The 576,716-nt window shown below is 38.6% G+C and overlaps 5 protein-coding genes across 15 annotated transcripts; 2 read left to right on the forward strand and 3 right to left on the reverse strand.

Moving 5' to 3' along the window:
- Window positions 1-2,175: 2,175 nt before the first annotated feature.
- Window positions 2,176-50,561, reverse strand: lpin2 (lipin 2). 4 transcript variants are annotated; one of them, XM_041245392.1, is made up of 20 exons: window positions 50,358-50,561; window positions 27,852-28,052; window positions 24,084-24,179; window positions 22,997-23,277; window positions 21,502-21,609; window positions 17,696-17,822; window positions 14,992-15,343; window positions 11,905-12,004; window positions 11,554-11,741; window positions 11,067-11,160; window positions 10,224-10,293; window positions 9,375-9,467; window positions 9,166-9,245; window positions 8,529-8,673; window positions 8,075-8,223; window positions 6,513-6,599; window positions 6,077-6,229; window positions 5,339-5,453; window positions 5,035-5,138; window positions 2,176-3,543 (listed from the first exon to the last, which is right to left on the reverse strand). In XM_041245392.1, the coding sequence occupies exons 2-20, from the start codon at window positions 28,041-28,043 to the stop codon at window positions 3,399-3,401; spliced, it is 2,679 nt and encodes an 892-aa protein (XP_041101326.1). In that variant the 5' UTR covers window positions 28,044-28,052; window positions 50,358-50,561; the 3' UTR covers window positions 2,176-3,398. The 4 variants fall into 4 exon arrangements, with proteins under 4 accessions (XP_041101326.1, XP_041101324.1, XP_041101322.1 ...); XM_041245390.1 differs by lacking the exon at window positions 50,358-50,561 and adding an exon at window positions 32,228-32,940 and having other exon boundaries at window positions 9,166-9,242; XM_041245388.1 differs by lacking the exon at window positions 50,358-50,561 and adding an exon at window positions 32,228-32,940.
- Window positions 50,562-57,237: 6,676 nt separating this feature from the next.
- On the reverse strand, window positions 57,238-110,556 carry LOC121313160 (M-protein, striated muscle-like). Of its 5 annotated transcripts, none has more exons than XM_041245394.1 (40): window positions 110,413-110,555; window positions 109,756-109,956; window positions 101,784-101,924; window positions 100,696-100,909; window positions 99,555-99,712; window positions 97,882-97,974; window positions 95,907-95,995; window positions 95,081-95,137; window positions 93,936-94,100; window positions 93,193-93,354; window positions 89,550-89,691; window positions 87,731-87,930; window positions 87,066-87,122; window positions 86,615-86,739; window positions 82,092-82,275; window positions 81,332-81,506; window positions 80,933-81,054; window positions 80,045-80,062; window positions 75,784-75,980; window positions 75,324-75,450; window positions 74,390-74,574; window positions 74,025-74,139; window positions 73,013-73,169; window positions 72,757-72,863; window positions 72,248-72,292; window positions 71,656-71,792; window positions 71,278-71,422; window positions 70,907-70,966; window positions 70,229-70,296; window positions 69,578-69,691; window positions 68,804-68,891; window positions 67,444-67,482; window positions 67,231-67,336; window positions 66,723-66,886; window positions 66,467-66,503; window positions 65,228-65,250; window positions 64,962-65,017; window positions 63,186-63,401; window positions 59,378-59,522; window positions 57,238-58,391 (listed from the first exon to the last, which is right to left on the reverse strand). In XM_041245394.1, the coding sequence occupies exons 2-40, from the start codon at window positions 109,881-109,883 to the stop codon at window positions 58,174-58,176; spliced, it is 4,779 nt and encodes a 1,592-aa protein (XP_041101328.1). In that variant the 5' UTR covers window positions 109,884-109,956; window positions 110,413-110,555; the 3' UTR covers window positions 57,238-58,173. The 5 variants fall into 5 exon arrangements, with proteins under 5 accessions (XP_041101328.1, XP_041101327.1, XP_041101329.1 ...); XM_041245393.1 differs by having other exon boundaries at window positions 109,756-109,961; XM_041245395.1 differs by lacking the exon at window positions 80,045-80,062 and having other exon boundaries at window positions 109,756-109,961.
- A 15,870-nt stretch (window positions 110,557-126,426) lies between these two features.
- Window positions 126,427-135,416, forward strand: LOC121313161 (myosin regulatory light polypeptide 9). 2 transcript variants are annotated; one of them, XM_041245400.1, is made up of 4 exons: window positions 126,427-126,505; window positions 128,352-128,552; window positions 129,165-129,326; window positions 135,147-135,416. In XM_041245400.1, the coding sequence occupies exons 2-4, from the start codon at window positions 128,369-128,371 to the stop codon at window positions 135,317-135,319; spliced, it is 519 nt and encodes a 172-aa protein (XP_041101334.1). In that variant the 5' UTR covers window positions 126,427-126,505; window positions 128,352-128,368; the 3' UTR covers window positions 135,320-135,416. The 2 variants fall into 2 exon arrangements, with proteins under 2 accessions (XP_041101334.1, XP_041101332.1); XM_041245398.1 differs by having other exon boundaries at window positions 126,444-126,546.
- Window positions 135,417-175,453: 40,037 nt separating this feature from the next.
- On the forward strand, window positions 175,454-181,376 carry LOC121313162 (homeobox protein AKR-like). Of its 2 annotated transcripts, none has more exons than XM_041245401.1 (3): window positions 175,454-175,701; window positions 177,792-178,015; window positions 180,749-181,376. In XM_041245401.1, exons 1-3 carry the CDS (start codon window positions 175,686-175,688, stop codon window positions 181,307-181,309), a joined length of 801 nt encoding a protein of 266 aa, XP_041101335.1. In that variant the 5' UTR covers window positions 175,454-175,685; the 3' UTR covers window positions 181,310-181,376. The 2 variants fall into 2 exon arrangements, with proteins under 2 accessions (XP_041101335.1, XP_041101336.1); XM_041245402.1 differs by having other exon boundaries at window positions 175,455-175,701; window positions 177,867-178,015.
- Window positions 181,377-188,618: 7,242 nt separating this feature from the next.
- On the reverse strand, window positions 188,619-468,766 carry LOC121313163 (disks large-associated protein 1-like). 2 transcript variants are annotated; one of them, XM_041245404.1, is made up of 13 exons: window positions 468,449-468,766; window positions 391,452-391,490; window positions 329,785-329,867; window positions 280,775-281,696; window positions 265,769-265,983; window positions 253,736-253,913; window positions 252,228-252,468; window positions 206,188-206,570; window positions 205,272-205,363; window positions 192,950-193,368; window positions 189,996-190,087; window positions 189,455-189,607; window positions 188,619-189,158 (listed from the first exon to the last, which is right to left on the reverse strand). In XM_041245404.1, the coding sequence occupies exons 4-13, from the start codon at window positions 281,624-281,626 to the stop codon at window positions 188,943-188,945; spliced, it is 2,841 nt and encodes a 946-aa protein (XP_041101338.1). In that variant the 5' UTR covers window positions 281,627-281,696; window positions 329,785-329,867; window positions 391,452-391,490; window positions 468,449-468,766; the 3' UTR covers window positions 188,619-188,942. The 2 variants fall into 2 exon arrangements, with proteins under 2 accessions (XP_041101338.1, XP_041101337.1); XM_041245403.1 differs by having other exon boundaries at window positions 280,670-281,696.
- Between the last annotated feature and the right edge of the window lie 107,950 nt (window positions 468,767-576,716).

The following is a 576,716-nucleotide window of genomic DNA, read 5'->3' on the forward strand; positions in this document are numbered from 1 at the left end:
ATATATATATACACATACACACACACACACACACACATATATATATATATATACACACACATACATAATATATATATATATATATATATATATAAACACAAAGTGCTTGTTTTATTTTTATTTTTTTACTTTTGTTTTAACTAAGTTATGCTTTGGGTTATGCATGTTTGTGTTAAGCAGTGTTCAAGCATATTAATGCAGTTATTGCTGCATAAAAACGTGTTTTTGGTAAATAACACTCACTGTGCAGTTTAAGCTTTGCAATAATATGCCACCTGTCATCTTCAATCCCTCCTTTTACCATGCAAAGAAAATGCTAGTCAGAGTTGCTTACAAAACAGTGCATGATTAATGATTTTTTTTTACAGTGGTGCCCAAAAGCATTGACCCCTTCCTATCCTTTCAAATTCACATTAATACTACCACTTGGGGTATGGGTATACTGTAAGTTTGAGGTTCCTATGAAAGTGCTTTGTAACACTTGTAATATTTCAATTATGCTAAAAACTTTTAATTTGCTTTTTTTGTTAGGTTTAGAATTGTAAGGCCTAAAAAAATAAATACAACCTTAAACAACAAAAAAAGACTATACAGTAATGGATTTTCCTTTCTTAAATGTCTTAATGTAACTGAAAACTACTGTTAGTGCTGAGTGTTAATACTGTGTGTGTGTGTCTATATATTACATACATATCCATATTTGCCAAGTAGTAATAATATCATATCAACACAATCTTGTATTAAACTGGTGTCAATACTTTTGTACTCCACTGTATATTTTCTAAATGTAGGTGCTCCATTCAACACTGAAAAAAAATGTAATCTCCAATTCTTGTATTTTTTGTAATTAAAATCAGAATAAACATACATGGATTGTGGGGATGGTACAATTGTTTTTAGTACATATATTAATTATGTATTTTTTGCACTTTACAGAAAAACACATGTAAAATAATGACTTGCTTTTTTTGTAAGCATACCCTCTTAAAAGCAAGAGGCTTACATCAGTGGTTTTCAACCTTTTTATAAAACTGTACCTCAAGTACCCCATAACAATTTTTCGCTCTACAGAACAGTACTACAGTTGCAATAAAAGGCAGAATAATCTGATTAACATTTTTTTTTTTTTCCTGTTTATTTAATATAGAACATTGATATCACAACAGTTTGGGACTGACAAACTGCTGGTTTAGGACATATCAAACAGTAGGCCCAATTCTTAAAACTTTTAATTACATGTCTTTGGCTGCACAGAATCAAAAGGCAGTGTTTAGGAATCTCTTCAGAAACACATTGTGCCAAAGCCTTCGACACAGGCTCATTTGCACCCTTTAAAAACACTTGCTCAACACCAAAACTTTGATTTTAGCAGCATTACACACATTTATTTACAATAAATGAAAATAAACAAACCAAAACAAAAGCTTAACTCCTTTACGGAGTGCTAACTAAACTTTGTTTAGAAGTCCCCAATTAACACGCTGGAAGGGTTTCCAACCTTTTTATGCAGGGGCCTCGCTAATTCAACTGGAGTCAGGTGTTCCTCTCTGGCTCCCCTCCCTACTCTGCCACAACACGTATTAACTTTTTATTCAGCCAGAATACAAAAAAGCACTATAAATGTTTATCACATTAACATTTACTTCCCCATCTCAGCATAATTATGTGTGCCATTTAAAATGTTTACAGTATCAAAAATATTAACCTCAAGATAAAACTATAATAACTATTATAAACTTCTCCTTCGTTTTTCTTTTGAAATCAATCCATTTTTTACTTGAGAAACGATACACAGGATAACATTCAACCAGCAGATATTGTTATTACAAAAACAAATTGAGCTGTGCCTAAAAAATTAGGAGAAAAACAAAAAGTATGAGTTTTGGGATTATTATTTGTGTTTACAGGAGCATTTATGCTTCACTGAGATTGTGCTTTATTAATTAGTACTCAATTATATGACGAGTTGAAAACTGCAAAGTTCACGAGTAGTGCAGAACGCTCTGAGCAGAGCTCTCCATAGCAGAATCACCAGAAGCCTGCTTCAGCAACCCGTAATATCAGTGGAAATCCACTCAATTGAAATCATGCAAGCGTACAGGTGGATGACTGAAACTGGTTTTGAGATAATATACAAGTTAAAAGATACATAAATAAATAATTCAAGATCATTACTTTTGTTAACTTTTTAATTTTGCACCCCCGGCTTACATCGTAAACACTGCAATACAAAGCTATCAAGCACTAAACGTTACATTGAAAAGAAAAACATAGAAACCTCTTTTCTTGTAAGAAAATAAAAGTAATTAAACAAAAGGCATTTAATAATAACTGAAGATAATACATCAAAGTATAACAATTGCACAACCAAAGTAATCTCAAAAGTGCTTTACTGTATATTATTTTACTATTATTAAACTTTAGAGACATAGTAAATAAGAGTGGTGTGTTGTCATCACACATGAATATTACTTTCATAGAAAGAACAAGTTCACTTTGCAGTGCCCCGACACAAAGTTCTTCATATTTAAATGACATGAAACACTGACAAGCAGATACACAAATACAGCGTATACTGTACAAGAAGTGATATAGATAGTTTATAGGAAAGTCTTATAACAATTACTAAATGATGTACACTCTGGACTTAGTGTGTCCAAGTTGTTGATTACAAATACAATGACTGTGCTTTATTGTGAGAAATAATTAGTAAGTGCAGACTCAAGTTGGCTCAATATGTAAGGCAGCCAAGCTTAATCGTGAAATTGAATTTTTTTTTTTTTTTTTTTTTTTATAGGGATGGAAAGTAAATATGAATTAACTTTTACAAAAGTACTTTTCTTCATTGTGGCCCATTTCCACTACAGCGGGGCAAAATAACAAAACTATCTCAAGCTAGTATTCCCTACCTGATACTACTACACAGTTTTACTGTATATTCTTAACCCTATTTAGCTTATTTAAATGTGCTGTGAATATCCATTTTACATAGTGTGGTAATGGAGAATCCTCAAATTTAGTTCTTTCTGATGACAATTTGCTGGCTGTGCATTACATTAAGAACATTTTTTAAGAAATTTTAGGTGATAGATACCGTTACACTGTTTACTAGTTTTTTGTCATTGTGTAGTTCAAAATGAAAACAGATATTACCAGCATGTAATAATTAGTGGATTGAAAAAAACATTTTAAATCAGTACTAAAGAAAAAAAAAAAAAAAGGTTTTATTTACTGACACCCGCTATTCTTTCTGTCTTTATTAATTTGTGAGAAGACCTTTATGACCATCACTGCTTATTAAATACAGGATCTAACTTTCCTACCGCAAATCGGCTGAAATAATCCTTGGTAAGAGAATATTCATTTCATCCACCAACTTCAGTAATAGCATGTCATACTTAGGCCAAGTCTTCCATGTTAACCTCCAGAATTGGTTCCCTCCAGTAGCAGAAAGAGCTGAATTCGGGGAAAGTAAAAGCCGAGCTCTGTTCTTTGTTTAGCAACGGGAAAACGTGTTCAACCAGCACACTCAGTCTACTGTACCTGTTTAAAAATTAAACACATTATACATGTTTACTAAAGCATTTACAAAATAAACCCTTGTACTGTCCACAAGTTAAATCATATTCAGTAGAATTGTATAAAATATGCTAGCCATATTTATCAATAATGGTAAATATAGTTTAGATAAGTAAAAACAGCAGCAACACAAGGTACCCCTGGCCTGTGGACGGATTACAATGAACAGTACACATGTAGTGCATTCTTCTTTCCATGTTAAAGCCTGGTGTGAAAATCGGTGAAAACTGGTTTGCATATAATAATACAACTGTCCCTACTACTACTACTACTCGTGTGCAGGTGCTGGAATCCCCCACAGTGCAGAGGTGGATGGTCTCGGCTAGAGCGACCAGAGTCTGTGATCCCCTGGTTTCGCGAACACTCAGAGTCTGGGATCCCGTAGATCGCGAACGCTCAGAGTGGCTGACTACCGAGTCGCTGGTTGCCAGGGCAGCTCAGGGTACCGTCAGAATGGCCTGTCGAGCTATCCAGCAGTGCAAAGCAGCTTTGCACCCAGACTCTGTTAAGTATCTCAAGGGGGTCCTTAGGACCGCAGAGCTGGCCTCCCTCCCTGGCCCCAGCTCTCCAGTCCTGCTGATCCACCCAGAAGCAAGGAACCCTCCTCAGCCACCACTCGAGAGCAACCTGAGCTGGATCTTGGATTTCTCTTCAACCACCCTGTAATCCGTGTCGAGGAGAACCCCTTACACGATGATGCTCCACACCCTCCACTTCCTCGCCCTCGTTTCCCTCCAAGACACAGCTTGGCGGGAGCCCTTCCAACCCCTGGAGGGCGAGAGTCCCCAGTGGGAAGTTCTGTATTCCCCCTTATTCCCTACTGGCGGTGAGGACCTGGGATGAAGGGTGCTGCACTGAGCACTCGCATCAGGAGAGATCCTGCGTCACTTTACTGACCTGGACGCTGAATGCCCTTTCTGCGGACAGTCCGAGTTGGTGGTTCACATTTATTTTCTGTCCACCAGGCTGCTGCTATTCTTCCTCTTAAAGAACCTCATGTTGCAGTTCTGGCTGCATTTTTCACCCACTATTTTCAGGCACCCTGTTCATGACTCCACCAAGAAGAGGGACCACCTGGTGAATCTGCTCCTGGCTCTTGGTAAACTTCCAATTTACAGAACCAGGAAGCGCACGATCACCATGGAGGGTCTCTGACTGTGGAGCCATGTTCAGGTCCCTAGCGGCTCCCGGGTTGTTTTATAGCACGTCACAGTGCACCAAAAGGTCAACAGTTTGAAAAAACGGTCTTTGTTAAAATTACTTAGTCACCATCTTTGTTAGCACCTCCTTTTTGTTTAGAGGGTCCTCATGTCAATTTGCTGTCATGTGACTTATATGATGGTACTTATATAGGTCTACAAAGGACTACTACTACTACTACTAATAATAATAATAATAATAATAATAATAATGCTGGTGGTCACAACATTGGTAAATATAGGTCGATATACTTACGAGGACTTGTTTCCTTTAGTTTGTTCTTGTATTAATTCACCTTTTGGATTCACTGTAAAAATTCTACAGACTGGGACTCCCACTTGCTTATAAGCAAAAACATCCTGTTTGGAAGAAAAACAAAGTTTGATATTAGCCTGCAACATAATTTATTCAATCTTATATATGAATACAAATGCTGAATGATCTAAATGATCTGGTATTAGTTTTAATTGTAAGAGCATCAATTACAAACAAACCCCACATCAGACCAATTATGGTACTTCTCAAACAAAATCAAAATTTAAAAAAACATCACCCTTACATTAGGTCTGTTCCCAAATGCGGCGTAGAATGGATGTTTATTAAGTTGAAATAAATTCTTGATATCAGTAAGGCATTCGATCTTAAACGTCTCAGGTTTCTTCTCGATAACCTCCCTGCAGAAATTAGACAATTGTGTATCAAATACATAGCCAATATCTCACAGTGTTTTTGTCTCCATCATCTGGAATCCAAAAATAGCACATGACTATGGCAGCCATATTAAATTAAACATCAAGATTGAGGACAGTGGCTATAACCATGTAAACTAGAAATGTGAGTTTTTGTGAACAAAAACAAATCATCCTCAGTAGCATAACTTAAGGGGAATGTCATATAAAGACGTAATGTTTTATGGTGGAAATCATTTACTCTCTATCACTGAAATGGCCAGGGAGGTGAAAGCAGTGAAAGAGTTAACTTATTAGACAGCACTGGTAATGGAACTTAAACAAAGCAAATAATACAGCTGCTTACCAAACAGTAAGGCAGTAACTCAAAGTGTACTATGTCTATGCAGCTGCAATTTCAAAAGTCAAAAATGGTTTTATATAACCCTGACAATATGAAGTCACTTCTTCAAATGTGTTCTGAGATATGAGGCTTTAACGGTACGGCAGGGGGCAGATTTGCAAAGGGTTCATTTTTCTTGTACAGCATTTAAAATGTATTTTTTAAAGTTGTGTACTAAGACATAAATTCACCCTTTTACAGATATGCAAAAAAAAAAAAAACACACCTATGAAATGCAGAGAACAGGCTGCTTGGGGACAGCATAAGTGGACCACGAGGAAGAATTGTCCCTCTGTCATTGACCCAGTGCAGATAACCTCTGGTCATATCAGCCATTCCAATGGCTCGAGCTGAACAATACAAGAACTTGTAGCCATTCCTACAGAGTAAACAAGCAAAGGGAGAGTAATATTTTAAAATATTTAAAATTTCATACATATACATACAACAAATGTATATACATTTTGGGGTATAAACTCCATTAAACCCCATGAAAACCTCAAGGCTCATGCATATAAGAAACTGACAGGTGACAATTTAAAATCTGAAATGTTTCAAGAATATAATTAGTGCAAAGTAGTAGAAAAAAGGGATCGTGCCATTCTCGGTTTGTATTTTACTATTGAGGATAAAAAGGTTCAGCTCCCATGCTGGATAGTTACTCGTGTACTGAATGGTACAGCTTAGCAATGCCTTGATGTGTCCAGTCCTTGCCAAGCTGGGGGAGAATCTGCCCAAGAGCATCAGATCTGAAAAACAGTAAAGGCACAATTTCATCATTTAACACATTTTTTATATAAATTACTTCTCAGTTTGTATGTAACAGAGTAGTTTAGAGTTTAAATGTCTGAACATCAATCAAGTGTGAAATGTTTAGAATTGTGCCTAAACATTTAAATATTGTAAATAAAAGTGCAGTAGTAAACATACAGAGTTAGCTGATTCATTTCATATTCAATATTTCTTCACAATCTTTTCCATAGACATCTAGTCTTATACACAAACGTAACTTATACATGGTGATTAATGTCTTTACACATATTCCCAATAGTTTAAAGTTTCAAAGTCTGAACAGGTTTAATCCATAAGTCCAAGGGGTCAAGTTTCTAGTTCAATTATGTTGTTATATGATTAAAGTATGTGTGAAACTTGCATATAAAAGGGAATCTGTCTTAACTTGCCTTAACATAGTACACAAGTTTTGTATCCATGCCTTACATCTTAAAGCACAAAGAATGTGTGCTTTAACAAATTTAACAATCACACATTTTAAAACATGCTTTCAGTGTGCGTGAAGAGGGATGTGTGCGTGCTTGTTTTTTCGCAGTTTTACCTTGGATTTCTGACCGAGCATTCTGAAGTTATAAATGAAAGGATACAAAGAATACAAATACTAATCATACACTGGAATGGAGAAAATAAGAAATGAGGCCACACAGATTATTAGAATACAAAAATACATATTTTTTCTTGTATGTAAAATATGTTTGATGTTATTATAAATATGTAATTAATTAAATGAAAACCAATGAAAATAGATTATAATAAAAAGAAAGTAGAGCACAGTTACACAGTACTTTATTATGGTGCGTCCTTGCCGTAAAGTGCTGCAGAGTGTATGCCGGTAATAAAAGAGAAATGGGTGTGCCCCTTTAATCTGGTGCGGCCGCTTGCATACATGCACAACATTATGGCAAGGGCTGCAATGTTTTAAAACTAGTTTTGACTGCAGGTCTGGTATGTGTTTTCATACACATAACTATTTTAAAATACACTCCTCAAAAACTGCCAGCTCATCTTCTGTAAAACAGAATTTGTATTTGTGTTTGCGTATTCATTATCTTTATTACGAAAGTTCGGCCGCCACACAGCTGTTTACAGGTGTATTCATTTCTTATAGGAATTAGCGACCTGGTTAATTGATTTTCTACCACTAAAACTAACATTATGGCTGGATGTTACTAACTTTTTTTTTTTTTTTATTTGAGCACTCACTTGGGTCTAAGAGACTGTGTCTAAAGTTTTGGTAATTAAAATAAAGAACCATGCATAAGGCTTGTTTTAAACAGAACTTTACACAAAATGTTTAGAAAATTTAAATGGAAACTAACACCCCTATAAAGGAGGGACCAGTCCTATGTTGCCCTGATGTTTAAAACTGATATTAACTTCTGTTTAAAAGACAGTTGAACAGTTATGTTCACTTGTTTTCAATTTTACTTACTTGGTAATTGTTCCATCAATGTCAGAAATAATGACCTTGTCATCCCAGTTCCAGAGGTAGATGGTTCCTTCACACCGACATGTGCCTTGATATTGGGTTGTGATGCTGAACATAACATCATTTGGACCTTCTTTCAACTTCAAACTTGCCTGTCAACAAAGAAAACAAGGCCGTAGGTGAGCATACCATACTCCATGTGTTTAGAACAGGGCTAGTGCCACAGTTGTAGTCTCCACATATTCACTCTGGAGGTGCCAACTGTAATTCTCCTAGTTCATCTGTCACTCTGCTAACAGGACACGATGATACTCTGGAAAGAACACAATATAACTTTTGAGTATCTATAGCCCAAGGCAGTACTGCCAGTATGGTTGTGATTGTGTATATGCAAATGTTACAATATTACTACTGCTACTCTGAAAATACATGCTTTATTAAAAAAATAAAATCTTACAATTTGATCTGAAGACAGCCGAAGTGACTTCTTATAAGAGGTAGTATTTCCTTGGCAGAGATTTTCAGTTTGAATGATATCCTTGTGAGCCGATTTGTTAATCTCGTTTGACTCCTCATTGCTAGAAGAGTCCCCTTCCTTTGACCTATATTGAAACAGTAATATGCATCAACAACTTTAGCTCTTAAAATTAAATGGACATGTAAAGGTTATTCCGCATTTGTAAGGTTTCTCTGTTAAAGTAGTTGACATGGTTCAGAGAGCCGAAGATATCCTAAAATTTGTGAATAAACAAAAAAAAAAAAGAAACAACTTAACAGTTTATTCTGTTTCAGAAAGAAATTTAGGTAAACAATAAATGTGTACAAATGTTGGTTTGCTTTGGAAATGCAATGTAGTTATGTTATTACTCCAAGAGTATGGAAGTGTATAGCTGTAACCTGTAATAAAGTTAGATCGACAGTACAGAATCTGCTTCTGCCACACAACTGAGGTAGCTTCATTCATTTGCCAAGAGGTGGTGCTATATAGCTGTTTCAGCTGTCAGTTTGCAGAAATCTGGTGAGGTAGTGTATGCTTTACCTAATGTTAAATAACACTTCATTTAAGCACCATCTGATGTTATAGAAACTCATACCTCATACTGGTATGATCCTGGCAGTGAGGAGGATCACTGCCACTCAGTGACTCTTGGGTCTCAAGTTTGGTCTCTGTCTGCTTAAAAAAAAAAAAAAAAAAAAAAGAGAAAAGGCACACAATGAGTATTGTCATATTTATCTACATAAATACATGCAAACAGTTGTTAAATATTTATACAGTCAAACACAATTCTTACAAAAGTTGTACCTGTTTGGCAGTGCTGTCAGCCCTCTTGCGCCAGAACCACCACCGTCCAGACTTCTTTGGCATCTTTTCTTGTACCCAGGCCTCCACTGTGGTCTAAAATGTCAGAAAACAGTTAATAAATGTGAATGCATGTAACATGTAAAATAGTCATTTCAAACTATAACGAGCATCAAAAGAAACTTATCGCTATTACACAATTCTTTACTAAAAAAAAAAAAAAAAAAAAAAAAAAAAAAGTTAGTATAAATGATGGGCATTGATAAAATGTTTTTGGTTCATTTTTAATCACTCAATCATTCATCCTTGACCATGACACGCTTGAGTGACCATGACTGAAGCATATGCACTTAATCACCTAATTAGTGAGACAGTTGATTGGACACTGGATATGGAGTGATTTCAGCTATTGAATTTCAAGCTTCAATAAAAGCAAAAAAAAAAAAAAAGAAAAAAGAAATCACGGAAAAAAATAGGCCACGTCTGTCAAGACAGCAGTGCCTTCGTGTAATCGGAGGCTGGACTAGAGCAGGGTACTGTGGCTCGCCGTCTTGGGTGCTCACAGCCAGCAATATCAAACCTGGCAAGAAGGTATAACCAGACACGCTCTGTCAATGACAGGCCACGAACTGGGAGACCAAGAGTCACAACATCTGCCCAAGACTGACAGATCATTTTTCAGCATATTCGTGATGTCAGTTGTTAATCAGCACAATAAAAAGTCACTGCACCTGCTCTAAAACAGAGTTTGTCATTTTTCGATCAAGTGATAGGTTTCTTTTGATGCTCAAATATAAGTGATAAGCTTATTTTGATGCTCCGTATATTTTACTTAATACTGTTGACATGTACCTTAGGTAGGCTCTTCTGAAAAGTCTGTAGGCTCAGTATCATGGGAGCTGCCAGCGTCCAATTGTAATATCTGGGGAAAAAAAAAAAACTGTCATATAGAATTCTCACTTTTATGTCTCATTCACCAAAATAAGTAATTTTGCATTACATTAATCCAAAAAAAAAAAAAAAATTTACATCATATGTTTTATAAGTAATATTTTTTATATAAAAACAATATTAAACATAGTATTTATAAAGTCCACATACAGTAATTACACTATGTAACACAATTTTTGTTCCTGGGTAGTAAGTGTTATTTCTTAATTGCTTATGCCTCAAAAGTATCGAAAATGGCTATTATTCCCCACAAACTTTGCTTTTGTGACCAGGACAGTGATATTTAAAAATATCACTATTTCAAATGGGAAAATGTGTGTCTTTTCGTTCACATAAAGTCAGAAAAAAACATATGAATCCAAATTAACATGTATTTATACTAAAGTAATACAAAAATGACTACAAAAGATTTAGTAGTTTTTTTTTTTTTTTTCTGACTTTATATGAACGAAGAGACACACATTTGCCCGTTTTCCCATTTGAAATAGTGATATTTTGAAATATCACTGTCCTGGTCACAAAAGCAAAGTTTGTGGGGAATAATAGCCATTTTCTATACTTTTGAGGCATAAGCAATTAGGAAATAACACTTACTACCCAGGAACAAAAAAAAAAAAAAAATTGTTACACTTATTACATCATATGTTATATAAGTAATATTTTTTTTACATAAAAACAATATTAAACATAGTATTTATAAAGTCCATATACAGAAATTATTACAACCAAAACATAATTGTTTACCTATTTGCTATCCTTACGACTAAATTCGGGTTGTCAATAAGGCCTGGATTTTCAGCAAATTCTTGATAAGTTATGATATGTTCCAGGAATTTTTCTGCAAGACATAAAAATATTTAAGATTGTGATTCAAACTATAGTTTTAAAATAGTATCCCCACCTCATTTAGGACTCTAACCCTAAAGCTGATTGATATGTTTTCTTTTAACTCTTTTGAGATAATTCACAATGTAAATCAAAGTTGATATTGTTATCTGTATTACTGAAAAGGTGTGCTCACTACCAGTATAACAGAAACCCAGGATAGGGATTTATTTCAAAGAATACAAACAAAAGCAAGAAAAACTAATTAAGTGGTTTTTTAATACATTCGAAATGTGCGTGACGGACGGACGGGGTACTAAAATATTACAATTAAAGATTATTTGAATGAAAAAAAATCAGCTTTATAACTGTATTATTTGTATTTGGAAAGAGTAATTAATTATACCTTTAGAAATCTCTGAGTTTTCACCAAGTCCTCCACAAAGAGACAGAGTGACATCTGGCATGTCAGTGGCAGAATCCGACAGACACTCAGTACCACTGTCTGCAGCGGCACTTTCTACTGACTGTGGAGACTGACAGCCAGAGTGTGTGTCTGACTCCATCCAGTGCTTGGGACCAGGGTCTGATTCACTGCAACACACAGACATTCACCAGGAGACAGTTCATTTAAAAATTGTGTAAGCCAAGGAACCCCACAAAAACCTTTACTCTTTCCTTTTTTGGGCAACAAACCAACAAACACCTAAACCATTTTCTATATACTTCTAACTAAGAGTGACAAGCTCTAAAATACCTTTTAGGGAAGTAACGTGCAGCAACGTCTGGCTCCAGTACATTCAGATCATCCAAATAGATGTCTTCAGGACCCTGGTGTTGGCTTCTCTTACGCAAACCTGTTTAATGAATTGGATAAATAAATAAATAAATAAATAAAATGTATGCATTGATTGAAAACCATTACATAGTAATTAAGCTGCACTATATGAAAACCATTACATAGCAATTAAGCTGCACCATAAAGTCAATAGCCAGAAAAAGAGGGAATTAGTTCCTTGCATCTATTGAAAATGAACGTTTTGGTAATACAGCTGATAAAAAGGTTCTCACAGGGAATTTATTACAGCGTGGTTGTGGAAGGGGCTGGGGGGTGGGGGCAGGCTTACACTTTGTGGAAGTAGTTGTCAGCATGGATAGTATTCTATATCTATGGTTGTCAGTAGGTAGATGCAGAGTCTGCGTCAAAGGATGAGTACTTCCTAGCAACGCATGGACGCCATTCAACTGAAGGGAAACTACATTTTTGCCATAGTGTTACCGTTTCTGTCAGACTGAGAAACCTGTTTTTACCTTTCAAAATATTAAAATGGCCTACGATTATGTGAATATAATTAGTGTTGTTTTTATTCTTTCAAAAATCTTTCTGCACCTGAGTTGTACTGGATTATTTGTAGTTAAAACAATACAGGCTACTTATACTAAAAAATTTGTAGTTAAAATAGTGGCTACTTATTTATTACTGTAATAACTTTTTTTTTTTTTTTTTTTTTTCAAAAACTGTTTACTTACTGAGTTTCTATAATGCTTAAAGATAGAGGCCGAGAATCACGTTCGAGACACTAAAGTCTCGCAGCACTTAAAATATCCAGCACTACTTTCATTTATTTATTTATTTATTTATTTTAACCCAGAACTACTCAGAATGCAGTAGCTTGGTGTCTTACAATATCCCTGCAGGATTTTCCAGCATTGAAAGTTGCAGATATGCGGGAGCAACTTGGAAAATGCACGATTCCTGCAATCCCGTGCTGAAATTCAAGCCCTCTTAACTTATTTATAGTATTGTTTAGTGGCTAAAGTTTTTCAACAAAAATGTTAAAGTTACTTTAGCCACAGTGGCTAACTAAATGAAAGTTTTAGAGGGAACGTAGTTATGGTATAATAAAGATATGCAATAGTGTTGGTTGCTACAGAGCTGTGTATCAGGGGCGCACCCAGGATCTAGTCTCATCCATCAACAGGGGGGAACGTGCTAAAATTCAGTGAAGCACACATTACATGCACCAAACTAAAGAACATGCTGTCACAACCAACCCATTGAAGAGCACTGAGAGCTGAAACAAGTATTTTAAGTAAACCATAACAGAATAACCAACAATGATTATTATAATTATTATAACAGGATTATTATTATTTTTTGGCCATTATGCAAATTGAAAACCCAGCGTAGCGGCCTGATTACAGCGTCATTTTTCCAGGTAACAACGTAACGGCCCGTTAAACTCAACAGCGCTGGCGAGAACCCTGGATGATGGTGAAGGCAATGGAGTTGGATTCACATTTGAGAAAAGCACTTGTAGCACATTACAACAAAGGCAATGGCAACATAACCACACCAAAGACCTATAGAACCTGTACCACAGAACAAATTCAACTGAAATGCAAAAGTGGATTTCCAAAGAAAATTTGGTTACATCAGGTAGGAGAATTGTCCAAGCAGCCAAGGACTTCAGAAGCATCAGGCATAGTAGTGCACGAAGAAACTGTACAAAGCCACCTGAACACAGAAGAGTTCTATGTATGTAGACCTCACTGTCAACCACTGTTAAAGAAAATTCATAAAATAAACCATCTAACATCTGCCAATAAATATGATCAGGAATCTGAAGCACTGTTCAACAAAATTATCTGGTCACTTGAGACTAAAATATAACTTTTCCCCAAAAATGGGCCACAATATGTTTGGAGAAAAAAAGTGAAAACCTTCAATCAAAAAACATCCTGTACCTATAATTATTTGTTTATTTAGCACAAGGGATCACAATCCTGGCCCTGGGGGACCCTTGTGTTTGCTGGTTTTCATTCCAACTGAGTTCTCAATTACTTAATTGAACTATTCATTAGCTTAATGAGACCTTTTATTGTTTTCAGCTTTTAAACAGTTGGCGATTTCAAGTATACAAGTAACTTGCAATTGGCAACTTTTTAGGAGCTGACAACAATTAAAAATGTCTAATTAAGCACTTTATTAGTTCAATTAAGGGTTTGAATAAGTAGCTGATAACAGCTGGAATAAAAACCAGCAGACACAGGGGTCCCCAAGGACCAGGACTGGGAAACCCTGATTTAGTAGACGTCTTTATCCAAGGCAACTTAGAGAAAAGGGTGTGTGAACTATGGATCAGCTGCAGTCACTTACAACAACATCTCATCCAAAAGACCTCAAGGAGGTTAAGTGACTTGCTCAAGGTCTCACAGTGAGTTAGTGAGTGAGCTGGAATTTGAACAGGGGACCTGCTGGTTATAAGCCCTTTTCTTTAACCATCCAACCACAAAGCCTCCTACAGTTATTTAATTTTACTTTAATTAAATAAGTTTGTTTTTTGATAAAGATTATTTCTTAAATTAAGAGAAATTGTGTATTTGTCTGTTACCTTGAATTATGGTACTTGTATAATAAGCATAAGGTGCTAATCATTTTCACTGTAGTAAAGCATAGATAAGAATTGTAAATCATAAGAGTGGTATGGTAAAGTACATTTAAACACATGGCAAACAATGATAAAGTCATAATATAAAATTGCAGGGAAAGTATGGGAAACTGCAAAATTACTGTAAGAAACTTTTATAAGGGTATGTAAGGGGTATGGTGTGGGGAAAGGGAGGCTAGCTGTTTGAGTCTTATTTCATTGACCTGTTTTCTTTTTAAAATATCTGATAGAACAAACAGAAATGACTTTTTAAACCTTTTCCTGCAAGTCTAGATTTTTCACACTGAGTACCTTTAACTTCATAAAATATTGAGGTCTCTGGAATGCAGACTAATTATACCAGTCACTGCACAGAAATTATATTTTTATGCAAGATGTGTGTTTACTGATACCTTTCTTTTTGGAAGGGGAGTCCGTTTTTGAACTTGGCTTAATCTCTGAAATGCCATCCACTAGATCCACAGGCTTGTGAAAAGTAGCAGCAGAATCTGTAGAATCATCAGGCACAGTCACTGTCATTGTAGCAGTAGTCACAGAAGGGTCATCAGAAGTCTTCTGCTGGACACTGCCTGTATGGGTTCTGGGCTCTGGCTTTACTATTGTACAAACAGTGTCCACAACTGTCATCTGGTCATCCATCTCATCTTGCATGGCATCAGAGCTAAGGATGACGCGGAAGTGTGTGTTTTCTGAAGGAGTGATAGTAACGGTTTTCAAAGGCTCAGCTTTTTCCTTTTTACTGACCTGAAAACATACAAGCAAATAAAACAATGAACAGTGAGCCGTGTGCAGATCTGTGGGCTTTGACCTTCGACACTTAATCTGGAATTCTCACTATTGAGAATGCCAGATTGCATAACGTGTATTTCCTGAACTTTTTTTTAAAGCAGTCTGCTTCTTCCAACTGCTGTGATTTAAATATTTGCAGGGAAAAATAAACAGCAACAGATAGACATATTCTATTTATTTTTCGTGTTATAAATAATTGAAGAACCTAGTGCAATCTATTTTCCAATTCTAAAATGTTCATATATAGACACACACACATACACACACACAGAGTACTGTGCAAAAGTTTTAGGCAGGTGTGAAAAAATGCTGTAAAGTAAGAATGCTTTCAAAAATAGACATGTTAATAGATTATATTTATCAATTAACAAAATGCAAAGTGAGTGAACAGAAGAAAAATCTAAATCAAATCCATATTTGGTGTGACCACCCTTTGCCTTCAAAACAGCATCAATTCTTCTAGGTACACTTGCACAGTTTTTGAAGGAACTCGGGAGGTAGGTTGGCCCAAACATCTTGGAGAACTAACCACAGTTCTTCTGTGGATTTAGGCAGCCTCAGTTGCTTCTCTCTCTTCATGTAATCCCAGACAGACTCGATGATGTTGACATCAGGGCTCTGTGGGGGCCATACCATTACTTCCAGGACTCCTTGTTCTTCTTTATGCTGAAGATAGTTCTTAAAGACTTTCATTGTATGTTTGGGGTCGTTGTCATGCTGCAGAATAAATTTGGGGCCAATCAGATGCCTCCCTGATGGTATTGCATGATGGATAAGTATCTGCCTGTACTTCTCAGCATTGAAGAGACCATTAATTCTGACCAAATCTCCAACTCCATTTGCAGAAAGGCAGCCCCAAACTTACAAGGAACCTCCACCATGCTTCACTGTTGTCTGCAGACACTCATTCATGTACCGCTTTCCAGCCCTTCGGCGAACAGACTGCCTTCTGCTACAGCCAAATATTTCAAATTTTGACTCATCAGTCCAGAGCACCTGCTGCCATTTTTCTGCACCCCAGTTCCTGTGTTTTCGTGCATAGTTGAGTCGCTTGGCCTTTTCCACGTCAGAGGTATGGCTTTTAGGCCGCAACTCTTCCATGAAGGCCACATCTGACCAGACTTCTCCGGACAGTAGATGGGTGTACCAGGGTCCCACTGTTTTCTGCCAATTCTGAGCTGATGGCATTGCTGGACATCTTCCAATTGCGAAGGGAAGTAAGCATGATGTGTCTTTCATCTGCTGAAGTAAGTTTCCTTGGCCGACCACTGCGTCTACGGTCCACCATGTTGCCCGTTTCTTTATGCTTCTTCAAAAGAGCTTGGACAGCACATCTGGAAACCCCTGTCTGCCTTGAAATTTCTGCCTGGGAGAGACCTTGCTGATGCAGTATAACTACCTTGTGTCTTGTTGCTGTGCTCAGTCTTGCCATGGTGTATGACTTTTGACAGTAAACTGTCTTCAGCAACCTCACCTTGTTAGCTGAGTTTGGCTGTTCCTCACCCAGTTTTATTCCTCCTACACAGCTGTTTCTGTTTCAGTTAATGATAGTGTTTCAACCTACATATTGAATTGATGATCATAAGCACCTGTTTGGTATAATTGTTTAATCATACATCTGACTATATGCCTACAAAATCCCTGACTTTGTGCAAGTGTACCTAGAAGAATTGATGCTGTTTTGAAGGCAAAGGGTGGAAGCACCAAATATGGATTTGCTTTAGATTTTTCTTCTGTTCACTCACTTTGCATTTAGTTAATTGATAAGTATAATCTATTGACATGTCTATTTTTGAAAGCATTCTTAATTTACAGCATTTTTTCACACCTGCCTAAAACTTTTGCACAGTACTGTGTACACACACACACACACACACAGTACTGTGCAAAAGTTTTAGGCAGGTGTGAAAAAATGCTATATTATATATATATATATATATATATATATATATATATATATATATATATATATATATATATATATATATAAACACAAAATCGGCAGGAGTATGTCCTCTAATTAAGACTAATTATTTACATTCAGGAGGTTCAGGGGGACAATTCCTAGCACCACCACCACAAAAAAAAAAACAAAAAAAAAAAAACTATTTTGCTACATTGTTAAACAAATCCTTGAATCAGATAGAATGGTGTGACAAACAAAAGACAAGCTTAAAAAAATACTCTATGATCTGGACATCATTGAGTGAAACTGTACTAAAGTTATTAATGGGGAAATCAATATACCCACTAAGAACCAATCATCAGCTCCAGTTGCAGCTTTTGTTGTAAGTGTGCATTCCTTACCCTTGTGGATTCAGGAAACTCTCCCCATGTCCACTGCATGTGGGACTCTGTTCTCAGCAGGCTCTCTGAAGGCTTCACCATCAACTCAGAGTCACTCTTAGGAGAAAACGGCTGGGACATAGCCATGCTGGAGAAAATACAAAAGTTCAGTTTTCTACTGCTTAGGAATTGTCCTATTTGTCAAAGCTAATGGACAATGAAAACGTTAGGTTAATTACCGCAACCCTGGTTCACTGAAAGAGAAGATGGCCACCAAAACATTATTTATGGGAAAACAAATACCAAAGCAGTCGCAAGGGAGGGAAGAATGGCAGCACACGAGGGACGCCTCAGCCCTGCCTGACTAAAGGTCAGCAGTACGAGCATGCAACCTCAAGGACCCTTGTGCCCAATGAAGGCAATGTGGATCTACCACATTAATGAGATAGAACCTGGAAAAAGTATGTGGCATAGCCCAGAAACCGGGTAGCCAGAAAATGTGCGCCTGGAGACACAGAGTCAACGGAGGCATGGCAAGCAGAAATAGCCCCTAGGTATACCTTCAATGTGGAAGGTGATCAGAAACTACAAGATGACAGGCATGGGACAAGAGATTGGGTCATGACTATTAGGCCGGCACCAATTCTGGAAATATTTGAGGAAATATTTCCACTTATAGGCATACAACAACCTAGTGGAACGCACCCCAGCATTCTCCAAGGTACCCACAACTGTGTCCGACAGTCCTAGGGCTGACCAGCGGTCCCTTTCAGGGGCCAGACCCACAGCTGGAGCCTGTCCGGCTCCTGATGCCAAAGCTCGTCTCTCATCTGACTGAGGAGATCCAGGAGAAGCGGGATCTCCCAGGGCAGGCCATTCAATAGCTGGCACAGGGTCGAGAACCAGATTCTCCTGGGCCACCTGGAGGCCACTAGGAGAACTGACGCCTTCTCTGACTAGATATTTTCGAGAAAGGCCAGGAGTAATGGCAGAGGGGGGAAAGTGTGTGCCAGCGGCTCGAACAAGCCCGCACCGGAGCTGGGGGGAGGGAGCAACGCGGCCACCTCCCAAGATGCCTCGCGTTCACAGTGAGACCGCTGCAGGATCTCCTCCACTGCTGGACCAAAGGTGTGGCCTGGCTATATAGATGCGTCCAAAAGCGCAGCCTTATCAGCATCAGGCACCCGCGCCTGCAACAGCTACAGCTACAGCTATAGCTGTCTGTGCGTGACCACTAGGCTAGCCAGGTTCTGGCCCAGGGTCTGCTCCTGCAGGCCGGAGATCTGGAGCAACATACTAGACAGCAGGCGCAACTCAGTGACCACTGGCTCTGGGAACTTGGTATCACGTAGAATGCCGACCACGTATGCCATCAGCATACTCAACGTGTTTATGAGGCAGGTACTCGGAGCCCCTGCTACGTAAGCCCTACGGACTTGTGTCTCCGTTATCCTACATTGCGGGTTCGGGCACACTGGGCAGACCTCCCACCGTCGAAGCCTTTACCAAGGCCGCAATGGTGGAGTCTACAAGGGGAAACCCCGACAGGCCCAGCTTCTCCGCACCTTCCAGCGAGGCCAGTTGAGAAGTGTGCCTCAACTGACTAGGCGCTGTGGCTGGGTGATCCCAAGAGGAGCACACCTCCTCCATAATGTCAGGGAAGGGCTGTTGCCGATAAGCCATGTCATGCGACTGAAAAACGGAGTGACGTGGCTCTGCCGCTGTTGCCCAGGGGACCTGCAGGTCTGTTGCCGCACGCCCAATGAGCGCGGACACCGACTCTGACAGCGGTGGCGCACTAGTGACTGAGGACACCTCGGAACTAGGGGCCGCTTCGGCCGGGAACACTGGTTCTACCTTGACATCCATTTCCGCCAGGAAGGTGGACTCCCCCACGAGGACGCAATGGAAAGTGCGTCCTTGTCGGAGCACTGCACCCGTTCTTTCTGCTCACCCTGTTCTCCCACGGGGAGGCCATGGGGCGGTACAGCGACCCTCAGTGGTACTAGGGGTGCAGGTGGAGACTCAAGCGGGGCCACGGCCGGAGCCGCTGGGGTCTGCTGCCTCTCCAGAAGCTCCATGATGCCTTCATGTCCATAATGTCCCGCGCCTGCTGAGACTTCTTCACCGCGTGCACAGTGTACTGTGTGTGCCATGTGCACCAAATACCGTGCAGCGCCGGGTACAGTGCGCACCACGTGCACAGAGTACCTTGCAGCACAGAGTGCCGTGCGTACTGAGTGCACTAAGCACGGAGCAACGGGTACCGTGCGCACCAGGTGCACTGAGCATACCACGTGCACAGAGTACCAAGCAGCGCCGGGTACAGTGCGTGCCGTGTGCACCAAGTACTGCGTGCACCATGTGCACCGAGTACCATGCAACACCGCGCACTACCTGTACCGGGTATCGTGTGTCAATGCGCACTATGGGAATGAAGTAGCACGGGCCGAGCACGGGCTACGGTTTCTAAAAAACACTTGGGGCACCTATGCAACAGTGCCTACCCTAACCGCATGGTCACACACCCGAGCAGCGCGTCGCGTACAACAGGGGGACACAAGTGCCGAAGCAGGCAATTGATAGCAAAACAGTTAATATACAGTACAATACAGTACAGATGGGGGAGAGCACATTGTCTGTTTGATTTTAAGGCCCAACATATGTGGTGGTGGGCCAACAACGTAGCCAGGAATTTTTGTTTTTTTCCTAACTCAGCAACGGGGCTGGCCCCGGTGAGGAAATACACGGCTGGTTCAGGCTGTAAGGAACCGCACTGCAGACAGTCCTCTGCGCAACCCAGAACGAGAACGCTCAGCAACAATCCAAACAACAAGGCCCCGACCGGTGGCACAGACAGCGGCTGGTGGGCCAACTTGACAACGGGGACAAGGCAAGCCTAGCCCCGGTGGAGTAACAGCACTCTCCCAAGTAAAAAGGGTGAATAAAACACACACTCACTCCTTTAAAATCAATACTGCACAGGCAATTGACTCACAGATGAAAGACAGTAAAGGCAAAGCAGCCTGCAACACAAGCGAGCATGTGCTGAAGGACAGTTTAATAGAAAAAGAAAAAAGCCTACGACTTAGGAGCTACTGTTTCCATGAAAGCAGCAAGCCAGCTTTCAGCACAAAATGCAAGGGAACTAGCAGCAGTCTCAGCGCAGTGCTTTTAAGTAATAAAAGAGGGCTCAATGTAACACAGATGGTCTTACCTTACCAACTTGAGAAGCGAAAAGAGGTCAATCCTTCCCTGCATGACGGTTTTATCCCCTCGGCAGGCGGGACCGAGGAGGTCACCGGGGGAAGGGGGCCTATCGGCAGCTTTGACAGTAAGAGCTCAGTGACATCTACCAATAGGCAGGCGTATAACCCATAAATAATGTTTTGGTGGCCATCTTCGAATTGAAAGGGAACTATTTTGTCTTAAAGGCAAGTGTGTGCTACATTTAATATTGGGAAAGGGATCTCTGTACTCCTGACACAGTTTCTAATAAATATGATGCTGTATGGGTGTGTCCAATGCACAGGAAATGATTCATGCAGCAACTGTTGAAAACCTGCTCAGAGTTTACAGACAGTAAGGCTAGCAATCTTTAATGAAGCAACCTTTAGCAACCTGTTTAAATAATTTATGGTCTGGCTTTCTGTTTTGTAGCATATTTTGTGGTATGCAATATTAAAAGCTAAACTTAGGTTTATACATAGCAATTAAATACAATTGATTGTAGTCATGAAAAGTAATTTTACATTATCAATTATCAGAAAAATACACTGTTTGACAAATAAATAACAGTCACTAATACAAAAAAAAGTTATGCTTACTTGTCAGAGGGGGACCAATCTCCATCAGAAAAAGGGTAATGATCCCGGGTGTGCAGGATCAGTGGCTGCTTATACTCATCATCTTTTACAGGAGTAAAGGAAGAACTCCTTTAGAAAGACAAGCCCAATAAAAAATGTGCTTCAATGTAACCACACAGCATTTTCAGATGACATTCCAGAAGCTTTCATTATTTGAAATATATTTGTTTTCTACCAAACTGTGCTTGTTTCTCCCGAATAGCTTTTTAAACATACATAACCTAAATAATTTCCAGCTACTTCTGCATTGTCTAAAATAAAATTACTGTAAGTAATTACTATAGGAACGGACTCTGCATATAAACAAAACATGCTTTAAAAACAACATAAAAACTTTAAGAATAATATTTATTTTTAAAAGACATACATTTCCTCTTGCTTGATAGATTGTATAAACACATGCATGTATATTTTACTTCATATGTGTAACTAAAAGTCCCACCATCACAAAGTTAAACATGTTTCTCATTAGAATCATGGTTAACAATAGTCTGCGACCTGCATCTGTGAATATTTCCACCTGCAGTGTTAGTTGTACAGATACTCTTTTTGTGGTTTTTCTCTTCAACTGCCCAAATACTTTTGCCTGCGACTGTAGGTCCTAGTTAAGAAATCTCATTAAAAATAAAAAAAAAAAACACAATAGCCCCCAATACACAGATAATGAACTCTATTGGGTATTATTCAGTAGTAAAATATCTATACTGGACCAGATTAGATAGCATGCAGTGGGATTAATCAATTATGAGGGGACGACTCATATAACACAAAAGACAAAACTGTTTTGTTAACCAGTGCACACACATACAGATATCCTTCATAAATGTGTAAATATTTGTACAAATTGTATAAAATTAAGCTTCTTGGATTATCCAAATGCAATTAGCAAGGTTTATATAAGATTCAATACAGTTACCCTGTTACACCAGCAGGATGACTGAGGGACACGATAATTGTCATGATCAAACAGTACTATATATATATATATATATATATATATATATATATATTATATATAATATATATATTATGTATATATATGCGTGTGTGTATACACACCACAACACGACAACCCCTGATTTCCATTTTCTCCTCCTGTGAGACTGAGAACAGTAATGTTCGAGCTACAATGTACATATCATAATCCAAATGCAAGCATTATAGTGTGACACTTGAATTATCTTAACTAAGGTAAATAATTATTATATATTTAGGTACAGATGCCCAACACTGTATTCACCTGGGTTTGGAGTAAAGGACAATTAATCAGGGTATTTAAAAGGCATCAGATTTATGGTTTACTTTTACTTAACCCTGGGCCATGGTAGCTACCATAGCTATCCACAAAGACACAACTAAAAGTAAATTACAAACTACCTTTTAAGAAAACTAAATTTAAAAAACTACATTAACCGCCACTTTGACAGGTTGTGCTTTTTTAAACATGTAACTGTACCTTGTAGCATGTACCGCTTGTTCCTCATCAGAGCTCATATCCATTTCACTCCCAGGACATGGCAGCTGCTCCTCTTTCCTGCTGTCTGCTTTATGCTTCTTTCTCCTTCGCTTTTTCTTCTTCACCGAGCCCATGCTGTGCGCCACACTCTCGGGATCTGCTGCCACAGGACACGGTGCTGCTCTGTCCTCCACTCCCTTGAGCTCGCTGGAGTCGAGATTCCAGAACATCTGGACCTCTGTAGGAATAGGTGAAGTAGCCAGGTGGGCAGGAACAATCTCCTACACAGCACAGGGAAACAAACACATTTAGAAAGGGTGATAGAGAGACATATCAATGTTGGTGGGACAATGTGGTAATCCTTAGTCTGGTTGAGCTGGTGTTACATGTGTGTTATTGATAGCAGGGATGTTTACTTAATACACATAATTAATACTAAATACTGGTAAAGCAGCTATTTAAGTCTTTAAAGTAAAATTACAGTTCAAACCTTTATGAAATTATGCAGTTAAAGTGCAAGTGAATACTCCCCCCCCCCTTCTTTTTCCTGTCACATCTTTCTGTAAATTATGGCGCAACTTTGAAAAGTGTTCTTAACTAATGCATTATCCTTGTTGTTTATATTCCCTTTGTATCATTTTCTGTTTCAGCCATCCTGGTGTACTAGAATATCAATTGCTGTGTGTCATACAATCTGTCCTTACATTACGTAAGACTACTGGTAAACCTCAGACATTTAAACAAGATAAAAGTAGCAATACGGAAAGTGTGAACATCTGATAACCTTGTCAACATTTACTTCCCATAGTGCAGTAAAAGTGAGTGCTTGCAGGATAAGTGCGTAGTTTTCAGATAGCACAGATGTTATGGTAAATGCTATTTATTGGGGTAATAAAGTAAATCATTTTCTAACCACTCATTAGTACAAACTTCTCAGTCCTTTAATGCGCTGTTGTTTTTTTAAAATGTTCTAATTATTATTGCATTCCTTAGTGAGCGGATGCATTTCATATAGCATCTAAAAGGGATACATTTTTAGTTTTCAATAAAATAAATAAAAGCAGGATGAATGCTTGCTCAAGTTTACATTTTTCTCTTCAGTTTCTTGTACAAAGAAAGCCTCTCCATTGTCCCCCAGTTTCATGTGAAGTTCCACTGGCTCCCCATTAATCTCTATGTCGATCTGCAAATTGGAAGAAAGTTAATAAATGTCAAAAAAATAGAGTTTGGGGGTTCTTTTGATATTGCAAATAATATTTTAAATCTAGAATTAAAATATGACTACCAGTGCAAAATCTACAAAACCATTCTATTTTTATTTCTCCTTTCTTAATAGGTAAATGTATTCTATAGTTAAAACAAAACAAAACAAAAAAGTGTGGTGTCTAAACTAGAATATGCAGTAACACCCCCTCCCCCCCCCCCCCCAAAAAAATAAAATAAAATAAAACCGTATACATATTTTTAAATTGTATTAAACTAGGCCTGTCCCCATTGGGGTCATGGAAAGGTTTCAGGAGGAACAGCAAAAGAGCAGATCTCAAGCACACCTCATTTGCATAATGGCAACAGCGAAGCAGTTATTTTATTGAAAGACGACATTCCACCTTTAAACTCTGTCAGATTAAGAATACCCCATTATCACTTTTTGCTTCATTATTCGGATATTTTACGTATAATTTAGGGTGTTCAAACAGAACAATTTGGTTAAAATTGCAAGTAAAAGAGGAACACTGGTTTCAGATTTGAGCTGGCAAAAAAACAGATGCTGACGACTAAAACTGGATTAAATCCGATGACAGGTTAGTTCACACTCTGCTGCTCTTCCCTTATACATTCAGATTAATAAAGCAGTTTGAATGTGCTGTCTACTAAAAATCTCACTGCTGCAGTGGGTCAGACTAAATGACATCTTTTCACACATTTTCTCTCAAGTTTCTTTTATGCCAGGTGATACAGCAGCTTCATGGCATTCATTACCATGTAGTACCTGAAAGCAAATAAATCTGAAACACAGCATTGCACTGCATAGCATCTCATTCCCTGTGTAGTCTATCCTGTACCCAGTCTTTCAGATGGGTGAATTTAAGCACACAAAGTTGAGATAAAATTCCCAGCAACCAGCTCAGCCCATGCCCAGTTGTGATCTTTAATCCCTACACTATACCCCTGACTATCTAGCTGGCTGCATCTTTCTTCCAGTGCTGGGTTGTTTCCCATGTTTCTGATTCCCGGAAATCATGCATTATTGTGACCTTTCAACTATATTGACTAAAACATTGTAAAGTATACAAAATAGTTTAACCTTATAATATAATTGAAATATCTGTTGTTGAAGTTGCATCTTCCTTCGCTTAATTCAAAACTCACTGTGTTCCTTTTAAAATGACACAGTTCAAACTGTTTTTGTAAGTAAATAGGATACTGTCACTGTTTTTAAAATGGCTAGCTACTGTCTGCTGTAACATCAGAGACTACCCCTTTTTGTGGAGCAGTAGTCTTACAAAAAACCCTGCACACATGCACTTCTACTAATTGTAAATAACAAGTTCTTAACTCACAAAAATAATACCTAACTGTGTCCCAGTTTTAAAAGGCTGAAACTTAAGCTCAAGACTTTATAAAAATTATGCATGGCATCAGCCTGTAACAATACGAGTCAATTGTCATTACTGGTTGGTAATTTACAAATATATGTGCATTTAAGCCTTCCTATACCTTACCATGATTAAAACTTGCTCGTTGTATGTGGCAGAAACTGGTCATGCTACCACCATTGAGGTCTATTTTGATTTTTAAACAGTGGCAGGTGTTAATGTTACATTAATCCCATTGGTGTTTGGAGGAGCAGGAGAAATGTATTAACCACCTTATAAACTACTATAAAACCATACAGTGGAAGCAGGATGCATTAGAGTGGGGTTAAAGCTTTTAGGACAGCGACATTAAGATCCACCTCTGTTTAGATCAGGTAGCTACTGATCTAAGAGAAGTTTTCGTGAATTCCAGAAGGGCAAGTTTCTGCATAATAAAATCAACAGGCTCTGTTTCTAGCTCTTTAAAGAATGGCAGATAAATGAGTCACTAACAAATTGTTTCTCTCCATGGCCAAAGATTTTACTCTTTATATTTTGCCTTTGTTCCAATTTATTTAAAATTTTCCTGTTTCAAAGGATAGCTAAATCAGTCACGGGCAAAGACTGCAATTAAAATGTTTGTACTGTATGACACAATCATTTTAAAAATAATTCAATGAAATGGTTGAGTGGATTAAATAATAATAATAATAATAATAATAATAATAATAATTATTATTAATAATAATAATATTATTATTATTATTATTATTATAATTATTATTATTATTATTATTATTATTATTATTTATTTTGAAATCCAAGCACTGGTACAAAGTTTCAAAGTCAGTTAGGTAAATTTACCGTCCTTATCTTTCAACATAACATTTTTAAATTGCCTTAAATTAGAAATTATTCTAGTCCAAAGGTTACAGTCCCCTGTCAGATTATAGTAACCATTTGCATGGGCTCTCCTCATGCATCAGTTATTGTGCAAGTTTCCTGTTGTAAAAAGCCATCAGCAAATAACATCACAGTTTGTAAAACAGGTGTGAATTACTTAAACGACCACCCACATACACACATAAAAAGTTCTAAAGATTTTCAGGGCTAAGAAAGTAATTTCAGGAACCGATATAAAACATATTTTATACCAAACAGGTAAACAAAATTGCAGGGATAAAATGTAGACTTATCTTATAAATTATAAAATGGTTAAAATTACTGTTAGAGAATAACCAATACGTTAATGTACCCCATTACAGAATCAAAAATAAATGAAATGAGTGTTCTCATTTAAAATCAACACAGATTAGACTGAATGTGGAATACAGATGAAAGTGAAGAATGCTTGTGGAATACACACTTATGTACTGTTTTATACTGTGTCTTGTGTAGTTGTTAGGCACTTAATTCATTACTGCAAGTGCCCTTGCATATAAACTGCACAATATCTTCAGAAAAAAAAAAAAAAAAAAAAAAAAAAAACACACGTAAGCACAATATCTCTTTGCCTAAACAAATTTATATTTTAAAGCAGTGTTTTAATCCTCATACTAGGACGGTTGCTAAGCAACATACAATAGAAGTAAATATACTGTGTACATGAATGGTAAGAACACCAGAGTTCAGCTTTTTAATCCTCTAAATAGAAAAACAAAAACAGCCGTTATCATTTTAAAACCAATAAGACACAGCCTAAGAATACATACTTGGGTTTGTTCATTTCTTTGTGCCAATGACAATTTACAGTTAAAAGATTTTAGGCATACAGAACTGATCCGGTCTAAAACTGGAGGCAACATTTTTCATCACTGAAGGCATGAAAATAAAAAGGTATCCAACCTGGTCAAGGTTATGAGAGCCCAACCAGATCTGGACGCGACCCAATTAAAATGCACTGCAGCAGAGCTGTTATGCAAATACCTTGTGCAACCAGACTGTACCCTGCATTTTATAACACTGGAGCTATAGTTCTTTAAAAGCTACTAAAATAGCTTCCCATAACAAAAACACTACAGTGCACCTAGCTGAAAGGGATGCCCCTACGCAAGACACAACAAACCAACACCTTTTGTATTTCCTATTTTTTTTTTTTTTTTTGTACACAGTGTAGGCTAATCTCAGTGAGGCGAAGAATTTCTTTCTTAAATATATGTGCTGTGTACTGCGTTAAAGCAACATAACCCCTTTCTAAAAGAAAGCATCTACAAAGCAACTGAGTTCCAATGCTCTACAGCAGCTCCTACTTTCCATACCCTTGCTTTCAAGATACCCACCACTTTTTCTTTGGAGCGCAGCACCCCCAGCTTTCCAAATCGTACGTGAAATGGTGAGCACTGATAGGTCCCATCTTCCTGTCGTACCACTATGACATCAATGCAGCCCGAGAGGGTGGCTTGGTTGATTCCTTTGTACAGTTCCTTCACTGTAACCAGGACCTGCCCGGCCAGCTGTCCTACATAGTTCATTGTTTGGACCTGCAAAATTTTTTAAAAAAGACAAAAGGTATGTGAATCAGTGACAACAAAAACACTGCATCAAAAGCAACACAGAAAAGGTTAAATGATTCATGAGATAAACATTTTGAACTTTTCTCAATGCATGGCAAAGTGCTTTGATGATAAGCTAAATTTACAGGTTTACACTAGTTGTAATGTGTTAATTAAAATAAATCAGTCACTTGTAAAAAGTGAGGAACATTTAGCAAGCCCTTTGTTTAACTCACTGAGTTGATGTGCTTTTTCTTCCCCCAAAGTTCCAGAAAAGTCTAACAGAATATGTTGTTTATTGGGGTCTTGTTATGACTTCCTTGGCAGCCTTTAACCTGTTAAATCTAGAATCCACTGTCTTTTGGTACAGTATGTGTTTAATAGTCATACCCAGACATTGTACAAGTTTTGCAGACCAGAGATCATGTCCTAAAACAGTTCCTTATATAAAAGACAACACTGAACAAATTAAATTACAGAGAATAGCAGAACTGTGGATAAAAAAAAAACAACCTTAGAGTACACTGTTCTAATAACACTGTGTAACAATTTTTTTTTTTTTTTTTTTGTTCCTGGGTAGTAAGTGTTATTTCCTAATTGCTTATGCCTCGAAAGTATAGAAAATGGCTATTATTCCCCACAAACTTTGTTTTTGTGACCAGGACAGTGAGATTTTGAAATATCACTATTTTCAATGAGAAAACGCGAGCTTTTGTGTCTTTTCGTTCACATAAAGTCAGAAAAAAACAACATATGAATCCAAATTAACATGTATTTATACTAAAGTAATACAAAATCCAATGCCATGACTACAAAAGATTTAGAAGTGAGTAGTTTTGAGATTTACGATTATACTGTAAATCTCGTCCGTGTGAGCACAATTATATATTATTGTATCAGTAATCCACCATGCAGGAGGCATTTTACTGCTTTGCATAGAAAATAAAGAAAAAAAGGTACAAAAGGTGGTTGTCACACTGGTCAATACCTCTGTGACCACTAACATGCTTTCACTATGCAATAAACTTGATAACATAAGCAAACACATAGGTAATCTAATAAAATAACATTAAATTCAGATTAACTTTTTTTGCTCCCAACACATCTGAGTACTTATCTTTGAATCACGCACATTAATAATAACTTTTACACTACAACTCATGTCCACTGACCTTTGGGTCTAAAATTAATACTGCTTAACTACTCTAAAACTAGTACTGGAAGAATCTAGTAGCACAGTCATAATAAAAAATAGAACCCCTACCTGAAAAGCATGAAACATTTGAACAGTAAACAGATCTGTTACTGTAGCTTACAGCACAAGGTATCAATCTTGGAAACCTGTCATTTTTGTTTAAATATGCTTCAATAGCTGCAGACTTGTATCATATTTCAAGGAGACAGGATGTGTACTGAATTGAAAGCAAAAGAAAAGCTGTAAGCTGTATCTCCTTCTGAGAAACTAAACATATGAGAAAGGAAACCATACCCACAACAAACACACACACAAATATGTACATAACATCACTTTGTTTAGTTTTATTCTGACAATAATGGTATGTTAAAATTCACGTATTGAAAAGCAACAGGCCTTGCTTTACTATTATATAGCACAAGGAGAGCAATTTCCAACAGCAAATTTAAAATGTAAGATTTTCTTGCGCAAATATTCAGTAATGTTATTGTAAAGATACAGTAAGACGATGTGCCTGAATAAAAAAATCTTTAACTCATGAGTTTTGTTTCAAGACACTGTTTAATTATTCACACAGATATTAAACTGTCTTTAAATTATGTGTGGGTTAAAGGGATATCATCTATATTTTCACAATATTTACAAGTTATTTTTTTCTTATCCTATTAGTATTATGTTTTGTTTCATATACGATCCTCTATTATTGTTTCAGCTTGGAACATTACTTGCCACACTCACTATTTCAGCAAAAAAAAAAAAGTTTTTAACCTAAAGACTCTCAAAGTAATTGTAGCTAACAAAATAGTTCCATACATTTTCTACATCATGAATATCTTTGGTCTCAAATGTGCCACTTTGGAAGAAAGACATGCTTCAGTAAACACGGTTTGTTACTTTGACACAGGAAGTCTGGTTGTACACAAATAAATAAATATCTTGCAAGCCATGCTTTTAGAAAGACAGCCTTGCACTTTCTGGGTCATCACATCTGAATGGTAAAACTGTCCCTACCCTTTCACTGTTTTTTTCTTTCTTTCAATAATTCATCAGCTGCTTCCCCTATTGACTGACATGCATTCATGACATACATACTTTGACCCAGAAGACACTGCTGAGGTGAAGGAGTTGCAAACTTCTTAGAAGGCAAAGCAAGCCAATTTGAAACTTTTGTTAACCTACTATAGTACTTACTGTACCATCTGTCTGTTTTAAAATGAAAATACATGTTAGCTACAGCTGCACATTTGAGACCTATGTAGCTAACTGAAGTGCACTATGGGTAAGATTTATAGAACTATTTAGCTATAATTATTTAAAGGCTGTTGGGGGGGGGGGGGGACAGCATATTAGTGTTTCACTACACAATACAACCCATAGGGAATCCACTGTAAAGCCAGTGTGTGAACATGACCCATTATATAAGATTATCATGGTCTTGTTAAACACTAATTTTAAAAAATGATTTATTAGTAATTAAGCTTGTTGAATATGTACTTAGTCTTCAGTACTGTAATATAAAAAATATTTGCAGTGTACAGTTTAAGTTTCAAGGTGCTGTATGAAATGTGCTTTTTTATAATCTAGCTGCAGATAAAAAGCTGCCCAAGACAATGCTAAGAATGTTGCATTGACTTTCATTTTAATCAGATTAATCCAATGCCATGTAAACAAGACAGCAATAAACACGAGTCAGGGATTCAGGGTAGTGGCACATCAACACTGTTTTGCTTTTTATTCTTTATGTCCAGTGTCAAATACTTGCTACTTTTTTCTTTGAGGACAATAATTTGGCAAACTGACTTCAATTCGCATCTCTTTCTGGTGGACTTTTTCTCCTTTTTTATTCTATGACAGTGGTCATAGTGGACACTGCATGATTTTATGATTTGCAGGTCTTTTTTATTGCCACAAAGGAAGGATTATTTTTATCATTAGAAATTCTAAAGTAATGAAATTATTATTCTTTATTTACAATGTAGGCTATTGTTTTTTTTTTTTTTCTTTTTTTTTTTTTTTTTTTTTTTTTTTTTAATACATCAGAACAAATCTAATATAGTATACACAGTAAATTATCAAATACAAATGTATCATTTCATATGAAGGACTGTTTTTCCTCCAGTGTAGTGTGCATAGAGCCTGTTTCCCAACACTCTGTTCCAGGTATTGTACAACTGAGACCTACTGTAGCAGGACTGTAACTTATTTGAGAGAGGGGAATCTGTATCCATGGCTTATGCTTTATCCCGCAAACTATGCTAGACTCCCTTGTAATATAAGCAGAAATCACTCAAACTAAATTGACTTTTGGCATGAAACTATAAAGTGGTTATAGTACTGTTGACCAGGGCATTGGTCCACAATTACACCAAGTAAACAAATATTTCCAAGACTGCATAAACATAACCCAGTATGGCTCTACCTTGATGATTGTCTACTAGACTAAAGTAAATACTACAAGAACCAATGTCTAATTATACATTATCAAAAACGATCAAACTATGCTAAAGAATCACAGAGGTCTTTATCGACATTAGGTCTTTATCGTCTGTAAATCAAAAGGTTACATGATCCCTGTATGGCGGCCATCTTACAGTTACAGGTCAAAGTGAAAGGTGCTGGCAGCGGGTTTACAAACTCATACAAGCTGGTGCATTTAATCACTTACCAAGTAAGAAAATTAGTTAATGTACTCAGCTTTTAAGAATTTTAATGTAAATGTACAAACTTATTTCTTAAAATATTTTGTGTTATATAGCAACTCAACCTTTGTTTATGAACCTCTCATGTAGTGGTTTTACACGAACAATGCCTTAATCTGCATATTGCACAGTCACTATAAATAACAGAAACAAAAATCATATTCTAAATAAAAGTCTTAAAATGTTCATGAAACAACAACACATATACATATATTTAGGGGTTTTCATTAAACACTGTAAACAGGATACAGATAAAACTGCTGACTCACCAGGGTCCAGGAGTTACTTGGAGTAACATTCTCCTCTTCAGTATAAAATTCCTCATTATTGACTGAAAAACTCATTTTTCAACCACAATGCCATATCCATACAATTTCCACAGGAATTAGTCCTAATTAGACTACAGAACAGATGTTCCGCAGCTTTACCTGGGAATATGTCCTTAATGAATAAGTGCACATGCTGAATTGTTGGCTTTGATGGTGTTGTCTTGAAGTGAAGTGAAAGAAACCCATTTATATACTGTAATAAATGCCAAAGTTCTTTTTAATTGTTATCAAATTTAAAAGGGCCTTTCAGACACAAGTGTCAAAACATGACATTGTGAGCCAATGAACCGTCCCTGGCATGGCAGATAGATAAGGGACTCCTGGAAATGGGCTTGCCATTACTGATAAGGAGAGGGTCAGACCTTGTACACAGTCATGTGCTGCACTAGAGAAGCAAAGCTATTTGTTAATGATTTTCTAATTTCCAGGTTATACAAGGGAGTCAAAGAGTGAGAAGAACTGAAATTATTATTCCACTTGGGATGGTCTACATAGAAGGATACAGACAGTGTTTATATGTGTTTGTACAGATACTGTATCTTGTGTACAGTAAATAGAACTTCTAAAAACAATGTATTATAACAGTAGGCTAAAAACGTGGATCTAAGAAAGAAGGATTATGGCATTTTAATAAGTTGTTATATATCCACCAAAAGAAAAAAAATGTAATATTAAAACTATTAAAGTACAATGAAAGTAATATTTTCTTTCTGAATGAACAGTAACCCTGTACTTTAGGTTATTCCATGTTTTTATATTACTAAAAAGAATAATATTTATGGATTGTTTAGCCCTACTAATTTAGTTTTTATTAAGAGAGACCTTACAGTGATCCATAACACATTTTAAATATGTTCCAAGCACTCATTTGCTCTCCTAAAGTTTGCCGTTATATTTTCTTTCTTGAACTATCGCTGCTGTATTTTATAACTGCTCTTATCCATAACGATATTTTGTAACAAACGTAAGTAGCCCTGGACAAGGGCATCTGTTAAGAATTAATTAATTAATTAAATACATAATATGCTAGCATATTAAATTTCTCTAGGGCTTGGACGATAGTGTTTTTTTTTTTGGTGGTATTGCCAAAAAAGCTCATTTTACCTTTCCATTTAGTTCTTTATATAAAAAAAAAAAAAAAAAAAAAAAAAAAAAACACTTCCAAACATCTGACGGCATTATTTAAAATTAAATTGACAATTTAACTAGCAAAATCTCCTGAAATGCAGCCAACCTCTAGTCCCTCTAAGTTTTCTTTTTGTAACGCTTAATCTGAAAACATACATGCTGTGTAGTGGGCGGGAGGTTTTTTTTTTTTTTAATAATTATTATTATTATTATTATTATTATTATTATTATTATTATTATTATTATTATTATTATTATTATTATTTAAAGGAACCAAAGGAAAGGCAAGGAATAAGAGTGCAGATTTACATTTTGCTGGTCCTAATAAAAAACGGCCCTATTAATGCGTTCTTTTTTCAACCATCGATGGTTATTCCAAAGATTCGATGCATCGATGCACTGTCCCAGCCCTAACTTTCTCCCAGCTAATAATCACCTCTTATTTTGGTTCCTCTTATCATAGTATTTAACTGCATAAACATTTAACTGTTAGGGAATCCAAAGCACATACTGAAGGATATTCTCAGACTATAACTGACAACATCTATTCTACGGTCTCCTACAACAAACCCAGTCTACTACTTTACCACTTTGACTCTCTTTCGGTCACCTCTCCTGCCTCTCCTCTTTCTCTCCATTGCTGGTGTCTCCGGCTTATTGTTGGAATAAATTACAGCCACGTACCCCCTGGCCGAATAACCTTGTCTGTCTCTCTGCTTCTGATCTTGCTCCTTCCATTATGCACACTTTCAACATGTCCCTGGACTCAGGCTCGGTTCCTGCTACCCTTAAGCTTGCCAGAGTTACGCCGGTACTCAAAAAACCCTCCCTCGACCCAGCTGACTTATCCAATTTACGTTCCATCTCCAATCTCCCTTTTATCTCCAAAACTCTTGAAAGGGCTGTAGCCAGTTAGCTGATGAAACATCTCACGGATAACAATCTGCTTGAATCCCTACAGTCTAGCTTCCAGCCGCATCACAGTACTGAAACTGCTCTGCTCCGGACTGTGAATGATCTCCTGCTTAATGCTGATGCTGGTGCTCCCTCTGTGCTTGTCGTCCTTGACCTAACAGCGGTTTTTGACACCATGGCACTCTTCTTGACCACCTTCAGAGGTATGCTGGAATCTCTAGAACCTGTCTCTCCTGGATGTCCTCTTACCTATCCGGACGCATGCAGTCTGTTTTCTATGCTGAATGCAGTGGTATCGCAAACCCAGTCACTTGTGGTGTCCGCCAAGGATCTGTTCTTGGAGACACCACTCTTTTCAATATCTACACGCTTCCCTTGGCCAACACAGCCTCATGTTTCACTCCTATACTGAAGACACCCAGCTCTATTTAAAACTCGACCCTGGAAGCCCCTCTGCCATGATACGGGTCTCGCATTGCATTCAAGACATCGAGGCCTGGGTGTCTGCCAATTTTCTTCAGCTTAACACCAGCAAATCTGAACTCCTTCTAGTAGAATAAAACTCAACTTAAGAATCTCAATATAGCGACCCTGAACCTTGGAAACTGACTTCTGCTACCTTCCCCCACAATACAAAACCTTGTTTACTTCTTGACAGCAACCTCTGATGTCCACATCTCCTCCATGGTCAAATCTTCCTTCAACCATCTTCGAAACATCTCCAATGTCCGTCCCTACCTTTCCCTCCCGGATGAGGAGACACTGCCATGCATTTGTTTCCTCTTGACTCGACTACTGTAACTCTTTATCTCCCGGTACACACCATAAACCGACTGCAGCTAGTTCAGAACGCCACTGCCAGGATCCTTACCAGATGTAAAAAATGTGATCACATCACCCCCTTTCAAAACTGTCCTGCTCACCTACAATGCCCTTCATCACATAGGTCCCGAGTACCTCCTCAACCTGCTGACCCACTATGTCCCAGTCCGCAAGCTGAGGTCCTCCGACTATGGCCTGTTAGTTATCCCCAAGCAAAAGTGCACCACACTTCGAGAATGCTCGTTTAGCTTCATGGCTCTCACTTTGGAACTCTCTCCCAGCTTTGGTGCATCACGCTCCCACCATCACTTGCTTTAAATCAACTGTCAAGACCCACTTGATCTCTCTTGCTTGCCATGCTCTTCTTGTTGCTGCTATTTCATGTATTATGCTACTATATCATGTATTATGCATTTCTCTGTATTTAAAGTGTTATAAATTTTCTTCTTGTTACTGCATCTTGTAAACTGCTCTGTGATGGTGGTCCGCTAGGAAAGGCGCTTTATAAAATAAAGATTGATTGATATATATATATATATATATATATATATATATATATATATATATATATATATATATATATATATATATATATATATATATATATATATATATATATATATATATAATATATATATATATATATATATATATATATAATATATATATATATATATATATATATATATACACATTTTTGGCACCGCAGCATTTATTTTAAATTGATCAAAATGACTGCGGCCCTTAAATGAGTGCGGCCTTTATTAACAATACTATGATTTACAAACGCTGCAATATTTCATTACATGATTTAAGACATTTTAGAAGCGGCGCCATGAGAGGCTCCGATTTGCAGCAATATACTTGTGTGTTTTTGGGTTTGAGTACAGAACATTTACTGACAGTTAACGAGAGCCTATTATTATATTTATATTTTTCTTAACGAAAAATATTACCTCTGAATATCGGTTTGATTTCTGTTAAAACTAAAATATATCCTACTCTTTTTTTTTTTTCTCACTGCAAATTACCTGCTTGTTTGTAATTTCTCTGTAAGAGAAACCGAAACTAAATCTTCTCATAGATAGCAAGCAAGTTTTTATTTATTTGTATATATATATATATATATATATATATATATATATATATATATATATATATATATATATATATATATATATAAACAACTAAACTCCCTATAAGCATATATCTTCAGCCAGCTTTCGGATAGTGCTTAGAGTGACCGGCAAAGCTCTAGTCCCTCTGAGTTTAAGTTTTCACCATCCAAGCTGAGGACGAGGTAAACAGACAGCCTTTGTTTTATCCCCTGCTGTTTTGGCACTGAACTCTGCTGGACAAAAAAAAAATAATAATTTGAAGGACTGCTGTGCTGTAAGTAGTTCATCTTGTGTTGTCTTTCGGGACTGTACCATAAAATATATATATATATATATTTTTTTTTTTACTAAGGTGTGTGTACATTAGTTTGTATTACATGCTGGATTGAGGCTGCAGTCTCTTCGGGGCGTCACATGCACAGAGCCACAGTTGCGCGTTTATTTATTTTTGGAGCAAGGGTACAAAAAAAAAAAAAAAAAAAAAAACCTTTACGTTTCTTATTGAGAGGGGGGTTTATTCGAGGATGGCTCTATTAAAAAGCGGATATTCGAGGGAGGCGTTAATTCGAAGTACTACGAGTTTATATTTTTTTACTGTGGTGTGAGTATACCATTTTTTGTGGAAAAGCTGAGGAAACACCTGCAATTGTTATCCTTGCAATACATTTACTGTACGTAGTAGGTGGTCAGTAGCTAGATTAGACAGATAGATAGGTAGACATATGAATCGCTTGACTTCAACACTTGTGTATAATTTATATAATTACATTGTGGAGTACAAAGCAAGGTCTGTGAAACCAGCCATCCATCACAATTGAAGAAGTGGTTTCCCAGAAATAAGGACACATTTTAAGTGTGACATACCAAATTCACTATATATTATTTATATTTTGCTTTCATGGGTGGGTGGATTGTGTGTATAATGGTTAAACTACAACTAGAAACAGTCTGTATATCATTACTCTTCCAGAAATTGTTGTAGTTTTTACTAAATACAGTAAAATACCAGAGCTAGTAGTTTTTTTTTTATTATTTTAAAAGCTAAAATGATATCAAATGTGACTGTGTCCATAATATAAATTATGCATCATCATTATTTTATAGGATAAGACTTAGTTTCCCTAAAAAACTGCGAATGCCTCTGGTGTGTCTCAAGGTTCTTTTGAAAACAGCCTGGCATCAAATGACACCAAGTTCCACCTAGGAACTTACAGTAAACATTGCAACCATGGTTACATTCATGCTATGTGGGTTTTCCTGGACTAGAGTTACCACATTTGACACACACACGTTTCCTGTGAGTCACTGTGGCACATCTATGCTTTACATTTTCTTCTGTACAATTAGAGCTCTACAAAGATTTTCCATATCATTTCCAATGCAACTGACTAACAAAAAAATAAGACATGTTTGCTTGACTGAAATTAAGTCTGATGCTATGTGAACTTTACAATGTAAAATGCTGTTTGCAAGTATAGTAATGTTGGCAAACATGTCTTGACGTATGTCAGCAAACTCTTATTCAGCTAATAGTAAAGAAGTTCTTAATTAGAGATGTGCAACTCAGTTTTTTCAACCAGATGCTTTGCTGAAAGCCACAAGCACGCTAACACCTCTATCAAGATGTCTACAGAGGATGTGGTGGTGGGGTGATGGATGACTCGCTAATTTGAAGACCAAAAAATTGTCAGAACCATTCCTATATTTTCACAACTCTATAGCTGAAGTGGCTTTGACATGGCAAAAAGCTGAATTAGGACTGTGTGCATAGAAAATGAAAGAGAATGAAAGGAACAACATCCAGGACCCCATTGACAGTGGTGACCAGACAGCAAAAAGAAGGGAGGTCATGATTGTTGGGGACTCCATATTGAGAAACACAGCAAGTTCAGTTCGCAGTTTGGACCCCCTTACTACAACAGTGTGCTGCCTTCCGGGAGCCTCGGTCAAGCACATCACTGAAAACGTGGACAGGCTCCTAGAACGAACAGGAGACGACCCGGTAGTAGTCGTCCACATCGGTACAAACAACATTGGAAGAGACAGACCAAAATCCCTGCAAAACAAATTCAGAGAGCTAGGAAGGAAATTAAAAGAGAAAACCAAAACTGTGGTATTTTCTGGTATACTACCCGCACCTTGCAAAGGACCATATGGACAGCTGGAAATAATAAATCAAAACCAATGGTTGAAGACGTGGTGCACACGGGAAGGCTTCACCTATCTTGATCATTGGACCACTTTCTACAACGAGGACTATCTGTATAGACGGGATGGACTGCATTTAAATAACAAGGGAACTAGTCTACTTGGAGAAAAGATCCTCGAGCAGGTTCGGAAGCATTTAAACTAGAAAGGAAGGGGGGAGAAATCAACAAAAAAACAGAAGGGAGACCGCATCAAAACAAGAACAACAACTCAGGTAAGACAACCATTAAATGTGTTTATCTAAATGCTAGAAGTATCAGAAACAAAATTCTAGAACTTGAAGCTACTGCACTAACAGGTAACTATGATGTGATAGGTGTTACAGAAACGTGGTTATCTGAGAGTGATGGGGACGAATATAATATTTGTGGGTATACACTGTATAGGAAAGACAGGCAGGACAGAAGAGGAGGAGGGGTAGCGCTATACATAAGAAACAGTCTTGAAGCCCAGGTGTTAAACCTGGACAAAGAAAATAAAACCGAATCAATATGGGTCAGAATAACAGACAAAAATTCAAAAGGCATAATAATAGGAGCATGCTATAGACCGCCAGATTCAGACGGTGAGCACAATAATCTGTTATACAATGACATTAGAAATGTGTGTAGCAAAGGAGAAGCCATACTAATGGGGGATTTCAACTTCCCCCAAATAAAATGGGAAAACCCGGTGGGTAGCGCGAAGGATGAAATAGAAATGGTGGAAATGACAAATGACTGCTTCCTAACACAATTTGTGAAGGCACCCACTAGAGGGGAGGCATGCCTTGATTTAGTCTTTTCAAATAACGAAGATAGAATAACTAAAACAGAGGTCAGAGAACCACTGGCAAACTCAGACCACAACATGGTCTCATTTGAAGTGTTTTTTAAATCCTCAAAAGTAAAGACTAAAGCTAAGGTTTACAATTTTAGAAAAGCAAACTATGAAGGCATGAAACAGAGACTAACAGAAGTAGATTGGAGTAAAATAGAGAAAACACCCACAGAAGAAGGATGGTTGTTCTTCAAAAACGTAGTACTAGAGGCGCAAAACAATTATATCCCTAAAGTAGACAAATCTAAATGTAAAACTAAATTGCCAAAATGGTTTAATAGATCAATTAAAAAAAATATTCAGCGAAAAAAGGCACTTTACAGAGCATTAAAAAAGGACCAAAAAGAAAGTACACAGAAAGAGTACACAGAACTGCAAATGCAAGTCAAAAAGGAAGTTAGAAAGGCCAAGAGAGAAATAGAAATGAACATTGCTAAGGGGGCTAAAACCAATTCCAAAATGTTTTTCCAATATTACAACAGCAAGAGAACATTCAAAGAGGAGATTAAATGTTTAAGAGATACAAATGGCAAAATCGTAGAGGAAGAAAAAAAAATAGCAAATATGTTAAATGATTACTTTTCACAAGTTTTTACAAAGGAAGATACTGACAACATGCCCCACATGTCATCCAGTTCCTATCCAGTTTTAAATAACTTTAGCATAACTGAGGCAGAAGTGTTAAAGGGACTAGGAGCTCTTAAAATAAACAAATCCCCTGGGCCGGATGAGATCCTCCCAGTAGTACTCAAAGAAATGAAAGAAGTAATTTACAAACCGCTAACCAAGATCATGCAGCAGTCTCTTGACACAGGGGTGGTACCGACAGACTGGAAAATTGCAAACGTAATACCGATCCACAAAAAGGGAAACAAAACTGAACCAGGTAACTACAGACCAGTAAGCCTGACTTCTATTATATGCAAACTTATGGAAACTATAATAAGATCCAAAATGGAAAATTACCTATATGGTAACAGGGTACTGGGAGACAGTCAACATGGTTTTAGGAAAGGGAGATCGTGCCTAACTAACTTGCTTGATTTTTTTGAGGATGCAACATCGATAATGGATAATTGCAAAGCATATGATATGGTTTATTTAGATTTCCAGAAAGCTTTTGACAAAGTCCCGCACAAAAGATTAATTCTCAAACTGAACGCAGTTGGGATTCAAGGAAACACATGTACATGGATTAGGGAGTGGTTAACATGTAGAAAACAGAAAGTACTGATTAGAGGAAAAACCTCAGAATGGAGTGTGGTAACCAGCGGTGTACCACAGGGATCAGTATTAGGTCCTCTGCTATTCCTAATCTACATTAATGATTTAGATTCTGGTATAGTAAGCAAACTTGTTAAATTTGCAGACGACACAAAAGTAGGAGGAGTGGCAAACACTGTTGCAGCAGCAAAGGTCATTCAAAATGATCTAGACAAGATTCAGAACTGGGCAGACACATGGCAAATGACATTTAATAGAGAAAAGTGTAAGGTACTGCACGCAGGAAATAAAAATGTACATTATAAATATCATATGGGAGATATTGAAATTGGAGAAGGAATCTATGAAAAAGACCTAGGAGTTTTTGTTGACTCAGAAATGTCTTCATCTAGGCAATGTGGGGAAGCTATAAAAAAGGCTAACAAGATGCTCGGATACATTGTGAAAAGTGTTGAATTTAAATCAAGGGAAGTAATGTTAAAACTGTACAATGCACTTGTAAGACCTCATCTTGAATATTGTGTGCAGTTCTGGTCACCTCGCTATAAAAAAGATATTGCTGCTCTAGAAAGAGTGCAAAGAAGAGCGACCAGAATTATTCCGGGCTTAAAAGGCATGTCATATGCAGACAGGCTAAAAGAATTGAATCTGTTCAGTCTTGAACAAAGAAGACTACGTGGCGACCTAATTCAAGCATTCAAAATTCTAAAAGGTATTGATAGTGTCGACGCAAGGGACTTTTTCAGCCTGAAAAAAGAAACAAGGACCAGGGGTCACAAATGGAGTTTAGAAAAAGGGGCATTCAGAACAGAAAATAGGAGACACTTTTTTACACAGAGAATTGTGAGGGTCTGGAATCAACTCCCCAGTAATGTTGTTGAAGCTGACACCCTGGGATCCTTCAAGAAGCTGCTTGATGAGATTTTGGGATCAATAAGCTACTAACAACCAAACGAGCAAGATGGGCCGAATGGCCTCCTCTCGTTTGTAAACTTTCTTATGTTCTTATGTTCTTATATGGGAAAACACCTGTAGTAACATTTTGTTGTTGTTTTTACTTGAAATACAAAATACAGTGTATTTGCACAATATATTAATAGAACTGAAAATGATGCTAAAATACGTAAGCATACCTGTATGCTGCTAGTCTTAGGCTATCAAATAATATTCCCCACAACACACATTACGGTATACCTTGCAGGGTGTGAATAAGCACATATTTATATTAATATACCAAATACTGTACTGTAGAGCTTTTTTAAAACACTGCATGTATTAGTACTACAACTTTAAATCCTGCTGCAGAACCCATATTAAATCTCATGGGAAAACAATACTTTTTTTATTTTTTAGATAATATAATGAGGTTTACCTACACCTTTAGTGTTATGTCAGACTTGTAAAATTGTGACCACCTTTTGGCCGAAGCATTATGTCACCCAGAAATCCAGACTGGGGCCTGTTTCATAAAAGTGATTTGCTAGGAATCGCTGTCGCAGACCCCTCACAGGTTGCAATTTGTGTTTCATAAAACTTTCACAGGGCTGCGACATTGCAGGTTTTCCCTTGAAACTTGCGAGTGCTAGAGGCCAACCGCAAGTAGTAATTTTCATTGCAAATCATTTTAGTAGATATCACAGCTCCATACTACTATCAGCTCGTTGTCGATTTGGCAGACGAATGAGAAGAGAGAGTATTTAAGGACCAGAACCCTTTTTTAAAATATTTTTTTTTTATTATCAGCTTTTAGTTTAGAACAGAAAAGAAAATAATGTTAAACATATTTAAGTATGGTAAGGATAACACCTAGGTAAGGATCATACATATATAATTACATTCAACAAATCATAAGATGATAATACAATACTCCTTGACTCATGAGGAAAAGAAAGAGTAAATTAAATCAGTAAATAACAATTAAAATAAATTAAAAAAGGGAAACATATAGACACAAGAGATATGTTGACCTATGTCCAAGTTTGGATATGTAAGTTCTCAAAGTATTCCATGAAGGGCAACCACACCTTGTGAAACTTGTCTTTGGAACCTCTCAGTGTAAACCTAATTTGCTCCAATTTCAGATGTTGCATAACCTCCCTGATCCACTGTGTGTGAGAGGGTGGGGCAGCTTGCTTCCAATTCAAAAGTATCAGGCGCCTTGCCAGTAGGGATGAAAAAGCTATGGCATCAGACTGGGTTTTTTGTAGAGCTGTGTCTGCTGGTAGAACTCCAAAGATTGCAATTAGTAGGTGGGGATCAATACTTAAATGGAAAATTAGGGATAAGGTTTCAAAAAGAGAAATCCAAAATGTAGCCAGTCCGGGACAGGACCAGAACATGTGGATTAAACAGACAGGAGTCTGTTTGCATCTCTTACAGGCTGGGTCAGTATCGGGATATATTTTAGCTAGCTTTTTCTTTAGTCAGATGAGTACGATGTAGAATTTTAAATTGGATAAGCCCATGTCTAACACAAAGGGAAGAAGAATGTACACAAGCTAGAACAGACTCCCATTGGTCATCTGAAAAAGTGATGCTCAGATCCTGCTCCCAGAGTGTCTTCATTGTTGCTAATAACTGAGGACTCAAGTCAGAAATAATATTGTAGATTTTAGATATCAGACCTCCACCATTGGGGTTCAGCTCCAGCAAACTGTCAATAGGGGTTCCAGGAGGCAAGGATGGAAATTGACTAAATAATCTTTAGGTAAAATGTCTAATTTGTAAATTGCGAAAAAAAAAGTGTGAACGAGTTAAATTAAATTTCAGGGAGAGCTGTTCAAATGAGGCAAACACATTATCAAAATATAAGTCTCTAACTGCTTTGGCCCTGTTTGAACGCCAAATTTGAAAAGCTGAATCCATTTGAGAGGGTATGAATAAGTGTTTAGAGTGGTTGGAGTAAGTATGGAGACTCTCTGTTGGCCAAAGTGTCGTCTAAATTGAGACCAGATTTTAAGAGTGTGCTGGAGCTAGATTGACTTGCACATACAGGGATGGAAGAGCAAGCCAAGGCACATAAGGAGGATGATCGACAGGAGGCTTCCAGATCCAGAGTTGTGTTCTGTCCAATACGTGAGTTTATGAATATTGGCTGACCAATAATAAAAAAGAAAATTTGATAAAGCCATGCCACCCAAATGTTTAAGTCTTTGAAGAAATACTTTTCGAATACGAGGAACTTTATTTTCCTATAAAAATGAAGAGATCATTTTGTCAAGCGAGTTGAAGAAACTTTTGGTAATGAAAATTGGGATATTCTGGAAGAGATACAGAAATCTGGGAAGCATGCTCGTTTTAAAAATCAGGTTGATATGACCAGCAAGTGACAGGGCAGAGCAGACCAGCGGGCAAGATTGTGACGACTGCGTTCAAGCAGTGGTGTGAAATTAGCCTCAAAGAGGGAGGAAAACGCAGGTGTGACTGATATGCCCAAGTATTTGAAACTAACAAACACCTTCTTAAAAGCGGCAGAGTGTAGAGGGTAGGTGCAAGGCAGATGTATTAATAGGGAATAGTTCACTTTTATGTAAGTTTAGTTTGTAACCAGAGAGTGTCCCCAATTAGTCCAAAAATGACAAAACATGTGGAAGGGAAGAGATTGAGTTTGTAATATATAGGTGGAGGTCATCCGCATATAAAGATACTTTGTGCTCTTGATCTCCCCATATGATTCCTTCAAATCCTTGAGAGTGATGCAGAGAGATGGACAGAGGTTCAATAGCAACAGCAAACAGGGCAGCCTTGTTTTGTCCCCCGATGGAGTGAGAAGTACTCTGACTGTGTATTACTAGTACAAACAGACGCGGACGGGATGCATACAGCAGTTTAATCCATGATATAAAATTAGGGCCAAAGCCAAATTTTTCAAGAGTGGCAAAAAGGTAATTCCATTCGATGCAGTCAAATGCTTTTTCAGCATCAAGAGACACGGATTTCTGGGGGCAATTTGGATGAGGAGGAGTAAATTATATTGAATAGTGTGCATACATTAAAGAAAGAGTTTCTTCCCTGTATAAAACCAGTTTGATCTAATGAGATTAAAGAGGGAAGAACCCATTTGAGACGATGGGCCAGGACCTTAGAGAGGATTTTAAAATCGGCGTGGAGGAGAGATCGGCCTATATGAACTGCAGTTTAGGGGATCCTTCTCTTTCTTTAGTAGAAGAAATATAGAACCTTGAGAAAGTCTAGAAGTCCTGAAGAGAATGAATCTCTGAAAACATAAGACAGCAGCGGGGAAAGAGAAGCAGAGAATTTCTTGTAAAATGCCACAGGAAATCCATCCGGACCAGGGGATTTGCTGTTTTGCATAGATCTGATGGCTTGTTCTATCTCTGGGAGAGACTGGTTCCTCCAGAGCGGTTTTGGACTGTTGGTCAACAGTAGGAATATTAAGGTTATGAAAGAAAGAATTAAATAAAGAAGGATCATCAGCAAATTCAGATGTATAAAGTTCAGTATAGAACTTTACAAATTCATTATTTGTCTCATGGATTAACCGTTGAGGGGCCTGCAGAGGTGTTAATCTTGGTAATTAAAGCTGCGGCAGCAGATTGGCGAGCCTGACGGGCTAAGAGTTTACTGGCTTTGTCTCCAAATTCATACGCAGTGTGACAGGACTTGAAGCAGCTGCTCAGCATATTTAGTGGACAGCAGGTCAAACTCAGTCTGTACTTGAAGACGCTTCTTAAATAGGTCAGGTGTAGGTGAAGAAGCGTAACGCTTATCAAGTTGTAAAATAAGGTCAGTAAATTCAGTAAGTCTGGCAGATTTTTGCTTTTTTACTCTAGAGTTGTAACAGATTATTTACCCATACAGATAAGCTTTGAGGGCTTCCCATAAGGTGTAATTGGAGATCTCTGGGCTGGAGTTAGTTTCAATGAAAAAAATTATTTCAGAAGAAATAAACCGGACAAATTCTCCATCGAAAAGCATGACGGGGTTTAGCCGCAAGGTCTTCTGAGAAAAAGAACAGTCAGGGATAGATAGCTCTACTGATACAGAGGAATGGTCAGAGATCACAATGCTGTGATAGGAGCAGGTTTTAACCAATTAAAGAAGTCTATTGTCCAGCAGGAAATTGTCTATGCGGGAGAAAGAGTGGTGGACAGGAGAAATGAAAGACTAGTCCCTAGCGGTAGGAAACATAAATCTCCATGGGTCCGATACACTATACTGGTCAAGGAAGGAATGTAAGGCTAAGGCAATTTAGAAAGAGAGGTGGGTTTTGTAGATGAGCAATCAAGACAAGGGTTAAGCACACAATCAAAATCACCTCCAAGGATTACATGGTGGGTGTGAATGTCTGGCAAGGATGAAAGTAATTTAGAAATAAACTGGCTATCATCCCAATTGGAAGCGTAAATGTTGGCCAGAATCACCGGGGTATTACAGAGATTGCCTGTCACGATCACATACCTTCCATTAGAGTCAGCGATTACTTGGTTAACGGTAAAAAGAGTATCTTTATGAATTAATATTGCTGCCCCTCTGGATTTGGAATGAAATTTAGAGTGAACAGCTACCACAACCATCTCCTATAAATACAAAATTGATCATTGGTGTGAAAATGAGTTTCCTGAGGGAAAGTTATGCCCACCTTTAGATGTAAAAGATGACTTGGTACTTTATTTATTTTAACTGGGTGGTTGAACTCTTTAACATTCCAAGTGATAAAGTTAATAGGGCGCTCGCCCGCGGAAACCCTTCTATCTACCATTCATTAATAAGGGTGAAAAATAAATAAATACTGGATAAGAGAACATATCCCCCCTTTCGGAGTACTGAAGAGTTGCATATTGCAAGGACATATAGGTGTTTGTGAAGAAAAAAAAAAATTATAAAAAAATTATAATTCCACGACAACCTCAATATTGGTTGTTCGTCCCACCCCAGTTCCTATGGAAGAGGAGCCACCCACCCTCTTAACACCTCCCCAAACGAGAGGTACGCACACCCAAAAAACTGCAATAACAGAAGTTTGCATCTTGCGCCATCTTGTGCCACTCAGATACTCATGCTCCTACATACACAATAAGCAGACCTAGGAAACACATATATAAAGCTTGAAATGGTTACATATACATACACATATACAAATACATACATACACACATATACATATATACACACTCACATGTACATATACACATACATACACATAAATATACACACATACATATACACACATACACAGAAAAAAATGCAGATTACAAAGTATGTGTATCAGTTAAATGTCAGAATTTCTATGAGTAGGTAATAATAGTACCATTATTACCAACACCAAGTCTAACAGCTGAGTGCTATAGTAGTTGGAGAGACAATAATTAGGTTCATTGTACTTTCCATACAGAGATCCAAAATCCAGAGAAATAAATAAACAAACAAACATGGTGGTTAAAGATCAATTGGCAGATGCCGTATAGCTAGAGATTTAACAACAAGAGAAAATAAAATTAAAGCAGGTTAATGAAATAAATCAGACCCAGAGTCCAGCACAAATAAAACTACAAGCTGATATTTTATCCATAACAGTTGTATTCTGTGCTGTAAATGTACACCAAGCAATGAGCATGTACTGTGTTCCTCAAAAAGAAAAATAAATAAAATAAAATAATAAATAAACTAAAATACTGGGTGATCAAATTGCAATTAATCAATTATACGAATTATAAATTGCACAACTGTGAGTGACCTCAGGTCCAATCAAAATAGTAAATAATACCTAAAGATAATATACAGCTGCTAACAGACATTCACACAGCCCAATGCAAGGAAAGTTCTATACACCGGAGTGTGCAAACCCCAGACAACCACGTTTGCACATAACAGCAGTACACAGCACAAAAATTATAAATTGTATAAAACTGAACAGTATTGACACAAAGGGAATGACAGAAAAAAATTATATATAAATAAGGAACTCGGTGAATCTCATATCAGACACTGTCAAACTATGTGCCATGTAAAGAAAACCCCACACAAATCGGAAATTAACGTACCATGTAGGTACACATGACCACAGTGACAAAAATAATAACTTCATTTTTTTTTTTGCTTTCCCCTTGATGCATAATAATAATAATAATAACAATAATAAATGGGAAACAATATTATCATTAAAAGTCCAGAAGTCAGGAAAGATTCAGCATCACAATTCAGTAAATGTCCACAAAGCTTGGGTAACAAAAATACCACTAACTGTTGTGAATCTAATAATAAACAGTAAAAGTCATGAAGCAAAAAAGGAGTTGGGTACTCATCTGGTAACCTGTGGAGTAGTGGCACCTGTGGACTCCAGGCTTGGAGCAATGTGGTCGTTGCACACTTACTGGAAACTAGGTTTTTTACGTCGTATACGTTTCTGTAAATACTTGAAAATGAAAACACATGTTGCAATATACAAAACATAAGGAGTATCAAAGCAATGTTCAAGAAAATTGAAAATAGTCTTTAAATCTTGGATTCCTCAAAATAGTCACCCTTTGCCTTAATAACAGCCTCACAAACACGAGGCATTCGGCTAACAAGTTTCAGCAGGAAATCACCAGACATGTCTTCCCAGCTCTTCTGCAGCAATCCACAGAGATGTAGGGCACTTGTAGGTAGTTGTGCTTTGACTCTTTTGTCCAGTTCATCCCATACAAGTTCTATGGGATTGAGGTCTGGAGACTGGGCAGGCCAGATCATTAGATTGAGTTGTCCTTCACTTTCCTTCTTCGCCAGATAGCTCTTGCACAACTTTGAGGTATGTTTCGGGTCATTATCTTGCTGAAGAATGAAGGACTGCCTAACTAGCCGTAATCATGATGGAATGGTATGCCTCTGAAGTATGCTATAATATCCATGCTGGTTGAGCTTGCCATGGACTTGGTAAAGATCACCAACTTTCTCACCAGCAAAGCAACCCCAGACCATGACACTGCCTCCTCCATGCTTGACAGTGGGAACCACACATGCAGAAATCATGCGCTCATCCTCTCTGCGTCTTACAAATACTCGGCGGTTGGACCCAAATATTTTAAATTTTGACTCTTCAGTCCATAAGACCGACTTCCACTCCTCAATCGTCCAGAATCTGTGTTTTTTGGCTCAGGCAAGTATCTTCCTCTTATTCTGCACTCTTAACAATGGTTTCTTTGCAGCAATTCTTCTAGTTAGGCCAGCTTCACACAATCTTCTCTGAACAGTTGATGTTGAAACATCTGTACTTCTAGTAGCATTTAGCTGAGCTTGTATTTCAGGGGCAGTTAATCGCCGGTTTCGCAGACTTGTGACTCAAATGAACTTGTTCTCCGATTCTGAGGTCACCCTTGGCCTGCCTGACCTTGTTCGGTCCTCAGGAGTGCCAGTTTCTTCAAATCATTTGATGGTCTTGGCCACAGCAGTTACAGAGACTTGCAAAGTTCTTGAGATTTATCTTAAAGATTGGCCTTCATTTCTTAAAGTAATTACAGACTGTCTTTTTTCTCAGCTTAACTGAGCATATTTTGCCATTTTCTTCTCCCTAACATTCAGGAATGACAAACTTGTGCCTATGCTACCTATATTTATAGTAATCATGGACCCTCACCTGTTAACAATAATTGGTGACAAAAGGTTAATTAGGTAACATGCTAGTTAACTCAGAGAACATCTAACAAAGACACTTGTATACATAGGTCAGTGTTCTAACACTGGGTTATACACATTTCAGACCTTTTAACTGACTTGGGCTTCAGACTGAAATCCCCTTGCTTTGGGTGACCATTTCATTGAAATTGACAAGATTTACATTTTCACTTAAAAATTTAATTTTTGAATGCAATTCACTTATGATTTTATATATATATATATATATATATATATATATATATATATATATATATATATATATATATATATATATATATATATATATAATTTTATTTTTATTTCTTTAAAAGAACATGTTGTGTTGACTCTGGTACAGAAGTTTATAAATCTTGAAAAACAGACTGCAAATTATGGCCTGAAAGAAAATTGGATGCAAAACTCTCACCTAAATAACATATTAATTACTGTTTATGTACCAGACTCCATAATCTATACTAGATGTTTAAACCGACATGCTAATCCAGATAAAACCACAAATGCCCTGCTTGTCCTAACCTAGTTTTAGGTTTAACAACACTTGCACTATGGTTATGCAACAAGAAAATAAGGCATAATTTACCTTAGAGAAGCTCAAATGTTTATGAACCAGTACTACTAACCAAAAATCAAGTAAGCTCTTTCCGGAAGGCTATTTTCAAACAGAGCTATCCTTCATTCTTTTTGCTTGAAATATTTTGCCAATACAATGCAACTACAGTTGTTATCCTTTAAAATGAATATTACTAGATTTAAAAACGCATTGAATCACCTTAGCATTGCAATATTATTACAATTCACAAAAAAAATGTTATTTTGACAAGTCACTATTGAGCAGTAGCCGTATTTGTGATGAGTTGGCAGTTCTTGAATCAATGTAACCTACATTGCACACAATATAATACCACCGCATAACGCCACGATTGTACTGTGCATTACTCAATTTTTATCGTTTTACACTAGAATTAGAAAGGTAAAGATGTGCTACCACGTACTAAAAAAAGAAAAAAAAAAACGTATATTAGTTGTGGAACGGTTATTTTGGCAAAACAAAAGTCAGTTTCACTTTTAAACGTAATTGCGTCAGTGAAAAAAAAAAAAAAAAAAAAAATGTAAAATTACAATAAAGCGTACCCAAGGCCAACCTGCTGCTGTATGAAGCCAATGTAAAGCATGAGAATGAATTAGACACACTTAAATTAGAAGCGTTGTCATCCCCTTACCTCAGTGTAACTGTATCTCAGAGACTGTATGAAGGTTAAGTTAGTGGATGATGTGCGCCCGTTCAATTCACGCTTCGCTGGACCTTGATATCTTGCGTTTTAATATGATTCACAAAACAATATTGCCGGGATCCTCTGCGTGCGAACAGTCGATAGGTTTCAGTTCTTAGCTTTCTCTCTGACTGACTGTGGCTGGGGAGGAGGGAAATCAATGACTGATCACGTTACACGCAAATACCACATCCACGTGATTCGCTGGGAAACTCCGGCTTCTGCTATTCTGTATAATTTAATGTCTCAGCTGTATCTACGCACGTCAATTTAGTTCGTCAGTTGTTGCTCAGATGAAACTAGGAAAATGCTAATCTAGCAACTAGACTTGTAACTTGTAAACAGCTGCATATAACCATGAATAAAACAGGCGCCTTCTTTTCCAGACAGTATTTTGTTTTTCCAAAAAGGCTTTTTTTAAATTGTCGTAATGTAATTGTTGCTTTGAAAATATGTAAATCTTTGTTTATGTGAACAAGGCATCTCCCGTGGCACAGCACAGTGTTTTAAACAATTGCACCACAACAAAGCACGTTCATCATTGTTTTATTTGTACCAAATCTAATTTAGAGTTATACGGCAGAATAGCATTTGCTTTTATTTTCTGTATATTTAATCAAATTCTGTGAAGTGGTTGCTAAGATGTAGCCTTCATTGCACATCAAATCATGTCAGTACCATGAAAAAGTAGATCTAAATGTTCAGAATATGTGGAGAACTACCTGTAACACGTGTCTGTAAAGCTTTGTCAAAATCAAGTGAGCAGTCTTCAAAGTATAACAATTAATTACTTAGCTACAGGTTTTAGTACTTATGAGGAAGCTAATAATTGAAAATCTTAATGGATGACAAAGCATATACTTGAGCAACATCAAGTATAAAAAGAGAAAGCCTGGCAAATGCTTGACAGTAGAAGAAAACCATATCCTGGCAAAAAATCACAACGTGAAACCATAAATGTGTGATATAGTGACAATGGTCTTAAATGTAGTACTGTTTTATTTTTTCACTACAGTCATTGCCAGGAATGCTATTGTCACAGATGGTTCTGGCACATCCCTTTTGTGCTATAAGTCATTAGATCCTTTTGCATGGAAGGCCTTGGTTGCAAGGGTGTGCGGTTCTTTGATGTACCCAGATTCAGTTAAAATGTGTTTGCCTACTGATGATGGGAATGAGAATGTAGAGCCCAGCTAACAAGATTTAAGTTTTTGCAAGTATCAGGCTTGTGAGCAAAAACTGACTCACTGAGAGCAGAAACTGACCCAAGATTATCACAGCTACTGGAAGCAGGCTGATCTTTGGAAACAAAGTGAACATTTGTGAAACTGCAACAAATATTATGATGACTGTAATGTGTTTTAGAAAATGTTTTTTAGCAGATCTACACAGGCCTGTCGTGGTGTTTGCAGAACCAGCCAGAGCTGGGCCTGGCGTAGAGTTCGAATCCTGTTGGGAACGTGCTGATTTATTAGGCATGAATTGGATGGTCTAAAGGAACATGTATTGATTGAAATAATATGATATACTCGTAGTCAATAATCATAGTAATACTGTATGTACTCTGTTTCAAATAGACTTGTATCCTTGGTAGAAAATATTAAGTAGCTGTTATGTACAGTCTGTAAAAAAATGCATGCAGAGAAAGGTTGGGTTGATTAGCTTTTGGCAGACCCTTATCAGAAGTAAGAAACTCTTTGATTTGGGTGCCAGACTGGTAGCTAACTTTCTGGAGAAAGCTGCTGAGCTGAATAAAAAAGAAAAAAACATACTTTGATATATATATCTGTTAGTGTAGAGGTTTAAAGTAGAAAAATCTTGTAATGGAAAAATTAAAAAGACTTAGAAAATGAGTGTTCGGGATAACCGTTTAAAACAGCAGACATAGTCAAGTCACTTATTTAAAGAAAGGAATGAGTCCGATTTAAAGACGGTCTCTGATTTAAAAGCAAGTATTCTGAAGTGATGAAAACAATAATTGAATCAACAATTTAAAGTCATAGAACTGCTGCTATATTTCTGGGAGCTAAACAGATGTATAGTTTAAATGATTGGGCAGTCATGTATCTTATTTGAAAAAAAGTATAAAGATTTGATCTAAAAGGAGCCCCTGAGTTAGAAGTAAATCTTTTATTTAGATTACAATAATACAGCTATTAGAATGTTGTATTTAAAAGAAGCAAGACAATAAAATAAAAAATAGTATAATCTATCTCTAACAGTAAACTTCCTAAAGGAATACAAACTAATGTTGTAACCTTGATTCTCATCTGCTTGTGGTACAGGCAGTGTTGAAAGTGACTCATTTGTTTTGGCCAATGAAGCAGGGATTTTTGATGGTCAGCGATTTAAAAGCCAAGATCCTCTCTATAATGAGCGATCTCGTTACTATTAACAAACGGAAATACCTTTTGGATAACAGAAGATAGGAGTTTATCTTACAATAATCATTTTCTATATATAACATAAATTAATTAGAACCTGGCAGGAAGAGATGGGAATGGAAAGCATAGGACATGTTAATACGTTAATTTAGATATTGGTTTGAAATAATGAGTATTGAAAAATTCTTAAAATAGTGTTTCATACTAATCAACCCTAAAATTGGCAAAAATCAGAGTTTGTCTAAAAAACCTGCTTTGACTAGATTTTGCATGAACAGTGAAGAAGGTCAGACTTCAGTCACTATAGCACTATACCAGTCTAATATGTTAACAGTAGCCTGTATTTAGATATAAATAACTGGACCTTCCATTCAAAACTTAAAAGATTTATCAATGGAGTTAAATAATATTACCATTTCTAGGAGCAACTGTTATACTGAAGTGATTTAATTAGAATACATCTTATAATGCCATTTAAAGTTAAACTGTTGAAAGAACATAGTTAAAGTTTATTATAACAGAAGCATGGTGTTGACAGTATTGTAAATATATTGTTAAGACACATTTGAAATAACGTTAATGTAATTAAATCAATTTAAAAATTAGCTCAATTTCTCCAACTAAACAAAAAGTGTCTTTTAGACATTAGAATATCAAATAAACCAAATAATATACATGTTTAGTTTATATAAAGATTTTACTGCAGTAATAAACAGGTACTTATTTGCAGAAAAAGCTGTAGAGCTTGAAAGTGAAATAAATAATTTTGGGGTCTGCAGTCTTTGTTTAGATGTTTGTCTCAGACACACAGTATAATTCTGGAAGGGCATTAGACCTTTAAAAGATAAGGTTTAGTCTTTGGCACCTCAATGCAGGATTCGGTGTTGGCTCTTAAAAGCAGGATTTGCCAACCTTGAATGATAACCAAGGGAAGGTGCTTTAAGAAAGACAGGAGTATGTATCTCATTATATTATAAGAAAATAATGAGAGCTAACATAATCAGACAGAAATTTGATGTTAAATATATAAAACAACATCTCTTTTTATACACATATAAACTTGTATCATATTGCATTGTGTCGTAGCAGGAGGGGTTAGTTAAAAGGGAGCGATGAAATCATGTTTCAATATTTTTGGAAAGAAGTTGTCTCCAATTGGTTTTAAAAGGAGTTGACCGGATCCTTCAAGAAAATATCATTAACTCAAAGATGGGAACTGTCAAGGCAGATTGATGATCAGATTTAATTGGGACCCCTGATCTATTCAACAGAGAGAAAATTCTATAATAACCAAGGTAAAACCCCAGCCAAGCATCGCTCGACTTACTAACTACAAGTTGTGTGGTGCATGCTCTGAGGATCTCTGAAAGACTAATTGCTGTTTGGTCGAAGTCAAGTCTCTGCCTTTTGAAGACAGTTCTTATTTTTCAATATATCCTATACTACACTTCCATATACTGGAAGGTAAGCATATCTTTGAAATGAATATCTCTTTTATATTGATGCATTGCTATAAGGTATAGAACTTATGTTTTAGTCTTAAGAGAGTGACATATGTATATTGAATGTTCTAGAATTTAGCGGTGGGCGTTTTTAGCTTTTTGCATTTTATAGCTTAAGAGCTAAATATATAATAACCATATTCATATTACTGTATTGAAGTACTAATGCTGTTAAACTTGTAGAGGCACCAGATTGCCTGGGCTGCTTATTACTTGGGATTGACGGTGGTCTGCGCAACCAACCAAGCCAATATTTAAAGCATTTAATAAACCGAAAAGAGCACTTTTACTGCTCTGATTCGTTAAAACTTCAAATTAAATGAGTCTATGTGTTTTTCTTGATTTTTAAAAAGTCATCTGGATACGTTGCAGGCCCAGTGCACGAACAATCCACTTATAGGAGTCCGAAACATCTTTATGTCCTCCTTGAACGTCTCCCCTGAGTTTAAGAGTGTGCTCAGAGCATATATATCAATAAAAAGAGTACGTGCAAATTCTGACACTATGTATTGCCAGGAATGCTATGTAAAAGTAAAATTCTCCCTTTATTGATGTAAAAACAATATGGTACTCCAAGGTGTGCGTCATTGTGGGATAGCACTACTTGACTCAATGCATGAGGAGTGGAGATATATCACACGGCACGTGCCCTGTTGTGCCACCGTATATTGACTCCATTCAATTGTTGGCAGGTGTCCTGGTATGACTATAAAATTCCATTTGCATATGGTTTTGGAACGGATTCCTTGTAAATAAAATCAGCCATCCTATTCAAATATTGTTTGGGAAGAGTTTTGACATGGAGAGTTTACATTTGGATACAATGAGGCTCATTATTCGTGCAAATCTTGAAAACCCACCTCACTTTCCAATCCATTACAGAAAGCGTTAGTTTAGTGAAGCTCCTAAACAAGTGAGAAATATTGTCTGTTTGGTCACCCAACAATTGTCAACTACTGATAGAGTTTTTGCTTTCAGCTGAATTTTACATTTATTTTATTAAGGATAGCCAGAGGTGCTGCGTTTCATTTCGCGAGAGGTTTCTGTCTAAAATCAGTTGGTGTTTTAAACTGAGGATATATCATGAAGAACCATGACATACAACGTGTGGCGTAAGGACAACAAACTCACCTAAAGGGTTGTTTGTAATCACTGTGTCCGCCCAGGACATAAATACCATATGTCATGGTGTAACATAAAAATAACTCAAGGAAATTAAGCCACATGAGTGGTGGAAATAAAGATTCACTTAGCCCAGTACTCATTCAGTTTGCTGTGGTGTACAGTTTTCTGTGGTGATAAAGGTATAATAAAGGGTAATAAAGCAAAGAGAAAGCATTGCCAAACATGACAGAATAGGAAAGAAAAATATGATTCAAAATCTGCATGACTAGGAGTGCTGTTCGATATGAGGCAAAGCCAACTTCTACATGACTAGAGTGTTGACCTATGCATGAAACATGTATTGTGTGTTATTTGTGTGGGTTATAGTGTTGTAAAGAATTTTTTTTCGGTAGAGAAGGGGGTAAAATCCTATCCCCACAAAAACCATGTGCAGAATGTGGTCAGACTCAAATTGGGTAATTGATTGCCAATTAAGTCAGACTAAATGTATAAAAGAGGAGCCAGTCCCTTTGTTCTGGAGCCCTTGTAGGGATTGCTGTTAATGCAGCAGGTTGCATGCTGGCTTGTGAGAAAGCACCGTGATAGCAAAGCATGGGTGTGTGATTTGTATTGCATATGTGTTTCATTGTTTATTTTGAGTCATAAATATTAAAAGTAAGCTTTAAACTGTCTCCAGGATGTGCTATTCCTGCCACAAGCTAGCCTTGACCGCCTGACGACCCTTCCACAGTGTAATTGCACTTAAAAAATGCCCCCCCCCCCCCCCCCCCCCTCCTCCCAAAGTTAATTGATTGTCAAATTAATCTAGCAGAATGGTTCTAAAAGTCCCAAGCTGGGCTGGTATGGTGACAGATCTTCACAGGTTGAACACATGTTAGCCAATGAGATTTCTCCTGCCATTTTATAATTCAGTTCCTACCCTATATCTTGTCAGCCAATGGACATTTCAGATTCCTTGAAGACAAAGTAGTGTGTATTCAAAGCAAATTAAGCATTTGCTGGTGCACAATTATTACTGACCTGGAATGAACTATGAGCTTAGAAATCCACCAAAGCTTTTAACTGCAGCATTAACAAAATATACAGTGAGAGATTTCAGTATATGGACTAATAGACATTCAAATCATCGATTACTTCACTTCGGAGTCAGACCTCTGCTAAATAATAAGTTTGTTCACAGGTCTTTGTTCATGATGTATGGTTTCATAACTGGTGATTTTCTACATGTACTGTAGTTAGTATTATTGCAGAGGTAGGTAATTCCAGCCCTGGTTCCAAAACACTTGGTCAGAGGTTTAGAACTTGGTTGCAACAAATACCTGAACTGGAAGGCCAAGCTTGAATACTTTGTTAAATGATACAGTACGTCAATTCTGTATCAATTCTTTTGGTGCAGGGTTATGAAGCCTTTATCCTTCGAGTCCAGGTCTCGTTAATAATTGAATTGAACACACAAAACCTCTTAATTATTCAACCTATGGTGAATTTTTAAAAAGTCAATAAAACAGCTGATGCTGTTAAAACTATTCTTTTTTTTTTCATCCCTCATATTCAGGAACTACCCAGGCATTGTTGAAACTATCTTTCTAACATTTTAAAGGGAAGTTTCAAATTAAGTCTTTCAGTTTCAAAGTCATGTGGCATTGTTGTGTAACAGAGTTTTGTACACAAAGCTGAAACACATAAAAAAAGAGAAGTAACATTTAAACGTGTATTATCAAGTTCAAGACATTTCGGACATTATGTGCTTCTGCAGCAGAGCAGTGCAGTAGGTGTTGTTTTTCAAATGAGAATTTTATTAATGATGGCCAGCAGCAGTTTCATAAAATTCTCTTTTTTATTTCTATGTCTGCCTTCAGTTCCAAATTGCAAGACTTTGTTACAGACCTTTTACAATGACATTGTAGTCTGTGTTAAAGTAATTTTCTTTTCAGTAATCAAACCATGCATTAAAACTATTTTAATTGAAACAGTTGTTTAAAAATTGACTGCAAATTATTCTAATCTACTATGTTTATATTGAATTGAATTGCAACAATACTTATTCAATGTTGGTGGTAAACAGTAAAATTTAACAAAGTTGTGTTTTGTAAATTATTTCAGTTTCTACATTTATTCCTGGATGTTTCTCCTTTCAAAAACATATAAGCATGCTAGAACCCCAGGGTAATTAAAAATAAAACCATGATGTCACAGTGATAAAATACAAAATATTGTATGTAGTTCACAATAAATATAGCATGGTGATCTGATATTACATTTAAAATCCCTTTCACTTTTCATTTCAATCACAGAAAGTTTTGTTTTGGTAAAATAGTAAAGGGAATACAGTTTTTGATTACACTATGTGGTTGATTAAATTAATCAGTTATTCTGTTAAGCAGTAAAATGCTCAATTATAATCAGTATAAAGACCACATCAGATGTATGACAAACTTCGCAATTTATTATTTTGAAATACGGTGAGGTGGAATTAAAATACAAGTTATCCTCCTTTGTTTTATTCTATGTAATCGTGCAATGTTATAGATAAATGAATGGACTCTAATATTCAGCAAATCTGAGTTTTAAATGGTATGCATGTTCATTAAATAAAATCTTGCTATGCTTTGTGTCTGTGTAAAAAAGACCAGCACAGCTGAATTAAAAGCAATTCAGTAGAACAATGTGTTACTACAGAATTAAATAACAATCATTGGCTATGAATAAACTTTCCCGTGATTCTGTCTTAAGCAGTTATCATTTTGGCCAAATTCATTTTGTTGTTGTATCTGCCTTGAGCTTGTTTTGTGATTCTTCTACTCCTGCTGCAGATGTATGATTAATGTGGCTGACATCTGGCACAGAAACCCTCTTCTGAGCTGTAATCTGCAGTGGCATGTCTCCTTTCTCCTCTGTGACAGACGACTCCTCATTTGGTGTCTCTTCTGTTACTACAATCTCTTCCACACAAGGCCTTATGTGCTCTGTGGCTAGAGGAGACACTTCATATGAATGGCTGAGCTGCACAAGACATTCCCTTATAGATTTCCATATTGCACATTACAAGTACAAAAAACAAGTATATAATCTAGAAGTACAGGGTTCATTGAGGACACTGGGGCTTTTAGTTCTATAGGTTAAGCTTGATTAAACACACTGTACTACAGATAAACTATCAAAGGTAAACATTGTTTAGTTAGAATTAGGACAGCCTGTGCTAGGAAAAAAAAAAAAAAAAAAAAAAAAAAAACTTATACTACAAAAACAGGTCTTTACAATGTTGAATATTATGAACTGTTGGATGACAAGAAGACATGCTTTATAATATGAGTTAGGCCATTCAAGTGTTTTATTTTATATTTTAAATTCATAATTCATTTCCAGTTAACTTTGGTCCTAACCTGACTTAGTACAGCAATAGATTAAACTGAAAAAAATAAGTCCATGTGGACTCATAATTGCTTCTTCCAGTTTTTAAGTTAAGTCCACCAAGACAGGTCGCGCTCTCAAAAAATAGGACAGGACCACTGTGATTTTGAATCTTATAGGCACCTCATGGAGGTTAAACATTGGAGTGCACAGATACTTTTTTCTTTGAAATATATATATAAGTTCAGAAACAAGTATATAAAGTATTTAACACTTATGTTTTGGCTGCATGTTTACATTCAGCAACCTGATATGAAAATATCAATAATACAGTGGGGAGTATTTAATTGATCTAAATAGAGATGGATCGTAATAAAGCCACCACTGAAAATAACACTTCCAACACTAGAAGCTTCCAGCAAGTTTACTGTGTATTTCTGTAACAACATATATAACTTCAGGGATTAGCTTTTTATTGATTTGAATGGTGGTAATATAAAGGTTTACCATAGTTTCTATGAAGTAAATAAATCCCAGTATGAATTATATGAAACTCAGGATTTGTGTGGTGGACACTCAAATCTAAAACAGTGAAGAGGCAACTTACCTTTATATTTGCTCCCTTTTTTACAGCTGGGTGGAGTGGCAGGTTTGCTGTTGCCATCGGCAGTAATAGTTTCCAGAACATTCCCTGCATCATCAGCTACATACATTGCCATGCACATTTCTCCAATGGCCTGGGTAACTATGAGCTAGCAAAGCAGAAACATCACTCAAGTTATGAACAGGCTAAATAAGAGAGAAACGCATCAAGCACTTTGACAGCTTTCATGTTCCTTAAATAACTTATATAATAAATGTGGATTGTTTCACGTTTTATTTTTGTCTTTTGTTTAACGTGTTTTATACTATGTCTTATGCTATGCTGTGTTTTGTGTGATTATATTGAAATGCTCGGAGTACAACATATTTCTCTTAAAGTGAAATCTGAAGAATAGAAAAAAAAAAAAAGTTACCAAAATGTTAAAATAATCATACATTATTTTGATGTCTATCAATCTTGTATAAACCTTGTAAATATCAGTTTAAAAATAATTAAATGCTATAGTTTAAATCAATGATTGTGTATTAATGTTCCTGGGGAAAATAATAACAAATAAAAAAAAAATAACAAAGAAATCATGGGAAAATATTAGACTTCAAAAGGAGGCTGAAATTAAACTACGACAGATTCAACTTATTTTGTTCCTGGTGGAAAAAGTTCTAATATGGACATGCAGGTTAATGCTATTTTATTTCATGGCTAATAGAAATTTGAAGCGTGTATTATTTTACATTTTCATCTATGTCTTCTACTTGAAAGCAGCCATGCTCCAAGCAAAATTCAACATCATAAAACAAGACTACCATATCCAGCCATACAACTTCCTGTAAGATGTTTATGATTGGTATGACTAGAGTACTTGCAAATTAGAACATTCCAGAACATTCCATTATGCAACTTTTGAAAAGTCCAGAATATATTGCAGTAGCTGCATTGGTGATACTGAAGGGTAAACAATGGGGTTAACACTTCACAACATGCACATTATAGATTATATAAATAGAAAAAATACTATAATTTTTTTTTTTTTCAAAACACCACCATGCACTGGCAAAACACCCCATTATCTGAATTCATTTGCACCCATGCAATTTATGCACATATAATCAGACAGTTAGGCAGACATAGGTACATATTTAGATAAACATTAATACATACATTACATACACTCGTACAGTGTTGTGAACTGAACTACTTTAGCAAGGCATCAATGAAGAAGTGGTGTTGAAGTGGCAATGCAGTGACTACTGTAGAACAGTGTGTCAAATTTAATAAGGATATAACACAGAGGTTAAAATACAGGTTCTGTCTCTTAAAAGGTCTGTAGGTGGAGGGTACATTTACATAAAACATGTAAACATGACTTTAATGCCTTGCTGATTAATCACCTGATCTTTATGATATGATAATGTTAATGTACAGTAATGTATGACTTTTACAGAAATGGCATGTTACTGGAAAACTCTTTAGGAAATAATTGTCTGTTGAAGGTAAAGCAGGAAGGTAAAGCATGAAGATGGTTGAAATAATAAAAAAGAAAAATATTTAGATAATAGACCCATTAAACCTACCTTTTGGGTTTATAACCTCAAAGTTATTAACGCTTTGTGAACTGAAAGATGAAGATTTGTACTAGATATAGGACAGTGGCTTGTTAGTTTATAGATGACAAAATACATTTTTAATCAGATATGTGAAGTTAGTGGGAAGGCCTGCAGAAGGTGTATTATTTAATATTGATTTGGGAGTGTAGTATGGTGTCCTATCTTTAGCTATTATACCATCTGCCTCTTTTTTTTAAGCAAGTGTAAAATGAATACATACTGTATCACAATGAAATATATTGCAGTTTATAAGTAGAGAGAAATGTAAAAAAGAGAATAGAAATCACCATGCTGTTTGATTTAGATTATAAAAATTCTACAACTGAGCTTAATTTAGTCACATTATTAACTAATTTGTGACTAATAGCCAATCTACCTAAATAATACACAATCAACACATTTTCATATTGTGATTATGAATCAGTGACAATAACACGTGTTGGTTATGCCTCAATTCCAACTGTTTCCAGCTGGTGCCGTTTTAAAAGGGTTGCAAGTGATTAGAAAATAAACACTCCACACACCATGATGTTAAATAGGTCAAAACACTTAATGCAAGGAGATTTGCACAGAATTAAACATCTGCATTACTCTCCTGAATTGTGAATGTTTGACTGCAGAAAGGCCTTGTATTTCTGTTTTAACATCAGGTTGTTAATGTGGATTAAGCTTTTAAAAGATTCTAATAAATGTGAAAACCTAAGTAATTATGATCAGACCTAAATCAGACATGTTAAATGCGGTCTTCACACATGCGGTCTTTCAGGTTGGATCCTCGTAAAGTACTATAAACTGCTCTGACACCATCCACAAAAGATGTCACAAGATATCAGAAAATAATCTGTTCTGCTGCTTTACATTCCCCAACGTACAACACCCAATGACCTTTCCTCTAACTGCATAATGTTTCTGGCTGACACTAGACTGTTGTGTTATAATTATACTTTTCCATTTGGGGCAACACAACTTTGAACATGAGACCATCCCTTTAAATGCTTTAAAGTTGTTCACGGTGAATGTGAACGCTGCTTTCATTCTTTATTTAGAGTAGACCCTAAATCAAAAGCCACATGGTGTGAGCATGGACAGTCCTTGAATCAAAATCTTTTGATGTATCCCAATACCTTTGAATGCCATTGATTTCAACACATTGATTGGCGTTTCTTTAAAGAGCTAGTGTGCTTGTTAATGTGTTCCCAGTGTGCACAGTTTTGCAGAAGCTAATATAATCCAAGGAGTCATTTTAAAACTAAAGATGCATCTATTGGAGGGAGAATAACTTGGAAGAGAGTGGGAGAGGGGGAGAAAAGGAACCAGATTGCAATGGTTTGACATTCAGTCAAATCTGGAAAAAACTGGGTGAATTTGTAGTTGTTAAAACCAAGTGGAATGTACTGTGAAGGTTAAAGGTGTCAAGCCATGATAAAAGTGAAAAAAGACACAGGGAAACAAAATGGTGGTAGCGATGAAGGAAATGTGCACCATTTATTAGTAAACTTAAAGGTGGCTCCTAATACAGTGGCAATGTTATTATTATTATGTTTTTCTGAGTTGACGTGATTGGAAATTAACTGGAGCACACACAACATAATGACTGGTTAACACCAACTCTATATGAACTCAAATTGCCTACATTTTAGAGTGCTAATTCACTCAATACATGTTTAACTTAACATAGCCTGATAAAATGTAAAACTACAGAACAAAACATAGCTTGTCTTCCACCTTGAAATCATTAAAACTTTCACTCACCTTGAACTGAATACCAGCAGGCACAATAATTCCTTGCCTTCACTTGTGGCAGTGTTTTAGTCAAACCAAGCTAAGCATGGCCGGACCTAACAACCCACAACATGTCTATGATCAAGCCTGTGAATCCACTGAGTATTAAAACAGATTTCAGGTGTTGAAATAACATTTAGCAATGAGATGACATGAATTGCCATTTTTAACCAAAAGCACAATTTTACCTATTTAAGCAACATACTTTTGTTTTATAAATACAGCCCCTGGTGAGTGAAAGCATTGGATAACACTGATTCTTAGCCTGCAGAGGCAAAAAAGAAAAAAAAAAGGTACACACAATTATGTTTTGTATTATATTTGACTACTCGCTACTTTTTCTCTAGACATTTATTTTTTTTTGCTTCCTTCTTAGCCCCAGGAGCAGCTTTCTCCTCTTCACCATCTGGTACGAACACACTTACAGTGAAGTCACCGGTCTCAGTTCCATACTTGTTTTTCACCAGAATGCTGTATTTTCCGGAGTCTGCTGAGCTGACAGAGGTAATAGTGAAGCTGGCAAATTTTTCTGATGGAAATTTCAGGATGCAGTGGTCATCTCCCACCATCTCACGCTCATTCTTCAGCCATGTGACCTCAGGAACAGGGTCACCCCAGACGTTGCATGTAAGGTTAAGGGACTAAAAAATAAGTAAGATGATGTTAACGATGCAGCACGTTCCAGACGTTCTATTTATCCATGCAACTACAATTTCATATACAGAAACATTACCTTTAAACCTTAAAACTGTGATATAACCAATCAAAAGCACAAGTGCTCCTCAATTATCATAACAAATGTCATGTATGTTATAAGAAAGTAGTGTTTTTGAACTACTGTAGTATTTTGTTATATGGGTTTCACATATGCTTACTACCGGTACTCCAAGATTAGTGCTAATCTCGGTCTGTGAAACCATATGTGCACGTATATTTAATGCAACCTCAGTGCAAACAACACATTATGGGAGTAGAGTGTTTGCCTCCTGAATTGTTTGAATAATTTAGTACCTAGTGTACTGTCCTATTCAAGAGATCAAATCAATTAATTTTCTATTGTTAATGCATCAGTACATTTTAATTGATACAACCCAAACTAGTTTCATCACCACAAACTCCTTGCTAGAGAACAAGAAGACATGTCCAAGCCACATAGGATTTATTTTGTCAGTTAAAATTATGTCACCACCCTTTGTACTGTGGCCTGTTTCAGGATGATTATGTGTCAGCACGATCCTTGTGTATTAAGATATTATTGTCAAGATGAAGTAGATTGCATGACACGACAATTATATTTGCAGGACCTTTTTAAGTTACATCATGGGTGAAGCTAATTGTTTTGAACAATAATGCACCTAATTTTATGCTGAAAGTTTCTCCTGGGAAGATGATAAGGCCCCTGTGTGTGTTTTTTCTTGTCTTGACAGTGTATACAAGTCCTAGAACTGTCAAGATTAGCTACTATAGTTAATAACTGATTAAGAATTATGCATGTTTTTTCTTTTTTGGTTTTAAATAAATATGATCACACACACACACACACACACACACATATATATATATATATATATATATATATATATATATATATATATATATATATATATAGTGAGCAGAGAGAGGGTTAAATTCCTCCCGGCCTGCACGTTTTGTTTCATTGTTTCATTTATTTGTATTATTAATTATCCCCTGCACCTGGAAGTAATTATAAAGTAGAACCAGATGCAGGATATTTAAGAGGTGAAGCCAGTCTGCACTGGGATACTGAGTAGAAGGAAGCAGAAGAGGTGTAGTCTGTTTCTGTGCAGTCACGATTGTGAGTACTGTGTGTATTTTATGCCAGGTAAACGACTTAGCCATCCTGCGAGCTAATCAGGGACCTGCATTAATGTGTATTTAGAGCTCCGAAGGAGCTAAGTGTTTATTTTTGTGTATTAAAAATAGCGCGTAAGCTCTTAAAAATCAATTTCTGTGTCCTGGGTCTCAATCATAGGGGCAAACGGATGACCATGATATGATATATATATATATATATATATATATATATATATATATATATATATATATATATATATATATTACTACCCCTACAGAATATAAAACTGGGTACACTAGAAGGTATTAGGCATGCCAACTTCTGCTGTTCCCAAATCTCCTGTAAGGAAGAGGAAATAAACTGATTTGTGCCACTTATAGTTTACCTTGCCCTCCTGGATTGTGACCACATCAGGCAGACCACCAATCACTCGAGCACGGTCTGAAAAGAAAGGCACAGTAAATAATCTACTCGGGACATACAATTTACTGGGTGAGACCAGGCCTCATCAGCTATGAATTGCTAACAAGTGGCTGTATAATGAAAGACTGCATGTTTTAAGTTAAATGTATGTAACTAATGCAGTTTGTTGGTACATTTCTCTAAATGCATTAACTATTCATACAGAAAATGTTTAACAGATGCACTTACTTCTTTCTGCAATTGCAGCTTGCCTGAGTAGGAAAGGAAAAGGTCACAGTTATAACCAGCTACAAAATGTCTTCTTGCGTACAACACGAACAATTACAAGCTTGCAAAAAATATCTTTCTTTGACCCCCCCCTCTCCCCCCCATTTTTATATATATTTTTTAAATGTATATATTTTTAACAGATTAGTTAGATTACTTTGAGGTTATAACTTTGGAATTCTGCTTTAAAAAAAATCTAAGAGTTTAAAATCTTCAGAACTTAAGGGAGCTTTCCAATGCTGTAAACACACCAGCATTGTTTTAGAGAAATGTGACCTTTCAACCAGTAAACGTTTTTCAGGAAACAAGTCATACATCAAAGTGTCAAGAAAATACTCTACTCTCCAGAGACATTTCCTGGAGAAGGCTCTTGGGATCTGCTGCAATCCGGTGTCTCAAGAAACAAAATTATGGCTAAACAGAATAAACAAAATGTTCCTTGCAGAAGTGAAACCTTCACGCAGGCGTGGCTATTTGTTATTTCGTCAGCTTAAGAATGGCTGTCATGCATTTTGTCTCGCTCAACCCAGGTCAAAGCGTGTTGACCCACATCCTGAGGTGGGTCGCTGGGACCCGGGTCAATCCGGGTATGACCCAGTTATGTGGTTTCACACTACGCGGGATTGTGAGCCGGGGTTGGAGTGCCAGTGTGAATTGTGGCTTAGATGTTATCATCCAGAAATCAATGGCAGCCATCTTAAAGGGTACATAAGGACCTTATTTATTTTATTGTGTTACATGTTCCCATGTGTTGCTACAATTGTTTACGTAAGGTGTGTGCATTGTTTTAATTATTTTTTTTTTTTACATTTTGACAACTTTTTTTTACCCTCATGGATATCTCAGAATTACATTTCCCATTATCCTCCTGCTCACTGGTAAATCCATCTCGGTGATAGATGTGAGCAGGAGGATGATGGGAAATGTAGTTCTAAGAGGTCCATGCATGTACACGGGAAGCCATCTTGAGCCATCACCTTACGTAAACAGTTATAGCAATACATGGGAACATGTAACACAATAAAATAAAAAAGGCCCTTATGTACCCTTTTTAAGTCACAGGTCAAAGTGAGTCAAGTGTTAGATTTTGCTTTACATTTTGGCAGTGGACTTGGAAAGCAAATGTATGTTTTTAGAATGTTAAATATTGTTTAAACATGAGAAATGGCCAAAATAGTTTAAAAATGACAGCACACTTACTTAAGCCTCTGGAATTCAGCATAAGCGTCATCAAATGCTGCAATAAAATTGATAAATATTTGTATTTATTATAAACATTGAAACAAGAAAAGAAAAAACATTGATACAAGAAAAGAAAAAAAAGTTTTATATTTTAAACCTTTACAAATACCATAACTATATAGATGCAAAGTGTATTCCGATTTTGAAAACGTTTTCTGACATAATTTAACATGAACGTTAAACAGCAGGAGGGGGTGGCCATATGAATTCTCACCTTGTCCAGACACATCCACTGTCTTCTGGAGTCCACCTTTACCGTCAAAGATTTCCAGTGCGTATTTGCCCTTATCTTTGTCAGTGGGCTCATTAATCTGTAACCATAGCTGCTCACCAGTGACACCACACTTAACTCTGTCTGTGTAAGACATCTTTGATTCTCTGCAGATAAAAAAACAACAATAAATATATTTCAAACACAATTCCTTCATTCTTCTTCTTTCTTTTTCCCACATGAAATGATGTTTACACTTTACTTTTTTTTTTAAGTTACTAACATTTAATTGACATCTTTATAAAGTTAGTCTACAAATTGTACATTCTAGATAGGAGTAATTACCCTTAATTATCTTAAATGTGAACTTCCTCCTGGGAACCATACAATCTGAAAGAGCTTTTAATCTATTCCCTCTTTCAACATCTAGGCCTCAACAATGTTGATGCATCTTTTTACTAGCTCTTACATCACCTTCTTTGCCATTTCAATTAATAAGTAAGCTACGTACTTATGATGCCAGCTGACTCGGAGGTCTTCAGTGTAATAAGTGACAAAGGAATACAGTCTGATTCCATCTTCTGTGCTCTGGATCTTCAGCTCTGTGGCAGACTCAGCTGTAACGAACAAGCATTGACTACTGAAGATTTTATTTTGTTTTGTTTATCAGAATCTGGAAAAATGAATTCCATCATGCATTTATAACACAGGCATTGCTACTTACCAATGGCTTTGAATACGCTGTTCATTACATCAGTAAAACCTGGAAAACAGTCAGTGTTTATTTTTTTTATACCATACAAGCTGTTATCATGACTTTGCCATTAGAAACAGAGGTAATCAAAACACCTTAAATGTAGTTTTTACAGGGTGTTTATACAGATACTTCAGTCTAATAGGCTTTCAATACAGAACTATCTGTAACATAGCTGTTTGTTCTTTCTCTGTTACAAGTGTACTCTCTTATGAACACCTATTTATGTGGCAAGTGCAGTACATCTCAATATTCCTGATACAGTAGTCTCCACGTATAGGAACACCTCCTAAGAGAACACTACGCCTAAGGGAGTACCCTTGTGATGTAACAGATCTTTCCCATTGTAAATGCTCTGGCTAAACTAAAGGAACAGGAACTTAGTTTAAAAGAACACCTTCGGCACTGATAGCGATTCGTTCACAATGGCTTCGGTATTGTTTTGTAAAAAAGCAACTTGTCATTGTGAGAGTGTCTTGAGGGACACTGATTGGTTTATTAAATCTTTCCAGAATTGCCGTCATGTCATTGAATTATTTTGTGTTCTGATTTCCACGAGTGCATCTCATCGCTACAAAATGGCATGTAAACAAATGTCAAAATGCGCTGCTGTTTCTCTTGCAACACAAAGTTGGAAATTGTTCGAGATCTTGAAAAAAACCTGAATCAGACACAAGTCACTAAGTAATTTGGTGTTTCTCGCTCTGGTGAGTTGCTTCACTGTTCTGTTAAATAATGTGTGTGTGTCTTGTACATTGCTTCTGCATTTTGCAATGTGTGTGGTAGGGTTGCTGTGTTAATTTAGTTTGAGAGTTTATTAACGTTAAGTTATCCTTAAGTAACGCCCACTACTTATTATTATAGGTTATTAACATACACTTGCCTATTGTTTTGCTTTTACGTATTCAGTTCATTTCATATGTTGATGCATGTGCGTCATGACAAGTAGTATTTATTTATTTATTGATTCATATTGTGTCTGGTGGCTAACTGTCTTGGAGAACACTTTGGTTGTAAGAACACTTTGCTTGCTTCCTGGGGGGTGTTCTCTTAGCCAGAGACTACTGTATAATAATTTCAATACATACAACTTGTATTACACTGTTGCTGCACTGTAAATATTATTCTCTAAATTATTCAAATAATAATTATTAGACCCTGAATATCATGTACTACCTTATATAAAATAAAATGCGGTAATTGAGGTCTAACAAACCAGTGGATAGAGATACAGTATAACATTGAATCCATTCAAGCAATGTTTTTAGTTTATATTAATCAGGCAGAAAAGGTAAATGTCAGAATCTCATTTCATCTCAAAAGTCCTTACCTTGGTCAACCAATTTCAATAAACTCTTATCCTTTCCCCTGTCATCCTTCAATATAACTTCATAAATACCAGCATCTTTCTTTGAAATCTTGAATAAAATATAAAATAAAAACAAGATTAATGGAGTTTTTAGAACTTGGTAGGATAGTACATATTCCTACCCAATTTATGCTTGAAAGTACTTTCCATTATCTTTTAAATGTATCCCATGATTGATTAAATGCATCCACTATTATAATTTCCGCAATGTACTTTTGTTCTAAATCTTCTGCCAATGTGAAGGGTCTTTGAGAGAAAGACCCTTGAAGAGGAAAACACTTTTTACTGCAGGGAAGACCTTTTGTGGCTCATGTTTGGTGTGAAAAAAAAAAAAAATTGAAAACAACTATGTCAGTAACATAGATGTCCTGCTACGGCAGTAAACTCAAAAAGAGCTGTGATTTGATGACCATGACATAAATCAACAGTATATACAGAATACCATAGCCTGCTAATAAGTACGCAAATCAGGTGTTAGTATCAGGGTATATTAATAAAATGATTGTTTTATGTGGGATAACTTCTTGTGTTTTCAAAATGCGTGCAAAAATGTAAGAGTGACATACAGATGGACAAATGTATGGCCAGACGGACACCCCTTTTTATCCCCAGAATGTTAATACTGAGTTTCATCACAATTGTAGAAGCATTTTATCAGACAGTGTGACATACCTACATATGTAGATACAATACGTAAGGCCATCTCCACTTTGTCCCCTATATCAGCTGGGTTACCTGTGAAATCAGCAGCGTGCACACTCCCTCCTTGAAGTCATGCTTGTCATCAAACATTATCTCTCTCTCATCCTTGTACCAGATAATTGTGGTCTCCTTCAGAATATTAGCCACCTGAGGGCAGAAGAGACATTTAATCACGGGGGTTCCACAGTGTCCACCCTGAGGTCAATTTGCCCTGTTGACATTCCTTAGTCTTGGGATTTTGAGCCACCTGATACCATTCCAGTCTACTGAGAGCCTGTTAATGTTAAGCAGGCTCTGGCACATGGGTCTACTAATCAAGATTTTAACTGCCATTTTGAAGGGAGGCAATTGTGCTAATCCATAGATATACTGTCTAGTATAGTGTATGAATAAAGGCAATGAATGGGCCAGTTGATTAAACAACAAAACATAATCTTACTGTAGGTTTATTTTTAAAACCATAATTTAATCCAGCCTCTATGGTTTGTATTATGCTGCCATTTAGAAGTACACCCACAGTGGACCTTTGTCCTACGAAAAGTTGTTTATAGGTGGCAGAATACAATATTTCTTAGTATATGAAAGCCAAATATATAACATTACGAACATTTTAAAAAACAAATGACCATTCTCTTAAAATTCTCTTCAGCAATTACAATGTTCAGTCACAAATATTCAACTTGCCTTGCATTTCAGCAAAACATCGCATTTTGGAGTAACCTCCCACCCAAGATACTCAACAAAGTGAGGACCTGTATGAAAATGGAATTAAACAAAATATTAATAATTGAATGAGGCACTTATTTTTCCTATTTTTCAATATTTTATAACAGTGTATAATGACAGGGGGTGGATTTTTAAAATATTTATTTTATTTTAGTAACTTCAATGTTTGTGAGCAGTGAGTGAAAATGTTACTGTGGAAAAACTGCCCATGTAATACATAATACTGTGGAAGGGGCCATTTGCCTCTGATTTGCCCATAGGGAAAAACATAGAAAGAGGCACCATGTTAAATGCCTTATAGCCCTGCCAACACACCTCAATCCTCGAGAAAAGACTACAGATATTGCTGAAATATTGGTATTTTTTATATAAGGAGTAATGCCAATGGTGGAACACAACCCATAACAAAGGCAAAATAAATGTACTTCTTAATAGTGTCACACAGATATGATTATCTGCAGTGCGTTAACACATATAAAATTACAAAAAACTGCAAGACAAATTTAATTAAAATACAAGAAACCGGTGACCACTGTACATTCACACTTAAACAATGATACACCTATACAATGCTGCTAACAACTCAGATTGCTAGAATTTCCCAAGCTGTCTGCATAACATAATGTTTGTTGTTACCTTGTTTTCTGAGCCATTCTTGCCTCTGGAATTCTGATTCCTTCTGTAGCTTCTTGAAAACTGCAAATAGAAAAAAAAATTCTCCTGACAACTGCACTGAATCAAATTACCGTATGTAAGCTGATAAGTGCATAATAACATCTCCACTAGAATTAATATTGACACATGAACATTTTTTTGCAAATATGCTTAGAATATGCAACAACAAAAGTTTTCTTCTTTTCAACAAAACTGCTTTGACATAAATACATTACAACTATATTTCTCCATGTGTGACTACCAACTGTACCTTTCTAAAAGCATCTAATAAAACAACTGTTGTAAGTAGGATTGTCTTTTAGGTGCCAGATCTTTTACTCCCAATGCCTTACCATCCCCAATCAGAACCAAGCTGGATTGATTGGTTGCTTTCCCATCCTTTAACTGGAAGGTGAAAGTGCCTTCATCTTCATCTGCCAATTTTTCCATTATCATTTCAATAATACCAGTGTTTTTGTCAACACTCATTTTATACTTCTGTAAAACAAAATCAACAAAACTTTTTTACTATTCACAACAACCACTCTTGCTATATATAGTATATAGAGGATACACCATGCATGTTCTGTTGATGAGGATGGCTGAATAACCCAGAAGGTGTTTACAGTTCTCCTGATGAGTGAAATAACACTTTTGAATTAATGATAAAACTCTGAAACAGTGTATAGAACTAAAAAATAAGTTGAGTAAATACTTTTAAAAATACTTACCTCTCCATGGATCAACTCTGTATCATTGAAGACAAAGTTATTTTTAGCATTGGCAGATAGCTTTTCTGCTTGCAGCCAGAAGCGAACACGTCCCTTCTCCAGAAGTTCAACAGCCAGGTCTGATTTCAGAGGGACAGCTAGAAAAAAAAAGGAAAAAAAATGGCTTAGTGTTGTTTCCTAGTTTTGGTTAGGTATATATTATTTGGTTGTTTGCACAAGTCAAACCACTGCTTCCATTATAGGGCCAAGGTATTGTGGGGAGACATATTCTAAATAGATTCCCTTTTTGTTTGCCAGATTGTCGTGTGTTGCTAACCCACTTGTGTACAGTAGTTTTGCAACAAAGAACATATTGGTGTAAAATATCTCACTCAGACATACTGTAATTACATTTCAAAATTACTTCATTTTTAACAATATGTATGGATTAACCTGTGCCAGATCTGGTTGGGTGAGTACCATGACAAAGTATCACTTTCATTTTAGCACATGTTTTTAAATTCCAAACGTATTCCCACATAACTACAATATTTACAATACTTTAGTTTTGGCCATAAAATAATAAAAAAAACCTCTTTGTTTTTTTACTTACTGGGAAATTTATGATCGTGGCTCATTTCTAGCAGACGTTTCAGCTCTGTGTGAAGACACAAGACACCAGTTAGTCAATCTGTTCAACTTTGATTTGTTTATTAACTTATATATCTGTAAAACTACATTAAATATATGAAGGATAAAAAAAAAAAAACATTGCTTTGAAAGTCATGACTATCAAAACATAGAATGAGCTCCATATTAGATGCTGGTGGTGCTCCTGTCTCCCTGGTAGTGATGGTCTCTCATAATGAGCCAAAGTATGCCACACACAAGCAAGTTGCCATCCCCTTTCATTGGCTTTTTAGCTTCTAGTCTGCCCTAGATTCATCCTCTGAATAAAAATAAATAGTATTTATGTTATACATATTCAACTAATAACATTTCAATGTTCTATAAAATACAGCTACAAGAGACAGATTGGCAAGTCCAAATAAAAATGAAAATCCTTTCAAAACTAAAATAACCCATAAAATATAACCAGTTTTGTTAAAGCAAAGCACTTACCATCTTCATCTAAGGTATAGCTAGCAGATACCCCATCTGTTTCTGTGACAACACATGAGTAAATGCCCAAATCTTCAATTGCTGGGTCTTTGAAGACAGCTCTTGACCTAAGGAAACAATGGTAAAGATATAAATAGTCTTTTACTTTAATTTTCTTAAATCCCATTAGCATTACTTACTTACTTACATCTACAGTTCATAGACAAGAGCAACAGTTCCTTGTTGACTACAAATGAACTGAAGAGGTATGATTTACCTGCCACCTTTGGTCTCCATAGCAAGACGGGACGAATCAGAGACTTCTTCATAATTCTTGGACCAGACAAATTTAGAATCTGTAGTCATCTCAGAGCACTCATAGATCAATGAAATCACACCATCATCATCAACATCCACAACCACCTCCTTGGTTCCTGAAAAAAAACGTTAGGGTTTTTAACATCCTGAGATTCATTTCACTATAATACTATAGATACAGAGCTCCACTTTAGATCCATGTATGAGGGCTTAGCATTGTTCTACATACTCAGTCACTCCCGACATTGAGGTGTCCAGCTATCGTTCTGTTCGACACTATCTACCCAAACTGCTCATATTTATACCTCCCGTAACTTGACAACTTCATCGCCTTCTCTCTGTAGCCTAAACACGCAATAACAATCATTAACAAGATTAATCAATCCAGGGCTGGCAACTTATGACTCTTGCTCTGAAATCTGAATTCAGTAAACTAGTGAGATTATGCAACCTCCAACTTAATAACTGCGGTACAGGTGAGGCTAATGTACCCTAACCTAGTTCAATTACTGGTTAAAGTGAGTATATTTCAAGTATACCACCTTAAAAAAACCTAACAAAGTTAGCATAGTTACAACATAGCAAAGTATATGCAAGCAAAGTAACAGAATGATAATCTACGAAAGTACCAAGCAAATGCACAACATTATTTCAGGTAGTATTAATCACATTGTAATTACACAGGTAGGCAGGCTTACAGTGCATTTACAATGTACTTACATTTCCATCTAAATTAAGGGAAAGCTAAAAAAAAAAAAAAAAACTAGAGAGGGTATACAGGGAGATAGTAGGTTTGTATGCAATAGCACAAATAACAAAAACACAAGAAGCTAAATGAGGAATGAGCTTCACAAGTATAGAAGGGCCAAAGAACATTCATTATATACAACATTTTCTCAGTTTACACAGAATACTGTATGCCTTCTATATAACAAGTTTCAGGAGCAGATAACCTGGACTAAGTTACACACCTGGGCGAGTCTCAGCAAGGACAGGCTCAGTCTCATCTGAGGGTTTTCCTACACCTGCTTTGTTCTGTGCTCGCACACGGAAGACATAGGCAGTGCCTTCCTTCAGGTGTTTAATCTGTTCACAAAAAAGGATTTAGAAGGTAACACTTTACTTTTAACGGTATTAACAGTCATGGAACTGTGACAAAAGAGAGAAAAAAGAAAAGGACAGCAGGATTACAGACATGTTGTGCTTGGGCATCCAAGAGTTGATTGAAATAAAAGTTTCAATAAAAAAATGCAACTTTTGTTTTATGTTGGCTTCCATTTGAAGCAATGCTGTTGAATATGAATCCCCCATACAATAAATGTTTTGTTCCCCTCACCTTCATGTATTTCTTTTCTGTTGCCTTCTCATTGACAGACCGCCATTGACCTTCATCCGCCTCTGCCTCTTTGATATCCAGGTAGAACCCATTAACCTCGCTGCGGCCAATATATACAGGGGGATTCCAGAGCAGCACCAGGGAGTTTTTCCTCACTTCAGTACACCTGAGGTCATAAGGAGGTCCTGTGCAAAGACAGGAATGGTTAAGCCTTTATTTAAAATAGCCACTGGAACAATAGGCCACACCTCTGTACAAGGTTAATTGAATTTATGAATGTTATTCATAAATTTGGAATTCATTATAGATTTGTGTCATTATTCATATCACAAGCTGGTTAGAAATGTTTTTTGAGACTCCGTTCAATTAACTCTTGGAAAAGTGTGAAAAAAGTTCACTTTAGTTCTTTCTTCCATAACTTCATTAAGACTATGATTATGTTTCATTGATAATCTAAAAAAAAAAAAAAAAAAGCCAGCTCCTTATTTTTAATTCAAACTGAATGCAAACAGTGAGTGAAGTTAAACTGATCTAATGAAATTGTAATTATTTGCAAAATAGGTTATATAATTTTTTTGCAACGAGTCATTAAGATTTTAAATCCAGAAAAAAGCAACTTAACCGAACTCGCTTTTTGTATTCGTTTCGGTAAGGAGCTGCCTTTTTTTTGGCATTATCAATGAAACAGAATCATAGTCTCATTCAAGTTATGGGAGAAAAAACTAAAGTGAACTTGTTTCACAATCAAAGCTTTTCCAAGAGTTTAATTAAGAAATGTAGTCGGCTCAATATAACTTTAAAGGGGCATCACGTGACCAAAAACAAACGAAAACGAAGACCCTACATATACAGAATGCTACTGTAAACAACTCATTGAATTCACTCCTTGTTTAACAGGATAAAACAGCTACAATGTTGTACACTTGACTCTCACCTGGCACTGCAATGGTCCATTCCTCACACTTGAAGGATGGGCTTGGAAGGGATGGTATTCCAACCCCAGCTATATTAGCAGCACGCACCTGGAACTGGTAGGTCATGTTCTCCTTTAGGTCGTTTACCTGCAGAAAAAAAAAAAAATACAACTTAACTTTCACACCCATTTCACCCCTAAGCTACAGATATTACAGAGTTCTAATTGTGAGTGTACTAATAATATGTTTGCTAGCTGCAGCAGTAATATATCAATTCATTCATTCATTTTGTTGTGCCTTTTCCCCAGCTGAGGACCATAAAAATGTCTTCTAAACACATCCTTTTAATAAAACGACAACACAGACAGAAAGAGCAAATATGTTAGGTTATTAGGAAATTATGGAATTAAGCCCCCACCCACAATGTTTCAAATGACTTAAACTTGTTTTTAAAATGCAGGAAGGAAATAGGCAACCTACCCTGTATGCCCTTTCGCTGATGGGCTTTATGTGGGCCTCGTGCCACTTCCCCACCACGCCGTCGATCACTTCACGGTAGTCCACAAAGTACCCAGTAATCTCAGCACCGCCAATGAATTTGGGCTGTTTCCATCCAAGCACCATGGAGTTGCGAACGGTTTCAAGAACACTGATTCCATAGGGTGGGGCAGGGGAAGCTGTTTCAATTGGCAGATAGTGTTACAAAGTGAATGATCTCAGAGCACTTTAGGGGGGGGGGGGGGGGTTGTTGAAATATACAAACATTATACAGCAAATAAATTACAAGAACTAAACATTATACATAAAAAAACAACAACATTTTTGTTAAGTGTTTAAAATCTCATATAGACTCTGTGGATGTGTTTAATAACCAGTGCCCAGCATAGGCTGTGCATGTGTCAGTGAGGTAATACTGCAGCACACTTTAATAACCTGCCCTGGAACCACAGCAAGGCCTTAGTATTTAATAGAGGTGCAATGCTTTTTTGTTTTAAAATCGGAAATTCACAGACTTTTTAATCAGGGACCCCTTTAAAGAAACTGCTGCAAATTTAAATTGTAAAATACAAATCTTTGTGTAATGAATCGATAAGCCAAAAACAAAATGGTGGCAGATACGCCACTGTGTATTATAAAAAATTTCAAACATGAAGAAAAAGCTATTTCTATAAGTTCATAGCAGCAGCTGCCTGCCATTGCACCCTCTATTTATCATGCTGTCCAATATCAACACTTACCTTCCACAAAGAAACTTTCCTGCTAATCTCTCCTGTGCCTCAACAACTTACACTTACTTTACTGCCTGGAAGCAATACTCATTTTACTGCTTTCCCACCTGGAATCCTGTTTTAATACTTACCACATGCAGACCAGCGACCAATGAGCGCCACACCTACAATCTGTAATGCAGCCTCTTCTACATGTTGAAACTCATGGTCTTTCCAATTCCATGCACCATATACAGAACTCACATTGCAGTTGCTTATTGTAATTCAATTAAAGAATTGTCATCTTTAGATGTTTAATATTAACAGTGAACAAACTTGCATGCACAGTTCTACTGTTAGAGATTACATTCATTACTAAAAGTATCACAGTGAGTATTTGTTATGGTCTCAAAACAGACAACACAATTACTGTAGTTTGGGGATTGTGGTAATGGTGTATTTTCTTTTGTCATTAAAGCCTCTGATAACACTGCTGGCTGATGAGAAATAACATTACAATAACCAGAACAAATTAATGTCGGAATTAAAGTGATATGCGGGTGGTGGGAACCTAAAATGACCATCTATTGACATTTCTAACCAGCTTAAAAACTGCACATGTCTGGTAGTCTCAGCTGTGGGTAGGCATTTTACGATGCTCAGGATAAGGAAATTCATGTGACCTTGTCATAATTTGGGTTTAGAGAGGCCATGGAGCCATGAGCGTGAGTGAGTGGAGGTGAATGAGGTGGAGGGTTGTTGGATGCGTTTATGGTTTAGGCGCACTGGAGAAGCTATATACTATTCCTGCCCATATGTTATATGTGGCTTTGGGATCAGTCTTCCTGCTGCAGCACCTAGCACTGTCCTACTTAAAGAGCAACTTGGGATGGGTATGAAAGAAGCCAGCTATCTTAACTAATGCATTCTTCTTGTTTAAATTCACTTTGTGTTTCATTTTCCTGGTGACTTTTTAAAATCCAGAAGTTAAAATTCCCCTTGTTGCCTCTATAGATATCTCACATCTTCTCTCATTTAGTACCGCTGAGAGTAACCGTTAACCTGTAACCCTGCAAGTGGACAAAGAAATACCAGATTTGTGTTCTGTCAACATTTCTCAAATGCGGTCACTGTGGTGACGTACTGCAGGATTTTGTGCAGCCACAGCACCCCCCAGCGACTCTCCTAATCAACCTTTACCTTAAAATCGGCGCCACTATTCAGCTTTCATTCAGGACAGTTCATGCTGCTTTCTACTTGTGTCTGTTAGCTGCTCTTGGCCAGAATTAATGTCAATATAATCACTTCATGTTGATTAGCTGAGCATTCATTCTGATCAGATTTCATTTTAGCATGCGTCACAAATCTTCACCCATTTCACTTTGTTCCGTGTTTATTGGATGATCAACGAGACTTTAGTGCAATGTGAAAACAGCTGTATGGAGTAATATTATTTTCTTTAGTGTGGAGAAACTATTTGAATATTGTAACAAACATTGCTGCACATGAATTCGAAATACATATCACAACATGTTTTGCCTCGCACCTATTTACCACCTTGCCAGAATCTGTGTGACCGTTTCTCAAAAACGCATGTAATGTGTGGTACAGTAGGGATTAACATATAAAACAGGATCAACTGAGTGCTGCTTCAGATTTGGCAGCGTGTCAGAATCAGGGGATACAGATTCAAGTAGTCACTTGGAAATGCTTCACGCTTTCCAAACACTGGCCCAACTTGAAAGGTAAATGTTATGTATAGTGATCTAAGTTTGTTTTGTTGTGATCCTATTTTCTGTTATGAGAATGGTAAACAAAAACCAAAACAGTGATTTTTTTTCTCAGTACAATGCCCCCTTTTCCACATTCATTTTTTGAGGAGTTTATTTCAATTTGAGTTTTCCCTTGTGTGTACAGCTAAAAAAAAGTCATAAGTAAGCCACAAGAACACTATTACTTTATGAAGATGTGTCTTTTGCCACTCTGTTTATTGTGAAGAAGCTACAATGGCAGAGATTTTTTTTTTAAATGTTGTACTGTTTCTGCCTGAAATACACACGAAATGTATAGCATTAACTACTGTGTGACATTCTCTGCTTTATCTAGTTAATTCAGTGTGGCAAAGTAAGGCCTTCACAACCTATTAGACTGTCTTTATTATAGACATAAGTGAATGTGAATAAGTGTATGTCTACATTTTCTTTATTTTTTGTATGATTTAGAAACAATTAGCAGTGCAGCCACACATTCAAGGCCACCAACAAAACGTGTTTGTAAACCACTGTTCTCTGTGGCATTTGTTATGAATATACTTCTTATGTCCATTAGGAGGAGGGTGTCGGGGGACCGGTTAATGGTATTTCATGAGAAGAGATGTTTGACAGCTCTATTGAGGACACAAGTGCTTTTAACTGAGTTTAAAAAATTACTCAGTTAAAACGTAATTTACGTTGATTACGTAAACAGAAGAGTAAACCTAAGCAAGAAGAAAACTAAATGAATTAAGATAACTGTGATATTTCATACCCATATTAAGTTGCTCTTTAATGACCATAATAACACAGGACAGGGCTAATACGATATTCCCATGGGCACAGTTTTACACAGAGATATAGAAAATCCCACCTCTTTCAATGGACCCTTTCTATACTGAACAATGTGAAATCAATATCATAGATTTGTTATAAACTGAAGTGAATGATGCTACTGACTTGCCTGTTTGACTGTGTGCATGAGAACCTGGATCTATATTGACTTTTCCTAGTTAATTAAAATAAAACTACATTGAATAATCACATAAGGTTAAGAGGCACACATTTTAATGACTGAACTATACAAATATATCTAACCAAAAAAAAAACAACTCATGATCTCAAAGGATAAAAACTAATTGTAAAGGATCGTGTTCAGCAACAGGAGCTGAATGAGCATCCCAAACACTTTCCTATACTGAGATGTAAACAGCAACTCAGTACTGCAAGGTCTAATAATATGGAACTACCACTGGAAATGACAGCACTAAATGTATTGCTGGACTTCCTCTACACACTTTGCTTTGCAGGCAGTTATGTAAGTGGGATATTGGTCTGTGAAAGTGTGCTCATAAAAATAGCATAAGACTCAAGAAATTATGGATTAGAATGATAATTTATAAATAAATAATAAATTCAACATATATGTTAAAAGTGTTTTTTTTTTGTTTGTTTTTTTAATCTCACCTGAATCTTTCCACTGCTTCATTTTCTCCTTCTTGGACGAACCTTCTAGCTCGGACTTACTTGTTTGCTCAACATCTACTTTCTTTGAGGCAATGGGTGCAGCTGGCGGACTGCTCTCACTGGCCTCTTTGTCCTTACTTACTTTGGGACTTGGAGCTAAAGACTCCGAGCTAGCAGACAGCATGCCCCTGTTAACATAAGCGCCGCGCTTTAGCAAAGTGTCGGGAGCAGGCTGAGAGACCTCATGCTTGCATTCCCAGCGTGATGAGTGCTCAGTTAGTTCACCACTTTTACCACTTGTTTCAGGACACACACCCTGAGGAACACCTCTCCCTAGAGTTAGCAGAGAACAGGAGAGTACTTTATTCAGGCACATACAGTACACCAGCAAAACAATCAAAAGAAGAAATATTAAATGCATTAGCAAATTAGACACAATGGTCTAATAAGAAACACACACACTCTCATACTGGGCTTTGAACCAAACCTTTTTTTGAAAATAAGCACATCATGGAAATGAAACCATTTGGAATTTAAGCCCAACAGACAATGTTTCTCTGTCTATACAATAGCTACGCAGAGCTTCAGCAGCATCTGTGGGACTGGGCTGCAAACATTGTTTTTCATGGGATGCATGTGAATTCAATTATAATGGCACATTTCCCAAGGGGTATTTTCAAAAGGAATCATGCTGTTTGGTACCAAACAACAACAAAAAATGAGCAGTTGGTTAGCTGGTGTTTCATTTACCGTGCACTGTTGAAAGCTTATCAATACAGACCAGTGTTAGTAACCCCAGGTATGGAAAGAAGTTATGCGAGATTAATGGAGACAGACACAGCACACGGTGGGGCTGAAGGAAGTGATATCTTACACACCAGGGACTGGCTGTCAATGTCCAGGGGGAACGTGATTGTGCAGTTGGTAGGCTGGCTTGGAAATGCCCATATTGGATAGTAATGGGCCAAACCAGAGGAAGACTACTATTGTTATATCAAATGGGGGGTGGACAGAATGACTCTATTCTGTTGCTACAGTGTGGTACAATGTGGACAGTTAGAGATTGCTGGTGGGAAAATAAATGCTTATGGTACAGTGCAAAAACAACCTAATGGGAACAATAAAACAACATGTTTCATACATTTCAAAACATTAAAAAATGACCGTTTGATTTATAAACAATTTATATGGCTGCTTGCTTACCAATTGCTGCCTTGACCTCAATAGCCTCAGATTCCTGTGAAAATTCACTAAGCCCCGCGGCGTTCACAGCACTGACTCTGAAGACGTACGTCTGACCAGTTGAAAGTCCATGGCAGAAAAACCTGTGCACAAAAGCAAAATAAAACATTACCTCATACCTATGTGTATTTCAGCCAGCAAGTGCTGTGTAGAGGAGCTGCTACTGTTATTATATGTCATCGCCACTAGAGGGTATTAAGTAGCTCACCAGCAATTCAACACATGTATGTGATATTATGGATGCTTCATGGAAGCAGTCAATTTAAAAAAACCTCTTAGTTCTATTTGTCTGTTATAACTATGTATATCTCATTTGCACAACATTTACAAAATCAAATACACAGATATAGTCTGCAGTACCTGGTGCCCTTTACTGGCTTGTTGTTGCAGGGCTCCCAGACTCCCGAGCCCACAATGGTAGCTTCAATGTAGTACCCAACCAGCTCCTTTGCATCTTTGGATTCCCCCCAGGTCAGGACCACACACGTATCAGTGTTCCTAGTTGGCAAAACATGGCCAGGTGGCTTGGGGATATCTGTACAGAAATGGTTAAAAAAAAAAAAAAAACAATATGAAAAAATACGCTTGCGTGTTTGCTTTTTGGGACATAAATATAGACCTTTTACTGCAACATGTAATTATCCATTTAATGAAAAGACAAACACACCCTTTATTGTTACAAAAGTAGAAAAAACAATCAAGAATACCTGGGTACCTTCAATTCCTGAGTTATTTATTAAATACAAAGTGTGCTAATGATACTTTGGAATAAAAGGCACATATTTTTGGAACATATTTTTTTTTCTTAACTAGCTGGCTGGTCAAGCCCAGTGGTACTTATGTGTTGCTCTTTCAATCCATGAATTACTTAATTAAGCAGCACACTGCCTAGCTCAAACCAGGTCTTTAATTGTTAAATGTATCCAAGGTGTTCAGTTAAGTAATTGCAAGGTCTTGACTTGGAATGGCACAGTCTCTTAAAGTGCTGTGTCTTAATGTTCAACACTGCATTGTTTGTTTAATTAAAGGTTAGGATGAGGCTGGGTTAGTTTTGCTCTTCTTGTTTATTTTAATAATGAACTGAGTCAGTGAAACATTATTTTGTGCTCAGCACTCTTACCTAGTTTGTCTCCCACGACGGTAGCCTCGGTTGGCTCAGACGGTTCTCCCACTCCGGCGGAGTTGCAGCACCGCACACGGAAGCAGTAGGACTTGCCCTCTGCCAGGTCAAAGAGAGCAAAGCGGGGAGACTTCACTGGGATCTCTGTGTTCACTCTCTGCCAGCTATCTGTGCCTGCGACACACTGCGAAAAGCAAAAAATAAAGTAATAAATAATTATAGTTATTGCAATATATATTTTAGTAACCACAGAGCAATTAATTTAGCTATTAGGTATTAAAGCAAGAATAGAAATAGCAATCCTACTGCATAGCATTTTCATCCACTTTGGATTTTACAAGGAGCCTAATTAGCCAGTGCACACTGTAGTTTTCACGGCATAACGTGCAATCATTTATATTGAGGAAAATAAAGAGAGTGTGCAGAATGCATCAAAGTGTGGTATCTTTGGCTTGTTTTTAAAATTTGGTGCGTGTCCTGTGAACGCACAACAAACATGGGAGGGCATGCAAATGTCACATGCATGGTTCTGTGCCCGCGTGTATGTTGCAGAGCACAGCCAAGATGAAAGTGGGCAAAGACTCATTAACACTTTAAGAATATTGAAACAGACTTCCTGTAAACTGAGAGCGCTGGTAGTGGAACACGTTATTTAATCAATGAATCCATATGAGAATTTTTTTCAACCAATGACATGAATAAACAAATATTTGTTATTTTTGCTGATAATATTATTTACAACTAATGCCCTGTGCATTATAGTAGTAACACTAGGAAGACGTGGTTTGCAGTATTTAACAATTAGATAAGATATGCTCAATTAAAATGCACCGACTGAAATATATTTCACAGTGTAGAATTTGTACACAGTGGTAAGTTAGCTGTAAATAAAATACATAATACAACAAAACAATGTAAGACTTGTATAAAATATTACACTTTACTATACTTGCATTGCAATGGATAAAAGTATTTAGCAGTGAAATATACTGCCCATTCCTAGAATTAACAAAAACAAAAAAGACTGAATTTAAGCACATTGCTGAGCGCATTGATCCAGTTTCCTAGGTGGTCAGAAATGTCAAAGAAATGTCTTTAGATCATAACCCTTTGTTATGCAGTGGTTTGTGGGATACTAGAAGACTAATGACATTTTTTAATTTTTTGGCATGCGTTTAGCTACAAATTGTTAGGACTTTCTCCCAAAATAAATCTGGATGTAAATGCTGAAGTTGGACCCTAGTCATCTCCAATGTCTCGTATTGTTACATTGACTTTTGTACTGCAGACGATAATAATGATGGCAAGGTACAGTGTGAACATGCATATATGTGTGTGGCAGGCTGGCGAGTGGATAGAGGCCCAGAGACAGACTGCAGTTCAAAAAAATAACTATTTTATTATAAATAAACAAAAATAAAGTGCACAAGGGCAAAATAACAGATACTCAAACACAAATAAAGCAAAAATAAAACTCACAAAAATAAAGTTTCCAGGCTGGGCAATGCCTTCACTGGATTTAGAAAATTCAAAAACCACAAAACAAACACCAACCTGCTTCCTCAGCTCCCTCTCCCCAAATGAGAAGCAGAGGCCTCCTTTTATATCAGGTGGCTGGGCGCTGATTGATCGTTAATCAACCTAATCAACTAATCAACCCCAGCCACCTGAACATAATAAAACCCAGGCAGGTAGGGGAAATTTAACCCCATCCCTGCCAATTTAAAAAGGCAGAGCTTTGCTCTGCCACACACCTCGTATTCCCCCCACCCTCCCCACCCCCCTCATTATGTCCCTTGGGTGGGCTGTTATGGTGGGTGGTGGTGGGCGGGGTTGACTTTTCTTTGGTTGAGGGGGCCCCGAATCTCCAAGGTAGCACGGCGACGGCGGCCCGGCTCCCTCTGGTGGCGGAGGTACGGCGGCCCGGCTCCCTCTGGTGGCGGAGGCGGCGACGGCGGCCCGGCTCCCTCTGGTGGCGGAGGCGGCGGCGGCGGCGGCCCGGCTCCCTCTGGTGGCGGAGGCGGCGGCCCGGCTCCCCCTGGTGGCGGAGGCGGCGACGGCGGCCCGGCTCCCTCTGGTGGCGGAGGCGGCGACGGCGGCCCGGCTCCCTCTGGTGGCGGAGGCGGCGACGGCGGCCCGGCCTCTGGTGGCGGAGGCGGCGACGGCGGCCCGGCTCCCTCTGGTGGCGGAGGCGGCGACGGCGGCCCGGCTCCCTCTGGTGGCGGAGGCGGCGGAGGCGGCCCGGCCTCCCTCTCTGGCTCTGGGAGCGACGGCGGCTCCTCCTCCCTCTCTGGGGGAGCGACGGGCTCCCCTCCTCCCTCTGGTGGCGGAGGCAGCGGCGGAACTCCCTCTCTGGCTCTGGGAGCGACGGCAGCCCTCCTCCCTCTCTGGCTCTGGGAGTGACGGCGGCCCTCCTCCCTCTCTGGCTCTGGGAGCAACGGCAGATCCTCCTCCCTCTCTGGCTCTGGGAGCGACGGCAGATCCTCCTCCCTCTCTGGCTCTGGGAGGCGACGGCAGCTCCTCACTCCCTCTCTGGCTCTGGGAGCGACAGCAGATCCTCCTCCCTCTCTGGCTCTGGGAGCGACGGCAGAGCGGCGGCGGCTCACTCCCTCTCTGGCTCTGGGAGCGACGGCAGCTCCTCCTCCCTCTCTGGCTCTGGGAGCGACGGCAGCTCCTCCTCCCTCTCTGGCTCTGGGAGCGACGGCGGCTCCTCACTCCTCTCTGGCTCTGGGAGCGACAGCAGGTCCTCCTCCCTCCTCTCTGGTGGCTCTGGGAGCGACGGCTCTGGCTCTGGGAGCGATGGCCCTCCCCTCTCTGGCTCTGGGCTGGGAGGCTCTGGGAGCGCGGCAGCTCCTCACTCCCTCTCTGGCTCTGGGAGCGACGGCAGCTCCTCCTCCCTCTCTGGCTCTGGGAGCGACGGCGGCTCCTCACCCCTCTCTGGCTCTGGAGCGACGGCCCTGACTGGCTCTCGGGAAGGCGGCTCACCTCTCTTTATTGGAGTGACCGGCAGATCTCCCATGTCTACCGCCAGGTAATCCACCATGAGGGCAACCTCTGGGAAGGAGGCCGGGTGGTGGTGTTCTTGTTCCCACCTCTCCCCTCTCGGGACGCCACTCGTGTTGATAACTATTGGGAGATCGTTCTCTGCCTCAGGGTGCATCAACCAGTCCCAGATCTCTCTGGGACGGGTGAAGGTGGTGGTGCTGGAGGTAGTGGGGTGGCCCCTGATGCCCGGGGTGAACACTGCACCTCTTCCTGGGCCTGGTTGTAGGGGCATCCTGTTGTGGCCGTCCTTTTGCCGGTGGCACGTCTGGGCAGGACCGCCAACGATGGTCAGGAACACCAGGGGAAGAGGCTGGCCGGGTCCTCCAGCGGTGGCTGCAGCAGCTTACATTTCTTCAGCTGCTGCTTGTCCTGCCTTTGCCACTGTCTGCTCTTTCCCATTTTTTTTTTTTTTTCTCAAAAAAAAAAAAAAAAAAAAAAAATACTGCTCTGAGCCTCTAGGTGGCACTATCCCACTTCTGACACCAAATGTGGCAGGCTGGCGAGTGGATAGAGGCCCAGAGACAGACTGCAGTTCAAAAAAAATAACTATTTTATTATAAATAAACAAAAATAAAGTGCACAAGGGCAAAATAACAGATACTCAAACACAAATAAAGCAAAAATAAAACTCACAAAAATAAAGTTTCCAGGCTGGGCAATGCCTTCACTGGATTTAGAAAATTCAAAAACCACAAAACAAACACCAACCTGCTTCCTCAGCTCCCTCTCCCCAAATGAGAAGCAGAGGCCTCCTTTTATATCAGGTGGCTGGGCGCTGATTGATCGTTAATTAACCTAATCAACTAATCAACCCCAGCCACCTGAACATAATAAACCCAGGCAGGTAGGGGAAGTTAACCCCATCCCTGCCAATTTAAAAAGGGCAGAGCTTTGCGGAGATCCGGCTTTAAAGTTTGCAAACGTTAGAAGTTACATAGTGTTATTCATAAATTATGTTATTCATAACTTTCAGAGCATTTACCCATACACTAACATGCACTTTATAAGTACTTGTGACAGAAATACAATGATTCTTGGTTGTAAATCTCCCTCCCAACCTGTGAGGGTGCTAAGCAGCGAGAACAGAGTTCCTTGGACGGGCTGACAGTTTTTCCTAGTGTTCAAGGGAAGTCGGCTAGCCTGGAAGGGGGAGAGACTCCGGTGCAATAACGCATTGACCCGCATTGACCACTATCAGTTTATTCTTCTCAGCCTTTAATAGATTATTACACTGTAGTCGAAACCAGAAGCAAACAAGCGCCAATACAAGTAATAGTCAGATGTAAATGATCAATGGAATAAAAGTACTGAGTAAATAATGTCTTTTATAAGCCAGTTAGTATTGTATAATTTGTGTTATACTTACAATGTATGTATGTAATTTATTAGAAAGGAGTGGGTAGCTTCTTTGCTTATAGTTCTTCCTAATTGTATCCGATGTGAGATACTCTATGTTGTTTCCAGTCACTGCAGCTCACCTTTTCCACGTAGTACATAATGCCCTCATGGCCTCTCTGGCCAGGGGGTTTCCAGCTCAGGACAACATAGCTCTTGGTGGCTTCAGTAACTGCCAATTGACAGGGTTTCCCAGGCACCACTCCCTCTGTACAGGCACAAATAACAACATGGCTCGTTTTGTTAAATAAAACAGAAATACAATGAGGTACAGAGGACATCAATCTCATTCAGTACACGCTGAAAGAATGGTGCAGGGAGATAGTGGAAAATCAGGCTGCGTATGGGCATCTGGAAAACTTATCTGGTTGCCTACTTTGAAGCAAAGACAAAAGAAAAGTGCAGTGGAAAAAAATCATTTAACATTATACAGCTAGTCAAGAACAACTTTCTTACTAGCTTTATACAGCTGGTTTTACAGACCAATGAAATAAAAATAACTACAAAAATAACAAAAAAATGAATGAATGTTACCTGCAGGCTCCTCCTCGGTTACAATAATTTGCCCTGTCCATGGGGCAGACGGATGACCTAAGAAATAAACAATTTAGGAGGCTCTTGTGATGGACAGATGGGTTTAAGGTAGCATATTGTTATAATCTGCATACAACTAAACAAACATCTTAATCCATTACACAAATGTTCAGGCTAAACCTGAAAAGGCAGAAAGTTGAAACCTGGTTTTATATGATTGAGAGTTTCAAGCCATAGATCATATTTTAAAATAGACAGCAGCAGTGCAATATAACTTGTAAGACAATCAATGTGTTTCAGGTACCATAGAGAAAGCTTCAATACAAGTAACAGTCAGATGGAAATGATCAACGGAATAAAAGTACTGAGAAATAATGTATTTTATAAGCCAGTTAGTATTGTATATTTTTTATTTGTATTATACAATAGTATATTCTTATAATTAATTTATTAGAAAGGAGTGGGTAGCTTCTTTGCTTTTAGTTATTCCTAATTGTATCCATTGAGCAAAAGTATACAAAAAGCAAAGTAAATTATACTCAAAACTAGTGTACTGGGAGCTGTGAGCCAGCCATACTGCCACCTGTGCCACATCTAGAATCACTTATTTCCCCCCTTGTCAGGTGCTGAGTCCCCATAACAGATGGCAAAGTAAATGTGTTCACCTTTCATTCTCTCCTTGTCAGCAGGGTCCATTGCAGCAATGGGATTGGATACTCTGGATGGTCTGCTTATGCCGTTTTTATTTACAGCCCGGACACGGAAGATATAGGAGCGGCCCTCCACCAGGCCGGTGACAGGGAAACGAGCAAACTTGACTGGGGTGTCATTGCACTGGCTCCAGTGAGTGGTGCCCACCTCACACCTGCCGAAATCAGAAGGAGTTTAATGCTGCTACTCTCTTCCCACACAGAAGCTAGATATATTGTAATACAATGAAAACATATTACAGTATATGGACTCTGTAGTGCAGTAAATTATGGATAACCAAATATAGTATATGAAAAAACACAGTATGTCAACATATTGTAAAATATACAGTATTTGAACATATTAGAAAATATACTGATGCATAATGAAAACGCAACAGTCTAAGTTTTACATCACTAGCTCATTGGGCACATAATGTTATTTACATTTTAAATAGTAAGCAGATAGGTTTGTTGATTGTTTGAGTAGTATTGTTCCTTGGGATAACAACATACTGTGCACAAGTCATGTAATTTCATAAAAACGCCAGGTGCTCAGTGTTTGGTATTTGAGTTGAGTTAAAATTACCAAAACAAGTTAATTAAGAGTCTCTATAAATAGCCATTTGAAAAGACATTTATTTAATTAATGCAATAACAGTGAAAGATACAGCCATGCCCTGCTTCAGTAATGAAGATCGCTATTGGTATGATTAAAGGCAACCTGTCTGTGAGAGAAGTTGCCTGGAGAATGAGATGTTCTGCTTCAACAATCAGCAGACTTGTCCAGAGAAGCCAGGAAACTGGCTCTGTGAGGGATAGGCCACATCCTAGAAGGCAGAGGGTCACCACACCAGCCCAGGACTGTTATGCTGACTTGCAATGTTCAAGTCAACCAGTGGGGTGGTGGAAGTGTGATGATGTGGGGGGAGGAATCTCCTTTAACAGAAGAATGCCTTTGGTGCAGATTGAGAGCCACCTTACTGCTCTGTGACACATTGACAAAATCCTTGAGGCAACAGTTTTTCCTTTCCTGCAAAACCAATCCAAAGTGTCGATTTTCCAGAAGGACCAGTGCAAAACCACACAATGCTAGGATTACAATTGCATGACTTCAAGAAAGGAATGTCGAGATCTTGCCGTGACCAGCTTTTTCTCCTGACCTGAGTCCAATACAACATCTGTGAGACCAAATCACCAGTGCCATCCACAGGAGATAACCACGACCAGCTGGCTGCAGCTGCACAGGAAGAGCGGGAGAACATCCCACTGCAGCCTATCCAGAATCTGATCAGATCTATGCGTCAATGCTGCCAGGACTGTATTAATGCTCAGGGAGGACATACCCGATACTAATGTTTTCATTTTGACAGTGTGTCATGTTTCATACTGAAAACTTGATTCTTTGATCTGTTTTTTTTTTTGTATATATTTTCTGTGATTTTGTTTGATATCTATGTTTAAAATATTTGATTAAATCCAAATTAGACCTGAATGTTGTGTTTCTTTTGTACATATGCCTTTTTTAAAAAAATAAAATATATGTGTTAACGTGGACTTAAAATCAATATTATTTTCTCTGGTGTTTTCCCCCAGGGGTGATTTATTCCCTAGATTGGAGACAAAGGTCTTTACTTTTAACTACCACAAAAACATTCCTCTGCTTTCCTGTCCCTCAGAAGAAAATTTCAGAGAATGTTTGCAATAGTAAAATATTTGCATACCTATAGGATTTTACTGTCATTAAAAAAGCCAAGCATTCTGAAAGCACTGAACAAATTAACTCCATATTGACCTGTCCACAAAGTATCCCAGGATGGGGCTGCCTCCATTTACAGCAGGCTGCTTCCAGGTGACAATGACATAATCTTTGTTGGCATCCAGGCAATCCACATCCAGGGGAGCAGCAGGAGCCCCAGCAACCTCGGCTTCAGCATCTGAAACACAAGCAAAGCCAGCGCTGCATTAATAGAGCAGCATGCTGGCCCTGGATGCTGGATCTATAAAATATTCCACACATCCAAAGGATTTTCAGAATTTTGGACTGGGATTATTTTTAGATGTGTATGCTTGTGCTTGTGTGTGCGTAAATTTTAAATTCAGCAGAACGCTATGAGGCCATAACATTCAGAAGAAATCCCTAAAGTTACTGCTCAGTATTTAGGGACAGTGGCACAGGTCAGTGAAAATACACTTCTTGATTAACAGGGCTCATAAATGAACTGAGCTCGGCCAGGTTAGACTGTGCTTGTTAACTCAGCAACATGGATTAGAAGGTTTACTCCAGTATAAAATCTCATACATTAAATCATGTTTGCATTCCCTAATTCTGATCCCATAAAGTGGTAGATCTTATATTGGGCGAACGCAAAGGGAAGACAATTTTTACACAATATGCTGTTGATCTGATGATATAGTGATTCTACTAAACAGTTTTCCTGTAGTAATATTTTTCAGTTTTTACTGTCAGCCTTACAGGCAATTAACTACATATATATATATAAAAAAATAAATAAATAAAAAACAGCTGGGTAACCTGTAATGTGAAAATAAGCACAAAAAAGAAAAAAGTACCATTAATGTGCAAAATTTAAATGCAAATTATTTTATGTCTTATAGTTCTTAAAAACTAAACCAACTTGAAAAATTTAAAATAAATTGTGCTTCAATTGGTTCATTGTACAAAGTAATCCCGTTCCAATTAAGTATGTTCCATGGTTCTGCTGAATTGTGCAAAGTGACACGGTTCTCAGCATGTTCAATAAGCCAAGAACCCCACTGGTCTTTAGGTTAGTATTACAAACTTAAGCTGCCTTCAGCAACTGTGACAGAAATAGATTCATGACTCATCCCAATGAAATCAGATAGTAAAGGTGACTCTTAAAGAAACAGTACCTGTGAAATAAGGATAAAACTGTCTTTAAAACAGCAGGCAGATACTGGTCTCTGATTGGTCAATCATATGTTCCACCCATTGAAAATTTCACACGCCTCCCACAAAATCACCTACTCGCTGCAGCCAATGGGTATAAATGACCTTAGTTCAATGATGTTGAAGCTAAGCAAAGTAGCAGGACTATTCATCGGAAGCTACTGGTAAGCAAACCATGAAGAAACAAATACTGTACATCGTTACATCTTGCTGGTAGTGGCAACGGACCATCCAAATTCAAACAGTCCTTCCTGGAGCAAAAAAAAAGCAAAGGGCTAATTCCTCCCTCTGAACAAATATCTTCAACGTCCTCTTTCAGTAACATTAAAGCAATCACATTTTTAGCAACTGTTCCTACTTATCATTACAATATTCTTCTGCAAAATAAATACAGATGGGATCAATAGTTATTATTACCTCTTACCTCGCACACAGGGCTGCTCACCTGAACTTTCTATTTTTAAAAGAGGACACACAAATGAAAGTCATTATCAAGAGTGTAAGTGCCTAATTTGCATTTTAGTAACAATGATAAATGCTGCTTTATAATTGTAAAATCATAATGACGCTATTGTGAAATTTTAGCACATCGAAGAACCCTGTCGTACCATAACAACGTAACTGTCCTTACTCTTTGTGTAGGAGACCTTTCCTAGCTATGTGTGCCTGTCAGAGAATATGCAATATCCTATCCTATGTGTTTTATTTAGTGTGTTTCATTTTCTACAGCGATGGGTCATATCTGAGAACAAAAAATCTCAACGGCTTAGGCCAGCATAATATTGTAAGCCAGTAAAATTACAAAGAGTAAAAACAATGTCCAAGATGAGATTTCTTTGTTCAATACTATTTATTTCCTTAGGAACAGGTTTTGCCTTTTGTTTACTGAATTAAAATACAGAGTTCAATAAAACTTGTACAAAGATGCAGTTGAACAGCAATGTCACAGTGCTTATCTCTTCCAAATTAAAGCTACAGTAGCATAATGCTGCGCAGTACAAACCAGTGTACCAAATAAACCTTTTTGCTATATTTAGAATAAAATAACACTTATCATATAGCAACCTAAATATTCTACATCTGTTTAATTCTAACACATAATAAAATAATCTGAACAGTGCAAATATTGTAACTGTAGCATATGTACCCTGTCCCATTAGCTAGGCACTGCTTTGAAGTGCAAGGCTCCCCAGTTAACATGTGTGGTTGGTGGCACATTGACACTAAATATGCCTTGTTAATGTGAACCACACAGTTGTGTAGTAAAGACCATAGTTACAGTTACTGACGTGTATGTGTCATACTTAAGTTATAGTTTGTGGAAAACAAGTTAAATACACGACAGTAACCTGGCCAATATAATAGAAAATACATTCTAACACGACAATAGTTTACCATTAGTACCAATTACAACTAGCCATTAAGTACTGACCTCATATTAATCTGTCAAGTTACTTTGTTTATTCAATAACCTGTTAATAACTCAAAACAAGGTACATACCTGGCTGTACTTTTAATAGTGCAAATGTTGCCATTACTCTGTCCATTCACAGAAAGTCAACAGTATATGTTTTACATTGAACTGCAGTCCAGCATTAAATAACTCCTTTCCAAGTATCTTGCTTTTTCTTATAAGTCATTGCGTTGTTCTGCTTAGCATTTAGTATGTCTTTATGTCCACCATAAAGTTAAATTAGCTTTCTAATTTCTGTTACCTATGTTTAGCTTTCTTCTTTTAGCACTTGCTATATACATTTCTTTCATTTCAGTTTACACACTTAAAGTTCACCGGTCCCATGCTACTGGTAGTGGTTCACGACTGCCTACCAACAGCACAGAAGCGGCAGTGTGCAGTCATTACAAGGGAACTTAAGCGTGGATCTGTTAACGTTAGCTAAAAACAAGGCAATAAAATTTGCAATAATTTCAAACAGAATACGTTGACTAGAATTTTTCTATAATAAGCATTGCATAATTAATTAGGGTCCTTACATTTACTATGCAAATAACAGCATCTGACTTTTAACACTTGCAGCTTATGTAAGGTGACCTGTAAGTTTATGTAAGCTCTGTGTTCAGCAGGACAGTTTGGGACAGTTCAGGCTTTCTAACTCACAACCCAATGCATTCTGCCAAGCATAGTCCTGCTTCTCTTAAATGTACGAATGGTACTTGAGACACGTCTGAACATGGAGCTCTATGGTCACCTTTAGCTTATCTATAAGGCTTTTTGGTGTACATTAATATGTAATATGCTATTCAATTTTTTTTTTCTTTGTATATTCGACTACACTAACCTATCCTTACAATTACTACATTAAGACTTATATTATTAAGTTAAGTTTAATTTAAGGACAGAAGTATCAGATTCTATCCTAGCAATGTCACCCTGCTTTGATAAATGGGGACCAGTCTCTGAAGTTACATTAACTTAGGGTCTTAGGAAATTAATCAGCCTTGGCTTCCAAAATGTCTTTTTCAAAATGGCAGTTCTGTGCCATCTTACCTCTAACAAATACATAAGCGCTGTAGGCTTCATAGCCTGATTTGGTGACCACACGCATGGTGTAGAGGCCCTCGTCCTCCTTGTTGAGGTGGGTAAGGGTCAGTGTGGCGCGTTCCCCACTCCAGTGCATCTGCATCCATTTGGAAGGCTGAAGAAGAACACCTGGGGACAAAATGAGATTTGTTTGCATGAGCAAGCTCCAGCTGGTATGTTGATATTATAACCCCCTGCCACAGCTGTAAATACAAAATTAGAGCTTTGTGAAAGTCGATAACCATGAACCACATCCACCACATGTAGAATTTGAAAATGTATGCGTGACATAAAGTGGGCAAGTTCCATCATATCCTCACAGATTTGCCATAATGTGTGGTATATAATGTTGTTAAACAAGATTTATCATAATAAGATGAGCAGTTCTCTAGAATTCCGAAGTGTGACGAGCATACATACAAAAGTCTCTACAAGTTCTATAAAGAATGTCTACAGTAGCAACAGCAGAACTCTGCTATATGCTGTTGGAAGACTACAACCACACCCTGAACTGCAGTGGAATGCAACTGCAGATACCAGGAAACTAGTGAACATGATATTAAAGTTCATAAAGTGTAGAAAAATAAAGCACATACCTTTTATAATGAGTTTAATAAATATGCTCATGTTAAAGAGGAATGGGACGATCTAACTGGTACATCAGTATGGATAAACACAGTGCATTTAGGTGTTAACATTTTTCCACCTACCATCTCTGTACCACTGGATCTCCGGCTGTATGCGTTTCATATTGGGGTAGACAATCACTGTGCAGCCCAAGCTCATAGTCTCCCCCTCTCTACCAAATGACACAGCAAATTTCTCAACAATGTGGATATCAAACTTTGTGCCATAATCAGTGGCTGAAAGGCCATCTGAAAAAAAGATTATTTTAGAAAAAGGTAAGATGAGATGACAAAGACGTAACATTTTAATTTTTTTAGTATTCCCGAACATGTACTTATGTAACACTAAGGTATATTCCAGAATATATTAAATATTAAAATCACTAGTACAGAGGTTCTTAAACTCCCATGGAAACTTTTACAGTGTAAGTAGCTTCAAAGTACACTTTTACTGTTGCCTCACATTGTCACATTCATCGTTTCATGTGAAAATGACAACGGAGTGTAACATTACATGAAGTCTTTTTATATATATATATATATATATATATATATATATATATATATATATATATATATATATATATATTATGGAAGTGTTGACAATGAGTTTAAGAATTGCATTAAAGCATGGAGGTGGTTTGATTGTGACACAGATTTTTTTTTAGCAGTTCAGTGACTGGAGACATTTATGTGATTTGAAGATCACATAAATGTATCAAAACATTCTACAAAGTGCATTGATACCATCTGTTGCAGGCCGACTGGCAAACAGTTTATCTTCCAACACGACAACGACCCAAAGCATACAGCTAAGTCAACTGGAATTCTGAAGACAAAGAAGATCATAATTCTGGAATGGCCTTTGCAATTGATAAAAATGCTTTCGACTGATCTGAAAATCGAAGCATTGTATATTCATTCTGTCTGTGCTGAAGAAAATATACAAGACAGAACGGGCTCACATTTCACCAACAAGATGTTTCATACTGGTTAAGAATGAATATAAACCTCTGAACAGTGTAATAAAAGCAAAAGAATGATACACGAAATACTAAAGCAGGGGTGCCAATATTTTTGTCATGAAGGAACACTTTAAATGAAAATTGTTTATTCGTTAAAATATTAGAAATTGTATATTTTGCTTTTTGTTATTGAGGCAGGGATGACTTGACAGACAACAATACTGTGAGGTATGACTCATGTAAGTAAACAAACACTTTACTTACATGATAAAGGCACTGAAACAGTGCTAACAGAAGAAGAATCAATCTCCCCTTTGTACCCTATAAAGAGGAAACACATTTATGTTAAAAATATATATATACTTTTAGATTTACTATGCAAAGTAATAGCAGCAAATTGCAAAAGTTACAGTGGATGAAGAGGTAGAAACATTATACAGTAGATGACTAGTCAGAATTAATTCATGTTTGTAAAGGTTAACATGGTCTCACATGTCTGACATGAATCACAAGCCCTATTTTCTCCCATTTTATTTGAAAGGAGATATTAATATTACAATACTAACAACCTGAGAGCAATAGGTTTAATTATATGATCAAGTTCTTTGATCCTAGATTTATAAAATGTTTAGGTGCTGTTCTCCTTTCAAATAAAAAAAATATTTACAGACTAGAATGACCGCTTTATAAATCTGCATCATAAATTTGCATTTAATGAGCTGAATAAATAAATAAACTTGCTATGATCACATACGCACCATGAAATAACACAACTGAACAGAAAATATGCACATACATTAGATGGCATCTCCTAATCCAGTGCATAGTCCTTAGGGTACAATGTTCCTACTAGGAAATTACCAATAAAGGGACACTGAGCTGCTGCCATACATCTTGAGCTGTTTGTGAAAATCACTATTTTTTGCTGTCTTCTAATCATCCATTTCTGTGGTTCAGTCATTCAGCAGTTTGCCAAATTATATAAAATGTTGCAACTCTATGTAGAGGGAAAACAAAGCCCACAAATACACAGATACTCAAGTTTTCCACAGGAATGTAAATACGTAAACTGAATATATTGCAAACCTACTTTTCACCACAACTGAGGAAAGGGCAGAGAGTTCCCCTTTGACGTTCATGGCAGAAGCACGATACTGCGCTGTGTCTTCAAAGTTACATCTGAAACAAGAAAACATTAGGAGAAAATCATCTTTTTGAAGTTTTCCCTTTATGGTTTAGGACATTAAACAGATGCTGGAAACACTTTAAACTAATACAGATTTTCAAAGCTTCAGTGCATAAATAGTCACAAGTTTGCAAAGTTTTAATACCATTAATGACTGGCAGACCAATGGACAGATGTACTACAGGTGTATATACACAGATGTACAATGATCTACCCTTGAGACAGGCTAGCTGACAAAGGAGGTACATGTATAAAACTAGGTCCATTCCCACAGGGACTCCCCATGCTTTTAACCCCTCTGATGCATGGAATGAAAGAGAAAAAAATAAGGTGCAAACAAGCATATATACAATATATACACCGCCATTGAATAATACATTGATTTTCTGGGGGGATATATGTAGGCTACTATCCATTTCCATACCACCTGCATCATACATTGCATCAGACTCCCCCATACTGTAGCTGCATCAGCTCTATACATTTATACTCATTATTCATGATTGTTTTTTTTTTTTTGTGACATGGATTTTAATAGATATGTTATTAAATAACCTATACCTGAATGGCACTATTGGCCTCAATTAAAAGGTTTCCATGCAGAGGAAAAAACACTGAAAACTGCGGAAAAGCAGCGAATAAGCAGTGAATAAGTCAGACAGACTTTGCTCATTCCAGTCAGAAGTGTACTGAGTCCAAATCTTAGTTGCAAGTGTCATTCACGGGTTGGTTGGTTAGTTTACTGTGCTGCTACAATTTTATGGAAGCCTTTGTCCCTGTTGTTTAAACTTGATAAACAGCTGGTGGGGTGTATATTCATGTAGAGACACAAATAATCCTTTACCAGCAACAGCAACTCATTAATTAATGGTTGTAACATTTGTATAGTTTATGTCTTGATTCCACTGATACATTTAGCTTTACTGAACACTGAATAAAAAAATAAAAAATATATATTTTAATAGAATATATAGACTGCCACACAAAGACAACAGTCCAAATGGGTTAGGTTTTTGTGATCTACAGTACCATACAGATACAGTACCACATCTTTAGCACAGGATCAAAATATTGGCATTCCATAATAATGTCAAAAATAGAGCACAAAATGCTGGCATTTTTCATTTATCTTAAGTGGATTCATTTTGCAGAGCTCTGTGATATATTTAGACAACCTGTAATCACCAGAAGAAAAACAGCTTGGATCACATAACACTTTGGTCAAGTGAACAATCAGGGACAGCTGTCCTGTTTACCGTCATCATGTCATTGTAAATACAGTAGAGCTGGGGCCCAAGCATTTGTCACCACGCTAAAATTAGAACTCCTTTAAAAAGCCTGTTTAGCTTGCTCGATGCTGTTTGTCTTTGTATTGCAAAGTATTTACCTTTAGTGCATGACCTCACTTCATTTCAAATGATTCAATAGCACATATTCTAACATATACTTTTGTATTTTGACATACTAATGGTACAAAAAATGATGATTACTATTAGTACTGTATTTGTGCCAGTGTGCTACTTTCTAAGAGCAACTCCGCAACATATCTTCCAAATCTATTGTGTTGCCATTACTAGTGGTCTTGCTTTGTATTTCTTTAGGTAATATACCGGTATTACAATAGTACCTCAACAACTTTTTCTATCAGGGTGCTGCAGCATTGCTGTTAACCTCTCCCTATACCTAATTTAGTCTCAATTCATGCACCAACTGGGAGCAAAACTCTAGGAGATCAATAAACCGGCACATGTGATGTTTTAAAGGACATTGCATTAAATCACAAAAGGTAGGATGCAGCAAACCATAGATAATAATTGCATTTTTTACAGCATGAATAATAAACCACTGTACTAATCAAAAGAAAACACTGCCTCTGTACCTGTTGATCTCCAGTGAATGCACGCCGTACCGGCTCTCTATTTTATACTTGCCAGGGTAAGCATGGATATCAATAGGGACATTGTTTTTGTACCTGAGAGCGTGACAAAAAGCAATGAGACAGAGAAAAGGAGAAATAAGACAGAACAGTTGTGCAGATCATTTCAAGAATGTTAGAGGGATGAATAAGGAATTGGAAAGTAGAAGCGTAGGCCAAGGTTTAAAGAGCCTGGGGAAAGCTCTGAGGGGCTTAAAGACCTAGATAAAATCAAAAGTGTACATGGTTAATATAAGAGTAAGCAGCTTCAAAATACATTTTAAAGTATAGCCCCCTAACCTTTTCATCAGTCATTCTGAGTGGTAATTATTGCACTTTTCAGAAGATGCTATTCTGTTCTCATTGACAGCCACTGATCACCTAATTACTCTGACTAAATTATCTACTGGTCTCGTATACTGAGAGAGGTATAAATTTGTCAGATTTAATCAGAGATCAAATCAGAGATTAAATCTTGTCCAGGACTACAATCCCAAAATGTACTGCAGGGATGATGCATTTCTATGGAAACGAGCAAAGTGAAAAATCAGGAAGTGAAATCACAAGGATTAATTCAAAATATGAATGGTTTTAGTTGTTTCGGTATGACAGGTTCTGTATTAAATCACACTGTCAGATTGTTAGTGATTGGTGGTCAATACATATGTAGAGAATGGCAAACAAGGGAAAGATTTGTTTTGTGTTGTGAAATTGTTTTTACATAATTTTAAATAACACCTAACAACTTGTGAGTATCTGCACATCCCTACTTGTCAGCAATGTAAATGGAAAGTTGGCTGTTCACTAGATATTACTGCTACTTACTCAGGTCAAGACACTTTAACACCTTACAAAGAGCAAAAAGACCACTCAGAATGCAAACATCTTAAAAATGGACAGTAAAAAAATATGAAAATATCATTTGGAGCTTCTCACTGATTCTGAATTAATGAGTCCTATTTCACAAAACTTGAACAGCTAGTTATAAATACGTTAAATATTTGTAATCAACTATTTATATAGAAGGTTTGGAGTTTATACATTCTCAAACACTTCTGAAAACTTCCCACCCACATGACAAGTTGAGGCCACAATTTAAATTTTACCCAGAGTACCTAGCTTCAAGACAGAGCCGCCGTTTACAGACAGGTGTGAAGAGATATTCCTCTTAGAAACATTTGTTATTTCTGCCAAGCCGCATTCCAGTCAGGCAGAGTCAGATGGTAAAGTCAGACAGCATGTTCCCTAATGACAAGGTCATCCCTGTCAGACTATCAGGATTTAAATAACTCCTCCATTAGAATGGAAACATACAGGGGTGCAAGCATACACAAAATCTTTGGAATACCTTTCTGGCTGGATTTACTCTTTTCATAGGTTGCAATGACAATAGCCCACAAGATTAACGTTCTACAGATGTAAAATGATACTGGGCCAAAATGAGATTTTAACCATAATGAGTAAACTGTTAATGTTAAAAAAAACACTAATAACTAAATAACTATGACACACTTTTGATCACTTTTAAATAAACCAGTCCAATTGGTCCTCTTTCAGTACAGGAAGCTTCACCAACTATGCAGTCCACTTTGGCGGTTAGTTCAAAACAGTCTAGTGTTCGGGGCCTGTGCGCTCACCAGGTTACGCGGGGCTCAGGCCAGCCAGAGACGGTGCAGTGCAGTTTGACGTTCTGTTTCTCCCAGACAGTGTGGGACCGGGGCTTAATGACAAACTCAGGAGCATGCAATAGACTGTCCTCATTCAGCTTTGTATGAAATTCCACAGTCTCGTGGATCTGAAAAGTAAGTCAACATATCAGGGTCTATATAAGCCATCTAAACAATGGCAGATTTTAATACTATTCAAATCAATAAAAAAAAAGAATAACTCCCTTTTTTATGATGATTTTAGTGGTCGCAGTATGAAGACCCCACAGTTTTAATCAATTGAGAGTCATGATTTGATTTGCATTTCAGGTAATACCTGATAATCATTAGGTTTCCTTAGGTGGGAGTTGCTGGGATAGAACCGTACTCATTAACTTTATTGGATTCTATAACGGAGGCCATAACAATATTATGGAACGCTAATCATTTTTTTTGTTTGTTTTATGATTTAAATATTAGATATTTATAATAATAACACATAGTAATGCATTGTTATAAAACATAACTAAATCATATTAAGAAGCTACTGGGTTGGCTGAGAATTTTTGTAAGCATCAGCCATTTTCAATCTAGACAATTACATTTTAATGGTGCTGGCAAAGCTGGCTCTTTACTATTCACTATTACAGTCTTGATGTTAAAGTAAGACTATGTGGTCTTGTATGGAACACAACTGTAGCTTTCTCTTTCCTAGACTTCAATTCTGTAGACTATTTAATGTAACAGGCAGTGTATCATGATATACTGCCAGTGTAAACTCTGACCCATGTACAGTAGATGAGTCGAAGATACAGGCTCTACAGCTGTTCATGTGGTTAAGACGTGCACGATTGCACCACACCACAAACCTCCCATGGCGTTACACTGCACCAGGGACGGATGGCTCTGGCCTATGCAGACCACGACTTTGTTCAAGTCATGTCACTAACTGTTTAATTGGACCAATTAAAACTCACACCAGATCCTAGCAGCTAATTATTTCATTCTACCTGTTAAACTTCGAGCAGAATGTCCCTCCATGACCACAGTTGCCCACCTTGCACTGCACAGATGTGCTCATTCAAAAGTCATTTATGGTAGTAAATGTGTCCTTACTGTTCAATCCCCTTACCTTCTTGTTTAAGTTAATGCGCTCGGCTGACTCTCGCATAGCAGTCGTTCTAGACTTCTTCTCAAACATCTCTTCCCGTACAGTGTCCTCCGTGGATCTGCTGATAGCCATGACACCTTCACTGGAAGCGAAAAGGTTCCTTCTAGCCAGGTATCCTGCCGTCTCCTTGAACCTCTCCTCTTCTGTATCTGTTATTCCACTAACATATTCTCGACTGAAGAGAAAAATGCATTCAGGTAATTAAACAGCTAGTTTCTGCATAAGAAAATAAGTGCTCACCAGACAGGCATAATGTAATAATGGACATATTATGAAGGGTGATGTTTTCCAAAAAACTTATTGGATTTTTTTTTTTTCCCAGCATGCATTTAAAAATATTTAAACATTTGGGGCTGTATTAATAAAACCTTGTATAATTACTGGTGGGGTTACTGACCCTCGGGTTCCTCTATTGAGAAGACAAATGAGCTATTAGATTAAAATCTGCATTACTGCAGCTGGCCAGCTGATCTCCGTTATTGACCCTAACGTGGAAATATGTGCATGGGATTGGGTTTATTTATGTTTAATATCAATCAACTTGCACTCTTTTTAGAAAAATACTGCCTTCAGAATCATGAAAAAGCAGATCAATATAAATGTGAGGGACATCCTCCATTTTTACCATTTTGATATTTCTTTAAAAATAAAAAAAAATAAAAATAAAACGACCTTGCCTGAAACAAATCAGAATAGGGCAGAGAAGGGCTACAACAAGTGTGTGTTTTACTAAGGGCATAAACACATAATAAGTGGCTAATTTAAGTTGTGCTTATATAGCTTCTATGGATTAATGAACAGTGTATAATGGCTGGATCAGGCACGTGATTTATAGATCACACATGCCCCCCTTAACCATGGAATACAGTGACATACATGTCTTCTTCTTAAAAAAAAAAACTCTCTTAAAAGTTAAAGCCTGTAAACCATTAGTAACACTTCCCAAGCCAATTATGATGTCATTGATATATAGTCCTCAAAGCCCACTTCAGCTATTACCACAGAGCAGCTCTAAAATGCTCAGATATCCCACGCCACAGATTACATACCGGCCTCTGAACACTGGCACCACATAGCCGATGATCTCATGATCCAGAGCAGCGTAGGTCTGTTTTGGTCTCTTGGGTCGTGGGCTCAGGTTGGAGGAGCTCTCCACCAGCATCTCATCTGAATAGAGGGCAGCTCTTGATCTGCAATGAAAGCAACATGGCCCAGGGATAACTGCTGGCAGTAGCTTGCTTGTTTGCTACACTTCACCTTACTGCAATCCAATGTTCTGGATTTTTCTAGAATTACTGTAGAGTAAACTACACTAAAGAGTTTACAAAAATGCCATGAGACAAAAACTCAGTCTCATCTCTTTCCAATATTAAACTCAGACTGTCATTGGTTCCATCAGCCGTCTACTGGATGATACACATTTGCAGTTGAATGTTACACTAATGTTAAAGATTGCTTACATGTATCATGTTTTTGTACAATGGTCATTACATAATATTACTGTAATTTACCAACATCCAATATTTCCACATGTAAGTCATTCTTTATGTAAATTCAGTCATTATTTGGAGGGAATTATTTTGATCACCAAGCAATGCTAACTGAATAATTTCAACGGCAACGGCAAATACTGGAATCATAGTTGTGTTTACTTTCTTTAAAAAAAAAAAAAAACAGTTCCCATTTACTAGGTTAGGTGACTATTTGCCATCTAAGCAACAAACTAAATACCCTGGATTTGAAAGAATTAATGTATGTCAATGACATATGTATTCCCAGTCAAGTATATAAAAAACTAGTTACAGGTGTCAGTACTACACAAAAGTTGATAACCCCAGAAACTGCATACGTTTCATAACATTTGAGAAATCACTTCAGAAGACAAATCCTTCATTAGTCCAACCAACGTGTTCAGAATCATGCAAATGTAAGTCATCAAGATTCTCACCTCTGACTAGAAAACAATAAACCTGACAAAGATTTGACTCATTACATTTTTAAAACTTTCAAAGCTGGAGGTAGACCTCAGTTATTGAAGTTGGCTTCCAACAAATATTGTACACAAACAATTTTAACTCAACTTGAACTATTTTTTCCCCAGTGAAAAGGTGACCAAGGATTGAGAGGATTAGTCAATGATCTACCCATTACCTTTTTTTTAATAATGGCTATAACAATTTGAAAGCTTAAAATGTAGCTCTATAATTCTCAGTACATCATTTTCTTCATATAAAATGGAACAACACTGTTGCTACCCAGGGCCAGTACTAGGATCCACTGGGTCCTAGCGCAAGTGGGTAAAGTAGACTGATCCCCCCCCAAAAGTAACCTAAAATGAATGTAATTTAAGTTTTGTTCCAAAAATGAGTACAAATCATGTGTGATTTTTTTGGAATTCAACGTCAGTGTATTTAGTTGCATAGGTTTATGTTTCATAATTTCAGCTCTTAGCTCTTTGGTACAAAAATCAGACTGTAGCTGGATCATAAAAATCACATAAAAGGTGTCTGAATAGGTACCTAGTTTACAATATATGATTGTACCGTGTATTTGCTGTTGTTGTACATTTCCAAAAATAACAAAATCCGATGTCTTTGATTCACGTCTTTCCTCTGGCTCAACTATTGTTTATTTTTCGTGCGAGGAGGTTGGTAGTTCCGCTGCCGTGCTATACTTCCATCTGCTGTTGTCGGTCAACTTTTAAATCATTTAATAAATTTTTTTAATTTAAATTTATTTATTTATTTTTTGAAGCATTTTTTGCTTCTTTTTGAGAAATTTCTAGCCGTCTTTTCTGCTGGTTTCACTTTGAACAACCCGACTTGTGTTTTGACGACATACTCGACATACCATGTTATGTACTTATTACCACAGCTGGGAAAAAGTTAGCTTACTTCCGAGCGGTTCTTTTTTTTTTTTTTTTTTTTTAAACCAGGCAAGTCTATTATGGGAAATTGGAGTGTGATATGATAGGCCTATGCAGGTTTTTTTTTTTTCAGTATGTGTTATTATATACCTTTTTAGTAAACTGTTTGTTATATTTTCTATAAACAGCAGCTGTGAAAGAAATGCAACCCCATCTGACCCCCCTCTCTCCTGTAAATGAAACAGTCTATTGTTTTTTAATCGACGCTGATCTATTATAAAGTTTAATGCTCAGTCCGGCTTACGTAGCTCTGATTTGATAATGTGTGTTTTGACTGACAGTACAACTTTGCCACGGTTTATTTTTGATCCACCAGGAAAAGAGTTTTTTTTTTATTTTTTGATAATGGACTTCGAAAAAAAATAATTAAAAAATTGGTATGGCAAAGATATTCTAGAATAGCTTTGGTATAGGCCCCAGCAGAGAATGGGCTTGGGTGCAGTCGCATCTCTCGTGCCCCCCTGACGCCAGCCCTGCTGCTATCAACCCACTGGATACCAGCCAGCTACTGGGAATGAAGGTATTTGACCTGCAACACTCTTGCCCTTTTGTTGAACTGCTTGAGAGTAAGATTTACTCATGTGATCTCTTGGCACTCATCAAAAATTTCGTGCGGTAGAACATCACAAGTCTGCCAAGGTGGAGTCTTACTTGTGGAGGGTGAGGGTTTCTTAAAGTAATTTTAGCTAACACATTTTCTCCACCAAGTACATCCATTATTTATATCAATCTCAAATGTGCTTTTTTGAAAGAAACTCTTTTTTTTTTTTGTAGTTGTTATTGCAACAATATATTTTTATTTTAAAACATGATCTCTGGTACGTCAGTAGAATATCCGTTTGCAAGCTGTGCACTTGCTGGGTCATTTCATCTTCTCTATTTCCCTGTCAATAACCAGTCGGCTGTTTCTGTATTCACTGACATGCTTTGACCAAGAAGACACTCCTGGGGTGAAATAGACAAAGGCAAGACAAACTATCTATGAACTTAGTGTAGCACCAGAAGCCTGTTTTAAAATAAAAATACACATTTGCTGTAACATGCCTTTCTTTTTATATTAACTGCACATTTCAGACCTATAAAGCTAATGGAAGTGCTAAATGGGTATTATATAAAATACTTTTGTTAGCTACAATTACTTTAAGTGCCCTAATTGGGAATCTCTTATTTTTTTTTGTTTTTTTTTACCGTCATTGGTACCCTATCAGGTGAATTTCAATGTGTTTACATGTGAATTGATTATGATGGCCTTTGTTTTAAGAAAACTGAGTAACTAAAACCGGATGAAAATCTGCTGGCTGCAGGCTTTGAGGTTTCTTTTACCAGTAAAAAAAAAAAAAATAAAATAAAAAAATCCTAATTTGTAATTTTCATTTACTGAAAACTGTATCATTTACTGATTCCAATTATAGAATATGAGTCCGTCAGCCTCGTAAGACTGCTGAAGGATTTAAATACATTTCTTTGTGTTATAATTATTACAAAAACAGGTTCACCAGGTGCAGGTTAACCACACTGTTTACCATTACTCTAATTTCCCACTCTGAACTGAGAATCCTAAAAGCAATTCTGCTTTATACACAACTGTTTATTTTTAAAGTTTTAGTTTATGTTAGTCGGTAGTCAATAAGTGCATCGTATCCGTATCAGCATGATTTTTCTTAGGAATCCACTGTAGGTGTACAAAGATTACAATTTATACCACCCTACAAGTGAAGCTAGCTTTGCTTAACAATCTCTTTAATGCATTTCCATCCTATTTTACTGAATTAAACAGCATTGGTATTTCGATTCACTGTTTGAATATTTGTACTTTACATTTATTACCAAATAGAAACAAAAATAAATATATTTAAATATGATGCACATTAATAATAATAATAATAATAATAATAATAATAATAATAATAATAATAATAATAATAGACAGAGTTTTAATAGTATTTGCGGTACTGGCAAATGTGTGCTGAGATAAGTTAAATAAAAATTACACCAAATTTTGGAATAACATTGGGCACTTACATTATATAAATAAAACCCAGAACAAATGTCCAATGTAGTATGCAGTATTACGTCAAGTCTAGAATAAGTGACTGGTTTAGAAATGGATAATAGGGCAATATCACTTCATCCAGTAATTGTCAGGATTTCTTTATAGTTCTGTAACGTCGTAAATAAATCTCCCCTTTTTTTTTTCCCATAATATATTTATATTAATATATAATATATTATATTTTATATATATATATACCTTCATAGTGGACCACCATCACAAAGCACTTTACAGAGGTAGGCTGTGAACTGTGCATTATATGCAGAATAACTTACAACAGGACATTGATTTGAAATCTCATCCGGAGGATGGAGCACAAGGAAGGATGTTAAGTGATTTGCTCAGGGTCACACAGTGAGTCAGCAGAGAGTGGGATTTGAACCAGTGGCCTTCTGGTTACAAACCCTAGACTTTCCACTGCATGACACTGCCTTGTAGACAGACACAGACAGACAGACACACACACACACACACACACACACACACACACACACACACACACACACACACACACACACACACACACACACACACACACACACACACACACACACACACACACACACACACACACACACACACACACACACACACACACACACACACACACACACACACACACACACACACACACACACACACACACACACACACACACACACACACACACACACACACACACACACACACACACAGATAAAGTTGCTTTTCTGGATAAAAACTGCACTGTTGAAGGATCATTGGTAAGGCTGTGAATCTGAAGGAAAATGAAGACCAAAGAGCATTCTACAAAAGTTAGAGATAAAGTAATACAAATGCATAGATTAGGGAAAGGGTACTAAATAATAATAAAGTGTTTGGATATCCCAGTGAGCACAGTTGGATCAATAATCAGGAAGTGGAAGCTGAATCACACAACCCACCCAATGCCAAGAAAAGTCTGTGCCTCAACACTCAGCGCTCAGACAAGAAGGAGACTTGTGAGAGAAGCCACAGAGAGGCCAACAATCACTTTGAAGGAGCTACAGAGTTCAGTGGCTCGGAGTGGAGTAATGGTGCACCAGTCAACCATATCAAGAGCTCTGCATAACACTGGTCTGTATGGGAGGGTGGCAAGAAAGAAGCCGTTACTCAAAAAGTACCATCTGAAAGCATGTCTGGAGTTTGCCAGAAAGCATGAGAGTGACCCAGCTGCGATGTGGGAAAAGGTTTTTTGGTCAGATGAGACCAAGATAGAGCTTTTTGGCCAAAACTCAAAGCGCTATGTGTGGCGCAAACCTAACACTGCCCATGCCTCAAGACACACCATCCTTACAATGAAGTATGGTGTTGGCAGCATCATGCTGTGGGGATGCTTCTCATCAGCAGGGACTGGGCGTCTTGTTACAATTGAAGGAAGAATGGATGGAGCAAAATACAGGAAAATACTGCAAGAGAATCTGCTTCAGTCCGCTAAAAAACTGAAGCTTGAGAGGAAATTCACCTTTCAGCAGGACAATGATCCCAAGCACAAGGCCAAAGCAACATTGGAATGGCTCAAGAACAAAAAGGTAAAAGTCAAAGTCTTGATCTCAATCCCATTGAGAACCTGTGGCACTATTTGAAAATTGCGGTCCACAAGCGTTGTCCAACCAACCTGAACAACCTGGAGCAAATCTGCCGAGAAGAATGGGCCAAAATCACTTCGACACTGTGTGCAAAAGTGGTACATACTTACCCCAAAAGACTTAAAGCTGTTATTGCAGTGAAAGGTGGCTCTACCAAATATTAATGTCTGGGGGTTGAATACTTATGCAAGCAAGATATTTCAGTTTTTTATTTTTCTTAAAAATATTTCCCAATATAAAACCAATGTCACCTTACAATAATTGATTTTGAGTGTTATAAAATAAAATATCAAACAGAACAAAATTTCAATGTACCATTTGTAATTCAGTAATATGAGTGAATTGGTCAGGGGTCTGAATACTTTTGCAAGCCACTGTGTGAGCTATATAGATATATAGATAATTAAAAAAAAAAAAAAAAGACACTGAGGGGCCTTTCCTTTTGGGAATAAAATGAAAATATTAAAATATTTTTTATGTATGAAGATAACAAGAAACTGCTCAGAACAAGCCCTAGTTGTTTTGCAGCAGCCACTGTAAGGCCAGTTGCTTTGGCATGGCTCTGTCTACACTTAACAAAACAGAATTACATTGAAAAACATTTATGCTAGTTCTTTTATGCTAGTTTTAAAACATTTACATGTATCTCCTTGTCAAGAAATGGAGGCAAACTTTGCACTTGCACTTTGCTGACAGAATGACAATTGGGCCTATCGGAGAGTTGAAAAATTGTTTTGTACATATATTCTGGTAAACTAGGAACATCTTTGATCCTTATTGCCAGATATGGTTAACAACAACTAAATCTGTCTTTGTCCCAACAGGATCATCAAAAAACTGCAGTGTTATAAATGTATATCTATATTTCAATAGGAATTAGAAACAGAACCTACTACAGTTAAAAATAAATAAATACATTAAAAAGGAATGGAAGAACTAACCATAGGCTTATTAGCTGACTAGTTATGTGATGGAAACCTAACATTTCCAAAACAACACCAACACATCCAAGGTTTTTTCAAAACGCTATGTAAATGAATAGCTATTCTTGCTGCTTTATACACATTTCTGGATTATGACAGTTTTTATTATTTATGTATTATTATTATTATTATTATTTTACATGGAAGCACATACATTGTATAAAGGGTATGAAAAAAGGGCCATGCTGACACTAAGAAGGGCCTGGACTACCATTCAGAAGTCTACACATATTGTAACAACGAGTGTGGATTGAACCGTGTGTCTGTGGCCGGATTGTTGTTCTGGGCTGTTTATTCGTGTCGGACCATGCGACTTGCAGAGATTTGCTTCAGACTGTTTGGTTGCATGCAAGGGCAATGTAGAGGACTTTGCGATGTAACCTTACACCATCGGTGACCTCTCACCAGCCTGGGAAAGGTGGACAAGAAACTGGGGGGTGCACCTGTCAGAGACAGGGGGAGGTAACCGGGCTGGGCTTCTGATTGGGGAGAGCATTTACAATGTTTCAACTGTGTATGTCTGTGGGGCTGTTTAAATAGAGCCTGTAAGCTAATCAGGGGTTGGTGATGTAAGAGTGTTGCAGAGTTCCGTGCCGACAATCATCTGGACCTGTTTGCTGTCTGTACTGCAAACAAAGGCCGTGCTGTTTGCTGCATACCTGTGTCCTGAATGTTTTGTCTAAACTATAGTGTATAGCCTATACACTAAACAGGACAGTCACATCTGATTGGGATAGAACTTCACCAGCATGAAGGTGTGCACCTGTCAAACCAAACACTATTACACCAAAATAGAGATATATAGTTTAAATACAAATAAACAGCAGTAAGGCTAATTTCTTATCATTTCTAAAGCTTCAAATGAGAAGCCAAAATTCCTATGACTTGCTAAAGCGAAAATCACAACTCTGGGGATTAGAAAAATGTCTGACTGCATCTACTGTGAAGGATGGGCAAACTAGTTAACAAAAAAAAAGCCCCATCAATGCAATAATGTATAACTTCAATGGAAGCAATATCCACTTCTATGCAAGAAGTCTCATCAGTGTCAAAATCGGCTCAACATTTAAGAACTGTGTAACAAAACATTTTCACCCAGTGAACCAGAATACACCCCTTATAAAAGTTTACCACTGTAGTTTAGCAGTGTTCTGTGCTTTGCGGTGGTTACACTATACATTTACCTTACTTTGCAATGCTTTACCATATCCCTCTGGGCTTTAAAACGGTTACCCATAATTTACAATGCTTATAATCTGCTATACTTTTACTGTTTAATGAACCGAGATATATTCTCACTTGCCGTGCATATAGCTAGACATAAAAATGTAAAAATAAAACTGTGTCAAATTTATATATATATATAAATTTGACATATATATATGCGTGCAGTCATCTTTAGACAATAGCCCTGACTTATACCTAAACTGATTCAAAAGATTTTTCCCTTACCCTTTGCTGTGGGATGCAGCACTGCTTTTTTCCTCCAGCTGGTATTGACTGAGCGCAGACTGCACCTCCGTGCTGTGGTACCCGCTGTCATAGTGCTTGTGGTGTTTCTGGTAGAAAGGTAAGGACATCCTGAGCGGCTACAGTCAGTGATCTTTGTTTAGTCCGATTCTTCTGTAGCAGTATTGACTTTAGTGCAAACCACTATTCTAACAGTAAGAGAGAGAGAAACTTTATCAATGTGCATGTTGTAAACACGTAGTATTGTATTTATTCTCAATTTAGTGAATAATACTGAATTACATAGACATTTTCTGTCATCAGAAGTCCCTTTCAGAAATATATAAATAATCATGTTGTTATGAAGCAGGATTTTATTTTCTGATAAATCCATATGCTGACATTGATCCATTCTTAATGACAATGCTAGTACAGTGTAAGGTGAATGTATTAATGCATGGTTTTAAACAAATATCTCTTATAAAAATAAAACTCAATTTGACAAATTAGAGGTTGATCCTATAAACCATGCATTAGCAAAATGATAGTCAACATTGGAATGGATTGTCGCTGATGATTGGTCGGTTAAAATGTTGTCACAACTTTTGTCACAGCCAAAGACTGCAGAAGATAGAAAAGAAAAATAATGGTAACACTTACCAGTGCTAAAATGTAAACGTATGGTGAAAATGTGAGAAATGAAAATCCCAGTGAGTAACGATGAATCAAAGCAAAGTGGTGGATAGGAACAGGCTGTGAACTGGACTCCAGGGTCCAGAACAAAACTAATGCTTGCAGTCAGTGGAATGTCTGAGCCACAGTCCAGACCTTTTATGGCCAGGAAGTATTGATAAATATAGATGCAAGGGAGCAGTAGGCTATCTTGGCTCGCCCACTTTAATGAACAACAGGCACAACCATTATACATGACATTGTATGAAATCTCAAGACAAAGGCATTGGTTTATTGTGTTTTGGCTTCACGAGGTGTAGTTCAGCACTGAAGTGCTATTATCTCTTTTAGAAAATCTATTTGATAAAAGATTAAGAAAAAAAAATATTCGTATTATAAAGCTGTTTGCTTTTCTGCTGGTAATAATATATAACAAGATTGATACCAGTATTAAAGCATAATATTTGAGAAGTGTCAACTCCCCATCTGCCAAAATGTTCTTGGTTTGTACACGACTGTTCCACTGTTGGTGACAGCTGCTCAAAAGGGGGTGTGATCCAATCACGAATCATAGAATATATGTCATGTATGTGACATAACGTATGTGACATAATTTACAGTTACTCTCTTTTACTAAATGATATTTCAAACAAATGTCAGCTTCAAAGCAATAAACCTTATGTGGCCTATATTTGCAATGTTCAGTATCTTTGTAACAGCTGAGCTTGAGGCAGTCTAAAAGTATTTATTTCACACAATGCAGTAAAAAGTAACTGGAAGTATCCTAAATGAATCTCTAATAACCTGTTGTTCGCTGCTTGCTTGTTTGAATATTTATTTTCTGTAAAGGTGGTGAGCAACACTTTATCACAGTGTGACATCCTATCACAGACAGGAAGGGAATGAGACAACATGGTGACTTAAAGGACTTCATCCCATTACAATCTGAACTAAATTAAAGAGGGACAGTTAAATGTCATTGGTTTCTATTTTAATCCAAACAATTGCTGCCATTCCTTCTGTTTGAAGTCTCGTCGCGTCTCTCTGCCTGGTGGTCTGCCCTTCTTCTGCGCCCTTTAACACCAATGCAAATTAGTTTTTGTTTTCTTTTTAAAAAAAGTGTTCAGTTTTGTAAAATAACAATATTTAAAAAAAAAAAAAAAACTATGTAAAGCTTCCTTTCAAAGTTTCATATGATTTGTTTACTAGTTTGCCAACTGCTTACAATACATTGCATATCATTCTGCATGTGAACATTAACTGTAGTTTTCTGAAAATTGCACTTTTCTGCCTTGGAACAGTCAATGCCATAAAAATATTGAGATACATTTTCTGAAATGGTGGCTGTTGTGTGGCTCTTGAATCTGAAACTATGTTTTTCAAAAACTACTGGAAGTATTTATGCATAACATTGTACTTGAAGTTAAACTAATTCAACCTTTACATTTGTAGTTGGAAACTCCCACTGATCCAGGCAGTTACTACAAGGGAATACATGGAGGAGTCAAACGTATGTGAAATATTTGAAATAAAAGACACCTGGCAATTGTATATCCCCCTGGCTAATTCAGTAAATAGTGTGCTGGGGCTTTCAAAGCAGCTGTTTACGAATCACTCAAAGGATCAATATTTTGAACAGGTGTTTTTTTTTTTTTTATTATTGCTTTAATCTGGGAAATATACAGTACCTTTTAGATGTGCATATCCAGGGATTGGTCACATTAAAAGTGAACTTTCCAAGCAGACATTCTCAGTGCTAACCTGGTTGGAAAGGAATGCAATACAGTGTGATTGGCCTTGCCTTTAAGTCTGACACACTCCTTAGATATAAGACCGAGTGAGTACCGGTATGTTGATAGTTTTCCATGTCACATTCAAGTTTTTTTTTCTCTATCTGTGAAACAATGAGAATCATTCGCTATTTGAATAAATTCAATTTGTGCATTCACAGCCCCAAATTTAAATACATTATCTCAGAGCATTTCTTAACATTCATGTGTATCTAGACAGCTGCTTGTCCAATTGTAATGATTCTTGCTAACGACCTTCTTTAACACAAGTTAATGAGTCTGTCTGTCCGCCTGCCAGTTTGTCACATGTTTTTTTTGTTTCTGTGTCCCACCTGCTGGATGTTTACTCAACTGTGATTAAACTTGGTTTGGATATCCTTTAGCCCAAATGAAAATTTGAAAATATGGATGTGTATGGATGCATTTGTCTATTTGTCAGACTTGCATTTAATGGCAATTCACTTCTTCATGTTGCTGATGGTTCTAATTTTATATTTACAGGCAAGGCAGGGATAAATGCAACTAACATGTCCAATTAATTATAACTAAATAAAAGGAAAAGACTCTTCCAGTAGATCTTGCTAATGATAAAGGGCCTCAGCTATGCTATACAAATATTTCTAAAATAACCGTTCAGAATTATGATAAGCCTTTCACTTTGCCGATTGGTATGGAAGGGTCATTTATAAGTTTACAATGCATAATTATTGGATGTCATTACAGAATAAAGCCTGGCTGGGATTCATATGAGCTTGTCCCAAGATTATTTATTTCCATCTGTTCCTCCCTCATCATACAAAACATGACAGCCATGTGTTGGAATTTAAGAATTAATTTATCACATCACCCTTTGGTCTTTAGGAAGTTTCCATAAAACCCATGGAGGGGATTTTAGCCTACACAAACACTTATACTTAATTTAAGAATGGAGATGTGTTAATTTAATTTAAGAATGGAGATGTGAGGCACTGTTACAGAAGCAGCTAAGCAGTGAAAGTAGGGTCCTTTGGACGGGTGGCCTGACAGTTCTTTCCCAGGGTTGAGAAGGCGGTCAGTCAAGAACGTATTGACGTATTGACCTGGAAGGGAAACAACGTAGCAGTTGCAGATTGTAGAGACAGCTGCACTTGTTTACCAAGGGGTCATGTGTGACGGCATTAAAGGGGCCGGAGAATCACAATCTACTCCTTCTCTTGGTTTTTGTATGGAGAACTGGAAGGACTGTGAGGGACCCAGTGAAAACGGCAAAAATATATTCCTTAGTTTTGTTAGTAATTTTTTTTGTTTGTGAACCACCAGACGGCTAACACATATCTGGAGCTGTCGCCTAGGGACAGCACAAAGCTGGAACAACACTTCACCACAGTCACTAAATAAATTGTTATCACCCACCACGAGCACTACTGCACGTGTCTGGTGTTATTGTGGGATGGATAACGTGTATTTATTATTTGGGCTGCAATCCCTGTCTTTTTAACCTCCTTGCATTACACAGTTTATTGTTTGGTCTCCAGACCAGGAGTTATAAATAAGACTGATTACAGTCTCCTGTCTGTGTTTGGTCTTGCATTGCATCTCCTCTGCACCTGTTCTCAATCAGCAGCCACTTTGCCACAGGCACCTTTCTCTGATTTATGTCACTTAATTAAGAAAGAATTTTGAATTGAATAAGAGACTGGTTTATCAAATCTAAGAACTGTACTTTCACCTGTGGGGGTTAGCACTTGTATGTAACATTTTAAATTACCATGCTGGGGAAGAAAAGTGAGATTCAGTTTGTCTGGAGCCTCCATCAATGTACCTGCAATTCATGGAGAAGTACAGTACTATTTCAGATATATTTGAGGTATTTATTTATTTGCATTTTTATAGTGCTTTTTATACAGTAATATCTCAGCAGTGTACAGTACATAGAAAAGTCAAACCACAATACATTGCACATTTTTCACATTGAATTTGTTCAGATCTTTTTGTGGGTTATAGTAGTATATCGAGGGAGTCTGAGAGGAAAAATGACACCAAAGTTTCGTACTTATTTCATTTGTTTGGTGTGCAAGGTAATGAAACATGCAATCTTACAGTGTGAAAAAGTTATTGCCCCCCTAGTTAACTCAACCCAATTAAAGGGATGATTATGGTCAGCTGTTTGAATACTTTGGTTAACAATAAGGCCTGATTTGGGCCAGCCCTGCCCAATATAAATCTGACTAACTTTAGCCCTTACCATCAGAATGAAGTTGTCAGCACACAAGTTCTAGAGGCACGATCATGCCATGATCAAAAGAAATTCCTGAAGACCTCCAGAAAAAAAGTTGTTGTTGGAAAGGGTTACAAAGCCATTTCTAAGGATCTGGAGCTCCTCCACAATCAAAGCCACATTGTTCAAATGTAGAAAGTTTGGGACAGTAGTGAATTTTCCCAGGAGTGGTTGTCCTGCCAAAATCTCTCCAACACCAGGGCGTAAAATCGTCCAGGAAGTAACAAAGAACCCTAGAACAACATCCAGGGATCTGCAAACCTTTCTTTTCTCGGCTAAGGCCAGTGTTCATGACTTCCTCCGAAAACCAAACATTGCATTCCACAGCAAGAACCTCATACCAACAGTCAAGCATGGTTGTGGTAGTGTCATTATTTGGGGATGCTATGCAGCATCAGGACCTGGACGACTTGCCACCATTGAAGGAACCATGAGTTCTGCTCTGTATCAGAGAATTCTACAGGAGAATGTCAGGACATCCGTCCATGAGCTGAAGCTGAAGCGCAGATGGGTCATGCAACAAGACAATGATCCAAAACACACAAGCAAGTGTGTACAAGTACATCAGAATGGTTGAAGAACAAGAAATTTAAAGTTTTGAAATGGCCTAGTTAAAGTCCAGACCTAAACCCCTTTGAGATGTTGTGGCAGGACCTGAAACGAGCAGTTTATGCTCGAAAACCCACAAATGTCATTGAGTTGAAGCAGTTCTGCATGAATGAGTGGGCCAAAATTCCTCCACTGTGCTGTGATAGACTGATCAATAACTACGGGAAGTGTTTAGTTGCAGTTATTGCTGCTAAAAGTGGTGTAACCAGTTATTGAGTCTAAGGGAGTGATTACTTTTTTCACATGGAGGCATTGGGTGTTACATAACTTTCTTTAATAAATAAATTTGTGTTATTTGTTCACTCAGGTTCCCCTTTATCTAATATTAGATTTTGGTTGAAAATCTGATAACATTCAATGTAAAAAATGCAGAAAATCGACGGGGTAAATACTTTTTTTCACTGCACTGTATGTGTACATGTATATATATATATATATATATATATTATATAATATATATATATATATATATATATATATATATATATATAATATATAATCTACGGATTATAAATATTATCCATGTATGTATGTAGGTATGTCTTCAATATCTTTTACGGTATATTTCCATGTAACTAAAGGGTGATTCTGTTCTTTATGTAAAAGTTTTCATGTCAAGTCAGACTTAAAAACTGTAATGGTCTCAAGTCTGCCTGTGTCCGTCTCGTAAAGTGTTAAATTTCGTGTCGGAATATTCCTTTAAGAAAAGCCCTCCCTCCTCCCATGGTGATATTGTTGACCCTAGGAATAACCAGCAGCCCCGCATCCTGTGATCTCAGAGTGTGATTTAGGTAATATGGGGGCAATAACGCCTGCAAATTACTGGGTGTTACTCAATTAAGGGATTTATAATTTAACAACAAAATCTTAAAATCAATTCGATACTGCACAGGGAGCCAGTGTAAAGAGGCCAAAACAGCGGTAATATGTTCACTTTTTTCCTGGTCTTAGTCAGTCAGAATTCTAGTGTCAGTATTCTGAACTGAGAAAGCTGTAAATGAGAAACCACATGTTTTGGCATACCAGTGAAAAGTGCATTGCAATAGATAATTCTAGATGAAAGGTATTAGCCACTCAGCATCATGTATGGAAATAATAGATCTAAGCTTAGCTATGTTTCTCAAATGATAAAATGACACACTAGTAATTTTCCTAGTGTGATTCTCAAATGATAGATCAGGATCATAGCCCCCAAATTTCTGATTTCTAGTTTTAGTTCCAGTGAGAGACTGCTAAGGTCTAAATGGATAATCTAAATGGATATTTCTTAGTTGATGCTGTGGTCATACAAGCACTACCTCTGTTTTGTCATAATTCAACATTAAGAAGCTATGTGACATCAAGCTCTTGATGTCAGCAAGACAAGCAGCTAATAGCACCCCAGTAGAAGGATTGTCTGGGTCCAAAGACAAATATAGCTGAGTATCATCTGCATAACAATGCAAATTGATTCTGTGCCTGTCATAATAATGATGTGGTAAAGTAGTAGAGGGGAGATACATTAGTGCAAGATTACAGGATGGCACTTTTCTCCTTTAACTGGAGGCAGAGGGAAATATAGTCCTGGGAACTTACTTAAAGACCAGGACTACATTTACCAGCATGCACTGTACCAAGAGCCAGGTGAAGCACTTGGGTCTGATGAGCCCCTGGGAAACCCTGATGGTATGGTCTGTGCTTAGGCTAAGGACTCATGGTGGAAAGAACTGAGACTCTGAATCAGAAGGTGTTGTTTATATTTTGATTAAATTTGGGTTGAAAATGCAAGTGGGGTGTTATATGTTTTGCCACAGGTAAGCTGACTAGCTGTCCAGTATTTATTTTAGGGAAACTGCAACTGTTTAGTTTAGGCTTGAATACAAGCTAGGTTTTGTTTTGTCTTTTGTTGATTTTATTTTGTGAAAACCCTACAAATAATAACATATCCAGGTACTGTCCTGGTTTAAACTATTCCTGGGTTGAAATCTACTGTTTTAATTACAAGAAGACATAAACGAGCCCTGACTGAAAACGTAAGAATCCCTTCTTACAGTGGAGACGTCAGACCAGAAATCCAAACACACACAAGTACTGACGGGTGAAACTGAGATGCAGGGCAGCAGGGCCAAAACAAAACAGAACACAAAACACTACACAAGAATATTTTAAATATAGCAATTGTTTTGTATTGATTGAGACTCGCGTCTCTTGTCTCTCCTTTGATACCCTTCACCGTGCAGCCCAAGCTGGTCACAATATCCCTCGGTCACATTTTGCACGGGTTAAACAAAGGATGCGTGACTGTCAGCTAATTAAATACTAGTAGCTGATCAGTCACGCATTCCCATGAGGTAACTCTAAATATAAACAATAACCTGGGAGACAGCGCCTTGCTCGTCTGGCCAAACAATACATAATATAAATAATATTGGCTTTTTGCCATTGTGTACAAATACAGAAATCATAATAATAATACAAATAATATTAGCAAAGGGGTGGGATGCTCAATAATGAAAACAAGTAAAGGACCTAAGATAGAGCCCTGCAAAACACCACAGACAACTTCTGACAAATCAGACTTCATTTCCACGATAGAGACAAACTAGAACCTATCAGAAAGATAAGACCTAAACCAAGACAGAACACCTGACAAACCCACTAAACGATTCAATAGAATGGAATGATCCACTTTATCAAAAGCAGCACAAAGATCTAGGAGAATTAAAATTGAAAGAAAGCCAGAGTCAGAGCTTACTACCTTAAAAAGGGCCATCTTGGTGCAGCACAAAATCCAGACGGACATTTCTCCAATACAGTATTACAAGTTAGAAACGTGTGTAATGGATTAGCAACAACTTTCTCTAGAACTGTTGATAAAAATGGCAGATTGGATTTTGGTTTATAGTTGCTAAGGGCTTTAGGGTCGAGGGTTCTCTTTTTTTATTTGAGAAAGGGCTTCACCACGGCAACCTTAAATGCAGAGGAAACTATACCAGCTAAAGAGAAGCCAATTGCTAGGGTAGAAGTATTAGAAGGTGGATTTGCTAATTTATCTATGAAGCCTTCCTATATTTAGCTTGATGGCTTTGCAATACAAACTAAAGAACATGCAAATTATACATTAGTTGTGTCATTAAATGGTGTGCTTCTTCTGTAAAACACCCTCCGAGTTTTAACTGGTGCTGTAGTATCTAAAATGTTAGTCATGGAAGTGTTGTAGGTGTTAACCATCTAATGATACAGACTGAGATACTGGCGATAAACGTAATGCCTCACAGAACTTTACAGCGGTTGATTAATTAACTACCCTGGTTTTGATTATATGATCCTGGCTCTTTGTAGCATAAGGTAATATAACCTCAAAACAAATTGCAAGATGATAAAAAAAATAGTCAGGTTAGTAGTTATAATATTTTGAACAACCAGGCCATGAGAAATTACAAAGTCTAAAGTTGGACCTGAACATGGTGGGGGAAAAAAGGAATCCAGAAAACCCAAAAGTTCTGAACATTTAGATTCACATTTAATATCGAAATGGATATTAAAATCACCCATTAGAAGAATCCTCTTGTTGTTGACAGGCAATAGTGATAAAAACTCACTAAATTCAGTAAAAAATATTATAAGTTTGGCTCAGGCAGTCAATGTATAATTACAATAAGGACAGCTTCATTCGTTATTTAGTGTTAAAGTTAACAGTTCATATGATGAGTATCCCTCAAAAAGTCTCTGTTTAATTATATATTCATTGCTTATGATACTAGGGGCAAGTCCACCTCCCCATCTCCCTGTGCTTTATGAATGAAAAAATATTTTGGAGAAGAAGACTCAATCAAGGAATCATTGTCCTCAGCTCCAAGCCAAGTTTCAGTTAAAGTATCCAGGTTAAAGTCCTTAATAAAATCATAAATTAAAGGCGCTTTATTAGAGAGCGATCTAACATTAAACAAAGCCAGGTGTAAAGTTGTGTTATCAGAAGCGTGCCATTAGGCAGAGAATATAAGGATTTAATAAAGATTACTAAAGCTACCAGTGCACAATTTAATAGATTGTACTACTACTACGATGACTACTACTGTTATTATTATGTATATAGATAGTAATGATGCAGTACATATACAAGGCTTTGTCAAGTGTTGAAACATCAGTTATTTAAATGACAGTGCGAGGTCTCTGATCTACGGGCAGCAGGTAAACGGTTCCATTTTTTTCCTTGCAGGTTGAGTAAAAATCCTTTTCCCTCTATTAAATAATTTATTAATACTCTGCAAAGAGGTGCGCTGATTTTGTACACTTGTATCAATGTAATTTAAGAAATATTCCACTTTTGCTTTTCATATTAAGGCTGTAGTTTTATATTTTATCAGAATGATCTCCAGTTTACCTAGATTGCTGATCTCTCGTATGAAACAGCTCTATTAGGTCTGGTGTTACCCAAGGTAAGTGATGTGATTTAACTCACATTTTCTTAAACGGTACATGTTTATCGCATACCATTATGAATTCTGAGAAAAAAAAGAGACCAGGCAGATTTTGAGTGTGGAATTATGTGAAGCCTATCCCAGTTTATATTTGCTACATCATTAACAAAGGCATACAGCTCAAATTTATGAAAAGACCTGTACAAAATAATTTTGGCTGAACCTTTATTTGCTTTAGCCTTCCAAATACCATAGACTGGATAATGGTCGTTAAACTCATCTGCTAGTACCCCACATTGGGTCACTGTCTGAGTTTGAGACCATAATCCAGTCTATAATAGAGTCTGTCCTAAAAATGTACTTTTCAAAAGTAAATGGATCAGAGGAGGGGTCTCTGTATAGACAGCCAACAGTCAATTCCTTATTTCCACCTAATTTAAGTTTAGCAAATACAGCTTCTAGAGGGTCAAGTTTTGCTTTGGATTGAAACTTATTTGATATAAACAAACCAATCCCCCCCCACCCCACCCCTCTTTGTTTGGTGCATGCAGTATATCATAAAATGATCTATTTCAATTTGAGCGTTGTCTGTTTTAGTGGATAACCATGTTTCAGAGATATCTAACACATCAGGTTTATGAGTTTCAGTCCAACTTCCAAGCCAATTTTTGGTAACATGCTACGAATGTTGAATCTAAGTATTTTTAAACCTTTGACTGGAGACCAATTTACATCTTGCTGAGTCTCACACTATAATTATATTGTTATTCAAAACCGGCCGTGCTTGAATATTAGACATAAGTGGTCCAGGGTTTAGTTCAATGTCCTCCAAAGTATTAAAAAAAAAATGCAAATAAACTTTACCAGAAAATAAACATGGTACACATTTCTCCTGTATATATATATTTAGATTTTAGTACATGATTCAATAGTTTTGTAGCATCAACAAGGACATTTCCATGCTGTCTCCACCAAATCTCATCATTTCGAATCATTTTTCAGCCATTAAAGCACTTGCATCTTTTTTTTTTTTTTTTAGTTTTTATTTCTCAAGTGCTTGGAGAAGACATGAATACATGAATACCACTTTGTAAGTGTGATGTTGTTGTCAGATAGAACTTAAGTAGGCTTGTAAGAGAAAAAATTGAAATGCAGCTCTTCTGGTGACTCAGCTCAATCCATTCTAGTCACCAGCTTAAGGAAATATTTAATGTACAGTAAGAACAACAAAGACAGTCAGTAACAAAAAAAAAAAAAAACATTCGCCACTCAACTGTTATCTCTCTGCCCAGTGCCCACTGTAATGTCTTAGCTCCCCCTACTGTCTGTTTTATTTTATGTTCTTCTCATCATTTTATTATCTACTGTATATTTCAGTATTATTATTTTTAGTTTAAAACCCCTCAGTGTTTATAACAAAAACTAAATGTATAGTGCAAATCATTTTTAGGTGATAATTTGGGGCAAATATTGTGTAGTGACAAAGGGAGAAGGCCAACATTTCAAAAACAGTCCTTATAAAAGAGTATCAGCAAAGTCTAATAAAGCTTAGTGAAAGCCTGGTAAAGCATAGGTAAACAATGTAAAGCCAAGAGAGATGATAAACCAGGGTAAACTATGGTAAATGCATAATAAAATTATGGGAAAAGACTGGGAAAACTGCAAAATTACAGTGCAAATTTACTGTGGTAAACTTCAATAACAAAATATAAACTGCTACAGTTTTAATTGTGCTGTAATAAAAAAAAAAAAAAAAAAAAAAATCTAATGTTGGATGTAAAACAAAATATATACTGTTGTATATAATGACAGGCTATTCATCTTTGGAAAGGTTATATGTGAAAGGTTCCCCCCCCTCCCCTTTTATAACACAGTGTGAATACTAATATAAAAACATTGGTTCAAGAAAGAGATGTAGAGAAAGGCATTGCTTTTTATAGCGTATGGGTATTTTCTTTCTCTCTTAGAGTTAATTGCACATCTCCAAAAGCTAGACTTTATTAGTATTGCACCACCGAGACTGAGCCAATTAGATTTGTATAGGTATTTAAGGAGCAGCAGTCTGCGTGCACTGCCTGGAAATAAACTGCTGACACAATTTTCCTTAAGATACATCAACAAAACCTGTTAATATAGCTCAAACTGCTGAACCGTACCTTGCATTGTATGAAACTTCCTATTCTAATCCTTGTTTTGTATCATTATGGCTATGTTGACTATGGCAGCTATTTGACCTTCTAGAAAGCATACTAGGTTTTAAAATACATTTGCAGAATATGGCCGTGTGACAGAGCAGAGGCTCTGTACACTGAGAAATGTGTTTTGTGGTTGGCAGCCATCATGGCTCAGGCATAGAGGAAGCTGGATGCCTTTACACAGCTACATGTTAGCTAATTAATGAATGAGAAAAGTGTGAAATGTGGCGAAGTAAGAATTTAATTATTGCTGTCAATTAACCCCTGGCCACAGCCTATAAAAGAGAACAAATAATGTTTGTTTTGAGGAGATGGTTCAGTGAAGGCACTTTGCCCAGACTGAACAGAGAAAGAGACGCAGAGACAAGAAACGCCAAGAAAAGAGACACAGTGATAGCCAAAGCTTGGGAGAGACTATTGTTTTATTCCTGTGTTTGTTTGTTTGTGTGATTAATAAAAGTGCCAGAGCGCTAAACAAGCTTCTGAGTCTGGGTTCACTATTTCAAGGGCACAGACCAGCCTTGATCTGGGGCACCCAGTTTTCTTTTCCGTCCTTATTTTTAATGCTCATTTGAAATGCAACAATTCAATGACAACTCTATGTAAAAAGCTGCTTCTGCAGTGCTGCTGTTTCCTGGGGCAAGTTTTACAATCCATGGGTTTATATTTACATACATATTATTTACTATGTATCTATCTGTTTCATATCTATCTCATATACATGGAATAACTGAAGTTGGTGGAAAATATTGGAAGAGAATTAGAGAGGAAAGAATGTCTCCTGTAAGTATCATGTTAATTCCTTTGTGTTGTGGTGGTGCTTGCAAGTCTTTGAAAAACTGTTCTGTCACTTTTTCACTTCATTCACAGATCAAATGTTTTCCAACCTACTTATACAGTCAGCTTGTTTTTATAGCTGTTAATCCTGACTAACAAAAGTTAGTGTTAAAATGTGCTGGAGTGAGTGTGATAGGTTGTATTGATATGATGTATTGTTATTTTTGTTGATTGTAAAATAATGCCTGGAGTTACGCTGACATATTAAATCTCAACTGAGCTGCTCTTGCCGAGGAAAACTCCACATACACAACCCCTTTAGCAATCCCACATGACATTTCAGTTCCCGGTTTCTGGCATTTTGACATTTCTGGAAATCTGAAGTATTCAGGATAGAATTTCAATTGAATTTGGATTGTTCTGAGATTTTTTTTATTATGGTGTTGTCAAACTCAAGAAGGAACAGGGCATTATAAAGTGAGCTACAAAGAGCTTGTAAAAGGTGAAAGGTTTGAACCATGATTGTCTTACTGTGGGAGCTGGAATTAAATAAAATCATTTCCTGAAACATAACAATAATAGCACTGTGTTGTTAAAAATTCAAACGAAGATGTATCGTGTAATGGGCCATCAGGTTTGCTCGCTGCCGCGATGCAGGCCGAGCAACCTTTTCCCCAGCAACCTTTTCCCTGCAACCTTGTCCCCTGAACCTTTTCCTCTGCTTGTTGCTTTGCCAGCCGCTGGAACTCTGGTTGCATGTGGGTCTGTACAATCTGACTATGCTGTTTGCAGAACTGGCTGAACAGTCTACAAAAGTGCTTTTGCGTGCAAGAGCACCAACCTTGTGGCAGACACTGGTTCGCTATGCTGGATACTGGGTGCAACTTTGCATCAGCACTGGCCCCAGTCCAGTCTGCTGCCAGGTGTCGACATGAAATTGATGGGATTCAGTGAACTGGGACTGACAGCGAGCACTGATTGGTGCAAAGATAATGTTGCCATGCTGTAAGGCTGGTGGGGTATAAAGGGGGGCAGCCTTCATGCTGGCAGTGTTAGTGTTAGTTGTTAGTGCTGATTTTCCTATGTTGTTGTTGTGTTTCTGTGCTGAAGCCGCTGTACAACTGTCCGATCCTAATTGTGCTGCGTAATAAGAGTTGCTGTTTTGAATTCCAAACCTGCTTCACACTCATCACTTTAATGCTTTGCTACATTGGTGTCAGAGTGTGACGGTTGGCCATGATTGCGTAGATGATGGCAACAGGGTTACTCGAGACCTACTGATAGGTCATGTTGGTTCAGCTCCTTGGACTTACGCAGTGGGTACTGGCAGGTACAACTGGCTCCTGAGACTCGCCCCAAGACAGCATTCTCCATCAGCCAATGAAAGAGCAACTGATAGAGCATGCTTGCCTCAGTTAACCCGTCAGCATGCAATATCTACCTGGATGATCTAATGATGCATGCCACTGCATTCCGAGCGGCACTGGCCACTGATCCGGCCAAGGTAGCTGTGGTGAAGGAACGGTCAATCCCTAAGACTGTGTCCGAGGTGCGTATTTTCTAAGGCTTAGCATCCTATTACAGGTGCTTTGTGAAGAGCTTTGCACCACTTTGGACCACTTTGCTAGCCAATGGAACTCTGGCTATGTGTGAGTCTGTGTTTGCAATAGGACTATGCTGTTTGCAGGACTGGTAACTAAAGGTAATTACACTGCTGCAATCTTGTAATGGTGGTGGGGTATAAGGGGGGCAGCATTGTGCTGGCAGTGTTAGTGTTAGTATTACACTTAGTTGTGTCTGCTGATTTTTCTGTGCTGTTGCTGTGTTGCTGTGCTGAAGCCACTGTACTGTCCTATCCTAACTCTGCTGCTTAATAACAAAGTTGCTGTTTTGAATTGCAAACCTGCTTCACACTCCTCGTTTTAGCGCTTTGATACATTATTTATAGTGCATCACTGAACACTGACTAACAGCACTGTTTGTTTTACTTTGTATTTTTACCCAAATGTAACAGGGTGATGTTACACACATGGGTCATCAAAATAATCATGACACTGACACAGAGCAGTGGGTGTTGACACACAGCACAGGCCAGATGTAATAAACAAAACAAAACAAAGCTAAAAATAAAAGTTTGCCACACAAGGCGAGCGCTAGCCTCACCAAAAGAGATATCCCACTCCAGGAACCTACTACACTACACACTTCACTATTTAATATTCCACAAGATAAAGGTGTTTTCATACAACATGGTTTGTTTTATTTTTTTTCCCCCTGATATTGTATTTAATTGCTCATCGACTTCCAGTCTATTTAATAATATTGTATGTATGCTGTTTGGATGTACAATAGTTACTACAATAGTAATACAAAATCTTGTTTAACAGGTAAATCCAGTAGTTATTTATGGTCACTGGGAAAGATCATGTGGTAGATACCTACCTCAAGACTACAGACTGAAAAGGGTTACTGTGCTTTTTTAGTTTACCCATAAAAGAGTTGGTCAGATTCTTAAAAAAAGTTTTTTTAACTGACATAACCAATTAATCCTATTTCTTAATTTGAATGAGCTGCTTAAAACACACCCCAGTTGTTAATGATACATATTGCCATGTACGTTCTTCAATTGAATGCAACCCCAATCCAAATCTATTTATTTTGGACACAACTCAGTCACTAAGCAAATGTACAGGTATCGTCATAGCCCATTTTAGTCTGAGTCATGTTTTCCACTCCTCCAGTTATTATCTTATGGCAGAGTATCCCACCATGTGAATTCTGCAGTGAAGTTATCAACTGCTGTCAGGATCTGAATTTAGGAGTCACCTTTTGAAAACCCCTCTTTTTTTATTAAACATCCTGGCCTCTATTGCAGGGATGGAAATAAGACTCTTATTGTACAGCAGTTTGATCCACTCCTGGTTTTACTATTAGTTTAATAAGATACAGCTGAGCTTGTTACCTATTTACTGTGGTTAATTAAGCTCACAGTAAAACCCGGAATGGGTGATCCGCTATGAAATAGTCTTACTTCCATCCCAGCTATTCCTTGAAGAAGAACTTCTGTATTAATCCAAGATAAAAAGAAAGCAGTACATTACCCAGGGGGAACTGGAAGAATTTAGAAACATAAGTGTGTCAATGTTCAAAAGCTTTACATAGAACTAAGCTGTCATTTAACTTGGATCTACACTTAACACAGCAAATCAATAGGAATTCTCAATATTTTGGGGGGGAATTTGTCTCTGTCTACAAAATTAAGGATTGCTATTCTAACCTGCAGCATAATTAAGCATTTTAAACACAGGGGTTTAGGTACATCAAAATATAGAGAGCTTGGGTCCAACTGATGTTAAGGAGCCTGTAATGTATTATTGGTCAGAATGTTCAATGTCATTGTGATAATATAATAACGCAGATTTAACCGGTTCTTGAGGTTCAACCCTTTTCTTGTCCTTTTTATGAGGTACCATTACACATCAAACCTTCAGGGTCTGCATGAAGGCATCCAATCGCCTAATTTACGATCTCAATCTATAAAACAGTATAGTTGACTTAATTGTGATACAGCGGGTAAAACTCTACATTTCACTTTCGTTGTCGACTGAATAACACTATTTCGCACTATTAACTGCACTAAAGTCAACAAAGAACTGGTGTGTCAACATTACCTAGTGCACAACTGACAGACTGGAAGGAGCTCGTACTGTCTTTTTCCTTATATGGGCATCTTTCTCAGTGAATACGTAGACAAAGCGGAATGCGTGGGGCTGTAACAAAAGCATTTTTGTAGGAAACCTCGCCTAATAAGCCAGTTAACAACACTTAAACAAAATATATTGTATCCAATTTTACTTTATTATCGTTATGTTAGTTTTTACGACCATTATATTATGCAAAAAATAAAGTAACATTTCTAAAGATGTAGATAGTAAAATTGTGTGACGATGCACACCCCCCCCCACACACATATCTCAGATGGTACCATCTGCGCTTCCTGCCCTGGAGCTCTGACCATTATCAGGAAGTTTCGGGCGGTGGTGCAGGTTTGAGGTTGGTCATCGATTTGTGTTTATCATTTAACCGATTTGCAGGTAATGTATTGCTTTTATAGAAACAGTTCTTCTCATAGATTTATACAGCCCTGTACAGACGCTATTTGTTGTATGGATTTTTCTTACTGCTTAACTTTGGAGAAAAGCATAATATATTTGCGAGGTCACTGTTACGAATTGTTCAGTGAGGCCCAGCAGAAGAGGCAATATACAACAGGAAGGCAGGGTGACGTTAAGAGAACCACAATCTGATGCATTGGTAGTGCTTCTAGCAGCAATTACAAATACAATGTTAGTTGCAACTGGCCGTCATGGGTTGTTGTCCTGTACAGTATTGGTTATCCAGCAGAAAGCTGTTAGCTGTAGTTAAAAAAAAAAAAAAAAAGGCGTTGACAGGTAGGCCCAGGTCAAAATGTAATGGGGATTGGTAAGTATTTGGGTGTGGTGATAATTACGTTGTTGAACTTATCCATAAGGGTAATGTCTTGGATTTGTACTACTGTTTTTCTCAAGCGCTCTATCGTTTTACTTTACTATAATAATGACAGGGAAACTACTGTTAGGACTTCACATTGGACAGTACATCCAATGGATGCAAGCTATATTATTTTAAAGTTTCACTGGACTTTCACAATGCCCAGTTTTTAAATGATGAACTGTCATACATGCACTGTATATGTAATAATTTTTGGAATAAGTCGAGAACATGAATAAACACAGGCCCAGGTGCTGATTGAAATACAAGCTGAGTAAAAGCCAAACACGTTACCTTTAGGGCTATGCGTTTGGATGGGTTTTAAGCCTTGTATCTTGGGCGTCTTTTCCTACAATATATGTGAAAATAGCTGAAAACCTTCTTACTGTTTTAAGAAATGTATAAATCCGTGTTCTGGTTTAGTATGCACCATGGATTGGCCTCACTATGCCAGGTGATGATATTTAACAACATTGCTGTCTTTGGTGAAGGGATTGTTATTTCCATCCTGTATGACACTTCATAGGCAAGAATACTACATACTGTAACTCATGAGCGAACATAAACTTAAGACTAACAGCTGTATGAGCCTTGAAAGGGAATTAAGAGAACTGCATAACTAGATTTCCAATGTGGAAGATTGACAACTGCATTTAATTGTATGACACGTTAGCATTTTATAGTGCTTATGTGGTATTACCGGACTGTACCAGCAGTTGTAAAAGGACTTGGGTAATTTTCCTATAGAAACCGAATGGTTGTTGGAATGGACTAGAACAAGTTGTTGAAGATTGGCATTGCCTTTTTATCATTTTAGAAACTGCTTGCAAAATTAACACATCGACAAAGCATTAGATTGGCACTTGCCATGTTTAATTAGGTCTGAAGTATACTCAGTTCTACATTCTTGGACTTAACACAATTAAGTAGGTGGTGCTGTTTGGTTTGATTCTAATGAGGGACAGAGTTGCCTGGACTGTAGTCTAAAATTGTTTCAAGTATTAGGTTGCTGGGCAGGGGGGGAAGTCAGTCAGCTGTTGAGATGGATCCTTCTGGATAGTCTGGGTTCTGAAAATGTATATGTACCTTCACACTCACATTGATGCAGGAGAGCTACAGCATATAGTAGATGTAAGAAAGTATGTACATGTTATGTCTTATCTTTTCATTCCCAGCCCTAGCCTTTTAAATTCAAAATGGACCAATCTGACAACTTTTGATTTTGAGTAAATTGTTATGCTGATGTGAAAACACAGTAAACAGAACTTTTAAATGAAATATAACAAACATATGGGTTGGGATGTATAGGATACTATACCGGGTATATAAGCCAACTTGCATATACTAATTATCATTTGTATCTCCTCAGGTCAATACAAAGCCAAAATGTCGAGCAAAAGGGCTAAGGGAAAGACCACCAAAAAGCGCCCACAGCGCGCAACTTCCAATGTGTTTGCCATGTTTGATCAGTCCCAGATTCAGGAGTTTAAAGAGGCTTTTAACATGATTGATCAGAATCGTGATGGTTTCATCGACAAAGAGGACTTGCACGACATGCTTGCATCACTTGGTAAGTGCTAAAGAGAAATTCTGAGTTATGTGATGAAACAAAGTCTTGGCAGGAGGAGGGCTGAAAAGCACAAGTATTACATTTACACTCTTACCCCCCCCCCCCCCCCCCTGGTGCGCTGTAACATGATAATACAAATATTTACCGATTGGCAGAACTGGCTTTAGAACATTGGGCCATGGCCAGTTTAAGTGCATATTGATTTGCTTTTGTGTGCAAACATCCTTGCCTGCTGACTGGTACAATTTTAAAATTGTGTATTATTGCAAAATATAACTCAAACCAATTAGCAGAATGTTTTCTGCCTGTGAAAAGAAGTTACACTTTTTTCTGTATACATCCTGAATTCTAAGGTCACATGAGAGGATTGTAAATTCTATGGATTTACTTTGAGGTAATGCTACTAATTGTTATGGCACATGACAGAATCTAGAACACGATGGCCTATTTAACTGTATGCATTTTGCTTTGACATTTGTTACATATTGTTAATGAAGGCCATGAGTGTAGGTCATAACTGCTATTCGATAAGCTGTGGATTGAGGTAGCGGGTAACTTTTAGTGGTACCAGTAGCCTATTTGGTGCTTTACACACCTTTTATCTGCAAACAGGAAAGAACCCAACAGAGGAATACCTGGAAGCTATGATGAACGAGGCCCCTGGCCCCATTAACTTCACTATGTTTCTGACCATGTTTGGTGAAAAGTTGAATGGAACAGATCCTGAAGATGTTATTAGAAACGCATTTGCCTGCTTTGATGAAGAAGGGACAGGTAAGATAAAATTACTTAGAACCTTTTGCTATCGTGTGGGTAGACTGTCCCCTTGCTGTGTCATAGGGCTCCTGATTTTCCATTGTTGGACTGGCAAATTCCATTTTTCAAAATGACCAATTCCGTTTTTACCAAATTATTAAGAATTAACAATGTAATTTGAACATAAATAACATTTTTATATAAATGTATTGAATTAATTTAAGTCCGAGATACTGTAGTTTTCAGGAAAAATATAAAGCAGTCCACTAGTAACAATGTACTGTAGATCAGTCAACAAATGTGTTTTGAAAAATAAAACAGCTTATTGCTGGCATTACAATATAGACTAGTCGAAAACGAGGGGCATTAATATAAAAATATACAATTTTCATAAAATCACAAACTAAATACAATGTTCAGGACACGTATATCTCCCATCTGTAGTTTCATCTGCAACAATGCAAACTGGTTTATGCTGTACTTGCTGTAAAACTGCTTGCATGTGTTTCTTGTATACCCTGGACAGATAGTTGCCTTAGTTAAAGCAGGGCTCTTCAACTAGTTTTTAATTTCTTTTTTATTTAAGGAGGCCAGATTAGAAAAAAGTTAGGAGTAAGTTTATCTATGTATCTGCATATTTTTAAGCAATAATAAATGTTAACTTAATATTCATATTCAGTGCCTATAGTAAGTATTCACCCCCCTTGAATGTTTTCACAGTTTATGTGGTAAAACTTGAAATTTTGATGCATGTAAATGGGATTTTTTTCCCCTTTTGATTTACACAACCTACTCAACACTTTAGAGGCAAGATAATTTTTATTGTGAAACAACAGTTAATGAAAAATAAAAAACAACTGAAATGTCTTGGTTAGATAAGTATTCACCCCCTGAGTAAATACTTGGTAGAACCACCTTTGGCAGCAATTACAGCTGTGAGTCTTTTGGGGTAAATCTGTACCAGGTTTGCACATCTAGATCTTGAAATATTCGCCCATTCTTCTTGGCAAAATTGTTCAAGCTCTGTCACGTTGAATGGGGATCTTTGGTGGACAGCAATCTTCGTCTTGACACAGATTCTCAGTTGGATTCAATTCCGGGGTTTGACTAGGCCACTCTAGGACTTTCATTTTCTTGCTTTTAAGCCACTCCAGTGTCGCTGTGGCTGTGTGCTTGGTGTCATTGTCCTGCTGAAAGGTGAATCTCCATCCTAGTCTTAGGTCTTTTGCAGACCTTAAGCAGGTTTTCCTCAAGGATTTGCCTGTATGTAGCTCCATCCATTTTGCCATCTATCTTGACAAGCTTCCCAGTCCCTGCCAATGAAAAGCATACCCATAGCATGATGCTGCCACCACCATGCTTCACAGTAGGGATGGTGTTACCTGGTTGATGTGCTCTGTTGGGTTTGCGCCAGACATAACGCTTTGCATTTAGGCCAGATAGTTAAATTTTTGTTTCATCGGACCACAGAATCTTTTGCCACATCTTTTCAGAGTCTCCCACATGCCTTTTTGGAAATTCCAAGCAGGATTTTTTTTCAGAAGTGGCTTCCTTCTTGCCACTCTTCCATACAGGCCAGATTTGTGGAGTACCTCAGCTGTTGTTGACACATGAACAGTTTCTCCCATCTCAGCCATGGAACACTGTAGGTCTTGCAGAGTTGTCATTGGCCTCTTGGTGGCTTCTCTGACCAATGCCCTTCTTACCTGTCTGCTCAGTTTGGGAGGACGGCCTGCTCTAAGCAGATTCTGGGTGGTGTCCTATACCTTCCACTTCTTAATGATTGACTTGACTGTGCTCCAAGAGATATTCAGTGCCTTTTGAAATCTTTTTATACCCCTCGTCTGATCTTTGCCTTTCCACAACTTTATCCCAGAGTTGTTTTGAAAGCTCCTGGGTCTTCATGGTAGTATCTTTGCTTTGAATGCACTAACAAAGTGTGGGACCTTACAGAGACAGGTGTATTTAATCTGAAATCATGTGACCCACCTTTATTGCACGCAGATGGACTTCATTTAACTTACTGTGTGAATTCTTATTTAGCAGTGTCATAGCAAAGGGGGTGAATGTTTATCTAATGAAGACTTGTCAGGTTGTGTAAATCAGGAAGAAAACAAATCCCATTTAAATGCATCAAGGTTTCAGATTGTAACACAACAAACTGGAAATGTCCAAGGGGGGTGAATACTTCCTATAGGCACTGTATTGAACAAGACTTACCATATGAATACTACTTTAATAATAGAACAGTGTGAGAATTTAATGGAGTACCATTACAAACATTTTAAAATGTCTGTGATGTATTAATAGTATAACTTAAGAAGAGATGAGCTTTTAACTACTGTGCCCTCTGGATACATATTTCTAAAAGCGCCTTGTTTGGTTTCAAAATGCCTTTTCATATTGTATTCCTTAACTACTGACACACATTCATTGCACAATAAACACATTGGCTTTGCGTTCGGTACAGTTGGTAAAATAAATAAGTATGTGATGTATTAATAGTATAAACTTAAGAAGAGAGGAGATCAGATGAGCTTTATTGGTCCACTAATTGTTGAATCTACAATTTTTACCATTTTCTGTTCTTACTACAGGAGCTAGAGTAGAGAGAGCCATGTTATAGCAACACGAGTAAGAAAAAAAAAAACTAAAAATCACTCTGAGAATGTAGTATTATTAAGGAGTTAATGATAAATTTGAAATGTTATCAAACTAAAGGTTTCACCTCAACCACCGTGCTGTTTCCTTGTGTTGAGCAGGTGACGAAGTAATGGAACAAAAAAAAAAAAAAAAAAAAAAAAAAAAAAAAAACAATTGAATTGAACTTATGTTTTCATTTATCGGGAATAGAACTCTCACAAAACAGCTAGTTGCTTTTTTTAAACGACTCGACAGCACACAGGCAGCGCCGCAATATAGACAGTCAGTCCCTCAGCATAACGCCAATCAAAACCACCTGTTTTCTCGTTATCCAATGATCCAAATAAACATACAAAAAACATTTTATACAAGCTGCATCACTGGGCTTCTGGGTAGTGTAGTTTTCAAAGTAATCCATTATTTTTTTTATAGGCGAATAACAGCAGTAAAAGACTATGCAGGTATTTTTATTTTTTTTAATTTTTTATTGAGAAACATATGTACAACATATCAAAACGTTGGGCAGCTGGCTCTTTGAGCTAATATATATATATATATATATATATATATATATATATATATATATATATATGTATATATATATATATATATATATGTATGTATGTATAAATATTTTCAAAGCAGAATTCCGTTCCCAAAATGCCAATTCCATTCCCAATGCCTAATTCCATGATTCCACGTTCGCGGAAAATTAGTAGCCCTACATAAAGTTGCATGTTCTATTGGTAAACATACTTGCTCTTATAGGTTACCATAGTCCTGTTTTTTGAGTCTGCTCTCTTTGGGGAAATCATTCTCATCTATTATCATACTTGTTACATGGTCTTACTGGACTTTACTCATAAGCAAATATTTACTATAAGTTATAACTGCTCTTTAGTCAAACTTGCTCTTACTTATACCTTATTGTTCTTTATTTTGCTCTTTAATTTACTTTCATAACTGCTGTTATCTGTATTATGATATTCTGTAATGTGATATTTTATAATGCAACTGTATTTTGTAACAATTGTAAGTCCCTGGATAAGGGGGTCTGCTAAATAATAATAATAATAGTCATCATCTTTAAAAAACAAAAAAACATTAGAACTAAATAACCAAAAAGTGTATCGTGCAAAAGAAAATGCTTCAGTATACATAATTTTGGATTACAGTTTGATTTAATTTAACACAATTAATAATAGGGTGAATTACAGTGCCTATAGAAAGTCTACACCCCCTTGAACTTTTTTCACATTTTGTTGTGTTAGTGCCTCAGAGTTTCATGCATTTAAATGAGGATTTTTTTCCCACTGATCTACACACCATACTCCACACAGTTAAGGGGGAAAAAATTTTTTTTTTTTTTTTTTTTTGAGAAATCGTATATTAAAAATACAAAACTGAAAGATCATAATTGGGTAAGTCTCACTCCCTGAGTTAATACTTGGTGGAAGCACCTTTGGCAGCAATTATAGCTGTGAGTCTGTTGGGATAGGTCTCTTCAAACTTGGCACACCTAGATTTGGAAATATTTGACCATTCTTCTTTACAAAACTGTTCAAGCTCTGTCAAGTTCCTTGGAGCGTTGATGGACCGCAATCTTCAAGTCATGCCACAAATTTTCAATTGAATTTAGGTCGGGGCTCTGACTGGGCCACTCAAGGACATTTACCTTTTTGTTCCTTAGCCACTCCAGTGTAGCTTTGGCTGTGTGCTTTGGGTCATTGTCATGTTGAAAGGTGAACTCGAGGACATCTCTGTACTTTGCTCCATTCATTTTTCCTTCTATACTGACAAGTGACCCAGTCCCTGCCGATGAGAAACATCCACATAACATGATGCTGCCACCACCATGCTTCACAGTAGGGATGGTGTTCTTTGGGTGATGCGCTGTGTTGGGTTTGCGCCAAACATAACACTTTACATTTAGGCAAAAAAGTTCAATTTTAGTTTTGTCAGACCACAAAACTTTTTGCCACATGGTTACAGAATCTCCTGAGTATTTTTTGCATACTTCAAAAGGGATTCAAGGTGGGCTTCCTTCTTGCCACCCTACCATACAGGCCAGATTTGTGGAGAGCTTGGGATATTGTTGTCACATGCACACTTTGACCAGTCTTGGCCATAAAAGCCATTGGCCTCTTGATAGCCTCTGATCAGTCTCCTTCTTACTCAGTCATCCAGTTTGGAGGGATGGCCTGATCTAGGCAGGGTCTTGGTGGTGCCATACACCTTCCACCTCTTAATAATTTTGACCGTGCTCCAAGGGGTATTCATGTCCTTTGGAATTTTTTTTTTTTTTTTTTACCCATCCCCTGATCCATGCCTTTCAGCAACTTTGTCCCAGAGTTCTTTTGAAAGCTCCTTGGTGCTCATGGTTGAGTCTTTGCTTTGAAATGCACTACCCAGCAGAGGGAGCCTACAGGAACTGCTGAATTTATCCTGAAATCATGTGAATCACTACAATTTAACACAGATAGCGGCCACTTAACTTCATGCGTGATTTTGAAGGTGATTGGTTACACCTGAGCTAATTTGGGATTGCTATTACAAGGGGGTGGACACTTATCCAATCAAGCTATTTCAGTTTTTATTTTTAATTAATTTTCTACAAATTTCTAGAATATTTTTTTCACTTGGAAGTTGTGTGGTAGGATGTGTAGATAAATGGGGGGGAAAAAAAAATAAAATGTTTTAATGCATTTTAATTCCAGGCTATAATGCAACAAAAGGTGAACATTTTGAAAGGGGGGTATAGACTTTCTAGAGGCATTGTAAATTAGGAAATAAGGCTGAAGGTGAAAACTTTGCACTTCAACAAAGGTGTGTGTGTGTTTGTCGTTGAAAGCGGGTCCCCCCCCCCCCCCCCCCCCCCCCCCCCCCCCCCCCCCCCCGTGTAGCCCCCCCCCCCCCCCCCCCCCCCCCTCCCCCCCCCCCCCCCCCCCCCCCCCCGATCTCCCGTAATGTTAATTACTCACACGTAACAGCTTCACCAGGCCCGGGGGGGGGCGGGGGGGAGGCGGGCAGTCCACTACTGTGATTGCATTATGTAGCATAGTTGTTAACCTTGATTTAGAATTTGTTCAGGTATTAAATACATCTGTTGTATATTTTAAATCCAGGACACATTGAAGTAAAGTATAGTAATCGATTAATTTGTGAGTCTGATCCATTTATCCTTTTTTTAATCAGGTGCTATCCAAGAAGACTACTTGAGAGAGCTTTTGACCACAATGGGAGACCGGTTTACCGATGAGGAGGTTGATGAGCTATTCAGAGAGGCACCGATTGACAAAAAGGGCAACTTTAGCTATGTTGAGTTTACACGCATCCTGAAACACGGTGCAAAGGACAAAGACGATTAAGCATGGATTGCAAAAATATGCAAATATCTTTTTGTTCATATTCTATATCATATTTGTTTGCATGCATGCCTTAACTTTAAAACAAAATATTAATAATAATTAAAAAAAAAAAAAAAAACCTTGCTTTTCACCATATTTATAAACCTACTCCAAGTCATTCTGGCAAATTTGCACATGTGCAATTAAATGGAAAGGCTGGAAGTACATTATGATGGGGTGAACATTCTGGTAACGAATCAAAAAATAAATAATGTGAAAGTGAAAATTACCCTGGGGGGGGGGGCTTTGTCAATCTTACTCCTGGTTTAGCTGGATTTTTACATTTTGTAATAAACTTTTGAAATAAAGATCGCTATCAACTCATGTGGTTTTAATTTTTCCATCTGGTAAAGGCAATGCAAAATACGTTATTTGCAAGAGTGGGAAGTATGGAATCTGATTTGGAGTTTTGTAAAATGTTTGAAGTGCCTGTCTTTAGATCTAAAATGTTCATGACATTGCCCTCTGCAACAGCAATATAACAATTACATAAGCATCAGATTAAAACATTTAAAAATGTTCCTTCAGGAATTGTAGTTCTTTCAGAGGCATGGAATTAATATTTTTACAGGAAGAATTTCAAGACTTCAAGAAACGCAGTTTAATCTGTCACAATCACAAGTCCTGTGCATGTTAAGGGGCTTTTAAGAGCTATGTATTTTGCAACTGAGGCTTTGTAGCAAGTATGTTGCAGCAAGTCAAATCATTTTTTCATCCCCAGATTGAATCGGTTTATACTAGTGTTTTTTTAAATGAGACCAGGCTGCCATGAGGGACATTCTTGAATATCGTTATGCAAAGTGTTAAATCAATTAAAACAATATCTTGCTTGCATTTTAAAAAAAATTTACAACCAATGTAAACTAACATACAGCATTCGCATCCAGCTATGCCTACATTCTGTATGTCTTTAAGCTCTCGTCTCTTGTCAGTTGCTTCATCATCACTGCAATGTCAATGGAATAGCAATCAATTCATTCTTAATGGATGTTAGAAGAACTGGGACACAGCACAGGATATGTAGTATCCTTCTGTACACAAGTAGACACTGCTACGAAGATGGTAAAAAACATTGTGTTCATATTGTGCAGTTTTTTTTTTTATTACTATTAATATTTTAAACTACTCATATCAAACTGCAAAGCATGTGATGTGTTTTTTTTAGATTTCCAGAAAGCTTTTGACAAAGCCCCGCATAAAAGATTCTCAAACTGAACGCAGTAGGGATTCAAGGAAATGCATGTACATGGATTAGGGAGTGGTTAACATGTAGAAAACAGGAAGTACTGATTAGAGGAGAAACCTCAAAATGGAGTGAGGTAACCAGTGGAGTACCACAGGGATCAGTATTACGTCCTCTGCTATTCCTACTCTATATTAATGACTTAGATTCTGATATAGTAAGCAAATTTAATAAATTTGCAGACAATACAAAAATAGGAGTGGCAAACACCGCTGCAGCAGCAAAGATCATTCAAAATGATCTAGACAAGATTCAGAACTGGGCAGACACATGGCAAATGACATTTAATAGAGGAAAGTGTAAGATACTGCATGCAGGAAATAAAAATTTGCATTATAAATATCACATGGGAGCTACTCAAATTAAAAAAGGAATCTATGAAAAAGACCTAGGAGTTTATGTTGACTCAGAAATGTCTTTATCTAGACTATGTGGGGGAGCTATAAAAAGGCCAACAGGATTCTTGCATATATAATGAAAAGTGCTGAATTTAAATCAAGGGAAGTAATGTTAAAACTTTACAATGCATAAGTAAGACCGCCTTTAGAATATTGTATTTATTTTTGGTCACCTCGCTAGAAAAAAGATATTGCTGCTGTAGAAAGTGCAAAGAAGAGTGACCTGAATTATTTTGGATTTAAAAGGCATGTCATATGCAGACAGGCTAAAAGAATTGAACCTTGTGGAAGGGTGCTGGGTAATTCACTGACACGGGAGAGAGAACAGATGTACTTGAAACACCACACCGGTGCCCAGTTTTATTTTCGGCAAGTACACTTTTTACCCGCAGAGGGCACTGTTGTCCGTGGGCTGTCTATCAACGATGATAGACAGCACCACGGGAATATAAAAGCTGGTAAATAAATTAACTGCGGGCACACTCGCAGGTGCTCAAAATAATAATGAAAACAGAAGGCAAAAGGAAAAAGGAAAATAAAACAGTAATAAAACTACAAAGAAAGGTGCTGCACTTGGCAGTGTTATCCCGGTTGCCGCTATCCGTAGGACCCAGATCACCGACCTACTCTAGCGGCTCCCTGCCTGCTCTAAACAATATTTCGGGGGTCTGCCCAAGGGTTCCCAGCTGTCACTCTCTGGCTTTTGGTTGCTGTCTTTCTCCTAGCTGGTTCTCGGTCCTCGACCAGCGCTTCCGCACATACAGCGCGTCTAAAAAGGCAGACCTGAGGAAACAGTAGAGCATTATCTTATAGGGCTAACAATCTCCCCAAGAACCTGCCTCCCAGCCATTCAGAGAGGAAAAGTCCACACACCCACTTTCCCACCTCCCCGTGTCACTGCCATGACTCACAGGCGGTTGTTGGACGACTGCTGCCCTCTTCCTGCAGCACTATGAACACGTCAGCAGAGTCAGCACAGATCTTCCCCTGCTACAAGCCTATTCAGCCTTGAACAAAGAAGACTATGCAGTGATCTGATTCAAGCATTCAGAATTCTAAAAGGTATTGACAATGTCGACTCAAGAGACCTTTTCGACCTGAGAAAAGAAACAAGGACCAGGGGTCACAAATGGACTTTAGATAAAGGGGCATTCAGAATAGAAAATAGGAGGCACTTTTTTTATACAGAATTGTGATGGTCTGGAACCAACTCCCCTGTAATGCTGAAGCTGACACCATGGGATCCTTCAAGAAGCTGCTTGATGAGATTCTGCAATCAAAAAGCTACAACAACCAAACAAGCAAGATGGGCCTCCTCTAATCTTTTAAATTGTGTAAAGAAAATACCTGTTTGTTATAAATCCTATTTATATATTTATTTAAAATTATTTTCTCTAAATCAAATGTATTAGAATGTGGATGTTTTGTTTAAAATGGTCTTTATTGTGCTGTTATTAGTCAAGCTCAATTAATCAGATCTGAATCTAAAGTGAAGATAGTAAAATGTAATTGAGCAGAATTTCACTGGGCGAGAGCCAGGGCTGGAGTGAAAGGTTATTACTTGGAGAGGTAGTTTGAGGAGTAGCCTCAGGGGATAGGATGGGAAAGGAAAGAAGTAACCGACCGACAGGAGCCTTCTCAAAGGCAGGCTGTTCTGTGGGAACCAGAAAAAACTTCAGATAGATTGGCTCAGCTCAGACATGTAGGAGGAAAAGGCTCTTGCGCTGAAGAACCTGGAAAAGGAATTATAGAATAGAGAGCTGGAAATAGAGCTAGTCTTGTCAGTAAAGAGACATTAACAAAATGACAGACAGGGAACACAGACATTTACAGAGGAGATAGAGGTACATAAAAGCTAAATATAGACTTCAGGAACATTTACCAGCCACTCCATCTGTTTCTCCAGCAACTCCTGAAATACCAGACAGAGCTCCCACTGAACAGAAACAGCAAAGATCACAAGAGACACCAACATCATCAGTGGGTTTCAATGAGAACCAAAAGCATGATAAGGGAGCCAAATACAAGTATATATAAAAATAAAAAAAAACACTGGAAAAAAGGTGAATATACTGGAGGAACAATCTAGAAATGTAAAAACGGATGTGGAAATGGAGATACTACAGAATTCAAAATAAAACAAAAATGTCCAAATTCGTCCGATTCACCTGGAAGAACAAAGATTTTTGAAGGACTGTCATATTAACAATAAAGTAAGCAAACAACTTCTCTTGACAATATCGTGGTGGAAGATTAAAAAAAAAAAAAAAAAAAAAAAAAAAAAATCCCTATTTCAGATTACTCACTCTGAAGAAGTACAGACTGGTATATTTTGCTCAAAAAACTTTCACATAGATGCAAAACCTTGAATGAAGAACTGTGACAGTCCCAGAGGCAAAATGGTACGTTTTTAGCTGTATTAGTTTTATTTATAACAAAAGCAAACAATAACACGGCTCACAACACTCTCCTACACACTCTCCTGAAACAGTTCACCTCCCTTATATATTAGTGACATAACAATTAATCAATAAACACCCCCACATTCCACACATGAACAATTAACAATCGCACACACATATATACATGCACACTGTCACAAGAACCAACAAAGCAAAAAGGGAAAGTGAAAAAAGCACAAATCAAGAGGCAAACTGTCATCACATTTTTATCTAGAAATAACAACAGCAGAGTATGTCTCAGAAAGAAAGACACAATCACACTGAGGAAATTTGAGACTTGCAAGAGGCTCCTTTGTGCACCAATGACAAAGCTCTTCTTAAAGTTCAAGCAAGAACACTCAATGACTAAATTGTCATTTAGCCAGTTTTGGAGGTAAAGACCCTTCTGGATTCTGCCTCCCATATTGCAAGACAGACGCCTGCAAGTGCATAAGACATGAAAACCTCCAGTTTAAAATAAACACACTCTTTCGATACAAAGTTATCACAAATAATGACTTAAAGAGGTGGCAAAGACTTGTTTATTCACCTGCCAATAAAGCCTGCATGTACAAAGAATGTTCTGAGTGTGCAGTAAAGAAAATAAATGTGGTTGTACATGATCCTACCAAACAAGTCCAGTGGAAAGATTGGACAACAAAGAAAGAAAAAAAGAAAAAGGAGAGGTAAAAAAAATAAAAGCGTTGCTTAAATGCAGTGTGGATGGTACTTTGGAGAAGCTTGTGGCAGAAGTGAAGAAAGATGTGCATATTGTCTATAACATAATCTGCCAATTTACCACCCAAACAAACCTGAAACAAAACTTGGGAGTGGACAAATCATTAATATTAGTTGACTTCTCTGAGAACTACAAGTTCAGTCTGCTGATTTTGGGACTTTGTGTTAATTATGCACATGCCACACATTGGTGATTTATGCAGGACAAGAAAATCAGACCATTTCTAAAAAGTTTATACGCACATTTTCAGACAGCTTGAGAAAGCAGCAGTTTGGGGCCACCTGATCCTAGTTAGGTGGCTGAAAGAAAATGACCTTTGTGTCACAACCCCACATTTTAGCAGTGATGGTCCTAACAGCAAATGCCGAAACAAGGAGGTTTCTACCTGAGGAGCACCGTTGCTTTCCTCTAAGCTTCTCTGAAACTGCCCATAAGGAAGCGTAAACAAATGTGCAGACAGAGTGGTTGCAGAAGGAGAGGACATCAACAATGCTGAAATGATGATCCAGAAACTACAAGATTGAACCCTGTGATGGTGACTAAGGAAGACATACATATTGTTGATGAGCAGGTGTAATAAACCATCTGCCGCTATCCTGCTACTGCGAGAAGCCAAGCCTCTGCAGCTGCTTTGGAGTAGTCAGAGACCACAACATTTCACCAGTGCCTGCATGCCTCTCAGATGATGCTAAACAAGGTGAAGACAAGGTGTGCTAAAAGTCTACAACTAGTAGAAGAAGCCTCATCAGATCTCGTTGGGAAGTTATGTGTAGTGGAATATGATGGAGATGTGTACCCTGGATATTATATTTGCAGCTTCATACTTGATAATACTGCTGGTATTTGTTAACCAAAAGGGTGATATAATATTTGGAAAACTGTTGTAAGGAGTTGTTTTCTCTAATGCATTACAGTATTTACTTTTGAATATTGGCATGTTAAATGAAAAATGCCCGGATAAAACTATTGTTATTACTATATTGAACTTGAACAAGCATTTTTAACCAATACAACTTGTTGCCACTGGGTGGTGCAGTAACTACATTAAACCTATAGGTATGATAAATATGTCCCCTGTGTTTGGCTAGCACATTGCCTAACTTGATCCTATGTGTTGTCAGCAGGTAAATTTAAGGTATTTCTGGAACTATATTTTTCTAATTTATCAAAAACTGGCGTTAATCTTTATTTCTCAATCACTATACCAAATATTCTGATAGGAATTTTATTGGTGTGTTTAGAAATACAGATAACACCACTACTATACTACTTTTAGACCAGCTTTTTGGCTAATTGTGCAGGCTTGACAGGGATCAATGGATCTCATTGACATGTTTAGGATATTTACAATGCAGTATATGGCTTCGGAACAAGGATCACTGTATTTTAGGTCCTGTGACTGGAGTGGTCAGTTGCAACTTTCCACTTGGACTGGTCTAACTGAGGTTTACAAAACCTGCTTTATTGGCTCAGTTTTTACCTAATAATTAAAACCACAATGTGTCAAAAGTCCAATGTACCAGCATTGGTTTAATTTAGCCCCTTTTACAGTTTTAACTTAGACCAGGTCTCATGAGCTTATACTACGTTTTTCTCTCATTTGGTCTGCTTTGTATTTAAAAAAAAAAAAATTAAAAAAAAAAAAATCTGAGATATCTGAATCTGTGAATTTTTCATGGGCTTTCAAGTTTGTGTTTTTCTTTTAAATTATTGAAAAGCAGATTTTTTACAACCTGCTTTAAAATGACCATGTTATACTTTTGGAAATGTACAAAATCAAATTATTTACAAACAGGTATATGCAATTTTAAAATTGTATAATTTAAGCAAAGTTTTAGTTTGTCAATTTCTATATATAATCTATATATATATATAGTATATAGATATTATCTATATATATACTCACACCCATGCCTATATATGTGTGTGGTCACGGAACTATATGACACCGACCACGGATTTACTATTAACTTCTAGTTTAATTTGGGTCGTTTCGATTGCTATAAACAGATAGCCAGCACCTTTGTTTGTTGGAGAAAGTTTGGAGAGGTGAATGTTAAACTGAAAAACTTTTGAAAAAACTTTTGAAGGTTAAGGGATTAGCCCTCCTTAGTTAGAGCCGAATTGTTCAACAGCACCGTGCTGCCGGCGATGCTTTACGGCGCAGAGACATGGACGCTGACTGTGGCCGACTGGCTGAAAATGGCCGTCACCGAACGGGCGATCGAGTGCCGGATGGTTGGCGTCAAGCGGACGGACCGGATCAGCAACGAGCAGATGCGGCAGATGACCAAGGTCAAGGACGAGGTCGAGTTGGCCGACAAGTCAAAGAAGCGCTGGGCCGGCCACCTGGCAAGGAGGACCGACAGCCGATGGACACTGGCCGTGACTGAATGGCTGCCACTCGACATCAAAAGACCGCTCGGTCGTCCAGCCACTCGGTGGAGAGACCAGCTCCGACAAGAAATGGGACGGAATTGGATGTGCCTGGCACGAGACCGAAAGGCTTGGGTACTCCGCTGTGGTCTGCGTCGACCAGACTAATAGCTGGCGACGATTAACAGACCGATTGACGATTGACGAGTTAGTATTCTTTTCTATGTGAAACATATTATTTTGTTGGCGCTGCACTGAGTGTGTCAAAAAATAAATGTGCGTGAGAGTGCTTTATTCTATCTCTGGTGTCATCTGTCTGCCTCTTGGTCCCATCTTAAGGAAACAGCTGCTCTACTTTCCATCCACTAAGGTCGCACTTCCACATTACACAGAAAGGTTAGCAAACACAAACACCCTTGGAACAAATTAGTGAACATACCAATGACAAGACAGCTGTAAATAAAACATGTTAAAGCATGTAAGTAGCACGTTATCTTACCTTTTTTAAAGCCTTTTCAGGGGGAACACAAAATTGCCAAAGAAACCTGACCACAAAAAAACAACAGAACACAGAAGAAAGATGCAGCTCCACAACACCTGATTCCCTGAAAACCGCAGGGAACCTGCTGTATCAAAGTCACAAGTTTAAACTTTCCACTTTGGTTACAAAAAATTGCTCACCAGAGATAATAAAAAGTACTGTATGGGATAGTGAATTGAATGACCACCTGTGGGGTGGGATGCTTGGATAGACCCCTTGGGCTTCATGTCATCCCTGTACATTAAGTCCTCACATCACACACTACCCCATATATACAGTACTGTGCAAAACACTTGCACAAAGTTTTTGAAGGAACTCGGCAGGTAGGTTGGCCCAAACATCTTGGAGAACTAACCACTGTTCTTCTGTGGATTTAGGCAGCCTCAGTTGCTTCTCTCTCTTCATGTAATCCCAGACAGACTCGATGATGTTGAGATCAGGGCTCTGTGGGGGCCATACCATCACTTCCAGGACTCCTTGTTCTTCTTTACGCTGAAGATAGTTCTTAATGACTTTTGCTGTATGTTTGGGGTCGTTGTCATGCTGCAGAATAAATTTGGGGCCAATCAGATGCCTCCCTGATGGTATTGCATGATGGATAAGTATCTGCCTGTACTCAGCATTGAAGACCATTAATTCTGACCAAATCCCCAACTCCATTTGCAGAAATGCAGCCCCAAACTTGCAAGGAACCTCCACCATGCTTCACTGTTGCCTGCAGACACTCATTCGTGTACCACTCTTAGCCCTTCGGCGAACAAACCGCCTTCTGCTACAGCCAAATATTTCAAATTTTGATTCATCAGTCCAGAGCACCTGCTGCCATTTTTCTGCACCCCAGTTCCTGTTTTTTTGTGCATAGTTGAGTTGCTTGGCCTTGTTTCCACGTCGGAGGTATGGCTTTTTGGCCACAAGTCTTCCATGAAAGTCACTTCTGACCAGACTTCTCCAGATAGTAGATGGGTGTACCAGGGTCCCACTGTTTTCTGCCAATTCTGAGCTGATGGCATTGCGGGACATCTTCCAATTGTGAAGGGAAGTAAGCATGATGTGTCTTTCATCTGCTGCAGTAAGTTTCCTTGGACGACCACTGCGTCTACGGTCCTTAACGTTGCCCGTTTCTTTGTGCCTCTTCAAAAGAGCTTGGACAGCACATCTGGAAACCCCTGTCTGCCTTGAAATTTCTGCCTGGGAGAGACCTTGCTGATGCAGTATAACTACCTTGTGTCTTGTTGCTGTGCTCATTCTTGCCATGGTGTATGACTTTTGACAGTAAACTGTCTTCAGCAACCTCACCTTGTTAGCTGAGTTTGGCTGTTCCTCACCCAGTTTTATTCCTCCTACACAGCTGTTTATGTTTCAGTTAATGATTGTGTTTCAACCTACATATTGAATTGATGATCATTAGCACCTGTGTGGTATAACTGTATAATCATATACCTGACTATGTGCCTGCAAAATCCCTGATTTTGTGCAAGTGTACTTAGAAGAATTGATGCTGTTTTGAAGGCAAAGGGTGGTCACACCAAATATGGATTTGATTTAGATTTTACTTCTGTTCACTGACTTTGCATTTTGTTAATTGATAAATATAATCTATTACCATGTCTATTTTTTAAAGCATTCTTATTTTACAGCATTTTTTCACACTTGCCTAAAACTTTTGCACAATACTATGTGTGTGTGTGTGTGTATATATATATAATATATATATATATTGTAAACGATCCTTTCACTTTTCACGTTCGTTGCCCCTTTCAAAGTAGACCCAGGACACAGAAATGGAATTGATTTAAGTGCTGACGCGCACTTTTAATAAACACCAATCAAATAAATTAAACAAAACAAACAAACACCTAGCTCCTTCCTGGAGCACTAACTATACAGTCTGGAACCTAACTGAACCAGGACAGCTAAGCTGTTTACCTGTAACCCAAACACAACTCACAAGGTTTAACACAGCACTTTACCTTGACTGCTTGGAAGCAGACCACACCTTCTGCCTCCCTACGCACAGCAGCCTGGAACAGACTGGCTGCCTCTCTTAAATACCCTGCACCTGGCTCTAATTTACAACTACCATAATGGTGCAGGGGATTACTAAACAATTAAACAATTACACAATTAAACCCCATAATACCCAAATGTGCATTCTCACAAGGTTTTTAGCAGGGAAGGATTTTAACCCCCTCCCTGGTACCTTACAATATACACACACACACACACACACACACACACACACACACACACAGTGCCTTGAAAAAGTATTAGGTCCCCGTCCCTTTTTTCAGAACTAAGAGTCTCACAGCCTGGGATTTGGATCCATTAGATTGGGAATTTTTATTTGTGAGTCACACATTCTTCTTCACAGAGTCCCACCCCCAAAAAGAAAGAAAATAGTAAACAATAAAATTATAAAAATTATATGTCATAATTTTTTAAGTATTCATCCCCCTGGGTCAATACTTGGTTGAACCACCTCTGGCAGCTTTTACAGCCAGCAGTCTTTCTGGGATAAGTCTCTATTAACTTTGCACACTGATGGAGCAACATTTGTCCATTCCTCCTTGCAAAATTGCTCAAGCTGTTGTCAAGTTAGTTGGGGAACAGTGATGGGCAGCAATTGTGAGGTCTTGTCACAGATTTTTGATGGGATTAAGGTCAGGAGTCTGACTGGGTCACTCAAGGACATCTATTTTCTTCATTTTAAGCCACTCTAGAGTTACTCTGGCAGTGTGCTTTGGATCATTGTCCTGTTAAAAGACAAACTTCTTCCGCAGTTTGAGTTTTTTGGCAGAGGGGAACAGGTTTTTATCCAGGATTTCTCTGTATTGTGCGCCATTCATCCTCCCATCAATCCTGACAATATTGCCAGTCCCTGCTGCTGAAAAGCATCCCCTAGAACATGATGCTACCACCGCCATACTTTACTGTGGGGATGGTGTTACCTGGCTGGTGTGCAGCGTTTGATTTGTGCCACACATACCGCTTAGCGTTCAGGCCAAAAAGTTCCACTTTAGTCTCATCAGACCACAAGACGTTCTGCCACATAACTGCAGTATGTTCTAGATGACGTTTTGAGAACTTTTTGCTGGCAAGGATATGGGTTTTTTTCAGCCAGGGCTTCTTCCTTGCCACTCTCCCATAAAGGCCCTTTTTGTGGAATGTCTTGGAAATTGTTGATACATGAACATCATCGTCTCTCGCAGCCACTGACTTCTGTAACTCATTCAGAGTCACAGTTGGCTTCACAGTAGCTTCCCTAAGAAGTGCCCTTCTTGTCCGGCAACTAAGTTTAGAGGGGCGGCCTGATCTAGGCAGTGTGGTGGTAGTTTCGTATTTTTCTCACTTCTGTACGATGGACTGCAGAGCTCAGAGGGATGTTCAATGCCTTTGAAATGGTTTTGTACCCTTCCTCAGATTTGTGCTTCTCTATAATCACATCCCTGACTTGCTTAGAATGCTCTTTTGTCTTCATTATGATTCTTTCTTTTGAAAGTCTCTACCATACTGTGGGACCATAGAGAGAGTGGTATTTATCCTCACAGATTAATTTAAAGCAGCTGAACCACTAATTTCTTACACAGGTGGAGTCCATCAACAAATTGCATGACTTGTTGAGGTAATACATTGCACCTGAGCAAATTTAGGCTTGCAATTACAAAGGGTATGAATACTTTTTAAATGATAATTTCCGTTTTTCATTTCTAGTAAATTGTTGAAAGCTTTTGGAATTTTTCTTTTGATTTGACATGGTGCTCAAGGCTTTGTAGATCAGTGGGAAAAATGTAATCTATTTCAAATTCTGAATCTGAGACTCTTAAATATGAAAAAAGGAATGGGGGCTGAATACTTTTTCAAGGCACTGTGTATATATATATATATATATATATATATATATATATATATATATATATATATATATATATATATATATATACACAGTGCCTTGGAAAAGTATTCAGACCCCTGACCAATTCTCTCATACTGCTGAATTACAAATGGTACATTGAAATTTTGTTCTGTTTGATATTTTATTTTAAAACACTGAAACTCAGAATCAATTATTGTAAGGTGACATTGGTTTTATGTTGGGAAATATTTTTAAGAAAAATAAAAAACTGAAATATCTTGCTTGCATAAGTATTCAACCCCTGTGCTGTGGAAGCTCCCAGTTTGCACCGATGAAAGAAATTGCCCTAACAAGGACACAATTACCTTACCATTGGCCTCCACCTGTGAACCATTAAAGTTGGTGTCATATTTTCTGGATAAAAACCCCACTGTTGAAGGATCATTGGTAAGACTGTGAATCTGAAGGAAAATGAAGACCAAAGATCATTCTACAGAAGTTAGAGATAAAGTAATACAAATGCATAGATTAAGGAAAGGGTACAAAATAATATCCAAATGTTTGGATATCCCAGTGAGCACAGTTGGATCAATAATCAGAAAGTGGAAGCTGCATCACACCACCCAGGCACTGCCAAGAAAAGGCCGCCTCTCAAAACTCAGTGCTCAAACAAGAAGAAGACTTGTGAGAGAAGCCACAGAGAGGCCAACAATCACTTTGAAGGAGCTACAGAGTTCAGTGGCTGGGAGTGGAGTAATGGTGCACCAGTCAATCATATCAAGAGCTCTGCATAACACTGACCTGTATGGGAGGGTGGCAAAAAAAAAGCCGTTACTCAAAAAGTACCATCTGAAAGCATGTCTGGAGTTTGCCAGAAAGTATGAGAGTGACCCAGATGCGATGTGGGAAAAGGTTTTGTGGTCAGACGAGACCAAGATAGAGCTTTTTGGCCAAAACTCAAAGCGCTATGTGTGGCGCAAACATAAAACACTGCCCATGCCTCAAGACACACCATCCTTACAGTGAAGTATGGTAGTGGCAGCATCATGCTGTAGGGATGCTTCTCTTCAGCAGGGACTGGGCATCTTGTTAAAATTTAAGTAAGAATGGACAGAGCAAAATACAGGAAAATACTGCAAGAGAATCTGCTTCAGTCTGCTACAAAACTGAAGCTTGGGAGGAAATTCACCTTTCAGCAGGACAATGACCCCAAGCAACATTGGAGTGGCTCAAGAACAAAAAGGTAAAAGTCCTACAGTGGCCCAGTCAAAGTCCTGATCTCAATCCCATTGAGAATCTGTGGCGCTATTTGAAAATTGCGGACCACAAGCGTCATCCAACCAACCTGAACAACCTGGAGCAAATCTGCCAAGAATGGGCCAAAATCACTCCGACACTGTGTACAAAGCTGGTACATACTTACCCCAAAAGACTTAAAGCTGTTATTGCAGCGAAAGGTGGCTCTACCAAATATTAATGTGTGGGGGTTGAATACTTATGCAAGCAAGATATTTTAGTTTTTTATTTTTCTTAAAAATATTTCCCAACATAAAACCAAAGTCACCTTACAATAATTGATTCTGAGTTTAAGTGTTTTAAAATAAAATGTCAAACAGAACGAAATTTCAGTGTACCATTTGTAATTCAGTAATATGAGAGAATTGGCCAGGGGTCTGAATACTTTTGCAAGGCACTGTATATATATATATATATATATATATATATATATATATATATATATATATATATATATATATATATATATATATATGGGGTAGTGTGTGATGTGAGGATTTAATGTACAGGGATGACATGAAGCTCGAGGGGTCTATCCAAGCATCCCACCCCACAGGTAGTCATTCAATTCACTATCCCATACAGTACTTTTTATTATCTCTGGTGAGCAATTTTTTGTCACCAAAGTGGAAAGTTTAAACTTGTGACTTTGATACAGCAGGGAATCAGGTGTTGTGGAGCTGCATCTTTCTTCTGTGTTCTGTTGTTTTTTTGTGGTCAGTTTTCTTAGGCAATTTTGTTTTCCCCCTGAAAAGGCTGAAAAAAAGGTTAGATAACGTGCTACTTACATGCTTTAACATGTTTTATTTACAGCTATCTTGTCATTGATATGTTCACTAGTTTGTTCCGAGGGTGTTTGTGTTTGCTAACCTTTCTGTGTAATGTGGAAGTGCAACCCTAGTGGATGGAAAGTAGGGCAGCTGCTCCCTTAAGATGGGACCAAGAGGCAGACAGATGACACCAGAGATAGAATAAAGCACTCTCACGCACATTTATTTTTTGGCACACTCAGTGCAGCGCCAACAAAATAATATGTTTCACACAGAAAAGAATACAAACGGCTCTAACTAAGGAGGGCTAATCCCTTAACCTTCAAACAAAAAGGTGAACACTCAGTTCAAACAAAGGGCTAAATAAAACAAGGTAACAGTGAACCAGAAATAAAGAAAACCACTCAGACCTTTTTCAAAGGTTTTTCAGTTTAACATTCACCTCTCCAAACTCTCTCCAACAAAGAAATTGCTGGCTCTCTGTTTATAGCATGTGCCTGGGCTTAATTGATCCTCAATTACTCAATTAAGCACCAGCCACTTTCTGAACCAGGATTTGGCAGAGATGAGATTTTAACCCCCTCCTTGCCAAACAAATTCAAAATATATAATTTTTATTCACAAAGCTACAAAACTCACACCATTTACCTGTACAGGGCTTCTGCCCTGTCACAGTAGCTTTTGTGAGACGTCGCTTACCTTCAGTGACTCTCTCATGGAAAATGCAGTTTGGAATTGAGCCCTAGGATTGAATGATGAGAGCCTGATGCCGAGGCAATTTCGAGTAGTAGTGCACTGAGACATCAATTACTTTAACACTTACATTGAGATCAAAAGTGCATGCAAATATTCTATTTTTGTAAAGTTATTCACGGTTCTGCAGTCTGAAGTGGGTGTGTATGTGTTGAAGTGTACATGTATATCCATGGGTACAGCACCGGTGTCTCTTGTCTCATCTGGGAAGAGTTGCATTTTCTGTGTCTTACCTGATAAAGGCAGTCTGTGTTTGCTTGTGTTGTCTGGTTCCTTTAGCTGGTTGTGCGGGGGATAGAATGGCAAGTTAAGGTTAAAAACCCTAACGCCACATTTAGTTTTTATAGTATAGTTTTTTTGCAATGAATTTCCTTTCTTTTCATTACAGCACTTCTGTGGAGGTGTTCCATACATGACGGATGCATTTTACCACATTAGACATGTCATTAGCAAAGAGTGCAAACTCAATAATTTTATCAAAATAGTGAAACAATGTTGATCGTTTGTATCTGCATAATTTTGGAAACCTATGATGCATAATTGTAAGGTAAGAAATGAAGTGTCTCTTAAGGTGGGTTCACACTAGACAACATGAGTGACTTAATGTAATGAAGTAGCCCTTTTATGTCAATTTAAACAGGTTTTAACAGACAACACATAAGGTTCATTTCAAAAGGTCTCAAAATGAAATTAATGAAACATTTATAATGCAATCTTCATTAACAATAAAAAATAACTCTAAACATAAATGTAAATAATTATTTTTACAATTGAGAGCAAGGATTTAACACATTGTTCATTCTTCACTGAAGTTAGAACTTTTTTTAAGTGATTATATTAAATGTAATGTTACACTGCAGTTCCAGTGTGTACCATTGCTCCTGGAGTTTATTGTTAAACTGCAGAAACAATTGGAGTGTGTACCACAGTGGGAGTTCGACTTCAGTTCCAATGGAATTGTGCTACTTTGTGGTGCTGAAGTGCAGTTACAATGATTATTTCAGTCTAGTGTAAAACTGCAGTTAACAATCACTACATCTACATGGCACAAGTATTTGCAATTTTAAGTACTCGAATATTAGAAGTTGGAATATATATTCCGAATGCTCCGTTTACATGCATCGGAATTTCTCATGTTCTGCGTTTATATGGTAAACGGGATAATTTATGCTACTAACGGATACAGGGCTGGCCTTAGAGCAAGACGGCGGCCTAGGGTCCCACACCTAAGGGGGTCCTGCGCATGTCACAATTTGTATGACATCTTCAGAGCCAAAACAGTCTTGTGAGTATTATCCCGGCTGCTCGCAAGTCGGGAAATTGTAAAAGGAAAATAAAATATATAAAGAAATTCAAGTCAAGCGGCAACAAGGAGCTCCATTGCCATATCTAGATAAACCATCAAATAAAAATCTGCTTCGGGAAGCAAATGAATCCGAGTCAGACGCTTCACAATAATCATCACCAAAATATTGATTTCTGCTTACCAATGTAACGTTACCACATTTGCACTGTACGCGATCATAAGGAATTTATTTAAAAAAATGCAACATCTGAGGCTTAGCTGTCTGATAGGCTAATCTATAGCCTGTCCCTCTTTACATTCCACCGAAGAAAACCAAGACACGGCGCAGGACAGTGCAGCATCATCTTTTAAAGTTTTGCTAGAGGCTTCTCTTAAAGTAAGTGGCTGCTATTAATTGATACTATTAAGTGTCAGCACACATGCAGCATGGGTTGCCTTCTTGATTACTGAAGGTGAGCAATAGCCTACCGTTTTATTAATATAATGTGTGGTTTTTTTTTTTATTTGTTTTTTTTTCTTCTTTTACTGGGATTTTTTTTTTGGGGGGGGGGGGCACCGCCTACGGCCCCCCACAGACTAAGGCCTGCCCTGAACGCATGTATACATTGCTTCCCACAGCAAACCAAAAGAGTGCTGATTGTAGTAAAATAGTTTGCTGTTTATTGGAAAGAGCTGGTGGTGTGAGTGTATATTTCTGTTATTTGTTTTTGTTTTTTCAGACATGGAATCTGGTATTTTGAGATATTTTGAGTGTAACTGCTTGTGGGTCTTAATTCAGTGCAATGTGTTCACGCAGACATGCACGCTTACGTCATTATTAATATAACAAGGAGACAGATTTTAACAATTTTTATGTAAACATTAAGCTAGCTTTCTAACATTACCAGATCTTTCATCACAAACAGTTCTACGCCAGATTGTCACAATCAAGAGAGCTGCAAACAACACTTTACATGCAAGAGTCTCTTATCGACATCTGCACCTGCACTAACCCGACCGTTTGAATGGAAGTATTGTCACACCCTAGTGCTGTTAATAACATTTTGAACTACACAGGAGTCAGGTTCGGCTTCTGTTGATGTCTCTCGCTTTGGTGGTTTAGTTTTTTTGTTGCAGAAAAACTCCAAATGTAGCTGTCTTTTTGCCATTTTAAAAGGGCTACATCAGATTCACTCTGTTTTTAGCACATGTTTTCACTGACTGAAAAAGTGAAAGTCTCACACGAGAAAAAATATAACAGTAAAGGGTCTTAGACACTATTTGGTTACGTTATTAAGGTTTGAAAGTTTGAAATAAACTGCCCACATACATATTCTCTACCCACTTACGAAAAACATAAAAATATATATTTTTATTTTTAAATATTAAACCCTGGCAATAGTGGCGTAGGCAGGATTTTTTTCCGGAGTGGGTGGAAATGGTAACTTTTTTAAAGTGAACAATCACAGTGGTGCAATTGGCAACCTGATTTCTTATTAGTGAATTGACGTTTCATTTTTCGAAAAATAAAGAACAATCTTTTTTTTTTTTTTTAACAGATCAAATAAAATAAAATGAATAAATAAATAAATCTGTTTAGAACACTTCCGAATTAAAAAAACTAAAAAGGAAATACAAAGCAAAGGACTTGAACTTTTAACATGCGCATCAGATTCAATTTCACATTATGATAATAAATACATATAACTATATATAATTTCACTCGTACTTATGGTTGTTCATTTTTGTTAACTAACATTTTGTGTTCAAAGCAAAGCATTTTATTTAATCTCACAAATCCTGACTAATTCAGACGGTTCATCAACAGTTTTTTGTCGTTTAGACAAATTAGGATGACAAAAACAAATAGCTAATTTTTTAACTGTTTTCCTTTCCTCTACGCTGTCAAGCTGTACTTCACGTCTCTCTCTCAGTGTTATGTCACATTCTGCATCTGTTTGGACTATAAAGTGTAAAAGCTGTGTGCATTGTCCAGTCAGAAGAGTTCAAGGTTGAACCTCTTACGAATGACAGTAAATAGCCCAATCACAAACAGAAATTTGAAATGCGTGCTTTGGCAGACAGCAAGCATGTAGTTTTGAGTGGCGGTTCATGTGTATACTAATTGAAAGCAGTACTGATTGAAGCATATTGAGGCCACCAAAAAAAACATCTTTTCAGCACTTTTTTTCCCTGTAATGCTGTGGCTAAGCCACCACCTGGCAGAAATCTGGGGGGGGGGGGGGGGGGGGGGGGAGCGCCGTGCCCCTTCCCCCACTACGCGTCGCCACTGTGTACAATATAATAATAACCACAGTAAATAAAGCAAATACTGTGTGTGTGTGTGTGTGTGTGTGTGTGTGTATATATATATATATATATATATATATATATATATATATATCAATTCTCTTTGAAAAGCAACTAGCAAACTTTTATATGTGATATGTACACTACTGATATATATTATATATATATATAATATATTGTAAAGGTTACCAATTTAGGAAGGGAACGATATCTTGGAAGTGAGAATGCACATTTGGGTGTTATGGGGTTTAATTGTGTAATTGTTTTATTGTTTAGTAATCCCCTGCACCTGGTGGTAATTGTAAATTAGAGCCAGGTGCAGGGTATTTAAGAGAGGCAGCCAGCCTGTTCCAGGCTGCTGCTGAGAGAAGAGCCTGATTGTGTGAGTGAGCAGTTGTATCGAGGTATTGGTTCCTGTTTATGTTTAGTTAGTGCTCCAAAGAAGGAGCTAGGTATTTGTTTGTTTTGTTTGATTGGTGTTTATTAAGTGCGCGTCAGCGCTTCAAAATCCATTTCTGGGTCTGGTCTTAAAGGGGCAACGAACTCCGTGAGTGCGAGGATCGTTTACAATATATAGTCATCACATGCATAGTTGCTTTTTGAAAGAGAATTTGATTGAATTGAGAATTGAATTGATTAATCTAGTCTGTATTGATATTTGTTTTCAGAATATTTTCTACTCAAATTGTAAGAGCATTTTATGCTGTACAGCACCCTGATACCTACTGGTGAGTAGAACTTTTGGAAAATATGTCTGTGGTGGTAACATATTATAATACTTATCACATCATATGTCCTGTCAGTCAACTGGTCAGGGTAACTTTCTTCTTCGTGAGATAGTGAACCCCTTACATAAAAATTACGTTTAAAACATTGACTACAACTTATTTTTTATACACTTATTGGCAATTTTGTAATATGAGTAAAAAGTTTTGTGAATACACACCTACAGCAAAAGTACAGATGTGGGAAAAGCTTCCAAAGAGGAAAATGTATAATGTGCTTGTTTCTTCTAGTTTTAAAATGTTAAACTCAAGGTTTCTTCAATCATTGCATGACGTGCACACTGTAATGATCCCTCCTAGTCCTTTCCTCTCCACTAGAGCGCTTGCTCTTTAGTTGACTGGGAAGGCGTTTGTCTTTTAACCGCATGGTCGCATCCAGGTCCTGTCGTTCCATGTAGTTCAGTGGAGTGAAAAACCCAAAGTGAAGAGAAAGCGCAATTACCCACCATGTCATTCATAAGGTTGAAGTATGGAAAAGTTGACATTCATCCCTTGTTTTTTGGGGTTTTTGCTTCTCGCTACTGTGCTTTTAAAACCGATTACAAACTTGATCCACAGTTCTCTCAAATCCCCCTTCATGTACCCAGTGAATCTAAAACAATCTGCATGGAGCTTTCATTTCTGTTTACTTAGGAACTTTACTATTTTACGTTCCCCTTTCATAGTAGTAAATAATACAATGCAAACTCATCTATTAACAGAACAGTATCCCTCAAATTGAAATTCTATTTTATATATGTGTATACATATCTCCAAAGACAGAGAAGCCCATACATTTGAAACACACACTAGTGCAATATTTCAGTTGGAGTTGTTTCCATAAGACTAATTTAAAACTGTTTGTAAAATAAACCAGTAAGTGGGTCTCATTAAACCAATTAATTGCACAAGTGCTTTTAAAGATGGAGTAAAGATTAATTCAGGCTGATAAAATGGGCTTAGTGGAATTGTGCCAAGCCTCAATTTAGTAGCAAGCTAGTAGTCTAAGTAAGTGGAAAGTTGCAATTAACTAGAGTTGTCTGTCTAGATGCAGGAACATAATATTGGCAATAGTTCATGTGGTTCAGTGGCCCTGTACATTATAATACAATAACATGTCATCATCTTCTCAGGGGAAAAGTGAAAAATAGGAAGAACAAGATCATCCAGATAGATATCAGTTCTCACTCAGCAAAAGATCTGTTAAGGCCATCATCACCATTGATGTTTGGCAAAACACAATCTGAGTAGTGGCTTGACTGGACCTTCTCAGACACATTAAAACACAAAAAACAAGATTCCAACAGCCCATACCTTCAGCCAATCGGCAACTCCAATCGTCAAAGCAATTTACACCACTGCAGGTGTTAGTGACTGTGGCAAAGTGCCTGCCCCTATGCTATTTTTGTGTTTCATGTTGTCAGTTATATGTGGATATAGTGGCTCATGGGATATAATGAGGGTTCTGAGCACAAGTATTTTAAAAATGTATAATTGTATTTAGACACGAGGGTGGTGCAAATCACTTCACGCACAAATTAAGTGTATTGATATGTGAGCACAGGAGTACACAGATTAGTTCACGTGCTGGGATTCAAGTGAATAATTAATTGGTAATTGACTCCCAGCACAATTGTATATATAGATACACAAAGCACTCACTCTGGGAGAGGAGAATGGGTGGAGTTAGGTGATTTAAAACTAAAATATAACAAATGCTACTCATGCGAGAGGACTCGCACGTTACTTGTTTGGTTCGTCCACATTTGTCTTGTTTGTTTGGCCAATGCGCCATTTGTTTTGTGTGCTTTGTTTTGTTCAACCTTTTTATTTTCAATAAACCGGTGCAACAAGTGTATGTACCATTTCACCCATCCGGTCTGTGTTGTTAATTTCTTGGTTCTGACATCACCACTCAGCCAGCTGTATCACAGTGACACGACAAAAAGTAACAGAACTGTCAAATTCTGAAAAAGGAACACTGTGGCCCTCAGGTATCCATGTTCTTCTCCCCACCCCTAACATCGTTTTAGATGCAAAATGGGGGGCATCAATATAACACTCAAAACATCAGAAAATAAGTTACTTTCTACTACCAATATATGCAGTTTTAATAAGGAAGCTTATAATTAGGGCTTGAACTTTTTGGTTTTTATTTTTCAACTATCTACCTCCATTGAAATGCTGGTTAGAAGCTGCTAAGCTGTTTCTGAATCCTACTAAAAAAACTTAGACAGTTTAAGATGATTATTTTGCTACAAATCAAAACGATTTCAAATGATGGACTTGCTATCAGTGTGCACTCAATACTGGATATTTTATGCTGAAAAGAAAATCTGTCAGGGCAACTGTTCAATGAGTGAAAATAACAAAAGCACAATGATAAACTAGATGACTGCAAGAAATGTAATGCAATTAGGATCAGCGATGAGCAATTGGCATCATTTGAAACAGAATCAGACTCAGTCAAGGTATGAAGGTAAAAACAAGTGACATTGTTTTGTAATTGTGATAAAAATAAAACCCGAAAACTTCAAGCCCTACTTAATACATCATTGTTTTGCCTGTAATAACTGTTAATAATAATTGATTTAGGGCTACAGGTAGGGTAATGAAATGCTATTACTATCTGCACACAACAGTGGTGTAAATAAACATTGCTGACCCTTACAAATGGAAGCCATTAATCCTCCACTGAAACTAGCGGTTTGTGCACAGCGGTCCTGAGGTAGATTTCCATTGAATGGATTGCTTTGTGAGCTGTTTGCACTGATAACAGAGTACTCTTTGCTCCAAATTTCTGGGGGGATTAGAATGATCTGTAGAATATTAAGAACTTATTTTGTGTCTGTTCAAAATCTAATCTGTTTGGAACATTGTTTCCATGATTTTAAAATAGATAAACGGTTGAAAGAGCATCCAGTGTTCAAATGTGCAATATACTTCAGCTTCAATCAACTGTGTTTCTCTGTCCTTACATCCAGCTGCCTTTATTTTCAGAACACTGTAGCATGAAGTGTGACCTAATCTGATAAAATAATATTTAATAACTAGACAGAGAGAGACATAGAAACAAGGAGCCTTCCTTTCAAAACATTAACATGACAATTTGGGAAATTTTATGTAATGCATACTTATAGTCCAGACATTGGCAGCCAACTCATTATTGGAAAAATATCCTGTTAGCATTTTCTCTCTGATGAATTGCCACTTGCGGTTCTAGTTTAGTAGCAATCAGAAGAATAGCAGAATGCTAAATAATAATAATAATAATAATAATAACTAGAACTGCCAGGCAGTTTTACGGCTCCCAAGTCCCCGTACCAAATATTTAAGCAATTACTGGAAAAAGCCGGTTTATTCCTTGATATTTGACAAGTTTAAAATCAGTAACTGCACCAGTTCTCCACAAGAGGATTTTGAAAGTTTTTTCCAAAAAATGAGTCGGGAGGCCATCTTGGTTCACGCACAAGCACCATTTTTTAAGAAGTTAATTGTACTGACAAAGGCATGATGGTTTTCAGGTTTGTAGTTAATCAAGTAAACCGTTTTTAAACTGAAGCAGCTTTAAATTTAATTTTAAAATGTAGGTCTGGCAGGCATATTGTTTAACAAAACAACACCATTTTGCCATATTTGAATTCTGTTATCACCTGGATGATGCCTACCAATGTTGGGAGTAAGTTGGTTAAATGGTTTTTGAGCAGAAGCAGTTTGTTGTATTGGTGCACATTTTGTCAAACTGGGTGGCAGTGTTTTAATATTAAAGTTTATCACAGCAACTTCTGCTTTCCAAAACTTGAAGAAGGTTTGGTTGCTGATGATACATGCCAAGTGTCAGATCAATCACTTTACCAGTTCCCAAGAAGAAGACTTTGAAAGTTTCTAAAGTAAAGTAAACTGTTTGTCAACTGAGGCAGTTTTAAATTTAAGATGTAAATGTACGTATGGCAGCCATATTGTTTTACAAAACATCATCATTTTGACATACAGTATTTGTATTCCATTGTCATCGGGACAATGCCTACCAAGTTTGGAGTGTGTTGGTCAAATGGCTTTTAAATAAACACAGTTTGCTGTTAGGGGCGCATTTTGTTAAAATTTGTGGCAGCCATTTGGATAGTAAAATGTATTGCAGCAACTTCTGTTTCGCAAACTTGAAGCGGGTGTGGTTGAAGCACTTCCTAAAGAAGAAGGTTTTTTTAAAAAAATGCATCAGGCCGCCATCTTGGTTAACGCAGGAGTGCAATTTTTTTAAAATCTGAACTGTAATCTACACGGGATGATACCTGCCAAATTTCATTTTGAATGGTTACACCACATGCAAACAGGAGCAGTTTGAAGTTGATGGAAGAAGAAGAAGAAGAAAAGACTTTCCAGCCATTCTGGCTTAGAAGCCTAATTATAAGGAAAATACTAACAAAAACAATAGGTTTCCTTAAATGAGTGAATGTACAAGTAAAAACACTGCTGGACTGAGCAGTAGACTGAGGAAGGAGGAACATCATTCTTTATACAATTTGTTATAATGAAGCTGAATTGTTAAAAATATGTTTTCTTCATTTTTCTAAGAGGATCCTGTTACAATGACCAGTGGTAAAAAGGTGATACTGCAAGTTTGCAGCTAACCTTGTTCTTTTCACTTTGTTGTTTGATCTATATAAGCAGCCATTTGTGAGGAGGCGGGTTTTTTTTTTTTTTCTGGGAACAAGGTTGTCACCATGATTATATGGGGTTAAAATGACAGGATATTTGGAACTAGAAGTGGACAGGCTTGCTGCTATCCCCCTAGTTGGCTGAATTGTATAAAGTGATTAGTAAAAGAAACACGAGCAATCTGCTTAAGTTTTCTCATATACATCAGACTCGATTGTGTTGTTTGATACGCTTCAGCAGAATCAGTTGCATTGGATAAATTTAGCCTAGTGGGGGTTAATATTTGGACCTTGAGATTTTTGGTGAATCTTTGTGCAAATTATTTATTTTTTCAATCATGGAAATATTTATATTTCTAAAAAAGTTTTGAATAGGGCTGTGTAACAGGGAGAGATCTGTGCTGACTCTGCTGGCGTGTTCACGGGCTGCAGAAAGAGGGCGGCAGTCGTCCAACAACCGCCTGTGAGTCATGACAGTGACACGGGGAGGTGGGAGAGTGGGTGTGTGGACTTTCCCCCTCTCTGAATGGCTGAGAGGCGAGTCTTGGGAGATTGTTAGCCCTATAAATTAACACTCTGTTGTTTCCTCAGATCTGCCCTGTTAAACGCACCGAGGAGAAGTGCTGGTCAACGACCGAGAACCAGTGGGAGAGAAAGAAATGGAGGTTCAGAGCGAGACATTGAGGGCGGGGAACCCTTGGGCAGACCCCTGATTAGTATATCAGAGCAGGCTAGTGAGCCGGCAGTGTAGGACGGTGATCCGGGTCGCACGGGCAGTGGCGACCGGGATATCGCTGCAAAGTGCAGCACCTTTTCTTTGTAGTTTTTGTTACTGTTTTATTTTCCCTGTTTCTTTGTGCCTTCTGTTTTGAATTATTGTTTCGAAGCACCTGCAAGGGCGCCGGTATTGTGTACCATCGCTTGGTATGCCCGTGGTTCTGTTTACCATCGTCGGTAAATCAGACCATGGGCCCACAGCGCCATCTGCGGGATTAAAGAAAAGACAGCACCCTGAAATAAAACTGGGCACCTGTGCGGTGTTGCCAAATTCACCTGTCTGTCTCCTGTGTCAGTGAATTACCCACCACCCTTCCACAAGCTGACTGATACTTACCCAGAGTTTAAATTTGTTTGGCAGCTTGTACAGTTCTAGTGTACTGTGGAATACAGTAATTCTATGAAAATCAGTGGCAGAAGCTTTGTTGGGATAAGAAGTTGATTGCTTAGAATTTAATCTTTTTGCACACAAAACTTTTGTGTATTTTTGGTTCCACATAGATGTGTGCACATACGTTTTAGCAACAACCAACCTGAAATTTAAATGTGCAGAAATCAAAATTGTGATGCTGAGCTTCAGAGTTTTGCAAACTCACAGGGTGTTCAAATATGGTCCAATATCCACATGCCTAGGTGATGCCAAGTGGACCATATTTGAACAACCTGGAGTGTGTTATTGTGCTTCTAAAATGTGTTCTTAAAGTTCCAAGCTGTGTTGGTGTGGTTGCTTATTTGTACCAGTTGGAAGACTTGTTAGCAAATGAGATTACTCCTTCTATGCTTGCCATTTTATAAAGCTATACCAGTTTACCAGTCATTTATAAAGGCACCATACCAGTTTGTATTGTACAGTATCTAGTAAAAAAATATGTAAATAAATATGTATTTACATTTTTTACTACAGAGGAGTACAGATTTTTTTTTTTACAGTTAACTCTTGTTAATGGTTTTATAAATACTCTAAATAGCCCTGAACTATGGTGTTCTGTATAACATTTTAGCAGGTTTAACAACCGCTCAAGAAGCAATTGCCTCAACTCTAATCCTATAAAGAGAACAATGTCAACAATCTGAATATGACATTAAAAGGTGTAATGACAATGAGGTGATTAAGTAGCAAAGACCTCCAGTAATCAAAAGAGTTGTGACTGTTTGCAGTAACAGCTAGTTACAGCCTACAAACAAATGTATTCTTACCCATGCTATTTCTACTGCATATATGTAGCCACCATGTCCTCAGTTGTATGGTAACTGCTTCTTACTATCTACTCTACATAGAATATATCATCAGGCTGGTTTTTCAGGTTTTCAGCCTTTCAGCCTTTCCCATCTGAATTAGTAATAACAAATGTTGGGGGCCTATTCAACTGAACTAAAACAGCAGTGAATATAAATACCAATATTGGTTAAAACCATTAACATAAGACAGAACTATACACTAAATAAGATGCAGTTTTATGTCGGATCACAACTGTATTACAATGCTGTTGACTAAAGCCCCTTTCACACTGGTATGCTCTGCTTGAGTCAGAACCTACCCGGTTTACGACACGGTGTCAGTCGGGTGAGGTATGCGATTTCACATCGCTTTTGACAAAGCAGGGTTGACCTGTGTGACAGACGCAAGTGCATAATGCGCGTATCAATGCCCAGGAAGCAGCTTGTTACAGATGCTTCTATCCAAGCTTCTCTGGATTGAACCATCTGCCCAAATGTTGATTAAAGCAAATGTTTCTAAATTGCTGCAATGTGGTTCATGTGTCTCAATCACAAAAATATGGCTAAACCGAATAAACAGAAATGTTCCTTGCGGAAGCGAAACATTCATGGAGGTGTGGCTGTTATTTTGCCGGCTCATGAACGGCCATCAAGCATTTTGTCTCGCTCAACCCAGGTCAAAGCGTGTCAACCCACATCCTGATGTGTGACACTGGGACCAGGGTTAACCCTGGTACAACACAGGTAAGTGGTTTCACACGACGCAGGATTGTGACCCAGGTAGAAGTGCCAGTGTGAAAGGGGCTTAAGTTGAACATGAGATGCAGTTAGAATGAGAAGACAAAATCCCTAGTTTAGTAAAACTACAAGGTATAATAACTGCATCATAGACAACTGAGATTGTGACGCCAGCTTTTAAATATGTTATAATGGAAAAATCTAGAACGATAATAAACATTTGCAAAAGCAGCAGACAATGAACCCTACAATTAATCCTATAATGAAATACGTGCAAATGAATGAGCAAGAAATAGCTTACTGTACTTGCAGGAAAGAGCAGCTATTGTTCTAAGTGAGCTCTTGCTAGTTTTATAGCTATAAAAGTTATTGTATTTCTGAGCATCTGTCTTTGCACTTGCATCACAGAAAGGTCCCAATTAGATGTATTAATGATTATCTCTTAATGACTGACACAAACATCAAAACCACAATGGACTTTTACAGTATCAATGTGCCAGTGCATCACAAAACACTGCACAACAGTTAGGTACAATAATCTGAAGAGCATTCTGACTGTCAAATAAATGTTAAACAAAATGGTAAAGTATTGCATCTCAGCTCCACCAACTGCATAAAAAAACTGAAATAAATGAACTGACTCACTAATGAATGGAAGTTTTATGCCACTCGTAGCTGGGATTGTATGGGTAAACACGAATATGGGATGAAAAGACAGTATTAGTTATTAGTGCTGGGTTAGCTTAGCAATCATAAACAACAACAACAACAACAACTACCTGGGTGTAGCCGCTGGACCCCTGTTGTTTCTCACTAGAATGTACTAATAATGCATCAGGTTGGTACATTAATACTGACTGAGGGTGGGTGGTTTTAGTCAACAAATGACTTTTGTCATTGAAGTGTTGATCTCTCCTTCATGGGGTATAACTACTTGACCTAATTTACAGTACAAAAGCCAAGCAGGATGTAACAATACATTTCACAGTGACCTAGAAAGAAGTGTAAAACTGGGTGTCGCATAGAGCTCATTGTCATGGCTGACAATAGAGCAACCTACTGGACCACGTCGGGGGAAGAGCTAAAGGTAACCATCGGAGACGTTTGTTCTTCAGTAAGCTTGTCTCAAACAAGCTGCCGGCAAATTGAATTGACAGTGTTTTTCTAATGAAGAGTCAAAAAGTGTGGCTTGTGTGAAAGATGTTGTTCACGGTTGGTAGGTAACACAGTGGTGCAGGTGGTTGGAAGAGGAAGTAGATGGAAAACCAGAGCTCAGAGAAGTGAGACATTCTTTATTAACCGATAAATTAAAGTTCCGCTTAAACAAATACATTCATGAAAAGTCCTACAAAAGGGCCACAGCTTAGTACACAGACTTTGCTCAACACACGAATATCAATAATTAAAATAATAATTTTACTGTTTAATATCTTTTCAGTAATACACAGTCCCAGGTTGGTTCTTGAAACCGTAAATATCACCCGTTCTACTTTTGGGGCCTGAACTGGTAAGTATCAGTTCACACTTGGCTTAGTCACTGCTTATTGAATGTCTTTTGGTTAAATCTTTTCTCTGAACTTTTCCAGGGTTTCGTTGAGGTTCCCCACTGGAGGGCGCTGGTAGCGAGTTAAGTATACTGTCCTGTGCTGGACAGTCAGAGAACTGTAGCTTGGGTGCGGTGGTGCCCCTCTAGGTAGTAGATGGATGATGCAAGAGGTGGTTATCTGGACGCCCTCTTGTAGTCTTCTTCAGTCGTTTCAGAGGCAAGTATCCTTAGATCTTTAAGTTGAAGTAAGTCCAGTGTTATTGTATGATTGCAATCCCAATGATTTTCTGGCTTCCAGGTCCAGACTCACTGGCTTGTTCCAAAGCTGCCAGTTTCATTTTAGTTTTGTCAGACCACAAAACTTTTTGCCACATGGCTACAGTATTTTTGCATAGTTCAAAAGGGATTCAAGGTGGGCTTTCTTGAGTAATGGCTTCCTTCTTGCCACCCTACAATACAGGCCAGATTTGTGTCGTGCTCGGGACATTATTGTCACAAGCACACATTGACTAGTCTTGGCCATTGACCTCTTGGTAGCTTCTCTGATCAGTCTCCTTCTTGCTCGGTCATCCTGTTTGGAAGGACTAGGCATGGTCTTGGTGGTGCCATACATCTTCCACTTCTTAATAATCATCTTGACTGTGCTCCAACGGATATTCAAGGCCTTTGATATTTTTTTATACACATCCCCAGATCTGTGCCTTTCAACAACTTTGTCCCAGAGATCTTTTGAAAACGCCTTGGTGCTCGTGGTTGAGTCTTTGCATTGCTTTGCTTAGGGAACCTACAGGAACTTCTGAATTTATCCTGAAATCATGTGAATCACTACAATTTTACACAGATGGAGATGGATTTTGAAAGCGATTGGCTACAACTGAGCTAATTTAGGATTGCTATTACAAGGGGGGGTGGACACTTATCCAACCAAGCTATTTCAGTTTTTATTTTTTATTAATTTTCGTCAAATTTCTAGAATATTTTTTTTCACTTGGAAGTTGTGTGGTAGGATGTGTAGATAAATTAAAAAAAAAAAGTATTTTAATTCCAGGCTATAAGGCAACAAAAGGTGAACATTTTGAAAGGGGGTGTAGACTTTCTATAGGCACTGTAACAAAAGTATTCAGTAAACAGTCCATTCAATAATAAACACACTTTTTAAGCAAACTCTGTCCTTGTGTATATTTGTAACCCATCTGAAGTTCCAGTTCCTTCTTTAATGCTTTGTTTTTATTTCAGGCACTCCAGGGTTTCTGTTTTTCCTTGTACAACCTGTATGGTTAAATAATAACTTTTTTATGGAAGCACCCTGATTGGCTAGCCGGAACAGGCCAAGCCTTCTATTGGACTACAGCCAAATGGGAACCGCCTTTATAATACATGTTTTTGTTTTTAATAACGATTTCACCTTGAAGCTAGCCACAGCACTTCAGCTGAAACATTTTGATTAGAAAACTGCAAAGCTGCGGGCTGCAGCAGCTCAAGCTGGATTCTGTGCTACAAGTGACACACACACAAGAGAAATCATGTTACAACTGCTATTCTGTTTAATTGTTCATTTAAATACAGCATTTTGGTAGTGCAGATGTTTGATATGATGTGCTTGAATAAAACTTTTGAGTTGTATCCAATAGTTTGTTTTTCATTTTAATATATGATGATGTTTAAAATGTACCATGATATATGACTGCCATTGGCAGTTGTTGGTATGAGTATAACTGCAATAGATCTAGTGTTGAATGAAGTAGTCCATAAATGTACATTTTGCACGTGTGTGTGTGTGTGTGTGTGTGTGTGTGTGTGTGTGTGTGTTGAGGCGGGGTGGGGGGTATGTTTTGTATGACCTTTCTGCTGGAGATTACATGAGATTAAGTCAGAAGAACTGAATTTTGACTGCTGAGATCTTGTGGGCCTCAAGCACGATTCCTGCTCTGGTTTACATGGGTTTTTACAGCTATTTTTATCGAGAGAAAGTGATTGATCCTGCTCTTAAAGTCGCTCTGCCAAAAGGGCGTCCTTTTGCTGTTTCATTATGTATCGTGTGACAGCGTCACTCAGTTGAGCAAATTTTCACATGCATGTTAACCAAGACATTGAAGAGTGTAGGGCTATATAAGCAGCCTGCATGTCAGCTTGGGTGTGTGCTATTTAAGCTTTTATGCAAATTAAAAAAAAAACTTGCTGTTTTCAAAGTACTACCTGCTTCTTAACTCCTTCTTTCACAAGCTTGTTACAGTATTTTTATTGCTTTGGCCTGTAGGAGTTGACACTGTCACTTAGCCTACTTCCAAATTCTGTGTGTCTCTTTTTGGTCAAAACCATCATAATGTGCACATTTTACATGAATGACACCTGAAATACCAAATGTTAACCTATATGTATGTTAGTATGGTAATTTTGCAGTTTTCCTAAAGGTTTTACTATGCATTTACCATAGTTTTCCATGTTTTTGCTATACAATACTATACCTCTTTGGGGTTTACAATACACTTTTATGAGGGCTGGTCCCTATGTTTTCGAGATATAGAAAATCTATTAATACACATCACAGAGTAGTATACAGACCACAGTCGCAAAAAATCTATGTAGTGCAGTAGGAGTTTGTCCCTTTTTCTCAATTAAAAAAAAAGAAATAACAAATAACAAGCGTTTTGCATAAGCCGCCACTTTTTTTCTGTTTTTCACGGACTCCAAAAACGCTTTTAATGCCTGAAAACGTGTCATGTGAAAATACATAAGAAAATCACTTGAGTTTGTAATGGGTGACCCCTACTGGCCAAATATCCATGGCGGGATTCCCCTTTAGCGAAACTGCAGCGTGTCTGCCTTTAGTGCCAAAGGTCAGCGGTTCAAATTCAGACCACAGTGAAAATAAACATATAATAAATAAATTTAAAAAAAGGATTGCAAGTTGATAAATATGTAATTTTCTTTTGTTTCAATATAAATATGTAAAAACATGGTACAGTTCACAGAGTTGTGTGTGACTGTTTGGTACATCATGTACCAGTCTGTCTAAATTCTTCTCAACTCAGACGTAAAATTTGCTGAATAGTATATTATATTTATCGATACACTTATTATTATTTATTTTTTTTTGGAATCACTTTTCTTATTTTCTCCCCAATTTCAAATGTCCAATTATTTTTAATTTCAACCTGGCTCACCGCTGCCACCCCCATGCCTACTTGGGATGGATGAAGACGGACACACGCATCCTCCGAAACGTGTGCCGTCAGCCATCCGTTTCTTTTCACTCCGCTGGCCTGCCATGCAGCCACTGCGTCGGAGCTCTGGGTAGCTTACAGGCAGGCCTGCAGGTGCCCGGCCAGTCTACAGGGGTTGCTGGTGCGCAGTGAGTCGAGGACACCCTGGCCGACCTAGACCCTCCCCACCCGGGTGACCCTCCTCCCCGGGGCGCCGCCCCCTGGGAACTCCCATCCACAGTCAGCAGTGGAATAGCCTGAACCCAATCCAGCAACCTCCAGGCTATAGGGTGCATCCTGCACTCCATACAGAGTGCCTTTTACCAGATGCGCCACTCAGCAGCCCCCGATACACACTTTTATACATTCTCAGGTACAGCAAAAACTTTGTAACTATCCCTTAAGCTGTTATTAGTAGTAGTACCATGACCTATTACAGTTACCAATAATACACATATCATTTAGTTGGGAATGTTTTATATTAAAGATTAATTTATTAAAATGATTAAAATTAAGAGTCGAGATACTGGCACTGGAGTCTTTTGCCGTTTATACAGATAACACTGTAAAAGAGCTTACCTCTCCACTCGGTGTTGTATCTTATTTTATTATTATTAGGCTTCCAAGCTGGCAAGCCAACGATAAACTGCTTCTGTTTGAAAACCGTTTAACCAACTGACTCTGAAATTAGTAGGCATCATCCTGGGGACAATGGAATTCAAATATGGCAAAATTTGTTCTTTTTAAAACAAGATGGCCACCAGACCTACGTTTCATTCTTAAATTTAAAACCGCTTTAGTTGAAAAATGGTTTATTTGATTAACTCCATGTGACAGGATGATATTGAGTGGTAATGTCAGGCCAGATGCAGGAAGAATAACAAAGAAGCAAGGTATTGCAGGGCAAAAGATGCGCTGTGCGCCATTTATTTTAAATAAAACAAATCACGAACACAAAACAATAAATATCATCCAGGTCAGGCTAAGCAAATCAACTTCACTGTTCCTAGTCTGTTTAGTTTTGTTTTTAAATATCTCTCCTCATGCTCTCCCATACTCTCCCTTACTCTCCTCTGTACACAACCACCCTGAGGGGAGAGAGCTGCAGGCTTTTATGCAGGTGACCATGGTTGGAAGCTTCTGGGGCTCCAGACAAACTGTAGCAGGGGGAAGTGGTCTCTTGACCTTCCCCCTCTTTGTTGTTGTCAGGACCCTATGGTGGGCCTCAGGCCATGCTGTCGTAGGGGGAGCTGGTCTCCTGACCTCTCCCCCCTTCTTTGTAGCCGGCAGCCCCATTTTCTGAGGTGCCGGCTCCAGCGCTTTTTGTGGTCCTGCAGGACTAGCAGCGACCCCAGGCGACGCAAGCCAGGCAGTTGCCCCAGGTGACGCAGAGCCGGCGGCGGCCCCAGGCGACGCAGAGCCCTCAGCGACCCAGGCGAAGCAGAGCCCTCAGCGACCCAGGCGAAGCAGAGCCCTCAGCGACCCAGGCGAAGCAGAGCCCTCAGCGACCCCAGGCTGAGCAGAGCCCTCAGTGGCCCCAGGTGAAGCAGGACCAGCAGCAACACTATGGGAGGCAAAGGAGACACAGGCAGCCTCAAGTAAAGCGAGACCTTCAGCAACCCCAGGTGAAGCGGAGCAGCAGGCAGCCCCAGGCGAAGCGGAGCAGCAGGCAACCCCAGGCGATGCAGACGTGGCATTCCTGGGTGGAGCAGGTGTGGCATCCTTGGGTGATGCAAGGCAGGCATCCCCATGCGATGGCAAACTGGCACCCCCAGGCAATGGTGAACTGGTATCCCCAGGCGATGGTGGCAGTGGACCCTCAGGAGGCATTTGCAGGAGGGAAGCCAGGACTAGCGGTGGTGCTGGGGTTGGCCCTCTTCGTATCCACTGTGGCCGGGCGATCTTGCCCCGTGCTCCCCTCAGCAACCTATCCAGGGGCTGCTGAGGTCCGGCAGCCTCTTGTTCTGGTCCGTCCTGTCGTGAAGGGAGAGGCAGCTCCTGCTCCTCTCTCTTGGATGGTGGTGGTGGAGACAGAGGCAGCTCCTGCTGCTCTGCTCCTGGCGAAGAAGGCGGCAGGGACTCCTCCCCTTCTGGCTGTGGTAGAGCGGCAAGTAGTCCTCCCACGGCGGTGCAGGTGCCACCAGCAGGTATTCTCCCTCTACTGGTGGAGGTGGGAGCAGCGTGCAGTCCTCACACGGAGGTGGAGGTGGAACCAGCAGGCATTTTCTCTCTGCTGGTGGGTATCTGGGCTGTGGACATTTGGCCTTCCCCCTCTTGGGTCGTGGACACACCGACTTCCACTTCTTGGACTGTGGATCCACAAACTCCCCCCTTTTGGGCTGTGGACGTTTGGGCTCCTCCCACTCAGATGTACGACGTTCGGGCTCCTCCCACTCAGGCATAGGACATTTGGGCTCCTCCCTCTTGGGCTGTGGACACACCGACTTCTCCCACTCTGGGTCCATGTCTTCCTTCTGCCATATGGGGAAGGTGCTAGGGGATACGTACCAGGTCTCCCCACAATTAAAGCACCATTCCTTCCCCCACAAGCAGATGAGGCAGACTTGCTGCGGCTGTTGCTGCTTCTCCTTCCCCTTTCCGCTTCTTCCTCCCACCTTTCATCTTCTTCCTCCCATCTTCTTTCCTCACTCCACAAAGTTAGAACAATAAAAAAAAGAAAAAACTGCAGTACCCTTTCTGAAGTACCTCCTCTTGCCTGCGTCCAGGAGACGCTGGTGATCCCACACTGAACACCACATGTGACAGGATGACGCTGAGTGGTGATGTCAGACCAGAATGCAGGAACAGAAAAATACAGGCAGTACTAACACTTAAGGTCCGGCTGGGCAGTAGCCTTCATGGATCCTTAAGTTTCAGTTTTGTTTTTATTTTTATTTTCTTACTTTCCTTTCCCGCTCTTGTTCACTCCTCCGAACACCGACCCTGACGGGAGAGAGCTGTTGGCTTTTAGGTGACCATCTCTCGATTTAACAACAAATTAATTACTTCATTAATTTGGGAGATGGCCACCTTCTGCACAAGGTTTTTAATCATTCCTGGCAGAGGACGAGTTACTACCTCGCCTCTGTCAGAACACGTATCAAAATAAAAACAAAACAGTAACAAAACAAAATCGCGGCTACACCATCAAAACAATACATAAATAAATACACACAGCTTTTGCCGTCATTTAAATAAATACAATAAATATATCATAGTAAACAAATACAAAATAACACAGGGGCGGAGGGGGAGACTCCATTCCAAATAAATAACTGCACAGGGCTGCTCGCCCTGTTACAGGCCACCTGAAGCATTTCTTTAAAAACCTTTCAAAATCTTTGGTCAAATGTAAAACTAGCTTATAACTCATTACAGAGTGTATATAGGTTAATGGTAACTACAGAACACAACTAGAAACCCATATATGCTCTATCCAAAAAGCACCTGCCTGTGACCTTTGACCTCTCTAAGGTCAAATGTAAAACCAGCTTATAACTCCTTACAGTGCATATAGTGTTATGGTTACTTTCCAACACATTTAGGAACCCATATATGCTCTATGACCTTGGTTGTGACCTTTGATGTCTGTTTAAAGTTATAAAGCGTTGTGAGATAATGAACTAATGCAGTATTTTGAATTGAAGCTGCTCCAAAAAACTGATCTGTTGCTGAGCAATGCTACAGCTTGCAAAAATGTCCAACTGGTACTGAGCATGAAGCGTAAAACTGCCTGGCAGTTCTAATTATTATTATTATTATTATTATTATTATTATTATTATTATTATTATTAATGTTGAATAAAATATTTACATATACTGTATATGTTTTCCAAATGTATTCAATTTTCAATGGAAACTGTTTAAAATACTGCCTAATTTAAAGCTAATGAATATACTGGTACCTACATTACAATATATAGAAATGTTTAAAATGAGCTGTACATTTCAGTAAATGAAATTGCATCTGCGTTACACCTGTTATATGAAGCTTCTAGTAATACCGGTCTGAGTCTGTGTTGTTACTTGCAGAATTATTTATGTGGTATTTGTTGAGAAAAGGGATCATTAACCATTTTCTTAATGGATAACCTGAATTTCCGAGTAATTTAAATTGACATACTTCAAATTCATCCCACAGATTTGAATGCTTCAGAATAAAGCTGTCATGACTGGGCCACTTTATAACACAATTCGTGATTAACAAATCTTTTCATTGCAAACAATTTGTGTATTCAAAGAGTGGAAACTATTTTTATTTATGCATTCTGCTTCCTGCATGGAAGGTGTTTTTATTTTTATATGTGTCCCATCTATGCAGACAACAACATCATGAACACCAGCGATCTGAAAAAACTTCTGACGAGTTTTGTCCAATCTTTTGGTATCAGTGGGGAAGTACACATACTTCTGCAACAGTTTACACAGAGAGAGTGCAACGAACGGGACTGTTAATTCATGCACCTGTGTCAAGTCGCCTACCAGGTTTTGTAAAAATCTGGTAGCAAAATACCTTAAAGTGAGGCAAACCTGGTGAGATGGAGGAAGTGCTTCATTTCTGGAAGATGAATGTTTTGTGTTATGTTAGTGATCTTCAAAACATGCTCACTTCTAAATCTAAAACAGGCATAAAGGTCAATATCATTGTAATTGTCAAGAGGATGTATGCGATCTCGCAAAACACGCTGATGCCGAAAACAAAATCATCTTCAAACACAAGTTCACGTAGTAACAGCTGCTGTGCCAACTTGGAATGCGATTTTACAAACAGCTTACACCTACCTGAAGGTATGCATAAAATTTAAGTAACAACTAAGCAAATTCACCAGGAGGTCTCTCGCCTTGGTGAGGTCACAAACAGGGTGCCCAAAGATGAGGAAGGTAGGGGAGAAATGCCGCCAGAACTGCAACAGGAGGTTCTTTAAAAGCAGGAAGAACGGCTGCACCTGGCGCACAGAAAATAGTCGTAGTCACAGAGCTCCACCTCTTCTTCCACCACACAGAACTGGTATAAATTGTTAGCATCAATTGGCATATTGTGGAAGAAGTAATAGATATAGTTAATGTACCGTATCACTGTAAATAAAGACTTTTGTTTGAATGTTTATAATATTAGAAGACATCCATGTTTCATTATAATGTGTGTGTGTGTGTTAAGCAGATTCTGTGCCTGGCACTTCTACCACAGCTGCAGACCAGCAGTCACTGGCTTCTCAGAGCAGAGGCAGGGTATAGGGACCAGCAGATGCAGGGGTGCAATTTTGTTCAATGGCTTTCAGCACCCCCACTTTTAAAAGTGTTCCTGCGCCACTGGCCAGATGTGTATAGGAACATTAGGATGCTCAGCCTGGTACTCCGGCTACAGAACTGCCAGTTCTTGCATCCGTGTCCAGCAGTAAGGGAGAACAGACATCCGGAGGGACCAGTACCGGGGACTGACACAGCGCACTTTTCATCTTGTGATCTTGTCCACTTCTGTCCGGATCTCCTCAGCTCCCACTCGGTGCTCAAGGAAAGAGACCTCCTGGCACATCAGCTAGCACTTTTCAGGGTGCAGTTTCAGCTCTGCTCTGCTCACTCGCCACAGCACCTCTCACAGGGAGGCCAGGGCGTCCTGGAAAGTCCCTCCGTGGGCCAGTAGGTCGTCCAGGTAGATCAGGCACTCCGAGGGGGGTACTCTGGCCAGCACCTTCTCCATGAGCCGCTTGGACATTGCGGGGGCATTGCAAAGTCCGAAGGCATCACTGTAAACTGCCACAAGTCCCGTCCTGTGGAGAAGGCCGTCTTTTGGTGTGCAGAGGGGTCCAACGCAACCTGCCAGTAGCCTCTGTGGAGGTCCAGCAAAGAGAACCATCTAGAGCTGGCCACCAGGTCCAGGGACTTGTCAATGCTGGGAAGGGGGTATGAGTCCTCCTTCATCTCGCTACAGCAGTTCGTGGTGCCCTCGGCATAGCCTGAAGCTGTTGAGCAGAGGGGTCCCGACTCCGACCCTGCGGTCCAAGCGGGGAGGCTGGTCCCCTCGAGTTGGCTAAATTGAAAGCTGGGTCCTCCTGTATGTGCAATGTCCTGGTCCTGAGGTCTATCTGTCCACCTGTGTAGCACAGGAAGTCCAGGAGCAGTATGCAGAGGTCGTGTACAGCTGCTACCCAGACAGGGTGGTGTACTGTCCGTTCAGCCACTTCAATAGCAAGGTTGCCCTTCCCTTGCATTGGCGCTAGCTCTCCGATCACAATGCGCAACTGAACAGTGGTGAGTTCCAGCCGGACCCCAGCAGGGAGCACATCAAGGCGGATAAGTCACCGTTGAGCCAGTGTCCATGAGAGCAGTGCAAAGGACCCCTTTGATTTGGACAGGGACATGGCAGAAGTCCCCGTCAGTGGTCCTTTCTACTGCAATGGTTGGCTGTCACTGTCTGCTGTTTCCATGGGGAGCGATGCCCCGGTCTTTCGGCTACATGGGTGGGTCCTGGTGGCGGTTGCTGCAGCTGGATGGTCTACGATGAAGGGGACTGGGTTAGGGGCCAGCGTCGTCCCATCTATGCTGGCCCCTTGGCGTTTCTCGGAAGTTGTTGTGTCAGGAGTGGCAGTGCAGCAGCTGCTGCTGGGCAGTGGTGACGTAGGTGGCCAAGTTGTCCGCAGCCCCAGCACAGCTCCGGCTGGGTCTCAGAAGTCCGAGCTGGCTGGGTAATCGCTGCCCTGATGAGGGTGATAAGCTCCGTAGGCCATGTGGGGTCGACGGTGCTGCACGGGGCCTCCTCTTCCTCTGCTTGGGCCACGCGAGCTCTAGGCAGCGTGTGGTTGGGCCGCCTCTTCTGCTGGCCCCTCACTCACTTCAGCCACCAATGTCCTGTAGCTACTACAGCCATTCAGGTCAATGGTGGTTAGAGAATGTAAAGCCTTGTAAACAGGTAATTAAATTGCTGGCTTTCTCTCTATCTGTCCAATCATTTACCATTGCCATCATTTTGAATTGCTTTAAAAAGTCTTGCCAATAAGCCTTACTATTATACTGCAGATGGCTATAGTAGTAGACCCCTTTGTTGACATCATGCTGCAGGGCTGTGTGTCCAGTGGTGATGCTGCCTCTTCCCTTGTGCTACTCCCGTCTCTGTGCGCAATGACGTTAATGCGGTTTGCGAAGAACCTCCTTCTCCCTCGACGACGATGACACGGTGACCCTCAGCCTGCAGGACAGTCTATCGCTCTCCCAACTCCGCCATCTTAATCCCTCATTTCTCTTTGGCCCAAGGGTTCTTGCTTCTCTCTCCCTATGTGTTCTCTCCTCCACATGCAGCGCATGTTTTCGGGTCGCTCCTGACCCTCAGTTCAGCTACCAGCTCTTCCAGTCTGGGTCGCAAATATATGTGCCCCACATATATATACAGTGCCTATAAAAAGTCTACATACCCGTTCAAAATGTTCACCTTTTGTTGCCTATGGCCTGGAATTAAAATGCATTAAAATTTTTTTTTTTTTTTCATTTATCTACACATCCCACCCCACAACTTCCAACTTCTAGAAATTTGTAGGAAATTAATTAAAAATAATAACTGAAATAGCTTGGTTGGATAAGTGTCCACCCCCTTTGTAATAGCAATCCTAAATTTGCTCAGATGTAACCAATCACCTTCAAAATTACACACCAAGTTAAGTGGCCTCCACCGATGTTAAATTGTAGTGATTCACATGATTTCAGGATAAATTCAGCAGTTCCTGTAGGTTCCCTCTGCTGGGTAGTGCATTTCAAAGCAAAGACTCGACCATGAGCACCAAGGAGCTTTCAAAAGAACTCAGTGACAAAGTTGTTGAAAGGCATAGATCAGGGGATGGGTATAAAAATATCAAAGGCCTTGAATATCTCTTGGAGCAGGGTCAAGATGATTATTAAGATGTGGAAGGTGTATGGCACCACCAAGACCATGCCTAGGTCATGCCATCCCTCCAAACTAAATGACCAAGCAAGAAGGAGACTGATCAGAGAGCTACCAAGAGGTCAATGGCAACTTTGCAAGAGCTACAGATTTTTATGGCCAAGACTAGTCAACGTGTGCTTGTGACAACAATATCCCAAGCATGCCACAAATCTGGCCTGTATTGTAGGGTGGCAAGAAGGAAGCCATTACTCAGGAAAGCCCACCTTGAATCCCTTTTGAAGTATGAAAAATAAAATTAATTATGATCTTTCAGTTTTGTATTTTTAATATATAATTTTTTTCTCAATAAAAACTTTTTTCCCCTTAACAGTGTGGAGTATGGTGTGTAGATAAGTGGAAAAAAATTCTCATTTAAATGCATGAAACTCTGAGACACTGACAACTAAATGTGAAAAAAGTTAAAGGGGGTGTATACTTTCTATAGGCACTGTATACATTCATTCTTGATTTTGTAAATAACACAGGGATGTGTGAACAAAAAAAGTTTCCCCTCTCAGCATCCTGATTCACAAAAAAGCGCTGATTTAATTTTCATGAATTAATCACTAAAACTAAACATTCTTAACATTAACATGAACATTTATTTTCGGTATTTTAAAGGTTCTGTTCATACGTGTTTCTTCAGTGGGAATTTCGATATATCACTGACCAAGCCCATTGAAATATCCTCACTTATAATTGGCTACCGATCAGGAATGGCGTCACTGACAGTATGAACCGCTCTTTCTGATAAACTAACAAAGTATTGTCACAAAATACGTGTGGTGCAACTGAAATTACAAAGCACTAGTTATAAACTAACTAGCAACAACTAGGACTTAGCAGAGACTTCACGTTCTAATTTAGGAAGGAATTTACTCATAGCTGGTGCAACCCAGCCCAGGTGTGTAAATTAAACTATTAACCACAAGTACCTTTACAAAACAAATATCTCGGGAAATAAATGTTTAATGTGAATACAGGAATGTGAAAACAGTCCTCAAAAGTGGTTTCAGTGGTATCAAAACAAACGTGTCATGTTTATTCAGTCACTGTGTACTTTAATGGAATTATCATAAACTTTGAAATCCGCACAATACGGGCACATTTCGTTGCTTCTCAAGTACGTGATTGGGTTACAGCTGCATGCCTGCTTTGTTGGTGAAAATAAAACTTTTCATTAAACGGGTTTGGCATGCTGATGTCAGAGATTTTTTCTTTCTTTTTAGTAACTAGTGGGAGGATCTTAGAGGGTTGAGTCACGCAGCTGTCAAAGAGAGCTGTCACCCAGTTTAATGATCAAACACTGAGCAAGAAGCAAAGAGAAGGGAATCTGGAGATCTCAGGTACCTCGACAATGTGTTTTGTTTGAAGCAAGTGAACACGCCGGAGAGCCATTTCAAACACAAAAAGCAGCGACAACACCACGGATACAATTTGAATTTAATTGACCGACTTTGGAATATAAAGAAAACACATTAATTTGCTTAAACTGTATTTTGGACCAAGATGAAAGCAAAGAAAGGTAGGTGTGACTGCTGCTAACAAGTACGTATTTATCTCAAATCAAAGCATACTTATTAAATTGGTGCTTTCAAAGTTTAGCATCGAGTTTCTGATAGAAGCGAACATAACTCTATGCCGGACTTGTTTGCCATGTTTTTCCCCCCATGTGCTGGCGCGTTGTCAACATTGTGTTCAGTTTCCTTGTTTTCCGTAAATAAGTTATCAACAGTTTAATGCAAACGCAGTTACAATCGGTTTAATTTTTTTTTTTTTTTTCACGAACCAAGGAATGAAAAGTGTGCCTTGGTTTAAAGCCCAAGCACTTGCATCACAACACAAAAATGCTGACCAAAAATTTTTTTTTAGTTATTAGAATTTTTCTATCGCTTTGAAATAAGTGTGTTGGTGAAGCCAGCGGATCAACAGTTTGCTTTTGTTATGTGAAAGCCGAGTAAGCTTTACGCAGCAAGCCAACGTTACTTAAAATTGTTTCGATTATCCCAACTTACAATGCTAATGTAAAAAAAAAAAGTGACAAATCTATTTATTTAGAAATAAGACAACTCATGTCTGGCTATCTAGACACACAAGGCATAACGTAAAAGCTGACCTCCTTTGTGAAGTTGTGTTTGTCATCCTGCCTCAGGCTTCGCTAACATTCTTCAACCTCGTGTTCCAGAGAACACAAAAGGATACGTTTTCTACGCTTTTCATCGTTCTTTTTACACTCCCGAAATGAAAATATGTCCGAATGTTGTTTTGTTTTTTAAAATCTTGTTTTAAAAAAATGTGTTTGTGATTATACAAGTGTGAAGTGGCACAGATTGATTTGAAAAACAGTGATTGTTTTGTCTAGTGAGTTCCCGTCCTCAACAAGTCTCTAGCACATTAGCAGCAGCATGGGGGACTTTTTCAAACTAACAGAGGGGGAGGGGGGGCAGAAAAATTCGAAGATAATGTTTAATTCACCATGAGAACTTAGTTTGTAGGTTAAGTACATATGATTGAACTATTTAACACGAGTCCCAATATATATATATATATATATATATATATATATATATATATATATATATATTGCTTTTGTTTTTGACAAAAAAAATGTAGCTAAACGCCATGAAAAAGTTCTGTCCAAACCATCGTAACTTTCATGACCTCTAATGTTCTCAATTACTGCAACGATGTAAACCATTAACATTGTTGCAGTATAACTAAGTGAGCATCTTCTAAACGGTACATTTAAATGCGTAGTTGTTATCTTTTCTGTCACTATCTGAAACACATGCTTGAAACTACTAACTATTTTAAAATTTTAAAATAAAAATTTTGAGTTTAGACGAATTGTTAGCCTTATTTTAGCAATTACTGCAGGCCTCAGAATTGTGTACAGAAGTTCAAACCTATCAACCGTGTCTCAGGAGTTTATCGAACATTGTTTTGTTTAAATATGCCACGTGTCTAAACTTGGTTGGGATTTCAAATGGTAGACTTCTGAAAATTATTTATTTTTGAGTCTTGTCATCTGGTTGTGGCTAAATGGATCTATTTGGTCAAAGTTTTTTTTTTTTTTTTTTTTAAAAAAAGGTTAATTATTTAAAATGACGTACTTTATTTCTTGATGCACGTTGTCCAAACTTCAGAGACCATTTTTAAATGGAGCTATTATTATGCATAAAAATTAATACATATAAATATGTAGGCGTGGGGGTATTACATTTGTACGTGCGAGCTAAACTGGACAACAGGATAAATAGTCTCCACACGACGTGTACTTGTTTTATTTTTTTGTATAGCCTAGGAACATTGTGTGCCACTTCCGGAGTATCGTTCTGTAGTGTTTTATGATTATGCAAATAGTATTGTGTACTACACTCAGAAATGCTTAATCTTAAGTAAAACAAACAAACAAACAAACAAACTAAAACAAAACAACTGTCAGGTACACATTCTGTCAGGTTATGCAAATGAGCTAGTGAAGGCAGGAAGTTGATAATGTGTTTGGAATGTTTATAGCAACAGTAACTTGCCGTATGTTCTCTTGGGTCACCGACCTACCAGTTTCTAACTATTTTTTGAAGTTGCTGGGATTAACATTTTTCTTTTGTATAGGAATGCTAACGCTATCTGGTAGTGAAACCGAGGATGATGACAGTATGGGTGTCCCGCTTGACCTGTCCTCTACAGGCAATGGGAAGAGGAAAAGACGTGGGAATCTGCCTAAAGAGTCGGTGGAAATTCTGAGAGACTGGCTTTATGAACATCGTTATAATGCGTACCCCTCTGAACAGGAGAAAGCACTTCTCTCCAAACAGACTCATCTTTCTACACTACAGGTAAGAATCATCTATATGCACACCGTCAGGGGGAGGGGGCAGGAAGGGGCAAAGAAAAAGGCATGGGGCTGCAGCGGTAGAATCTTATTATTGTATTGCAATAATAACATTTTCAACCAATTTAGTTAAACACTTTTTGTCCACTAGCCAGCAGAAAACTAAAATAGTAGCCCATCATAGTTTATTCTAATAAACTTAACTGTTACACACTGCCAGGGTATGTTTAAACATGCCCTGTATATAACATTAATATAGGATTTAGATTTTAAGACCATGTCACAGGGTGTGATTTATCGTTTAATGCATTATTATTATTATTATTATTATTGATAACTAAAAGGCAATAATAACGTATGCTTATAATGCAACAAACATTTGCTAAACAAAAAACTGACTCACAGTGTACTGTACTTACATACACAGAATTGCCACACTATATGCTAAATGTTTCAGTATCATCTGTATAAATCTAATTGTCCAGCATAAAGGCATTGTCAGTACAAAATCTATCAGGGAAGCCCCTGTCAAATCGCAGCCTGCTCACCTACATAACATACAGTATTAGTAATAATACTAGAACAAATTTGTAGGTCATTGTATTTCAATGTAAGATTTTTCAATTCCGTGCTGTATTTCTGTTTTTAAAGATGTGGAGGCCTCTTAACTTGGTGTGTGATTTTGAAGCTGATTGGTTACACCTGAGCTAATTTAGGATTGCTATTACAAGCGGGGTGGACACTTAACCAACCAAGCTATTTCAGCTTTTATTTTTAATTAATTTTCTACAAATTTCTAGAATATTTTTGTCACTTAGAAGTTGTGCGGTAGGATGTGCCGATAAATTGAAAAAAGAAAAAAAAAAACTATTTTAATGCATTTTAATTCCAGACTATAAGGCAACAAAAGGTGAACATTTTCAAAGGGGGTATAGACTTTCTATAGGCACTTATATATAAATAATTAGTGTTTTACTGCTGGATTTCTTTTTCTGGTCACTATTTAAAATTTCAAAACCGAATGATGGAATTTCCATTATTCAGCAATTCACTTGTAGCTACGCATAGCAGGCCTACAGCATTGCTTCAGTAGGGGACTGAGGGTTTGAGTTGCTCCTCCAATTAAAACCAGGGCTCAGACTACGTCATCTGCCATTGCTAGTACTTTAGTGTGTGTGGTTATAGCAGATAGGAGTTTGTAACAGGCTTGTCCCCTCTAATAAAAAAAAAAAAAAAACCTAGGTGCTCCTCCAATTAAAAGCTGTATTCAGATCACGTCATCTGCTACTGCTAGTACACTGCTTAATAGCAGATAGGGGTTTGTAGTGGAGACTTGCCTTCTCAGAGGAGACAGAACTGCTGTTAATATAGGAATGTTTAATCTAGGGTTTTGGTTAAAATGTCTTTTTTTAATTTTTTCTTCTTTTTTTTTTTGTTCACTTTGAAATTTAGAAGAGGAAATGCCTCCACTGACCCACTTTCATTTTAACTTCTAACCACTGAGTTGTTTTCAAATGAAAATCTTTTTTTTTTTTGTTTAAGGTCTGTTGTTTTAATGGTAGTAAGGTGTCCACTTACTTTCACATATTTTTTGTCATTTATTTTTTACTGCATATTTGCACTATAGATCTTTATAGTATTAGCTCGACCGTTTCCACCAACAAACTTAATTTATGATGTAGGAATTACAGGAGCTCAAAAAACCCTGTTCTACTGTACCCCAAAACTTTCCATGAAGACAGTAGGAAACTGTTTTGCAATATTGAGCGATCACTAGGCTAATGCACAAGTGGTCATGGAGTTTGAAAAAGAGACACAGACGAAACATAAAACAATGCCAAGTACCAGCTTCCATGCAAATACAGTTGCAGGGGAAGAAAAAAGAGGATGCTCATCTTAATTCAACATAAAACAGTGGTACCTGCTGAAACGAGGGCGAATACAAACTTAATTACTTGCACTGATTGCTACAGTGATACAAATATGCAAATATAAATGTGAAGAATATTGTCACTGTTAAATATTTTTCTCCAAACTTTCCCCCTATGTAGTTGCACTGACTGCACCAGCTATTCCTCTAGCAGTGCATCAAAGTTGTGTTTCTTTTTTTTTTTCACCTGCATGTAATAAAAAAAGAATAATGCCTATTGGGCAAGGCAGTTTTTTAATATATTAAGTGATAAATTCTAACTTAATTGAGGTAAGGCCTGTTTTTGAAGATTACACAGTCAGTTGAGCAAGAAAGTTCTTCACTTTTTCAGTGGGAGGTTCTAGAGTATTCACACAGGAATTTCACTGGTGTTGTTCATTACCCAATACCTGGGAACAATAGTCTAATACATTTGCATATTAAGTGCATTTTGCATGTGAAGCAGTGGAGCCTGGATCAAGATAACCTACTGAACACTTTAAAGGAAGTGTTCATGAAGTGGCAACTCATGCTGTAAATAATTGTGTTTTTTTATTCAAGTATTTTGTTGTTTTATTCCAATCACATCATCAGTTTTCCAGATGCTATAACCTAAACATTTGAGATTAAACTGAACATAGCACCATGGACTAAAAAAAAAAAAAAAAAGGAATATTCAAATAAACAGCCAGATTGACAGCCTGTGATATCTGGCCTATTTTTTGTATATTAATATATGAAGAAAATCTGATATTTTGTTGCAACAAATAATTTGCAAGATCACACTAGAAATTTGAAAACTAATAGTTTTATACTCTTTACTTGTAGGTCTGTAATTGGTTCATCAATGCTCGTCGGAGGCTTCTGCCAGACATGCTGCGAAAAGATGGCAAAGATCCTAACCAGTTTACCATTTCACGAAGAGGGAGTAAAATTTCTGAGTCAAACATCATGGAAAGCTCTACGTCCCCCAAACCCTTGCTTTCTGGGAGCTTGGACGAGAGGTCATTCCACACTTTTAACTCAGGACCAAGCCTATCCAGCAAACACCTTTCACCAAAGAGCCCTTCTCCAGGTCCAGTGCTTCCCAGGCCATCAGTTATATGCCATACCACCATCACTGCACTGCAAGAAAGGCCCCTGCATTACTGCCAAGCAATCATAGACAAAGCCCAAGACTTACATTCCACAAAAGTATACAGTCTCTTCAAATGTCATGAAGAAGCAGAAACAGAAGGTAACTCAAGCCCTCAGAGTGGGCTTTTCAACACACCTCCCCCCACTCCTCCAGATCTCACCCAGGACTTTAGCGGCTTCCAGCTCTTGGTGGATGTTGCACTGAAACGAGCAGCAGAGATGGAACTGCAGGCAAAGAAACTTGTGTCTTAAAATCTTAACTGGAATGCCAAAATAGACTGGATTTACTGACCACACAGACTATATATATATATATATATATATATATATATATATATATATATATATATATATATATATATATATATATATAATATATATATATGAGGACTACTGTGTATTGTGGTGGGTTTTTTTTTTTTTTTTTTTTTTTTTTTTTTTTTTTGCACAAAGGAGGACCAAAGGCCACCTTGAACTTTGTCTTAATGAACATTCCTTTTCTTAATATTGAGAAATGTATTGGCTACTGCAGATACAGATGTACTTTGTTCTTACTAACAAGAGTTTAAATGGTGTTCTTCATTTTCAGTTTTTTTCCTCATTTTTTGATATCGATTTGCTATTACTTTGTCTTGTTTATTTGCACGAGGGCCCAAATAAGGTCACATACATGTCTTAGTGTAGTTTCTTTTTTGTTGATCTTAATCACTACTGTAGATCAGGTTCTTAATTTTCATATTAAAAAGAGCTTTGCTAGCATTTTTTAGCTGTTGTTTTGCAATGTGAGATCAAATTATTTTCACTTATTTATTCTATTTGTGTTTCTCACATGAGTCAGGCAGGGCTTAAAATAGAATACGTAGCAATTTTCATATTGACTGAGCCTTCCATTGTAGTGTTTGGAAGTGGGTGTTACCAATCCTAATGGGAGGGATTGTGTTGAAGTTGCTTTTCACAGGGTAGATCTGGGCTGCATTGTATGTTGCATTGTATGTTGTTAGGAGTGTTCTAGAGAAACAACACTAAAGTAATAGCATGGATGAAAGTGTCAGTGTATACCCTTTAAAAAGTGTTTTTTTTTTCTTCATTTGTTTTATTTGTATTTTTTTTGTACTTTAAACAACACTGAATAAATTGTTGAAAAAAAAGGTCTGAAATAAATAACCCTATGTATAGATAATGTGAGCAGATGCCGGATTATGTGATTTCTTACTTTCACATTGTGCGGTGGTTGTGGCAGAGGTTGCCCACATGTTCTCTAAATAGTTTCATTTTATACAGCTATTTTGGCACGTAGATATGTGACATACACAAACACATTTTTCTGCTACAACTTGACAGTTGTAATTACCCTATTGTAGTCAGGGAGTTAATGAGATCTCAGAAAATCTTCACGCTTCCCTTCCTCCCATTGTCAACTCTGTTGCCAGAGAATTGTTGCGTTCTGACACAATTCAACTGCCCTGGGTCCCAAAATAATTATTATTATGCTCAGAAAGGGTACATACTTCTGTGTTCTGCTCTAGCTATGTCTATCTTCATACTACTAATACAAGTTTACATTGCCATATACTGTTGTCTCATTTTGAAGATGTAATGACAATGTTGAGCAGATTATGTAACTAGGATAAGGTACATCTTCAAAGGCTATCTAGGCAGGAATTTTGAGTTACGACCCTGCAAAAGATTCAAAAGAAGACTAAAGACAGAACCAAAATAATTAAACTCCCTTACAACATATATGATTGCATTAAAGGACACCTTTAATGCTGTACAGTTTTCATAGTCATGCATTAACAACAATAATACAAAATGTATAATTGATTAATATTTTATTTTTTTACATTGGGGAAACATTAATGTATTTACAGATATTATGTAATGGTTAAGTCTGCCCACACACAAACTACTTTTAATTTCTTCTAAAAATCTCCTTTTTTGCAGCAAAATCCTTGTTTTGGCAACTCACTAATTCATATTTTTTATATCTGTCACTCTTTACAAAACAAAATGAAAGTGATCAGGGCATACTAATAAGTAAACCACTTACATTCAGAGAGTGTATATATAAATTTAATAAAAAACAAAAGAAAACAACAAATACATATAAATTAAAACTTTATATTAAATTATATTAAACATACTTAAATCAAAGTTTACTATACTGCACTGAGGAATTATTAGCAATAAATTATTGCAATACTCATATATATTTAACAATTTAATTGCTTTACAAAAGATTTTATTTGAAGATTTGTGTTCGTGCTCTTTACAGAGGAAAGTGCGCCGTAAGGTCTGTTTCACAGCATTTTACGGTTCACATCATTTAAACCCAGTTCATTGTGAAAAACAAATGCTATGATTTATCAGTCACAAGTAGAAAACAGGTTTGCGTTTACATGGAATCTGGTAAATTGGCAAGCATGGAAATATCAGCAATAAGGTCACATTATATCATTGTTACAAAAATACAAAATGGGTCAAATGTTCTCAGTGGCAAGGACTATAGCTAATATCCCACAATGACTTAAATCTAAGGAGCACTTTTCTTACTAGTAAACAAGATGGATCACATAATAAAGGACCATTATTCGAATATGATTTTTGGATAAATCTGAGTGGTATTTTACAGACTTTGATTAGGACTACCTTACTCAAGGTAAACAAGCACAAATAAGCCTAATTCTAGTAAAGTAAAAGCATTGAAAATTGATGAGTATAGAATTTTATAGAAGATGCTTTTAAAGAGGGATCATTTTGTTGTGAATGTTGTTTGCTGAAATAAAACTGTATATGCCATGCTGATAGAAGTAGTGTAACTACATGGCTGATTCAGAATTCAGAATTCAGAATTTATTAGACGATTAAGGATTACTTGTGTGTTGCATGCAAAAAACAAAGGTGACCTCCACCACAAGTGATAAACTAAACATGCTTGGATGAGGCATGTATGCAACATAAGGAAAAGTTCCATAATTATGTATGTGCACCAGTCTTTCTTTAATTTGCTATGTTATAGAAAATAATTTTTCCTTCTATTATTTCATATTGCTGTAAGCAGTATTTATTTGTCTTGTATTACGGCAATACATCATGTATGTCTCTGAGCCTTAGATTTTGATTTTGGTTCTAAACTTGGACTCAGGCAAGCAGTAGATCAGAAGCTAATACTTCAAATAAAATAATCATTGAGAATACTCTTTTATTTTTTTCCTTTGTCACACTTTTCAGCTAAATTTATTTCACATTGGTCTTGTAAAGCTCAATGCAAGAACTTATAATAATGATTTATGAATAAACTTACAATTATTGGCATACTACCTCCCTTTTTTCTCTGTTAAACTACGCTAAATGCAGAATCTGGAGATGTCACTCAATAAATATGATTTTGTGCGACCTTGGACTGCAAGTAAAACTACTCAAACCTGTGTTATGATGTTGAGGGCTTATAGATTCAGAAAACTTCCCCAACCCTGCTTGCAGCTCATGTCACAACACTGCACCAACACCAGATTTCAAGTGACACATGTGACACTATGTGGGGTTCATTCGTATCACAGTGAAGACACTAGTATGTTAAAATGAATGGCCAAACAAAACGAAATCAAAGTTCTTCTGAGAAAACCATAAAAAATGCATGGTACATCCGTATATTTTTGCACTGGGATCCTCAAATACGTTTTCTATTTATAACCCCAATGCAGGAGCCTACAAAATGGTGTGGCGGAAGAATGAACAATTTATTTTGTCTGTCCTTACAGAGAAGTACTCACAATTGTAACGTAAATCTACATGATACATTAGTACACAAAAACATTACAAAATATTCTAGGCTTACGTTCATGTTGATACCTTGTGAAAGTGTGCTGTGGGTAGTACGGGGTTTTACTGTTTTTTTTTTTTGTTTGTTTTGTTTTCTCAATGGTCACAAATACAGAGAATATTAGATTATTACCATAACCCTGGTTCCCTGAAATAGAAATGTAACCATTACTATGTGGGTATTTACCTCCTAAAGACCCCGGAAGCAGTCATAGCCCCACCCCCAAGGACATAAAAGCACTGCGCTGACAGATCTCAACATCATTTTTTCTTCGCACCTGCTGCAAACATGGAAGCAGCAACCTCAAAGGTTAATGATTATATTTCTATTTCAGGGAACCAGGCTTGTCATAATAACCTAACATTCCCTTTCAAGTATGAAATATAAACATTACTGTATGGGTGACAGTACCAAAGCCGTCACAAGGGCAAGATTGTAGAACGACTGGAATGCTACAAGGCTAAGCGAGAGGCTGCCTTGTGCTGGTTGACTCGGAAGCCGTCCTAACACTCTAGTTCCAAAGTCAGGGTTTTGAGGATCCACAACATTCAGTCTGTAGAACCTAGTAAAGGTATGTGGAGTAGCCCAAACCGTTGCATTGTATATGTCCTTGTCCACCCTGGAATAAAGCCCACAAAGTTGCCATGCCCCTGGTGGAATGGGCAGTGAGCTTTTCTGTAGGGGGCAAGTTGGCCAGCTCATAGGCAGTCCTGACTGTGTCTGCTGTCCACTTGGACACACGTTGCTTAGGCAGGGCTTGACCATGGGACAAGCGGACAAAAAATTGTTCGGGCTGCCTCCAACTTTTTGTAATGTCCGCACTGGACAGAGCATATGAAGCTGTCAGACTGGAAAGGGGGTGGCCGTCTTGATCAGTGGTAGAAGTTCTACTGACAGGGAGAGCTCAACCACAGGGGATGTGCTGTCAGACTCCACATCTTCAGATGAGAACGCCAGCTCTTGTTCGCCAACCTAATCAGAGGCGGCGATGGACAGTACTTCCTCCTGTGGCCAATCTGCACCCATAGCCCCCTGGGGGCCCAAGGGGACAGGCAGGGCAGGCGGCACCGAACGCTCATGCAGTAATTCTGCTAGAACCATTCCTTGGTGGGAAACAGCTGCCCAGAGCTTTTCCATCTGTTCTGAATCCACCTATGGGGTGAGGATGCAGCCATCTCTCTAACAGAAAGAGATGGGGAAGAGCGCTGTGCAGGAGTAAGGGACGCAGTCACCGCAGGTAGCATTGTACAGGGATGCCCACCTGTACAAATGCCAAACCACTCGGTCAGCACACACATGAGACTGAGGGAAGCTTGCTTGTTAGATGGTCCTAACAGCCTTTGTAATGGTGATGCTAAAAGCAGTCACCAAAACGACATCAAGATACTGTGCTTGGGATTGCAAGCAAGCAACATCCGAAGTGCATATCTTGTGTCCTGTACAGTGCTGCTGAGCCCAGCAGCTGCTTTCACTGTATATGTGCAAAGCACCAGATTGCAGACCAGCCTGCACATAGTTTCTGTAAAAAGAAACATAAAATACAAGAGAAAACTTCTCTACAAACAGTAATAAATATTACAGTATAATAATGTCTCGTACTAAAACGAGAATAAAATGCCCTCTATTAAAATGACAAATACTAACTCCAGCCAGAGCTATGCAGCCTGGAGGGAGAACCGACTTTGCTGGATCCCCGAGATAGAGCAACTAAAGCCGCTGGGTTCATAAGGGGCACAAGGCCGCAGTGGGACGTAGTGCACAAATTAAACAGAATTAGTGAAAACTATTACAGTGACTGTTTAATATCACATACATTTTGTGTGAAAACACAAGTATATAGCCGATAGAGGTAACAAGTACTTATCTGAACAAAGCTCGTCCGTCAGGTCAGTCTTGAAAGGAAAAATGGCACGGAGATCGTGAGCGCAGTGCTTTTATGCCCTCAGGGGCGGGCCATGACTGTATCACAGGTTCTGCAAGCAGCTTTGATTAATCTTATTTAGGTTTCGGGGCCTTTGGGAGGTAAATACCCATACGGTAATGGTTACATTTCCTACTAAAGGGAATGTAATATCTTAAAATAAATATATTGTATATATGGGGCTTATTTCTTATAATACGGTATGTCCCATGAGGCTAATCCATTACATCAGAAAGGTAGGTCAATAGCAACCTACAAATTAGGAAGCACTTGAAAGACATCCACTCACTCACACTCACACATTCATACGTACACACCTAAATACACAAAAGTATTTCACTCTTTCTTTTGGGAGATTCTGACTTTGCTTCATTTCCTTCTCCTTGACTTTCCGAGAGAGCCTGCACTGAAGCATCTGCTCATGATTAGTAGCCCAACAATAGGCGGGAAAGAATAGGCAACACTATCCTCTTGTATCACCCAGATAGAACTGGGTCATTTCTCACAACAGCCTTCTCTTGCAGAAGGTCTGGATGAGTTGACTAATGTGCTGAGCCACTGCACTAGCTACTGGAAAGACTTAATTTTTGGTAACTCTTTAGAGTCCCATATAGATAATCAATAAACTAGATACAAACCGCTTACTATACCTGTTTAACAAAATGTTAGTAAGGTTTTCAGTTATGCATTGTATAATAATTAGGTTTATAGACGTTTCACAGATGACAACAGAAGTGTTAGTGTAAAGAGATCTTTCCTCTTCTTTATATTTACGTTATAAGCATTTACAATAATACGCTTGTGTGTGATCAGCCAACATAGAAATAACTACAGACAATTGAAAGTATTCTAGTAATCATATCATTGATACTTTATATGGAACCCTTAATCCCATATGAAATGTTTTGTTTTTGTATTTATTTCCGGTGATTAAATGCAATATAAGCACAATATCCTCTACTAGGATGACAATCTTTGTGACAAAAAAAAAACTAAACAAGAACCATACAAGTTTGATGTGTTTTGAGACAGCCCATGCATGTACAAGGTACAAGGATCCTGCAGCTTTCATACTCCCTATGATGTTCCTTTTTTTGCTCTTTTCCCCATTCTGTGTCTGAGGCTGTGATTGTAACTTTTGCATTTCAAACTCTTGCTGATTCAGGTACTCCCATTTGCTCAGAGGAATGAGTAAACTATTCTTACAATCAGCTTTCATATGCTTGACTGCAGAGGCTCACAAGACCTTGCAGCCATAACAGATGGCAAGTTACCCGGTTGTTTCCTATTGCTGTATGCAAAACAACCACCTAGCTTGCTAGTTATTAGGAAGTCTAAGGTCAAGGTGTTTATGAGACAGGTTTATGTACAAGGGTAATTTGTTGTCCTCTTTCTTTTTTACAGAAAAAGCAAAAAATAAATAAATGAATAAAGAACAATGCTTTACACTATGCATGGCAGCTATGGTACAATAGTTACGTAGCTACACTATAATGTTTAGATTGGCAAACCTTAAAGTGTAGGTAGCAGGGTTCCAAATAAAATAGTGTTACATGCCCCCAAATGTTTCTACAACTGTTTAAATAACACACATGTATTTTTTTTTTTCATTGTTAACACTCTGACAACTTTTTATACTTATAAGTTTAAACTCTGTTCCAAAGCTCTTTTCAAAATGTCAGCTCTATGATGTGGTATGGAACTGAAAAGGCAGAGCACTTGTTATGTTTTTTTTTTTTTTCCCAAACCCCAGTGCACTAGAGCAGATATTTTGAACAGAGCTTTGAAACAGACTTTAAAGTTATACATGTAAAAAGTTGTCAGGATATTAACAATTAAATAAAAAATTACAGGTATGTTATTTAAACAGTAACAACACGCAGGGATGTTGTAACATTACTTACTCTTTAAGAAGCAGAGTCACTCAACACCTTCGAGGGAGAGGGTGAGCCAACAACTACATCACGTTGGTGGAAATAAACCTGATCCTTGTGCGAGTGATCAGAGAGAGAGAACGAGAAAAGGTAAAAGGGATACTAAACTTTATTTTTTCCTGTAGAAGGACCTGGAATAGTGAGTATATCACAAGCACCCAGTCCTTGTTTCTTTGTGTGTGTACGTGTACGTGTAGAGTGTGGGGTTCACAGGCGGGTCTGGGCCTCAGGGATGTAGATCTCAATGCTGTCTGCGCTCTCGGTGGCTGAATTCTGTCGCACGGATGCGGCTCTCTTGGCAGCCATCAATCTTTTCCTTGCCTCTTGCCGCTGCTTTTCAGTGCTTTCCAGGGACCTGTCCCTTGCCAGGGGAGGGTAACATTTCAGGGGTTTTTTTGGCACAGGAGGAGGCATCCTTCTCTCCTGAACAGAGACAACAAACAGTATATTAGCCGTCGATATCTCAGGAAGACCATATTTTCAGAAACACCAGAAACTGTATTTGAACTCTTTCACTGAGGATAACTGCTGGAATATTTATTTGACAAGACTGACGGGGGTTCACATATGGTTTCAAAGTTTAGTGTTTGCAATTCAAAGCATGAGGAGACACGTCCATGTTCAAGGACACCCTATGATCAAAATGCAAGGCGGTGGGGTGGTGGCTCAATGATGCCCATGTAACACTGCACACTTTGATATTGTAAGTTGTATTTTACCTTCTTTTCAGGAACCTCTAATGGCTTCCAGTTGTTTGCTTTGAGCTGGTGAAGTTCATCGAATTTCAAACTGATGTTTTCTATTGACAGCTGCAGCATGTCCCAGAAGCCTGCTAAATCCTGAGACGTAGGCCGAGGATGTGCATTGGGATTCTGTACAAAACAATACGTGTATAAAAGAGGTTTCAATGTTTTTCTGGTTTTTACTCTAAAAAGCTATATGTAATGGATTTAAAAAAAAAAAAAGTATTTAGGTTCTCTTGGTAATCGAGATAAAATGTGTATGTTGTGCTCTATGTTCACACTTTACAAAAAGCAACAAAAAATAACAAAGTAAAATGCAAATTTTCACTAAACATTAGGCAAAAGAGGTTTACACATCATTGAATTTTATTCACACACATTAACAAAGTGGACACCTGAAGCTTAGATAGAGTATTTATTTCAAATGTGAGCTAGATGTCTCAAAGATCCTCAAATCCCCAGCTGCTAAGCTGTTCTAATGAAACAAGTTATCATGGTAACAGCAGTATCAACATACCAAGTTCTCTTCACACAGCTCCCTGAACTGCTGGAATTTCTGGGAGATTAACAGCTGGGCACTACCCACTGCACTCCGGATTTTTCCTAAAACTGATTCCAAAACATAAGAACTGGTCATTCAGGTTGTTGTGTTCTTAATCATTATGTGAAAACCAACTTACACAATTATACATAGAAATATACATAGAAAATACTCTATATACATAGAAAATACTCATTACGTGAAATTTGTATTTAATTTACACAGTTTTCACCTAACTTTACTGCTAAGCCTTTAAGAAAACAAAAATGAGTCTGTACGTTGGCGGTGTGGGCAGCCAGGCCCTAGTCTCTTTAGATTGTTGTACACGAGTAAAGCATTCAAACAAAATCCAGCTTTACTGGTAGATAATGCAAAGTTTTACAGGCATTAACAAAGTTTCAGAGAGAAGTCTTTATATTCATGTTGTAAAGCTACAATAGTCTGTATTCTGGATGACTCAAAACATTGGCATTAAATCCATATTTACACAAATGTCATGCATTTACTTATTTCCAGGCATCAGATTTATTTATTTATTTATTTTTTATTCAAAGTATTTGTTTGAAAAGATACATTTTTTCTTTAAAGTGTGCCCAAATGGTCAACTTTTTGCAAATATAGTTTACATAAACAAAATAACAAAATGCATTATAGTGCATTTGATTTAAAAGGCCCAGGCTCTATCAGGCACAGTGCCAGCATATGCCGTGAGAGCTTCCCACTCACAGGCCCCTGAGTGCACATCAACACTGATGTGAATGCTGCCTTCTATTCAGTCCTGAGCCTCTCTAATGCACAAACTGTTTTGAAATGTGGACTAATATCCATCGGGAGACCACCAAACCCAGTGCATTACTATTGTACCAAAAAGTATCAAGAATGGTGTAGGATCTTAGAAAGATAAAGTTTTTATCAAGAATAATTGAGATCATGCAGATGGACATGCATATATATTAAGCATTGTAGCAATTGAGACACACTTACAAAGTCTGTGGACAGTAATCTTCCATTAAATACAAATACTATAAAAGATTGAAACAATTGATGGGAACAGAATTTAGGATACAATTTATAACAGGATCCAATAATTATTAAAATAGCTTTGACACAGTACTGATAAACTTGGATAAATTCAGATTCTGGAAGAAAACATATGTAAATAGCCCAGCCACCCAGATTACAACAGGTTAGGTTACTGCTTCTCAGAAAACAAGCAAATTGCCAAGTGTAGGCAGGATACTTGTGATTTAGCAGAGTAATCCCACAGATGGTGACAGATCTGACAGATAACCTATTGTGTTTCAGTCAAAACTAAGTAAACAAATGGCAGGTGTGAGTCTGCAGCACACAGCTACACATGAGACAGTAAAAGAAAAATCACATCTTAAACTACTTTTAACCTGGGTGAGAGAACACATAAATGTACTTCATTGCTAAATGTACTTCAACCCAGTTGTTTGTGAATTTATTTAACCTATAAACAGCTCGAAAATAATACAAAGGTTACCAGACTGTTTGTTCATGCTGCATACCCACCAAACCACCCATCAGTTCATGTTTTTTATTGAAACTTCTTCATGCAAGATTTCACACAGTAATGCTACACTGCTAAGAAGCGCAGAACTGTTTTTCTATTACAATCTAACAAAATCACTGTAATATACTCGCTAACATAACCACTTTGCCAGAGGTAATGGGTATACTCAGAATTCCACTGTGCAAAGAACATGATGCCATTCTGAAACATATTGAATACTGCTAAATTATTAACCAACATATTATAATTTTATACCGCTACCTCAGTTGTGACAGCTGAATACACTGTGTCAAGGGGTCATAACCATTACAATACCAAAGCTGTATCGCCATGCAGACATGGTCTTGAATTCAGATTATACAAGACTCACCGTTTCTAAATATTTGATGCAGTTAGGTAATACATATGCACAATGACAGCTGATTCACACAAGATCCTGTAAAGCTGACTGTCTCAGATCTCAAAGGAAGACAGAAAAGAGGCTGAGGGGGAAATTAAATGTGTGTGTGTGTGTGTGTGTGTATATATATATATATATATATATATATATATATATATATATATATATATATATATATATATATATATATATATATATCATTGCTCTTTTTAAAGCTTGCTACATTTGGAAGCAGTCGTAAGTAGAAAGCTCATTAATATTAATTTCATGATGAAGAACGGAAGTCAGTTTGCAGAAGACAGATGTTAATATCTTCTACTCCCTGATGACAAAAAACATTGGTATGCCTGTCAGACTATTGAACAGAGATAACAATAAAGAATTGTAGTATAAATTATATATTTTGGAGTATGTTTGCTCATGGAACAGGGGGGTTATGTGTAGTATGACGTTGCATACTAATATCATCTACTTTAGTCTCTAATTGTGAGATTGATGTTTTCTGCTTCTACCAGTAGATATTTTAATTGGCTCACAAGTGGTAATCTGACATGGTTCCAAGTCCTTAACTGGAAAAAATGCTTGATGTTCAATGGAATTTTTGTCTTTACACGCTACCTGAAATGTTTGTAACATTACCATTCATAACAGAAACGCTCAGAATATTCACACAATCTGCTGGTTCACCAACTGAATGTCTTCTGCAGCTCATTTAATTTTTGTACTGGACTTCTGTTCATGTGCTAATAAGCACTCTGTTAGATATTTTAAAGAGGAGGGTTACTTTTGTTTTATCCCTAATCATAAAACTCCCCTACTTTTCCCCTACTTTCCACCATTACTGTATAGAAACTCCCTGTCAATGATAGGTTCTTGCAGCACTGACCAATACAAGAGGAACAATTATGTCAGTAATTTAAAATCAGAGCTATCAGTATGATGAAAAAGTAGACCGCCTCCACTGTATCTCCTCGCAGGGGATTCCATACTTACTTTCATCAGGCAGGTCATTCTCACGCTCATCTCTCTCCATTTGCTGGCACCAGCCTTCCATTCGATCTGTCTCTGCCTGCAGCAGCTTCAGAAACCAGCCACCGTCCCTGTGGCACACAGACCTCTGGACCACCTCCATAGGGTCCTCAGTGACGGTGTCGATCCAGGGGTCCGGGGGCGGCAGGATGGAGGGGTCGAATCCGGTGTCCAAGTCGTTGTCCACAGCGCAGGCATGGTAGTGGTTCCCTGAACCCTGGATGCTGACAGTGGAGGTGCTGGCATCCCGGGAAAACTGCCTGGACACTGAGCTGGAGGGGGGGGGTTCTGTCTCCGGAGATTCTACCAGTCCATCCAAGATCGCTCCAAGATCTGCCTGGACCGCTGTTGTCACACTATTAGATCGAGTGAACCTGCGAGAGCTGGGAATGAAATGGACTGACTTAAGCAAAAAACAATAATGATGACACTTGGATAAACCTATGACTCAGTCTTCAGTTGTAATCTCTGGTGGTTCTGCAAAGCAACACATAAGGATGGTGCTTATGCTCCAAATAGGCATGCTGCTGCTAATACAACACTAGAAGGTTTAAACTTAAAAAAAAAGACAAACTGAAATGTAAAAAATGCAATAACAAACATTTTGACAAGTTTTTTCTCTTGAAGATGTCAATGAAGCCTTAGCTGTAACATATGTCATTGAATTTATTAGGCTTCTTTTTGTATTTCTTAACATTCTATCAAACTAAGGATAACCAGAGCTGAGTAAGTTACACTATGTAGAAATGAGTGCTAAAGTTGCATACAGATTACTGTATAATAATGTCAACAAGATCATAGCATTTTTTAAAAAGAGGTAGGTGGGGTGATTTGCTTATAACCACTCTTTTGTGTGTTTCATGAAGCATTTCATTTGAAGTATCAGGTGTCAATAATTGCACCCCTCTAACAGCAGGTCTTATCATTCACCTCTATAGTATTCTATGTAAGCTGATAACATCAGCAGTGTTTAAACAGAAATGTCAGGACTCAGGAGTGCCAGTACTGGTCATAGTTTCAACAGTGTGTGTGTGTGTGTGTGAGTGTGGAGGGGGACTGTTGCTTGACATAGTCAGCAGTTTGAAAACCTTATCAGTCTACGATAGGGGCTTTTACTTTGTTATCTAGGTATTCCCTTTGGATAAACATTCAATGATATACTGTAATCGTCTCCATCAAAAGTTTAGACTAAAGAATACAGATCAGCTGCAGCAACCATAACACATTATAGCAATTAAAGTCAAATAAGGGTTTTGTCTCCACACACTAGGAATATTTTTTTGGAAACCATTACCCTGTTGAAATCAACTTCATCTTCTCCCAGCTCATTCTTATTATGTGCTTATTGTAAATAGATAAGTAAAACCAGTTATCCTTGTCTATTTTAAACCTACTGACCGAGTCTGGATAACAGAACTGTTAATAAAAAACATTTCTTAGATTTGGCCTTTATTAAAATGATACATATAAAAGGTACTAAAGTACTGGGCTGATTGCTGAAACGTTTCTAAAAGCACAGTGAACAATACACTGCCAGCATGAGAATCACAATACAGGTATTGTTCACATTGTTAAATGAAACACCAGGATAATAATATAAACTATAATTACTTACAAAGCTTTGGTGATAGAGGTGGAGGTTAGTGCTGTGTTTGTGTTTTGTTGTTTTTTTTTCTGTCCTATATTTGTAAATGAATGCATGCATTAGTGTAAATTGCAGCTTTCTACTACCCCTTCTCTACAAAACATCTGAATCTAGATGCCAGCCTAGCCGAGCCAGGGGCGGGGTTAAGGATATTCATCATTACGCTGCATTAATCAGTACACTCAACAAAGACAAACAACAAACAACATGGCGGGCAGCAAGTGTGATGAGAGAAAAATACAGCCTTAGGACGCTGAGGAAGTGCAGGCTCAAGTTTCTCTATGGGCAGATAGAAGTGTTCAGGAAGATCTGGAGCCATGTGTCAGAAATGAGAAAGTTTATGCACAAATTTCTGACGATTTGAAGCAAATCGATATAAACCGCGGGTACGGTCCACTTAACTCCAAAACACCCAAAAACACACTCAAAAACATAAAATTCTACCAAATTTTTCATCTTTAAACTATATTAATATAGAGGGAAAAAATGCGGAAAATAAAACAATTCTGTTTACAAAAATACAGAAAAACAAAATGCAGCTGCACCATACATGCAACTACTGCTCTCGTTACGCTTGAACAGCTTTGCTTTTTTTTTTTTTAAGCACCAAAACAAAAAACAACTTTAGAAATAACAACTATCCTTAAACAGGACATCTTTGGCAAATTATTTTTTAAATCTTCTTTAATACCCTTCAACAGAACTAACTGAACTAATTGAACTTTATTAAGTCGATATAATCAGTAAAATGTGTGGATTATAAAGAAATTCCTAGATGTATTTACAAAATACAACAATACAAGATACAGCTGATACCATTGTTAAGATACTGTTGAGCTATTAATTTTTGAACACCATTTGTTTGAGTATCTTTTGCTAAACTGAGTTAATTGATTACAACTGTCTTTCATTGCATGTGACGTCAGTAGCACGGCTCGGCTCTGCAGTAGAAAAACAACCCAGGCTCTCCTTAACTGCACCGTGAGGGCTCAGCACGGCCCTGGCGTGACTCGGCTGTACAGTGGAAAAGAGGCTTATGTTTCAGAGGCTCGGATTTATAAAAGGATTGTGCATGTTTTGCACACGCAATGGCATAAACATGCAATTAAAACATGATTTGTGGGGTGTCTGTGTGCTTTAGCCCTTGATGCATATGTAATTCTGGGGCTTTTCTGAACAAAACCACTAAAATTGGGAGGGGTTTTTACATGCACATGCACACACTCACGTTTGCATTTCTACATTTGTGGGGACTTCTCGTTGACTCTCACTATATTTTTATTTATATCTCTAACTCCAGTCAGACAAAACTCCATACAGGGTGAAAGTCGACAACAAACTAAATATTTTGGCATATTTAGTTCTTAAAAATGTGTTTTACAAAGTGGAGATGTCCCCACAACGTCGTTTTTTAGGAGTTACTATCTTTGTGGAGACATTTACTCACACACGCACGCGCGCACATGCACACAGTTCCTCTGTTCCCAGCTCCCTGGTAGCCTCCCCCTAATGAAGCTTCAAGATTCCTTTTTATATCTTGTGGTTGTTCCCAATTACCACCAATTATCTAATTTGGGAACAGCCACATTCTCACATGTATTTGGAAGGGATAGGAATTAACCTCATCCCTACCAACACCACAAAAACACATACCCCCAACACTTTATTTACAGGCAGGGCTCTGTTATATATATAGAGTAATTTAGTTAGTCGTATAGATATAGATATATATCTTATATATATATATATTATATAATTCATATATATTAGATAAGATATAAAAAAATTACATATATATATATATATATATATTTTTTAATGCTCGTACAATTTTTTTTTTTCAATGTAAACAACCAAACCCAAACAAATGCAGCACTATAACAACAACATGCTATTTTAAATATCCACACCTGCTCCCTCCACTATTTATTTGCTGCTAATATGATGGATTCCCGAGTTGTGAACAAACCTTTCCAACATCAAAATTATTCAAACAAAAAACCCACATGGTATGAGGCAATATACAATCTGCATATAACTTACTCATAGCTCTAATGTATAACTGCCTGAGATGAAGATTCTTTCTTAACAAACTCAACTGTCAAACCATTGCTAGCTGCTTTCCATGATTATGCAAGCCCAAGGCATTTCATTTAATGTTCACTGTGCACCAGTTATTCTTTTGCTGTAGTTGGTTACTGCAATTGTTATTGTTGTTATTGCACTTGGTGCCAATGACTTTGGCTTTCAGACATACATAATCTTTAAAAAAACTGCTTTTGTCCTGACTCTCCTCTTTGTTTAATAGCACAGTATGTCAAATAACCATGTCTGAAGAGATTCCCCTTCTTATTCTTCTTGGGTTATACCTGATTGTTGTAATTAACATTACACCTGCTTCTAAAGAGATTTAACACCACACAACCAAAAGATTCAGAAAAAAATAAAGAAACCACCGGCTGGATAAACCAGTACAGGAGACAATGCCCTCTCTGTTCCAATCAGGGCCACAGGTTAACACTCATCCTACTTTTTATGTTTCCTCTTGTAAAGAAAAGGGTATGTTTTACTCCCTCATGATCAAACAGTCTGCTCTGCAAGTTAAAGAATAACTTGTCCTAGCAGGTGTGAGCAGGCTAGCTTTTCTGTAATACATTTAGACAGCGCTATTATCTTCCTCTTTTACAACTTCCTGGATGGGATGTGTGTGCCAAGGTCACATAGTGCTATAACTGAACAAAACAGGTTTCAGAGCGTTTTAATATAACCTGTAATCAATGACATCAATCTTAGGTTACATCTGGGTGGAGCCAATCAAAATGGATCATAAGCCACAAAGATTACTGACACAGTTGGGGGTGGCTGGCTCAGAATGTGGTTCAGACCTGTCTCTGTTTTGTACTTAGAACAAAGCTTGGGTTTGCAATCATCTGAAGTGTGGGTCCTACATTTTGAATAACTGGACTGTTGGACCACCACAGGTAAAAAAAAAAACATACTCACTACCTAAATAAATGCTATAAACAGAGATACTGTAATTAATTATTGCTGAGTTTACAGTTTGATTTGCATATATCATAATTTTGTGCGTGATGGCAGTATCTCCAGGGAAAATAGACAATTAAGCTTTGTGAAGACTGCCTATAATCTCAGAGAAGATTTGTCTCTAGTAAAATCCATTTAAGTGTCTTGCTGCTGTTATGGGAAGCCTAGGAGATAAGATGGCTCCCTTTCTTTCATATGACACCCCTTGCTTTAACCAATACCTTTTTGGAACACAATATAAATATTTGTAAATAACAAAAACACAATACAACTTTTTTTATTTGGTACCAAAGACTTTCCAGTACCCTCAAATAAAACAACTGAAAATAGAATGATAGCAGGAAGCACAGAGCACACCATTATTTACATTAGTTTGTTTTGAGTGAAAGTGTAATTACGGAAATGATAAGCTAGCAAGCTTTTGGCACTTTGCCATTCTCCTGACGTAACCCATTCAACTTTCTGTGTGTTGTTTTCCAGAAACAGAAACTGCTTTAAGTTAACCTAAATAAGTGGCTATGACAAAGCAGTTGCAACCCTGACAAAAATACAGGAACAAGTTAGGTCTCTTCACATATACCATTCCTTCACCCATCTTAAAAGTTGTATTTTTTTTTTAAACAGGCATGTGAAGAAGTAGAAATTATTGGTTACTGCTGTCCCACTTCCAGTGCATTTAAGTAAGCAAAATGATCTCTTGATGTCTGAAGCTGAATTACAGTCTGACTTGCTGTCGAACTCAAGCAGATTTCAGCATGCTCACTGTCTCAAACCTCTGGCAATCGCGTTAAGACCTCCCAGGACTACAGGCCTGCCCACCAAAAGACAAGCTCAAAAGAATAAACAGAAAGGGTAGTGCATACACAGTTAATGCCTAACTTGTTTACACTTAGCGTCCTTACTTGAAACAGTAAAAGTAAGCAACCTGGCATGAGATTTTATTTCATTGACCTACCTCTGTTCTACTCTGTGTTGAGCGAATCACAGAGTAGAACAGCTGCAATCTATCAACAGAACAGCAGTCTTATTAATGAACAACCAACTTGTTAAGCATTAGAGCTGGTATTCAAGCATGTCTGGATTTTTTAAAGCATTAATATATTTATTTTTTGTTATGTGCCTCTCTGTCAATAATGCTGTACTTCCATTTGAACCTATTTATACAGAATGAATGCACTGAAATGTAACATTTTGCCTCCAGGACTGCCCTGTACTCATTTTAAGGTTTCGGTGAATTAGAGAAAGGGAACTAGGCTAATCCCATGTTAAATAGTATGAGCTCTGATTGTATTAAATAATACAAACATGTAGAGTAATTATTCTTAACTATCTCACACATTCACAGCACAGCTTATCTTCCGTTGGGATTGAGATCCCCTATCAAGACAACTATCGGCATCTCAATTTTGGGATCAGCTTTTTTTTGTTTTTGTAGTTACTTTGCATATTTCTTGGACAGGGTTGTATAACTTAAGGTACACTGTAAGGATCTTATGCATCTTGTATAACTGACATAAAAGAGTAGAGGATGTCAAGGCGTGGGTCAGATGCAGCAAGTCAGATACAAAATATTATACATGCACATACAGCTACGGCCAAAAGTTTTGCATCACCCTATACAATTAACATATTTTGCATCATAAGATCAAATGAAATCTGCTGAATAATGTTATATTAACATATTGAATTGTCATTATTTATTTATTTATTCATTTATTTATTTATTAGCAGACGCCTTTATCCAGGGAGACTTACAGTTGTTACAAAATATCACATTACAGATAAGTACAGTAAAACCAGTAGAAAATAAGATAACATTCAAATAACAGCAAAATAAAGAATACAGTAAATAATTACATTTAAGAGTGAGTTCGACTAAGAGCAGTTAAACTTATAGTAAAATTATTTGCTTATAAGAGTAACGTTCATTAAGAGCACGTAGCAATTACGATAAATGGATAAGAATGAATGATGAATTCTGCGTATGTTGCTGAAGAAGAAGTGACAGGAGCGTGCCAGAGTAGAGATGTCCAGAGAGTAGGAGAGGGACGGGTCGAGGGTGACACAGAGGTTTCCTAGTGGGTGAGGAGGGAGAGAGGGTGGTGGATTCAAGAATAAAGATAGAGAGATCAGTGGTGGAGAGGAAGGGGGGAGAAAAGGTCTGATTTGGAGAGGTTGAGTTTAAGATGATGCGAGTGTATCCAGGAGGATATGGCCGAGAGGCAGGTAGATAAGGAAGGAAATGTCAGAATTGGGGGGGGAAAGGAGAGGAAAATCTGGGCATCATCACCATAGAAATAATATGAGAAGCCGTGAGAGGAGAAGAGGAGATCCAGGGAGTAGATGTGCAGAGAAAACAGGAGGGGTCCCAGGACTGAGCCTTGGAGGACACCTGTCAAAAGACAGCAAGAGGCAGAGGGTGATCCACATCAGGACACCCAGTACATGCAAACGGAGGGGTAGGAAGAGAACCAGGTAAAAGCAGTGTTGGAGAGTCCAAGGTCAGCAAGGTAGGAAGGGAGAATAGAGTGGTCGACTGTGCCAAAGGCAGCAGAGAGGTTGATGAGAATTAGGACAGATGAGAGGGAGGCAGTGCGGGCAGAGAGTACAGAGTTAGTGACAAAGAGAAAAGCAGTTTCAGTGGAGTGTGCTGGGCAAAAACCAGATTGAAGGGGGGGTCGAGCAGAGAATGTGTTGACAGGAAAGCAGAGCGCTGGTGATGAAAGGAAAGGGAGAAGTGAGACATGGTGGTAGTTCTGGAGGGATGAGGGCTGATGCAGGCCTGTTTGAAGGCAGAGGGGAAACAACCAGAGAGTAGAAAGCTGTTGAGAAGAGAGGAAATGAAAGGGAGTAGAGCCAGGGCAGTTTGGAAGAGGTGAGTGGGCAGGGGGTCCAGAGCACACGTGGTGGGTTTATGGCTCTGGAGCAGGGAGCAAAGATCAGAGTCTGAGAGTCAGAGTTTGCGGATGAGTGTGATTTTGGAGGAGAAGAAGGAGGCAAAGTCATCAGCCGAGATAGAGGAAGGTGGAAGAGGGGGGAGGGCTAAGGAAGGAGGAGAAGGTAGAGAAAAGTTTACAGGGATTGTTAGAAGACTGAATGAAGGAGTGGAAGTAGGAGTGTTTGGCAGAGGTGAATGTAGAAGACAACTAAGAGAGAAGTGAGTGATAGAGATCCAAGGCAGCAGGGTACGAAGCTTGGTACAAGCTGAGCGGAGCACGGAGGAGAGCTGGGGCTGGGGCGGGGAGGGGCGTGCAGGTGGAGGGGTGAGGGGGCAAAGAGAGTCGAGATAGAATGTGAGGGAAGAGAAGAGACTGGAGGTAGCCGAGTCTAGAGAGAGTTGGGAGAAGGGGAGGTGAAAGAGCAGCATGGAGAATGGAGGATTCGACTTAAGGTAACAGAGGGGGTCTGTGGAGTACGAAGGGATGGGAGCAACAGAGAAAAGGAGATCAAGTTGTTATCAGAGATATAAAGAGGAGTGACTGAGAGTGTGGGGGGAAAGCATTCCCTGGTGAAGACGAGGTCCAGTTGATGGCTGATTGTGTGAGTGGGGGATGGGACTGGGGGAGACAGGCAAAGGAGTGAAGAAGAGGAAGAAATCCAGCAGAGTGGTTAGGGTTGGAGAGGTGGATGTTGAAGTCACCTAATAGAACAACAGGGGGGGGGAGGGGGGGGGGGGGGGGGGGGGAGGAAGTCAAGCTCATCAAGAAAGTGAGTAAGGGGTCCTGGAGGGCAGTAGAGAACAACTGGAGGAGGCGACAAGGGAGGTGATTTCAAACTCAAAGATGTGAACAGAGAGAGAGGAGAGAGCAGGGGTGACAGAAAAGAGCAGGGAGGGAGAGAGCAGAAGTCCTGTTCCCCCACCCCATCCAGAGGGGCAAGGAGAATGGGACAGGAGTAGTGTTATCAGGGGGCATCCAGGTTTCAGTGAGCTAGGAAGTCAAGAGAGAGGTGAGAGGCAAAGGCACAGATAAAGTCAGCTTTGTTGGAAGCCGAGTGACAATTCCAGAGGAGAGTGCTAGGGGGTGGGAGGGGTGAGCATAGGAAAGAGGGAGAGGCACGGAGATCAGGTTAGAGGAGTTAAATTTTTAACAGTAGTGAGAAGTCAGAGGACAGGAAGGAAATGAGAAGATTACGGGGATATTAAAGTTAGTCATGGTAGGGAGCAGTAGAGGACAGGATGTAGAAATGAATATGGGAGGTACAGGTGGAGCAAGAGCATTAATTAATAAAAAGAAAAGAAAGAAATATATGTAAACCTGGTCTGGGGTCAGAGCCTTCACATTCAATGCTTGGATAGAAAATTTCAGCCGGTTCACATTGGCCCTACAGTGAGCTGATGCTGAGTGCTGGCACACTAGATTGGCATCAGTGCTTATATAATGCCCTGGAGGTCGAGATCTGTGTGCTGCAGACAATGGCTTGCAAATTACTCTAAATTGAGTCAGCCGCACCCTGCTGCAATTTGGCAAATTGTTAATTCAACACAGCTCGCTCACATTACAGCATCAAACTAGCAATAACTCACTTTACAATTAAAACAAACCTATGCTTATTTATTTGCTTACAAGAGTGTTCTGATCTGTCTGCTAGCCTGCTCGCAGCATTACCAAATGCAAACCATAACAGTTGCTGGGGTATTTACAGCTCTTTCCTTCAAACAAAACAATTAATCGCTGGTTCATTAAGGAATTACATACCGCTTTGCAATTTTCCGTACACTTCATGAAAAACTGACACAAAATGTGATATTTCAAAATCTAACATGAAATACTGTACTACTATTTTATGGCTTCAGGTAGATTTCTGCAATATCTTTTTGTAGTTTCTTTGATCACATGATGTTAAATAAAATATCTAAACTATGTTCATATAGTTTTTTTTTTTTTTTTTTTAATTATGTTTCAGTCCTAAAATTCGAGGCGATGCAAAACTTTTGGACGATACCTTGCCCTTCCTAACCCTGCTAGAGAACTGCACCAAAAAATCTTGCTGCACAAAACACCATAAAAAACTAAAAAATATTGAAGCTATTTACCCCTATTAGACTTTATAAAGGGTGTAGAAAGATTTTTTTTAATTGTTTTTGGTTTGGAAAGGCTAAAAGGATGCATCATACTCCATTATAATTTTCTAATATACCAGCTAGAAAATTTAAATGAGAGATTATTTTACCTGATTGGTGAGCTGCAGATCCCTAATAGCTAGCATAGGCCTTTGTCATCTTCCAAATTGTAGTATGTTTGATTTCTATCCTTTAAGAAGTGCTGGAATATACATGTCCATTTACATTGAAGACACTGAATGTGTGCATTTAAATTTGAATAGATACTTTGATTCAGAAAGTGCAACTTGTAAATGCACTATTTACATTTTAACTGCTAATTACTATAGACTGGATGAGCACAGAAGAATGATAGTATGAGAGCTGAACCAGATAAAAAAAAAAAAAAAAAAAAAAAAAATCACATTATGCACCAAAAATACACATCCTTATTTGTACTAGCCCACATAAAACCCATGGTCGCGTCTATTCTGTTTACTCACTCTATTGTGAATAAAAATTGCTGCCAAAATCTTTACAAAGTTCAAATCATTGCTTATGACTCTGAATCTGATGAATAGCAAGATTCAAACTCTGATCAATAACTGATATAAATTCACATCAGCCCTGAAATCAATTCAATAAAACTACTCTAAAAAGGGTCCTGGCTCAGCCCTGCCACTGACACCCTGCCTCATTTTAAACTCCAGGAGTCCCTCTATCAGGCTGACACAGGAAAAATGTTATTCCTCTCGGGGGGGCAAAAGAAAGTTAAAATCTTGACCCCAGACTAAAAACAGCAGCTTCCAAAAATAGTACTGTTATATAAAAAAAAAAAGACAAACAGATTTTTTTTTTTTTTTAACATAAACAAATTCTAATAGCTTTTATAGAAATCTAATAACAAAAAACAAAACAAAAAAAAAAACGTAGTTTGGAATAAAATTGGTATAGTAAGCCGTGCTAGCTAGGTGTGTAAAGCAAATGGCCACAAACTACATGGCAGAAAGGAAAATTACAGTTGCTTTTAAGAATACTACAAACTGCATAGAATAGGATTAGTTTACCCAGTATGCTTCTCACAAAACACCACTGTATTGTTTGCAAAAATGTGTTGCTGTTGTCGCTTTCCCACTACAGCTTATTGCTCTTCTCTGACCTGCTGTAACCTGCTTTCTTCCACTGGTTATTTTTGGCAGGTGGTAATGCCAGGCAGCCAGCAACAAGCTTCCTGGAACAACTGTTGTCTCTGTAGCCTCATCAGCCAGTGTTTGTAGTAGCTGTAAGTCAGCCCACTTGTCTTCACAAGCTTGTATATAAACCCTCACTCCAAGCTATCAATGACACCGTTTCCAACTTCGTTGAGTTGGGTAGGCAGCCAGTGGTCTGGCATTTTAGAACCAGATGCCTCAGCAGCACCACCATCCTTTACAAGTTTTGCAGAAAACATTTGAACTGAATTACATTTGGCTACATTTTTCTCAGAAACTGTACCTAAGCTTTTTTAGATAATTAAAATATTGATTCAAAATTTTTATTTATTCACAACTCACCTATGAGCAATGTGGGTTTTTATGTTTAAATTGTGTAGATTTAAACTGACACTTTAAAAAGAGTGATGCTGTATTAGTGATTAAAGGTGTTATTGAATGTTATGAAAGTTTAGATCCCAGATCATTCATGGAAAATTTTATGGATAGTTTTGGAAAACATAGTAAAATTAACATATTTCTGTTTTACGACTGTCTAATGCAGTTGTTCAAAACTCCTCATTGATAAAAAATTAACAAACAACAACAACAAAAACCAACCAATATCCATAAATATCTAGAATAGCAATCAGTCTCTTCATCTATTAAAACTTCTGATTGGAGCATTTTAATGATATTACTTTATTACACTTGTCTACATATCCTAAACCTCCTTGACTATCTTAAGAATATCACCACCTATTTTAAAGTAATTGTAGCTAACAAAATAGTTCTATTGCATTATATAGGTCTCAAATGTGCAGTTTTGAAAAAACAAACAAACAAAAAAAACAAGTTATAGCAAAAATTTATTTTAACTTCAAAACATAGTATCTGGTACTAAAATAGGTTAAGGAATTGACTGACATGCTTTCAACCAGAAACATACTTGAGATGAACTGACCCAGGGAGTACAAGTGCAAACAGACAACCCAAGAAAAGGCATAGAAGTGAGAGTTTAATTTAACCTAAAGTAATGCCAGATATCATTAATTTAAAATTAAAATACATATGTGCTATAATGTGTGTGTTTTATTTTAAACTGCACATTTGAGATATACCTAGCTGATGGAAGTGGCTAATGGCTGATGTATGGAATTATTTTGTTAGCTGCAATCACTTTAAACTGCAAAGCAACAAACAGCCATCTTATAAGACTGATTTGAAGAGCCACCACAATTACTACTTTGAGATTTGAAGCTGGTTAATAAATGTAATGGTGGCTTTCGAATACGGAGAATCAAATGTAAAACCATAATTCCTGTAGGGCCTAAATCTGCTTACTGAAACATATTTCTCACTCACCACCTCTCCTCCTCAACTTGGATCCCCACCGACTGAAACTTATTTGAAAAATAGTTTTCTTCCACATAAGGTGAATCGTCAGGTCCATCAACCTGAGGGCAGACAAAAACAAAAAACAAAACACAGCAAGATCAAACTTTGAATAATCTTTATCAGGTCTGGTTAGCTTTCACCTGTCACCCCAAGTCTGCACACATGTAAAGAAAACAAGGACGTAAGCAATAAATGCATAATCCATTGAAAAATGCATATGTTAAGGAATAATGTTAAACCCCATTTTCCTCCCATCCCTGTTGTAATATACATAGCTGCAGGCACTGTAATTTTACTTAAGCTCTAAGGAACAATATGGCATTGTTCTTTTTGTGTCTAGTGTAGGGAAGTGTAACTGCCTGAGCTAGTTATCACAACATGCTTGAATGAGCACTAACAATTGCTCTGTCCTGAAACTTTCTCGGAGATTACAACGATTTATTGGCCACTGCAGCAACAATAATCTCGATGTCAGGTTTAGCTGAAATGCAAGGGCCTGTGCTTTTCATCACGCTAAATCAGGTCTAATACTGATTTGTCTAAATATTACACTCTCTTCCTAATTCCATTAATTACATGCAATGTTGAAATTGTTTTGGAGAAACAAATTATATTTGTCTGTCAGTACAATGCAGTCTGGTGTCACGTGTAGGCTGACAGTACCGTGTTGTTTCCTTCAAGACATAGTTTTGTTTTATCAACATATTTACATTTAAGACTAGACTTATTTTTTTGAAGTTCACATTTAATAATAAAAAAATAGCCTGTTTAGTTTGTAAGTGAGAGTTTTTGAGCATTCAGTAGTGACAATTATCAGACGTATTAACTTATTGATTTCTTGGTGATACCTCTTGTATAGTTCTGTAAAAGTGATCATTGTTACCTGTATTCCGATGGATAAGCACTGGCTTTTCCTCAGCACTTCTTTCTTGCTCTCCTCTGAGAGGTGTGCACTTTCCTCGCTGGCTATGACGGAGGTGGACGTGATTGTAACGGTGCTGTTGCTCACATGCTGGCTGGCAGGGCCATGGACCTGGGCGTTGGCTGCCTCGATGGCAGCCGTCAAGGCTTTCATACTGTCTATGCTCTCTGTGGAGTTGCTGAGGCCAGACTGGCTGATGTCCCCACGCTGCCCCTGCCCGTCCATGTAGGCATCCTGGGCTGACTCGGTGCTGCTCTGGGCCGTGATCGAGATGAAGGGCTTGGTCGTCGTCCTCGGGGGGACTGGGGGAGGTGTCTTCTTGTACGTGGTAATGCATGATGACACTGAGGAAGCACAAATATGAACAGGGTAAGAATAACCAATTACAGTACTGCTACACTGTTACCATTTAACCCAATTTCTAATTTGACTGTAAATGACACCTGACAGTATGTTTTATTATTATTTTTTTTTATGTTCTTCAGATATTTGAGAAATACGCCTCAATTTAATTTAATGGTTCAATAAGCACATTTACTGTGACTATTGAGTATTGTGGTGCTGTCATTTTTGTGTACCTACAGTAGTTTTCAATTGCCCCTTAGTGGCAGTAATTCAAATTAAACAATGTATTCATGTATTCCCTATATCAGTTAATAGATCTAAGTATATTTATTTTGTAGCATTTATAGTGCACAATAGTAGGTAATGAGGTGTAAAATGTCTACATATATCATAATCACAGCACCATGACATCAATGATACGCAAAACAGCAATGGAGGTAGTATTTAGGGAGAAGTATTGTAATACATTCTGGATTTAACTGAAAGGCAGGTGAAAGCGTGGGAATGCACCCATTTGTGGAAAACTAAAACCAAAAGGCCCATTTAGAAGGTTTTCAGTCTAAGCTTTACGAAGGGCAGGTTGTTCCAGGAAAAGGAACATGCTGGGATCATCTATTCAAAAAAAATTCAACTCACACATCATTTAGAGACTGTACTCTTACCAGAGGGTTTTACAATTTAAGAATAAACAACACGTTTTTCATAAATAGTGGAGAGAAAAGTTTCCTTAAGAATACCCAACCTTATTTAGTGCAGGTTTTTTGAGGGAGATGAAGTAATCTGCTTCAGGGCACAATGTGTGAAGTCATTAGCTAGGATGAGATTTGGAAGAAGCTCTTGCCTGCCATTTCCCAGCGGTAAGCCTTATATACTAGCCAGTTCTGACAATTAAAAAGACCACAGCATTGTGCTGAGAATGCTCTAAACAAGTCACACAGCAACAGAAAGTATACGTAATGGAGTACTGGTACTGTTGGTAAAAAATGTCAAAACAGTTTATTTGAGTAAAAGGGGACATAATATCCACATATTTTATTATACAAATATGATTGTATTCAACATGTTGTAAAAAGAAAAGATAAAGGGGTCACTTTCATTTACTGTATCTAAACTCTGAAAGATCTAAATACTGATACAATAAAATGTATAAACCTGAATTTTTTCTTGGACCTTATTTCATGGCATTTGTTATTTAAGTAGTAATGCTAATAAGTGGGTCAATAAATCACAACTGATGAGAAATCCCAGTAATAATAAAATAGTTAAGGAGTAGCAGTATTAAAATTCATCAATGTTTGTATTACAAAGCCCTATAGAAAAGCCGTGGAGACGATGATTTGGGAATTGAATCACAATCCATTTGTATTTCCCTGCTATTGTTAATTCAATACATTTTAGAAAGCAAACAGTTAACACACTGATAATAAGTAATAATGTAGCTTGTTGCAATATTGAAAGTCATCACTGTGTATTACTGTAGGCATTCTGTCTGAGAGCTGGTAAGTAGCCTTAAAATAATCTAGTTAACAAGTATTCAACTGCCACAAGCAGCCAACACAAAGCATGACTCTAGCAGAGCTGTATACCTTTCTCATTCATTTCCTGATCCAAAAGTGCAGACACACAGCTGCTCCAGCAGGTTCACATGTACCTGCACTCACAGGGGCATGGTTTCTCTTCTGACTGCTAAGCACACACACTGGCACAAACAGACAGGCACCTCAGAGTACAGGCTGTCATGTAAACCAACCCTTGAGCTTTTTTATTTCTGGAAATGATTCAGGCTCCCTGCCACTCCTGTCTCAGATTACACAGCAGCACAGCTCTGGCAAGGGAGCAAAAACAATGCTACTGCTTTGATTTCATTCCTACAATCATGAAGTAGGCCACTCCATGAATATAAACTCCAGATGCTCATTGCAATGAGCTAAAGCTTTGCAGAGCCTTGATGTATTTGAACAGAAACTCTGACCTCCTGTTAGAACTGTTTAAAGCTAAACAGTTAGACCTGGGGCACATTCCTGATGCCCTGACTCACTGGCTCTTTTATTCACAAATATGATGTCATCTTTTGATCTCTTCTTGATTAATTATGTGTGTCAACTGAAAACTGTGGGTCTGTAAAAGAAACAGAAGCCATACCTACAGTAATTGATAGATTGAAATTGAAAGCCAGTCTTTACATATTTTTTCTTCAATATTAACAAGGACAAGTCATTTAGATTGTAGATACTTGTTTCTGAGTACAGCACTAACCCTAAAAAAAACAAACCAGACCAAATAAAACAAAACAAATATATTACACATTATGCACTGTGTAAACTACTAGTAATAAACATATCAGTTTGTCTAATGCATACAGCAAGACAACTTACTGACTCCTGACTGCTGTGGCACTGTACTGACGTGATTTGTAAACATAAATAATACATAGACTTGCCAACCAGACAATTCCAATTTGGTTAATCACAAGCAAGAATAAGCAATTAATCAGTTTATATGCAGCAGCTTTTATGTTGGTTGACAAAAAGACCAAAAATGAGGATCAAAGTAAACAGCGGTCGACACCAAATCATAGCTCTGAAGCCCAGGGATGCTGCAGCCATGTTGAAGTAATATCTGATGGAGCATGTCTAGGTGTTTCCTGTTTGCACTAAACCTGTGCCCTTGTGTGGCCTGGAGGTGGAATACCTCAAGACACACAAACCCATCACAACCTATTACTTTCTATTTCATTGCTGCCAGTGGACTGGTAGCCAAAAGGCGCTTTAAAACCAATGAACCACATTAAGGATACTATTATCTCTTTAGCAAGTTTATATGTAATGGAAGGCCCCACACTGTGAATCAATAGATACATTAAAAAAGTCATCTGACTAGTTTGACATGGCAAATATGTATTAACATCCACAAGCTTTTAATAACTAACACTTATAACTGGATTAAATAAACAATCTGTAGACAACCTACAAAGTTTTAATAATAATTCTATGAAGTAGCCTTTTGTTACAAAAATTTGAAAAAATAAAACGGTATCTTATGCAATTGGCCATGGGTTGCATTTCAGATTGATATAGCTCTATTTGCAAAATCGCAGTAGACTACAATGCATTGATAATACTGAAAGCTAGAATATATCTTTTGGAAAATGTTACATCCAGTCAGCAAACTTTGAAAAGAAATGGACAAGAATTAATAGAATCTTCGCAAAAATGTATTTTTCAGAAACATGCCAGCCTGCATATTGTAAGGATTATACTTTATCTAGTATGTGAAATTCAGTCTGAGGGTTTCAGATGACAATAATCTACTCCAGCAATGTTCTCATGGGTTGTTATAATAAAGTCATTCGAAACCCTTTGTGCACTCCAAGCTAGCCACTAGTGTCGATGTATAGGATTTTAAAGGGTTTGTTCCAAGCACTTCTATTATCTCCAGCTCAATATGGTTATTGTGTTTTGTTTTACATTTGCATTCTGAATTTATTATAAGTCTAATGTTTCACTACTTGCTAACATGTGTCTGTCTTTTTCCATGTTCTGTAGTGCATCAGTAATTAATTTAGCTTCTCTTGTTACCTTCAAAAGCCTTGCTGTTTTCATGTCCCACCGCCTTTTCTCCCTCACCGTGTCGATTATAGATGGTGCTGGCAGTGTATCTGCTTAATTCAACGTCCTGGGATTTTTTATTTTATTTTTAGCACTTTCATTCCAAATATATTTCTATTTTAATGAACTGTGTAAATGCTGTGATTATATGTTTTTTTGTCACAGAAACATTATATTGCAGTTGAAGGATATTGGAGTGTTTTCTGTTGATTTAATTTAAACAGTAACTTTTTCAGTATAAATTTAATATCAATTTATGGCAATTCAAATGAACTGCATTTGTCAAGAAAGCCCTCTCCCAAGAGATCCTTCCAAACTTGTCTTTAAAACATTAAAAACTGCATGAGTCTATGATCAGCACAAACTTGGATCACCAAAACGTACGACATATCAAAGATCTTTAGAAAATTCATTCAGTGCAACACTGTTAATCTTTATAGTAAAATAAAAAATGCTGTTTATCACTTCCACAGTACTTATTCAGTTCAAATGTCTGTGAATTAGAATGCAGCATAAAGGATGCTCCCGCTGAAAGTCATAGTTAGGCTGAAGCTAACAGCAAACTAAGTCTCCTGTCACTTCAGACAGCTTACAAAGCAACCACAATCAATTCCACAAAGAGCTCTGCATGTTGCTTCAGTACGCAGAGGCAATACAGCAGTGGGTGTACACCTAAAACTGCTGCAGATTTTTCTTATTTCAAAGTGAGCTTGGTTGACTGTAGGCTGGCTGACTGGGCGACAGATGAATCTGGCTGTGCTTCAGCAGTGTTGACAGGTGAGGGAAACTGCATGGGGATTCGAGCTCAGCAATAACACCCTCCCTGACTTGTCTGTTTGCAGGCAGTTCATTTAAACTGCCTGATTATACTGTCACCATAGCAGCACCTGCAACATTATTCGTATCCTCTGCAGTGAACATTTATTTACTGTAGGGATGGTTTTTGGTTGTCTGTTTACTTCCTTCTGCTGCTGCCTTTTATCCAAATGGCACAGGGAATTGGCTTTTCATGCAACCTGCTGTTGGTGATTAATATTCAGGATCATAAGGGGTTAGAACCTGTGACGCAAGAGAACTGCAACATTTGATATTGTACATAATTGGATAGCATTGGTTTTTATGGGGAGTGCAAAATAAAATGCATCTATTAGGGGAATGCTTTTCAGATTGACACAGACTTTTTTGGTTTGAAAATATCAAAATCCATTAAAAAAGGAACAGTAATCCCTTTCCACCAATTTTGAAAAAAGTTGTAGAACTCCAATAAAACTAAACTTATCTAGAACCCTAAAACAGAACCCTAAAACAAAAGCAAGCCACAATGACAATACAAACATTTATCTTGGCTCTGCCCCAGGATCTTATCAGTCAAGTTTGAATATTATATATATATATATATACGCTTTTCATTCATTTTTGACAATACTATAGAATATGACTTTTTTTATATATAGGTTGCACCTAGCTATTCTAAATCTAAATCAAAATCAAAATCCCTTTTTACTTGTACTGAAACATTTTAGTTGATACTATTGTTTAAGATTTATGTCCTGAAAGTGTAAGGAAACCCTGACATGCTCACACTGATTCATTTAGTTCTGTACAAAGGGTTACAATGGCTGGCACTTTTGTTTCTCCAAACTTTGTGAGACTTTTTTTTTTCCTTTTTTTTCTTTTTCAATCCTGAACAATTGTGGTTCTCCTTTCATATCCCAGAAATGACTAAGCTGTAGTATTTTTTATTTTATTTTATTTTGGTGATGACCTAATTGGAATCTAAAACCACAGGTTTCATTTGAAGTGTAGGCTAACTAAACCCTCCAAATAAGCCACAGTATATCCTTTTGTGTAGATCAATTGTTTTTTAGTCAAAAGGGCATCTGCACAGAGGGCTCTCTCTGACCTTTGACCTGTTATCTGTCTGGGGAAAAGACAAACCAGAAGACTTTTCAATCCATTCAGGTGAGTCACATACATGTCAACAGTCTGACATTCTCAGCAAAGTACAATATTAATAAAAGTGTAGTATGAAAAGTCATTAAAGCAGTGGACTTGTTTTTCTAAAAAGGGAAGTCTTTTGGGTTCAGGGATTGGAAATGAGAACTCATTTTCATTTTGGCCACTTGCTTAGTGTTAGAAGTCTTTTTAAAGAGCAAGTAGCTGGGTTCCGAAAAATATAGCATTATACATTTCCCCAAGTGTTGCTACAACTGTTTAAATAATGTACCTGTCATTTTTCTTTTCATTGTTAACATCCTGACAACTTCTTACACTTATAACTTTCAAGTCTGTTTCAAAGCTCTTTTCAAAATGTCTGCTCTAGTGCACTGATAGAGTAAGAATTATTGCTCACATTGTCAAACAGCAGTAACGATCCATGATGTGGTATGGAACAGAAAAGCCAGAGCACCTTTTGTTATGTTTTTAGTTTTTTTTTTTTATCTCTCTTCCTGCAGTAATTTAGCACACAGATCTCAAAACCCAGCGCACTACAGCGGACATTTTGAAACAGAACTTAAAGTTATAAACGTAAAAAGTTGTCAGGATGTTAACAATGAAAAGAAAAATTACAGGTACATTATTTAAACAGTTGTAGCAACACGTGGGGATGTGTAACGCTATATTCCTCAGAACCCTGCTAGTTACACTTTAACTTCCTGTGCCTAGATACAAGGAAGTTATCAGAAACAAAATCCAAAACATATTGAAGCATCCTGGAAAATTTTAAATGGGACGCGTGGTTTAAGATGATAAGACTGTCCCGCTTTCAATTACTTCAGCACTCATATGTTTTCATCCAAAAGAGCAATACTGTCTGCTGCATTGATACATTTAGAAGATAAAATAGGAAAAAGCTGCATTTCAGCCAATGAAATGTATACGAAAGGTTGTATCAATATAAAGTACAGAGCTCTACCTGTGCAATGTTTTTTCATTGGGTCAATTGTTGGCCATTTTCCCCTACCTGATTAAACATTATGAAGACCAGAAAGTCTTGGTATGAGCTGCTTCCCATGAGAAACTAAAATTAAATCTGACTATTCCTTGCAGCAACGTTCAGTCAGCCAGACTCGGAAACAAGAAACAAGAGGAGATGGCTCTGATATAAGCTGTACACAAACCAGGCCTGAGGGCACTCAGGAAAGGGAATAACTCAAAAGATGTACTGAGTCACTGATAAATTTGCCTGGTATCCAGAAAAAATAAGTCAATGCGTGTCAACTGCAGTTCATTTGCCTGTCACAGAAAAAACCCCAAAAATGAACAAATAGCCTCACCGAGGGAGGAGTTGGTCCTCTTTCTCAGCTGACAGCAGGTAAGGTGAATCCCAATGACACAGGGCAATTCAAGAAGCAGCTTTCAAGAATCCCCCATTTCAGTGAAGCTTGATGTTAGTTGGTTTGTCTGAGTTTTTTTTAGAAAAAGGAGGCTGTTATATATTTGTACATATATGTTACCAAATTATACTAACTAATGTCAATACATTAATGTATGTTGTGGGCAGTGACAATAATGCCTGAGACCTACAGTGACTCAAACTTGGCCTGTATATAGTATAGAACCAGTTAATGGTTGTTCATATGTGATACAATAGTATAGCTATTTATTTCTTAGAAATTTTTCACACAAATATATATATATATATATATTATATATATATATTATCATAGATCTATATACTAATATATATGATTTATATAATATGACTTATATATACTGAGACTGAATATTATTATACATATGTTAATACAAATTACACCATCAGCAATTCAGATGAGCACCCTATTTGGGAATAAACAAACCATACCTTCTTATGCAGGTGTGGAGATAGCTGAGAAGCTACCTAATTTATAGGGCTTTTTGAATGGTAAATTATGGCTCTTGGTAATTGTTGTGCACTCCATTATTACACTGTACAAATGAGCCAACTTGTAAAAGGACCTTGCGGCACCCAGAAATCCAGCCTTGCCAATGCATAAGAATAAATGACTGCTCTATCTGTAATTATAGCCTTATTTATGACATGCACAATTTCCCATTTTAAACTTAACTTTCTTCAAAGTGTTCATATTATTTTTAGACTAAAACCAGGCTATTTGGACCTGCACCTAAATTGTGCAATGTTAAAAGTAATTTTGCTCTTGTATCAAATGATGGCACAAGTCTGTAAACTTTAACACAACATTAATGCCTTGGTTTACAGCTTGATTCAGTGCAAGATTTTGAATGCCATATTAAATATCTGGTACACAGATGCAGTGCTAAACTTTCTATACACACAGGTAGTGGTTTTCTCAAGATGGCTGTTGCGATTCATAACCCAAACAATAGTACCTTTAATAGACTCTACTGATTTCAGTGTACATGAGCGCATCCCATTCAATTCTGACAAAGTTGATTCCCATCTATAATAGTGCTGCAAGATTTACACTGAATGCAGATTAGAACCAGCACCACTGTACTCTCTGTGAAACTTTACTGTGGCTAGGTCTGGAGAGTAGAAGGCTCTATATATAAGGTGTAACCTGGAAATGCTCCAAGTTACCTTACATCTCTGTTAGAGACATGTAAATCCCTAAATTGAGATCTAGTATGAGCCAGTGTGTATCAGGCATCTCATTTTTGGAATGAATTGCCTTCAAACATAAAAACATCCTCTTAATAATACCATTTAAAATCACTCAAATAGTTATTTTAAATCTGACCAGGGTTGCCAATCTTGTAAATACTGACTATGACCAGGATCATGTAAATTATTGTATGCTTTTATTTTGTATTACTGTTTTTAAGATTTTTTTTTTGTACTATTTTTGAAGGATTTGTCTATTTTTGCCACTGGTTTTATATTGTTATTGTTTTTCCTTCTCTTGCCAGTACCACTTGCAAATGAAGGGTTCTATCCTGGTTAAATAAATATATTTGATTTTGAAAATAAGTGCAAATGAGATCTCATTAACAGTCCCTTGGGGCACTAACTAAATATGTCAGAAGTTCAGAACTATCCATTGTCCTCTGGAGTTTGGCAATCTTTAACCAAGAGCCAAAATCTATCACTGAATTGTTTCAGGGAAACTAATACAATTAACAGCCCCAGAGGCAGCATGACAGGAGAGGAGGAGGTGCAGTGAGCAATGGACCTTGATGAATGAACAGTAATTTCAGACACAGTTTGCATCTGATTAGGGAGCATTGAATTCCTATCTTACCTTTCCTGCGCTAACACATGCAAACACACCCACACGCATAATACAGACACTCTAATCACCTATTGCTCATTCATGTCTTGGTATTCAGTCTTGCTTTAAAAGGAACAGCATGAAAGCAGGAGGGGAATAGCTGCTGAAGAAAAAACCAGAAGCTATGTTGTAGAAGCATGTCACATCATGTCAAAACTGCAGCAAAATGAAAAATGTTATTGAAATGACTACTCAGGAATTTCTATTTCTTGGTTCCTCCCCTGCCTAGGCACTAAAACATCACTGACTACCCTTTCAAACAACAATGACTTTCTATGTGTTAGATAAATGGTTCTTTAGTATATAGCACATTATGATCTAAGTAATTTTTTTTTTTAAGTAAGTAGACAGGAAGAACTTTCTTTCTTATTCTATTTTCACTGACCCGTTCTGTTACTGCAACACAAAAAATTGCATCCCCTGGCAAATTTAGACACTCTAGATTTTTGGCCCATGAAAATGTATGGTTGCTTCTGAAAAAAAAAAAAAATTACAGAATGAATATTACAAAAATAAGCATTATTGACCAATTAAATGTAGAAATGGTACCTAAATACTGTCTTGTGAAATCACTCTTTCTAGACTGGTAAGATTGGGAATGTGGCAATTGTTAAATATTATGTTAGTGACTTCACTCAGCAGGCAGTTCATATTACATTCCTGACCAGATGTCATGCATTACTTGCAAAGCCTTACCCATACGGAGCGGCTCTAAGTAGACAATTTAGCTCACTTAGCCTCTGTCTGGTAACTAAAAATATATCAGCAAGACCTAAATCCAGCAACAAGCCATCATTTAATCAGACAGTTTTGAGACAAGAACACAAGCTACAGAATGTCTTTTAACAAACCCCCTTTGCTGCTGGTTTTGGTAACGTCAGTAGCAATCTCAATACACTGGACCCTTCCCCCAGTGATTTCTTCTGCAGCACTGCTGCAAGCTACAGTATGAGAACAAAAATACATTTCAGGTGTATTTATTTCTTTAACTTCTGACATTGGTGTTACAGATCAATTCCTGCTCTTAACAGCATGCACACTCAGTTCATGCTGCACAGAGAAGCTCTTTCTGTGCTCCAGCACATATTGTATTGGTACTTGCATTACAGGTTAGCTTTTGTTTTGGTGGTTTGCTTTCATTTACTACTGTGATGCAACATCTCATTAGCAGTAGGGGTCACTGCCTATTGACACAGTTTTACAGCTGGGAGGGACTGCAGCACATTGAGGTAAAAGCTGCAGAACAAATCCTTGGCTGAGGCTGGACTAAAATTCAACCCTGATACAAAACAGAACAGTTAGTCTATATATAGGAATTCCTTTCTGACACATGCTGTATATTACGGCTCTAAGAATCTGAAGCTTAAGGCGCTGTTGTTAGTGAAACTACTTATTTCAAGGAAGTTGTGAAAAGGGAGACATCCAGTATCTCTCTATCTCTTGCATATTCTTTTTACAAGGTATGATGTTCAAGTTATTGGCAATATAAAGTCCACCATAATTCCTTTATAATTATGATTTGTTTGGCTCAGAATTCAGTATTTTTCCACATTGTGCTTTTTCTTCCTCCAAGGCATCTGGCTCCAGTTTTTCAATTAGATGGCCTGTCTTTGGAGTGGCAGCTCCCTGAAGTACTGACAGGATATTTTCTGCAGAAGCCCTTCAGGAAATTGATTTCTAATGTTTTGTTCAGTCAAATTTCAATTCTTTTTACAACAATAATAGAAAAAGAAAGCAGGATAAATTAATCAAAATTCTAAGCTGTAAATCAGTAGGTTTGAAAATGTACTTTTTTAGAAAATATTTTCTATGTTGTCATTAAGTATGGGTGATAAAGGGTTAAAACGAAATTACAAAATGTCATCTTGTAAAACCACTGGAGATTTCACTCTTGCAGTAACACGACCCTGTACATTATCTCATTCCCATTTTCCATGAAATCTGTCATTAGAATGTAGCCCTATTAAAATGACAAAGCATTGCAGGTGTAACTGAATGCTCTTTTAATGGAAGAATCCTACTCAAGCTGCTGATAAAAACAACAATTGTAGAGTTTTCCTTCAGGATTGGTGGTAGTTTCACTTTTAAAATGATTATTTTTTTTATTTTCAGTTACATAATCATGTTCTTATATTGCCACAATTCAAATCACATACTAATAACAGAACATCGACAGGATTTTTGCATTATTACGTCCCTAAGACTGCAGAAGACATCTTGCTCATTTTCAAGTTTTCTGGCTTTAACCTCTGACATAACATCCTGTCAGAAGGCAGACAAAAGGCGCTGGCACTAATCAAGGCCTCCACGCAGGCTGCTGTTTACATCCCAGCAGAATTCCTGACACAACATACAACTTCACACACTCCAGCTCTCCTGCTGAGCCTCTATTTGTTTCTCACATTCTTTGGCCATTCAACTTTTCTCGCCTCTTGCCCAGAATAAATTGCCAGACCACTGCATGGAGGATCTTAATATCAAGAGGAATAAGTCCTCCAAGCAGAAAATCCTACAAAGCAATAAAGCTGTAAATCAGAGAGACATTCTAATTTTGCTCTAAATGTGAGGTCCCCTTGGAGGTGTTCAGACTGGGATCTTTATCTGTACACCTACAATGAAAACAGATAATCCCTGCACTACACCAATACAAGTTTAACGCAGTATGTCGTGGTAAAAGCACACCAAAGTGTAGTAGAGCATAGTGAGATCATGGAGAGGCACGGTAAAGAACATTTTTTTAAGGGTAGCAGCCATTAAAAAGCACTAGAAAACAGCAGACATGTGTCTCTGTGTAAATCAAAGCTTTCCACTGTACCTAAGCTGTTATTTTATACATGTGTGTTTATGCTCTGCATCACATGACACACACCTTAATATACTGAGCAAGAACCACAGGCAAAACAACTGTACAGTGACCAGAAGCCACTTTAATAATGCTATAATCATATTGTTTCTAAAATATGCAATCACTTATTATATGGCCCAGGACATAAGCTAACATACAATAACTCCCAAACATGATGAACGTTTTTAGTTTCCAGTGACTCTTTTCTTTGGAACGTTCATATTTTTCTGTTAAGTTACTTGCACATCCTGTCAATCCAATGTAAGATGGTCCAGTGCCTTTGAAATTACTGCTTACTTCCTTCCCACATAGCAGAATCAAAGCATTCCAAAAGAAACAAAGAGGCAATTAAGTTGTAAGGAATACCAACTTTTCTTTATGCATCTTCATGTAGTTCTGAGACCAAATGCCAGACAAAATCAAAACGTACCTCTGCATTAAAATCATATGTGATCCAAAAAGACATGTGTTCTAGCACAACAAATAGAGATTTGTCACTTTTGTCACTTATACTGTGTATGGTTTTTACAAAATAGGTATTCATCCTCTAAAATATAATACAGCACAGTAGTTTCTGTCTGACAATGAAACATGTTGTAAAGATGAAATAGATCTACAGCTGAGTGATATGCCCCCAAGTGGCAAACAGTCACTACAACAGTTAATGCTAGTTGTCAACTGTCAGGTTGTATGGGAGCAGACAGGTGCATCTTACTGATCCCTTAACTTTTTGTGAAGTTTATTTTGAATTGTTCTAATTGCTGTTAAGCAAATACTGTTTTGTTTTTTGGTTTTTCTTTTTTGATATAATCTGTGCTAAGGTGCTTTGACCTGAATTTAGAAGTTAGTTTTCAGTTCTTTTCTACAGTCATGAAGATGCAGGCAGACCAGTTAAGATGTCTTTTAAGCAATCAGAAGTATGTCATGAACAAATATTGTCAGAAATCCACTGATCCACAGTAGATGTACACTAGATGGTGTTAGCTCTTTTACTATAAAGACAGTTTGATTGAGGGAAGCACTATACCAGAAAGCAAAAGAAACACAAAATGTGATTTGAAGGTATTTGCAAAACACAAGTGGTTTAACAATTGCATGCATACAAGATTATTTTATAATTTAATACATTGGTATAACATTAATACATTACTGTATAACCATATAAAATGAATGCAAATGATCAGGAAATACATTTGATTCTCCCAGTTAAATAACAGAACTCACAACTGTTCCAGTACTGTGATCAAAAGGCAATCCTCTTGGCTAAAACAGTTGTGGTATTCATGCAGGACAGTTCAGTATTATACATTTAACGTAAAATATATTATTATTCCAACCCTCGTGAGACATACTGGGATAGATATAAGTATAACTGCAGATGCAAAATACTAATTGCATTGCGGCCAGGCAATTATTTTGCACCGCGCCCTATGTAAGCTTAAGAGCAATGCAAATTACTCAACACGCACAAATAATGATCCGTAATTATGATAATGAAGGTCTCAATGAGGGCATCGGTCTATTTAGCGGCTGCACTTGCAGCCCAGAGGTGATGGAGTTAGGAGTACAGAGAGCAGTAGGCGCTGTATGAGATTTGTGGAGCACAAAAATACAAACCAAAAAAATAAGTATGTCAGAGGAAGGGCAGCAAAGTCCTCTTGGCACACGGAAAAGAAAAGAAACATTTTCTGAGAAGGAGCTGAAAGTCCTTACAAAATCAGTTATGCCAGTATCCTTAGGAAATGATATGTATTAGCTTGCCCTTTTCAATATGAGATCCAGAAATTTGCCTAGCACTCTGGAAAAGGTGGATTGGGCTATACCTCCAGACATTCCAACTGTGGTCTTAAAGGACCCAGAGTTGTGCTGAGAACAAAGCACTTTTCATCATGTGCAGTGGGTAGTGGTCCCTAGATTAACGCTGGGTCTAGCTCATCGCTTAATTCAGCTATTAGGTCTAGGATGACTTATGGAGTGAGACAATAATGCTTTAGAACTGCATTCTTCAGCATCCCAAACAAAGTGACCCAGGGATTGAATATGCAGGGTTTTGTCCTCCGTACGTGTTCCTGCCTCTCCTCAACAAGAGCCAAGTGTTGCCGCACCAGGAAGTGCACCACAGCAGCCATCCTGAAGCCAATGACAGGTCTCTGCAGGTATGTGCTTTTATACAGCTCATAATTACTTGCCTCTACAATGATTTGCACCTTGTAAGAAGAGGCGTAAAGTTTATGTAGGGTCAGCTCAGGCAAGGCAAAATCCTTACATCACATTATAATGTTTGCACCCGCTTAGTATCCACATCCCTCCCAATTCCATGCTTTTCAATTCATTGGAATGCATTTCAATATAATTTTAATGGATTAATGGCAAGTGCAAATTTGATAGCGGGTGCAGAGCGTCAGGTGAACACCATTCTTTATATGTGCTGCATTATGGGGGTTTTGCACCTTAATTCTACTCCATTGTGTTGTTTGATTTGGTAACATAAGTGAAACGCCACCATGACATTTACAATCTGCTTGTGAACATTACAAAGGCAACATCACAGCTGGGGGGGGTTAATAGGTTCCAGGAAACCAAGGCAATTACAATATGTTGTGGAGAGTGGTATACATTAATCTGAAACACTATTTCAAGTAGTTTGACAAATTTTAATGAAGCCAAGATACAAAGCAGTACAGCCATTCCTTACACTTGGCTTGTGTTTTCTACAGAGATTTCAAGACAGAACTCAGATCTTATTTTTAATCACACACAGAGGAATATAAATAAAAAAAGTTTTATCTAAAATTTATATAAACAAATTCTTCAACAACCTGTTTTGGAGTGCTTGTTTACCTAAACTTTTTTTAAACATGCATATCTTACTAATGACTTTTTGAATGGCTGTACAAGTTCACACTTGCTTACCTGCCCAGACAGCTAATAACATAAGATGTTATTATTAATAAGTGTTTGCCTTGAAGTTATACATAGCCATTCCAAGGAGGCCAAATCACATAATCTCAAAATGATCACATGGGTCAACGACCGACCTTGTAACTCTGACTCTGTAACAATGACCAAATTTGTAACAACTGAAACTGAATGATGCTCTCTACAATAAATACTGTAAACTGGGCTATTCCATCACTGTTCCTTCAAAGTTACAGTAAAAATTTTAAAAAATGAATTAATTGATGCTATTTCTGCCAGCGCATTGTATGTGCTTCCAGGCAAACCACATCAGCGATCATAAAACCATTTCCCTGTGTTTAAAGTACCGGATCCTGCCAGCAGCACTGTGTTCGAACACGTTTGTGTCAGTATTCAGACAAGGTGCAGCTGCAAGGGCCACAGCTTTCATTAGTGCTTTTTTTCCACATAGCTCATACTTAAAAGAAATACAAATTGGAGCAGCAAAAGCCGATGGCTGGGTTTCAAATAACATCTCAATTAGTGATGTTAGTTGAAACACACTTTAGTCTAACCTTAGGCAGTGCAGCATACACTGAAACATAATGTAATAACAGTATCTACAATATAAAAAGCAGATAATTACAGATTTCTTTGTGCTTTCTTTTTCAAAATGGCTTCTCTTTTATTAATATTAGAAATCTTTTGAACGTGGTGTGGTAAAGGCTACAAATCAAATAGAGTCAATGCTGGCACGTTTGTGTCCAGCACCAAAGCTCACTGTCTGTCTACACTGTGATGCAGTGCATTCCAAGTGCCAACTGAGTCCAGAGCTTGTAATGAGATGCAAATTGATTGGGTGGCACATACCTGGCTGTTGGGACTTGACCTTTGAGATAACTGGTAAGGATCACTTTTAGATTTTTTTTTTTCACATTCACTTTTTTGTTGCATTCACTGCTATGCTAATAGCTTAAAAAAATACATCTTGATTTGGAACAGTAGGTGTTTTGCCAGCCTTCTTGAAAATACACTTTAAAAGTGTCTGATGATATTAACTTAATGTGAATATGAAACATCGTTTGTATGACTTGATTTCTGTTCATACTTAACACAATTACAGTGACAACACACTACAACACACTGCTGAATAGGAGTAGAATATCTAATCCAAATAGAAGTTGGTATGCATTTTTATGCCAAGAATCATACAGTAAAAGTCAGAAGCAACTGAGCACTCCAGTCCCTCCAACCTATCTGAGTCGACTGATTGACACATTTTCAATAATGTAATTAATGTCAATATCTAAAAAGGATGACAGTATCATTGTAATACATTTTATGGTATTTGTTTAATATGTATAATGGTATTTAGTTCATATGTATTACCTGCAGATTTGTACTGCACAGGCAAAAAACTAAATTGTAATTTGGAAAACTATAGCTCCCTCTAGTGTTAGTTTCTAATACTGCCTTTGGTTAAACACTGCCAAATAATGTATACTTTGCATTCCTGTTCATCATCACCTGTGTGTTTTCACACCTACAAAGCACACTAATCACTGTACTGTGTAACTCATCCAAATACAATTAAAAAGATGAAAAAACAGGAGCAGGAGACGACTCTGATGCCAGATTGCGGTGTTAAAAATGTGTTTACATAATTTGAATGCTATGATTTTCAGAGAAAATGACTTTTCATGGTCAATAAGTTATTTCATCGTTTTCATTTCTGAATGTAATCAAATGTAAATAACTTCCTAAAATACTGCCGCCATTGGGATAGCCTATCAGCAGTCACTGCTTTAAAAGTAGCGTCTATAGTGATATTCAATAGCCCATTTGCCTTTACACCCATACATAACGCTTAGCTGGTATTCCACACAAAAACGCTGCCAAATAGGCATTACTTAGGGAAAAGTGGATTAAAGCAAAATTAGGACACTAAGCTGCTAAAGCTCCTGTAGTTTGTGAAAAAAAAAAAAAAAACAGTTTGTTACTTTGGAAGTAGGGCATGGCACAGACACAAGATTATCACTGTAGGAATGTTCCTTGTCAATAGCTAAATCTCACATCTTGATCACAGTGTAATTGAGCCTAATGCTATATACCCCAAGATAAACCATTTAATCTGCTTCTTCATTTTATAAATATAATAAAGCTTATCCAAAATCCAAAAGTAAAACCCTGCTTTCTTACTGGGCTGTACTCCCAAACTATATAATGATGTACTAATATTTGGAAAATGTTTACTTATATGACCCTATGAGGAATGCAGATCAATATTTGTTTTCGTTTTTCATTTCACTGGACCTTTTCATGCATTCATTATATGGGTATTAACATGACCTCAAACTATGAGAGGCTGTATGCTGCTAACTTCCCCGCAATCATTGGTAAGATCTGTGAAGATATGGAGCACTGGAGCCACTGCCTCTCATTTGCAAACCGCATAGCTTTTGTAAAAATTAGTATGCTCACTTTTCAATACTTTATCAGTTATACAGAGGCCCAAACCTTAAATCTTTTGAAGTGGGTGTGAATGTGTTGAAGTGTACATGTATATTCATTGCTACAGCATCGGTGGACCATGATGATGGATGTCTCTTGTGTCTTCTGGAAAGAGTTGCATGTTCTATGTCTTACCTAAATTAATTACAAATATAGAACAGAAAATAATTGATTACATAAGTATTCACCCCCTTTGCTACGACACACCTAAATAAGCTCTGGTGCAACCAATTGTCTTTAGAAGTCACATAATTAGTTGAATGGAGTCCACTTGTGTGCAATTAAGGTGTTTCACATGATTTCAGGTTAAATACACCTGTCTCTGGGAGGTCCCACAGTTGGGTAGTACATTTCCTAACAAAAACTACATCATGAAGATGAAGGAACATTCAAAGCAAATCCGGAATAAGGTTCTTCAAAAGCATCAATCAGGGGTAGGATATAAGAACATTTCCAAGACACTGAATATCCCCTGGAGCACAGTAAAGTCCATTATTAAGAAATGGAGAGAATATCCATGTGAGAAGGGCATTAGTTAGAGAGGCCACCAAGAGGCCTATGGCGACTCTAAAGGAGTGACAGTCTTCCACGGCTGAGCTGTGGAATCTTTTTTTTCCCTTAACATTCTAATCTACAACTAATCTGATAACATAAAAAGCTACTTATGCATACTTTCTGACGCTAGTCTAGAGACAAGGGAAATCATGTCTGTAACAGGACACTGTAATGAAGGCTCAATTCGCTTCTACTGGACAGCAAATCAACAGGGAAGACACGATTGGTCCACAATTCTGTCATCGGCTGGAGCCAAACAAGACACTCCCTCAAAACCAGCCAATCAAATTCCCAACCCTGTTTCAATTCTTTCTGCACCAGCCAATCCACTACCTGCCTGCTTAAATGATACCCCGCCTCCAACAACAAGTTTTGAGTGAGACTCAATACTACACATTTGTACATGTCCAGATAAATTATAATAAGAAAGAGTAAGACCCCAATAAATAAATATGTTAGCGATAATAAGAATTTTAATAATAACAATAATAATAATAATAATGTTTTCTCTGCATGTATGTCTTTTTTCTATTCTAATTATTATCTAATTCTAATTAGTTAGGGACTATTTTCCTCAGCGGAATGTTACCTGGAGAAATATCAGAAGTTCAAGGTAAATATAGGTTTTAAAGTTTTTTTGAAAGAGAAAATAAAGAAATAAATCATTTTCTAATAGCGATAGAGCCCTCTCCATGTGGGCTCTACTGTGTGGTAGATGACCTTGATTTTCTTTAGCACAACTCCAATGCAACTCCAGTCGCGGTCATCTACCACACGGTAGAGCCTGAATCGAATCGGACTGGCTGACCGAGCTCGACTTATTATATATATATATATATATATATATATATATATATATATATATATATATATATTGCAGTAGTACTGTAAAAGTTTTAGGCAGGTGTGAAAAAATGCTGTAAAGTAAGAATGCTTTCAAAAATAGACATGTTAATAGATTATATTTATCAATTAACTAAATGCAAAGTGAGTGAACAGAAGAAAAATCTAAATCAAATCCATATTTGGTGTGACCACCCTTTGCCTTCAAAACAGCATCAATTCTTCTAGGTACACTTGCACAAAGTCAGGGATTTTGTAGGCATATAGTCAGGTGTATGATTAAACAATTACACCAAACAGGTGCTAATGATCATCAATTCAATATGTAGGTTGAAACACAATCATTAACTGAAACAAACATCTGTGTAGGAGGAATAAAACTGGGTGAGGAACAGCCAAACTCAGCTAACAAGGTGAGGTTGCTGAAGACAGTTTACTGTCAAAAGTCATACACCATGGCAAGACTGAGCACAGCAACAAGACACAAGGTAGTTATACTGCATCAGCAAGGTCTCTCCCAGGCAGAAATTTCAAGGCAGACAGGGGTTTCCAGATGTGCTGTCCAAGCTCTTTTGAAGAAGCACAAAGAAACGGGCAATGTTGAGGACCGTAGACGCAGTGGTCGGCCAAGGAAACTTACTGCAGCAGATGAAAGACACATCATGCTTACTTCCCTTCGCAATCGGAAGATGTCCAGCAATGCCATCAGCTCAGAATTGGCAGAAAACAGTGGGACCCTGGTACACCCATCTACTGTCCGGAGAAGTCTGGTCAGAAGTGGCCTTCATGGAAGACTTGCGGCCAAAAAGCCATACCTCCGACGTGGAAACAAGGCCAAGCGACTCAACTATGCATGAAAACACAGGAACTGGGGTGCAGAAAAATGGCAGCAGGTGCTCTGGACTGATGAGTCAAAATTTGAAATATTTGGCTGTAGCAGAAGGCAGTTTGTTCACCGAAGGGCTGGAGAGCGTTACATGAATGAGTGTCTCCAGGTAACAGTGAAGCATGGTGGAGGTTCCTTGCAAGTTTGGGGCTGCATTTCTGCAAATGGAGTTGGGGATTTGGTCAGAATTAATGGTCTCCTCAATGCTGAGAAGTACAGGCAGATACCATCATGCAATACCATCAGGGAGGCATCTGATTGGCCCCAAATTTATTCTGCAGCATGACAACGACCCCAAACATACAGCGAAAGTCATTAAGAACTATCTTCAGCGTAAAGAAGAACAAGGAGTCATGGAAGTGATGGTATGGCCCCCACAGAGCCCTGATGTCAACATCATCGAGTCTGTCTGGGATTACATGAAGAGAGAGAAGCAACTGAGGCTGCCTAAATCCACAGAAGAACTGTGGTTAATTCTCCAAGATGTTTGGGCCAACCTACCTGCCGAGTTCCTTCAAAAACTATGTACAAGTGTACCTAGAAGAATTGATGCTGTTTTGAAGGCAAAGGGTGGTCACACCAAATATGGATTTGATTTAGATTTTTCTTCTGTTCACTCACTTTGCATTTAGTTAATTGATAAATATAATCTATTAACATGTCTATTTTTGAAAGCATTCTTACTTTACAGCATTTTTTCACACCTGCCTAAAACTTTTGCACAGTACTGTATATATTAGAGAGGGAGAATAATAGATTATAATAGATAATACTATATTATTCTCCCTCTCTCTCTCTCTCTCTCTCTCTCTCTCTCTCTCTCTCTCTCTCTCTCTCTCTCTCTCTCATATATATATATATATATATATATATATATATATATATATATAGAGAGAGAGAGAGAATAATTGTTGGGCTTCAGTGAGTTACAGGAAAATAATTCCATCTAGGGTTTATGTGACGTCATAAATTACAAGACTATCAGATTAAATAGTTTATAACCTGTCAGAGAAACCTGAGATGGAATTATTTTCCTTTAACTCACTGAAGCCCATCTATTATTTTTTATAATACATGGATATTAGTATCTGTAATAAGAAAAGACAATAAGCAAGCGTTAAGGTTCAAATTGCAACTGAATTTAATGAATAATAATAATGTAAATTAAATCAATTTTAAAGAATCTTAAATATAATTTTATTTTTAATAATAAAGGAAAAGGTGTTTCGATGGGGTATGCTTTTTTCTTTTTTCTTAGTAGCTGTCAGATTAGAAGATTACAGTCTCACACACTCCCCTTGGTGTATATGATTGTAAATCTACACAGAGACAGATTTGTTCAAAATGCCTAAAAACAAATTGTGGGTGTTGTCGAGTGATTTTGTGTTTGAAAGTGGTCTCGGGAGTCAGACAGGAGTCAAATATGAGTCAAAGGTCAAGGTCTAGACGAATATGCCATTTTGACGTCACTATTGTGGTATCATGCCTTTTTTTCTAATGGCTCAGGGTGCAAATATAGCCTTCTATCCATTAAATTGTGATTTTTTATCAGTACCATTAGCTATCTGAAAGAAATAGACAGAAGCTAGCTATTACCGGTTAATTGTAAAAACAGTTTGTGTATAAGTCTACACAGATCTGATGTGCAGTTCATCAGGGATATAAGGGGTTCCTTAATCTGGTTAAGGAAGAAAAGTTCAAAGCTCCTATTTGCCCAATAATGCCTGCATTCTCATTATAAGGACAAACACAAACAGCTTATTCTTTGAGGTAAAAGGAAATTATTAATTTAATGAGGAACGTGCATCATTATTTGTTTACATTTTTTAAATTGAACAAACCATCAGTAATGTGTTAATGGGATTGAAATAAAAATTGCTCTATATTCGTTTTATTGCTTGCATTTGCCTTTTCTCCTCTTTTTTTATTCCCTCCTAAAACTTAAAAGGAATCAGACAATAAAGTGCATAGCAGCTTTATACAACACATCTGAACACTGTCTGTTAAACTTCCTGAGGCAAAAAATGATTCAGTTGAACAAATAGGGTCCTGACCTCCACTACCATGAGAGTCTGCAAAACATGATACTCAGTGTGAAAAGGAAATCAACTGCTAAGTAATATGAAGTAAAATCAAAACACACCTTCTAAAATGGAGGTGCATTGTGAAGAAGGAAATCATGCTGAAAATGACAGGCTGACCAGTGTGCAGCACCAACAACAGCGACCCTCTCTAACCTCTGTCTGCATATCTCTGTGAGTCATCACCAGTAGCTGCCTGCATAGAACTGAACTGTCCTATTTCCAATTGTGGAAGAAAACATGGTTTTATATAAATTAGGGCTGTTAGTTTCTGTTTCAATTTGTAAATATTAAAGGATCAAACACCTTTAAACATTTAAACCTAATCATATTGCAGACATGTCAGAAATATGACACTGTCACAAAGATGGCCGGAGTGGGTGACGTCAGAACCAGGAAGGGAATACACCGAGACAAAACAGATGAAGTGAAATGGTGAAGACGCTTGCTTGCGCCGGTTTATTGTAAATTAAAGTTTCAAACAAACAGAAAACAGGACACGGCACTTTATGTCAAAACAAAAAAAGACACACAAAACGGACTGTACTGAACAAACACTGTGAGTTTTAAATAAACAAGTATCATGCTGGTCCCACCAGCACGCAATAACAATTGATATTACACTCTTTGGTTTCTCCTCCTCTCTCTCCCATTCCCTACTCACCGAACACACAACCTCGAGTGGGTGAAAACATGCTGCTTTTATGCAGCTGTACCAAGACTCGATTGCTAATCAATCATTCAATTGGAGTCTCAGTACAACTGCACGTGAATTAATAAAGTGCAATTCCCCGTGCTCACATATTATTACTTTTTACTTGCACATGAAGTGCTGTGCAATCCTCATGCCTAAATACAAATATAACATTTAAACACTTGTGTTACACAGACCCGTTTATATCCCGTGTACCAATGACTATACACCAACATTTAACACACCACACGCAACATATAACAGATAATATACACAGGGGCGGGCACTTTGTCACAGACACTCATTTGGAATTTTTTTTTTTCGCATTGTTTTTAACAGTTTCATTCCTAAAAGAAAGGAAATGAGAATGTATTGGAGTATTCCCAAATCTCACTCCACTCCTCTCACGCATTTGGACGCTCTGCCATCATAGGAAGCCCTACGTCACTTTTTATTGTATTTGTATTTTTATTACTGCGCCATGTATCAGTGAATAAGACTGTTGAAAAATTGTAAACAACGGGCAAAATTGGCTAACGCTTAAAATTTTAAAATTCCAATTATAAACACCCCTAATAAAAAAATATATTTAAGCTAATAATTTGTTTAATTTATCGTGAATTCTAGTGATTCATGATTTTTTGTGTATTCTCTACATCTGTAACTAGACTATATGAAATACTGTATAAGGAGATGGTTATATCTGAAATGGTAAAGACTATTAACCAGTTCCATTATATTTTCTTCTAAGGTATCCATGTGTCTCATTATGTATTAGTTCAATTGGTCTTCTGATGTTTGTCAGGTTTATACTTTCTCTTAAATGTTTATGTATATGACCCTGTGAAGCATTCTTCTGTCCACAACATATCAGCTATACAATTATTTTTGTTTCGGATAATGTTTCACATTGTTTTCTTCACTAGCTATATGTTTTAGTTGAACAAAAATGTGCATGGCATGTTCTAACAGGGTCATGATGGTTTTCTTCAGTTTTATAAACCCTTGTTATTCTTTTCAGTACAAAGCGATATTTTAAACACTTGGCAATAGTTCCTGGGTTAGAACTAATGACTCCACTAACTGCCAAATGTAGAAGCAAATTATTATTACCATCTGAACTTGACGATTTACGGATTTGCCATCTGGCAGTGGATTACTTAATTAAAACTTCTACAGCAGCCTCCACTGATAGAGATTGCATACAAAAATCAGAGTACATGACCCAAAAGTAAGAAAAGTACATTGATATTAAATATTATCATGTGTACACTAGTAGTTAATTGCATTATCACTCCTGCATAACTAAAGCTGTTCACGGATGCAGCACAGTGCCAATTTTTTGGCAATAATTAGTTTACTGGGTAAATTACTTTTCTCCCCAACATCTTTAATCTGTTCGTCAGTAGCATGTCAACATTATTTTGACTCCAGTTATTTTGTGTGACTTCAGAATTAGTTATAAAATCAGACAGATGTTTCAGCAAGAACTATTTGTCAGAAGTATTTTTTGTAAGACTAGAATACCATTCGGGACCATCAGTCAATCAGCTTCCAGCTCTAGCGGGCTTACATTAGACTGTGGATGTCTGCTGGAATGTCACAGCATGAGCTGTGAATCAAACTTAAAATCAATGGACGCAAGTGCCGTTTTTTTCATTTTGACTTGTCGTAATAAAAGCTCAGTTTGCATCTGTTATTTATCATCTATTGGACAGCAAGTTCTAAACAAAGACACAATTGGTCCACATTTATTTTATCATCCATCCAAACCAGCCAGTCAATACAGACGAATCTATCCAGTCCTGTACCCACAATGGCCGAGTGAGCCAATCACAGCCAGTCAGCTTGACTGGAGCGCAGCATCTTTCAACAACAACAAACCGAAACACAGACAATTCAGTAATATTGCTCCATTCAGATATCTGGCACTGTGCAGATAAACAATAATTCAGCTCTGACAAGTAAAATAGCTACAAAGATGTGTGTTAAGTCATGGTAGTTAAACAAGACACCACCAAGCATCTCAAACCTAAATCTGCAGCTTTGACAGACAGGTTAAAAAAAAAAACAGATTCCAGAAAAACTATTTATCTCAATGCACATGACACAACCTCTATCGATTTTCAATATCATTTACTTGCACTGCTAGTCTATTGTTATCAGCCCTAAAGTCGTCTCCAAAGATAAAAATCAAGAAATAAAAAAAATGACATTATGTTTTTCGGACTCGCTCATTTTTTTAGGCCCAGATACCTCGACCACCCTGACAGGCACCACTAAGTCAATACATCTTATAGCCATGAGTCATAACTTTCCTATCCCAGACTGATAGTTTCACCTAGGTTTCCATGACGCCTAATCCATCAAAGTGCTGCAGCTAACAAACACCAGCAAATTGTCTCAGCTTTGTTTCTGGCATCTGTAAGAATTGTAAATGTCAAATTAAAATCTTTTGCTTTTCTTTTTTGTTTTTCACTGCTTTGCTCAAGCTGTATTCTCCCCTCAAGAAGGATCTAATGGATAAGCCTGATACATTGGAATGCCCCTTTCTCCCTCCCCTAACTCCTTCATAACAGATTTAGGAAATCATTATGGTGCTCCATCTACTTCACCAGAGTGTCCCACAACAGTGGGCCAGAGGATGTGTTGTCATTGTAAAGTTTTACCCAAGCACTTACCTAAGCCAAGGTATAAATAACGCCTTTCTTTGCAGTGGGGGACAGAAGCAACCAATGAATGCTATAAGTTTCCTGTTAAAAGCAGAGTACACAGTTCTATCAGATAAAACTAACTAAATATGAATGTGTTACCCAGTTATACAGTAGAAAGGCAGATGGTAAACAATTTCCAAACTGTGGCAAATACATTTACGGTATAAAGACAGCATTTTTCCATTTCAGACTTATTCTATAATATTTGAGCACAAAATCAATATAGGTACTATGCCTTCTGACTACCCACCAGTGTTTGTTTTCCTACCTTTGAGAAATGTATGATAACTGCTGTTAAAGGGTTATTTTATATCATCTAAATGATTATAATATTTAATTCTTACTTGTTTAATACCTAGTTCTGTGTGTTCTCTGCCATTCTCTATTGCTTAGATCATTATTTACCATGCTTACTAACTATTACTAACGATTCTAACAAGACCTTTTCAATCCCTTCTGAAGCTCAACTTTGATGTCAAGTGATTTGAAAAATTACCACAACTGCAGTGGGGGCATAAATTATAGCTGCACACCTGACTGGTCATTTTTAAAACCACATTGTGAAACAATAACATGTGGTGCCTAAATATACAGTAGTATAGGCAGAGAACTAGGATATTCCAAAGATACTGACAGGAATTCTACTGATTGGAGTGTATGGTTTTCAGGAAGCATTAGTGGGGAGTCAGCCAGTCTGACACCCCATCCAACTGTGGTTCTGGCTCTGCTGGCAGCTGCTCCTGTCATTATATCCCACAATGCTCTGTGAGGATTAAGTCTTCTCTTCCTGTTTTTAGTTTGAGTTTTAAGTTGCACCCATAACCACAAGTTCCAGTTTGACCCTTTCATATATATATATATATATATATATATATATATATATATATATATATATATATATATATATATATATATATATATACAGTTAATTTAAGGGTTAAAAAAAATTGAATTCAACAAACAAAAGGTAAAATAAAATGCATTTATAAAAGTCACACAGATAACAAGGAATTATGTTACCATACATTTCGAGCTGTGGGTTTGACACCTGCTTCAACTCATCAAAAATCAATGATTAAAATAGACGCTGGGTTGTAGGAAGTTCAGAATGGCTCATCTAGTGATTGTAAAAAATAAACACACACACATGGAATAAGCTAGTCAAATGACAGCTGTTGTAATTATACCATAGAAAGGATTTACCAGTTTCTACCTGTTATTAAGAGAATTACATTTTTTGGACTGGAGAAGAAATGAGTAATTATTGCAACACACAGAAAGGAAACTTTGAAATCTAGTAATGTCGAAAGTGTGAGTACCAAATTTATAGGCTTAAACCAGATATGGAACTGCTTGCAGTTCATTTAATGCACAGCAGAAGGTTGATGTAACCTCCACTTTCAAGTGGGAAGATGCAATGTAGATATACTGTAAGGGCACTGTGTCATTTTACATCAAAGTATAAAGCAAGATAGATGCTTGTTTACCTTCGCTCAGGGAAATGAATAGTGCTAGTAGTATACAAAATCTATAGCATTCTATTGCAGTCTTTGCAAACACCCCATTATAAAAAACATTGGAATGCTCTATTTATAATAAAGTGCTAGATACTTATCAGTACATTTTAAACATACCACAACGTACTGTGCTACGACTCTTTGCTATTCCCTTTCCATTCAAAGCACCCTAATTACATCAGGCATGAGTAAGCAAAATAGCAGGCATGGCCTGGAGGCCACTTCCCAGGCAAGATCAATAAAATCACACAGAAAAAAACACCCTTGCAGACAAAGCACTAACTTGCAGAACAAGCAATGTAAAAGAGAATGAACTTTACTTACAAAATCGTATCCAGCTGTCACACATACCGTATGATTTACTGAAGAAAAAAAATCACACTTTTGGCTTGTACTGCTACGGCTGTTGCTGCTGCTGTTAGTGGTCACTGTGTTTGCCACTGATCGCTCAGTCATGAGACGTGCATTTGGTCTCATTACAGGATTTCAAAATACCGCTGCTCCCTCTAATCCATCTCTATTCTCCCCTTCAGTGACTCTCTATTGCTGCTGCCAAGTGGGACAGCTCCCATCAAACCTCACTGCCTTGAAAGACTGATCTGCTACAGCAGTCCTTGACCCAGAGCGAGCACAGACCCCAAGACATTTACTGGAACTTCCCTCCCTATGCAGGGGAAAGGGAATTTTTAAAAAAGGTTTGCAACAAAAGAAGGTTCTGTCTTCAAATAAGCTCACTTTATTTGAGATATTATTTATTTATCTATATATTTATTTTGTAGCTAGCTACCTAGGTCAAAAACAAATTCAGGTAGCTACAGCACTCAAAAAGTGGCCTGAAGGCTGTGGCATTCACATTGTGACAGTCATTCACTAACACCATTCTTTGTGGAGCAACAGGAGTTTTTAAAAGTTTTATAGGGTTTAATAGGGTTGCAGTATAGTATATACCTTACATGTGCCACTGGCATTCAGTTCTAATAAGTATATATAACCAATCAACAGATAAAATACATAGAATGTTCACATGGTTGTGATGACATCTATACTGACTACTGACAACTACATGTACCTTTAAAACAACTTTGTTTGGTTTTGATAATTGGTAAGCACTACCATTTTGTTTTGAGATGCTATTTTACATGCTGTGAGTGTAGGTTATAACTAGGGCATGCAGTTTTTCACAATTTGTCTGCTTACATGTAATACAGTCCTACAGTCACACAATGTCCACCTTTTAGTGAATTGACATCGAGGGCAGCCTGGAGGGATGCTCCGTGCACCTCCCATTCTTGGGAGGGGACGCTGACCAGAACTTGTTTGAAGGTCACTGTGGTGTTGTACAGCCCAAACGGCATCACGCGGGACTGCCAGGGCTACTGCCTCTCTGGGGTGTAGCGTCTTCTCTGGGGATGACGGCAACTGGACTGGGGTGGCTGGTGGATGTCTTCTCAGCCCGGAATGGGCTGACAAAACCCAGGTGGAAGGGGGCGGTGGTTTCGTGCTCCGGCGCATTGGCTGGGCTGGCTGGGTCCCAGTCTTGGATGTCTTCGGTCTGGAGTGGGGCCTGGGTGCTATCTCAGGATCTGCCAATTGGTGCTGGTGGTTGTTTAGGGGGGTCTGCCCTCGGGTTGTGTTGGTGACTCAAACCTGTCCCACACAGGAGCTGGGCTCATTTGCAGTCGTCAGCAACTGGCCCTCCTGGCCGTCCGGAGGTCTAGCTGGCTGCCAGTGCTTCTCAAAAAGTCCAGGCTGAGGATGTAGGGGTCCTATACTGCAACATCCCACATGGGGTGGTTCACCATCTGGCTGCCCATCTGAATCACTATGGTCCCTTTTCCCTGCATGGGCAACAGCTCACCAATGAGTGTGCGGAGCTGCACAGTTGCTGGCTGGAGCTAGACCTGCCTCTGTATCACATCGGGTCACACCAGGATCACCGCTAATCCTGTTTCAACCAAGGCTGTGCATGGAACCCCATTCACTTGGACTGAAATGTAGCAGAAGTCCACCAGAGGTCCTCCCCCCTCCCCTGGCTATACTGTTGGGCTCCCCTGGCTGGCAGCGGCTGTAGTAGTGGCGCTGTGCAGGGTGATGCAGCATTGTTAGCTACTTCTAGGGGGAAGGTTCTGTGACCCAGGGTCAACAGTTCAATGTAGCAGGAGTTCGGGGACGTCAGAGATGGGATAATCACCACCAATCAGGGACTCAGCATGCCGCGTGAGTGGTACAAAGTTGCAACATCGTTGGCAAAACTAAGGGACGAGATGTTGTAACCATCAGTGGATCGAAAGCGGGAAGCCATGTCAGCTTATGATTGGTGGCTGGTGCATCGGGGGCATGCCCTGGACACAGACATAAGTAACGAGCGGCTGCTGCTGGGAAAATCACCACCTCAAGAGGCTCGCAAGCCAATGAATGAAGGAATAAATCTCGTTTCAAATTGTAAATTTAGGTCAGAAAAAAATGAACTTATTTTTGTATTAAGTTACAGCTTTAAATTCCCAAAACATTGCTGTACAATACTGAAAGCCTATTTTTCCTTCCTACATTACAAAATATATACTGTACATACTGAGCATCAAAAAAAACAAATCATTTATATTTGAGCATCAAAAGAAACGTATCACTTATATTTGGATCAAATTCAATAAAGATGTGATCGAAAAATGACAAACACGGTTTTAGAGCAGGTGCAGTGACTATTGTGCTGATTAACAACTGACATCACGAAGATGCTGCAAAATGATCTGTCGATCTTGGGCAGGTGTTGTGACTCTTGGTCTCCCAGTTTGTGGCCTGTCATTCACAGAGTGTGTCTGGTTATACCGTCTCACCAGGTTTGAATATGCTGTTTGTGACCATCCAAGATGGCAAGCCACAGTACGCAGCCTCCAACATGCAGATTGCTTGAAGGCACTGCTCTCTTGACAGATGTGGCATATTGTGTTTTTTTTTTTTTTTTCTGTGATCTTCTTTATTGCTTTTATTCAAGCTTGCTATTCAACAGCTGAAATCACTCCATATCCAGTGCACAATCAACTGTCTCACTAATTAGGTGATTAAATGCATATGCTTCAGTCATAGTCACTCCAGCGTGTCATTGTTAAGGATGAATGATCAAGTGATTAAAAAGAAACCAAAAACATTTTGTCAATGTCCATCATTTATATACCTTATTTTTTTCGAAATAATGTGTTATAATAGTGATAAGTTTTTATATATATATATATATATATATATACACACACACACAGTGGCTCTCAAAAGTATTCACCCCCTTTGGACTTTTCCACATTTTATTGTGTTACAACATGGAATCCAAATTGATTTAATTAGGAGTTTTTGCCACTGATCAACACAAAAAAAGTCTAAAATGTCAAAGTGAAAAATAAAATCTACATTTGAAAACAAAACAAACTGCTGTGTACCAAAAGGTGCCAAATTAAAAACAATAAGTAACACAGGTGCACAAAAATGTGAATAACTGATAACACATCTATTATATCAGAACCATTCAGCCTACAAGCCCTTTTTTAGCTGGATGGAAGAGGCTGTAAACATGCTGTTGTTATAAACAAGTTGTCTTTCAAAAGAAATCTTCCGGAGGATGGTGGCATGATGACTTCAGAATAGAATGCTCATTCCATGAGGTTCTAAAGTGCTTAATTTGAACATTAATTTGCATTCTTTTTGCTTCCTGGCTGCATTTGCCCCAAAATGTGATGTCTTCTGCAGTGTGGTAATTTGTGGTAAAATGTCTGGCAATAGGAGATACAGAGGTGTTAATTCTTATACATTGTAGATGTTCCACCAAGCGATTTGCTAAACACTGTTTTGTTTCTCTGATGTAGTTTGTTACACGTCACACAACCAATGCAGTATACAATTCCTTTACTGGTGCAAGTAAAAGTCTCAAGAATAGTAAATAAAGATTTTGTTCCTTTGATTACTGTGCTGTGGATGTATTTACAGGTAGCACAGCGTGACCTAATGCATAGAAACTAGGTTGCATGTTACTATGAACTAAATATACTCCTAGATTTTTGTCTCTTTGGTAAGACATCGATATATACAAACATACATGGGCGTCCAAAGATAGGTGCAGTTGTTTTTCATGAACATTAACAGACTGGTCTTTAGATCTTTGTTCCGTTTATATATATATATAACAAATAAAAACTGACTTCCTCTAATTTTCTCCGAGACATCCTCTCTCTCTTGCGTGTCGAGACGAGTTACACACACACACTTTTCGCCTCACCTTTACAGATTAATTTCACAATTAACAGTTTCTCTGTTTTAATTCAGAAACTAAAACACATTAAACAGTGCTCAGGGTCCTTTTAAAAGGAGAGTTACAGTTAAACACAACGAAAACATGGAAGCAGGCAACTAGATGACTCCTGAGAGATGAATATTATTTTAAGTAGGTAGGGCGAAGGAATGGTCACGTGTGCGTGACGAATAATTACCATTTTGCTAATTTGCATACGTTTTACATCGTATTTTGTATAATTTACGGCAGTTCTGACAACCCGGCATACCAACGCCCCCAGACCAGAGGGAAGGGAAAGTTTGCTTACAAATGTTTTTAAAATATCATTCCGTTTAGAAAAACTGTCCGCGATCACTCATATACCAGCAGAGGAAGTTGAATTGATCACAACGAGCAATCATATCCCGTATATGAAAACAAAAACAAAACAAAACAAACAAAAAAAAAAAAAACATCACTCTACAGCAAGCAGTGCTCAAAAATCCTGCTAGGATTTGAGCACGAAATGTGCTGCCTGCAAGTGTAAAAAGTAGTCAAAAATGATGGACTGAATGTGTTAATTAATACTGCTTAAAACAAAGTAACTATGAGGCACACAGATATTGAGAACATTTCTGAATACCTAAAAACTGATTTCTTGTAGGAAATCCGTGTGCTGACTGACCCTTAGACACAAGCGCTTTTTACTGCATATAATTCGTTATATAAATATTTCGCCAAAAGACAAGCATTTTTTTTTGTTTCAAAGAATATATTAAAGAAATGTTTTAAAGCTATAAAGCTTTTTTTTTTTTTTTTTTTTTTTTCTTCTGTATGCCATAGGCGGCTAAAGAAAGCAGACAAAATTATATATTTAAAAAAAAAAAAGTTTTTTCTAAATTTTTTATACAAAAACCAACGAGGTATGTCTTTGCTAAAGTTCACAAAATAAAATTCAATGTACAGTCATCTTTTTCAGACCAAAAATAGTTAAGAACAAAAATGTAAATAGGTATTGGTCTTGTTAAAATACATTACCCTAAATGTCTCAGTTAGTGGTATACGAATTACAACAGAGTAATCTATTCAGGTGATGATATAATGTTTTTGAAAGCTAAAGGAAAGCACACCAATCTGATCAAAAGGATAACAAGCCGGCTGTCCAGAGATTCTTGGACAGGACCTTTTTTTTATTTAATTTATTTCCATGGCAGGAAATAACTTGTGCGTTCCGTGTGCAGACTACAGGCATTGAGACGTTGAAGAACTCGCACATTCAAACAACCAGGAGCGCAAAGAAACTCGGACCAGTAAGGTACCTTATCACTAATTACATTAAATAATGTATTTCTTGACGTCCGTTAATCTGAATTTGATATTCAGAGTCAATATGGAGGCTAGGGTTACCACTGTTTGTTGCCGTTTGGGTATAAGCTACTCTCTCAAAGCTCTACTGTGCAAAGATTTTTTATTATTATTATTATTATTATTATTATTATTATTATTATTATTATTATTATTTTTTATCTGATTTTAGCTTAAGTCTGGGTTGTTAATGTAAGTGAGGCTTAAAATAATTATTATGCAATGCAAAACCATGTTACCCGACTACTTTTAAACATCTTGTACTTGTACATCAAAAACGCATATGATTTACCTTTGTTACCTGCGTTACGAAGATCTTGATCAACCACCTTTATTGTTTTTTGTGTCTGTAGTACCCTAACTCTTAAAAGGGTCATGTAAGATGTTTACATTTCATAGCTTTTACATGTTTTTGCTTTCGAATTCCTCTATTTAGTAAGGTCTTTCATAAAACCAGACTGTGTAATTTAAACAACATTTCTTTATTTTGCAGTTTGTAATATTGTATCTACTTCAGTACTGGCAGGTCACCACATGAACTGTCATTCACTTGTATTGAAAAAAAACATCAAATCTGTTCTGGGGTTTCCTGTCTGGTAAGAGCTGATGACTCTTCACTAAAAAATAAACATATTTCTACAACATAATAAAAACCTATGTGGTTCAAACTTAATCAACTGCATACAGAGATCTAAAGATAGTATACAGTGCCTATAGAAAGTCTATACCACCTTTCAAAGGCGACTCATGGCCCCCCCCCCCCCCCCCCCCCCCCCCCCAAAAAAAAAAACCAATAAACAACTAAAGAAGCAAAACTGTACTCAAACCCCTTGCCCGATTTTAACAATTTTTATGTAAACTTTAAGCTAGCTTTCTAACATTACCAGATCTTTCATCACACACAGTTCTACACCAGATTGTCACAATCAAGGGAGCTGCAAACAACACTTTACAGGCAATGGAAGTATCGTCACACTCTCCTGCTGTTAATAACATTCTGAACTGCAGAAGTCAGGTTCGGTTTCTGTTGATGTCTCTGGAGTTGTTGGTTTAGCTTTTTTGATTGTAGAAAAACTCCAAATGTAGCTGTCTTTTTACCATTGTCTACATCAAATTCAGTCTGTTTTAGCACATATTTTCGCTGACTGACATTCTTTGGTTATGTTATGGTTTGAAAGTTTGAAATAAACTGCACACTTTCTTATTCTCTATCCACTTAAGAAAAACATAAAAATATATAATTTTATTTTTAAATAATAAACCCTGGCAGCAGGGATGTAGCCAGGATTTTACTTCGGGAGGAAATAAAAATGGTAACTTATCACAGTGGTGCAATTGGCAACCTGATTTCTTATTTGTGCATTGGTGTTTTATTTTTGAAAAATAAAGAACATTAGACCAAATACACCGTTGTGCAAAATATATAAAAAAAAAAATATTCAGTTTAGAACACTTCTGATTAAAAACAAAAAAGGAAATACAAAGCAAAATTACTTGAACTTTTAACATGCGCATCAGATTTCAACTTCACATTATGATAATAAATACAAATAACTATATATAATTTAATTCGTAGTTATGGTTGTTCATTTTTCTTAACTAATATTTTGTGTTCAAAGCAAAGCAAACCATTTTATTTCATCTTACAAATCCTGACTAATTTAATTATCATTTGAATGGCGCAGGACTGCTGGTGGTAGCTGCTAGCTTGTCTTCAGACAGTTCATTAACAGTTTTCTGCTGTTTAGACCAAAACAAATAGCATTTTTTTGTTATTGTTTTTTCCTTTCCATCACGTTGTTCGTCTGTTTGTACTGTAAAGTGTAAAAGCTGTGTGCATTGTCCAATCAGAAGAGTTCAAGGTTGAACCTCTCATGAATGACAGTAAATAGCCCAATCACAACAGAAATGTGAAACACGCGCATTGGCAGACAGCAAACATGTCATTTGTCAATTGTGAGCGGCGGTTCCTGTTTACTAATTGAAAGCGGTACTGACAGAAATGTGTCGAGGGAACCAAAAAAAATAATGTTTTCAGTACTTTTTTCTTTCCTGTAACACAGTGGCTAAGCCACAGCCTGCCAGAAATCTGGGGGGGGTGGCACGTGACCAGGCACGTGATCAAAAGATTTTGAAAGGGGGCGTCGACCTCTGCCCCCTTTCAAAATCTTCACCTTTTGTTGCCTTATAGTCTGGAATTAAAATGCATTAAAATAGTTTTTTTTTCAGTTATCTAAACATCCTACCCCACAACTTCCAAGTGAAAAAAATATTCTAGGAATTTGTAGAAAATTAATTAAAAATAAAAACTGAAATAGCTTGGATGAATAAGTATCCATCCCCCTTGTAATAGCAATCCTAAATTAGCTCAGGTTTTACCAATCACCTTCAAAATCACACACCAAGTTAAGTGGCCTCCACATGTGTTAAACTGTAGTGATTCACATGATTTCAGGATAAATTCAGCAGTTCCTGTAGGTTCCCTCTGCTGGGTAGTGCATTTCAAAGCAAAGACTCAACCATGAGCACCAAGGCATTTTCAAAAGAACTCTGGGGCAGTTGTTGAAAGGCAGATCAGGGGATGGGTATAAAAACATAGCAAAGGCCTTGAATATCCCTTGGAGCATGGTCAAGATGGTTATTAAGAGATGGAAGGTGTATGGCACCACCAAGACCCTGCCTAGATCAGGCCATCCCTCCAAACTGGATGACCGAGTAAGAAGGAGACTAATCAGAGAGGCTACAAAGAGGCCAATGGCATCTTTGCAAGAGCTACAGGCTTTTATAGCCAAGATTGGTCAAAGTGTGCATGTGAGAACAATATCCCAAGCACTCCACAAATCTGGCCTGTATGGTAGGGTGGCAAAAAAAACACTCAGGAGATTCTGTAGCCATGTGGCAAAACGTTTTATGGTCTGACAAAACTAAAATGGAACTTTTTGGCCTAAGTACAAAGCGTTATGTTTGGTGCAAACCCAACACAGCGCATCATCCAAAGAACACCGTCCCTACTGTGAAGCATGGTGGTGGCAGGATCATGTTATGGGGATGTTTCTCATTGGCAGGGACTGGGGCACTTGTCAGTATAGAAGGGAAAATGAATGGAGCAAAGTAGAGAGAAGTCCTTGAGGAAAACCTGCTTCCCTCTGCAAGAAAGCTGAAACTGGGATGGAATTTCACCTTTCGGCATGACAACGATCTAAAGCACACAACCAAAGCTACACCTGAGTGGCTAAGGAACAAAAAGGTAAGTGGCCCAGTCAGAGCCCTGATCTAAATCCAATCGAAAATTTGTGGCATGACTTAAAGATTGCTGTCTATTAGCGCTCCCCAAGAAACTTGACAGCGCTTGAACAATTTTGTAAAGCAGAATGGTCAAATATTGCCAAATATAGGTGTGTAAAGTTGGTAGAGACCTATCCCAACAGACTCACAGCTGTCATTGCTGCCAAAGACGCTTCCACCAGGTATTAACTCAGGGGGGTGGAGACATATACAATTATGATCTTTCAGTTTTGTATTTTTAACAAACTGGGAGCTTCCACAGCACAGGGGTGGAATACTTATGCAACAAGATATTTCAGTTTTTTATTTTTCTTAAAAATATTTCCCAACATAAACCCAATGTAACCTTACAGTAATTGATTCTGAGTTTCAGTGTTTAAAAATAAAATATCAAACAGAACGAAATTTCAATGTGCCATTTGCAATTCGGTAATATGAGAGAATTGATCAGGGGTCTGAATACTTTTGCAAGGCACTGTATGTGTATATATATATATATATATATATATATATATATATATATATATATATATATATATATATATATTTTGAAGGGGAGATGGTCAAATTCCATCTTAATACAGTGATGGACGCAAATCCACATCTTCGGGAGTTGATCAGAAACAGGTTTATATCAGTGTGGTTTATAAGCCATTTTACTAAAGCCTTTTACTTTTACACAGACAAAACAAAACTGTAAACCATAACTGAGGTTTCAAAAGTATGGTTTATGTTTAAAGTTGAAATCATCAAATAAAAAGAAAACATTGGCAGACGTACAGTGTGGATGAATCCTCTCACTACGTTGCTTTTACAGCACTAGGGTTTGTAGAAAGTGTAAACAGGGCCGCTAACTTATGCTAAATAAAGGGTGCGCCAAATAACTTAAGCCCCTTTAACACTGGCATGATCTACCCGGGTCAGAACCTACCCAGGTCACGACCCGGTGTCATGCGGGTCGGGTTCGCATTTCACACTGCTTTTGATAAAGCAGGGTTGACCTGGGTGACTGATGCAAGTGCACAATGCGCGTGAAAGAGGCTTAAGCCACTCAGAGCAGCTTATGACAGACCCACATTAATGGTATGCTCCATTCCATTCCTCCTGAGAAGGTGCTACTGAGCACATTTAATCTGTGATCTGAGTGAGCAGAAAATAAATCACTCTGTGGCTTAGTTAATTGCCCTCCATAGTAAAATAATTACATAGGCAATTTGCCCACAGTGGAAAATCGAGAAGTTTCATCACAGTCAGATAAGTAGTTTCCAGGTGAATGAAAAACTGTAAAGTGTGACATTGCTGCGTACAAGCAAACACCTCCACTATATCCCTGCTGTCTGGGAGTTTATAAAAATTAAATACTTCCTCAGAACCCCAAAATCAACTCCTGTCTCACTAAGTTTGCAGCCATTTGTGCCTAAACACACAGAAACCCAAACAGACTGTGACACACAGACACAGTGGCGCGGGAACGATTTTTTCTAGTGGGGGTGCTGAAAGCATTGAACAAAACTGTAACTCCTGGATATGATGGAAGCAGGTGCACAGCACTTAATCCAGGGGGTGCTGCTGCACCCCCAGCACCCCTAGTTTCAGTGTACCTGCATAAACACCTACAGAACCAACAATATGTAGGTGATTCTGAGATGTAAGCATTTAGGCCAAGCACAACTGAGGGTTATACCAGTCCTGATTACACATGCCTAAGGATATATTTAGTCAGTTTAATCAGATATGAACATATGGACCCAAAATTCAATACTCGATTTCAGTTTACAAGGGAAAAATAAGTTACTACAGCACCTGAGGCTGAGACAAATGAAGTTGACATCTAAACGAAGAGATTCAGTTTCCTCTAAAATATAGATTTCTGCTTTTGGTACAGATTCAGTTTCACTATCACAATTTTTAAAAAGAATACAGTGTGGCAGCTGCTCTGCACAAAACCAAATCAGAGTGACCCTACAGAAAACACATGATGTGCTGTTTGGATTTAGACAAGCTGTTAGCAGAGCAACACAAAGGGCACTGCAATGAAACAAAGCATAACAGAACTTAATCTGAATTAACAGATGTCAAAAAAGATTTAACTTTAGCTCCCATTTGATGTCAAATACGGTACTGACCAGAAATGTATTGTTTTTGCGCAAAATAAACCACAGCTCTGTTGAAAGCAGTGGTGCTTACATTACTGAATAAAGAATATTTATACTGTATTATATGACAAGTGGAATCTTCCTGCCATTAACATTCATTGGCATTCCAAATACTGTGGTAACATGACGCAGGTCAGTTTGGGTAAACAACACCAAAGAGGTTCCGTATGACCGATTGTGACATACAGACAGACGGATGTATACAAAGGGACACCTGCATATATTCACACAATCTGAAACTTTCACAGTCATCCGAAGTGTTGTAGGGAACACACTAGTGGGATGGGTATTGTTTGTCTCCACAAGTAAGCAATTCTGCAAAGAATAATTTTTAAAATCCAGATCTCAATATTTAACCAGCTTCTAAAATCGTCCTTTTCATTTAAACAAATATGACTATTTGGTAATGTAAGCACTGCATGTTTATGCAGCACTGATGTTACACATATTTACACTCTGCAGTGGGTCAGAAACAATATAGTATACAGACTATTCATGCCATCTTGTGGCAAAAGGGAGAACTGAGTTCAAATTAAGCTTGAATCTTCAGCAGTCTTCAAATCATTTGAGGGGCATAATGGAATACTGGTGGGCTTGTAATTCTGTGTGTTTATTTTGAAGCATAAACTAAAGCTATCTCGAGGGCCCCAAATGAAAGAAGGGAAAGCCACACAGGATATAATCAGGAGCGTCATTTCAGAAAAATGCTTGGGGGGGGGGCAAAGTTGTGTTGAACATTCTCTGTTTCAAACAGCTTCATGAATGAGGAAAAACAGGCAGTAATTGGGCCTATTTACAACAAGATTGTGTGCTGTGCTTTGTCAATGTCGTTCTTATTCCCCAAAGAAAACCAGAATTTAAAGAAATACAAGAATCTAAAATCAAAATAGGGTCAAAATAAATTGAAATCCGAAAACTCACAGCACAGCCACTTGAGCCTAAATCTATACAAGCTACAAGCTTGATAGCTGACATTTGGTGAGTGCTTGCATTTGATAATATAATTTTGAACACTTATTTGAGGGTTTAGCACCCTGTGAATATAGAACATTGCTGCTTTTTTCAGTGTGCTCCATTTCTTGACTATATTATATCCTGCAATAATAATTAATGTGTGTTAAGGTCATTTATTTGTGTTACTGATCTAAATGTATGCCTAATAGATAGCATTGTATACAAAAAATGGCTGAAAGGAATACATATTTTTGATTATTATTTTAGTATCATTTTTGAAAGTAATGTCACTGTAATGTGGAAGAAACAGTCTCTCAAAGAAATTGGAAAAAGATCAACTGAAACATGTAGAAATCCCTCAAAACACTGACATTTTAAATAATTTTATTATAAATTCACCCCCAAGTCCTGCCTATGCATTGAACTGTTTTAAAAAATATTTTGTTTGGTCTATAAGGCTACTGTACTTAAAAAAAAAAAAAAAAAAAAAAAAAAAAAACAGTGGGGATACCGGTAATGAACTGAGTCTCTGCTGAACAGTTTAAAGGATTATAATTGTAAGTAAACACCATGTAGAAAATGTGATTTTCTGGACCTATATCTTACCATGATTGTTTTTATTAAAGGTCACCTTCTCCAGAGGAGTGAATTTAAATCAGTTTTATTTTTAAAGCTAATTATTATCAAGGCATCACAGAAATAAATGAATGGTTGTTTTCTAAACAGCACCATGAAACTACGTCTACGAAGGAGCAGACAGATTAAAATTGACAATAAATCAAATTTGAAAAAGGGCAAGGAAGGATAGAGTCCAGTTGTCTGTTACAAAAATATAATCCAAATATATATTTAGTCGGATAAGTATATAGCTTGTATTAAATAAATAGGATTGAATCTTATTTTTTGAGATTTATCATGCGACAACTAGGGAATTAACCAATCAGGGAACAGCTTCAATGTACATGGTCTAGCAAGGTGAAGCAGTATCCAAAATGATTTGGATTTCAATTGCTGTTGAAAAAATACCCAGAGCTTTGTGCAAAGGTAATCACAGTTATAAAGATACAGGTTTGAAAGACAATAGGTGGGAGCCCATTTCGAAGGAACTGGATGAGCCTGGTATGTATGATTTATTGCCATATATATGTTACAACTGCTTGGTATTAAACTGGAAATAGGTGTTCATTTCAAGGAAATATATTCTTGTAAGAGCTTGCAATAGGTAACACAGGTCCTTTTTTAAAGACAGCCTCGACGTTCCTCTTATACAGCACACTTGAAGATTCATATTTAAAAAAAAAAAAAAAAAAAGTAACACAACATATAAATTAAATATAAAATGGACACTGTGTCATTCCAAATAACACCAAACACAACTATAGACTATACAAGTGTAAATGACCAAAGTTAAGTTTTATTGTATTTTAATTATTTAAAGAGACAGTAACCAATTACATAATAAAACCTGTCATCCTGCCCCAGGCATACTGGCATTCTGTCTTGACCAAATTAATGTGATACCCTCTGCAGTCCAGATCCTATTGTGGCATGATATTTAAGACTTGTTTGACTAAAGCTAATGGAAATCTGACAGTGCAGTCTCGCATCAAGTCACATGATTTTTCTTTTATAAGTTTATAACCATAAATCGTAAATATGTGCATGTTCTTTCCCCCATAGCTATGGTACATGTGCAGTGATATACATAATTACGTATTTGCGGTTTCAGCCCCTTCTATTATTTCAGTAAAAGCTGGTCTGATTCATAGAAATTGTAACATCAGTTCTTTCCCATTTTGCGTTGCCTTAAATTTCAACACATATTTAATTTGATGCTGTGGAAGAGAAACTGTAAACTTGAAAGCTGCACAATTTTTGTAGCTTCTCATAATCCACATCTGCCTTAGCTTTACATTGAAGCTACCCCCAGGTTTTTTAATACTTAATTGAAGACCTGGCTCTAGAACAGGTAGGTCTCACCATCATAAAACAGATCTACTATTATAATCAATGTGCAGTTATGTGCGCCAGTAGTGCCCCACCTTAAACACCCCAGCAAGAGCTGAGCCCCCACACTGCCTTTCAGCACTTCCACTTAATTACATTTACTGACACTATGTTTTTACTTATGTAAATGTAATAATGTTGTCATAGCAATTGTAAACTGTTACAAGTACTTATTACTGTCATGTTTGTGTAATGCGTTAAGTGTATTATGCTTTTGTTGATAGTGCAAATACTGGTAAGCCCATGTAGAAAAGTCACAATCTCCATTATAATTACACCCTGAAGAAACAATCCTTTCAAAACAATCAGATACATTTTACTAAGGTTTACTCAGTGGAACGGTGAGAGAATACACAGAGAGATGGCTTAGGGAGCACAAATGCATTTGAACAGGAGACCATCATAAAATATTGAGAATGCTAAAAATGATTTCATCTTTTTTCTCTCAGTACAGGGATGCGAATGCTCTCGGGGTCCAGATCATATGTCACTTCATTAGCTACAGGCAGTGGGTATGACAGCGCAAAAATAAAAGCATTTGCCTGGGAATGTAAAGTCTAATATGCAAATTTCATGACAGACACATTCTGTTTGGGTACCATCTTCAGAAACTAGAACTGCAAAGAACAAGAACTGAATACAGCGACTCCCATGCTGTTTACAAAATCACAAAGAAGTAGAAGCTTCAGAACTAATGTCCTTTGGCCTCTGGGATTTCAACTTCGGTCTAATTGCTTATTATGTACTGTACTTCAATGACAGCTAATAATGAGTGGATGCTGTGTAAACATTGTGCTGGTATTATAAGCAGTGAATTGTTTAGTTTTTCTATTATGACCTACTCCAATAAAATCGGCCTGTCAGGACCTCATTCAAATCACATGGCAACATATTCATATCCAAAATACAGTTGGTTTCTTGGGACTCCAGAGCTTAATAACGAATATGTTAGATACAGTTTTAGGGGGCCAGTGTATTCACACAGTACAGTCAACAGTCAGTAGTCAGACAAACACTGTAGTTAGGGTGCATTCAACTAATGTTTGCGAGACATATTGACGAATAAACATATTGTAGGTTTCAAACGTTCTTAGTATTCCAAAAATTCCATGAATACAATACTTAGATTTTGTACGTACAGTAACCAGTGATGGTGTGTACTGTCGGCAACTCAAATATTGTTTTCATAATTGGGAGAAACAAAAGTTTCAACAATATAGAATATTACAACATTAATGACAGTGTACAGTATCTGGTTTTACACACTTCAAAATATACATTATAATTCTTACAGACATATTTGTTTCAGTATGGAGATAAATTATTCACAAAGGCTACCTGTGAATAATCATCCAGCTCCAATTTCTTGTGAATCACTAGTTCATGGCAGACTAACAAAATATCTCACCTTGGATTCACTGCACCAAGCGATTAATCCATGCAAAATCTAGCATAGACTAACTGTCAGTAGGAATATAAACACAGGAATTAATTTAACCAAAGCAAAACAACACCTGAATAGATTACGTTTTACTGTGTTATCACCAGATTATTTGTACTGCACTTTTATCTGCTTGATCTGTTCTCTTTAAATTTGCAGAGAAAATCGAATTGTATTTCAGGCAATTCAATGCTTCTTGACTTGGGCCTGTTGATTTAACCTAATGCAGCGATACACAAATAAATTGATCAAATCAGGCAATATTAATTGTGCAATTCTCAGTACAATATGAAATGTTTAATTAAATCCTGACTGTTACAGAATGTTATACACATAAACAGGAAATAAATGTAAATCATAACTGTCTTCCTAATCCCTAAACTATGTCCACAAATAAATGCATTACTTACATAATGAATGAATAAATAAATAACGAATTAACCAAATAAATAACACCAAATAGTTATGACCATGGCCTCTGGGGTGTGGGACTTGGTCCGAGGACTTAGGTAATTTATACAGGTAACCTGCCATTTCTCATAATGCAAACTGATTACTAATTTTACTAAAAAAAAAAAAGCAGTTTTCCTATCGTTAAAGTATGAGGCGTCGATTAGATTTCATTTACCAGTTTTGTTTCCAACTGTTTGGCAGGTTACTACAAATGCACAAACTTTGCTCACTGTTGCTAATCAGTACACAGTATTTAGAAAAAACAGTGATTGGCATAAGCAATTAACTTAAATCTTGAATTTGTGGCAAAAAATATATATGCTACTATATTAATGCATACATATTTATATTCTTGCTCTGGAGATGCCACACTGAACTCCCGGATGCCTGTGGTATAAAGTGTCACAGTTATTTTTATTGTTTATTTTTTGATAGTGTTCACTGAAACCAAAATTATTAATTTTGTGTGTTAAAAATAATCTCTATTCAAGCAAATGGAGTGCAACATGTGTACAATACAGATGATTTTGAGACCAAAGGGACTACATCTGGATTTAGTAAGTATTTTGTTTAATCTCTCTTCATATAAATGATAATCATGGAACAATTAAACTTGAATAAAAAAAAAAAAAAAAACAAACACGTCCTCACGTTAACCTTCGGAAGGATGTCAATATTGATAAGGTATTTTGAAAAATGATTCTGTGTGGTAATTCTGATATGACAAGGGGTGTGCTCAGAGATCCCTGACATTTAAGCATAGTCATAAGCATAGTTCAGTAAAGTTTAATAGTAAAGTTAAATGAAGGATTATTACACAAAAAGTAATATACTGAATATACAGTGCCGACTCACTTTTGGTTCAGCTTTAGCTCACGGACGGATACCCTGACATTCTTCTCTAGAATTTTCTGATACAATGCAGAATTCATGGTTATGTCAATGACGGCAAGCCGTCCAGGTCCTGAGGCAGCAAAGCAGCCCCACATCATCACACTCACACCACCATGCTTGACAGTAGGGATGAGGTTCTTCTGTTTGAACGCAGTGTTTGGTTTTCGCCAAACATAACGTTTCTCATTGAGGCCAAAAAGTTCTACCTTTGACTCGTCCATAACCCTTTCTAGACTGATGAGCAACACTAACTGTTTTTCTGATGTCCACAGTGATTTCTTTTGATCGTGGCATCATGTGTTTCTACACATCTGTATGGTGAAGACCAAACTCACAAAGTTTTTGATCTTTATATAGGGTGGCTCAACTCACCCCTGAAGATCTACCTAATTATTTAAACACCTGATTCTAATTAATTGAACTGATTAAACCAGGGGTTCACATACTTTTTCACATACCATGAATCATAATTACTCATTGTTTGTCTAATTCATACATTATTGTGTTTCAAAAGACATGGAATTGGTTAATATAAACCCTATTAGATATTTAAGAAAAGACTGGTTTGGATTCAAGAAGGCTATCATGGTAAAACTGTGGAATTTCCATAATTATCATTGGGGTTCACAACCTTTTTCTCGGCACTGTATAGGTTCAAAATACTGTAGCATGCACAGGGGCAGGCAGTAGCAGGGCTGGTAGGTGACATAATTGCACAAAGACATAAGCCCGATATACGCTATTTGCAAGGGATCCGGGTCTTTTGTACAGCGGTATGGGTGCTAAGCTTTAGTGCCAGGGTTCGCACCCGCCCTTCGCCTGCATGTGGATTTCGTCACCCTGAGTGATTCACTGCCTGCGTTAACCTATTTCACTACAATGCGTTTGAAAATGGAACTTATTATTATTATTAATAATAATAATAATAATAATAATAATAATAATAATAATAATAATAATAATGAACAAAGATGCTAGCAGAGTATATTCTGTACAAGATACAAGCCTTACCTCAGTTTTGACCAGAAATGGAATGTCCTTTTTGGAAAACCGCTCTTTCACAATTTACAGTTTATAATTATATGAAGTTGATGTTGAAGTTAATAAAACTGCATGGTGGACTATGGTCTTGTCTTTTAAAATTGACTTTGACTGGGCTTGATCTTAAAGGCTCCCGGCTTTGACCTAAAAGGCTTCTGGCCATGGTCTTGGCTTGGCCATGTGGCTCTTGGTCCCGGCCTTGAATCATAGACTGGGCATTGTTACTGTACTGGTAATATACTACTTCTCATAGAAAAGAGCATTTTTCATTCCATATTTCAATGAACTAGTCATAGCATAATAAATATACTTAAACCCACTTCTGACACAGAATCCTCAGTATACAATGCAACAAGAAAAACATAGCCTTTGAGTCACAAAATCCCATTAATCAGATGTATATATTCTTTCCTGAACCAGTCAAGTACAGTAAACAAGCTTGACTGTACACTGCTATGCAAATCAAATACATGACAGTCTCAGTTTAAATTGTCTTAACCAAATAACCATTGCTTCATTGGAGGGATACTATAAGCTAATCAAATAACCTCTTCAAAGAATGTATGTTGGCATTAGAAAAGTTTGAATACTACAGTTTGGATTAAATTGTTTGATGCTAACCGGAACCAAATAGTGGGGAACAACTTTAGCATCAGTAGATCAACCTTGCAGTTTCAGACATAAAAACTATTGTGAACCACTGGAAATAAAGACCTATGTAAAGCTGAATGCTAGATAATACTCAAAATAAGACAGCCACAGCCAGCACTCACATATTGTACTTTTAACCAAGCTAGTATTTTGCATTCATTGTATCTGTGAAAATAAAATCTATAAAAAGACAAAGTAACTGAAAAATCATGGAACAAGGACATAATGAAAAACTGTTGATATACAAATCAACAAGATAATAACAATCCGCAGTGAAGATTCAATTTAAAAGAAAAAAAAAAAAAACAAGGCCTAATAAATGAACCTCAATCATAAGCAATTGGGTAACCTGACAAAATGGATTAGAATACTATGAAAGTGAAGAACCAACAACCCACCACACAATTAAATAAAGATTTTACCCATAAAGTAAATTAATGCAATGATAAGATTGATTTTATCAACAAGTATCGACAAAGAAAATGCCACATTCACTAGCACTTGGTATGTACTGCACAGATCAATCCCTTTCAATAAATAAGAGGAAATGTCACCTACAGAATCATATCACACTGGATTTTACCATATCTCACTGGTCTTTACAATGTTTAGCTATGCTGTACCATGCTTTCACTATACTTCATTACAATTTGCTATGCAAAGGTTGTGCATTGGTGCATTGGTAAATGCAGAAGTGACACCCTTGCTTGTGTTTCAGTGAGACTCCAAGGACAGAAGCAGGAAAGCTCTCAGTGACTCACTCACCAGTGCTGCTCTGAATGGTCCTCACTGTCGTGGTTGTGCGCGGTGGAGAGGCGGTCCGGAGTGACAGACACTCGTCATCCTGAGAGCAGCCCTTCTCGATGGCCCTCACATAGCTGTGGCTCCTCATGCGAAAGCAGCCCGGCATTGGAAGATCCAAAGCATCCACCGCCTGAGACTCCATCTCGCTGAACACGGATTCGCAGACTGACTCGAACTGGCCGTTCACCTCCACCTCACTCACCTGGGGATGGTGAAGAGAGGAGCAGACATGAAAGCACAAGAAATCCAAAAATATAACACCATGTTATGGGGGGTTAAACTGAGCGTTGCTTCTTAAAGAAATGTTCACATTTCCTAAAACATAACCTCTGCTATGTATTTCTTTGACGTTAGATCTCTTGCGATTTGCTTGCGGTTTCTGAGATCTAATGGCTAAGGTTTAACTCCAGGCCTTATGTTACTGACATCATTCTTCCCCTGAAGTTAAGTCTAGCCACGAAAAAAAGTACTGGTGAGCAACCTACTGCAACTCTCTTACAAGGTTTAACATTCAGCTGCTCAGAATACCAGTGGAAGGATACAGCCCAACAAAAAATTTATTTTTGAAACACAAATTAACAATTTCCTTAATTTTTAAGTATCTGTATATACAGCAATAGCCAAATGTTTTGCATGACCTATAGCTTTAAGATTGAGACAAAATAATAAAAAAAACTACATTAACATAATTTAGATCTTTTATTTAACATCATGTAATCAAATAAACTACAAAATGACATTGCAAAAGTCTACTGGAAGTCATAATAGTAGTGCAGTGTTTCATGTTAGATTTTGAAATGTCCCATTCTTCCATTTTTGTCAGTATATGAAAAATTACAAAACAGTATGCAATTCAATATGTTAGGTGTAACATTATTCAGCAGGTTTCATTCGACTTTACGAAGCGAAATGAGTTAATTCTTTAGGGTGATGCAAAACCTTTTGCCATAGCTGTGTAGTTTGCAATAATATGCACTGAAATACTTACGGTTGTGAATATCTCCAAAAAATAGCCATTGGAGGATTTATTTGCATTTCGGTACATTTATATTGTGTGTGAAGATATTTCATTAGGGTATTTCTCTTAAGCACTTATTTTAATGCCGGTACTAGGTACCAGGACTTATTTGTTCTGCTTTTCGTTCAACACACATGCATTCCATCCACTCTTACTCAGTTCCACTGGAATGCAGCCTCGTCACAGCATATGGGTACTTGCACTATTTTCATGAGAATTTCACCTCTACTCTTAAGCATACATGCCCTCTTCACAAATGGAAGTTGGCAGCTTTCTTTTCAGCTAATTAGTCTTTTGAAATAGACTTCAGTCATGAAGCCTGAGTCACGATGGCTGAAAACAGTAAACTTAATTAGCTTTTTTTTTTTCATTTATTTTGCACAGTCTCCTTGCATAACAGGTAGTTGAGAATGCCTTCTACATCTTAATGCTAAACATCCTGGCGACCCACCTGACTGATGGTGCTCATGGCTCTCATGTAGCTCTCATTTCGTGATCTGAATTTAGGAGAGGTGAGCAGCCCTGCAGGGTCCAGTCTGTCCAAACTCCTATTGATTGAAACTTCACTCACTGCCCTCAGGTAGCTGTGACTCCGGATCTGGAGTTTTGGAGAATGCGCAGTTGATATCCTTGTTAAAAGAAGAGAGATTGCAGATGAGCCTTAGGTAGTAAGCATTAAAGACATACAGCACATTTGGGGAAAGCACTCTAACGAAGCAGACAAACTAGCTAAAAAGCTTTCCATAAAAGTGAAAAGACACTGCAGTTCTTGACATTAGAGCCTCAGAATCTAGTTTATGTACTGCATATGGATTGAAATGTTAAACACAATGGACCACAATAAAGCAGCAAGTCCCACTCTCTTTCTCACACTTAGTTTGCTTGTCTGTCGCTTCAAACTGAATTTCCGACTGCCGTTTAGTCAGGCTATTTATCATTTAAAAACTGCTAATTAAAATGATCCACGAGTGGGAATGTTACCTTTTTATTTATTTTTTGTAAAAAATACCGCATTCATTACATGGTGCTTTATGCATAAATTTCCATTCATTTACGGAAAGTTACATGTGCATTATAGAGGGAGTTATTTTGTATTTTAGTCAGATGTGTATCGTTATGTGTCCCGTGGCGCCCCCCACCCCCTCCCCCGTTTATAATGTTCTTATATATATATATATATATATATATATATATATATATATATATATATATATATATATATATATATATATATATATATATATATATATATACACACACACACACACACACACACACATACACACAGAGCGAGTACAGTAGGTAGGGTTCAGTGGTTACATTGTCACTGGATTTGAATATAATGAGGAAGGCTGTTCGTCTCAACTCTTAGGATGCTTCAGGCAGGCCCAAAAACAGGTCTTGAGAAAAATAATAATACAGTCGCCACTACTTACAACATACAGGGTTATTCTGGGCACTTGTTTATATCGGCCAAATAGCATATGCAGTGTCGAGTTTATTTACAGTTTGCAAAAACAGCACTGACTGCAACAGCACGCAAGCATGGCTAGAAAGAGAAAAGCTATGAGCATCAGCTTGAAAACCCAGTGTAAATAACTTTACAATAGCCTGTGAAACGGTGTTGTAATTAACAGCCTGTAGGTAAAGTGTATCTGCAAGGACAGCTTTCAGTTCTAGTATGCCAGATGCATGTTCACCATTTAGGTCTTGCAAAACAAATTCAATGTGTAACCCATACTGATTTTGGACATCAACCAGACTGTTTTACCAGTTCCACAATCTCCTGCTTGTGATACTCGGCAACTTTAGATAATTATTCACGTCTCAGCTGGGCTGATGAAGGAATCACTCCATTTGCTACACTCAGTCAGAAGAATTTACATAACTTTTGGTTGTCCAATTTTTCAAGAGGGATATTTGCGCAAACAAATGCCTCGGTCAGGTCAAAATGTAATGGGTTTCATGCTTCACGGTTTTCAGTGGACTTTTGGAAATCACCGTTTTTGGAAATCACTGTGGGAGCAGGTCTGACACTATGCCAGAGATAGGGAGTGTTGGATGAGTGAGGAAGGGGGAAGGACCTGGGTGTATGCGTGGAGATGACAGTTTGAAAGAGAAGAGGGATCTGGCAGCAGGAGAATTGAGTGTTAAGAGAGGCTTAGTTTGTGCGCGAGAGGAGAGTAATGACAGCCGTTTTTCACTAAAAGCTAAACATAATAAATACAGCGGTTTCCTACTCCTTTGAACTGCAACTGTTGTCTGTCTCAATATATCCTGGAAACCCTGCAGCTCAACACTACAATATGTAAATAAACCCTGTTCACCTGCGGGATGTATCACTTTCAACCTCCATGGTGGCAACAGTACCTCAATATTGAAGCAACAGAATCCAGAACCACTTAGAATGACTTCAAACAATATAACATATTAAGAGAAATATAAAAAAGCAATTCAAACTCCATTTTAAGCCACTTAATATACACAAGCCGATGTTTTGTAGAACTCGATAATTACTAGTAAGTTTACTTTCAAAGAAATCCACACAAGTGGATTGACTTTAAATTCGATTCACAGTTGACGTTCCACTGGGCATCTACTGTCCACTAGAGCTCTAAGCTGATTGGCTGATGGTACTGAATAGTGTGCGTGTGTGTGTGTGTAAGCTATTACAAGTAGGACATTTGTTTTATAATATTGTAATCTCTATACATTATTTCAATTTGCTTGAATGTGTACTGCAATATGGGAAACTTACTGTTAAGTAGAAAAGTGTGTTTTCAAATTCAATTTTCAAAGTTTATTTTAGTATTGTTACATATACCCCCTTTCAGTGTTTTATAGTTATTGATGATATTTGCTTTTTATAGATGGGTGATTATAACCTAGGATGCTGGATGATTAATGTGTTCTTCATTTAGATGTCTGGCTCACAACATTTGTAAATAAGCCACGTTGTGTTTTTTTTCATATTTGATAACTTCCAGAAAGTTCATTTGGATATAATGTTCTCTTTTACTTTGCTTTTAGTCTTTTTACATGAAGGATGTTACATGGAATGGAGATTAACATTCAAGTTAAAATAAAACTCTGTAGTCTCAAAAGCACTTCAGCATGAAAGGAAATCTGTAACTATAGAAATATCTAAGTGAGGAACAGTTAACTGCACTTGAGCTGCCCACGCTTAGTAAAATGCTAATATGCCTGACACTCTGTCCCCCTAGAAAAATCCATTCTCAATGAATACAGTTAAAGATCACATGGACAGGATTAAAAGATTAAAACTTTGGTGCAAAAAAACTGCTTAAATTTAACTGTTGAGGTCAAACTCCAAAAAAATTGGATCTGTAAGTAGTCTTCTGGGACTCGTCCAAAGAACAAAGACTAAGTAAAGTTAACAGTAAGTGCTGGAGATTCCATATCAAGGCCATGGGGAATTGGGTCATGCCCTCTTTCATTGATGCAGAATAACACAATATCTTCTGCATGTCAGTCATGATGAACTTAACTGTGTTCATTGTAGGGACAATGGACGTTTAATCCATAAAAAAATAGACATACAGTCGTACATAAGAAATATATAATGAGTTCAGTACAATAACAGATATACAGTGACTCAACAAAAAATAAATGTTGTAGGTCATGTATTTAATATATATAAAAAAAGTGGTTTCATGTATTGTTTTTAGTTGACTGTCAGTAAATGAAAACACCTACTATACCAGCTGCAATTAAAATAATACTGCACAAGCAACAGCCTCTGGTAAAATGGAATATTGAACTATCAGGGCATCTGTGACATGCTTGTATATGCAGTGTGAAAGTTCTATTGTTGGACAATGTTGCAATTTTTACTGCAGAAATGTAATTTTAGTTAATAACTATTATTTTTTCCTCTGGTTCCCAGTAGCACAGAACAGCACAACCACCAGTACAATGCCTAAAATACATAGTTGTGGTGTGTTTATGTACTTTCCCAATACATCAGAGTGCAAAATAATTCTAAGCTTTATATGTGTGAGAGTAAAACTGAAAGAGAAACATTTTAGTTATTATCTCACATGCAAGAGGTGGCAGATAAAAAAAAAAAGTATTAGTTTGACATAATTTGTGGCTGGAGCAGGTTGCTGCTCAAAAAAAATCCCCATACAAGGTTAGCTTTTTAGATCTAGATTTCTACCACAGCCTGTTTTGGTAATCGTTGCACAGGTCAACCAGGTCCAGACACTGTAGCCAGGATTTAGAGGTGCAAATATAAACGGTAGGCTTATCAAGTTTATTGAGGTGAGGCCAGTAATCCGTAGGTAATCCGTAGGTCCTTTATAAAAGTTTAACCCAATATGCTTTACCATACCTCTCTGTGCTTTACAATGCTTATCTTTGCTTTACCATTCTTTCACCTTTGCTTTACCATGCTTTCACTATGCTTTATTACACTTTGTTATGCAGGGCCCCAGCTCCTCCCCCTCTGGGTTTTCACCCACGTCTCTATTGCTCCTTCAGCAGCGCTTCCGGTGGATGCTGATCTTTATCTGGTTCTGCGTGTGCATTCTGGTAGCCAACTGCTCTGTGCCTCTCCTGTTTTGACTGAGCAGGACCAGTGACATCACATATCTTTGACACCAAGTGTAACACAGGGATTCATTAGGTGTGTGGGTCTGCACTGAATAATAATGAGGCAGACACAGAGCAGTCGATGGTCAGACGGCGCACAGGAGTGCAGACTTAATTAATACAGGTGCTGAAACTAGAGTACCAGCAATGGTAGCCCTAGTGTCACATTTAATAAAGAAAACAAAAAACAAAGCTAAAAATAAAAAATTGCCACACAAATGGTGAGCGCTAGCCCCACTAAAAGGAAGCCCCGCTCCAGCAACCTACTACACTACGCAAACCCTGTCTATACTGTTTGGGACCAACATCCCATAAACTGACCCACTTCTGGGCTCCCGGAGTACCAGCATCCTCACAGCGACTCCGGCCTCTTCAAACTGCCTTTTCAAATGATTTCGGCTGGGCAATGCCTTCATGAGCACCACATTGAGTGGAAGTGTTTTGTGCAGTAGTTCTCTCCGTCTCAATGTCAACGCTGCAAGCTTTCGCTCAGCATCCATCTGTATGGCTATGGCCGTGCAGTAGCCTCGAGCTGTGTGCAGCCTCCCTGGCCACGCCCCTCAGCGTCTCCTGTTCCACATCCCAGCTACATACATCTGCGCAAGAACCAGCAACAGGGCTCTCCCGGTCACAATAACAAAGACCATTTACCCTGAAGCAGCAGGTACATTTATTAGGACCTCATTTTATTTTTGGGTCCATATCACTAAGGCCCTGTGAAAATTACAAACATTTTTATTCAAATTCTCGGCAGTGTCAAGTATCGTATTTCACAGAATTTGCACGGAACTATTTTATAAATTATGTGTAGAGATTATTTTATTTATTTTTAAACATCGAAATCAACGTCAAAGTTATTCAAGCACTTTATAATATCTTGTGAAACGGTGTTGTAATTAACAGCCTGTAGGTAAAGTGTATCTGCAAGGACAGCTTTCAGTTCTAGTACGTCAGATGCATGTTCACCATTTAGGTCTTGCAAAACAAATACAATGTGTAACCCACACTGATCTTGGACATCAGTCGCCTTATCAGTGATCACTGACAAGCAACCAGACTGTTTTACAAATTCCATAATCTCCTGCTCGTGATACTCTCAACTTTAGCATTTAGTATTCATCTCGCAGCTGGGCTAATGAATACATCACTCCACCATTTCCTACACTCAGTCTGAAGAATTTACATAACCTCTGGTTGTCCAATTTTTCACGAGGGATATTTGAGTAAACAAACGCCTCTGTCAAGTCAAAATGTAATGGGTTTCGTTCTTCATGGTTTTCAGTGGACTTTTGGAACATGGAAGTCACCTTTTTTGTTTCTTTGCAAGTAAAGTAGTCACAGTACTGCTGTGGATTTCCACCGTTCTCTTTTGGTGAATACTTAAATCTAAATGTTTGTCGACAGACAATTTTCGGTAGTGATCTACAGTAATGTTGCAGGACGTACAGAAGAGTTACCTCCGTTGCTGTGGAAACTCCTGCTGGATACTGCTTTACGAGATCTGCGGCTGACACATTTTTTGCCGTTTTAGAGACATCCATTTTCTTGTTTACAGTGTGTAGTATTTTAATTTCCCGCCTAGATTGAATAGTGTCACATGACATAATCACTGCACAGCACTGTGTGCATGGTGAGTAGTACACGCAGGTACCCAGCAGAGCTGTATAGTTTTGCTAGTGTGATTTTTTTGTATGAAATACAAATAATTATGAAATAATTTATTGTTATTTCTTAAGAATATTGTAAAAATTGAGGTATTCGGCTAATTTCATGACTTTCGAGCAGCCTGTGAAATCACGATTTATACAGGGCCTTACTTATCACAGACTGCTGACATCAGTCCTTAATTTATGACTTTAATGCATTGTTTTGTGTCATTTTTATTGATCAGGCTTAATTTAACACCAATTTTTAGAAGCAAACTCTTCATAACTTATCAGGGGTTAGAATTTCTGCACAGCTGATTCACAGTCAGCTTTACGAGGCTGGTCCTGAATAGGCTTAATAGCGTGTACCTCTGACATTGATGAATCCAGATTCTGTCTTGGTTATTAACTGGTATTCCAGGATCTAGAGACACATGATGAACGTTTGTTGCTGCAGCATTTTACAGAACGTGATAGATATGAAGTAGGATCTGTCATGGTGTTGGTTGAAATCAGCATACCATGCCACCCAGAAGGCACCCTGACTGCTGCAAAGTATTGAGATGAAATCCTCCATCCATGCGACCTTATATTGATGCAGACAGGCACAACCCATCATCAATCAAAACGATCATCACTGCTTACCTTGAACAGGAAGCAATTGAGAGAATGAATTAGCCAGCAAGATCGTCTGACCTGAAGCATACTGAGCAAGCTTGGGATATGCTACAGAGGGTAATAGAGGCCCACTCAGTGCTACCCAGCACTCTGCAGAACATACTTATCTAAAATTGGGCCCAGCTTTCACAACGATGTGCACAGCATATGTTTAGTGTGATGTAAAAGCATTGTCAAAGTGTCACTGAGTCTCATGCCAGACATACACGGTACTGACCATGTGCAAATGACTTTTCATAAAACTGTTTGCAGTGAGTGCCACTTTATGAACCTTCTTTTTGTTATAAATCATCTTCTACATGGTAATAAATACAATCAGTGGAACCGTAGAGCTGCATTTCCAGTGCAAATTGAAGTAGCACTCTATGATTGTTGCACAATTATTCCTGAAAAAAAAAACCTTCATCCTGTCTTTTTTATTTTGACAAGGGTTTACAACTAACTTCTAAGTGCCATGCCAGTGGGTGTCATTTTATGGTAATCAAGGAGGAGCTATGCCAATATTTCATATAGCATGCATCATAAGAACGTATCAATAATGAAACACCCATTGCATTAAAAAGGGTGTTTACAATGACTTTGGAAGAATTTAGAATGATATTACAAAAATTAATTGTATTCAGTCATGGCCATCCAGGTTTATAACAGATGAAACTGGAGCGCTCTACTGGTCAATTCTGTTTTTTTTTTTTTTTTTTTAATATCTCCAAGGATAAAGTAAAGTTTATTTTTCACTACATAAGTTCATATGTGTTTTGTTTTTTGGTTACTCAGCTTTGTGATTCAAAATCGCCACACTGTAACATGAACTTCAGAAAAAAAATGTGTCCGGTAAAAGATGGACGATTCTTAACTTCAAATAAATAATATTTTTTCTTATAATTATTAGAAGAGAATTATTTTGTATTAACACAAAATCTACAGTGAGATTCGATGCTACAGCTATGGCCAAAAGTTTGCATTACCCTATAAAATTAACTCATTTTGTTTCATAAATTAAAATGAAACCTGCTGAATAATGTTACGTATATGTATAATGATGGTATGATAACATCATGAATCTAGAAAAAGAACGTTTCATTCTGGGTGCCAGAAGTGGTTGTAAATGTAACCTATGAAACCTACCCAAGCAAAAAATATCCATACTTATTTATATTCCTGACACTATATGAATGCTCATTTGTAATCAGAAATCATTCTAAACCCCTTAGGAAGAATACTGCATATTAGAGATGCTTCAGATAGCAGTGACACTCTTTCACCCTAATGCATACATGAAATTAAAATATATTTTGAAATGTAATTACAGTAGTTAAAAAAGTCCCTAGGACAATTAATTAATTAACCACACCTTCCAATACGCCACTATAAGTTAATTAAAAACACTCTTGGTTTTTTCAGGGATAATGAAGGACAATTTCTGATGAGAAATAATTTATTAAATAATAAATTAATTTATATCCAAAGAATAAAGTCTTTGGACCTTAACCATTTTTTAAAAACCCAAATAAAAGTCGTGTTTTTAACATAAATGCTACCACTGTGCCCATGTATTTCTGTCTGTAAAAATGTCAACCTTTTTTTTTTAATAGTAGTTGTAGCTAACAAAATAATTCCATAAATCTTTGGCCATTTGCACTTTTATTAATTACATAGGTCCCAAGTGTGCAGGTTTGAAAGAAACATGTGTCATAGCAAGCATGCATTTTGATTTTAAAACAGATACCTGGTACTACACTGCCTTGTCTGATTTGACTGCGGAACAGTTAGCAGTAGCAGAGCTGGTGGGCGTGACTGCGACTGCAGCTACAGCATGTGAAAATGTATATTATAAAACAAAAAGAGGACTTACATTTAAATAGAATATATTTCTTAAAAACAATTACTTTTTAGATGTTTAGTGTAGAAGTGTAACACCACAAAATGCGCAAAGCTAAATATCTCCATTTGAATAAACCTTTGCAATCATCAACTCTAATTCTTTTTTTTTTTACATGCAAATTATTTGATCTAAAAATAAACAAAAGTTAGATTGCTTTTGATTGACTCGACTTCATTAACGTTTTAAGTGATGGCATTGACATAACTGGTACAAATAATTAGGTGCTTCAGACAAGGATGGACAAAAAAATGAAAATTCGGATTGACTATTTACACATCAAATGCTGACCTAACTACTTCTATATCTACTGCTTGAGAAAGTATAGCTCAAAGACACAGATATGTAAAAGAATGAAGGAGCATATGCTTTGTATTTTCTTTGATTTCTTTGCAGAAAGTCAATAATATACCACTGTATACTGCAGAAGTCTATTGTTTTCATTTGTATTATTATTATTATTATTATTATTATTTATTATTATTATTATTATTATTATTATTATTGTGTATGTGTATTATGTTTATATGTAGATGGACAGACTGTAATAACAAAATATTAAACTCCAAATCATTTGAGGTTACATGTGCTCGTGTACCGACCCCCATTTATTCCCAATAAAACCAGTGGGAATGTGGCTGGAGCCTTAATAAGGTAATTTATTAATGGGTAATTAAGGCTCTCGCTACAGATATAAAAGAACCACTCCAGGCTCATGGTGGTTGGAGAGTAGGAGAATCGTAGCAAGAGCAAATGCTTCCAGCCAGAGAGTAAATGGTACTGGTTCTAAAGTAAATGTGCATTACTGTTTATTGTTTGTTTTGTTCAGCTAAATTTACATCCCTTCTCAAGTATACTCAAGTAGTTCATTTCTATTGAGTTTGTCAATTTTTTTAAAATTCTCTCTCAATTATCTGTTCTTTATAGTCTCTTTATAAAAAAGATGTCCTAACAATTCTGTTTTTTATAGTCATTTCCATCGCAACAGTCTTTTCAGCAATCTGCTATGAATAAACGTATGATGATAATTGCAACTGCAGATGATTTATGAACTGTGACGGGCACTCATTGCCCGATGACTGTAGAGGGCACTCAGGGCCCAAGTGAAATATTTGGCCGAAGGTCTCGTCTGTGGGTGCCCGACGGCTACCTGCATGAGGCCGGCTGGAAATACATGAACAGATAAATGCATTCCAGTGCCGCAGATAGGAAGTGGCTATGAGCCACCTCCCCCCAAAAAGACGAGGCCGCCAAACCATGATTGAATAATAATAAATAATTAACCTATCTCCCCAAATATTGAATTTAATGAAAATCAACAGCTGAGACACGGCCCGTCCCCCAGAGCACGACTGTGCTGGGGGAGACAGCTCAGTCTCTCCAACCCGACCACTCACTCCGCAGAACTAAATACGAACCGCTCAGCACTCAGGTAAGGAAAAAAGGGGGAAACCTCAGGTTTCAGCCTCCCAATGCTTGACTGAGCAGCCGAAACAAAAAGAAGCAAAGCAAAAGATATATATATATATATATATATATATATATATATATATATATATATATATATATATATATATATATATATATTCGATTAATACCTGCACCTGCACGATAACATATTGATCTCGGTCACGTCCATAAATTCCTCGTAAGGACGGAGAGCAGTCAGTTGCTCGGGGCTGCTGCTGTGTGAAGGAGCCCGATGATAAGCGTGACAATTATGTCAAAGGTACTGTGTGTATTCTGACACAAAAACAAAAACTGATGTTTTTGTTTGTCTACCGGTAACAACTTAGTGACACAGTGTGTTAGACAACTTCCTGACATGTGTAGTCAGTGCTCCAAGCCGGAGCTAAGATTTTGTTTATTTTAAATCAATTTTATAAAATAGTGTGTTGGAGCTTAAAAGGTCCATTCCCGTGTGCTGAGTCTGATTTCCCCGTTGTGGAAACAATTGACGAACACTATATATATATGTGATATATAATAATATATATATATAGATATATATATAGTATATATATTATATATAGATATAACACACACACACACACACACACACACACACACAGTGCCGAGAAAAAGTTTGTGAACCCCAATGATAATTATGGAAATTCCATCGTTTTAACATGATAGCCTTCTTGAATCAAAACTAGTTTTTTCTTAAATATCCAACAGGGCTTATATTAACCAACTCCATGTCTTTTGAAACAAAATGATGTATGAATTAGACAAACAATGAGTAATTAAGATTCAGGGTATGTGAAAAAGTAAGTGAACCTCTGGTTTTATCAGCTCAATTAAGGGGATAATTAGAATCAGAATTAGAATCTTCCCAGGAGTGGCTGTCCTGCCAAAATCTCTCCAAGAGTAAGGAATAAAATCATCCAAGAAGTCACAAAGAACCCTAGAACAACATCCAGGGATCTGCAGGCTACTCTCGTCTCGGCTATGGTCAGTGCTCATGACTCCACCATCAGAAAGACACTGGCCAAAAATGGGATTCCTGGCAGAGTAGCAAGGCGGAAACCACTGCTCACTAAGAAGAAACTTAAGAATAAGAAGAATGCTCATCTTAAGTTTGCCAAAAAGCACTTGGATGATCCACAAGAGTTCTGGAACAATTTTCTATAGACAGATGAATCAAAAGTGGAACTTTTTGGCCAACATGGGCCCTGTTATATCTGGAAAAAACCAAACACTGCATTCCGCAGTAAGACCCTCATACCAATGCATGGTGGTGGTAGTGTCATGATTTGGAGCTGCTTTGCTGGCTCAGGACCTGGACAGCTTGCCATCATTGACACAACCATGAATTCTGCATTGTATCAGAAGATTCTAGAGGAGAATGTCAGGCCATGCATCCGTGAGCTGATGCTGAACCTAAAGTGGGTCATGCAGCAAGACAATGATCCTAAACATACAAGCAGATCTACAAAAGAATGTAGAAAGGCCTAGTCAAAGTCCAGACCTAAACCCCATCGAAATGTTGTGGCAGGACCTGAAGCGAGCTGTCCATACAAGGAAGATGTCAAATGTCACAGAGTTGAAGCAGTTATGTAAGGAGGAATAGGCCAAAATTCCTCAAAACCAATGTGAGAGACTGACCAACAGTTACAGGAAAGGCTTAGTTGAAGTCATTGCTGCTCAAGGGAGTGCCACAAGTTAATGAATCTAAAGGTTCACATACTTTTTTACACATGGATATTGATCATTGAATCATTTGTGGATAAATAAATGTTGAAAAACTATCATGTTTTTGTGTCATTTGTTTAATCAGGTTATCTTTATCTATTATTAGGACTTAACTTAAGATCTAATAAAATTATAGGTTTGAAATATGTAAAATATATGAAAATCCAAGGGATTCACAAACTTTTTCTCAGCACACTGTGTGTGTATATATATATATATATATATATATATATATATATATATATATATATATATATATATATATACAGTGCCTTGCAAAAGTATTCAGACCCCTGACCAATTCTCATATTACTGAATTACAAATGGTACATTGAAATTTCGTTCTGTTCGATATTTTATTTTTAAACACTGAAACTCAGAATCAATTACTGTAAGGTGACATTGGTTTTATGTTGGGAAATATTTTTAAGAAAAATAAAAAACTGAAATATCTAAAGTGCTAAAGTCTTACTTGAGAGTGGTCATTTCTGTCAAGGATGGCTGGGTGGCTTTCAGATAGCTTGCCCTCCGTGCTTGAATCTTGGGAGATGGCTTTGGGCTGGTGTCAGAGTCGCCACTGTCATCATCTGCCATGGCTTTTATGTAACTGCCGCTGCGCATCCGGCGACATGGGATTTCATCATCTTTGCCGAGGGAATTAAAGCCGGTCCATTCATCTTGAGGAACCTGTCGGATAAGGGTAAAAAACATCTTTACACATTTCGGAAATTTGTACTGTCATAAATAATAAAAACTGTTTTCTCTGTGTGTATGTCGTTTTTCTATTCTAATTATGTTAGGGACTATTTTCTTCAGTGGAAGGTTACCCGGTGAAAAACCAGAAGTTCAAGGTAAATATGGTTTTAAAGTGTTTTTTTTAAAGAGAAAATAAAGAAATAAATAGTTTTCTAATAGCGGTAGATCCCTCTCGATGCATGCTCTATCGTGAGGTAGATGACCTTGACTTTCGTTAGCGCCCTCGCCTACGGCTCAGGACGCATAACTCCAGTCGCGGTCAACTACCCCACAGTAGAGCCCACATCAACGGGCTCTATCACTTAATTTTAGTATGCTGTTACTGTAGTATGTGGGCTAAAACAAACAAACAAAAAACCTTCAAAGATTGTCATTGTATGATGTTGCTCCTTTTAAAAATGTGTAGTATTTACGAGGTAAATTTACTTTCTGGATGTTCAAATGTGGAGTGTTAGTAGTTTAATCAGTTCAGTGTTTTATTTACGTTTATGTTTTCAAATAACATTATTACTGAGTTGAGCAGGCAGCTGTGCTGCCCTACTTTTAGTGAAATCACTCACTTGTTCTACACTGGAGTTGGAGCGACACGACTGTATCTTTACTTGCAATGCGTGTATATGTTTTTCCATGTTTTTAATTTGTTGAATAACTCCTTTGTCATGTGAGTGCATGACCCTATGCACCAGTAATTATTAATAAAAGCAAAAGCACAATGTAGCACTACAGTTTGTTAATAAATATGTCATTATCCTGGTCAGTGATAAAGAGCAATATAATATTTAACTGAAAGGCACTACGATTACAGATTTGTTTTAATTCTAAAATCATGTTAGTTTCCAAGGCCCATTTATTATGTTTTGTTTCTTTTGTAATGTATTTTTATTTTTGTGGGAGCATAAAAACATAGAGGTTTACGGATATTTCTATAAGAGCAGCCATAGAAAAGATGACTGGAAAAGAGTAGTGGAGTAATGTAATATAAGCTCATTGTAAAAACATCAGGAGAAAAAAGGAGATGACTTTCCGTTTGAGGTTTACATTTATGATGCCTCTGCCTTTATGCTTATTACAACCATGTTTTTTTTTTAATTTCATTTTTTACCTTATTCCCTATTATTACTTCACTCACCTTGTAGTAATAATAATAATAATAATAATAATAATAATAATAATAATAATAATAATAATAATAAAAGATGAGCTGGCAATGGCATAGTTGTATTAATTTGAATGTATATGTTTTTGCTCTATAATAATTCAATACAAAGTGAAACCAAGTATTTGTAGCTCCTGGAGACGGGCATCTGCTGTTTGAGGGGCATCTGAGATATACTTTTATTCTGAGTTTTACTTTTAAGAGTAAACAGAACATTTTGTAGCCCTTATAAACTATTGCTTTCTCTACTATCAGGAATGTAAAAAATCAACTTTAAAAATGTAGAATCTGAGAAGCATTACACCAGCTGTGTAAAAAACATCTCCCATTTTATGGTTTGTAATGTCCAGTATAGCCGGTGGACTTAATCACATTTAACTTTCTTTGGTGTGCATTAAAACGGATTGATTCTTATTAAAATTGTGTGTGCTATAGGATTAATAATATGTATGTATTAGTCTAGTTTCTAGTTAGTCTAAATTAGTTATTTCTGGTGCCTTCTGTTTGAGAGCATTGGGTGTAACATTTTTCTATTAAACAGTATATTCAGTTATTTTATTCTGATCAAACTAATAAAGAAATTAAGTAATGGCTTGGCATATGGTTGACACAGATCTATGCTTTTTGTTGGAGAAGTTAAGTGCAAGAGTAGAAATGAAGCTGAATATGTTTGGGGATTTAGAAAGAGGTTTAGAAGATAGAAAGATAGAAAATAAAGACTAACTACGATTCCAGGAAAGTCTAGACGGCAGCTGGAGATTGAATGTCTGGTTAAAAGAGGCAACTAAGGAAGCAGAGGAGGAGGGCTGAAGAAAGTCAGAAGAAGGCCCTGCTTCTGCAAAATTATCTAAAACATAAGCTTTCAAATTTGCGCAGTGAGTGCTTACAAAATCGATGTAAAAAGATGGAGTGTGCAAGAAAGCAAGGGCTTCATCATCACCTAGGCCTGATGATGTACCATACTGAGTTTACAAGAGTACATCTGGGGGGGGGGTCTAAGAATCTTCTTGAGGTTGATGAAGATTATTTGGGTAAAACAAGTAGTCCCAAGGGTATGGTGCAGAGCAGGATGGGTCTACATCTCAAAAGAAAAAACAACATCACCCAATTTCATTCATCTTCCCTGTTAAATGTGGAGGGTAAGATATTCTTCAGCACTGTGGCCCAAAGTTTGTCAGCTTATCTATTGAAGAACCACATGATCGATACCTCCATACAAAAATCTGGTATCCCCGGCTACCCGAGATGCTTGGAGCATCTCCGTGCGATCTGACGACAGATTCAGTCTGCAAAACATAAGGAGCTCCGTGTAACATTTCCTATTTTAGCAAATGCATATGGTTCAGTGCCACATAAGCTCCCTTTGGCTGCATTTGAGTTCTTCGTCGTGCCCGGTACTATAACAGGGTTAGTGAAAGCTTACTTCAGGCACTTTCAGTTCTGTTTTTCAAGTCCTGAGTTTACCACTACTTGGCAGTTTCTGGAGTTAGAATCATGGCAGGTTGCACCATTTCTCCACTGGCTTTCACCATGGAAATGGAAACCATTATTAGAGCCTCAAAATGGGTAGTGAGAGGAGAACAGCTGACTTTTGGCATGCAGCTGTCACCACTTAGAGCATACATGGACAACATGACCACCATGACTACAACAGTAGCCTGCACCAATTGGTTACTTGGCAAACTAGCAGCTAACATCAGATGGGCATGTATGCAGCTTATGCCCACCAAGTCGAGAAGCATCTCTGTCATCAAAAGCTTAAAGTCTGGTGCTTTCAATTTGTTCTTTTTCCAAGGCTGCTGTGGCCACTTAATGTGTATGATGTTTTCCTATTAACAGTAGAGACTAGAAGCCTTGATTAGTTCATACATAAAGAAATGGCTGGGCATTCTATGATGCCTTAGCAGGGTAGAACGCTATGGTAAAGGGAGACTGCAGCTACCAGTCTCAGCTCTAACCGAGGAATTCAAGTGCGTTAAGGTTTGGCTGGAAAGGACACTGATGAATCATGTGGCAAGTATGTAAGGGAGGTAGCACCAGTAGTGATAACTGGGAGAAAGTGGGAAGTAAAGGATGTGGGGAAAGATGCAAAAGCTGCCCTTTGTATCAGCAATATCATGGGGCAAGTACAACAGGGGAGGCAGGCCTTGGTCTCAGTTTGGCTCCCCCGAGTTGACACAAAGCAGCTTGAGCTGAAAGGAGGAAGTTAGTAGCCAGTGAAGTGTAAAAGCAGGAGGAGAGGATGGGGTGTGTCAAGGTGGTGTCCCAGGCTAAGCAGCGAGAATGAATGAGATGGGAGAATGTGGAACAGCTGATGAAACCTGTGGACAGTGGAACAGAGGAGAATCAGCTTCCTAATTAGGTTCACATATGATGTTTTTCCATCACAACAGAACCTGAATGTGTGGGCAGGGGAGAACCCTGCATGACCTTTGTGTTCATCACAAACTATCCTGAAGCATATTCTTACAGGATGTAAGATGGCTCTGAGCCAGGGTAGCTTCACTTGGCATCATGACTAGGTGCTGCGATGCTTGGCACTAGCATTGAAAGAACAGCATAATAAGATCAACAGCCCTTCGCCAATATCAGCAAAAGTTGGCACACAGAGAATGACAGAGAATTAGCAACTAACAAGAAAAGCTATTAAAGATTCAGGACAATTGGAGGTTGCTAGAGATTATAGAATGCAGGCATATGTTGGCCAGCGTCTTATTTTCCCACCTGGGATTTCTACAACTGCCCTTCAACCTGACATTGCCCTGTGGTCAGTCTCAGCACACCTTTTTCTCCTGGTGGAGCTAACAATGCCATAGGAGGATTATGTGGATGAGGCATATGAGAGGAAGAAACTCCAGTATACTGAGTTAACTGCTGAAGTGGAACAGCGGGGGTGGAGAGTCCAGGTTTTTCCGATGGAGGTGGGTTGTCAGGGATTTGTAGTCAGCTCCATGACCCGGATTCTCAGAGATACTGTCTTCAGTGGATTGGAGTTGCGGTGTATATTGAAGGTTTTACCCAGGAGGCAGAGAGAAGTAGTAATTATCTCTAGTTGAAGAGGAAATAGGCCAATGGGGGACCTTAAAAGAGAGGTGATGGAGGAAGTTAACATCACTGGGAAGGAATGGTTGGCTAAGGTAAGTAAACTGGGCTAGGTTGGGTGGGGCATGGTGGGTTGTGGTGCTGGGATGCTAACTTCACTGTCCCCAGGTGTTTTGGGGTATTCAATGAAACACAGAAGGTGGGAAGTGTCCACTTGACCCCTGTGAAGTGTCCTAACCAGTCCATTCCCATTCCAGATGGTTGCCATGCTGAAGCACTTGGTTGGCCACATTTTGATCCCTGGAGCCAGCATCGCAGCCGTTGTATTTGCTGATTCGCCAGGGATGCCGCAAATAGGCTGATCCCTTGAGCCAGCATTACACTTCAGCCATCAACACCAGACCAATAGGAAACCCATGTTACCTGGTAGAGAAAAATATATGAAGGCTGATATATTACAGCAAAAATATGCCTTGGTTGGTGCCCACAACTATTATGTCATTATCTTGACGACAGCCGTCCAATATTAGAATGAAGTAAATAACAGATACTTCCATGTAACAAAAATCAATCTGTTTAGGTTTGTAAATACTAGCTACATGCTTTCCTATTGTGTATGACCAGTCAATAAAAATATACTTTCATGTCTGCCAGCTCTTAATTTAATATCTATGGTTCCTAAATATGATTTAAATACTAGTTTCAGTTAGGTTACTTATGATGGATTGTCGCAAAGACGGCCGGAGTGGGGGACGTCCGACCAGAAACAGGAAAATAAACAAAGAGAGAGGTGGAGTTTGGTGGAGCTGAGCGAATGGTCTTGCTCAGCATTTAATGAATGAACAGACAGACAGAAAATAAACGGCTGTAACAATACAAAAACAGGACAGGGCACATTAGCCAAAATAAATAGACAAACAAAACGGACTAAACAAAACACAGTGCGCAGGTATTTTACTACTACTACAACTGCTATTATTGTTCATATTACCCCCGTCTCCAATCCCGTTCTGCACTCACCGAACACATAAACCCGAGTGGGTGAAAACATGCTGCTTTTATGCAGCTGTACCGAGACTCGATTGCTAATCAATCATTCAATTGGAGTCGCGGTACAACTGCACGTGAATTAATAAAGTGCAATTCCCCGTGCTCACATATTATTACTTTTTACTTGCACGTGAAGTTCTGTGCAATCCTCATGACAAAATACAAATATACATTTTAAACACTCATGTTACACAGACCCGTTTATATCCCGTGCACCAATGACTATATACCAACATTAACACGCAACACACAACATATAACAGAAAATACATACAGGGGCGGGCACTTCGTCATATGGATGTGTACATTTTCTCGGTATAAACGATTATCTCCTTTGTGTGTAATACAGTATAATAATTTATGCTTTCTTGATGGTGGTTCAAGGACTTTTTTTGACAAGTCCTTTCCAAGATGGCCTGTACTTTTTCAGTTGGTACAGCTTCTGGTAGACTTTTGCGATACCATTTTGCAGTTTCTTTGATTCTGTTAAATAGTTATGTCTCAATCCTAAAATTCTATGTGATGAAAAACTTTTGGCTACAGCTGTAGTAAACCTTAAAAAAAAAGCAAAAAAAATGTACTGATGATTTCTTCTTTGCCTATTGGTTATGAATTCCTAGATGCTGATTACCGATGTGCAATTGTTTTTTTATGTTTGTATAACTGTATAGATGCAAATGATATAAAACAGATTTCTTATTATGCAAATCTTGTAGACATTCAAATTTTAGAAAATGTAGCGGTATGCTGAAGTCTAGTTAGTTATTCTAGATGGATGTTATAATTAAGCAATATAGCACAACATTGTGGTATATGTTCACACATTAGACGAGTTGTGGGCCAAGTGTCTTCAACTAACCCAAGAAGTGGTATCGGCACACCCTGGAGTGCTATATTGTAATTTATATGAGTATGAGGTCATTTGAAATTTTAAAAAAAAACTGACAAAACTAGGCTTAAAGACAGCCAATCAGATATCTCCACGTCTATGACATTCCTTAGGTGTGTGGTCTGATGGTTAAAGAAAAGGGCTTGTAAACAGGAAGTCCCCGGGCTCACTCGCTGACTGACTGTGTGACCTTGAGCAAGTCACTTCACCTCTTTCAGGTGAGACGTTGTTATAAGTGACTGCATCTGATGCATAGTTCACACACCCTAGTCTCTGTAAGTCACCCTGGATAAAGGCGTCTGCTAAATAAACATAATAATCACATAGCCCACTGAATAATTGCCCTTGTATAATTAACATTTTTGCCATGCTGGAAACCATTTGTAAATGGACTGCAATGCAGAGAGGGTTAAATGCTTGAAAAAGCATATTATTAGAACATCAAGCCTCCCTCGTTGAGATACCAATGAATGCCTTATGTGGAGCATGAGAGAAAAAACAATTTCATATTTCAATAAGTAAAACAGGCACTGAATGATGATGCAATAAGACAAGATCCTTGGTAACCAAGGAAACAAACATGGATTAACATTAGAACAGAAATTACACAGAAACAGGGAGGCTACAGACAATTGGAATATCATAACATTACACAAGAAGCTCACACAGTGTGTTCAGTGTTTGAGGTAAAGCAAAAATCAGGTCTTTGTTTAAAATACCACATATTACATGCTCTACCTGATGTTTTATTCAGCTCCCATACATCTTGAAATCTTAACAATTAATAAATATCCATAGCCATACAAAGCAAATACTTTGTATTCATTTTCTGAAGGAAAATAAGAAAACATCCATACTTTATGGATGTAAAAACAGGCAATTCATTTGGTAGGCTTGATGGTATGTGGTGCTTGTTTCCTGAATGAGGTACAGCCGTACCTCGTAGAAGCGGAGTTCAAGCTGTGCCAGTGGCAAGAACATGAACGTGGGAAACTGTAGATAACTTATTTCTCCACCATGCTCATCTATTCATTATATAGGTCTAAAAGGGGCAGTTTTGAATGAAACACATTGTTACAGCAAAAAACGTATTTACATTTCAAATTGCCATATCTGGTACCACACTAGGTTAAAGAAGACTGTTTGCAAGCCATGCTTCCCATGTTATTTTGCCTGGAGAGTTAAATTGACCCCACCTCTTCACTGGCTTCTTTCCTGTCAAAAACCAATGCTTCCCCTATTGACTGATATGCTAGTCAGCCAGTAACATGCTTTGACCCCAAAAAAACACTGCTGATGTGAAAAAAACTAGGAAGTGCAAGTGCAAACAGATAACCCAAGAATAATGCATAGAAACTGAGAGCTTCCTTTAAAGTAATGGTAGCTAACTAAATAATTCCATTTTGCACTCATTTTGCACTCACCTGGTGGCATATATATATATATATATATATATATATATATATATATATATATATATATATATATATATATATATGTGTGTGTGTGTGTGTGTGTAATACAGCCACACTCACCAGATTCGTTTTGCCCCTTTAAAATGTAGACCCAACACAAAACTTGGTTTTCAGCACTTGTCTACATGTTTAATAATACAAAATAAACAAAAACAAAAATAAACACCTAACTCCTTCAGAGCGCTAACTAAACATTTGCAGGTTCCCTGACTAACTCGCAGGATGGTGAAGACATTTACATGACAAATAACAAAAAAAAAAAAAAACAGTTTTAAGCACGAATACGAAACAGTACACACAGTTCCTGTTTGTTTACTCCTACAACCACACACTTCACACAGCAGCTGCCCAGAAGAGACTAAATGTTTTCCTTAAATACTCTGCACCTGGCTCTAATTTACAATAATAGCCAGGTGTAGGTGATAATTAATTAAATAAATTAACAAACCCTAATGAAACACATTTACACTTGTTTTTGGAAGGGGGGATTTTAACCTCCTCCCTGCTCTGCTACAGTAGTGTAAAATTAAATTGTCCAGAACTGTCAATGGATACAGTCTTTAAAAATAAATTTAAAAACAAAAACACTAACTGTACTTATAAAGTTCTTCCATTGGTGATGAAAAAAACAACTTTTCATTCCTCCTTATTTCACAATCAAACAAGAACCCCGGTCAAATGCATATGAGTGTAAATCAAAAACCACCAGTCCAGAAAAAAAGACAAGGGGAGGTTGTGATATACTATACAGGGCATCATGGTGATTGAAGACAAGGGGAGGTTGTGATATACTATACAGGGCATCATGTGATTGAAGACAAGGGGAAGGTGTGATATACTATACAGGGCATCATGGTGATTGAAGACAAGGGGAAGGTGTGATATACTATACAGGGCATCATGGTGATTGAAGTCCTGCACTGGTGATGACCTCTTAATCGAAAGGAATAGAAAAAAAAAATATGCACCATAAAAATAGCCACAAAATAACCAAACCACCAAAGACAATATCGAACCGCAAGATGCTTTCGAAACAAAGCAAATTTGTCTGGAAAACCACCAATCTGGCAGCACTGCTCAGCAGTGTCTTCTGGGTCAAAGCATGTTACTGGCTGAAAGCATGTTAGTCAAAAGAAGTTTATTGACAGGACAGAAGCCAGTAAAGGGGTGGGGACAATTTTACTCTACAGGTGACCCAGTAAGTACAAGACAGTCTGACAGTTAGTGAAATACCAGCTTGCTATATTATGGAACTATTTTGTTAGTTGCGATTACTTTAACTTATAGTAGTACCAGATATTATGTTTTAAAATACAAATTTAAGGAACTCTTTTGTTAGTTATAATTGTTTAATCACAAGCAACATAATGGGACACCAAATGTGAAAGAGGCACTGCCAATCTTTATAGTGAAGTAAATCACACATTGTGAAAGAAGCACTCCCAATCTTTACAGTGAAGTAAATCACACATTGTGAAAGAAGCACTCCCAATCTTTACAGTGAAGTAAATCACACATTGTGAAAGAAGCACTCCTAATCTTTACAGTGAAGTAAATCACACATTGTGAAAGAAGCACTCCCAATCTTTACAGTAAACTCAATTATGAATTGTGAAAGCTTATTTTATATTAAACCTTAGGATGCCAATTATAAAAGTGAAGATAATTTAAAAAAGGGCTCTGTGTCAAATGTCAAGAGTACCATTAGCTTGCCTTATTAAGATTCAACTGGAAGCCTGGAAGCTTTCAACAAAAGTCCCTTTTTTCCTTTCCTTTTCTCTCCCCGGTGGAATTTAAAGAGAGGGACACATTCACTCCCAACTAAAATTGTGAGAAAACTCTCCTATCCTTTCACAGTTTCTCTGTGAGATGCCTTGTTTTTTTTTTCTCTTTTTTTGATGATGGAGGGAATAAGGGCTGGTGAACTACAGAACATTTTTTCAAGATAATTTGTAATTCTGGCAGAGGATGTGCACGTCAACTCTTCTGTTCTGCAGAGCATAATCTCTTCACTGGATAGAAACTTTTTCAAACTTTCAGATTATCGGAGCTAAGACAAATATAAAAGCTACATTTCTAAATGATTTAAACTAACTTAGCACTTAGTACTTTTTCTGAAAGTGGAAGAAACAACAAGTGCAATTCTAAAACTACTACTACTACTACTACTAATAATAATAATAATAATAATAATAATAATAATAATAATAATAATTTACAATCACATCCAAATCCATACATTAGATGTGTGGGTTGTGTATTTCTTGTTTCATAACTTTACTGGGTGCATTTTTTTCCTTTCTAAAAAATCATGCTAACAAAGATTTGTAAATTTGTTTGAGAATCTAGCACCCACTACATAAATCCTCTTTTCAGAGACCGAATTCTGAAAATTCCCTAAGTATGGTTTGACGAATAAGCGCTAAAGTGTATTTAATAGATAAAACAACTTTATAACCTATAAGTTAGGTTGGTTAAACCATGGAGAACGTCATTTAATTGCCATGGTTTATAACTGCAAGTGCACTGAATGAGAATAATCCCCCAAGGTGAAATGTGACAGGCAGCTTGGGAATGTAAAATAATGTCCTTGAATGTGGGAGAGTTGGGAGCTGTGTTAAAAAGGCAGTCCATTGGTTTCTTGGTTCTAAAAAAAAAAAAGTTATATTATTAACCATGGAGGTTTGTGCAGCTGGTAGCTTAATAACAACACTGAGACAATGAGAATAACAATATAACAGTATACAAAACAATAAGACAGTGTACAGAATTAAAAAACAAACAAACATCAAAGCCTTCAATGATTACATTCAGAATGAGCGACTGAAACAGTTTAAATCTATTGAATAAGTGTGACAGTTTTAAAATGATCAGCAATAAAAAAAAAAAAAAAATACAAGGAGGAATAATTGCAATGTATCTATCACTATATCACCCACTTTCTAAACAGGGTTACAAACTTTATTGCATATAACATTGACAGCTAGGAATGTAAAGGTCCTCATTGACTTCTAATTGTCTGGAACTATGAGTGGGACATAAGGGTTGTTACAGACATATCAAATGTGTCCAATTAACTTCACAGCCTTGCACCTGCCCTCTTTGTGTTGCTTGGTTGAAGTGGCATGAGGGAATGGACAGATTTGAAATGCAGCTTAACAAAAGCTCTAATGACCAATGGTACATCTTCAGAGCATCATTGAAACAGACACAGCTCTGCAGCTTCTAATGCCATGGGTAGATTCTAGAATTTCAACTTTGTTTTATCCACAATAGATTATTGTAATGGTCTGTTTACTGGTATTCCTAAATGTGTGGTGGCTCGTTTGCAGCTAGTTCAAAACACTGCTGCCAAAATTCTAACTAAAACCAAAGAAAATGAGCATATTACTCATCTTAGCTTCTTTGCACTGGCTCCTTGTGCATTTTAGAATTGATTAAACGATTTTGCTTTTAACTTTAAAAGCCCTAAATGGATTGGCACCAAGTTATTTCCAGGAGCTGTTGACCCCTGACAATTCAATTGCAGGATGTGAGGTTTTTGGTTGTTCGGAGAGTGAATAAAGATGGTTCAGGAGAGAGGGCCTTCCCTTGTAAAGCCCCAATGTTGTGGAATGCTATACTCTTTTCAGTCCAAAAAAGCAGGGAATCTTTCTACTTTTAAAACAGCACTGAAAACCCATTTTTATAGAATGTCTTTTTTACCACAATTTTAGCACTGACTGTGTATCTTTTTAGTCTTTTTAACTGTTTTATAGGAATTATCTTTGCCTTTTAAATTGTGTAGAATATTGTAAAATGCAGAGGTCCTTGTGATGAAAGTCGCTATATAAATGTAAATAAATAAATAAAACTGCATAAGCCAACCATACGGTGCTACATTTTCTGTAAAACTGAGATTTTAGGGGAGTTAAAGCTAAAGGTGCAAAACAGAGTGGTGAAATTATGGCGTGGTTTACATGCAAAAACTAAAATAAGTCTCAATTTTTGGCACGCAATTTTGGTAGTACCTTTCTGGCAATTTGAGTTTACATGTAGTTTTCTTTTGGGGTGAGAAATTCTTCTTCTAAATGCAAACTACCCTATTAATAATAAAATACGGGACAGGGTATTTAAATGTGTTCCAACTCACCATGCATCACTAGGTTTTTTAGGCTGTGTTGAAGAACCACAAGTACTGCCTGCCTCATTTGGCACAATGAAAAGAAAAAAAAGCAAAGGAAAGGAAACAAAACAAAAACCTAGACATAGACACAGACACCTCCAAAAAAAAAACAACATTTCATAAGAGAGCACTTTGCACTATCCATGCATTATTTGCTAAACATTTTTTGACTGCAGATATGTCCATATTATACATGTACATACTGTATATAATATACACCAGGTTTCCTACAGAATGGTATCTTCAGCAATTCTGATCCTTATGGTAGTCTACGAAAACAGAGCTATATATATATATATATATATATATATATATATATATATATATATATATATATATATATCCGGGTTTACAAATTTAGTGGAGTACATCATGTAAAAACTTTTATGACCATTCACATGGTACATTTTGAAAATGTTCTTAAAAATCTTAATAAATAATAATAATAATAATAATAATAATAATAATAATAATAATAATAATAATAATAATAAATACCTGAATCAGCATTCCACAGGGACAGTGCAAGGTTTTTACCAGTAGAATGTTGTTATATTTTTTGTTATTGTTGATTCAGTATACCGGTAGCCCATACAAGTCTGACAAATTCCTCAGTAGATGTTAGAACCAACAGTTTTTTTTTTTTTTTTTTTTATGTTTTTGTTTTTTTTATGTGAAACAATGCGAATTAGGTTTAAGAGATTTCATCTGAACTCTATACATGGTCACTAAAGCCTGATGCGGAGGTCAGCAGCCCTTTTGCATTACAGGAGACTGGCACCAGTTCCCAGTTATGCTAATTTAATGTGGTCCAAACGTGATTTATTTTGTGCTTAGTATGTACCAATGATACCTGCACCTGGACTAGTGTAACATGAATTGCATCTTATCTTACTGCTAAGGACCTGACAAGTCTAAGCTTAAAGCAATCAGCGATCTGATCACCACACATGAAAAAAAGGACTATGCTTTCTTTAACTTTGTAGTAGCTTTAATTTTTTTTTCTAACTTTGCTTATAAAACAACTACATTATAAAATCACTATCATTTTAGGAGTCGCCTGCAAATGGCAATTATTTGAAACATTGAATAAATCACATATTAAAAAAAAAAGTATTTCTAAACCCCCTCGTATTATTATTATTATTATTATTATTATTATTATTATTATTATTATTATTATTATTACTGCAATATAGTCAAAGAAACTTTCCAGGGCTACTTTGAGCAGATCTCAGTTGTTAATCAGCTGGTACAGTCTCTAGCTATATTAGAAAATTGTGCGATTTTACAAACAGGATCTTCAATGCTGAAGTCTATGCTCTGACATCTGCTCTGAGTTATACTGATAATCACATTACGTCACACATGATTAGAGTTATTATTACTAATTTAATTAGATAACTATCATTTACGCATGTTCTGTAAAATCTGCCCCATTTAAGTAAAGGTAATAAGCGCAACATATTTCGGACTTTTCTGATGTTTGAGCGCGACCCCTTCAGTGTGTAACAGGCTATTGTACGCTTATCGATCACGAGCCACAGTAACTCTGAGGAAATTGAAAATCAATTTGGAATAGTCTACCTAAAATTACATAATGTAAACATAACAATACCGGCTTTTACATACCCAATAATGTTTCTGAATATAGTACTTTAAGAATAATTTGTAAATGTTTTCCTGCAGCTTTTTCTTGACCTACTTTCACCATCCACTACAGTATAAATTGTACTAATTGTGTAGTGTTCCTGGACAACACACTTGCCTGGGTTTATTTTACAATGATCTCCTCCATAGATGATAAAACAGAACCTGATAATGAAATTAAATTAAGTTGTTTGAATAGGATTAATACTGGAAAGCTAGTCCCACTACTTACTGATATAACATGATCTTCACAATGGATGGACAATTAGTATTCTGGTGTTTAGGTCCAGCAACAAACCCATTCTTGTTAAATACATACCACATTTCAATTTCATTTAATATCTAATGCTTAAATAAATATAGTTTCTGAATTTACCTTTATGAAGTCCAACGTCCCTTTTTCAAGATCTATAGTTTTTAGATCATTCAGGACCGTCCGTTTATTAGTCCATACATATCTGCTTTGATCAAATACAACTATTTTTTTAAATTCTGCTTTTTATTATTATTATATTTATTATTTAGCATTACGTTGTACTGAAATTAGCATTGATTTACTGTAAATCAGACAGAAGAATCTCCTATAGCTGGGTACAAGTATCTGTGTACATGCCCAGAAAGAGTGTTGCAGGTCAAGGGTGTTGCAGGTCACAGAAATATATTTTTATTAGCAGGCCTTTTGATGTCTGAACTTAGGCCTGCTATGCTTGGATAAGGTTTACTTATTTTAAGGTTATTTTTTTATCAAAACTGATAAAAGTATCTTAAGGACAAAACAAATCTATTAATGCCCTTATGGTGTTCACAATTACGACAAACCAAACTGTTTCTAAAACTAGGACAAGGTTACCCCACAGCTGTGCACTCTACCCTTGCAGAACAGTTGGACGCCAACATAGTCAATGTCAGGAGATATGAAAACGCCTCTGAAAGATGATGGCCCTGCCTCATTTATTAATATTTATGAGGCCCAGTTAAAAAGAGCTTTGCATATTTTAAAAGACTGGTCTCAGATACAGGGTAAAATAGAAGCCAATTATGATTTAGATTTGAATACATACAGTATAAGATCCATATAAAGAAAATAAGGATACCATTTTTTGTGCTTCACTTACTTCTCTCTTTGCTCAAATGAATCTTGATGGCCTCTAAAAATATGATTTTGTTAAAAAATGTAAAATGGTGCATACCTGCAAGTACTGGCATGACCGTTCCTGCTGACAAGTCTCAGATTTCATTACAGTTTTATCTACATTTACAGAGGCCTTCTGGTAGACTTCACGTGCTCTGCTCACCGTAAGAGTTGATGACCATGAGCTTTTCTTCATGAGTTGTGCATCGATGTTAATGGGGATACTTGCGCAGGTAGTACATTTTACATCATTATTGCTCCTGGATGTTTTAAGGGTGTGTTCACTGATATTGTTGTAGGCTTCCATAAAGTACTGGGAGGTAGAGCGGTCTGGACATCTACCCATGGTCATGAGACCAGCAGAACCATGATAAAGACAGACATCGTTGTCCAAATTGTCATCAGAACTCCACCAGCCTGCGATATTTGACCTGGGCTTCACCTCTATCTTACCCCTGTCCTTGCTCTTACTGCGCTTCCCATGTTTAACAGTGGGGGGCTCATCTGGGCTGGCCTTGTTGCCATTTATGCTTCCTTTGGAAGGCCCCTCGAGGGAGTGAGACTTTGTGAAGAGCTTTTGAACAGAATGAACCAAGTGCCGTATCCTCCCCGGGCTATCACTACGGTGCTCCACCGCAGTCCTCTTGTACTGGAGAGTGTGGTAACCATCACGGTTAATGGGAATCTGCCGTTCAATCTGTTCCAAAAGGTTGGCAGGAATGTGGTTACCCTTGTTGGGTACGCCATGCGGAACCATGGCACTCTCGTTCTTGAGTTCATGATGGGAGCTGTAGTGCCTCCTGGGGAAGGTGCTGCTAGCTAGCTGGTCGTTGTAGGGCATCATGCATTCTGTTTGCAAAGAGTTCCTTTGGGCATAGTAGGGGTGGTCGGCAGGGTGTGCATCCACTTGGGTTAACAAATATGGCTTCCGGTCTGGATGATGTATCAGAGAGTCATAGGAAGGGTCACATGTGACCGTTTGATGGTGGCTTCTGCTACTTGATAACCCTTTCATTGTTGACGCTGATGATGAACCAAAGTCATTTAACTGTTGCAGATGATGTTTTGATAGGTGTTAAGCACGCCTTAGGGGGGAAACAGTAAAAGAAAGATTAATAGATAGAAACTGCACATTGGTTTGTTTAACTCAGGCAGAATATATCACTTTCTGCTCTAGTTCTATGGTTTACAGCAAATATGTAATTCAATTTCAGTTTTTAATACTAATACATACTGGGTAGAGTTTTAGGTGTAAGAGACAAAAAATCACCAAAATAAAAGCATTGCTAAATCTATTGACTTTATACAAAAAAGCTCATCATATTAAAAAGCAATATACTAGCATTAAGTAAACTCGGCTACAGGTTGACCATTCATGAACACTAAATTCACAAACACCAATGTTAAATGTATTCCTACTTATTTAAAGAGTATTGATCACCTATGCATTCCTTATACCTGTCATTTTTGATGTACTCTGCTATTTGATTTATCTATTATACTTGGCTGTATTTCAAGCTCAGTTTGCTTTCATAATGGGGACCCCCTTATAATCATGTGTTGATTATATAAAAGACACGCAATTCTTTCTGCCACCTGTGCATATAAAATTCCTTTCAAGCTTGATCCAGTGCCATGGAAACTTGAGACCTGGACTCTACCAGTATACTAAAAATAACCCAGCACACTGTGCGTTGCTTGAAATGTATATTATTTTTTGTGAAGAACTCCAGCTAGCAGTTGAAGTGTTCCTGTCTTAATTGTTGTTTCTTGCAATGGCATCAGAAACGCACAGTGCAAGCAAGAAAAGGGATATATGAACAGAGTTTCAGTCTGTATGCGTGCAACACATGTTTCCCATTTCCTGCTCACATTGTATTTTATGGTGATAAGCATAAAATTAGCGACATACTGAGAATTTCCTTGCTGTTAGTAATTAATCAAACAAGCACGCTACCTAGAGTTTTTTTATAATTATTATTTTAAATGAATGGGTCTGTATTATTTTGAATTTAGTAGCACATACTTAGTGTGTGTGTGGGTGTGGGGTGCTTTTTATAGACAGTATATAGACTGTATAACTGGCATGGTTTTACAGGAGGAGTTGAGAAATTACTGCCTATCCTTACCCCCCCCCCCACACAAGTAGTAATAAAATTTAAAAAAAGATACAGTACTAAGGTCATCTTAAGCATAATGAAACATTACACAATAATAATACAAAAAAATGCACTACTCAAATTTTACAACTCCACCTGACACTTCAATCATGTCATCTTGATCAAAAGAACAACTTATGAAGTTGCAGAGTAGAATCTAACCTACATTGTGCTGCCACTTGACATAATTGTGCTGATGTCATATTACATTCTCACAGCATTTCATGCTTGGGCTGTACTGTGGTTTTACCAGTAATTGATCATGTCTCTGTATTATAAAGGTAAGGTATGGTTTCCTATGCAAAGCACTGAAACCAACGTGCATACAAGGCAGTTAGCTGATCATCTGAGAATATGAAAAGAGACACTTTCTTGTTGAATATAATACAGCATAACTTCTAATTATATAACAGAGTAGCATTTATAATGGCAGCTAGTGGGCTTTTACATCACCCATTATGTTATAATTAGGAGACAGAGAATGCAATGTTGTGAAGAGCAGTATGCGTTACTCTTTTGAAATGCAGATTTAAACCTTTTTTTGGTTCTCTGAAAAACATTAAATGAATCTGGATCTGTATTTTTAAAGCCAGAGCACTGTAAAAATCGTTATGTACCTGTACATCTTATACACTAACCATAGGAATAAAAATGTACTGGTGTTTGCTTCTAGGTGAGACAAAAGGGTTTCTAATAATGAGGTTCAAGCATTCTCAGCATGGAACAGTGCTGCAATTGCTTTTTAGTTGGGTTACGTTTTTTATCAATGGGACTAGAATGCCTTAATATAATTCCAACATATGGAGTCAGGGAAGGGTTGCATGTCTCAGGTGGGATTACTTATGTAGCTGCAACCATGAGACAGATTACATTATAAAACAGAAGGTTAGAATAATGCATGGTATGCCTTTAACAGAGCATAACTACACAGTTGTCAGAATTTACTTGAACCTGGACACCTGATTTCCCTCCGTCCCACAGATTGACAGCTATGTAGAACAATTACAAAACCCTATTCTTTTTTCTCATACCTGAAGCATCTTCCTGAAGTATTGGAAGACCTATGGAGCTGACCATTACTGAATAATAATGCTGAGTTGAGGTGACACTTTTGTTGTAACTTTGGGATTTTGTAGTTACTCCTGTATTGTATAGAGTGAATAACTATTAATGATATATTACACTGATATCATATTACTTTAAACCTGTTTCCATGAAATGTTAGCATGTTAGCAGATTCAGAGGGTGGGCGTTGGGGCTGCTTAATTAATGTCTATCATAATTAACTCTCTATTTAAGGCACAATATTATGCACTTACTCTGCCTAGTGTTTTCGCTCTGTAGCAAACGCTCAGACGCAGATATTCATGCTTCAGCTATATCTAAATTTCGTTGCAGGTCACTTCTTTGCACAGCGCTGCCAAGACATTATCAATCATTTTCCTACCTGCTCCGGTGATTCTTCTCATCATTCATATTCTCTATTTTGCTGCAGGAGCTCCAACGTTAGTCCTTCCTGCAACTATCCAGTCTCCAGCTCCTCTACTCAACTTTCTCCGCATCTTCATTAGAAAACACTGGCCCTCCACTAAACTTTCAAAGCCGACAAGACATCGACTTTTCCTCGTCAGTGATTGCATTGCGTTAGCACTATTTAAATCTACCACAAAGCTTTGTCTGCTGAATCTCTCTTTACTCCTCGCCTGCAATCAGTACCATTTACTTCTAATGAAGTCTTCTCTTAGCAACCAGACCTGCTGCCCCATCATTACAGAGATCAAAATTTTGCCGCCAGCAGGCTCATCCTCAGGAGCAGGTATTTCATAAGGATTGGCCACTCACCTAACTGCTGCCTGTTCCTCTCTCGCTTAGAGCTTCAGGACAGCACCGCCCTCCTATCCAGCAAAACAGGTCCCACCCTTCAGCTTCATAAACAACATTTTCAAAGACATGAAGCCCCTCTTTCACCCCATCACCGTCTCAATCGCTTCAATTAATACAATTAATCAACAATACGGACAAACAGGTCGCTTCCAACGCTGCAGCAATCTATCAAGCTCAGTATTCACCACTCCAGTCATGGCTGCCGCCTTGGCTCAGCACTTCTGGTCCCACTTACAACCTGGCATCAGCCACCCTCAATGCTCCATAGCGTGCGCCTGTAGTTCAGAAACAGACTTCACATTGCTATTTGTACAGGACTTTCCCATCCTGTATACTTTCAGTTTATATTGCTACTGAGCTAAAGATGTTTTCATAATGTATCATCGCACATTCGCAATAATTTACACCCGGCAACTTCGGATCCTTAATTTCTATTAGAAAAAAAAAAAACCTGGGACCTGCTATCCTTACTGGGCTATTTCAATTACGCAATTTGCATCATCCACCAGGCTAGAACCTTCATTTCATCCTCGGCTCTCACTATGCTATGAAGACTACATCTCAGCCCCCCCCCCCCCCCCCCCCCCCCCCCCCACCCCCCACCCCCCCTCCCCCACCTTCGTTTCTAGGATTCAGGGGCTTCATGAATCACCATATTCTGCAAGCTGCAGCTCCGGTCCCATTGAAGGCTTTCTATCCACAAGGTTGTCCTGCATCTCAGGCCGTAACTGCTATCAGTCTTCTGAGCTTAAAACTGGATTCTTCCTTTCTGTTTAATCAAGACTGGATCCTTGCTTTCACTGCACATGCAACAGACTCTCTCCATCTGGCTCTAGGCACAATTAAATCATATATTCGTGGGATCCAGTATCACTATCTTATTGGCAGTTTTTGCCTTATCTTGCTGTCTATCCAACCAGTCCGTCCCTCACTGCAAAGAATTATCAAGCATGCTCGAGTACAATATAGCATCAGCAATGGCATCCAATTCTCATTCAACTTCTACCATTAGGAACCACACTCTCTCCAAACATTCAAAAGCAAATAATAGGAGATATCCAATTTCACCAACTGGAAACATAGTTTAAACAACAACATGCAGGTCTTTTACTAAATAAATAATTAACGGTAAAGATGTCAGTGTTACATGCAACATCAAGTTCCACACCACAGTCAATATTTATTTTACATTATCAAGTTCTCTTAGATACGGGGGTACTATGTTCTATGAGTACTATAAAACATTCTCTGCTAAAGCCGCCGCCATCTCAGCAGCAGATAACCATTCTGCTGATCGGTCTTCCCTGAGTCAGTCCTCTTAATCGCATTTTCAGCGGTCCGCAAGCCAACACCTGCGGACTGTGCATTCACATCCCATTCTACCTCCCTCTGCCAAATACAATCAGCTAGACCATCAGAGCATTTAGTATAAACATTCCAATTGCGAGAGTTATTAATCACAATAATCAAATATTCTACCCTGCATCACTTTCTAAAGTCAACAGTTTTATTCTAATCATAACCTCTAGATGGCAGTATAACAGCTTAAATTCTATATATTTTAGCAGGTCCTCTTTCACTGCGGAAGTCATGTATTTTCAAACCAGGACCAATTTATTTCAGTTAAGATTTAATTCAATGCGAGACACATGTCAGTTAAGGAAACCATGTTCCACGATTATCAACGTTTCAGTCAAGCCACCCTCCTATCCAGCAATGGACAATATACTCATAGACTGCTCCTGATCAGATCAATAGGTTTTGCAGCAGCCTCAGATCAATGTATTCTTTATCCTCTTGGGTTCTACAGCAGCCTCAGATCTATGCATTCTTTATCTCTGCCTATAGACAGCCCCATCTTTGGCTCAATCTTAATCAACTTATCACTACCAATGGCAGTCACAATTCACTATTACAGATAATTGCTTCAGCAGACCTCTACTCTCTACAGCAGGGATTCTGCACACTACTGACAGTATTCCATTGTTTACTTTCTTAGATCTCTGCACTGTTCAACAGATCCCATTCTCTACTCTTAATCATTTCTCACTACAGAAGTTGTTAGCTCCCTCTTCAGATCTGCTTACTACTGCAGCACGCAAAAGTTGCTTTAGTTTACTATTTTAAATCTGCAACCCTCCTCCAGATCTTCCAACACTCCAGCTTGCCTCTAATACTCATGGCAGCTATTTCCTCAGCAATCAAGTCATATGTCCGCTTATCCTTTCAAATACTACAAACTTGAATACATGGTGAGAGACGTGGTATGAGACTGGAAATCTGACTTGATTATGAAGTAAGGAGTTTCACTATTAGGAGAATGACTGGAGTTACGCAACCCAAATCTGTGAATGTGAGTTCAGACCTCACATTCAGACCTTTTCCATTCCAAGCAGGCATGATAGTAGCAAACCGCTAATCAATCCCGCATTAACTAACACATAGGATTCTCTCACCACTCTCGTCTCCAAAACCAGCCTTTTCCCCCCAACCTTATACCCCCCATTCAGTTCAGCTCAGAGCAGCTACTTTCAAAGCCAACATCAATCTCCGTCTAATCAAAAAACACGGAGTGCCGGTCTTCTGTAGTAATCAATTTATACACCCGTTCATCCCATACCGAAATAACAATAGCCATCAAAGACTAGTTAGCATGCCCGGAGTGGGGGCTACCTGACTGCCAGGGCCACCAGAGGTTTTCCCCTTCTTGCAAAGGTTTTTTTTCCTCTCCACTGAGCGACAGGTAAACACTATTTTAACCTCTCCAGTTTGTCTTGTATGTCCCTTCCTCTCCCATCTTTTCCAGCTATTTCTTTTATGTCATGCACTGGCACGTCTCCTGTTGCTTGTCTCACAGTGGGGTTTCTGCGGGGAGCCAGGGGTCCATTCCTTGGGGGGTAAGTGAGTCTCACTTCCCCGACCTCTGGTCTGCTTCAGCGACCTCATCCTTGCTCTGGGGGGTTCTCACCACTGTGAGTCAGAGGTGACCCCCGGCCACACTATCCTAACATTTGCGTGAGATTCAGGGGCGGGCGTTGGGGTTGCTTAATTAATGTCTATCATTAATAAATCCCTATTTAAGGCACTTCCCCTGTCTAGTGTTTTCACTTTGTCCTCCTCTTTCTTCTACATGCCTCTGCATTGGACTCCTCTGGGGGGTAAGTGAGTCTCACTTCTCCAAACTCAGGTCTGCTTCAGCGACCTTGTCCTCGTTCTGGGTGGCTCTCACCACTATGAGTCAGTGGGGACCCCCAGCCACACTATCCTGTCGCAGCTCATGCGCTAATCTTACCTCATCACCCGAGGTTCTGTTCCACTTCCCTCGGTACGTGGCTCGCTTTGCGCTGTCAGTGCCGAGTCCCAGCTAACCAGTCTGTCTTTGTTGCAGGTTCTCTGTGGGATGCTCTATTCTCCCAGCCTGTGCCTCACCTCGTCCGAGGGCAGCAACAGATTAGTCAGTAAACCCTTTCATATCTCTCCTTTCAGGTCCTGATTCATTGGACTTTCCTTCACCCCGAAAGGCACCTCTACCGAGTCACAGCCCTTTTATGTGTTTTCAGATCCTTGAGGCTTCAGCCTTCAACCAAGCCTGGTCCTAGATAAAGGCACCTCAATGGTCAGGTATCTCTTCCTATCCTAACTTCAAATCCCCCTCTAAGTCCGGGCCATGGGCATGCCTTCTATCCTAAGTCTGGCTAGTTTCTGCTTCCTCTACTCTATCCTTACAGCCTCAACAAACGCCCTGTGAATTCCTCATGTTATGATGAACAGAAATGGGATTGCAAATATATTCTTGTCACAGCTCTGCAAGTGGATTTCCACCCCTGCCAATCAGTCCCTGGTCTCATTTATGTGGTTTAATATTGACTGTGATCCTCAGACCACCAAACTTAACTTGAGTTAGATTCAAACTCAGGCATAAAGATCTGAAAGACATGAGAGCTAGTGAATTTAATTATCCCTCAGTGATGTTGTGTCACTTTATCTATTGGAAATCAAGTGTTTGTTCATATGGAACAAAAAAGACAAAAAAACTTAATAAAATGGAAAATATCAACCAAGCAAAGAGTGAAACGCAAAAGAAGAGACAGCTTCTTCAGTCTTTCAGTAAAGCGATATAATCAAATTGCAAAATGTGCTTCGAGCAAATTCACAGTTACTGAACAGATTTTAAAGATGCTGCTCAATCTGCAATTAACAATTAATTGTGTGGTGTCAAAAATGGGCATCAAGTGAAATACAAACGTTTTAATACAATTTGTTTTTTATTGAATGAACATAAAATCAGTAAATTATATTTATAAGATACATGTAATTGATTAATTATTTATGTATTTATTATTTATGCAGGAAATTAACCCATTCGGACCTGGCCTCATTTGCAAGGGGGGCAGTTGTGTTAAGTAATTTAAGTGACCCCAAATGTTAAACTTCAAGCGAGTTTGAAAAAACATTAGTCATGTTCTCGTCTTGTTATTTAGAAAATACAGTTTTAGAAGAAAAAAATAACATATTTAAAAATTGGCTGTTTTATTTTCTTTATAAGACCACTGTATACACAGTATTTAATGTACAAAATCAAGTGTCAATCCATGTTAGTCTAATCAGTTTTTTAAGCAAAAGTAAGAAAAAAGAAAAGTATGCTTAGTAAATGTTTATAAAATTCTCTCAAATCCAACTACTACTTTTCAGAAAACAAGTTTTGCAGACCCGATCTGCACCAGACAGTGTCGTGGAATAAAGATGGAGACAACAAAAAAACTTCTTAAATGTTTTTGTAATTTATCATACAAATCACTGGATTTTTTTTTTTGCAAGGCTTGCTGCTGTGGTATTTAGAATTGCACTGAACTCCCTTACACACATAAAGGCACTTTCTTTGGGTACTTCGTCCAAATTAAGAATGAACTATCGGACAATTGAAATTCATTCCAACTGTAAAGGCGCTCCCAAGATCCTCCAGCAGACTGAAGACCCAAGAAGCTGTCTCTTGATATTTTCCATTTCACAATTTGATCAGAATAATTTGCTCAAAGACCGAAATAACCTTAAATTTCATTTAATTTCATGTCATTGACCAAATTGTGACTATGAATGTAATATATATATATATATATATATATATATATATATATATATATATATATATATATATATATATATATATATATATATATATATAGGTTAAACTTCCATAAATTAATTTGATTTCACAGAAATGGCTACAAAAGGCAAATGAAGCCTGGCTTTAGTGCATGTATAATGATAGGGAACTTTCATCCCAGCTCATACCATGCAAAAATGTAGTTCAATATATAAACTATATAGCTATGATCTCAAATTAACAAAACAATGTTGTCCTAATATTTAAAAGTACCATGCTACTACAATCAGAAGCCATTTGTCCATCTTAACACCCAATAAGAACTGTAGAGAAAAATACAAATCAATTAGTATATGCCAGTGGTTGTTATTATAACAAATACAATTATTTACGGCACTTAAAATAAACCATTGTCCTACATTCATAATCACAGGATTCCCAAATGTGTGTTGGAATTCTGTCATGATTACTGTCCAATAATTACTGTATACAGTTGCCATTGTTTAAAGAAATATCCAGCTCACAGAAAATATACTTGGCAGCCTATTTAGTTTACTTTTACGTGTTCTGTCAAAGGAATATTATTATACAAAATAATTGAGGTTTGTTACAATCTAACCCATTCTTGGTAAAGTAATAATTATTTTACAGACATTATTAGACTGGTATATTTGCTGAACTTGGTGATATATTTTAAAGTAAAGCAAAATGCAAGCTAAATGTAATTTGCTTCAGTGAAACTTGACGTAAAACAGCAATGTCAAGGCAATGGCATTACTTCACAGGTCAGTGATCTGTTGATATAGTACAAATTTTTATAAATGAATAATATGCCCTACTATTCTTCTGCATTGCATTTGCTGTTCCTGAATTTAAAATGCATCAACATCAGTTTGTTAAAGGACCATAGCCCTACAGTGGACACTATACCGGTATTCTCTAGTGCTGTACCAGGACAGCCCTGCTGGCTCCTGACACGGCTTGGATGAGCAGTGTAAAAGGGGTGTAAAAAGCATAGTGAAAGGTGAGTCATGGAAGCTTATTAAACATCTCCTTTGTATAAGATTAAATCGTGATAGGACTACTTGTTCATAGTTTCATAGCCCTAAAGCCTCAGAAGCCTGGCTTGGTGGCTAAAGTAAAGTTCTAAGATGCATGATGACCTGTTTGGAATTTCAGTCTGTTACTGTGTGACCCTGGCCACATTTTATAATCATCTCGCACCTCCATTCTAGCTTCAGAGGAAGAAGGACCCCAGAAAAATGAGTGCTGTCTCTCAAGTGAGGCTACCCTAAAGTCATATGTTATTCATCTCCTTAGTTTGCTTTTTAAAGAATCATAAAGATTGGATTTACATAGTGCATGAATTATGCAGTGAACCTCTTAGGTTCAGAATTTATGACAAACACACACACACACACACACATATATACTGTATATATATATATATATATATATATATATATATATATATATATATATATATATATATATATATATACACACACACACACACACACACACACACACACACACACACACACACACACACACACACACACACACACACAGGTAGTGGACAAAAAAAATGGAAACACCAATGCAAAGTCACTTAATAAGGAGTTGAGCCAACACATGTGTTCCAGAATATCCTATAAATGCTCGATTGGGTTCAGATCTAGTGACTGAGAAGGCTATGACATATGGATAACATCAGTATCATGCTCATCAAACCACTGGGCGACCACACATGCTCTGTGGATGGGGGCATTGTCATCCTGGAAGACACCCCCCCTCCCCCTCCCCCGGCAGGAAAGGACCCCAGAAAAATGAGTGCTGTCTCTCAAGTGAGGCTACCCTAAAGTCATATGTTATTCATCTTCTTAGTTTGCTTTTTAAAGAATCATAAAGATTGGATTTACATAGTGCATGCATTATGCAGTGAACCTCTTAGGTTCAGAATTTATGATGACACACACACACACACACACACACACACATATATATATATATATATATATATATATATATATATATACACACACACACACACACACACACACACACACACATATATACAGGTAGTGGACAAAAAAATGGAAACACCAATGAAAAGTCACTTAATAAGGTGTTGGGCCACCACATGTGTTCCGGAATATCCTATAAATGCTTGATTGGGTTCAGATCTAGTGACTGAGAAGGCTATGACATATGGATAACATCAGTGTCATGCTCATCAAACCACTGGGCAACCACACATGCTCTGTGGATGGGGGCATTGTCATCCTGGAAGACACCCCCCCCCCCCCCCCCCCCGGCAGGAAAGAAATGCTGCAACAAGGGGTGAAGATAATTAGTACCATTAAGTAGCGATTTGCATTGACCTTGCCTTCTAAAGTGCACCCAAACCATGCCAGGAAAATGCTCCGCACAACATTAGAGAACCACCAGAACCCTTCACTGTTGGAACCAATAAATCAAGGCTGTAGTTCTTCAGGTTGGCGCCACACGTGCACTCATCCATTTGTCGTGAACGTGGTGAAGGATGATTCATCTGACCATATCACATTTCTCCACTGCTCGGTAGTCCATTGCCTGTGCTCTTTGCACCACTTGCAAACGTGCATTGCCAGGTGTGATGAGCGGTTTGTGCACTGCAACCCGACTATGGTATCCCACTCTGTGGAGTTCTCGTGCCCCAGGTTGACATTTGCAGTCAATTTATCTGCAGTTGCTCACCTGTTTTGCCTTGCACTTCGAATTAATGCATGGATATCATGATCCTGTAGTATGCACTTCCACCCATTGTTGACCTTTGCTGATGATATCTTTCCTTCGGAGTTCCATGTCGACATCACCTTAGACACCGTTGCTCATGAAACATCAACAAGTTGAGCTGTCTTGGTCACTGAAGCTCCTGCCAAATGCGCCCCAACAATCACCCCTCTTTCAAAATCACAGAGGTCTCCTCTTGCAGCCAAGCTAGCCATAATTATTGGCAACCAGGCCTGTTCAACATTTTTATACATGACCCTAAGCATGCTGGGATATTATTTTCTTGATTAACGCATGAGCCACACTTGTGTGGAAGCCCTTGATTTCAATATACTTGGTGTCCCTCATTTACCCAGGTGTTTCCATTTTTTTGTCCACTACCTGTATATACAGTATGTTATCATTAGAGAGTACCAAGTTGCATCAGGTGTTACTGATTTACAAGGTAGGCAAATAATATGTGGCTCAGATTAACAAGCATGTCATTACTCATAAACACAATGACAAGCAAATGTCTAATTTTAATAACCTTCTATTTGCTGTCAGTGAAGCTTACATAATTAATTTATGAGGACATACAGTCAATTCTCGTTAATAAGAATTTCATGAGAACAGCAAAAAAATGTGTCTTATCAGTCATTTGCATTCTCAGCAATCTAAAGCCAAATGCATACTGTCAGTTTTTATTGAAGTTACAGTAACACTGAAATCAAATTTCAATTCCAGAACAATGAAGAGTTTTATAAATTTAAAAGTACTGTGCTTTTTATTGAAAATACTTATGTAAGTGAACTTTTAAAAAGTATACGTTGCAAATGAACTGCGGTTGAAACCTGCCTGTCCCATTCTGACCACAGGAATTTTAAAAACACAAAAGCAAGACGTCCTCAACATTAGGGTTCAGAAACACTGGCGACTTGCACCCACAGTTTGCCTGTATTATTGTATTTCAGTTTTTTTAGAGTGGTTGACAAAGTGTTTGTGGGAATGTTGAAATCTGCGGCAACATCTTTATTTTTCTTGTACAGTGGTGCATTACCACCGCTTTCAGCGCATCCACGTTTGTCTGCAAAGACAGTGCACTACAAGCACTATGCATCATAAGATCTGTAAGTCCCCAAACAGCACTAAAATACACTTCAGAGGCACTAATGTGGATGCAAGTCAATACTGTAGCACAGGATAAGATTGCTATCAGAAGAAGGCAGTCTCGACAACAGATTGCGGTTCAATAGCCAGGAGGCACTTTATTTGCAGGAACTGGTTTCCAGTACACAGCTAGTAGCACAGCACACAATACTCCACTCTTTTTAATCCACCACCCACACAGCCTGATGCACCCTCATTTATTCCCTCTTTTACCCCCCAAACAACCCTTTACATGGTCCCCGCAAACCACAGCCACAGACAAAACCGGTCCGCCTGCACCCGCCGCTACAATACATCTCCCAAAATCCTTTACACTTAGCTGTTCGAACTAGGGCATTTAGTTTTACTCACAGTTTTTTTCTCTGGGACGGCTCAAAAATAATTCTCAAACAGGAAATTATTGTGAAGCGAATTCATATTATAAGAAGTAATTTACAATCAGCGACTGCTAAACACTATTACTAAAATACAAAATACGTGCTATAGTAAATTTAAATAGATTGATTGAGCGTACAGGGCAGTGAAGATGCAGACTTTGTCTACATTGACAGACAACATTCAGAGGGTCGTGTATTAGAATGGAAATGTTCTTTCATGAAGCAGAAAAAAGCTAAAATACATGCATACTGTATTTATGGTGGATGGATTTGGAACTGTGATTTAACATAGTTTTGCACACAGTTTTTGAAGGAACTCGGCATGTAGGATGGCCCAAACATCTTGGAGAACTAACCACAGTTCTTCTGTGGATTTAGGCAGCCTCAGTTGCTTCTCTCTCTTCATGTAATCCCAGACAGACTCGATGATGTTGAAATCGTTCTGTGGGGGCCATACCATCACTTACAGGACTCCTTGTTCTTCTTTACGCTGAAGATAGTTATTTATGACTTTCGCTGTATGTTTGGGGTTGTTGTCATGCTGCAGAATAAATTTGGGGCCAATCAGATGCCTCTCTGATGGTACTGCATGATGGATAAGTATCTGCCTGTACTCAGCACTGAGGAGACCATTAATTCTGACCAAATCCCCAACTCCATTTGCAGAAATGTAGTCCCAAACTTGCAAGGAACCTCCACCATGCTTCACTGTTGCCTGCAGACACTCATTTGTGTACCGCTCTCAAGCCCTTCGGCAAACAAACTGCCTTCTACTACAACCAAATGTTTCAAATTTTGACTCATCAGTCCAGAGCACCTGCTGCCATTTTTCTGCACCCCAGTTCCTGTGTTTTCGTGCATAGTTGAGTCGCTTGGCCTTTTGTCCACGTCGGAGGTATAGCTTTTTGTCCGCAAGTCTTCCATGAAGGCCACTTCTGACCAGACTTCTCCGGAGAGTAGATGGGTGTACCAGGGTCCCACTGTTTTTTGCCAATTCTGAGCTGATGGCACTGCTGAACATCTTCCGATTGCGAAGGGAAGTAAGCATGATGTGTCTTTCATCTGCTGCAGTAAGTTTCCTTGGCCAACCACTGCGTCTACGGTCCTCAATGTTGCCCATTTCTTTGTGCTTCTTCAAAAGAGCTTATCAGCATATCTGGAAACCCCTGTCTGCCTTGGAGTTTCTGCCTGGGAGAGACCTTGCTGATGCAGTATAACTACCTTGTGTCTTGTTGCTGTGCTCAGTCTTGCCATGGTGTATGACTTTTGACAGTAAACTGTCTTCAGCAACCTCACCTTGTTAGCTGAGTTTGGCTGTTCCTCACCCAGTTTTATTCCTCCTATACAGCTGTTTCTGTTTCAGTTAATGATGGTGTTTCAACCTACATATTGAATTGATGATCATTAGCACCTGTTTGCTATAATTGTTTAATCATACACCTGACTATATGCCTACAAAATCCCTGACTTTGTGCAAGTGTACCTAGAAGAATTGATGCTGTTTTGAAGGCAAAGGGTGGTCACACCAAATATGGTTTTGATTTAGATTTGTCTTCTGTTCACTCACTTTGCATTTAGTTAATTGGTAAATATAAACTATTAACATGTCTATTTTTGAAAGCATTCTTACTTTACAGCATTTTTTCACACCTGCCTAAAACTTTTGCACAGTACTATATATATATATATATATATATATATATATATATATATATATATATATATATATATGTGTGTGTGTGTGTGTGTGTTGGAAACTACAATAACTTGGAAAACAAAAACTTCTTGATGTTATTTGACAGATTAATGTTCCATCTTTCTTATTAATAGCATCGTACATATATACTACACCCAGCTAGAGCTTGGGCTTGTTAAACATTTTTTGTTTGTTTTTTGTTTTTACTTTCTTTTTCTTTTTGCAATTGAATGCGTCAGTGAAGTCAGCTGAAGAACACCAGTATGTGATATAAATAAAGCACCCCTGCTCCCTAGATGAATTCTGTATTCATTGAGTGAAAGTTATTCATAGACATAGGTTTGCTGAGGTTTCAGAAAAGCTCCACAGAGCTTGAAAGCAGCAGCATGTTAAACAGAATTACAAAATATTAGAAAACAAAGACATCAAAGTCTTCCCATGACTACTGTACTAAAATCTAATTTTACCATGGGGATCAGCAGGGAACAATGCCTAGATAAGTCACATATGGCACAGTTTTAACTTAAGAACACTGTTTTAACTTCTTTGTGACTATGCTAAAGGTCAATATCCTGGATCAAAATTTTGCTATTCTCCTTAATAAAATGACACTAAATGCTACACATTTAGAAAGTAGAAAAGTGTGGAATATAAAAAAAAAAAAAAGATCTACATATTTATATCACAAGCAAGGGCATAGCTAGCGTGGGATAGATTTTTGTCTTTTCACTTAAGTGGAATAACATGCTTTCAAATGGATCTTTCGTTTACATTCCATTCCAGTGGTATACTGCTGTAATTGACAGATGAAGCACAAGTCAAGGTTCCATCTAGAACGACGCTTGTGACGAGACTATGAACACGGGTTAAAAATTAATCTGTGTCTGTTGAAAATCCTCCTGTCGGGTCTCATGATTTACTGGAACATACTCCTGCAATGAATACAAACCGTATACCACAAACAATCATTCAGTATCTCAATATATATATTGTAGTGATCTGTGCTAAGTGGGTGTGTTGTCGTGCCAATCCTGCCGTTTGTGTGTCACCCTGCATGAATCTGTGAGTAAAGAGTGTTTTGTGTCTAGGCAGTGCTCGCGCACTGCCTGGGGTGTCGTGTGCACAGTGCAGCTGTATGTAGATAGGTTCTGTGTTTGCTGCACTGTGATTTGTGTTCAGTTCTGCCAGTCAGCTGCTTCAGCGGGACTGAGTGTCTGAGCGATTGGTCAGTGTGTATGTAAATGTTCCCTTGTGTCTGTGAGCCAATAGGACTTAGGGGATCTCTACTTAGGAGCTGCCTGCGAGCAGCTTGGGGCTGTGTTGTGGTGACCTGACCTTAATAAACATCTGAATGAGATTGTGCTGCGGTCGTCGGCTTCCCCTTTGTTTACCCTGAAACGCTACTATATATATATATATATATATATATATATATATATATAAATTTTGATTGGTTAATTTATGGGCATTAGCTGATTAATCGGCAGTTTTAATAAAGGTAACTGTCGTATAGCGGCTATCCTGCATAGTACCTGCATAGTACAGTCCATCTCCTAGGCATTTTTACGGGACCCTTAAAAGGGGGGAGAGACTAATACACGGGTGTATGTCTAATATTAAAATACTGTAGCAGTTCCACAATGGGATTACTACAGCCACGGTTATGGCTCACACAAGCTTAACTGTCAACAACCCGATTTATTTGTTCAGGATCTACGCATTCAGGTCATGTTGGTAGGTAGAAACACAAAACCACTGTTCTAATTAAAAGTTTTAATTTGTTACTCTCAATTCTCTCAGTCATTTTCAATGTTCAACGCAGGCTTACAGACTCGACTGACCTCCTCTCGACCCAGACACGTGTGTATGTGGAGAAAAAAAAGTGGTTAAAGTTATCAATCTTCAGAATATGAAAACGTCACAGCTATACTGCTTCACTGTTAACAAAATAGCTGTCAGTCGCTATGAATTTCCTTATTCCCACCATCCCGAGCCACTGATTTGTCAACATTCAGAATGAACCCGCCCCTGGGATCCTTAGCAAACAGCTACTGGTTAGAAAGCCGAGTAAACTTATCAAGTTGTCCGTTCCTTGTAACTGCAATGCTATGCAAAGGAGAGTCAGATAAAAAACCGAAAATGCTACTCAACAGGTTTGAAATTGCACCTTGTTGAATTTGCTAAAATACATGTTAATCACAATGATGAAAATATGTGACTGGAGACTAAACAAAGACAAACTTAAAATGGTGAGAAAAAAAAGAGCCGATAGAGGAGGAACGTTTCATTTGAATGGCATACTTTGAATGACTTGAATACATATTGTAACTTGTTCTACATGTCAGTGCAACGCAGTGGTTCCAATTATGTGTATGGTTATGGTACTGATTAACAAAACAAACTGAATGTATTTGTATAGCTGGAAAATGAATGCACTTGTACGGCACTGTATGCAACACTAAAATGTTTTGTTTACTGGTTATTAGATGGTGCACTGTTTAGTTTTTTAATTGATTCAAGCAGCACTGTTTAATACTTTTCTTTTAAATTTGAATTAATACAACTAATTTGTAAACACCAGTGCAGCTGGATCTATTGTCTAATTATGGTTTTGGAAAGAAGTAGCCAGTAAAACAAAGATGATCTGTTCTTGAACTTGTTTGGGTACTTGACAAGCTATAATAAAATACCAGTATGTTAATACAAATGTGATGTGGGATGTATAACTTGATTTTACGCTCTGTTAATTATTACTTTTTAAATTTTAGAAATTTTGAAAAATGGAATAGTTTCTAGCAGTCTAACTGAAAAAGAAAAACAGCACTGTAAAATTATTAATGGAATTAAATGTTGCAAGCAAGGGTTTTTGCTGAACTAAACCTATGTATCTTTCTTTAGTAGCTTTAAGAGAGTGATGTTGTGTGCCATATAGCTTGCAGAGACGGTGGAGTTATGGGAATGTCCTGGTTGTAGTACAAGCATACAGGCAGTGCATTACTTTGGCAGCAACTTGCAAGAATATCAGTATATCAATTCCTGTTTGTATAATCGGGAAAGGCATTATCAAGTTACTGTGTGTCCAGGAGACACAAGAATACGTGTTACCTGGATTGCTTTCACAAACAACTGTCTGGAAGTGGTTTTAATACTGTGTATTACTTGTAATTGACTTTCAATACAATTTCTGGGTTTTGATGTCCACTAAGGCCTTTTCAGACAGCTGTCCACCTCACAGAGAACTCAAACAATTCTCAAAGGGGCTAAATCACATTTTGCATTGTGCGATCCTTGCTCTGTGATAAAATTCAGACTGTTAATCAAGAAGCGTCTAAAATTTTACAACCCAACCTTCTATAGCAAGACACTTAAAAAAAAAAAAAAATCAGCTGTAATATTCTAAAAATATAAAAAATTACAGAGACTTCAACCAGCCCAATATATTACATGGGAAAATATATTTACTGAGAGTATTATTAAACGTTGTCTACATTGGAACAATTATTTGTAATATGATCACAATTACAAATTGGAATAGCATCTTTTGGGCCCTGGACTCCTATATCAGTGCTGTCCATTAAAATGAAAGAGCCTGATGCAAAGGTGGCAGGGAGGGGAAGCAATAAAGAAAACACTAAGCAGAATACATGGAGAGTTTAAATAGCTTCTGGCAGGCTGCAGTCAGGGCAGCACAGCAAAATGAGTACATCTCATTGGTTTAGCTCCACAAAGGCCATAAGAACCAACCTCACTAGTTCCACACAGTTGAAAATATGATATCTGAAGAACACTGTGACTCCCTATCCATTACCTATACAAGGCAGGGTGTAATTGTATTTCTTTGCACCTATTTTTTGATCTAAAGATCTTGGTTCTGTTCGACTGGCTCAGTAAGCCTTGCCAAATGATCAGTGGCTCACACAAGTCTTTAACTGAGCACCAGTCTCCACCATTCATCTCCCTGTCACTGACCTTCCAAGGCATTACATTTCGCATTGCAGCTCACAAATACCAAATCTGTGATTGGAATACACCTTTCGCTCCATAAGCATGAATCATCAATTTAATACACATAGCTGATTTTGAGAGATCATCTGAAAAGTTAAATCTTGACATTTTGAAACAAGACCTTTTACAGTACATTTAAGTCATGTGGTGCTGTATACTTCACACAGAAACAATCTGCAAAGTCATGCAATTGTGCATTGTTGTTGGGTTTTCTATCTGAGAATGTCTTCATTACCATTGATTTTCCTCCCCCTGAATATCATTACAATATAATTTGTTTAGACGTGTAAAGAAATGTAACAAAACTGTCCATGTTTGTATGACTAGTTATTTCCCAAAATGCAGTGCTTTCAACCAGTCGGCAGAGGCAAACTGTGATGGCAGCCTAACAGTCCTAAAGTATAGTCGTAGTTGTACATGTGTTGTAGGAAAAATTTGTGTAAATGGAACTCTAAAGCACACTAACTAAAATTCAGACTGAAATATCTGCACTTTCATTTGCAACCAAACTGAATCAGTTAAAAACTCATTTTGACTAAATCCTAATTTTTATCAGCTAAGATACATTGAAGAAAGCATAACCCATGCTATCTTTGTTATGTAAAATAAACATGCAAAATAAAGTCACCATAAATACATGGATTGGTAAAGTTCAACAAACTGACCACAGACTGAATTATGGCAAGTCCACTTTGTGGGTGTCTATTCCATACAGATAAAAAGCAGCAGATTTAAATGCAATTCCCACTCTAATAACTAAAATAGGGCCCTTTATTTGAAAGCCATTATCTTTAATAATAAATATGGGTCGGTGAAGTGTAGCTGTGTCTTCAATGATTCTTGGTGTTAGATCTCCCTCCCGACCTGTGGGGGCGCTGTGTAAAGGGAACAGATTACCCTGACTGGACGGCCCAACAATGAATTCCCAGGGTTAAGTGTCGGTCAACTAGACAGGGGGCGGAGCTACGGTATACTAAATCATTGACATGGAAGGGAAACGATGTGGCAACCGCGGATTAGAGGAGCGGATACACTCGTTAACCAAGGGGTCATGGTTGACGGTATATAAGGATGTGTAGCGAGGTGATCTGTTCCTTGTAATGGTTACGCTAAACCAAAAGTACCTGTATATTGAAAAGAACCGTGAGTGGTTTATTTGTTTTGTCTTTCTGTCTAAAACCACTGTTTGTTTGTTCTATAGACTAGACGGCTAACACTATCTGGAGCTGTCAGTTACGGCCAGCACTAAAACCAAACAACACTGCACTACTGTTCACTAATAGATTGTACTTTCACCACAATCACTGCAGCACTCACTTTGGACCGTGTTAGTATTTTGTGTAGGTACTGGATTGTTGTTTATTATTTATGGGACTGAAACTCATAGTTGTGTATTGCCAGCCCTCCTTTTGTTTATTGTTTTGGTCATCGGACCCTTGGATTACAAATAAACAGAAACCATTTCACCCATACTTTGTTGTCTGTTTCATTATTGTATTACTGCACCTGCAATGCACCTGCGTACTAATTACCACTTTGCCACACACCCTTAAGGCTAATAGGGATTTATTTAAAACTTATATGCAGTAATCTGTGAATAATGTATTAATGTTCACTATTAGTCACTGTGGCTTATTAGGAAAAAGGTTCACATATAAGTAGAGCATAATGGAATATTATGGAACACTACAGTCATGTGTAAAATATGAAAGGAAAATACAGATAATACTATTATCTTTCATCAGTATATTTTTGTTAGATGTACTGGTGCTTTAAAGGATGGGAATGGTGTATTTTATTACTTTGTAGCTATCGCTGTTTCTTCTGTCATCCAGTAAACGTCGTTAGTTTTGCCTGTAGCAGCCTCACATTTTCTTCAGCAGTACAAAACAAAATGCAGGTCCAGCAGTGACATCATAGCACCAGAGTAATTACTTGGACAGTTGTTTGCCCCAAGCATGCTATGATGTAATTTGCACTTTAATCAACTCTAAAGTTAAATTATGTAACTGTTGTAGCACATGTTTATTCTGTATTGCTGGTGAGAGTGTAATACCTTAGAAAATGTGACATAAATTCAACCTCTGGATTGTAACAGAAACAAAACATTTCAATTATACACATTGTGTGCCCCGCCCCAGTGTGTATTTTGCGTTATATGTTGTGTGTGGTGTGTTAATGTTGGTATACAGATGTATACAGATGTGCACGGGATATAATGGGTCTGTGTAGCAAGAGTGATTTAAAATATATAATTGTATTTAGACACTTCACATGCAGATTGAAAGGGGTATTGTATGTGAGCACAGGGAAGTGCACAAATTAGTTCACGTGCAGATGCACTGAGATTCCAAATTGAATGATTGATTAGCAATCGAGTCTCGGTACACCTGAATAAAAGATGCAGTGTTTCACTCACTAGATGTTGGGTGTTCGGTGAGTAGAGAATGAGAGAGACAAAGAGTAAAATAAAGTAAAAGAATGATTAATAACAATTGCTATTTCGTGCTGGAAAGACCAACACAATACTTATTTGTTTTGACTCATCGTGTTTGTTTGTCCACTTTTTGTTTAAGTGTTAGTCCATTTAGTTTGTCTGTTTATTTTGGTCTTGTGTTGTTTTTGTTTAACTCTCTGATGCCGACCCACTCTCATTCCGATGACACGCTCTCTCTTCCGAGATGTCTCATGGCAAAAATAAGCTGTGGGGGAAACAAATCAGTGATCTGAGCCTTGTCACTGAATAAGGCTAGGCACTAGATAAAAAAAAAAACTGTATCACTGCGTGCAAATTTAGATGATACATGTCAACAAAGTGACGCAAAGGAACCGCGTCCACCAGCGCATATTTTTTTAAGCCCTGGGATTAATCTGGTTGCTCTTTGTTGGACTCTCTCCAGGTCAAAATGTCCTTTTGGTAACGTGGGCACCAGAACTGAACACAGTATTCAAAGTGCAGTTTCACCAATGCATTGTCCTACCTCATCGTAACTTCCTTTCATTTGTACTCTACACTTTTGACTACATACCCAAGAATTTTTTATTGCTTCCCCACACTGTTTGAACGTCAAATATCACTGCTGCATTTGGATTTACTAAATATTTCCTTTAAAACTTGTTTTTTTCTTTCTGAAATATAGCACAGAATACTGTAATACAGGATCTATACAGGATATATATATATATATATATATATATATATATATATATATATATATATATATATATATATATATATAATAACAATGTGATATTTTGTTACCAAAGGCAATCACAAACGTTTGTGTAAGCTGTGAGAAGTCAATAATCAAACTTTGCTCAATGTAATTATGAGTGGAACAAATTCATGAATTTCTTTGACCAGAAGTTTCAGGAAGCTTACAAAACAGGAAATTTGTAAAGCGCTTTCTTGATTGAAAGGCTCTTAAAATTGGACATGATATGAAAGAGCTCCATAATCACTAACATCTGCTTTTAGTTTGGTGGGTCCCATAGCACTGCCAGGCTACTCGTAGTATGATTGCTTTGTGTAACCCAATAATGCAGCATGATTACACAGCAGAAGCACAGCTGGTTAACTGCTTCAAAACCAATTACTGTACATTGAGATGCCATGCAGAATAATAATAATAAAAAGTTTATTCACTCCAAATGCAATTACATACTGTGTAATGTTCTGTGCACAAACTAAAGGTGCAGGTGACCACCAAGACTGACTTACACTATTCACACAATCTGCTAATTTCCTACAAATGGAGGACATCTAATTGAGTATCTATCTTTTTTTTATTATTTCTTTTTTAGTTGGGGCTCTGGGGTGGTCAGTTGAAAACCAATAGAGAGATGCCACCAAATGTGACAGGATGATGCACCTCAGTCGCCTTTTTTTTTTTGTCCGATTTTTTGAGGTATGCGGGCAACAAAACCAGGTGAGGCTATTCACCTGTACTGCTGAATCACTTTAAATTATGAGCCCATATTCTGTATTAGTTTTGACTGTAAGGAGCTGTATTCTTAATATAAACCAAGTAAAGATAAATGTAATTGGAATTTTAACGAATTCTTTACGATTTTAATAGTTTTTTGGTTGCACACAACCTATTACATCCATACTGTCTGACATAGCCATGCAATTTATACAAGGAGGGCAAACAGAACTTGATAATGCACAAGGAACAGTGAAGTAGGCTAGACAGTTCTTTATTTAAATATTTTCAGCTTTTATATTGAAGTTTGTTGTGCATTACTCATTCAATCAAACCAAGTAGGAATTTGCTTGCATCATTTAAGCCGTTTTTCAATTAGGCTTAAGCTTATTTGTATTTAAAAAATGACAATAGAACTGCAGTCCTTCTTTCGCAGCTAGTGTCATTTTACTTTAAAAAGGCACATATCTGAAATCGTAAGGTAATTAAAATATTTTTGCTTATATTACTCTCCCCATCATTCAGCCCTTGTTAAAGATATCATATAATGTACCCGATCCGAAGCAAGTGCAAAACTTGCCCCAATATTTAAAGTAAAAAATCTAAATATTTTAAAATTTGCAAAAAATGACTTGCTTGCAGTGGCAGCAATTACATGATTGTTTTATGTTATTTTATTATTTTATTTATTTGGAAGCAATCACAAAGTCAAAGACACAATGTCTTGGAAGAAAATTATTTTTTTATGGTATAAAACAAGAAACAATTCTTGACTGGTCCTTCCTGCAACTAAGTTTATACTATTAAATAAATACTGTTGTAACTGATTTATTCAAAAAAATTCTTCTGATATGGCATGTACTTTGAACTGCCTTACTTGTGGGAATTCTAGGTGTGGCTCTGTGCAGAGATGCAATTGGTAATGGTTGTGCCATTTGGTGCTACTTCCATGTACTGGTATTTGTAATTAATGCATTCTCAGTAAGTACATATTGAACATTTTATACTGAAACACTTGCCCAATTGTGTCGCTTTGCAATTACTAAAACCATAACTCGCTTCTTAATTCTAAAAATACAAAAAATACATACAATTAATTTGCCTCTCTATGATCGGCAGCTAGTCCTTCTGTTTGCCCCCCAGTTAGGCCTATGACTGAGCCACAAAATTCTTTGACTATTGCTTCTGACATTGATTAAAAGACTGAATTGTTGTACTGTGTTTAGAATGAAACATTCAACAAACAGTCGCTTCAGTGATAATATTTCAGTTCAGCTGAATGCATGGGTTCAAATGGAGGCTTCCAGATTGCATTGAGCATCACGTATAACCTCCAAAACAGAACAATGTCCTTCATAGGCGGCCGAAGCCGCCTAACCCCTTTAAAAAAATTGCCCTGCCAGGAAGCTGAGCTCCTGGGGAGACCGAGTCCATTTTGAAATTGCAAGCTGAATGGCTGCCAGACAGACCTTTAATGTAGAGGGGGATTTCCCCTCATCAAACAGGTCCTGCAAAAATTGCAGTATTACTGATGGGACAAGTCGTGGGGTCAAATCCATGTTGCAGACACTGCATCTGTATGATGCTCCACTTGTACCAGTACTGGGAATGTGAGGACGCTGCTCTGGCATTTTGTAAGGTGTCAATAACCCTATTGGACAGACCCAGATGGCTCAAATGCAGCCGTTCAGGGGCCAGACCCAGAGCTGCAGGCTCGGTGAGTCGGAATGCCATAGGTTCCCCCGTGCCTGACTGAGCAGGTCACGGCGCTTGGGCAGTCTCCATGGCTGGCCACTCAGAAGCTGCATTAGGGTTTCTTAATTGGCCCAGCTCCTGCATCCTGGACCAATTAGGAGGCTGTGTGGTCCAGTGATTAAAGAAAAGAGCTTGTAACTAGGAGGTCCCCGGTTTAAATCTCGTGTCAGTCAATGACTCACTATGTGACCCGGAGCAAGACACTTAACCTCCTTCTTTCGGGTGAGACGTTGTTGTAAGTGACTCTGCAGCTGATGCATAGTTCACACACACTAGCCTCTGTAAGTTGCCTTGGATAAAGGTGTCTGCTAAATAAACCAATAATAGTAATAATAAGAGGCTACTAGGCCTGGTCCTTCCTGATTGTTGGTGGAAAGGCACTCAGCCACTGGTGTGCCAAGGCATCTACTGCCAGTGGATCCCCACGTCCTATTATGGAGAGCCAGTGGGTTGATTCCTGGGGGGCAACAGGTGCATCTCTGCTCCCCCAACCTCTCCCAAATGAGGCTACCACCTTGTGGTTCACGTCCACTCTGAGGCGCTGGCACTTTCCTTAAGAGGAGGTCCACTGACCTGTTTTTGTACTGTTCGCAGTGATAGTAGGTTCTCATGTGCCCAGAGCAAAATTTTACGATGGAGACTGGGCGACCTGAACAAATGCTTCAAGGCTAGGTAAACTGCCTGCAGTTCCAAAACATTTCTGTGCAGACCATGCCAAGGGGTGTTCCACACCCCCTGCACCCCCCTTCCATTCCACACAGCGCCCCAGCCCAGGCTAAACGTGTCCGTGGTGATGACCTCCCTTCTGATGACACTGCCCAGTGTTATGCCGAGGCGCAGATGGGCAGGCTGTTTGTACCAACAGAGTGCCTTTAAACAGTGACAAGACACCACTAATAGATTCAATGTGAACTGAAAAACCCTGCTGTGGAACCAGGAGCATGTGCAGGAGATCCAAAGGTAGGGTCTGAGAAGCTACTGCCATCAACTACCTTGAGTGCTCTGTTGAGCTGAATAGCTCTAAACAGGCAGCTATTATCTGCACTGTGCCATAGGACAGAGTGAAAGCATGGTCCCAGAGTACAAGCACACTCCTAGACGGGAGGCTCCAAGAAGACGTGAGCTGGCTCTTCGCATGATTCACCGTAAGACCCAACCGTTGAAGGTGGTCGGTGACCAGTTATGTGTGAGCGTCTGCCTGAGCTGGAGACTGGGCACAAATAAGCCAAATAATGGAATACTCTGATACCTTTGAGTCTCAATGGGGCTATTATAGCTTCCATGGACTTCAAAAAGGCACAGGGAGCTAGAGAGGCCAAATAGCAGGACGTACGCTGTTCCCTGAAAGGCGAACTGCAGGTACTTTCTGTGTGCCAATTTTATGGAGATGTAGAACAGGTGTCTTTGAGGTCCATGGTAAACCAGTTGCCTGGCCTGACTGATTGCAACAGCTGTCGCATGGTCAACATTTTTAACCCCCTTCCACTCAGATATAGGTCAACCTGCTTGAGGTCGAGGATGGATCTGAGGCCACCATCCCGCTTGGGCGCTAGGAAGTACCTGGAGTAGAATCATTCGTCCAACTGGATGGGGTGTACCATATAAATAGCCCACTCCTGAGACATCACTGCGGCATCTTGCGGGTCTGTGACTGATGTTGGAGTCAAGCATCAGAAGGGAGGAGAACCGTGCTTGAAAGGCAGAGAGTAACCTGTTTGAATGGTAATAAGCACCCAGATGTCCATGGTGCACTGACGCCAATACTCCAGATGAAGTGGCCCTGGGCCTGTGGCAGCAAACCCCTAAGGCCGTTGCTCACCTTGTGGCTTTTGCCTCTGCTCAGGGCAGCGGAACGTATTATAGCCTCTGCGGCAAACAGTGCCTGGGAAAACCAAAGCTGCCGAATCATCCTGCTGTAGTGGTGATGGCCTGTGGTTGACAAAGAGGGACCATAGCAAATGTGACTGGTAGGCTACCAAAATGCTATTGGAGTTGTTCAGCCATTCAGCAAACACACTGGCTGAATAGGCACACCTGAGGATCACCTTTGAGACCCGACTTTGCCTGTTGAATGTACAGTTGCTGCCTCAACTGCTAAAGACAGCAACAGGGCTGGCAGACTGGGGATGTAAACACTGGTCGGTAGTGCATCGGAACCGGGACGGGGTCAGTTCGGTACCAGCTCGGTGCTTGTAGCACTGGGTCTGTATGGTATGGTACGGTACAGGTTGGTTCAGGTCATAGCAGCACCGTACCGGCGGGGTAACCTCGGTCCTGGTTTTGTAAGGTACGGTACCCGGTTGGGAATGGAGAGGGTCGACGACCTCCGTACCTGGGTACAGGTCTACTTGGTTTACGTTACTGCGGGTAGCAATGTACAGGAATGTGCAAGCTACCAGCAAAACCACTCAGTCAGTAAATGAGGGAAGCCTCCTTGTTAGTAAACTAACAGCCCTCGTAATGGTGATGCGAAAGCTGTCACCAAAACAGCATCAAGATGCTATGTGAGGGATTCCCAAAGCAGCCCCTTGGTCCTGCGCAGCACTGCTGAGCCCAGCAGCTGCTCTCACAGCACACAATGCAGACAATCCCGCACTTAGTCTCTGTGAAAACAGAAAAATCTAATCAGAAAAGAAAAATATTTCTCTCATACAATAAAACAGTAATACAGTTACTTAAATTATGCAAACCATCTCTTAACTAGAACTCCAGTCGAAATTATAGCAGCCTGTTTATTTATTTATTTATTTATTTATTTATTTTGGGGGGGAGTTTCTGCATTCTTCTTTGACCTTATTCAGAAACAAGCACAGCATATTCTGAAAAACCTACATACTCTCAGTCATCCACACACAGGCGAGATGATTACTGAGAAATTTAAGTCCAGTTTAAATCAATGCAATATTTACCCCCAAAAATATACTTCTGATCAGAACAGATAATGGGAGCAACATGATCAAGGCTGTTAACTACATGACATACAGTGATGAGGGTTCTTCATCTGACTCAGAAGACAACAATGAAGGTGTATGTTATATCATTTTTTTTTAATTAGTAGTCGCCAATTAGTTTGTGTTGTTTTCGCCCCAATTTAGTCTTGTCCAATTATTTTTTTTAGCTCAGCTCACCATTACCACCCCTGCGCTGACTCAGAAGAGACGAAGATGAACACATGCTGTCCTCTGAAACATGTGCCATTAGCCGCCTGCTTTTTTACACACTGCAGACTCCCCATCCAGCCACCCAGAGCTACAGCATCGGAGGACAGCGCAGCCCTGGGCAGTTTACAGGCAAGCCCGCAGGTGCCCAGCCATACCACAGGGGTCGCTGGTGCGCGGTGAGCCTAGGACACCCTGGGGGACCCACAGTCTTTTAAAACTGATCCACAATCTTTGGAAGTCTCTGTAGGCAGTTCACTTGCAGTAACTGTGGCACTGGATGAATGTGTTTGCACTGTCAAAAAAGAGAACTGAAATTGTAAGTGATTCATGTTTTTTTGTATGTAACAAAATCTAAAAAAGTCTTATATATATTCCTGAATTTAGTTACTCTAACTGAAACAAGGATAATAATTTAAAACAAAAACTAAATAGAAACAAAATAATAATCTTACCAACTAAATAAAAACTGAAACTGAATTGAAATGCTGAAACTGAAAAAAAAAAAAAAAAAACACACACACATAGAAGTTCTATATAGGAACAAGCAAATAACCATCAGCAGTACTGATAGTGCTGACACAGTTATTAGAAGGTGATCATTTTGAAATGATTTCCCGTCGAACATACGGCCCGTGGGGAATTTTTTGGCAGCCTGCCCATTAGTTTCTAAAATTGCATTGATGTACTGTATCATTTTGGAATTCTTCTTTAAAACACCCTGCCTCTTTAATATAACACTTGTATTCAACATGTGCAGTCTGCATTCTATGAGTTACATTAGGACAGCGAAGCGAAGGCTTGTTTAAACTATTTATATTACTTTGTTTAATAAAGTATTTGGAGATGTGAGGGAAGTGAAAGGTGGAGGAGGAACACAGAAGATTCCAAAATCAATAGCCAGATTATTTTTTCACTGAATAATTTTGATGGCAAGGCATTATGTCGGGTTTGCAGTGCAACAGTTGCAGTTATGAAAGAATATAACACAAAACGTCACTATGACATGCTGCACAATGCAATGTATTTTGAGTTTACTGGAAGCTATGGAGTTTCAACAAAAAAATGAAAGTGCTGTAGATGCCAGTTTTATTGTTAGCAAAGAGATTGCACGTGCTGCCAAACCTTTTTCAGATGGTGAATTTGCTTAAAACAGCTGATGTATACCGAGCATCAAAAGAAACTTATCACTATTATAACACATTTATTTTCGAAAAAAAAAGGTATATAAATGATGGACATTGACGAAATGGTTTTGGTTTCTTTTTAATCACTCAATCATTTATCCTTAATGATGACAAGCTTGAGTGACTATGACTGAAGCATATGCACTTAATCACCTAATTGTTGGAGGAAGGCTGGACTAGGGCAGCTTATTGTGGCTCATTGTCTTGGGTGCTCACACCCAGCAATTTCAAACCTGGCGAGACAGTATAACCAGACACACTCTGTCAATGACAGGTCACAAACTGGAGTCCAAAAGTCACAACATCTGCCCAAGATCGACAGATCATTTTGTAGCATCTTCATGATGTCAGTTGTTAATCAGCACAATAAAAAGTCACTGCACCTGCTCTAAAACAGTTTGTCATTTTTCGGTCACATGTAGTGAATTTTATCCAAATATAAGTGATACGTTTCTTTTGTTGCCTAAATATAAGTGATGGGTTTATTTTGATGATCAGTATAGTACAGTATGCCTTGAATTATTTTTTTTTTTTTCTAACTTCAGTGTGTCTCGTAACACGGTTGCTGAGTGTATTACCGAAATGGCAGGTATATTAACTTCAATGTTATCGAAGAGCTTTTAAGTTTAAGCATGAACAACACCAGTGTGTGAGAAAAGAAGTGGCAAGTGTCCTGACAGGAGTTATAAAACCGTCCATTCTTAGTGGTACCGTTTACTATTTCACATTTTCACAGCTTGCCAGTATTTTTTTCCAGTGCTCTTAAAAACGTTATATTTTGGAATATAAGTTAAATATTGAGACTTGACATCTTTTATTTTACTGTTTAGCTTTCCATTGAAAGTGAAATAATTTCCTCCATGATATTACATTTGTGATATTGAGTTCTTTTTGTCAGTGTTCTAGGAAAGCTGCTTCAAGTTATATCTGCCTATTTTGATACTATAACATAAATGTAATTAATATGTTCATTAACTGATTTAAACCATACCTGCATACTTATTGATGACTAGGAATCGTGCAGTGGGGGTAATGTGTTTTGTGTAAAGTAGTATATTTCAGTATATTGGCCTACATACAATTTCTATAGACATTTTCAGATACATTATGATGTATATTTTTTTTTTTTTACAGTGCAGCCCACCAAGTGAACAGTCTCAACTTAAATAGCCCATGCGGCCAAATTAATTTGACACCCCTGACCTAGACAATCGATTATCATTTCTAGACTTTTTTCCGTTCAAACAAATTTTCATAACCAAATAATGAACACTTTGCGGTCCATTTATTCAGCGCCTGTCCAATTTATTTTCAGACGTGATGTTTACTTTACACACGCTGTTTAAAAGTAATTTTATTCAAAGTAAAACAAGTTTAAAAGACACTGTATATAAACAGGACACTCAGTACTGCATCTCCAGCCCTGCTCCACCCCTTGTTCGCTGTATTTATCACATACCTCTTCAAAGTCATGCATACTGATAAATCCTCTCCTGATCACTTGTTTTATCACAAAACTCCTCAATAATGTGATCGATGTCATTATTTTATTACTATGACATCTCAAAAAGCTGTCAAATGTCCGTGATATTCTTTAAGTGCTGGATGCGGAATCAGCGATCTTGATGATGCAGCAAACTTGAAAAAGATGTCTTTTTGATGATGTCGGACAGTGTCCTACATGGAACTGGAAATGGAAAATTGTAATATTGGCCCTAGTCTGACAAAGGACCACAGAGGGTTAAGCAAGATGTTTTAAGTTCTCATTAGTGAATCAATTAATCAAACGAACAAATCTGTTGAATTGATTCACTAAACTGAATGAATCAAACAAATCAAGTCAGTAAATAGAATCAAATTGCACATCACTAGTTTTCCGCCCAGAAAAAGAGGTTTAAATAAAGCGCCTATCGCTGGTTAAAGCCTGGTTTCCAAACAAACTAATTATCACTCACTTTAATGCGTACACTACAATTATCACCCTTGAGTAAATATGGTATGAAAGAAGCTCATCTCATTATTCAGAGCGGGGTGCCTCATTTAAATACATCATCATGCATTACCATACAAATACATTCTGATTACCATAGTGTGACACCATAAAATTAGTGTGTGCTACAATATGCCCACTATTTCATGAGATAATTAATAAAACTGAAATAGAAAGCACGTGAATCATGAACATGCACACTAATTGAAATCATTACGCACCATAAAGTTTAGCGCCCTTTCGTAAATGAGGCCCTATGTATTCTAAACTAGTAACATAGAATTGGAACATTGCATTGGAAGGACTTTATACCAGCGGGTTTATAAGGAAAATTACACACCTAACTATACATAATAAGGCTGAGGGTTTGTCGTGACCTACAAATTATGAGCGTGCAAAATTTGTTATTTTACTGTGGTAGTGACTTTGAAGACAACGAGAAAGAAAACAAGACTGTTAAACTGCATATGTATGTGTGCTCATATTATTATGATTTATTATTATGTATGATGGCGAAGGCCAATATTTGTTTATGTACGGCTTGGTAAAGATGAGTGAGGCGCCATCCCACATATTTATTATTGTTTTAAATACCTCCTGGGAATGCATGACTGATCAGCTACTGAATATTTAATTAGCTGACAGTCATGCATTCTTATATAACCCATTCAAATGTAACCGAGGGATAACAAGATAACTGTTAACCAGATAGTCCCTTGGTCACCAATATGAAAGACCTGCAGCTTTGGCAGAACATTGAAGGAGTGTTTGGAGAGTGGTGAACTAGTTTGGAGACAGGAGGTAAAATAACTGAGAAATATAACAATTGCTAAGCATGCTGGCTTAAATACCAGCACAATACTTATGTGTTATCTGTTTGTTTGTTTGTTTGGCCAACATGCCTTTTTGTTTAGTGTTTTGTTTTGTTCAACTGTTTATTTTGTGTTTAATAAAACGCTGAGCGCGATAGCGTCTCAGTTTCGCCTCACCATTACTTGTGTTGAGTCTGTGTTTCTGGTCTGACATCACCCCTGCAGCCATGCTGTTCACACTCATATTTAAATAAAGTTAAAAGCAATAACCAAACTATTAAATGGTCAAAAAACAGAAGCCCTGCCTGTGTTAACAGTGTTATACATGGTACAATGGACATGTGCTAAGCTTTCGTTACCAATTCAAACATAGGGTAATACTCAAGTTGTGCAAAGCATAAAACTTCACTTGCTTAAAATAATAAAACATTTGAACTGTTCTGGTCATATTCAGTTAATCATCAAGTACAACTCTAATGCTTTCTGAAAGCAAATAATGGTACATAATTGAACAAGTTCTAAAAATATTGGCGCTTAGTTCATTTAAATTCATGACTGTGGACTGACCATGCATAGATTTTCAATAACACTTAAAAAATCTTGATCGTGTACACAGCTTGATTTATGAACATGTTTAAAGAGGCATGAAGAATTACAATTAATCAGAATCTAACCTGCAATGAACTGCAGCAGAGCAATAAGTACAAGTCATAATCATATTCCTTAAATAAAAACAACATATTGTTATTACTACCATGGCTCTTATGTAGCACTCCCTTTCTGCACATCACAATTTCTGGGTCAACAGCAGTGCTGGTAAAAATAATGGAGTCCAAAGCCTTTTTGTAGGGCTGAAACACCAGTAGTTCACTTTTATTAGCATTCACAAAGATAGGCCACTGGCCCTTTAAAAAAATAAACAAAACAAAACCTAAATAAAACATTTATACAATGCAAACAGTGCTGTCACCACACATGGGGTCAACTGCAACAAACAAAAAGTTGCGGATGATCCCGTGGTTCGTACTTCAGGACTATACTAAACTAGTACGCTAGTCAGCACCAATTGCAACAAACCAAGAACTTACAGATAGTTCCCAGGTGTGTATTAAAAATGTTCCCAATTGCAACGACTCCAGATGTTCCTTATATACAGTACTAAATTAAAACATCAAACTCTTTAGCTAAGTAGATGAGTTACCGTACTAACTCAAGTTAAAATGAGAAACCTCATTAAAGCCATGTTTTCTGAAATGAATAAAAATGATATCTAGACTACAGAATATTTTTTCTTAGCAGTGCATTTAATTTTTAATAAGGTATGAAATATAATTAAACAAAATCTGATAATGATACGCTTTTATTAGTCACTCAAAGGTCGCTAAATTGAAATCATGGCGGTAGATTTTGTCTAGCCTACGTGTCCATTGTTCCTGTAATCCGATAGGTGCATAGACGAAGACCATTGCGGTTACGTTTTGCTCGAAATATGGTCTGGCCAAATGATATCCAGATATTATTGCTGTTTACAAGATCCATTTGGTATATACAATGAGCAGAATTTAAAAGGCGATATTGTTTATCCAAGGCAGCAGTCAGAAGACTGGTAGAGTGGATGCAAACTAGAGGAAGAAGAGGGCATCCTATTGACTCTGTACATCAGGTTTTAATAACACTGCGGTTTTAGGCCACGGGATCCTTCTGGCGTGTTTGGGGCGATCTAATTAACATCAACGAAAGCACTGTTTGCCGTGTTGTTCACAGGATCTCGAACCTCATAACAGCAATTCATGAACGCTACGTTGTCATGCACAATGAAGAGGAGCAACAAGACATTTGCACCACATTTTATTCTACATCTAGAATACCTGGAGTTATCAGGGACATAGACTTCACACACATCCATATTCATTTTCACAGGCAATATAAGGATCCAAGCTTCATCAACAAGCATAGCTACATGTCAATCAATTGTCAGATGGTGTGTGACCATCATCTTCGAATACAGAACGTGCTAGCACGATGGGCAGGCAGCACACACAATGTGCGGAGTTCTGAGAACAGCTTTTCAAGAAGGCTTTTATCATGGTACCCTCTTGGGTGACAAAGGCTATCCTTCAAGGAGATATCTTCTCACACCAAATCCCACCGAGCTGAAATACAGCAGGAGTCATAAGAAGACAAGAGCGTGTATTGAGAGAACATTTGGAATATTAAAACATTGTTTTGCTTGTGTTTTGTTTGATTTGCATACCACGCCCAGCAGAGCAAGCCACATAATCGTTGCATGTGTGGTTACTTTACTTCACGATGTGTTAATCGACTTGGAAACCAACCAAACTCTGATAACTGACACTATTATGATTGGATCTCGACCAGAAGAAAGGGAAGGACAGGCATTTTGAAGGAGTTTAATAAATCACCACTTTTCATAGTGACATGTGAGTGCAGTATTTCTATATTGTAAATTAAATGTAACCACCAACTGTAATAGTTCAAAGAAACTGTCTCATGCAATATTCAAAACTAGTTTAATCTATCAAATCCTTTGACCCCCTTCAGACATCCCCGTGACCCCCAGTTTGAGAACCCCTGTATTAGGCTGATTAAAATGTATTATCTTTTACATATATATGTTTTTTTTATTGTTATTTATTCTTTTCAGACAAAATGTGCTTACTCACATAAATCCTTTGAACTATAATGGACTGGAATCAATTGGTTTGTGAGTGCACCCCGCACTTACGGTTTGAAGATAGACTTGATCCTCTGCTGCCTACTAAGCCTCGGGATCAGTTGATCCCCATCTCGTTTGTTCACTGCAATTTGAAGTAACCTAATCTACAGCTGCAGGAAAGTACCACACTCGCTAGTCTGCAGCGTAGTATGTTTGATGCATGCTAACTCCGAATGTTTGTTGCAATTGACCCACGGGGTCCTTGCTTGCCTCCTGGTTGAAGCTAATCAACATGCGGTTCGGCTGTGCTCAACAAGCTTGTTAAGGAAACATTCTAAACCAATCAAGCCCTCTGCCCTCAACAATTATGGCTTTGATGCCAAAGACACCCTTTTACATGTGGGCAGCAGGATACCCCAAGTCTGCCACGGTCCTAATGCCTGTCTTATATAGTTACGGATGTATACTCCATTAAAGGCTCCTATCTGAGTTTTGCACTTGGTCAAGAATGGTTGCCTCCTTTACCACACTGAGGTCAACAAATACTGTAGAATGATCAGAAATGTGGCACATGCTTCTAAGTTGAGCAGATTTACCAATTCAACTGTATTTTTCTCCAGTATTTGTCTCTTACCTCACAGGCTGTGACAAGATGTCCAATTTCAGTAAAAAAAAAAAAAAAAAAGGAAACCACTTTGTCACTATTACTGACAATTTAACCAAAATGTGTTCTTTCATCAAATTATGGAAGACTATGCACCAAAATATTTCCCATTCCCAGTCCCTTTCTTCTCACACCAGTACATTCCAAATCAATTTTTATGCTTATTAATGTAGTGAAGCTCTCATCAGCCCATGAAATAAGATGATGAAATACGAATGGCTTTGATCCAGTGAAAGCTATTAAAAGAATGCAGTTTTTTTTGCCTGATGCATATGTCTTTGTATTGCTGCATTAATTTATTTTGTCAGTCTGTCTCAGTAACAACCAGAATGCACCAACAGGAAATCTGTATACATGCGCATACAGCCTACATTCCTCCCACAGACATGTCACTGTAGGGGTAGCAAAGCTAAGGCCATCTTATCTTACATTAAATGGCTCATAATAAGCTTTCAGTGTAATCATATAAAAATAAATAGCTTCACATAAGCCTTGTCTGCAAACAATGCAGGACATGGGAAGCCTCTAAAGTCAAGTACATTTTGTGTGGGAGGAGAAGGTAAGAATACACCACATATACTGTATCATTATTTATAAGCACTCCTCTAGAAGGATAGCACTATCACCATGGAAACAGGTGGTTTATACAGCGGTTCTCTTTTTTATCCACATGCCAAGATATTACTAATATTCCTTAAATCTACAGACTGTTTGAATTTCCTCCAGTACCTCTGTAATTAAGGTGTGTAGACTATTGGAACAAAACAGCGTAGGTAAGTGTAGGACAGATTAAAACTTGCACCATTTAACCAAATCAATTGTTAATCCTCAACCCACAATTCATTTTTATATCTGTTCCAATTTGGCTAAAAGTTTAATCGTATAACTTTATTTAGCTTTTCTGTTGTCTCTTTGAACAATGTTATTTATTATATGGATTAGAGTGTAACACAGGGCTTATATGAGTGCAATATATGAAATGTTTAAATACACAATGCAATAAACCAGAATGAACCTTAGGCACCCATTATGAAGCCAGCTCTTAAAAGCATAATTTTTCCAAATATAAAGTGACACACCCTGTACATTACAATACAGCATAAGAACTACTGTACTGCTATTTTTCCAAAGTGCAGTGATCCCATTTTTGTTTAATAGGATCTAGCAATGTGAACATACCAACCATGAATTTTCAACACTTAAAAATGAATACATTTGGTAGCCAGTGGTATAGTGTTAAGTGGAGTTGGAATGTATAAAAGCTGTTAGGGTTGTATCTATATATTTGTATTCAGTGTCATTTCTTGAAGTCACACCACTGTTTAGGATTCAGTGCATGTTGTGAAACCATACGCCACTGAACCACTAAAATATTATAATACTTTGTATTTGTATTCTTATTTCCATTCATCCCTTCAGGATACCATGTATGAAATAGCACCCCCTGTTGTTGGTTCTTAGTGGACAGATGCCAGCATTGCAAAAGACACTGAATGCCCATATTTGATGGCAGTTTGGATTAACTTGGCACCTGAACTATTTTCTGGCCTTCTGGTCAGTGAAAGCATCTGTCTTCAAGTGCAAAGTTGACTTACACTAAGTCACACTGACAAGGCTAAGCAGTCAATCTGAGATATTAAAAGCTCCCCAAGCACCTGTTACTGTATATCAATTATAGCTCTGAATATAAACCTCATACCTCATTAATGGTCACCCTCATATTTGTTTAACGTGATTTAAGGTATAATTGATTTATTTACCTTTCTTTTGTCTGAATTAATCATTGTAGTTTACTGAAAGACTAGGGATTAAGTGTCGATGGCAACAGGTGTCAGTAATTGGAAGTTTCTGGGATTAACAATTGTGAAGCGTGTGATTTCAGATGGACAGAAAAATAGTTCCGGTTGCAATCCATCAACACAAACATTATATTTTACTACACTCAGAAATAGTTCCAAGCACTTTTGAAATATGATGCACAAACAAAGGATTTGTTAATATATTTTTATATTAACAAGCATCCCCATAGCATGATGCTGTCACTACCATGCTTCACGGTAGGGATGGTGTTCTCAGGATGATGTGCGGTGTTAGGCTTGCACCAAACATAGCACTTAGCATTGAGGCCAAAAAGCTCTATTTTGGTCTCATCAGACCATAGAATCTTCTTCCACTTGGTCTCAGAGTCTCCCACATGCCTTCTGGCAAACTCTAGCCGAGATCTGATGTGAGTTTTTTTCAACAATGGCGTTCTTTTTGCCACTCTCCCATAAAGGCCAGTTTTGTGAAGCACCCGGGCTATTGTTGCTGTATGCACAGTGTTTCCCAGCTCAGCCGTGGAAGACTGTAACTCCTTTAGAGTCGCCATAGGCCTCTTGGTGGCCTCCCTGACTAGTGCCCTTCTCGCACGGATATTCTCTCCATTTCTTAATAATGGACTTTACTGTGCTCCGGGGGACATTTAATGCCTTGGAAATGTTTTTATATCCTACCCCTGATTGGTGCTTTTGAAGAACCTTATTCCGTATTTGCTTTGAATGTTGCTTCGTCTTCATGATGTAGTTTTTGTTAGGAAATGTACTAACCAACTGTGGGACCTCACAGAGACAGGTGTATTTAACCTGAAATCATGTAAAACACCTTAATTGCACACAGGTGGACTCCACTCAACTAATTCTGTGACTTCTAAAGACAATTGGTTGCACCAGAGCTTATTTAGGTGTGTCATAGCAAAGGGGGTGAATACTTTTGCAATCAATTATTTTCTGTTTTATATCTGTAATTAATTTTAAATAATTTGTAGATTTTATTTTTAACTTTGACATTATGGACTTTTTTGTGTTGATCAGTGGCAAAAACTCCTAAATAAATCCATTTTGATTTCATGTTGTAACACAATAAAATGTGAAAAAGTCCAAGGGGGGTGAATACTTTTGAGAACCACAGTAGCTTTTCAGTGAACACAATTATAAATAACAAATAAATAATTTGCAGTTCAGCTATTAAGTATACAAAACAATGGGAGAGCTAAATTAACATAAAAAAACTGTTTTTGAGGTGCTCACTAGGGTGTTTAGGATGGATACAGGGGCCATAAGTACCTAAACTCAATAGGTTTTGTTGGTTATTCAAAAAAAGTATTGCTTTAGCCTGTGTTTGGTTGTCACACTGGAATACACATATCTGAGACCACATATGATATAATATGGCACTGGAGAATATCCTTTAAAAGCCTTAAAGTTTTTACACAACGTCAGAGGCTTATTTTGTGGTAAAAATATTAAATTCATGTCGTCTCCTTTAGAACAATATCTAAAACAATACCATTGCTCCAAACCAGCTTAATAATTATGCAGTACCCCTATTAAAATACTAAACAATTCTGGTAAATGTACCCCTGGTTGGCTCTAGGTGTCATCTCAGAAAGCATGCCCATTCACTCATTAGCTTGCAAACAGCTAGCTGTGGAGACTTCTGTTTAATGGACACAAAACGGCCTTTTGACTCCCACATGGCAGTCTTTGCCTTTTATCCCCTTACTAGGCTGAATAAGTCCTTGAGTTATTAATGGACCTTGAAGTACTAATTCACGCTTTTCTCATGACCCAAGTGACTATTATAAATCCCACTTTGCTAGCCTCCCTAATAGTTCTCTTTGGATGTTGCAGTTAGTTAAACATGCAGTTGTCCAAGTGATAAAATGCACTTGAGACCTATGAAATCACTTACCATTACAATCGGGAAAGGAATTGAATGTGATATTCTATTGATGACATACATCTTTGCTTTCTATTTTCTATTTTCCATCCATTTTACATTAAATTGCTTGTTGTAAGTCACTGTTTCACTTAGGAAGTGGGCAAATCTCTATGTAAACTTGGGACTTTCATTATCACCTTGTAAATTATGGGAACTGCCCTCTAGTTTTTGCATGGATAACACTATATGTATGCATTGTGTTTCTGCATATCATCAGTGTTATACATTTTGCTAAAACCTTTAAATTACCTACTGCCTGAATTCATACTAATTCACAAATGCATTTAAATGAATTAAATAACAAAAACAAATTTCAGTAAAAATCAAAATGCAGATTATAAATGCTACTGGAAGGTTGTAAGCTAAATTTTTCTTGCCAGAATTGAAGAATGTTACAGAGACTCTGTGTCACTGCCCACATGCGTGTATGATTCAACATACTCTGCAAAGAGCGTGGGCTCTGAATCCGTTTTTTTTATTATTTTTGTAGAAGCTGTATTCAAAGATATTTAAAGACATATTCCCAAGGTTTCTATACAAACGATCATTTTCATTTGTACCCTCGAGCTTTTACATAACTATCATGGAATAGCTTGCCATACAATTACTGAGTGATCTTTTTGAGGTGACCTACCTTTTCACAGTACTAAACTGCTCATAGTGAAGTTTGTGGAATGACTTATTGTAGAAATTGTCAACAGGAAGTTTACATACAGAAGGGGGGCTGACAGTTACAATTCTGTAAATATGTTCTGTCTATTCACATTTACTAATACACTAAGGGTGGATTGCAGTGTACAAAGTTAGTCCACTTGATGCTGCTAACTAGCAGATTAAGCAGGTTTAGTCCACTTGCTAAGACTAAAATTAGTACACTTGTTAATCCCTATTGCAGCGCACCAGAAGGTAATCACCACAGGTGGATCATCTGCTGAATCAGACTAAACAAGATCCTGACTGCAGCGTACCAAATCATTTCTGAGATGTCAGACTTGTTCAGGTCAGCTAAACTGATTTTCAGGATTAGCTGTTTGGTATGCTGCAATCAGGACTAACTTAATACAGATCTGCAGGATTTGATAGACCGCATTTTACTTCACTTGATGCAGACTAAGTCACTGGTACACTGCAATCGACCCTAATAGTTTTGCCAGCTGTTTATTTTAATATGTTATTGTGGCAGAGCAGAGCTCTGCCCTTTATAAATTGGCAGGATTGGAGTTAAATTCCCCTACCTGCCTGGGTTTATTGTGTTCAGGTGGCTGGGGTTGATTAGAGTTCTGGTGAAGGCATCGCCCAGCCTGGAAACCTTTATTTGTGTAAGTCTTGTTCTGTGTCTTTGTATTTGTGCTTAAATACCTTTGTTTTGGCCCTTGTGCCCTTTTATTTTGTGCTTACTTATAATAAAAGTAAGTTTTTTTTTTAACTGCAGTCTGTCTCTGGGCCTTTATCCACTCGCCAGCTGGTCACAGTTATATTCGGCATATACTCTAGGGTAGCAAGAATGACAGGTTAGGGGAAATATGCTAGAAAGGTCTACATTCATGCAAGGAATATTTAATGGTTCGAGATACAGGGTGTTAAATGTTTCCTTGTGTTTTGATTACAGTACTTTATATGCACTGTGTTACTTTATTTATGTGCTCCTATCTAGTCTGGCATTATACCTTATTTCATGATGCAGTTTTGTATCTGATTTGTTGAATTTTTTTATTTGATACTGTGGGACAGTATTACAAGCCTTCCTCTTACGATTACTGACTGGCTTAACATTGCGCATACACTTTATCGATTGGTTCAAATGAGGTGAAGTGTCTAATCTCGGTTGTATAAACTTAATACAGCTCACTTGTATCCCACCTCATCCTTTGAACTAACAAAGGAGAAATGAAGGGTCAGAACTATAAAGGGAGCTGCTTCTCATGTAACCAGCTAGTACTGCTGCAGTGGTACTCAGGATAAAACCATTCATTTGTACTGTATATAACCAGGCATCACACAGACAAAACACATAAATTCTATAACACTTGAATTTTATAATATGACAGTAAATGGGTGCCCTACTGTGACTCTGAATACAGCTCAGGCTCCATATTTCTATAATGAAATTATATTCCAATTAAAAATCTCAGACATTTGGCCTGACCTGTACACTGTTATTTTTTTACTCTATTTTTAACACCAAAGTGTCTTTAAAATATATCCCTAATCATATCTTGGTAATAATGTCAACCCTACGTGTAACTGTATACATAATACTTGTTTATCATGATCCTTTGCTGTTGCGTCATTTCCAGCTCATTATTATTATTACATTCTCCCTCATCTTCCCTCTAATTGTAACTGCGGTCTAATCTCTTACCTGTGAGCAGACAGTGTAAGCATCATAAATAACTTCCATTTGTCAATACCATTATTTGATTAAATTGCAGTAGGTTTTATCACTCCATGCAGGCTTCTCAGCTTCCCTCTCAATGTTATTCTTATTTCTCTAGCTTTTTTTATTCAATCCTGCTGAAATTGAATTCTAGCTCAGTACCCTGATCGCTACAGTTTCACGTCATCCTCTGCCTACAGGTGGCAAGGGAAGGATTCTATCTCCTTACAGTACTATCTCTTTACTACAGAGATGCTTTTGTCAGTTGCATGATCAGAAATGTAAAGCAGACTCCCCAGCTCTGCCTTCAGCCTCTGTCCTTTTTGTCCCTTATGCTTTGACATCTGTATGAAATTTCTAATCCCAAATCTGACTTCACTCTGAAGAAGGAATCCAATGCATAGTAAGCTTGGATCCTGGCTCCCTGTTTTTTTTTTTTTTTTTTTTAAATCAATCTTTGCTTTGTGATCCCTGCATCATAATCATTAACAATACTTTCAACTCCTGCATCTGAATCCCCAAAGCTGTCGACAATGCTTGCATCTGCTGAGGACTGAAGCACTCTGATAATAGGATCTGCAGTAACTGCTTGCATCACTCTGCTGCACAAAATCTCAAAGATTCAATTATAAAGCAATGCTGTTTATCTTTTTTTTTCCTGCTTCTAAGACTTCAAGTTATTATTACCCCTGCGTCCCAATAATCTGCCATTTTCTCTACTTAGCAAGAGAAACGTCTCTCTTCATCCCACCTCCTAGTCTTTAGAAAGGTATATAACTTTTGGTTATATTACACTTCAGTAGTCATATCTTAACCCTACAACTCAAAAAATAGAGTTACCTTTTACCTATACACACTACTGTATATTACACAATAGTTTAACCACTCAGCCAGTACATCAGGCAGTGGTAATATTTTTTGTGGACCCCATAGAAAATGTTGTCAAATATCACTCAATATATATTAGGTTTAAAGTCAAAACAATGTGGCTATGAAAAAGTGCATTCTCGTTTGTAGTAGAACTTAACTGAGAAAATCATAGAATACAGTTGGGTGCCAAATATTAACATAAAAACTGAAACTCTACTGTTATATAAAGCAAAAAAAAAGTTATATGACATCAATATGGAAGCCGTATTAGGTCAGAGGTCAATGTCAAGGTTACCAACACTTGGCAAATGTTGACCTAGAGAAACATAAGAAAAAGTTGTGTACTAAGTCTGAAACCAATATATTGAAGCTTTAGGTCTCTATCGTTCAAAAACTAAAATGTGAATAGATACCAATATGGCAGCATTTGAACAAGAAAAGTGAAGAGTACAGGTAGATTTCCCCAGAGGAGTTTTCATAACACTGAAAAAACAAAGCCAGCACATGAAATAGTTTATGAGACCGCAGCAGTTGAATTAGTGGCAGCTGTAGTCTGTTGGCAAAACATATAGGATGCACTCTTAGGGATGCTTACAAACTCTATAGTCTTCTAGAGTAATAGCAAAAACACTGTATTGTAGTATATTATTACATGTTTGACCTGACTACATGGCAGTAATCTCTCCCCTTCATAAGAAATCCCTTGCCACAACCTGCCAAAAATTCCAACAAGCTTCATGTTCATCCCATTCATTTCTACAGCTCTTGCTTCCACATTACAATTACTCACACCACTCTGGAGATATAATGCACTGTACTTACTATTCTCCTCATGCCATCTATCTGGCCAGTGCTACCATCATCCCATGCATTTAAATCATGAAATCCACACTCAATCCTTGAACAAGTGTCAAAGATGTCACATTATTAGGATTCTTGGTGTTGTTTCTACAAGGGTTGATGAAGGAAGACATATAGTTTTATGTATAGCACGAACCACAGCAGCACTGTAACTTCTTTCTGCCACATCAAACCACTTACTCTTAAAGGACTTACATGTTCCTTCTCTAGTCTTTCCATTGAGTTGCTTGCTGTTTATTATTATTTAGTGTGTTTGCAGGAATAAACAATCTCTTCTGAACAAGCTGAAAAAATACACACATTTTGCCAACACAGCAACTAAACCTCTCTTTTGTCCACTAGAATCAAACTAGGCACCGCAGACTAGTGACTTTAAATCCAAAGACACACCCGGTGTTCTTCAAAATGAGGACCATAGGCTTTGAAAAACTTTAAATAACTCATGAGTTGAAGCTTTGCAACTTGGGCCCCTACAATTTGATTCACTTCCTTCGGCCCTCAATCTTCAATTTAGTTTCAATTGTAAGGATTTGCTACATTGCCCCTTCCCAGTCACCACACACTTTATCTGTTTTATCAGATCTGCAGTTTGTTCAGAACTGGCAGTTTTATTTTACAGTTTACGTGTTGGAAATCCTGCTTTCTATAGTTTGCAATTGTTTGCAGCCCCAATCTGTTGAAACTGCTAATCCCTCCTGATTTTGAATCTCCAGAATTAGTTTAACTGCCAAATATTGTCTGTTACGTTACTGTTTATCTAAATAAATTTATCTAAATCCTACATTTCAAATGCTCTATTTATATTATGAAGGATTGTCTTCTGGGATATGGTTAGCCTCCTAATCTAACTTGATCTCCAACACCATCTTCATACAGAAATGCAGCTACTGTGCCGTCTCTGAAATGTTTTAACGATTGTGTAAAATACCCTTTCACAGCATGAAATTGCGTAATGTATGCCAGTGTAATACCATCACAACCCTTTCACACAGCCAAAGAGATCACGTGAGTACAACTTTCAAACCCGTCCATCAACAGATTGTTCTCATGGCAACAACAGACTGTTCTCATGCAATCTGAAACACTGACAACACATGCACGCACTGCTTAATTTGTAAAGAAAGCGGTGCTGGGGCGCAAGAAATGGCAATAAAACCAACCGTATGAAGTGCATATTCAAAATCATAACATGTTTATTTGAAAGAGCATTGTACGTACTAGTGTTAGATGTTTACATTCACGTATTCTACATCATATACAAAGTAGTAGTACGTGCAGAGAAATAAATTACAGGCAACCGCAGGACAAATAAAATAAAAATAAATTGTTATGGTTTTACATTTAAATGGTTTAAAAAAACAAACACATTAAAAGGCAGTCAGAGGCACTCCAGAAGGACGACATTGATGAAAAAATAAAAATGCACCCCAACACAAACATTGGTTTGACCCATGGTCTGCACTATGTATTATCAATATCAGCGATGTGTATGCAACAGAAGCTGCTGGTTGATTACAAAAACAATTAATTAAACTTAGGCTATGTAGTTGTTAACTTATTATGTTTTAATTCTCTATTAATTAAACTATATTCATTGAAAAAGACAAGAGAACCAGATCGTTATTATTTTTATTGTTTTGGTTTAATATAGCAGACTCATGTTCCTATTGAAGTAGGCAACAATATTTTTTTCATTAAAAAGTTGTTCTTTGTTGAAATTAATGTTCAGATTTTATATTCTGTTGTGTAGTACTCCTTTAATCAAAGTAGTGTCAGAAGTTGCTTGTGTCGTTTTTCAAATCAAGTAAGCTTATTTGTGTGGAAAAAACGACAATACAGTTGCAGCCAGCCTTTACTTAAAGGCACTCAAGCTGAAATCGTAAAGTCATTTAAAGTAGGCTACGAACGTGGCAGCGGACTGTCTCTCTTTAGAGCATGCAAGAACATGCAGACTTAATATAACTGTGTTGAGATTTTAAAAAGAAAGCCTTTTATGAGAACTAGAGGGACCGGTGTTATAACTCTGCACGCCCAGAGGTTCCAGGGCTGTGCCCCAGCATGCATTAAGCACTACATTCACGCACCTTACCTACCTATGCTATAGTGACGTAGCATGATGACTTTAAAAGCACACCCACTATAGCGCTTCAGTGGCAGTCTCTGAACCACCTCGCGAGGACGGCATAAAATATGACAGTTCTGTGGTGGTATAGGAATTCACACAGACCTATAAGCTGATTCAGCGGCGGTTCTGAACCATCATAACTGCTCTGTGTGAAAGCACCTTAAAATATGTATTAGTATTCCTACAATCCTGACTCATAAAACTGAGTAGTTTACAGATTTGAGAATTCCCAAGGATTGTGATTTCTGATATGTATAACTCTGTCAGCATATTTCACTCTGACCTCTTGTAATTAGTCTCACTTGTAAATGTGCATGAATAATTTAGACCGATTTCTAAATCCATTTAAATTACTGTAGGGAATCATTATTCAATCAACACTTAAACAGCAGATATGCCTGTAATATCAAGTATGATTCAAGGCATTACTTTGGGGCTCCTGAATGGCACACCCAATAAAGGCGCTCAGCATGGAGTGCAGGATGCACCCTATAGCCTGGAGATCACAGGTTTGAATGCAGGCTATGTCACTGCTGACCGTGACTGGTGGTTTCTAGAGGGCAGCGTACAATTGGCCGAGAGGCGTCTGGGTAAAGAGGGCTTAGGTCGGCAGGGGAATCCACAGTTCACCGCGCACCAGCGACCCCTGTGGTCAATAGGGTGCCTGCAGTTCTGCAGTGGAGCCATTAAGACCTACTGTTGTCCTTTGGCACTATAGGTCTGATGACCTCGCTGTGGAAGGGGTTGCAGCGGTGAACCGGGATACAAATAATAATTGGGCATTCCAAATTGGTGAGAAAACCAGGGTAAAAAACCATTGGCGATGAATAAATTAAAAAAAGCACCCTTTACAGGTGCCACTGCATTTTTCTTATTAAAATCTTTTGCCTATTTTTCAGGACGGGATGATTAGTCGGTATACCAAGATAGAGTAAGCAAGCAGGGTAAACCATAAAACAACAGCAGCGGTCCAACACGTTTTATAGGATGCTGTGTATCATGCTGAGGTCATATACTGATTAATAAGCTCCTTGAGCAGTCTAAATTGCAACCCTCATGAGAAATAGGCAAAACACAAATTGCTTTATTGATCGATGTAGAGAAAACATGGCCTGCCATTGAAATAAGACACAATCTAAATTAAATTTCTTGGCACTGTTAGATACCTCCATACTACAATAATGTGTGTAATTAACTGTGTCCTTAGAAATTGATGCTGATTTTACTGACAGACAATATGGCCTAGCCATTGTTTTTCTGGATCAAATACTTTTGAAGTTTTGTTAGGGCCAGGTATCTAAAGCACCATTGATGAGCTTGTTCTATATACATACATAATTATATTACTTCTAAAGGAAATGCTTTAGTTCAAATCATCGTTTAGTTGTTTTCATTATGAAGGACATCAGCTTGCTTTCAGAATTGTCTTTTAATGGTCTGGCACATTGTCATGACTGGAGGAAACACACCTAGGAGGACATGTTGTCTATAGCCTTACCATCTAACCATTTATTTTCACAGTGCAGTAAGCGGTCTTGCTGATGCTGGTTAAAGATTGAAAAGTTTACTATTACCTGCAAATGAACACTTTCTACTTAGTAACTCAACAAATCAAGAGCACAACATCTGCTATAGGCAAAATATTATAAAATGTTTTGAACCATATAAAATTGCTGCTACTGGCACAGAAGAAAATTGCAAACAGGAGTTCCACAAGCTGACAGGGCTGACTCTCCCTGAATCTCCCCAGAGAACAAAACTACATCTAGCAGCTTTATGAACATACAACACTTCTAGCATCAGAGATACTCGTAGCACGACTTCCAGGGGAAGAGTTATGCTTGTCTTTTGTAGCCAAGAATGCACTTGCAGAAACTGTATGGGTAATGTATGTCATGCTGATGCGCTGGGGTGACCTCACTGGGTTGATCCCCGGAGCCAGCATCGCAGCTGTTGTGTGTGCTGATGCGCTGGGGAGGCAAAATAAGCTGATCCCTGGAGCCAGCATTACACTTCAGCAATCAACACCAACTGAAGGATATCTACATCATCAGATGGAAAGCAACGCAAATGGATGGAGATGCAGATGGATCTCATTAGTTTACTGTAAAGCTATGTCTTAGTTGGTGCTTATCTTGGCGAGAGCCGAGTTCAAATCAGCATACAGTTTAACATCTACTTTCATGTAATGGAAATCACACTAATGAAATTATAACAGAACGTCCTTGCAATACTCATTATTTCCACTTTAACGCTTTTATTGGTCCTTTATTTTTTTCTTTAGATGCTCTAGCACTTTTATTTATTTATTAATTTTTAAAATGTAGTTGTCTCCAATTTTTTTTACCCCGGTTTTTCTCTCCAATTTGGTATGCCCAAATATTAACTGTATCCTCGGCTCACCGCTCGTTCCTCCGGAACGCGCTCCTGCCAATCCATCATTTTCCACGCTGCGGATCGACAGTGAGACCAGCAGACCTATAGGAGAACACAGATCTGGAGGCTCCACTGCAGAACCACAGGCACCCTATCGGCTGCAGGGGTTGCTGCTGCGTGGTTAGCCATGGATTCCCCTGCCGACCTAAGCCCTCCCTACCTCGACAACGCTCAGCCAATTGTGTGCTGCCCCCTAGAAACTCCTGGTTACGGTCAGCTGTGACATAGCCTGGGCTCGAACCTGCGATCCCCAGGCTATAGGACACTTTGAAAGCCTTTGTTGGATGTGTCACTCGGGAGCCCCTTGCTCTAGTTCTTCTATTGGAGATGAGAATGTGACTAAACAAATTCATAAATTCATAATAAAAAATAATAATAATCTAATAACCTAATAATAATTTGTTACCTTTCTTTATTAACTGAACTTAGTTGACTTAAAAGAGCTCACTGATATTTGTACAGTATAGATTTTAGACATACTCTAATATTATTGTATGTATTTGACTGAATTGTGCCTATATTTGCATACTGGAGGAATACAGTATAATAAATAAAAACACAATTTTCTGCCATTGAACAATAATTCACCTTTATATTTAATGGTTTACTGAATACCATTTGCCAAATTATCACCCATGATATATATTATTATGTTTTAGTGATAGACACGTTTCATCAGAAAGGAACCTGATAGGCCCATGAAAAGTTTGAAACAGATACACTGAGAAAAATAACCGGAGCTTGACTCTTCATTGCCTTTTAAATGCTTTACTCCCCAGTGCCCTGTATGAATGAAATGTGTGCTAACATGATCTTTTTCCTCAAACAAAAGTGACATATTTTGGTGTGTTATTTCTGGTGGCTGTAGTACTATTTCTGGAAGGCATGTGAATATTTCAGACTCTATGAAAGTGTCATCATTTTAGATTAAAGAAATAATTCACTGCCCACAACTCCCATTTTGTACGTTTTCAGAAAATGCCGCTAATTTTTGGCGCATCTAAATTAAGACAATGCTTCAGCAGTGTTTTTGCACATTAAACAATTTCCATGTTTAAATACAACATCAATATGCTGAATTTTGACTGTACTTGCGTCTACCTAAGACTACAGATTTCTCTTGAAGTCTTTTCAAACTAAAACCGTTAAATGTGATTCTTCAAAAGAGGCCTATTGCGGAGCTCAACAAGACTGCTCAAAAGCCTTGAAATGAACAGCTCCACTCTAGTGTTTTTTACTGCAGGGTATGGCTTAAATCTAATTGGTATATAGTCAATTTTTATATATGGGGGCCTGAGGCTGTCAAACCTTAATGTTTAAAAACTGCTGCACTGTTTTAAACGGCTTGGACTGGTAAAAGGAAATAGCATTACTTTCTTGATTGATGGTTCAGAGTTTACTTGACTGAACTGCTCTCTTTTACTCACCCACTTTAGTTTTCTAATGTAAGCATATTTGGTTCAGGGCAGTCAGATCCCTCTGAGTAGTTCTTTTCTCCAGGAATGATGATCTGAAAATAACAAAAAAAAAAAACATATAAAGTATGGTATAGAATCAGGTGGAGTTTATTACATGAAAAAAAAAAAGATACAGGAAGCAAACGAACACAGGCCAGCCAGCAAGCACAACTGCAATAGAGAATAATCTCAATATTAGTGCAACCAACCTCACAGGAAAGCTTGTACTGATGCATTGACCTACATACTGTTTATTTGATATGACAAAGGGATACAATAGTATACTTTCAAGCATAGACAGTCATGAGTACCCTTAGAGAACTGTCCATTTGAACAACTGCCATGACTCATAGACTCATAGTCAGAATCTAGGAGGGGTTTGTTTTTAAATGTCTTTCTTTGTGCTATGGTGCAATATAACAGCAGGCAGGGTTTTTTTTTTTCAAAGAAACTATTATAAAGGGAGTCACCCAATAAAGATGATAACATTTAAACACAAAAAACAAAATGATACTGGGTTCTATTCAATAGATTTAAAGGGTGACAGATCTAAACACCACCTTCATTTAAATCATTAAAATAGGGCAGTTGTGTTTATCAAACAGAAATACACTAGCTAGACTCACATTTACTGCTAAATGCTTGTTTTTCACAACCTTGGTGCACAAAGGGCCCAATTTTAATTATTTATCCACAGGCCATCTTTAGAGCTATAACTGTGTATATATTCATAAAAATGATTTTACATTTTTGTGCATATATTACTGTATATCAAGTTGCTCCCCTGCCTGCAGACGATGTTGATATTAAAAACAAAGCTAACAGCCGGACAAACAGATACACTGAGATGAGATCCACTTATATGTTTGGAATTAATGACACAAACATAGCCCTGTATATTTACTTTTTCCATGTAAATATTAAAAAATTGCACATATTGTGTTAAGCACATTTCAAAAGTGCAGCTGTATGAATGTTATCAGCTATATTTGCTGCATGTCTGAAATATCAGCAGGGGTATAGTACAGAATGTCGTTTAATGATTAAATACAAAAGTGCCAAACTAATCCCAACTGCTGTAGGGAGAAATTGTAATTTCACACTTGGTTGGAATGTATTATATAAAACAGTGAAAAAAAAAAATCTAAATGGCTTCAGTTGCTAATTATATCAAGTATTTAATAAACAAAGTAAAATGAAAGATGTATTTTAATTAACCCACATGATAAACAGTGCACGAAAACAACAGTCCACAAGCATTTACAAATGCAAGACTTTCAAGTGTCCTATATTCCTTTAAACAAAAAATGGTACAGCGTAACTATACCTATTACTTGTAAACTATAACTGTTACTAGTAATGATCAATTGCAGAATTTTACTAACCCTAATGGTTCCCTTTCATGGAAAGACAATTTATATATTGCACTGATTAACTTTTAAAGCCTACTTTATATCACACATTATAAACCCACATAGGTATTGTGGACTGAATGTATTTGACAGTTTGGACTGGAGGAGTGATTTAGGCAGTTTTGACTCAGGATCTTGCATTTTGTACTGCCAAGAGCCACTACAGAATGAAGCCCCTATTCTAAGGTAAAAGTGGGTAGAATTTATGTGGTTGAGAATTTCACCTTCTGTCCTGATGGGACTGCCCTCAGTTGAGGTGAAACTCTGACACTGTCTGTAGCTCCTTCGATTCTGAGGGAAGATTGTTGCACTGAGATGTATTTTGAGATGGCAGCCCCTGGCCCTAAGAGTGAGTTGGTTTTATGTAGCTGGATGTAATTACAGTGGCAGCCATGGTCAGCTTTTCATCTTGCGAGACTGTCATAATAACTGTCTTTAATACCTTTAAACTAAGTGATGCACGCATTAGGCAATGCATTTCTACATATAATGTATTACCTGTAATTAGCAAACCTAGACACAATTTCCAAACACATTTATTTAGCACAGTCCCATCCCATTAAAGTCAGCACATGCTGAGCTGGGTATGTTCAGGCAATGGTGCAGTTTTCTAACACAATTGGAGAGACTGATATGAAAGCTTGGACTTAGGGTATTAGCCTGATGGCCAAATAAAGATAAAAAGGCTAATTGGGTTTTTCCTATTTAGAATTTGGAGATGGGAGTCCATGACGACCGAATCAACAGACACTGCTTTGAATGGAACAGATTTTATGGTGGCGAAGCCCTGGGATGGAAGTGCAAAGGGGAAATCGAGGAGTAGGTAATCATCCAGCAGGTGGAGTACTAATGGTAACTTGTGAATGTTCAGGAGAATCCAGCACAGGGCTTTCAGATAAGGTGTTGAATATTTTTGGACTGCTGTAGCAGCCAAATGTCAGCCGAACTACAAAGTTAAATGTGCTGTTCCACTGAATTCCCCAGAGATGCCACCGAGTAGGACGGATGGACATGACCTTATAAGTATATGTGATGTCACCTTTAAAAAACCAAGTGCCCTGGCTGATGGTATGAATACTTTTGAGTTTTGCAAAAAAAAAAAAAAATTGCTGAAACAGATAATTGTAGAAATCAATTTCTTGTAACTGATAATTGTAGAAATCTATTTCTTGTAACTTTTTTCCTCATCCACAAAAGCTAAACTTTTGCTACAAAAGTTTTTTTCCTGTAATTATTTGTTTTCGAGAAATTTCGAGAAATTATATGTTTCCATTGGGGTATGTAAACTTTTGACTTTTGACTGTACATATGCTAGGGTAAGCGATGTAAGAATATCTTAATGTTGTGCGATATTGCTGTTATCGAGAATTATATAGAGAAATTTGAAGTAATATTTAGAATTGCTTTTAATTGCTTTTTACAAATTAAAAAAAAAAAAGTCAAACAATGGCAGGATTAAAGGATGGGGGTCCGTATGCTAACTCATATTTTTGGGGCCCTATGCATATTATAATAATCTTTATATAGCTCCTTTTATAGTGGACAAAGTGCTTTACAAGATACGAGACTAGAGTGTGTGAACTATGCATCAGCTGCAGAGTCACTTACCACAACGTCTCACCCAAAAGACAGAGCACAAGGAGTTTAAGTGACTTGCTCAGGGTCACACAATGAGTCAGGGGTTAGCTGGGATTTGAACCTCCTGGTTACAAGCCTGTTTCTTTAACCACTGGACCACACAGTCTCCTATCAAATGGGAGAATGGTGTTATTGGCATATTGGTTAATCAGGCCCTGCGTTTGGTATCAGAGGATTGGGGAGCAGAGCGAGCCCATTGTACATGGAGCAGGGGAGCAGAGCGCGGTAGTTGCTGGAGCGGAGCGTGGAGCGGACATTTCCAGCCCTCTCTTTCACAGCACTGAGAAGAACTGAGCAAGGTTATATTTTTCTTAAATACATGTTTGGCCATAGACTTTGCACAAAAAATAATTCAAACAAACCTGGTATAAGGCTAATACAAAGTCTGAAATATGTAAGTGCACCGTACACAACATCGTAGGAACCTGTTAAGAACCTGGAAATTCCAAGATGATATTTCCTAACTTTTACTTTATTTTCAAATTAAGCATTTTTCAGCTGCAATCAATAATAATGAGAGATGTCTTAGAATTTAATTAGATAACGTATCTGTGCACTTTATGTAGGCTTTTTTCTTTGCTGATCATAGCTGGGCAGGAGGCTTGTTAAACTGTGTATGCCTTTACTGCCTTGTAACATATGACAGAAATCACATGCGAGTGATAATAATTAAATCTCACTGTTGTTAATGATCATTTTAATTAGCATTCAAATATACGTGGGAACATAGAACACAAAATGACGCAATATGGATCACAAGACATTAAAAAAAGCTTCAATCCCAGGCAATAAAGTACAAAAGCATTAGCAAGTGTATAATATAACATCCACTGAGGTTAATGGATCAGTGGTTTTGTTAGTTTACCAGAAAGTCCAGCAGCATAGATAAACAATAGCAGCAGAATTATATATATATATATATATATCTGAAAATAAAAATCATGTTTGTTTTTTTTCCAAACCTTTTGTAGATTCCTTCTACAGACCAGCAGTAGCATAGAACAAAACAATGTAGTTTAACAAAAAAAGGGAATAACTTTTCTGTCCTTCACTTCTTTTTTTTTTTTTTTTGTAGTGAGAGAAACAAGCACTATGGACTTCATCCACATCCACATTTGAATTTCGTTCTGCCTCCCGCATTGTACACGTTTACCTTGACTTGCCCAAGTTTTTTTCTAAAATTCCAACCGCCAAATAAAAAAAGGAAAGTTTCTAAAATTTAAAGAGGCAAACGGTGCACATTTGAGACAGGACAGGTTTTTAAATTGGCTCTAAAACTGAAATAAATGAATACGTAAATTGAGCCTGATTCATACATTTAATCCTATAGATTGATGCATTTGACATAGTTGGACTAAGGATAGTGCTGGAACTGTCTCTGGTTCAGTACAGGAGGTGACATGGAACAGAACTGGCTGCAGCAATCTAAGAAGTCTAACAAAGTCAGCACGAAAACGTGAGCATTCCCAAAATCCTTGTGAGCCACTGTAACGCTCAAAACGTTTGGACAAACCTGGATTGATGTTCAACTGGATGAGCAGAAGTGTAAGGATACAATACATCACAATGAGCAAGTAAGAAATCATTGTGAGATTCATGAAAGCTTGATTTATTCTGTTGTTAACCTTGGCAAGCAAGAACTGGAATTCAGAGGGCATGATGAAGGCACCAATTCCTCAACAGAGTTAATTATGTGGAATTCCTTTCTCTGATTTCTACTGCTGGAACAAATATACAAATATTCAAACATATTTTTTGACATGTATTCTGATACAAAAATCAGATGTTTGTGTTCACTACAAATAACAAAAATACTTTGAACTTATTTACCACCTCACCAGAATTTCCACGACAGTTTAAAAAAATGCCAAATGAGTGAGGTTTGTATCGCCCTCATTTAAATACGTGCGAGGCCTACAATACAAATTGTATTGGATAGTGGAGTACAAATACCTACAGTACAGAACACCGTGGAAACAATTTAAAGGTATGACGTTTATTATGCTGCCCAAAGGAAAAATTACATAACTGTTAAAAATACAAGGGTTTTATAATATAACAGGCAATTACCTGGATGTTAAATTTATTCAGTGTCTAAAAATGCTACTTTAATCTAATAATCTTAATTTAGATTATTTTGTAATGTTATAATGTTAGCCCTGGTTTCACCCAAGCTAAAAATTAACACATAATAGGTAGATAATTATCAAAATTGTGACTACAAAAAAAAAAAAAAAAAAAAAAAAATAAAAAGGAGCAAATAGCTAGCTATAACATTACCATGATCAAGTAACGTCTTCTTTGTTTTATCAGTATGAATAATAGACAAAATAAAATCTTGAGGTGCATTCATTTATCTGTTTTATTTTTATAATAGATTATCACTACCTTGCATACTTCTCCTGTTTTAACTATTGAAACATATGCTTTAACACACACAGTGTTATATATATATATAATATATATATATATAGATATATATATATATATATATATATATATATATATATATATACCATAATATATTATAATACAAATATTATAAAATGAAACCCAGCATATTTTCTTTTCAAAAGAAATAGTTTGAATACCACTTTACTAATTAGTATTGGACAATTGTAACTGTACTGATGGCATACCAAATGCTTAGATGACAGATATGGTTGCATTCTGAGGATAAAACAAAATACATTGACAAGGAATTGCAAAAGTACAACTTTTTTGGTTGCTTTTGCAAGACGAGCCTCGAACTGCAGCAGGAGGTAGATGGAGACGTGTGGTGATGGGTCTTTGCTGAACAGGAGCAGACTGTTTCATGGGAAGTAGAAGCAGCAGGTGAGTGTGTTTACTTGGAGTTGTGGGCTGTGATTTGGGCTGTGTTTAGAGCCGGCAATGAAACAGCGGTGATCATTCATTTGCACTGAGGAGCCTGAAGAGGTAAGCTAGCGCATCAGCTTGGCGTGAGGGTGGATCAGGTCAAATTGAGTCATGGTGCAGTGGTAAGATGATATCTGCACTAAACTTATTGTCTGTTAATTTAATTTAAAGGCAATTAAAATCTCAATCTGAAATCCCAATACAATCATTTCACTAAACTTATTTTGCACTCAAGCAGTACTGTGTATGTATTTCAAAGAGCTTTTAAGCTTAATAATGAGTTTAAGAATGACAACATTTATAGATAAAATTTCAGGAACAAAGCACTTAGCATTGCAGAGCCACCAGTTTTTAACATTATAGTAGCTACAAACAGACTAATTTGCTGTCTATGTAAAGAGTAGCTGATGGTGCCTAAGCAGCATGCTATAAGGCCACAGCTGAAGTTCTTGCTCTTTCAGTACTAAAGCAACATACTTATAATTTGTAGCTTTGCACAGTCACTTACATAAAACTGTGACATACTTTGTCTCTTTTATGTTATGTATTCTGGTGAAAAAAGGCTCATTCTACGTTCCTGCTAGCCACTCGCGACATCACCACAGTCGAAACTTTTCCCTTGTGGCTCAACTACGTTTCACCAAGTTCACCACGGTGCTGAAGGCTTTGAAAATTTACTTGTGTATGATTGCCAGCACGTTTACTTTCAACATGTGCTGGTAGATGAACCAATACAACATGTTTAGTTTTATTTCATTTCGTTCAATAAAAGCCCTTTAGCTTCTTCATGTAAAATGTATGCCACAAACGTTGTGTTTGGAGGGAGGAGAGAGGTTCTAATTAGAAACAGTCAGTGGACAGCGGTGCTTGTAAAATTTAAAAAACCAAAAAAAAAAAAAAAACCATGGCAATTATTGACATGTTTTGAAAATTAAATTATATAGACAAATTATCAGGATCATGTTTTGAAAGATGTAGCCCAACTAATACCAACCATGTACACACAATTAAAAAATGACCGTGATAGACACAGGGAGGTGAAGCAGTCATGGTTTCAAACATACCCTCTGGTCCCAAAAGAACATTTTCACAGACGGCAAGCCAGAAACACACAGCTTCAAAAGATCACAGCTAAGAGCACAGGTACTTCCCCCCCCCCCCCCCCCCCCCCCCCCCCCCCCCCCCCCCCCCCCCCACCCCCCCCCCCCTTGTTATCTCTTTAAAATGTGATGAAATATATTTTGGAAATTGGTAAGAGTGGATTCGAAAGAGGAATACTTTCTTAAAAAAAAAAAACATAATTTTAAAAAGAAGGATTTGTCTCACTATGATATATTTAAGCGATAGAACCCGTCGATGCGGGCTCTACCGTGTGGTAGGGCACTAACGAAAGTCAAGGTCATCGACCACACGGTAGAGCCCGCATCAAGAGGGTCAGGAGGAGGAGTGTCTCCTAGTGGCCAGACATCCACAGCGATATAAGAAGCTATCACCAGGGTGCCCCCTCTGTGACCAGGACCATCTGTTCGCAACTGTCCCTTCCACCACTATGAAGAAGAGAAGGAGGAACCGGCCCAGGAGAGGAAGGTGAGGAGGAGTGGGAGAAGAAAGCTGCAGCAGTAACTGCAGCAACAGCAGGAGGTCAGGGATGACAGTTGGGAGGTTTTTTTAAAGAACCTCGCGGCGGAGTTGTGCCCTGGCTGTGGGGCGTATGGGCACACGTTGGCCATCTGCCCCACGCAATATGCAGAGGCAGAAGTAATGCCTGAGTGGGAGGAACCTGTGCGTCCAGCGCCCAGGCAGGGGGAACATGAGCATCCAATGCTCAGATGGGGGGACCGTGTGAGTACGGCGCCCGAACTGGGAGACTGTGAGCATCCAACGCCCAGAAGGGGGGACCATGGGAATCCAAAGCCCGAGAGACTACTGTTTCCACCTCCACCAGCAGAGGAAGAATTCCTGCTGTTCCCACCTCAGCCAGCAGAGGAAGAATGCCTGCTGTCCCTATCTCCACCAGCAGAGGAAGAATGCCTGCTGGTTTCGCCCCCTGCAAGTGAGGGAGAGCCGCAGCAGTCCCCTGCAAGTGAGGGAGAGCCGCACCAGTCCCCTGCAAGTGAGGGAGAGCCGCACCAGTCCCCTGTAACAAGAGCAGACTACACGCTGCTCCCACCTCCATCACCAGGAATCTACACGCCTTCGCCACCTCCACCGCCAGGAGCAGAGCAGCAGGAGCTGCCTCTACCACCGCCACCTCCACCAGCAGGAGCAGAGCAGCAGGAGCTGCCTCTGTCTCCGCCATCTCCACCAGCAGGAGGAGAGCAGTAGGAGCTGCCTCTGCCTCCGTCACCTCCACCGGCAGGAGCAGAGCAGCAGGAGCTGGCCCTGTCTCCGCCACCCCCACCAGCAGAGGGTGAATGCCTGCTGGGTCCCCATCCACCAGCAGAGGGTGAATGCCTGCTGGGTCCCTTTCCACCAGCAGATGGTGAATGTCTGCTGGGTTGCTTTCCACCAGTAGAGGATGAATGCCTGCTGGTATCACTTCCCCCACCATCATGAGGAGAGGAGTTGGAGCTGCCTCTGCCTCCATCACCATCAGAGGGAGAGGAGTAGGAGCTGCCTCTCCCTTCACCAGAAGGACCAGGACTAGATGCTGGTGGTCCTCAGCAGCCCATCTATAGGCAGCTGAGGGAAGCACGGGGAAGAACCACCCGGCCGCAGTGGCCAAGAAGAGGGCCAAAACCCACACCCCAGCTTGTCCTGACTCCCCGCACATCATCACTCGGGGATGTTTGCCTCACATCGCCCAAGGATGCCTGCCTCGCTTTGCCCAAGGATGCCTGCCTGGCATCACCACCAGTTGCAGGGTACAAGGGAGAAGCGGAACTCCCACTGCCGTCTCTATGGCCAGGGGCTCCCCTCCCGAGTTCGCCTCCCGAGGGTCCGCTGCTGCCTTTGTCTGGGGTCGTCGGAACTGCTTCGCCAGGGGTCGCCGTCAGCTCTGCTAGGCCACAGGGGTTAGTGTGGCCGGAGCCCCACCAGAGAGAGCAGCCAGCTATGAAGGGGGGAGGGTTTAGGAGACCACCACCCCACCAACCCCCCCGCAACAATTTTTCTGCAGGAGTTCTGGGGGCTGGTGTCCCCCCAGAGGGAGCTGTCGGCTATGAAGAAGGGGGAGAGGTCAGGAGACCACCTCCCCCCGCAGCAGTTTCGCTGCCGGTGATCTCGGGGGAGGTCTGGAGACCACCAACCCCAGCAGCTTTTCCACTGCTGTAATTTCCCCAGCTGAAGGAGTCAGTCTGGGAGCTGTCAGCACGTCTGCTGACAGCCGCACCATTGGCAGCATTTCCGATGCCAGTGGTACAGCGGGAGGAGAGATTCACCCCACTGTCAGCACGTCTGCTGACAGCATGGCCAGTAGCAGCCTGGCTACTGGCAACATTGCTGCCCATGAACCCCTTTCCCTGTTCTTGGCCCAGGACCCCGAGCGAGACTTTGGGGACTTTAAGGGGGGAGGTGGCCATTGAGGCCATGTGTGCTACGCACAAAGGGGGGGGGGGGGGGGGGGGGGGGGGGGGTTATGTGGCAATGTTTCCCCTCCCCTGTGTATTTCTGTGTTGTATGTTATGTGTAGTGTGTTATTGTTGGTGTATAGTCATTGGTACACAGGATATAAATGGGTCAGTGTAACACGAGTGGTTTAAAATGTATATTTGTATTTAGGCACAAGGATTGCACAGCACTTTACATGCAGGTAAAATGTAATAATATGCGAGCACGGGGAATTGCACTTTATTAATTCATGTGCAGTTGCACCGAGACTCCAGCTGAATGATTGATTAGCAATTGAGACTCGGTACAGCTGCATAGAAGCAGGATGTTTTCACTCACTCATGGTTGTGTGTTCGGTGAGTGACGAACGGGATTGGAGACGAAGGTAACAGGCACAGAATGCAATTTAACACTAGAAGCCCTGCAGCGATCATTTTGGCGGTTTTGAAATGTAATTTTCTCCAGTCCTGTAACACATATGGGGCTGCGCGTCCATGTACCTTTCTGTCCGTACGTGTTAAATATTCTCACAACGCAAGAAACATGGGAGTACAGAAATAAAGGAGATATATTACATCAGCCTTCAAGGTGAAGGAATATCCTTTTGTCGAAATGATAATTTTTTTATAATTTCTTGTGCTGTGCGCTTCTGTAAAATGTTTTTTTTCTAAGTTTATTTATCTACGTTGTTCAGTTGCTTTTGCTCATCTGATAATAAACTGATTGCTATCGTTTCAGTTTAATAAATGTGTATGTTTTAAACCGACGTATATATATTATATATATATATATATATATATATAATATATATATATATATATATAATATATATATATATATATATGCATGCTTCAATTGTTCAGATGTTTGTGGCGTACTCAAAAAAAAAACACTGTTTCTCCTTTCGTGTTTTGAATACAGCCGTCAGAAAGACTGCTGCAGGGCTTCTAGGTGTGAGTATATCTCCGGTCCTTCTAGTGCTAAAAGTTTAGAAAAGAGGTCACAATATAAAAAACTAAAACAATTAAACAATAAACATACCTTACATAAGCAGTTGTAAAAACAAACAGGAACATGTAACACATTGAAGTAAAAAACCTAAAAATGTTAAATTGCTTTAGCCACAGTGGCTAACTAAATGAAAGTCTTAGACGGAATGTAGCTCATTGTGAAAACCTTTACAAGCTCCTTTTATTTGAATACAAATCTGCATAAGTTGCAGCACTCATATTACTGTTGCCCTGCCTATTTGGTTAATGTTCACTGAACAACCCCTGGAGTGGAACATTAATGAAAGAATCCTAGAATAGAACTGGAATAGCACTTTACATGTTACATAATGTATGTTAATAAGTCAAGCTGCTAAAATGAGTAAACAAAAACAAAAAGAACACCAGGAAATTGAAGAAAACGGGACTCCACGAACCCTTCCCCTTATATTTAAGCATTTTCAATAAAAACAGATGAGCCAGGGAAAATATATGCAATACTAACATTCAACGGAAAAAAAAAAAAAAAAAAAACATAACTCTCACACTGAAACAAACAAACAAGAAATCGTAGATTGATGTATGAGGACTTTATTAATCCAATCTAACCTGCATTTTCGCTACAAAAATACAGCATTGAAAACCAACCTGGAGCAAATGGGTATAAATTACATTGGTTCTATTAATGACATTGAAGCAGAGCAAATCACTCAATAAAATCTACTGCTGTTCATTTTCTCACCAAAGCTGGGCTTGAAACACAGTAAACAATGTCCAAAACTGGTCACAAAGAAATACAGTTCACATATCTTTACTGCAGTAGCAGCGAACCATCTAAATTCAGACGGTCCTTTGTCCACAATGGAAATGACCCAGTGCAGAAAAAATGCAAAGCCTATCTCTTCCCTGTACACAAACATATGCCCTGTCCTCTTTAAATGACATTACAGCAACTGCATTTTTAGCAACTGTTTTATATTCTCCAATAAAATATAGATGGGATTAACAGTTATCATTACTGTCTGTATAATAGTGAATATAGCACAGTACCTTACACACACACACACACACACAGCAGCTCACCTGAACATGCTGCAGTGCTTTAAACAGCGGAAGGATACACCAATGACAATTATTATCAAGAACTTAAAGAGTAAGTATCGGGGTTCCGAACAATACAGCGTTACACGTCCCCACGTGTTGCTGCAAATGTTTAAATAAAGTACCTGTAATTTCTATTTACATTGTTAACATCCTGACAACTTTTTACACTTACAACTTTAAAGTATCTTTCAAAGCTTTTTTCAAAATGGCCGCACTAGTGCACGGCTAGTGTAAGGATTATTGCCCACATGCCAAGCCATGATGTGGTGTGGAAAAGAAAAGCCACAACACTTGTTACGTTTTTTTTTTTTTTTTTTTTTAATTGCTTTTCCTGCAGTGATTTAGAGCAGTGGACCACCTGAATTATTATTATTTTTTTTTTATCTCGGCAGACCACACAAAAACAGTACAGTTGACTGAAAAATAAAGTACATAAAGTACATTAAAAAAAAAAAAAAACACCATAATAATAACCACAGACTTACCTTTCTTTGTTTTAATGTGATGGGTGTGACTGTTTCTGTGAGCAAAGTTATTTTAAACTTGGAGTTTAAAGAATGGTTCTAGTTTATTTTTCATTAACATGAATTTACAGACGGGAATAAAACAGATTGTTTTATTTTTAAATTGATTACAGCTGAAATGTATTTACGTGAATTAATAATCTGTGAAGTTACAATACTCCCATGAGGTACCAGCACAGTAGGAGCTACGAATCACCAGCTATAATCTGTATTTATAAAACTGAATATTTGGACTGCATATATGAACCGTGCAGTTATATATAGTACTGTACAATGCATGGCGGAACTTATTTTCGACGAAGCACAGTTCAATTAATACATTTTCAATACATGACATATTCAACTCACAATAAATATACACATTGCTGTGAGAGGTCTTTTAAAGTTTTTAAAAATGAGTGACATTCCTTTCGTCACATTGGATCTTTTCGGAGGCATGACAGTGGAAAAGTGGCTAGAATTACAAGAAAAAAGTCAACAACTTAATGAAATCGAAGAAAATTTAAATGCTTGGCAGCTGGTGTTTTTATTGATTTGATGAAAACAAAGAAATGGTAATCGACTTAAAAACAGTTTGTCATAATTCGGCTGATCAAGAGTACCCTTGTGTTATGTTAGTCTCTGTGTTGGTCTCAATCGCTCCGTAAACAGTGCTGACATAAACTGCCAAATTACAATAAATATTGTAATTTATTAATTACAATAAATAGAAACATTGAAAACCTCCAGTTTAATGTTTACAACATATATAGCCTCGTTTGATGAACTATTTTGTCTCCAGAGCGAAAGGATATACAGTGCCTATAGAAAGTCTACACCCCTTTCAAAATTTTCACCTTTTGTTGCCTTATATCCTAGAATTAAAATGCATTACAATAGTTTTTTTTTTCATTTACACATCCTACCCCACAACTTCCAAGTGAAAAAAAAAAAATTCTAGAATTTTGTAGAAAATTAATTAAAAATAAAAACTGAAATAGCTTGGTTGGATAAGTGTCCACCCCCCTTGTAATAGCAATTCTAAATTAGCTCAGGTGTAACCAATCAGCTTCAAAATAACACACTAAGTTAAGAGGCCTCCATCGATGTTAAATTTTAGTGATTCACATGATTTCAGGATAAATTCAACAGTTCCTGATGATTATTAAGAAGTGGAAGGTGTGTGGCACCACCAAGACCCTGCCTAGATCAGGCCGTCCCTCCAAACTGTATGACTGAGCAAGAAGGAGACTAATCAGAGAGGCTACCAAGAGGCCAATGGCAACTTTGCAAGAGCTACAGGCATTTATGGCCAAGTGGAGTGCATGCAACAACAATATCCCAAGCACTCCACAAATCTGGCCTCTATTTTAAATGAAAATTAATGGAGCAAAGTATAGAGAAGTCCTTGAGGAAAACCTGCTGCCCTCTGCAAGAAAGCTGAAACTGGGATGGAAGTTCACCTTTCAGCATGACAACAACCCAAAGCTTACAGCCAAAGCTACACTGGAGTGGCTAAGGAACAAAAAGGTAAATGTCCTTGAATGGCCCAGTCATGGCCCTGACCTAAATCCAATTGAAAATTTGTGGCATGATTTGAAGATTGCTGTCCAAAAAGTATTAACTCAGAGGGGTGGAGACTTGTCCAATTATGATCTTTCAGTTTTGTATTTTTAATATATAATTTTTTTCTCAACAAAAACTTTTTTCCCCTTAACAGCGCAGAGTATGGTGTGTAGATAAGTGGAAAAAAATCCTCATTTAAATGGATGAAACTGAGGCATTGATGCAAAAAAATGTGAAAAAAGTTCAAGGAGGGGTAGACTTTCTATAGGCGCTGTTTAATAACAAAAACACTTTTATTTTTTGTTATTTTTTTACTGTATCTGTTTTATAAGTGGGATTACACTCCAGGGCTTGTGTATTACTTCGCTTCATGTCTCCAACCCAACTACAGCAGTATGTTAATGCAACACAATATACGCCCTGTTGTTTGTTATCCCATACTTTACAAGCTGCTGTGTTGAGTGCATGTGAGTGCAATACACAAAAACTCCAGTAAAGAATATTTTAGACACTCCAAAACTATAGATAGATGGAGACTTTAGACCTTTCTTTAACTTGTCGATATTCTCTGTGTATGCATTTTCTTCCTCCTTCTGTAGTAGAGTTTTTAAGGTCTCAAATTTTGGGTTTGCAATGGGATCAATAAACTATGCTGCCACTTCCTTTCTGGAAGTATGTAACGTTTCCACATGGACCACATGAAAGGAGCTTGTGGACCACAGGTGGCCTGCAGACTATAGATCGAGGACCACTGATTTAGAGGACAGAACTCAAACACCAGTGCACTAGAGCAGCCATTTTGAAAATAGCTTTGAAACAGAGTTTAAAGTTATAAGTGTAAAACGTTATCAGGATGCTAAGAATCAGAACTACCTACACTTCAGAACTACCTACACTTTAGAATGTTAAATAACTATGACTGAAGCTGTTTTATAATCAAATTATGGTGTTCCAGGATGTTATGATGTGGTAAAATATCATAACGGTGTCGGGTTAGTGGCATTCCATCTACGGTGTTGTGCCTCATAACAATTGTGTAGCAATTGTGATATTTCAGCATTTCACAACAACCTGCTTTACCACGTTTCTTATGCAACTCATTACAACAACAGATGTTGAAACCTGACAGGTTTCAGTAGTAAGTTACATATGAAATAAAAGGGTTACACTTTTATCCCTAAAGACTGTTCCACAAACAATCTTTATACATACAGCCTCCCATGGTAAATATGGTCTGTATAATTAATCGGGCCTGAGGCTCAATCAACACAGCAGTAAAAGTGTGGACTTATTCTTTTGTGGACAACTTAAGTGAGGAAATCAAAGAATACAACTGTGTACCAAACACTAAGACAATAATTCAATGTGCACTGTCTTTATGTAGCTGTAACTTCAGAGGTTACATGACCTCAATATGGCAGACATATTAGGTCAGAGGTCAATATCATTGTTTCTTCTGTCTGGTTGACTAAACCTTCGAGGACACATTCAATTAAAGCTGTATCCATACGGCAGGACAGCAGGCACAAACCCAGACGAGGCAGGACAGCAGGCAGCAACCCTAGGCGATGCAGAGCAGCAGGCAGCCCTGTGTGGAACGGGTGTGGCATCCCTGAGCAGAGCGGCTTCAGTATTCCCAGGCGATGGCAGCCCCAGGCGGTGCAGGCTCGGCAGCCCCAGGCGGTGCGAATGCAAGTGCGGACCCTCAGGAGGCGACGGCAGCAGTGGACCCTCAGGAGGTAATAGTGGGAGGGGATCCCCCGACCATGATGAAGTCAGGACCAGTTGTGATGCTGGGGTTGGCCACTGGCCGTGGCTGCAGCAGTGCTGGCCATCTTTGCGGCCACTGCGGCTGGGTTGTGTTCCGCCGTGCTCCTCTCAGCAGCCTATGCAGTGGCTGCTGAGGATTGCTATCATCCCGTCCTGGTCCTTCCTCGTGCGGTGGAGGTGAGAGCGGCAAGCAGTCTCCTGCTGGCATGTGGGAGTAGCAGGTAATCATTTGGCGACGGAGGCGGGAGCAGTGGGTAGTCTCCTGGTGACGAAGGTGGAAGCAGCAAGTCTTCCCCTAGCACCTATTCTAGAGATAGGTGCGGTTCTCTCTCTGTCACTGGGAACTGGGGCGGCTCAACCTCGGTCACTGGGAACTGGTGAGGCTCTGGTGCTTGAGCTGGTGGCAGCAGTTCCTTCCCTTCTTCCATTCAGGACAGCAGTTCCTCACCTTCTTCTGTTTGGGATGGCAGTTCCTCCCTCTCGATCCAGGTTTGGCAAACCGTTCCCTCTCTTTCACTTGGTGAGCAATTCTCTGTGTAAGATGACAAACCCTCCCCAACTGAGGGGGTGGACGCTCAGGACCGGCAGAGTATGAGGCTGTCGATTTTCTGTTTGACGGGGAAAAGACATCAGCCATTCTGTGTCCAGTAGCGCTTGACACAGGATCGCACCACCCCCTGGCCTCCGTCCCAAGACTCCAAAAACGAGTCTGATGTTTTTGTCCGGAACAGCCTGCAGGCAGTCGGACCCAAACCAGCGCACCTGCTTGGTCGCGGGGACGAGACCGACAACCCCTCCAACGACGACGACTGCGACTGACGACTGACTTCTTTCCCAATTTATTTTAAAATTTTTTTTGTTTGTTTTTAGAAAACCACACTTTTCCACAAAAATACAAAAAAATAAATTATGTTCCCGCACTACTGCGTCCTGACCCGAGGACTGGGCTGATGAGGTTCCTGTATCCATAGGTGTGCTACACACACCCAGGCTCAGGAGCAATAGTCATCAGGTAGGTGTGGGCAAAACGGCGATGGTGCCGCTACCATTTGCATAATAAAGTAAAAAATATTCAACAGTTTTCCACAGTAACAAAGACAAAATAAAATTGACACTGGGCTAAAGTAAATGTTCACTAAATATAAATCAAGTGATTTATATTTAGTACCTTCTGGTCTTGGAAGTTGTGTTTCTCTTGCAAAAAGAACGACATGGGTAGGTCTGTACCCATTATAGTACCCCAGAGAAATATACATGACACCGATTCTCAATTATTATGTTTTAATAAGATAATTAAATGACTATCCCCTAGCCACATTCCACACGAGTTTAAATTAGATTGCGTGACTGTCTTTAATATTCACTAGCCGACAGTCACATTCTCACAAGAGCACACACACACACACGCAACACAATAATAAAGCAGGGTGGATGGCATTATGCTCGCCCTGCAAACAATAGAAATGAGGCTTTTCACCAGGTCATACGTGCACAAATACAACACAGTAATAATAATAATAATAATAAATAATAATAATAATAATAATAATAATAATAATATATAATAATAATAATAATAATAATAATAATAATCAGTGAACACAAATTTATACAAAGGGGCAGGGCACCCCGCCACACAGTGATATCAGCTTTTTTTTATTATATCAATACATTTAAATGTGCTGAATGATTCTATAATGAAACAATGCAAATCATATCAAATTTCTTTGAAAGCTTCTACCGTTATGTAAATTGTATTAATACCATTTATGGCACTTGGCATACAAGGGTTATGAAGTTTATAGTCCCGTTGCAGTGCTCCATATGAACTTGTAATCAAAGTCTTTCTAGTGGCTGATGAGTTAATACAACTGACATCAGCATAAGACACATGCTTTGTCTTTGTGTCCAGGCCCCATCCTTTCTATTCAATTCAATGGGCTGAAATGATTACACACTATATCATGACAGAAAAAAACGACACAGTGGAACACATCATTAAGGCCTCCGATTGGCCTGACTTAGTGCTCATGACAGGAGGCATCATCAGCTTCCTCACACAGTCCAGAAAACATTCCTCAAGCTTGCCCTATAAGGAGTTGTTCAGTCTTCTTGTCCATTCAATCTTTGAACCCCGGTGTCAGTGGTACTGTATTAAATAATGCAGTGGTTTTAAGATGTTATCATAAATATTGTCTAATGAAACCATCAGTACTAATACACTACAATGTAATCTTGCAATCTGGCATCAAATCCCTCCAACCAGTACTGGATCTAGCCCATTAACTTGTACTACAATCACATTCCCTCAGAAACTGAAACTCTTTGTTTTTTGTTATTTGCACTGATGGCTACACTTGTGACCTAAGCAGGGCTCAAAGCCAGGTCTTGTGAAAAGCTAGTGACCCTCTTTTTTCACTCAGTCACAGAACCTACATTTCTGATTCTAATTTTGTTAGATTCTTAACTGCACTGTGCCCCAAAGTACTGAAAATCGCAACTTGAGAAATCCAGCGGCAAGCATCACAGCTGCTTCAGTTTCCTCCCCCCCCCCTCTGCAGGTGTTGCTTCAATAGTGTTTGAAAAGCGCTGCTATGGGAAAAAATACTCCTGTTAAAAACAATGCCTAGTGAAGGTAGTACAGGTTTGGTTCAAATCTTTTTTTTTCAAAATTGTATTAAAACTTAAGCAACCTCATTTTTTTGTTTGAATAATTTCATTTTTTTTTTTAATAGATGAACCACTCCTGTCATTGTATACCTTTTTTCAACGTAATCAGAAGAAAGTTTGGCTTTGTTGAGACATCAAACATTAGACCTAATGATAAAAGTCAATGAATATTACTCAAATCAAAGGAATATTAATTTTGTGTAGGTGCCATGGCAATGCCTTGTTTTATAACCACAACTGTTTCTCCTCAGAAATGAAAAATGAAGCAAGTTTGTACTAATACAGTTTTCACATTTAAAGCACTGCACTCGTAACATAATTATCAAAACATTTAAAACTAGTGCAGGCACATTCAGAGCGTCCTCATAATCGCATAGTACCTGAAAGGGATAGCAGCTCGATTTTTGTCATGTATGATTCCAAATACAATTACCAACAGTCTAAACAGACGATTATTTAAAATACATACACAACAATGAATTTGAGTAAGGTTGAGGTTGGTGTTGAAATAAATGTTTCTACTCTTGGCTTAAACTGCATACTAATCAAAGGAGCAGTTAATACAAATCGCAGAAATTATATTTTAAGAGGAAACATATCAGTTAAATAGTTATTTATTTTAGAAATGCTTTTAGAAATGCTCAATAAAAAAAAAACCTGTGTATTTAAGGATTGCTGCATACACATTTCCTGAGTCTACCACACTCTCTCCAGCTCCTTCTGCTAAAAACCTAGATGTTATTCTTGACCACTCCCTCTCCTTCTCTCAACACATCTCTTCCATGACAAGCGCTTGCTGCTTCTTTCTTAGCAACATCTACCCAATCATTACCATTTCCACCCAGCTCCTGGTCCAAGCTCTTGTACTCTCCAGACTTGACTACTTGTAACTCTCTTCTTCCTGGTCTCCCTGACTAGGCTATCTTCCCTTCTTTAACTCATTCAAAATGCTGTTGCTAGTCTTGTATTCTCCCTACCTCGCTACTCTCATGCTACCCCTCTGCTTCGCACCCTCTACTGGCTACCTATTTCTGCTCGCATTTAATTCAAGACCCTTGTTCTTGCGTACCACTCTCTTCACCACACTTCTCCCTCCTACCAATCCCTTGTGTCTCCGTACACCCCCTCTCATCCTCTCCGCTGCTCCTCTATTGGCTGGTCATGCATTCCCTCTACTCTCCGTCCTCCCGTGCTTGCTCCTTCTCTTCCCTAGCCCCTTTGCGGTGGAGCCAGCTACTGGAGAACTTCAGGACTGTTCCATCTCTCCATGCCTTCCGCCGCTTCCTCAAGACCCACCTGTTTAGACTGCCCTTGTAGATCTCTTTATCTGTCTCTCCTACCATGCACTGGACTTGTGTGATCTAAGCACCATTGGATCCTCAGCTAACCTATTTTTGCACCATTATGTCATTGTAGGTAAATCTTTTTTGTAATCCTAAATTGTTGCATCCTATTTCATAATGTATTCTATTAGTATGATTGGACTTACTGTAAACTATACTGTATTTAAATATCAACCTTGCACTGTAATAGTACTGACCTGTAATACCTGTAAATCGCCTTGGAGTAAGGCGTCTGCAAAATAAATAAACCTAAATAAATAATGCAAATAAACCTCTTCATACATGTAGCCTATTGTACATTTACAGAGCTTTGTAATTTTGTAATGTGTGAACACGTGCAGTTGCAAACTTACTCTTAAGGGCTGTAGGCCCGTGCTGTGCAAACAAGATGTGTGCAGATTATCCATTAATCGTACTCATAACCGTGCTCATACTCTGAAATCAATACATGAATGTATACTCAATATTGACTTTATTCAGATTAGGACCCTGGAGGTGGGCAGGGCTAAAACCAAAATGTGCTTCGTGGTTACTTCCAATTATGTTAAGAGTGGCTTATCGCACAGAAAGGCAAACCAAAGGAATTAAGAGCAACATATTTTAGCCTGATAAGAGGTAGCGACCGAACACTTGTAAACATAACATATTATAGGCCATAAATAAATAAATAAATAAATAAATAAATAGATAAATAATAATAATAATAATAATAATAATAATAATAATAATAATAATAATAATAATAATAATAATAATGATCAAAGATTCTGTAAGAGAACATAAATCCCCTGTGTCTATTAAAACAACTAAGGCAAGGACAAAGCAGTGTAGATAATTGATTAATTCAAACTTAGCATCCAGGAGGTAGATAAGTTCAGTTTTAATGTTGATTTGGATACCTGTGAAAGACTCGAAATTCATTTTGAATAATTATAAAAACTGAATTTTACAGTCTCATTAAAATGTATCTCTAACCCTGATTTTCATTCAGAAAGTGACAATTACTGTGTTTTAATGTTTATGTAATCATTATTTTTTATCGTTCTGAAGTCCTACAGTAATGCGCAAGACTTATTATTTATTAGGAAATTATATGAGATGTCTGTGGGGTGGAGATTAATGTACACAACTGAAGTGGAGACCACTTTACTCCAGACTGCAAATTTGCAAGATGTTTTGATGTATTCTTATTTATTTGCTAGTTATTTTGAGGGTTACTGTGATGGGGGGTGCTTGTCTACTAAATACATAGTAAAGTATGATGAGATCAGCTAGGTAGGGTTAGATAAATCATAAAAGACAACAGATCTAGACATACTATTTATTATTTGAGTGTATTAATGGCAGCATTTTAAATATGCAACCTCAAAAATGCACAAACACACTGCAGCAGGACAGCGTCAATAATGAGACTCAGACAAGAAAAGCGGAAGTTTAAGTGTTACTGCTCATGTTTAAACAAACAAACAACAAAGACAAACAAACAGGGCACGAGGGCCAAAATTAACTTCTCCTCACTACCGTTCTCAAAGGATTTCTCCTTGCTTTTATACATGCGGCCATTCCCCAGTTAGCATCAATTACCTAATTGGGGAATGACCGCACTGTGATTGCTGGCAGGGACAGATTTAACCCCATCCCTGCCAACCTTACATTCTCACACACACACACTATTTACAGCAGCAGGGCTTCTGCCCTGCCACACCTTTTTTTCAAAATCTCTGGAAAGTGAGAATACAATGCCTTTTAAACAATGCTCACAACTCGTGAGGAAATTTAAAAAAATGCATACAACTCGTGGAACATATCTTTGCCAAAAATCTGACTTCTTAAAAGTGAATGCTTTTCAACAAAACAGACAAGAGTAAGTGCATGCAAAGTAATTTAAAAGCAGAATTATTTGTCATTGATGGACCTGACATTGTTAATTTATAATGCCCTGGTGTTAATAAAGGCACTCAGGTGGTGGCAACAGCGACGGTGATGCTGGGTACACCAGGGTTAGGCACAGAGCAGAGTACTCCGACAGCAGCAAATTTAGCCATGGCACGGGGCACACCAGCAGTGGCAACGCAGGCCACGGTGCGGGGCTCTCTGGCTGAAGCAGCGCAGGTCGCAAGACGGGTCAGAGGATAGGGCATGTGCAGGCTTCTGCTGTGCTCCCGTTAGCAGCATATGTAGAGGCTGCTGAGGGTGGCATGGCCTTTGCAATTTCCTCACAGAGGGTAGTGGCTCTGCTTCATGTACTGGAGGCAGCAGGGCCTCTGCTTCTGGCGCTGGAGACAGCAGGGCCTCTCTCTGTAGCGTTGGAGACAGCAGGGCCTCTCCATGGGGTACTGGAAACAGCGGGGCTTCTCCTTGGGGTACTGGAGACAACAGGGCCTCTCCTGGGGCACTGGAAACAGAGGGCCTCTCCCTGGGGTGCTGAAGATGGCTCCCCCTTCTTGAGCGCTGGAGACGGCTCCCCCTTCTTGAGCGCTTTAGATGGCTCCCCAGGTGAGGCACAAACCTTGGTCCTCCAGGCCTGCAAGGAGAGCTTCCAAACTACCGCTCCAGATGGCTTGCTTGGAAGGCAGAGGGGGCCATCTCTGGCTTTCAGGTAGGCAGCTGGTCTTGGGGTTTAACCCTTTGCGGTCCTACGTTGGACCAGGTCTGACATTATAATTTTCCCTTTCCAATCTGATGTTGGACCCTGTCCGACATCATCAAAAGTACCTAAAGCACAGGTCTCTAGTCGTGTTTTTCTCCGGAAAAAGCTGAGAAAACCTTTCACTGGCTGAGTGTGACCAATAGGAGCCGAATGAAGCCGAGAAAAAGGGCATATTTGATAGCCCCATACACCACAGAGACAACATGGACACAAACAAAGGCGATAGCTGGCACTCAAAGAATATCACAGACATTTGCAGAGCTTTTTGAGATGTTACAGTAATAAAATAGACTTGGATCGCATTATTGAGGAGTTTTGTGATAAAACGAGTGATCAGGAAAGGATTTATCAGTATGCACGTCTATGAAGAGGTATGTGAAAAATACAGCAAACAAGGGGTTGGGCTTAGCTAGAGATACAGTACTGACTGTCCTTTTTCAATTCAGTGCCTTTTAAACCTGCTTTATTCTGAAAAAAAAAAACATTTAAAGTGGAGCCACTCATGTGGGGACTTCACCTCATGCTTTGTGTACACTATCATAAAGCAGGTGTCTTCGTATGGGCAATCTTCTGTGTGGTGCCCAAACTCCAGGCAAGCCCCGCAAATAACAGCCCTTCAGCTTACTCGTGGAACATATCTTTGCCATAAAGAAAATCTGACTTATTAAAAGTGAATGCTTTTCAAGAAAATAGACAAGAGCAAGTGCAAGCAAAGTAATTTAAAAGCAGAGTTATTAGTTATTGATATACCTGACATTGTTAATTTATAATGCCCTGGTGGTAATAAAGCAACTACAATGTAGTATAACGACTCCCTCTGAGATACGATATTTTCAGATATCCGATGGACCCCTGGAAACAAAAAAAAATAAAAATAAATAAATAATAGTAATAGTAATAATAATAATAATAATAATATAATAATAATAATATATTTTCAGTTGATATACCTTTCCTTGTTTTAAAGAATCTAATCGTTTTGAAGGAGGTTGTTTTATTTGAGATCAGGTGTATGATTCAATGTTGTACCATTGGTACAGACAAAGATAACACTTAATAAGCCTGCTTGATGGAAAAAGGAGTATTTGTACGGGAACAGGTTTCCAAATATGATTCTGAGTAATGGGTTCTCTGCACACAGCTACTTCTAAACTTCGAAATTTTAAATTTGATTTGGAATATTGCAGTGAACATGTAAGGTAATGACCACAGTTTCTGGTAATGATGCAGCCTCACTGCCTCATCATTGAATATAAAGCTACCTGCATATGAATGGAAAGACTTTCTTGTTATATCCCCAGATTCTGATAATCTCAATAACTTGCAAATAATAATGTCCCAATCAACTTTTATTGTAACTGGATAAGTGCAAGTATTACAGACTACCACAGAAATGGCAAAGATTAGAAAAAGCAAGTTCCACAGTTAGTGCTTAAAAACTGAAATATTATGATAGTTACAGCCCTATGTTCCTGCTAACACTGACTAGATCAAGCAAATGGAAAATTACAAAAATGTATCTCTCTTCTATTTCATAATTTATGATGGGCTTGAAAAATAATCTATTCCAGGACAATTACAGTGGCTTGCGAAAGTATTGACCCCCGTTGGCATTTTTCCTATTTTGTTGCCTTACAACCTGGAATTAAAATTGATTTTTATTTGGATATCATGTAATGGACTGTGGCAGAGCAAAGCTCTGCCCTTTTAAATTGGCAGGGATGGGGTTAACTTCCCCTGCCTGCCTGAGTTTATTATGTTCAGGTGGCTGGGGTTGATTAGTTGATTAGGTTGATTAACGATCAATCAGCGCCCAGCCACCTGATATAAAAGGAGGCCTCTGCTTCTCATTTGGGGAGAGGGAGCTGAGGAAGCAGGTTGGTTTTTTTTGGTTGTGTAGAAAGTTTGAATCCAGTGAAGGCATTGCCCAGCCTGGAAACTGTTATTTTTGTAAGTTTTGCTTTTTATCTTTTTTGTGTTTAAATTGCTTTGTTTTGGCCCTTGTGCCCTTTCATTTTGTGTTTATTTATAATAAAATAGTTATTTTTTTTGAACTGCAGTCTGTCTCTGGGCCTCTATCCACTCGCCAGCCTGCCACATTTGGTGTCAGAAGTGGGATAGCGCCACCTAGAGGCTCAGAGCAGTATTTATTTATTTAATTTATTTTTTTTTTGAAAAAACCAACCTGCTTCCTCAGCTCCCTCTCCCCAAATGAGAAGCAGAGGCCTCCTTTTATATCAGGTGGCTGGGCGCTGATTGATCGTTAATCAACCTAATCAACTAATCAACCCCAGCCACCTGAACATAATAAACTCAGGCAGGCAGGGGAAGTTAACCCCATCCCTGCCAATTTAAAAGGGCAGAGCTTTGCTCTGCCACATGGACATACACAAAATAGTCCAAATTGGTGAAGTGAAATGAAAAAAATAACTTGTTTAAAAAAATTCTAAAAAATAAATAACGGAAAAGTGGTGCATGCATATGTATTCACCCCCTTTGCTATTAAGCCTCTAAATAAGATCTGGTGCAACCAATTACCTTCAGAAGTAACATAATTAGTTAAAAAATGTCCACCTGTGTGCAATCTAAGTGTCACATGATCTGTCACATGATCTCAGTATATATACACCTGTTTTGAAAGGCCCCAGAGTCTGCAACACCACTAAGCAAGGGGCACCACCAAGCAAGCGGCACCATGAAGACCAAGGAGCTCTCCAAACAGGTCAGGAACAAAGTTGTGGAGAAGTACAGATCATGGTTGGGTTATAAAAAAATATCCGAAACTTTGAACATCCCACGGAGTACCATTAAAGCCATTATTAAAAAATGGAAAGAATATGGCACCACAACAAACCTGGCAAGAGAGGGCCGCCCACCAAAACTCACGGACCAGGCAAGGAGGGCATTAATCAGAGAGGCAACAAAGAGACCAAAGATAACCCTAAAGGAGCTGCAAAGCTCCACAGCGGAGATTGCAGGATCTGTCCATAGGACCACTTTAAGCCGTACACTCCACAGAGCTGGGCTTTACGGAAGAGTGGCCAGAAAAAAGCCATTGTTTAAAGAAAAAAATAAGCAAACACGTTTGGTGTACGCCAAAAGGCACGTGGGAGACTCCCCAAACATATGGAAGAAGGTACTCTGGTCAGAATAAAATTGAGCTTTTTGGCCATCAAGGAAAACGCTATGTCTGGCACAAACCCAACACCTCTCATCACCCTGAGAACACCATCTCCACAGTGAAGCATGGTGGTGGCAGCATCATGCTGTGGGGATGTTTTGCATCGGCAGGGACTGGGAAACTGGTCAGAATTGAAGGAATGATGGATGGCACTGAATACAGGGAAATTCTTGAGGGAAACCTGTTTCAGTCTTCCAGAGATTTGTGACTGGGACGGAGGTTCACCTTCCAGCAGGACAATGACCCTAAGAATACTGCTAAAGCAACACTCGAGTGGTTTAAGAGGAAACATTTAAATGTCTTGGAATAGCCTAGTCAAAGACCAGACCTCAATTCAATTGAGAATCTGTGGTATGTCTTAAAGATTGCTGTACACCAGCGGAACCCATCCAACTTGAAGGAGCTGGAGCAGTTTTGCCTTGAAGAATGGGCAAAAATCCCAGTAGCTAGATGTGCCAAGCTTATAGATACATACCCCAAGAGACTTGCAGCTGTAATTGCTGCAAAAGGTGGCTCTACAAAGTATTGACTTTGGGGGGGTGAATACTTATGCACGCTCAAGTTTTCTGTTTTTTTGTCTTATTTCTTGTTTGTTTCACAATAAAAAATATTTTGCATCTTTAAAGTGGTAGGCATGTTGTGTAAATCAAATGATACAAACCCCCAAAAATCTATTTTAATTCCAGGTTGTAAGGCAACAAAATAGGAAAAATGCCAAGGGGGGTCAATACTTTCGCAAGCCACTGTATGTTATGTGACAGTTCTAGTGCAAATGTAAATCATGTATTGACATACTGTCAAGGTGAAATGTAATACAAGGCTGTTCATTTTTTGGTATTTCCATTATGCACTGCCATGTTAAAAAAACTCCATCCTTGTCACCAACCCTGTAAAGCTTATTTTAATGTAATTGTTAGCAGTAACTTGACCAACTATTAATCAGACATTATACTAAAAAAAAGGGAAAAATAGACCTGCCAGGAATCTAACAATGCTGCAGACAACCCAGGGCAACGATGGACAGGGATTTAAAAACAAAGAACACGCATTTGAAATTGAGTTGCATAAACCAAATCCAAAAGTCAAAAAGAGCTGCGCACAAAAAAGCAGTTTACCATAAAACCCAGGAAGTCTCAGATCTTTACTTGATCACAATTTCAAACTGATGGTGCTGAAGAAGCAGCTTATTTAAAAAATGCAAGGATTTTACTGTGCACAGTTTCCTATAAACTTAACACCAACAATGAACAATAGATCAAAACCTTGATAATAACTTCCTATTTAAATATTTAGTTTTGGTTTCTTTTTAACATTTCATTCTCTAACTGTTAGAATGTTACAGTCATGGATGACCAATCTAGGATGAATATTACTGTTTAATAATTTCATTAAATACCACATATATTATTGAAGGACAGACAGATATAACCTTAATCAAGGAACAGCAACCAGTAATCTACCCCAGTACAAAATGTTCTAAAATATTAGGACATGTTAAAAGAATAAGGTCAAATAAAAAATAAAAAAAGTGAGATTTACTGCAGTTTATAAAATACTTACATAATATTTAAAACAAGTTAGTGCATTGAATGGAAGTTGAGAAACCGACAGCACATATGGAAGTCTAATAAAACTGGAGATTAAACCATCCTCATGGTCCCAGCTGAACTGACCTAGCTATGGCTGTATGAAATAAATGTGGTAAATGTGACTTAATGCACTTCCAAGCTGTAACCCTGTGCTCTTCAGTCATTTTCAAACAGCGGAGCCGTGCTGTAGGTTTACTTGTATTGTCCATCAAGAGGATCACAGCAGCTCTCTCGACAATATAAGCAACTCATGGAACAGACCATTCATTGACGAATAATCACATAAGCTTCCAGAACAACTTATATACTTTACAATCAGTACTATCCTGACTTTTGTTATTCAAATACAGACAGACAGTCCCATTTGCCAGTTTTGACCAAGTTGCAACAGATTTATGAGTGCGCTTGATAATAATTTCTTGATAGGATACTCTGTTCTGTTAACCTCTAAACAATGTTACATGTTAAGTGGTAGAAATACTCTTACAATTAGGTATGAAACAATAATCGATTAGTGCAATATAAAAGCAACAGGCCCTATTTAGCAAATATGTGCACAGCCACTTTCGCTAGAGCAAAAATGACAGTGTTAGCAAACCACCTTGATAGCACGTGAAAACATGATTTATGCGTGGGCTAACACATATCAAACAGCAAATCATGTGCCCAACCAATCAAAGCACAGTGGGGGAGTAAGGCTACAACCAATAGCAATTCAACATTCCCTTTAGAGCACCTGTTCATCTGTGACAGTGAACAGATGGCATTTTGTAACCCAAAAAAGAAGCAAAAAGACAAAAGCACAAAAAAATGTAAAATGTCCAGCAGCCCAAGTGAGGAGGATGACCAAGCCCCTCAAGCAAGGCTATGATTTTTTTTTTTAGCAGCATGGAGGTTGAGAGTCAATACTTATGAAAATAAAAAAGGTAATATAGAGTGCCTATAGAAAATCTACACCCCCTTTCATAATGTTCACCTTTTGTTGCCTTATAGCATGGAATTAAAATGTATTGAAATAGTTTTTTTTTTCCATTTATCTACCTATCCCACAAATTCCAAGTGAAAAAAAATAATTATAGAAAATTAAATGAGCTCATATGTAACCAATCGCCTTCAAACTTACACAACAAGTGGCCTCCACCTGTGTTAAATTGTAATGATTCACATGATTTCAGGATACATTTAGCAGTTCCTGTTCCCTCTGCTGGGTAGTGCATTTCAAAGCAAAGACCTAACCATGAGCACCAAGAAGCTTTCAAAAGAACTCTGGGAGAAAGTTGTTGAAATGCACAGATCTGGGGATGGGTATAAACAAATATCAAAGGCCTTGAATATCCCTTGGAGCATTTTTAAGAAGTGGAAGGTGTATGACACCACCAAGACCCTGCTTAGATCAGGCCGTCCCTCCAAACTAGATGACCGAGCAAGGAGACTGATCAGATAGGCTTCCGAGAGGACAATGGCAACTTTGCAAGAACTACAGGCTTTTATGGCCAAGACTGGTCAAAGTGTGCATGTGACAACAATATCCCAAGCACTCCACAAATCTGGCCTGTATGGTACGGTGGCAAGAAGGAAGCCATTACTCAAGAAAGCCCACCTTGAATCCCATTTGAAGTATGCAAAAAACCACTTTCTGGCCTAAATGCAAAGCGTTATGTTTGGCGCAAACCCAACACAGCGCATCACCCAAAGAACACCATCCCTACTGTAAAGCATGGTGGTGGCAGCATCATGTTATGGGGATGTTTCTCATTGGCAGGGACTGGGGCAATTATTAGGATAGAAGGGAAAATGAATGGAGCAAAGTACAAAGAAGTCCTTGAGGAAAACCTGCTGCCCTCTGCAAGAAAGCTGAACCTGGGATGGAAGTTCACCTTTCAGCATGACAACGACCCAAAGCACACAGCCAGGATGATATTGCTAACCTTTTGAGGAGTGTATTGTAGTGTTCCCCCAGAGACATCCTAACATCGGAATAGCATTTTGAGGATTACAAAAGTTCGCTCAATTACAGTGGGAGCACTTTTAAAGGTACGGTTATACCTCTGTTCGGCAGGGGTCGTGGGGATGAGCAGCAGTCAGTAGCCACCGCTTCAGTGGATACCCGTTGTCCCCTATCAACCAGGCTCTCAGACTGAAACGCATACACATGGTTTGCATACACATTTGTGATGTAGTTGTTGGCATCACACACTTCTTGCAAGTTGACAGAATAGGTTCCCTTATGATTTATGTAGAGGTGCCTATTCTGTGTTGGTGCGCATAGCTGCACATGTGTGCAATCGATGACTCCCAGGACACCAGAAAACCCATACCTCCCAAGAAAACCCTGCTTTATATTTTATTGCAGCTCGAGAGAGAGACAGGGAAATTGATTAATTATCCTGCCTGCCTTACTAAAGATGCAGGTACATGGCAATTGGCTCATGTCTGCAGTATACTGTAAAGCCATGAATATTTACAAGCCTTTTACTATGCGTTTTTCACAGGTGAAAAAATAACGCAAACATTTCTGGCACGAAATCAAATTCTACTAACAATACATACTTTGTGTATTGCAACAGGTAGCCAACATTTCTGGAGCAAAATAGGTTTTATGGGTGTGATTTGCAAATATTAATGGCTTTACAGTAACCCACAGTACATTGAAACAAGCCAGTGACATAAAATGTTAGTGCAGTGGGTATCCTTAGTGTTATAGGCACAGTGTCCTCTCAGCAAGTTTCCTTCCAGGTCAGCCTGAAGCAGTTGGCAGATGTCAGTGATTGTTTGTGTGTTGATGCAAAATTGCTGCATACATTGTGTGCCAGACAGGCTCAGAAAAAAACTTCTAAATATTTGGGGACGTCTCCTCGTTGTCCTCCTCTCTCTTTGTCTGGTCACATAGAAATCTTTTATTTCTCGTTTTCTCTCTTTTCTTTACCTGCTTCCTTGGTAGTTTCAGTAGTATTTACAGTTGACCATGTAATTTGCACACAGTTTAGACCTGGTTTTCAAATGTCAACTGAAACGCAAACACTAACACTGTTGATAGTTTGCTCAATGGTTGAATTTGAATGTAAATGAGGACACTCCCCTAAAGTTCAGCCCATGTCCAATGCTAACACTGACTTGCCTGGTGGGCACGAAACACGGTTACTAAATCACATAGGTGGGCAAAGTGAGCTAACTGTCCACAAAATTGTTTTACGATTGCCTTAGGAGTTTGCAAACGTTGCTAAATAGGGCCCAATTTTTTTTGTTGTTCATTAATTACTGCACCCCATTTTTTATCGTTAGTGAAGCGTGTTTCAGACAGTCACCTGTAGATAACAAGGATCAGCACCACTGATTCTTAGAGGTTTTGTTCCTCTTATCTCTTGTAGACAATGGGGGGGGGGTTATGTGCTATGTAACTGGGCATCAAAATATGCTGTATACGTATTTATAAATTTAACTGGGTATCACAAAATGACTTAATTGTGGAAGAAAAGAGTGGTATGGCTTTGTTTTAAAAAGCCAAAAAGCGAAAAGAATTTGTGAAATAATGAACCACAAACGAGGGAGAAAGTCACAATTAAAACGTGTTAAAACATGGTTTAAGATAATCATAACTACCGTGCTAATTTTTAGTTGATGATCAACAACCTTACATACAATATGAAGTCAGATATGATTTATCTTTGCTTTATTACTCAAGAGTACTCAATTCATTGTATGCCATCCCACACTTATTATTCATAGGGAATCACAACCCTAATGTGAATAATCAGCTACAGACTAATCTGGAGTGATTGTGTAATTCCATTCAATTAAATTCTATTTAATTATCACAATGTTTCATTACAGTTAACCCTCTTACAAATTTTACAGAACTTATTTTTAGTCAGTCAGTGCTAGTTTTATTGGTTTCCAGCTGATTTAATGAGGTAACTTGCTGGTTCATACAATAAGAATATTATCTACATGATATTTTGTGTTTTGTTTTTGTTATGTTTTGTTTTTTATTTTATAACTAAATTGGTAATCAGCAGAAAACCAGTAACTATTGTAGGTCACCTACTGCTTGAAAACAGAATATGCTGTAATGTAACAAAATCGTCTGGCTCGATTTTAATAGCTTAAGAGACTACAGCCTGTCTGTGTTGAAATAGTGACCTGCATATTTCAATCAGTTACATTCATTTTTGCTTTTCTTTACAGACATTGCACCTGAGCCAATGTGATCTTGTCTTACTGTTTGCCGAAGCACAGTAACAGTAAATGTTCTATGTAATCCCTTTTATCAAAGCTTTGTTGAAAGAGTTATTTTGTGCTTACAAAAGCATTTTCAGGTGCATACAATGTGCTTATTGTTGGTCCCGCTCACACTGAGTTGTCAGTTGAAAATAGGAAAACATAAAGCTCCCCTTGCATAATTTCTTCAAACAGATCAATTGCATCCCTAGTTGAACTGGATTTGCCAGTTTGATGCTTCTGGCAAAAGCTTTGCAGAACATTGTGCATTATTCACAAATTGCTTTGTTGTGTAGTTTTATCTGTCAGTGCAGTTACGTAAGTTCAAGAAAGTTTCTGAAAACGAAATTAGAATATGAATCATTTAAAGGACACAGCAAACATAATAACTGCAGTTCTGTATGTCTTGTAACTGTCAGTGTACGCAATGAGAGCGCCTGGAGAAAAAGGAAACATGTCATTGTGCACTGGTGAAGATGCATTCTTAAAGAGTAAGTAGTGGGATTCCAAAAAATATAGCCTTACATGTCCCCAATTATAACTTTCAAGTCTGTTTCAAAGCTCTTTTCAAAAGTCTGCTCTAGTGCACTGACAGAGTAAGGATTATTGCTCACATTGTCAAACAGGTAACACAGCAATAATGACCCATGATGTGGTACGGAACAGAAAAGCCAGGGCACTTGTTATGTTTTTTACTTTTTTTAATTGCTCTTCCTGCAGTGATTTAGAGGATAGATCTCAAACTCCAGAGCACTAGAGTGAACATTTTGAAAAGAGCTTTGAATCAGACTTTCAAGCTGTAAGTGTAAAAAGTTGTCAGGATGTTAACAATGAAAAAATGTTACAGGTACGTTATTTAAACAGTTGTAGCAACATGTGGGGATGGATAACGTTAGATTTTTAAGAACCCCACTACTTATTATTTAAGGTACAATGTGATACTTGCATGCTTATCTTACTGTATGTTATAAAAAACTTTGATGCAACTGGCCCATAGTTTGAAATAGTAGAAGTATATAAATTAAAGGCCCTTAGGTTCACCGGAAACAAATATGAAATTGTACTGTATTTCACCAAGGCAAAAATATAACTTCAGTTGATATATCTAAAACGTGTAACTGCCCCCCCCCCCCCCCCCCCCCCCCCCCCCCCTCGCCATTTTTTTTTTAATGATGAAGCAAAAAATTGCAAGGACAAATGAAAAATGATTCTGTTGCACAGGGAAAAACCATACTACCCAAATAAAGAATTGCTTTTCCAGCATAGGGAAAGTGCAGTTGTGTATTGTGGATACATATTTTAATAAAAAAAAAAAAAAAACAGAAATCAGAAGGAAGAAAATAAATAAATTCGTTTATTAGAAAATATGTAATGTTCTGTGACGGTTTAATCTCAATAACTGTTTTCTTTCTTCCTTATGAGCAAAATTTCCATTTGAACTATTTAATTTTGTGCCTGTGTGAATGTACCCAACTTAATATGTTTTTTTCTACCAGCAGGGTGTAAATCTTTTAGGGAAACTCAAAAAAGGAGCTCCCCAATGTAAACAGTAATTAAAATATACTTTCTCTTTCTGTCCAGAGGCAGCATACAGCTAAGAGTGGCTGGTGCTTTGGTTATCATGCTGGTCATGATGGCACCATTCTAATGATGACACTGTTCGTACTTAAAAGAATTGATGGCTAATGGAAAAACTAATGACCAACTACCACACTTACTATTAAAAGATTAAAGTGTAACACATATCACAGAATAATTTCCTGTCGCAATGTGATCATAGTGAATTATATATCTTCAAAGGCTCTTTCGCTCACAAGACCATGTTCACATGTTGTTACTGCAACATTACATCTGTCGTATTAATATTAATTAATTAGATACATCTATATGAAATATGCAACCCCACATTATTTTTAATAGACCCCAGTTTGTGTATACAATAAGGCAGATTTGTGTGGATTCTGCTATTTTTGGATGTGTGAGCATCAACTCACCCTGCTCAAATCATCTCATCTTTTAAAATATTATTGCTGTTTCACATATGGATATGTGAATGCGACAGGGACAGTGTCACTCGATTTTTGGATGCATTCACATGTCTGCAGGACAGTCGGACACTTCATCTGAAACTTTATACCTGCTGTATTTGGTAGCAGCTGGAGATTGGCCAGCTGTGGATCCCTAACCAGCAGGTGCAGGAGAAGAGTGTTTAATTGAAATATGGGACTTGCACAGTAATTAACATAATTAATGGCTTTCTGTTGAGAGGAACAGTAGTTCCTCGCACCAAGTTATCAGCGAGAACTGCCAGGCTCTGTACAGCAAAGATAGTTTTGACCTGTTTTCAGGATATTGGCACAGCAAAAGTAAATCAGCCAAAAGCACCATTTCACTTTTAGTTTGTAGTTCCCAGCACTCTTAGGTGAAATGTGGAAAAAAAGTCAATACCTGTCATACAATAAGAGAAATAAGTTGCCAAAGGTAAAAATGTCCTCCTTTTTCTCCTGTTTTTTTTTTTTTGCAGATTTTTGCAGACCCCAGGTACTTTTATCCACACATATGTAAATTACATTTATTTTGATGCCTGTATCATTTATATTAAATGATTTATCGCACACACAAAAAAGTAGAAATGGAACATTTGCATGCAAAATATATATATTTTTATATAATATAAATATATAAAAAAAGTCTGTCATGCATAGGATTTGAATGAAACTATAACTTTCGGTTTGCTAGCACTTTGTGATACTGTCAGAGCTACACAACTAGCTGAGAAAACAAGCAGTATTTTGAAAGATGAAATCAGCCAGCAAAGAATTCTTGGGACTTTGTTATTTTTTACAGTTTGCAGATTTTTTTTCAAGCCATCTCACCATTTTGAGATTCTGATCTTGATCTCTGAAAAATGTTGGTTTCCTGTCAGTGTAACGCTCATTGTGTTCCCTATTGGTGCAAGGAAGTTTCCTCTCAATACTGGTTGATGAAAGTAACGCTATTTGTGGTCCCCACAGGGCAAAAAGGAAGGTTAATTTCTGAGAATTAGCTATGCTGAAGGATACCCTATATCAGCGATTCCCAACCTTTTTCCCAGTGAGGACCAGCTACTTCTGGTCTCAAAATGTCATGGACCGCTTCCTACAATATTCACTTTTTAAATTAGGCCTAGTTTGAAATTACACTGTGTGCGTACATCTATAGAAAACTATAGTAACAGAAAACAATGCTAAAAATGAAAATAATTAAATGACAAATTTAAAAATAACAATAATAAATTAATTATAGTAGAATTATAATGTACAATTGAAAATTATCACAGGATTACCTGTTTATTGCTACTTTGCTAAACACACATATTATTATTAGTTTCATTTGGATGCAACTTAGTTTGTGCTGTAAATCTAAAGAGAAAATAAAAAAACTTACCAAGCTATGTGTTCTGGGTGGTGGGGGTGACGTGATGCTTCTAGTGAGAGTTCTGTGCTTGTTTCTGAGCCGCAAGCAAATTCAGCCTGGGTTCTATGTTTGAGAGTGCTACTCGTAGCGATGCTTGAATGTCAAGTTTATTCCGATTCTTTGTTTTTATAGCGGCCATAGCGGAAAGTCCAGTCTCACAGAGATATGTGGAGGAGAAAGACCCCAATGATTGCAGTGCGATTCTACTAAATCCCGGGTATTCTGGCCTTATCTTTATCCAAAATGCTGCCAGAGATTCCCTTGCTTGAAACTGCAGCTTCAAACTATTGTCATTTGATAACTCAATCAGTTGACCTTCCTGCATTGTGGATAATGATGCTCCGGTCTTTGAAAGGATCTAGAATCCATTCCTTTCCAATTCTGGGATCCCTCTCTGTAGGAAAATAATCTTCAATTTTTTCACTCAAGAGATTTTAAATGCTGACCAATTATGTCAACCAAATTATTCGGGATAGCCAGCGTATTTCTGCGTGCAACAGCAGCTGGCTATGTTGTGTACCCATTTCATCACACAAGCGATTTTATCTGGAGATCTAAGAAATTCACTTAGTGAAAAAGGAACAGTCTGAGAGTAATGAACAGGAAGAGAATAGTTGTCCTGCAGTTGCAGCAGGTCAGAATGAAAATGCTGAGGTAACAGTGTAATGAAAAAGATTTACAGCGTTTGTGATACACTTGCAAAGGCTGTAAATACATGACCAAATAAGCAAATGGACAGACAGACAGACACAGTCTCAAATTACCCCCAGATTATGATACTAGAAATAACATGTGCTAAAGAATGTCCATAGCAAGTTTGGAAAAAAAGACAGAGGTATGAATAAGCAGTTCACTAGATATGTACCCTCAATATGAAACCCTTCAAACCATATAGTTCCTCTTAGTTAAGCCAAACATGTACAATTACTATTAATATCCTCTGGCAAAATGAGACAATGCTAGCATTTTGGAAAGAGAATAAACCATCCAGAAACAATAATGGCAATAATCTTAATAAACAATAATCTTCTCTTGTAGAAGTCATATGGTTGTTGAGTGTCAAGTACCAAACTACTTGTTTAGAAAAGGCGCAGAGCTTAGGTACACTAACTCATCAACCCGGAATTGAAATGACGTAGCAGCCGCGGATTGGAGGAGTGGCTGCAATCGTTTACTGTCTGATTGACAGACTTGTGTATGTGTTTTGTGTTTAATGTGGGGTTACAATAAATGGGACTTATTTCAGGACCAACCCGGGGATTAAAAAGTAAGTAATACACGCAGCAGTATTACTTACCAGCTTTATTGATTATTGTTTGTTATGCCATCAGGCACTGGACAGAAAACTAATAAAACCAACCTTTCCACCTGGATTATAATTGTCTGTCATTGATCACCTGCACCTGCACTAATAACGACTTTGTACAGACACATAAAAGAATGGAACACAGAACACTGTGGAGGGCTGCTGCTGCTGCTACCTCCTCTGGTTTGATTGGCATTTGTCAGCAGCCACTCCTTTCTTTTTTTCGCTTTACATTTTGGTGTGCAAACAGGAACCGTGCTATCTTTAAAGGACAGAGTAATGGGGTACTACATGTTTCTGATGGAAAACACAATACTATGGCCAGTGTTCTCTTTGACTCATGTTTTTTAAACCTAAATATGGCAGTCTAACTTTGGGAATGCTTTCTAATGTATTCTGCTCTTAATCCTTTGGTCTCTCTGACAGTTTATAGAACCTACATTTTATATGTATTTCTTTACCGTTTGCTATGGGCATGTTAGTTTTGGATTGTGATGTCTAACAGCCTCCAGGACATTGAGGTAGTCTTCTAGAACTGATAAGCATTCCTGGAAGTACTGATAATAGGTGTTCATTTATATTAGTAATGGCAACAAAACAACGTTCCCTTCTCCGCATCACTAAAACAATTTGTTTTGTTTTTGTACAAAAACAAATCACTAATAAAACTGCTACTGTTCCCAAATCATTTTTGAAAAGAAAACATGTTTGGTTTATAAAATACATCTATTAAGGTAGAACTATTATTAGTAGCCAGGGGTATTATTTTGAATCCTATACTACTGTAGGTTATTTTTTATCATTTGTTACTGGCCTTTTTTAATATTGCCCCTGCTGCCTGACACAGTTGTTCCATCTGTCTGCAAGCCTGATGATGACTTTGCACATAAATCACTGCTAGACAGAACTACCAAGGACACTCTGGGTTCCACTCCTTTGCCTCTGAGTTACTGCTTCAGTTAAAAGAAATACAGTACATGCTAATGCATAATAATCTTCAGATCATGACTGACCATACTAAAAACATGGAAATTATTAACTGAACTGTAATAGATTTCAAGTATCTCCTTGATTGTTGTCCTTGTTACACACAGAAGGCAATTGGCAATTGCACTGCAAACATGCCCATACACCATCTACCAAATGAGTATCCAATAGGTGCTGAAAATGTCAATTTCAATATGTCGTAATTTTCATGATCCACTTAATGAAATTTAGCAAATGCCACACAATGCACAGAACACAGAAAAGTACTGTATGTGAAACAGTAACATACCTGTACATATCTAACTGTTATATACTGTAACTTGTGTTGTTCAGAGCCACACGTGACAATTCAGATACCTCCCTGAGTGAATTAGGCTCTGTAAAATACCCTCCCCAGCTTTTTAACCTGCTTGATAGAGGAGACAAATGTAGTTGTTTTTTGTCCGCTTTTTAATCAAGCCTAAAGTGTTCAGCATAATAGTATTAAAGGTAAAGCTAAAAGCAACAGTGAATGCTACCTTAACAGGATCCAACAGTGCCAGGGACAAAAGGAAATTGAATCTTACTGTGACCTTTAAGAAATGGAAGCCTTTTGAACACATGCTGAGATTGCTCCCTGTGCAGTTCACAAAGGATGAATCCCTATATTCTGAGTAGAGGGCTATGCGTGGGCTGTGAATAACATTTTTAATTCCAGTCAGGCAAAATATTTATATATATATTTATGTATACTTATTTAAAATAGTTAAAGCAAATTAAATGATTCCATAAACATTGTTAAAGCCCTGATTATGACATATACATCATATTACTTTCTTTATTAAAAAATGAACATATGAGATCTACACTGCACATGGAGGCACAGACGCCAAGGTTACATGGCCCATGAACTAGGGGTCAACAATTAATCGATTGTCCTTAAATTTCCTGAGCTTTGATTACATATTGGTGAATTGATGCATTTAATTAGAACTCAGTTTGAAGTCTTCTGTTGCCGGTGTGTGAGTGCGCTTCTTTTACAGATTGTATGGTAGATTAGTGTGTTGCTAGGTTACACACTTTAGGCCTCTACATTCCCGCTGGACAGGCCAAATAAATAGGCCTACTGTATTAATGTTTGATTTATTTAAAAATTAAGGTTATACTTTTTTTTTTTTTTTAATCTATTAAATCTACCGACTACCTTATTTTGTTTCAAAGCATGTTGTGTTTGGATTATATGGCAATACTACATAAAAAGAAGTTGAATTTAGTACGATAGTTAGATTACTCAGGACTTGTGAGATTAATTCAAATGTTTTGCTTTGCTTTTGGACATAAAATGTTAACAGTAAAGAACACCCATAGTTCAGATAGAAATGACTTCAGTTAAAATAAAATATTTTTTTAGTGTTACAATGTTAAAGGGACATCTGATGCGGATGTAAGTATATTATTTTCAGTTGTTAAAAACTCAAGTCCTTTGTATTTCATTATTTATAATTAGAAGTGTTCTAATTTGAATATAAGCCTTTTTGATTAACTACAATGCAAAACAGTGTTTTTAGTTATTGGTTCTTCTGTTAAAAAATGAATGTTTGTTCTTTATTTTGAAAAATAAAAAATAAATGCATCGATTATCTTTGCCAACGCCTATACGATAACCAAACACGAAATTAGGGTGTCGATTACACCACTACCGGGTACCACCAATGTTTGAGCTTTTATGTAATAATTCTACATACCTTTTGATGGAAACGACACACAATGGGCCCTATTTAGCAATGTTCGCAAACCCCCAAGGCAATCGCAAAACAGTTAGCACACCAGAATCAGGCGCACGTGTGGGCAAACAGACTTTACCCACCTATGTGATTCAACAACACGCGTTTTTGTGGCAGTTGCGTTTCAGTGGTCTGACAGTCTAACAAGCTGGCTGATAGGGTACAACGGGTATCCACTGAAGCGATGGCTACTGACACCACTGCTCAACATTTCTCATAAACATCCTGCTCACATATGTAACTGAGATGGATTTACCAGTGAACATGAGGATGATGGGAAATGTAGTTCTGAGAGGTCCATGCAGGTACTTGGGAAGCCATCTTGAGGCAGAGAATGCAATGTAAAAGTTTAAAAGAGTTTCAAAATGTAAAAAAATAAATAATAATTTAAACAATACACACACCTCACGTGACAGAAATACAATGAACCTTGGTTGTAAATCTCCCTCCCGACCTTTGAGGGCGCTACACAAGGACAGAGTTCTTTGGATGGGCTGGCTTGACAGTTCTTTCCCCGAGTCGGGAAGCCATTCAGTCTGGGAAAAGGTGAGACTCCGTTGCAAGAACGTATTGACGTGAAAGTGAAACAATGTAGCTGCCGCAGATTGTAAAGGCAGCTGCATTCGTTTACCAAGGGGTCATGTGTGACAGCATATAAGGGGGGTGGAGAATCGTAATCTGTTCCTTCGCATTGGTTTGTAGTGAGTAAAAGCCAGAAGGAATTGTATTGTTGCCAGAAATCATGAGTGTTTTTGTTTGTTTGTTATTGTCTCGTCTTGTACATTACCAGACAGTTAATACAGTTACAGAGCTGTCACCAGGGGCCTGCAAGAAACCAGACAACACTGCACCTTTGTTACAAATATAAACTGTATCACCCACCACGAGCACTACAGCACGCACCCAGGACTGGTGACCGTGTTTGTCTATTGCGGATGTACTAACTGTTTATTATTTGGGAATGCAACCCATTATTATTAGACAGTGCAATATATATTGATGTGAATTGCCAGGGATTATTGTTTGGTCGCCAGACCTGCAAAGATAATAAAACATTTCTAAAACGGATTATACAGAGGCTCTCAAAAGTATTCACCCCCCCTTGGACTTTTCCACATTTTATTGTGTTACAACATGGAATCAAAATGGATTTAATTGGGAGTTTTTGCCATTGATCAACACAAAAAAAGTCCATAATGTCAAAGTGAAAAATAAAATCTACAAAGTGTTCTAAATTTAATTACAAATACAAAACAGAAAATAATTAATTGCATCACCCTCTTGAGCCAATATTTGGTAGAGGCACCTTTGGCAGCAATTACAGCCATGAGTCTATTTGGATAAGTCTCTACCAGCACTGCACATCTGGACACTACAATTTTTGAGCATTCTTCTTTGAAGAATTGCTCAAGCTCCATCAAGTTGGATGGGGACCTTTGGAGAACAGCACTTTTCAACTCTTTCCACATATTCTCAATTGGATTGAGGTTTGGGCTTTCACTGGGCCACTCTAGGACATTGACCTTTTTGTTTTTAAGCCACTCCAGTGTGGCTTTGCTTGTATGTTTGGGGTCATTGTCCTGCTGGAAGGTGAATCTTTTCCCAAGTCCCAGGTCCTGACGCAGAGAAGCATCCCCAAATCATGATGCTACCACCACCATGCTTCACAGTAGGGATGGTGATCTCAGGATGATGTGCGGTGTTAGGCTTGTGCCAAACATAGCGCTTAGCATTGAGGCCAAAAAGCTCTATTTTGGTCTCATCAGACCATAGAATCTTCTTCCACTTGGTCTCAGAGTCTCCCACATGCCTTCTGGCAAACTCTAGTCGAGATTTGATGTGAGTTTTTTTCAACAATGGCGTTCTTTTTGCCACTCTCCCATAAAGGCCAGTTTTGTGACTCACCCGGCCTATTGTTGCCATATGCACAGTGTCTCCCAGCTCAGCCATGGAAGACTGTAACGTCTTTAGAGTTGCCATAGGCCTCTTGGTGGCCTCCCTGACTAGTGCCCTTCTCGCCAAGATACTCACTTTTTGAGGATAGCCTGTTCTAGACAGATTCACAGTTGTGCCATATTCTCTCAATTTCTTAACCCTTTGCGGTCCTATGTCGGATCCTGCCGACATTGCGAAAATCCCTTTCCAGTCCGTTGTCGGACTCTGTCCAACATTTCAGAAAACTATGATCTAACACAGCATGTGTTGCGTTTAAGCCGGAAAAAGTCGAGGCGAGGCATTCCCTAATCGTCTCTGATCGGAAAGAAGGCGGAGACAGCCGACCAACCTCGCCTGGTGTAAATAGTTATAACATTGATGAAAAATAGTTTTTAGTTATTTTTGTTTGTAGTAGTGTGTAATTGATTTGTAAAAAGTTTTGTACCTGTCTGATTATTCTAAAGGTTATATAATCAAGCAAAAACTCAAATTTTGTGACATTTTGTTACTTTTTTTTTTTCAAATGTTCGCCTGATATATATATATATATATATATATATATATATATATATATATATATATATATATATATATATATATAATTGTTTTTGTATAGGGTACCCTTTGGACTTGCACTGCTTTGTTACATGTGTTAAGCAAACAAAGTCACTTTATTTCAATTTGAACAGCATGTGGTCTTAAATTTTATTTTGTTCACAAAAATTAATTGGACCGGACCAGCCTGACAGCCGCAGAATAAATGGAATGCAAAGGGTTAATAACAGACTTTACTGTGCTGGAAATGTTCTTATATCCTACCCCTGATTGGTGCTTTTGAAAACCTTATTCCGGACTTGCTTTGAATGTTCCTTCGTCTTTATGATGTAGTTTTTGTTAGGAAATGTACTAACCAACTGTGGGACCTCCCAGAGACAGGTGTATTCAACCTGAAATCATGTGAAACACCTTAATTGCACACAGGTGGACTCCATTCAACTAACTGTGTGACTTCTAAAGACAACTGGTTGCACCAGAGCTTATTTAGGTGTGTCATAGTAAAGGGGGTGAATACTTTTGCAATCAATTATTTTCTGTTTTATATTTGTAATTAATTTAGAACAAGTTTTAGATTTTATTTTTCACTTTGACATTATGGACTTTGTGTTGATCAGTGGCATTAAATAAATTTTGAATCCATGTTGTAATACAATAAAACATGGAAAAGTCCAAGGGGGGTGAATACTTTTGAGAGCCGCTGTAATTATCTGTCTGCTTCTTTCACGCACTGCATCACCCCTACACCTGTCTACAATAAACCACTTTGACACAGTACCCTATAAAGAAAACTTCTCATTCTAAATTTTTGCCCCCATCCCACTCCCTGCTCAGCAAGTGAAAGAGAAAAAAATATTTATGAAACTTAATTTTGCTGATAGATTTGTTTTATTTTGTAAGTATGAGCTGCCCCCGACCGGACTGCAAAAAAAAAAAAAAAATAGCCTTGCTTGAGGCGCTTGTGTCTTCTTTCTTTTTCTTTTTTTTTGGGGGGGGGGGGTTCAAAATACCCTTTGTTCACTATCGCAGACGCACAGATCCTCTAAAAGGGAATTCTGAGTCCTTATTGGTTGTAACCTTACTCCCCCTACTCTGCTTTGATTGGCTGGGCGCATGATTCGCTGTTTAATGTGCGTTAGCACATGCATGAAACCTGATTTCTAAATCACATTTTCGTGCACTATCGCAGCAGTTCGCAAACGTAGTCATTTTTGCCCTAGCGATAGCGGCTGTGCATGTACTTGCTAAATAAGGCCCTATAAGTTTTTAAAATTCCACCTCATAATGGTACAGTATGCTAGAAACAGCGTACCTATCAAATAATATTTCACAACAGAATAGCTTAACAAGGAAATCAGCATTATTTCACCTTTGTTAAAAGTGAAAATATTCAAGTGAAAAAGTCCTATATTCATGCAAGCCTTTCACAGACCACCGTCTCTCGCACAAAGCGACAAAACTCGAAAGGGTTCGATTGAGTCAGGATGCACTTTCATTTGTCATTTCCATATTCAATATTATGTCTGTGTATTTTATTTAATATATTATGTTTATGTATTTTAATTTTGCGTTCAATATTATGGTAGTGTGTTGGTCTGCCTACCAAGACTAAAAAGTGACTTGCGAACCACTATGTAATGAATCACTTGGCAGGTCTGCACGTTCAAAAGAACCTTACTGATGAAATAGATCAAATCTCCTAATGACTTCATTTTGCAAACTGAACAGCTTCAAAATATTTTATAAACTTCAATGCATAATTAAGTTGACTAGTATAAATGCTTGAATATGCACCTTTTTTTTTCTTTCATTTTCTCCAGTTTGCTGGCTTAATTATTTTGGTGTAGAAGTTCAGCTGTATGCTGTCCATATGAAATACACAATAACAATACGGTATGAAATGATAGTTATATAAAATGTTTTTTCAAATAGCTATAGTTTGGGAATTGATTAAATTTATATTCCAAGTTACAAAACATCATTGAAAGTCTTACTTCAGCTGTGTCTAGTGTCAATCATTCTAATGTCATATGCATATTTTCATAATTTATTCATTTTATTCAATCTTATGTTTTATTTACAGTAATTGAGCTTCATTACTGTGTACCTTATTATTTCATTTGGAGTCATTCTGTCTATGCTGCTACTTTAAGAACGACTCTATCTGAGTTATTGTTTATACAATAACCTGGGCACCTATGAATGGAAGTGTGTGATAGGTGAGATTTATGGAATTATTTTGAATAAGCTAAATCAGCTTTCTATTAGCTAAAACCCTCCAACCCAATATGAAAACAAACTGTTTTTATTTAAAAAAACGTAAACTATAATATATCACAAACATTGTTTTCTGATCCCATTGTTAAGGTGTTGATACAACTTATGGGGCAAGTAATAAACAAAAAAAACAAAAAAAAAACAAAATCGATTGTTGCCTGAAAGCATCATTTTAACAATATACAGTTGGGATATTGGTTGGGATGCAGAACGCAAGCTAATCTACAAAAAATAACTGCAACTGATAAACAATGCATTACAACTTTTATATTAAATAGATGCCTGCGGAATGAACACAGTCCCACCAAACAATACATTTCAGAGTGTACTGTAATTATCTTGCACAGTCTAATTTGCTACATATATTGTAAGTCCATTTGCAGCTCTCAATTATGCTGGTTGCTAGTTATTTTTGGAAAGGTCTGTTTTGATGTGAACAATGATGTTAGAAATTCATGTCATGTTTATGTTTAAAATACAATACATTCTCCTAAACAACACTGTTCGTATCAACTTCTGGTTCCATGATCCCGGATTAGCACTAACCCTGGGGGTACCTAACATTACCAGCATGTGCTAATTGGAGGCTGTGAAAGCAGCCAATTGGATACAAAAATCAATTGTTTACAGTTTTCACCTATTGACAAAGTATTAACAACAACAATCTATTTGTCGTTCATTTATCGTGCATATACCATCACCTTAACCTTGCAAAAGTAACTGCAGAATATTAGGCACATCTTGGAATGTTCTGCCCACAATTATGATTAGGAACTTGTAAAAAAATGAGTTTGCTACTCAGAGAAAGATCACACAGATTGAGCAGTTACATCTATTCTGAGGGTGACTGATCTGACTAATGGCTTCATAATGTGCCCATTCTCAGCTGGATGAAACATTTGCTCAGAACTAATCTTTTTTTGTAGGACGCAGAGAATTTCACTGTCGGCTGAATGAATCATCGCTGTTTGGTGTTTCCACTTAAAACTGCTGCTAATGTGTTGCTGTTCTGAGCCACGTTTTCCCATCCTTCCCACTGGGCCATCTATTATGATGGTGGCTGTACTCCACCAAAGTCACAGCTGCATCTGTCTTTTTCTTCTCAGTGCCCCAGATCCTGAGGGATTTTTTAATTGACATCACTAAGCAATGCTTTCATTTTGGCGTACCCAGTGAGCCTTGATGTTTGTGTACTGGGGGCATCACTAAGACTAAACCACTTACAATACATCCAGTGGTAATTTACTTTCCGCCAGAAATACTCAATGAAAATCTTCATTTTTTAAAACTAATGTTAGCCTGAGGGCAAAATTCGAGGGGGTGGTAGCTGGGCAGCTTAATTAATTAACACCTATCATCGATAACCTCCTATTTAAACCCCAATCACCCACTCCTTCTCTGGCTAGTGTTTTGCTTTCTTGCATACGCTGCAAATTGTTCTCTGCACAAAATCTAATATTCTTAATTTTCAAAATGAACAAACTCCAACTCAGATCAGGAAACCTCCCTGCCAGATTCTCCTCAACCATATCTCATTTATTTCTCCGACGGAAACTCAGTACCATTCTAATGCAGACTTCTACCCAGAAACCAGACCTGCTGCCCTGGTACTATGGAGATCAAAATGGCCCCGCCAGCAGGCTCAGCCTCCGGAGCAGCTATTTTATGAGGATTGGTAACTTGCCAAACTCTTAAAAACCCTGCATGACAACAATAACATCCCGGCTGGAAGCGATAGTATGGCGTTGTTCAATATTTATTGTACCTTCTATATCTCCTACACCATGCTGCCTGCTTCTCAGGCTCACTTCTGCAAACTCGCTCACCCAGAGTTCTAGGACAGAAGGCAGCACTGCCCTCCTCTCCAGTCATGGTCACTCATCTCCTCCCAGCACAGCAACCAGGAGACGAAGCCGAAACAACCACCCTTCACTTCATAAACAACATTTTCGAGGACATGAAGTTCCTCATTCACCCCTTCGCCATCTCAATTGCTTCAATTAATACACGGCTCAACGATACAGACAAACAGGTCGCTTCCAATGCTGCAGCAATCTCTATCAAGTCCAGTATTCACCACTCCAGTCATGGCCACCATCTCGATCCCCACAGCTGACTTTCCCACTTACAGCCTGGCACCAGCTCCTTCAATGGTCCATAGCACGAGCCTGTAGTTAGAAATCAAGTCCAGTGACCACATATGGCTTCTACTTTTGATACTTTTGCAACATTAAGGGCTAGATTCTCAGTTATTTTAAGCTCATTTTCATTTATTATTCTGAAAGAGAACATTTTCAAGTACAGTTCTAATTTAAGACTGCTTGCAAGTACTAAAAGAAATGGCTGAGTTGTTGTTTTTGTCAAGTTTATTTTTGGAAACAGGCTTCACACTTCCAGTCCCATTGTTACTTCCTTTGGTACTCCTGTTGGTTCGAATAGTCCCAGTGATGTGCATATTTTGCGTAAGCAGAAATGATGCTAGTCTTGCAGACATGTACCAGTTATCAACAATAATATATCACCCTTGGTTCAATGCATGATCAGCCAAATAAACCACAATCCTTTCTGATAAACTCAGTTCACTTGCTTCTGGATAATGCGAGACATCATATTTATCCTTGCTAATGTAAATTTGAAAATTCCAAGTGTAACCCCTCAGCCTTTTATTATTGGGACACAGGCAGAAAAGTATGACTTCGAATCGAGCTCTTTTTGTTTTTATGTACTGCCAAAAGTAAAGTCTTTCTTTCCACAAAACACGTGCTTCATCAATGGTTACACACTCGTGGCATTCTTTCTACAATGGAAATCAAATATTGTTCAGAAAGTTTTTCCTAACACTGTTGCAGAAGTTCTCACAAATGTGCTGCACTTGTAGGTTGCTTTGCTTTCACCTTTCTGTCCAGTTCATCCCAAACCAGTTCGATGGAGTTTAAGTCTGGAGACTGTGCTGGCCATACCATGATTTGAAGCCTACTGTCTTGTTCTTTTCTTCTAAGGTAGTTCTGACATAGCCTGGAGGTATGTTTTGGGTCATTATCTTGCTGTAGGATGAACCCCTGACAAACTAGACGTATACCAGAGGGTATTGCATGGCGCTGCAAAATGCTGTGGTAGCCGTTTTGGTTCAGGGTGCCACTCACTCTGTGCAAGTCGCCGACTCTGGATCCAACAAAAGAGCCCCAGACCATCACACTTCCTCCTCCATGTTTGACAGTTGGTGTCACACACCGAGGAACCATCCTTTCGCCTACTCGACGGCGTACAAAAACCCTGCATGATGAACCAAAGATTTCAAATTTTGATTCATCGGTCCATAAGACCTTCTTCCAGTCTTCAGTAGTCCACTGGCGGTGCAAGCCTCTTTTTCCTATTTTGACATCTTAGCAATGGCTTCCTTACTGCCACTCGACCTGTCAAACCTGCAGCTCGAAGTCTTCTCTTCACAGTTGAAACTGAGACTTGCTTACTTCGACCAGTTAAGCTGTGCTTGAAGCTGTTGTCCTGTGAGCTGCCTATCATGCAAGTTGTTGACTCTCAGAAACTGGTCTTCTGATTCTGTTGTGGCTTTGGGTCTACCAGACCGCTTCCTGTCAGAGTTTCCTCCAGTTTCCAAGTCCCTTTTGATGGTGTAGGAAACTACTTACTGACACCCTGGCTTTCTTTGTAATTTCTCTAAAGGAAAGACCTACACTTTTAAGGGTTATAATGGTCTGTCTGTCTTCCTTTGTTAATTGCCTTTTTTTCGCCATTATGATAGCAATATACTACTTCCTGCAGTACAATACTGTCCAAATAATGCTTAAGAGGGTGTAGTAACACAGTCTGTTCCAACACTGCTTTTATACAGACAGAGGGTTTGTAAGTAATCAACAAAAGTTGTGACACCTGTAGGAATTGTTAGCATCAACTTTCAAGGCTAATTTACTTCCATTGCTGCAGAAGAGCTGTAAGTTATTAACCCATTACTTGTTCCCTGAAAAATGCCTTTTTGTATAACATTATTTTTCAGTTTTTGTAACCTAAACATTTTTTTTAACCTCTGGAAGTTTACCGCTTACCTTTGTACCATTTCAGGTTATTCACTGGACTAGAACTGCTTAAATTTCAATAAAAACTGGAAAAATAGGGGTGTTCTAAAACTTTTGACCGGTAGTGTACACTGCCATGTTTAGCTTTCACTAAAAACTATATAAAGAACAACTAAACAAGTAAAATAATAAATAATAATAAAAAATAAAACAAACAATAATAATAATAATAATATAAAACACTACATACAGTGCCGTGAAAAAGTATTTGCTCAGTCTGATTTTCTGCATTTTTGCATATTTCTGACACTGAATATTATTAGATCTTCAACCAAAATCTAATATCAGATAAAAGGAACACAAAACTTTGATACTTATTTCATTTATTTATTAAAGAAAGTTAAGCAACACCCAATGCCCTGTGTGAAAAAGTAATTGCCCCCTTAAACTCAATAACTGGTTACGTCACCTTTAGCAGCAATAACTGCAACCAAATGCTTCCTGTAGTTATTGATCAGTCTCTTAAGGTGCGGTGGAGGATTTGGCCCACTCCTTCATGCAGAACTGCTTCAACTCAATGACGTTTGTGGGTTTTCGAGCATAAACTGCTCGTTTCAGGTCCTGCCACAACATCTCAATGGAGTTTAGGTCTGGACTTTGACTAGGTCAATAAAAAACTTTAAATTTCTTGTTCTTCAACCATTCTGATGTAGACTTGCTTGTTTGTTTCAGATAATTGTCTTGCTTCAGCTTCAGCTTCAGCTCACGGACGGATGGCCTGACATTCTCATGTAGAATTCTCTGATACAGAGCAGAAATCATGGTTCCTTCTATGATGGAAAGTCATCCAGGTCCTGATGCAGCAAAGCATCCCCAAATTATGACACTACCACCACCATGCTTGACCGTTGGTATGAGGGTCTTACTTACCTTTTTCCATAGGTCTTCGGGAATTTCTTTTAAACGTGGCATGATGTGCCTGTAGAACCTGTGTGCTGACAACTTCACTCTAATAAGTTATTAGTCAGATTTATATTGGCCAGGGCTGGCCCAAATCAGGCCTGATTGTTAACCGAAGTATTCAGCTGACCTTAATTAGCCCTTTAATTGTGTTGAGTTAACTAGGGGGGGTGTGACAAAGAGAGAATGGGTTCTTGTTTTTGATCTCCCTTCCGAGGTGAGGACGTTAGGGGGGAGGAGCAGTAACCCTCAGGGGAGGTGGAAGTCGGCCACCTGGAAAGGGGGCAGAGCCGCAGTGCACAATGTCATCGACCCCAGTCGGGAAGCGCAGTGGCAATCAGGGATTGGTTGACAGTGGTTGCCCTCTCTGACCAATCGGGACAGGAATGAGTGTACAAATGGGGGCGTGGCCCACGGTTCTATTCCTTCTGGCAAGGTACAGAGAGAGAGAGCGAGAGACAGAGAGAAAGAAGGAAAGAAAGAACGAATGGGTTGTTTTATTGTGGTCCTGCTAACCCCTCTCCTTTTATATCCTAGAGCACTAACAGGACGCTGCAGAGAAGTGCGTCGTAGGAGCGAGTACCCGGAAGTCCTGGGGTCACAGGACCGCGTTGTTTCTGTGATGTGGATTACAAGGGGAAGACGGAGTGTTTTTCGTTTGTTTATTTATTGTTTGGGACTGCAACCCCATTACACTTTATGTGGTCGGGTTACACATCGTTGTGTATCCCGGCTTCCTTATTGTTTATTATTATTATTGTTATTATAATTAATATTTTGTTGAGTGTGCTTTCCCTGACCTGAGGAAAGAAATAAAAACCCCAGGCACAGAAACTGGACTGGAGTCTCGTGATTTTACACCACCGCTATGCACATTATGCCACAGGGGGGCAATAACTTTTTCACACCTGAAGATTGCATGTTTGATTACCTTGCATACCAAACAAATGAAAGAAGCACCAAAGTTTGGTGTCATTTTTTCTCTCAGACTCCTTATCTCAATATGCTATTACAACCCACAAAAAGATCTGCACAAATTCAATGTGAAAAATGTGCAAAACTGCAGAAAATCAGAAAGGGGGCAAATATTTTTTCACGGCACTGTACTTGTAAAAGTTCAATGGCTTCTCGCAATATATCGCAGTCTTCTAAACGCCCACAGGTAGATTGGAATCTCTACATGACATGCAATTGGATGCAAATGTCACCTGACCCTCCCCTGACACAGTACTAGCACTGCCTTAGGGCATGAAACCTGAAACACTAGACTAAGGAAACGCTAGACTGAGAAACCGCTCATAGAATAGAATGGGAAACTTGACGTACACACATACGGCATGATATTGTAAGTGGGTTTTCATTTGTCGTACGTGCGTACATCATAGTGTTGAAGTGGTTAACTGCATTTTCAGCGGTTCACAAGCCAACGCCTGCAGGCTCTGCACATTCACATCCCATTCTACCTCCCTATCTCAAAATACAATCACGATACCACATCAGAACATTTAGGATAAACATTCCAATCACGAGGGCTATTAATCGCAATAATGAAATATTCTACCCTGCATCACTTTCTAAAGTCAACAGTTTTATTCTAATCATAACCACTAGATGGCATTATAACACCACAAGCTCTATACATTTTAGCAGGTCCTCTTTCACTGTGAAAGCCATGTATTTTCAAATTAGGTTCAATTTTACTTCACAAGTTAATATTTCATTCGATGTGAGACACATGTCGGATACGGAAACCATGTCCTACTATTACACTATGTAACACAATTTTTGTTCCTGGGTAGTAAGTGTTATTTCCTAATTGCTTATGCCTCAAAAGTATAGAAAATGGCTATTATTCCCTACAAACTTTGCTTTTGTGACCAGGACAGTGATATTTCAAAATATCACTATTTCCAATGGGAAAATGGGAAAATGTGTGTCTTTTCGTTCACATAAAGCCAGAAAAAAACAACATATGAATCCAAATTAACAAGTATTTATACTAAAGTAATACAAAAATGACTACAAAAGATTTAGAAGTGAGTAGTTTTTCGAGATTTACGATTATACTGTAAATAAACATGTATTTATACTAAAGTAATACAAAAATGACTACAAAAGATTTAGAAGTGAGTAGTTTTTTGAGATTTACGATTATACTGTAAATACAGTATAATCGTAAATCTCGAAAAACTACTCACTTCTAAATCTTTTGTAGTCATTTTTGTATTACTTTAGTATAAATACATGTTAATTTGGATTCATATGTTTTTTTTTTTCTGACTTTATGTGAATGAAAAGACACACATTTGCCCATTTTCCCATTGGAAATAGTGATATTTTGAAATATCACTGTCCTGGTCACAAAAGCAAAGTTTGTGGGGAATAATAGCTATTTTCTATACTTTTGAGGCATAAGCAATTAGGAAATAACACTTACTACCCAGGAACAAAAAAAAAAAATTTGTCTCAGATCTTTGGATTCTTCATCCCTGCCCGAAGCCAGCCCCATCTTCTTCTCCATCTAAACTGCCTTAATACTCAAACACCAATATCCACATTCAGCAGCTCTATAGCTCTACAGCAGGCCACTGGATACTACCGATGACAATCCACCATTCACTAGTACAGATAAATGCTTCAGCAGATCTCTACCTTCTACAGATGGACCACTGCACACGACTGACAGCACTACATTGTTTACTTCCTCAGAGCTCTGCACTGCTCAGCAGATCTCACCCTCTACTCTTAATTGCTCCTCACTACAGCAGATCCCAGTTTCTGTAGTTGCTGTAGGTTACCGCTTAAATTTACAACTGTCCTCCACAGCTCCCAATGCTCCAGCTTGCCTCCAATACTCAGATCGTGGCAGCCATTTCCGCTTGACTTCCTCAGCAATCTAGTTGTATGTCCACTCATCCTTTCAAATACTACAAAGATTAATACATGTTGAGAGCCGTGGTACGAAACTGGAAATCTGTCTTGATTATGAGTTAAGAAATTCCACTGTTAGGAGAATTACTGGAGTTATGAAACCCAAATCTCTTAATGTGAGTTCACCTTTTCTATTCAAAGCAGGCAGGACAGTAGCAAACCGCTGATCGATCCCATCTTAGCTAACACATAGGACCACTCTCGTCTCCAAAACCGTCTCTCCCCAATCATTTCGGATCAAGCAGCTACTTCTGCAGCCAGAGCTAACATCGAGCTTCGTCCGGTCAAGGAGCATGGGGCAAAGATCTCCTGCAGCAGTCGATTCATACGCCCGTTCATCCCCTATCAACATAGCAATAGCCATCAAACACTAGCTAGCTTGCCTGGAGTGGGGGCTCCCTGACTGCTGGGGTCACCAGAGGTTTTCCACTTCTAGGAAGGGGCTTTTTCCTCTCCACTGACCATAACTAGGGGTCTACTTAAATCGTTGTAAATTTACATATTTTTCATGGGTAGTTTGAGGAATAAAATTAGGATTTTGCTGACATTTCGCGGACCTGTTTAAACATTAAATAAACCTAAGTAGACAGTACATCAGAACACTATAAAGCCTAAAAATAGTGGTACTTGCTCCCTTACTAAAACAGAATGCTGTCATTTGTTAAAGGCAAGCATGCAGCATCCCCCTGCAGTTGACTTGCCCATACATTGAGACTTGCTGCATACACTGAATTGGTGTTAAGGCAAAGTTATGCCAAGTTATTCAGATGTGGAACTCGATTAGAAATAGCCGGGCATCTGGCATACTTTAATAAAAGGCAATGTATGCAGCATGTTCATTTATTAGCACCGAGTCAAAACAAAGAAAACGTGGCTATTCAGGACTAAAATTCCAACTGCGATAAAGTAAGCAGCAGGTCTGAAGCAAGGTGGCTGTGCTAGATCGTTTTAGTACTGATTTAACTTGCAGGCAGGAATACTTTTTGTCTGGGCTGACTTTCCAGTTTGGTTTCTGAAAGCTGTTTATTTTACATTCTGTTCATCAGCCTCTGTAGTAGCCTTTTGTTTAATGTGTGATTCTGAAGCTAAATAGCAGTCGATCGTATTGACACATTAAAAAAATGACCTCAATCTGCATGTACACTTTCTTTGGGAAATATCTTGAAACGGTCATTAGCTGAAATATGCTTTGCTTTTTTTGCTTTGTCGTCTCCTATGCTGAAAAGTAGATTTTAGCAACCTAAATCAAAACAATGCAGCACTAGTGACTAACTTTGTCCCACCCACTACTGCATAGTACAGGTCACAGAAAAGCAGTAAAGATGCACTGATAGGCTGATTAAAACTTTGTTCTCATTTGAATAGTAAACAACTTTAACCGCTTTGGAGAATTTTTTTTTGTACATGTTATTTTGACATATTTTGTTTGTTTGTTTTTTGCTTAAGTGCAATGCACACAGGATGGTGAAGGAATAAAAAAGGGCTTCTACAGAAGGAAGATGCATAGTTTGCGTCTCTTGCATTGTGCAGTAGTTAATTTAAACAAGTTTTTTTTTTTTCTCTGTACTTGTTCATATGCATTGGCCCCTAAAAGAGATGAATTTCGCGGTGACCCCTCAATTTCAAGATTTCCGTGAAATCACGATTTAGGTATACGATTTAACCATACCACACCAACACGATTTTAACCTCTCCAGTTTGTCTCATATGTCCCTTCCTTTCCAGCTGTTTCTTTCCTTTCTTCACTCGGGATGTGGCCCGCTTTACGCTCACTGTTGCAGGTTCCCTGCTTGATGCCTTCCCGCTTCCAGCTTCGGAGGCCTGTGCCTCACCTTTTGCGAGGGCAGCACCAGACCAGTCAGGGAACCCTTTACTATGGCTCCTTTCAGTCCTAAGCTGTTGGACTATTCCTATCTCCCCGAGAGGTGCCTCTGCTGAGCAGAGCCCTTTTACATGTTTTCAGATCCTCAGGAACATGAACTTCAACCAAGCTCTGTCCTCGGCAATCGTTCGGGATCTCTTTTCTCTCCTAATATCAAACCGGGCCTCTCTAAGTCCGCACTTAATTCGTGCTAAGGGGCTCATCCTTCTATCCTTGGCCGAGCGTCCTCCGCTTGATACTTTCTTACTAACAGCTTGTTTCTGCTTCCTTCCTTACAGCCCTAGTGGGCAGCCTGTGAATTGATTATGCAAATCAAAATGAAAAAAAATCTTTGTAGATCTGTGACTAGACCCATACCATCAGCTTATTTATAAAACAAATAAACTGATGCATAAAAGAAACGCAACACTCTGGTCTAATGGATTTAATCAAATATTTTAAACATCGATATCAAACAAAATCACAGAAACTGTGAACAAAAATACAGATCAAAGAATCATGATATGTTTTCAGTATGAAACGTGACACACTGTGAAAATGAAAACGTTACAAAGTTAGTATCGGGGTATGACCTCCCGGAGCATTAACACAACCCTGGCAGTGTTGATGCATAGACCTGATCAGCCTCTGGATAGACTGCTTTGTGATGTTCTGCAGCTCTTCCTGTGCAGCTGCAACCAGTGGTTGTGGTTGTCTCCTGTGGATGGCACTGGCGATTTGGTTCCACAGATGTTCTATTGGACTCGGTAAGTCCTTGACAATGTTTTCTTTAAGTCGTGCAATTGTAATCCTAGCACTGTGTGGTCTTGCATTGTCCTGCTAGAAAATCGACACTTCCGGATTGGAAAAACTGTTGCCTCAAGGACTTTGTCAGTGTCTTGCTGAGGAGTAAGGTTGCCCTCAGTCTGCACCAAAGGCGTTCTTGTGTTAAAGGCGATTCCTCCCCACATCATCACAATACTACCGCCCCACCGATTGGCTCAAACAATGCAACAGTCAGCATAAAGTTCTGCACGACGTCTCCACACACATTGTCTTCCATCATGTCTGTCAAGGGCAAAACGGCATTCACCGGTGAATAAAACACTCCACCGCTCTCTCTGCTGCCACCTCAGATTTTCTCTGGTCAACAGAAAACTGTGATTTTTCTTCTCTCAGCTGTCAACGTGTTACTCCTGAATGTCCTCCATGCATGCAAACCATTTTCATGCAGACACGAGCTACAGTCATTCTGCTGATGCGCGGGTTATTTCTAATTGGAATTTCTCGTGCTGTAGCCTCTGCAGTCTGACAATGATTACACTGATGGATCAGTGGGATGTGACAGTCCTGGGTCGGTGTGGTGACCTTCTGCCTTCCAGGATGTGGCTTATCCCTCACAGAGACGGTTTCCTGGTTTCTCAGGACTAGTCGGATGATTATTAACCCTTTCCAGTCCAATGTCAGACCTTGTCCGGCATCATCAAAAAGACATAAAGCACAGGTCTCTAGTCGTTTTTTTCTCTGAAAAAAGCAGAGAAAACCTTTCAATAGCCGAGTGAGGCCGAATGAAGCCGGAAAAAGGGCGTATCTCATAGGTAACACGGACATATACAAAGGAGATAGCTGCTTCTGCATCCAGTGCTCAAAGAATATCATGGACATTTGCAGAGCTTTTTGAGATGTTATGGTAATAAAATAATGACTTGGATTGCATTATTGAGGAGTTTGGTGATAAAACAAGTGATCAGGAGAGGATTTATCAGTATGCATGTCTATAAAGAGGTATGTGAAAAATACAGCAAACAAGGGGTGAGGTTTGGCTGGAAATACAGTACTGAGTGACCTTTTGTGATTAAAAGCCTTTTAAACCTGTTTTACTCTGAAAAAAAACAATTGAAACAGTGAGAGTAAAATAAACAGCCCATGTGAAAATAAATTGGACCTGATGCGTCTGTTGAGTGCTGAATAAATGGACCACAAAGGGTTAACTGTCACTTATTATGCTGTAAAATGTATAAATCTGTATCTGAACACACTTGGTCGTATCTTTCACTGTTCTTGCGTTAACTAAAATCATGCCTTTTTTAACAGCTATTTATACAGATTCAGTATATGAACTAAATATAATAATGTGCCTACACTTAAAATAAAACAAAATTTGAACACGGGAATTAAGCTAAATTTAAGCTAGTCATTACATATTACAATCCAATCCATTGGGCTGCATTCTATATGTACAACATGAGAAAATAAATCAAATAAAGGCAAGTGGATATGTTTACATCCCTAATAAAATGCATAATGCATAGACTCATACATAATGTTAAAACTATTAGCATCAAGAAGATACTTTTGACTTAATTCCCTTTGATTTAATTAGTGGTAGCATGTGTGCATGTACACATGCTTCAAGTAAAGCTCTGCGTTAATGAGGGGCCGCAGTAAGTGCTCAGGAGGAAATAGAAGGCAATTATACTATGACAGTCATTTGATGGCATTTAAAAAGAATCAAAATATAACATTGCAGTGTTAAAAAGAAAACAAAAAATGTACTAATAGGTGCCAAGACTGCTGGCAGGGTAGTCTATAAATCACATTAACAGGGCTTGATTTGGGAAGTCTTTATATGAACAATTTTAAAATCCTGATGATAACAAAACTATTACAGCAGAAATAAATAGGTCACAATTGAATTCCCTACATATATATATATATATATACACACACACACACACACACACACACACACACACACATACATACAAAACTTTATAACAATACAAAAATTTCCTGTTCTTCAACCATTCTGATCTAGACTTGCTTGTGTGTTTCGGATCATTGTCTTGCTGCATGACCCAGCTGCGCTTCAGCTTCAGCTCACAAACGGATAGCCTGACATTCTCCTGTAGAATTCTCTGATACAGAGCGGAATTCATGGTTCCTTCAATGATGGCAAGTCGTCCAGGTCCTGATGCAGCAAAACATCCCCAAATCATGACACTACCACCACCATGCTTGACAGTTGATATGAGGTTCTTACTGTGGAATGCAGTGTTTGGTTTTCACCAGACATAACGGGGCCTATGTTGGCCAATACGTTCCATTTTTGACTCATATGTCCATAGAACATTGTTCCAGAACTCTTGAGGATCATCCAGGCGTTTTTTGGCAAACTTGAAACATGCATTCATGTTCTTCTTAGTGAGCAGTGGTTTCCGCCTTGCTACTCTGCCATTAATCCCATTTTTGCCCAGTGTCTTTCTGATGGTGGAGTCATGAACACTGACCTTAGCCGAGGAAAGAAAGGTCTGCACATCCCTAGATGTTGTTCTAGGGTTCTTTGTGACTTCCTAGACGATTTTTTGCCTTGCTCTTGGAGAGATTTTGGCAGGACGTCCACTCCTGGGAAGATTCACTACTGTCCCAAACTTGTCTTCAGGAATTTCTTTTGATCGTGGCATTATGTGCCTCTAGAACCTTGTGTGCTGATAACTTCACTCTGGTGGTAAAGGCCAAAGTTAGTCAGATTCATATTGGGCAGGCCTGGCCCAAATCAGGCCTGATTGTTAACCAAAGTATTCAAACAGCTGACCCTAACTATCCCTTTAATTGGGTTGACCCAACTAGGGGGCAATAATTTTTTCACACCTGAAGATTGCATGTTTGATTACCTTGCATAACAAACAAATGAAAGAAGCACCAAACTTTGGTGTCATTTTTTCTCTCAGACTCCCTCTATATACAAATACTTGTTCACAGGTGATTAATATATATATATATATATATATATATATATATATATATATATATATATATATATTATATATTCATATATAAGGTCTACAACCAGAAGAGTTCCACGGTTCAAACGGGTTATCTGCCACTGACTCACTGTGTGACCCTGAGCAAGTCACTTAACCTTCTTGTGCTCCATCCAGCAGATGAGATGTTAAATCAATATCCTATTGTAAGTGACTCTGCATATAATGCACAGTTCACAGCCTACCTCTGTAAAGCGCTTTCTGATGGTGGTCCACTATGAAAGGCACTATATATTATTATTATTATTATTATTATTATTATTATTATTATTATTATTATATAGTAGTAGTATACAGATGTTACTAAATTATGTTATAATAAAATCTAATTTTTAGCCAAAACTCAAAAAATGCTAATTCTAAAGTATTCATACCCTGAACAAGGAAAATGAAATTAAAAGCTAGTTGAGGCACCTTTAGCAATACTAGCCTCTTTTAAACGATTGGGATATTTGTCAGTGAGCTTTTGGTATGATTCTTTTGTGATTTTTGACTATTCTTCAATGCAAAATTGTTCCAGTTCATTCAAATTCCAAGGACTTCTCTGCACAGCCTTCTTCAACTCATATCAACGATTCTCAATCGGATTCTGACAAGGTCATTTCAGAACCTTGATTTTATTCTTCTTTAACTCTCTGACACCTAGAATGATCAAATTTGGGCTTGAATATGACCACTTTCTGTTAAGTGCTTGTAATTTGGCAACCTACATCAGCAATTAAAACCCAGTACATCTACAGAAAGGCATTTAGTAGCTGTTTCCAATGGTATAATGTATTTTATTGTGAAATGTATTATATGTTTTTTTTTATAAAAACTGCACCTCCCAAAAAATTATTGAAAAATGTACAATTTTTGGCCAAAATTAGTGTCAAATATCATTTGAAAGCTCTTGATGAGATCTATTATCTGCCAAAAGGACCTAATTGAAATAACAAACTGTATTGAATAAAGTGAAAAAATATAAAGACAGAATGTTATTAAATTTAGTGTCAGAAAGACTTAAGCGCACATATGCCCTATTGGCACAGAGCACTGCACTGTGGGTTAAGTCAGCATATAAGACAATACGGCTGAAAAGATAAACAAGAAAATATACCTTACAAAAAAACATGCAACAGCAAAGGATATAATTTAATGGAGGATTCAGATGTTTTATCGAGTGAAGAATCAGAACCAGACACTGGAAATGAGGGAAAAGGTAATGCATTAGTATTTTTCATAGTATTATGCCAATGGGGCTGCATGGGGCCCGTCTTCCCACTGGGACCTATCTTCCTGTGCATGTTAATGATGAATTTAAAGTTAAGTGTCATAAAATAATAATGCAAAATATTAATTAAATTTAGTATTAATATATTTGATTCTGAATAGAAATTGAGTACATTATTTATTTAGGTATACGAAATTGATTTGCTAAAATAAGCCTTTTTTATAATGTATAGGTTACTGTGATACAGTAATACAGTAAATACATAGTTGTTGTCGAAATAATTCAAATGAATCAATGCTATTTGGTGATTAATTTAGTTTAAAACATTTTTTTTTTAAATTAAACTATGCTTATTTATCATTATTAAACTAAATGGATTGCCAAATCACATTGTTTCAAATAAACTACAAATGTAAGTGTGTTCAAATACAGATTTATACATTTTACAGCATAATAAGTGTACATAATAAGTATTTATTCAGCACTCGTCAGGCGCTTCAGGTCCAATTCATTTTCACACGTGCTGAAACGGCCTAAGAGTTCGTTTGCAAGGTCGGGAAGTCGGTCAGCCTGGATGGAAGAGAGACTCTATTGCAGGAACGTATTGACCCGGAAGGTAAACGAGGTAGCAGCTGCAAGCTATAGACGCAGCTGGAATCGTTTACCAAGGGATCATATGGGGTAGCATAAAATGGGGCAGAGAAACGCTAATCTTTGCTTGGGGTTTGCGCTTTAAACCTGGAAGCACTGAGGGCTGCAGTAGAAACTGCTGAGGAATATTCTTGAGTGTTTGTTTGTTTGAGTGTTAGTAATTGTCTTGTTTATTGTATCACTAGACAGCTAAACACGTTCCGGAGCTGACGCTTTTGGGCCAGCACAAGATGGAACTGCACTGTACAAACTGTCACCAAATAACCTGCTATCACCCACCACGAGCACTACTACACGCACCCGGGACTGGTGACCGTGTTTTAGTATTGTGGGGCGGATAAGGTTTATTGTTTGGGACTATAAACCCGTTTGTTTGGCTCTGCACATCACACATTGTTGGGTATTTCTTTTGTTGGTCACCAGACCCGGATTACAAATAAAACCACTTTCATAACAGATTACAATTGTTTGCGATTCCTTTTGCACCGCATCATCTCTACACCTGTTCACAATCACCGGTCAAATTGCCACAGGCTGACAAAAATAGGCAAAAACATTTCATGCTAAACCACATCTTCAAAAGTGAAAAAACAAACAAAACAGTGCTCAACAAAAGCAAACTTCAAAAGTCAATACACACTGGAGTACTGTCTCACTATGCAGGGTAAGGAGGTTAGAGTTTGCAAGGACTTTTTTCATAAGACCCGTGACATCTCTGAAAGGTTTGCGAGGTGTGCTTTCACCAGTACAAATGGTACAGGAATTTGTAATCACAATGCACAAGGCAAACACTCTTTATGGAACAAAACTTCAGAAGACACAAAGAACAAAATATAAGAACACATCAATTAATTTCCCAAAATGGAACCACACTACAGTAGAAAAGATACTAGCAGGCAATATCTTGAAACAACTTTAAATGTTAAAATAATGTATGAGCTTTACAATGAAAAATGTGAAAAGGAATGGAAGATCACACCAGAAAAGGAACATCTATATAGAGGTGTTTAACACAGAGTTCAATCTGGCATGTCATATGCTTAAAAAGGATGCTTGCAAATTTTGTGAGTGGTATGAAAACCTCATAGACAATGAAAAAACAAGAGACAAAGATGAATTCGATGCCCATTAGATTAGAAAATCTCAAGCAAAAGAACATAAAGAAAGTGATAAAGCAAAAGGATAACAAACTCCATCATTAAAGGTTGTCACTTTTGATCTGGAGCAGGTTTGGACCACACCCTGAAACAGGGTGGTCAAACTCCAGTCCTCGAGGGCCACAGGGTCTTTTGGTTTTCATTCCATCTTAAGCTCTCAATTATTATAAAGACTACCATGAATTTTATAGGTATGTAAATTGCACTGAAACTGTAGATGTGTGAATGGATTTGAGACAAGAAAAGCACTGATGATCTGCCTGTGTTTATTTCCCATTGTGAAAGTCTGGCTTCTAAAATGACACTTGAAAATTAAATCAAAATTAAGTTAAAATTAGATTAATTATAAGAACAAATAGTTAGTTGGAATAAGTTTGTGGTTATTTTCTGCCATTGAATGCTTGTACTGATTAAAATATGTTCTTGTTATTCACATATGCCTCTCATTACATACTGGTATCCTGGTGGCAGTTCCTGTTAGAGCCAAAAAGACGTAGATGATGTTTAAACATAATTTTAGGTCTTGTTTGTAGTTTATGATGATTAAAAATGTAATATTGTTGTCAAGTCATTGATTTTGTAATAGAAAACATTGGTACTGTGAATGCAGTGCTAAAAAACAAATAAACACAATCTATCAAAATCTACCAAAATATTATTTTTGCTCTCCTGTAAAACCATAGAAATGTCACTTATGCCCCTCTGGTTCTGAGCCCTCGAAAAACTGTCCTATTTTCAGAACTGTCAGCTATTTTATGAAAGTAGTACAGACTAAGCAAATATCTCAAATACCTCAGTACATTGCCAGATCTTACGTGAAACCTTTTATCATGGTAATGTATGAAAGGGAAAATTAAGTTTCTTTTAATATTGAAAATGAATAATTTGGTATCATGGAGAAAATAACATTTATATACAAGAGTTCAACCACGTCTAGTCAAAAGAAGCAAAGGAAAAAAATGAAATGAGGTCACAAATAACATTTTTATATTACCGGATTTTCAGTAGTTTGGTATCATGGGCGCTGTTTACATGCACAAGTCAAGACAGTTTTCCTCACAACCTGTTTGCTGTACTTTTCAAGAAATGTGTTGCTATGCAGTTTTGATTTAGGGAAAAAAAATCGGCCGTACCAGTGCATATTGCTCAATTCACAGTCATTTAGGGGAGGGGGTATTTGAGTGTCCATGTCTGCCTACTAAGCAGATAAAGAACGACTCTGAATATCGTGAGGAGAGTTTCATACATTGCCATGAAGATAAAAACATTTAACAAAAGAAATGAATTCACGTGTTGTCGCGCACATTCTGAATTATGTCAGAAGAACGGGATCTTGACTGCTGAAATCTCGTGAGCCATGAGAAAGCGATAGACCCTGCCCTTAATCACGCTGCGAAAAGGACATCCTTTTGCTGTTTCACGATGTATTCGCGTGACAACGTCACACAGTCATGACTGTAGGGCATATAAACCAAGTCATTAAGAAAATAATATTTATATATAAAACTTATAGAAGTCAACAAGTCACCAGCAGGAGAAAAAATAAAGTCTATAGAAAAATGAACGATATGGTGATAACGCAGTAAACGTAAAAATGCAATGAATGTGACAACCACTTTTACCAAGCAAACAAATAAAATAAAAAACAAATGAATAAAGATGTGTGCGTACCGTCAACAGCACAGGCCTCTTCTGGTCCTTTTGAAGAGTCTAAAGAAAAAGAAAACAAAAATTTTAATATTATTCAAGTTCTTATTTTAGATACTGAATCGAAATGCCTATTGAATTATAACTTCAGAGACAATTGCCTTCAAAAAGAGCCGTAGATCAGGCACCTGTTCTGTTGTGGCCGTTGACAGTTCTTGAACAAGATGTGCTGGTAGATGCATTTCCTGTGTGTCACTTTGTTACGTGCATCATCTAAATTTGCATGTAGTGATACAGTTTTTTTCCTAGTGCATAGCCTTATTCAATGACAAGGCTCAGAAACACTGATTTGTTTCCCCCATGGCTTATGTTTGCCGTGAGACATCTCGGAAGAGAGAGTGCATCATCGGAATTAAAATGGCTCGCCGTCAGAGGGTTAACCATTCTGAAGTAGATTTTGATGTGTGCTTTGGATTGTTGTCGTGTTGGAACATCCAGTTATGCTTTAAACCAAGTTTTGTAGTGGAGGGTTTCAGATGATTGCCCAGTATATTTTGATAAGCTATGCAATTCATTTTACCATATATTGGAACAAAATTTCCTATGCCATTAGAAGAAAAACAGCCCCATAGAAGGATTGTACCACCTCCATGCTTGACAGTAGGTATGGTGTTCTTTTCTTGTACGTCTCACCAGACTTTCTCCAAACGTAACTACTATCAATTTTTGTTTCATCACTCCACAAAACATTTGACCAGAACTTATATCCATCATTCAAATGCCGTTTTGAAAACTTTAAGCTATTGTCGTTGTGACATTTTCCTAAAAGTGACTTTTTATTTGGTCTGAGACCACTGAGACCTTCACCATGCAATACTCGACCTATGGTTGAAATGGAATTCCCAGTCTCACTTGTAGCCAATTTACTTTGAACATATGATGACATCACGGCAAGTCCAAGACTGGACAGACATCACTACGCTGACCATTACAGCGACTGCCCATGACAGCGACAGAGATAACAGCGCTACGACATCACCACGACGGACATTACAGAGCTGACCATTACAGTGACTGCCCATAACAGCACTACGACATCACCGCGATGGACATTACAAAACTGCCTTTGGTGTGTTTCTTTTGTCTGCCGCTGCCACAATATGTAGAAACATTTGTTTGCCTGTGAGGCAGGGCACCTAAAAATGTAATCCTGTAAACTGCTAGAGAATAGATTTATACCATGTGTGTGTGCATCTACAGTGGTTGTCCAAAGTTTACAAACCCTAATTTATGGAAGCGTAACACCCTAAAATTAATGTTGAATACATGTGTATAGTACATTCCTGTAAACACCCCTGGGATCCATTTGACAAACAACTGTGGATATTGGCCAACTGCAATATATGTTGAGACCGTGAGGGTGGAAGACTCACTCCAATAAAGATATGAATGCACAGTTTAATAATAATAATAATAATAATAATAATAATAATAATAATAATAATAATAATAATAATAATAATAAAAGCTGCTGCTCGGAACTCAGACACAGGGGAATGGGAAAGTTTTACGCTGTCACTGGAAGAATTGAATCAAGCTTGTGCCTTTGACAATTCAAAAATATTAGCGGATACAAATACCTCTGTGATGTATTCCTGAGGGTCTTTTATTAGACCCTTTACTTAGACAGTGTACAGACCCTGATTAGCAGTCGTACTAAAAATAATAATAAAAACTACATGCAAAGTAAGTACTTGAAGGGGAATTATCTGACTACAACATTTTAATTTCAAACAACAAAAACAAACTCACTCTGGATAAGTGTCATGCTAGAAATGTTTTGTAAAAAATACAGCGTTGATTACATGGTGCTTTATGCACGGTTAATTCATGGAAAGTGAAATTATTGCTTCACTATATGTGCATCATAGAGAGGGAGTTATTTTATTTTGTATTTTAGTCAGATGTATGTTGTTATGTGTCCTGCATCGTGCAGAATTACAAGCTGTGGAAAAACAATAAAAACAAAACATGTTGTTATCCTAAAGGTAGCTGTAATATTTAAAGTACAGTCAAACCCATTTACAACGTACCTGGGATATAACATACACACTGATATAAAGAACTGAATAAAATCATATTAAATCCTCTTAAAATTCTCCTTTCAGTACATACTTCCTGTTATTATTACACATGCACCGCAAAGTCACACAGTGGTCTGTGCTGTGCATATTCTGTACTCGTAGGCCTACTTCTTGCTGTTTGAACTTGACCTTGCTCTTGATCAAGGGGGCAACCAGGATTTTCCATGGGGGGTGGGGTGGTGGTGGGGGGGTGGCTCAGGTTAATTATTTGTTATTTATTTAGTTACTTTTTTATAGCCAAGGCGCTTTACATGAAGCAATACAATCAAGGAAAAATCAAGGTTAAATATGATATGGGCAGAAGCGTTTTGAATTTGTGTAATGGTTTAAAAGCATAGGAGGGAAGGCCAAGGAGGAGGGAGTTACAGTAATGATGGGTGAAGATGAGAGAGTGGACCATGAGTTTAGTAGCAGAAAGGGAAATGGAGGGCCGTATTTTGTGGATGTTGAATAGACGGAAATGGCAGGTGCGTATTATCGTCTAGAGATGATCAGAAAGGGAGAGGGTGAATTCGAAGATGACACCAAGGTTACGAGCAGAGGGGGATGGAATGAGGGACAAGGGAGGGAATGAGATGGTGAGACAGGGTGGGGTGAAGATGGGGAGGGGAAGAAAAGGATTGTTTTTAATGGTTTGATGAGGAGGTATTGGTGCGCCATCCAAAATTGGACAGCAACCAAGCAAGCTGATATACGGGTGTCAATCCTCAAAAATCAAAAGACAAAAAGAAAAGAAAAATGGGAAGAGAAAGAAAAGAAGAAGAAAAAGAGAAGAAAAAAAAATTATTTTTATAGTAGCAAAAAAATGCACAAAAAGAGTAGAAAAAACTAAAAAAACCAAGAAACGGAAAGCCCCCAAAAAAGGTCAGGGGTAAAGGAGGGGAAAGAAAGGAAAATCTGGGTGTCATCAGCAAAGAAATGATGGTGGAAGTTAAATGAGGAAATAAGAGCTTCAAGGGGTGAGGTGTAGAGGGCAGAGCCCTGGGAGACACCGACAGTCAGAGGGGAGTGGGGGGGAGTGAGGCTGTTGAAAGCAACAGTCAAGGTGTTTAGGACTGATAAGTAGGACTGCATCCAATCAAGGGGTGTGCCAGAGATGCCGAAGCAGAGGAGAGATCAAGGAGAATGAGAATTGATGAGAGTCCAGCATGGGAGGAGTTGGCCAGATTCTGGACAGTAAGAAGGGCGGTCTCAGTGGAATGGAAGGGATGGAAACCAAGTTGCTGTGGTCCAGAAAATACACAGCACACTTGCATATATAACATGCGGGGGGAGGGGTCTCCTATATAAAACCGCAATATATCGAGGGCCGCAATATAGCGAGACCCACAGAAGAAAAAAAAAAATCACAAATACTATACACTCAAACTCATTTTATCGTGGGCCTGAGATATTATAAACAGGGCAGTAATACATCCAGAAACATATAGAAATGGGAGGCTAATGACACAGTATATCACAGTGTAAACTCAATATAAGCTTTTCAATGATGCAGTCTTGTTAGATGAACAGGCAATCACTGTTGTTGAATTCATATTAATATAAGCGTTTTTCAGATATTTAATTCAGACTCTTGTCTGTGTATCATGCTGTGGGGAATGGGTTGTTACTTCAAAGCTGATTAGATAAAGCACAGGCCACAAACCATGTTAACTCTTTGAAGCTCGCCTTCCAAACTCCTATTCGATTGTCGTCTCCTAAGGTGTCATAAAACTTGTCAAGTGACAATGCAGTTGTACCATTATTTTGTTAAAAGTTAATTAAAATGCTTTAAGAATCAAGAGTTTAATAGTTATTTTAAGTAAGGACACAAGTTTAATAGTTATTTTAAGTAAGTTTCCCAATAAATCTGTTTATTGTGCTTTAAATGAATATTATAAACTAATAATTATTTTTGAATATTATCCTTTGATTGTATTATGACGTGTTTTATATGCTTGTAATCATAATGTTGTATAGAGAATGAAAATGAAATTTGTATGCTTCTCTAATGGATGTAACTAAAGTTACATTGAATAGGAGGTTTAAACGATAAATGTAAAATCTTTTGATAACAAAATAGAAATTAATCTCAAAGCAAGGATTTTCACTCTCTGCTCTTCTCTCTGGATGCTGGACTCTCTCTGGATTCTCGCTGGATTTGCTCTTTCTTCAATCTCATCGCTCTCAACTCATCAAACTCTGAAATTATTCAACAAAGACACAATGATGTAAACTTCAAAGCTGTCCCGGAGAAGATGGGCTGCCTCCAGAGCAATGAAAACTTTTGCCTACAGTACAGACTTCACAGAGATACTGCACTGTGCTGCTGCACAGCTAACTTCTACAGGGAGGATGACCGTGTTAAGAAGACTTTGTTTTAAACATCGCACCAACAGAATAAGTATCAAACATATATTGTGTATTTACAAGTAACTGAACTGAAGCCATGATATTGATATCGTCACAATACATAATGTGCATCTATCCAATTAGATGCTGAACATTGTACATGCGTACTTAGCCACGTGGAAGCTGGCGCATGTATATATAAATGTAACCTGAACTGACTGAACCGAACAATGCATGATGAACTATTAAGACTGCTGGGCATGAAGAGTCATATTCCCGGCACCTCTAGTTAAAAATCTCATAATGCTTTATTTTTAAATTCTCAGCACAGTTGTATCAAGTCTGCATGTTCTTGCGTGTGCTAAAGAGACTACTGCCAAGTTCTTAGCCTACTTTAATTACTAAGATTAATAATTTGTAAGATGACACTGGCTGCAACTCTATTGTCTTTTTTTTAATACACAAATAAAATAGCTTACCGGTACTTGATTTGATAAACATCATGAACGATAAAAGTAACTTCTTCCACTGCTTAGTTTGATTAAATGAGTAGTACACAACAATATGAAAGCTGAACATTTTTACTGAAAGAAATACATTGTAGCCTACTTCACTAGGAACATTAGCCTGCTATATTATATTAAACCAAAACAACAAAAAATAATAATGACCTGGTTCTCTCTTGCCTTTTCTTTTTTTAAACCATTTAAATGCAAAACCGTAACAAAACATGTATACAGGCTCTTTTATTTATTTATTATTTATCCTGCGGTTGCCTTTCATAACTTTTTTCTGTACGTACTACTACTTTGTATATGATGTAGAATACGTGAATGTAAACATCTAACACTAGTACGTACAATGCTCTTTCAAATAAGCGTGTTATGATTTTGAATGTGCGGTTCTTAAGGATAGTATTACAGGCAGTCCTCACACTTACGACACAATTGGTTCCTGAAAGTCACATTGTAAGTCGAAACGTCGTAAGTCGAAGCACATTTTCCCATCCAATCAGAAAACAATGCTATAAATTGGGGTTACGTTCCTGATCTTTAGCCAGATAATATATTTTTACAAAAATGACCCGTTATATTGTACTCATGCAAATATTTATTTAACTATTTACATTTAGCCCGATGGGTACGCACGTATTATTAAGGCCATCTATACAGCTTGTTTAAAAGTACAGACTAGGGGCTTTCCAATGACATATTGAGTGTGTGTACGCAGTACTCCTACCTTGAACTACAATCGTCTAAATTTAAGCCCCTCATCACGTGACAGTTTACAGCTTAGGTTTCATTTTTAGTTATTGCTCTTATCAGACATTGTTAAGGGCAAATAAATTCTAAAAAAAAATACAAAAAAACCCCAAGTTACATGCATAAAAAAATAAAAACACTAGACTAAGTCATGGCAACCACGGCACGTACTGCGGTTCGGACACCGAGCATGCGCACATGATGCATGGCTGAGGCCTCTCCGTGTTGTAAATGCCGTATCGATATCGTAAATTCGAAGCAGGGTAAAAATGCAAAAGAGTTGTAAGTGCCGTGCGTCGTAAGTCGAAGATCGCCTGTACTGTCATTGCTTGTGCCCCGGCACCTCTTTCTTTACAAATTGAGCACATGTACAAAACAGACCTGGTTAAAAACAAAGGCATATTAGTCCATATTGCTTATAGACTAATCTTAACAGTCATGTCGTCATTTGGCTTAATCCAGCTCTGCAAAATTATTATTAATACTGTTTTTTTTAAATATAAATTAAAAGGTGGAGGACAGACTGGGGGCTTAACATTGTAGTGAAAACAGACTTTTCAAACTCTAATACAGCACTTTCGATTACTTACAATTCCACAAAATGTCTACAGCTGCTTCTGTAAAACTGGGACTTTTTCCCCAAAGCTTTTGCTCCAATGGCAATATTAACCTACCAACTGTTAAACTTCCCTGTGGAACTACACTTGCAATGTCACTTCAGCTATTCACATTTGAATGAAGTGGAAACTAAAAATCAACTTATGAATTGAGATTTGGGAATATGGGTGGGCTCAGTGCATAGTACTATACAGGGACATTATATGATTAGCTTGCTTTGGTGAAATGTATGCTTGGATTAATATTGTAAATGCAGTCAGTAAAAGAGTACATAATATAAGTAACCAAACAATCATAACAGGAATCTCCAGAATGCTGATTACTGTTGTCTCAAAAATGTGGAAGTTCATTGAGCAATGAAATTAGCTACAGCGCGCTGTTTTTAGCAAAGTTTTAAACTCATGTAAAGGGGCCCTGCTGTATTGCTGCAGTACCGGCGTCATTATTTTTCGCTTTTTAACAATAACAGCAAAGCTGGCAAATGGATAAATGAAATAGTATTTTTATGATTAAATGGAGGAATTACAATTTTAAAATGTATTTTCACTTATAAAGACTGCTGAGTGTATTTTTAATATAAATGTTTGCTTGCTGTCATACAGAAAAAAATAGATTCCAAAAAATAAGAAAATTAATGAGTAATTCTGCAGTCATACAGTGTACCCTCATGAACATTGCTCAGTAGTCGGCAGACATTTTTAATTATTATTAGTAATGCCTTTGTTATAATTTAAAAGTCCCAGTTTTGCTGTTTAAAAAACATTTTGAACTTTCCTTGAACAGTAGCAATAACGTAATGTATTACTTACAGTGTCACATGAAGGACATTATATATATATATATAATATATATTATATCGTATATATATATATATATATATATATATATATATACAGTGCCTTGCAAAAGTATTCAGACCCCTGACCAATTCTCTCATATTACTGAATTACAAATAGTACATTGAAATTTTGTTCTGTTCGATATATTATTTTAAAACACTTAAACTCAAAATCAATTATTGTAAGTTGACATTGGTTTTATATTGGGAAATATTTTTAAGAAAATTTAAAAACTGAAATATCTTGCTTGCATAAGTATTCAACCCCCACACATTAATATTTGGTAGAGCCACCTTTCACTGCAATAACAGCTTTAAGTCTTTTGGGGTAAGTATGTACCACCTTTGCACACAGTGTCGGAGTGATATTGGCCCATTCTTCTTGGCAGATTTGCTCCAGGTTGTTCAGGTTGGTTGGACAACGCTTGTGGACCGCAATTTTCAAATAGTGCCACAGATTCTCAATGGGATTGAGATCAGGACTTTGACTGGGCCACTGTAAGACGTTCTTGATCCACTCCAATGTTGCTTTGGCCTTGTGCTTGGGATCATTGTCCTGCTGAAAGGTGAATTTCCTCCCAAGCTTCAGTTTTTTAGCGGACTGAAGCAGATTCTCTTGCAGTATTTTCCTGTATTTTGCTCCATCCATTCTTCCTTCAATTGTAACAAGATGCCCAGTCCCTGCTGATGAGTAGCATCCCCACAGCATGATGCTGCCACCACCACACTTCACTGTAGGGATGGTGTGTCTTGAGGCATAGGCAGTGTTAGGTTTGCACCACACATAGCGCTTTGAGTTTTGGCCAAAAAGCCCTATCTTGGTCTCATCTGACCACAAAACCTTTTCCCACATCGCAGCTGGGTCACTCTCATGCTTTCTGGCAAACTCCAGACGTGCTTTCAGAAGGTACTTTTGAGTACCGGCTTCTTTCTTGCCACCCTCACATACAGGCCAGTGTTATGCAGAGCTCTTGATATGGTTGACTGGTCCGCCATTACTCCACTCCCAGCCACTGATCTCTGTAGCTCCTTCAAAGTGATTGTTGGCCTCTCTGTGGCTTTTCTCACAAGTCTCCTTCTTCTTTGAGCGCTGAGTTTTGAGAGGCGGCCTTTTCTTGGCAGTGCCTGGGTGGTGTGATTCAGCTTCCACTTCTGATTACACTATGTAACACAATTTTTGTTCCTGGGTAGTAAGTGTTATTTCCTAATTGCTTATGCCTCAGAAGTATAGAAAATGGCTATTATTCCCCACAAACTTTGCTTTTGTGACCAGGACAGTGATATTTCAAAATATCACTATTTCCAATGGGAAAATGGGCAAATGTGTGTCTTTTCGTTCACATAAAGTCAGAAAAAAACAACATATGAATCCAAATTAACATGTATTTATACAAAAGTAATACAAGGATGACTACAAAAGATTTAGAAGTGAGTTGTTTTTCGAGATTTACAATTATAATCTCAAAAAACTAGGACCCGATGTTTATACATCTTGAAATACATTTTTAAAATCTATTTATATATGGTGTTTTTACAGTTACAGTACACTGTATTGTATTTCATGCAGTGAATTATTTCATGCAGTGTTTAATTTGTTTCAGTAATAGCTGTTTGGCTGGGTGCTGAGACAACTGGGTTCTGCTGAAAAAGTTGCTGTGTGCATAATGTCTGACCCTAGTCACCCAAAAATCACATGTAGAATGAGACCTGATTTTTGCTGCTCTCATCCATAACTAAACTGTGTTTTTGTTAGTTACTGGGAGAATGGAAAGCCACATTAGTATAATAATGTAATTATGTAAAGAAAAAATCCCAATATAAAGAAAACCCTGTATAAATGCATTGTTAGTTCATGCAACTGGGAGGCAGAAATATCAATAAAATAACAAAGGAATTGTTTCACAAATATTTGCCACATTAAAACTATGGCCAGAAAGGGATTGTTGTTATTGCTACTGTAAGTAAAGTTTTCCAATATATAGACCTAAGTGAGATTTTGCTGGTTGATTGTTATTTGTTATTAGCTTCTCTTTGATATTCCACTATAGTACGTAACTAATAAACATGAAAGAAAGGTTTGACTTGTGTTGCAGATAACCTGTTTAATATTTGAGTTGTGAACCTCAATTCTAACTGATGAAGCCTCTTTTGGTTTAATATTTATTTATAACTCAGCTCACCATGACCATGCAAACTTGCTCACCTCAACAGTTTTGTAATGCTTCACAAATTCATAAATTGGGTATACATAACATTTTGAATACTACGGTAAAGTTTAGAATGATTTTAATAGAACAATTACTTGGTAAAATGAATACATTATCATTTTCAGACACTGATATTCAATTTCATGCAACTAACAGCTGGAAATCAATGACTGGCACAGGAAGCCACGACAGATTTGTGCTGCCAGCATACATGAGGTGTGGATGTACCAGCTGTCAGTTGATTAGGTATTCAATCATGTGTCACTCACCACAGACAAAGCCAAAGCTAATGAGCTTCCCTGCTGACTGATTACAACCAAATATGCTGCTACTGTATATTGCAATGAAGTTGCTTTTTCTGTCTGTAATGCATTCATTTTTTATAAACATTTCATAATTAAATATAATAGTGGTCTGCTGAAACATGTACACAAGTCAAGATACATACGAGAAGTTATCTGAGGAATACTTAGCAAGTAAGAAACACCTTTATTGTTTCTTTGCACTGAAAATATGTACACTATAAAACTTGTATGTGATATGGTGTTTGCTTTACACTGAATCTATGACAAGATTAAGTTTTCCCCCTTTTCATCCTCACTGAATAATTAAAACCACAGGGCAAGCAGGGAAATCCTGTTTAGAAAGGAACAGCTAGCTCTTCAAGTTCAATGTCAAGATCAGTGATTTTGAAATATGGAAGTACTTAGTGCATGATTTCATATTTATACTTAACACGTCTATCCTTTAAAAGCTGTCCTATTGTAGGATATTTTTTAAATGTTTTTTATTATATAAGAAAAAATCTCCCTGTGCTTATCAGGATCTGTGAAACTGGCTGTTAAACTAGACTCCCAGCTAATTAGTAGCTGTTTTTCAGTATCATGTGGTAATTGACAGCAATGTACAGTATTTAAATTATTTAAACAGTGGCAGATCTTAATACACCAAACCACTTATAAACCTTCTCTTTTGTGGGCATCATTCAAATTAATTCTGTATTGAACTTATTGGTGTTAATAAGGGAGTCAATATACCTCACCTACTGGAAAACCACCAGCAGGATTAATAAGGTGTTAAAGAGAGATGGTATTCAGCCTATTCCACAATGGCTTTTTGTCTTCCTGCACCAAAACTCTAAAAGTACAAATAACTCTTATTGAAAAGTGATTTCCATTTGATCGTGGATTCAACATCAATTAACAACTTCAATGGGATTGTAAAAATTGATGGCATGTGATTGTTGTTTAGTGAATTTGTGCTGAATCAATGTGAATTCAATTACAGCTCTTACTGAAATATTTCCTTTCATGTCAGTTGACATACTGCACATATCCATAGTTCAGATCAATAGGCTATAGGTGCATTGATCATTTCTTGGCAGTAACATTACACTGGGTGCAAATAACGGTATATCATTTTAGCAATACAACAAACGTTCCGTAAGGTTACAAATTGTTCAAACAAGTGAATAAATCGAACTCATAACCACGTATAGAAAAGAAAATATTTTCATAACTACAAATGTTGATTTATCTATAATATTTTTTATTCTGTTTTTAACACCAAAGTACTTAAATACTGTTTCAGTAGGTGAGCTATATACTTTTTCGTTAATTAAACGCCTCCTTTTCCACGTGTAAAATTAACTTTTGATAAATTATGACAATTAACACAGATTTCCTTATAACGTACACTTAGAACTTTAAAATCTGTTTCAAAGCTCTAAGACATTAACATTATTTTGAAAATCAACATAATTTCATAAATCACATTAGCATGATTATTTAATAACGAAATAGGCATAATGACCGCTTGAAAATTCCTAAATCAATGCTACATACCTATTTGTTCATGAACACTGGCGTTATCATTTACTAACTTTTGAAAATCCCCCCTGGATGTAACAGAATAAAGGTCAGTTAAATACTTTGATTGTTTTTTTCAACAATCGTGTCAATAAAAACAAGTTTAGAAAAGATTTCAAGGATTTTATATACTGCATGAGTCTCCAGAATTAAAACAGACCGACAGGATCTGGCTTAGTTACAGTTTCACAGGAATGTCTTAATTGCAAATATTCTGTTAAATGCACTATCCAGCTAAAACAAATTATGTGATGTTATCAGGCTGAAATACAAACCAATTGACAGCCAGGAAAGAAATGTTGGATCCCAAACAGGCAGCACAAATCCATGCCAAGTTGGCATTCAGAAATCATTGAAAGTGTCCAAGTCTACCTGGCAGGTCATTAAGATCATTTAAGAAAGTTTACATAACAATTCCACTGTATGTGCAGGGTAGGTAACATAATCAAGGAATCACAGGGATGACTTTTAATCCTAATACTTGTTGAGCAAATTTAATCATCAATGCTTGTAACAATCCATTAACCAACTGAGTAATTTAGATTAAGATGCCTTAATTAACTGGCCAGAAGTTACTTCGCTAAACCTTGCTCCTTGATCTTAAATAAATGTCTACATTACCACACAAATACCCAATCAACATTTCAAACTCAAATCTAACCTTCAAAATATGTTATTGTTTGTTGTATTTAAAAGGTTAGGATTAAAAAAAAAGTAAATAAAATTACCTAGCAGATAATGGCTTGGTTGCTTTTCAGGCACAGAAGTACATGCCATAGGAACAAATCTTTTATCTCTGAATGTACTTAATTAACTGCCCTCATCAGTCTTGATCTGTGTCAGACATCTGCCAAAGACATAAAACCTGGTCCTGCTAGCATTCTGGAGCAAGAAGGCTGAATGTGAGGTTGTGCAGAGGAAGTCAGTGGCAAGGACCTGATATATAAATGCAAGATTTGTCAAGAAGCCGGGTGATGTAATTAAATGAGGCATGCCTCTCTTCTGAAAGGAATTTCTCTATAAAATGTAATGATTGTGATGTTTACAAATACATCACACAATATAATGGACCACTGGAAAGAACAGAACAAGTAATTTAATGAAACCTGCCCTCCAGAATCATCTGCCCCAATTGACTTTTTATTTAATATGTAAAAACACATAAAGGCTCCCAAACAATAACTTAGTTAGGATTTTATTTCGAAGAAAAACCCATATACAGCAATGCAGGGACTTGTACAGCACATGTACTAGTACTATACTCATGTTAAAAGGACACAATTTATGAAAATGCATTTCCAGTGTGTGAGTTTATATTGCTGTTCTAGTTTTAACACTAGAACACCCGGAGATATACTTATACCTAGAAGCCCTGGTCCGTCACATAAACATCTAAACAACCAATGCATATTATACAGTACCTTGAAAAAGTATTTGCCCCTGTCTGATTTTCTGCATTTTTGCATATTTTTTACACTGAATGTTATCAGATCTTCAACCAAAAGGGACCCTGAATGAACAAATAACACAAAATTTTTATACTTATTTCATTTATTTATTAAAGAAAGTTATGCAACACCCAATGCCCCTGTGTGAAAAAGTAATCGCTCCCTTAGACTCGATAACTGGTTACGCCACCTTTAGCAGCAATAACTGCAACAAAACGCTTCCTGTAGTTATTGATCAGTCTCATCAACAACTTTTTTCCGGAGGTCTTCAGGAATTTCTTTTGATCGTGGCCTTATGTGCCTCTAGAGCCTGTGTGCTGACAACTTCACTCTGATGTTAAGGGCCAAAGTTAGTCAGATTTATATTGGGCCAGGCTGGCCCAAATCAGTCCTGATTGTTAACCTAAGTATTCAAATAGCTGACCCTAATTATCCCTTTAATTGGGTTGAGTTAAATAGGGGGGCAATAACTTTTTTACACCTGAAGATTGCATGTTTGATTACCTTGCACACCAAACAAATGAAAGAAGCACCAAGCTTTGGTGTCATTTTTTTATCTCAGACTCCCTCTATATACTACTACAACCCACAAAAAGATCTGACCAAATTCAATGTGAAAAATGTGCAAACATGCAGAAAATCAGACAGGGGGCAAATACTTTTTCACAGCACTGTGTGTGTGTGTGTATATATATATATATATATATATATATATATATATATATATATATATATATATATATATATATATATATATATATATATATATATATATATATATATATATATATATATATATATATATAGGACACAATTACCTTAGCATTGGCCTCCACCTGTGAACCATTAAAGGTGCTGTCACATTTTCTGGATAAAAACCCCACTGTTGAAGGATCATTGGTAAGGCTGTGAATCTGAAGGAAAATGAAGACCAAAGAGCATTCCATAGAAGTTAGAGATAAAGTAATACAAATGCATAGATTAGGGAAAGGGTACAAAATAATATCCAAGTGTTTGGATATCCCAGTGAGCACAGTTGGATCAATAATCAGGAAGTGGAAGCTGCATCACACCACCAAGGCACTGCCAAGAAAAGGCCGTCCCTCAAAACTCAGCGCTCAAACAAGAAGGAGACTTGTGAGAGAAGCCACAGAGAGGCCAGCAATCACTTTGAAGGAGCTACAGAGTTCAATGGCTGGGAGTGGAGTAGTGGTGCACCAGTCAACCATATCAAGAGCTCTGCATAACACTGGCCTGTATGGGAGGATGGCAAGGAAGAAGCTGTTACTCAAAAGTACCTTCTGAAAGCACGTCTGGAGTTTGCCAGAAAGCATGAGAGTGACCCAGCTGCGATGTGGGAAAAGGTTTTGTGGTCAGATGAGACCAAGATAGAGTTTTTTGGCCTAAACTCAAAGCGCTATTTGTGTGGCACAAACCTAACACTGCCCATGCTTCAAGACACACCATCCCTACAGTGAAGTATGATGGTGGCAGCATCATGCTGTGGGGATGCTTCTCATCAGCAGGGACTGGGCGTCTTGTTACAATTGAAGGAAGAATGGATGGAGCAAAATACAGGAAAATACTGCAAGAGAATCTGCTTCAGTCCGCTAAAAAACTGAAGCTTGGAAGGAAATTCACCTTTCAGCAGGACAATGATCCCAAGCACAAGGCCAAAGCAACATTGGAGTGGCTCAAGAACAAAAAGGTGAATGTCCTACAGTGGCCCAGTCAAAGTCCTGATCTCAATCCCATTGAGAATCTTGGCACTATTTGAAAATTGTGGACCACAAGCGTCGTCCAACCAACCTGAACAACCTGGAGCAAATCTGCCAAGAAGAATGGGCCAAAATCACTCCGACACTGTGTGCAAAGCTGGTACATACTTACCCCAAGAGACTTAAAGCTGTTATTGCAGCGAAAGGTGGCTCTACCACATATTAATGTGTGGGGGTTGAATACTTATGCAAGCAAGATATTTCAGTTTTTTTATTTTTCTTAAAAATATTTCCCAACATAAAACCAATGTCACCTTACAATAATTGATTTTGAGTTTAAGTGTTTTAAAATAAAATATCAAACAGAACAAAATTTCAATGTACCATTTGTAATTCAGTAATATGAGAAAATTGGTCAGGGGTCTGAATACTTTTGCAAGGCACTGTATGTATGTGTGTATATATATATATATATATATATATATATATATATATATATATATATATATATATTTTACAAACAAATCAAAACAAGAAAATGTAAATAAATAAACATCTGAATAGACATCTGTTTACAACATACACATTTATAAAACTGAAACGATAGCAATACATTTTTTACTTTTCAACAGAAATCCGTTTATTATCAGATGCACAAAAGCAACTGAACAACATACAGTATATAAATAAACTTAGAAGAAAACATTTTACAGAAGTGTACAGCACAACAAATTATAAAAAGCCTCATTTCTTTTTCTTTTTTTCAGTTTTTTTTTTTTTTTTGACAAAAGGGTATTCCTTTACCTGGAGTCTAAGGCTGTTCATAATCAAAACAGATAAAGAGCTTCTCCACACATGCAGTGCACTTTCCACATGCTGCCAATCTGCACAGGGCACAGCTGTCCAAAGCTTTATTTTTATTGCACTTGCCAACCTGGCATTGGAGTCTCTTGCGGCTCTCAGCGGGGTTGCCAGCTTCAGCTTTGGGTACACGCTTGGCAGTCTCCCTGAGTTCCAAATGCTTCTTGCAAAGTTCTTGTGCTAACTATAAAATATTTTCTCTCCTTGGTAAATTCTTCTCCGTGCATTCTTTGTAAAGTACCCAGAAGTTGATGGCTGTTAGGTCCAATACATTGTAAAACACCTGAACAGACCACCGTCGGGAGCCAGCTTTCACGAATACGTCCGTGTCATCTGATCCAAAACTCCATATTTTGTTGCGTTGTAAAACTCCACTGCCTCTGGTATTTTTTTTAACTAGTCCCAATGCTAACTGACTGGCCAAAACAGCGCACCTGTCAAGCAGGCACCAACCTTTGAAAAGGCTGATTGAAAAACAATAGACTGTCAGTCATTCACTCAAGCAGAGAGTACAGACTAATTTGATTACAGCTAAACACATTGTAAATAAAAATAATAAAAGTAGAATACCATTCTGTAGTTACTGTTCCCAGGGCTTTTAGGTATAATGTAATATATCTTTATTTCTGCAACCCTGCGTTTCATGCTTTGTTAGAATATTTAATACAGACAGACAGAAAGTTACATGAATGTGCAGCCCCATATGTGCTACACGGCTGGAGAAAATTTTAAAACCAAAAACCAGCAAAATGACTGCCGCGAGGCTTATAGTGTTAAAGAGTAAGTAGCGGGATTCCGAAAAATATAGCGTTATATGTCCCCACATGTTGCTACAACTGTTTAAATGATGTGACTGTAATTTTTATTTTCATTGTTAACATCCTGATAACTTTTTACACTTATCTCTAAATGTCTGTTTCAAAGCTTTCTTTCAAAATGTCTGCTCTAGTGCATGGGGTTTGAGATCTATCCTCTAAATCACTGCAGGAAGACCGATTGAAAAAAAAAAAAAAGACATAACAACAGCTCTGGCTTTTCTGTTCCGTACCACATCATTGATCGTTATTGCTGTGTTACCTGTTTGACAATGTGGGCAATAATCCTTACACTGTCAGTGCACTAGAGTGGACATTTTGAAAAGAGCTTTGAAACAGACTTTAAAGTTTTAAGTGTAAAAAAGTTGTCAGGATGTTAACAATTAATCAAATGTGCTTTAAAACAGGGAACAGTCAATCTATTTAGTTCTGCACATCTATTCGCATTCATAACTTGTCAGAAGATTTGTCAGATTTGGTAAGATCACCCCAAAACAAAAAAAAACATGGTGTTTCAGTTACATGGGGTTGTTTCTTTTCCATCTTTCTCTGGCTTTGCAAAAAAAGTGTTAGGAAAGTGTTCATTTTTCTTGTATGACAATCACGAATGACTTGACCTAGATAATTACAGATTGAATAATATGAAGTGTTAGGTATTTATCATCCAAAAACATAAATAATCAAAAAAAAAAAAAACACATGACCTTAATATCATAGCCATCTTACACAAGTCACAGGTCAAGGTGTCATTAAAGTTTCCACAACACTAAACATACACAGCTCTCTTTTTAAACAGTTTATTATTTATTAGCATTAGGGGATGCTTAATTATCATGTTTTACTTTTACATTAATTAGTGCCACACATTCTGTGTAATTTGCAGAACAAACTTTTCTGAAGACCTTGATTTGAATCAGTTTGGCAATGGTTATCTTTGCAGGCAAAACAGGAGGCCAATAATTAGATGAACATCAAGTCTAAATTTTCCCCTTATCTCTAAGAGGGTTGTTCCACCAGGGCAGACCTCAGACACTTTCACATGTCAATATGAAGAAGCTCACACTCCCATTGATAACTTGTGTTATCAATACTTGTATGACTTCAAGGCTCTTCCCACTATGCGAATGAGAATGTGCGTGATGACAGTAGACACTAAACACCTTTGTTAGTCAATGTTGACAATCTACCTGATGGTTTTTCTTTTGTCGTGTAAAATGACAGGAATCATTGAATTTCCTTATCTGTTGTTGATAATAATATGGTTTTTTTTTTTTTTTTTTTTTTTTTTTCTGGAATATTCCTAAGGGTTGCTTGATAATTACCCCCAAATACTGAACCAGCAGTGATAATGCACAGAGAATCTAAGATTTCTGAGCACACCTGAACAGTATTACCGAAAGTATCTGCATAAAAAATGACAAGCTATTGGCTAGACATCGTTTAAGGAAATTAAGCTTAATCTGTTGTTTCTATCACAGTAACAGCAGTTACACAGATATTTGGATATCAATAAAACTTCAGAGAAACACAGTGTTAATATTTTGAGTACTCATTTGGGAGCTGCATATGCTCATCTTTAGAAACTGCAAATAAGGGGCTTGCTGAACTAGAGATGTACAGCCTTTTCCCTGCCAAATCATACTTCTTTTGGGAACCAACAATCATGGTATTTAAGGCAGCAATGTTGAGATAAAAGCAGCAATTACTTACGATCTTGAAAATGGGTATTCAGTGATTTTACTTTCAATCAAATAGGATTGTTACCATAATCTTGCTCAGCCCTTGTAAAAAGTCGCACATTACATTATTTTAGCCATTCGCTGTCTTCTTTATCCCAGATTTAGCCACTGCCACAGGCTTGGTGTGGCTGGCAGCAGGGGCTCTGTAAATGTCACACGTGCCTCCATCTCACTAGCCTCGCTCTGCAGAGCACGAAATTAATTCTGGTAGAATTTTAGGGCCTTGTGTCATTTACAGCAGCGCTATCTATAAATTCTGGTACATATGTTATGTCTTCATCAGCCACACTTTCCTCTTGCTTTGTTATTTAAAAGATCAAACTAGAAATAATCAATTGAAGGCAAGCCTTCAATATATGCATATTATTGTCAATCACTATGTAATGCAACTCACTTGCCCTCAGATGCCATACAAAATTACTTCAATAGCTTTTACTCTATGTCTTGCATTTATAAATCTTTGTTATATATTTTGACCTCCAAATCAGATGCCTCCCCACAGCATAAGTGAGTCTTCTCCAAAACAGTCATATTCAACAAAATTGAATTGAGGAAATTGACCTTTAGTGGCCAGATGAAATATTGATTCATTAGTAAACATAACAGGTGCCCAATGAAGGAAATCTTCACAAGCCAACAATGTTATCACCTAAGCAGCGACTTGACTAATAATCAAATCTGAAGTCTAAATGGAGGTACCTGTGTTAAAGGGGGAGCAGCTGGTGGAAAATGTATCTCAGCCGCTGTCATAATGTATTGAAGAACACGTAAAAGGTCCATCTTGTGAATGGCTTAACCACTTTTTGGCTATATGGTCATATATCTAGGACTGAAGATTAGAAAACCAACATTAGAAAATGTTAGTCAACATAAGTTCCAATGGTATTCTCAAACGAACCCCTTAAAGTCATTGTAGCTAGCAAAATAATTCCATAAAAGTTCTCCACCAGACACGTCCATTCATTATATAGGTCTCAAATACGCAGCCTTGAAAGGAACTTGCGCTATTGCAAACAGTTATTTTCGTTTAAAAACATTATTTCTGTTTACAAGCTTTTCTTTTAGACTGTTGGTCATGTCCAGGGTTGTTTCACTTGGCAAGTTAAATTGTCCCCATCCTGTCACTGTTTTAGGCACAGAAACTGAGAGCTTCCTTTAACCTAATGTAGTACCAGCTATCATGTTTTCAAATGAAAATACATGGGTGCTATAACATATTTTTCTTTCAAAACAGCACATCTCAGACCTGTGTAGCTATTGAAAGCATGGGTTAAAGTGGCTAATAAACATTTTGACTAACGCTTCTCAGGCAAAAGTAATCTTTTGACGGGGGGCTGGGGCCTGCTTAGGCCCCCTGAAGCTCTGGGGTTGTACATGCTCTCAGATGCATTCTGAGCCATTGTGGACCACTTTCAGAAGCAAAACTTAACTTGACTTTTTAGAAAAAGAAATTCAGAAATTGCTTCACTTACAACTTGCCATTTTACCAGGTGGACCAACCTGATAAATCACACATGAGGCTAGTTAACAAACAGAGGGGGTTGTGTATCAAGTGTTTGTGACCGCATTAAGGCCATAACGCAGACTTTAAAATTATGACACTTTTGGCAAGTTAAGGCCATGATAGCATCACCATGCAATGCACTCCGCCACTCATTAGACATGCATTTTAAGGCGTGTCAAACCTTAATTAGATGCATGGGCAAATTGTAGGTGGGGCTCATTTGTAAATGAAGTCTGATATAAAAATGAGATTAGAGAACAGTAGTGCCAGCCCTAAGGGTCCACAAATAAGACCGATTTCAAATTGGTCTTATTTGGGCACAAAGAAAAAGTCAGAAAGCAGCTGATAGGAAAGAGCATTATGGCAGCAGTCATATAGGGTGCCGGGATTTTTAAAATAAATTTACGAATAACAATAAAATATAAGTGTCACAAAACAGGAATTTGATTTAAAAAATGTAATAAAATAACAATAATAATAATAATAATAATAATAATAATAATAATAATAATAATAATAATAATAATAATAATTCTATTTACATTATTATGTTCTACTGATATAATTTGCCTAAAATTTGTTATCATTGATAGTTCATCAATAACATCACCCAAAAACCAAGGCTGAAACATTTTAACATTTAGCCTAGCTACAGAGTCAGCTCTTTAAAATGTACATTGTAACTTGATTCGCTATTGAAACAATCTTTAAAAATGTAACAAACTTCTGCTGGAAAAAAGACGTTTAAAATGGTTTGTGTTGGCTGCGCAAAAAAAAGTGAAAGCAGACAAAATCGATTTTTTAAAAACAACCTTGAATGACAAATTCAGCAACATTTTTGAGTTTTGTAAACCTTAAAACTTACGTTGTAATTAGTGTAATTCTCATAGCCTATTTTGCTGTCACTAATCCTAAAATACAGGTATTAACCCTTTGCAGTCCATTTATCAGGCACGTCATGTCTAATTTATTTTTACACAAGCTGTTTATTTTACACGCACTGTTTAAAAGTAATTTTATTCACAGCAAAACAGGTTTAAAAGGCAGTGAATATCAACAGGACACATCTCCAGCCCCGCCCCACCCCTTGTTCACTGTATTTTTCATATAGCTCTTCACAGTCATGCATACTGATAAATCATCTCTTGTTCCATCAGTTTATCACCAAACTGCTCAATAATGCTATTCATATCATTATTTTATTACTATAACATCTGTGGCAGGAAATGGCGTTGTGGTGACGTCAGGCCAGAAGGCGGAACAAAAACACAGAGGTAGGTATTTGCAGTTTACACAAGTGCAGCACACTGTTTATTAAATAACAAAAATAAAATAGTTAAAAATAAGAGCAGGAAAATAAAAGGTTTAAACAAAACAAATCTCGCACACAAGCAATAACAAAACCCAAGGTCAGACTGGGCAAGTGCCTTCACTGTTCCTTGGTCTTTTTTTAAATTAATCTCTTCTCTTTCTGCCTCTCGAGGCAGGCATCCTTGGGCGGTGCGAGGCAGGCATCCTTGGGCGGTGCGAGGCAGGGCAGCAGCGGACCCTCGGGAGGCGACGGCGGGAGGAGAGCCAGGCCTCTGTGGTGCGGGGCTGCTGAGGTCCGGCAGCATCCTGCCCTGGTCCCTCCAATGCTGAAGGGAGAGCCAGCTCCTGCTTCTCTCCCTCTAGCGGGGTTGGAGACAGAGGTGGAGACAGAGGCATCTCCTGCTGCTCTGCTCCTGGTGGTGGAGACAGAGGCAGCTCCTGCTACTCTGATCCTGGCGAAGGAGGCAGGGGCTCCTTGCTTTCTGGCGGTGAAGGCGGTAGGGGCTCCTCCCCTTCTAGCTGCAGTGGGGAAACCAACAGTGCTGGTGGAGGTGGGAACGGCATGTAGTCCTCCCACGTGGTGGAGGTGTCACCAGCAGGTACTCTCCTACTGCTGGTGGAAATGGGAGAGACAAGCAGTCTTCCCATTGAGGTGGAGGCAGAACCAGCAGGTATTCCCCCTCTGCTGGTGGAGGTGGGAGTGCCAAGCAGTCCTCCCATTGAGGTGGAGGTGGAACCAGCAGGCATTCTCCCTCTGCTGGTGGGTACCTGGGCTGTGGGTGCAGGACGTTCGGGCTCCTCCCGTTCGGGTTTTATTTCTGTTCACATAAATTACTGTCTGGACATTCCTTTTAATACACTCCTCCCAATCAGGTGCAGGACGTTCGGGCTCCTCCCAGCGTATTGAGCCCTGCAGGACGTTCAGGCTCCTCCCATTCGGGTGCAGGACGTTCGGGCTCCTCCCACTCAGGCTCCTCCCACTCGGGTGCAGGACGTTCGGGCTCCTCCCACTCAGGCGCAGGACATTTGGGCTCCTCCCATTCGGGTGCAGGACGTTCGGGCTTCTCCCACTTGGGTGCAGGACATTCGGGCTCCTCCCACTCTGGCACAGGACGTTCAGGCTCCTCCCTCTTGGGCTGTGGACGCACCAACTTCTCCCACTCCAGGTCCATGTCCCCTCTCCAGCAGACCACTTTTTGGGGAGGGGGCAATTAACTGGGAAATGCCCCCACTCCCCACAGATGCAGCAACAGTAGGTCTTGCTTATGTTGTGGAGGAGGGCTTCCCAGCTGATCTCCTCCTGTGACTGATGTTGCTGCTGTCTCCTTCCCATTCCTCTCTTTCCTCCCATCCTCTCTCCAAAACATTATAATAAAAAAAAAAGAAAAACTGCAGTACCCTTCTTCTCTGGCCTGAGTCGGAGGCTGTGATCGATCCCATGATGACACCACGTGTGGCAGGAAATAGCGTTGCGATGACGTCAGGCCAGAAGGCGGAACAAAAACACAGAGGTAGGTACTTGCAGTTTACAGACGCACAGTGCGCCGTTTGTTAAATAACATCAATAAAATAGTTACAAAAATAAACAAAAATAAACACTGCTCACAGAGCAGGAAAATAAAAGGTTTAAACAAAACAAATCTCGCACACAAACAATAACAAAACCCAAGGTCAGGCTGGGCAAGTGCCTCCACTGTTCCTTGGTCTCACCAGAACTGAGAGTGCTGCTGGTATTTATGCAGGTGACCATCTCCTGATTAGCAACAAATTAATCACTTAATTTGGGAGATGGCCACCTTCTGCACAAGTTTTTAATATGGATGGGGCTTCCCATCTACACTGCAAAACAATACAAAAACAATAAAGAAAGCACACGCCGGTTCGCCGTCATACAATAAATAATACATAAACAAAACCCACGGCACTCACCGTCATCTATATATACACAAAATAAACACAATAAACAAATAAAAAATAACACAGGGGCGGAGGGGGAGACCCCATTCTAAAAATAAATAAACAAAAAATACATTAAACAGCAGGGCTTTCCTACCACCCTGCTACAACATCTCAAAAAGCTTGGCAAATGTCCGCAGTTTTCTTTGAGCACTGGATGCGGAAGCAGTTATCTTGTTGTTTATGTAATGTCTTATGTCTGTGGTGAAGGGATTACGGTTATTGCTCAGTTCCGCCTCCATTTTTTTTTCCGGTTTCTCTCGGCCATTGAAAGCTTTTCTTAGCATTTTCCAGAGAAAAAACAACTAGGGACCTGTGATTGACCCCTTTTTAATGATGTCGGACAGGGTCCGACATTGGACCAGAAAGGAACAAAACCTGGTCTGACAGTGTTAAACATGGGAGAAACATTAACAGCAAAACCTAAAATGACAAAACTGAAGCTTGTGTGTTTGTCTTTATATACACTGTACATTAGTAATATGTAGAAATGTCATTGTACAGTATGAGGAATTCACCAATCATGAAGCTGGTATCTGTTTGACCCTGTTGCCATAGTAACCAAACATGGCATTGAGCCGGACCGTGTACAGCTGCTATAGGGCTGCTTCTACTTGATAAAAGTATGAAATTAACAAGGAGGGTGAAGAGTACAGTAATGTAAAATACTGTAAGGAAAATAAAATGCACTTTTCATGGTAGGCAGTCAAATACACGATTTCCATGAAATTTGTGATATTTTGCCACTTGTCCTACCTGCTGGCATTAATCATTCAATCAATATACATTTACATCATAGTTAGGCCAGCGTATAGGGGTGGCTATCGCGCTCCAATGGACAAGATCATTGGAGAAATTATATTACATTTCATTATGGCCATGGTCATTTGTCAAATGCAATAAATAATTGCTCATTTTAAATCTTTCGTGGATGTCTCCTTTCTGAACTGCACTTTAACAGTAAGTATACACTTCAAACTAAACAACAAATAGAGTACACGTTTCTCGCTCTGTCACTCTTACCCTCCTGTTCTCCCTCGTAGTGCGGCTGGGATGTGGCAAATAGCACCGCACCTCTGTCATAAACCGGCTGCATTTTGATAGATCGCTGATCTAAAAATATAGTTCTGTTTTTTAGATCAGTGATGGATGCAGCTTTGAAGGTAGGAAAATTCGCTCCATTGCAGCACTTTGCACATGCTGTGAGTCAGATACCAGAACCCCCCACAATTTTTTTTGCATTTCTACACGAATCGTATGAGTGGACCTTGGAGAGGCAATTTTGACGGAATTCCTCTACAGACGGAAAACTGTATAATATTTATGGAATCATTTTGTTGTAATTACTGTAAGGGCTCACAAAAAAATGTTAAGACATGTGCCCTTTATCTGGAAGGATTCTATCATCCCGGTGGGGTACTTGACATTAACTATAAAGCACATGGGCTTTCATCTCAGTTCAATGCTAGCTATCAAATCTATTGATCACTGTCTCACCATCACAAAACAATCACAGAATAATAAGGAGGGGTTAAAAAAACACTGGTATACTGAAGCTGTAATCAGAAAAAGATCATTGGTGGCCTGTGCAATTTTCCTTTTCACATATTTAGTTAAATCCTAAACACTAAGCTAATGATTAGGTCTCCCAGAAAAGGGTTATAATCCTATCCAATAATCTGTCACTCAGTACTGTTTTTTAGCTGAAGGTTGCAGATTACAGATTGTTTTAGCCAATCCGATTATGAGAAGTGTGGTCACTATACCACATGTACGTGTGGTTTAAAGATGGCCTTTAGCTAGGGAAATCAATGCAGCAGTTAATTTTCTAGTAGTTAAAGACTGCTGCCCCAGAGACTAATTCTTAAAATGCACTCTCATTGGCTTAAAGGGCCATACATATCTTTTTGTCAGATAAATTGTGTAAAGTAACTTGCTACATATAAGACTTTAGCAGAAACTGTGCTCCAGTGTTTTACTTATTTTTGAATGTGGACTATCACTTGACAAGTAAATTGTTTTGTTAAGGGAACCAAAACTGGAAATAATTGTACTATACACATGTGAAAGCATTTTTCTTGCTGATAAAAATATTAATGGTGAAAAGATGGATGTTAAATAAACAACATTAAAGATAACAGTAATGTTAGACATTAAGTAGGACATGTTTTATGTGTGTGTTTGTATATATATATATATATATATATATATATATTATATATATATTATATATATATATATACACACACACACACACACGCACAAACACACACATAAAACAGTAGACGGCATCAAGATTTATTGGTAAATCTCAAGAATATCTAAGTGCCTTTGGCTAACAGCCAAATGGCTTTCACCTTCACACATTTATGCTCAATTGTGCATTGTTTAGCATTCCCTCTGAGGCTAAAGTGCATGCATTTTTCGCAGTAACTGGCAACAACCTTTGCACTCAGTTTACTAACTTTTGCAAGTTATTATCATAAATATCAACCTCAATCAAGACTCCTGCCTCTTGAGGTAAACCTATTATTTTGAGACCATTCTTATAAAGCACTGACATAAGCATATGATTCTCTAATTTCCCTCTAAAAATGCATGTCACATCACAGTGCAGTGCTCGCTCGGCACCAGTGAATCTACAGGTACAGGGTTTGCGAAGCAGGCTGGCGATTCTGCCTCTATAGAGTGCTGCTCGGTGCTGATTATGAACTTTACAGTTCTGAACCTCGTCATATAATTGATTTAAATCTTTCTGCATTATTTAGAAGTATAAATACTCTGGTAAACATAAATAAAAATCACAATACTCACACTTTGACAGTTTATGTTTTACACTGAACAAAAATATAAACGCAACATGTAAAGTGTTGGTCCCATGTTTCATGAGCTGAAATAAAAGATCCCAGAAATTTTCCACAAGCAAAAAAGTTTATTTCTCTCAAATTTTGTGCACAAATTTGTTTACATCCCTGTTAGTGAGCATTTCTCCTTTGCCAAGATAATCCATCCACCTGACAGGTGTGGCATATCAAGAAGCTGATTAAACAGCATGATCATTACACAGGTGCACCTTGTGCTGGGGACAATAAAAGGCCACTCTAAAATGTGCAGTTTTGTCACACAACACAATGCCACAGATGTCTCAAGTTTTGAGGGAGCGTGTAATTGGCATGCTGACTGCAGGAATGTCCACCACAGCTGTTGCCAGAGAATTGAATGTTCATTTCTCTACCATAAGCCACCTCCAACTTCGTTTTAGAGAATTTGGCAGTACGTCCAACCGGCCTCACAACCGCAGACCACATGTAACCACGCCATCCCAGGACCTCCACATCCGGCTTCTTATTATCTGAGACCAGCCACTCGGACAGCTGATGAAACTGTGGGTTTGCACAACTGAAGAATTTCTGCACAAACTGTCAAAAACCATCTCAGGGAAGCTCATCTGTGTCTCGTCGTCCTCACCAAGGTCTTGACCTGACTGCAGTTCGGAGTCATTACCGACTTCAGTGTGCAAATGCTCACCTTCAATAGCCACTGGCATGCTGGAGAAATGTGCTCTTCACAGATGAATCCCAGTTTCAACTGTACTGGGCAGATGGCAGACAACGTGCATGGTGTCGTGTGGGCGAGCGGTTTACTGATGTCAATGCTGTGAACAGACCCCCATGGTAGCGGTGGGGTTATGGTATGGGCAGGCATAAGCTATGGAAAACGAACACAATTTCATTTTATCAATGGCAATCGATGGCAATAGATACCGTGATGAGATCCTGGGGCCCATTGTCGGGTCATTCATCCACCGCCATCACCTCATGTTTCAGCATGATAATGCACTGCCCCATGTTGCAAGGATCTGTACACAATTCCTGGAAGCTGCAAATGCCCCAGTTCTTCCATGGCCTGCATACTCACCAGACATGTCACCCATTGAGCATGTTTGGGATGCTCTGAATCGACGTGTACGACAGAGTGTTCCAGTTCCCACCAATATCCAGCAACTTCGCACAGCCATTGAAGAGGAGTGGGACAACATTGCAAAGGCCACAATCAACAGCCTGATCAACTCTGTGCGAAGGAGATGCGTCGCGCTGCATGAGGCAAATGGTGGTCACACCAGATACTGACTGGTTTTCTGATCCATGCCCCTACCTTTTTTTTTTTTTTAAAGGTATCTGTGACCAAGAGATGCATATCTGTATTCCCAGTCATGTGAAATCCATAGATTAGGGCCTAATGAATTTATTTCAATTGACTGATTTCCTTATATGAACTGTAACTCAGTAAAATCTTTGAAATTGTTGCATGTTGCGTTTATATTTTTGTTCAGTATAGTTCCCTTTTAAAAAACAACCATTTCAAAAATCATCAAGTGATTTGAAATGGGTAAAAATGTAAACAGAACATTAGCCGAAAATGCACATTTAAGTGTATAGTAATTGAAGAAGACATACCATGTGCATAATTTAATTTTTTGCAAGTTTATTCATCATGTGACTTCACTCCATGTCTCTGCTGAAACTCAACATGCACCAAAGAAGAAACAAAAAATGAATTTTTCAGTAAGACAGAGTTAAACAAAAAATCTGATTATCTATATGAGGATAGAAGGATAATATTCTTAGTTTCGCTGTAATTCATGTGATCATGTACGAGCCAATACCATTAAATATAATGTCAATCGTGAACACGTAGAGAGTAAGAAAGCAAAAAAGGCGGCAACAATAGCAAAGCACTGCATTCTTCTATGCTGAAGAACTAAGACCTAAGGTACTGCGCTCAAGGCGAAGCTTTCTCGAAGTAAGCTAAATTAATTGTGCATTTCATTATTGTTTAGTTTATTTCTTTCCACGCTACCTGCCTTTAATAAAGCTATAATTAGCCATTTTAAACCATGGCCGTTTCTTAATTGAATTATATTTTCTGTCGACGACGAAATGAGATCAAAAATCTTTTTATAGCTCTACAATCCTTAAAGGAAATGGATCACTTTACAGTGTAAAGGATGTAGTCACTACACTACACACCGTTGGTTTCATAAAGACATTCTTTCTGGAGACACACCTCTTGTTAAATCTTGCAAACACTGCAGAATTAGGAAAGAAACAATTGAGAGGATGAATTATGCGTTTACAATAAAAGGGGCGCTATTTAAATTACAATCAGGTAATACATAATACCTGTTTTAGAGCAACTCGTCAGTACACGCCTTTATCACTGTTTCATATTTTATCCTGGTTATTATTATAATGCCAGTAAAATGCTATACTTAATTTGGTATTTTCAAAACACCTTTATTTGTAGACTGAACTACTGTGTTAGTGGAAGACTGTAAATATGATTCTCACAACTGTGCTGGACATTTGGTTTTCTGAACTGTTGTAATATAATTCTTAGGTTTTCCTGCTTATTTTAATGCCAGCAATGAGCCAAGTGATGTCTATAAACATTATGACAGGTTTGAAGTGTCCTCAGGTGCTTTACTTACTATTACAGCAACAAGAGTCTGATTGAAAAAAAAAAAAGAATTGTGGTAATATTTATTAATTTACTTATTTTAATGAGTAACCTTTAAATGTCATATTTAATTATTAATATGTTGATAAAAAGTGGGAACAAATGCAATTAGCCATTTTTGAAAAAAACTAATTTGGTATTCCCAAGAGTGGAACAATTAGTAGCCCTAAAGATGGTTACAACTGAAGGCAGTGCAGATGCCAGTGTTTTATGCAATAGTATGAAGCAATTTTATGCAGGCCACCAGTTCAGCATGCAGTCAGGTCTGCATAGGATCAGAGGATGTTTCAAAATCAGAGTCAGAGCCACAGTAAATGTCTTGTTTAAATTTAAAGTACATTGTAAAAATGTTGAGATATTTGTGTTGAAATATTGTTTCAAAATTGTACAGTGCAACAAAATATATATTAAAAGGGTTAATGTGTGGCCTAAGGTTTCTAACTGATAAATAACCCTTTCTCAGTCAAATGGCAAGTTTCTCAGTATCTAAAAAGTAGAGGCAATGCTGGCATTACTGTAAGCTCATTAATGATTATTTTGTTAATCAAAAATTAGTATGCAGAAATAAATATATTCTTTAACATTAATGATTATTTTGTTAAATGTTAACCAGAGCGACACTCCTCCCTGTTTCTAACAGAATCTCGATCCCTAACTCCATCATTCTTCAGCTCCACCTGAGCAATCCATAAGGGAAGACAAATTCGGGCGAAGAATGAAATATACAGGAGGAAGGCAAATCTGCAATAATTCCAACTCCAGTATATGCTCATTCAGGCAGTGCAAAAACTTCTGTAAGTGCAGTTTCTGCAGGGACACTCATTCAAAAGCCACCTGCCTGGTAGCTCCGAAGTGACTTTCTCCAACACTTAGCCCATTAAGTTGTTTGACAGAAAAAGATAACTAAATTAAGCCCTATTTATAAATAAATGTATAAAAACAGTGAAGCAATATGAAAAAACAATAGAATCGGCAGTATGATAACGGTCTGTTTTGATTAGAGGGCAAGCTGTAATTGCATTATTACAGAAATATTATGCAGTGTAATTATTCAAACAGTACTAAAATCGCTAATTTATCCTAATTACTGTATATAAGAGACAAGAACTAGTTATGTTCACACTAAACTGACTTCATTGCAAGTACAGTATCACGTTAATTCAAAGAATCAATATTCTGTTTTAATTAATTAATTAATTAATTAATTAATTATAATTTACTAATAGCAATAGTTTGTTCTCGGACCTCTCCTGTGTGTCTGGTCCCCCAAACGGCGGGGACCCCCCTTCTATATGTTGAGCCTCACAATGGCAGGGCCCTCTCATATATGTTCTCAATCTTTACTAACTCTATGTCCTGAGGATGCCGGGCACCCAGCCTTGGAGTTAGCTGCATCATGAGGAAGCTCTCTCATAATCTGCGGCAGTGACCTCACCACGATGCGGAACTCGGCTTGGTTCTAACTCCGAGAAGTCAGGTGACATCCATACAGGTAGCTTGGCTCCCATGCCGTGAATTGACAATTTATATGCAGGAATAAATAAATGATCTGATGGAAAACCTGCAGTTACCAATAAACTTCAGTAAATCATTAACCTGTAAATGATGCAAAAAAAGCAATATATTTCTTCATAATTCCAGATAATTACCATCTTACTTGGTAAATGTTGAGTTACGGGTAAAACTTAAGATTTACCACATTTCAACTTTTACTGTAATACATATACTATCATAAATCAGTATTACTTAGTGAACTAGATGCATTCTGAAAAACATCCAAAAAGTAAATCTATCTTTTCCTTTTACCTAGAAAGTAAATGTAAAATATACTGTATGGTGTTGTGACATGCCCTGTGCCACAAAAATGCTTGCACAATCTTCCCCAGTAAAAGTGGAAATGCTAGTAAATATATTCTTTTTTTGCTGACTAGCCATGGTTTTTGTCATGGAAATTGTCTTTTGGCGCAAAGTGAAGGTACAGCTACGCACAACAAAAGGCTAACCAATAGAATGTTAGTAGAAGCTGGGAAGAGGCGGTCACAAGAAGCAACACTTAGTCACGCTCAGTTAAAATGTTTGTGGAGTTGGCAGCTGTTGGTTATTTAAAGTCTCTCAATATTTTTTGCTTGACATTTATCAAATACGATTGAGTGTGGTGGCAGCTCCAGGGTCTACTAGAGTGGAAAGGCCAGTGCTAAGCTGGTTCGATTAACATCGCTCTATGGGTTAAAATATGTCAAAATCCAGGGGAAATGGATTGTGAAAGTACTTTGCACTCACTGTGCTCTAAATTTAAGATAAACTAATGTTTATAAAACAATTTAGCATTCTGTAATCCTATTGTAAATCTTGTGTTAAGTACTATAATTACATTTAACTACAGTGGCTCTCAAAAGTATTCACCCCTCTTGGACTTTTCCACATTTTATTGTGTTACAACTTGGAATCAAAATGGATTTAATTAGGAGTTTTTGCCACTGATCAACTCAAAAAAGTTCATAATGTCAAAGTGAAAAATAAAATCTACAAATTGTTCTAAATTAATTACAGATATAAAACAGAAAATAATTGATTAAATCAATTAAATCCATTTTGATTCCATGTTGTAACACAATAAAATGTGGAAAAGTCCAAGGGGGTGAATACTTTTGAGAGCCACTGTATAGTAATTTGAATGATCCAGTTGCATCTTTTGGAAAACCAGGGTGACACACAATTAGGTAAGTAAATTCAGAACTTTTCTTTAATATCATTGTAAAATATAACTCGTAAACACCCGTTTTTAATGTAATGCATGTTTAATTCTAATGAACTTACGATGCCTGACATAACTGAAATGTTAGCATAGCCACTCCTTAATTGTTTTTTTTTGTTGTGTTTTGTTTTTGTTTTTTTTGGTATGAATACTACCTAAATGTTATTTTTCAAATCTGACAAATGCCATAGAAGAGTTGCCTGATGCCCATTTGTTCCATCAAAGCAGACTATAGTTGCTCTGCAGGGTAAAATGAAAATCTAATTGTATTCTAGTGCACAACCAATGTCATAGCCAATATATACCCATGTTTCAAAGAGAGGGATTTTCAAACCCAGCATGGAAAGTTAGATTGGGATATAAACTCAGCAAGGAACAATGCTGAAAAGTTTCTGGATGACAGTTTCGCACAGCAAGATTTCCCTACAGTCGTTAATATCAGTCAACTTCATCGTTCCCTGCTCATCAGATGCAGCCTTTGACAAGCCTGCGGGACCCTCAGTACTGTTGCTGTCTGCTTACAGTATACAGTTCAAGAGATACTAAAAGTGGTAGGTGTGGCACTGAGTTTGCAAACTCATGTAATCTCTTACTGTTTTGCTTAATTACATTTCTTTATTAACTTAAAAATAAGACAATAAATATAATCCTTAATGTGTCCTATAAACACAAGTTTCCTAGTTGTGCTAACTTCCTCTCAGTCCAATTATCTAAATGACTGTTTGACCCGTTTTAATGGCAGTTTTAATAACTGGCTGCACTTAACACGGTGGGTAAGCTGGGGGAAATCACAGCCAGCAGAAAGCTCTGAAAGGACTATCAGAACAGGAACAGCAGGACAGGGAAGGCACTTTGCAGGGACCCTTAGTACTGTACTAAAAATAGGCTGCACTGCCTTTTAATGCACAGTCAGTCAGCAGTTAATGCAAATCCGTTCTCCTGCAACTGAATACATTACTGTACATGCTCAAAAATTCCCAGTAAACAAGGTTGTTTTGAAGAGAAGAGGAGCACATTAGTTTAGTAATTTGATCTGCTCTGTGACAACAGATCTTCTAAACAGTGCAATTGTCCATAAACTGGACACCACTTGTTGCTTCTGACTGCCTTCTCTTTTATTAGCCCTATGTGCTGAATGTAAGCTTTTTGATTAATCAGCACTGTCATTTGCAGCACACTAATGGTTTCAACAATTTTACAACATGGAAGGAGCTGCTATGCAGTTGGACCCAAAGAAATGTTTTCATGCTATCTTTTGTAATATGACAAAATGCACATTGTGGGAGGTGCATGAGTGATGAAGCTGAGTATGCAACAAATATAATAATAATAAAAAAATATCTTTATATAGCACCTTTCATAGTGGACCACAGTCACAAAGCACTTTATAGAGGTAGGCTGTGAACTGTGTATTATATGCAGAGTCACTTACAATAGGATATTAATTTAACATCTCATCTGCAGGATGGAGCACAAGAAGGTTAACTGACATGCTCAGGGTCACACAGTGAGACAGTCAGGAGCAGAGGTGGGATTTGAAGCGGTGACCTTCTGGTTACAAATGCTGGACTTTAACCACTGGACCACACTGCCTCCCATATGACAGAATCCGGGTATTTGGTTAATATATCCCATGACGTATGGCGTTTCTGGGCATGGGGTGCAGTTCAGTCAGTAAAACCCTCTTGGGGTAGAACCATTTTATATTAAAAATGGAACAAAAAAATACAGAACAACAACAACAACGAAATAAACACAAGCAGGAGGGCAGGGTAAGCCGCTGGATTTATTCCACTTTTGTAGTACTATCAGGTTGCCAAGTAAAATAAGAGCAATAGGCATTCAAAATAAAACACTTAACAAACATAACTAACAAAAACAGAAGTTGGCCTACAAGCGACAGAGCGCAACCTCCACTAAAAGAAGGGTCCCGCTCCAGGAACATTCTGCCTTTATAACTCACATAAACTTTGAGTGGGATTATAATCCCCTAAACCAATCACTGTTTCACTGTTGTGGTTATTATTAGGCTTCCAAGATGGCTTGGGAAGCTTACTGTTATTGTAAAGTTTTTATTTATTTATTTATTTATATTTGTATTTATTTTTTTATTGTCGTCGTTTTTCCTCCCAAAACTTTAAACTGCTCCTGTTCGCACGATGTGTAACCAATCAACAAGAAACTTTACAGGTATCATCCTGTGTAGATTACAGTTCAGAAAAATTGCGCTCCTGCGTCAACCAAGATGGCGACCTGACGCATTTTTTTGGAAAAACCTTTCAAAATCATCTTCTTGGGAACTGGAAAAACCGATTGATCTGAAACTTTGCATATGTCATCAGCAACCAAATCCATTTCAAGTTTACAAAGCAGAAGTTGTGGCGATTAAATTTACTATTAAAATGGCTGCCACCACATTCGCCAAAACACATCCAAACATCAAACTGCTTCTGTTTGCAAACCGTTTAACCAACTAACTCCTAACTTGGCAGGCATCATCCTGGGAACAATGGAATTCAAATACGGCAAAATGGTGTTCTTTCATAAAACAAGATGGCGGTCACACCGAAGTTTCGTTCTTAAATTTAAAACTGCTTCAGTTGAACACAGTTTAGTTGATTAACTCCAAAGTTGACAAGCATCATCCCAGTGTCAATACAATTGACTTTTTAAAAATGGTGTTTGTGCGTTAAGCAAGATGGCCACCTGACGCATTTCTTTAAAAACCTTTCAGATTATTCACAGTAAAACAGATTTAAAAGGCACTGCACATCAACAGGACACTCAGTACTGCATTTCCAGCCCCGCCCCACTCCTTGTTCGCTGTATTTATCACACATATTTTCATAGTAGTGTATATTGACCAATCATCTCCTGATTACTCGTTTTATCTCCAAATTCCTCAATAATGCTATCAAAGTCATTATTTTATTATTATAACATATCAAAAAGCTTGGAAAATGTCTGTGATATTCTTCAAGCACTGGATACAGAAGCAGCTATCTTGTTTGTTTAAGTCCTTGTTATGTCTGTGTTGGACTATGAGTATTGCTCAGATCTGCCTCCTATTTTTTCGGCTTCTCTCAGCTTCTATCGGATCACTCAACCATCGAAAGCTTTTCCTAGTTTTTTCCGGAGAAAAAAATGACTAGGGACCTGTGCTTGACGTCTTTTTGATGACATCGGACTGCTCTATTCAAAAATGACATTGATCGTGAAGTTTGACCTTTCCTTAAGGTTAAATGTAAAGTTAGCTTATAACTCCTTACAGTGTGTAGATAGGGTCATTGTTACTATGGTGTTTAAAATTCTAATGCATTGTGAGATAATTAACTAATGCAGTATTCTGAATTGAAACTGCTTCATAAAACTGATCTGTTGCTGACCCTTGTGCTGCAGTGCTACAGCTTGCCAAAATTTCCAACTGGTACTGAGCTTGGAAGCCGTAAAACTGCCTGGCAGGTCTAGTTATTTTTATTTATTTATTTATTTCATTGGCAAACGCCTTTATCCAAGGCAACTTATAGGTGTTACAGGGCTGTACAGGGTTACAATGCAAACTTAATATATAACTGTCACAAAGACGGCCAGAGTGGGTGGCGTCAGACCAGAACAAGGAACTAAAACAACAAGAGAGGTGCAGTTTGGTGGAGCTGAGTGAATGCTTTCACTCAGCATTTAATAAATAAACAGAACAAACAAAATAAATAGACAAACAAAAACGGACTAACACTACACAAAACCGGGTGAGCAGATATTTTAACTATTATTCTTACAATTATTCACTATTACCTCCGTCTCCTATCCCGTTCTCCACTCACCGAACAGACAACCCAGACTGGGTGAAAACATGCAGCTTTTATGCAGCTGTACCAAGACTCTATTGCTAATTAATCATTCAATTGGAGTCTTGGTACAACTGCACATGAATTAATAAAGTGCAATTCCCCATGCTCACATATTATTACTTTTTACTTGCACGTGAAGTGCTGTGCAATCCTCATGCCTAAATACAAATATACATTTTAAACACTTGTGTTACACAGACCCGTTTATATCCCTTGTACCAATGACTATACACCAACATTAACACACAACAGATAACACAAAATACACACAGGGGCTGGCACTTTGCCACAATAACACAGTATAGTTTACAGTAAGTGCAAATAATACTACTAATACAATATGAACTAGGATGTTACAACAAGTTAAACCTACAATGACATAATAGTGCAATAGTGCAAGGACAGGATCCCACTCTACACACAGTGATGACTCCTTGCTCATCCTGGTTCACACACACAGCCATGAAGGTTCTCCACACATTCATCATACATCATGTGACCAGGGTTAATTGACAAGCAATGACTCAATCACCTGGCCGCATTCCGTACATGGATTTGGCAGGGATGGGGTTAAAATCTCATCCTGCAAACTTGAATTTAAAATATATAACTTAGTTTATACAAGCCAACACCATTTACATGAGCAGGACTGGAAATCTGACAAATCACACCCTGCATTAGTCATTGCTTTCAAACTGCTGTAACAGAAAGAAGCTCATTTAGAAATAAAAGCTTTTTTTTACAGTTTCAACTCTGCAAAGAACCAAGAGCAAAGGAGTTAATATATATTTACATTAGCATGTAGCACAGCTTTCAAACTTGCTTTGTCTTGACTTTTGGAATCTCTTTCAAGGTATTCATTGCTTTTATCAGTATTTTTGACTTGACTTGTCTTTAAATATTATTGGTAGCTATCAAACAATTGATGGTTGACACAAATATGGGTTGGGAAGGGTTAAGGCTTTTCTTAAGGAATTCATTTCACTTGATTGGGATACTCGGTTGTAATTCAGCTTCAATTGAATGTTCAGCAGATACTGGTAACTAGCCTTGAAATACAATAAAAAATATCCCACATCCACTTTAGTTGGGCTAATTTAAGTTATTGTAGTAAGAAGACATTTTAAATTATAGCTGACAGTTAACAAGAGAAGAAATATATTTTAAGTTATTTTCTACTGGGCTAATTTCATTCCCCGTTTCAGCAGTTTTGATCTTGCAGGCAGTAGTCCACTAAGTTAGTGGTAAAAGCTCAGCAAGGTTAATAGGCAAGTGTGGCAAATTGTGTTAATTTGTAGTGTGCAGGTCTAGAGGTGATGCAGTGTTCAAGAGAATGACAAACAACAAAGTTACTGGTGAAATGATAGTTTCAATTGTAATCCCAAGCCCAGAGAGTGCTAAAGTGTGAGTGGTGAAATACAATGTATCCATGAACAGTTGTGCAGTGTTGTCCGGGTTTTGTGCTGGCCTTAAGAGACAGCTCCGGATTTTGTTAGATATCTAACAAGAACTGTGGAAGGGTGATGGGCAATTCACTGACAAGGATACAGAACTTTTAGTTGTAACGCCGCTCAGACGCACTGATTTATTTCAGCCCACAACTGTAAACAAGTCCAGGTACACAGTCCACTGCAGGTGTACTCGCAGGTGCTCTGGAAATAATAAATCACAAAGGACAAAAGGTGAAAGAAAATGGGAAAATAAAACTACAAAACAAAGGTGCTGCACTCTGCAGCGTTCACCCCGACTGCCGCCCGAGTCTCCATCCTACATGCGTTCCCTCACTACCCTAAACAATAATCAGGGTCTGCCCAAGTTTCTCCCCACTGCAAAAAATTATTTATTCCGCTCGTTCTTCTCCGGCCTTGCTCGGTCCGGCAGCAGAGCTTCTGCCAGCTGGCTGGCTCATTTCGTCTCTGAGGGGGCAGACCCGAGGGAACCCCAGAGCATCATTTTATCAGTGCAGCAACCCCCCAAAGCCTGCCCCTCAGCCACTCAGGGAGGGGGAAAACCCACACACCCTCTTCCCCACCTCTCTGTGTCAATGCCGTGACTGACAGGCGGATTTTGCAGGGCTGCTGCCCTCTTCCCGTAGCACTACGAATGCGTCCAGAGAGACAGCGCAGGTCTCCTCTGTTACAAGAACAAACAAGTATTATTAGACATGACAAACAAACAAAGCACTCACGGTTAGTTTATATTTTTTCCTTAACCATAATAAAAGGTACAGATCACCTAACCATGTCTCCTTTTGTACTGCCAGTCACGCCCCCTTGGTTAGCGAGTGCAACTGTTTCTCCTCCAATCCATGGTTGCCATATTGCTTCCCTTCTGGGGCAATGACTTGGTGTACTGTAGCTCCACCCCCTTTCTAGATGGCCGACTTCCACCATACCCTTGGCAGGGTTCTCCCCAGGAATTCTGTGCAGCCGGGAGTACTTTTAACGGAAAAATAAACTTGCCTTACATTAAATATATAATACAACAAAAAATGTAAATAATGTGTTGTCTTTTACTGACTATATCTGCTTGCACTTTTTTATGTTCTACATTTTCTTTTTCATCACTGTTTTTTATTATGGTAAATTACCCTGCTTATTTAGGCACCCTACGATTTGACTGGGGAAAGATAACGTAGGTTTATTGGAATTCCCAAATAAAAATAATAAAAAACGGTAACCTTTTCACTTCCTTTTTAGCTTAATTACTTCATTTAAATCTTTATGTTAAGTTTTCAGGGCATTTTTTGAATGCACATCTGCTTTGTTTTTTGCTGTTCTACATTTTTTGAATGCAACTGTTCATTTTAAACAACAGAACTGCTGCATGAAACCAGAATGTAATAATCCAGTACCTCTCCCCTTAAGCATTTGTAAGTCAAATTGTAAGTCAAATTTGCTGACAAGTGTTCAGCTGATATTGCATCACGCCTTTTTCTTAAAGGCATACAGCCTCTATATACGAACCCCCAATATCCCTCACAAGCACCTGGGTACATATTGTTACGATATCACAACAAAAGGAATATGCTTTTTTTTTGTTTTGTTTTGGTGCATATGTATAGCTATTATGTACTATATATCACCATACAATACAATAATACGAAAAAAATTGACTGAATGATAATACCCGAAAATAAAATTAATATTTTGTTAATAATGTGTCTGCTAGAAGCGCAATCAATCCTTATTGTTAAAGGCACAGTAGCATCTGCAAGACAGATAGATTGGGTTTTTTCAACCAGGCGGCGACAGACACTTTGCCAGGCTCAAAAGGCCTGGGGAGAACCCTGCTTGGAATGAACTGTCCGACCATACAGTCTGGGGTACTCTGTTCCCTTTACGCCGTGCTCTCACAGGTCAGGAGGGAGATTTATATACAAGATTCATTCTCTGTCACACAAGAAAAAAATGGTTTCACGTTTATTTTTTCTTTCCAGCTTGAACTTTGTAACAAACATAAATTCAGAGCTGACACTGGTTAACATCTAGCCAGTCCATTTTTAAGACCCATCTATCGTCAGTTTTCTACTCTCTCTCAGCTACTGCTAAAAAGTAGGACTCTAAATGTTGCAGCTCCCCAGTATAATTAAGACAACATCAGTCCCTGAATACACATGGAATGAAATAAGACATCAATGGGCAGCTGTCAGATGAAGAAAGGTAGTTAAATGAACCTCAAGATAAACATCAACTCATTGAGCATAAAGCGTGCCAATCCTAGTGTGCAGTTAAGAATAATGGGTGCTCTCTGACATCCTCCTTGAGAATAGAAGGACAGATCAAAGAATGATATAGATTACTTAGGAAGCGCCTCTCTAAGGTAATGGCAGGTCCTTAGGATTGAGTTACAGGGCCAATAAAAAAACAGTGTGGTCATTACATTATTTGTAAATTGAACACATTCAGCCACTGTTACGTTTATGTTTCGGCTTTTAAATCTGTCCCTCCCAGCAATCACAGGTGTGGCCATTCCCCTAACTGTGAAGTGGCCACATGTACAAAAAGAGCCAGAAATCCTTTGTTTGTTGGAGGAGTTTTGGGCTGAGTGTTTATCAATGTGGTAGTGAATGCTAATGCCCAGCCTACAGTTATTCTTTTGTTTAAACCTTTTATTTTGGATTTATTTGGTTCCTGTGTTTTGTGTTATTTTGTTAAATACACGTGTGTCATGCGCATATGTGCTTAAAACTGCAGCTTTCTGCCTCTGGGTGCCAGCTTTGACAGGACAGCATCACAGCCCAAGATGTTACCAGCAGAAATTTGAGACTCAGAGGCAGAAACTGCAGTGAAGCACTGTTACACACATTTATTTAACAAAATTGCACAAAACACAGGACCAAAATAAATGATTTAAACAAAAGAACAACTATGTCTAGGATGGGCATTAGTCTTTACTACCACATTGATAAACAGTTTTAAAAAATCACTCAAACTCTCACAATCCTCCATCTAACAAGGGATTTCTGGATCTTTTTATACATGTGGCCACTCCCCAATTACCATCAATTTCCTAATTGGGGAATGGCCACATCTGTTATTGCTGGCAGGGACAGATTTAACCCCATTCCTCCAACCTTACATTTCCACACATACACACACACAGACACTATTTACAGCAACAGGGCAGCAGAATAGAATCTGAATACGTTTGATAAATATATTTTACTTGAAGCACCTAAAAAGTCAAACACAGATTAAAGGTATAAATTTGAATAGTACAGTATTTACAGTGTTCAATATTGCTCCGCTATAGGAGGACGAAGATGATGTTGCTGGGCACTAATGGTTTGTAGGATTACCTACTGACCTCTTTAGTTCAATGCGAAGATATGTGGGAAAAATTGATCCGGGGAGAGGCACAGCAGATAACAGGGAATCAAAGAAAACAAGAAAAATAAACGGGAAAAAGAAATGTGGTGACAAAGACGAGGCTCAGCAGTCAGTATAACAATTTACTGGCTACAGCGAGAAAGGAATGGCTGGTCTGGTACTGTTTTCAATGTGATGATGACAGTGATTACACATTTTAAATAGGAATTAAAAGCTTCTTGTGAGCTGCAGCTGCAAGTCATCATCACTTAACATGGTAGGCATATAATATTTAAATAGTTTCTTGAAATAATATAAAAATATGAACATTCACGGATGGTTGATAGTTTTTTTGCAGGGCATGTTATGACTGTGTACAGTAATAGTATAGATAGAGAAAATGCCCCTTCAAGCCTTTTTTTATGTGTGCAGTGAAAAACAGCGAGACAACCACATTTCTGGCTCTAGGGCCTGAAGGGGACAGATTTGATAAAATCTAAAACTGAAGTACAACATAACTTGTATAATATCAAGTGACATTACAGTCCCTCATGCTCCCTGATTCACCCAAGAAGAAATCATTATAAATTCCTCTTCTCAAAAGACATTATTGTTGTTATCACACAGTATCATCCAATTAAATATATTTGTTGCAGTCTTAATAGCTCGCCACATTATTGTTAGTCACTGATTGCATGGGTTGAACGTTGGATGAACCAAAAAACGAAGAGCGTAATAAGGCTAAATTTTAATATATAAGCTTTGGTGTAGGCGGGCAGTTTTCATACATACTGACTCCAATATCTAAGGTTTTTTTTTTTTTTTTACAGTTATAAAATGTGAAGAGGTTTTGGATTCTGCTTGTTCTTAACTAAAAGCTTAATGACGTGTATTTGCTCTCTTTTGGGAAATATGTTCCGACAAAAACATAATCATATTCAGGAAGGTAACACTATATTCCTGAGATGGGCAGTGAATCTGGGGATACACAAAGATGTGTAGCTGTTCAATTCAGTGTGACCCATTCTGTTGTTTCCAGACTGTGGGCACATTATCAAACCACAGGTTTGTAAACTAGACATCCTGGACAAGGTCGTGGCAGGTCTACCACACCACACAATGGCGGATAGCTACACAAAACGGCACTGAGGAATCACCAGTCCATTGCACATGGGCTCAATGTTCACTTCAGGACAGCAACTGAAGTCACCATAAGTGACTGTGAGAAACAGACTGAATGAGTCTGGTTTGAGGTCAAGAAGACTTCACAAAATAGGAGAGACCCCTTACTGGTTAATCATCAGAACGGGCAGCTTTGTCACTGGACCTGTTTTGTTCATTTATGAATACTGAGCAGGAGACTACAGAGGTTATGGACCAGCCCACAAGAAGTCCAGACCTTAATCCAATAGAACACCTTTGGGACCACTGATATCACACTCATCAGAGTGTTAACTCTCCATGTGACAGAGTCAATTTAGAAACTGCATAAGTGCCAAGTCGTTCATATGGACCTTTTTCAAACTGTATGAATAACTGATCTCTTTATTTCCATGGGTCTTGTATTTAGATGTCACTGATGTTACGCACACAATACATTGAATGAATCTGTTTATCTGTGTAAAGAGTGCTTCCTTAAAATACTTATATTCAAATGCTAGCTGTTAATTGTGTTTTGGTTAAAGTCTGAAATGTTGCTCCTTTAATTTTGTGTATTAACATAGTAGGAAATAGAAACCCACTTGTTTACATTATAATAGAGTTAAAGATGGACCTGTGTACTAGATTTGTACACAAAAAGAACATTCTTAGTAAATTATAAATAAGAAAAAAGATTAGGGAATGGAACCATATCTGAATCATTATGATATACTGCACATACATTAACCAGCACAACAGGGAAGCCAAATATGAAGGAATTCAATCTCATCAGCTGGGTATTGTAGAGATGAAAGGAAGTCACTTGCAATGCAGTGCTGTTTTGCTAATATTATTTTCAAATGCTTGAGGGCAGTAATCTGCAACTTATTTTGTATTGTTTTTAATAGTTATTTGGAGGATAAATTAATTATCCATCTTTCAATTAGTAACAAGACTTTTATCCAGTTCTGATGTGCGTGTTTAGGTTTTATAAATCAGAAACTGTATTTAAAAGATGCATATCATGGGAAAGTAAGTCAGTGTATTCAGTGTACTATGATTGTAATCCTTTTAATGTCAATGGGTAATTAGAAAAGGACTGAGTGCAAACAGCCAATCAGCTTCCAGATCTAGCGGGCTTCTATTTTGCATAGAACGTTAAAGTGCTTAACTGTGAATTACATTTTAAAATAAATCTGTGCATAAAACCGGCTTTTTCCCTTGTAATCTACAACTAATCTGATAACATAAAGAGCTACGTAAATATACTTTCAGATGCTGGTCTAGAGACAAGCGAAATCATGTCTGTGACAGGACACCATAATGAAGGCTGAATTCGCAGCTACTGGACAGCAAATCAACAGGAAAGACACGAATGGTCTAGAATTCTGTCATCGACTGGATCCAAACAACACCCTCCCTCTATACCAGCCAGTCAAACTGCCAACCCTGTTTCAGTTTTTTCAGCACCAGCCAATCCACTCCCTGCCTTCTTGAATGATGCCCCGCCTCCAACAAGTTTAGAGTCAGACTCAGTACTACACGGACTACTCAACAATTGTACATGTCCAGATAAATTATAACAAGAAAGAGTAAGACCCCAATAAATAAATATGTTAGCAATAATAATAATAACATTTTCTCTACCTGGATGTCATTTTTCTATTCTAATTATGCTAGGGACTATTTTCCTCAGCAGAATGTTACATGGTGAAATATCAGTTCAAGATAAATATAAGTTTTAAAGTTGTTTTTTAAAGAGAAAAATAAATAAATAAATCATTTTCTAATAACGATAGAGCCCTCTCTGTGTGGGCTCTACCGTGGGGTAGATGACCTTGATTTTCGTTAGCGTCCTCGCCTACGGCTCGGGACGTATAACTCCTGTCGTGGTCATCTACCCCACGGTAGAGCCTGCATCGACGGGCTCTATCGCTTAAATAGTGTATGTGAGAGCCACAGAATGTCCAGTAGTATCTGGAGATACTATACCCTAGCGCTTCCAATGATTTACCGAGTTAAATCCCCATGGAACAACTATGTAACATGGACAATGTGGCCATGTACTATAGTTTTATATACCCACCAACCAGGGCTATATGTTATGCTTGGGATTGTGCAATGCACTGGAGAGACTGTTGAATTCTTGTCTCTCTCCATTGCTGTGAGAATGGGGCGTAGCACGTACATTCCTCACATTATAGCAAGTGTGGGGCAAAAAGAGGGTACGACTAAAAAGGGTGGGTAAATTGCCTTCTTATTGTTTCTACTGCCTTCAGTTAAGGATTGCTATAGATTCATCTTCCAACGTGAGCGGCAGCGTGTGTGGCAATCGTGTAAGAACATTGAGAAAGTACATTGGCTGTTCTGGGATGTTTCTGTATTGTTATGTGTTGTGTTATTTTATTAGTTAGTTAGTTGTGTATTTTAAATGTTTAAAATTCTTCATTTGCTTTTCCAGGTCTGCTGTGTCTTTTCATCTGCCATTTCTCTCCATATCCTTATTTTTCTTTTTCTGTTTTCTTTTTCCTTCTTATACAATCAAGATGGCCGTCATAGCAGCAGTGTGTGCATGTGAATGTTAGTTTAATGTAGTTAATATATGTTTTTCTTTTATATTTTTAATTATAACTGGGAAATATAACTTATTTAATTTTATTTAAATACCGTATTACTTCAATCTGGCGCCACAGCGTTTATTTTAAATTGATCAAAATGACTGTGGCACTGAGGACAGCCTTTATACAAGGAGACCTTTATTAATAACACTACGATTTTCAAACACTGCAATATTTTATTACATGATTTGTGACATTTTAGAAGTATCGTGGTTGCTTATTTTCTGTAATACAGTAGCCTACCTGTATGTACCACGTGTGTGGCTAACCTACTTACAGTATATTTATTGGTGACAGTAGCTGACGAGCCTATTAGGTGGTAGTTGGAAGGTCAGAGGAGTACTGTACCAGTGAATCAGAAGTGTGTATTGGTTGTTAAGGGGCGGGACAATGCTGGTGTGGCAATTAAGTCCAAAAATGTGATGTAGATGTTTTTCTGCACCAAAAATTACCTCAGAATATCAGATTCATTTCTGTAAAAACTGCAATATATCCTACTCGGTGTTTTTTTTTCACACTGTAACTTGCTTGTTTGTAATTTCAATGCAAGAGAAACTGAAAATAAATCTTCATATAGATAGTAAGCACACTGTTTTAATTTGTACGGGATTCAGGGCGGGAATTGCAATTTAACTAAAAACAAAACAACAAAACCACCTATAAGAACTTCAGAAGGACTGCTGTTCTGTACATAGTTTATCTTAGATTTTATTTTAGAACTGTACTACCGTAAAATAAAATGTGCTTACTATGTGTACGTTAGTTTGTAATTTACGTGCTAGATTGAGGCTCCCGTCTCTTTGAGGGTGTTACACGTACATAGTCAGTGCTGCGCGTTTATTTGTTTACTGTGTTTTTTTTAGTAGTGGGAGAAAAAAAAAAAAATACATTAATGTTTCTTTGTATTATGAATCGCATATATGACTGTGGATTCAATACGAGGGCATCTGAAATTACTGCTGTCTGTTTCTGGTCATCTTGCCAAGGTCACTCTTGTAAAAGAGGCTTCAGTCTCAATGTTTTTTTTGTTTTGTTTTTCCTGGTTAATGAATGAATGAATGAATAAATAAATAAATAAATAGCTGCACAAACAAGAAAGCTATACCACAGGTTCGTGAGAATTTAGCAATGAAGATCCCATTTGTGATGTAACCTGCGCAACTTTCTACTGTAACTAAAGCGGACAGCCATTGCTTTAAGCTTAGACGGCAGACGGCACTTGCGGTTCTTCAACATAACCAAACAACTTCTTGTAAACCCAGTTTAGGAAAGCTGCATGATATTAGTAGTCATGCAAGGCCAAATTGTGAAACTGATATTTAAATGTACCAGCCTATGTTTTAATATTAATTGGGTCATTTGAAAAAAAATGCCAGAAAAACTTGAAGGGAACTGGAAATCAATTAAACAGAAACAGTTCAGTGTATTTCTAGGCAACCAGAATATGAAAAAAAACCTGGCAGTTTCTATGGAAATTAATAACGAAAACATTCTTATTTTTGTTTTGTAAAAAAATTATTTATCAGGGTTTTTCGGGTCCCTGGCACGTTTCGTAATTACAGCAATTCAGTTTTACTTTTTAACTGCATATACTTTCATATTACATGTCCTGTAGACTAGGTTATTTAACTTAAATGATGGGGAATGAAAAACCCAGCCCATTATGTCAAAGTCTCTGGTCTGTATCATTGATATGGCCAATAACTCAAAACATATTTTCTAGATTTTGGATATGTGTGTACTAGTCTTCAAAATGCTTCGGGTTCCAGGGACACATAAAAGAATTATTGTCTTACTGAGACAAAACACGCTTCCTGGTATTCTGTAATTGCTTTGATAATCTTGTGTGAAGAAATGTTTAAAGTGCACAACATAAAAACAAATAACACAAGTGCCAATGTAGCTTGATAGAATACCTATGATCGAATATTGGGGCCTACAAAGAACAGAACAGTATAAAGGGGTGCCTAAGATATTACTTCACCTTCTGGCTTCATCATGTTATAACAAAAAAGGGTACACTGGATAGCATAGCAAGCACATGTATTTATATCTTTTTGTTCCAATCTAAAAACAGTATGTTCCTATGTTTTCCACATCTCTTGAAACACTGGAAATCCACAGCATCAATGAATCTGATTAAAAGCCCTATTCAGTTCTGCATTTGTCAAGTGGGGCCATTTCAACACAAATGAAAATGAAAAAACAGTATTTTGAATCAGTGGTAGTTCATCCGCACATCTATTTCTAAAACATCAGTGCTTGTTTGCTGGAATAAGGAGAAGCAAGAGGCCACCAATACAGGACATTCTGCTGTGGGCAAATACATGGGGCTTCATTAACTGGTTGCTGCCTAGATTAGTATTTTGCTCTTCTCTGGAATTTACAGGTAAAGTTCAATGTCAGTTATCATGATAAAGCAAGCAGTCTTGATAGATGCAGTAAGTAACATGATTTTTGTGACCTTTTACAGTTTATATTTTTTCTCTTGTTGAACTGTAACTTGATTGAGAACATAGGCGCCTAAACCATAGGGTACAGGGGATGCAAGCTATAAATTTTACCACTCTACTGCTTTTACTCAGTGTATACAGACTATTTTTTTGTTGTTATGGTTTTGAATTTAAACAGTTTAAAATGTAATAAAAAAAAATGGAAAGTCATTCAGAAGATGTCAGATCTCCGACATTGATAAAAGAGAAAAAAAATACAATAAAAATGCACCCTACACAAACACTGGTCTGACCCATAGTCTGCACTGCACTATTTACACAGCCAACATTGCAGCGGTGTGACTAACAGAAGATGCTGGGCAGTTTGGAGACTACAAAAAATGATCTATTAAATGTAGGCTAGATAGTTATTAGTTTAGTTTGTTTTTATTATCTATTAAATTATATTCATTGAAAAAAAAGGCAAGAGAGAGCTAGACGGTTATTTATTTATGTATTTATTTTAAATAAGGAAGTTAGTAGGATCGTGCTGCTACGGAGCCCATGGACAGGTTCATGGGAATGTTGTTATCGTTATTAAGCACAAGTAATAATTTGAAGCAGAAAAAAAACAACAATACAGGGTCTCCCAAGTGGCGCATCCAGTAAAGGCGCTCCAAGTGGAGTACAGGATGCACCCTATAGCCTGGAAATGTTCCAGCCTCCAAAATGTGTTCCCTGAATTGCCGGGGTTGCAGCAGTGAACCAGGATAAAAATAATAATTGGGCATCCCAAATTGGGGAGAAAACTAGGGTAAAAGCCATTGGCGATGATTAAATAAAAAAATACAAATAAAAAAATAAAGATTCAAAATAACGTACCCGATCCAAAGCAAGTGCAAAATTTGCCCTAATATTTAAAGTAACAAATATGAAATTATATATTTTTAAACTAGCAAGAAATGACTAGCAGCAGTTACGTTGTTGTTTGACTAGCAGCAGTTATTGTATTATTGACAAACTTTGCCCTCCAACTCAATGGACCATATTTACAAGCAAGCACAAAGGCAAAGCACAATTTCTTAGAAGAATAAGACAATTTTAATAGCATAAAAACAAATAATTAATATAATGTAAATTGGGCATACATGTAAAATGTTTAATCAGTAACATTTAAAAAATGTTTTAACTAGCCTGATGTGTGATTTTTAGGTTGTAATTAATATCTTAATTTCTTTTTCTACAAAATCAAGTTAAAATTTGCTTCTGAAAGTGGTCCACAATGGCTCAGAATGCATCTGAGAGCATGTACAACCCCAGAGCTTCTGGGGGGCCTAGGCGGCCCTCAGACCCCTGACCAAAAGATTGGTTTTGCCCCAAGGCTTTGTCAAAATGATCATTGGCCACTTTCACCCATGTTTAAATACAAATGTTCTTCCAGTAATGTACTGTTTCATTCATAGTTAATTAATAGACAATCTATCAAGGCCCATATTATCCTTAATCTGCTGTCTACCCAAGACAGACCACCTGGGGTGTAAGAGTTCACCCTAAGTGAGTGAAGGCCCTGCTTTTACCCAGCACATTGGGGTAAAAATAAACTGACATTACCTACCCAGGGTCCCACCAAAACATCCACACAATAAGTCTGCTTCTGCACAGGGAAATGATACCAGGATAGCTCCCCACCCTAAACTAAGACTGAATAACAGGGCACCAAGCGAGAAGAGTGCTCCCCCAAGCAAATTAGCACACTTGACAGCCCGGAGGATATTACAGACAGCAAATCCTACCGAGACATAACATTATTCCAATCAGAAGCCTCAGGATACACAGTTCCTACAGATAGTAGAGATTTTTGTTTCTGGAGGAGGCGTGCTGATTATTGCTGCCAAAAGCACTGATGCCTAACAGGTAATCTGATAAATCCAGTCGCGTGTTGTGCCTTGTGATAATCTAAAGTAATATTCAGAGGTGTGAAATTCGTATCGCCAGAAACCCGGAACAACAAGATTTGTGTGATGGACACAAGTTTTGCTGTCGCATAAGTAGTTTTATTTATTTGTCCTGTGTTCATTCTGTTGCTAGAAAGACACTCATGGTATATTTGTAGAGAGACACGCAAAAAAAATCACCATAGCTGCTAAGATATTAGCGAATTAGAAAAAACTGAGTTGTGTAATTTATAAGTTATAACACTTTGTGGGTGTGGCAGGATGGTCACAGTGCGCAGGTGCATGGTGATGTCACAGACTAGGAAGAAGCGAGACAATACACAGACATGGGGTTTTTGGTGAAGCTGAGTGCTTGCTTGCACTCAGCATTTAATAAAGTAAACAAACAGAAAATAAAAAGATTGTAAACACAAAAAAAACAGGACATGGCACTTTATGCAAAAAATAAAATGACAAACAAAATTAATAGACACTAAGAAAACAGGGTGGATGAATGCTACACAAAACAAGTACAGTACTGGTGCTTCCAGCACTCGTAGCAATTGATCTTATATTTTACTTTACGTTTCTCCTCTCTCTCTCACTCCCGTTCTCCACTCCTGAACACACAACCCCGATGAGTGACAACATGCTACTTTTATGCAGTTGTACCGAGTCTCGATTGCTAATCAATCATTCAATTGGAGTCTCGGTTCAACTGCACATGAATTTATTTACTGCAATTCCCCGTGCTCACATATTATCACATTTTACCTGCATGTGAAGTGCTGTGCAATCCTTGTAACCCATATTATATCCCATGTACCAACTACAATGTACCAACATCAACACCGTACATACAACATATAACACAAAAATACGTACAGGGGTGGGGAACACTGTCATATACCTCCCCCTCAACGGCCATCTTCCCCCCTCAGTCCCAAAGTCCCGCTCAGAAACGGGGTCAGCAATGTTCCATGGGGGCGGCCATGGTGGGGGCGGCAATGGAGGGCGGGCCACCCCAGGTGATGCGGAGCAGCAGGCCACCCCAGGCGATGCCAGGCAGACATCCTTGGGCGAAGCGAGGCAGGCATTCTTGGGCGAAGCAAGGAAGGCATTCTTGGGGCGAAGTGAGGCAGGCATCCTTGGGTGAAGCGAGGCAGGCATCCTTGGCCAATGGCATGCAGGCATCCCCGAGCGATGACGTGAAGGCCTCCTTGGGTGGTGACAGAGTAAGGACCAGTCGTGGTGCTGTGGTTGGCCACTGTGGCAGTCCCTGTGGCGCTGCTAGCCCTTTTCGTGGCCGCTGCGGCCGGGTTGTTTTCCACCGTGCTCCCCTCAGCAGATTGTGCAGTGGCTAATGAGGAATGCCAGCATCACGTCCTGTTCCTTCTTCTGGTGAAGGGAGAGGCAGCTCCTGCTCCTCTCCCCCTGGCGGTGGAGGTGGGAGCGGTAAGCAGTCCTCTCACATTGGTGGAGGCAGAACCAGTAGGTATTCACCCTTTGCTGGTGGAGTTGGCGGAGGCAGAGGCAGCTCCTGCTACTCTGCTCCTAGCGGTGGCGGAGGCAAAGGCAGCTCCTGCTGCTCTGCTCCTGCCGGTGAAGGTGGTGGAGGCAGAGGCAGCCCCTCTGCTCCTGGCGGTGGCGGAGGCAGAGGTAGCTCCTGCTGCTCTGCTCCTGCCAGTGGAGGTGGTGGAGGCAGAGGCAGCTCCTGCTGCTCTCCTCTGGGTGGTGACGATGGTGGAAGCGATACCAGCGAGCACTGTCACCATTCTTCCTCTGCTGGTGGAGGTGGGGACAGCAGGCATTCTTCCTCTGCTGGTGGAGATGGGGACAGCAGGCATTCTTTCTCTGCTGGTGGAGACTTGGGCTGTGGATGCTTCCACTCCCCCCTTTGCGGGCTGTGGACGCACCGACTCCTCCCTCTTGGGCTGTGGACGTTCTGGCTCCTTCCAAACAGGCGCAGGACGTTCAGGCTCCTCAAACTCAGGATGTGAAGGTGAAACCAGCAGGTATTCTTCCTCTGCTGGTGGATATGGGAACAGCTGCCTCCCTGGCTTCGGATTCTTGCGGTCCCCCAGTCTGGGTGCTGGACTCTCGTGGTCCCCCCGTCTGGGCGCTGGTTCCTCCTCCTCCTCATAATGGCGGAAAGGACAGTTGGCGAACAGATAGTCTTGGTGGCAGAGGGGGCACCCCAGCAATGGCTGGTTATATCGCTGTGGATGTCCTCCTCCCTTTACTTCACCTCTTTATCCTCCTTCTATGCCATTTTATTTATTTATTTATTTATTTTTCAAAAACAAAACAAAAAAAAAAAAAAACACTTTCCTCTCAAAAAAACACTTTGCTTTTCCTGGTCCAGTTCCTGGAGGCATTGTTTATCCCAATTCTAACACCATATGTGGCAGAATGGTCGCAGTGTGCAGGTGCGTGGTGATGTCACGAACCAGGAAGAAGCGAGACAATACACAGATGTGGAGTTTTTGGTGAAGCTGAGTGCTTGCTTGCACTCAGCATTTAATAAAGGTAAACAAACAGAAAATAAAAAGATTGTAAACACAAAAAAAACAGGACATGGCACTTTATGCAAAAAATAAAATGACAAACAAAATTAATAGACACTAAGAAAACAGGGTGGATGAATGCTACACAAAACAAGTACAGTGCTGGTGCTTCCAGCACTCGTAGCAATTGATCTTATATTTTACTTTACGTTTCTCCTCTCTCTCACTCCCGTTCTCCACTCCTGAACACACAACCACGAGTTAGTGACAGCATGCTGCTTTTATGCAGCTGTACCGAGACTCGATTGCTAATCAATCATTCAATTGGAGTCTCGGTAAAACTACACGTGAATTTATTTAGTGCAATTCCCTGTGCTCACATATTATTATATTTTACCTGCACGTGAAGTGCTGTGCAATCCTCGTGCCTAAATACAAATATACATTTTAAACACAATACACCAACATTAACATCATACATACAACATATAACAAAAATATGCACAGGGGCAGGGCACACTGCCACAGTGGGCAATGTACTTGTTGGGATGTTTAAAAAAAACATAAAGTTTACTCTTTTGAAGCATTTCAAATCAACTTTCCCTGGCAAAAGATGTCTTTTTTTTTTTCTTTCCTTTTTAGTGTTGCTAATCCTAGTTTGGTATTTCTCACATTTATATATTTTTGTTCAGATTTATGTTTATATATATATATATATATATATATATATATATATATATATGTGTGTGTGTGTGTGTGTGTGTGTGTGTGTGTGTGTGTGTGTGTGTGTGTATATATATATATATATATATATATATATATATATATATATATAGAAAGTCTACACCCCCTTGAACTTTTTTCACATTTTGTTGTGTCAGTGCCTCAGAGTTTCATGCATTTAAATGACGATTTTTTTTCTGTTTATCTCCACACTGTTAAGGGGAAAAAAGGTTTTATTGAGAAAAAAATATATGTTACAAATACAAAACTGAAAGATCATAATTGGATTAGTCTCTACCCCCATGAGTTAATACTTGGTGAAAGCACCTTTGGCAGCAATTACAGCTGTGAGTCTGTTGGGATAGGTCTCTATCAAATTTGCACACCTAGATCTGGCATCATTTGACCATTTTCTTATATTATATTATATTTGACTATTTTTCTTTACAAAACTGTTCAAGCTCTGTCAAGTTCCTTGGGGAGCGCTGATGGACAGCAATCTTCAAGTCATGCCACAAATTTTCAATTGGATTTAGTTCGGGGCTCTGATGGGCCGTTCAAAGACAGTTACCTTTTTGTTCCTTAGCCACTCCAGAGTAGCTTTGGCTGTGTGCTTTGGGTCGTTGTCATGCTGAAAGGTGAACTTTCATCCCAGTTTCAGCTTTCTTGCAGAGGGCAGCAGGTTTTCCTCAAGGACTTCTCTGTACTTTGCTCCATTCATTTTCCCTTCTATCCTGACAAGTGCCCCGGTCCCTGCCAATGAGAAACATCCCCATAACATGATGCTGCCACCACCATGCTTCACAGTAGGGATGGTGTTCTTTGGGTGATGCGCTGTGTTGGGTTTGCGTCAAACATAACGCTTTGCATTTAGGCCAAAAAGTTCAATTTTAGTTTCATCAGACCACAAAACTTTTTGCCACATGGCTACAGAATCTCCTGAGTGTTTGTTTGCATGCTTCAAATGGGATTCAAGGTGGGCTTTCTTGAGTAATGGCTTCCTTCTTGCCACCCTATAATATAGGCCAGATTTGTGGAGTGCTTGGGATATTGTTGTCACATGCACACTTTGACCAATCTTGGCCATAAAAGCCTATAGCTCTTGCAAAGTTGCCATTGGCCTCTTTGTAGCCTCTCTGATCAGTCTTCTTCTTGCTCAGTCTTCCAGTTTGGAGGGACGGCCTGATCTAGGCAGGGTCTTGGTGGTGCCATACACCTTCCACTTCCCAATAATCGTCTTGACCATGGTCCAAGGGAAATTCAAGGCCTTTGATATTTTTTTTATACCCATCCCCTGATCTGTGCCTTTCAACAACTTTGTCCCGGAGTTCTTTTGAAAGCGCTTTGGTGCTCATGGTTGAGTCTGTGCTTTGAAATGCACTACCCAGCAGAGGGAACCTACAGGAACTGCTGAATTTATCCTGAAATCACATGAATCACTACAATTTAATACAGGAGGAGGCCACTTAATTTTGAAGGCGATTGGTTACACCTGAGCTAATTTAGTATTGCGATTACATTATTCTGCAGCATGACAACGACCCCAAACATACAGCGAAAGTCATTAAGAAATATCTTCAGCGTAAAGAAGAACAAAGAGTCCTGGAAGTGATGGTATGGCCCCCAGAGAGCCCTGATGTCAACATCATCGAGTCTGTCTGGGATTACATGAAGAGAGAGAAGCAACTGAGGCTGCCTAAATCCACAGAAGAACTGTGGTTAGTTCTCCAAGATGTTTGGGCCAACCTACCTGCCGAGTTCCTTCAAAAACTGTGTGCAAGTGTACCTAGAAGAATTGATGCTGTTTTGAAGGCAAAGGGTGGCCACACCAAATATGGATTTGATTTAGATTTTTCATCTGTTCACTCACTTTGCATTTAGTTAATTGATAAATATAATCTATTAACATGTCTATTTTTGAAAGCATTCTTACTTTACAGCATTTTTTCACACCTGCCTAAAACTTTTGCACAGTACTGTATATATATATATATATATATATATATATATATATATATATATATATATATATATATATATATATATATATATATAGATTTGATCTAACTTGAAGCGCTAGTTATTTATTGGACATGCACAAATCCATCGACTTTGTGAAACTATTTAAAACATGAAGATTGACAATATGTTTATATGATATAAATTAAATCCTTATATATATGACTAAGTATCTGTACATTAAATATAAAAAATAAATAATGGAAATGTGTTTATGCAATTATTAATTTATGTATTTATTTTTCAGTGAGAGCAATGCAGGGAAAGAATGTTAGATGAGGAAAAAAGCTGTAAAATGTTAGAGTGTTTTAAAATAAAAGTATATAATAGAAATAAACAAGAAAAAAACTTGCGTTGCAGAATTTGATAGAGCCTGCTGTAAATATTGCATGCAATTTAGTAAGAAAATAGTAAAAAATGCTGAGAAACTTGACATGTTATACACAAATCTGCGGTTCAGCAGATACAAAATTGAAAACTTCAAGAAAAATCAAAATTCCACAAAGCAGCAGTTATAGTTGGCAATGACTTTGTACCTGTGATGCAACAAACTAAAACACCTGACTTGAATTCAGCTTACATAGAAAGTGGAAAAAAAAACAGGCATAAGCTATTTTTGTATTTGAATAACTCCCAAGTATTGTTTATTGCAGTTGTACTCTTAGTATGTTACTTAAAATGTACTGACAAATGTGTTACTAGCTGCACTGAAAGGAACATTTCCTTAAAGTATGTTTTAAATGTGTTGAGGTGAGGTGGGGTACCAGGGAACCTTTTGTGCATCTTGAAGAATTTAGTGAACCAGTCAAGCTAGAAGGGTACATCAGCCCCTGTTAATCAACAATTGATTGATTGTGTTCAGTGCTAAATAAAACCAAAATCCTACAGGTTATATTCTACTTTTTTGTGTGTGTTTTGTGTGACGGGAAGGGGCAAGTAGATTTTTAAGAAGGACAAGTAGATTTTTCTAACATTTTGTCCCTTGGACAACAAGTTTTTTTCAAAAATTGCAGTCCCCTGAATATTCAATACTTTGGCTTTATGTGTTGCGATTTATGTTGATGAGTTCTACTGTCACAAATGAGATTTGCAATATGTAAGCGAGAGTTGTGCTGTAAATTCATCTTTACAATCAAGCAATTAAAAACCTGTAAAATCTAACATCAGTAAATTATTAATACCTTCATTGTTATCACTGTTTAGGTATGTGGAAAGGGTGTGGGTAATTCACTGACTAGGAGACAGACAGGTGTACTTGAAAACACCACACAGGTGCCCAGTTTTATTTGCAAACAGTTCTTGCTTTTTCTGGCAGAGGGCACTGTTGACCGTGGGCTGCCTATCAACGATGCTAGACAGCACCACGGAAATACCACAGCTGGTACGTGAACAGCAAGTGCACTCGCAGGTGCTCAAAGAAATAATAATGAAAACAGAAGGCGAAAAGAACAATGGAAAATAAAACAGTAATAAAACTACAAATAAAAGGTGCTGCACTTGGCAGCGTTATCCCGGTCGTCGCTACCCGCACGACCCGGATCACCATCCTACTCTGTAGGCTAACTAGCCTGTTCTTTCACAATACGCCGGGGTCTGCCCAAGGGTTCCCCGCTCTCTCTGTCTCGCTATGAAACTCTTTGTTTCGCCTGATTCCCGGTCCTGGATCAGAGCTTCCGCACTCTCGTTGCATCTAAGTGGGCAGACCTGAGGAAACAGCAGAGCATTTTTTTATAGGGCTAGCAATCTGCCAAGACTCGCCTCTCAGCCATTCAGAGAGGGGGAAAGTCCACACACCCACTTTCCCACCTCCCCGTGTCACTGCCATGACTCACAGGCGGTTGTTGGATGACTGTCGCCCTCTTCCTGCAGCCCGTGAACACGCCAGCAGAGTCAGCACAGATCTCTCCCTGTTGCAAGGTAATACAGTAAATTATTCCACATTAGCATATTAAATATATATTAAAATTGCATGTTATAAAGATTTGTGTTTGACAAGTATATGATACACTTTAAAGTCAGTCAAGCTGCTATATTGTTTAAGACAGTGAGGTTCATGTTTTAACCTTGCGCTGATGTTCCATATCACACACCTTGATGTTTTTACGTTTTCAACTTTAGCTATTAGAATAACCCAATGGTATATCATTTGTTTCACATGGAATTCAGCCTGGTTAAAGAAAGAAAGATAACAGAACTTTATAAGGTGAGTGTTCTACTAATATAGTATTTTGTTTTTAGTTTACCTATGACAGTGTGGAAAGCTATGCTTAATAATACAGACCCAAGGATGGGCGATTGTGTGTTTAAGTGAGAGCTCTATTCCCACCACATTGCATCCTTGTACAGTATATAATGAGTCGGCTTCTAGTTCATAAAAAAAAAAAAAACAGAGCGATCGTGCAGATGCATCTTCATCTAAAAACCAAAAGGTTCACTAATATATAGAAAGTTACTTGGAAATTGGATTTCTCTTTGTTGTCACTGCAGATGAACCTCGTCCTCAGTGTTTCGTCTGTGGTGATGTACTGGGTTAAACGCCCCCAAATTTGACACAAGCATACACTCACATCAATTTCAAGTATGTTTATAATAAATATTTATAAAAGTTTCAACATTTTCTCTGTGCTAACTGGCTCAGGAAATTCCTGACACAAATCTTATGACAGCTGTAGCTTATGTTTAAAACAGTAAAACTGTTAATTGTACACAGTTTTAGAAAATAAATGCTTTACTGTTCTTACTTCCAACATGGTTGGTGTTATATACAGTACTTAGGCTCAGACAGGCTACTGGAAACACAATCTTACACATTGCTTTGGGTTGAAAGTACATTCTAAAGAATCGAAATTATTTACCAAACATCAATCAATCAATCAATCTGTATTTTATATAGCGTCTTTCATAGCGGACCACAATCACAAAGCGCTTTACAAGATGCAGTAACAACAAGAAAATCCATAACACTTTAAATACAGAAAAATGCATAAAACATGTTATACAGTAAAAAAAAAAAAAAAAAAAGTACAGTGGAAAGTGCATAATACATGAAATAGTACAAAAACATACTTTTTGAATGTGCTTTCATATAATTGGTTGTACCTGGAGTGTATTGTATATATGAGCTCCCTTGTTTTGTTTTGCACAGTGCTCAGGGATTCCATGGTGTGAAGGGCACTATATAAAAATACATTTGTATTGTACTGTTTACTTTAATAAGACTAAATACATCACAAGTGTTCGGCCTCAGGAGTCTTTCATTTTCATCTGAATAGGTTGTCTAAGTTTCCAGGGTAATACAGTTATTCTTTTCAACAGTACACAAAAGACTCTGAAGACAGGGTTCAGCTTAGGAACAATAGAAAAAAGTCAGAAGTCCACCTCAAAATGGATCTCTAATGCATGCTACAGAAATGTATTTCAAGACAGAAACCTTGTCTCAACCCTCTGGTTTGCTTTCAGAAACCACAAGTAATAGTCTTAAAGTGTTTGATGAGATAAAATCCCTTTGACAGCTGCAGTATCTCAAGTATATACCACTGGCTTTTGCACAACAAGTGACTGATAAAATCCAGTTATACTTAAAGTGCACTTTAATTGGATTCCTCGTGACTCCTCACTAAGCAAAGACTAGTGCATTCCGGACATACCAAACCCTCCCTTGCCTGGTAGTTAGGCAGATAGGAACCTCGGAATGGGTGAAGACGGCATGTGACAACAGGAAGGTATAATGCGACTCACCTGTCTGAATGCCTTGAGCTCTGTCTCAAAAGATATGACTGAATGGCCAGCAACAAGTATTATTAAATTAAATTAAGTTGGTTCCCATCATTGACTGTACCAAGTGAGGTAAATGTCTGACTATTCTGAATCGAGGCTGCATGGTTAAAGATTCAGCACATTAGTTATGACTGTATTTGATGTTATCTAATACTAAACCGGTTCTATGACAGGTAACACATGTTATATGTGGCTTGTGTGTCAGCTTCTTGCAGTAACATCTGATTCGTGAAAAAGCCGGTCTTGTAATGTGTAGTTGGTGGGGATGGGGTTAAGATCTCTTCTCGTGGTAATGTGACTGGAGCCTTAATAAGGTCATACATTAACTGGTAATTAAGGCACCAGCCACAAATATAAAAGACCCACTCTCGGGTCATTTATATATAAATATTAATTTTATTTATTATTTAATAAATGTGCTGAGCGCTCTTGCGTTTCAGATTTTGCCCCACCATACCTTGTTTTGACTTGCTTCCTGAACCTGATGTCACCACCCACAGGCCACACAAAGCCATCTGTGACACACACACTTACAGTATTTTATGGTATATTAATAGTAATAAATAATATACAGTAGAAACAAAACATTTACCTCCTTGCAATGTGAAGAACAGCTTTACACAGTTCCAGAAGAAATCAAGTACAAGAAATGCTTATAGTTTGTGGGGAGGAAGGTAATGTTTTCTGTTTTTGGTTCTATTGTCAATCAACTCAGAAGTTTAATTTAATAATTGAGCTGTATAGCCAAGTTGCTTATAAATTATTTTACAGATCTAAATTTCATATTTAGAAGATTCTGATTGCAAACTAGTTTATGATCCTAGTTGACTGATGCATTTTAAGTATTTCAAAGTTATTTTGGTGACATCCCGACTGTGCATGGTGTCAGAAATCGGCTTTAAAGAAAATATAAATAAAAATGTTCCTCTGAAAAGTTCTGCCCCTTCGGTTGTCATCAAATCCCCCTTTCAAGCCTCTGATGTTGTGACTACAAGAGGAGCATGGGAACATCTTGCTTATATTAAGATTTTTTGAAACTACAGACTAAGAAAGAAAAAATAAAGATGGCAACAGCAGATAATGATGCAGACAACTGAGAAGCAACTACACTGTGGTAGGCAAGCTTACAAACAGACTAAGAAAAAAAAGACATTTCATAAAAGCCTGAAGGGAACCAAGTCCCTGTCCATACTACATTACCAATGAAGAACCGTACTCAAAATTGTTCTAATTAATCCAGCTCAAAGCTTCCACACTGAAGTACCGTTTCATATTTAGTGGGTACACACACTATTAAAATAGTTTAGTTACAGTTCCTAGCAAAGGAATGAACAGTGGAAATGAATACGATAGTATCCCACCATGCACTGTATTTTATTTTAAAAGAATGTGTTATGCCCCATATTAATAGAGGTTCATATTGCTAAAAATAAATAAAACAAGTATTTTGGAAAAAGTAGATGCGGACACACACAAACACACACACAAGTAGGCCTTGAAGTTTTCTGGTTTTATTTTTAATCAGGTTACTTTAAACAAATTGAGCTGATATGGTTCATAATTAAACTCAGAAAAAGTTGTTAATTACAAAACAGTATTTGTTTATAGCTTCATATCTTTTCTGCACCTAATTTTGGTCCCAAAATTTTTTACTTCAGAGCTGACAAATTACGTGAATTGTTCATCATCGATACTACTTTTAGCTCACATTTTATTTTTGCAGTCGCCTCATTTTTGTGCTTTTGTTATTTTCCCCACTAGTTCCACAGAGATGTCCTCACAGATTTTATTTTTAAGCATAAAAATGTATACCCATTGCGGAGTGTACCTGATAACAAGTCCTTCCGGACTGTTCCGAGTATTTCGCCAAACATATCACAAAGCATTTTTGGATATTAGAGGACACACCAAAAAATTAATTTGGTATTACACACTTCTGATAAACCATACTACCTGATCCAATCTAATCAGAACCGGACTCGAGGTGGTCTATTTGGTACATCAAATGAAAACCCACTTACAGTACCATGCCATACCTGCGTACGTCAAGTTTCCCATTCTATTCTATGAGCGGTTTCTCAATCTAGTGTTTCAGGTTTCATTTTCTAAGGCAGTGCTAGTACTGTGGAATGTGCAATCGGGGAAGGGTCAGGTGGCATTTGTATCCAATCTACCTGTGGGTGTTTAGAAGACTGACATATATTGCAAGTATATGTAGATAGTGTTTTAAATGATTATTTTAATTTTATTATTAGTTGTACTTGTTCAGTTGTAGTTTATATAGTTTTTTTATATAGTTTTTCGTGAAAGCTAAACATGGCGACAACTGGAGTGAAGATTTTGAAGTTGGTTCGGAGGATTTCGATACCAGCGACAGTGACGCTTACTTATCACTCTGCGATAATTATGAAGAGGATGTGGAGCCAAGAACAGTACAAACTGTACAAAAGAGCATGCAGCTACTTTACAGGTAAGCCAGCTGCAAACGGGAAGTTGTTTGGTTTGAAATGGCAGTGCTGTGACGAAATACTATCAAAACACAGCACTGGGTACAAGGCAATAAAGAAGGTGTCTGAGGCAGCCAGATCAATCACAATGCCTGCGGCAAGTAGCCGTGTACACGCATTTCTGACTATCCCTCCAACACAAGGGAAGCAGAGACCGCAACAAAGATGCAGGGTCTGCTACAAAAATGAAAACAAAAGACACAGGAAAATGTGAAGTGGTTGCCAAGGCAACCCCGCGTTCTGTTGTGTTGAACCTTTCAATAAATGGCACAGAGCACAAGTTTTGATGTTGTTTGATTTTTATTTGATAATTACTGTTTACTGATTATTGTTATTGTTATTAGCAGCTTTTTTGTTTTCATTGTTCAAACCAAAAAATAAATAAATTAAATTATCTCTATATTGACCATGGGTATGTAGTACACAGGAGCATAAAGGGTTCGTGAAAAACATAGTTTAGTTCATTTGTTTGTGTTTTATTCCTCATATGTTAACATTTTATTGTTATTTTCAAAATCTGCTACCTCGGAAGAGGTTTCATTTTTACATCTGAAGTGGTTGAAGGCAACTAATACGGTTTAAAGGTATAGTGTGGGCAGGGCCTAAAATGCAGTGTGTCTGTACAATTGCTAATGGATTATTATTAACTGTAACTTAACTGTGCTTGAAACATGTAATGTAAAATACCAAACAAGCAAAGAATAAGCATAAAAGAAGAGACAGCTTCTTCGGTCTTCGGTCTGCTGGAGGATCTTTGGAGCGCCTTTACAGTTCGATTGAATTTCAATTGTCCGATAGTTCATTCCTAATTTGGACGAAGTACACAAAGAAAACAAACTTTCTCTTCGTACCATCTGGGGCTATGCAAGGCTTCATTTTTGTCAAACAAAGAAGTTCTTCAGTATGCGTAAGGGCGTTCTAAATGCCACAGCAGCAAGCCTTGCAAAAACTAATACAATGATCTGTACCTTTCTAAATCTAAATTGTGATTTTTTTTTTCTTTTTCTTTTTAATGAGCTTTCACTATGGTTTCTTTATATGTATCTACTTCGATTGAACTACTTTAATTTTACCTGACTTATTATCTAATAATAATAATAATAATAATCTGTATTTTTATGTAGCGCCTTTCATAGTAAACCACCATCACAAAACGCTTTACAAGATACGAGACTATGTATCAGCTGCAGAGTCACTTACAACAACGTGTCACCCAAAAGATGGAGCACAAGGAGGTTAAGTGACTTGCTAAGGGTCACACAATGAGTCAGTGACTGAGCTGGGATTTGAACTGGGGACCTGCTAAACAATCAAAACAGCGTTGTAAAATGATGGTCCACTATAAAGGCGCTATATAAAATAAAAATTATTATTATTATTATTATTATTATTATTATTATTATTATTATTATTATTATTATTCGCAGATTGAGATTCCGGAGAAAAATCTGTTTGGGAACTGTGCATTTGCTCAAAACATTTGCAATTTGATTATATCGCTTTACTCAAAGACTGAAGAACCTGTCTCTTTTTTCCATTTCGCAATTTGAGCAAAATAATTTGCTCAAAGACCAAAATACCACATTTCGCTGGATAGGTTTATTTACAACAAATCCACATCATTTTGTCTTCATTTTCAATGAAACCATATAGAGAGATGTAGAATATGTCTGTAGAGAAGTTGTTGAATACGTCAGCTATATTTCCAGATAGTGTTCTCTTAGACAGTTTTGGGGTTGAGCAACTTTCTGCAACAATTATAGGTACATTTAAATTATCAATTGCTTTAAACCTGCAGGAAATTATGACCAATTAGCAATTAGTTCAGTGAAGTAATTGAGAAAAGAGCAGAGATTAAAAAGAAGAAGACTCTAGGCCCTCAAGGATTAGAGTAAGCCCAGTTATGTGCTTCACAAAAGGGAGTACTGTGTGAAGAAATACAATAATGTCAATGAAACTTCAACATGCACTATTTAAATTAAGTGAAAAAAAAAAACTGTCGTTAAGGCAGCTCTTGTTAGAGTATTAAATAATATATTAATTGGCACTGCCTCTGGTTATTTATCAGTTTTAATTTTATTAAATCTAAGTCCTGCTTTTAATACCGTGGATCACTTAAATAATCAATCACCTGCAAAATGTTGTGGGTTTATCTGGAGTTGTTTTACCCTGGTTTTAGTCTTATCTTTCTGATAGGTCTCAATTTGTTTTAATTGGGAATGAAAAATCTGCATTGTCTGAAATAGTTTGTGGTGTTCCACAGGACTCTATTTTAGGGCCTTTATTATTTCCCATTCATATGCTCCCTCTGGGTGATATTACAGCAAACATGGAGTAAATTAATTTTTTATGCAGATGACACCCAGCTGTATTTGTCTCTAAAACCTGGTGATGCCTCTTTTGGGACCAATATAGTATCTTGTCTTACTGACATTAAGAGCTGGATGTCTCAAAATTTCTTAATGTTGAATGCAGAAAAAAAAACAAAAAAACAACCAGTGCTAGAAATGAGACATACTTTTATTTGAGAAACATATATATAAAGATGACAAAATCGTCATTTTATCATTTGAGAAATATTGCAAAGCTTAGACCTATAATCTCTACATTTGATGCTGAAAGACTAGTAAAAAAAGCAAGGGCTTCATCATCACCAGGGCCTAATGGAGTGTACAAGAGTGCTTCAGGAGTTCTACGAATTCTGTGGAAATTGATGAAAGTGGCATGGTTAAAACAGGTTGTACCAAGAGCATGGCGCCGAGCAGGTGGAGTCTTTATACCTAAAGAAAAAGATTCTACAAGCATCAGTCAGTTTCGTCCTATTTCCCTATTAAACGTAGAAGGCAAGATTTTCTTCAGCATTATTGCTCAGAGATTGTCAACTTACCTATTAAACAACTGCTTCATTGACACTTCAATACAAAAAGCGGGCATTCCAGGTTTCCCAGGATGCTTAGAACACATCAATGTGATCTGGCGACAAATTCAATCAGCTAAAAAGGAGAGGAAGGAGCTCCATGTGACATTCCTGGATTTGGCTAATGCATATGGTTCAGTGCCACATGAACTTCTTTGGGCAGCATTAGATTTTTTCAGTGTACCGATGACAATAACAAATTTAGTGAAAGCCTACTTTGGAGATTTGCAATTTAGTTTTTCAACTTCAGAATTCAGCACTACATGGCAATGCCTAGAGGTTGGAATAATGGCAGGATGCACCATTTCTCCACTGGCTTTTACCACGGCAATGGAAGTAATCATTAGGGCATCAAAATGGGTAGTAGGAGGAGAGCGCTTGGCTTCTGGAATGTGACTACCACCAATTCGAGCATACATGGATGACATGACAACCATGACTACAACAGTAGCCTGCACTAATCGGTTATTGGGCAAATTAACCAATAACATTGAATGGGCACGAATGCAATTCAAGCCCACTAAATCAAGCAGCATCTCTATAATTAAAGGCAAAGTAGTAGATAAAACATTCTTCATTAATGGTGAGGCAATACCAACAGTCTCTGAGAAGCCAGTGAAGAGTCTTGGGAGATGGTATGGCGGGAATCTAAAGGACACAGTTCGTGTAGGAGAAGTTAGACAACAAGCAGTGGAAGGGTTGAAGAGCATAGACAGCTGCACTCTACCAGGCAAACTAAAACTCTGGTGCTTTCAGTGTGGTCTACTGACGAGGTTGCTGTGGCCACTGACTGTGTACAAGGTTTCTTTGACAACAGTAGAGAAGCTGGAAGCTTTAATCAGTTCATACATCAGGAAATGGTTGGGAGTTCCACGCTGCCTCAGCAGAGTGGGACTTTATGGTAAAGGAATACTGCAGCGACCAGTCTCCGCTCTAACCGAGGAATTTAAATGCGCCAAGGTCAAACTGGAAATGACATTAGTAGAGTCACGCGACAAATGTGTAAGGGACGCAGCACCTGTGTTGAAAACTGGAAAAAAGTGGGCGGCAAAGAAAACTGTGGAAGATGCAAAGGCTGCCCTTCGAATTGGTGATATCATGGGGCAAGTTCAGCATGGAAGAGGGGGTCTTGGTCTCAGTTCAGCTCCTCCTACATGGCACAAGGCAGCCCCAGCTCAAAGGAGGAAGCTGGTAGTCAACGAGGTGCAAAGGCAGGAGGAGAGGATGAGGTGTGTAAAGACCATTTCCCAGGCCAAGCAGGGAGAATGGATGAGATGGGAGAGTGTGGAACAATGCAAGATTGGCTGGCAAGACCTATGGTCAATGGAACAGAGCAGGATCAGTTTCCTCATCAGGTCAACATATGATGTTCTCCCATCACCACAGAACCTAAGCCTCTGGGTAGGAGAGGATCCCTCATGTCCTTTGTGTTCATTACGTGCAACATTAAGGCACATTTTGACAGGATGTAAGGTGGCTCTTAGCCAAGGTCGGTTTACTTGGCGCCATGACCAGGTGCTGCGATGTTTGGCCTTAGCAATGGAAGACAAGCGTAACCTGACCAATAAGTTGCCACCTGTTCAATCAAAACATTACACACAAAAGACAACATTCCTCCGCCCAGGAGAGCAACCACCAAGAAAAGTTGTTAAAACCAATCCTCGCCCAGGACAACTAGAAGCTGCTAGAGACTGGAAAATGCTGGCAGATGTTGGTCAACGGCTTATTTTTCCACCTGAGATTGCCACCACTAACCTTCGACCAGATATTGTCTTGTGGTCTGGATCAGCACGTCTTGTTCACCTGGTAGAGTTAACAGTGCCATGTGAGGATGCTGTACGTGAGGCCTACGTGAGGAAGAAACTGCGGTATGCTCAACTAGCCACTGAAGCAGAACAGCGAGATATGGTTGATCCCCGGAGCCAGCATCGCAGCCGTTGTGTGTGCTGATGCGCCAGGGAGGCAAATAAGCTGATCCCTGGAGCCAGCATTACACTTCAGCCAGTAACACCAGACAGAAGGATATCTACATCATTATATGGAAGGAAATGCAAATGGATGGAGACATATATGGATCACATTAGTTTACTGTAAAGCTACGTCTTATCTTGGCGAGAGCCGAGTTCAAATCAGCATGAAGTTTTAACATTTACTCTCGTGTAATGGAAATCATTTGTATCCTCCAGAATTGATTATTGCAATGCGTTATTTTCTGGCATCCCAAAATGTTTATTGTCTCGTTTGCAACTGATTCAAAATACTGCTGCTGGAATCTTGACTCAAACCAGAAGAAGGGAACATCACCCCAGGGCTGGCTTCTTTGCACTGGCTTCCTGTACATTTTAGAGTTGATTTTAAAATACTGTTATTAACTTAGAAGGTCCTAAATAACTTGGCACCAACCTATTTAGGCAAACTGCTTACCCTGTATATCCCCAATCGTAACTTTAGATCCCTGAACATGGGATAAAGTATAAAGCCCCCAAAGTTTGGAATGAAGCTGAGACTTTATCTGTTTTTAAAACCACACTAAAAACATATTTGTTTGAGCTGGCATTTTTATATATATATATATATATATATATATATATATATATATATATATATATATATATATATATATATATATATATATATTATATATATATATAATATATATATATATATATATATATATATATATATATATATATATATATATATATATAATATATATATATATATATATATATATATAAAATACGGTCGCCAGCTCAAAAAAAATATATATATATATAATATATATATATATATATATAATATACATAATATATATATAGTATATATATTTGTCATGCACGTGACCAAAAAAACTCTGCTGTACACCTTTTATCACCCCCTGTAAAGTAAGAAATCTTTCAAAAATAGATCTGTTAATAGATTATATTTATCAATTAATTAAATGCAAAGTGAGTGAACAGAAGAAAAATCTACATCAAATCCATATTTGGTGTATATAGTCTTAGTTAGTTTTTAGTTTTTTTAAACTTTTTCATCTGACATGTTTGTTTTTTGGTTTTGTTTTTATAGATTCAAAAGCAAAAACCCAAACACTTTATTAGTGTTGTTGAACACATTAACTTGATAGCAAAACATTATTTTTATAAGGATATCGCTGAGGGGGAAAAATAAATACATTTTAAGTAAAATGGTTAAGCAAATGTATTTTTTAAACTCATATTTAAATATAACAGCTTTCAAACATCGACACCTCATCTCATCTAGCGGTGGGGAGTCGATCTCAGAAAAATCGATAACCTATTCTCACGTTGATTCCTGGGATGAGTCGATTCCAGGGATGAGGAGTCGATTCCTAACTCCTAACATATACATACATACATATCTGCATATTTGTAATTGTGCACGTGTTTTTGCTTCTTTGCATACATTAATCTGTAATGTTTTGCTTAATGTGTTGATCTGATCATTTTCTGGTGAAACAGGACTATTTTTATTGAACTGGGTTGGGGGGGGATTCAATGCTTGAAGACCCTGCAATATTATGAAAATACATTTTATATCATGACAGATATGTGTATAAAGCAGTTTCATTTCTTTATTTATCAAAATATTTCATTATTTAGCTGAGCAAACGCTATTATAGACACACCTATTTTAAGAATAGTCTTGCTCAAAAATAATGGCTACTTGTTGGAAGAATATCCATCCATGTGATGCCCCAGCATTTGTTTCAGAAATATTACTACGTGGACGACGGAGATTTTCCGAACAAGTGGCAAAAGTGTAGCCGACACCGTTATTTTTTAGCAAGACTATTCTTAATATTGCGAAAATGGAGCAGGTAGAAAAAAGTCTGTGGTGCAGATGTATTTTGTATTCAGACAAGAATAAAAAAAAGTTAAATTCCAAAAAAAGTTAAATTCTTGCATGATGCTAAAAAAACATTAGTGTCCCACCCCCATTGATTTTTGTTTACATTTTTATTTTATATTTAAAATTACAATTAATAGGGTGACCATATGACTCCATAACCCAGTGACACTTTGAGACAGGACGGGATTTTAAAATTGTCCTTAACCACTTCAACTCCAGATGTAAAAATGAAACCCCTTCCCAGGTACCAGATTTTGAAAATAATAATGTTTTCAAACCTGTATTTGCTATTAAATGTTAACAAATGATGAATAAAACACAAATAAATGACCTAAACTGTGTTTTTCATTAACCCTTTACGCTCCTGTATACTAAATACCCATGTTCAATAAGGCTGTACTGTCAACCGGAGATGGGATGGACTTCCTCCTCACAGCAGGGCCTTTATAGGGCAGCTGTTTTATATATGCTCAGTGATTGACGGTCAGAGAGGGCTCTTCCCCATTCGGTAGTGGTTGTCATTCCACTTGAAAGGGAATAAATGTTACTTGATTGGGAGAGCCAATGCAAATTACAGCAATTTTAAAGCGAGTTATATGTATGAAATTAATTTAAATGATTTAAAATGAATAAAATAAATCTGGTATATTTTCTTCATTATTATTGTTGAGGCACAGGGTAAGGACAACAGCAGGCCTCCTGAATTAAGCAAAGGTGTTAATGCTTAAAGTACACTTTCATTTAATTCCATTTGAGGGTAAATTTAAAATTCCCTCATGTCTCAAAGTGTCCCTGGTATTGTGGAGTTATGGTTACCCTAAACTAAAATTGGCATGTACTGTACAATTACAATGATGCTTGCTCATATTTCTTTCATTTTTAAGCAATCTTACCCCAAAGAAATAAATGCCTTACCTAAAAACAAATAAATGCAATTATTATTATTATTATTATTATTATTATATTATTATTATTATTATTATTATTATTATTATTATCACTAATAATAATAGTAACATGTTAGTAGATGCTTTTATTTTATGGTGAGGTATACTGACAAAGTTAATCATTTATTAATGTATTTAACCATTCAATGTAAATATGTTGAATCTGGAGGGTAATATAGTTTAGTTACATACATACTTTTTTTGTTTTATCATTCTGAAGGTACCGTTGACCTCAGTGAAAATTAAATTACTCCTGGCAGTTCTGCAGCTTAGTCAGCAGAAAAAGTAGTAACACATCTTCCCAGCAAAAAAACAAAGCTTCAGCAAGACCTTACCACATATTTGGTAAAAACCAAATACTGGTGGTCAAGCAGGGAGAAGTAATTATTTCAGCTGACATCTTACTCAGATTTAAATATTCCTTGTAGTCTACATCTAAACAGAAAATGATATTTCTATTTTGTTTTTGTATTTCAGCCACAAGTTTTCCAAAGAGAAATTTAGATAGAAAATTACTGGAGCTCATAGAAGGACATGCAGCCATTTTCTAATGTCGGAGACCCTGGTTACCGAAGTTTTGTAAATGCTTTGGACCCAAGATATCAACTACCATGCAGACAAAGTGTGAAAAATGTGATGAGTACGTGTTATGAGGAAGAAAAGGCATCACTTGTGAAAGATTTAACAGTGAGTAGAAATGTGCCATGGAATGATTGTGCTTTACATGCAATTATGCTTTAATATGAAACCAACCTTTTTCACTCGAATTTCTAGGCAATCCCGTTTGTATCACTGACACCTGGTATGTGGACAGCAATAAATATGGAATCCTACCTGGCTGTGACATGCCACTATATCACACCAGACGTGAACATTGTCTGCAAATTGCTGGGTGTTCTTAGGTATTATTTCCTAGCTTTCTTAGTATCACTTCTTGGATAAAGTATTAATAAAGTATTTGTTTTTCTTATGCTATTGCATTGGATTTCTACTGTATTGCATTTGGCAGCTTATTTACCATTACCTGTTAGATGAAAAAAAAAATTAAATTAAGTTGGCTTGGATAAAGGCATTAGATGACTACAATCACAACACACAGTGTTTACAGGGATATCAAGCAAAATTTGAATACCTAAAGTTGATTCAGAGCTGTTTTTTCAATTACTAATAATTAGGGGTCTACTTAAATCGTGGTAAATTTACATATTTTTCACGGGTAGGTTGCAGAATAAAATTAGGATTTTGCAGACATTTCACGGACCTGTTTAAACATTAAATAAATCTAAGTAGACAGTACTTCAGAACACTATAAAGCCTAAAAATAGTGGTACTTGCCTCCTTACTAAAACAGGGTGCTGTCATTTGTTAAAAGCAAGTATGAGCCCCCTGCAGTTGACTTGCCCATATATTGAGACTGCATGTTCTGCATGCACTGAATTGGTTGGAATTTAAGGCAAAGCTTTGCCAAGTTATACAGATGTAGAAATCGATAAGAAACAGCCCCAAAACTCGTTTACCCAAGGGCATCTGGCATACCTTAATAAAGGCAATATATGCAGCATGTTCGTTGTCAGGTTAATTTGTCTCATTTATTTTATTAATACCACGTCAAAACAAAGAAAACGTGGCTATTCAGGTCTAAAATTCCAACTGCGTAAAAGTAAGCAGCAGGTTGAAGCGAGGTGGCTGTGCTAGATCGTTGTAGTACTGATTTAACTTGCAGACAGGAATACTTTTTGTCTGGGCTGACTTTCCAGTTTGGTTTCTGAAAGCTGTTTATTTTACATTCTGTTCATCAGCCTCTGTAGTAGCCTTTTGTTTAATGTGTGATTCTGAAGCTAAACAGCGATCAATCATATTTTCTCCAAAGACACATTAAGATATGCAAAACAATTACCTCCATCTGAATGTACACCCTCTTTGGGAAATATCTTGACAGGATCAATCACCAAAATGTACTTTGCTTTTTTTGCTTTGTCATCCATTTCTTCTATTTTACCTCCAATGCTGAAAACTAGATTTTAGCAACCTAAATCAAAACAGTGCAGCACTGACTTTGTCCTGCCCCCTACTGCACAGTACAGGTCACAGAAAAGCCAGTACAGACACACTGATAGGCTGCTTAAAACTTTTGTTGTCATTTGAATAGTAAACAACAATGTTAACCTCTATGGATAATTGTTTTTGTAAATATTATTTGATTTATCGAACGTCACACTGCTGATGCTATCGCTTCATGGCTGGAGAGCACCACTCAACAGTGGGGGTTAAGTGGTAAAATCCAGTGTGTGGTTACTGACAATGGAGCAAATATGGTGGCAGCTCTCAGAAAACTCAGCTTACGACATATGCCATGTTTTGCTCGCACATTAAATTGAACTGTGAAAGACAGCTTAGCTGCAGTGGCCGAGCTAGCAGAAATCAGGGATAAAGTGAGAAGAATTGTTAATTTTTTTGCCATTCAAGCACAGTTGCCAAAGAAAAGCTTGCAAACTTGCAGCATGATCTGAAGCAACAAGAGCTGAAGCTCATCCAGGAAGTCGAGACTTGTTGTGGAAGTAAAGGAACCTCTCTCAGCAGCACTGGCCACTCTAGAGGCACCTCTTTCACCCATATTTCCCCAAGAATGGACAGCAATAGAAGATGCAATTAAGGTAAATGCCTTTTAATAAGACTTGCAGTTTCATGTTTAGCTTTTGCATATCTTGCATTTAACATGGATTGGAATGAAGACGACAAAATATCATCATTAAAAGTATAATCAACAAACTGGTGGATTGTGACAAAGTGCCCGCCCCAGTGTATATTATCTGTTATGTTGCGTGTGGTTTGTTAAATGTTGGTGTATAGTCATTGGTACACGGGATATAAATGGGTCTGTAACACAAGTGTTTAAAATGTATATTTGTATTTAGGCACGGGATTGTACATCACTTCACATACATTTAAAGTAGTTAAAATGTGAGCACGAGGTTGCACATAATTAATTCACGTGTTGGGATTCAAGTGAATAATTAATTAGTAATTGAATCCCAGCACAACAGTATATATAGATGCACGTTTTCACATACTCGCTGTTGGGTGTTCGGTGAGTAGGGAACGGGAGAGAGAGGAGGATAAAGAGTTAGATATTTCAATTGCTATTGCGTGCTGGTGGGACCAGCATGATACTTGTTTATTTAAAACTGACCTTGTTTGTTAGTGTGTCTAGCTGCTCACCGTTTTTGTTAAGTATTAGTCCGTTTTTGTTTGTCTGTTTTATTTTGGCTACCAGTGCCGTGTCCTGTTTCTGTTTGTTTGTTAAACCCTTTTATTTTACAATAAACCGGCGCAAGCAAGCGCCATCATCATTTAATTTCATCCTGTCTGTTGTGTATTTCATTCCTTCCTGGTTCTGACACCACTCACTTCGGCTGTCTCTGTGACAGGGATATATTAAAATGAGATGTTAGTATTAATAAACCTGGGCAACTTAATTTACAATACATTTTAATGAGGATTATACACTTTTTATATGCAGATTCTGAAGTCTTTTTTCACAGTCACAGATAAAAATATCACTATATCCAAAGTGATCATTTTGGTGAGAAACCTGCAAAGGCACACAGCTATAATAGTGCAACTGTATCAGCAAGGAGCTATTAGCCACGATTTAACAGATTTGCTTAACAGCTGCCTCTATAAGTGATGTGGGACCTATGAAAGCACACGGTGAGTATATACATACTCCCTCATTATGTCTCAATTACACTGGATAATGTTTTGATAACAGAATAATCCACAAACTGATAAAAAATAAGATTAAGCAGAAGTTTATTCACGTGGTTGACAGTTAAAATACTTAGAAACATTAACATTATTTTGTTTATTTTACATACTTTGACATACATTATTTGCTGTGTTAAAGAACATCAACTGAGTAAATAAAATCAGTAAATACGTAAATGTGTGTATAGGCATGTTATTTCTTACTGAATTACAATAGATTCAAACTATATGTGTGTCTACTTAAGTTCCAAGTAGAAGTAGCAGATTTCATAAGCTATACTGCTACAGAAAAAGAAAAAAAAATTGAAAATTGAACAGTTTTTATTCTGCAAGAAATATTCTGCTACATAAATTGATTCTATTCACAAGTCTTTATACTGAATCTAAATCTTTTTGAAGATTCCTTGACATTTCCATGCTTTTGGACCCCTGCTTCAAGAAACTTCGGCAATTAGAGAAATGCAGAAGTGATAAAAGCATCTCAGATTAACCAAACAGAAGCCTGCAGATCCCAAACTGCACCAGCATCGTCAGGCTCAGTGGAACCCTCTGCTAATCACTTATTGGCAGAGTTTGATTCCAGGGTAGAGACAAGTCAGCTGTGTTTTTATTCTGTTAAATTGCGAAGGTGATGCTGTTTAGCTTAATGAGTTAATTATCAGATTCTCTGATAAATCACTCGCCCCCAGGTTGTTGACCATAATCTAAAAGGCTTATAGATTACCATAAAAGAAAAGTGTGTTATACATAAGCAAAATATTCCTCTATATGTTTAATCAATGTTTACTTACTACTTGGCTTGACACAATTATGTTCTTAGGACTGACATGTATGTCTAGGTGCACACTAAGATTATTAGTGGTTGAAAAGAAGAATGATCAGTTTGTCATAACTTCAGATTCACACTGTCACTTTTCCTGTTTTACAGACAACACAACAAAATCCATCTTCTGACATTACAACAGAAGTCAAGATGTATTTGGGGCTGCCGAATTACCCATGGCAGACATGCCCTCTGGACTTTTGTAAGTCACTAGGGGCAAAGTTCTGTCATCTCATGAAAATGGCCAAGAAATATCACTGCCACTTCAGTACCCAGCAAAAGTTATTATTTTATTTTTTTTTTCAAAGTCTGGCCAGCTAATTTCTAAAAAAAAAAAAAAAAACAGTCTAGTCTAGGAGCCAAACAGGTTAAAATGGCAATGTTTGTGTACCATAATGTGAAGTACCAGGTCACCTTGTAGGAGGAATTTGAATCGAGGGGGGTAGCCACTCTGGGACTTGGGGGTGGTGGGAGGGATGAGGGCGGATGAGGGCGGATGGGGCAACTGGGTTGGGAGATATGGGGTGGGAGGGGGGCCCTCGAGTGGGTCCCAAGAGGGAGCATGGAGGGGGTTTGACAGGGAGCAGGAGGGGTCAAGAACCTCCACAAGGGGGTGGGGGCTGTGGACCCCCCGGCACCTGGGAAAATTTGAATGGAAACTTACCTTAGATTTGTTGTCTTTGTATATTGTTGTATTCTTTTCCAATAAAAACATTTGATCACAAAAAAAAAAATCAGAATCGAGAGTACATTATTTTGGAATTGATTCACGGAATCAGTTCTGTTGCATCTCAAATTAATGATCGATTCTGGAATCAACTCCACAGATTTTGGAATCGAACACCACTACTCTCATCTGTGCTCAGTCTGGGAAGCGAAGCGTCAGCGAGCTTCCACAATGCCATTCCATGTAACTGCATCCCTCTTCTCTGAATGGACGGCTTACAGATCCCTGTCGTCACTGGTTGCTTCAAGTGCCCATTAAAAAAAAAAAAAAAAGATTATTATTATGAACTGGAATGGTTCCACCTATCCCTCCATTTTTAAATGAAAACTTGAAGCAGCCAAGGACAGCGCTGGCTGGGAGAGGCGGTAGTTAAATTGGACCCTCCGATCTTAAGTAAAATATGGGGACTGGTATTTAATTATAATCAGCTCAGTTACCCGGAGATCGCTGACAGAGCCCAGAGCCCCCAGAATGAATAGAAAACCCTGAGTCTCTGTGAAAAATCCAGAGGTTAGGCAGGTATGAGTCACCTTGCAAGCATGAGCAGCCTCGCTGCCTTTATGAAAAATGCTTTCTTGTTAATGTACTGACGGTGTGCCTTTGCATCTTAAAAACCTTATGGAAGTCTGTTTTTTTTTTTTTTTTTTTTTAATTGGTTCACAAGTGTACCTGCGTACCTGTTATATGAACCCCTGACTATAATAACTATTATGACCAAACAGACTTTCTTTAAATTGATAGTCTATGCTGTTATCAAACTAAACCAGTGTTTAGTAACAATGCCCCCTAAGGATCATCTGAGCTTAGTCATCATCCCTTTGCCACAGAAAACAAAAAAAAAATTAAGAATTACTTCCGATTAACAATGCCTTTATTACCATCAATTATTAATTACATTTGATTCCACTAATTCTAAGAATTACAGAGAAATAATTCATTAAACAAAAATAACTAAACCCCAGTCACTTGTGTAATCAACATGTAGATACACACCTAAAATGCTTACTGTTATGGAATATTGCCAACATATCGTCTTTGCTTGCACCACGTTGTGGATAGCAATAGAGATATGCGAACCAGTTCCTTTGAAATCGGGTACCCAGTTCCTGCTTTGGAATCTTCTAAAGTGAATCTTTTGCACCTCGATGGAATCATTCGCAAGACAGCCCCAAGCCGAACACGATACGACTTCAGCTATCTAAAAAAGTAATTTAACCCCAAGCCAATGGGGTCATATTTCAGCTTGGGAGCCTAACATCCACTGACCTGTTTGCACCCAGATTAAAGATTTTTTTTAATTGTAAGCTTTGTGAAATTTGCAATTAACAAGGTTCATATACAAGCACACAATGGCTTTCACTGTTGTAATAAAACTGTTACTGTGCAAATTGGAGATTATTGATTACTTTGTTAACTTTAATTATACAGGGAGATTTCATAGATTACACAATATTGTTAGAACTTCTGGCATACGGACATGTTTTTATAAATAGTTTTGGAACCAAAATCGAAACATCCAGTTTGGAACTGATTCTAAAAATCTCCTCAAATGCACATCACTAGATAACAACAAGAACAAACTCTGAAACTCAGACATGTAACATAAGATGGCAACAGGCATAAATGGAACAGCTGCTTCGTTCTGATTGGACCACATTACATTTGCACAACAGACAAGCCAGCATAAATGGCAGTTACATTACTGCTTAGCAACAAACATTTCTGACTTGATGTGTATACGATCTTATAGTGCACAAGTCAGTGAGTACAGTACTGACACATTGTATGTAAACAGTTAATCGACATTTTGAAATAAAAGTTTCCTTAATTTTAAATAAGAAAACACAACGCCCCGTTTTTTTTAGCTAAAATACCCCACTCCCGCCCTCTTGGATGTAAACGCACCCCTTTTGCTTCAGAGCACCCCTTGGGAGGCGGTACCGCCCCCCGTTGAGAAACACTACACTAAACAATGTGTCTATTTCTTCACAGCCAAAGCCCCTGAGGAAGTTGTTGAAAGGTATAAAAAGGTGTTAAGAACCTTCCAGGGTAAACAGCATTGCAGCCACAACCCCTACTGTGAAGCGTGCATTGGCAGCTTCACATAAGTACAAAACTATGGAATTAAATTCTTCTGAACATTTCTGGCATTTGTAAAAAGATGCTTGGGTGTCATTGATGAGCAAGTAAAAGAAAAGAAATCAAAAAAATTCCACTGCATAATAAAAATTAACCATTTTTGAGCACCCCAACCAAAAACATTTTGCTTTGCTCACTATTACCTGATAACAAATTAGGATTGCTTTTATTTCACCTTAATGTTCCTTTTCTTAGCATGTATTAGACATACATTTCTGGCCATGATTGATCTTTAACATACTTTTATTTATTTATTTATTTATTTTTTTTAACTGTAATAAGTTTTGTTTCAGGAGCATTTTAAATTTTTGACTCAAACATTTAAAGACCAGTTGTCTTTTGTATTTTGAACAGTTCTAATGTTCATACTTTAAACAAAAATGATGAATATTTGAAGCAATAGTGTTCGAGAAAACTAAAAAGCATGTTCCTTAAAAAGATTTGTGTCTGATTTCTTTGTACTTCAGGGGCTAACATCGTTTTTTTGTTAAGTTTCTTAACACAGGTCAGATCTTCACAGGGTGTTTGTAGTCTTCACTTCAAAACAGGAGCTGCAAACCTCTTTGTTAGTGAGCTACAACCTTCTTACAAGCTCTTTATTACCCTTTACTGTATTAAAAACCTACAACCTTCTAACAATTCCTTTATTTAGAAATGCAGTTATAGTAAATATATGCCTAAAAAAGTGATACATTCATGGTCCACTTTGTTTTGTTGCTATATTACCAAGGTATTTATAATTAACTAATTATTAAAAAACAACTAGTAAGCCCCTATTTGGACAACAACAGTCTTTAGTATGGATGATGCAAATCCTCAGTAATGGCAAAACACCTGTTAATAAGGCAATTTTGGAAATAAGCATAAGTACCTTACAAAGGCATAGGGCAGTTATCCATGATTTGTTAAGTGCAAGTTCTCACAAGTAAATGACTAATACAGGCCTAATACCTCATATAAATAAAGTGTTACCCGTTAGTCACGTGTAGTATGTATATCGTACATAATTCCTAGATGTACACAATACTGAACGTTTAATTTTACAGTAATTTCTCATTATCTGATACACCAAGACCGTACTCTTATCACAGCGAGAATCTGCAACAGATAGCCCGCACTCAGAACTGCTATTTTGTTTCAATACAAGACCTCTTACTTAGCCCTTATGAATAGCTTGGTATGCGTTTCACAAAGCTTAGATTTATAAATGTACGGTAACATAACTGCACGCACTGCCACAATTTTAATGCTTGCAATGAATTAAAAAAAAAAAAAAAAAAAAAAAAAACGTTTAACCTGAGCATCTTGCAACACCTTTTAGTTCAGTTATATCCTTAAATAACGAGTAAAAACAGTAATTGTATTTCTGTTGATATAAACACATACTTACTGTGTAAGCTTTTTAAGCAAATGCCTCTCAACGTTCACTATCTGCAGAAAGTCACTGCGGTCTGTAAAGTCTCTATCTATTTATACACATTTCCAGTCATAAGTCGTGCAACAACATCCTACACGCTACAAAACAGAAATATCAGTTACAAACTAAGCACAGCACAGTAGAATGTATTTTAATGTAGACGCCAAGACAAACTGAAAACTTTGATTTGACGTCTGCTGTATAATTGAAAAGAAACGCACTGAATAAACGGTCCAAATTACTTTGTGTGTGACATCTGCAAAGAAAAAATAAACAAGTATGCATCTGTGTAGTACAACAATCAAAGCAATCAAAAGGCTTGATATATAAAGCTTTAGATACATGCTCCCGTGTTAGTGCTGGACACGTGCACAAACATCTATTTCCTTCTATCTTATAAAGAACAGCCCTGTAGGCAATCGAATGCATTATTCACATTCGGACACTGCACCCTGAAAATATTACGGTGTTTAAATAGCGGAGATGGGGAGGTGGGAAGCAGACACACACACACACATACCATGCTCTGCATACAAAACGCTTGTATCACTCCATGCTCATTTCAATATCTGGCAGGCAGATAACAAAAATATTGATGAGAGGTTGAGCTTTATTCCTAAAAAAAAAGACTAGTCATGCCTGTATATTATTAATGATAGTTCGCGTTTTGTATGTTACAGTTGTTGTTTTGTTATGTTATTTATATTACTTGTATTTGTATATTCCAGTCATAAAGGCGATGACGTAAAACTGCATGGGACATTTAGTAGATAAGAGTATTACATCGGTCGTTGTTCATTCTAGAACCATTAACACAATTTATATATCTCACACGGTGCGTTCGTGGCATTGTTCTTAATTCAATGTACTGCACGGCACAAGTTATATGATTGCAATGGAAAAGAAAAGCCACTCACAAATACTTCATTATATTGATATCAGCGTAATTTGTTCCTGTTTTTGTACCTTATAATATCTAAGATTGATTCACCACGCCAAGTGTAACGTTGAAATACAGTTTACAATATAGCATACCACACAGTGCCTCTGCCTGTGGATCTCGTTGCACACAACAAGCAAATTGCTGTACATCAGTCTGACTATCGTGGTCCATGGGTCAAACAAATAAAAATTCAGGCCAACCACTGAAGAAAAACTGAAGAACATTCAAATAAGATTAATAACAGAAGTGGTCTTACCTCAAGAAGCCAATCTGGTAAACCAAAATATCATACGAACAGCACGGGTGCACAGTTAATCCTGAAAAAAGTGCTCCGGTCGAGTCCTGTTCAGTTCAGCTTTCTAATGCCTGGACTTGCTCTATTTACAATGTGGGGAAAAGACTTGTGATCGAGGAGAGAGAGTACCTATTGTAGTCTCTACTGCCTGCACCTGAAAGTCAGTGATGCTGCAGCACTAAATCTGACTTCAAATGTGAAAAAAACACAGAACAAAATAAGATGCAACCAAGACCCGACACGGATTCTTGCTCCTGGAAGATTGTAGTAGACAGTGCTGCCACCGGTCCGATTAATTTGCGTTACATTCCCAAGATGCAACCAGCATTTGTTATGTTCTAAAAAAAAAAAAAAAAAAAAAAAAACGAAGTCTGATGCTGTTTTGACCAATCATTGCAGACCCAACAAAAGTATCTGAATCGCTAAACCAAGGATATGTTTTTCTCCCTTGAAATTGACCTGTATTTATTTCTAAAACTGAGATATGTGCATAACACCGACACAGTTTTCAGGATTTGTTATCTTATATGTACTATTTAAATAATATTTTAGCGCAAAAAACCGGCAATAAATGAAAAGGTCCTATTGCTCGCGAGATGTGGTGGTTTTATAGATGGAAGATGCTATTGACACCGTTGCTGTCAGCAGGCAGACATTCTAGACGCCGTTGACAATAGACAAGAATGCTATTGACACTCGTTTCAAATGAATGAAGATAGAACATAATCGTGTTAAAAGCAACTTTTACTTGTATTGCCACTTCTAGAAAAGGGCTAGTACCTTTTGGGGGTGCATGTACCTCTGGCGCAATGTCAATTCAAAAGTCATCTACATGATACACCCAGTAAAATGTTTATTTTTTGACATTGTACCATCAGGATGTATTCTACATTCATGCCCTTATATGCAACACCTGCTGGCACCTGACCTATAGGTTCAGGGTTTATTCTTAAGATAGTGTTTTATCACATGGTTTCATAAGGGATCCAATGTGTGATTACCATTATTCAGTCGTCTTACCTTGAAATTCATTTTTATTTCACAATTGTATTAAGTACATAAATATACGTATGTAGGTCAATGGCACATAATGAATATTGGTTTTTGTGGCGGGAGTTTAACTTTCTACCTGTTTTTCGTATTCTGAGCAAAACTCAAAAAAGGCCAGGAAGGATAAGAACGGTCACATAACCCAAATTCCGACGGAATGCTATGCAAATTAAGTGGGTACCTAATTAATATAACCCCAGTGCAAAAATCTGATGTGGTCGGATTTAGCATTTTCCGTTTAAAGTGGTTCCGCCTGTTAGAGATGAGAATTTATTTCAAACAGGCTCCATCTAAAAAAGGCTCTGATGTGAGTGCAGTGACTGTGATTACATTGGCGACGGGGCCCAATGTACTGCTAGAGATTGCTCTGATTTTAGAGGATGAAAGGGATAATGCAGCTGCTATGCCAAAATGAAAAATAAATAAATAAATAAATACAAAAATGAATAAACAATCAAATATATAACTAAATAAATTGACTACATATTTATTTATTTATTTACACATTTATGTATGCATTAATTTATTTGTTTTCATTTTTGCACAAAATAACCTCCATAACCGAATTTTAAAAAGGCTTCATTAAAATTGGAGCTATCTCTAACTTGATTTTCTAATTTGTTCTGTGACTGTACTTGCTCTTATTATTGTAGAGATGAATTTTGCATTTTTTGTTTTCATTTTTGCACAAAATAACCTCCATAACCGAATACATTTTAAAAAGGCTTCATTAAAATTGGAGCTCTCTAACTTGACTTTTTCTCTTTGTTCTCGTGTACTTGCTTTATTATTGTGTTCTGTTTTTTTTTTTTGTTGTTGTTGTTGTTGTTGTTTTTAATTTTATTTTTTTTACTTAGTCGTCGCCAATGGTTTTTACCCTGGTTTTCTCCCCAATTTGGAATGCCAAATTATTATTTTTTATCCCGATTCAGCGCTGCAACCCCCGCCCGACGAAAAGGGAAACGGAGATTGGAGCAGGCGTCCTCTAAAACGTGTCCCTGTCAATAGTTATTCAGCCACTTTTCTGTAAATTACACCCAATCCAACTGTCGGAAAACAGCAGAAAAGTGTTTCATTTTTTGATGGAAACAGCATTCGGGATAACAACTGAGTTAAAACAGACGGAGATAGCGAGTTTCGGACCGTTTGAAGGCACTTTTGATATTTAGAGACACTGTGCTTGGATTTGCTACATTGATAGTAGTGGTGATCAGTCCATCTCCAGCGGTAGCCAGGGATATTGCAGCATCTTTCATTTTGAAACGCATACGTTTACAAAATATAATGTTGTCATAGCAACATGCAATTATTATCTGGCCTATTTATACCTTTGACCCCTTGTTTATATTGTAACAACCTGGACAATTGCATCCTTCCATTTTGTTTGTCTTGTCTGTCTTATGTTACATGTATTGTAAGGGGAACAGGTCACACCATTAGTTAGCATGGGATGGAGGAGTGAATGAGTGAGTGAATGTGTGCTGCTGCTATCCAGGGATGGACTGGCTAAGCCCATGCTTTATCTTTCCAGGTTAGCGGTGGGAAAAGGGGGCTGCAGAGCATAGGCTTGATTGGTTGAGCTGAACAGCAGCGGGAAATGAGGAGACTGTATATAAGGGGGTTGATGAGACTGTGGGAGGAGAGAGACCGGAGAGAGTCTGCAGCGAATGGGATAGGGTTAGCTAGAAAGAGTTTATTATTTTTTTTTTGGTGGCATGAATTCTGTCCCCGAACAGGAATTCTCTGCTTAGCACCTAAATAAACTGTGAATCCGAGAATTCAACACCGTCTCCCTGAGTCGCGCTTCATAAAAACCTACGAAACGTCACAATATATTTTAAAATAATTTAAACATAAACTTTCTCTATTTAAGCAACACACTTCAAGCTAAGTATACCCAATCTTCTTAGCTCCAGGACTGTTTACTTTTTTTCTTTTATTGATTCTTCTGAGGAAAGCTTTTCAATTCTCTTGGTTACATTTCTGATGAACAAGCACGATGCACAACGAAGGCAGTGGCGCTGGAACAATGTGTAGGGCTGCTGATAGCCATTAAACAAAATTGTAACCCCTGTATATGATGGAAGCCATGCATTCAATTGCTATTATGTTAAACATGTTAATAAACGAAGCAGCATCAACTCCTGTTTATCTTATATTTAAGTAAATAATATTTAACCATAGTCCTTTATACAATGTTTAAAATGTGCTTACCATAAAACGTTTAGAGCAACCAAATCGAAAAGTAGCATATACTGTTATGATCCACTTAAATACTGCAATTTAGAAATGTCTTGTTTACTTGTAAAAAGAGGTTACTGTAGTCACTGACAAGGACAGTTGGAAGGCTCCAAAGGTCAACTTGTGCTACGGTGTCATGCTGATGATTTTGTTCATGAAGGAATGGACATCTAGCGCGTCCAGAATGTCACTGTTGTGTTTTTGCAGCAGTTAGCAGCATTTGTGACAAGCTGATTTTAACATGCGGTGCTGCTTAGAATTTACAAAAAAAAAAATCAGAGACTCTTTTTTGGGATATTTTCAATAACTATTGTATAGAAGCTTCTAATGCATTCCAACTACTTTAACCGACTTTCGTGAGATTGCAACAGTGCAATTTATAAAATATCCCTCCCCTGTTGTGACAGTCAGCACTGAGTGCTCTATTATCGTTTGTGTTCAAAAGCAATGTAAAAAAGGCACAGCACACTAACTAGCAGAATTTATCATTGAAATAGTAGGTGCACAGCACCCCTAGGCCAGCAACCCTAATTCCTGTGCCCCCGTATGAAGGTGTGTACCGCTGCAACAAACAGTACAGGAACCTACTATAAAAATTATGTGTTACTAACGGTAGAGTCTTAGGGGCTGACGTAAGGATAGGCATAGTGCAAACAATTGCAGCTGCAAAATTCAAATTGCCTAGCGGCCAGGCAATTATTTTGCACTGCGGCCTATGTAAGCTCAAAAGCAATGCAAATGACTCAACACGTACAAATAATGAGCTGCAATCATGATAACGAGGGTCGCAATAAGCGCTGCCTGTGCATCGGGCTATTTAGCAGCCGCACTTACAAACCAGAGGTGAGTTAGGAGTGCAGAGAGCAGTAGGCGCTGTTTGAGATATGGAGCACAAAAATTAAACCAAACAAAAGAATATGCCAGTGGAAGGGCAGCAAAGTCCTCTTGGTGCACGGAAGAAAAAATAAAAGTTTTCTGAGGAGGTGAGAGTCCTTATGGCTGAGGTTACTCCACATGACATTGAGCTCTTTGGAAAAGCCTCAGCCAACATGTTATGCTACCAAAGAGGCCATATGGTTTTCTATAGTAGAGACAGTCAACCAGGTGATGAAAAGGTGAAATTCAGCTAATAGGTTTAATATGACCTGCGGAGTGAGATGATAACGACACCACATTCTCTGGGATCCCAAACAAAGGGATCCTGGGTTTGAATATGTAGGGTCTTCTCCATATTCCTCTTCTCCTCTGAAGGTTTTCCTGTCTGTCCTCAACAAGAGCCAAGTGTCGCTGCATCAGGAAGTGTACCACAGTAGCCATCCTGAGGCCAGTGACAGGTCTCTGAAGGTGTGTGGTTTTATACAGCTCGAAATTGATTTGCACCTTCTAAGAGGAGGTGCAACGTTTTTTGGATGGTCATCAGTTGCCCAAGTGCATATAATGTTTGTGCCTGCTTAGTATTCCAGATCCCCACTCAATTCATACTCTTTTCTTCATTTGAATACATTTAAGTGTCATTTAAATGGATTAATGATGGCAAAGTGCTAATTTGATAGCATTTTTAGTGGCCGCTAAAGTCTCACTTCACAGCCGCTAAACATTTAGAGCGTGCAAACTGCAGATTTTTAAGCTGCAAATCACTTTGCACGTATCCTTACATCAGCAAAATAGTCTTACTCTGTCTGACGAAATATAAAATAAACCCTTAAACTTGTATACATGAATCCATTCAGACCATACGTATATATATATATATATATATATATATATATATATATATATATATATATATATATATATATACAGTATGGAGATCTACAGCCACTAGATTGTTTAAATGTAGATCTGAATACAGTTAATTACTTTTTTTTTTTTTTTTAATACAGATAATCCATTTTAATATATGACTATAAGTAAAACTTTACTGACAAGGGTAGTTAAAAATTAACCACTGAGAAATCCATATACAGTCAAAGAACTCCTGCCTACCTAAGACACGACGATTTCTAAATGAATCAATGATGTCACATACTGCACTCACACAGGAAAAAATTCTTCCACAATGCAGATTAAATTAAACCCACACAACATTTTGAGGAACATTCAAATACCACACAAGCTCAGAATAAATGCATCAGTAATAAATCAGCCCCAAAAGCTACTCTAAAGCTGTAAAATGAAAGATACAAAACAGGAAAGAGGTTCAGTTTTGAGCCTTTGTGTTTCACACAATTTGACTTTTTCACAGGCCAGTCCTGGTACCTTTGCTGCTACCAATAGCATTATGCCCTGAAAGATTTGCTTTGTCTCATACAGATTTGTTAAATAAGGTGTTCATTCTTAATGAGGAGATTATTTTTGAAAAATATTTAGCGTACGCTGTCAATCTATTGAAGGGTGTTTGCCTAACATGTCAAATCAAGTTATTATGCTCACAGATATGTTAATAACCAGTGGGTGGATGTTATATGGAATGCTTTACTATATGATGCGGTAATGTGACAAGTGGTCAAGGCTGGCCAGCAGCAGAAATAGCCCTCACCCAGAGACAGTACTGCAGCCCTTTTGAGCACTTTTACTCTTTATAATAAACAAAAGGTTTAAACAAAATACTAACTCCGCCTAGGAGTACTAACTAAACTCTGCAAGTTCTAAACTCCAAAAAGAACCTGACGGCTAAGCCATTTACCAATAACAAAACCCACTTGTTACACACAGTACCTTCTCTTTATGTTTCATCACACAGGTGACTAAACACAAACAACCTAACAAACATCTGTGACCTGCTTTTATACCTACCTGCTTAATCACAGGCAGGTGTCCCTTATTAAAATAGAGCCAGGTGATTCCACTTCTGGCTCAACTTCAGCCCTGTGGCATTCTGGGGGACATAGTCTTTTACTCTCCTGCACTACATTTTCCTCCTCTCCCTACTCTGCCACAATGAACACATATACACATCTCCAAATCAATTCAGCTAGTTGTTTCAAGTTACAAGTCAGAAGCTTTCTTAAAAAAAAAAAAAAAAAAAAAAAAAAAATAGAAGAAAAACATATAAAAACTACATCCGTGCTGCAAACTGTGCTTTCAAATTCAAATTCAATTTGAATGCCATAACTAAATAATTAATGAATATTCTATGCAGAAACTACTCTAATCCAATAGGCTTTTATATATATATATATATATATATATATATATATATATATATATATATAAATATATATGATATAATTAAATATATATATAATTATATAATAGAATAGCATATATATTATAATATCATGTATATATATATATATATATATATACTACTATGTATTCTCGGATAACCTGATATCTCTAGTACAACATGACTTGATATAGTATAAAGCCATGATATATATATATATATATATATATATATATATATATATATATATATATATATATATATATATATACATATAATATATATATATATATATAGGTAGTACATGGTAGGGGTTTTGCTTATATACTATTTCAAAAGGTAGTAACTTTTTATTTGCAATGGGATGGTCACTATAAGAGCAATATGTATTTTTCCTGGTAGTTGAACTGGAAGCGTAATTGCGGTCATCCACTGAGATCATTTATTAATATAATTGACTTGATTATATAAACAAAATTCTTTCCAGGGGGTGTGGTATGCAATGTTTTTCGTATAATTTTAGTGTGAACGATATGTTGCCATCTGTTGGTGACTCTGAGGCACCACAAGAAAGTATGGAAGTTGATTGAGAGTGACCAATGCTTAATACTGTTGTACATTTGCCTTATTGCACAATACACATTTATAATGTGAATCATTGAGAAATAAACTACATTTTTTTTTAAATATAGAGTTTGCAATTCCATGTATTTCGTTTTTGTATTAACTATTTTTTTGTACTACAAGATGTAACCAGGATTGAATAGCAATCTAGTTTCAGATGCTTATTAATAGATCCATAACCTATAGTGTGACAGATTAAACACAGACTGCCTGGTTTCCAAGCACCATATTTATATTGTTAGGCACTGGACATGGCTATGAGAGAGTTTTTACAGTGAGGCATAGCTTTGTTCCACTAAATATGATTGTGGCAGAGCAAAGCTCTGCCCTTTTTAAATTGACAGGGATGGGGTTAATTTCCCCTACCTGCCTGGGTTTATTATGTTTAGGTGGCTGGGGTTGATTAGGTTAATTAACGATCAATCAGCGCCCAGCCACCTAACATAAAAGGAGGCCTCTGCTTCTCATTTGGGAGGAGGGAGCTGAGGAAGCAGGTTGGTGTTTGTGGTGTTTGTGGTGTTTGTGGTGTTTGTGGTGTTTGTGGTGTTTGTGGTGTTTGTGGTGTTTGTGGTGTTTGTGGTGTTTGTGGTGTTTGTGGACCTTTATTTTTGTAAGTTTGTTTTTTGTACTGTTTTTTTTTTTTTTTTAAATCCCTTTATTTTGCCCTTGTGCACTTTTATTTTGTGTTATTTATAATAAGTTATTTTTTTAAACTTCAGACTGTCTCTGGGCCTCTATCCACTTGCCAGCCTGCCACAATGATGTTCATTTAATGTACTAGCACTACGCTTGAGGGGGTTACAGAAGTACAGTATATGCAGCAGGGGATTTGTTACATGCAGGCTGTATAACCATGTGTAGGTCAGTCACCATAAGGTGGATAATGATAGCAATGTCTCATATCTAATACAGTCATCCTTTGCACCTTAATTCAAACCACCTGCCACTGCTGCCATCTCATGTGGACCATAGATGTCCTTAGGTGATACATTAATCTTTTGAAAGACATTCTTCCAGTTCTAAAAACATGCCACTGGCTTCATGTCTACTAGTGCAATTTTTTTTTTTTATTGATTGCTACTTTTACCTCATAGATCAGTACATGGTTTTGTCTTACTGACTTAATTTTCCCATATGTCTCGAACTATTCCCTATTTATAAGCTTTCCTTGAGGTTCCCAATTCCCTCTTTAAATATTTTGTTGTACAGACCTTCTGCTGCCAAAATCTCAGTGTGGGTAAAAGTAAACCAGAACAGATTAGAAACACTGATCCTGTAAAACCAATTTGTTTGGCTTGGAATTTCTCTGAGGTTTTGACTCGGTAGGATTACAAGGTAACTTGTGTGGGAATGCAAGATATTGCGCACTGTTGCATCTTTGTGTAAATGTGTTGTTTTGTATTGTGTGTTTGTATTTTAACAGGTTAAATACCACATGCCATCCTATGGTAGCTGTGCTTATGACAGGTTTGATGACAATTTGTATTTAATGGTGTGACAGAGACAGAGTTCCAGGGACTGGATAGTCTGACAATTCATTCCAGAGAAAGGTGGAAATTGGCCATCTAGAAAGGGGGTGGTGCCACGGTACACCAAGTCACTGCCCCAGAAGCAAAGTGATGAGGCAACCACAGATTGGAGGAGAGACAGTTGCACTCGCTAACCAAGGAGGCGTGGCTAGGCAATCTGTTCCTTTATGGTTGCAAGAGAACCGCTAAAGGAGAACTAAAATTGTACCGTGAGTGTTTAGTGTTTTTATCGTCTAATTATACTTGTTTGTTAATTGTACAGCTAACATGTACCAGGAGCTGTTGCTAAAGGCCAGCATCAACCCAGACTACACTTCAACTGTACACTAAGAAATTGTATTTCTTCACTTGCACATTAGCACTCACTCTGGACTTGTGATTGTGTGTGTGTCTTTGTGTTTATTATTTGAGGACTGAAACCTGTTTTGGAACAGTGCAATACACACAGCTATGTACAGTACTGCCTGGGATTATTCTTTGCGGTCGCCAGACCAGGATTACAAAAATAAACGCCTGTTTGGGTAGTGAACTTTGTTGTCTCTTCTGTTTCATAATTGTGTGGTTACTCTTCTTGACTACAGCCACATTTTCTTTTTTTAGAGTTTAAGAGTGAAACAAGCCTTTCCTACTACTATAACAAGTATACCACACCATCTTGACTCACTAGTAAACTACTAGACAAACCTTCTCTATAGAATCATTAAAACTAAATGCAAATATCAAACATCACAGATGAAGACATATTGGCAAGAGAACTAGAACCACAGATCATAACACCTCCATCTTTCTGTGAAAATTGCATGTGGCTGATGGACTTTGGCTGCTGAACCACTGAGGTTGAAATTCAATAACTACCTCAGCATTTCTGCAAGAAGGTGAAAGATGTCTCTAAGCCAAGATACTATCTTGCAATGTCAGCCAATCACTAAGAAGCAGAGAAGTACACATTTTATAATGGACATAGCAATAGCTTCAGTTAACTTTAACTTTCAGTTAAAGTTTATTTCCATTCCAACAGAAAAAGGAGTCACAGTTGTGAAATCCATTGGTGTTGTTAGAATGATGTGGTACTGAACAATACAAGCTGAAATTGACCCTACTAGGTATATCTATCTATATATATAAACACAGCGGAGAGGGGGTTAATATCCTCCCAGCACAAAACGTGTATTTGTTTAATTTTATTATTATTAATTATCCCCTGCACCTGGCTATCATTATAAATTAGAGTCATGTGCAGGGTACATAAAGAAAGCAGCCAGTCTGTTCAGGGCTGCTAGTGTGTATAGAAGCCCACTTGATAGTGTGCTCAAGCATATAAAAAGAAAAAGGTAGTGTAAAACCTTTTTGATCTGTGTTAAATCTGTGTGGTTTGTTTTGGTTGTTTGTTTGTCAGGTAGACGGCTTAGCCACCTTGCAAGATAGTTTAGGATCCTGTATTATAGTTATTGCTTGAGTAGAGCTAGGCGTTTGTTTTCATTTTTTGTTTGTTTATTAAAAATAGCACATAATGGCTTTTAAAACTTCAATTCTGTGTCTGGGTCTGCATTTAAAGGGGCAACGAACCGTGGAGAGTGAGCCTGGTTTACAATATATATAAAAAATGCTGTAAAGTAAGAATGCTTTCAAAAATAGACATGTTAATAGTTTATATTTATCAATTAACAAAATGCAAAGTGAGTGAACAGAAGAAAAATCTACATCAAATCAATATTTGGTGTGACCACCCTTTGCCTTATCAATTCTTCTAGGTACACTTGCACACAGTTTTTGAAGGAACTCGGCAGGTAGGTTGGCCCAAACATCTTGGAGAACTAACCACAGTTCTTCTGTGGATTTAGGCAGCCTCAGTTGCTTCTCTCTCTTCATGTAATCTCAGACAGACTCAATGATGTTGAGATCAGGGCTCTGTCGGGGCCATACCATCACTTCCAGGACTCCTTGTTCTTCTTTATGCTGAAGATAGTTCTTAATGACTTTTGCTGTATGTTTGGGGTCATTGTCATGCTGCAGAATAAATTTGGGGCCAATCAGATGCCTCCCTGATGGTATTGCATGATGGATAAGTATCTGCCTGTACTTCTCAGCATTGAGGAGACCATTAATTCTGATCAAATCCCCAACTCCATTTGCAGAAATACAGCCCCAAACTTGCAAGGAACCTCCACCCTGCTTGACTGTTGCCTGCAGACATTCATTCGTGTACCGCTCTCCAGCCCTTCAGCGAACAAACTGCCTTCTGCTACAGCCAAATATTTTAAATTTTGACATCATCAGTCCAGAGCAACTGCTGCCATTTTTCTGCACCCCAGTTCCTGTGTTTTCGTGCATAGTTGAGTCGCTTGGCCTTGTTTCCACGTCGGAGGTATGGCTTTTTGGCCACAAGTCTTCCATGAAGGCCACTTCTGACCAGACTTCTCCAGACAGTAGATGAGTGTACCAGGTCCCACTGTTTTCTGCTAATTCTGAGCTGATGGCATTGCTGGACATCTTCCAATTTAGAAGGGAAGTAAGCATGATGTGTCTTTCATCTGCTGCAGTAAGTTTCCTTGGCCGACCACTGCGTCTACGGTCCTTAACGTTGCTCGTTTCTTTGTGCTTCTTCAAAAGAGCTTGGACAGCACATCTGGAAACCCCTGTCTGCCTTGAAATTTCTGCCTGGGAGAGACCTTGCTGATGCAGTATAACTACCTTGTGTCTTATTGCTGTGCTCAGTCTTGCCATTGTGTATTACTTTTGACAGTAAACTGTCTTCTGCAACCTCACCTTGTTAGCTGAGTATGGCTGTTCCTCACCCAGTTTTATTCCTCGTACATAGCTGTTTCTGTTTCAGTTAATGATTGTGTTTCAACCTACATACTGAATTGATGATCATTAACACCTGTTTGGTATAATTGTTTAATCATACACCTGACTATACCTACAAAATCCCTGAGTTTTTGCAAGTGTACCTAGAAGAATTGATGCTGTTTTGAAGGCAAAGGGTGGTCACACCAAATATGGATTTGATTTAGATTTTTCTTCTGTACACTCACTTTGCATTTTGTTAATTGATAAATATAAACTATTAACATGTCTATTTTTGAAAACATTCTTACTTTACAGCATTTTTTCACACCTGCCTAAAAGACCTAGGAGTTTTTGTTGACTCAGAAATGTCTTCATCTAGGCAATGTGGGGAAGCTATAAAAAAGGCTAACAAGATGCTCGGATACATTGTGAAAAGTGTTGAATTTAAATCAAGGGAAGTAATGTTAAAACTGTACAATGCACTTGTAAGACCTCATCTTGAATATTGTGTTCAGTTCTGGTCACCTCGCTATAAAAAAGATATTGCTGCTCTAGAAAGAGTGCAAAGAAGAGCGACCAGAATTATTCCGGGCTTAAAAGGCATGTCATATGCAGACAGGCTAAAAGAATTGAATCTGTTCAGTCTTGAACAAAGAAGACTACGTGGCGACCTAATTCAAGCATTCAAAATTCTAAAAGGTATTGACAGTGTCGACCCAAGGGACTTTTTCAGCCTGAAAAAAGAAACAAGGACCAGGGGTCACAAATGGAGTTTAGAAAAAGGGGCATTCAGAACAGAAAATAGGAGACACTTTTTTACACAGAGAATTGTGAGGGTCTGGAATCAACTCCCCAGTAATGTTGTTGAAGCTGACACCCTGGGATCCTTCAAGAAGCTGCTTGATGAGATTTTGGGATCAATAAGCTACTAACAACCAAACGAGCAAGATGGGCCGAATGGCCTCCTCTCGTTTGTAAACTTTCTTATGTTCTTAAAACTTTTGCACAGTACTGTGTGTGTGTGTGTGTGTGTATATATATATATATATATATATATATATATATATATTAGGGATGGGACGAATACAGCATTTCCAAACAATTTTCCTTAGTGTGTTGCAATCCATCCCCCTCTTTACACCACGTGTGGCAAAGTGGTAATTAGTAGCAGGTGTATAGCAGGTGCAGTGCTGCTGCAGTAATCCCAAGAACAACAGACAATAAAGTATGGGTGAAATGTTTTGTTTTTATTTAGTTTTTATAATCCAGTGGTCTGATGACTGGCCAGAAAATAATAAAGAGCTTGCAATACAAAACAATGTGTATTGCACAGTGGTGAAAAAGGGTTGCAGCCCCGTAAATAATAAGCACAGTACTCATGCACACAAGTAGACACACATTATCACAGGTCCAAAGTGAGTGCTCTCAGTGCTTGTGGTGAAGTACAATACATTATGTGCTATGGTGGTGATAACAATGTTTACCATAACGGTAGTGCAGTGTTGATCTGGTTTGTGCTGGCCCTTGGCGACAGCTCCAGATTTGTATTTAGCCATCTAATGCTATAACAAAAACACAGACAGTTCTTTGTTAAACAGACAAAACAAACAAAACACTCTGTGAGATAGCAAGGAGGGGGTTAAAAAGCAGGTGTATAGCAGGTGCAGTGCTGCTGCAGTAATCCCAAATTCTCCCTTGCTAAATCCATGTGAGAATGCGCTGTGGGTGAAAGTGCTAATTGTGTTAATTGTTTTTATTGTTTAGTTAATCCCCTGCACCTGGTGCTAATTGTAAATTGGAGCCAGGTGCAGGGTATTTAAGGGAGGCAGCCAGTCTGCTAGTGGCTGCTGAGTGGAGAGCCTGTCTGTGTCTGTGTCTGTGTCTGTGTCTGTGTCTGTGTCTGTGTCTGTGTCTGTGTCTGTGCAGTCATTACAAAGTAAGTCATTGTGTGAAGCCTGTGTGTTAGTGGTTTTGTGTTGCAGGTAAACGGCTTAGCCATACTGCCTATTAGTCAGGGACATATTAATGTCTAGTTAGAGCTCCAGGAGAGAGCTAGGTGTTTGTTTCTGTTTTGTTAGTTTTGTTATATTCATTTGTGTTTATTAAAAGAGCGCGCAAGCGCTGAAAAATCAATTTCCAAGTCCTGGGTCTATTTTACAGGGGCAACAAATAGTGTGAGTTGCGACAATCTTTCACATATGGTGGTAGCAAGTGTGGGCACCCCTAAAGACCCAGAAAATTGATTTTAAAGACTTGTGTGATTGGCTCCAGAATTGGGCAGAAGTCCTCCGTTCTCCAGATCTCAAGAGGAGAGAAAAGGAAGAGATTAGAGGATGAAAATAGTAAAGAGCCAGAGAGAAAAATTAAGAAGGAGGAGCCGTCGCTCCCAGAGCCCAGAGGGGAGGAGCCGTCGCTCCCAGAGCCCAGAGAGGAGGAGGTGAGGTGCCCACCTTCATCACCCCAGCGAACCAGTCCGGCACTGCCAGGTAGGGTCCCTAGCCCCATGCTCCTGGACACCCTGCCAGTACTCCTAGACTTCCCTGCGCTGGACCTGGAGCCCAGGAGTCTACAGCATTGGCCACAGGTTTTCCCCTGGTTCCCTCCTCCGCTCTTTCCGAACACCCAGACATCGCTGGGCAGCTGCCAGACGTCGCTGGTGCTCCCCCTGTTCGCTGCTTCGCTTCCCCTGGGTGATCGGACATCGCTATGCCGGTTCCCAGGGGAAGATCTCTGTCCACTGCTGCATCCTCCTGTTCCCCGGTCGTCGCTTTGGTCGGCCCTGTCATCCCGGTGGGGTCCCTTGTCGCCGGTTCAGGGTCCCTTCCCGGAGGTGCCGGAAGGACCGACCCACCCTCAAGTCTGCCCGTTGAAGAGGGTGGAAATAGACATTTCAGGACTTGAGTATGGGTGGTTGTGTTTTAGGGGAGGGGGTGGCCTTGGTATGGCCGGTCAGTGTTGCACACCTGGGGGGGAGGGATGTGTGAGATAGCAGGGAGAGGGTTAAAATTCCTCCCTGTTAAATCCATGTGAGAATGCACTGTGGGTGAACGGGCTAATTGTGTTAATTGTTTTTGTTTAGTTAATCCCCTGCACCTGGTGCTAATTGTAAATTGGAGCCAGGTGCAGGGTATTTAAGGGAGGAAGCCAGTCTGCTAGGGGCTACTGAGTGGAGAGCCCGAGTGTGTGTGTGAGTGTGAGAGAGAGAGAGAGAAAACAGTCGTTGCAAAACAAGTTATTGTGTGAAGCCTGTGTGTTAGTGGTTTTGTGTTGCAGGTAAACGGCTTAGCCGTTCTGCCTATTAGTCAGGGACATATTAATGTTTAGTTAGAGCTCCAGGAGAGAGCTAGGTGTTTGTTTCTGTTTTGTTGGTTTTGTTATTCATTTGTGTTTATTAAAAGAGCGCGCAAGCACTGAAAAATCAATTTCCGAGTCCTGGGTCTATTTTAAAGGGGCGACAAACAGTGTGAGTTGCGACCATCTTTCACACCCTCACAAACTTTTTTTCTTTATTTAGGGAAATCTCAGTTCCAGTTCCTTGTATCTGTAAACTAAGTGAGGGAAAAGGTTTACAATTCTCTGACCCCTTTATGCTATCACGCATTAGCCCTTGTTAAACTATTGCAGCTGTTTATATTGCCTGCAGCTGCTACTTCGTTTACCTTCCAGGTCAATACGCGTCTCGACTTCTTCCAGGCTGACTGACTTCCCGACCTAGGAAATGAACTGTTAGGCCAACCCATCTAAAGACTTCCCCTTTTGCTACTTAGTTCCCTCATAGGTCAGGAGGGAGATTTACAACCAGAATTCATTATATTTCTGTTACAAATCTCCAAAGTGCTTTCAATTATAAACTAATTGTCGGCTTTTAATCTGTAAACAGGTGAGTTTCACATGGCGAATTCAGATCCACATTATAAACACATAAGCATAACAATAGTGTATAATGTCTTCATTACCGTAAGACACAGTGTATTTCCCCATAGGGAAAATAAGCCTTAGGCCAAACCTTTGATCATGTGATCATGAAAAGTGGTTGCATCATTTCTATGGACAGGATGGGTTGGTGGTGACTATTATGCTATGATTAAATGTTTTACTAAACTAATGGTTATAGATTAGAATTAGTTCATGGTTTATATGTTCAAAGTTAGGTAAGGTCAGAATGTTTTTATAAATTCATAAAAGTGCTTAAAATTGTCATTATCGTAGCAACTTATTTTGTTTCAGTGACAACAGAACTGTTACAGTAATAACATTTTTTAGAAATGCTTTACATTAAATTATTATTAAATATGAATGAATGAATCAGTATTTCACAAGGAATGCTTAATGACAAGGGAAGGGTGGTTTAATGGCATTTAAGTCCACTCATCCATCTACACTCTTAGAAAATGGAGTATATTTTGTGGTACATATGCCCTTGTAAGATGGCCTTGTGATTTAAGTATTTGCCTCATTAATAATAATTAATATATAATATAAATATTTTGCTCTATCTAACGATGACAAGATATTTAGTCAGTAAGGGGATTATGTAAGGTAATATGGCCAATAAATGCCTCATCTCCATCAAAACCAATAGGGTAGAAATGCACACAATAAAGTGGCCAGGCAGTGCATATCCTAATGCTTTAGTGTGTTTACACTTTTTTTAGAGTGACACATTAAGAGAAAGTAAGGAATAGACAAAGGGCCTCATTTACTATATGGCACTAAATTTAGAGTGACATGGTACATGACGGGGGGGTACAATTGATAGTAGTGATCCAACGGTGCGTAAAAATCTAAATGTACTGTCCGGGGTACATGCACATAAAGTAGTGATCCTAACGTGTGCGATAAATCTAAATGTACTGCCCCATTTACTAACAGAGAATGCATTAATTTATGTGCTCATTATTTTGCTCATTTACATGCCATAGCACTCATGCTAAACTTAGTGCAAGTGATAATTTAATTCTTACAATAATGTCTGAGACTACCACATGAGCACCTTCATATTAAAAGCCCCAGCAGTCCAGGTGTGTCTTTTGGTCAGTAGCTTATTGTGAAGGTGGAGGTGGCTTCCACTGACCGAAAAGTAGCAATCAACAGACACAGCACTCAGCAGGGGGACAGGCAGAGGCAACGTAATGCGAAACTGCACTGCTTACCTTTTAATTTTAACTTGTATTCGTTGACTGATGTAAAAAAAAAAGAAAAAAAAAAGCCTTTTTCTTTCTCCTTTAATGTATGTTCAATACAAGTCAAGTTGTGCACGTTTCTTTTTGTTCTGCTTACTCAAGAAATATTGATTGATGACAGGCAGCCTCAATTCTCTTCCTTGTTGACATTGTCACCCTGCAGAGCAGGCTCCATGGATTGGGGTGACAGTGCTATGTGAGTACAATCAATAGCACCCATTACTAGGGAAGCCAGCAACCTGGTAGAAGTGTAACGCTATACAGTGTTGTGTGAATAATATGTAATTTCACCTCCATGCCTCTAGGGAGCAGACCAGTATAGTCCAACTACGCCACTTCCGAATTAAAGGCGGAAGACCACCAAAATCTACGATTTCAGAATTTCCCCAGCACAAGTTGTTTTATAGGATACAGGCTTTCTATGCTTATTTCCCAGAATGCACCAGGCAGGAGACCAGAACAGAAGTTCAATTATTTTATTTAAAAACCACAAAAGTATGTATTTACATACTTCACTTGTTTTCAAAACACTCACAGCCACTGCTCAGATAAAATAAGAGTCATATTGGTTTTAAAATAGCAGCGTGCATTTAAATAGGGCTTAAATGCTAGACCCCAGGTCTAGCACTATACCAAGTGTTCAAGTGTACTTTTAATTAGACCCTTAAAAGATTCACCCCTGTGCAAAATCATATATCTAAAATGGGACAATACTGCATGAATCTAAAACAATATAAAACCCCCAATGGCAGCAGGAGGATTTACGATAAAAATATCACAAGGAAACGTCCACATGCACCTATTTAAAATCCACTTTGGTATAGTACCAGTTCTCTAATTTGATACTCATACCTCCAAAAGACAATATGCACAACAGTGTTGCATATAATCTCAGAGTCAGCTACATGGCTGCAAGACTCCAACTCAGAGATAAAATAAAAAGTATGTAATCACCATCATGTTCCCTTGTGCTGAACTGTGATCCTCTCTGCTCACTGTGGATGAGGTGATATATATGAGGTGATATATATAGAGCTTATATGTGGGCGTCACGTGTATCTGAAATGAGGAGAAAGAAGAAACACAATGAGGGACAGCTGTCATTCATTTAGATTTCCATTAAAATTTAGAATGGTGGGGAGGTGACACAGCTTCATCTAATAAACAAACCAAACGTGCAATTAAACTCATCAGTGATAAGGTAAGAAAAGAAACAACACATGCACAAATAAATAAAGTGAAACTCAAAACAAAATAATACAAATTTCAGCAAATAAGACTTATATAACCAGGCAGGGAGAGAGTTAAAATCCTCCCTGCCAAAAACACTGGCAAACGTGTATTTAATGGTTTTTTTTTTGTTAATTATCACCCGCACCTGGTAACTATTGTAAATTAGTGCCAGGAGCAGAGTTTAAAAGACGTGCAGCCAGTTTGTGCAGGGCTGCTGAAGTGTGTGTAGAAACCTGTGCGTGCGTGCGTGCAGCCGTGACAGAAAAGGTAGAGAAAACCTTTTTGCGTGTTTTGTGTGAAACTGTGGTTTGGTTTGGTTTTGTTTACTCTGGTAAATAGCTTAGCTGTCCAGCATATTAGTGTATGTTCCTGTCTGTGGTAGTTAGTGCTCATATAGAGCTAGGTTTTTGTTTTCTGTTTTGTTTATTTTATATTATTAAAAATTGTAGCATGTAAGTGCTTTCAAAAACCTCCATCTGAGTCTATACTTAAAAGGACAAAACGAACCTGAGCCGCAAGGCTTGTTCACATATGGTGGTAGCGACACTAGCCCTACGAACCCATCACAGAGTTAAAATAAATAAATAAATAGAATGGAAAGCATACAGGAACTAATAAAAAGACTGGAGAAGAATGCTGTATGACAGTGGGAAGACTCCAGGAGGAGGAGGCAGGAGATGGGGCTTCCGGAACCGAGCCCACGGAATTAGACCTGTTGCTCCAGAACCGGAAGCCCATAAAGGTCTTGCTATCTACAGTGCCAGAGAAGGTGGAGCAGTCATCTGCAGAGGAGGAGGATGGGCTGCCACCGGTGACAGACAGGAGCTGTCTCTGGGGAAGGAGCCAGTGCATGAGGGGAAGCAGGGAGAGCTGTCGGTAGAGACTGAGGAGGAGTTGGTGAATCAACCACCACCACATCTCTGACCACCACCCTTGCAAGCCAGTCCGGCGCTGCCGAGTATGGCCCCTAGGGAGCTCCTAGGGGCATCATGGACACCTTGCCAGAATTCCGGACTTCCCTCCACTTAATCTTGCTCCCAAGTCGCAGCACCGCCAGTCACAATTCTGCACACAGTCCCTTGCTCCACTCCCCCTGGATAACTGATAATTTAATGTTTATCTGGGTTGATTAGTTCTCTTACTAACAATATTTAAGTTGACGTGTTACAAAGATCAAGGATTTACTTATGAACACACATTCATGCGCAGACACAAAGAATGGTTAATCAGAAGCAGTATTGACTTGACTAGCAGGCAATTGAAATACGACACTGCCTGTCTCCTCACACACCAGAAAGGAAGCAAGCAGGCTGTGACGACCTATGAGCACACAGCCTCAATTGAGATGATGCAGACAATCTTAAAATATATCATATTAAGCTTATTAATGGTATATAGATTAAGTATATGACAAGTTTATTTTAAAGAAATTCTTCATACAACAATATGAGATAGATTACATATAGTTACTTCATCAAGTTTCACAAAAAGTTATTTCACATGCAAAGTGTGCAAACTAAATAATTAACAGTTCAATTCTATGTGAACGTGTTACAATTAATTAATTTAGTTCTATGAAAGAAAAATGCACCTGGAATTATACTCAACGATTCCTTGAAGCTTAGACTTTTGGTCTGCTGGCTTGAAGTGTCCAGTACAAAAACTCTCCCAGCAACGAAGTGTTCAACCTCATGTTGGATCAAACTTGGCTACAAAGCTTTCAATTCTCGATAGAATCAAAAAACATCTGCAACAAAACCTTCAGTCCTCGGTATAGGATCCACAACAGTGCCCATCCGCTCTGCCCTCTTTGCTGAATCTTTTAGCTACACAGGTAGCAGGGCACAATTTCTTTTGAATACTGTGGTTTTAGGTGTACAACGGACCCAGACTGGTTTGTTTGATAACAGTCTCTGTAAGCCTGGCCTCAGTCTCGTTGCTTGTGGTCGTTGACTCACTTGCAGCTTGCTTCCTCATCTTGGGTCTGTTTTCAGGCAGAGTCCCATCTTGATTCCGTTTTTAGTAGTTGCAGCTTTACTTAGCAGAGTGACAGCACCATGTTTAGCATCCGATGTGAAGCGCAAAATGTTCAGTTTTGCTTACATATTTATAGTCTTTCTCACTCTGCTAAATAGCCACTTCAATGAGATCATTTGTGTATCTTGCCTTTTCCTTTTAAACTCACAGTCCTTTGATATTTTCATGTCCTTTTCCACTGGGACATCACTGGTTTATGTCTTCCTTGTGTCAAAACCATTGTTGTTGCACGTGTGAATTATCTGTACATAATTCAACTGTCCACTCAGCCTAATCCAGTTCAGGTGCTGGTCCTCTAATCAGTAGGTGATATAGTTCAATATGTCTGCAAAGAACCAAGGGGACCTTTTTCTTAAGACACAGCAGTTTGCTGTTTCTCAAGACACACAGTTTGATTGATGAATCCAATTACATTTCTAATACACGTTCATGCATTGTCATATTCAGGGAATATGTCCTACATCATCCCCAGCCAATGAATGTCCCCACAAGATTACTCGTGCCTTATCCACTATCGCATCCATTGGGGACGCAGAGTTCACAACCAAACTGGCTAACTCGTCAATCACTGGATGCAAGCTATTCAAATACAACTGTCTAAACTGTACCATTTTCTCCTTTTCCTGGACCACAACCTTCTTGGTATGTGCACTTAAGCTCATCGTAAAAATCACGACGATCTTCCTTTTCCCCACATTTCTTGTTGTAAGCCTTAGTTAGAGCTACACTTGGGTTGGAAAAAGAGGAATATCTCTTTATTAACTCCTGATATAATTTCTCAAAGTTATTGTGCGTTTCCTCCAGTAAATTATTTACCCAAACTTCATGCAGTAACCTTTGTTTAAGAAAAAAATACTTTTGTCCCTCTTCTACAATTCCAGCCGATATAACAAAACCTCTAGTTATAGAAATGAAGTCTTCTATATGATTACCGCTTTTTTGTCAGGTCGAACTGTGGAACTTTTACAGTCATGCTTAATAGTTCACTGAATGTCATTTTAGACCCTAACTGCATTCTGTGTGTGTATCTCGTGTTTGGAAAGTCAGGTGTATTCGGGTGCTGGTCTCGTGGAGACAGCACTGATAACAGGCGCTGCGCATGTATTGAGGATATCGTTGGAATATTGAAAGCCCAGAGTGCTAGCCTGTGGATTTCAGGGAGGCAGTGCTACACACTCAGCCTCCTTGGCATCAGCCTTAGTTCTATCCCAAGTTACCATTGTTCTGTCATGTTCCAACTCTTCAATTCTATGTTTTAATGCAGACTGTTCACTGATCAAAACACCATTCAGCTCATTATTCCAATGCATCGCTTCGTTAAGCTCTGTGTTACGCGGTTGACGCTTAACCAGGCTAATTTTCAGATCTTGAATTTCGGCTGCTGTTTCTTCTAAGCTTAGCATGCTCTCGTCTCAAAGCCTGATTTTCTCTGGTTACAGCCTGAAGCTCTCCAACCAAATCCTAATATTTGCTCCTCAAAACCTGAAATCTCTCCTGCACCACCTGACATTTGTCCTATGCCAATTCCAACCTTTTAGTTGATAGACACGCTATAGTAACAATTGCACTAATAGTTCTCATCGCCTTAACTTTTAATTGCTGAAACACATTTTCCTGAGCCCATCTGAGATTCAACTGTAGGAGAAATGACAAGATCCCCTGGATCGGGAGCCCCTGGTGTATCCTGTTTAATCACCTCTACCAAATATTCATAAAGACCCTGCTCTGAAGCAACTTCCAATCTTGGCATCTCCATCATAGCATCAGTGTCTGAATCTGAAACTACAGACATGGCTATACTTCCTAACTTGTTCGAATTAAACAGCCCACGGTTATTTACCGTTAAAATCACAAGAAACCAAACAACACTATGGCAATCAATATTTGATAAATGTGTTTTTGCGGAAAGATTACTTCACTGGTCTGATTTTCTGTTCTAACAATGCTCTTATACGCTGTTTGAAGGGAAAAGCAACTACTTTACAGCACTCTGGTTTTCGATTCCAACCCTGCTTGTTATAAGCAATTAGAAGGGAAAAACAAATACTTTTATTTGTATATTTGTGGCAGGCTGGTGAGTGGATAGAGGCCCAGAGACAGTCTGTAGTTCAAAAAAATAATTATTTTATTATAAATACACAAAAAAAAGGGCACAAGGGCCAAAACAAAGCAATTTAAACACAAAAAGAAAGACTAAAAGCAAAACTAACAAAAATAATAATGTCCAGGCTGGGTAATGCCTTCAATGGATTTATCAAAGTTCAAAAAAAAAAAAATCACACACCAAAAAACCACCAACCTGCTTCCTCAGCTCCCTCTTCCCAAATGAGAAGCAGAGGCTTCCTTTTATGTCAGGTGGCTGGGCGCTGATTGATCGTTAATTAACCTAATCAACCCCAGCCACCTGAACATAATAAACCCAGGCAGGTAGGGGAAGTTAACCCCATCCCTGCCAATTTAAAAAGGGCAGAGCTTTGCTCTGCCACACACCTCCCCCCCATGTACAACGTACACCGGCCGCAATCGGCCAACTCCCTCCTTCCCCCCACCCTCCCCCCAAAAGTCCAGTTATGTCCCTTGGGTGGGCTGTTATGGTGGGTGGTGGTGGGCGGAGTTGATGTCGGAGCCCCCAAGTCTTTTTTGGTTGAGGGGGCCCCGGATCTCCAAGGTAGCACGGCAACAACGACGGCCCAGCTCCCTCTGGTGGCGGAGGCGGCGACGGCGGCCCGGCTCCCTCGGCAACCCTAGAAAACAAAAAGGAGACACCAGCAGTCCCAGGCGATGCGAAGCAGCAAGCAACCCCAGGCGATCCAAATGTATCATCCCTGAGCAGAGCGGGCGTGGCATCCCTGGGTGGTGCAAGGCAGGCATCCTTGGGCCATAGCTCCTCTCCCCTGAGCTCTGGAAGCGACGGCAGCTCCTCATCCCTCTCGGGCTCTGGGAGCGACGGCAGCTCCTCACCCCTCTCTGGCTCTCGGGAAGGCGGCTCACCCCTCTCTGGCTCTCGGGAAGGCGGCTCACCCCTCTTTATTGGAGTGACCGGGGCATCTCCCATGTCTACCGCCTGGTAATTAACCACCATGAGGGCAACCTCTGGGAAGGAGGCTGGGTGGTGTTGTTCCTCCCACTGTTCCCACCTGTCCCCATCTCGACACCACAGCGTGTTGATAACTAAGGGGAGATCGTGGACGAGGTCTGCCTCAGGGTGCATCAACCAGCCCCAGATCTCCTGGGACGGTGATGAAGGTGGTGGTGCTGGAGGTAGTGGGGTGGCCCCTGATGCCCGGGCTGAACACGGCACCTCTTCCTGGGCCTGGTTGTAGGGGCATCCTGCCCAGTTGTGGCCGTCCTCCTCACACCGGCCACACCAGTTTGCCGGTGGCACATCTGGGCAGGACCGCCAACGATGGTCCTCCTTCTCGCACCAGGAACACCAGGGGAAGAGGCTGGCCGGGTCCTCCAGCGGTGGGTGCAGCAGCTTACATTTCTTCAGCTGCTGCTGCTTTTCCTGCCTTTGCCGCTGTCAGCTCTTCTTTCCCCTTTTTTTTTTTTTCAAAAAAAAAAAAATTTATCCCAAAAATTCCACAAAACAAAAAAAGTACTGCTCTGAGCCTCTAGGTGGCGCTATCCCACTGCTGACACCATATGTGGCAGGCTGGCGAGTGGATAGAGGCCCAGAGACAGTCTGTAGTTCAAAAAAATAATTATTTTATTATAAATACACAAAAAAAGGGGCACAAGGGCCAAAACAAAGCAATTTAAACACAAAAAGAAAGACTAAAAGCAAAACTAACAAAAATAATAATGTCCAGGCTGGGCAATGCCTTCACTGGATTTATCAAAGTTAAAAAAAATCACACACCAAAAAACCACCAACCTGCTTCCTCAGCTCCCTCTTCCCAAATGAGAAGCAGAGGCCTCCTTTTATGTCAGGTGGCTGGGCGCTGATTGATCGTTAATTAACCTAATCAACTAATCAACCCCAGCCACCTGAACATAATAAACCCAGGCAGGTAGGGGAAGTTAACCCCATCCCTGCCAATATGGAGGTGGTGGAGGCAGAGGCAGCTCCTGCTGCTTTGCTCCTGGTAGTGGCGGAGGCAGCTCCTGCTGCTCTGCTCCTGGTGGTGGAAGCAGTGGAGGTGGGAGCAACGTGTAGTCTCTTGGCGACGAAGGTGGGAGCAGCATTTAGTCTCCTGGCAACGAAGGTGGGAGCAGCGCGTAGTCTCCCCCTGTTGCAGGGGACTGGTGCGGCTCTCCCTCACTTGCAGGGACCGGTGCGGCTCTCCCTTTAATCCCAGGAAAGTGGTGCCTGTGTTCGTGCTGTGCTTTGCAGGGAAGATAATGCTCACGGGGTAGTGCTGGCTCTGTGACAGAAGTTCCTGGTTCTCTTCCCTGCGTGGTAGGGATGGAGGCAGAGGTAGCTCCTGCTCCTCTCCTCGTGAGGGTGGTGGTGAAACCAGCAGGCATTCTCTCTCTGCTGGTGATGGAAGTGGAACCAGCAGGCATTCACCCTCTGCTGGTGGTGGTGGGAAAGACATGTAGTACTCCCACAGTGGTAGAGGTGGAACCAGCAAGCATTCACCCTCTGCTGGCAGAGGTGGGAACATCAAGCACTTTTCCTCCGCTGTTCTCATCCTTGGCTGTGGACCTGGGGGCTCCCCTTTCTTGGGCTGCGGACACTCGGCGTCCTCCCTCTTGGGCTGTGGATGTTCGTGCTCCTGCCCCTCAGGCTGTGGAGGGGAAACCAGCAGGCATTCTTCCTCTGCTGGTGGAGACGGCAGTGATGGCTCCTCTCCTTTTGGCTCTGGAGACAGCAGTGATGGCTCCTCTTCCTCTGGCGCTGGAGAAGGCAGCAATGGCTCCTGTCCCTCTAGCGCTGGAGATGGCAGATATGGTTTATTTTTATAGATGCTGTATATAAGAAAGTTATTTCATAGATTTTCTGTGGACGTTTATAGCCTTCAGAAAGAATAATCTAAAATGACAGGAAATATAATTAGGCCGTATTCATACTGATGGCATTTTAGAGAAAGTGATGGCGAATTTGTGGAAAACATTCTGTGAATATAGGCCATCGTATCCCAACACAGTATTGCTAAAGTACCGTCAGTATGAAAAATTTAATTCAAATACATCTCGGCCTGATTATATTTTCTGTCATTTTAGGTTTCAATTTTTTTTTTCTTCACTGTGTGGCCCACCATGTGAACAGTCTTATCTTAAATGGCCTTGCTGCCAGATGAGTTTGACACCCCTGACCTAGACAATCATTTATCATTTCTGGACTTTTTCCTTTCAAACAAATTTTCATAACCAAGTAATTCAGCAAGATGTATTATTTCATGTCATTGAGTCAGTGACTCAAATGAACAAATCTGTTGAATCGATTCACTAATCTGAATGAATCAAACAAATTGAGTCAATAAAAAGAATCGATCTGCACATCATTAATTTTCAGCCCAGAAAAAAGAGGTTTAAATAGTGTGCCAGTGGAAGGGTGGTGGCCAATTCACTGACACAGAGACAAAACTTTCTTTGTAACGCCGCTCAGATGCACTGATTTATTTTTGCCCGCAGAGGGTGCTATTGTCCATGGTCTGAATACTGACAACAGTAAACAGGACCACAGGGTTACCAATACCTGTATAGAGTCCAGTGCACATACAAGTGCTCAAAATAATAATGAAAACAAAAGGCACAAAGAAAAAGGGAAAACAAAACACTTTTAACAAAACTACAAAATAAAGCGTTTCCCCGGTCGTAGGGACCGGCCACTCAGCCAAGGCTTTCACCTTAGCAATCAGCAGTCTGATCTGGCCACTCTGTACTCGATACCACAAATACTCAGACTCACTCTTCCCAATGGCACATTTCTTTGGGTTAGCAGTGAGCACCGCCTCCCGCAAGGATTGCAGCACCAGTGCCACCTTACATATGGATAACCACGTCATCTATGTAAGCAGCGATGTACTGCTGATGGGGCCGCAAGATGCTATCCATCATCCGCTGGAAAGTGGCAGGTGCTCCGTGCAACCCAAAGGGCATGGTCCTAAATTGGTATAACCTAAAGGGTTATCCACTAAAGCAATCGGACTGATTCAGTCACTTTGGGACCCCTATGTTACACCCAGTCTGAGCATCTTGTCAATTTCTGCCTTTATAACCTGCCGTTTGCATTCAGGTATATGGTATGGCCTCTGGCAAACTGGCACCCCCGAGACGATGTGATGGGCTACTCGAGTCTGCCCCAGGATGGGAGAAAACCCATTAGGAAACTCCGCCACCAGTGCCTGAGCCTGACATTTCTGTGTTGGTGTCAGATTATCTGCAATCTGTACCAACCCTTTCTTTGCCAGCACAGAAAGATCAAGTCCCAGGTCTGTGACATCATCTGTTTGCGCCACTAACAAAGCCTCCTATTGCAACTAGGGCTTCAAAAGGATCACATGATAAATGTGCTTTTCTCTCCATTGCTCTGGCTGGAAGATCTCATAATCCACCATCCCAATCTGGAGTGTAACCTCATAAGGTCCTTGCCACTTTGCCAGAAGTTTGGCTGGGCAACAATAGAAGCACTTTATCCCCCGGCTGAAACATGCACAACCGGGCCCCCCTGTTACATTGGGTCTCCTGTCTGCATTGAGCCCGCTGCAAATTGTTATGAGCCCACTTTCCCACAGACTCAAGACATTTGCGCAGGTCCAACACATACTGGACAGTATTAGTCGAATTATCTTGATGTTCCTCCCACATCTCTCTGACCAGATCAAGCACACCCTGAGGTCTCCACCCAAAGAGCAGCTTGAATGGTGAAAACCCCATAGAAGCCTAAGGTACGTCTCTGATAGCAAAGAGAAGGGGAGGGATCATCTGGTCCCAGTAGCGCACGTCACTGACAATGAATCTGTGCAACATGTTTTTGAGGGTCTTATTAAAATGTCTGAGGGTGAAAAACCGAGGTCTTAATGGTCTTAATCCCCAAAAGTGTACATGTACCGCAGTCTAGCCGGGACATAAAGTGAGTGCCTTGGTCTATCAGTAAGTCCTTGGAGATCCCCACCTGGGAGAAAACATTCACAAGCTCATTGGCAGCAGATTTAGCAGAAGCAGAGCAGAGGGGAATGGGCTTGATAATGCGTAGTGTAATCCAAAATGACCAATAGGTGTGTGCATCCCGCGGCACTCCACTCTAGTGGTCCCACTATATGTACTCCAATATCCTCAAACGGAGCTTCCACTAGTGGCAGTGGCACCAATGGAGCTTGTGCGACAGCTCTAGGGCTGGCCTTCTGACACTCCCCACAGCATTCGCAAAAACACCTGACGTCACCATCCAGCCCCAGCCAATAGAACCGTGCCACAAGCCTCGCTTTGGTCTTGTCCCTCCCCAAATGACCAGACAGGAGAATAGTGTGAGCAAGCTGCAACAAATCCTCCTTAAGGGGCTGAGGAATGAGCAACTGGTGACACACTTCCCCTGTGTGGGGTAACTTTCAACACAGTACAACAGATCTCGATTAATTTCAACGTGACCCTACATGGCAGCACGTCTGGGCTCAACCACCTGACGAAAACCACCCCTCGGTCAAAGAGTTTGCCCAAGATGTCGTCACGCCCTTGCTCGAGTTGGAAGTCACAGGAGTGAGCTAAAAAATCAGCTTGGGATCAGGTCGGTCCTGAGCGGAGGCAGCCAAGCCAGACCCCTGCACTGGCTCCGCTGCCTCCCCCCCACTCTTCACCAATCACCCCACCTGAAACTTCTTGGACTCCCTCCATTGCCAGCCCTCATTCTTAGCGGCCTGGCATTCCTGTTTAGTTTTTCGGGGTCTAAACCTATGGCAATACCATTCTGGGTCATGAAAGGGGAAGACTTCTCCAATTACATCCTCTTCCTTAGCCAATAGGGAGGATGGGACCGTGACAGCAGCCATCCAATCTTTGAACAGTTTGTGGTCCCGTCCCAGAATTACTGGCACTTGCAACTGAGGACAGAAAACCAATTGCACTCGAGTTACCTGCTGGCCAATTTTTAAATTCACATACATTATAGAACAGGTGCGCACATCCCCATAAATACATTTAATATGAACCTGTCCTGTTATTTGTTTATGCCACGGTGATGTTAAGCTCTCTTGTATTAGAGACTAACTACACCCTGAATCTAAGAGAGCCTGGATTTGTGTATCATCCACTGACACAGGAATAACAAAACCCGTCTGCTGGAGTGACTGATGAAATGGAACGGTCAGATGAGGTCACATCCCATAACGGGACAATCCTGGTCGATGTGGCTCATCTCCCACCTTGTTCCACACATCAGCGAACTGGTTTCTCGCCACAAAGCTTTAGCAGGAGGTTGAAACAAAGAAGCCAGCAAAGGAGCTCGATGGTAGGGTGGCCGCTCAGCCTGTGGTTGACCCCACCCTGACCTGGCTACCCCTCCCCCCAGTCCCTTCGCCCTCCCTGGGGCCAGTAAAGGGGGTGAAGTTGGAATAGAGCTGTTTCTAGGCAGCTTAGCGATCCAGGGTGGCGGGTGCCTGTCAATGCATCCATATGTGCGGCCCCGGAGCCAAGCATTCCAGGAACAGCTCAACTATAATCACTTCCACCAGCCTGGCAGTGGTGGTCGCCCCTGGGCTCAGCCATCCCCGGGTGTAATCATGCAAGCGGTGAGCAATGGCCCTGGGGTGATCCTCCACAGAGAATCTCTCCTCCCGGAATTTATGGCGTTAGCCCTCCAGAGTCGCCCCCACGTGGTTGAGGATTGCAGCTTTCAGAGTGGGGTAGTCCAGCGTTACCGCTGGATCCAAGGACCTCGCCACGGTCTGCGCCTCCCCGGTCAGCTGTGGCAGAAAGTGGCTAGCCCACTGTGCTTTAGCCCACCCGGCAGAGATTGCCATCGCCTTGAATCTCTCCAGGTAGGCGTCGGGTCGATCCTCTGCCATAATTTGTCAGCTGCTGTAATCCTGGGTCTGGTCCCGCAGGTGGCAACCCCCTGCATGACCTCCATTAGTGTTTGGCGCAGGAGGTCCATCATGGCAGCGAACTGTTGGGGATCCATTCTGTCTCCCTCAGCTCTTGTACTGCTGAATGAGCAGTGCAAGTGAATCCCACTCTGACACCACTTGTGGAAGGGTGGAGGGCAATTCACTTACACACAGGAGACAAAACTTTATTTTTAACCCTGTTCAGGCGCACTGATTTATTTTTACCAGCAGAGGGTGCTGTTGTCCGTGGCCTGAATACTGCCAACAGTAAACAGAACCACAGGGTTACCAATACCGGTATACAGTCCAGTGCATATACAAGTGCTCAAAATAATAATGAAAACAAAAGGCACAAGGAAAAAGGGAAAACAAAACACTGTTAACAAAACTACAAAATAAAGGTGCTGTACTCTGTAACGTTTCCCAGACTGTCGTGACCCTCATGGTTCTTGTCTCCATCCTATATTCCACCGTTTCTTCAGACTATGGTCTATACTTTTGGGGCTTGCCCATGGTTTCTCTGCTACCCCTATATTTATTTTATTTTATTTTAATTTATTTTGTTTTGTTTCCATTCTCCAACCGTTCTCACTTGTTTGTTGTCCTATAGGGGCAGACCTGAGGGAAGAACACAGTATTATTTTATAGGCCCAGCAACCCCCAAGGCCCACCTCCTAACCACTCAGAGAGAGGGAGAGACCACACACCCTCGTCCTACCTTTGCCATGACTGACAGGCAGATCTTAAGGATTGTTGCCCTCTTCCTGCAGAACCACGCATGCGCCAGACAGTCAGCACAGATCTTCCCTGTTACAGCGCCTATCAGTAATTAAATTAACTAATTATTGCTCACTTTAATGTGCACACTACCATTATCGCCCTTTAGTAAATACAGTGTGAATGAAGCTCATCTCATTATTCAGAGTGGTGTGCCTCATCTAAGTGCTATGAAAAAGTATTTGCCCCCTGTCTGATTTTCTGCATTGTTGCACATTTTTCACATTGAATTTGGTCAGATCTTTTTGTGTGTCGTAGTAGTATATGCTTCTCATTTGTTTGGTGTGCAAGGTAATCAAACATGCAATCTTCAGGTGTGAAAAAGTTATTGCCCCCCTAGCTAACTATCTGTTTGAATACTTTGGTTAAAAATCAGGCCTGATTTGGGCCAGCCCTGCCCAATATAAATCTGACTAACTTTGGCCCTTACCATCAGAGTGAAGTTGTCAGCACACAGGTTCTAGAGGCACATCATGCCACGATCAAAGGAAATTCCTCCAGAAAAAAGTTGTTGATGCCTATCAGTCTGGAAAAGGTTACAAAGCCATTTCTAAGGATTTGGGGCTCCACCAAACCATAGTCAGAGCCATACTGTCCAAATGGAGAAAGTTTGGGACAGTAATGAATCTTCCCAGGAGTGGCCGTCCTGCTAAAATCTCTCCAAGAGCAAGGTGTAAAATTGTCTAGGAAGTCACAAAGAACCCTAGAACAACATCCAGGGATCTGAAGGCCTCTCTCGCCTCAGCTAAGGTCAGTGTTCATGACTCCACCATCAGAAAGACATTGGGCAAAAATGTGATTCATGGCAGAGTAGCAAGGTGGAAACCACTGCTCACTAAGAAGAACATGAATGCTCGTCTCAAGTTTGCCAGAAAGCACCTTGATGATCCTCAAAAGTTCTGGAACAATGTTCTATGGACAGATGAGTCAAAAATTTAACTTTTTGGCCAACATGGGCCCCGTTATGTGTGGCAAAAACCAAACACTGCATTCCACAAGAAGAACCTCATACCAAAGGTCAAGCATGGTGGTGGTAGTGTCATGATTTGGGGATGCTTTGCTTCATCAGGACCTGGACGACTTGCCATCATTGAAGGAACCATGAATTCTGCTCTGTGTCAGAGAAGCTGAATCTGAAACGTAGCTTGGTCATCCAGCAAGACAATGATCTGAAACACACAAGCAAGTCTACATCAGAATGGTTGAACAAGAAATTTAAAGTTTTGGAATGGCAATAGTCAAAGTCCAGACCTAAACTCCATTGAGATGTTGTGGCAGGACCTGAAACAAGCAGTTTATGCTCAAAAACCCACAAATGTCATTGAGTTGAAGCAGTTCTGCATGAAGGAGTGGGCCAAAATTCCTCGACGGTGGTGTGAGAGACTGAGCAATAGCTACAGGAAGTGTTTGGTTGCAGTTATTGCTGCTAAAGGTGGTGTAACCAGTTATTGAGTCTAAGGGAGTGATTACTTTTTCACACGGGGCTTTGGGTGTTGCATAACTTTCTTTAATAAATAAATAAAGTATCAACATTTTGTGTTATTTGTTTACTCAGGGTCCCTTATCTAATATTAGATTTGGGTTGAAGGTCTGATAGCATTCAGTTTAAAAAATATGCAAGAATCCAGAAAACAGGCAGGGGAAAATACTTATTCACGGCACTGTACATTATCATGTATTACCATACAAATCACATATTCATAGTGTGACATAATAAAATTAGTGTGCACCATAATTTGCCCATTATTTTGTGCAATAATGAATAGAATTTCACTAGTAAATATGGAAATCATGAACGTGTACAGTAATTGCAATTACTGTATTATGCACCATAATGTTTAGCACCCTTTTGTAAATAAGGCCCTATGATTTGGAAAGAGATAATTGCCATTTTTATAGAGTACAATGTTAGGAAGCACCATGTGACAAAATGCAAAGACAAATACTGTGAATATCCAAATGCCACCCAGTTTGCGCGCACTTATATAGTCAGTTTTTTAATATGGCCTTCCATTCAAAAAGGTTGGGGACGCCTGCTACAGACCATGCTTGGCAGTATCTGAAACATTTAGCAAGCAACTGTTAAGTATTTAACTGACAGTATTTCACAATAAATAGTGTTCCAACTTTATTTATTGTGAAATACTGTAAATGCACCGTTACTTTTTTTGTGTAACCGATTTTTTCTGTGACCGACAGAAACTCTACACTCCCTTGAACTTTTTTCACATTTTGTTGTGTCAGTGCCTCAGGGTTTCATGCATTTACATGAGGATTTTTTTCCCACTTATCCACACACCATACTCCACACTGTTAAGGGGAAAAAAGTTTTTACTGAGAAAAAGATTATATATTAAAAATACAAAACTGAAAGATCATAATTGGATAAGTCTCCACCCCCCTGAGTTAATACTTGGTAGAAGCACCTTTGGCAGCAAACACAGCTGTGAGTCTGCTGGGATAAGTCTCTACCAACTTTGCACACTGACTGGGCCACTCAAGAACATTTACCTTTTTGTTCCTTAGCCAGTCCCGTTTCGCTTTGGTTGTGTGCTTTGGGTCGTTGTCATGCTGAAAGCTAAACTTCTGTCCCAGTTTCAACTTTTTTGCAGAGGACAGCAGGTTTTCCTCAAGGAATTCTCTGCACTCCATTCATTTTCCCTGCCAATGAGAAACATCCCCATAACATGATGCTGCCAGCACCATGCTTCACAGTAGGGATGATGTTCTTTGGGTGATGAGCTGAGTTGGGTTTGCGCCAAACATAACGCTTTGCATTTAGACCAAAAAGTTTGATTTTAGTTTCATCAAACCACAAAACTTTTTGCCACATGGCTACAGAATCTCCTGAGTGTTTTTTTTACATACCTCAAACATATTCAAGGTTGGCTTTCTTGAGTAAAAGTACAGGCCAGATTTGTGGAGTGCTTGGGATATTGTTGTCACATGCACACTTTGACCAGCCTTGGCCATACAAGTCTGTAGCTATTGCAAATTTGGCCTTTTGGTAGCCTCTCTGATCAGTCTCCTTCTTGCTCGGTCATCCAGTTTGGAGGGACGGCCTAATCTAGGCAGGGTCTTGGTGGTGCCATACACCTTCCACATCCTAGCACGGTCAAGACTGCAAATTTTGAGTGTCTCCTTCCTTCATTTTCCACTGTATATTGCAATATTAATTTGGCTTGTGAGCATTGTAAATCAATTTGAAAACAAAAATGCCAATATTCGTTAGAAGGCCAAACACAAATAACATGGTCTCCTAATTATGGACCCCACCCAATAAATGCATTATAATGGTAGCACTGCATAGAGAAGTTAGAAAGTTATCCCAATGATTCAGCATCAAAAACATGGTATGTAACCCATTCCATACTCTCATAACCCTATCCTCTGTCATAAGTGTATCTTCTTCCTTATTTCCAACTTGTTTGGTCCTGGTTTCTGTGCTGCGCTGAAAGTATTGGGTACTGTGTCAATGATGTTGTGTGGTTTTAAGATTTTAAAGGCTTCAAGTGTCCCCTAATGTTTCTGTGTTGTTGGCTAAATAAATACAGTGCCTTCAACGTAACTTTGAAGCTCATTCCTTTAAACCCTGGGATCAGTCTAGTCTTTGGTGGACTCTCCAGGGCCACAATGCCCTTTGGGTCAGTTTACTTCATAAAAATAATAATAAAAATAATAAGTCAGTTTTCTTCAGGTAATCTTCAATCAAAATAGTAATTAAAAAAAAAAGCAAATCCAAAGACAGTACAGAATGCAATCACATTTGGAAGCTGCAGGTAAAATCTTGAACAACAAATACTGCAGTTGAGTCTACAGGTCTCGGAAAGGTGGAAGGATTCCAAGCAACTTCGAGCAACAAAATACAAGTTACAGACATTCATATACAGGGCAGGTTACATCCCACAGGTAGTGGCAATCTCCAATTTTCACCAGTTAGTCCCCCTATCTTGGAGGTGCACCAGCCGGTGCCCCATGATGACACCTTTAGCCAAAGTTCGGTTACAACCAGTTCCAGTTGGGTTAATTGTGGTTAGAACCTATGCTCAAATTCTGCTGTTTAAGTAAAAAAAACTCATGCAAAAACAAGGGTCATCCGCCTGACATCACAGGGTTCTTTGTTATCATGTATTCTTAGGTATGCAGACACCTTTTGGCTGCGTGCAAAGCTATAGACAGAGCCTCAATGATTCCTAACTTCTTTGCAATTTAAAGGGGTACATACAATTGTTCGAATTTATATAAAACCTTACAATCTCTACTTTGAACCTTTAACAGACAAACAAACAAAGATTCACACAATTTTAGGGTAGCAGCTCGATGGGCCTGTCTTAGGTTGTCAGATCTTTAAAAATATGATCTTACCCCTCGTGTGATTATCCATCACGTATATTCTGCTCAATCTACCAAAAGTAATTTCCAGATCATCCTGAAACACTTTGGGGTAGATGTACTAAAGTGCTGAGCCTGTCGCAATAGTCGCAAACGAGTCAGAAGTCTAGGATACTACGACTACACAAGCACACAAGCTGTTCACAAGTTTTTAGGGAATGCTTTGCGGCAGTAGTTTTTATTTGTATATACTTTAATATACAGCGGTTCTTTTCGTTAACATGTTTTCTCTTAGCACATACAACAAAATGTATACTTTGCAAATTGTCACAATGAAAATGCAAATTGCAGTATGTTTGGGCTGCAACACCTTAGTACATCTACCCCTGTGTATTTTATCCTTGTGTAAAAAAAGAAAATAATGAAACTTTATCTTATATTTAATCTTATCATTAATAAGCTATTTATTTGACTATATTAATATAAAATGTATTACATCCCATGTTAATTACATTACCAGTTTTATTATGCAGATCTGAATCTTTAAAAAAAAAAAACTGGAACTATAACTACAAAAATGATACATTGAACAGGTACTAAAGTAGTATGTGCATGCTTAACCATCTGTCTGAAACACACTGGGAGGCAGCTGTTCCTTTTCTCCTTATATAGTTAAACACACCTCCATTACTTGTGATATTCTCTGTAACACACTTCTATTGCTAATCCATTGTTACACATAACATTACTATTAATCTCCCTTCATTCTTTTTAGACATATAGGGAAGGATTTTCAAAAAACAGTGTTATTGTATCGAACTTGCGGTATAGTAACGATTTTCAAACAGAATTTGTTAATTAAATCAATTCGTTAATACTTTGAAACTGGTTATTAATGCATGTGTTTCCCGTTAAAAAGATTAATTATAGCATGTTATGTACATCATTTCCCGTCTCAACGACTAGATAAGGGATTGTGACGGGGGACTGCCCCGTCCATATGAGTGTGTTTGGAACTGGCAGGGAGGGGGTTAAATCCCCCTCCCCCCTTTTTTTTTTTTTTTTTTTTTTTTTTTTTTTTTTTTGGAAAACATGTGAGAATGTGGCTGGAACCCTAATTGAATAATCAGTAATTATTGATTAATTGGGTTCCAGCCACAGGGGATAAAAGCCAGCGGAGAGGGCCTGGAGGTGTTTTTTCTGTTTGAGAGTTTGCTTTGTGTTGGATAGTTTTGTGTTTTGGAAGAAGAGTGTTTTGTTTAAAGAAAGACTTGGAACCTGACCATTTGCTTTGTAAGTTCACTTATTATTTCTGTTTGAACCTCTTTCTGTTGGCCCTTGTGCCTATTTATTTCTTTATTTTTGTTTAATAAAGAACTTTTTTTGCCTTTACACTGTCTCTGAGCCTCAACCCTCTGTTGTCTTGCCACAGGGAACTTGTTAATCAAAATGCATGTTTGCTGTTATGGAAACTACTAGCATACAGGATATGTCTCTCCCACCAGCGAGCAGCAGCCAAATGAAAATAATGGGAATATCTGTTTTGTGTATAACTTGTAAACTTCATTTAAAATTGTGCATATTGTCATGCAGAGTGTACATTTATTTAGGACATTTCACATTTAAAATGCTAATTTATGATTTTGGCATGTGGGTAAAAATCGGACAAACAAATAACATCTACATTATTTTGAATGACCTTTGCTGCTGCAACAGTGTTTGCCACTCCTATTTTTGTCATCTGTAAATTTAACAAGTTTGCTTACTATATCAGAGTTCAAGTCATTAATGTAGGTTAGGAATAGCAGAGGACCTAATACTGATCCCTGTAGTACTCCACTGGTTACCACACTCCATTCTGAGGTTTTTCCTCTAATCAGTACTTTCTGTTTTCTACATGTTAACCACTCCCTAATCCATGTACATGCATTTCCTTGAATCCCTACTGTGTTCAGTTTGAGAATTAATCTTTTATGCGGGACTTTGTGACAAGCTTTCTGGAAATCTAAATAAAGCGTGTCATATGCTTTGCAATTATCCATTATCAATGTCCCTTTCCTAAAACAATGTTGACTATCTCCCAGGATACTGTTACCATGTAGGTAATTTTCCATTCTGGATCATATTATAGTTTCCATAACTCTGCATATAATAGAAGTTGGGCTTATTGGTCTGTAGTTACCTGGTTTGGTTTTGTTTCCCTTTTTGTGGATCAGTATTAAATTTGTAATTCTCCAGTCTGTTGGTACAACCCCTGTGTCAAGAGACTGTTGCATGATCTTGGTTAGTGGTTTGTAAATAACTTATTTCATTTCTTTGAGTACTATTGGAGGATCTCATCCAGCCCAGAGGATTTTTTTATTTTAAGAGCTCCTAGTCCCTTTAACACTTCTGCCTCAGTTATGAGTTATTTAAAATTTGGATAGGAACAGATTGGCACATGGGGTATGTTGTCCGTATCCTCCTTTGTAAAAAGTAATTTAATATATTTGCTTGTGTTCTTTCTTAATCTATGATTTTTTCCATTTGCATCTTGGACATTTAACCTCCTCTTTGAATGTTCTCTTGCTGTTGGAACTGGTTTTAGCCCCAATAGCAATTTTCATTTCTATCTGCTTTCTTGGCCTTTCTAACTTCATTTTTGACTGGCATTTGCAGATCCATTGTTTTTGGTCCCTTTTTAAATGCTTTGTAAAGTGCTTTTTTCGCTTAATATATTTAATTGATTTTAAACCATTTTGGCAATTATTTTATTGTCTACTTTTGGAATGTAACTGTCTCTAGTACTACATTTTTAAAAAACAGCCATCCTTTCTGTGGATGTTTGCTCTATTTTAATCCAACCTACTATTAGTTTCTGTTTCATACCTTCATAGTTTGCCTTTTTAAAATTTGTAAGCCTTAGTCATTACTCTTTTGGGTTTTAAAAATCATTTCAAATGAGACCATGTTGTGGTCTGAGTTTGCCAGTGGTTCTCTGACCTCTGTTGGTTATTCTGTTCGTTATTTGAAAAGACTAAATCAAGGCATGTCTCCCCTCTAGTTGGTGCCTTGACAAATGGAGTTAGGAAGCAGTCATTTGTCACTTCCACAGTTTCAGTTTTGTCCATTGTGCTCCCCACCAGGTTTTCCCATTTTATATGGGGGAAGTTGAAATCCCCCATTAATATGGCTTCTCCTTTGCTACACGCATTTCTAATGTCATTGTATAACAGATTATTTTGCTCACCGTCTGAATCTGGCGGTCTATAGGATGCTCCTATTATGACCTTTGAATTTTTGTCCATTACTTTAACCCATATTGATTCGGCTTTGTTTTCTTCATCCAGATTTAACACCTGGGCTTCAAGACTGTATCTTATGTATAGTGCTACCCCTCCTCCTCTTCTGTCCTGCCTGTCTTTCCTATACAGTGTATACCCACGTTTGTCCCCATCACTCTCAGACAACCAAATTTCTGTAACACCTATCACATCATAGTTACTACTTAGTGTAGTAGCTTCAAGTTCTAGAATTGTTTCTGATACTTCTAGTATTTAGATAAATACATTTAATGGCTGTCTTACCTGAGTTGTTGCCTTTGTTTTGATGTGGTCTCTGTTCTGTTTTTTTTTTCCTTTCTAGTTTAAATGCTTCTGAACCTGCTTAAGGATTTTTTCTTCAAGTAGATTGGTTCCCTTTTAAGTGCAGTCAGTCCCGCCTGTACAGATAGTCCTTGTTGTAGAATGTGGTTCAATGTTCAAGCTAGGTGAAGTCTTCCTGTGTGCATCACATCTTCAGCCATGCGTTTAGATTAATTGGTATTTCAGTATATCATTGACTCCATTGGTCTAGGGCTGGTAAATTTCACATACCTGGCCCATCAGTTTTTATTTATTTTGGTGCCCAAGGATCCGGGAAGTGGAAGTGCTGCTGGTGCAGAAAATATTTTAACTATTAACATCCATATGTCAATAGATATAAATAAACAAGCCATATTATAACATGTTGTACGTGTTATTGTTTGTTTAGCACTTCCCTTTAATAAGGTGCGTGTTGGTATTATAGGTGCTGTACAGCATTGTGCAGATCTGGTTCTGCCATTTGGTGCTACTTGTTTGTATTTAATAAATGCTCAGTTAGTAAATATTCCATATTTTGTTAACCTGCCCAATTTTGTGAGTTTACCATTACAAAAACAGTAACTTAAAGATTGGACAGTAAAAACTAGGTTTACCAGAGCTTCTTGGCAAAATAATTTCCCCTCTCCACTCGACAGTTCTTCTTTACCTTACCTCTTGTGTACATTCATTTTGTTATTTCACTATTTGATTGGCTCCTGTCACTGAACTTTGGGCTAATAGTCCCCTGGAACTAGATTTCCCTTTCCTACACTTTTTAAAAACACTTCTGTATTTATTTAATATGATAGTCAAGAGCAGGGATTCTCAGCCTTTTTGCTTCTGAGCCCCCCTCCCCACACACTCCCCCAATGAATATTTATTAATTTTACTTTTAAATGAGGAATGTCTCCCATATAACATAAGCACCACTTTGTAAAACCTCCTTTTTTGATTACATTTTTATTTTAGTGTGTTGGTTTAAAATAAAATGTACTGTGTTCTTTATGGGCCAGAATGATTAAGATTGTTTTCCTGCCTGCAACTTCTAGGGCCGTGTGATAGGCTGGCGAGTGGTGACGTCAGGCCAGGTGCAGGAGCAGAAAGACAGAAGGCAGTACTGCAGGCAACAGTCTCTTGTGGTGTCGTTTATTTAAAATAATAAAAATAGTTAAAACAGAAAACACTGCTCACTGAGCAAAATAAAATATTTAAACAAAACAAATCGCAAACGCAAATAAACGGCTCAGGCTGAGCAATCGCCTTCACTGATCCTACATTTCTCTTCTCCTCTTATTCTCCACTTCTGAACACGCAGCTGTGGCTTTATATACAGGTGGCCATCTCCCGACTAGCAATTACCGAATTAATTAATTCAGGAGATGGCCACCTTCTGCACAAGGTTTCTAATCGCTCCTGGCAGAGGACGAGTTTACTAACCTTGCCTCTGCCAGAACACGTTTCAAAATAACGAAACAGACTCACAGCTACGCCGTCATAAAAATACAAAACACGTGCACGGCTTTGCCTACATTTCTATATATAAACTATACAGAAATCATAACAAACATAAAATAACACAGGGGCAGAGGGGGAGACCCCATTCTTAAAAAAAAAAAAAAAAAAAAAAACTGTACAGGGCTGCTCGACTTGTTACGGGCTGTAATAGGGATGCATTTATTTTTGTGCAATTGCACTTAAACAGAAAGAATAATACAAGGACTCCGCCCCTTTTTATTTATTCTTTGGTCTCTGAGTCTCTTTCATGCTGATAGCCTGTGAAAGTATTACATTTGTTGAGTAGACCAGACAGAAGCACTGCCAGCTGCTGTTTTTTCCTGTATGAAAAAAAGTTGCTTGTTTTTATATACTTCATGCTTTGTAATTAAATGTCTCTGGAATTTAGAGGGTTTCAAACATTCATTGGACAGCACACTTCCAGTACAAATAAAACCAAAATTCAAGTAGCTGTCTTCGTATTTCCTTAATTTTGCATGGTTAATAACAGCTTTATGTTTTTTTACTCACAACACCATCTCCTCGCTGTTCTTCAGCCCTTACGGTTGAACTTGTTGAAGGAAGTTCTGTATCATCATTCTATGAGTTTTGATGCTGATGGTTGAAATAAAAATGTATCCATATCTGGCATTTATTGTGTGTGTTTAATGATTTTTCCTTTGCTTTATAATCTGTCATGCTCCTGCTGAAATAGCTCTATTACACCATAAGCAACCTGAGAATGTGTTACATAACCTGAGAACCCGTTCATTTCTGTGCATGCTTATGACATCCTGAAGCTACTAGGTTCCAGCATGTCTTAAGCATGCAGGGAATAAAAACACATGATCTGGTTTATTTTTGGAGGATCCCTTGAAACCTCATGTCCACTGGGGGCTGAGGACTGCCAGTTGAGAAACCCTGCTCTACAGTAGGACCTTCATAGTGATTTGTGTAAGCCACGCTATTAATGGTTGATTCTAGCAGGATGCTACCTTTTTTTTTTTCTCTCCAGAGTTGTTAGTAAAGGTACACCTTAGGTTCAGTATAACCTCTGTGGGGTTTCACTGCATCGTTTGGGGAGATGGTATGAGTGGGAGGGGGTGTTCTCTCTCTTCTCCCTTTCTGACTTTCACTCCGGTCTTTGTCTTTTCCACGAGGAGCAAGTGGTCACTTTTTCTTTAAGTATCTGGCTGCTATGTACACAGGATAGGTCTAACCCAGTTCTTGTGTTGGCTGGTTTTACAAAATTCAATGGGCTATCCCGATTATATGTATCTACGTATTTTTTTTTCCTTTTTACTATAATGGCATCTAATAAGAATAACCACACTGGAGGGTGCCTGTCACAGATAGCTTGCGTGGCAACATCACAGACAGGAGTACACAGGACACAGTGTGATGAGGGAAGCGCTGCTGTGCAGATTTATTATAAATAAAATATTTAAATACAGAACAAACAAAATGGCACAAGGGCCAAAATAAATAGACAAACAAAAAACACTGAACTAACCCCACCACAAGTATCGTGGGGGTCTTCCAGCACGAGTAGCAATTATTATTTTTAGTTTAGTTCTCTCCTGACTCTATCTCGTTTTTTCTCCCTGAACACACCAACTTTGAGTGATTTGTGTTCCTTTTATTTACACTTCTAATTAATCATTAACTTGAATCCTGGCACAATCTGCACATGAACTAATTTGTGCAATCCCCATGTCCACATACAAATACATACTTTACTCTGCACGTGAAGTGATTGTGCAATCTATATATATATATATATATATATATATATATTATATATATATATACATTATTATATATACACAACAATAACACACCAGCTATATCACAAAATATGCACAGTTACCTCACCACAGTGTCCAGTTAACTTTATTAGCTGGAATGTTAAGGGTCATAACCACCCAGTGAAGTGTAACAAGGTCTTAACCTCTTTGCTACCAAGGGTAGTTGACACTTCCCTTGCCACAGGAATTCTACATTTTTTGCAATACATTCCTTTAATAATGATTACTATATTTGCCTTTTAGTGTATCCAAGCAAACCTATTGTTTTGTTCAGCACACATTGAACTGTGTGCAAACCCCGTGTGGCTAGCTGGTAAGATGACCAAAATATTGAGCCATAACTGTAGAAAAAAGGGAAGTTCATACATTATCATCTTGTTTTTTTTTTCAGATTGTGCCTGTTTTTTCATAAGGTCATGTTGAAAGTATATAATTTGAATTTCAACATGCTTCAATAGGTTTCAGTTTACAAAAAGCAGGTCTGTAACCACAATATACAACGAACAAACTGAAAGTCTAAAAAAACAGTAAAAACACACACACACACAAACAAGAGTAGGTCACAAAAAAAAATTAAAATACAATAACTCTCCTAACTACCTCCAAATAATTACAAATAAATGACATAGGTAAGGAAGATTTCTATTCAATTATAAATGGTTACTAATAAAAAAGATTTCCAACTGTAGTAACTGGAAGCAAGTTTTTCTGTAACTGCAGGAAATGCAACAAACAAAAATATATGTTGTTGGTAGAAAAGAAAAATATGTCATCATAAAAAATAAATAACAGGTTAGGATAAATGAAAATACAAAATTAAAGTTCATTCCAGTACACCAATGTGGTGTGGTAGATTTCAAAGCAGCCATCTAAACGAAGTCCAGGCTGGGTGGCACATTGCAGAGAATAAAATCTAGAGTCTCGTCTTACACCTTTTTTGTAACAGACTCTGCACTTTTTCTGTGCTTTTTTCCTTCCTACTTCTTGGGGGGATGTGTCTGCAAAAATGCCTTTCAGTCAGTCTGACATTTTCAGACTTCTCACTGTCAGGCATATGTTCCTGCTGAAACAGGAGACTTGAAATAATTTCAGTCTGAAACTCCATACATAAAAGGACCAGATGCTGAGGATTTGTAAATTACAAATTAACTGTGCATTGCCAGCTGCACAAGATATATTGCCAGTTTCTTATACCATGCCATGGTCTTATATGTTCACACCTCCCATGTACTGATTGTAGTAAAGGACACACTGGGGTTTTTCTAATCGTCTGTCCTGACCTCACACTGAAACTGTTTGTGTGGATTCATTGTCGATGGTAGTCAGCATGTAGACATCCTTTTTGTCTGTGAACTTCACCGCAAGCAGTTCCCCACACTGCAGTGCTGTGGTTTCACCTGGCATCTGCTCTCTGGCTACCAGGTGTTGTGGATATCCCTTCCTATTTCTTCTAATGGTGCCACATGCTAGGGTTCCACAATTCTGTAGCGCTTTGAACAAAGGTATTCCAGTGTAGAAGTTATCCACATACAGATGGTAGCGAGATCCCAGACACTTTTTTTTCAGTTGTTTTCAAGCAGGGGGTTGGGGGTGATAGGCAGCCAGACAGATCAAGTTTGCTGCAGTAGAACGCTCACAGAGTTTGTACAATTTGATCTCATACTGGGCGTGCTTCAGGGGAAAGTATTGCTTGATTACAATCCTCCCCTTTTATAATAAGAGGGACTCATCCACAGATATATTCTGGGTGAGGGTGTACATCTCACAGAATGTATTTGAGAGGTGCTCAATTAGGAGCTTTATTTTGTGAAGACGATCATGTTGTGGCTGATCCCTTGGCAGAGCCTGTTCATTATCAGCGTAACACTGAAACCGGAGCAATAGTTGATAACGGTTCCTACTCATTGCTGCAGGAAAGAGGGAAGTTGCGTACACTGGGTGAGTGGACCAATATGAACTGGTGGTCAGTTTTTTCACTATACCCATTGTCAGAGTAAGACCCCAGAATTTTTAAATTTCACAAAGATCAGTGGGAGCCCAAGACCGTGCCCTTGCATGAGCTGGCAAGTTATTGGCATGGTGTGTTAAAAACTGGTCAGCATAAATATCTGTCTAAGTGACCATGTGCTCAAATGAACTGATAAACAACAGGAAAAAATTAATAGTGTTGAAGCCGCTTGTATTTACCTGGGATCCTGGGTTTGCAGTAAAAGGGGGAATGATGAGCGTGTATTGCTTTTGACTGGTCCAAATGGTAAAATGGTACATGTTCAGATTTAGGGTGATGCTCAGGCTGCTGCAAACTGGATCCAGACTCAGGCTCACCACTTTCATTACAACTAGTCTCATCCGGCTCTGAACCTCCACTGTCCAGTGAATCTAAGACTTCCTCTGCCCTGTAACTCCTTGCCATGTTTTCTTTAACTGCAGTACAAAATACACTACTTTACTGTAGCACCACACAGCTAAATATAAATTACAGAGGTACGGAAGACACAATAAATATGAAAGATGTATAAAGTTTGTAGGTAAAAATATATTTTTATGTAACTTCAAAAAGAGCTTTCCAAAATTATTTCTCAAAAATAGCTAGGCTATACCTATTAATTGAATCTCGATGTGTTCAGCTAAATGTGAGGTGCAATAAACTTTGTAAGAGTAAGATAAATAAATAAATAAAAAGAAGAATGAGTTTGATAGGTGGTTTATCCAGATACTGTATGTAAAGGAAATTAAAAAAGAAACAAACTCTGAGAACAAATCTCGCAAAAGTATAAAATATAGAGAATATATCAGAGATGTAAATGTCAATTGCGGAAAAAAAAATGTCATAACAATGATAACTATATAGAGACTTTTTTTTTAAAGTTAAGCAGCGAACAGCAGTCTTAACCACTCCTCCTCATCTTGCCACAGAAAAATAAATAAAGACAATAGTTTTTCGGGGCACCATGAACAGTTGGACATGCCAGGAACGTCCTAAGGGTACTTTAGCGACATATTTTTAGGACGTGCCAGGTATGTCATAAGGGCAATGAAGTGGTTCCTCCAACAGCTCGGAGTGGGAATAGTTTTCCTTTCACACTTTTGCCTGGAAAGGGGGTGGGAGGGGCAGCTCTTCCATTCAAACTTCCATGGGAAGGCCAAGGCTGCAGCAATTTGAATACAGTACATGAAACAATTCCTTTTGTTGCTTCCCAAAAACTACAGTAGATCCAAATGGCCGATAATATAATAGAAACAGGTAAACTCTATAACATCCCTTTACTTCTGGCAAATGTGTATGGACCTATTTGGGACAATAGCAGCTTTATTAATAACTTTCTGTCCTCTTTAACTGACTTACCTGTGTCCTGAACTCAGCTATGGGATTGTTCTTCCTAAAATCTATTTCACTAACTCATATGGGGTCTCTAACCCCTGGCATTTCCTCTTCCCTGCTGCTAGACAGTACTCATTCTTCTCTCCTGTACATCACTCTTTTTCTGGTATTGGCTGCTGCTTCTACAACAAATTACTGTCCTCTGTTCCATTCTGTTCTTATCACAGCATCGTTATATCTGACCATGCCCCCTTGTTACTTGTTAACCCTTGCAATTCCCGATTAACACACATCTTAAATTGCTGTACCTGTTTCAGTGCATCCGAGTCTTTATCCTGAAAGCCTTTTTTTTAATTCCTGAGGCCAAATAATCGCTTCATTTATTTGGAACAAAAAAAAATGCACAGATTTCGCAAGGTCTTTCTCCAAAGATCCAAACCATTAAGGGGCCTGGCACTCCCAAATTTTCAGTTTTACTATTGGTCAGTTAACTTATGTAGCATTTCCTTTTGGCTGCTTTCTAACACCGACTAGGACATCCCAGCCTGGCTAAATATGGAAGCTACCTGTACTGCTGTGCTCTGCTGTCCCTGTGGTCAGTCTCTTAAGATCTGGGCACACTATGCCCAAACTACAAAACCAATAACCAAAATTTAAAAAAGGGTCCCCAAGTGCTTCACACACACACACGCACACACACACAAAATAATTATACCATTAAAAGAAAAATAGTCTCATACAAAATGTAATAAAATTGAAATGAGACAAAAATGTGCTCTTAATTGTAAAATTAGAAAAGAAAATTACACAAAAAGCTAGTTTGCAAAAATAGAACAATTTAAAAAGTCGAATACAAAAATGTAATACAATTGGAATTTAAAAAAACATTGCTAGGGGTTAAATGTTATTAAAAATAAATAAATTCAGAAAACTACTGTATCCCAGATTGTATGCTCTGCTGCAGGATAGGCTTTACTGTGACACATTAAAGCATTCTTCACTAATTTTCAGAGGGGAGCCACTTTCGCCGATAAGACATCAGTGTGAGAGCAGCCACACCGCCTTCTTCACATTTGTGTATTGTCGGGGGCCGCAATAAAGTCCACCAGGGGCCACCAGTGGCCCACGGGCCTTGCAATGAAGAACACTGCATTAAAGGGAGCAGAAAGCCAGTTCTATCCCTACCCCTCATACAATACTTCAGTATTACAAAAATAAGAAAAGACCAATATTAATAATTTATTAAATAAACATTCTAGTATTATACAGCATATGCAGATTTCATTAAAAAGCTTGTCTAGTTTTTTAATACTCTAGCACAATATATAAAAGGTTTCATGCCCAGTAAATGATTAAGGTAGAAAAAAATAGAGATTGCATTTGGCAGAGATGCTGCTCCACTGAAAATTGCTGTTATGACAAGAATATTTTTTAACTAGTATTATTCAAGAAAATGAAGCTACAGGAATTACAGTGTAAAAGCTTTAATCTTTACTGACCCTGGGAAAGAATGCTGACTAAATCAGACTGAATGATGAATATTTACAGTATTTTAGAATGTAGAGATTTTCATTCATAACTTGAATTCAGGGTTTAAAACCCACAAATGATCTGCAGAAGCCTATCTTGAAATCATCTTTTTAAATTACTGGAATAAATTCTTGTTCTTTGAAAGCAGTAAGTGTCCTGGGTAGGCTATTTTTAAAAGAAATGTCAATAAAAAGTAAAAAGCTAGTACAGTACACCATCTCTATAGCGCTCTTCATTATAATGAACCTACGGCTATAACGAACCTGGCCCCTGGATCCCAAATAAAAAACACAAAAAAAGATAATATAAACTCATGCTGTCAACATCCTGGTCTGTACCAAAAGGCTTAGACCTCAACAGGTTTGTTATAGCGATGGTGTTCTGTATAGCTCATGTTTTCATTGCCTTTATTTAGGCTCTGTAACTTTACACCAGCAATTGAAGTGGTTCAAATTTACTTCACTTAATTATGTTAAAGAGCCCTGTGACCCTGTCAATGGTTCTTAAGTGCATGTGTGCCTTTATGGAAGCAGCTGGGACACGCAACAGGAGACGCGTTGCTAGGCAACTAATTGAGCAGGTAGACTCGCCTGGTGCTGAGATGATCGGGAGGTCCTGATTGGCTGGGGGGCGTGCCCAGGGATCCTGAGCACAGCTGCTACTACATGGCCATAGCCATACAGATGGGCGCTGAGCAAAAGTTGACATCGAGGAGGAGAGCATCCGCTCCATGGAGAGAACTACTACACAAAACCATTCCACTCCAAGCTGGTGCTGGTAAAGGCATTGCCCAGCTGGGAACATTTGAAAAGGCTGTTTGAAGAGACCAGAATCACCGTGAGCAAGCCGGGACTCCGGAAGCCCATAAGTAGGTCATTTTAGGGGATGTTGATCCCACCACAGTAGAGAGAGGGTTTGCGTAGTGTAGTAGGTTCCATTGTTGGTACCCTAGCATCAGGGCCTGTGTTGTTATTAAATCTGCGCCCCTGTGTGGTGTGTCATCACCCAGTGATCTGTGTCTGTCTATTATTTCAGTTACGACCCACGTATGTAACATCACCCTGTTACAAGTTTTGTAAATAATTGTGTAACCATCTTGTTAATAAAGCTATGTGATTGGATTATTATCAACAAAATGAAAAGACTTAAAAATGTGGTAAAGTCAACTTACTTTAACGTAACCCCACTTACCAAGGAAATATTCCTTGTGTACCATCAAACATTTTACAGTGCTTGAGAGTTTTTTTCATGTATTTATGTCTGAAAACTTCCAGTAAGGAGAAAGAATTAGATAGACCTCATGTGCCTTCAGAATGTTTTATTCTTTCTACAGCTGTAAAGTTTGTATTATCTGAAATTAAACATGAAATATGAACTAGAATTTTAACTGTATGTGCAGCTTAAAAAAGGTGTTGTTTTCTTCCCAAGTTATGCTGCAAATAAACAAAACATAAAAAGTTGTGAGATCAACTGCACCAATAAATGGGCAATATCTACACAATATCTAAAACAAACTGTGAGAAACAAATTGTCTGGTTTGAGGTCAAAAAGACCAACTACAGCTCCTACTGTACCCACAACACCAAAGGGACCCCAATTGCTCCCTTGATCACCAAAAACTGTCAGCTGCTTCACTAGGCACCTATTTTAGTTCACTGATGAATCAAGATGTTAATGATCAACATGGTTGAGTATGGAGAACCCAAGAAAAAACTATTTGCTCAATTCAGCAACGTTGAATGTGACTGTTTTCGGATTTACAAATCTACAGGACCCTGTAGTAAGACTATCTGCTTGGGCAATTGGGCCTGCGTTTATTCAAGATAATACCCATTGTCATACTGCCAGGATTGTCATGGATTATCTTGAGCGGGTAACTACATAAGTTATGGACTGGCCAACAAGAAGTCCAGACCATAATCCCAAAGAAGACCTTTGGGACGTTCTAGGACTCCGTGTTTCTCAGCGTTGTAAAACTCCACATGAAATCGGAGAGCTTAGTGTTGCACAGACTGAATGCATCTTCTGTCTTTGATTAGAATCATGCCCTGTCAATTGTATTAGCATCAGAAAAGCCCATACTCAGTACTGAGACATTAATATTAATATAGACCTGTGGAAGGGTGGTGGGTAATTCACTGACACAGGAGACTGACAGGTGTACTTGAAAACACCACACAGGTGCTAAGTTTTATTTTCAAGGTGTGCTTTTTCTTTTTAGCCCGCAGAGGCCGTTGTTGTCCATGGTCTGCTTACCAACTATGGTAAACAGAACCACGGGAATACCAAAAGATGGTAAACAGTTCAGAGTGCAGGCACACTTACAGGTGCTTCAAAGAATAATCCAAAAACAGAAGGCGAAAGGAAAAAGGAAAATAAAACAGTAATAAAACTACAAATAAAAGGTGCTGCACTTGGCAGTGTTATCCCGGTCGCCACTACCCGTACGACCCGGATCACTGACCTACTCTGGCAGCTCCCTGCCTGCTCTAAACAATATTTCAGGGGTCTGCCCAAGGGTTCCCCGCTGTCACTGTCTTGTTTGTGGGTTGGTGTCTTTCTCCCAGCTGGTTCTCGGTCCTCAACCAGCGCTTCTGCACATACAGTGCGTCTAAAAGGGCAGACCTGAGGAAACAGTAGAGCATTATCTTATAGGGCTAACAATCTCCCCAAGATCCGCCTCCCAGCCATTCAGAGAAAGGGAAAGTCCACACACCCCCCCTTTCCCACCTCCTCATGTCACTGCCATGACTCACAGGCAGTTATTGGAAGACTGCTGCCCTCTTCCTGCAGCACTATGAACACGCCAGCAGAGTCAGCACAGATCTCCTCCCGATACAAGACCATTTTCAAACTGTATGAAAAATGTATCTCCACAGACCGTCTAAAGGCATTTCCATGGATCTTGCTCAGATGCCTGTTGCTGATAGTGCAAACATAATAAAATTAATGTATCTATTAATTGCAGTGTGTGAAGTGTGCACCTTTGAAATTCTCAGCTTTCTTAGGCCATGTTACATGAGTGTTTACTTCTCTTGAGACATCTGTTTCTCGTGAAATAAATGTGGACATGGTGCCTTTTTGCGTTTACATGTAAAGCCTCTCATTTCCCTCTGGAACACCCACTTTTCTATGCAAATGAAGGAGAGGGGGAGAGGGGTCAGATTTAAATTAGCCATGCTGATGGTTCACTTAGATTCTCATGATGTTAACTGTGAAAGTCCCCAAAATACTGTTCACATGAGCAGATAAAAGTTTCATGAGAAAGAACCCACGTGTCGTCGTGTTTAATGTAAATGGTTATTAAAAATCTGATTTGCTGATGGATAGTGCCTGCTTTTTTAATACCATGTTTTATTGTTGTAGCCCACACTGCTTGTGTTTGTGTATGTGTGTTTGGGGAAATGGAGTGTTAGATCTTTATTAATAATAAACTGGGCCAAATCCAAGTGGCCGTTGAACACACATTTGAGCTATTGAAAGGGAGGGGGTGGATGCTACTGAAGCATACTGCAGTGAACCACGAGCTTGTTCCCCAAATTATTACAGCCTGCTGTATCCTGCACAATCTGTGCCAGGACCGTAAGGAGGTGCTCAGGCAAGCGAAGGAGCAGCTACCTCAGCCTCCAGCAAGAATTGCAAAACAGGGATATGAAGAGAGTCCTGCTATTAGAGATGCACGGCTATCTTTATTTTTGTAACCCGACTGGGTACTTTTATTTTGTATCAGAGTTTTGTTTCATTAGCTTGTTTTGTATCTCTTTATACCAAATATAGCATCCTCATTTGCACTGTACTTGTATGACTGTTTCTGCTAAGTAAAGAATTGGAATATAGATGCATGAGACAACACTCTTACACGCATAAGAGATCTTCCTGTCGCACATATGTACATATAAAATGGCAAACGGATTCACAGAAAATCTATGGTTTGTTTGGAATATGAAGTGTCAAAGCAAGTAAGTGTAATGTTTGAATGAATGTCAGTCTGTGATTATTCAGATAACTAAATGCTCAAATTTAGATGTGGTTTAATTATGCTTAAATGTAATTAAAATCTTTCAATTAAAATTGTCAGCTTTTATAAATACTCTTGAAATTGAAACCGCTCTTTTTAAAATGATACTTCCATGAACATAAATGAAGGTGAAAACTGAGGTTATCTGGTTCACTCATAAGGCACTACATAACACTGCCACTTATAAAATGAACTGCTGAAAATTGTAAGAAGTATAATGGGTAAATTATAATATAAAGCGTTACAAATTAGGAATTACATCTCAATCAGATCAACAATTCCACTAGGTGACCTACAGTGATTGTTTACGTAGAAATCTGTTCTCTGTTAATTTCTTCAAGCTTGGTATAACCATTATTCAGGCAGTCCAGTGGAATGAGGTTACCAAATGAAATGTTTTGTCTTGCACCTCATCAGCTAGTATTCTACGTCTACTTCAAGCATTCAATACGACATAGGTGCAGATATAGATGACAACATTTAGTTGTAGTCTTACATTGCGAAGACATTGTTAAATGTCATAAATAACATAATAGAAGGTATCTAAACGATTCAAGATTCAGGTTTCAAGCAAATAAGCCAAACAGACTGTTGGAGGAAGACTTGCTGGAATTATGTCAGAAGCACATGCAATGCACATTCACCTAGCAGCAATGAACTTATACCTTTTTCACAAGAATGTTTTCCATAAGACTAGATATTTCTTCCAAAATCATATTATGCAAATTCAAAATTAAGAACTGTGTAACACATGCAGCATGTGAATGGCAATCAAACAATAAGACAATTGTACCAGTAGCAATGGTGTAAAAATCAAATTTTATAGTGTGTAACATATTCATAAGTAAGCAAGCCAGTCCCAGGTTAATGATTATATATGACCTTGTAAATATTATAAATAACTAATACAATCATTTTGAAAAACATATTGTATCATACAAAGCTGTTCTATAGTTACCTGCAATTGTATAAGTTAGTGACAAAGCTGCGATGGGTTGAAAAGGAGAACCAAAGGGGCTGTGTGGCAAAATAAATCAGATGTCAAAGTCCACAACACTTCCAGTTTACATTTTTGCAAGAAAAAGTATTATTTCTGTTTTTTTTTTTTTTTTTTTTTTTTTTTTTTACAAAGGCACAGAATGCTAGACAATAAAATGAGAGATGCTATCTTGAAAAAGCGATGTATATTTGAATTGTAAATATATGTTTATTTATTTTGTATTTTTTCATGATCTGCTATATTTGGTTCCGAATGAACACAATTAAAAAAAAAAAACATAATTAAAAAGCAGATTTTTTAGATTTCGATTAGTTCTATTTCTTTTATTATTTTTTTTTTTTAAGTTTAATAAAATATTGGTTTGAATCTAACATGTAATTGTTGACATGGATCATCATGTAGGTTCTTTCTCTGATTAAAGGATTTAATTCATTACATTTGTGCATCAAAGTTAAATAATATTCCATTGCATTGCATAATGATGGTGATATATTTAGACCACCTTTTTAGTGGACTATGAAGCACTGCTCAGAGGAAATGATTAACCTCACAGTAGGATCATTTGAATACCAACTGAGATTAATAACCCATCCCAATGGCAGAGATAACTCCACTATGCCTCATAGGCAGCAGAACCACAGGTGCAGGGTGGTGCTCACGGAAATATGTGTTTGCCTCCCAACTATGTCTCTTTAAGGCATGTATATCTATATATCCATATATTAAAAAATGGATCTGAGATTTCCTTTAACCTGAAAAATACATAAACACAGTATTCTTTTCTGCTGATGAAAGAAAATCTCTGTTCTATACCCACTCTGAATGTTGTCAGTGTCAATGGCATTGGCAATACTATATGCATAACTGGAACAGCAACTAGTCTCCAGCTTGAATGAGAAGTTGTAGAAATCAAACAACTGGATGCAGACTGATTACTCTGAATAAACTTTATGAGCACATGTGAACAATTTACTGAACAAACAGCACGATCGTCACTAATATGTAGTCAAGTAGATATTTTTAAAAGATATTTATATTTTTTTTTTACTTTCACGAATACATTTTAGCACCTAATGGTAACTTAAATTTACACAAATACATGAATGTGCACTCAACTAAAAAGTACACTTACTTTTATTCTTTTACAGGTTTCTGAAGTGAAGATCATTTTCCCGGTAAAGCCCTCTTCTTTCAGTTCTATTGCTTAAATAAAATATTTCACAGATTCACTTAAATGTACCAAAATACTGACTGTGCCTGTGATTAACTGAAATAAAGTCCTTAGCAATGTTAGTCATGTTCAGTCCATCAAGAAGCATCATGAGAAGATTCTCTCAGCTGTAGCACTGGATATTGGCAAGGTGAGGGACAACTGCAAGGGAAGGGATTTCGAGGAACAAAACATCTGATGATTAGACAGCCTTAAACATATCAATTGCGGTCAAAGCATGAAGAAAACTCAGAAATGTAGTTGTAGTGCTTTATTTTTACTAGAACCGTTATGGCAGTCATTTTGACGGTTTTCACTTTTAAAATTTGAATTACTCTGTGTGAGTGAAAGCTACATGGTTGTTTGTTCTTGACTTTTCCTAAATATATGTATTAAATAGCCTGATGGCGTTTGAAAGGCAGGATCGCAAAAATGTTTTGAAACGTTATAATCCCCTCTATCTAGAACCGCCAGAGTAGTCATTTTGACTGCCTTTTACAATGCATGTTTTTTATTGTGAATATAACCTACAATATTCTATTTTATTTGTATATACAAGCATGTTGTTATCTGTACTGGAACTGGCAGCAATCAATTCTTTCGTTTTGTACAAGGAATGCACTGGGGAAAATATCAGTAGGAGAGATTTCATCTTGAAGCTAGCCACAGCGCTTCAGCAAAAACATTACGATCAGAAAACTACAAAGCAGCAGGCTTCTGTCCGTCAATCTCTGAGCAAATATACAAAAGCTGCCCTATCAGGGAACTGCTCTGAGTGGGAAGTCCAGCCCACCTCCTGTTGAAGAGAGACGTCCTCACAGTAGCACATCGCCATTTTCTTTCGAAAACAGAGGTCAACTGGGGACACAACCTCAAAGGGTAATGGTTGTCATTCTCTTTTCAGGGAACCAGGGTTATGGTAATAACCTAACGTTCCCTTTCAATTCGAATGACAACCATTACCGAATGGAAAAGCTGTACCAAAGTTGTCATGGCTCCAGATTACTGACAGTACAGCCCCACGGCGATAGCAACAGAGCCCACATGACTCTTAAGGGCATGCCGCCTGCAAAACTCTAGACCCCAGAGAGGGTCTCATTTGATTTGTCAAATCAAGGTGGTAAAAACGCACAAATGTCTGACTACCTGTCCATGTAGCAGCATTGCATAACTCATCTAAGGAGGCGCCATGGAGGAAAGCCCATGGAGTTGCCCCTGGTAGAATAGGCCGTAATGTCCCCCGGTAACAGGGAGTCCGTCTGTTCATACGCCAAGCATATCGCATCTGTCATCCAGTGCGCTAGATGTTGCTTCGATAGGGCCTGACCTCTAGAGAGGGACCTGTAGCAGACAAACAGCTGGTTGGACTGTCTCCAGGATGCCGTCCTATCCAAATAACAGCGCAGAGCCCGAACTGGGCATAGTGTGTGTTGTCTACAGTCCTCCTCTGACTCATGCGGGGGAGGTCTGAAAGTTTCCAAAACCATTGATTGGTTAATATGGAACGAGGATACCACTTTTGGCAAAACGGATTGGATTTATTCTTAATGTTACCCGCAAGTCATTCCCAGTGAAAGCCATACATGTGTCATCGATGGGCAGCGCATGAAGCTCACTTACTCGTCTGGCAGATGTAATAGCTATTAAAAATGCCACTTTCAGTGAAACAGGGCGCAGTTTTGTTGATGCCATGGGCTCAAATGGGGGACCCATAAGGGCCCACAGTACCAGTTCTAGATTCCATTGGGGACCATACTTTTCATGGGAGGACGAAGCCTCCGAGCCCCTTTAAGAAATTGCACTGCCAGGAAATGTGCCCCAGGGGACACAGAGTCATTTTTGTCATGGCACACTGATATTGCTGCCAGGTACACCTTCAAAGTGGACGCTGATTTTCCTCATTCAAACAAGTGTTGTAAGAAGGTTAATATCGTCTCAATAGTGCAAGTCACAGGATCTTGACTTTCGGCAAAGCAGTAGTCTTGGTAAACTATCCATTTATATGAATACCGGGCTCTAATCCTCGGCGCCCTAGCAGATTGTAGTGTCTCTACTACTTCATCTGGCAAACCTTATCTAAATAGACGGCTCCGTTCAATGGCCAGACCCAGAGTTGGAGCTGGGCTGGGTTCGGGTGCCATAATAGCCCCTCCACTTGGCTCGGGAGCTGCCATGGCTGATTCGACAACATGTCGGAGAGGAGAGCAAACCAAGGGCATCTCGGCCATCTGGGTGCAACCAGCAAAACCTGTGCTCTCTCCACCCTGGTCTTCTCTAGTGTCAGGGGTAATAATGGCAGCGGAGGAAATGCATACAATAGCCCCTGTGGCCAGGGGTGAGCTAGCGCGTCTAGTCCCAGGGGGCCCCCGTCACTCTCCAAGGAGAACCATAGGGAACAATGAGTGGACTAGGCTGTGGCAAAGAGGTCGACTCGTGTCGGTCGAAACCTCTCCCAAATCTGCTTCACCACTTGAGGATGCAGCCTCCACTCCAAGCTGTCTGGAGTTCTTCTGGACAGGAGGTCTGCTGCCTTGTTGTCCACACCGGGGAGGTGAACTGCCCTGATGGAATGCAAGTTTCAGTGTGCTGCATGGTGAAGGCCTGGCGAGTGCAGGCCGCCTTGGTGGTTTATGTAGGCTACCACTGTGGTATTGTCCGTCCAGACCAGCATATGTTTGTGCACTAACTGCTGGCGAAAATGAGATAATGCCAGGTTCACTGCTTGCAGCTCTTGTGCATTTAATGCTGCCAATGTCCCTTCCATTGACCTCTTATTCCTCTCCCGTTCCAGATCACTTCAGGCTGGAGGCATCTGCAGTGATCACTTCCCTTCTGTGAGGGGATCCGAGGGGAGACCCGAGGCGTAGATTGCCAGGACGGAGCCACCACTCCAGTGTCTTCCGGCATTGTCTGGACACTTGTACCAGCCGGTACCAATCTCGGACCGGGTGCACCTTGAGCATATTTACCCAGGCTTGAAGTGGGTGCATTGTCAGCAGCCCTAGTGGAAGGATTCTCGAGGTGGCTGCCAACAGCCCCAACAACCTTTGATATATTCTGACCTGTAGGAGAGCATCCTCTCTGAATAGGGAGAGTGTGGCCTCCAACGACTGAATCCTGTCTTCCGACAGTGAGGGAAGCATGCTCACAGAGTTCAGTTTGATCCCCAGGAGCACTGTGGACTGAGACGGTATGAAGTTGCTCTTCTGTTGATGTATTGAGAGCCTTAACTTCGTCACATGATCTATGACCTGTTTTGTGTGTGCCTCTACACGTGCTTTTGACTGCACGCAAACTAGTCCAGATAGTTCAGGATCCGAATACCCCGCAGCCTGAGTGGAGCCAGTGCTGCATCCATACACTTTTAAAAAGTGCTGGGCGCCATTGAGAGGCCAAAAGGCAGCACGCAGAATTCGTACGCATTGCCTTGATGGTTGATTAAATCGATTAAATTAAATCACCGCGAGCCCGCAGGGTCTCCTTACAGCACCACAACAGCTCTCACACGGTGTAACAACTACACAAGGCCTCGAGTAGTGAAAAGAAAAATGGCCTCTCGCTAATCTCTTAAGAGGGGTCGAAACCAGCTCTAGTCATAAAACTGACACGAGAATAAAGCAAGGGCACTCTTTTAGACACGCCTGAGCATGATTTTACCATGAATTAATCTTTAATTTGCGGATAAATCCAACAAATTAGCCAAATTCGGTACATAATAGCAAAAGCAATGTATGACCTGTCTCAGAGAGATGAGAAAGAAAATGGCGATGTGCTACTGTGAGGACGGTTATCTTCAACAGGAGGTGGGCGGGACTTTCCACTCACAGCAGGGCCCTGATAGGGCAGCTTTTGTATATTTGCTCAGAGATTGAACTAGTTTGTAGGATAATTAGAGGATAAGTTTGTCTGTGCAATATGTGCCCCTATGGTAACTCTTGGAACTCTTGGAGGAGCCTGGAGGAGGCTGTGTGATAGTGGCTATAAATATCAAATGAAAATGGGGCTCCTTTGTAATCCTCTGTATCGTGGAGTTTTCCCAGCATGCTATGCTAAACATACTCGAATACTGTAATATGCTTCTACACAACTACACCTACACCACAAAGTATGTCTTAGCCAATACACATGTGCCCCTAAAATTGAAACATAATTTAATTTAGAGACAAACCCCATCACTGGACACTTTAGCAGTGTCTCAGGGTACTAACAAACACTTTCAAACTTCACAGGAATCCTGTTCTCAACACTTCAGGAGTTCAGGTGTGCTTAGGCTCAGTCTAAGTTGAGATGGGTGCTTCCAAGGTTGAAAGCAATATTTTTATAGAAAATATATTGGTGCAATGTATATATCATGTTCAATTATTACAACGTATTATCTTTCTTCATGTCCTCTTTTAGGGACCTTTAAACCACAATAATTATCAAACATTTATATAACTAAATGTTAACAAATTACTGTAATCAAAATATGTGAGTCATTGACAGGTCTTACTTCTCAACATTGTGATTGTGCTTCATGTGCATTATGGTGCAAAGCAGGTGACTGGAAAGCATCACTGGTCCTGAACTTTTATTAAAGTGGAAAATGTATTCACTGTCTTAAAAGTGAAGTGCTGCTGCTCTTTCAAGATTTTTTTTTTTAAAACTCTTTAGCTGGTATATTAACAGTGAATCACTGACAATTTCCTTGGAGTTAAATTCTACTTTAACACACATTTATGCCACTCTGTTGCATTTTCCGGTGTCAGATTTATTCTTGCAGTTCCAAGCTGTGTGCTTATTCCCCTGACAGAGAATGGTGTTATCATTTTATTTTTTAGGAAACATAATCCAGCTTCTTTCAACTGAAAAAAAGCCAGTAATGCAATTTAGGGGTATTCACAAGACACCCAAACCCACAGCTTTGCAACCTGGTCCTGGGGACCCCATGTGTCTTCTTGTTTGTATTCCAACTGAGCTCTCAATTATTTAACTAAACCCTTAATTCAACTAATAATGTCCATAATTAGACCTATTTTACTTTTATTCAGCTTTTAAACAACTGCAAATTTCAAGTTAGTTATGACATTTTATAAGTAACTTGAAATCTGGAACTTTTTAGGAGCTGAGAACAATTAAAAAGGTCTAATGAAGCAAATTATTAGTTCAATTAAGGGTCTAGTTAAGCAATTGAGAGCTTAACTGGAAAGAAAACCAGAAGACACAGGGGTCCCAAGGACCAGGGTTGGGAACCACTGCCCTAGCCCAAGTGGTGACATGTCATCTGAAACTTTTAGATTCTCTCTGTGTGGATGCTTGAATTGTGGTAAGAACAGCTACTTTAATCTAATTGATCCCTTCCCATTCAATCTGCCAGTGTCAAACCCCAAATCGGATCAAGCTATATGAAGAGCCAATGCTTTCCAACAGGCCATTTTACCCTTTGAGTTCACAACTATGGGAGCTTTGAACTGGTCTGTTACATCTAATAAAACTCCAGGTTATCTTTCATTATCTATGTCATCATCTATTTCAGATCAACCCCACTACACAGTCATTGTAATAGCAACTCATTTTCAACAAATAGTTAGTAAAATACATTCCCTGACTGTAGCTTTACTACCAACAGTTGCTGTTGTGTTCAAATTTCTCAAGTGGATCTCCAATCTAGATTATGTAGGCAGAAGACCAATATTACGGTTCTGCTAATGAATTATTTTAATTCATTATTAAATTATTGCAGATTCCTTCCCCCCCTTAATACATAGGGACATGATTTAAACCATGAATTAAACTGTGTGGTCTGAGGTACGTAGTAATTATGATGCTGAAAGTGTAAATTAATGGCATTTTGCAGTGTGCCCCACACCTCTGCATATTTATGTGTTATGTGTGTGGAGTGTTAACGTTGGTGTATAGGTATTGGTACATGGGATATAAAGGGGTCTGTGTAGCACGAGTAATTTCAAATATATCTGCATTTAGGCATGAGGATTGCACATCACTCCACATGCAGATTAAAAAGTATGTAGTGTGTGGACACAGGAGTGCACTAATTTAATTCACGTGCAGTTGTACCGAGACTCCATTGAATGATTGATTAGCAATCGAGTCTTGGTACAGTTGCATAAAAGCATACATGTTTCACTCACTCGGGGTTGTGTGTTCAGGGCGAAGGAACGGGTGTGGAGAAGGAGAATTAAAAATAGTAAAGTAAGCAATTGCTATGTTGTGCCAGAGGGCCAGCATGGTGCTTGTTATGTTTAGTATTCATCCCTGTGTGTCAGTGTCTGTTTCGTTTAGTGTTAGTATGTTTTGTTTGTCCATTTAATTTGGCCTAGAGTGCCGTGTCCTGTTTTTTGTTCACTTCTTTGTTTTATTATTTATTAAAGATTCGGCTACGGCCGTTTCAAACAAAATACCTTGTTTGGATTTGCTTCTTCCTGGTCCGTGACGTCACTCCACCTGCGCACTGCGACCACTCTGCACATGGCACCACACACATTTATGAATAATAATGAGAAAACCAGTCTCCAATGGCATCTATCCTAATATCATGATCAGGACTTTTTTATGATCACATTTTATCCCAACATCAAGATGGACCCCATCTAACAGTTTTAAACATTTAATATTCAAGCTTCATAAGCTTCGAAACTCGGTATAGTATATAAATAGAATAAGGGTTAAGAAAATCTAGCTAAAAACAAAATAATCTATGCACTGGCTTATGCCTTACATCACAATAAATCTCCCACACACCTCCAATTCCTCATACCCATAAATATGTTATAATTAGACTATTCCTAGTACTGGTATGTGACTTTAATGAAAGGAATCATTTTTACTTTTGGCCATTTGATGATTTCTTAAAAATGTTAGAAAGAATAGAATTAATCATAGAGCAAGGATGATAAATGTACACAGAGTGGCAGAAATCTGCTCTTTTAAAAGTGCCAAAAGGCATCTATATCTACATCAGAGTATTTTTGTATCCATATAATGGCTAAAATAAAAGCACATACTGTATTTTTCTCTTCCTGTCCAGTCAGCTGTACTGTTTTCTAAATGACTGCACAAGCTGCAAATTACTCACTGCCTGCCAATCAGAATTTAAGTTAAAAAATACTGTTCTTCCATTAACATTAGAGCCATTGTGTTTATCTTGTGATTGTTCTCTAAAAAAAAAAGTCATTCTGCTAGAAGTTTGACACAGTACATTCCCCAGCCTACCTTTAATTTCTCTAGTGCAGATGTGTCGGCGATCTCTGATTGATCTGAATTATGAATAGTACAATTTCACACATGCAGAGTTATTGTTTTGTGATGTTCTGCAACTACATTACTAATACAGATGTTAAGGAACAGACTGATTGTATAACTCCAGACTGCACTGTATGTTATGTATATAAATACTCTGGCTTCCAGGGACCTAAACCAACTCTGGATCCTGCTTATTAAATGAACATTATAGATTTTTTTTCACCACATTTTAGGCTTGCTTTTCAGTCACATATGTGAACACGCAATGGCACCTTAACCCACAGATGTGAACGGGGTTGCAGACCTAAATGTGAGGAGGCCCTGAGGCTGCCCCTGAGGGCAGTTGATTAAAATAACTATTTTAACTATTCTTCATCACGATAACCTGTTAATGGAAAATCTGTAATGACTACTTTGCTGGTGAATTGTCAATTTTTGTTATTGATTTTGTATGTATCATCTGAGTATTTTTCTTGGTGACACTGTTCCTTGCATTTCAGATCTTCTATCCGAATAAGAATAACCTGATCTGTTGGAAAACATGGATCAAGAATTGATTAGCAGTTTGCTACGCATGTGGACTGGCAGAGCTATACTGGTGTGACTAATATTGCAGATAGCAGACTGTTTGGCTCAAATTGCATGTACTGCTAACAATTGGTAAAGACGTTGCGTCTACAAGCTTCTTGCCCAGCATTGACTGCAAGCTAACAAGATAACAATGCTGTGGACCAGAAGGGGCCAGGCTCTAAGACTTTTGGAATACAATGCATAAAGGGGATAAAAGGCTCCCAGGGACTGGCGTTGGACCTAAAGGTTCTCAGAGACATCCAAAGAGATAATGCCACTGGAATCAAAGGGTCTCAAGAAGATAACAAAAACCAGATGTATGGACCTTTTGGGCACCAGGGGTCTGAAGAATGTCGTCACACTAGACACACACACACACACACACACACACACACACAATAGATTAAATATATGGTGACAGAATAATGTGTTGTACCTTTGCTATTGGTTAAATGTCTGAGAAAGAGGAGGTGGACCATCTATACAGAAGGGTATTTAATGTCATGCAAAAATTGTAAGGACGAGTATTCTGTTTGTCCTGTACCTGGGACCAGACTCCCTGCATATTTCAATAAACCTGGCAACTGATTGAAGAAAAGGACTCTGTGCATTTTCTTGAATCTACTTAATCACCATCTATTTTTTTAAGTTACTTCATGATCAATTAATATCTAACATTTTGTTCTGTGCACTGATCGGCGAAGTCTGTGTTTCAAAGCTTAGTTTATTTCACCCATTGTTTTATGCCCTCTGTCTGAGGGGGTGTTACATTATACTTGCAAACGTTCAACTCTTTTGGGGTTTTTCATTATGCCATACTGAATGCTGAGAATTACAATTAATTTAAGTGGAGGCATTAGCAGAAATTACTTTTAAGGGAAGAAACATTCAGTTGGGGCCATGTTCTCAGTGGGCAAAATATTAATAATGCTTAAAGCTTAAATATCCTCAAAAAGCCACTAGTAAACTTGATTTAGCAATTCAACCTATAATGAATCTCCTCCTACAGCTGATCAGTTAATATTACTGACATTAGCATACGAACCCTACGTACATCCCAACTACTGAGCTTGCTTTTTAGTTTAATGGTAATTGTTTGTCTTTGAACCATATGGTCTGTTGTTCGCATCCATTCCTGGTCTTCCTGTTCAATTCAATTGGCTGAGTGGCCAATTCATTAGTGGTGCCCTATGGAAAGAATGCTGACCCCTGTGGTTGAAACAGGTAATTAAATATCTGTGTTTTTGTATTATTATAGCTATACCATGGATGCTGGCTTGTAAGCATATTATTCTAAAGTCGCTCTGAATCCTGGGTACAATGAGCGGTCACTGCTTTGAAACTTGAAACTCCCTCCCTGAGCCTAGGTGGATTCACACTTGTGTTAACACTCGAGGACAAGCTTGATTAATGGGAGAATGCCATGAATCTCCACCTTGAGGGTGAAAGAGTTAATAATATTAAAATTAGCATAAGACTCTTACTTACCTTTTCGCTACAGATCTTGATCTTTAGTTGAATAGGATGTTTTTCTTTGAACCATAGTTTGCGGTTCCTGTCCATCTCTTCTCTTTTCATGTAATTTAATTGGCTGGGATAGGGTGACCAGACATCCTGATAAAATCAGGATCGTTGTGATATTAGGGGCTTTGTCCCGCGTCCCGATGGAGGTACTGTCGGGACGCCATTTGTCCCGATCTTTTGAGTAAATGTTGAAAACCCAGACGTAAGATGTGAATGTTTTATTTTCTTGTTAGAAAATTTCGTATATGTGGCTGCTGTACTGTCTCGTGGTGCAACAGCATACTCTGCTGGTTTAGGGCGTGTTGTTTGAGTAAGTTGCTTGCATTGCATCTATGCGGCTACCCACCACATTAACCTACAATCATATGATGCAGTATGCGTCATGTGGCGAAGTGTCATAGTGGCTTTCTCTACATTTTTGTTTTTGCCTAAGTGCAATGCACACAGGAAGGCAAAGGAATAAAAAAGAAGCCTATCTACAGAAGAAAGATACATAGTTTGCGTTGCTTGCATTGTGCAGTAGTTCATTTAAACAAGGTTTCTATCCTCCCCGCACCAACTGAAAGTGTCCCGATTTTTCACTCTTACTATCTGGGCACCCTAGGCTGGAATGACAATTCATTACAAACAGTGAACGTGTTTAACACTTCAGACTCAATGTTGAATTTCAGACTCAATCTTGACCCCTAGTATCAGGTCAAGGAAATACATATTAGACAGTTTTTTTCTGAACACCATTGTTACCTACAAATTAAAAAGCGCTGGTTTGATCTAGCTTCCAAAAGAGCTTACATTGGAGTTTATTTGAATTTCTTCAGCATCAAATCTCTCGGGGTATTTAACTGAATCCCTGCCACATTGTAAAAGTAATTGCTAACCAAGAAAATCTAATTAATTTAACAGATTTGATTAAAAAAGACAAAAGGCTTTGACACTGTTCAGAAAAGTTGTTAGCATATAAACTGAGAATGTGTCCAGTCCCCCCAATGGAGCGACCAATTGATGTTTCTTCCCCCCCCGCCGCACCTCCTTTCCCACAGCGATCCCCTCCTGCCCCCCCCTCCGCCCCCGCCGATGCGCGATATTCTGCCCCATCCGCTACAGGAGACCTCAATCCCTTTCAGGCTCTGTCGGTATGTCCCATATCTTTCCAGTCAAGGCCCTGTATGTTCTGTTTTATATTATTTTCCAATCGGATCTTTAAATATATGTATGGTTTTGTTCCCCTTAGTCATGCCCTCTAGTAGCCTCCCACCACCCGTTGTTGCGAAAATTCAAGGTCTACATGGGACTTTTAGCCTCTGCCCGTTACCTTGAATCCCCCAACCCCCATAGCTGCAAGTCCGTCTCTCGAGGCCTTGCCGGCACTCCTCGAGTCATCCAGGGTTTGTGTGGCCAGCTTCCGCTCACTTCTTTGTCCCCGTACCCCCGCTACTTCATCGGCGCCCGTGCCTTTTGCCTTACACTTGCTTCGCGAGTATTTTTGCCAGGTTTGTTTGTTCTTATTGCCAGGCTTCTAGGTTTTCACCCCCCTCTGTCGCACATGCCTCCCTCGCCTTCCCCTCTTACTTTTCCGACCGGCCCTGCCCTTCAGCGTCCCCCGCCATTGTGCTGCTGGTGCTCACCCTTCAGCATGCCGTTGTGTGTCCGGCCCTCAGGCACCGCTTGTAGGCTGGGCCACCAGGCAATCACCAGGTCTGTGCGCGTGCCACCCTGGGTGTTCGGTGGCTGGCCATCGGCCCGGCACTCCCGGGCCTCCCCTCCACGACATCTTCCCGTCTGCCCCGACGCCCCCCCCCCTCTCCCGCCTTGCGCGCACTCTCCTGCTGCCCCCTTCCCTCCCCGCCGCCTGTGGCAGCCCCTTGCGCTGCCTCTGTGCGTGTAGAGCAGTCCTACTTGTCGTTATTGGCTTCTTTCGTAGTCCCTCGCTTGCACTTCCCCCCCCCCCCCCTCGTGCCGCGTGCTCGCCTGACCTTCGCCCCTCTTTGTCGATTGGGGCTGTCCCCCCTGCCTGGTACTGGCCCCCCCCCGCTCTCCCCCGTTGTTCACGCCCGCGCGGATTTACCGCGGACTTTCCGGCGTTTGCTCTCCGTCGCTTTCCCCCCCTCCCACGCCGCTATCTTGCGGCGCCCCCCACCCTGTTAGCCCCGCTGCCTCCTCTTGCCGCACCCATCTGTGTCGCTTTCGACCTCCCCCCGAGGACCCTGCCCCGCCCCAGGCCCCGCTCCGTGCTGCTTGGGGGGCCGACGTCCCGCCTCCTCCCCCCTGATGGACGCCGTGCATTCGCGGATGCCCCCGCCCCCCCCGCCGCCTCCTCGCTGCTTCTTCCACGCCGGACATTCCGTCCAGTGAATCGGGGCTGCAGACGGCGTTGAACTGGGGCCCTGGCTGGAGCGCCGCGCCCGGGAGGCCGCCCTGCTCTCCCCGTCCGCCCCCTTGCCAACCTCCCGCTGATTCGTCCCGGCCGATGGAGCTCCGAGCTAGATGGCTTGCCGGCCCCGCGCCCCCTGAGGCTCCTCCACAAGCACGTTTTGTGCTCCGCGGCCAGACCGGAGGGACGCGTTTGTGCGCGCCTGCACGCCGTCGCCCCACCCCCCGCCTTACTGCTGGTGCCGGCGCTCAGCTGTGCTGGTCTGATTCTCTCCGCGCCAATCACGCGGCTCCGGCAGCTGCCCGATCCACTCGCCCAGTCCGTGGCAGCCTAAACCTCCAGTGTATATCGATGCGGCATGGTGTTCGCCCCGACGCCTTTCGTGGCTGTGTATGTGCTTGTTTCGTCTGCCTCTTTGCCGCCCACGTCCCTTGTTTGCGTGTCCTTGATTCAAGCAAGTCGTTCCACCTCTCCCGTCCCAGCGCTGCGGTATATCTTCTTCGCCTTCCAAGGTTCCTGGTGACTGTGCTGAGAGGGCATCCACCTCCGGCATGGTGTCGTTGGCAGCGGAGGTGGGAATACCAATACCAGGGGCCGCGGGGTGCCGCGTAGTTCCGCCGCTGTGCATCCCCGTCTCGTCTTTCTATCGTCCGTGCTCTTCTCTTACCTCCTCTACCTCCCACTTCTTGATCTTGCCTTCCCGGTCTCATTATCGTCCCCCATCACCATGTGGTCCCCGCGCACTCCCCTTTGCCCGTTGAAGGCTGTACCTGGCCTCTTTGCCTATCCCTGCCGTCGCAACTGCCCCCAGCTCCACTTTCTTTCCCCCTCTCGCCGTCATAACTCTCTTCACCATCTTTTTGTCCGTAGGCGCTTGGTCTTATTCCCATCTTCCTTGCGTGTTCTATATGCCTGTGTGTCCCACACGCGGCTTGAGTGGGTGCGTGGGGTGGGGTCCGCCCCGGCCAGGACCCGAACCCACATCCACACAGTTACGGGTTCCCCGCCACTCGCACTCCGCTTGTTCAACCATTTCTCCCCCCGTTCCCTAGTTACCCCCACTCCCGGGCCTGGCCCACCCCAATAAACACGTATTTACCAATTCCCTCTGTTTTCCCAACTTCTTGTTGTGGCATCTTTGGTAGCCTATGACGTTCATAATTCTCCGCCTGGTGCGCTCGAGTGGGTCTCTCGTTTTTCTGACGACTGGGGGGCGACCCCTTTAACTTCCCCGCCTTATGTTTTCTCCTCCCCCGTTGTTCCCGCTCCTCCCAATTGGTACTCGCGATGGTAGTTGTTAGGGGCAGTGGAATCGGTGCCTTGCCAATAGTCACCCGGTCCATTGCGTCTGTGGTCATGCTGTCTGTAAAACTTTTCTTACATGTATACCCTTGGTTTTGACACATTTAGTGCAGGTGCTCGCAGGGTTAATGTGAGGGTCGCCCGTATGCCTGGTGTTCTACCCAGCTTGCTAGCGTGGCTCTTGTGTCCTTCAGATTTCTTGGCCCCCCGCTTTGCTGGACCTCCTGGTCCGAATCGTCCATACTCCCGCTCCCCTCTCCGCGTTTCCCCGTACTGACCTCCTCACCCGGCCTTGTATGACTAAGTGTTGACATCTTTCCACACTCACCGTCCAAGCTGTCTTCCCCTTTACCCTTCCCTCTGTCGCGTGTCAGTCTGTGCCTCTTAGTTTTGTCTTCTGAAACCTCCGTTATACCCCTCTTGGCTTTCCCCCCCTCTGTTTTGCTGCGCTCTTTCCCCTCTCTCAGGCCATGTTCCCACTGGTTTCTACGTTTCTACGTGGCGCGATCTCTGCATTGCGTTCTACGTCCCCGGCTCTGCAACTGACTCCCCGTGTTTTTGATGTCTCCGCACTCGTTCGCCGGCCCGAGTGTTGTGGCTCTTAGCCGTCTTCTATCTTTTTCTTGGTGGTCGGGGAGTCCAATGGCTTTTCGCTTGCTCGTTCTCTTTCCTTTCCCTGCTCGTGGCTCGTGTCGCCCCTGTCCTCGGCTCTTGCCTGCCCTTTACCGCCTCGCCTTTGCTCTCTCGGCCTCCCCCAGTTGTCTTGTGTTCGCAGTCACCTCTTGTTGCTCCCCGAGCCCTCATCTTTGCGTAAGCTACGTGCGTGCTCCCAGGATCTACAATGTTTCGTTCAGTTTATTATTCTTGCTGCGTTGCCATAGGCGGCCTCTATGTTTTCTGTGCGGCCCGTTTTGGCTCTCCTTGTCGTCTTTGCTATCTCTTTCACATTCTTGTACGTATAGTACACGCTGCTGGTCGCCATCTTTTCTGCCTCACTCTGCTCTCTGACATGTACTGTCTTCCCGTTGTTTTGCCTTCCCTGTGTCCTTAGGTTGCGCCATATGGTTGTACTTGTCTTCGTCGCACTTTTGTCCCCGTCCCCACGCACTTCTGCCTGCTTTTGTCCTCACGGTTCTGAGGGCGGGTCGGGTTTCGGTGTCTTCATATCGTTACCCTTAGATGGACATCCTCGCCGGGCGCCCCCGGTGCCGGCCTGCGTCCTCCTGCCTATCTGTCCCCCGTTCTATCCCGGCGTTAACCGGCATTTAGGTCTCGAGCCCCTGTCCCTCGCCACCTATATTTTAATTTTGAGCTTGCTTGTTGTTTACATATAACCTTTCAGTGAAGAATGTTGTTGGTACAGTAGTTGTGCCTTATAATTCAGTTATAATATGAAAGTATTCTACATAATGTGCAGTTTACTGTGAATAAAATATTAAACATATTTAAGAGTCCAAGCAATAGTGGAATGCTGAATGGGGTTTTCTTTGTCTCCAGGGTATTCTGCTCTCTCCCCCCAGTCTGAACATCAACCCGGGTCATAGGAGTGCCAGGAGGAAGGGCGGAGCGCTACATCACCTGAGACCCCCCGCCCCCCGATAAACAAGGTCCTACTTTGCAAGTTTTAATCAGTGTCTGGGTCGGAAGACTAAGACACAATTGCAGGGAAGGCTGGGATCGGAGTGTGTGTGGGAACCCCACTCGGAGAGCAAGCAGGGGAAGGCAGCAGAGTAATAAGAGTGGCTCTGACCTTTTTTAGGGTTTGGCATTGTTGGAGTGGAGGGAGAGAGCAGGAGCCGTTGGAGGCGGATTGTGGACCCAAAGAGATCGAGCTAGCAACTGGGACTTATTTGTGATTACACCCCAGGATTGAGGGGTGTTTGTATCACATTCAGAATGAGTGATGGAGAGTTAACTTTGACCGCAGGAATCAGGACACTACGAGGCGTAGACACTAGAGCATTTTATTAGAGAGAGAACACTTTCCTCTTTCTAACAATAGTTTATATTCTAACATAAAATAGGCTGTAACTCGTTTATAGCCAGTCATATAAGTAACAATTAATTTCCAATGAACAACCACATTTTTGTTTAAATGTCACTATGATAAGTCATTGTATTACAGCTTTCCACAAATCCTCATGATTATTACCATATTTTCAAATGATTGGTTACTTTAAAGATCACTTTTTAAAATTAATAATTAACTGTCGAAGGAACATAACTCTGCCAAATATTGTATTTATTGATAGTTAAGTTTTTCTGAAGAAATGTGTTATCTTTATATACTAAATATGTGACAGTGAGTTCTAGTCTTGACGTTTTAAATAATTGTCTAAGACTTGGCAGTTTTATTGAAGGTAAGTTTGTTTAATTATCGGTGAATATAACAGTAAACTTCTCATATTTTAAGTTCACAGTGATTTTAAATTTAGGAGTTCACAAGAATATTCTTGATTTTAATGCATTTTATATCTCTGCATTCCCGGTTCAATGTTAACCCTCTTACAGTATAGGTTTACTAGCACACGTGTTCCAATCCGATTCGGAGAACAAAGGAATGACAAGGTTTAGCAGTTCAGACCTTAATGTTCTGTTTCTGGCTCCACAAAGTATATCCACAGACAACTGTCTATTTATGATTAGAAATCCTTACCGCCCTTCTCCCCAGAAAGGTGTTATCTCCAGAATGTCTTTTGGAAGTCTTTGAAGAAGAATCTCTGGTCACCCAGTAGTCTGCAAACAGTTTGTTCCTGATCTACTAGACTAGATGGATTTACACATTCTGGGTGGAAAATAAAATATATTCTAATTTTAACAGTAAATGCTCAGTGGGTTTCTGGGCAAGTAATGATGTCATTGTTTATCAGATATTTCCTTGTGATAAACATGGCATATATAGATGCCTGATGAGCCAAGTTGATTTTGTAATATTGATGAATAGTAAAATCATAAAAATAGTAAATAGTGCATACATATAATATACTTTTTTATTTAATCAAAGTACAGTTGTATAATTGTTGTAAAAAAAATAAATATAAATAAATAAATGCATAAATGGTATTTTTGGTTTTGCAACTTAAATAAAACAATATGGGACAATTCGTTTCCACAAACACCACAGTGCAACCGCAACTCGTTTTTCCACCGATACCAAACGTCGCATTGTGTGTTTTGGCACTCCAGGAAATTTCTCAGTAAAGACGACTCCTTGGACATGCATAGATTTTTATCCAGTCATTTGGAGATCACTGAAGTCGTTCCCACCAGCCTACTGGTCGGAAGATCAGCCAAATGTTTCGATCTACCGTCATGGTACTGCAGATCGTCATCACTGTATTTAGCAGTGCAGAAAAATCAAAACATAATTTCCGCTGGTTTTACACAAAAGAGCATAGCTGTGCTTGACGAGCTCTCGACTTGATTACGTATAGTACTTTCTTACTAAAGCATGAACAAAAACACAGCCTCCATGCTGCCGCTACACAAACCTAACGAATGTCGTGTAATGGTGGTCCCAGTTCAGTGGTTAGTTTAAACAGGGAGTGCACTCACTTCAGTAATGAAAGGCGTGTGTTTACAACAAACAACCGCAGCGTGTGCAGTTTGTTAATATGGTTGTCTCGCTTACCGCAGTGTATATCCTGGTGTCTCAGGACTGATGCATTTTAGAATGCATGATTGACTATACAACATTAGAATTGACAATGTATATTTTTTGAGGGGTTGCGTCTGTAGAAAATCTGTGCATTTTACTGTCCCTGCATTATATTAATGGGATCATATAAATTAATTCTGCAGAACTGTATCTGTAAAAAAAAAATTGCTAATGTGGAGTCCCACTTTAAAACTTACTGTTATTTTTAAAGCAATTTCAATTTTCATTTTAGACTTTTAATATTTAGAAACTGCAATTTTGGGTGTTTCATAAAACTCCCTCTGAATACCAAAAGAGAGAGCTGAAGTGTGTTAAACTATGTCCTGGTCACTATTCAGAAGCTGTTTGGCACAGTGATTTTAACTGTGTTCAGTTATTAAAGTGAGCAGTCACCTCAGCTGACCCACAGTGATTGAATGGGTGAGATTGCCCATACAGTTTTTCTGATAGAATCATCAGTAGTCACTGCATAACTGCGTCAAGAGATCCTCCTACACAGACTGGTATGTTCCTGATATAGCATCATGATGTCAGCTGCCTTCATACTGCAGCACAGGGAAATCACAAACATATTTTTCCTGCAATTATTTGGAAAAAGGTGTAATGGAAGACTTCGAACTTATAGATTTGGTAAATGTTCCTAGTACTAAAAACAAACAAAACGGACAGGATATCAGATTTGAATAAGAACATGTTTAATAAAGAATATGCTCAATGTTTACTTGCAAATGAAAGAGATATTCCTATTAAACTGTGTTTGTCAAGGCAATTGATTAAAACAAACAAAAAAAGATAATCCAAGGAAAGTTACATAGGTACTTCAAATATCAAAGTTTATCAGACTGTATAATAATTATCTTTTTTTTTATGACTTTCATTATTTAATTTCTTATGGACAATCAAGCTGTCAGAATTAATTACATGCCTGCCTAACTTTGCTTTCTGAATAGCATTAACGCTGTGTGAAAGAACAGACAGGCAAATTGCATTGATTATTCTAGTGCAGCCTTGAAGAAAGGTGACATTGATGGTGTTTACATGGACAAGTCATGACAGTTTTCCTCACAATGTTTTGGCCGCACTTCTCAGGAATTACATTTCCATGTAGTTATGATTTAGGACGACAATAGAGCCGTGACAATGCAAATTACTGCAGTCATAGTGATTTAGGGGAGGGGATATTTAAATGTCCCTGTCTGCATACAAATTAGGGAAAGAACAACGTTAGGTTATTACCATAACCCTGGTTCCCTGAAAGAGAATGACAACCATTACCCTTCGAGGTTGTGTCCCCAGCTGACATCTGATTTCAAAAGAAAATACTGTGAAGACATCCCTCTTCAGCAGGAGGACGGGACTTCCCCCTCACAGCAGCCCTGATAGGGCAGCTTTTGTATATTTGCTCAGAGATTGACGGTTAGAGAGGCTCTTCCCATTCGGTAATGGTTGTCATTCTCTTTCAGGGAACCAGGGTTATGGTAATAACCTAACGTTCCCTTTCAATTTGAATGACAACCATTACCGAATGAGAAAGCTGTACCAAAGCTGTCATGGCTCCAAATTACCAACAGTACAGCCCCATGGCGATAGCAACAGAGCCCACATGACGCCTAAGGGCATGCCGCCTGCAAAACTCTAGAGCCCAGAGAGGGTCTCGTTCGGTTTGTCACATCAAGGCGGTAAAAACACACAAATGTCTGACTACCTGTCCATGTAGCAGCATTGCATAACTCATCCAAGGAGGTGCCATGAAGGAAAGCCCATGAAGTTGCCTGCCCCTGGTAGAATGGGCCGTAATGTCCTCCAGTAACGGGAAGTCTGTCTGTTCATACGCCAAGCATATCGCATCTGTTACCCCGTGCGCTAGACGTTGCTTCGATAGGGCCTGACCTCTAGAGCGAGACCTGTAGCGGACAACAAGCTGGTTGGACTGTCTCCAGGATGCCGTCCTATCCAAGTAACAGCGCAGAGCCTAAACTGGGCATAGCATGTGTTGTCTACGGTCTTCTTCTGACTCATGCGGGGGAGGTCTGAAAGTTTCCAAAACCACTGATTGGTTTAGGATACCACCTTTGGTAAAAAGGATGGATTTGTTCTTAATGTTACCCATGAGTCACTTCCAGTGAAAGCGATACATGTGTCATCGATGGACAGCGCATGAAGCTCACTTACTCGTCTGGCAGATGTAATGGCTATTAAAAATGCCACTTTTAATGAAACGGGGTGCTATTCTGCTGACATCATGGGCTCAAATGGAGGACCCATAAGGGCCCACAGTACCAGTTCTAGATCCCACTTGGGGACCATACTTTTCATGAGAGGACGAAGCCTCCGAGCCCCTTTAAGAAACTGCACTACCAGGAAATGTGCCCCAGGGGACACCGAGTCAATTTTGTCATGGCACACTGATATTGCTGCCAGGTATACCTTCAAAGTGGACACTGATTTTCTTGCGTCAAACAGGTGTTGTAAGAAGGTTAATATTGTCTCCATCAAGCAAGTTACTGGAATGTGACCTTCGGCAAAGCACGAGTCTTGGAAAACTTTCCATTTATATGAATACTGGGCTCTAGTGCTCGGCGCCCTAGCAGACTATAGTGTTTCTACTACTGCATCTGGCAAACCTTGTCTGAATAGACGGCTCCATTCAACGGCCAGACCCAGAGTTGGAGCTGGGCTGGGTTCGGGTGCCATAATATCCCCTCCACTTGGCTCAGGAGGGCCTTGCACAATGGGAGCTCCCACGGCTGATCTGACAACATGTCGGAGAGGAGAGCAAACCAGGGGCATCTTGGCCAACTGGGTGCAATCAGCAGAACCTGTGCTTTCTCCACCCTGATCCTGTCTAGTGTCAGGGGTATCAATGGTAATGGAGGGAACACTTACATGCTAGTAGATGCTAGCGCATCTACTCCCAGGGGACCCCCGTCTCTCTCCATAGAGAACGACAGGGGACAATGGATGGATTCAGCTGTGGCAAAAGGTCAACTCTTGCCGGCCGAACCTCTCCACCACTTGAGGATGCAGCGTCCACTCAGAGCTGTCTGGAACTCCTCTGGACAGGAGGTCTGCGGTCTTGTTGTCCACACCAGGGAGGTGAACAGCCCTGATTGGATGCAAGTTTCTGTGCGTCCAGGACAGGAGTCTGTGCGCTGTGTGGTGAAGGGCCGGTCAGCGCAGGCCGTCTTGGTGATTTATGTATGCTACCACTGTGATGTTGTCCGTCCAGACCAGCACATGTTTGTGCACCAATTGCTGGCGAAAATGTAATAACGGCAGACTCACTGCTTGCAGCTTTTGCGCATTTATGTGTGCTTGCTGCCAATGTCCCTTCCACTGACCTCTTATTCCTCTCCCATTCCCAACCTCTCCCCAGCCCAGACTGCAGGCATCTGTAGTGATCACTTCCCTTCTATGAGGGGATCCGAGGGGAGATCCGAGGCGCAGATTGCCGTGACAGAGCCACCACTCCAGTGTCTTCCGGCATTGTCTGGACACTCGCACCATCCGGTACCAATCTCGGACCGTGTGCACCTTGAGTGTATTTACCCAGGCTTGAAGCGAGCACATTCTCAGCAGCCCTAGTGGAAGGATTCTTGAGGTGGCTGCCATCAGCCCCAACAACCTTTTGATATATTCTAACCTGTAGGAGAGTATCCTCTCTGAATAGGGAGAGTGTGGCCTCCAATGAGCGAAGAGTTCAGTTTGATCCCCAGGAACACTGTGGACTGAGACGGTACGAAGTTGCTCTTCTGTTGATGTATTGAGAGCCCCAACTTCGCCACATGATCCATGACCTGTTTTGTGTGCGCCTCTGCGCATGCTTTTGACTGCGTGCAAATCAACCAATCGTCCAGATAGTTTAGGATCTGAATACCCCGCTGCCTGAGTGGAGCTAGTGCTGCATCCATGCACTTTGTAAATATGAAGGGTGCCAGCGAGAGGCCAAATGGCAGCACTCAGAATTTGTACGAGTTGCCTTGAAAGGTGAAGCGCAGATATTTTCTGTGCACGGGACGGATCAGGAGATGAAAGTTGCCAGTTTGGATGGACTGGATGATACGCTGTGCTGTCAACATGTTGAACTTCCTCTATTTGAGGAACAAGTTGAGGACCCTGAGGTCCATAATTGGTCTGAAACTGCCGTCCCTTTTGGCCACCAGGAAGTACCTGGAGTTACCAAGCATACAGCGTTCTTCCTTTGAAGATTGGCAATCTCCTGTTGAAGGGGTATCGCCCTTGCTTGAAGGCGCGAGCACTTTGAGGCGACCTCCGTGGCCTTGTGGGTCCTCTCAAGGCTCACATCAATGGTCGCCCCGAAAGTCTGCCCCGGTGTAATGGGGGTATCCAGCAGTGCCTAGGCCCACTTCTTGAGCACCTGCGGTGTGCAGCGGAGACTCTGCTGTTCTGGAGGCTGAGGGCGCAGATGTTGGGTTGCCCCAGGAGGAGTGCAGCAAATCCAGGAAGTCCTGGCATAAGGGGAGGGCGTGCTGTGGATGTCCTCTCTGCTGGAGGAACGGTTCCCCTTTCCCTCCTGTTCTGCCGGCCATGGGACGTCAGTGGCTGCAGCTGCCCACTGCATTAGCGCCCAGAACTCCTCACTCTGGGACACATGTGGCAAGGGTGGTAGGGTGCTCCCCACTGTGGCCTACCTGACGGAGGTGGCTGGGTCCGACTTGTCCAGCCTGGGCTCCGTGAAGGACAGCTCGCCTGGGCTAGGTGGTCTCGGCAGAGGGGATGGGGAACGAGACTGTGGGGGCTGGGGCTGCCCGGTGGCCCAAGGCTTCAGTGGGGCACTAGGCCCAAGCTATTTTTTTTTTTCCTCGGTTTGCTGACTGATTAAATTGGCGCAGAGGACGACACCACGAGCCCGCAGGGTTTCCTACAGCACCACAACAGCTCTCACACGGTGTATCAGCTACATGAAGCCTCGTGTAGTGAGAGTGATGGTCGCTCGCTAATCCGTGAAGAGGGGTCGAAACCAGCTCTAGCTAGAAAACTGATGGGGGACTATAGCGAGAGCAGTGTTAATAATGCTCGAAAGCATGATACCTTGGTTTAAAATTTATTTGGAGCACTAAAATAAACCAGACCTGTCTCAGAGATATGAGAGAGAAATGGCGATGTGCTACTGTGAGGACGTTCCTCTTCACAAGGAGGTGGGCGGGACTTCCCCCTCACAGCAGGGCCCTGAAAGAGATTGACTGTCAAAGAGGCTCTTCCCATTCAGTAATGGTTGTCATTCGAATTGAAAGGAAACTTTTAATATCGTGAGGAGAGCTTGCGTGCATTGCTGTGAAGATAAAAAACATTTAACAAGATACACAAATGCGTGTTGCTGCGCACATTCTGAATTACGCTGGCATTAGCTACTTGTTTGTCTGGTTACCTTTCCAACACTCACGCACTCATGGTGTTGCACAATTATATAATTATATAATTTCTACAATTTTACTACTTAGAATTTATATTTGCGTTGTGTGTTTGTGGAACCTCTAAAAGTTGCATTTTATTAACACTATAACCGCCTTTTACAATAACGGACATGTTTTTATTTTGTATATATATATATATATATATCCAGGGTTCCACTCTGCTTTCCCTGTTAATCTTTTCCTATTTCCTGTTTAAGTCTGAATCTCACACAGCTTGCTATTTTGCGTTTTCAGTTTGTTTTTCCATATTGTATTATCGCTTTCTAGCAATCGCTCAGACTCCATCAAATGTGTTTAAACTTTCTCTTTATTAATGTCTAAACTTTGTCTTCTGTTCTCTCGTCTGACTCAGGTGGTTTAGAGCAATTTTCCTATCTGCTCCAAAGACTTCTCATCCTTCGGCTTCTTTTCTTCTCGCTGCAGCAGCTGCATCGCAGAGGTTAAGCTCTGTTCGTCAAAGGCATCAACATTCTTGTCTACAGCAATCGCCTTGCCCTTAACATCTATTGCGAAGCTTTGTTTGCAGAACCTTTCATCCGCCTGTAAACAACTGCAAGCAGGCACCCCTCCCTGACTTTTCTTTAAAGATTCATACATCAACAAGATTCTAAAAGGTATTTTCTTCCTCGTAGCAGTTCAGTGTTAAAGCAGCAGTAGTGTCCCTCCCCACTTGGTTATTCGATAACAGACTCTTACAATTCTGTTACACTCTGACGCCATTGCAGCCTCTGCTCTATCAAAGTCCGCCTCCGCAGTAGATCTGTCAATCATCTCATTTTCATGTGGGTTCCTGGTTTAGCAATTCACTGCTACTTCCGTTCAGCAGCTGACAGAAAAAATCAGAATGGGTAAGGACATTAATTTCGTTCTAATTCCCAGTTCAAAGCGGGAACCCCAGCTTTGTTCTCGTTCTAGTTTCGTCCTTTGTAACGTACTATGTGAAGCCTACTCGCATAACATCACTTTCATCAACAAGATCCATCAACTAGCTCCATCAACAAGATCATCCTTCTCCACAGGCTGGTCTTTCTCCTCCTGCACAAAAAAAAAATCATCAGCCAGTTCCACTTAATCAAGACTGGATCCTAGCCTTTACCGTCCACACACAAGACATTCTACACCTCTCCTCTTCCACAATCAAATCTTATTCCGGATTAAGTTCCATTACTGTCTTATGTCAGTGTCCTCTCTGATTTCTTCTGGCCATTCCAGCAATCCGTCTGACACTCCTTGGAATATCTAAGAGCTCCCCTCCTACTTCCCCATCTCGACTTCCTATATCTTCAGATATTCTACAGTTGCTTATATCATTCTTATGAAAACCCCTTTGACAATCTCCTCATGGAAGTCGTGTGCTTAACTGCTTTGTTTGGATTCCTCAGATGCTCCGAATATACAGTCCCATCCCTTTTCCAGGTTCCCTTCTCTGTATCTGTTCTAACGAAATCTCCTTAGTTCCAGATTTTAATTTCCTAATTATGTTCCGCATTTGTCAGACAGATCAACTTTGTCAGGGTCAATTTATACAGCTGTCGAAGATTAATTCTCCATTTATATCCCTATAAGTAGTTACAAGACATTGTCTCTCAACTCACCTTGCCACTCTCATCTCCAAAGTAAGGGGGGGGGGGGTCCTCTCCATTGTGCTATAGGTAAACACATAATTTCACTCTACCAATTTTTTAATCCATCTTGTTTGTCTAGTATGTATTTTCCTCCTTTCATAATTGCTGTTGCATTGGCTCGCGAACGATTGTTTGTCCCACGGGTGTGGGGTTATGCGGAGAACCGGAGGTCAAACCTGGAGGTATGCGAGGCTCACTTCCCCGACCTCTATGGCCGCCACCATCCGCGCATCTGCTGAGGGGGGGGGGGGTCCTTTAACACCTCCTGCTCCTTATCTTTACTCAAATTGACTGGGCTCTATTTCCAGCTCCAAATTCTATCATTCCTTTTCAAGGTTCTTCGGCGCAAGAGCCTATTCCTTCCTCACGACTGACGCTCCACCGAGCCTTGTTTTTTGGTTCCCGAGGTTGCTAATTAGCCTGCCTTCAAGGTCACTCTCTCCCCTCTGTCCAAGAAGGTGCCTGCCGGTCGGGAACCTTTTTTCTTTCCTATCCTATCCCGAGGCCATTCCTCAAACGACCTCTCCAAGTAATGACTTTTCACTCCAGCCCAATGAAATCATTTATGCAGCAAGATTAATCAATTTGATTAAGAACGTAATTTAGTTAATATTGAAACATATTAACTCTTAACGGTCCATTTATTCAGTGCTTATCAGGCGCGTCAGGTCCAATTTATTTTCACACGCGCTGTTTATTTTACACGCTCTGTTTAAAAAAAAAATTTCAGAGTAAAACAGGTTTAAAAGGCATCAAATGGACACTCAGTATTGCATCTCGAGCCAAGCCCCACCCCTTGTTTGCTGTATTTTTATAGACGTGGATACTGATAAATCCTCTCCTGATCACTCGTTTTATCACCAAACTCCTCAATAATGTGATCCAAGTCCATTATTTTATTACTATTACATCTCAAAAAGCTCTGCAAATGTCAGTGATGTTCTTTGAGTGCTGGATACGGAAGCAGCTATCTTCTTTGTTTGTGTCCGTCTCATCTCTGTGGGCTTAATTCGGCTCCTATCGGTTTCACTTGGCCATTGAAAGGTTTTCTCTGCTTTTTCCTGAGAAAAAAATGACTAGAGACCTGTGCTTTACGTCTTTTTGATGATTTCGGACAAGGACCGACATCGGACTGGAAAGGTAAAATTGAAATGTTGGACCTGGTCCAACATAGGATCACAAAGGGTTAATATCTTCAAATTAGTCACAAAAGTGTATTCATTATGGGTATCAATTGGATTTTTAAATTACTGTCATAAAGTACAAAAGCTAGTATAAAAATATTTCTATAGAAAAATTTAAAAAACGCATCTTCATCTCAAAACGTAGCCCATAGTAAAAATGCATTCAATACAACTGTGGCAGGGCGGAGGCCTGCCCCTGTAAATAATATATTTTGGTTAGGTTTATAAACAAAAATGTGTAACTTTTCAAAGACAGCGTGCTAGCTATGAGAGGGCTGGGAGGTTAGACTGCCCTCCCTGCCTAATTGAAATTGCATGAGTAGCAGATGGCCAGGTGTTAATTGACTAATTTATTATCCTTACTAAAGGGTCTGGAAAGCCAGTCCTTTGTTCTTTGTTAGTTCTTTCTTCTACAAGCCTGTAGGTGTTGAGGAAGAATCCTCACGTCTGTGTGTGGAAACAGCGGGAGCGTTAAATGATCTCTGTGTTTAACTGGGATTGTAGGATAGGGTTATTAGAGGGAATCATTTAGGGGATTTTTAATCCCACACCAGTTTATTTAGTTTTTGCAGAGAGAAGGTTCCAGGTGCTGGACCACCCTTTCAGTGGGATTAGCTCACAGCTGGGCTTGGCCACCTTTTGATTCTTAATTGTTTTTGTACAGTGTTTGTTTTTGCCTTTTTGTATATATTCATGTCTCTGTTTGTATATATTCTTTTGCACAAGAGCTACCATTGCTGGTATCCTAGTGGCGGCCACTAACCATGCAACTACCTGCATTACTGTAAATAATAAAACCTGGATGGCTGAGCAACGTTTAACAGTAAACCCTCTGTATAGCTCTAATTTCTCAGCGGATACCCACACAGCAACAGAAAACCCCTGATACAACAGCTCAAGTGAAAACAGCATGTTTTCCTGAACACAGTAACTATTAATGCAGAAACACCCACGATAAGTTTACTTGTCTTGCAAGTTTATTTTCAACTGACAGTACAGCCGATGCAGAAAATCTCAGGTGACATTAACCACAGGTAATTCTTTATCAAAGACAGTTTAGTGAAGGATCGCTCAGCACTAGCAAAACAAATGGCTCGCGAAATTTGGTATATATATATATATATATATATATATAATATTATATATATATATATATATATATATATATATATTACTGTGCAAAAGTTTTAGGCAGGTGTGAAAAAATGCTGTAAAGTAAGAATGCTTTCAAAAATAGACATGTTAATAGATTATATTTATCAATTACCTAAATGCAAAGTGAGTGAACAGAAGAAAAATCTAAATCAAATCCATATTTGGTGTGACCACCCTTTGCCTTCAAAACAGCATCAATTCTTCTATATTATGTATATATATTGTAATGGAGTGTACATTCCAGAGCAAACTTGGACAGCTGTGGGGCCGTGGGTGTAAGGAATGCACACTCCATCTGGGTAAAGGTTGTGGTGTTGGTTTCAAAGAAAACTAAAATAATAAAATGCGACGAAAACATAAACCAACTGGGTAGTAAACAAAGTGTGAAATAATGTAATGTGTTTAAAAGTAAAATTATAGTTAATAAATTAATGTAACTTGGTTCTCACAGATTGGGGTATTAGGTTAAATCACAGACTTGGGTTTATGTTATGTTTTGTTGAAAAAAAAAAGGTATTATATCAGAAAGGATATTGAAGGCTTTAAGACCCTGGGGAGCATACTGATGTCAAGAATGATCATCAATTTATCGTAATTGTTTAATTGTCTAATTTTCTGGCAGTTAAAAGTGGTAAAGTTGAGATGGTAAGGGGAAAAAGGAAATGTGAGGAGGACTTGCTGTGAGCCTGAGTGGACGTAGCGAAATACAAGGAAATGAAAGTAAGAAAGAAAAGAAATAAATTTTGCCGTGTGTAATTCGGGGTAAACAGGAATAGCCTGTCCCCGTTTAGAGAGGGACACCTTCAGTGTTTATTTAGACCCAAAACGGGTTTAGGCCTTTTTTTTAGTTTTTCAAATAAAGCCACGCCCTGGCGTGTTACATTATAAGTATGGTTTTTGCTTGGAATTATTCCTATATTCTACATCACACAACATCATTAACCTGGTAGATGGCAGCAAATTTGTCACTATATATATATATATATATATATATATATATATATATATATATATATATATATATATTTCTGCTTCTTTCTGACAAAGCTGTAGCTGTCTTTTTTGCTATTTGCGCTTTGCACAACCCAACTTGGTAATATATTCGACATATTGTAACTTTTTTAAATACTGAATTTTGACCATCCATTAGTTATGATATCTGCCAGCAGAGCAATCACGTGACCTTAATAATGTCCTATTGCTATAACGCTTGCTCTGTGTCCCGCCTACAGATAGACAATCTGTTCGCTCTGATTTGCGAATTTTGTGTTTTGATTGACAGTCCACCATTACTACCTTGCTACGGTTTATTTTTCAAATCCCAGCAGATTAGAAGGTGACAATATTTTTTTCTTTACGTTTAGTCATTAAAGTGAGCTCAAATAAATTGACTCATGGCTGTCCCCCTCCAAAGGTACAAGGTTTTATTACAAGCTGCAGAAATCATTTCAGAATTGACAGGGTTTAGAGGAAGCTGCATTTCTTTGCCAGCCTTCCATTTAGTTAACTCGTCTATCAAATTGAAATATAGAGTGGGAGAAGAGAGCATTGCGCAAGTGTGTATGCTTCAGAGTTTGGCACTGTGAATGTTTTGACAACCGTGTTGCCTTGAAAATCCCACACATTGCTTCAAGGCTCTTTTTTTTTTTTTTTTTTTTGCAGAATGTCACTAAATAATTTAAAAAAGGCTCTGTGACTAAGAACAAACTCATATTTTTATGTAGATCCTGATCACACCTCGAGATTGCTCGAAGCAGGTGTGTTTATCTGGGCACCTAACACTTTAAAGTGAACATAGACACAGTGCAGGTCCAATAGCAGATATGACTGAAAGGGTAACTTATATGGCCGGGAAGCAGTCTCTTTATTTAGATAATATAGTTCTGGTTGACCACAAGGTTACTGTTCACAACCACAGCTTGAATGTACATCTGGCACTCCTCCAAAGTTTTTGTATGCAAATCAGATTCTTAAAGATGGTTGAGGTTAGCAGAAGGTACCACATGGGTATTTCCTGATATATTGCTGATATAATGTCATTTGCAGGATTGGCTTAGCTCAGAGTTGCAAATTGCCTGGCACAATTGGATCGGGCATGACTTTTTCAAGGGTAATGTGGCCAGTAGGTGGTTTGACTGCCTCTGCACCAGTAGATTAATATATTTTTGAAAAACTTCTCCTTCAGCTTCTCTTATTATTGTTTGGTCTTTAAACACAGTGCAGTTAATCACAGTTAAAAAAAAAAAAAAAAAAAAAAAAAAAAAAAAAAAGCTTACTTTGGATGCATATTTTTTTGTTTAAGGTTATTGTACTTGTTATAATGCCAATACAAAACAGCTGAATGCTTCTAAGTGTGAGCTCGATAAAATCAATTTTTCTCTAACCCTTGGCAAACATAAAAAAATAACACTTAAGACCAAAGTTAAATTATAATCATTAAGGAACAGATTTTATGTCAGAAGATAATACCTTGTACATTGCAATTAGAATGAAAAAAAAAAAAAAAGATTCACAGATCTGAAACATAAGTCAAGAAACAGTTAATTTTATGCTCCTACGTCCAGCAACAGCCTTCATTAAGAATCACAGCAGGTGAGAAATATTTCTTGTGGATCACCTTTTCTTAAGGCATTTTCTTGGAAGGGCCCCCTGCAGTGAAGCTGCTGACTACCAGGTGTCATATTTTTGTTTAACATTCAGGAACATTCACTTCTGCTTACTTTTATTAAGAATAAAATAGATTCTGACCACTCTCATAAGTAATATCCACAAAATTATACTAGTGGCCTGTATGTTTTGTTAAAATAAGATTTCTGTTCAGTTTTCCATAACCTCCACCACATGCACTACCTGCTACATTTGCGGTCAAGCCTGCTGAGTGTGATATTATTGCAATGTGCCACCATTGTGTTTGAAGACATATGACCAGATATATATATATATATATATATATATATATATATATATATATATATATAAAACAAAGATTGTGCAACTCTTACGGTTCGTTGCCCCTTTCAGACAGACCCAGGACACAGAAATGGATTTTTATCAGCGCTGACGCGCACTTTTAATGAACCCAAACCAAAATAAACAAAACAAACACCTAGCTCCTTCTTGGAGCACTAACTAGACAGTCAGGATTCCTCTTGCTAACAGCTAAGCTGTTTACCGGTAACCCAACACACAAACTCACACAGTTTATCACAGTACCTCACTCTGACTGCTCGGAACCAGAGCACACTTTCTGTTCCTTCTCTCAGCAGCCCCGAACAAACTGGCTGCATTCTTTAAATACCCTGCACCTGGTTCTAATTTGCAATTACCACCAGGTGCAGGGGATTAACTAGATAATTAAACAATAAACCAATTGGCCACATCTGGGTGAATGGGCATTCTCACATGTTTTCTGCAGGGAAGGATTTTAACCCCCTCCCTGCTATCTTACACATCCCCCCCCCCCCCCCCCCCCAAATAGTGCAACACTGATTGGCCATTCCAATGCCACCCTCTCCCCTAAAACACAAACACCCACATTCAAGTCCACGAATGTCCATTTCCGCCCTCTTCCACGGGCAGACTTGAGGGTGGATTGGACCTTCCGGCACCTCTAGGAAGGGACCGTGAACCGGCGACACGGGACCCCATTGGGATGACAGGGCAGACCAAAGAGACAACTGGGGAACAGGAGGATGCAGGAGTGGGCAGGGATCTTCACCTGGGGACCGGCGCAGCAATGTCCAATCACCCAGGGGAAGAGAAGCAGCGAACCGAGGGAGCACCAGCGACGTCTGGCAGCAGCCCAGCGACGTCTGGGTGCTTGGGAAGAGCGGAACACGGAACCAGGGGAAAAGCTCTGGCCAACGTTGTAGACTCCTGGGCTCCAGGTCCAGCGCAGGAAGGTCTAGGAAGACCGGCAGGGTGTCCAGGATCAAGGAGCAAGGGGAAACGGACCACACCTGGCAGTGCCAGACTGGTTCTCTGGGGTGATGGAGGTGTGCACCTCACCTCCTCCTCCTTGTTCGTTGCTTCTCCCTCTCTGGGCTCTGGGAGCGGCGGCTCCTCCTCTCTGGGCTCTGGGAGCGGTGGGGACTCTCTCTCAGGTGCTTGAGACAGTGGGGCTACTATTGCCTGCTCCCACTTTTGGAGCAGCAGCTCCAACTCCGTCAGCTCCCGCTCCAGCAGCCCTAGTGCCAATCTCCATCTCTTATTCTGCTCTAGCTGAGCAGTGGTATTCCGGTTGATCCTGGCGATCAACTGTTCAATGCTTTCCACTTCTAGGGTAATAGGGGCGCCCACACTTTCTGCCACCATATGTAACAAAGATTGCGCAACTCTCACGGTTCGTTGCCTCTTTCAGACAGACCCAGGACACGGAAATTGATTTTTATCAGCGCTGACGCGCACTTTTAATGAACCCAAACCAAAATAAACAAACACCTAGCTCCTTCTTGGAGCACTAACTAGACAGTCAGGATTCCTCTTACTAACACCCCGGACAGCTAGGCTGTTTACCGGTAACCCAAAACACAAACTCACACAGTTTATCACAGTACCTCACTCTGACTGCTCGGAACCAGAGCACACTTTCTGTTCCTTCTCTCAGCAGCCCCAAACAAACTGGCTGCATTCTTTAAATACCCTGCACCTGGCCCTAATTTGCAATTACCACCAGGTGCAGGGGATTAACTAAATAATTAAACAATAAACCAATTAGCCCATTCACCCAAATGTGCATTCTCACATGTTTTCTGCAGGGAAGGATTTTAACCCCCTCCCTGCTATGTTACATATATATATATATATATATATATATATATATATATATATATATATATATATATATATATATATATACAGTGCCTTGCAAAAGTATTCAGACCCCTGACCAATTCTCTCATATTACTGAATTACAAATGGTACATTGAAATTTCGTTCTGTTCGATATTTTATTTTAAAACACTTAAACTCAAACTCAATTATTGTAAGGTGACACTGGTTTTATGTTGGGAAATATTTTTAAGAAAAATAAAAAACTGAAATATCTTGCTTGCATAAGTATTCAACCCCCACACATTAATATGTGGTAGAGCCACCTTTCGCTGCAATAACAGCTTTAAGTCTTTTGGGGTAAGTATGTATCAGCTTTGCACACAGTGTCGGAGTGATTTTGGCCCATTCTTCTTGGCAGATTTGCTCCAGGTTGTTCAGGTTGGTTGGACGACGCTTGTGGACCGCAATTTTCAAATAGTGCCACAGATTCTCAATAGGATTGGGCCACTGTAGGACATTCACCTTTTTGTTCTTGAGCCACTCCAATGTTGCTTTGGCCTTGTGCTTGGGATCATTGTCCTGCTGAAAGGTGAATTTCCTCCCAAGCTTCAGTTTTTTAGCGGACTGAAGCAGATTCTCTTGCAGTATTTTCCTGTATTTTGCTCCATCCATTCTTCCTTCAATTTTAACAAGATGCCCAGTCCCTGCTGATGAGAAGCATCCCCACAGCATGATGCTGCCACCACCATACTTCACTGTAGGGATGGTATGTCTTGAGGCATGGGCAGTGTTAGGTTTGCGCCACACATAGCGCATTGAGTTTTGGTCAAAAAGCTCTATCTTGGTCTCATCTGACCACAAAACCTTTTCCCACATCGCAGCTGGGTCACTCTCATGCTTTCTGGCAAACTCCAGACATGCTTTCAGATGGTACTTTTTGAGTAACGGCTTCTTTCTTACTCCACTCCCAGCCACTGAACTCTGTAGCTCCTTCAAAGTGATTGTTGGCCTCTCTGTGGCTTCTCTCACAAGTCTCCTTCTTGTTTGAGCGCTGAGTTTTGAGGGACAGCCTTTTCTTGGCAGTGCCTGGGTGGTGTGATGCAGCTTCCACTTCCTGATTATTGATCCAACTTTGCTCACTGGGATATCCAATTTGTATTACTCCTGTAGAATGCTCTTTGGTCTTCATTTTACCAATACCTTAGGATCATTTACCTTACCAATGATCCTTCAACAGTGGGATTTTTATCCAGAAAACGTGCATCATTTGCAGTGATGCTGATTTTACTTGTTCGTCATTGGTACAGTAGAGAGATTAGAAGGGAAAGGGTTTTTAGGGATGGATCTAACCATCTTGATCTTTATACTGATTCAGATTTAATAACAAAGTATAGGCTGCCTAGACTGGAAATTACAAATGAATGTGATATGCTTGAGCAAAAATGAAGGCATGAAACAAGACAAAGTATGTTACCCACTACTTCATTCCAAGTGGTAACTACAATAAGATTTTATGCTGGGTGATTGTCATGGCTTAAGTGAAGCCATTGTGTTGCAATGCATGTGGAAAGTGTCTAGTGCTTTGTGTAACAACATTGCACAACACATCAAATTGACTACAGAATGTGAAAGGAGGAGGGTGATAATTCATAAAAGTCATTTATGTGGCCTACCGAAAGTACTAGGGGCAGTAGATGGCTTTCAAATACCCATCCAATCTCCTTCTGTGGATGAACACTCGTATGTGTGCAGGAAAGGGTTTCATTCTTTAAATGTGCAGGTCATCTTGGATGTTCTGGAAGCTGTTGGTACCCTGGCAGCACACTCGACAGCTTCATCCGATCGAACTCCAACATTTCACAATGATTTGCCAGTGAAAAGGTTTAGATCCACTGTCATTAGACAGAGATTTGGGACTGGAGCAAAAAAAAAAAAAAAACTTCCACTTGCATTAATATCCCCACACCACAGAGAGTGTTATTTTTGTGTATTATTATTATATTTGTGTCTCATCAACTGACTTTATGTTTTCATTAATTTAAGAAACAACTGTTTTAAGAAATAATTTATAAGACGAAGACATTTATCCCAAAAGAGAACAATGTATCAATTAATCATACGTAAGCGTTTGTTGTAGTACCATATTAGTGACAACCAAAACACATTTTTAGACAGTAGAAGTGAAAATAATAAAAAGCAACTTATAAGGTTGCTTTTAGTATATAAGTCATTACATAAATACATTTAAATACTTTTTACTTACTATTTTGCTCATTGAAACAGAATTTATTTTATTTTCATGTTTGTGCTTAAAGTACAATAGCAGCATATTTACTTACTCGGACTGGTCCACTCCAGTAGCTGAAGATGTTATATCTTCTGTACTTTGCTGCTTACATCCAGTCCCCCTGACACCTTTTTTTTCTTTTTTAGTCAGTCCTTTTGGCTGCACCTCCACCTCCTATCTCTCCTCCCTTTTTGTCCAATTTCTTCCTCACATCGCCAACAGTTCTCTGTTCTCCAACAGCATTTATCCTATCTGTGATTGACTGCAATAGTTTTTTTTTAGTTTTGTTTGTTAAGTTAGTGGCAAATAAGATTATTTTGTTTTGTTTTACCATATGAATTAGAATTTCTATTTCATCCTTCAAAAAGTTGCTCTTTCAGGTTACTGTGGCCATATTTGCTATCACACTTCTTTAAAAACACTTTACGACAGCTCGCGGATCGCAGACAGGGCAGTTGCAAGCGACCTCATTGTGATGTGCTTGATGAAACACAAGCAACTCAGAATCCAAAAGACTGTGTCAGGCCATATTCATCTCTGAAGAATTAAAGAAGAGGACAACACATAAGGACTGTGCTGTTGATCAAGTTGGGGGTTGAAGAACCACCATGGACCGGACTTCACAGGACAACTCAACTTCAGCCAAATGGCAATTGAATAAGTGTTGCCTGGGACTGTTGAGTATAACCTATATTACATTCACCACATGAAACCTAATTACATGAAATACAGTTACATTTAAGCTAATTGAATAATTAGTTAGTTTATGATAATTTATGAAAGGCAACTTTTAATGAACCTTGATAAGTAAATGTAGTTAATTACCTCATGCATGCACGTGAAGAGCTTTTAAGTAAACTTGCTGTTTGTAGACAATAATATTTAGGTAAGTTTTGTTGAAGGTTTGATGCTGTTGATAATCTTTGATGAATGAGATTTAGTTCTGTTCTTTAATATTTCTGTATTAAATAAACTGCAGCTATTAAACTTTCCTTGTCTATTGTGAGTGTTCATAGTAAATCCTCAATCTCCCCAAATTTATTTTAATATTGGAACTAATCAACTTAATTAATATTTCAAATTATAAATTAGTCAGTGTTCCTACACTGTGTTAGTTTGTCTCAGCTGATCAGACGCTAACTTACATTGTGTTTGTGTATTTTTTTTTTATGATAATCTAATTACTCTGTGATAAAGCACACTTGTTTTTCTGCAGAATTTGAGGTATGAAGCAAGACTCCAGACAACAGTTTCTAATTATTTAGAAAAATAAGATACTGTCATCATCATGAAAACCAGAGCATAACCAAGGTGATGTATTGATGATAAATATTTTAAAACAGACTTACACGAATAAAGTTTCTGTCCCATAATCGGTTTATACATTTTAAATATGTTATTTAATATAACGTTACATAGTGTATTACTGTGTTTACAATATCACTTGTCTGCTAAAAGATTACACTAATGGATCTTCTGCAAAGATACAGTGGTTTGCAGAACTATTCACCCCTTACCAATAATGTCACATTTTGTTGAATTGCTGAAATAATGTATGCAGAGTTTTTCAAACAAACTATTTTTATTCAGTTGTAGTGGTCAAATTGAACACTGTTATATGAGGAGGGGATTAAATGTCAGTAAAACTTGCAAAGAAAATGTACAAAATGAAATTGACTGGTTGCATAAGTATTCACCCCCTTAAGTCAGTATTTGGTAGAAGCACCTTTTGCAGCAATTACTGCTATGAGACTTTTTGGATAGGTCTCCACTAGCTTTGCACAGTAGGATGCTGAAATTCTTGCCCATTCTTCACTGGAAAATTGCTCCAGTTCTGATAAGTTTGTTGGGGATCTTCGATGGACTGCAATCTTCAAGTCTCGCCATAAATTTTCGATTGGATTCAAGTCAGGACTTTGACTGGGCCACTCAAGAACATTAATTCTCTTCTTGTTGAACCACTCCAGTGTGGCTTTGGCGTTGTGCTTCAGGTCATTGTCCTGCTGAAATGTGAATTTCCTCCCCAGTTTCAGAGTCTTGGCTGACTCAAACAAGTTTTCCTCAAGGATTCACCTGTACTTTTCACCATCCATTCTCCCCTCTATCCTGACAAGCTTCCCAGTCCCTGCTGAAGAAAAGCATCCCCCTAACATGATGCTGCCACCACCATGCTTGACAGTTGGGATGATTGACTGGGTGATGTGCAGTTCAATTTTTGTCTCGTCTGACACAAAACTCTTTTCCACATGTCTGCAGTATCATCTACATGCTTTTTCGCAAACTCCATATGTGCTTTAAGATGAGGCTTTTTGAGTAATGGCTTGTTTCTTACCACCCATCCATACTGGCCAGCTTTGTGTAGGGACCGGCTTATTGTTGATGTGTGAACACTGACTCCCATCTCAGACATAGAACTTTGCAGATTTGCTTGCCCGGCTCATCAGTTTGGGAGGGCGACCTGATCTGGGTAGTGTCTGGGTGATATGATGCATCTTCCACTTCTTAATGATGGACTTCACTGTGCTGAGAGGGATAATCAGCACCTTTGAAATGTTCTTGTACCCTTCTCCTGCTCTGTACCTCTCTACCACTTTATCCCTGATTTATTTCTAAAGCTTCTTGGTCTTCATGGTTGCTTTGTTGGATCACTATGTGAGTTGCAGCTTGAAAGTCTTTATGTACGGGAGGGAAATGATCTACAAGTTAAACCACTTTGAGTACACACAGGCTGAAACCATTTTACAAATGATGTGACTTTTCAAACAAATCATTTGCACCTGAGCTGATTTAGGGCTGCAGTAGCAAAGGGGTTGAATACTAATGCAACTGAGATTAATCTGTTTTTCTCTGTAAATCTTATTTATATTATATATGCATTTTTTATCTTTATCAATGTGGAGTAGTTTATGTAGATTCTTACAAGTTTAATTTGAAAGCGTCGTGGAGTACGCTCAGGTGCCAAAAAAATGCGAAAACTTTGCAGGGAGGGCAATACTTCTGCAAACCATTGTATATACACTTTCCATTCCTTGCCAATTTCTGACCAATGTACTTGATACTGTTGCAGAACAATAACAATGATTATTTGTCTTGGGTGATTGTTGCCTGAATTTCATCTGATATGATGCTTCCATTCACATACATCCTATCACAATAAATTCTGTTAGTGATAGCTCTATGTAGGACATGCTTTTTTGTCAGCTGTCGTAATTGTACAGTAGGCCTATGATAACTTCAAATATGCAAGGGTGAGTTCTTATAAAGTGAAAGGACCATGCTTCACTAATAAACATTTTCTTTTGGTTTTTACTTTTCTGTGTTTAGTATACAGTAGCCAAACAGATTTAACTGTAAAAATAAAATATAATTTTATTAAATAAAAATATAATTTAATAAAATGACATGCTATAACAGAAATGGTTTAACAGAAATGTATTCTCAGTTGTATTTTGTGTATTCTATTATCTCTTAACTCCCAGTTGCTATCCTTCTATTAGGTACAAGATTAAGAATTCTACAAGCAACCAGCCACAAAAAAATTCTGCCTATAATAAAATATACCTCGAATACCTGACATCCAAGTTTGTCTGGGTTACCCTTATTATAATTCTTGGGTCAGTGGTTACAGCTCACCCATCGTGCATGTCTACATCTGAAACAGGCATTTGTACAATGATATACTTTGGTGACCTTACAACATACTGTAGATTTTCTCCTCGCAAGGGTATTTAAAATGTATTACAGAGAGGTTATTTTAAACTTCTTGCATGGCAACATTTTGTTCTCAGAATACCATTTTCATCCAATTCAACTTCTCTATGAAGATGTAATAATTCAGTATTTGGTGGGTTGGACCTCTGCAATGTATTCTATAGAGGAGTACTGCAGTCAGTGTTACACATGAATAAGTACTTTGTTATTTCAATTCAACAGTAAAAGTTCCACAATTTTGTCATGTCCACATAAGCTATATGTTATATTGTACAATAATATACATATGTTATATTGTACAACATCAATTATATGGTCCAGACTTTTCCCAGTTTTTCCAAGATCCTAGAGCTAGTATCACATTGATACAAGTTTAAATAATAAATGGGAGAATTTCAGTAATTTTTCAGAAATATAAACCGCATTGTGCAACTGCAAATCTTCCCCAAAGCATGGTGGCTCTGTATACATTTTGCCTGCAATTCTGGAATTAGCGTTATGTTTGGCGAAAACCCAACACAGCGCATCACCCAAAGAACACCATCCCTACTGTGAACCATAATGGTGGCAGCATCATGTTATGGGGATGTTTCTCATTGGCTGGGACTGGGGCACTTGTCAGGATAGATGGGAAAATGAATGGAGCAAAGTACAGAGAAGTCTTTCAGGAAAACCTGCTGCACTCTGCAAGAAAGCTGAAACTGGGACAGAAGATCACCTTTCAGCATGACAATGACCCAAAGCACACAGCCAAAGCTACACTGGAGTGGCTAAGGAACAAAAAGGTAAATGTCCTTGAGTGGCCCAGTCAGAGCCCCAACCTAAATCCAACCGAAAATTTGTGGCATGACTTGAAGATTGCTGTCCATCATCGCTCCCCAAGGAACTTGACAGAGCTTGAACAGTTTTGTAAAGAAGAATGGTCAAATATTGCCAAATCTAGGTGTGCAAAGTTGGTAGAGACCCATCCCAAGTATTAACTCAGGGGGGTGGAGACTTATCCAATTCTTGGATTTTTAATACCGTATTACTTCAATTTGATGCTGCAGCGTTTATTTTAAATTGATCAAAATGACAGCAGCGCTTAAAAGAGGGCGGCCGTATCGAGGTTCCTTATTTTTTGTATTACTGTAGCCTACCTGGTAGCAACGTGTGTGGCTAACCTACTTTGACTACAGTACATTTATCATTGACAGTTACCGAGATCCTATTAGGTGGGAGTTGGAAGGTCAGGGGAGTACTGTACTAGCGAATCAAGAGTGTGTATTGGTTGTTAAGTGGAGGGACAATACTCATGTGTCAGTTAAGTACAAGAGTGTGACGTAGATGTTTTTCTGCACCAAAAATTACTTCATAATATCAATTTGATTTCTGTAAAAACTACAATATATCCAGCTCTTTTTTTTTTTTTTTCGCTGTAACTTGTTTGTTTGTAATTTACGAGTCTTTAATACGAGGGCAGCGCCAAATTGAAGTAATATGGCATATAATTTTGTTCTCAATAAAAAAAATGTTTCCCCTTAATAGTGTGGAATATGGTGTATGATGTGTAGATAACTGGAAAAAAATCTTCATTTAAATGCATGAAACTCTGAGGCACTGACACAACAAAATGTGAAAAAAGTTCAAGGGGTGTTGACTTTCTATAGGCACATTATATATATATATATATATATATATATATATATATATATATATATATATATAGTAAGGGATTGGTCAGTTAAAAAACGTAAAATACAATGTAAACAAACTGGTTGGTAAACAAAGTAATTAATATAAAGTGTTTGGGATTAAAAACTAAAAGTGGGTTAATGAATACCCTGGTAAATGAAGGTGGTGTGTTAAATATGGGCAATTAAAAGTAGTTAAATCTGGTTTAAAAAACTTATTGTGCAGAGACCATACATGGTGGGCATTAGGACCTGGTAGTGGTTACAGGAGTCAGGATCAACTCCAGGTTTCTTTAATTGACTAATTAGCAGACTCATTAATGTTTAAAAGGGTGTGAGTGTGTGTGTTTGGTGAGGGTGATAGTAGGAGTTTGTTTTGGGGAGTTGGAGAGCAAGCGGATTATAGTGAGACTGGAGAAACGAACTATTGGAAAAGGTATTTGGGATTGCGATTTGGATTGTGAATTGGTTTTGATGACGAGGAAACAGGCTTAGTCTGCCTTGTTATTAGATAGAGAAAGAACTGTTTAGCTAGGGCCCGAGAACAGGTTAGGTTTTGTTTCCTTTATTTTTCTTTTTGATATTGTAAACAATAAACACACGCTACGGCGTTTCTTGGCATCCTGTGTTTAAAACGTTTATTTGAAGAAGGAAAACGTGTGATTGGAGGGCAATCCATCACTATATATATATATATATATATATATATATATATATATATATATATATATATATATATTGAGGATTTTTTTCCCACTTATCTACACACCATACTCCACACTGTTAAGGGGGAAAAAGTTTTTATTGAGAAAAAAAATTTATATATATATATATATATATATATATATATATATATATATATATATATATATATATATATATATATATAAAATACAAAACTGACAGATCATACTTGGATAAGTCTCCACCCCCCTGAGTTACTTGGTGGAAGCACCTTTGGCAGCAATTACAGTCTGTTGGGATAGGTCTCTACCAACTTTGCACACCTAAATTTGGCAATCATTGGCCATTCTTTATAAAACTGTTCAATCTCTGCCGAGTTCCTTGGGGAGCGTTGATGGACAGCAATCTTCAAGTCATGCCACAAATTTTTGATTAGATATATGTCGGGGTTCTGACTGGGCCACTCAAGGACATTTACCTTTTTGTTCTTTAGCCGCTCCAGTGTAGCTTTGGCTGTGTGCTTTGGGTCATTGTCGTGCTGAAAGGTGAACTTCTGTCTCAGTTTCAGTAGGTTTTCCACAAAGACTTCTCTGTGCTTTACACCATTAATTTTCCCTTCTATCCTGAGAAGTCCCCAGTCCCTGCTGATGAGAAACATCCCCATAACATGATGCTGCCACCACCATGCTTCACAGTAGGGTGGGTAATGAATTGTGTTGGGTTTGCGCCAAACATAATGCTTTGCATTTAGGCCAAAAAGTTCAATTTTAGTTTTGTCAGACCACATACTTCAAATGGGATTCAAGGTGGGCTTTCTTGAGTAATGGCTTCCTTCTTACAACCCTACCATACAGGGCAGATTTGTGTAACACTTGGATATTGTTGTCACATGCACACTTTGACCAGTCTTTGCCATAAAAGCCTGTAGCTCTTGTAAAGTTGCAATTGGCCTCTTGGTAGCCTCTCTGATCAGTCTCCTTCTTGCTTAGTCATCCAATTTGGAGAGACGGCCTGATCTAGACAGTGTCTTGGTGGTACCATACACCTTCCACTTCTTAATAATCATCTTGACCGTGCTCCAAAGGATATTCAAGGCCTTTGTTATTTTTTTATACCCATCCCCTCATCTAGTACAACTTTGTCCAGGAGTTCTTTTGAAAGTGCCTTGGTGCTAATGGTTGAGTCTTTGCTTTGAAATGCACTACCCAGCAGAGGGAACCTACCAGAACTGCTGAATTTATCCTGAAATTATGTGAATCGCTACTATTTAACACAGACAGAGGCCATTAACTTGGCCTGTGATTTTGAAGGCGATTGGCTACACCTGAGCTAATTTAGGATTGCTATTACAGGGGGGGCACTTATCCAACCAAGCTATTTCAGTTTTTATTTTTAATTAATTTTCTACACATTTCTAGAATATTTTTTTCAGTTGGAAATCATGGAGTAGGATGTGTAGATAAATGAAAAAAAAGACTATTTTTAACATATTCTAATTCCAGGCTATAAGGCAACAAAAGGTGAACATTTTGAAAGGGGGTGTAGACTTTCTATAGGCACTGTGTGTGTGTGTGTGTGTGTGTATGTGTATATGTATATATATATATATATATATATATATATATATATATATATATATATATATATATATATATATATACACACACACACACACACACATATATACATACATATACACACTCACACACACAAATTTGTCATTTTTCTGACACAGAAAGATGCTAAGCCCAATTATATTGAACACCCTGAACATTTCTCCAGGTCCAGTGAGGGTTCGTTATAGTGAAGTTAGTATATTGTAACACGACTGCACCTCACCACGGTTCATTGCCCATTTCAAAGCAGGACTCAGGACACAGAAATTGAAGTTTTAAATTGCTGATGGGGTATTTTTAATAAACACAAAAAAACAAAATAAACAAAAACAAACACCTAGCTCTTACGAGCACTGACTAACACACAACACAGGAACCTAAACTATAAACAGGACAGCTAAACTGTTTACCTGTTAAAACAAAAATCAACCAACACACACAAAAGCTTTACACAGTACCTTTTTTTTCTTTCAAACAGCTGAAAACACCATCAACCGGGCCATACACACAGCAGCAGCTCTGATCACATTGGCTGCTTTCTTTAAACACCCTGCACCTAGCTCTAATTTACAATAAACACCAGGTGCAGGGGATAATTAATAATAAAACAATTAACAGTCAAATTAAGCAAATGTGCATTTTCACAATTTTGTTTTTTTCTCAGCAGGGAGGAATTAACCCTCTCCCTGCTCACACATCCTCCCCCATGTCTTTTTAAGACACTGGCCATTTAACGGCCATCTCCCTCCACCCTTAAAAGAACACCCACCCTCAAATCTCATCTCTTTGATTTTCGCCCTCTTACACAGGCGGGCTTGAGGGTGGGCTTGTCCCTCCTGCGCTTCCAGGGAGGGACTGCAAGCCGACGACATGGGACCCCACCGGGATGACTGGGGTGACTGCAGCGACAGCCGGGGAACAGGTGGCTTCAGCAGTGGGCAGAGGTCTTCGCCTGGGGAGCAGCTAACAGGTGGAGCACAAGTGATGTCTGGCAGCAGCCTAGCGACGTCTGGGTGCTCAGGGAGAGTAGAGTAGGGAACCAGGGGCAGAGCTGTGGCCGATGGTGCAGACTCCTGGCCTCCAGGTCTAGCGCAGGGAGGTCTAGGCAGACTGGCAGGATGTCCAGGAGCAAGGGGCACGTTACCACCCACAATAGTGGACTCTTCGCCTCCTCTCCCTTGTTTGTTGCTTCTCCCTCAGGCACTGGAGACTGCGTGGTTTTTTGTGCCTGCAGCAGCTCCAGTTCGGTTGGTTGCCGCTCCGGTAGCCCTAGTTCCAGTCTTCACTTCTCATTCTGCTCCCGTTGAGTATTCTTGTTGATCTGGTCGATCAACTCTTTAAACTCTATTTTTCTCTGGGTCGTAGGGGCGCCCATCCCACCACTGCCACCATATGTAACACTACTGCAACTCACCAAGGTTCGTTGCCCTTTTGAAAGCAGACCCAGCACTCAGAAACTTGATTTTTCAGTGTGGATGCACTAGTTTTTTTAATTAACCAAACAGAAGTACACAACAAAACAGAAACAAAACCTAGTTCTGTTTTGGAGCGCTGATTAAACACTGACAGGTCCCTGACTAACACGCAGGACGGTTAAGCCGTGTACCTGTCATAAAAGACTATAAACACAAGGACTACACTTTACCTTTTCTATGTCTTGGCGCACACACTTACCCAGACGGGCTTTTCACACAGCAGCAGCTCTGAGCACACTCGCTATTTTCTTTAAATACCCTGCATCTGGCTTTAAATTACAATAAAGAAGTGTGACGAAGTGCCAACCCCTGTGTATATTATCTGTTATATGTTGCGTGTGGTGTGTTAAATGTTGGTGTATAGTCATTGGTACACAAGATATAAACGTGTCTGTGTAACACGAGTGTTTAAAATGTATATTTGTATTTAGGCACGAGGATTGCACAGTACTTCACATGCTAGTAAAAAGTAATAATATCTGAGCACGGGGAATTGCACTTTATTAATTCACATGCAGTTGTACCGAGACTCCAACTGAATGATTGATTAGCAGTTGAGTCTGCGTACAGCTGCACAAAAACAACATGTTTTCACCCACTCGGGGTTGGGTGTTCGGTGAGTGGAGAATGGGATAGGAGACGGAGGTAGAAATAATAAGAACAATAGTAATCGTAAAAAAATAGAAGCTCACCGTGTTTGTTTGTTAGTCCATTGTTGGTTTTGTTTAGTCTGTTTTGTTTGTCTATTTATTTTGGCGAATGTGCCGTGTCCTGTTTTTGTATTGTTACAACCGTTTATTTTCTGTCCGTTTATTTATTAAATGCCTGTTGTTTATTTCCTGGCTCTGGTCTGACTCCACCCACTCCAGCCGTCTTTGTGACAAGAAGGAAAAACATTGAGTGAAATAGCATGAATCACTCCATTTTCAAGGTGTGGTACCAAAGCATAATCAACAAGTAGAGAGAAACATCATCTGCAATTGGCAAACCCAGGACTCGAAGAACCAAAAAGCTGTCTAACAAGGATGAGCAATACTTGCAGATAGTATCCTTAAGGAATAGAAAGAAGACAAGTGTTGAATTGACAACAGAACTGGCAGAAGGCACAGGTGTCATTGTCCATCCATCAACATCCAAAACACCTTAGACCATTGTTCCATAGTCCAATTTCTGTGTTCTTGTGCATATTTTAGCCTGTTAGTCTTGTTCCCCTTTCTTAACAGAGGAATTCTTACTGCAACACATCCTTTAAGTCCTGATTTCAAGAGTGACCTTCGTACTGTTGATTTGATGAACAATGACATCTGTGCCTTCTGCCAGTTCTGTTGTCAATTCAATGCTTTTTTCTACTCCTTAAGGATATTATTTGTCCTTGTTAGATAGCTTTTTGGGTCTTCCAGTCCTGGGTTTGTTAATTACAGATGATGTCTCTCTGCACTTCTTGATTATGCTTTGGATACCACACCTTGAAAATCAAGTGATGCAAGCTATTTCGCTGAATGTTTTTCCTTCTTTATGCAAGTCAATGTTGTTATAATAATAGCAAACAGTAGTGGAGGCTTTGAGTAAATTGTTGATACTAATAATGAATCGGAGTAGAAAAATGAAACCGGTCTAAGACATTTGCACAGCAGTGTATATTTATAAAACAATAGAAACTAACGACTAAAACAGATTTTCTGTTTATCCCTGATGAAAAATAACACTTCCTTTTTATAAATAGTTTTTCCTTCTTCCTCTGTAATGAGTTATTTCTTGTTCTCACATGTATTTTTAAATTAATTGCAAAAATAAATTAAACTTTTCCCTTTTTTCTATTTTTGTATCTAAATCCTAAATGCTAAATTCTAAGATAAATGTGGAGAGTGGTTATTTAAAAAAATATATAAATTAAGTCTATGGGTAAAAAATAGACTTTATCGGTAACTGTGATGCAGCAGGCCTATCACCGTACAGTCAGACGTGATGCTTTAATCCCTCTCTCTTAAGAATAGTGGGTTACCTGAGGCGTTCCCATCTAAAAGCAATCATCAAGCCCCTGCCTTTATAAATCAGCAGCTTTACATAGTGAGGCAGCTCTTCCTGGTTCTCTGTGCTGATATGAGTGCTAATTAAATCCTTTAGTGCTTCTTCTTCATTTTTAATTAAATTTCTTTTTTAGGCCTGTTACTATTTCATTTCTAACAACTTCTATCTGCATGTATAGCTATTTATCTCTTCCATCTGGAGTCCAATGTTGCTTTCTTTACATTTTTATTCCATGTTAACTTACATGTTCTGATTCTGTGTGTGTTTCCTCAAAGTATTCTTCTAGCTTCATTCACCTTTCCCATTTGTTTATCTCTGTTGTTAACTTACCCTTATTTATGTATCTTTTTGCTGGAACAAACTCAAGCCCCTTCCCCAGTAATGCTTTCAGTGAGGCTGTTAACGTTTCATGAGAGAAATAAAATAGTGTGTCCACTTTATGACCTTTAATAGTCTTCTCTGCTTTTTTATTTGGAGATTCTTATTTCGGTACTCCGTCATTGTTAATATTATTTTATGCTATTCTTTTATGTGTATGTATATATTTTTAACCTTGATTCTGACTATTTGCAGTTTGATATACTTGATATGTATCTATTGTTATAACACATCTGGTATAATTAACCATTTTGTTGTGAAGTTTCTGTTCCTTCATATTTAAAGCATTCCTTGTCAACAGTGTTTATGTAAACAAGTATTGGTCTATCTACTCTATATATACAGCACCAACAACCTCTGCCTATAGCCCAGGACTATCCAACTGCAGCTCAATTTCATTTTCACAATTTTGTTTTCTAGAATCCCCATCAATGTAAAGTTCATATTTTAATTATGTTTCTGCTCATATTTTCAGTAATGTTACATCTTATTCATTTATTATTATTTTGTGTTCCATACAAAACTCTACTAAAACATCTAAAACCAAAAAAAAATCTTTCATTTCTATGTCTAGAAATCCCCTATAGCTTATACTTTTTTTTTTTTTTTTTTTTTTTTGCTATTGTGGATTTTATGACTAATAGAATACTTTCTTACTTGGAACTCCTATGCCAATCAGAGGTTATGGACCATGCAAGTCTATAATTAGATGAGCCACTCTGTCTGTCACAGTATATGACTCATAGATGTAATAAGGTGGTATGCTGCAGATGTGCAGTTTAATGTCTAAAATAACTATTAATTGCAAATGCCATAACATTTTCTTTAGGTGGCACAAAGACTCCTTTTTTTTATCTGTTGACAAATACCTGTCAACATCCAATCCTACACACAAAAGACTGAGCTGATTTCAAAATGTCAAAAAACAATTCTGACTGACAATTTTACTACAGCGTGAACTGGTGTTACATGGATAATATCCATGTGAAGCCTTCCTTCTTAGCGTATTGTCATTTAAGGGTATTTGGAGAATTATATCCCCCAGAAAAAATTAAAAACTGCTTCATTATATTATATAGTATACTATACTATATTTATCAAATGACTCATGGTTACTTTTTATTTAAGCCAGGTGATATCATTCCTGTAAAAAACATATGCAAATCAATGATGTGCTTTTTAATAACCATAGAGATTATCATCCATTCTTATTTAAAATGTGACATTTTGTTCTTTGTAACAAAGCTTCTTGGTTATTCTATTGCAGATTGAGTGGTTCAAGGGACGTCACAGCCACAGTCATCTGCCAAAAACAAATTGTGATTGTATAACAACTTTGACAGACTAGATGGAGACAATTAAACCATGTTGTTACCTTGAATAAATGAAATTTGTTATCCCTTTCTAGTCAAGCAGAGCGTCGCTTTTCACTTGCAGAACCTAAGCAGCTATGTTACCAAGATACTGAACTTGGAGGCAAGGTGGCAAGCTTGCCTCAACTGACTTTCAAGTGGAAAGCGGCAACACTGATCCTTTGTGGTTTTGTGCTAGTGACTGCTGATAGAATGACGACTGCACACTCATTCACTATATGTTTGAACCTAATTACGATGAACATTTATTTGGTAATTTGAAAACAGACACTGCTCTCAACACCAACAAGCACATTAATGTTAAGCACGTCAGTTAGTTTGTATTTGTTTACTTATTTTTTTAGTTTAGAAATACAAAATTAACCCTTAATAAATTCAATAACAAACATTTCAACTAAAAGTCTTTTTCCACATTTTTAAAAATACTTCCAGTAGAAAGAAAAGTGAAGATGATATTACTTTAAAGATGATATTTATTTAGTTTGAGGTTTATAGTGAAAAATTCCTTTTTAATTTTACATACATTAAATGGTGAGGAATATATTGTTTTCTTATTTAATAATGTTTATACTTTATTTACTACTCGTCTCTCTTTTCCTGTGTAGATCATTCAATAACTTTATTACATGACAGCAGGCCAGACAAGGTGGATAATATGTCTTTGTCTGATATAACCCTAATGCTTGTCATTTAGAGGATGAATTCATAAATCCATAGAATTCCAGTTTGCTAAGCAGGAAGACAAAAGTAATTAAGGTAAGAATGACTAAAAAGGATGTCAAAGAATCAACAGAGAAAATTGTGTTTACCTTTCATGTCCTGATTTTTTTCTTTTTTTTTTTTTATCTTTATTCAGGCTTTTTTGAAACTGGAAAAATACACATTACTCAATTCTTTAAATTTCTTAACATAATTTTAACGAGTTTCAATTGGCTGTGATTCAAGTGTGATATATCCCCAAACCACAATAAACTTCATTGACTGCCTTCATAAAACTCTTCTACTAGGAGCTATGGCTCACTGGACCATGTCCTTTTAATACAACTGCTTCTGTGATGTGAGCTGTTGACTGACACACCATCTTCATTATTATCAGAGGATACATTGGAAGGCTTCCTTGGTTGCCTGGAAGGAAACATAGATGTAATGATGCCTTCTGTTTTGACAATACAATTTCATATTTCACTGTGGAAGGCATAATTTAGCAAAACAGACGATCTGAAATAAATTACTTAGTTTTGTTGAACTTTATGTCAACATAGTTGTGTAACCGTCCATTCTTAAGAACAAAGTGACATTATGATGGAAAGATATTACGACGGTGACAAAAATTGATTCTGTAGATTAGTTAATGAATATTGATGATTAAGAGTATAACAATTATTTACTACTATCAACCCCCACCCCCACACACATACACACACACACACATATATTTATCCATTTAGTTTGTTTTAAATTGATTATCAAAATAGGTAATCCATGGCCAAAGTTTGTATTATGGACAAGTATTTCAAGGGGGTATGACTCATAGTAGAGGATAAATGACCTGAAGTCAATTAATTAATTGATTATATCTAATAATAAAAGAGCTGTAATAGCCTGCATAAGATATGGAAATGTGTGGAAATGCTGATGTGCAGATTTTGACAAGCTGCCTCTGATCATACCAGTCTAAAACTAAACATTTACTTTTATAATGCTTTACCAGATGAGTCTGTGTCATCAAATCTATTGAACACTTTAGAACAGTGGTACTCAACTCTGCCCCTCAAGATCCATTCCAGTCCTGGTCTTTATTCCAATCAGATCCTAAATTAGTTAATTACCTCTTAACAGCTGCAATTAACTACATTAGAACCTGCTTGGATTAAAAACCTGGACTGGATCTCGAGGGCCAGAGTTGAGTACCACTGCTTTAGAGACACTAAATACAAGTTCTCCCAATCGATCATTTCACTTAGTCCTACTATATGTAGGTCACAAATGAATCATCATCATCATCATTTCATCTGAAAAGTAGAATTTAACTGCTTTAACTATTTTTCATAAACTTTAACTGAAGTGAGCAGCAGTGAATAGATTTATAACTACCTATCCTATGTCAATGAAACCCCTATGAATATAATCAAATAATCTGCTTTTCAAATTCTGTATTCCATGTATAACATTTTACAGGCAGGTCAGAATTCTTATGTTCTTGACAAACAAATCAGAAGCAATGTTCTATGCATTCCACCCCCCTCCGCCCCCTTTCCACATGGCACCCTGATGCGACATAGGAACAAACTTTGGGGCCATTTTTAAAATTTTATTCTTGGTTGGGTTCTAACTTGGGTACATGTATTCATGGCTATTAAGGACTGGATCTGTCTCGATAATTGCAACACAACACGAGAATGGGAGTTGTGTGTAAGACGCTGATTGATTTAAGTCACTCAATGGTTTATTATGTGTTCACATGTGTGTATCTTTTTATTTAGTTTATATGTTTTCATTATTGTTATTTAATATGTTTTGATTACACTAATGTTATTTAATTAGTTGATTGTAATAGCTTAATTGATTTCCATTGTATAAAAACAGGTGCATAAGACATGTTGTACTGCTGTTACCAGACAAGCAAGATGTGTTGGGTCCCTGCAGTATGCATTTAACTGCTTTTATGGATTAAGTGTAATGATTATTTTAAACACAGTTTTATTTGTCTTTGATGTTATTCAAAGAAACTCTTCCAAAAATTTAACAGCAGTATTTTTGCTTGGTAATTTTTCACTTTTACCATGCTTTCCCCATGGTTATACTATGCATTTACTATAGTTTGTTGTGGTTTACCATGATTTTTTATTAAAATCTGCTGTGCTTTAACCTTGGCAAACCTTTGTAAGGGAAAGTGTACACTATAGTAGATAACGGATGCTGGTTCATTGTTAGACATTGGGGAAAAGCCTGATATAACTTGGGGTCTACCACTGAGGTCTGCACAGATAAATAGTAATAGAACTGCTTGCTTCCTCCCCAGTTACTGAGCCTCTACAGGCTGGCACATTGTTTGCCTAAGAGAATTCCCTCCACTCTGGTGAGCAAGGCAGCTAGTGTGTGAAGTTTCAGGGACTGTGGATGACACAGTCAGTGTTAGGGGGCTGGGAATGAAATCACACAAATATTGTTAAGGATACCTTGGAAAAAATTATCAAGCCTCTGACTGAAATTTTTAATAAGCTTATTTTTTCCTTGGACCAGCTTAACCAGCTCCTCAAACAAGTCTCCTGTCTCAACATGACCAGCTGAAAAAAAGTAAACCACCACCAGCATACACCTGTTCTGCTCATGGCTGGATTTTTCCTCAGTGTCATTTTTACAAGAAGACTGTCAGTCAAGCTCACCAAAAACAAGAAAACAAAAGGTTCTTCTGTAAACAAAGAGGACACTTTTGAGACTGATACAAAAATCATTAGGAGGACTGTGGTAGGGTTAAGACTGGAAAAAGAAGTTAAATCTGGCCTCCTGACAGGTGGAAGCACTAAAGTGAGCTACTCCCGCTAAACCGACTCTATATAATTGTAAATAGTGTGTGTTTGTGGTAAAGTGCCCACCCCTGTGTATAGTTTGTGTTGTGTTTTAATGTTGGTGTACAGTCATCGGTACACAGGATATAAATGGGTCTGTGTAACACAAGTTTTTAAAATGTATATTTGTATTTAGGCACGAGGATTGCACAGCACTTCATGTGCAAGTAAAAAGTAATAATATGTGAGCACGGGGAATTGCACTTTAATTCACGTGCAGTTGTACCGCGACTCCAATTGAATGATTGATTAGCAGTCGAGTCTCGGTACAGCTGCATAAAAGCAGCATGTTTTCACATACTTGAGGTTATGTGTTCGGTGAATGGAGAACGGGATTGGAGACGGAGGTAAGAATAAGAAGAATCGTTAAATCAGCTCACCGTGTTTATCTGTATAGTCTGTTTTGTTTGTCTCTTGTTTTGGCAAATGTGCCGTGTCCTGTATTTTTATTTGTTACAACCTTTTAATTTTCTGTTCTGTTTATTTATTAAATGCCGAGCAAAACCATTCGCTCAACTCCACCTAACGCCACCTCTCTCATTGTTTATTTCCTGGCTCTGGTCTGACGCCACCCACGCTGGCCGTCTTTGTGATAGTGTTTCACAAGCACACGTGTGGATTTTGAAAAGGCATTGTGTGATTTCACTGAACTACTGAGACTGTGTGTGTGTTTTTTTCCATCACTTCCCCTCCCGTCCACATTTGGTGTCAGAGTGGGATTTGTGTACACACGTGGAAAAATGGGAAATGAATCCATCCCAATTTTTTGAGTTTCTGCAGGAGCAGGAGTGCCTCAGGCATGCACAGGAAGCACGGCATCAGGTAGTGTGCAGGGTTATTCTCCCAGCTGGTGTATCAACTGTCCATTACAAACACAGCATCCAACCCAGAAGCCATGGTGGCCAGGATGATGGCGATACAACAAAAATTATAAAAAATGGAGTGAGACAGAGAGAGAGACATTGTTAATTTCCCCTCTTCCCTCGGAGGCTGATTTGGGTCCCTGTACACCTTTTATCTTGCAGACTGATGCATCAAAATTAGGTCTAGGGGCAGTGCTGGAGGAGCAGTTGGACAATGAGTGTTACCACAGCACCACTCTGAGAGGGGGGGGGGGGGGGGGGGGGGGGGGGGGGGGGGGGGGGGGGTGAGGCTGGAGAGTGGATAGAGGCCCAGAGACAGACTGCAGTTCAAAAAAAATAATGCTTTTATTACAAAAATACTAAATAAAAAAGGCACAAGGTCAAAAATAACGACGTTTGAACACAAAAAACCAAACAAAAAGCAAAAACTTACAAAAATAAAGATTTCCAGGTTGGGCAATGCCTTCACTGGATTTAGAAAAATTCAGAAAACCAACCTCCAACCTGGTTCCTCAGCTCCCTCCTCCTAAAGGGAAGCAGATGCCTCCTTTTATGTCAGGTGGCTGGGCGCTGATTGATCGTTAATTATGCTAATCAACCCCAGCCACCTGAACACAATAAAACCAGGCAGGTAGGAGAATTTAACCCCATCCATGCCAATTTATATAGGTCAGAGCTCTGCTCTGCCACACACCTCCCCCCCCCATGTACAACGTACATAGGCCACAATCGGCCAACTCCCCATCCCTCAAAGAGTCCAATTATGTCCCTTGGGTGGGCTGTTTCGGTGGGCGGGGTTGATGTCGGAGCCCCCAAGCCGCCTTTGGTTGAGAGGGCCCCGGATCTCCAAAGGTAATACGGCGATGCTGTCATGGGACCTGAACTCTCCAGTTGATGCAGTGCTGGTGGACAGGCATCACCTCCGGACAGCGTGGGTGCGGCCTCCTCGGACAGCGTGGATCCCCCTAGCAGCGCCAGACCCTCCGGTGGCGTTGGACCCTTTAGTGGCACTGAATCCTCCGAGGACGACGGTCTGGCTCCCTCTGGCGACGGAGGCGGGGACGGCGGCAGCGGACCCTCGGCAACCCTAGGAAACAAAAAGGAGACACCAGCAGCCCCAGGAGCTGCGGAGCAGCAGGCAACCACAGGCGATCCAAATGTGGCATCCCTGAGCGGTGCAAGGCAGGCATCTTTGGGTGGTGCAAGGAAGGCATCCTTGGTCCATAGCTCCTCCCCTCTGGGCTCTGGGAGCGGCGGCTCCTCCCTCTGTTGGAATGACTGGGGCACCTCCCATGTCTACCGCCAGGTAATTAACAACCATGAGGGCAACCTCTGGGAAGAACGCCGGGTGGTGGTGTTCCTCCCACTTTTCCCACCTTTCCCCATCTCGATACCAGTGTGTGGATAACTCTGGGGAGGTCGTGGACGAGGTCTGCCTCAGGCTGCATCAGCCAGTCCCAGATCTCCTGGGACGATGGTGAAGGTGGTGGTACTGGAGGTAGTGGGGAGGCCCCTGATGCCCGGGGTGAAAACCACACCCCTTCCAGGGCCTGATTGTAGGGGCATTCTGCCCAGTTGTGGCTGTCCTCCTCACAATTGCCACTCCAGTTTGCCAATGGCCCGTCTGGGCAGGACCTCCAACAGTGGTCCTCCTTCCTGCACCAGGACCACCAGGAGAAGATGCTGGCCGGGTCCTCCAGCAGTGGCTGCAACAGCTTACATTTCTTCGGCTGCTGCATCTCCTTCTCCTTTGCCACTGTCTGCTCTTCTTTCCCATGTTTTTTTTTTTCAAATTTATTTATCAAAAAAAAAAAAAAAAAAAAAGATGGTCCCAAAAATTCAAAAAAAAAAAAAAACCTGCAACCCTGCTCTGAGCCTCCAGGAGGCACTATATCCCACTTTTAACACCAAATGTGACAGGCTGGCAAGTGAAGAGAGGCCCAGAGACAGACTGCAGTTCAAAAAAAATAATGCTTTTATTACAAAAATACAAAATAAAAAACAAAATAAAGTAAATAACAATGTTTAAACACAAATAACCAAACAAAAAGCAAAACTTACAAAAAAAGATTTCCAGGCCTTCACTGGATTTAAAAAAAATTCAGAAAACCAAACAAACACCAACCTGCTTCCTCAGCTCCTTCCTCCTAATGGGAAGCAGAGGCCTCCTTTTACGTCAGGTGACTGGGCGCTGATTGATCATTAATTATGCTAATCAACCCCAGCCACCTGAACACAATAAAGCCAGGCAGGTAGGGGAATCTAACCCCATCCCTGCCAATTTATAAAGGGCAGAGCTCTGCTCTGCCACAGGGTGGGAGAGGTGGTAGGGTGAAGACTGGAAAAATGAGTGAAATCTGGCCCCCAGAAAGGTAGAGGCACTAAAGGGAGCTACTTGCACAACCTCACCAAGATGGAGCATGCCTTAAGCATAGGGTCCTAGTACAGCATTCATCTTGGGAAGGTCGGAAGCACTTCAGGTTTATCAAAACAGGGTCAGGTCATAACAACAACTGAACAGCTGTTGGCTGTAACGGATTCATAGAGGTGTGACCTGGGGTACATAAGGGGAACTGTGTAGAGTAGCAGTTCTCTGGCTGGAGGTGGAGTTAGACGGGTACGGGACTCGCACAAAAGAGCAAGCTGATGGTGTTTTCATTCTCTTGCTGCATGGAAAAATACAGGCTCGGGAAGAGGAGCTGGAGAGACGTGGACACAGTGGAGAGAGTGACTAAACGGGACACCATCGTTGAATGATCAAATGGCAATACAGGCGGGATGAAGGATGGTATATAATTGCAAGTAGTGTGTGTGTTTCACGGGCACCCGTGTGGGTTTTGAAAATACATAGTGTGATTTCACTGTACTCTCACAAGGACTAACTTCAAAAACAATCACTAGTTTCAATCCGTCACAATTTTCATGAGTTCAAGGCATTTCAAAAGGTAATAATTATCACTATTCCTAAAAGGCATCCCAATTAATCCTAAACTCCCTCATTTAACTGAAATTTTTAATCAAATTTAATACAAAAAAAAAAAAACACCAGGAGTCTCCCATATTTTGGACCCTTCTCACGACATCTTCCGGGACAGATTTTCATCCATATTTTTCTACAAACTGTACTGGTAAACCCCTTGTGTGCAAATCTTTAACCCTTTGAGTAGTACGAACATAGCGGTATGTTCACTGCTCTCTGGTCCCCAGGGAGTACGAATGGACCGGTCATTCTGCAACTTTACACTTGAATTAGTGTGCCTACAAAATCCCTGATCACATGATATAGGTTTCTGCAATACCTTTTATTGATCCCTTGCACCCAGATATTGACTGAATTACCCTAGTCACAAAAATGTCAACAGTGTTTGAAAAATAGCAAAAAATCACTCAGTAAGAAAGAAGTATTAGTAATAATATTGAATTCAGATTCGGATTTAACTTCAAATCCAGTGGTTTGCAGAAGTATTCACCCCCCTGCAAAGTTTTCACATTATGTTGGCAACTGAGAGTACTCCACGACGTCTTCAAATTAGACTTTACATCTAGAATTTACACAAGCTACTCCACCATGATAGTTAAAAAATGCATATAGAATACTGTGGCAGAGATCGAATGAATCTTGATGTTAGATCTCCTTCCCAACCTGTGAGGGCACTAGGTAAAAGGAACAGAGGACCCTTAACTAAATGGCATGACAATTTATTCCTTAGGGTAGGTAGAAGTCTGTCATTTAGGAAGGGGGCGGAGCTACAGCACCCAAGCTCAATGACCCAGATGGGAGACAGCGTGGCATCCGAGGACTGGAGGCGCAGATGTGCTCCTTAACCTAGGAGTCATGGGCAAGGCTATAAATAAGTGATCTGTTCCTTCGTAAATCATTAGAAACAACCTAGAAGGAGACAATGTGTTGCGAAAAACATGAGTGTTGTGTTTGTTTTGTCCGTCTAGTAAAAACTGTTGTTTGTCATTTAGACTACTAACACGATCCGGAGCTGTAGCTGAAGGCCAGCCTCAAACCTGGACACCAGAACTAACCTTTGTTTCATGGAGAACTGTCTTTTCACCACGCGCACCAATTCACTCACTGAAGTACCCGTGTCTGTGTTTTGTGTTACATGTCAGTGAAAAAGAACGGAACTTTTGGTTACGGGTCAAACCTGGGGATTACAAAAGAAGTGATACACGCCACTGTATCACTTTATAACATTTATTATTTACAGGTGTGTCATAAGGCTCTGGACATTATAACTTTGTGACCTGTGAATCATTGTCTGTGTGATTAATCTGCTCTGCACTACACTCACCTGCATGTACTTACCACTTTGCCACAAATAAGTAAGATTTACAGAGAAAAACAGATTCAACCCCTTTGCTACTGCAGCCCTAAAATCAGATCAGGTGCAAATTATTTGTTTGAAAGGTCACAAAATTAGTGAAATGGTTGCAGCCAGGTCGTCCTCCCAAACTGAGCAGCCGGGCAAGCAGGAAACTGGTTCAGGATGTTACTCTGAAGCCAACAATGACCTTGAGAGAAACGCAGAGTTATGTGTCTGAGATGGGAGTCAGTGTTCACACATCACCAATAAGCCGGTCCCTACACAAAGCTAGCCTGTATGGACGGGTGGCACACTGGAGTGGTTGAACAAGAAAAGAATTAATGTTCTTGAGTGGCTCAGTCAAAGTCCTGACTTGAATCTAATTGAAAATCTATGGCGAGACTTGAAGATTGCGGTCCATCGACAATCCCCAACAAACTTATCAGAACTGGAGCAATTTTCCCGTGAAGAATGGGCAAAAATTTCACCACCCTACTGTGAAATGCTAGTAGAGAACGATCCAAAAAGGCTCATAGCAGTAATTGCTGCAAAAGATGCTTCTACCAAGTACTGACTTATGGGGCTGAATACTTATGCAATCAGTAAATTTCATTTTGTACATTTTCTTTGCAAGTTGATGACATTTAACTTCTTCCTCATACAACAGTGTTCAGTTTAACCACTACAGCTTTGAATAAAAAAAGTGTTTGAAAAACTGTGCATAGATTATTTGTAATTCAACAAAATGTGACATGACTGGTAGGAGGTGAATACTTCTGCAAACCACTGTATACATACAATTCTTCCACTGAATCAGATGTCAGCGAGCGTGTTGATGAAGCCATAAATGAGAAATATTTGCCATCAACATTAAGTGACACACAAGAGGCGGCGCCAAGCTATGTGCGCTGCTCCATACTTCAAGGAGTATCATACGCTGAAGCGTTAGACACTCTCACTCCCTCTGCCCCCACAACCTGTTTACCCAGATATGATTTATTCATTCCTCCCTCTCCCTCTCTCTCTCTCTCTCTCTCTCTCTCTCAGCCTATTTTTTGTTAGGACATGTTGTAGTTGTTCTGTAACAGTCACCCTGCACAGTTGAGCTTGAGAATATAACCACAACCATTTAACAATTACTGACACAGAGGATGATTAATATACAGAATGAATAAACAATGCAACACAAAATATAAATTAACAAAATAGTAATGAAGTCCCAACAATTAACAAAAGAAAAAAAAAAACAACAACAACGATGAAAAAGTCCACAGAAAAAGCTCACCAAACCGGTATGGAAGTTCAGATAATTACTTGGGATTAATGTGAACGATGATGTTAGAGGTCTTCAAGAGATGAAAAACATTGAGAGCGATGAAATGGATGTTTGACGAATACTGAGGCTGCAAACAGTCCAGAACAGATGCACAAAAACATACAACCACACACTCCAGCAAAAAAACACAAAAGAAACTACC

Source organism: Polyodon spathula, chromosome 3, assembly GCF_017654505.1.
Source record: "Polyodon spathula isolate WHYD16114869_AA chromosome 3, ASM1765450v1, whole genome shotgun sequence".
Classification (NCBI taxonomy): domain Eukaryota; kingdom Metazoa; phylum Chordata; class Actinopteri; order Acipenseriformes; family Polyodontidae; genus Polyodon; species Polyodon spathula.

Excerpts from the sequence above, each read along its gene's own strand:
- lpin2 (XM_041245388.1), bottom strand. The coding sequence starts at position 32,302 with ATGAGTTTTTCAGTCAATAATGAGGAATTTTATACTGAAGAGGAGAAT. Across the intron at positions 28,053-32,227 it reads CAAGTAACTCCTGGACCCTG|GTCCAAACAATGAACTATGT; the intron begins GTGAGTCAGCAG and ends AAAATTTTGCAG. Across the intron at positions 6,230-6,512 it reads CTGTACCATTCAGTACACGA|GAATGGCTACAAGTTCTTGT; the intron begins GTAACTATCCAG and ends TTTACTCTGTAG.
- LOC121313160 (XM_041245394.1), bottom strand. The coding sequence starts at position 109,883 with ATGTCCTTACCTTTCTACCAGAAACACCACAAGCACTATGACAGCGGG. Across the intron at positions 69,692-70,228 it reads ATGTTTTGCTGAAATGCAAG|GTGGCTAATATTCTGAAGGA; the intron begins GCAAGTTGAATA and ends TTCTGCCCTCAG. Across the intron at positions 65,251-66,466 it reads GCTGAATTCCAGAGGCTTAA|GCAAGCTGCAATTGCAGAAA; the intron begins GTAAGTGTGCTG and ends TTTCCTACTCAG.
- LOC121313161 (XM_041245400.1), top strand. The coding sequence starts at position 128,369 with ATGTCGAGCAAAAGGGCTAAGGGAAAGACCACCAAAAAGCGCCCACAG. Across the intron at positions 128,553-129,164 it reads CGACATGCTTGCATCACTTG|GAAAGAACCCAACAGAGGAA; the intron begins GTAAGTGCTAAA and ends ATCTGCAAACAG. Across the intron at positions 129,327-135,146 it reads CTTTGATGAAGAAGGGACAG|GTGCTATCCAAGAAGACTAC; the intron begins GTAAGATAAAAT and ends TTTTTTAATCAG.
- LOC121313162 (XM_041245401.1), top strand. Across the intron at positions 178,016-180,748 it reads CTCATCTTTCTACACTACAG|GTCTGTAATTGGTTCATCAA; the intron begins GTAAGAATCATC and ends CTTTACTTGTAG.
- LOC121313163 (XM_041245403.1), bottom strand. The coding sequence starts at position 281,626 with ATGAAAGGGTTATCAAGTAGCAGAAGCCACCATCAAACGGTCACATGT. Across the intron at positions 205,364-206,187 it reads GCTTATCCATCGGAATACAG|GTTGATGGACCTGACGATTC; the intron begins GTAACAATGATC and ends GTCTGCCCTCAG. Across the intron at positions 189,608-189,995 it reads AGCTGTGTGAAGAGAACTTG|AATCCCAATGCACATCCTCG; the intron begins GTATGTTGATAC and ends TGTTTTGTACAG.